Source organism: Clytia hemisphaerica, unplaced genomic scaffold (assembly GCF_902728285.1).
Source record: "Clytia hemisphaerica strain Z4C2 unplaced genomic scaffold, Clytia hemisphaerica genome assembly, whole genome shotgun sequence".
NCBI classification, from domain to species: domain Eukaryota; kingdom Metazoa; phylum Cnidaria; class Hydrozoa; order Leptothecata; family Clytiidae; genus Clytia; species Clytia hemisphaerica.
In genome coordinates, this window is record NW_027103979.1 from 376,523 (window position 1) to 844,874 (window position 468,352).

The 468,352-nt window shown below is 35.2% G+C and overlaps 38 protein-coding genes and 2 long non-coding RNA genes across 43 annotated transcripts; 20 read left to right on the top strand and 20 right to left on the bottom strand.

The window, feature by feature from the left end:
- Positions 1–3,211: 3,211 nt before the first annotated feature.
- Positions 3,212–11,717, top strand: LOC136810882 (uncharacterized). Its single transcript, XM_067067471.1, has 3 exons — positions 3,212–6,355; positions 8,653–9,348; positions 10,151–11,717. The coding sequence occupies exons 1-3, from the start codon at positions 6,043–6,045 to the stop codon at positions 10,678–10,680; spliced, it is 1,539 nt and encodes a 512-aa protein (XP_066923572.1). The 5' UTR covers positions 3,212–6,042; the 3' UTR covers positions 10,681–11,717.
- A 13,913-nt stretch (positions 11,718–25,630) lies between these two features.
- LOC136810884 (uncharacterized) lies at positions 25,631–28,759 on the top strand. Its single transcript, XR_010847170.1, has 3 exons — positions 25,631–25,966; positions 26,480–27,165; positions 28,168–28,759. It is a non-coding gene; the product is annotated as an uncharacterized lncRNA (long non-coding RNA).
- Positions 28,760–31,313: 2,554 nt separating this feature from the next.
- LOC136810885 (uncharacterized) lies at positions 31,314–34,466 on the top strand. The gene is made up of 3 exons (XM_067067472.1): positions 31,314–31,432; positions 32,919–33,083; positions 33,318–34,466. Exons 1-3 carry the CDS (start codon positions 31,363–31,365, stop codon positions 34,100–34,102), a joined length of 1,020 nt encoding a protein of 339 aa, XP_066923573.1. The 5' UTR covers positions 31,314–31,362; the 3' UTR covers positions 34,103–34,466.
- On the bottom strand, positions 34,464–36,991 carry LOC136810886 (uncharacterized). The gene is made up of 4 exons (XM_067067473.1): positions 36,880–36,991; positions 36,127–36,243; positions 35,734–35,855; positions 34,464–34,945 (listed from the first exon to the last, which is right to left on the bottom strand). Exons 1-4 carry the CDS (start codon positions 36,940–36,942, stop codon positions 34,711–34,713), a joined length of 537 nt encoding a protein of 178 aa, XP_066923574.1. The 5' UTR covers positions 36,943–36,991; the 3' UTR covers positions 34,464–34,710.
- A 2,102-nt stretch (positions 36,992–39,093) lies between these two features.
- Positions 39,094–47,567, bottom strand: LOC136810887 (sodium-coupled neutral amino acid transporter 7-like). The gene is made up of 9 exons (XM_067067474.1): positions 47,488–47,567; positions 43,112–43,411; positions 42,687–42,885; positions 42,324–42,453; positions 41,768–41,860; positions 41,341–41,407; positions 40,675–40,937; positions 40,030–40,229; positions 39,094–39,486 (listed from the first exon to the last, which is right to left on the bottom strand). The coding sequence occupies exons 2-9, from the start codon at positions 43,388–43,390 to the stop codon at positions 39,320–39,322; spliced, it is 1,398 nt and encodes a 465-aa protein (XP_066923575.1). The 5' UTR covers positions 43,391–43,411; positions 47,488–47,567; the 3' UTR covers positions 39,094–39,319.
- Positions 47,568–49,418: 1,851 nt separating this feature from the next.
- Positions 49,419–325,973, top strand: LOC136810908 (polyadenylate-binding protein 2-B-like). 2 transcript variants are annotated; one of them, XM_067067492.1, is made up of 8 exons: positions 49,419–49,437; positions 323,083–323,231; positions 323,547–323,664; positions 324,174–324,241; positions 324,424–324,530; positions 325,339–325,426; positions 325,551–325,675; positions 325,937–325,973. In XM_067067492.1, exons 2-8 carry the CDS (start codon positions 323,112–323,114, stop codon positions 325,968–325,970), a joined length of 660 nt encoding a protein of 219 aa, XP_066923593.1. In that variant the 5' UTR covers positions 49,419–49,437; positions 323,083–323,111; the 3' UTR covers positions 325,971–325,973. The 2 variants fall into 2 exon arrangements, with proteins under 2 accessions (XP_066923593.1, XP_066923594.1); XM_067067493.1 differs by having other exon boundaries at positions 323,547–323,655.
- LOC136810888 (ran-binding protein 9-like) lies at positions 55,854–66,425 on the top strand. The gene is made up of 12 exons (XM_067067475.1): positions 55,854–56,033; positions 56,602–56,713; positions 58,086–58,138; positions 58,869–59,059; positions 59,533–59,634; positions 60,144–60,226; positions 60,517–60,629; positions 62,689–63,123; positions 63,549–63,713; positions 64,228–64,385; positions 65,109–65,220; positions 65,507–66,425. Exons 1-12 carry the CDS (start codon positions 55,883–55,885, stop codon positions 65,653–65,655), a joined length of 1,824 nt encoding a protein of 607 aa, XP_066923576.1. The 5' UTR covers positions 55,854–55,882; the 3' UTR covers positions 65,656–66,425.
- Positions 117,672–119,528, bottom strand: LOC136811003 (uncharacterized). The gene is made up of 2 exons (XM_067067612.1): positions 119,459–119,528; positions 117,672–119,084 (listed from the first exon to the last, which is right to left on the bottom strand). Exons 1-2 carry the CDS (start codon positions 119,468–119,470, stop codon positions 117,765–117,767), a joined length of 1,332 nt encoding a protein of 443 aa, XP_066923713.1. The 5' UTR covers positions 119,471–119,528; the 3' UTR covers positions 117,672–117,764.
- LOC136810890 (exosome complex component RRP42-like) lies at positions 132,985–137,766 on the top strand. The gene is made up of 7 exons (XM_067067477.1): positions 132,985–133,184; positions 133,970–134,064; positions 134,421–134,583; positions 134,978–135,048; positions 135,678–135,798; positions 136,805–136,960; positions 137,277–137,766. Exons 1-7 carry the CDS (start codon positions 133,026–133,028, stop codon positions 137,355–137,357), a joined length of 846 nt encoding a protein of 281 aa, XP_066923578.1. The 5' UTR covers positions 132,985–133,025; the 3' UTR covers positions 137,358–137,766.
- LOC136810889 (kelch-like protein diablo) lies at positions 137,748–145,573 on the top strand. The gene is made up of 5 exons (XM_067067476.1): positions 137,748–139,476; positions 141,347–141,514; positions 141,978–142,146; positions 142,695–142,829; positions 144,945–145,573. Exons 1-5 carry the CDS (start codon positions 138,429–138,431, stop codon positions 145,363–145,365), a joined length of 1,941 nt encoding a protein of 646 aa, XP_066923577.1. The 5' UTR covers positions 137,748–138,428; the 3' UTR covers positions 145,366–145,573.
- On the bottom strand, positions 147,831–154,495 carry LOC136810893 (chromosome transmission fidelity protein 8 homolog). Its single transcript, XM_067067478.1, has 3 exons — positions 154,357–154,495; positions 149,412–149,520; positions 147,831–148,720 (listed from the first exon to the last, which is right to left on the bottom strand). Exons 1-3 carry the CDS (start codon positions 154,377–154,379, stop codon positions 148,481–148,483), a joined length of 372 nt encoding a protein of 123 aa, XP_066923579.1. The 5' UTR covers positions 154,380–154,495; the 3' UTR covers positions 147,831–148,480.
- Positions 159,147–160,070, bottom strand: LOC136810894 (uncharacterized). The gene is made up of 2 exons (XR_010847172.1): positions 159,604–160,070; positions 159,147–159,301 (listed from the first exon to the last, which is right to left on the bottom strand). It is a non-coding gene; the product is annotated as an uncharacterized lncRNA (long non-coding RNA).
- Positions 171,384–182,005, top strand: LOC136810895 (ankyrin repeat and SAM domain-containing protein 6-like). Its single transcript, XM_067067479.1, has 14 exons — positions 171,384–172,258; positions 172,598–172,802; positions 173,807–173,940; positions 174,183–174,222; positions 174,606–174,624; positions 175,111–175,255; positions 175,757–175,806; positions 176,398–176,565; positions 177,563–177,771; positions 178,598–178,812; positions 179,169–179,236; positions 179,851–179,955; positions 180,470–180,542; positions 180,936–182,005. Exons 1-14 carry the CDS (start codon positions 171,496–171,498, stop codon positions 181,028–181,030), a joined length of 2,289 nt encoding a protein of 762 aa, XP_066923580.1. The 5' UTR covers positions 171,384–171,495; the 3' UTR covers positions 181,031–182,005.
- Positions 183,393–186,215, top strand: LOC136810898 (carbohydrate sulfotransferase 1-like). Its single transcript, XM_067067482.1, has 2 exons — positions 183,393–183,542; positions 184,222–186,215. Exon 2 carries the CDS (start codon positions 184,285–184,287, stop codon positions 185,536–185,538), a length of 1,254 nt encoding a protein of 417 aa, XP_066923583.1. The 5' UTR covers positions 183,393–183,542; positions 184,222–184,284; the 3' UTR covers positions 185,539–186,215.
- LOC136810897 (nephrocan-like) lies at positions 186,086–189,702 on the bottom strand. The gene is made up of 2 exons (XM_067067481.1): positions 189,005–189,702; positions 186,086–188,561 (listed from the first exon to the last, which is right to left on the bottom strand). Exons 1-2 carry the CDS (start codon positions 189,624–189,626, stop codon positions 187,288–187,290), a joined length of 1,896 nt encoding a protein of 631 aa, XP_066923582.1. The 5' UTR covers positions 189,627–189,702; the 3' UTR covers positions 186,086–187,287.
- On the top strand, positions 193,830–194,669 carry LOC136811023 (cannabinoid receptor type 1A-like). Its single transcript, XM_067067626.1, has one exon. The coding sequence runs from the start codon at positions 193,830–193,832 to the stop codon at positions 194,667–194,669; it is 840 nt and encodes a 279-aa protein (XP_066923727.1).
- LOC136810896 (integumentary mucin C.1-like) lies at positions 196,860–198,605 on the bottom strand. Its single transcript, XM_067067480.1, has one exon. It carries the CDS (start codon positions 198,552–198,554, stop codon positions 197,091–197,093), a length of 1,464 nt encoding a protein of 487 aa, XP_066923581.1. The 5' UTR covers positions 198,555–198,605; the 3' UTR covers positions 196,860–197,090.
- On the bottom strand, positions 203,481–205,995 carry LOC136810899 (procathepsin L-like). The gene is made up of 4 exons (XM_067067483.1): positions 205,519–205,995; positions 204,922–205,113; positions 204,337–204,608; positions 203,481–204,178 (listed from the first exon to the last, which is right to left on the bottom strand). Exons 1-4 carry the CDS (start codon positions 205,942–205,944, stop codon positions 204,079–204,081), a joined length of 990 nt encoding a protein of 329 aa, XP_066923584.1. The 5' UTR covers positions 205,945–205,995; the 3' UTR covers positions 203,481–204,078.
- On the bottom strand, positions 214,976–237,402 carry LOC136810901 (transmembrane protein 64-like). Its single transcript, XM_067067484.1, has 3 exons — positions 237,317–237,402; positions 217,522–218,327; positions 214,976–216,121 (listed from the first exon to the last, which is right to left on the bottom strand). The coding sequence occupies exons 2-3, from the start codon at positions 218,263–218,265 to the stop codon at positions 215,627–215,629; spliced, it is 1,239 nt and encodes a 412-aa protein (XP_066923585.1). The 5' UTR covers positions 218,266–218,327; positions 237,317–237,402; the 3' UTR covers positions 214,976–215,626.
- On the bottom strand, positions 240,699–241,346 carry LOC136811024 (coiled-coil domain-containing protein 103-like). The gene has a single exon (XM_067067627.1). The coding sequence runs from the start codon at positions 241,344–241,346 to the stop codon at positions 240,699–240,701; it is 648 nt and encodes a 215-aa protein (XP_066923728.1).
- Positions 241,981–245,880, bottom strand: LOC136810902 (N-acetylglucosamine-1-phosphodiester alpha-N-acetylglucosaminidase-like). Its single transcript, XM_067067485.1, has 5 exons — positions 245,011–245,880; positions 244,335–244,478; positions 243,772–243,842; positions 243,314–243,344; positions 241,981–242,907 (listed from the first exon to the last, which is right to left on the bottom strand). Exons 1-5 carry the CDS (start codon positions 245,781–245,783, stop codon positions 242,682–242,684), a joined length of 1,245 nt encoding a protein of 414 aa, XP_066923586.1. The 5' UTR covers positions 245,784–245,880; the 3' UTR covers positions 241,981–242,681.
- Positions 246,083–248,950, bottom strand: LOC136810903 (N-acetylglucosamine-1-phosphodiester alpha-N-acetylglucosaminidase-like). The gene is made up of 5 exons (XM_067067486.1): positions 248,113–248,950; positions 247,770–247,898; positions 247,360–247,532; positions 247,124–247,148; positions 246,083–246,852 (listed from the first exon to the last, which is right to left on the bottom strand). Exons 1-5 carry the CDS (start codon positions 248,868–248,870, stop codon positions 246,609–246,611), a joined length of 1,329 nt encoding a protein of 442 aa, XP_066923587.1. The 5' UTR covers positions 248,871–248,950; the 3' UTR covers positions 246,083–246,608.
- On the bottom strand, positions 250,195–252,327 carry LOC136810904 (U3 small nucleolar RNA-associated protein 4 homolog). The gene has a single exon (XM_067067488.1). It carries the CDS (start codon positions 252,288–252,290, stop codon positions 250,302–250,304), a length of 1,989 nt encoding a protein of 662 aa, XP_066923589.1. The 5' UTR covers positions 252,291–252,327; the 3' UTR covers positions 250,195–250,301.
- LOC136810907 (glyceraldehyde-3-phosphate dehydrogenase-like) lies at positions 259,680–268,566 on the top strand. The gene is made up of 6 exons (XM_067067491.1): positions 259,680–259,831; positions 266,240–266,475; positions 266,725–266,945; positions 267,242–267,380; positions 267,572–267,930; positions 268,211–268,566. The coding sequence occupies exons 2-6, from the start codon at positions 266,257–266,259 to the stop codon at positions 268,278–268,280; spliced, it is 1,008 nt and encodes a 335-aa protein (XP_066923592.1). The 5' UTR covers positions 259,680–259,831; positions 266,240–266,256; the 3' UTR covers positions 268,281–268,566.
- Positions 270,201–276,192, bottom strand: LOC136810905 (uncharacterized). Its single transcript, XM_067067489.1, has 6 exons — positions 275,621–276,192; positions 274,688–275,056; positions 274,057–274,215; positions 273,302–273,415; positions 272,710–273,099; positions 270,201–272,240 (listed from the first exon to the last, which is right to left on the bottom strand). Exons 1-6 carry the CDS (start codon positions 276,113–276,115, stop codon positions 271,755–271,757), a joined length of 2,013 nt encoding a protein of 670 aa, XP_066923590.1. The 5' UTR covers positions 276,116–276,192; the 3' UTR covers positions 270,201–271,754.
- Positions 283,800–299,361, bottom strand: LOC136811025 (uncharacterized). Its single transcript, XM_067067628.1, has 24 exons — positions 299,273–299,361; positions 298,864–298,916; positions 298,134–298,187; positions 297,884–297,942; positions 296,504–296,702; positions 296,090–296,351; positions 295,893–295,961; positions 295,021–295,062; positions 294,760–294,822; positions 294,183–294,241; positions 292,346–292,418; positions 291,777–291,808; positions 291,589–291,620; positions 290,607–290,689; positions 290,098–290,142; positions 288,345–288,502; positions 288,129–288,218; positions 287,228–287,293; positions 287,027–287,115; positions 286,374–286,479; positions 286,038–286,149; positions 285,657–285,751; positions 285,259–285,357; positions 283,800–284,683 (listed from the first exon to the last, which is right to left on the bottom strand). The coding sequence occupies exons 1-24, from the start codon at positions 299,352–299,354 to the stop codon at positions 284,333–284,335; spliced, it is 2,373 nt and encodes a 790-aa protein (XP_066923729.1). The 5' UTR covers positions 299,355–299,361; the 3' UTR covers positions 283,800–284,332.
- LOC136811026 (uncharacterized) lies at positions 299,366–300,660 on the bottom strand. Its single transcript, XM_067067629.1, has 2 exons — positions 300,366–300,660; positions 299,366–300,231 (listed from the first exon to the last, which is right to left on the bottom strand). Exons 1-2 carry the CDS (start codon positions 300,658–300,660, stop codon positions 299,366–299,368), a joined length of 1,161 nt encoding a protein of 386 aa, XP_066923730.1.
- LOC136810906 (zinc finger SWIM domain-containing protein 3-like) lies at positions 300,286–305,023 on the bottom strand. The gene is made up of 4 exons (XM_067067490.1): positions 304,767–305,023; positions 303,481–303,589; positions 302,737–302,971; positions 300,286–301,873 (listed from the first exon to the last, which is right to left on the bottom strand). Exons 1-4 carry the CDS (start codon positions 305,021–305,023, stop codon positions 300,753–300,755), a joined length of 1,722 nt encoding a protein of 573 aa, XP_066923591.1. The 3' UTR covers positions 300,286–300,752.
- Positions 325,974–328,381: 2,408 nt separating the features above from the next.
- On the top strand, positions 328,382–348,303 carry LOC136810909 (glycosylphosphatidylinositol anchor attachment 1 protein-like). Its single transcript, XM_067067494.1, has 11 exons — positions 328,382–328,519; positions 328,807–328,995; positions 329,524–329,605; positions 330,243–330,351; positions 330,808–330,948; positions 331,321–331,517; positions 332,250–332,452; positions 333,435–333,663; positions 339,944–340,140; positions 346,970–347,140; positions 347,957–348,303. The coding sequence occupies exons 1-11, from the start codon at positions 328,446–328,448 to the stop codon at positions 348,213–348,215; spliced, it is 1,851 nt and encodes a 616-aa protein (XP_066923595.1). The 5' UTR covers positions 328,382–328,445; the 3' UTR covers positions 348,216–348,303.
- LOC136810911 (uncharacterized) lies at positions 337,748–342,841 on the bottom strand. 2 transcript variants are annotated; one of them, XM_067067496.1, is made up of 2 exons: positions 342,753–342,841; positions 337,748–338,748 (listed from the first exon to the last, which is right to left on the bottom strand). In XM_067067496.1, exon 2 carries the CDS (start codon positions 338,740–338,742, stop codon positions 337,831–337,833), a length of 912 nt encoding a protein of 303 aa, XP_066923597.1. In that variant the 5' UTR covers positions 338,743–338,748; positions 342,753–342,841; the 3' UTR covers positions 337,748–337,830. The 2 variants fall into 2 exon arrangements, with proteins under 2 accessions (XP_066923597.1, XP_066923596.1); XM_067067495.1 differs by having other exon boundaries at positions 342,749–342,832.
- Positions 348,304–353,474: 5,171 nt separating the features above from the next.
- On the top strand, positions 353,475–357,050 carry LOC136811027 (uncharacterized). Its single transcript, XM_067067630.1, has 3 exons — positions 353,475–354,660; positions 355,704–356,755; positions 357,006–357,050. The coding sequence occupies exons 1-3, from the start codon at positions 353,475–353,477 to the stop codon at positions 357,048–357,050; spliced, it is 2,283 nt and encodes a 760-aa protein (XP_066923731.1).
- A 1,019-nt stretch (positions 357,051–358,069) lies between these two features.
- Positions 358,070–366,564, top strand: LOC136811028 (uncharacterized). Its single transcript, XM_067067631.1, has 5 exons — positions 358,070–358,117; positions 360,354–360,659; positions 361,348–361,383; positions 361,769–362,053; positions 366,236–366,564. Exons 1-5 carry the CDS (start codon positions 358,084–358,086, stop codon positions 366,562–366,564), a joined length of 990 nt encoding a protein of 329 aa, XP_066923732.1. The 5' UTR covers positions 358,070–358,083.
- Positions 366,565–369,198: 2,634 nt separating this feature from the next.
- Positions 369,199–384,742, top strand: LOC136810912 (adhesion G-protein coupled receptor G2-like). Its single transcript, XM_067067497.1, has 10 exons — positions 369,199–369,362; positions 374,444–374,673; positions 376,661–376,864; positions 377,587–378,012; positions 379,191–379,356; positions 379,728–379,844; positions 380,288–380,390; positions 382,042–382,316; positions 382,626–382,692; positions 384,265–384,742. The coding sequence occupies exons 4-10, from the start codon at positions 377,623–377,625 to the stop codon at positions 384,740–384,742; spliced, it is 1,596 nt and encodes a 531-aa protein (XP_066923598.1). The 5' UTR covers positions 369,199–369,362; positions 374,444–374,673; positions 376,661–376,864; positions 377,587–377,622.
- A 23,306-nt stretch (positions 384,743–408,048) lies between these two features.
- LOC136810913 (adenosine receptor A2b-like) lies at positions 408,049–409,871 on the top strand. Its single transcript, XM_067067498.1, has one exon. It carries the CDS (start codon positions 408,066–408,068, stop codon positions 409,386–409,388), a length of 1,323 nt encoding a protein of 440 aa, XP_066923599.1. The 5' UTR covers positions 408,049–408,065; the 3' UTR covers positions 409,389–409,871.
- A 3,656-nt stretch (positions 409,872–413,527) lies between these two features.
- On the top strand, positions 413,528–419,126 carry LOC136810914 (repressor of RNA polymerase III transcription MAF1 homolog). Of its 2 annotated transcripts, XM_067067500.1 has the most exons (5): positions 413,529–414,019; positions 417,023–417,472; positions 417,662–417,781; positions 418,485–418,558; positions 418,959–419,126. In XM_067067500.1, the coding sequence occupies exons 1-4, from the start codon at positions 413,937–413,939 to the stop codon at positions 418,555–418,557; spliced, it is 726 nt and encodes a 241-aa protein (XP_066923601.1). In that variant the 5' UTR covers positions 413,529–413,936; the 3' UTR covers position 418,558; positions 418,959–419,126. The 2 variants fall into 2 exon arrangements, with proteins under 2 accessions (XP_066923602.1, XP_066923601.1); XM_067067501.1 differs by lacking the exon at positions 418,485–418,558 and having other exon boundaries at positions 413,528–414,019.
- Positions 419,127–423,012: 3,886 nt separating this feature from the next.
- On the top strand, positions 423,013–440,394 carry LOC136811030 (transient receptor potential cation channel subfamily M member 7-like). The gene is made up of 14 exons (XM_067067632.1): positions 423,013–423,112; positions 425,150–425,328; positions 427,677–428,106; positions 428,467–428,780; positions 429,251–429,311; positions 429,566–429,669; positions 430,121–430,480; positions 430,901–431,109; positions 431,906–432,262; positions 432,896–432,989; positions 433,920–434,048; positions 434,492–434,731; positions 435,564–435,741; positions 440,342–440,394. The coding sequence occupies exons 1-14, from the start codon at positions 423,088–423,090 to the stop codon at positions 440,392–440,394; spliced, it is 2,733 nt and encodes a 910-aa protein (XP_066923733.1). The 5' UTR covers positions 423,013–423,087.
- Positions 440,395–441,175: 781 nt separating this feature from the next.
- On the bottom strand, positions 441,176–442,829 carry LOC136811031 (myosin heavy chain, clone 203-like). Its single transcript, XM_067067633.1, has one exon. It carries the CDS (start codon positions 442,787–442,789, stop codon positions 441,176–441,178), a length of 1,614 nt encoding a protein of 537 aa, XP_066923734.1. The 5' UTR covers positions 442,790–442,829.
- A 133-nt stretch (positions 442,830–442,962) lies between these two features.
- On the top strand, positions 442,963–448,929 carry LOC136811032 (transient receptor potential cation channel subfamily M member 1-like). The gene is made up of 5 exons (XM_067067634.1): positions 442,963–443,047; positions 443,524–443,650; positions 447,322–447,512; positions 447,761–447,890; positions 448,465–448,929. Exons 1-5 carry the CDS (start codon positions 442,963–442,965, stop codon positions 448,526–448,528), a joined length of 597 nt encoding a protein of 198 aa, XP_066923735.1. The 3' UTR covers positions 448,529–448,929.
- Positions 448,930–449,876: 947 nt separating this feature from the next.
- On the bottom strand, positions 449,877–458,325 carry LOC136810915 (macrophage-expressed gene 1 protein-like). The gene is made up of 5 exons (XM_067067502.1): positions 456,991–458,325; positions 456,064–456,285; positions 452,037–452,270; positions 451,215–451,479; positions 449,877–450,535 (listed from the first exon to the last, which is right to left on the bottom strand). The coding sequence occupies exons 1-5, from the start codon at positions 458,234–458,236 to the stop codon at positions 450,127–450,129; spliced, it is 2,376 nt and encodes a 791-aa protein (XP_066923603.1). The 5' UTR covers positions 458,237–458,325; the 3' UTR covers positions 449,877–450,126.
- Positions 458,326–459,002: 677 nt separating this feature from the next.
- Positions 459,003–464,683, top strand: LOC136810916 (macrophage-expressed gene 1 protein-like). Its single transcript, XM_067067503.1, has 6 exons — positions 459,003–460,479; positions 461,209–461,424; positions 462,079–462,205; positions 462,828–462,937; positions 463,292–463,580; positions 464,005–464,683. Exons 1-6 carry the CDS (start codon positions 459,225–459,227, stop codon positions 464,357–464,359), a joined length of 2,352 nt encoding a protein of 783 aa, XP_066923604.1. The 5' UTR covers positions 459,003–459,224; the 3' UTR covers positions 464,360–464,683.
- Positions 464,684–468,352: the final 3,669 nt, after the last annotated feature.

The window sequence follows — 468,352 nt, forward strand, 5'->3', positions numbered from 1 at the left end:
TGTTAGTGTCCATAAAATACCGCTGTGTCTGTTAATTAATGACAGGAAAGAAGAGCCGCCGCGTTGACCAAATTAGGTGCTGCTTTGCTTTTTCGCGAGCCCTAGAATTAGCATTCTTCATCGAAAATAAGAAATATTTTATATTTTTACTTTGAAGATCCAAACTTCAAGAATTCTCCTTAGTTTGTCCCATAGTGATTATAACCCATCCGTACTGCCGGTATCACAGACCTTGTGGGACCCACTACAAAATTGGCTGAAAATTTTGTCTCGGCTTGGAAAATGCCATGTATAAACTTTAATCCCCACAGTGGTAGAAGCTCCACCGGGGCTGTGGCAATGTGACAGGGGTATGATTAGCTCTTTTTGTACACCTTCACCAGATTTTCAACAACTAGACTAATTGAAGATGTTTAAAAACCAAGATTGAAACTGGACGTGCTCAAATCAATCTTCTTCAAAGACATTGTACATGACTTAAAGCTTTCATTTCATTCCATTTTGAGATTATTTTCAAAATTTTGAGTTTTTATAAAACTTGCAAACTCAAAGTTATCCAAAGTTTTTTTCGAATGTCCAGCAACAATGGCTAGCCATTATGCCTACGAAGGTCTTTTAATTAGTGCTAATCTCGATTAGGCATGAGTTGAAAAATGTAATGCAAGGCAACTTTTTGTTCCTTGATTTGAATCAAGTGCAAAGGCGTTTTTTAGAAGGAAAGAAGAACAATTTGTTTGAGGCATTCTTTCATAAAATGAAGATAGTATAATCCTTCGGCAGCTACTTTTGTTTCGTTTGAGTATTCTAAATGTAAAGTGATTCACTGTTTTGGGCCACGCAACGCTGCACTTACGGCTAGTAGGTAAGCCTGTATTTTACATGATAGATTGCATAAAAATGTTGGGAATTAGATATTTCGCAAATCATCCGAAAATAATTTTATTGGTCAGCGAGTTTGACGAGTTTTACATATATAACGAACCAGGAAAGTATATAAAAAGAAATCACTTTGATATTTCATGATTACGCGTTTTTTTTATAAGAACATCCAAAAATTTTGAAGCTTTCGGGTGTTCTTGCCTTTTCAGCCTAAAAATGTTCTTAACATGTTATTATTTTCCCGCACATTATTTCCTAAGAAATCGGGTGTTTCGAGTCCCCAAAGCCTTAAAATGTTCCCGAGTCGATACTTTCGCTTTTGCGGCGCTATTCAAAGGCTGAAAAATTTGTTAGGCGGTTTCATCAAAAAAATACATTAATGTTTGACTAAACAACACCATTCCCTTTGGGAACCCTGTGTTAACACGTTTATAACTGTGGAAAAATTACGATATATTCAATGCAGTCCAATTAATCTCTCATAGAAAATGTTAATAAAGATTAATTGCAGAAATAAAGAGGGAAAGAAAAGCCTTGATTTGTCACGAAATTATGTAACATGTTTTCACACGGACTTTACAGTAAGCCAAAGAGTGAAACAAATGTAAGAAGTAAAGACTTTGCGATGAATATTTGCGTCAATAATGCTAAAGAGGCCCTGCAATGATCATGTAAGGACACTTTTTTAGTTATTTTTGGAATAGCCTGTCTAAAACACATAATTTCTTTCTTGCTATTATATTTTTTTTGTAATCTTCAAGTCATTTTGGATTTCCACTGATTATTTTCAATTTGAAATAAAGATAAAAGGGCAATTAATTTGTTTAAGAAGTAGAGTATAATTTTATCATTTTCTCTCGACAGAAAATCGAAAAACGTATTGCGAGCCCAGCGGAGAGAGCCGAAACATCATTTTGCTGCAATGTCAAAGAGGTGTGGAGAAAACTTATCACAGAATGAATCGTCTCATCAGAAGACAAAGATATGAATATTATGGTTATAAGAAAAGGAAGTAAATATCATTGTTCGACAACACAACCAAAGAAACATCTTCAATGAAAGGGATATACAGATCGTTTGAACGGAAAATAGGAGAAAGTAATTGAAGAAGTAATTGTCCGACTTCTTTTGTTAGTTGGTTCAACCTTTTTTATACGAAAACAATTTTTTTAACCGCAACCTAATTCTCATTTCTTAAATTCGAATAATGCTTTACAATGTAAAGTTTTGTCAGAAATAGCCCCCCCCCCCTAACCCTATACCGAAGTTTCTACTATACCACATCAATTTTTGTCATTTTTTACAAGAAAAATTAGATATTATAATTTATTATTTTATTAATTTAAGTCATTTTGTGTAAACAAGGTATACATTAGATTTTTAGCACAAGAATTATGAGTACATATATATTAACTTCACCATATATATTAATATGAATTTATTTAATATTGACTTTAATTTTAAAAAAGAAAATCATCCAAGTAGAATATTATATCGAATTTAATGTATCGTCTAATTTCATTAAAACGGCAGTAATGTCGGTTGATGAAAACTACGTATTTAAAATACGTCAGAAAATTAGTTCTTTTTTTTACACTTTCCTGTTCTGATAGTATTTCTTTTCGGAAGGTTTGATGAAATTTTTCTTTCTATATAAATTTACAAGCAAAATATTTTTTCTTTTCGTGAATTTTCGTCGTCTAGCAGAAGTATTTTTCGTACACCAAATAAATTGTTTAGTCATTCCATCAAAAAAGATCAAAAAATCAATTCTTCCTGTACAATATCGAATTTAGAAAGCTTTCCTATGCAAGAGCTTTGATGAAAACCTATTCCTTTAACAAATATTTTATCAGAAAATTAGTTCTTTTCGTACACTTTCTTGTTCTGATAGCTTTTCTTTTCGGAAGATTTGATTAAATTTTTCTTTTTATACAAATTTACCAGCAGAATATCTTTTCTTTCCGTGAATTTCCAACGTCTGATAGTAGTTCTTTTCGGAAAATCATAAAATAATTTAGTCTTTCCATTAAAGTGTATCAGAAAATTAATCCTTTCCCTGCAATTTCAAGATCGAAAAGATATCCTTTTCGTAAATTGAAAAGAAACAGGTATTCTTTCCGGTACTTTTCGAGACAGAAAATGATAACTTTTCGGTTACAGAAGAGAATGGAAATATATTCTTTTCGGAAAGCTTCAAAAGGAAACTTTTCGTCCTTATCGTGCACTCGAAAAGAAATCCTTTACGGTGCACGTAAATACGAAGAAAGAAATCCTTTTCACCGTCTATCGGACAGTCGGAAAGATCATTTTTCATGCAGTGACACATAATCAACTTACCATAAAAACTCTTTCACAAGTTCTAAAGACTTTCAAAACTACTAAAAACCACATCAAAACACCAGCCACGTGTATTTAGACTTTCAGTCAACAGCCATTTTGTTTCTAAATGAATCTATGTTTTCATTTTCCTTTGTTTTCCTTTTTTCTGCAGAGTCAGCTTTTTCCATAAATTATGCGCGCGCATCGAAATTATCAAAATGCGCGCGAAAGTACTGCTAAGTAATACGCTGAAAGCTCGCAAATCAGACCGAACTTGCATTGCAGGGAAAAATCTCCCTGCAGGCGAGTTACCTGCGCCAAGCGTTAAACAAGCAGCAAAAATAACATAAACTAGACTGTGAACAAAGTTTAACGCTTGGATTCCTAGGCTAACATCATTCAGGCAAATGATTTCTGTAAAACAATAAAATGACTAATTAGAATGCTGTAAAACTAGAAAATAGATACAAATCTCTTGAGACTTTAACCCTTTAAGACTTTGCGTCCCCGATGAGTGTCCCCAGGGCAAAAATGCAAAAAAAGTCTATGTCGTCGAATTCTAATGAAATTACGAATATAACACAATTAAATGGCGTAGAATTGAATGGCAATATTATTTTTTGTGTATTTGGGTCTTATAGGGGGTAAAATTGGGGGCTTTGGGCCCAATTCTGGGCTTTTGGGGCAAAAAATGACCCAAAAATCAAGTTTATCCAATTTCGATGAAACTTTCCACTTTTATCCAATTTTTCATGTAGAACACGAATATGAAACTCAAAGTTCTTCAAAAGTCCTGAAATACCCTCAAAAAGGGGGTTTTGGGCCCAATTCTGGGCTTTTAGGGCGAAAAATGACCCAAAAATCAAGTTTATCCAATTTCGATGAAACTTTCCACTTTTATCCAATTTTTCATGTAGAACACGAATATGAAACTCAAAATTCTTCAAAAGTCCTGAAATACCCTCAAAAAGGGGGTTTTGGGCCCAATTCTGGGCTTTTAGTAGGGCGAAAAATGACCCAAAAATCAAGCTTATCCAGTTTCGATGAAACTTTCCACTTTTATCCAATTTTTCATGTAGAACACGAATATGAAACTCAAAATTCTTCAAAAGTCCTGAAATACCCTCAAAAAGGGGGTTTTGGGCCCCCAACTTTTTCCTGTAAAATATAAAAATCACTCAGAAAATTTTTCCAGAAAAGGAAAATCAGAGGGGTTTCAGAGAAATAGTCCGAAAGAAGCCAGCGAGGCGAAATTTTTTTCCGATGTGTTCTGAGAGCATATTTCAGCTAGAAATTTAATCTGTTCTGATCCGAACTTCGAAAATCAATCAGCTAGAAATAATGTGTTCTGGCGAGACAGGGGTATAATCAAGTCTTTCTAACGTGTTCTTGTTGCCTAGTGACTCTTAGAAAGCTATGTAACATAATTTGATTGAACAGAGAAGTATGAAATAACACTGATGAAAATGATAGTTAAATTCCTATCACACATGAATAAACAACTTTACAACAATACCAGTTCACAGTCATATATCAATCATATATTCCGTATATAATATGAAAATCAACTACAAGTTATGTATTTAGAAATTATATAAAGAAGCATACGATAGAAAATCGTTATATAAACCAATGATACGGAGAATCTCAACCTTTGTCAAATGAAAACACTGTCATACGCGTTTTTTGACGCTTTTTGACGCCAATATTGCACTTTGGCTTGAGCATGGACATTATTTAGTTCTATAGACCAATATCGTTCTAAACCAAAAAAATCTCACCCTGATATTCTCATAGAATCTATTCCTTTAAAACCAAAAGGTGAAGAGAAACGATAAATTACTTTAAAAGCTTCAACAAAATATTTTAGGATTCTCAATATCAAATTCAAACGTCATCTTGAGACTGGCTGCTCGCAACATCAAATTCTCGCTTTTTGTGGTATTCATTCCAACAATCTCGTTGATTGAATGAGCAAAGAGCAAGTGGTTCGTTCGGTTGTGAGCACTTGTCACATTTTGTGCGGGTTTTTGCTCCGCAAATCCGGCAGCGCAATTTTTGCTCTTTATTTGGAGCGTCGTCTTTTGTGAGCTTAGCTTCTGAATGTCGACCTTGAATATGAATTAGTGTAAAAATTGTTTAAATATTCACTTCTTCTAAATAATGTGACACACTGAAACACTATTTGACAAGCTAAACAGATTTAAAATTCAGTTTAAAAATCTAAAAAGTAATTGTGTGACTGTAGTTCAAACAAGCAAGAGGGAAAGATGAAACCTTTTAACGCTTTTCAAGAATTTAGGAGAAACTAACTTTTACCTTTACGAGGTGATAACACGCTCATTTCAACTTTTCTTCGTTTTGAGACATTTGATGATGGTTGGTTTCGTAACAGTTTGTCTTTATTATTGTGCATTCTGCATTTTGCGTACCAGTTACGAATAACAGCAAATCTGAACTCGCTGCTCGAATATAGCCGTTGCTTTTCACTATTCAAAATAGTCTGATAAATGGAATATTCTTTTAATAAAAGAAGCAATTTATATCAAAAGGGCACTCTGCTATTTTAAATAGTGGCCTTAAAGCCTCAAGAGATTTGTATCTATGTTCTTAGTTTTACAGCATTCTAATTAATTATTTTATTGTTTTAGATTTTGAAACCATTTTTAAGCTCAACTTTGTTTTACAGAAATCGTTTGCCTGAATGATGTATATGATACTATTATACGAAATATAGCTGTTTTTAAATCAAAAATTTCATCTTTTCCTTTGAATATCTTGGCTTGATTGATTTTCTCGGACTTACTTTTATCCTTTATTGGTCTAAATTATCAAGTGGTTATGGAGTTTGGAAAAACAAGGGTAAAACGAAAGCCCAGAACAACTTCGACCAGTAGTCATGACAAAACCCTCGTCCCAAATGAAGAACGAAAAGAAAAACTAGTATCGCTTGGTTTCGATGAAAATGAGTGTGACGTCATCATTGAAACCAAAGACAAAGAAGTTCACTTACCGTTGAATTTCTTGGAAATGGTTTCCAATGACCAAAATATCCAAATGGCAGATGGGAAACTATACATTGATGTTTTTTCAGAGAAGCTTATCAAAGCTTTATTATTTTACCGCCAAAAGTATTATACAGACAACTTTGAACGTAAGTATTGAGGACTGGAAAACACGAGTTAAAAAAACCCGAGCTATGAAAACCGAGCTATAACGTCATAACTCGGGTTTCTCACAACTCGGGTTTTAAGGTGTACCTAAAAAACCCGAGTTATATAACTCAAAAATTTAAAGTGCACCTCAAATGACCGAGTTAAAATTAACTTGGAAAATTAAGGTGCACCTTTAAAAACCGAGTTATGACGTCATAACTCGGGATTTTCATAACTTGGGTTTTTTAAGCTCGGGTTTTCCAGGCCTCTGTAAGTTTTTAAAACTTTCCGATTCTTTGAGGTTAGGTTGTAATTCTATTTGTAAGATCTTTTTGTAAGCATATCTAGGCTCAGATAGGGCAAAAATTTAAGCCTGTTCTTTTTATTATTATTATTATTATTATTACCTTGGGCCTAAAATGTTCCGATTTTGATTGTTTTTGAGTTTTACAGATTTCTAAAATTTTGCTTAAGATATAAGCATCAAGTATTTGTCAAACCTTGTCCACCCCTCGATCTAAGCATCTCCGAGCCAAGTTTGGCTCTTTGTAGTATGCTTATAAAAATGCATGTAAATGCTTGCAAATGACCTCATAAAACGTTTCAATTGTTTTCAAATTGTCTGCAACCAAGCATTTGTACTGTACTCTTAGGTTTCAAATAAACAGTGGGTTCGAATAAACGGGGGATTGGAAAATTTTCGAGATTTTAATAAACGGGGGGTTGAAAATTGTACTTCTGAAAACCAAAAAAAAACAAGACGACTTGAAGTCGAAAATTTCGCCTAGAATTTGAACTGCATGGGAAAAACAATAAGTAGAGATTGAAGCTAATCTGAAATCTACTTTACATCGAGCCTTGATGAAACAAATTTACAAGAACAACGAGGCTTAAAATCGCTAAAAAAATTAAGACCGATTTAAGAAGAATTGTTGCTTAAAATTTTTTAAGAACTCTTATGAAGTATATGCTTATAAAAGATAAATATGCTCATATTGTGCGCCATTCCCTGTTTACATTGTAAGAACTAATTACCGAAAGATATATCACCGTTTATCAAGAGTTATTGATTTGATTCTTATAAAGTATATGCTTATAAGAAAAATAAATATGCTCATATTGTGCGCCATCCCTTGTTTACTTTGTAAGAAGTAATTACCGAAAGGTATATCACCGTCTATCAAGAGTTATTGATTTGATTCTTATAAAGTATATGCTTATAAGAAAAATAAATATGCTCATATTGTGCACCGTCCTTTGTTTACTTTGTAAGAACTAATTACCGAAAGGTATATCACCGTCTATCAAGAGTTATTGATTTGATTCTTATAAAGTATATGCTTATAAAAAATAAATATGCTCATTTTGTGCGTCATCCCTTGTTTACTTTGAAGAACTAATTACCGAAAGGTATATCACCGTCTATCAAGAGTTATTGGTTTGAATCTTATAAAGTATATGCTTATAAGAAAATAAAGAAAAAATCAAAACTGTGAAGCTAAAGACACAAAGATATATGACGCAATCCAAATTGTCCGTGGTTATAAGAGCGTGTAATTTGTAAATTAAATTTAGTGAGTTCGTCCACCGTATCAAGTACTTTCGTTTTCTAATTTTTTTTCCGATGACACCAACACCGCGAAAGGCTATCGTAATACTTTCGCTAGGTGAAATTAATATAGGCTAAAACTAGGTCACAGTGTGGATGTAAACCACACTGAAACGACCGCCTTCCATCACGCATCACGCTCGCAAAAGAGCGCGCGCACATTATTAACGCTTACATGTCATCTGCAGTACATTTTAGATTATTCATTGAAAACAGATTACAATATAGTCATTTTTCTTGTCTCGATTATTCAATTCCGAATAAAAGACATTCAAGCAAAAAAAAGAGAAACACCTGGGTAATCTAGTTAAAAAAACCGAAAGTAAATTGTAGACAAAGTAACGAGCCAAGGCAAAACGAGATTAGCGTACCACTATGAAAGAAACCGCCTCCGGCGGTCGATCAGGTTATTTAGAGAAAAATAAGGAGCCTTCTCTTTGACAGTTGAAAATATTCTTAAAAATTAATATATGGGGGGGGGTCCTAATAAGGTCCGGGGGTTGGAAAACTTTCGAGAAATTAAAGAGTGGGGGGGGGTGTTTATTTGGAACCTAAGAGTAATTGATTCTGGTCAAATTGAGGATGCTCATATTTGGAATTTAAATGCTACTAAGCTTGAAAACCCGTATTATTCTAGTACTAATATGAATCCTATTTGAAACATTTTTTATTTTGTTCTTTTTTTAGTTGAAAATATTGCAGAAATTGAAGAGCTAATCAAAGTGTGTACGACTTTTAAATTGAAAGTATTTCAAAACTATTTGATCGCACGTTTGGACAAGAAGTACATCGACAATGCAGAATATTTGAATAACGATAGTCTTCTCATTTTGAACATCTACCGGAAAAATGGTTTCAAAGAAAATGTTCAAAAAATGATGTGCAAAGGGCTTGGTTTACGCTCGCTTGATCAATTACTGTTACCTAATTATCTTGCTCTTGATAAAAACCTACGATTTGAACTACTAAAAGATAAAGTTATGGAGTGTTATAAGTCAAAATGTTTAGCTGACAACGGTGGTCTTCGTGATTTACGTTTTATCTTCAATTTTCTTGACTTGATCTTCTATGAAAACCGTGTCCCCAATCTTGCGGTAAAGAATGAATTCACGGAACCTATACCATTTAAAGTGCCGCCTGTTGATTTAGGTTCAATATCATGTAAGAAAGATGCAAAAAGCTGTGTCACTTTGATCGTTGAGAACAAGGAAATTCATATCAATTCATTTGTTTTGACCGATAATTCACCTGTCTTCAAAGCTATGCTGAATTCTACATTTAAAGAAGGACAAACCCAGACGATCGAACTCCCCGGAAAAAAGTTTGAAGACTTTGTATACTTTCTTCAGTTCTTGTCACCGTTATGTAGACGTTCGATCAAAAGTAAGGATTCTTGACTTTTCATTTTAGTATTTTGCAGACCAGAATGTAAATTTGGCTAAAGTTACATATTGATCGATTTACTCGTTCAATTTGATTGAAATCTGTTTCTGAGAGGTGCTTTGTCAAATAAACGAGACTAGTAGTGCAGAATTTGGTCCCATGGCGAGTACCTTGCAGGTCTGTGAAATCGACCCCCTGCAGGAACGCAGTAACTAATTCTTGAACTTTTGACTTGAAATTTTTACCAGTGGTAGATATTGACCATATATAAGACAGTGTATAAAATTTCAGTTTAGTCACGTGCGTGGTTAGTATTTTACAGACCGGTCCGTTTTTAACTAAAGTACTCACTTTCTGCATAACCGCTCGTCTGATTTTGTTGAATTTGTCGCTGCAAGCTTGTATTATTCAATATCAATACCTAACTTTTGTCAAAATTTCAAGTCAATAGTATTTTTCCTTCCCTAGACACAGTAACCTAGGGACTGACTTAGACAAGAAGGGCAATTTTGGGCCGGTCTGTAAAATACACGATACCAGCCGGTGGCGAAAAATTGAAACTGTGCCCCAGAAATAGATGTCACGTAGAGTTTCCTCACAAAATTTGAGCAAAAGAATGTAAAGTAAAAAAAATCAGGGGTCCTAATTTTTTAAAAGATTATAACGTTATCAGGTGGCAATGACGTCATAAATGATGGCGAAATTTTCACCAAAGATGCCAATTCATAATTGGTGCTAATTTGCAAAATTTCAAGCAATTCATTTGCATTATCATAATTTTTATATACATTTCGCATTTCAGATGAAACAGACGTTGTAATTTTGGCACCGCTCTGCCAAGAGTACCAAATCGATTGGCTGGCAGATAAAATCAAAACGTTTATTTGTAGTCCAATCTCTAATACAAAGACCATACTCAAATATCTCTCCATAACTGAGACAATGAACTTTGGACATGGTATCGAAGAAAGTGTAATTAACCTGATAAAAGAGCCTTTCCAGAATGTTCACATGGAATCAGAATTTCTACGACTCAACCAACGTTTGCAAATATTAATTGCTCGTAAGCTGCTTTGGAAAATATATTTGGTAAATATCGATCGTAGAAAAGGTCCTTTAAGCAGTATCATCGACCATACCATATTATCGATCTTTGATAATCAACAACAAAAATATTTGCTTGAAACACGTGATAAAGCTCATTGTGATTACGTCATCCGCAAACAAGCAAGGCCGAAGGAGAAAGTTGCCACCAGCAAAAGGATAAAATTTGATTCTCCTCGAGAATTGTTTTCTTTTAGCAGTGACGATGATAATGATAATAATCTTTAAAAACTAAATTATCTGTGACGATTTGTTAAGAGTATTTGATGGTCCAGCTGACGTTTTTGACCTTACAATATTTTTAGACCTACCTCGGAGGTCCTTTAAATTAACCTGTGTCTTTCCATCCGTCCGTCTGATGCAAGGTTTTCTCAGGATTTGCTCATTAGATTTTTCTGATTTTTTTTTCACAATGATGCAAAATGATAATGCCCAAAATGTGACGGAGCCCGATTTTCGAAAAAAAAAACCGTTTTTTGGCATTTTCTCGAGGTTTTATCATTACCTTTTTTGATTTATTTGCACAAAGATGCCTATTAGCATCGCTTTCATTGGAGAAAGAGTTTTTACGGAAATCGCCGTTTTTGCAGATTTTCAGTAGATTTTTTCCTTTATATTTCGTTGTTTTTTTCACACAAAAACATTATTAATAGCAATACCCACCATCAAGCATGTTTCAATTGTCAAAAAGACTGATTTTTGTCTTTTTAAAAATTTGTTTAAAAATTTCTTGAAAAAATCGGGTAGCACATAACTCACCCCCCCCCTGCGTAAGATTCTTTTCCTGTAAGTAGTTTACGTACTATGAAATTGTCAAATCTTAATACACCCCTGTCTCAGTCCCCCGGTGAAACTTTTTCCCTCAGTGGGGATGAAAATTTCTATCGAAATTCCAATGGGATAGAAAATCAATTGTTTCCAGCTAAAAAAATCCAGTGGGGATGGTTTTGAAGTGCAATTTTTTTCATTCAACTTCCAATGGGGACAAAATCATAGATCGATTTCCTAGTGGGGATAGAATTTTAGGGATTTTTCAATTTTGCTTGAAACCCCTTAAAACTTTAAAAGTTGAGAACATCCGAAAATTTTTGTATGTTCTTATGTTTTATGACTGAAATGTTATGTTTTATTGTACGATAACTTTAGATTTGGATTTTCAAATGTAACATAGTCTACTTTAAAATTTTTGAGGGCTGTAAATTTTTATGCAAGAACAAAATATCTGACAACATGAAATCAGTGAAGTCCAAAGTTTCAGAAAAGTATGAATTCAATTTTTGGTCCAATAGAAAAAATAATTAATTTTTTCGCCTTCAATTTTTTCACTTTCACTTTTCATTTTGATATTACAGTTGACTCTCGCTAATTCGAATTGAAACGGGGAATCTTATTTGTTCGAATTACAGAGAGATTCGAATTATGTAAAGTATTTTAAAAGGGTTTATCCTAGAGAGGGGGGGTTTCAGGGGTACCCGATTCCGCAATTCCGCCAATTTTTTCTCCAATTTCCGTCAAACCGTCTTAAATTGAACCAAAATTCCGTCACCGAAAATTCCTTTGAAATTCAATATTTTTGTCGAAAATCCCGCAAATTTTGAATATCTTTTACCAATTCCGAAATTCCGCAAATTTTTTGCTAAATTCCGTTTTTCCGCACTAAAATTGTCTAATTTTCCGTCTCCATCAGAGAACCCAATTTCCGTAATTCCGTCTAAATTTTTGCCAAATTCCGCCACTCCGTCCGAAAAAAGGGCCGATTCCGCTCCTCCGCCAACCATGAAACCCCCCCTAGACAGGGACTTGACACAAGTTCGAATAATAGAAAGTTCGAATAAAGAAAATTCCAATTAGCGGGAGCGTTCACTGTATCTTTATGTATCATATTTTCATAGTTTATTTCTTGAAAAGCTTGAACAATTGTAGTTCTAGTTATCTTTTCATTTCCCTCAGTAACAAGACAATGAAATTTCCAGGAGTTTATCATTTTATAGTAAGATATGTAGGTGAATACATAGGGATTGTCGTATATTTTGTAACCCGGTCTCTATTCTATGTCAGTTGCCCACTCGGCGCTTTTTGTACTTATTATGTACGTGTTTATTATTAGAAAGATCAGTTCATGATTATACTTTATACAACAGGGATCACTATAAAGCAAATGAACTGTAGAGGTTTTGTCTCCGTTTCATATCAGACACATGTTTCATAATCAAGTCGCAGTGTCTCTGCATTTTGTTCGATTTCGTGCTGAATAATCAAAATATAGTTTTCCTTTCATTCTTTCTTTTAACAAATATTGCTCCACATCCGTGTCAATTCAAAGTAACAAAGCTTGTGAATTAAGATTGATGAGTAAGCAAACGATATCAAGTTAGTTTAAAACAAAACTTTTCTCTTTAGATTCAAATAAGAAACTCTAAAAATTATAAATGGAAGACTGGCGTTGTGAAAGTAAAGTAAAAGAAAAATCGATACCGTTCGAATTTGATGAAAATGATTGTGACGTCATCATTATTACGAAAGACATAAATCCATTTACCGTCAAGTTTCTTGGTTTCAAATGATGGGGGTCAAATTTTCAGCACAGGAGCCGAAACAGAAGAATTTTCATCTGAAGACGTTTTAAGGGCGTTATCGTTTTACTACCCGAAATATTGGACATCCCACATTGAATGTATGTACCCTCAATTAACATACCCCTATCGCTTCTTAAGTTTTTTATTTTCCTTCCACCCCCTTGACCTTAGGATCAGTAATGTTTAAAAATGTTTTTAGATGTCAAAATATAAAAAACTTGTTATAATTGGTCCAAACAACCTGATTTTAATAATAATAATAATAATAATGTTTTACAGATTTCCAGGCCACCGTGCAAGCACATGGGCCTCTATAAATCGCTCATACATTGGTTTGGTTTATTACAAAGGTTAACTTCAAACAGATATGCAACAATAGTGACAATTTCAATCATACTCAAACATTTTCTCTTTCCAAGCTAGACCGAGGTTTTCTTTAAACTCTTGTATTGTAGATGATTTAACTACTTTTTCAGGTAGGCTATTCCACTGTTGAATGCCCCGATAGTAAAGGGAGTTGCTCTGGGGTCCACGGACACCATCGTTCCCGAAAATTCTTACCAGTTCAGAATTATGTGTTCTCATTGGTCTTATTCGTTGGTTAAATTTCTTAGGAACACACGATTTTTCATAGTGATTTAAATGTTTAAAGATCTCAACCATATCACTTACCGCACGCCTATATTTTAGACTTGGGATTCCAATTCTTTGTAGTCTGCTTTCATAACATAGTCGTCCACATGTTTCAACCGTTTTTGTAGCGCGCCGCTGAACACCTTCTATAAGTTTTTTGTGTTTTTTTAGTTTTGGTGACCAAATGACTTGTGCATATTCTAGGTGGGGCCTGACAAATGTTATGTAAAGTTTACGGAATAATTCAGGAGTGAGATACGTGAAGGTTCTTCTAATTAGACCAGCCATTGAGTTTGCCTTTTTTACTTGGTTTGATATATGTTGGTCGAATGATAGATTTTGGTCAAAGATAACTCCGAGATCCTTTTCGAATTGTACATGTTTCAGTAAATTTCCTCCGAGTGTTAGTCAGGTAGAATTAGCCTGAGACCTGGACAAAATTGCCATCAAGCTGAAAATTGGCACAGTTGTTCTTTAGGGTATACTGAGTTACCAAAAAAAAAGCCCCATCAATCCGGACAGGGGAGACCACTTTTTCGGACAGTTTAAAACCGGACATGTCCGGAAAATATGTCCGAAAAAAAGTTGTTCAAATATACAAGTATTATATATCAAAAGAAAGATAATTTCCAGACGAACAAAAAATTTGCTTACAAGAAGTCATGAAAATAAACACAGAAAGAGTTGTGAGTATCAGAAAAGACCCTACTGTCCAACTATTTTTGAATTATGTAGTAGTATTCCCTATTCTCAATGGCAGCGAATCTCCTTACAGCTTCAAGCCATGTGTTTTTAGACCAGCTCCTGAGTGCCGGGTAGCGCCAACCTAGAGGGGTAGTAACTTTATATACGATTTTTGTGCTCCTCAACATCCAGTTTATGGAATGAAGAGATAAATAGCATTTTAAGGGGGCTTTTGAATTAGGGGGTCCTAAAAGAGCTCGGGTAAGGAATTACTATTGAGAAGCCGTTTTATGTCAGTAACATCAGCTCATATCTTTTTATCTTAGCCATGGAAATGTCTTGAAACTTGGTAAATATACTCAAAAGAAGTAGTAAAAAAAAAACTTCGAAAAATGTTTCCCAGGGCCTCGCAAGGAGAAAAACGGGTAAAAAGTATCCAATTTTGCCTATTTTTAGCCTGTTTTCACCCTCATTAACAAATTACACGCTTTAAAATATTCAAAAATTTAACAAAAACATAGAAAACGTTGGACTTAATCGAAATCGCTAAGAAAATTAAGGTTACGTTGTCATTACTGGCAATTTTCAACGTTTCAGGGGGTAAAAATGCTATTTTTTGCTATATTTCGCCTATTTTGCTTAACTAAGCTAGTTGGAAAGCTTAAGAATTCTCACAAACCTCATAGAAGTGTGGATAATATTGAACTTCAAAACTTTTGCCTATTTTTCACCAATTTTGCTTACCTAACTTAGCTAGTTTAAAAACCTCATAGAAGTGCGGCCAATGTAAAAATCATATAAATCTCAACCAGGATGTGGCATTGTTGCTAGCACTTTTTGACTTTTCAGGGGGTAATAATGCGCACATCATCTTTTTTCGCCTATATTGGCTACATAACTTAATTGAATAATGAAGAGCTCAAATATGTTTACAATCCTGGACAGAAGTGAGGAAGGTTTGACCAATATAAAACTCGTACTACAATTTCACGACACATTTATTTGCACTTTTTGGCTTCTCAGGGGGCAAAATTCGGGGCATTCTCCGACCTCCATGTTTTACCCTGAGTATCAACCTCAGGACGACCAAGTATAGAAATTTTATCGCGCATGTGTCAATCTATTCACTATAGAGAGAATCAAAGATGAAGAGCAAATATTGCCGTATTAATGTCTAGCAGATTGTATCAGTATGCATGCTTACTATTGCCGAATTCCCCCAGAAACCTCCAAATTTAATTTTTTGAAATGTGTTTCTTTCAAAAGAAATCCTCTACATCATTCCAAATGTATAACAGTAATTGCACTAAACTATTAATTATACTTTAATGGAATCGAAATAATGCGCAGATCTTTATGTTATCATTCTCTATCACTGACTCTTTTTTAAAAGCGTCGATGATATTTTTGAGATATGCTTTCCACGACGTGAGTAAAAGTATCAACTTTAAACTTAATCCAAGATCTTAGATTTTCGTCATGCTTACTTTTCACAGCGTTGAATGCGCGCTGAATAGAATTGATATTCGCTGTCACAGGTCGGAATATGATTTCGACATGTGATTTTCACGGTAGTCATGTTCTGATCGAGGTAATGTTTTGGTGTCAGTATTCCCTCTACCGGTAAGTAGGTACCTCCAACATTGAACATATTATCTGTTTTTTTTCTCACGTTCGCTAATTTCGTTGTCTGGTCATTTATTTTCAACAATTCTTTCTTAATGATATAAAGATCTAGGTTATTTTTAATGACCTGCATGAGTTCAACACAATGTTTGTCGAATTGAAAAAAAATGTGTCATCATAGTAATTACTCTTACAAGAATATGATTTATTTATTTGTTACGATATGCACTTGTATTAATAGACCATGGCTGCATTCGAATGCGACCCGAAAGCTTGGATATCAACCCAGAGGTGGGGGAAGGTGCCACTTTTTCTCCCTGGACTACTCCACTTACCCTTTATCTTTTTCTCTAATACTGAGCATTAAGCAGTGAGTATCAAGTACAAATGACCCGACCAGGGATTGAACCTACGACCTCGCGCATCGTAGCCAAGTATTCCATATTTACACTATGGTTCGGTTCAACGTTTTGTTTTCAGGGTTCGCAATTGACCGTATAGCAAGTTGATTTTTATCGGGCGGAAAAGTTGGGTCCAAATTAATTATTTCATGTCTAAGGAACTGTATCGTACGGGGCTGTTCGACAATATATCATCCAAGCAGATCTCTGGGAAATTTCTTGTAACGGACTTTTTTTGCTTTAATGCTTAGGTCGTAAGGTGTTGTTTTACCTTGCTCCTCATTACTAAGTCTTAGCGATTGTGGCGGTCAAAGCTGTTTCGAATGACGAATGACGATGCGCTCTCGAACTAAGTTAAGTGAACAAAATAGGAGAAATATAGGTAAAAATAGCATTTTTACCACCCGAAACGTTAAAAAGTGCCAATAATGACAACGTAACCTTAACGATTTCGATTAAGTCCAACATTTTCTATGTTTTTGTCGAGTTTTTGAGTATTTTAAAGCGTGTAATATGTTAAAGAGGGTCAAAACAGGCCAAAAATAGGCAAAAACGGCTTCTTTTTACCCGTTTTTTCTCCTTGCGAGCACCTGGAAAACATCTTTCGAAGCTTTTTGTTTTACTACTTCTTTTGAGTATATTTAACAAGTTTCAAGACATTTCCATGGCTAAGATAAAAAGATATGGACTGATGTTACTGACATAAAACGGCTTCTCAATAGTAATTCCTTACCCAAGCTCTTTTAAGACACCCTAATTCAAAAGTCCCCTTAAAACGCTATTTTACTCTTCATTCCATAAACTGGATGTTGAGCAGCACGAAAATCGTATATAAAGTTACTACCCCTCTAGGTTGGCGCTACCCGGCACTCAGGAGCTGGTCTAAGAACACTTGGCTTGAAGCTGTAACAGATTCGCTGCCATTGAGAATAGGGAATACTACTACATAATTCAAAAATAATTGGACAGTAGGGTTTTTTCTGATACTCCTAACTTTTTCTGTGTTTATTTCCATGACTTCTTGTAAGCAAATTTTTGTTCGTCTTGAAATTATCTTTCTTTTGATATATAATACTTGTATATTTGAACAACTTTTTTTCGGACATATTTTCCGGACATGTCCGGTTTTAAACTGTCCGAAAAAGTGGTTTCCCCTGTCCGGATTGATGGGGCTTTTTTTTTGGTAACTCAGTATACCCTAAAGAACATCTGTGCCAATTTTCAGCTTGATGGCAATTTTGTCCGGGTTGTGGTGAAATTTCAACTAATTCTACCTGACTATGTGTATTGATGTACATGTTTAATTATATTCGGCTTACCTAACGTTAGTACATGACATTTGTCGGGATGAAATTTTAAAAGCCACGTATCTGACCACTGCTGTAGTCGATCGATGTCCTCCTGGATTATAAGTGCATCTTCAATTGATTCTACTTTATTGACAAGTTTAGTGTCGTCAGCAAATAGAAAGAGTTGTGATTTAATTGAATCTGGTAAATCGTTGATGTATAGAACAAAAAGGGTAGGCCCTAGGACACTACCTTGGGGTACTCCACTAAGAACTAATTGTTTTTCGGATTCAGCTCCATTTACTTTAACTATCTGAAATCGATCCTTCAGGAAGTATCTGATCCATTCAAGCAACTTATTTCTTATTCCGTAGGCTTCTAATTTGATTAAGAGCCTTTGGTGGGGAACTGAGTCGAATGCCTTTGCAAAGTCAAAGTATACTGCGTCAACAGCTTTGCCGTTAGCAATGTCTTCGGTACACACATCTAGATAGTTTAGCAGTTGTGTTACTGTTGATCGGCGATTGATAAAACCATGTTGCTTGTTAGAAAGCAGTTTCTCTTGCTCTAGATGTGACATAATATGTCTTTTCCATCATTCGACACACAATGGATGTCAGGCTAATCGGACGGTAGTTTTCAGCTATATTTTTGTTTCCTTTTTTGTAAACAGGTGATACATTAGCATGCTTCCAGTCGTTTGGGAGACAACTTTCGTTGAGAGATTTTGTCATTATAAGGAAGAGCGGTTCTGCAATATATTCAGCGAGCTCCTTGAGCATCCTTGGGTGAAGTTCATCTGGCCCCATGGATTTGTTTGGATTTAACGCCTTGAGCTCCTTTTTAATAGTTTCAGTTAGTATATTTATCTCTACTTCTTTATCCGTCCTGGAATGGAATTCAGGGAGTTGTTCAAGTGGCTCACGTGTAAAGACACTACAGAATTGGCTCTGGAGTATGTTGGCTTTACTTTTATCATCATATTTGATCGAATTTTCATTATTAGGGTTTTCGAGGAGAGGATGTTTTCCCGTTCTTGCTTTCAGATTGCTGCGTACATATTTCCAGAATCTTTTTGGATTTGTTTTTGATTGTTCGCTGATCTTTTTTTCGAACTCTCTCTTGGAGCGAGTCAGGGCACTATTAGCGGCGTTGCGCCATCTTACGTACTCCCTTCTACGTCTCTCAGTGTCGTCATTTTGAAGTGAGATGATCCATTTTCTATGCGCCTTACGTTTCTCTTTAATTATCTGACAAATTTTTGGATCTAAGGGATGCTTCCCTTTCCTTCTTTGATTTGACAGGTTGTTCTTATTGTGGGTAAGTGGCACATAGAGGTTTCGGAGCTCGATCATTTGTTTTAGGAATAGGTCCCAACTCTCATTCACATCTAATTCAATCGAATTTTGGATGAATTCGATAGACCAATTGATATGGCTTAGATGAGATCTCATAAACTGGTAGTTGGCTTTGCTGTATTGATATCTATCAAGCTCATTTTTAATTGTGAAATAACCATAGAATTTAAAGGAGAGGACACTGTGATCACTGAGATGGAGTGGGGCAAGGTATTTTATCTCGGAAATTTGATTTTCTTCCCCTGTAAGGATGAGATCGAGTATTGATGGTTTGTCGGTGCCTCGTCGCCGTGTCGGCTCAAGGACATGTTGGTATAAAAAACAGTCTCTTAAAGCATCAAGGAATTTCTCCTCGTCGCTATCTTCTTCACAAGGTGAGGACCAATGGACCCAATCGATTTTCTTATAGTTAAAGTCACCTATAAGACATATATGAGTGTATTTCGGATTTAGGCAGAGATCTTTTATGAGCTTATTCATGTTCTTGTTATTTTCATCGAAGATATTTGTTTCAGTTTTTGTCGGGCTTCTATAAAGGCATCCGAGTAACATGGTGTCTTTGTTCTCCATTGCAATTTCTAATAGACAAGTCTCTTCAAATTCAACTTTCGTTTGTATTTGTAGGATGAGGTGATCAATAGACTTGTGGACTAGAATGATGATTCCTCTCTTTTTTTGTATTCCTATGTTAGTTTTATATGGTGTAGAATAATTCTCAATTGAGTAGTCTTGATCTTTTCTCTCAGAGATCCGTTTGGTGTTGACTTCGGTGATCGCAATTATATGAGGTTGTTCAGCAGCAACGTGCTTTAAAAGTTCGTTTTTCTTCTTAGATGTCATTTGGTCTGCATTTGTGTAGATGATAGTAAGTTCACTAATTGTTGTGGTTGTGTTTTTTGAATCGTTTTTGTTAGGTGGGTTTTCATTCAAGCTGTCGTTATCGTTATCGATCGGTTTTATTGATTGATAGGGTTGTTGTATCGTTTTTGTGTTTTGTTGTACACCTTCTTTATGTCGAAGCCGTTTTTTGACGATCCTCGAACCCGATAAATAAATTCATCGGTTTCTAGGTCATCATTTAGGTCTTTCGCCTGCTGTGATAGCTCTTTATACTTTTCACGTTGGGACCTACATAGATCTTCTGTGATACTTATGCCTTTATAAGTATCGTTACCTTTAAGTGATGGGAGATTTCCCATGATCTTAAGTTTATCATCTTCACTATCGAGGCAAATTAACAGTGGACGATTTGGTTTCTTACCTATTCTAAATATTTTTTTGATCTTAGAAGAAACATGTAAATCCTTAACTAATTGATCAGCCCATTCGCAGTCCCTAGTATGATTATTTTTGTCACTATTATCGCATACCTGTTCTTCTTCTTTTATTCCGTGAACGATGATGTTCGTGGCTCTCTCTCCTCTTCTCCATCTCAAGAGCGATCTCTTCGTCTCTGGCTTGTTTAATAGCAAGTTTGATTCCGCTCGTGTCACTCGTCGGTTGTTGAGGGAGACCAGATTTTGTGGCTTCTGAATACGATTTCATAGCTTGTTGGCATTCGTTCTTTATTGTTGACAGGATACTGTCCTTGAATTCGTCAAGCTTTCGTTCGAATTTCTTTTCAGCAAACTCGAGTGTATGCAGGCCGGGGTCAGCTTTCAAATCATTTTTCAAGAGTTGGAGATCTGCGTCCTTATCTTCAAGCTGTTTCTTAAGGTGATCCTCAAAGTCACGACTACTTTTTATAATTCCTTCGCATGCGTCGATTTCTCTGCGAAGGCGTTTAATTTCATTTTGGGTTTGAAGCGATGGTTGAGCCTTTTCCTTCTTGGGGACCAGTTCGAGCAGCTTGGGTTCAACTTCAACGCAGTTGATACAAATGTATTTCTGGGTTCTGTTGGCTTTGAGTGTTTGAATATGGAATGCAGGAAGCATACAACATCTGTAGTGAATGGATCTCTTACATTTTCCACAGGTTAGCGAATCTGAATCCCTGTCGTCAACACATCGATTTTCGGTGCATATAATGATATCTTCTTTCATTGAGATTTTCTTAGAAGCAGTAGATTGTTTTGGCCTTACGGATGATGTAGCCGATGCCATTTGGTCAACTAGTTGGTTGTAGTAGTTGAATTTGTTGGAAAAAGCAGCTTTTTAAGTGTTTTTTATAAGATTTTCCATTGCAAGTTTTTATTTTAGTTTACATATTTTACATGATGTAATAGTTATCGGACAGTTGCGAGTAGAATATGAGAAATATTTTACGAGTTCCGAGATTTTTCCGTACAATAATTCCCGAACCTTCAGGCGAGGAAAATATACGGAAAATCCGGAACGAGTGAAATATTTCCATATTTTACGAGCGGTGACCCAAAAAATACACTTTTTGTGTCGAAAAAAAGCGCTGGGCACTTCTGTAGCAAAGTGACATTGAATTGCTTCTACCGCTAAAATGCAACAACATCTATTCGTCAATTTATATTTTTTATATGTAAAGTACAGGATATATTGTACTCTTTTTAACCAATCAGATTGCAGAAATTTTTCGGATCGCCCTTGTTCAGCCCTTTTCCCTGACTGGGAGTCCCCCCTTGATTAGAGTTTAAAAGATTTTTCCAGTCCCCATACACTTATCAAATTTGTGTACTGTACTGTTATTTTTTAAATACCAAGTTTGGTTCAATGACACTCATATTTATTCAGCTTAATTTCATATCAAATTTCTTCAATTATTAGCTGTAAACTTTCTTGTAGGTGACGATTTGGACAACCTGCTTTCGATTGCAACTACCTTCAAAATGACAAAATTTCAAGTCTTTCTAGAGAAACACATACAATCTGACTACTTGAATACTGTACTGACACTGAGTTTATCAATGATTCCCTGTTAACAGTAGTATTTATTGCTCAAAACACGGTCTTGATAGCCTTTTTAGAAAGATTTTAGCTAAAAAGTTACCTTTAAAGAATCTATCTCAATTAAAGCAGTTTTCTTACAAGATGTTAACAAAGGATGTGCAATTTGAAATTCTAACGTTTACTGTTTTAAAAGAAGTATTAAGAATGGACAAAACAAAGCTAATGGAAGCTCAAGTCATTTGTCATTTTCTTAAATTGGTCCAGAACCATGAATTACGCCTGATTGATGTTAATGGTGATGCTGCAAATATGTCTTTTGATGTCAATTTACCGTTGGAAGTCGTTGATCTAGATTCAATATCATGCAGCAAAGATTCGAAAGATTGTATCACTTTGGTTATCGGGGAAAAAGAAGTCCATGTCAACTCATTTATTCTTACCAATAATTCTCCTGTATTCAAAGCAATGTTGAGTTCGACAGATTTCAAAGAAGGTCAAAACAAAAAGATTGAATTTCCTGGCAAGAAATTCAATGAAGTTGTCTACTTTCTTCATTTTCTTCGTTCGTTTCGCCAGATCCAAGGTAAAAATAGTTTTTCACAAAAATTTTACCAAACTTTTAATCTGGATATTAACGATTTAGCACTTCGGTCAAATTTTTTTTCGAGACGTCGATCATTCCAAAGCTCTAATCTGATGTTTCTACTGGGTGTGTGTCACGACTGAGTTTATCCCTTTGAATTCGATTTTTGCAATCGTTCTTATTTTCAAAACAAAAGAAAATTGAATTCAAAGTGTTAAACTTTTTCGTTTCGCAACCGGTACACGTTTTTTTTTTTAAGAAACTAGTTTTACCAAGCAGCCTCAATGTTTCTTAAGAAATCAGCCTTTTGAGCCTTAAATGTTTTTTACATGTTTCTAAACTTTTTGACATAATCAGCCTATTTTTCATGCAAATATTGGAAGGTTCTAAAAAAAACGAGTTAAAAAATGTTATTTTCTCATTCTCAGCATGTTTCTTAGATGTTTCTTAGTTTTTAGGCATTCTGAGCCTCATGTTTCTTAAAAGTGTGTTTCTTAAAAAAAAAACGTGTATATGCCTTAGATTCAGAGATTGGATCTTGAAAGAATTGAAACTTAGAAGATCAATTTGTCTATTTTAGATTCAACTGATGTCTTGGTACTTGCCCCGCTATGTCAAGAATATCAAGTGGACTGGATCTCCAATAAAATCAAATCGTTTCTCTTACAAGATGCTACAAAAGATACAGAAACAATCCTCAGACATTTAGTTGTGACTGAGAAAATAGATTTTGGCTCGAAAGTTGAGAAAAAACTAAAGTCTGTCCAGATATAATTGGCAGTGGAAACAAGAATGCCTGTAACTTTTGATAGTCAAATATAATTATGGAAATTTTTTTTGCTTGTTTTAGAGAATCAAAAGCGCTATATTTGAATGTATTTTTGGTTGAAAAATTCGCGATTTTTAGCGGTTTAATTTGCGATTGTAAAAATTGAGCTATTTTTCTACTTATGCTATAACGTTCATTTTTACACCAGTGGTAGTTCAACCTTAGGTTAAGAAGTTTGTTAAATTTCAAGGCAAACAGAAAAGTCCTTCGGAAGATATGGGACCCGAAATACCCCTTGGTAGCACTTTTCTGTGAAATATCAAATCTCCAACTTATTACTAAAAACGGGGGTAAGTAGTGATATGATTGATGAAACAGTTTTTCGATCATAACACATTTTACAATCTCTTTAATGACCTAATAGCCAAACTGTGTTTAGTGTTTTGGGAATTAGCAAAGTTCTTTAATGACTTAAAAATAACAAAGGCAATATAAGTTCATGCTTATCCTTTCAATAAAAACAATTATACTGTATGATTTCACTTCTTTTCGAAATATCAATGATACCAATAATACCAATAATGCACCAACACTTAACATTTTCCAACTTCTAATTGCATGCACTGTTCAAAAAAGACAACATAACCCCCGTTTTTAGTAATAAGTTGGAGATTTGATATTTCACAGAAAAGTGCTACCAAGGGGTATTTCGGGTCCCATATCTTCCGAAGGACTTTTCTGTTTGCCTTGAAATTTAACAAACTTCTTAACCTAAGGTTGAACTACCACTGGTGTAAAAATGAACGTTATAGCATAAGTAGAAAAATAGCTCAATTTTTACAATCGCAAATTAAACCGCTAAAAATCGCGAATTTTTCAACCAAAAATACATTCAAATATAGCGCTTTTGATTTCTAAAACAAGCAAAAAAAATTTCCATAATTATATTTGACTATCAAAAGTTACAGGCATTCTTGTTTCCACTGCCAATTATATCTGGACAGACTTTAGTTGGAAATTTGTCTGAACCTTTCCCTTATATTCATTTGCGCAGTCACTTTCTGTTGTTAAGTCGACGTTTGCAGATATGGATAGCCAGGAAATGTTTGGAGCGGCTAACAATGTACAATTTTAGGAAGCTCCACAGCGAATTAGCTTCCATTTTCGTAAATTGACCTCACTTAGACGGGAATCTTATTGCTTTCTTTTACATGATATTATTGTGAACTTTCAGGTTATGGGATAACCGACCCCACATTGTCGCTGTTAACTGAACATGCTTTATTTACGTAATTTTGGATTTTCCTCTAATGCACGTATTTTTAAGAATCAGTAAATTTTGGTTTAGGCTGGGTTTTTTTGAAAATTTCAGGTTTATATGCTCTTTCTTAATACGCATAATTTCTTTATTTAAAAACTTAAAACAATGCCGTAGCTACCGGGGGGGGGGGGGGCTGGGCTAGGATGCGTGCTAGCCCCCCCCCCCCCTCGAATGTAATCGAATCTGAATCGAACTGGAAATATGGTCGAAATTCGATTGCAGATTCGATTATCCTTTCGGGCTCATGCGAAGTTAATTCGTTTTCTTCTGTTTGACTCGATTAAAATTATCTGGAATTTTATCTTAGCAAAAGGGTAATTTTCTCATTTAAGCTGTAAATCTTGCGACCGCAATCGAATGTAATATGAAAGACTACTCCACCCTTGATCTCTCTTTAGTTGCGGGCATCAAGTATAATACACAGGCTGCAAAATTGTATATCAGTGCAGTCAAAACATGTGATTACTCGAAAAAGTTCATGTGATTTTATTCCCATGTTATTTGCTTTGCAACTTACAGCTGATAAATTTAATTAGTGTCAATAAATTCGAACCAATCAGAAATAAATATCATGTAACAAGCACATAGAAATTTCGAGTGAAAGCATGATTTGTCTTCAGACTTTAATTTTGCAACCTGTGTATTTTGGGAATGTTTAGTATGAACAGGCCAAGGGACCCAATGACCTTGACAATGCTCTATCTTTACACAACAGCATTTTTTCTTATTGAATTTTACCTCTAATTACAATTACGATATAACAATTAAATTAATTAAAGTTCCCCATTCGAGTGATTTATTTTATCAAAATAATAATTTTTTGTTTCAAAATAATTTTTTAATTGTATTGATTTATAATGGCATCAAATTATAATCTATTATTTTTTAAACTAAATTTTTATTAAATTTTGATTTTATTGTCTATTTTTTTATTCTTTTATGACTATTCATATTTTTACTTATTTTTCTTATTAAAAAATCAAAACAAAGACTGCAATTTGGTATTTTATTCCGTAACAATTTAAATGTTAAAAGCTCAATTCTTTGAAATTTATTTTCTACTATATATTTTCAGTGAAAAAAAAAACAATCCAAAAAAATGAGTAAAAGGAAAAACAAAGACCTTTCGGCGTTTACTCCAAAGCTTGAAGGCGATGGAAAACATCCTAAGATGTTGAAAGGAGTAACAAACGAGAAACGAAAAGAAAAATTGATTCCGTTCGATTTTGATGAAAATGATTGTGACGTCATCATCGAAGCAAAAGACAAAGAAGTTCACTTACCGTCCAGTTTCTTGGAGATGGTATCTGGTGGACGGACTTTGCCAATGATTTCTAAAACAGATGTTACTTCGGAACGATTGATCAAAGTTTTGTCATTTTATTGTCCAAAGATCTCTACCAACAAGCTTGAGTGTAAGCATTAAACTCTTTTTTATAAGGAACCTTAACTTGGTTCCAAGCCTGGAGTTCCTTATTTTTCAGATAATTCCAGCCTCAAAGTTCCTTATTGAATTTCTTGGCTGTTAAGATTGGATTTGCTAAGTATGTGACTTATATATAAGTATAACAAAGGACTGCAGTACAGAAAAAGACGTTTATTGAATGTTGCTTCGTCAATATTTTGTCATCTTTTTGTTTAGGCTTTTGTAAATGCGTGCAAGTTCAAGTTTAACTCTTTGTTCTTTAACAAAGCCTGAGCAGTTCCTTAACAATTCCTTATTTTTCGATCCATTTTTCGCCTCAAGTTCTTTATAACTTGTAATTTACAGTTTCTTGGTTTACCATCAATATTTAAATTTTGCTGAGATTTTAAGAAGCTCAGTCGAAATCTTTGGCATAAATGTGTGGCCCTGAATGAAATCTCCCACGGTTCCTACGGAACAATTTCATTCTTTGAGAAATAATGTATTCTTTTACATTTTACAGTTTGCAATGTAGCGGAAGTTGACGATTTATTCAAAATCAGCACAACACTCCATTTGAAAATGTTTCAAGATTATTTGTTGGAGCAAATCGATGTAAAGTATATTGAAAGTTGTCAGAATTTCAACGAGGATCTGCTCGTAATATTAAATGTTTTTCACAAGTATGACATCCAGGGGTATGTTCGTCAAATCATGATAAAAGAAATGATCTTGGAAACTTTAAACCATTCACTGAAACCATCTTTTAAAACTCTGGATAAAAAACTACAAATGGAAATTATCAAAAATTCTGTTCTCAAAGTTTATCATAGTAAATTCAAGAGCGGGTTTACTGATGCCAGCATGATTTTCAATTTCTTCGAATTGATTTTACACGAGGATCGAGTTGTTGATTTATCAGTGAAAAAAGACTTTCTTGAACCTTTGAAAAGTCCCAACATTGACATTGACTTAGAATCAATTACTTGTCCAAAAAATTCTCCAAATTGTATCACTTTGGTTGTAGAGGAAAGGAGATTCACGTCAATTCTTTTATACTTACCAATAATTCTCCAGTGTTCAAAGCAATGTTGAGTTCAACACATTTCATAGAAGGTCAGAGTAGAAGAATCGACTTGCCTGGCAAGAAATTGACACATGTTGCATGCCTTTTGCACCATTTAGCCTCACTTTGTCACTCTTTTAACTGTAAGTACTTTTGCAACATTTAGCCTCGCTTGTCTCTCTTTTAACTGTTTTTTTTATAAGCATTGCACTTATAAGCATATCTAGGCTCAGATATGCGGAAAAATTAAGCATATGGCAAGCATTACTTGAGCCTACGAAAAATGTTTTTTTCCTGATTTTGGCTTTTTTTGGCTGGAATTTTACGGATTTTCAGTATTTCCCTGAATTTATGCTTTAGATTTAAGCATCCCCTCAAGCATTTTCAGCCTTATTAAGCTTTCGAACTAAGCATCTCTGAGCCTGTTTTCGGATTTTTGTATGCTTATAAAAAAAAACATGTAGTACAAATAAAGCAAAAAATAATGGAGGGAACAAATTTTAGTTTATACAAACTATAAATCTTCGGCCTTCACAAACCATGGTTTCACTTGGAAATTAGATCGTTCTTTTGATATACTGAGCTAATAACAGTTGAAAAAGAAGTTTTCAGCAGGGTATCCCTTACTCCTTATTTCATCAACAATTCTTGCAGTTGAAATACACGTTTTTTTTTAAGAAACTAGTTTTACCAAGCAGCCTCAATGTTTCTTAAGAAATCGGTCTTTTGAGCCTTAAATGTTTCTTGCATGTTTCTAAACTTTTTGACATAATCAGCCTATTTTTCATGCAAAGATTGGAAGGTTCTAAAAAAACCGTGTTAAAAATGTTATTTTCTCATTCTCAGTCTCAGCATGTTTCTTAGATGTTTCTTAGTTTTTAGGCATTCTGAGCTTCATGTTTCTTAAAAGTGTGTTTCTTAAAAAAAAAAAAAACGTGTACCTTTCCTGACGAAATAGGCCCAAAATGAAATGTAAAAATTTTCGGTGACGGTATTTGGACCATTGAAACCCCCCCTTCAATCATGCTATCGTGGCTTTCGCCTTAGGGGATGGAGTTAGCAAGGCTGGCGTCCTTACCTCCCCATCTACCTATGTTTTTTTTTGCATCTTTGCATCTTTCAGAGTATTAATGATTACTTTTCAGATGAAAAAGACATGCTCATTTTGTCACCACTCTGCCAAGAATATCAAATCGATTGGCTGACAGATAAGATTGAATCGTACATTTCGACCATTTCAACGTCAAAAAGCAAATCCTTACTCGAGTACCTTGTGATATCAGAGAAGATGGGTTTTAATAAACTGGAAGAGGGACTGACCAATCAAATTTCTGAGCCATTTCCGGTTCTACAAATGTGTGTGGAATTTTCGAAGCTCAATCGACGAATTCAAATCTTAATTGCCAGAAAATGTCTTTGGAAACTCTTGAAGGGTAATAAGGTTGATGCGAGCATCATAGACCATGCTTTGGTATCAATCTTCAGTGAATTCGAACAAAATCTCTTGGAAGAAACACTCAGTCAAGTTGCAATAATGTCGGAAATTAATCTTGTGAAGATAACTCCAATACCATATACCTTGATGAAAAGTACTTTCAGAAAGAGTAGATAAAGAATAGACTGATTCTTATTTTATTGTCACTGATGGTACACAAGCATCCAGTGACGACCTTTTTTTTTGAATATCTGCTGTTCACGTATATTCAACCTAGAAATTTTGATTTGTTGGTCTCGATGCTGGAAAAATCCTACTCCTAGAAATTCACATCTGTTATTCTTCGATTCCTGAGACCCTAGTTTTGTACCCTGTCCCATAGATAATTTGATCTGCTGTTCTTAGGTTTTTACCTTATCTAAGTGTCTCAAAAATTTTGATCTGCTGTTCTTTGTCTGCACACCTGTCTCACTGTCTCAAAAAATTGATCTGCTAGTCACTGATAACATTTCTCCTGTAATAGAACAACAGATATTTTGAAGTAAGATTGACCCTCCTAGAAAATGAGACCTGCTGCTCACTTTTTCATTAAAAAACCGTCTCCTAGCAAAGAACAGCAGATAATTCGTAAAAATGGCTCGTCGTCGAATGCTGGTACTGGTGAAACTGATGGTACCCAGAGATTGAATCAATGTTCGAGAACAAGACTCTCAATTTGATCTATATTTAGGCCGTCCACATAGTACGTACGCACTAAAATGTTGAACAAACTCCCTCCCCCCTGTACGCAAATGGCTATACCCCCTCTGGTAAGTACGTACTTTTTCATTCACCCCCCCCCCCTCGGTTGAAGAAAATTTCGAATTCAAATCGTTTGGTTCGGACCTTTATTTCATACAACTCAATGTTTATCAAGAAACTTTTTCTTTTCCTTGATGTGTATAACAAGCGTAAAAGTAGACAAAAAAACAAGCGTACGTACATTTTCCTTTGACCCCTCTCCCCTCCCCTTAGTGCGTACGTACTATGTGGACGGCCCCTAGGCTAATACACCCCTGTCTCAGTGTCCCGGTGAAACTTTCTGCCACGCTGAGGATGACAATGTATATCGAAATTCAAATGTGGATAAAAATTATTTTGTTACCAGCTCCAAAAATCCAATGCAAATGGTTTTGGAGTACATTTTTTTTCGTTGCACATCGAAGTCATTTTCCCAGTGGGGGTTGATTATGTTAGTGTCTTTTTTTTTCTAACAGGGAACAAGATTTCGGTCAGAATTTCCAGTTTAGTGGAGGTCACACCGGGTCTATGACACGGGGTATGGCTAAACACCGTATTCGAGTTCAGATGTTATGTGCTTGAAACGAGATTTTATATTCCAAATTCTTAGAATATCATTTCCTTAGAATGTTTTCCTTTTCCTTTAGCTTGGATACCCAAAACATTGTATACTGTAGATTGTTAACCTTTTTCTCTCGGATTTATTTTCAAACGGGAAACCATAAAGATATCACTTTCTTCCTTGATTATTTTATTCTCGAGTTTAAAGCCTTAAATATCGCAATTTTACCTTGAAAATAGAACAATTATAGGCTCAAAGGGAAATAAAAAATAAAAATAACTCGATAAAAATTTATTGGTTCTTATAAAGAATCTTTAGTCATTTTAAATAATATCGAAACGCTTTTATTTGTGGATTATTTAAGTACTTTTGTTTTTTCTATTTCTATTGTAGACAAAAATGGTCAAACAGAAACAGAAAACTCTAACAGGTCGGCTAGCTAGCTCAAAAACTTGTAATGGTGACGGATAATCTATGTGTTCCTGGCGAAGAACGAAAAGAGAAATTGATGATCGATACCTTTTTTGGCTGAAACTCAAGACAAAGAATTTGTACTTATTCAACAGTTTTCATAAAGATGCTTTGCAAATTATCAGTGGTGGAAATGGGGATATCATATTGATTATGTATTATGCTCTTAAAAGAATTGGTCAAAATTATAGTAAGTCTATGAAGACTTTTTCTTTGTATTTTTTATCACTTTAGGTGGCTCCCCAAGCAGTTTTCGCGATGGCATGATAGGGACCTTTTTTTTGCGTTATTACGTGATTTGGGATTTTTTTTCGTGATTGCGGGATCAGAGGTCAAAGCGTGATTGTGATTTGAAAGGTTTTTGAGCCGTGATGTGTGATTTGGACGTTTGCAAAGGGATACGTGATTATCTAAATCTTTTGCTGATTTTCGTGATTGCGATAGGCTTCTGCTCATCCTCTAGCGAAAAAAGTTTCTTATATAGGAGATATATCTATAGAGGTTTGCGAATCAAACTATGATTGCGATTGAATATTGAAGATAAAAAAATGCGTGATATCGTGATCAGACTTACCGCTGGCTACTCTTTTAGCCTTGAATTTTAAGTACTTGGTTTTCCATATTGATCTTTATTTTTTTAATTTCAAGGAAAATTATGAAATTATCTTTAAAATCAAAATCTTTGTTGTGTATTCGCATGGACGAAGAAGTTATTTTCAGTCTACTAAGAGGGGTACAAATTGATTATTAGGGCTTTTACAGGTTGAGTTGAAACATTTAAAATGCTAAAATAGCTCTACGCTCCACCACAGAGACCTGCAAAGACTTTTGAAAAATAATACAGACACAGGATTACTACCTACCTAACCGTAGCAAGCTGTACTTCGTGGTACTGTTTTTAGGAGTAGAGATTGGTGCAGGCTAAGGCGATTTCGGTTTATTTCTTCATAAGTACGAACTGACGTCAAATAAAAAAATATGTATTTTGATAAAACTTCGAGTTCTTTAAAAGCAAACTTTTAATAATCATTCATTCAGCAACCACCAAGTGGTCATTTGTGGAAATAATATTGCCAATTCTTGGTTTCAAATATGATAGTCATTAAATATTTCAAGAAATTTTGCTGTTTTGTTGCCGCTGCTATATCCAATGAGACTGATGGTAAGTTTTCATTTTCTTTCTGTCCCGGGGGGGGGGTCCCTTTTTTAGGTTTTTTAGGGTCTGACAGGGTCATAAACCAGGGTCCACTTTTTGTTATTTGGACAATTTCTCAAGTTAAAATTTTTCTAATTTTTCATTTTTTCGTCTACTTTTAGTCATTTTTGCCACTTGTTAGGGTGAAATTGGAAAAATCTTCAATCAGGGTCACCTTTTTACCAAAAGTTCATATCTGACAGAGTCAACTTTTCGAACTTCAGCGGCACCGGCCGGGGGGGGGGGTTCTGTATGATAAAACTAGACGAGCAATTTCCGCCGGTTCCAAATTAAAAAAGAGCAATGGAAAAGGAGCCCTTTTTGAAATTTGTTCTCTTTCCGCACGACTTTCATTCTTCTGACGACATTGCCATTGTATTTTGCGAGAGAAAAGGATTGTGTTTTATCGATAATGCATGTGTTACACCAGTCAGTAGAGATACCTATCTCAATGAACTGTTGAAATTTTGAAGTTCACCGGGGGTGGCTCTGAAAAAGGTTGAATTTCAACTAGTTTACTATGAGCAAGAAAGTTTTCTATGAGATCTAAAAAACTTACCTTTTTCTCTCAATTTTTACCGGGGTAGGGAACCATGGAATTATTATAGACACTGGAAAAACAATGAGCTGAATTTTGGCAATTTCTTGTGTACTAGCTATGTCCGCAGTAATGATATTATTGTTCACTCTCCTTCCCTCATTAAATGATTTTTCGAAGCATTTTTATTACATTTCTTATCGAAAATCACTCATCCAATTCCCAAAAGAGACTTAAAACTGTCCTTTGAGAGTCAGATTCTTCCACCTTATTGATAATTATAAGTCGTTATGACGTTTCAAGCTGTGAGAAAGATGCAAAAGACGTGTTGTGTATAAGAAATTTAATGTTTACACCGGAAATTTTCAAACTTCAACCTCAAAAAAACCACCTTGCCACCACGTGCCTCCAAAGGATTTTCATACCACAGTGGAGCCAAGAGACTCAAGTCTTATTATTTATGTTAATTTCAGCTCTTCTGGAGACAGTCTTGTAAAGATATTTCCAATTGAAAATTTTGTTACATTATAAGCATTTTGTCTGAATTTCTTGTCTAATGATGGTTTTCTCACATTAGATTTCACAAATGTATCCAGCTTGGTATGCTAGCCTTACTTTCAAACTTTTATTCTGCAAATGTACAAAAAGAAAGAGCTATAGAGAAATTTTTAAACATAAGACTGATAAACGTTTTTTTAAATCAGACATCTTCGAGCCGCCATGACAGTTGTCCTTTGCGGACAAAGCTAGAACATCAATTGTTTTCTGAAACAATAGAAAGACAATACTTCGCTCTCCACCGTTGCATTCGATGTTTATCCAGAGTCTCTATAATAAATCCATGAGGGAAAAAATTAGATTTGAAGGATTAGCGAATTCCTAGAATTTACTTTTTTATTTAACCGTATCTTTTAGCTGACGATGTCTACGGGAGCAGTGCTCGAATGACAAATGATGAGCTCAGTGAAAATTTTTATGCTGCAGAAGAGAAAAATTCAAATTCTGTCAATCATTTCCCTGGTAAAATCGTCAATAATGAGAAGGAAATTATCCCCAGTGAAGATTTTCTTGTTCAGCAAGGTATATTATTAATTTGAATCCTAGATTAGTGTTACTCAGGAAGTCATTATTGAAAAATTAGTACGGTGGACTTAAAGGCATCTATATACGCCCCCTTCATAGCTATGTATCTTCAGAGTGAATTTTATTTTATCAAAGAAACTTTGGTTCCACTCACGGATAAAATTCTTTGCTTTGCAAAAGTTTTATTTTGACTAAATCTGTACAATGAAACAATACACCGCTATTTTATAGGCCAGCACAACGCTCATCACGTTAACGACCAATTGGAAATCGCTGATCATCGCAAATTCGAGGAAAAATACAGGATTGAAGGATACCAGGTACTAATTCAAAAACTCAGGGAAATGAAAGATAAGATTAATAGAATCTCCCGCCGACGTCGAACACGTGACGAAAATGAACGTATGAACGAGGAAGATTATAAACTTAACCAATTCTTCCAAACATCTGAAGAAGAATGGTATTCGAAAAATGTCTTTGAATATCAATATCGATCAACAATCGTAGAAGAAGACCCTGACGAAAATATGTGGTGCGAAGAATTATACCGTTTAGTGCACGGTTTTGAACTCGATACTGACTCTATTGACTATGATTATGAGGAATCTGAAGTCGATGACCACGAATATGAAGTCGATGACGACGAATATGAAGTCGATGACGACGAATATGAGGAATTCGACGTCGATTCCGATGACGGTGAAGATGTCGGCGACTTGGATGATGACGAGGAGGATGACGATGAAGAAGAATTTCAACCATTTGGAATGGGATCGTTCTTGATCGGGGATGACAAAGTGATCAAAATGGTCTTTGTCTTCAACTTCTCCTTACTCTTATTCATCATCCAACCTCGAAAAGAGAAGAACGAAAGCGATAATATCTTCATTTTCAAACAAAACTCTTCTCCCTCGTGTCCCTTGTTGCTCAGTAAGCCTACAGTGGGGTCCACGTTACTTCACACCAGCGTGAGCACGGGACATGAAAACCTTGATAAAAAAGAGCCACATCGATAGTAATACCATTTCGAACGGTCGAAAAATACACAAGTTGAAATGAACGAATAGAAAGCAGCAGAATATGACAATAAATGGGTCGACATGTATCATCAACAATAACATCGAATAAAACCATCCTTTTGAGATTCCGAGCAGCAGGCGAACTAAAATAAACGAGGTTTTGGGGGCTAAACTTCGTTCCTGTGACGGAGGAAAAAGATGAACTTGGCTGCAATGTTAATTGTAATACCTACGTTGTCATATCAATAGAAAGATTTTCATCATGATACCTTCCTTTTGAGATTTCGAGCGGGTATCGGTACTAAATTAAGCTAAACGTGATTCAATCAATGTACTACATTATCATATCAAGAGAGGATTACCAGCAAAACTTGTTTTTTAAATAACTTCAGTTTGGCTGATGGTAGAAAAAATTGGTCTAATTTGCACATCATAAAAAGGATCATTTTGCAAAAAAAAAATTAAAAATTTTGTTGTTGTCAGGAGAAATCAGCAAAGTTTTGTGCAAAAGTGCAAGAGACCAGAAACATAAAAATCAATAGTTCATAAAACCCAGGTTAGATGACAGTTGATGTCTTCAATGACAGCGCTTGGACTGAATGAGTTTATAACAATGCATCTTTCGCGTAATGTTTCAGACCATATCGAACCCAGATTCCCAATAAAATTGATGAAATTGTCATAGTAGGTACCATGATTTGTCTGACCACGGTTAAACATTTGTGATTTGTTGTCTCGTTTAGTATAGAATTTGAAGTGAAGTTGACGTCTCTCTTAGTTTGGGTGATCGAGGTAATATCACTTTCGGATCTTGTATCTCCACAAAAATGGGTCCAAAATCTACAAAATGAAAAAAACTGGTAATATTATATTCTTCATATCGTTTATTTTAATGTCTGGAAAGATTTGTTATCCAACCGTCTCAATTTTAGATCTATATAGATGTATATGCGTCAACTTGTTCGAGTCCTCTCTGTTGAGGGTTTATTATTGATATGGAATATCAGGTTATTCCTTTTTATATCCATACATGGAGTTGGACGAAGAATTCCAGGAAAAAGCCGTGGTCGTCTGGTACAGGCAAGATTTTACCTAACTAGTATCCCAACTCTAAATCTCGCGCGAAAAGTAATAACAGACGTGTTCACAAGTCTAGGGAGTTGACTTTGATTTCACCCCATTCGAAATTCAATGCTTAAAAATTGCACTCCAAAACCATCCCCACTGGATTTTTTAATCTTGGAACAATAGAATTTCTATCCCCATTGAGATTTCAATAGAAATTTTTGTCCCCGCTGTGGGGAAAAGTTTCACCGGGGCTGTGAGACAGGGGTGTAATATTAAATAGATTTTGTGTGCTATATGGAATAATAAACACTTCTATCTCAGTGATCCGGTGGAAATATTAAATTCTGAGGATTCACAAAAAATCAGTCACTTCCCCCCGAATTCAGGGTGTTTTTCTCGACAAACCTTTTCATAGTGGGGAAGGGTCCCACCGAGTCTGTGATAAGGTTTCTAAAAAACGAAAATTATTACAATTGTTTCTTAATCCTTCAAGGTAATCATAGCTCTGAAAAATAAAATATTCCGCACAATAAAGACTAAAAGGCCTTAAAAAGGTTTACCTCTGTTGGATTTGTGTTTGATTGCATTTTTCTTCTACATTCTTTTGTGATTTCCTGACGTCTCTCCAAACATTGAAGTTCGGGATAACCAAGTCCTCGAATGTTTCTCGCGTGGTATGTATCTAAAAAACGGAAGAGGAGTTTGGTTGGAAAATTCCTTTTTCGGGAACGAATCGTACCTATCCTGAGTATCAGAGGTTAAGTTTTCAAAGAATATATTAACCTCTGAAGACCAATAATAGAAATTTTATCGCGCATGTGTCAATCTAATCACTGTAGAAAGAATCAAATATGAAGAGCAAATATTACCTTATTAATGTCTAGCAGACTGTATCAGTATGCAGTTTACTATTTACGAATTCCCCAGAATATATTCCCCAGCTATTCACGTACCTTGAAGAAAGAATGTGTTCGACTGGGGCGTTCTTTTATGCAATTAGAGTCTTGAAAGTCAATTAGAATGGATGATTCGTTTGACCTTGATGAGTTAGTCTTTTCGACGACGACAAACTGAAATAGAAGTTAAAAGTGAGATAATTTAAATCAATTTACCTAGGTACCAAATATCATCTGCACATTTTTTATGAAGATTTCCAATTTTTGGGTTTCGGAGTTGCTTACTTAGTTTTCTAGCTACCTATTATTATTCTTGCTTAGTATTTTTTGTACTACTTTACTAGATAGTGAAAAAAATCGGCAAATTTGAGGCTTAGACTGTTAGATACCTGGTTGCTTATACAATAATATGTATTAAGCTTAGTACTCATTCCTACTTAGATCGAAATTTTGTTAGGAAAGTTCATTCGTGATGAACCGCTCTTTATAAAATGATATGTCGGCTACGCGCATGTCTTGGGAATAGTTATTGTCATAACCAAACAACTCAGAGGGATGCTGGCAAACTAGAATAACATGATAAATAAACCCCTGTGTCACGACCCGGTGGGACCCCTACCCTCTGGAAAATTTACTTTGTTTCCGTCCCCATCGAAACTCAATGGAAATAAAAATTGCAGACTGGATTTTTTAACTGGGGAAACAATAGAATTTCTATCCCCATTGGGATTTCTATAGTAATTTTCATCTCCATTGTGGGAAGAAGTTCCATCGGGGCTGTTGGGCAGGGGAATATAAATGTTTCAATACCTCAACGACCAAATTTGCTCTGAAACTTGTCAATCCAAGAACTCTTCCTTCGATGCAAGCCATTTTCTTCAATGACGTTCAAAACGCAATAATTTTTATTATGATCCCCTATAAGACTATAACAATAGAAAATCAAGTTGAATTGGTTAATCCGTGGAGCCCACAATAGCAGAGTCTCCCTCTGCACAGCGAGCTCCAATATCTTTCAGGAATTTTCTACGTGGTAACGGGCTGTTCCATTAAATTTTCATATAGGGAGTGGACGAACATTTTCAAGGTAAAAAAAGATTCCTAGAAAATTGTGGACATTTCCTGGAAAATGGCAAAATTTTAAAAAGAATCCTTGGAAAAAAATTTTCATACCTTAAAAGTGAGGGTGGACGTACTAAAACCCGTCTTTTGCCCCCTGAAAATTTTAGAACAACCTTTTACCTTCTGGAAAAATGAAATAATACTCCTTTAGACCCCCTGGAAATTCTTCTCCGAATACCCCTTGGAAATGTTCCTCCACACCCCTGTATGGATATAAAATGGAATGGCCCAATGAACGGTACGACTATTTTTGGACTTATTTAAAGAGATTTTGAACTCCCTCTACACCCTTACATAATATTAGCCACAAAATTAAAAAGTGTTGCAGAAGTATTGAATTGAAGCTAATCTTTGCTGATGCTAAAGATCCACCCTCCAGTAGAAGATAGTTATAATTACAAGACATAGTTTCATACATAAAATATCATACCTTATAGATATTTCGAAAATCTTTTTTTCAATGTTTGAAAATTGGCGGGTGCAAAATTGGAACAGATGTATAGTTACACTTGCAATTAAATCTGATGAATTTTAATTGATTTATGATAAATTTGAACCACGTAAACTTCAAACAAATTGAAATAAAAAGATTCAATATTTACTTATTTTTAGAAATTAAATATTTTCTAAAATGGGGACTTTTCTTTATTTTCAACACACTCATATAGTGACTATAATTTAACAAGGAAAAATCCAAAAAATTATTTAAACCCAATCCGGTTTGGTAGAAGTGCGAGAAAATGCCAAAATCTTTGTATTTCAATTGCAATGATGTGAAATAAAAAATGTCTTATCCAATGGACAAAAAGATATCCTACCAGGGATATAGAAATCAATGGATTTTAGAATTGACGAGATCTTACTCGTAGCAAATTTGACTTCAAGTCAATATTTTGTAAACATGGTAATGTAAAATCACTTAAATTTCACTTTAACAATGCTGTAATAATATAAAAATATGAAAAATGCAAATTTTAAGGTGACTAGCAGGTATATATACATCGTCAAGTATCAAAAAATATTTGTCTAAATGTCTAAATTATCCGGCTAAAACTGTTTTGAACTATTTTGTAATAATATATTAATAAAAGTTATTGTTTACGAAGAATATATATTTTAGCTGTTGTTTTTCGGATGACCAGAAAGTATTCGAATGGAATATTAGGAAAAGGCTTTAATTGTATTAATCGCAAAAATAATACTTTCACGGGTCGAAAATCGCAAAAAATCACAGGATGCAAAATATTTCGTGAAATGAAAATTTCGACACAAGAATAGAATTTAAGTAAAGTTGTTTGTGCTTTAGAACAAAAATATTTATCATTTCTGATCCTAGTGCAGCTAAATCTAAAAATGTCATCTAAATTTCATCAATCTCGTCCCCAGAGCTACTTGTACCACTCCCAGGAGGGGGGTTGGGCACTCGATTCCTAAGCCAGAGACAGTATATACTGCCAAAAAAAATGGCTATCAAAATCGGACCCTTACAGTACAGCCCTTCAGAAGTGAAAAGATACCCTTACAATGCATTTTACCTAACTTTTCTGACCCTTACAGTGTAGTTTGATTTCATATCTTATTTTGCTGAAGCCACCTGAAAATGAGCCTACGATGCCGAAACAATGTGGAAAACAATTCAATATAGGTTTGAGTCAAAACTAATACATGAGAATTTTACTGCCAGACTTGCAATTCAGCAGTCCGCAACCACACCCTTACAGTGTATCAAGCTAAAAGAAGAGTCTTGTAGTGCACTCTATCAAAAGTACACCCTTACAATGCATTAAGGGCGGCACATGCCGTAGGTCAAACCATATGAGTGCCCCCTCCCCCGGTACCACTTTCGGACTGATGAACATGATATAATATTTTTTAGTGAGCATCATCGGAATCATAAAAAACGAGTTAATAAACTGGGAATATAAATTAAAGAGAACTAAAATTAAAACTAGGTCAACTAGTTTTTCCAATTTGTATACCATTTCTGACAGATTGTCTGCCCCGGCAAGTTAGTCATTTTAGCTTTGAGTGTTCAATGAATTTTGAACTTTGCCAGGTGTTGGGATCGACAAGAACAGATCTTCCTCCCATACAAAATGTTTACATGATTACAGTATCAATAGCTGAACTATAAAATTGTTCTCGGTTTTAAATCAGTTTGAATGGCCAGTGTTGTAGTTTCACCAAAAATGAAGATACCAACAGCAATATACATGATCGCTACCACAACTAGTGCCCAATCTTTTTTGGTTAATCTAATTTTGTCCAGATTGATAGTCTTCAATAAACAGAAACCTGCCAAAATAAGAAAGAGAGACTTTTAGAAAGTCCAAAGTCCAAACTTTTTATTTAAAAATTATATTTTCATACTTAGCCTTTTTGGTTTCGTAAACCCCATTCGAACCTTGCAAATTTTAACTCAATCCCGTCATATTTTGATATATATGCGATGACCTAGTGAGTTTGGTCAATCACGTACCTAGCCAGTTACATCTTCCGCTTTCCCGACGAGTTATCTACCCATACTTGACCTGGACGTACTTACCTATAACAATCCAAAATTTCCCTTAACAATAAACGCTTTTTATCAGCACTGATTGGTTCATTTAGGTCAATTACATCATCTTTTTAAGTTTCAATCAATCAGACCCATTTGATTTTTAAGAGCGAACTTTTGAATTGTTATAGGTAAGTGTAGTACTAATAGAGGTTTTCTTCATCCTTGGTTTAGTTACGTAATTTCTGCCATAATCTGTACGATGGGATCACTTACGCAAATCGAATGTTTGCTTTCATAATGGCGGAAGTTACATGACTTAACAACAATAGAACACATACCTGGAAAAACAAAGATGAAGAAAGCAGCTAAACCACCAATCATGGAGATGGCAGCTCCAATATCAGGAACAACCAAAGCTAACAGCAATGAGAATGCAAACCATAACAATGTCTCGATCACTCGTCGTCGTCGCTCTGTCCTTATTTGGTCATGCTCGTTATATTTACGAATCTTGACAACTATATCATCAATAACAGTCCTGTAAACGGATAAAAATCATGGAAAGTAATAAAAGTGTTAGTAGCCTGGTGGAGAATACTTTGGTATGAGTGGTTCTTTGACCTTTCCAAGTCTCTCTAAGGGTTACGAATACAACAAAAAGACAAAAACTGAGGATCTAGATTTCCCCCTTTTTAGGTCTAATCAAGGGTTCGAAAAAAGTCAAGAAAATCTTTCTAAGGTTAGGAACTTTTCGAAAGTTTTTTTCAGGGGATCTCTGGGATTTGGTGAAAGAAAAGTCAATCAACTCATCCTGAGATAGGATACCATCAAAGTAAGAAAATGAGGACTTTTAATTGTTTATTTTCGTTACATAGACAAACTATAATAATGATTTATTCTCGACTTAAAGTCTTGAATGAATGAACCTTGATAAAAAAGACTAGCCTCAAAAATGATGGAATTGCAAAAATAAAGAAAGTCACCTGGCGCAGAAAGTGATGATAGCAAATGAAGAAAGCAAGATGAAGACAACAGCCAATCGAGCTACATTCACCAGTGTGTCATCGTCGTCATAATTTTGAAGAATATCAGCTTTGGTCTTACGACCAAACGTCATGAAACCAAACGCTCCACACAGCGAGTAAGTGAGGACACACACTAACATTGCAAAACAAGCACATATGAAAAAACGTTTGGTACTTCGGTTCTTTAATTCAGCATAAACTGCCACAGAAGACACGTGACACTGAAAGAGAAAAGTTAGTAAGTCGTTTCTTTGCTTAAAACAATATTTCAGACTTTTTTTAGAAAGTATTTAGTAATTTCAATCCTAATGCACAGAGCGATACGTAAGATTCCCTTCATTCATTCATTCATTCATTCATTCATTTATTCATTCATTCATTAAATGAAATAATTTTTTTATTTGTTCTAAAAAAGTTTTAAGACTTACTCTGTTCTTGAAAAAAGTTTTAGTCATTTCTACTATCAAGAAAATTTTAGAGTTACAAGAAGCAAGAAGGCTGAATGCCTCTTGTAATGAATGAAACGGAGCATCATTATAAATTAGCAAATAAATTGTTAGAATTTATCATAATCAAAATTAATAATTACAGTAGAGCTAACTATCACTATCAGTTGAAACAAACCTGAAATCCAAAGCAAATGACGGGTACGACACCCAAACAGGATTTCCAGTCGGATTTTACTTCAGTACTGAAAATAAAAACAGTTACTAGTAAATAAAAGTCAAGCAATGTACGAAGTTAAGTGAGCCCGATTTTCCCGCTCTAACTCATGGGCTAAAACCAGAATCGTCGAAATTTAAGGACCCAAACTTTTTTTTTTTTTTTGGTAAAGTCATTTTACAACAGCTATGTTTGGTCGCAAGTGACATGATTTGATCGAAAAAAACAGAACAATTTACATAATTTGTTTAAAGTAAGCAATAATGACCGGTTAGTGAGGGCTGTACTGAGAAATATTGCCCGAGGTCAAGTAACGACCGACCGATGTACGAATAAAATGTAAGCAGAATAGGAGTTATAAATAAAGTCATAAAGATAAATCACTAACTATTCATCGGGGCCATGGTTTGAATAACCTCCATAAAAATGTTTATAGATAATGATAAATGTTATGAAGAATGCACCGATGCCTCCAAAGAAACTGAACATGAAAAAATATCAAGATTTTATTATGTGTGAAATTTATAAAGATAATAAATATCTTTTTGTGAAACTACCTTATTACATGAATATTACTAGCTATTTTATTAACACGAATTGAAAAATTTCGTGTTAATAAAAACCCCCTTAATTAAAACCAGCCGTGGTGTCCTTGAAAAAGCTAATAAAATCCATGTTAATTTTTTGCGTGTTAATTTCAAGGCCGTTGAATACTTGCCTAGTAATATTCGTGTAATAAGGTGTTAAAAAGAATTATTAGCCTCACAATAAAGATAATTGTAGTCAGTTCAAAATGATCATGCTCAAATTATTCATTTATTCTAAAGCTTTAGGAAAAATAACAATTTCAAAAATGAACAACTTTAAATGTTTTTCTACCCAAGTTGAAAAAGAAGAAACAGGAATATACCATACAAAATGCAACGAAAACAAAAACCACAAACCTTGTATAGCTAAGGAGTTTCAATCTTCTTGGCAGGCATAATGGAAGCAAAAACAACAATGAAAATATGGTGTATAAGACTTTCTTGTTTGTGTACCATTTGCCACTCTCTCCTGTCACAAACTGGAAAACTAAAATCAGAAATTTTAAGCAATTATTCTAAGACCCAGCCAGGTTGTGATACCTTACCTAAAGACATCATTATTGCAAATACATTAAAATAATATATGTAAAAAACTAAAGAGTAATGAAAAATCTGTGATTTTCAGCTCCCACCTTTATAACATAATCCCTGGTAATGAATGAAAACATTTTTGGACTTTGTTTTTAAGCATTTCTTACTAGATTTAGAGATCAAACTTACAAGGCGAAAGTTGATCGCCAATAATAATCATGTAGGTAATGGCTGTTCCAAAAAAGTAGATAGCAATGATAATTTGAAGTGGCCAAAAGAACTTGGGACCCAATATTCCCAGGATAAGTTCTTGATAAGTCGGCGCTTGATAACGGTTACAAGCTCTGGCAATAATCAGGAAAGCACCAATGATGAAACATAATAAAACCTGATTGAATAAATATAAAAAATTATAGATAAAAATTTATTGCCAGTGTTTTTATAAATCAATTTTCGACTTTAAAAAGTGTGAATGAGTTATCAAGAAAGTTGAAAATACTTATAAATACATTTCAAATTAGGAATTTAAATTTGCTTCCCAAAATCGACTTGATAAGTTTTGATAAGTTTTTGTGACCGTAAAATATATTATGGAAAAATAAACATTGTCATACCAGTTGGATAGTAATGGCCGTTTGTAAACCACCAGCTTTTTTGTATGCTTCTGGAAAATTCAAAAGCCCTGCTCCCAAAGCAGCATTTGCAATAAGAAAAATTGCTCTATAGGGTGGTACATTTCCCTCTTCAAGCTTATGAACTTTTGGTTGTGAGCTGACAGGGACAATAGGGTCTGTGACTTCAATGGATGGAAGATAATCAGCATCGTGCATGGTCATGTTTGCACTACCTTCAATGTTTACCACTTGCTTGAATTCTTCCTCACTTCTTCTCATTGTTGTATTTCACATTGGACTCTGAGTATGAGGAATAAATTAGTGCGATAATTACAACAAGTTATAAACATGATTACAAAAAGTAAGCAGCAGCAGGAGGGGTAATATATAAGGCGTTTTTGAGAATATCAAATATCTTAAATCCATACAAATGTAAAATGGCCATTGTTTAGAGTAGCCTGGATATCAAGACTGTCAACCTTTTTACTGTCAAACATTTTATAATCATGTCTCTGGTTTATGGTTTGGCCCAGCTATCTCGTCTGTGTGGAAATTTATTAAAACCAGGTTTTAGATATTTTTCTATGCTTGCACATAGATTATGGAAAAAAGCTGCTAGTACTGGCTAGTATAGTAAAAAAAAGTTTATACTGATAGAAGCCCAGTGACGACCTTTTGAATATATTCTGTTCGACCATATAGTTAGTTAACCTAGTTTTTGGATCTGTTGTTCTGAATTCTTTGGGATCCTTACTCCTAGAAATATCTTTGCGCTGTTCCCTTAAAATGTCAAACTAAATTTAGGACACCTTCTCCTAGATATTTGAATCTGTTGTTCAGCTACAATCTACTTCTTCTTCCTAGAAAAAGACAAGCCAACCCAGGGCAGTCAAAAAGAAATTAATAAAAAACAGTCTTTCAAGATTGAAAAGCAGCCTTACAAAACATCCATAATCACATCAAAGTCTGTAAACAAGGTGCATATATCACCATGACCAACCATGTTTTTTTTGGAAAATGAACTGGCCTCAATTTTTCCTTTTCAAGTTTTCATGTGATTAGAGACTAATATTTACCTCTATTTACACTAACAAGTGGAGGATTACCCTATTCTTTTAATAGAATTTATCTGCATCATTAGATCAGGCCTTGCAGTTTTAGCACAGTGAGTGAAAGCAAGAATAGTAGTTCAATAATAGCATAAAATCGACCTCGTCCTCAGTGTGTTGAAAATCCATTGAAAACCCATTAAAATTACACTCAAAGTCACGCCAAAAAATGACAAATAATACACAACCAACATGAGGAAAATTATGAGGAAAATTATTGATCTTAAAAATGATAAAAGAGTAAAATTTAGATATTGTTTTGGCTGTTTTCCATCAAATCAATGGGCCCGAATCCCCAGCTAATTTTTTTGCTCACCCCGCTTGCATATCTTGTCCCGCATTGGTAATATTGAAACTTGCCAACTATAGAATGTCTATCTATATATCTATATTTTAAGTAATAAAAGGTCCTAAGACCCACTATCCATACATACATCCATACATACAAATTATAAGATTGTATAAAAATAAAAAGTATATAAAAAAGAATATAAAATTTTAGCACTAAAGTTAAGGCTACACTGATAGTTTTTTCAGGCGGCTGCAATGCAATTAGCGTTGCATTGCAAGCGGGCGAGAAATTGCAAAATGTAGCACGTCAATTTTTTCTGCAATTGCTGTGCAACGCAATAAAAATATTGCAGAACAAATTGCAAGTGTCTGCAACAAAATCAGTTTGAACTGATTTTGTTGCATGAAAAATAGTACATATGCAATGAAAACAGAGAAATTCAATATTCAAAACAAAAGCAGCACACATATCCCAAAGGAGTATGAGTTTTACACTCAAAACAAAGGAAGGAATATGACAGGCTAGCTCTAAAGCTTTAAAACAGCATCTAATAACATGAAAACCAGAATATGATTATTCAATGGGAATCATACAGTATAGACATAACTCTTCATACAAAAATTATGGGAAACGCATATCTGGACTTTGTACCCTATGCTGCACGCAAGCCAGTCTAAGCTTAAACTCCTACAGTATATCAGGATTAGAAACTAGGCTAGTTTTACCTCTTTTATCCTTCCCTTTACAACAATAAAATGCTAACAAGCTGACACAACACATTGATAAGTAACCCCTGAGAGAAGTTTACATCGAAATCTGCAACAAAAACGAAAGTGGTCTCTTCTACTGATTGCTTTCCGGCGCTCCTTTGCAGCTGTTTATCAAATTTCCACCAATGAGGTTGCTGCATTTGAAACGGCCCTTCTTTTTGGCACCTGTGGCCTATCAGTGCCTTACAGGACGCGCGGCTGTAAAATCCCACCCTTCATATATATTGTTTCAATCCGTGATCCTAAAGCTTAGGTTTTTTCTCATCTCCAATTTACTGAAGAAAGTGGGAATTCGATGCGAGAGTTAGATTGTCAACAAAGTGCCGTGAAAAATCATTGAATAAAAGAAGAACTTTAAAAATCTTGAATATTTTCATTTTGAAGAATTGGTGCAAAAAAGTGAAACATAGAAAAGTTTCATTTTTCATTGCATTAATCAAAATGGGGGATTTGGAAAATTTTCTATGTTTTATTTTTTGCGCAAACCCCTGTAACTATGGGCGAGCATCCCGTTGCTAAGATGTTGGCTTGAAATCGAAAGTGAAACCCTGAAAATGAAAGTAAAATTGGCCCGCACCCCAAATCCCATATTCTTGATATAGGAGTTTTGGTCTATACTGACAGTGCCGTTATTAATTTTGTTATATAGATCTGACATGACATACAGTATTGATGTTTGTAAGTCCAGACGGTACTAATCAATACATTTGATTATCGAAGTAATCAATAATGATCGAAGTAATCGAACAACCATTTATTGATTAACAATCGAATTTCGAGTACCAAAATTTCAAAAAAATTGTGAGTCTTCGATCACTTTCTTAACAACCCTTTCGAAGACTCGATAACCGTTTGAGTACTTTGATTGTTATTGATTACTTTCGATAACCAATTGATTACTTTGATAACCAGTTGATTACATAGATAAAACCAAAAACATTGACCTAAAACCAAACCACAAAAAGAAGCCATAAAAGAATCACCTTCAGTACTTCCCTGCCATTTTGAGTGTGCTCGCCCTGGGTTTCCTCAAATACTTTTGATGGGTTTTATGAGTCTCTCAATCATCCAATTTGGAAATCCGATGATTCACCATTTCTCTCACACTGTTTGAATCCGCTCTCCTGTAGGGATAATAATGAGCAGTGGTTCGTCCGGCAGTGTGGAAAGAAAATAACCCATATCGCACATTTTGATTGGTCGGAGAAAACGAAAGTTGTAAATCGCATGTTTTTATTGGACGAAATAAACTCAGTCTCATATTTTATTGGACGAGATGGAAACATATTTGACACAATCGAAGGTATTCAATATGATCGAAAGTATTCAATATGATCGAAAGTGATTGAAAGTAATCGAACAGTAATCGAAACGATCGAACAAATTGAAAATGGTCAAAGAAAATGCCATGATTTGGAGTTGAGTGAGTATTCTATCACCGTACCGATAGAATCGAAAAGTGGTCACTGATCACCTTCAATTATTATCGATCATTCTTGATTACTTCGATCACAATCGAACGTTCGATTAGTACCGTCTGGGTAAGTGCACTTTATATTGATTCCCGTTGAAGAATCATATTCTGGTTTTCATGTTATTGGATGCTGTTTTAGAGCTTTAGAGCTAGCCTGAGAGACAAGTCAGATAGACTGGTTCAGCAAAATCCAGCTTAGGCACTATTTTCAACACCAAATCTGAAGCAAACTGCGTGACATTCCTAACTGACATATATATTTTCACTTACAGCAATAAAAAAACAAAAAGAAAAAATGTGCAGGTCCAAATCTGGTCCATATGGGAGCACTAAAAGCCTTGCAGCTAAGCAAGTTTTATTAAATCATCTTGTACATATTCTTTATATCATTTTCTTAGAAAAAATGACGTCACACGGCAGGGAATAATAGATAGTTGATTGGCGGGCCGGGTTTATTAGTTGGGAGGCTTTGATTTGAAGAAAATACAATCTTCTCTAAAATGACAGTAAAACTTTTTGGGTCGGCTGGTTTCCAGGTTTGGTTGGGTTGGTAGTGTGAAGGGTGGGGACAAAAAATGTAGATTTTTTCCGGCCTTGATTGTGATATGTACAATCATCTGTGTTGTCTCATCTTATGGTTTTACGTTGCTTCCACATGTAATTTCAAGTGTCAAAATATTCATATTTGTGTTCAGAAAGTTTAGAACAAGCTTGAAAGAAGGAAGGTATACCTGTAACTCTTTTTCAACATTCAGCAGCCAAAAGTTCACTCAAATGCGTGTGATTTTGCCAGGACTTTGAACTGTTGTTTGAAAGTGAAAGTGAAAAGATATTTTGTAGTTTTTTTTTTATCCGACGAGGCTGCTAGATCATTGGCAAATCTTGTTGAATCGCTTATCAAGCGATTTCGGTGTTTAAAATCTTTGGAAGCTAGCTTGACATCCACCAGATCATCACTTAGGTATTCACAGCACACAGGCTGCAAAAGTTTTTTAGGTTATCTAGTTTTTATCGGAAGATGATAAAAATTGACCGTCAATCGAACATGGTTTTTTTTCCTATCTACGATTTTGTGTTTCCGGGGGTTTTGTTGTTTCGAATTGATTAACTAACAGTTAGGTAGGGTCAGGGTTGCTAGTAACGGCTTGTCACTGTGCCGGGTGCATACTCGGCGCCTTGGGCCCCGCAGGGTTGCTAGTAACGGCTCGAATTTCAGTCAGGTTAAAAAAGGTGCAATTTTACCCATATTATAATAACATTACCCCCGTCTTTTTAGTCATTCAATAAGTATTTCCAAATTGTGAGTTTTACTGTGCGAGTGTGGCTTAACGGATAGCGCGCTGGGTTTCTGATCAGAGACTCTTTCATTTGGTGGGTTCGAGTCCCGGACGGGTCGATATTTGGAGAAAGTTTGAAAGATCAAATTCATAGAAAAGTTAGTAGAAATCAGAAAACAAGTCTCAGAAAGTCAGAAAAGAGTAAAGGAGATAGAAAGATAGGAAGTAGAAAAACAGATGAGTGATGTTCGATTGGGTAGGTGATAACTACTATCCGTATATCTAACACTCCTTCTACTCCTTTTCCTTTCCTATCTTTCTTCTGTATCATTGCTTCTACTGACTGTTTGAGACTTAGTTTCTCATTTCTGACTAAGTTTTGATACCTGTCAATCATTTTTCGACCAATCAAATCATCGCACCGGGTCGGATTCGAACCACCACTAAAGAAAGACCTTCGGATTCAGAAGCCAACACGCTATCCGTTGAGCCACACGCGCAACAGAATACAAAATTTGGAAATACTTATAGAATGACAAAAAAGACGGGGGTAATGTTATTATAATATGGGTAAAAGTAACCCTTTTTTAACCTGACTGAAATTCGAGCCGTTACTAGCAACCCTGCGGGGCCCAAGGTGCCGAGTATGCACCCGGCACAGTGACAAGCCGTTACTAGCAACCCTGACCCTACCTAACTGTTAATGACCCAATACCCCCTGAAAATTGAATTACGGATAGGAAAAAAAATCGTGTTAGATCTACGGATAGTATATATCACTTTCCGTTCGATTGACGGTCAATTTCTATCACCTTCCGTTTTTATCGCTGTATTTTGTTTTTAATTTTTTTCTAGCTTGTTTGCAATTGCAGGTTAAGTTTTAGTCATTTTATATTTCATAAACTGTTCATTCTTTATTGATAATATGCTGGCTGCTATAGCGGCTGCTAGATGGTACTGGTCACTGGTCTGGTGAGTGTACAAGTTCGCCCCTTGGTAAATGTTTTTCAAAACTGAATTTAGGCTAGCTGGACCATCATGTTTATGAGTTGTTTAGCTATGTGTTTATGTCTCATGTTTTTTTCTGTGTTTTAAAAATCTAGATATCTATATTATAGCAATATAATAGCAGTAGTCTCTATGTCTGTTTTCTGTTGGTGTGTCATTTTCGTTTTTACAAGCAATGTTTTAGTTCTTGATATGATATATATATATGTTTGTTTTGATTGATAATGGATAGATCGGATAGATCCCTGGGTTTAGACTTTATTCAGGCCAGCCTGTTTGTGCTTTGATAAAGTTTTCCACCTGTGCGCTGCGGGTTTCCGCACAGGGCATTGTTCTGCGAGCAGATAAAAAAGATAAACAGATAAAAAAATTCACTCCATTAAGAATTAGTGAATAAGTGAAAATAAAAAAGAGAAATAGAAAATAAAACAAGAAGTGGAAAAACTGGTTTGTCATTGTGGAAGTACTGTACCATTTGACAAGAAGGATTGATTTCACAGCTTTTGACCCTGGAACAGCTACGCATGACAAGAGAACACCTGGGTTCCCATGCGTAGCTGAGCAGGTACCAATCCTTTATTTTATCTGCATTATCTTGATCTACACGTTGTGCGAGCATTCTTCGGATACACCCCTCCCTCAGTCTTGTTTGATCTTCTAAGTCTGGGATGGCAAATAATGAGTGCAACAAAACTTCCAAACAAGAAGATGTTAACTCAGTAATTGGTGAGCTCTGCCTACTAGCTCCTACCGACGACATCAAGAGATGTATCAAAACCTACCAATATGGAAAGGACCTTGATCGTTTGAGGAAGGATTTCAACGGATTTACCAAATCTATTTTAGAAGATACCTTGTCTTTTCTACAAGTACCTGAGCAAAAAGACTATCTGAAACCTTCAAACATACATAACCTTATATGTAGGATCCAGAACTTGCTTCCAGAGAGATGCGTCATCTGTAATGAATCTTATTGTGTAAGGTTGGAGGATAATCCCCTTCTTCAATGCGTCATGTGTGGACAGGATGTTCATAGGCAATGTTTTCTTCTTCAACTCGGTGCTGCTGACCAAAATATGGACAGTGATAGTCTCTTGTCTATCATTAATCCACATAACATCAAAAACCTCTACTACCTTTGTGATCACTGTGCTAATGAGAACCTCCCAAAGAGCGAAGCAGGAAAGAAGAAAAACAAAAGACAGAGAGACCTTAATAACCTTGTCAAGCCAATACCAATGGCAGGCAAACAAGATGAGGATGACAATATGAGTGATCCAATCCTGAGTGATAAAGACAACTCAGAGTCAAATGAGACAATTGAAATAAGTGACAATTTGACGGACCAAAATCGACAGATATCCAAAACCTGTGCGCACTATGTAAAAGGAAAATGCAAGTACGGAATAAAGGGAAGAGACTGCAAGTTCGACCATCCAAAAGCATGTCGAAAATTCATGAAGCACGGAACCAGAGCCAGAGTTGGCTGTCAAAAAGGTAGAAACTGTCTCTTTTTTCACCCAAAAATGTGCATTGATTCACTGAGGAAAGGAGAATGTTTCAATAAGATGTGTCAGCTAACACATGTAAAAGGAACAAAAAGAAATGCCGAAACCTACCCACAGAGAGAGAGAGAATATCAAAACAAATGGGATGTCAAAGAAAATCAGTACCAAAATGATTTTAAGGAACAACACTATCAGCATGACAACAGGGAGTATGGATCTCAAGAAACCCATCAAAGGAATAACCAGAATACAAACAAAGAAATGGATTTTTTAGCTATTTTTCAAAAATTCAAAAAAGACTTAATACTGGAGATCGATCAGAAAATATCCACACTGATGGACAAACAAGTGAGGAAGGAAATACCACTACAATACCAGTATCCTCAACGAATGATGTCCCCTCAGAACACCAACTGGGGAATAAACCCGTCAATGATCAACCCGTCTCGCTAAATTCATTTTCAATTTTAAACGTTCAAGGACTTAAACCACAAACAGTTCAATCAACAGTACCATATATCAAAGACAAGTTGATTGAGAATAACTTTTTATTTATGATTTTAACAGAAACTTGGCTCAAAGACCATAATGATGCTGAGTTACACATAGAAGGCTATGAAATATTTCGGTCCGACAGAAAAAGACCAAAGTCACGATTTGGAAGATGTAGTGGTGGTGTCGCTATATACATGAGAGAAGATATTTCATCACACTTCAAACAGACCGTTACACACTCAAATGGCGTTATCGAAGTCATCTGTCTGAGTTCGACTACATTGGATATCCAAATATGGGGAATATACCGACAGCCAGACGACTCATCAAACGGAAATCCATCTAAGAATGAACAATTCAAACCAGTTATAGAGTTAATTAAATCAGAACTAGACAAAACTGAAGGAAAAACACCAGACATCTTCATAGCAGGTGATTTTAACCTGCCACACGCAAATTGGGACAGCAAGTGCTCAAACCCTGGGGCATCTACAGAGGAACAAAGAATGACTAGTGAAATATTCACTCTTATGAATGACCATAATCTGATTCAACACATTAGAGGAGCCACACACAAAGCAGGAAATACACTGGATTTAATGCTCACAAATAACCCTCTACTAATACACAGCTATGAATCAGCCCCATCACCAGATTACATATCCCATCACTCAATGATCAATGTTAAAATTCACTTTGATTTACACTCAAGTTTCCAAAAGGAGGATCCCTTTGTTGTGCGTAATGTATTTGATGAGTACAATTTTCATTCAAAAACAATAAACTGGGTATCAATCAAGGAAAAAATGAAGGATAAATTGTGGACAGACCTTCATGATCAACCGACAGCTGACCAATTGTCAACAATCACAGACTGGATCATAGACATAATTAAGGAATATGTACCAAAACGAAAACCAAACACTAAAAAATTTCAGAAGATACCACGCGAGCGAAAGATTTTATTCAGAAAAAGAAAAAACATTTTTAGAAAATTTCCAAACCCAATGAAAAATGCAAAATCCAAACAAAAATTAATAGACATTGAAACTAAACTAAAGCTATCCTACGAATCAGAGAAGAAAAGCCAGGAAAGGAAGGCAACAGAATCAATAAAAAACAATCCTAAATTTTTTTATGCATATGCAAAAAAGCATAGTAAATCAAAATCCAAAGTTGGACCACTGCGTGACAAAAATAATTCTTTGATATATGATGCTGACCGTATTGCTAATATACTCCAAGACCAATACACATCGGTTTTCAGTGTACCATCGGAAAATGACGTCACTCATCCAACAATATGTCCAAACGTGCTAAAAGACATAGACTTTGACGAAAAAGATTTCATTGAAGCAATCTCAACATTGTCACCAAACTCTGCTCCCGGTCCTGATGGATTTCCTGCGATTTTGCTGAAAAATTGCAAAGAAGAACTTGCTAAGCCACTCGCAATATTCTGGAGGAACTGTCTGAACCATGGAGTAACAGAGGAGATTCACAAAAGAAATCATATCACACCAATATCAAAGGGTGGAGATCAAGGAGAGCCATCTAACTACAGGCCAGTATCACTTACGTCCCATCTCACCAAGGTGTTTGAAAAAATAGTTCGAAAGAAGATAGTCGAATTTATCAACAACAATGACTTGTTCAACCCAACACAGCATGGTTTCCGGGAAGGGCGATCATGCCTTAGTCAATTACTCAGCCACTATGACAGTATCCTATCAAAACTAGAAGAAGGATTGGATGTAGATGTTGTATATCTCGATTTTTCAAAAGCATTTGATAAAGTCGACCACAGGATACTGCTATCAAAACTGAAATCTATTGGAATAACAGACAAACTACTTAAATGGATTAAGTCATTTCTTCAAGACAGAAACCAAGTAGTATTTGTAGACGGTCACAAGTCGTACCAGGCAAAAATTCAATCAGGAGTACCTCAAGGATCGGTTCTTGGGCCATTATTCTTCATCATCATGATATCAGACATTGATGAAGGGACAACCAAAGCAGAACTTGCAAGTTTTGCTGATGACACACGAGTAAAGAAAGGAATCCAAAACATCATTGACCAGTTTCACCTACAAAACGACCTTAACAATGTTTATCAATGGTCGACCATAAACAAAATGATGTTAAATGGAAAAAAGTTCGAGCATCTCCATTATGGAAACGGACCAGCCACCAGTTATTTCACAGGTGAAGGAAAGATAATCCAAACCAAATCTTCAACAAGGGATCTTGGTGTTACCATGTCAGACGATGCGAAATTCAACCAACATATTCTAACCATTGTAGAAAAAGTACAGATACTCATTGGTTGGATTCTGAGAACATTCAGCTCAAGAGAACATGATGTCATGCTCACTCTTTGGAAGTCTTTAGTCATACCACACATCGACAACTGTTCTCAACTATGGTCACCCAATGAAGTTAATCTGATCCAGCAGATCGAAGATCTCCAAAAATCATTCACAAGGAGGATTAAAAACCTACACAACCAAAACTATTGGGAAAGACTACAAACATTAAAACTGTTTTCACTGCAGAGAAGGCGTGAAAGATATATTATCATATACACTTGGTGTATTATTGAGAAGCTTGTCCCAAATCCTGGGACAATCACGTTCTATGCCAATCCCAGACAAGGAAGAAAATGTCACATACCACTAGTGAAAAGGGGGCCCTGGCAAAAAGTCATATACTCAAGTTTTAAAGTCCAAGGACCAAGGCTTTTCAACTCGCTGCCAAAACGTCTGAGGGATCTCACTGGGTGCAAGAAATTGAAATTCAAAACTGAGCTGGATAAATATCTTTTTACAGTTCCCGACGAGCCACTCGTGACTGGCTACACTATGATGAGACGAGCTGAAACAAACAGCATCATCAATATGAAAATTTACATCGGTCCTCACAGGATGGATGCGTAAAGATATTACGAAACAAGCTCAAGGTAACTCAAGGTAGGTAGGCATTCTTGGGGGGCTCAATCCTCAGCTCAGACAGCGCTAAAATTGTAGAACTAGCTGCGGCAGATCATTTCAATACAATGGAAGTTGTTGGAATGTTTACAAGAAGGGCCCCTGACAGAAAATCCTTATTTGATTGTCAATGATGATGACACAGTAACTATTTAATCTGTCAATCATTTTCAGTCAGGCACATCCTGGCAAATGAACGAGGTGAGCATTTGCATGGGGTATTCGTCACCCAGTGTAAATGAGATAGGACGTCTCAGGCTAAAAGCCAGAAAATGAATAAAAATGAACTTCAAACTGAAAAAGGGAAAAAAGGAAGAAAACTGGGAACTTTATTTTTTCATTAAAAGTTTCTTCAATCTTCGAAGACAAAATTGACCCATGGAAAAAAAATTTCATCTATGCAGTTCTTTGAAATGAAGCAAAATATTTCCAACCCGGTTCAATTAAACTGGGTATTTGGCGCTATTACGTCACTTTCGTTTTCGACCCCGTTCATTTGCCAATGGTCGCAAGTGAAAAATACCCCGTTCATTTGCCAGGATGTGCCTGACTGATTTTGTCAAGCCAAAAGTATGCGAAGCGATTCTAGCTTTACAATAGACCTTTTTTTAAAGAGGCAGCCATATTGAATAATTATGTACTCCAGCATAAAAACAATGATGACAGCCATGCATAATTACTGTATCATGCATATTTTAAAAATTATGCATGGCTGTATCATTGTTTTTATGCTGGAGTACATAATTATTCAACATGGCTGCCTCTTTAAAAAAAGGTCTATAGTGCCACAGATCATCAGTGGAAAGTATTCAATAGGTACAACTTTCCCGTAATTCGTAAAACTGATGCGCGCGCATTATTTTGATGCTCTCAATCGTTTGGTCTCTGGAGGTAAACAAACCTGTTTTTGCCTGCGTTTCCTTAGGGAAAGTTGTTTTTTTTAGCTTTTCTTAAGTTCTGTCAAACAAAATCCCCTCAAATTTTAGTATGTTCAATCTATTCATAATATTATACCAACCTGAAAATTTTTTGCTAAAAGAAGATCGCTATCAAAAGTTAGAAGGTGAAAACCCACTTTCCCTAACCCCTCGCAGGCAAAAACGCGTTCGTTTACCTCCTAAACAATTTTATACACAACGGTGGAGCGCACGTTTTCCCAGGCCATTTCTGAGAAGTTTGAATTACGGGAAAGGTGTACCGTGAGATTGGGTAACTTGCATCAGTGGAGGCTAACATGCATAGCCCTCAAATGAAAGACCTGGCTGGTCATTAAAATACAAAGTTAAATCAAAACAAAAATGGTAGAGTAGAGCTGCGAGCGGAGCTGCGTAGTTGTATTTTAATGACCAGCCAGGTCTTTCATTTGAGGTCTATGCATGTTAGCCTCCTATGATGCAAGTTACCCAATCTCATGGTATTATCATTATACCTTTATTTTCATTTCTGGAACTTTTGCGAAAGAAAGGAAAAATACAAAAGTTGTATTTTTTACTGCTCTATTCACTTACTGAATTTGAAAGATCTTTATGTGGCGTTTTTTGTTTTTTGCGTTTTTTTCCAACTGAAAACAAAATCCAGTCAGACGTGATGTCCGAGAAACTAAAAATATTTATTTTCAACCCTGTAAAGATTAACAATGCAAGCATCTAAATCATTTAAAAAGGGTAACTTATTTTTTGCACACCCAATACTACGTTGAAAGTCTGCCTTTTAGCGAATTTACAGCTTTGACCATCCCATTCTTTTACCAGTTATTAGAGTTTCTATTCACTTGCCTATTTGGAATTATTTTGAAATTTATCATTTTCAAATTATTTCTAGTAAAATCAAGAGAAATTATAAGAAATAATGAGCCCAAAAATTTCAGTAGACGATCGTATTGCATCCTTGTATCCCTTTGTTAATGAAGCAGAAACACCTTTACCACGATCATGGAGCAGTCAGGATAAATGTAGCCATATTGGATTATCGCAAAATAATCTGAGGGCCCACTATAAAGGTAAGCTATAATTTCAACATCCTGAAATCAATGATAAACCAATATATATCTTTTTTATATTCTAAAATTGATAGCTTTCAGGAAACTTTGTCAACTCATCAGCGTCATCAAAGACACTATGAAATTCACCAAATGGAAATGGTTTTCAGGAAATCTTGTGGATTGAAAAAGTTTCTTTCAAATTGACTGCAACAATATTCCTTTTATACCATTTTAGGTGACCTTGTAAAGGCTTATATTGTATCCGTAAACTAACTCATAACTCAATTATATTTACATCATAATAACAACTAGCCGTATGCGCAGCGTTGCACGCTGTTAAAGAGCATTTGAATAAGAATTTTTCAAAAGCAAATATTATATTTGGGAAGAAGGTTGATTTTAACCCATCCAGCTCCAATGTTCCTGTATAGAAAATAGTATCTTGGCGTCTCAAAGTTAGTCTAGTGGTAGGAAAACTGCATGAGGTGTAAAAAGATGATGGTTCAACGCCATGAAGAGGAAGCTTTGTAGAGCTTTGTTAGAATTTCAAAAACTTTTTACTGAATGTTCCTACTGTTGGTTTTAGGGGTTGGTAAAACACACAAAGATGCAGCCTCTGCAAGAGCTTCATACCCTATTCCTGCTGGTTGTGGCCTCTATTATTTTGAAGTCAAAGTTATCAGCAAAGGAAGAGACGGGTATATATGATTTTTTATTATAATTTTTAGTTTTTATCAAAGCCAATTTTTTATATATGTTAGTTTGCATTTTTATTCATTAGGCTACAAGCATCTCCTCTGATATGTTTATAGGGGATGCTAATCGTGTATAAGATTCCTGTCGGAGTGTTGCCCCAAAGTTGGGGTACAACCTGTTTAAAACTTCTTACAAAGGCTTGGAAATCCAACATTTTTATTAATCTCTAGCCATTCAAAATTTCAATACGAATTTAATGAAATTTTAAGATCTCTCATGTAAAACTTACTAAAAGCTAATCAAGTTTCCAAATTTCAAAAATGGGAACTATACAGATGAGATGGAGTTTTTATAAGATACTTCAATAATTGGTCATTTGAAGTAATCAAAATGCCGCGTTCTTATCAAACAAGAGCTTGTAAAAACTCCACCTCATCCCGAATTATATCAATCATATCAGAGGGAATGTGTGCAACATATTTATTCATTATCCATCGGGGGAAATTTGTAAAATCGCTCGATTTTTTTAGTCAAAGCACTTGTTATACATTTTTGGAAAGCTAAGGGGTAGGGGAATCAAAATAACTTGGGTGCCAATTTTGTTTCGAACACTTTGGTGTGATTTTCGGACAAATACGACGGTCTCAGGCAAAAATAATAGGGTGAAAATTTAATGAAAATTTTAGCTTCAGAAAACGGAGACCTGTTGTATATTTTTGGAAAGCTCTCAGAAAATTAAGATTAGTGATGTATTGCGAGTATAGGTAATTACTTTATCTAACTCGAGATATTAATCCTTAAAAACAGTGTTTTTCAGTGTTTTTCAGCCAGAAACAGCTGTTTTGTCCAGTTTTTGCGCTTTCGGAAGCTCAATATCTCGAGTTAGGTACTGAAATCACCTATACTCGCAATATATCACTAATCTTAATTTTTTGAGAGCTTTCCAAAAATATACAATAGGTCTCTGTTTTCTCAAGCTGAAATTTTCATTAATTTTTCACCCTATGATTTTTGCCCGAGACTGTCGTATTTGTCCGAAAATCACACCAAAGTGTCCGAAACAAAATTGGCACCCAAGTTATTTTGATTCCCCTACCCCTTAGCTTTCCAAAAATGTATAACAAGTGCTTTGACTAAAAAAATCGAGCGACCTCAAAAAAACGAACAAATTTCCCCCTACTAATCAGTGTCAATAGATATTATTATTTATTTATTGTTGACATTGCTCTTTTTACTATGAAATTATTCAAAACAAATTTTAATTAGGAGTCACAACTAGAGCCAGACTTTGTCAGATGGAAGACTTTTTTGACCTCTAAGATCGATTTTTTAAAAACATTCAACTATCATTAGAAAATTTTTTCGTTTCTTTAGGTATATTGGTGTTGGTCTGTGTGCACATGGAGTCAATACGAGCAAACTACCAGGTATCATTATAGATGGGTGTTCTGTACTTAAATATTGTTTGTCAGCCTCATTAGAATCTCATTCAACTCTTGTAAAACATGTTCAGATAAATACAAATTTAGTTATCTAATCTTTTAAGGACCATTGAAATAAGGATTTATCTAATTTAAGACAAAAAGACTAATTTATGTACTCTTTACTCAAGACTTTGCTCCTCGCATATTCCCATTCTGTAATGGGCTGTTCCTATACAGGGGGAGGGCTGGACGAACCTTTTCAGGCCAAAAATAATTCTTGAAAATGTGTGGATACCCATGGAAAATAGCAAAATTAGCAATTACCCTTGGAGAAATTTATTTTCATACCTTAAAGGACGAACAAAAATAATTTTTTGCCACCTGGAAGTTTTAGAATAATATTTACCCCCCTGGAAAAATAAAAAAACCTTGCCTTAGAGCCCCTGGAAATTCTTCCTTTGCTTAGACACCTGAAAATGTTTGTCCAGCCCTTATGGAGATAAAATGGAATGACCCAATGTACAGCAATTACGGAATTCATAGAAAAAAGACAATAACTCTTTTCTACAAAATTTTTGTCTAATTTTGATCTTTCCGCCCAGATTCACAAAGTCAGTTGCAACACTTACAGAAACATAATGAGGCTCACTATTGGCTATTTTCGGATTGTGACTATTGGAAAGTCATCATTTATTTGCAAATTGAAAATATTTTTTACTCTTTGTAATTGCAGGATGGGAAAAAGATTCATACGGTTACCATGCAGACGATGGCCATTCATTCTGCGCATCAGCTGCTGGTGAAGCCTATGGGCCAACATTCACAACAGGAGATATCATTGGATGTGGTTTGAATTTGATTAACAAGACTTGTTTTTATACCAAGAATGGTGTCAACCTTGGAATAGCATTCAAAGATCTTATTGTAAGGGCTTTATATCATTATGTGGAATTTTTGCTGAAATGGTTTTAAACCAGGGATGAGTGTAATTTCCAAATAGATTACGTACATTACAATAAGCAAAAACTACTTAAAAAAGCTATTGATTAATAAAAAAATAGAATCTTTAGGAAGCTTATAAGCTAATTTTTTTTTGATTTTTTCCTAGTTTTGAAAAGTAAATAGGGCAGGGTTAAAGGTTGGCAAAGGTTTTGAATCTGCTCTTATCCATAGGAAATGATGAAAATAAATGAAAAGAATGATCGAATTTCATTAGGAATTTCAGTTTTTATTTAGACTGTCTGATGGAAATTGGGGATAACATTACAGAATGGCAGGATTTGTTACCCCCTGAAACCCCTAGGCATATCTTCTTGTTCAGATCAAGTATTCTAAATATGTCTTAATTGTATTCGTTGTGATTTTATTACTTTTTATGACATATTTTCTATTTTCAGCCAAATCTGTATCCAACGATAGGTCTACAAACACCAGGAGAAATAGTGGATGTTAATTTTGGACAACAAGATTTTGTTTTTGATATTGAGGAAATGAAAAAGGTTTATCATCAAATGATTTTCTGAGTATTCCTGGAGTATTTTCATCTCGTGTTTTATTTTAATGAGTGCCTGTCCTGAAGTCTCATTTAGAAATTTGAAAAATTTTTTATCAGAGTATGTGTACAGTTTATGCTCTCTAACTCGACATCCTACTATTCAATACATTCCATGATCCGATAATATTGTAGTCAAATACCGTCAACAAGAAATTCTCATAAACGACAAGGGGATAGGTAGAGCCATTTGATATGCTCCCTTATTCGATGAAAAATCCTATTCCCCTTGTAAATCGACAAGCACACGCTGAACGAACTCAAACACATTTTATTTGAAAACTCCAAACCAACTGTTCGGTGTGGGAGGTGTTCCTCCTACACTGTTTTGTTTGAAGAATCTCAAATGACCAGCACACAATAACAACAGACCCTCTACGAAGATGAACTTTTAAAATTTCGTTTGATCGGGTCTGTTTACTGATAAACCAAATAATTTCCATTCTCTTTAACTAGAAATTACAAGCTTCAACTTTGAGGATTATCGAAAACTTTCCGGTTAGTACTGATGATGGCAGTTGGCATGCAACATTGCAAAGGTTTGTTTGTCTGTGTGACTGTTTTTAATCTTATGGAAAGAATAATTTATAAGCCTAACGCTTACGATTTTTTCGTCATTACATCTGCGAGTTTTTTCTGGTTTGGTAAAGTTAAGTAACGGAAATTTTCTACGATTGCTGATGCGAAAGCGTTCGAGTTTGAAAAAGCGATTCTTTTCGCAAATAGAATATTTTCTTCTCCATCATTATAAATAGGGTAAGTTAAGTAAAACCTGAAAAGCCTCCATGCTCTAACATTGGGTTAAATCTGGTTTCATTTATTTTCATAGGATTGTATCAGCATATCTGGTACATCATGGATATTGTGCAACTGCTGAAACGTTTGCCAAAAGTACTGGACAATCCATCGCTGAAGAACTCTCATCTATACGAAACAGACAACGTAAGTTTTGAAAATTGAAAATCAGTTAAGCCACTATGCCCCTTTACCAACTAATTTAAGATATTATATTTGCATACTATTTAGCCTGCGTTTGATCAAGTTTCTTGGTTTGATAGCATCAAATGCGATGGAAATGCATCAAAGTCGGATATTTCTTGAATGTTTCTTCTCATACAGATTAAGGGCCTAAGGGTTGATGGGTATACCCCTCACATTCAATAAGTAACGACAAGGTTTCCCTCTTTGGCTATCTTCAGTGTTGCAACTTTTCTTATCTTCAGTGTTGCAACTTTTCCGTCTGTAGACGGATATCCGTCCAGTTGAGATACAAATATATCATTTCCGTCTTACCAGTAAGAGGGTTTTTGGTTCAAATCTAATTCAGACCATCTAATCCTAAGGTTTTCGTCCATATTCAGGGTATCTACGGGACCTTGAAAACCTTGAAAACCTTGAAAACCTTGAAAATGAACCACCCAACCTTGAAAACCTTGAAAACTAACAATTTTCTGGGAAAAACCTTGAAAACCTTGAAAAATTGTTAAAAACCTTGAAAAGCACTTCTTCCTATTCATCATTTTTATCATACAATCTTTTCAATAGGGCAGTAGCTGAGTAACTCTTATAGGTTCAGATTAGTTTGGAGTTTGAATGCTCTTATTTTTGAGTGGTAGGCTTTTTTCATTCATTACCGTATACTATATTATGTTGGTTACTTTCATGAACATATAAAGGACTGGACCTCTATCTCCTTTGTATTTTTGTAATAAGCACTGTTAGCTTCGTTGCTGCCTCTTAAAAAAACATAAAATAAACAATAGATCTTGAGGGAATACCTTGCTAACAACGTCCAAAACTTGGACTAATATTTCTAAATTTTGACTCAAAAGTATGGAATAATTTCAGATGGTTTGGGATTCAAACTATGACACAGGCTCTCAACTTTGACATACTATTTTTTCAAGTCATTAAAAAAAAGTGATTCAAAATTATACACGCAGTTGAAATTCTGAATTTTAGCGTTGAAAAATGTTGCATATATTGCAAACTTATGAAAAATTTCATCAAATTTCGCCGGCTCAATACTCTAAAAAATTAAATTCGCTAGTCTCGAAAATCTATTCGCTGACCGATGAAATTTTGCAGCTAACTTATTTCTATCCAGTCATTCGAAAAGTAAGAATAACTAAGTACGTTCCTAAACTGATTGTCATGAGGAAATTTCCAAAAAACCGCCTGCGGCGCTAAACCTTTATAACATTTAAAGAATATTCTATATCCCCCTGTTTCTTTTGCGATTCTGTCGCAACGAATGCAACATATTCTCATTAGCTGAGTTTTTTTTACAAATTTTCATTCTGTTTGCATGAGCCCTAAGAAATCGGGGGCGTCTTGGAATAATGACCGTTCATCAATAAAATTTCGAGGATTCCTTAAAGCAATTCTTTTTGCAATTCTTTTTGCAATTGATTTTTGTAGAAAAAAAAAATCTAAAACAAGGCGTTTTTTAGCCATTTTAAAGAGCCAAAATGTAAATTTTCTTGGTTGCGCCTCCTCGGTCACTGTAAACATTTGGTGGGAGCTGGAGTAAGAATTTCTTTTTGTGGTATTGTTCTCGAGAGGGAGATAGGAATTTAACTATGGAAATAATTCATCGGTCACCAAAAGCGAATAAATCCTCTTTTTTTCTTTCTTCTACCACTCTGAAAAAAAAAATCCCCTGTAGAGAGCCATGTCAACTGAATATCAAAAAACCTTGAAAAGTGCCAAAATTTTTGCAAAAAAACCTTGAAAAACCACTTAAAAATGACCAAAAAAACCTTGAAAACCTTGAAAATCCCCAAAAAAAATTCGTAGACACCCTGATATTCACAAAACCTAGTTGCAACATTGTATCTTGATATAAGTCAATTTTTTAACGGGAACATCCGAAAAAAAGCCGGGATTAGACTCTTTTATGTTATTAAAAATAGAAACACAGTGTTCAGAGTCCGGCAAATACAAAGTCATCTTGACTTACGCATATCGAGAATACCTAAATGAACTATTTATTGAACAGGTATTCAACGCCTCATTCTGTCTGGAAGAATCAGTGAAGCAATTGATGCTATTCAAACCCTATACCCTGGCCTATTGGACCAAAACTCTGATCTATTTTTCAAATTGAAATGTCGTCAATTCATTGAAATGGTCAACGGTTGCGACGGAGAAGTCAAAACGTACGCGCACAGCCCTTCACGTAGCCTACGTAACAGCCCGTGTGCTAGTCCTTCGCGTAGCCTGTCTACCAACTCTAATCCACCATCCTCTCTTGTGCGGAACTCACAACAAAATAATTCGAATATGGACATAACGCCATCTACTAGTAGTGAAAATGCGGGTGGCTCAGCCCCTCCCTTAGCAACCAATGGCGTTTCCAACAACACAACAACGCAGCAGCAATATCAAAATGGTGCAGAAGAGGTGACAGATATGGTAGTTGACGATTATGCAGGTAAGTATTTAGCTGTTCAAATAACTAGAAATAAATTATCTAGTGATTATCTAGGTAGAAAGCTTCCTCCCAGCCTCACATTTTATTCGTCTCAACTTCCGGGTGCCTTGTCTAATTTTGCGGGAACTAATTTTTGCGTTTTTGGGTGTCTACCGCGAAAATCAATTCTGCACAATGTAATTTATACTTAAATTCCTGAAAAAACCTCTAGGAATATTAAAGAATTTCGGCAAAAAGTGGGTGTCAACTGCGAAAATTAGTTCCGCAAAATGCACCAATTTAGTACCCTCACACCTCGAAAATAAGTTCCAATGTTCATACATATTTTTATATTTATTTCAAAATATTTCAACCTTTGGGTTCTCATAAACCTTTCAAATAAATATTTTCCATCATTTAAAAAGACCTTTATTGTCTTGCTTCAGGAAATTGTCATTGCCCATCTACCTCAACGACAGATGACGCTTTTGCCGGCACCGGCGATGATCTTATGGATACCAGTGATGACGTAACGTCCAATACACATCAAACTAACACTAGCAATAAGCCAGGATTGAATACAATTTCTGTTATAACTAACTCTTCCAAAGGTATGTTAGAATTGATTTGGTATGTACTACTAAATGTGCAAGTTTCTCATAATCATTACTTACTTCAGAAAGATTTTCTTAAATTTAATTAATATAATGTTAAGACTAGTTATTAGGATTTTCTGATTTGATTTCTGATTCCTATTAAAGAAAGATTTAAATGTTTAAGTACTAAAGAATAATAATAAAAAATTTAATAATAGAGGCATAAACCAGGCAAAAACCAGGCATATAACGGCCATTCCAGAGGAAGGGGTACGTTACGTCACGCTCATATTTTGACTGGATACCGCCAGTAGGGACCTAGGAGCGCCGTGACCCATGCACCATTTGAAAACACCCATACAGCGGTTCATTCCGGCATAGACTCCAATAGTTGTCAAAAATTTCCTGGAATGACCCATAACTGAGCTGAGCTTTAAGAATATTCTGTGCCTTAACAAGGATCAGCTATTAATTTACTTAAGAAAAATTATCTATATCATATTACAAAACCATCTTTTCTTTCATTCAGCAATAGACACGGGTCCATCAATGCGGCAATTGTGCGGTGGCAACATTTACGCCATCGAGAAATTGTTATCTTTCGGTAAAGAGTTACGAACGTTGTACAAAGAAAGCAAACGAGAAGCTGAAACGAAAAATAACGAAGCCAACGAAAAACTCATGAAGGTTTGTCTCCCTTGAATACACTACATCTAAGACTTAACCTTTAAGACTATGTGCTGACGTTACGGTTTCGTATTGTCCGGTATGATTTCTGTTACGGATTGAGAGTGTTCATATTGGTTTCGGAGCGAGAAAACAGAGCAGTTCTGTTCCGATAAGAATATCGGAACGATACGGAACCGTAACGTCTGAACATGGTCTAAAAGCGTGAGGAGGCTAGGTTCCAGTTTATCAGAAAGGATTGACGTCAAAAAATTGTTGTCGTTGCGTTAACATTAGCATATCTATTTTGAAATCAAAAGTAAAGTAAAAAGTATCCCATTTTATTAACAGCGATTTCTAAAATTCAAAATAGAAGAACAAATGAATAAAAATAAACATTTTGAAAGACGACGAATTTTGACGTCATTTCCATGTAAATTCGTTACCAGTCTCCTCAGGAGCCAACCGCAGTCAAGGGTGTTGACAGGTGTATTCACGCAGATCAATTCTTCTTTTAAATGCATTGTGCTGTTAGAAATTATCGGATATCCTTCTTCCGCGTTAGCCGTAAATGTACATCATTTTTTCAAAAGAGTCTTCAAGCCAGGATAGACAGTGACAAAAGAACACTTGGGCGATGAAATGTGTAGATTTGGCCACTATGTACAGAACTTCCTTTGCAATTTTTTTTAAAGAAAGGCTTCCTGTTTATTACTATTGTTCATTGTTTTAACATATTTTCAGGAGGCATTCAGCTTATTGGCATACAACAATCCCCGTGAAAGTCCAGTCGGATACCTTTTAGAACCGGAACAGCGAGAGGAGATTTGTTCAGCCGTCAATAGCTCCATATTAGGTATGCGATTTAGCTTTTTTTACTTCCTCTTTTTTTACTTCCTGTTTTATGCATAAACACCCATACATGTTTTGACGACCGTTGTGAATAGCCGCGACGACTAAAATGATAATGAAAGTATTACTGAATTTATATATAAATCTTCCAAAGCGATGTCCTTATTAGGCCACTGGAATCTTGTGTGAAATCTCATTAAAATACATTTTCGTGTCATTTCTTGTAAAGTGACTTTTCAAGCAAAAGAAGATGGGTCTTTCCAATTTTTCATTTATTTTTTCATTTGTAGAAGCACACAAATTACCAGGGCAACCAGCCCTCGAACTCTCATTGGCTCAAATTGATAATTGTTTAAAGATGATGGGTAAAAATGGTCTCGGTGCATGCGCTATGGTCAATTTAAAGAACTTTTACTGTGATAGTGACACTTACTCATAGTTTGGAGAATAGTCTTTAAGTTTGCAGTTTCATTTTTTTAGAATTGACTTTTCTTCTTCTCTTTTCCTTTGCACTAGTGAATTTTTCTACAGTTTTGCACTTTTGATCCAATTGCAAAGAGGTAGTACCTTGGGTTTTAATTTAGGTCAAACTATACTATTACAAAGCTTGCATTTGAATCATTGTTTGCGCAAAATCTTAAAAACAATCTTGGATGAAGATGCTTGGGTCAAATCAATACATATTTTTACCATTGCTCAAAATCCTCAAAACTTCCATCATTTTACTTTTTCGTTTGATTGCACTTTTAAATATCTTTCATTTGGCACTTTTCGATACTCTAAACTGTAAATTTTATTTATGAACACATATTTTTAGATTCTTGTTATACTTGACAACCATCAGAGTTACCAGGGGCTTGCATACATCAGCGAATAATATTCTCGTCAATTCAATTCAGTCCTTTCAAAAAAATTTGGATTGTTCTTGACACAACTTTTTAAAACTTCGAAGCAGAACTTCATGAATTGATGGTTGTACTGTTAATCCAATTCCTCTTGAACCATCTGGAATGTTACATAATTCGAGCTTTTGCCTCTGGATGGCCCCAGTGCCTCCTCGAATCTCTGCTGTCTCAGAATTATTTGCCTTTGAATGTTTTTAAAATTATTATAGTTAGTTATTTTTTAGTTTAATGTATGATATATACACATTTGAGTAAATCTACAACAAAAAGCTGTTGTGGAAAATATAAAATTCTTTTATACAAAGTTGGACAACCATTTTGATTGCTTTTTGTCTCGTTCACTTTTTCTGTTTTTCGGAAAGTTTCGGTAGACTCTAGATATCTAGAAATTTAACGTAATTGAAAACGATATAACTCTTAAATAATTCGCTCGGGAAAATTATATGTCCTGATAATGATAGACTAATCTAAAGTACTAAAACTATCAATTTTAGGTATAACGTATCATTTTTTTATCGAAAGCTGAAAAGTAGCTAGTAATCTCCGCATCGAGATTATTGTCCTTAGGACAGTTTCATCACACCAAATTCACTTCTGTAATACACTTAAAAATTCCATTGAAATATTTAGTTGTCAAGATGTCCATGACTTAAAATCGTCCAAATAGTTTTATTTTTACATATGTGTTCCCGTTTCAAATCAGACACATATTTTATATCAGGACAGTATCTGCCTATTGTTATGTTATGCGGATATAAGGGGAAAAATGTTTTTCTTTTTCTCTTTCTGAACAATCTTGCTCCACATCTGTGTCAATCCAATGTGAAAATGCTTGTGAATTAAAATTGATGAGTAAGCAAACGGTATCACTCTTATCTGAAAACAAAACCTTTAAGTCAGCTATCAGACACTTCAGTCAAATTGATTCAGAAAAGTTTCGCCCATCATACCTTAGCTAGGAATAAAATTTACACTTGCAAATGTACTTAACATGAACACTATGAAAATTATATTTTGACTATTACGTGACTTTCATGCGCTAATCCATGATGCTAAAAGTCTTCTCTGACGTAAAGATTATTTCCAAACTCTCATAAAGACAAATTTAGGACGCGCTCTGTCTGAATTGTATGAGAGAGCACTTGGGCAATAAAAATATTTTGAAAACGTCAGTAATGTTTTTATTCGTGAGATATCTATTAAAGAAAATCAATAAACTTTTGTTCAAGAACCTTTTGAGTTATTTGGAAAACTTTCAAGTATTGTTACCATTTCCTTGAAGCTTTGAAGTGTAAACCTTGAATGCATGAAAAATCATTCTCGAGTGCTTCTTGTGCATTGTAAACTCAGATGAAGTGTTTGCTCCCAAGTTCTACTCTTGTCTCCCGAATAGACGGGGGGGGGTCCGAATAAGCAGGGGGGTAGGAAAATTTTCTAAATTCTAATAAGCGGGGGGATGGAATAAGAGGGGGGGGGTAATTTGAAGACAGAATTTTTTCTAACTGGTATCAATTTCAACAACAAAAAAGAAACTTTAACAAATGAATACGTAAAATAAGGATCAATACTAACAAAAAGGAAAATTTTAACAAGTTTAAGGTCCATCTACACTGTAATAAAATATTGAATTATTCGAATTTAATTAGCGGGGGGGGGTCTTAATAAGAGCGGGGGATGGATTTTTTTGTCTCTTAAAAATTAGCGGAGGGGACGTCTATTCGGGAGACAAGAGTAGACGATTGGTATAGCTTTCAATACACCCCCTGTCTTTACAGCCCTGGTGAAACTTGCTCACACAGCGGGGATAAAAATGTCTATCTAAATCACGATACGAATAGAAATTCTATTGTTCCCCCGAGCTTAAAATATTCAGCGGGGATGGTTTTAGACGGTAAATTTTTGCATTGAATTTCAAATGGGGATGAAATCAAAGTCAATTTCCCAGTGCGGTTGATTTTTAGGGTATTTTGTCCACCGGGGACGAAATTTTGTCCAAATTTTTCAGAGGAACTTGGTTCCCAGCGGGTTTCAATGCAGTGCAGACAACCTTGCCTCGATTAACCATTGAAAATGTTTTAGCTTGCGAGTATGAAATAATGGTACTAAATGCAAATAAGGCTTGGAAAATCTCTCTCTACGACTTTAGATGGATGACGACGACGGGAACCATCCAGTTCAGTCTATACCAAATGTTTAGTCAGAAATAGACTTCATTTTAGCAGCTCTAAGTGTGCTCAATTAAAAGGTTTTACGACTGCAAGTCCCAACCAACATTTTATCCCCTGGTAGGTTTACACAATTACATGAATTAGCTTATTGAGAAGGTATCTTGTAAAGACACATTGCACAAGGTGGAGTCTAGATTTTTGTCTTGACTATTGATGTAGTTAGTGCGAAGGTTTTTTTGTTTAGATCTGCACTATAGGGATAGATTTACTGCTTGAGGTACATAGATTAAGATCAAAGTTTATTAATTTGATATTGGGTGATGACGTTTATGGCTCTATCCTGATGCAGGATAATTGCAACGGATTAGCTATGTAAACTTTTATGATCCATTGTGTCTTGTTTGCATTTTATAATACCAGCGATTGATGCCTTAGTCAGGAAGCTTAGGTTTCTGTGTTCTGTACGTATGTCATTCCAATCGTTATGTTTGTCTCTACAAAGATAAACCCGATCCACAGGATGAAAATTAAAAAAAATTCTACAACCTTCTCGGCCCTTTTTACGCCGGGCCCTAATTGGCGTAATAAGAGCCGGGGTAAGGGATCGAAATTTAATCAGAACTGGGTTAAAAACGGAAAAAAGAAATGAGCTTTGGCTTAATAAGGGCTTGTGTAAAAGGGCCCGGCGTTACTAAATTTTATTTTAAACAATGATTGATGTGAACATTTGAATCATCATCTCCGCCACTTTTTTAACGTACAATCAGCTAGGCACCCATTCCTACAGCACCTTCTCACAGACCCGGGGAGACCCTCTCCCATTGGAAAAATTGGCCAAAATGTCGTCCCCACTGGAAAATCATTCTCCAACTTTTGTCCCCGCTGAAAATAATAAAAAAAAAAACAAATCTTCACCGCAAATTATTGTACTATGTTTTCCATCCCCAATGAATTTCCTGACTTGAAATGGAATTCAAATCCTCAGTTATAAGCAATAAAAAATCATGGGAGTATCGATACCTATGTCCTATGTCACAGTCCATTATTTACAAGTATCTCCTACCCAATGATGTATAAGCCCGAAGGACTAGAAGTAAATCTCAAACTTTTCTCAGGCAAGAAAAAGTGAAGCTATAAAATATGCGCCGTATTTTTGACAACAGCTTGAATCTAACGATTCCTTTGTTTTCAAGTGATTTTTTTTTTCGAAATCTAGCGGTAAATTTTAGCTTCAATCTGTCATTCGTACAAAAGCCAGGCGGGCCGCGCAACTTTGGTAAGATTTGTTGGCTTCAAATCCTACCAAAGAGATTCGCATCTAGCCCTTCGCGATTATACTTTATTACTCTACCATTTGCTTGCATAGCATTTCATAAACAAAACAAAGAACAACTAAAGAATTTTTCTTGAAATTTGCGCCCACGTGGCACCGAAAGGGGAGATTTGGTGTCGTGTGAGCGCAAATTTCAAGAAAGATTCTTTAGTTCATTCTGTGCTGCCAGCGTGGAGGCGCATTTCCTTTTGACTCAGTATTGTGTCTTTCACTGCCCGTGGTGCTGCATGTCTGTTTAAGAAAAAGCAACGCTTTGTCGATTCAAGTTTATTTCGGAAGAAACGGCAACTCGTAACGACTTCATGCCCCTTCGGCTTCTTGTTACATCAATGTCAATTGAATTCTCTACCTGGTCAGGAAGTCCCGGCTAAAAGGTTGAAATTCATTTTGTTTTGATCGAAACGCACGGGTAGATTTTCGGCGGAGGCGAGTCTGCTACCTTAGGACTGTACAAAAAAGTAAACATTACCTTTTGTTTTTCATGGAAACAAGATGGCTGAGCACCTTGGAACTAAAATCTTTGAAGAAATGGTTGAATCTGATACAGAATTTGACTTACTGGACCCCAATGAGGATATTTCTGCATTCTTTGAGGTTTTAGATGAGGATCTCGAATCGGGTGAGGTTGTTGTGGGCATGGTCGAAGAAGTCTCCACTAGTGAAGCTTCTTCAAAAGAGAAGGAGGAATCATCAAAACCTCAGTTTGTTTGTAAATATTGTGGTAAAATAACAAAATCAAAGAGGGGGGGGTTAACGAGGCACATGTCTTGCATGCATGTAGAGTACAACTATGTAAATTACTATCAATCTAAGTTAGATGGTGGCTCGTTGCATGACTTGATTAAGAAAGCCATAGCAGAGCTTGAAAAAAACCTCTGCTATCCAAAAGAAGTTCGAGATAATTTCAAGTGCTATAACAACCAAGTCTGTGAAACGCTCATTAAAGAAGTCAAAGAAATTTTCAAAATCCTTGAAAAATCTGGAAATGCGTTTCGATCACGTGACCAAAATAGAAAAAATCTCAACCTCGGGCCTCGTGCAAACCCGATTTCCTGACCATGTATTTCTTCAATTGACATCGGCTTCTTTGCGGTTACGTATTCCGAAAAAACTTCGATTAAAGTTGGCGGATTGATATAGCTTGGTCCAGGGATATATAAAAGTCAGTGATTATATCATAAAAAAGAACATCTTTAACTGTTTTCACCATGTTGAACAAGGTCCTCAATCAAAATTATCGGTAGCCAAAAGAATCTTGGAATGAGATAATGAGATTATGGTGGGTAGTACTGGAAGAGTTGATCTTGCATCCTTAATACAGTATTTTTTCCGAATGCATACTATTTTTTTTGAAAAAATACAAAACCCCGTCTTGATAAAGAAACGCTTCCCGCTAAATCTTCGCGACGATTTTTAGTCACGTGACTGAAGTGCCAACTGATCTTGCATCCTTAATACAGTATTTGTCCGAATTCTTTTCTACTACCTCCCCTCTAACTCTATTTTCGTCATCCAACATAAATTTACGTAGAAAAGGTATAAAATATGGGGATTAATCGGTATTAGATACCACAGATCGAGGGGATGCCTTGGAGTTTTTACAAGATGCTTAACAGATTGGTTATTTTTAAACAATAGGGATGACGCGTTCTTTAGAAAAAGTAATAAAATCGTTTGTCTTAACATTTAACGACCAATAGAGTCATCAAAGAACTTGTAAAAACTCCAGCTCGACCCAGATCGAGCCATTTGATCTAGATTATACTCGATTACATTAGCCTACACCTCTTTAATGTAATTAGTAATTAAGAAAGTATACCGCTATATAGCGATATATTATGTCGCTACGTGTCTATAGTTGGAATACTAATAGTTGACAATGGAAAAGATTATATTCTTACATCAATAAGCAAGGCGTTTGACTGAGATTATAGGTATAATAGATTTTCCATAACTCGAAAAAACTTTTGACAGAGTGAAGATCTCCTAATGAACTCCCATAAGGCTATCTTATGTCTTTTATTTACCTCTCGAACTGTCCTTGAATAGAACGATTCATTAGCTTTTTGGTGCTGGTATCGAAAACACAAGTGGTAAAACTCGACTGTCTGAAGCAGTTGAGTATCAAAAACGACCAAAATGTGTCTTGATTGACTTTCACTATCCGAACATTTTGTTTTGCTTTTTCCCATAAAAAGGCAGGTAGCTACTGCCACAGGGTACTAAACCTGACTTACAGGATATTTGTCTTAGGTACCAACATTCCGTTTTTAGTACCTGTTACCACTGTTATTAACTTTCTTTGTAATATCTATCAGTAAATTTCACCTCACCTAAATGTGAAAGAGCTCAAAATCTGAAAGTTTTCTGCAACAATTCGAATTTTTCAAAATGGGCTTCTCCAGAAAAAAAACCGTATACCCCCGGTTGAGGAGGTCTATCATTTTGTGGCTGGAAATGCAGTAACCCCCTGGAATTCCAGGCAATTTCAGGTTTCAACCCCTCTGGAATTCTGAATTTTAGTAGGATTTAAAAGGCTACCCCCATGGAATTCCAGTCAGATTTTTGTATCTCCCTTTGGAATTCCGCCGCATATCAAACAGGGGGTATGCAGTTTGTTTCTGGAAAAGCCCAATTACAAAATCAGAAAATCAAAAATTCTTTACCCATCCTTTCATTCACTGTAATTCAGTATCAGGTACTGTGAGTTATATACCCACCCCCGCCCCAAACTGTGTTGGTGAAAGAATTTTCAAACGGGGAAATGAAAGTGAATTGCAAATTGACCCCCACCCAGTAGTGCTACCACATTGGGGTACCACTCTTCTAAAAACTCCAATCAAAGATTTCGGGTATGGCTTTGTCCAGTGTATTTAAAGGTCAATCACACCAAGTCAGATTAGACTCTAATGTATTGATATTGTACAGTGTAAACGGGTCCTCCTCTTTGCATTCATGTATGTTTAACTAAGGTGATTAATGTCATGGCAAGAACCTCTCATATCATTGCCAAAGTCTATAGTGAGCCCTAGTGAGAGGTGGTGCTTAATATAAAACTTTGGAATTTTTCTTTCCCTTACAAGCCAAATTTAAGTGTCCTAGAATATATATTCAAGAGGCATTCGTCCCTGTCTTTGAAATGGTCTTGTGGCACATTCGATTATCCAATGATGAAGAAGCTGCTTAAAAAAACGCCTTAACGTCGGTAGACAATTTAAAATTATAGTTTTTCCGATCTTTACGACTTTCGATTGGTCTAAAAGATGCAGGGGTTATATTTACTAAGGCCTGGCGAACGGCGAATTTACAATTTGGCGGTCTAATAGTTCCTTTCCCGCCTCAAGTACATATTTACGCTAATCAATACACTAGGCTTCGCTGAAAATCGCCAGCTTAGAATCTGGAATCCATCGGAATTAGTATTTCTTTCTCCAGCCTATCAAAATCATAACAAACCCTTCAAGATGTGTAAAAATAAAGGAAAAAAACACTTGCTCCTTTTTGAAATTTAAGCCAAAATGCAGTGTCAAAATTACGTCAGAAGACTAAAAAAGGCCATCGGTTGAAAGGTATAGTCCATATTTGTTGATAATTGTAGCAGAACTCTTTACGTTTTCGGACATAATTTACGACAATTTTGATCTGATTTTTCGACAGTAACTCATTTTACTTTGAACCAGAACGAAAGAGTCGACATGTAGTTTGTCGAAAGTTTAACTGTTTAACAGGAAGATCTGTGTATATGTCGCAAATTGGGAGAAACAAACAGACACTTAATTTAAAATTTGAGCCGTTTTCCGGCCGTTGTATCTTCACTAAAAAATCTCTACTAAGTTTTGGTTTTAAAATTCTCCTATTTACATTATATAAAAAAATATTCATAAATTTACAAGATCAAAAATTTTTGCATATGTTACACCTTTTAAATTTTTCGTTTTTTGTACAAAATCCACTAAAACATAAATAACAGTTTTCAAAATTAAAAAAAAACACAGATGACTCTCTGTAGTTCGAAGAACTCTCTATAATTCGAATTATCCATAAAGAGCTTTAAATCCTTTTCAGGATTCGCACATAAAAAGTTCAACTGTGTTTTATCAGAATTCCATATTATAATCTAAAAGCTGTTATTACGTTTAGCTTTCGATTTTGGACTGTTTGAAGGTGTTTCGACTTGGCAGCCATCTTTAATATCATCTGAGCTTGCGCCAACTTCGACCAAATATTGTGCTACTTCGTAGCTGCCTGACAAGACTGCTACTTTAAGGGGTGAAAGTTCTGACCATGTTTTCAAGTGTACATTAGCACCATGGTAGACTAAAAGTTTTACAATTTTAATGCTCCCCTGTGAACAAGCTTGATGTAAAGCGCTCACACCAGGCGGACGCATATAGTTGATATCTATAACATCTCCGTGCTCGTTTAAGAGTTTTTCAAGAGCGTGATAATCCTGATGCGTGACGTGATTGTAAATCATATTCTCGTGTGATTTCTCGTTTGTCGTTGACGATCGTCGGCCTAATCCTCGTAAAAACGAAGGAGAAGGCGATCGTGACCGAGAAGCGAGATCGTTTTTAACAGTTAAGTTCGATGGTGATGTCGGTTGTGCCGAACCTCGTCGGTTGCGACGAAAAAGAGTCGGTGATGGTGACGATGAACTGCTATCCTCGCAATCAATAATCGCTAATCGTTTATCACCCGTCTTCTTCTCTTTCCAAAATTTCTTTAAGAAACTGTTCGAAATTGATTCGGTAACTGTACTGTGGCTTCGTAAACGACGGCCACCTGTCACAGCGCTTATCCCAATATCAACATTCGGCGCGTACATAACTTCGCTAGGCATCTTTGTTACTTTTCTTCTGTATGTAAAATATTTGACTGTAGTGATCAATGTCTTTGATGTGATTGAAAATTTCTTCTTTCAAACTCTCTCTATAAATACGATCTATCAAAAAACCGCAAACAATGACGTGAACGAGAGTCTACAACTTTTTTTTATAGTGTTGACGTCCTTTCGCTATGATTTCTAAAACTGATTTGATTTTTTCTGAGTATCATTTATTTATACTCCTTTCCTTCATCTATTTTAACGATGTTTTGTATTGTGTTGTCCTACGTTTACATTGTCTGTATTGTCATTCAAATGATTTCTAATCCTTTTGTTGTTGTAATTTTGTTGTTTGTGTGTTTGACATACTAGCTGTCAATCAAACAACTTGTAATGTCATTTTTTTACTTTTCACAGTAATTAATACTCCATACTCCGTATTAAAAAAGGAATCTCGACATGCGATTAATCTGATATTCCGATGGCGTATTGGCGGCCGCCCACGCTAAAGCTCTAAAGGAGCGGGCCAATATACCATCGGAGAGAAATAGTAGTCATCCATTGATGTGCCGACATAAGTTTAGCCCTCATTTTCGGGGCCGTGCTGAACGCTCAAAAATTGGTTTTTTGAGATCTGGCGCCTCAAAAAGACCGTCAAATCACTGTCGTTAGTTACCACGTCATGAGTTTGTCGCCAAAAATTACAAACAACATGGCTGATGTAATTTTCAAAAAATGTGTGCTGTTATGGTTGTTTTTGGTTTCTTTTGATGGATTTTTTGTAGTTTAACTGTACTTATCACTCCCTGAATATTAGTTTTAGTATCCAGTGTAATTTCTGTATATGTGCACCAACCCAAAAAATGTGTTTCTACCACAGAAAAGTTGATAATCATAACTTTTGTTTTTGTTTGTTTTGATGGCTGATTTTTTCTGCACTTTCTCAAATTTTGTACCATTCAAAGACCAAAGAAACTAAAGCAGGTATGTTCCTATGGGCTTAGGCTTTTATCAGTAACTTTCATGTTGTTATCTATCTTAGACCGTCCTCCAAATATATAACTGTTGTCCACCATCCACCGGTCGGCGACAACCGACAAACCGACTTCAGTGTTCCAGAACTGAAGTTTTTTGGATAAAATCTTTATTAAACTTCACTATTAAACTTTAAAAGTGTTCATTGAGGGTTAGTATTCATTTTCTATAGCTTTAGTTTTTCTTTTAGTGTTATTATAGATGCTGATTATGACTTTTCTCTTCTTTCAGGCTTTTTTGTGTACAATGTTATTTCTAGCTATTTTGTTTTTGCTTCTGTGATCAGCTTAAAGAAGGAAAAATACTTATGTGAGTATTTCTACATGCCCTTTTTGTGAAAAGAATGATAATATTTTGCATGATTCCTTCTCCAAAAAGTTTTGTATTTGAATTTATTTCGTGAAACCTTTTGAAGTTTTTTCTGACCCAAATTTTGTCGGCCATGACACCCTTCCCTGTCCAAATTGTACTCGGGCCCATTTTTCTAAAAAATTACGCGGTCAGGCGAAATTCCGTAATGTATTTCTTCCAGATGTTGAAAATTTTCCCGACCTTCAGAGCTTTAGCGTGTCGGAAGAAAATTTCTACATCGGGTGCCAGATAAACATGCGATGTGATGTTATAGATGTCAAGTATTTTATTTTGATGTTATGTTTTTTCTGAGCAATTTGTACTCCTAATCCGCCCTAAGCTATCCGCTTCTTAGCAGGGCGTGTAGAATTCAATCCTGGGCGTTTCTTCTAGACGCGTTGGCGTTCTAGGAATAATGGCCCAGGCGTTTCAGAGCCGTCAAAACGGAAAACATTTCTTGTTTTTATGCAAAAATGTGTGCAAAAATGTTTTTATTTTTCGAAATTATCCTACCTTAACGACTGGAATTAATGCATCTCAAAACAAAAACAAACCATGATTATTTATATCTGATTCTATATAAAGTTTTCTAAATTAAGAATTCTTTATCTTTGAAATAGATATTTTTTCACTGGAAAATATAAAAGGAATTGGTTGCGTGCTCACGGTCAAAATAACAAAATTTTTAACACATTACGTCTATGGGCAACCGACCCCAGCCCAGGGTCCTATTCTCACTTTTTTATAAATTTGATGGTCGTGAGTATCGCTTTACGACATCCTATGTAAAAAAAGTAAATTTTCATGGGGAGGAGGTTTGTACGGTCAAACTTGAACCCAGTCTCTTAGTTCGCTTAGTTCGCTCACGAAAGGCTCGTATTGTATCACGCCTATCAGTAAAATTAAAAAATTGATGCGAGATTGCTGTTCGGGTTATTTGCAAGAATATTTTTCTTAACTTAGTACATAATCCCTCATCCAGGACGTAAATTCTTCAAATATCTTTTTCCAATCATACAGTTTGATTTGGCCACAGTAGAATTTGCTATTCCAAAATTTCGCGCGTTGCGCGCGTGTCAGGGATTTTTAGAATGCAAACAGACGCAATGCGGGGGAAATAAGTAAATAAAGCAAAGTCTTCTAAATCATAGTTAGTCGTCAAAAGTCAATTTGATATATTCAGATAAAATTATGATCGTCTCTCAATTTGCCTTTCCCTTGAGAGAAGTTATTACAGACGCAAACCCACTCGGAAAGTTAGCCAAAATATCGTCCCCGGTGGAAAATTATCCTCCAATTTTTGTCCCCCACCGAAGATAATGAAATTATCGAATCCTCACTGAATTTTCTGACTTGAACACAAAATAATTGAAATCCCTATTCCTAGAGAATATGAGAATATCAATTCCCATCGATTTTCAGTCCGTTACTTTTATCCCCACTGGGTGAATAAATCTTGTTGTGTCTATGAGAAGGGGGTGTCTTATTGGCGTTTATAGGCTAGAGAATGGGAGGATTTAGGCTATTTCGCTTCTCCATTACCCGCTATTTTCTCATATCCTACTCAGCGAGCTATAAAGAACGACAGTGTCCGTCATGACAGAGTTGAGTGAACGAAGCAATTCGAAAACAACAAACTCAATTCTAGGGGCTGCTGTCAAGGCTTAGGTTCATAAGTTTTGTTTTTATACAATATCGAGACCCAACTGATAGCTATAGAATCAAGGCTTTAGAGTATAATTCTTTAAATGTAGACACATACCAAGATGTAAGTGATAGTTAAAAGAATCAAGGCTTTGGGATATAATTCGTAGACAGGTCGCTACAGGGTCGAATTAGATGACGATGCACGACAACCATTTTGGAAATCTCATTTACTCCAAAATAGGATTACAAGCCAGAAAACAACAAAATCACACACGAAGGAATAGTCGCCGTATTGAAGTGGGTGCACACTATTTTATAAGAACGAGTATGTTTTGACTAATGCTTGATTGTTCTTATTTTTTTATGCTTAATGTTGTTAAGGTGTTCTTAATGTTCTTACTTTATTTATTGACTTAAAAGGGTTTTGAGATCAATATTTTCTTCACCATTTGTGAAATCCGATGCTAGGATTGCTTTTAACTTGTTCTTAAACTTTAGCCAAAATTGAGCCGTATGTTCTTATATAATTAGTATGAAGGTGTTCTCGTAAAAAAAGCATTTATTCTTTTTTTCAGAAAACGACAAATCCTCGGCTCTTTTATCGGGATTAAAAACTAAAGAAAAAAACAAACACGTACCTACATGAAGCCTCTAATTTGCTTATTTAATAAAACCGAGGAATGTTCTTGTATCACTTGTACTTATATGGGAGAAGGCATACCTGATTTCTTGTGTAAAGAGATTTAATGTCTTCGAAAAGCTATATTTTTAAACAGATCGAGCCGTATTAACATAGGAAAGTATTTTTCTCTCCAACGGAAATATTATGACACGACCATAATACTGTTTACTGCTCCTACTTCATAAACCCTAACCTTAGTGATTAGAAAACATGATTGTAGACATTAATCGTTTTCGCAATTACGTTCAAAATTTGCTTCTTCCTTATCTGCCTGGTGACTCCACCCTGGAATGTATATGCATCTTAATGTTTCGATCTTTATGATTTCTAATTTCTAGGCTTCTTGATGGAGTATAGTTTGTTTCATAGCACAAAATCTTTTTACTGTTAAAATGTTGGTTTGTTCTAGCAGGGAATGTTAAAACATATTCTCTGATTCTAGAATTTTTGACAGTACGGTACAATATGTATGTAGAGTGTCGATTCGCATATTACCTACATTTCTATATTAAGGCAACTTCCTGTCAAAAGCCCGTTCAATTCTGCCGACTGGAAAACCGTCTCTGTCACTCCTTACGTGTTTCTCTGTCGGTTTATCTGCCTGTCTGTCTGTCTCTGTCTACCATCATTATATTGGACTTCGATGTAAACTTTAAACTGCAAAAAAATGGTTTCATCTTTTATTTGATTTTAACTGATACTTCACAGTCTCTTTAAAGATTTCACCACTGTGAATATTTTTAGCTATATTTTACGTAATTCCGTGCTCCCTTCTCTAAACTGTGGTATAGTATGTTCTTATAGCGCATGACTAATTTGTATTTTAGACATATTGTTTTCAATTTGTGGGATACGCTTTTAAACTTTTGCTATAATAAAATATCCATATTATGCAAACGGGGATTTTAATGTTTATGATTTTTCTGTGGTGAATGCATTTTAGTTGCCACACAACTCCTCACCTCTCTTGTGTAATTTAATGAATCACACAAATTCCGTGTTTTGAGTGAAAATGTATTGAAAACGTAAAGCAATAGGCTCGTTCAGCTATAGCCTCTAGTACTCAGGCCGCTATCAAAGGTTTCCTGTTTTAGCTATCAATTTGCTTTCTTTGAGTTATATTCTAATGTTCTTTCCCTAGGTTTTCTAAATTTGTTATAACTCCCCTCGACAAATCGGTCAAATTTCTGAACGGGATTCTTTCTCCACACTGGCACGCCAGTCGGGTTGGAACGGTATCATGCGGGAAAAGCGAGTGTATGAGTTAGGTAAGCGTTGGAAGAAATTTTGTCAAGGGCTGAACTTTTGCTCGTTCTCCTACGCAGCTCCAATTCTAGCAACGCCCACCGCCTTTATGTTCCCGCCCTCTGACACGATTAATTAACAGTCTAGTTTGCTAGGTATATATGCGATCAATTTCGTCAGACTTTTTTCACTATTCAATAATCGACTAGAATAACGACATCACTTATAGAGGAGGTTCATTTTAATCTATTTCCAGTGTTTTTTTTCACGAAACATGTTTTTAACTTCTAAACTTCCCTTTGCACGTTTCCTCATGCGCGAATGCTTGAGAAGAGGTACCTTACGTTATAGAAACCTCTCGCAAAAATTCCTGTCACAAGAGTTTAATCTAAAGATCAAAGTACTTCAGCAAGATTCTCTCTTTGAAGAGGGTACTCTTGAGACTGGTAAATTTATCTCCATAAGAACTTGGATTATCTTTTCAACAACTTGAATTGTGTGGAAAAACTGTTTACTTTATACTTTTTCTCTTCATTAGCTCTAGGCTATATGACTAGATGACAAGCAAATAAGAACTTCAAAATGCAAGAGGGTGTTAAAAAACACTAACCATGAAAATTACAAAATGATTTCAACGTAACATCTTACGTGAGCTGGAATCATCGGAATTTTAATGAAGCCCTACTAAAAGCCACATTGGAATCTTCCAAGTTTATCATAATTTTGCAATTTATAAGGGCTAGTTTTTTTTTGAAAACTGAATCTATTAAAGATAAGCCCTTTGGAATTTCTTTCTTGAAATTATGAGTCATAGTAATTTTTTATAACTAGTTCTTTCCTAGGCCAGCGACGTTTGTTTCGATTTTCTCTGGTATGGCGTGGTGCTCTGTTACAAAATGTTTCAGTGCTATGGTTTTCAACTATACGCTCTCTCACTCGAAGTGAAAACAAAATAATTGCACTACAGTCTGCCCGAGAGAGACTTGCTCTGCATTTTTTTTCATTAGACAGAGAAACACAAAACCTAGCCTAAAGTTTTCCTTGAAATGTCCATGTTTTTGGTGATGTTTAAAGCCAAAACAAACACGAAATTTTAGAGGTCAAAAAATCCCACATAGCCACATAGTAGTTGGAGGTTTTATTAAATTTTTAGCATCAATCAACAAATTTTTTTCGATGTTAAACTCGATCGTGACTCACTTGGGGATATCAAAACAACTGCTGACTAAATATTCGATCCCACTAAACAAACATAAAGGAGGTCCTACAGAAGCAAAGAGGAGCTCAAATTATCCAATATCATCAGGAAAGTCCTAAACCTTTCAAACATAAACCTAAATTTCGAGCACATGATTTGTACCGGATGCAATAATGCCTAAGAATATATGTAATTTGGTCAATAAGCCTTACCATAATGCTACTAACTTAAAGGTAATTAGGAGAATTCGATTTTCATGAAATTTTGATATTCCATAGAAAGTAAGCAGTAGTAGTGCTGCTATATCGCATTTTAGTTCCTTGTTGACAATGAAAAGTTGTTTATTTGACTTTCATAGAGCGTGAATGGTGGGTTGAAACGCGAATGGAAAGCTATCCAGCGCCATCCTATCTTATGTTTATTTTGTATCATTTTCTATCACGTACCACCATAATCCGACACTATTCCAGTGTTTTCCCTTGTGATTTTACAAGATCTTTCGCACTGCTTACTTAGGATTTTTCCAAAGATTTTCTCATAATAGTGTAATATTGTGTAAGTTACTGTGAATCTGAAATTACTTTAATTAATTCTCGGTATAGTAATTACTACTTGGAATTATTATGATCGAATCAACTCACTAAGCATATAATTTGATTCATTGCTCATTTTCGATGATCAAGCAAAAAATCGATCTCGATAATTCCGTAATACTGAACATTTTACAGTCAAAGATGATTTTTAAATGATCAATAAATTTTTCATTGCTTTAAAACCAGAAGCGTATAACTTTCTCTGGCTATTTTTCATCAATTGCCTTCAAAGTCTTACGGTTACTTCACACAACTTAACCTTCGGTATTGTAATGGCTACTTGGAAAATTATAATCGAATCAACTCACTAAGCACTATAAGCCTTGATAATTCAATAAGATATTTTACGGTCACGACTGATATTTAAACGATAAGACACGAAAAAGTGATATTCATCAAGTTTTTTCCATGCATTTAATTAACCCACAATAAGGCTCATCGAAAGGCTCCAGTAACTATTATATTGTCTCCATTTACCAGAAAATTATGCCTTTCTACTAAGCAATATTCTAACGGTAATACCTATATGACCACACCCTAGCTGAGCAACTGGCACGAAACGTCGAAACGACGTCCACGCGACGTCCTTAACATCCATATAACGTTAGATGGACGTTGAAATAACGTTGTTTGTCAGCTCGGAAACGTCACTATGAATTCCTAGAAGCACTGACGCGTCTATTCAAAGATATACCTTTTAGCTTTGCTTTTACACAAGTTTATCAATTAGGGTACACCGCAGCCATTAAACATAATATTTTCCTGGCGTCACATTATCACTTCCATTTGCAGAAATAATGATGTCGTAATCTTCTTATTCGATTGGATTTCTAGAAAGTGGGGTATCTTTTTTGTGTTTAATGCAATTGTTTCCTTATGATTAGTACACCCCTGTCTCAGTGACCAGTAAAGGTGGAAGAATGCAGTAGCTTAATACAATAAAGAAAATCACTATCAATTCATTCAATGATTAGATCGCTGGGATGGTCTGCACAAGGTAGAAAGGAAGTCTGATGCGCAGATCTCTACACTTCCCACAAGAAATCTTTTCGTTGGAGGATGAGTAGAATCGTATTAGAAATTGTACTGAAGCCATTTTTACTATATTTGCAATATTTGCAAGTTACCAAGGAAGTGGGTTGCTAAAATTTGGTAAGCGGTGGTCGGAATTTTTAAAATAGAAAATGACTTCACGCACTATACTTAATCGAAAACCCAAATGGTGGGAACCACAAAAAGTGATTTAGTTTTTAAAGCACCCATTAAATTATTGTTTGATTCTTTCTGCTAATGAATTAGTGACAGAATCTTAATTGGTCATTATCATTATCTACTGAAAAAATTATATAACGTATTTGTTCCATTCTCATCTCAGCTTACTTTTCAATGGTTTCATTTTTTTTCTAGGGGAGCAAATTATATAATTTTGTAAGTGCCCACGTGTCTTAATGAGGTCTGGTTGAACAATTTTGATGTAACAGACGGAAAAAACAGTATGGGCTTGATATTGGGTTGCTTTTTTGTTCAATATCTTTCTTTACTTGCACTTGACACGCAGTTATCTTTCCTAACCCTTTTTCTGATATACAAGTTCTTTTATAAGAACATCCAAAAATTTTGAAGCCTTGGGATGTTCTTCACTTTTTGTACTAAGTCTAAAAATGTTCTTAGCATGTTCTTATTTTTGCCATTTTTTGAGTATTTTTGTCCATTTTCCTAAGAAAGTCGGTGTTTTAGAGTCAGCAAAGCCTTAATAGTCTTAACTTGTTCTTAATATTTTGGCCGGCGAAGCCTTATGTTCCTTTATAGCTTGTTCTTATAAAGAACGTGTGCTGTCGATGAGAGAGCTAGGTAACAACCCTATTCCCCCTTTCTACAAAAGTTATGAAGTTACCTAATTATAACTTTTGTCGCCGTAACCCCATATGGTGTTACTCTTGTAGCGTTGCTGGCCAATCTTGAAGTCTTGCGGTTTTTAGAGGTCTGTGTTTCAGACTTTCCTTAATTATGAGCTGCTTCCTCATAATCCTTTTGGAGTCAGGCGTTTCATTTACTATGGCAGTTTTTAAAGCAATAACTCCATTTGAGTGGAACGCTCTTAAGAGATTTTGAAGCCTTTCTTCGTTATTTTCGTTATGTTTCAGAAACAGTTAATGGCGTCGCAATTTGGAGACTTGTTCCCACACACTTCACGTATACGTAATTGATTTTTCAAATGGCACCATTTTTACTGAAACTCATATGAACTGTGATGACGATTCAAGGGCGCCATGTTTTTGCTTAAATTTCAGTTATTCCAGGAAAGTAAATAAAATAACCAAAAAAAACTTCTCAAATACCACAAAGATTACTGTATTAAAGATTATAACCAAAAAGCTGTTTCATCATGCCGTCAACATGAAAGCAAATGACGTCACACAGTTTCAGCTACAAAGAAAAAAACCGAAAAATTATCTTCTCATTGTCACTAAAGTCGCCTAGAGAGCCTACGAGTTTATTTAAGCGGGGTTTTAGACACATCAATAAAGCTTTAGAGTAATATAAACCCTTAATGAAAAATGAGAAAATCATGATGGATGGACTTGTTTTTACGTTTATTTTTTACCATAATTTTTTTCTTCTCTGGATATTGATTTCTAAACGTCATCAAACTCTACTTTCTTATTCTAGGCAGATTGAAAACCTTCTCAATTAGAATTCACATTATCAATATCTGGTATAGCCCCGGTATTATAGATCCGGTGAGACCCCCCCCCCTATGCTAGAGATACGTTGAAAATGTATTCTCCTCAGAGAAAAAATGCAGAAAGCTCATCTCCAATTGGTGAGCTTCACTGAACTCGCATCTTACGAGTCGTGAAAAATGTGACAAGAAATAATTTGTGTGTAACGGAATATAACGCAAATACAACGTTATCCATTGTGATTGAGAGTGTTTTTGAGAACATTACCTTCATTTAGATCTTTTTCTTGAATTATATTTCTTATCTACGACGGGATAACGGTTCTGAAGTAAATTGCTGTCTAATTTAGATGAACCAAATTCTGAAATTTGTAGACCGCCTTTTTTAATGTCTAATTATACGAGAAAGGAGTCGATTTAAGAAGAATATTATCATCTGTGAAGATTCTTGAAAACTCAATAGATAGAAAGTTAAGTCGCGATGAGCTCACATTCACTCTATTCCCCAGTTAAGCGTTTCACTACCGTATAGGGGCCGCTGCATGATTTCCATGTTGGCATTTTTCAGGTCTTTGCATCGCATTTTCCTTTTAGATGACTGGCAGCTTGATTAAAAACTTAAATGGACCTTTTTGTAAATGATAGGTTCAAAAGAGTTCAAAATGTTCAATAGATGAAACAGATTTATCATGTTTTGACAACAACCTGATAGTTTTGATACCAATATCAATTTTCAATTGACACTTAGAAAGATCACATATTGTCGCTAGACTTATGAAGTATGATGACAAAATATTCTGCTAATGAGCGTCTTGCACTAAAGTAAGATCCCAGTTTCTGTGTAAGGGACTTTCTCAACAAAACAGTTTAAATCCGTTTTAGAATTAAACCGATGGTTGTGACAATATCAATATCCTTTTAATATTTTCAAGTGGAAAGTTCAAAATTTAGTTTCTTATTTCCTTTGGCAAGATGATTTAAATGGAGGTGTACGTAAACTTAAGAGTCCCGACATTCTAATGAAACTCTTGAATGAGTTTTTTTCTGGTGAATTCTACTTGCATACCAGTACCAGTAGTTATCGTTCAAGTGTCTATGTATACCTCGCTATCCTATACTTCCTTGAATATTACTGGAGGCGGATTTTTCAATAAAGACAAATTAAAAAGATTTCTTCATTCATATCCACATCAGAATATTGATCTTGATCTTTTATTAAGATGTAACCTGTCAATCTTCTTGACGATTTTAATGAAATGCCAAGAAGCTGTTAAGTTTACACTTTGGCAAATCAAAAGGAAATTTCCGAATAGAGATGTTTCTTCTTATGCAATCCTTGTCACTTCACATCTGGGTCATTTTACCTTTTATACTATGAGTTATAACCCTGAAAACTAACTTTGAGCTGTTGAATGTGAAAATCTCTGTCTGATTGTTACGAAATTAGAAGGAAGAGTATTTTACATCATTGTTTCTCTGGTTTCTCTTTAATAGAATCTTTGAACTTCAGTGGCATGTCCCCGTCAGCCGTCAATACACCCTCTTCTCACAGACCCAATGGGAACCCTTCCCACTGGGAATCTTTCCCACTGGAAGAATCGGCCAAAATATGGTCCCCTGTGGAAAATTATACTCTAATTTTTGTCCCGCTGAAAATAATCAGATAAGCAAATCCTCACTGCAAAATATTTTTTCCATCGAAACTAAACTATATGGCTCAAAAACAATGGAATTTAAATCCCCAGCATTTAAAAACACCTGAAAATCGATCCCAATCGCGTTTTGGTCCGTTATTTTTACCCCCACTGGCTGAAAAAAACCTACTGGGTCTGTGAGAAGGGGATGTGCCAATGTTCCTTTTTATTTGGTCCCTTGAAGGATCGATTCAAGGGAGTGGAGCTAAAAAATCTGGAAGGTTTGACGGAATATGCACTTGAACACTTTTTATGGAGTACAATTGACATCGACATCCTTTGAAATTAGATCCATTTTAATTTGAACATCATAGCATTTTGCATCATAGCAATATGAAGGATCGCCAAACGATTGAGGATTATTTTACGTGTGATATTTCGAAAGATTTTCGGCGTATACCGTTTTCTTGACACGTCCTTGTCAAGACTCTCGTATTCTATTTTTGTTGTAATAATACAGTGTTTAATTTTTGGATGAAGGCAATCTATTTTTGTCGCCTATACTGTATACTGTCAACGTTGTGGCTAAAAGGAAAAAACGGTTGCGTTACTTGAGATTAAGGTCGTATTTATTTATAGGAAATTTCTTAAAGTTAAAAGGTAATGATCTACAAGTCAGAATTTGAGAACCCTTGATGAAGGCTTCATCACCGAAGTTTTATTATGACTTTGGACTCATTCACATCATTCGACATAGGTTGACTTAGAGGTTTATTATTTATTGTTTATAGCAATTTTGTTTTCCAACGGTATAAAAAATACATTCAGAAATCACTAATATTCTTATAAGTAAAGTCGCCTTTTTATGATTTGGTTAATTCACTAATAAATGCGTATTTAGGCATCTCCCTTAGCAATCCGGATATAAATGACATTAAAAAGATTGCTTCATCCAGTTAAAATACGCCAAAGTAAAGCAAGCGTGATGTCATAGTTACAAATCATTGCTCAACCGAACCCAAGCCTCTTTTTAACGAAAGATTGTATATCTTCACAAGTTACCGTGAAATTTTTTTGGACTTTAAACCATGTGCAAAAAACGCTTGTTTGAGTTAATTTAATAAGTTTGTAAGCTTTTAACCGATTTTAAGGGGAATTTTCCCTGTCTTTCCAATTGTTGATGACAGAACTCAAAGAAAATATGCCATTATAGCATTTTATCTAAATCTACCGACTACCGACACGGGCTGTTGTCTTTTGACTTAAATTCCAAGAGATAAAATGTCTACCAATATTTGAAAATGTTCTCTAGATAATGTCTTTTCCCAGCTGGCACGCAACGTTGTTTCAGCGTTTATCTAACGTTATATGGACGTTGTGAACGTTAAATAAACGTTGAAACAACGTTGTGTGCCAGCTGGGTTATTGCTTAGATCTCAAACCATTTCTTTATCCCAAACATTTCGATTACGGCTGTAAATATTTACCAGTGGGTACTCACAACCGTCTATCATTGTTTGTGCTTAGCTTAGAGGCTTTTTTTGAACTGTTGTCTTCAGACTTGTGTCTGTAATCTTATCAATTGATTATTGTTTGGCAGAGTAGCAAGTTTTTTTGTGATGAGAATACTGAAAAATCCCATCAACTTTGTTCCTTGCGTCATCGTGCATTAGCCTTGAATTTTGTTTGCCAAAATTTTAAGTAATTAATGAAGGAAGATATTTTCAGTGAAAAATATTTAAAAAAATTTCTGTTTGATTGATATACCTATACGTTTGTTTTTGTTGGGCTTTAGATTGTGCCCTCAAACTGATTCTTTTTGACCAATTTTAACAGAAATACGACTTAAAAATTAGATGATATTGTTCGATCTGTTATTAAAGAATATTTTCCATAGATATGAAAACAAATTGAAGGTTCATCTCATGTACCCATCCCCATTCATCCGGTTTGCAACTTTACAGGGACTTTACCTTTTGAACTTTTGAATCAGAAATGAAAGTTCATCTAATAAATCATCATCCCAATTTCCTCCTTATAACCTAACCTTGAAGACGCTTTGAAATACCAATTATTATTTCATAAGTATTGTGTTTAGTCTGTGACATTTTATTTCGATGGGAAGCTGGTCGTGCCAGAAATTAAATGTTTCTTTCATTTTCTTTTGGCCAAAAGTTCTTTTTTTCTTCCTTTAATTATTTCCGCAGAAAATCTACTCGAATGTGGAAATCTTATCTTTAAAGTTGCAAGAGCCAACAAAAGAAAAAATATGAAGCAATATTTCGAAACTGTTTTAGCATTTGCAGTTCCTGGTATAGCATAGAGGGGAATCCCGCCTGAGATACGAATTTGAGTTGAGATCTGGTGATAGCAAAACTGTTTATATTGTTATGGAATATAATGTTTTAGAAATTACTAAAAATTAAACTCGAACCCAGTCCGTAAGTTCGCTTTTTTAAGATTCTGACAGCACTCACAAACACGAAAGGTTGTATCGCGTCAATCAATCAACTCAAAAAAGTGGACCGACTGGCTCTGGGTACGAGGGTATTCAAAAATCTAAGCACTCACGAAACGAGGTTGTAAAAACGTCCATCAAAGTCAAAAAGTGGTACAAGGGGCCCTTAATAAGAGATTGACTAGAAAGGCAGATAGCTATCGAACTAGTCAACATGTGAATTAATGTAATGCCCAGTCTTACTTATTAGGTTACAGATGTTTTAAGTGAACAGGGTTTACGAATTAATACGCGTTCTCTTCTTCAAAAATGGTTAAAATCCCTTCCTTTGCAAGACGGGTTATTTGTGTATTTTTCAGGCCTCATGTTCCATTTTGCAAGTCTTTTCCTTATAAGGTAAAATGGCGGATTACTTTTATACTGAAAATGACCCTCTATTCATTGAGTGTCGTGTTTACTTCTTTTCGAATCGAGACAAATACACATACTTGCTTGTAGGCGATTGATTATTTGTCTATTACAAACATATAGATTCAACAAATCATAATTTGATCCGTGTTATCAGCAGTTCAAGACAAATTCAAAAAGGTCTCCTACTGTGGGTATTTGCTAGTACCGTATCGCAATGATATGTTTTGTCAATGACCTTACTTTTTAAATCTCTCTGTTATTGAGTTTCGCACATGAAAACATCTTCCTTGAATTTTGTTTTTTTGTTATTTAAGATCACTGTAAATTTCCAAAAAACAACATTTTCTGCACACTGCATTTTAGAGTATTTTCCACAGTGAATTCATTCTAACTAAATGATTCAAACCAAAATGATAGCTAGCCCTCTCAACTTGAAAGGTCTTCAAACTCCGCGATTCAAAAATCCTTCTCTTCTTTGAAGAGACCTTGGACTTGGGAGGCCGTGAATTTAAGATACTCAACTCATTAGGTGAACATCGAAGTTGTGTTTTGAGACATTCGTAGACAACTACTCCAATCTAGCCTAAGTTAGATGTTATCAATATTCAAGTAAAGGGATACAAAATTTAACGAATGCTAGCAGAAGTATGGTGGCCCAAGAGTATCATTGTAAAAAAGAAAAATGGAAAAAAAAATTATAACCACAAGTTTAATTTTATCTTGAAACTTGCATTTTGAAATTGGAATAAAAATTTAGTTTTTCAATTTCTTTTCAGTTTTTCTTTGTTTGCAGTGATACTCATAGGCCACCATACAAAAATTAATTCAGTTGACTCAATACTTTGAGGTATGTTCGATTGTAAAAGAACACGGAATAAAGATAGTTTGCGCGCACTTTTTAAGAGTATGGTTTGTTGTTCATTCGTTAAACAATTATATTGGACCAAATATTGAAAACAGATACCTAAATCACGCAGTATAAAAATCATAATTACATAAAAGAACTTCGGAAATTGCCATTTTCCGTTGCAAAAAACGATATTATTAATTATAAATTTATAATTAGATTCCGTTCAACCAACCACTTTGTTTTACTTGGGAGCCAGAAACGTATATTGTCGTTAATTAAAAATCGATTTTTCTACGAAGTAAATCACCTCAATTTTTTACACATTTCAAAGTTTCGGCTTATGTCTTTACCATGTTGTAATTAATACTAGCTAATTATTGTCAGCTTTAAGTTTCCCGTTGCCGTTAAATTATAACAGACGTCACAAGGATGCGATAGCTCTCTCAATTTAGGTTGTATATAATGTTACTTTGATTGATCAATTTTAACGCTTTACCATTTTATTTATAGAGTGCTTTGTCATTTTGCTATTTTTAGAATACGTGAGTATCAATCAACCAGGAAGTCCATTAATTCTCTTTTACCAAAATGCTATTTTTGAACAACCTTTGTTATACTGACTTTCCTGTTTCTGGTCAAAAATAAATCTAAAATATGTTACAGATTTGCTCACTAAGAAATACGAACTTCAAAGCCAAAGAACAATTCGTGAACTGATTTTATTTTGAAGCGAGTTTACAGCCGTTAGAATTGGCGGTCTTTTTTCGTAACTATACCTAGACTAGCAAACTAGTCTGTTAATTAAACATGTCAGAGGGCGGGAACATAAAGGTGGCGGGTGTTTGCTAGAATAAGAGCTGCGTAGGAGAACGAGCAAAAGTTGATGAGAGGTTGCTGATTAAAAACAAAATTTCTTCTTCCTACGCTTACCTAACTGCTACGCTCACTTTTCCCGCGTGATACCGTTCCAGCCCAACTGGCGTGCCAGTCTAAACTCTACCACGGCATCTTTATTTTCCGCCCTTTTCTATCCCTAACGGTCAACAACTTCGTCTCAAAGAAATCATGAATGATTTATTTTTAAAGATATCGCATATAATTTTTTTCGATACTTTTCCGATTGTTATTTCCTAATTTGATGATTCTAGGTTCAGGACAAGCGCCATAAATATAATATTTTTTCGCTCTAATCTACTGAAGTCCCTGACTAAATTGTTTTACAAAGTCTTTTTTGTTTACTTTTTTAATGTTTTGGTCCCAAAGCATGTATGGTTTTTTCTGGTCACGAGACTTTATATTTTTTGGGACTAATGTGTTAAGTGGGATATTTTGCACCTATTTGTCATTGACGTGTATGCTGTCTACACTTGCTTGCATGGCTCCATCAACATTCCATTGACCGTAAAATTCCTTAAGTAGGGGTTTCTTAGGTAGGGTTCTAAAGTTAAGTACGTGATGTGAACATATTTATATACGAACCGCGTAATTTGGTTGAGGATAATTACCATTCATTTAAACAAAATATCTATTGTTCTCAACCTGTTTTAAAATATTTAGTATAATTTATTCTTATATAAAACACGTGTTTTTGTACTCACCAGTACTTCAAGCCGGTTTTACTGGGTCTGATTGTATTGTCCTCTACTGTAAGGTCTAAAAATACCTTACCCCACAATCCCGGTCATAATTTATTTGAGAAAAAAGGAAAATTCTCACGAAATGTTGTAGCCACAAACGATTTGGAAGCGCTCTAACTGCGGGAAGGGTAGAGTTTTAACATGAGACTTAAGGACCTTAGGATCTGAGGATCCAAAAGTTCAAAAATAGTCCAATAAGGCTCAGAATATAGCTTAGAAATCAATAAACCCACCTCAAATTGAAATATTCGACTAAATTAAACAAACAGCCCAAAAGCAACTTTCTCGCCCGAGCTTTAAAATGCTAAAAACAAGGAATTAACCAAAATTATCAATATATTTAGACCGATAGTCGGTTAAAATCCACCTTCTTTTTAGCTAAGTCATTCGAAGATAGAAGAAGACCTTATATAAGGCGGTCTACTCCCTGCCTATTTCTTTAAAACAGGGAAACTCACACCCACTACTACTACACTAGAGCATCGTTATGTAATTTTCAAGGCTCGATAGATATAGATATCCTCATTCAGACATTCTTGATAAATAGGTTTGATTGAAAAATCTAAAAGCGAACTTTTTCCCGCCTCTTCTTTCCTAGTTGAAAGGAAATTGTTTGCAAAAAGATATGAGAGTGCGTAAGACAATGTGGAATTGTTTACTTTATCAATGATTTATTGTGCTTGGGTGTATTTCCTTTGTTATTTACTTAGGTTCCAACCCACTACTTCAGTTTACGTTGATGTTTGGACGTGCTAAATTTTATCACGTAGGATGAAAAGGCCCCGTTGACTATTGAGTTTCAAGCCGAAGGCTATAGTGGAAAATCTTTAACCTTTTCTGCAAGCAAGAAAAAAAGAAGCCTTTAAATTTGTGTGACATTTCAGATGATTGAATCTAATACCCCTGTGTCACAGACCCGTTGAAAGCCCAGCAATTGACAAAAATTTTATCCCCGGTAGGAAAATACCTTGAATTTCAGTCCCACTTGGATGAAATTCTTATCTCCACTGAGAAAAAAAAGTTCCACCGGGGCTGTGAGACAGGGGTGTGATCTAGCATTTTCTTTGTTTAAGTGTTTCAGATTCTTTAAACTCTGACAGTAGAAGTCACTTCCAGTCCAGAGTTTGAATTAAAACTACTTGAGCGGCGTAACTTATGTAGGATATAAATAAGTGGCTTTAAATCATACATAGACGATTCTACTAGCCTTCGGTTATACTTTATTGCCATTGACTACTGGATTATACCCAGCTGGCACACAACGTTGTTTCAACGTTCAACTAACGTTATATGGACGTTATGAACATTAGATAGTTCCAGCTGGGTAGAGTGATTCCATGCTTCTAGCTAGACTTAGTTATTGAAAAGGTTGGCCAAATTTAGTTCAAAGTGATATGATTTCATAAGCAATCGAACGTGATTCAAACATTCCATGTGATCTCCATGTTACATAAACTTAGTTTAGCTCACGAGATAGATTCCAAAAGATTTCACGTTTTTTGAAAAGCAAGAATGTACGAATCTTTTTAAGATAGCGCCCGGAAAAGATAAACCCGCTATCCCTGCATTTTCACTGCGTTTAGAATGCCAACAATGTATTTAGATATCAAAACAAGAGTCACGAAGCACCCTATTTGACGGTGTATAAGGTAGTATTGAGAGACAGTCTAACTGAGTAGAAGCAATTATTCTTTATTAAAACGTGACTGAAAAAGTAATCAGTTAAAATCAGTTAAAAACACGTTCGCTTAATTATTGAAATTGTAGAATTTGAAAAGACTTTTTATTTGTTAAACGGATAATTTCGTTCTAAATCGGACAGCAGATCCAGGAAAAATCAGTGGATTAGAAAATGACAAAATGGAAACCCTGAATTATTATTAGAGAATGCCACAGCTAAGCTTATCAGACTCTTCAGGCAGATAATTGATATGATTTTTGCAAGCAAGTATCTATAGACAACTTAGATAAGCTGCTCTAAATACCAGTCAATATCCCTTTTACACACTTCTTTCAAATAGCACAGGTAATTCACGTTTTTGAAATCTTTACGATTATATAAACATGGGTTAAAAAACTTTCAAAACTTTCCTTAATAGCTTATTATTGCATTCTCTTCAAAGATATTCGACATATCATTACCATCTAACATTCAAGAGACATATTATGTTTAAAAAATCGGATTAGACTGTGTTTTTAATACCGAATACAGGAACTGACAAGTATTTTAAACCTCATGTTTCTAATCCAAAAAGGTTTCTATTTGCAATATGATATAAAGAGGATTTGTGGTATGTTATTCAAATACCAAAGATTGCAGCACGTCTAGTTTCCATAACTGATCTCAAAAGTATTTCCTTGTTTAGTTATTTTTCAAGAGTCTCGATTAAATGCTTATTTTACCTTAAAGTCAATGTTTAAATTTCTATCTACGTAAATTTAATCCTAAAGATACATTTTGATCTGCTATATCTAATACCTGGCGCGTTTATGCATGCTGGGCTTATGTTATTTTACATTTCTAGACAACCCTGTTTTAGTATAGAAGTCTATGCTATGGTTTTGGTCTTGGTCCATCCTCAGCGAGCCCAGGAGGAGGCCCCCAGCGGCACCCCTAATCACGCCATCACGCAAAAAAATTTTCTCCATCACGCATCACGAAAATCGCTAAAATTTGTCATCACGCAAAAAATAGCGAAAAATGGCCCAAATCACGCATCACGCCTCAAATTTTTGCCCTATCACGCATCACGCCAAATTCTTGATCACGCCAAAAAAAATCTCTAGTCACGCCATCACGTAAGAAAAAAGTCCCAATCATGCCATCACGCAAACCGCTGGGGGGCCTCCAGGAGTCACAAAATTTTTTTACAAGACAAAGAGGCTCTTAAGGACCAGAGATAAGGGTTGTCAGTAGTAGTGGCATCATTAGAGTTTGAGACACTGATATTCTTAGTATTTTTGAAACCCTCAGAAAAGACTTTCTATTAAAATGTTCCAGCTAATTTCTAAAATTACAGATGTAAACTCCCAATATGGTATCCCAAATTTCGAAAATAGCTGGCTATTGAGGGTCCTGAAACACTTCAAACGTCGCGTTGGTCCTTTCTTTAATACTAGACAGTTCACCAGACTGGATAACTGCATTGACATTTTTTTTCAAAGTACACGGTGTCGATATTGGAAAGGATTCTGAACTTTAAACTTTATTAGTCTTAGATTCGTAAAATTCTTTGATCTTATGGGTGGTTGAATATGGTATGAAAGTTTTTAGTCAGCTAGCCCCTAAGTCTGGTTTTATTAGTCCCTTCTATATATTTCTAAGTCTTCATAGATTGCTCAAACCACAGACATGATAAGAACATTTTACTGGTATACTTACAAAGAAGACGGTGTCAAAATTGCAAGGCACTCTGAACCGACTATGAATGACTTTATTAGTCCACTTCTAGATCTTACAAATTGACAACAAACCTATCTATAATCGTGACTCAACTTATCTCTACTAGGCAAACAAAGTAATGGACCTAATAATTACAATGCTAATCCACTTTTACGTGTTGTTTTAGTTTCTCTATATGTAATAGAGACTAAGGAATGTTTCGCCTGCACAACCCTAAATCCCCTAATTTACCTTATTTGGTAAAAAGGATATGTGGGCTGTAAGATTTGAGGTATTTTGATTAATAAAGTACGTGTGTTTACAAGTTTTAAGGCTCACTTGTTTTTGTTTTGCTTGCTATTTTCCTGTTTTTATTAACTTTTGCTAACTTTAGCTGCACAAAATATTTCCAAGTGATTCCTTGTAGCTAGCATTTTAAACGCTTACCTCTACTTAAAGATATCCTGCCCTTCAAAAATTTAACGTCGGAAAAAAGCGTACCACTGTATTGTGTGTAAAAAGATGACGAAAACACACTCTTAAGATTACACCCACCACCCACTTCAAGTAAACTTTCTCTTTGGCTTTCAAAATGTGCACCCACTACCTGCTACTACTCTAGCCTTGTTCAATAGTCACCAGTTTGGTATGTTAAGAATGCGGGCTACAATGTCTAATATAAGAGCACCCAATTGGTATTCTAATTTCTGAATTTATAAAACCCTAGGATTAACCGCTGTGTGTTTATTTCAAAAAAGGTATCAATGCCATATAAAGGATACCTTGTGTTTTTTATAAGACTTATAACTGACCATGTTCTTTGCTGTGCATTTTAACCTGAACTTTAGAATAAAAATACCTACGAAATCTATTTATTTTGTAAGGGTCAATTTTTCACCCAAATTTACTTAAATTTGGCTAAATTTTCTCTCCACTTTAAGAGTCCGATTTCAAAGGCCTAACAAAGAAAGAGGGGCCTTCAAGTTACCTCCGAATGTGGTCGCAGACTTGCTAATTATGGTTACCTTATTGAAATATAAGACTTTGGTAATAATAGATGACTCAGGTTTTATCATGCTTAAAAAACCCCTTCAGTATTATCATTGTTATTTAACCATCAATTACTGAGAAAGGATAAACTTTCAAAGCTACCGACTGTGGGTCGAAATTAAAATACCCAATGTAGGTGGATTATTACTCTACATGTTGCTTAGTAACAGGATTAATCTCATCTTTTTTTTGTAGTGACGATAAAAATGACTTATGGTTTATTCAAATGTAGTAGTAAAAATGAATCTACAGTGCTCAGAGAGTGTGGGAGTATCACGACACGAAAGTTTCCCGTTCGTCCATTATTATCTCTGTCATATCAATATTTTTGTTGCACTTAAGGCACATTTCTATCGTTACTGGATAGTGAGTAAGATAAGTTGCTTCTAACGGTTTAATATTTCCGGAATGACTATACGCTTTTTACTTACAAGAAATATTTTATAATTACGCGAAGCTCAATTTTAGCCAAGAGCCAGAAAACAAATTATGAGCAATTTCAGCCTAACGTTTAGTAAATGACTAAAAATGTCGAATTTAAGCCATTTTAAGCCAATAAATGAATAATAGTAAGCATATTAAGCCAAATTGAAGAACATTAAGTCTGAAAATCATGTAAAATAAGAACATCTTAACCTCAGCCAAAATTAACCGGCTCCTATAAAGAAGCGTTCAGCCAGAGAACGAAATTGCGATTCAAGAAGAAAGGAAGTCCCTAGCTGGGATTTTTTAAAACGGAAGAAAAATTGGCGGGAAAATGAAAATTTACACAGGAAATGGATCGGACTTCAAACTGTCAACTTTCTACTTTTTGCACGCTATTTTTGGCACATTGATTACCCCCTATCTTTTTACTATTTCAAATTTATAAACAGGTCTCCGAGTGCTTTTACTATGGCATTTTTCAGAGTTCAAACTGATTCAATTGAATATTTTTCTAAAGACATATATCCTCTACTTGCTCAAGCTGTTACATAGCTCAGCTATGTTTTCCCGTTACTTTTTACTTTGTCACAAAATATTCACAATCATGATCGCTTTAATAATGACCTTTCTTAAAAATTATACCCTGTTAGAGAATGATGAGACAAAATTTTCCAAACAACATGCCCGGCGGAACAACGGTAAAAGTGGGGAAGCTGAAGGCTCAAAATGAGATAAAATTCGCAAGGAATTTGAGAAAAATCTAACTTGCTCAAAAGTAGGGAGGCTGAAGTCTCCTCAGGCCTGGACAAAAAACCGTGCAAACCCTGTCCACGTTTATGCGTTCTTAAACACTCAGATTTGGTTGAGTTGCCTCCAGTAGAGTGAAAAGGATCTCTTTGAAAAGACGATTTTTGAACCATACATTGCGGCCTATGTGCGTGCGTTAGATATAATACACCTTTTCGACCGTAGCTGCCAATTGCCGCATGGGCATTTTTTTGTCCATTTTACCACCCTAAAACCGTCCCAGTCTATTTTTCGCACCTAAAGACAATAGAAAAAAGTGCAGAAAAAGAATTGAATCGAGTTTAGGGTGGTAAATTAAATATTTAAGTGGCACGCACCTGACCGCACGGCTATGGTCGAAAAGGTGTATTGAGTTTGATTTTAAATTTTGAAACTCGATTCAACAAGTGCTGGTCGAGACTTTCATCAGTTTTATCGATCATCAAAGATACTTGTTTTGTGGTCCGTTATCAAAATATTATGTTGTGGAAAAATATTTAAAGTGCCTTCTTTTAAACTGCGTCTTGACGAGTTGGAGAAAAACTTGCACCGAAATTTCTTAAAATTTGTAGCTTTCAATTTGAAAGAAAATTTTCCTTGTGAAACTCTTACAAATGACGCTCTAAACTATATTTGATAAGCTCCTAGTTTCGATGAAAATTAGACGTCACCAGGTTTCTCCAATAAGAGATTTCTAAGAGAATAAGGTTCCTTACTTGCATACTTTCGCTAGTAGAAACTTTCGTAACCTTTTTTTTTAAGACAGAATATCTGTAAAGATTTTCTTTTTTGTTAAGACATTTTTGCGAGCATAAACAACTTTCCAATAGCCCTATCAAGAGTTTTCAAAAACCAATTTCGCAAAATTGCTAAATCAAAATCGCGAAAAGTTTGTAGGCCTAAAATATGACACACCAATAAGAATGGCAGCGTACCGGATCACTTGAATAATCTAACTATGAACCGAAAATAATGGCCTTGTAAATTTCTCAAATTTTGTGTGTTTTTCTATCTTCCGACACAAGACAGTACTGAGATATGGTTGGATTAGGCTTTGATTCTGCCAACTTTTTCCTCGACATGGTTTATTTTATTTGGAGACAAGCTTTTCACAGGTCTTAAAAACCTGAAAATTTAGTCCAAAGTAGGTTCTATATGTTCCACTATCTTTAGACGAGTTTATTGTTTTGTGATATCAGCAAGCTATTAGCGATGCCTTTTCTTATCAGTGAACGGTGTAGATATTATCTTTCTTAAGATGGAATCAAAGCGCAGTACATATTGCATCATTTGATAAATATTTTTGCACATGCACTCACATTTAGGTAACAATTTTGGCGATTTAAATATACAACGTAGCCTCCTTAACTTAAACACGAGTTTAACACAAATTTGTTCGAGTTAAGGAAATTTCGAGTTACGGAGTAGGTTTATAAGGCAAAAATTCGACATTCGTATAAAGGTTCGAGTTCAAGAGAATCTGCTGCAGTCTTCAGATGGCTGAGAAAGATTACTCGTAAAACGTCATGACATTATCGAGCAATATGCGCAAAAGACCTTGAAAGACCCTTCATTTAGATATCTGTGTCGTCACTTGCAAATAATCATCGTGAAGTTTTTGAAGGGTGTTTTTCTTCTAAAACTCTTTTTTTATTAGAAATATCAGAAAATTTTGGATTTGTTGAATTAAAGATTGGTTTATACGGTATAGTTTGATAGAAAGTTGACTTTGCGTTGGGACCAAAAATGATCAACAATAACATATTAGCTGAAAATGGTTTTCTCTCGAAAATCCTTGGATCATTTCAATAGCTAGAACCATGCCTAATATTCCTGCTAATATCATTTGGTCTCAAGATCTTCTTTTAAAATTTTCTTATAAAAATAGAATCGAGACTTAAGCACGATATGTTTTCTCAAATCCACATCAAAAAAGGTGATAGTCCTTAGTACGTGGTTGAAATACATGAAAATTGATGTTATTTTTGAGAAAATCCTTTTTCATATCTTATTAACACCTTGTTACACTTATTAATGTTCTAGTTCAAAATAGTTTATTAGAGTTTGAAAAGGGTTTGACGTCAAGGTTCTTGACATGGAAAATCGTGTCCTAATCTTGCATGGACTGTTGTATTGATGCAGTCACCCTCAAACTCGAGGCTTATCTGATCCTCTAGACGATGCTATATTCCGTTAGAGGGATAATAAACGCGGGAAAAATATATGCGCAGAGTTTTACAGCCGTTACGGTGGTTTACGTGAACAAAAAGTGGCAGCAGAGTTTAGATCAAACTATAAACACTGTAAACACCTAACTATCCTTTTCAGATATATCCTGCCTCCTAAACTATTCCTATATTTTAGTGATCTTATCGTCTAATGATCCCCTTGTGCTATTATTGATCCCGATGACCACGTTGACAATCCCACCGATCTTACGACACTGGCCTTTTCACATCGCAGACACCTTTTCAACCATATTCGCGTGGTCAGGCGCTTGCTACCTTATCATTAAATTTACGACCCTTAAACTCGATCCAATCTTTTTTTGCATTTTTTCCTATTGTCTTTAGGCGCGAAAAAAAGACTGGGACGGTTTTAGGGTGGTAAAAGGGACAAAAAAATAATCTAATCTCTTTACCAGCTCGAACCAAGGAACTTGCTTTAACACGCTTCTTTTCTCAAATCATAAATCTTTTCAGAATTCAACATATTCGCTCAATGTAAACTGGTAAACTTTCCAGGATGGTTTTCGGCTTCCAAAGAATACAGTCACAATAGCAGTTTGGAAAGACTTGATACTCAAGATGAAAATCAAGCTTATTAAAAAAAAAGAAGCCCCTTCGGGTTACACTCACACACACGCTTTTTTGCCTCAAGGTCGATGCTTAGATTCGTGATATTAATGAAGTAATGTTTTGTATGGAATCTCCCATAAAAGATCGGGTGTTTTCCAATAATTTTGAATTTGCTTCGAGGTCGATACTCAAGTTCAATTTTTTGGGGAGTATTAACTATAATCATTAAAACAAGTTTTTCAGATAATCCAATGACGCCAAGCCTGATATTTTCTAACCCGCTTGAATATCTTGAGAAGATTGAGGAAGATTTTGATTGTATACCCGGTTAAGAAAAATTATTTTCGTCCTGTTTACTTTAGATTTCGAATTCCATGTTAACCCCTCTCTAAGATAAGCGGATGTAGGGATCTTTTGAAGTATTCCACGATTAAAGTAATCCATTCTTTTTTATTCATGGGAATCTGAAAGTAATCCCGATGAAAATTTCTTCCGCCAGTGACGTCATAAATTTCATATATTTGGACTTTTTCTCCATCTCAGTATACATTAAGCACAGCAACCAACTCAGCAGAGTTGTCAATAATACATGTAGTAATACATGTTAACCTTCTGTCAGAACTACAAACCTACATAGGAATGGCCGAGTTTTTCTTCTTAGAAAGACGATCTTACCGTGAGAAAATAGCAAATCTTCTCTGGGTCCCTCTGACTTTTATCCTGGCTTTGGAACAGAATGGCTGTCCTTTGAGACATCCAGGCACATTAACCCTAGCAACCATTCCTAGACAACAATCTCCAGGTAGACTGACAGGAGAGAAAAACAATGATAATCAAGAAAGTTGTAAAACACCTTTAGACACCTATATATAATACTAAATAGTTTTCTTTGGAAAATCCCTCCCAAATTATTTGATTGACTTGAAAATTTTAATTTTTGCTTAGCGACGAGATCAAATCATTCAAAACATCTAAAAACAGGCTAAAACGAGACTTAGCAAAGTTTCATAAATTACATTCATTAGTCTCCTGTAGATACCTCCAAAAAAGTGCTGAGCACACTCTAAATATAATTTGATTTTCTCTGAGCTTGCGTCAAACGATGAGATATCTAGCTGAGCAGTCTTTTTTAAACGGCTCACTCTTTTGATAAGCTAGCCAAATGAATGGAATACCTTGATTTCCTGTGTGACCTTCCCTTGAACGAATTTTTTTATTTGTACTGTTGTTGTTATTATATCCATCCCTCCCCAAAGGTCCTTGATCTATTTTGATGTTTACAAATGCGGCCTTGGCTAAGTTTGGAGATTTCTACGGTATGTAAATCTATGTAATTTAACTTGTTCACTCCTTGATTTGTTCAAGCGATTGGCCACCCGGGGGACACCCTTATCTCAATGCCCAGGTGGAAAACTTTTCCCCACAGTGGGAATAAAAAAAATTCTACAGAAATACCAGAAATTCTACCGTTCCCAGTTCCAAAAAATCCAGTGAAGATAGTTTCGGAGTACAATTTTTCCATTGAATTTCAAATAGGGTTGAAGTCAACATCAATTTGCCAGAGGTGTTAAAATTATTGGGCAGTTTTCCCACTGGGGTGAAGTTTACACCTTGTCTGTAACACGGGGGTTTTATTGGTCAGTTTCATGGTGAGATATGAAGTAAAATAAAATTAGACCCCTTCTAACAGACCCGGTTGGATTTTATCATTCAGTGGGGTTAAATTAACGGACCAGACAGAAACCGATGGGGATTGATATTAACACGTTTTTCATTTATTGCTGGGGATTTGAAATACATTGTTTTCTAGCCAGAAAATTCAGTGGGGATAGAAAAAATAGCTCATTATTTTGTAGTGAGGACTTGCTTAATATGATTATTTTCAACAGGGACAAAAATCAGAGTATAATTTTTCACCGGGGACGATATTTTGGCCAATTTTTCCACTGGGAAGGGGCCCAGTGGGTCTGTGAGAAGGGGGTGTATAAATTTTTACCTGGTTTCGTCACCCACTTTAAATTACTCTTTCCTGAAGTTTTTCTATTTGGATGAAAAAAAAATTTTATAAAAATACATCATCATTTTTTTGCTCAGATCCTCAAAATGATTTGATGTGAAATTTTTCTTCAAACAACTATGTCGCTACATGCATGAATTCAATATGCGTCAGAATTATACAAAAACGCTGTGCTTTGACGTCAGAAGTCTGTTAAAACACACTTGGATACCCATTAAGATCTATTTTCAAGCTGCTTTAAAAAAAATCATTAATGCTATAATTTAGTTATCATTACAAAGCATTCTGCTAAATGGATGAGGCATTTTTATTTTACTTAATTAATAGAGAATGATTATTTATGTTATTCTAGTTTTTCCTGTTTCTGAGTATGTTTTAGCTTACGCTAATAAGATTCTTGCCATGTTTGCATATTTCCACCATTACCCACTTATGCACGATTGTTCTCAGCTTGTCTGAACTAAGGAGAGTCGTCGACCACTGCATATTACACTCCTGTGTCACAGACCAACTGGGACCCCAGCCCCACTGGAAAATTTTACAGAAATTTCGTCCCCGGGGGAAAAATACCCTGGAATTTCAACCCCACTGAAAAATTGACTTTGATTTCATCCCCATTTAAAATTCCGAAAATTGCACTCCAAAACCATCCTTACTGTATTTTTCAACCTTGGAACAATAGAATTTCTATCCCCATTAGAATTTCAATAGGAATTTTTATCTCCACTGAGACAAAAAGCTCCACCAGGGCTGTGAGACAGTCATATTTATTCAAAATCATCAAGTTTTCCCTGGTTCACTTTAAAGTCCCAACTATTTTTGACATCTTCTTGCGAGACCCTTTTCTTATTTCAATCCGATTGTAATAAACTGTTGTTCGAGTTTGAAAAAATTTGAAAAATTTTGAAGCAAAATAATCAACAGAGTGAGCTATCTTTATTAATTTTAATTGGGGGATTTGCAAAATTAATTTTTAATCATACATAATAATTTTCCCTATGAACACTGGTCAAAGTACGATACACACCGTGCGTTTACGATGTACTTAACTAGTGAATGCACCTCCATTCAGGTCAACCCATATCGTGTCAAGAGTATTGTATACCATCACTCTGAGACGAGATATCAGACATTGTGATGTGTCAGGTATGGCCTCACAAGAAAACCGTTCTCATATTGTCGTTCGGGTGTCGGTGTATACACCGTGGTTTAGAAGTTGTATCGATATCTATCATTGATCGATTGAATCGTTGCTGGTCAAGCACGAATAATTTAATTTGTTGTTTTACGGGCCAAGCAAATTTCACCTATAAAATCTCCTAAAAAGGCAGCAAAAACTACTATATCTTGACAAAGATGCGAAATAGAAAATAAAAAGACACAGAAGGTTGAATTCATGGATAAATTGAAAAATTGAACATAAAATTCTCAAAACTTTGAAAAAACTTCCAAATTTTGAAAATCTGGAATTTTGTAACGCGATGAAAAGCAAAAATGTACTGCCAAAATAAATTTTATTTTTATTTCAATTTTTGGAATTTCAGGGTCGGTCGGGCCCGTAAAACAACTAAATCAAATTGGTCTCGCCGTATGGATGTTGCAGTGTTGAGTCTGTAGTATAAGATAAGAGAATCTTTCAGGGATGGCTGAATTACTCATATTTTTGTCCCGATTTGTCTACAAAAATGTTTGGCTCTGCATGGGAAAACTAAAGGCACACTTTCCAATCGGCAATCGACATAAAGTATTTAATGACGTCAAAAATAGATTTTCATACTCTTTAAGTGCCTTTGAAATGAAACCATGACAAAGTGTTTGACTAAGTTAAGTATACAGGAAGTGCAGTTAGTGAACATTTCTGTTATAACTGTATCTTTTTATAGTAGATTGACGTTGGTCTGTGTTAACACGCAAGTCTTTTTGTGTTAAAGTAACCAAGTAGTTACCGTCATTTTAGTTCTTTTATGACGCTTTATAGATCATTGAGTAGTCTAGCTCGAATTTAACCGCGAAAAAAGATTGTTTAATGTATTTAGATTTGTTTTCCTTTCATTTTCTTTTGCTCAGCTCTCGAAATACTTTCCCATCAGACCGCTCGATATTACTAGGTTTGGAAAGATTGCCAAGAATAAAAAATACCTTGCAAATTGGTATCGGTCATTTTTGTACTTTTTAATCGCTTTGCTATCAATTTTTCCGTAAAACCATTTTATGAAGTCAACGTTTCTTTACATAGACGCTGTCATTGTCCGTTAAAAACACCCCCTTCTCGCAGACCCGGTGGGATTTTATAAGCCAGTGGGGGTTAAGATAACGGACCATAACTTGATGGGGTAAAATCCTATGTTTTTTATGGTCGAATAATTGAATTCCATTGTTTTCTAGCCAGAATATCCAGTGGGGATGGGAAAAACATTTTGCAGTGCGGCTTTGTTTATCTGATAATTTTCAGCGGGGACAAAAATTAGAGTATAATTTTTCACTGGGGACGATATTTTGGTATCGATATTTTTGATATCTTTCCAGTGGGAAGGGGTCCCAGTGGGTCTATGAGAAGGGGGTGTTTAAAAGGATAGTAAAGGCATGTAAAGTATATGATGATGGTGGTCTACGGGAAAAAGCGGCGGTTTAATTTCCAAAAAAAACATATAATCTGAAACGATCAAACTTTACCGGCTGTAAGCTTCTTTCGGCAAAAAAAACTTGATTTGCAAATTTTCTTCGGGATTTTGGCTTTTTTCTTAGATAGTGATCTGTCTTACACTATAGCATAAAGTCTATTCTTGACGTCAAAGAAGTTTGTCTTAAGAATGCTTAAGAATTTCTCTATTTGAGTTAGTTCAATAATAAACTCTCAAGTACCTCTTAATAACATTTTTCCTCAAACCAAATCTCTGCTCAAACTACTTCAAAAAATCGCTCCCATATAGCTAACTTGTCAAGATTTTTCCATCTTATCTCTCTCCTTGTGTTGTTTATTTCCTAAAATATCTTTACTTCATTCAAACTCATTCAAACCAAATCAAGATTAAGATTTAGTACTCTTAATCTAGGGTTATCTCTGACAGATATACTTAACATAAAGACAGTTATCCATGGATATCCCTTTCAATCATCTATAGCAATGACGTGATAACCCATCAAGCTCAAATATTGCAGAAAGAAATATGCTCTAGTAAGCAAGATTGCTAATTCTACCTTCATTTATTTGTAATGTGAGGCGAATTGTTGTTTTATGAGCAGTTTCTCAAAGTCGGTCTCGAGGGACAAAGCATCAAAAGTAAAAAAAAGACTGCTCGCAAACTTAACTTTTGCTTATTGCTTATACATCCTCGTATCACAGAACCGATTGGACCTCTCTACACCGGAATGTTTGACAGAAACATCGGCCCCTAAGAGATAAGATTCCCTTCGAAATAGACACTGAGATATTTCCTCAACTCTCTGAACTCCCATCTGGGATAGACCGATCCCACAAAATCCAATACACATTTTTCATGTCTCATGTCTCAATCCAATTGGAAACAACCTCTAAACCTCAGACCTAAATGAATCGATAACACTTTTCAACTCAAGCTTAAGAGAAATTTTTTTTTATCTTGTAATCCAATAATTTATTTTTGTCTTTGGTAGAAACTTATCATTTTCACGCTTAAAAAAGATCCTTAGATAACTTCATAGACAACCTTTAAGGGCGAGGACCCCAAGTTTTGATCCTTCTTGTGAGCTTTGCATCGACTTAGTGAGTAAGCATGAATGGAAGGAAATGTATTCTTGATATTCATGACGTAATCTTTTACTCTCGGGTACCTAATAGCCGGGGGGGTTGGAATAAGCAGGGGGGTTGGAAAAAATCTCAAAACTTAATAAGCGGGGGGGAGGGGTTGGAATAAAAATGTCCTTGGTGGAAAATTTTTGAAAAGGAGGCTAATACAGCTGAATTAGGACGAAAAAGGGAACTTTCAAAAACATTTTCCCAAAAATTAATAAGCGGGGGGGTTGGAATAAGAATGTCCTGGGTGGAAAATTTTCGAAAAATTAATTAGCGGGGGGGGGGACGGCTATTAAGTACCCGAGAGTATACGGAGATACCAGAAAAACACCGGGCGTTTACCACCAGTTTTGAATTCAAACAATGAAACTGGTGGCAAACGATCGGGTTTTTTTCGTGTGTTTCCGTCTAAAAGATTACGTCATGAATATCAAGAATTGTGACCATATGTATAACCAAAATAGAATTGCAGAGGTTTAGCTTAGATTTAGGCGTGGCTACCATTTTCCATGCATTTTATGCGAAAGCATCACCCTTAGCGGATGATTGTCGTCGTACAACAACGGCAGAGAGCAAAATGTCAAAATCTGACTACTGCGCGCCATGGTACGTGTAGTGAGCCACCATGGCTAATCTACAGCTAATAGAAAAAACTGACAAAGTCCATTCGAAGCACCAAGGTTAAAGCCCTTGATCCTCTACTTGACGCATCAAGTCTTGACAAAAGTACCCTACCGTCCCATGACGAACCAGTAACGAATCCTTCTGGAAGACCTGATTCTAATTAAACTCGACGTGTCAAGCTATCCAAACCCTCTCAATCGTACAAAATTGGTACGTTGAACTGCAGAACCCTTTCAACAATATCTTCGCTTAAAGAACTTAACCATCTTGTGTGATTTCCGATATATTTTGAAAAAATAATCCGGAAATCGAATATCTTATACGGTTCCGGACGAAAGTACCGGCATGCGAATTCTTGAGCATGCGCTATAAAAGGGAGAGATTAGTAGACGTGTCATCTCATTGCAACGCAAAGGTCGTGTACTTGAAGACGTTTACAGGAGTAGGCAGCAAAACTCAGAAAAACTGAGAAAGCACTGGATAATGTCAAGATACAAAAAGAGACTTCAAAGGAAATCAAAAATAGTTTGTGAGATCATAAGCTCAATGCACCGTATATGAGAAATTAACTTTGATTTATGAACGAGACTGAAGAGGGTACGAAAAGAAAAAGGATGAAAGGAACAAAAGAAAGCTTTGCAATATGGTAAGAAATCCTTCTTTTTAAGAACGTATCTAATTACTTAGTATCGAGAATCAAGAGCAAGGTGTGAATTGAAAGCTTCATGTGTGTTCGAAAAATTCATATAAAGGTTAAGTTTTCAAAAGTATTTGTAAAATCGGGATAGCATTGTAGTGATCTCAAAAATTCATACTACTATACTACACTTCTCTTATAAACATAACACGAGGAAAGATGGAACGATACGTTGTTTTTTTTTTTAAACAGCTAAAAATTTTAGAAACTTTGCATTTTGATTTTTTATCCGTCCTCAAGGGAGCAACTGATAAGTCTTAAGAGTCGAAGAGAAAAGGAGCTGGAAATCTAAAGAGAATTTGATTGAACTTAGTTGAAGTTATTTGATTGAAAAGTATGCGTGATAATCTTTTAATTCTTTGTTTAACGACAACGTGACAATTTGTCATACTTTCTATGAGTCTCCAGGGACCTAAAAGTTTATAGACTTCTATTTTTTTCACTTAACTGTAATTTTATTGCTTATACTTCAAAAATGCATTCGCATTGCAAATGGAAAAATGAAAACTGACAGATTCTTGTCAGATTAAAATTTTTTAACACTGCAAAGCTTTTGTTATCGTCTGAACGCAGAAAATTTTCGGACATTCTTTTTCTTCTTGGCATTCGCAATTAAATGAGTTTTCAAAGGTTTTGAGAAATTTTGCATAATTTATCGAGTTTATGTTTAAGGATTTCCGATTGGTTCGTGAAACAGACCTTATTTACACCAGCTTTTGAGAATTATCTGATTTGAAAATATCTTTTGAAAAATATTTCCTCGTATTACTTATCAAATTTACAATAACTAATGATTCATAAGAGACAACGCTTCTTAATTTAGGATATTTCTATCTTTGCCAAAACTGTATAAACAGGACGTTTTAAAACTGTAAACGAGGAAAGTAGAGATGTTGACGGAATTGTGGATAGGCTAGCGGAACATGCGTTATTTACACAAGCTATCGAGCTAAATGATTTCGAAAATATTTCTTCGTATTATTTACCGATTTATTTATCGATCTTTTAACGCGAAAATTGTACAAACAAAAGTAGAGATGTGATAAATAAGAGACAACGTTTTGTAATCTTAGGATATTTCTTCCTTTGCCAAAAACATCATAGATACGATGCTTAAACTAGTAAAGGGGGGAAATAGAGATGTTGACGGAATCGTGGATTGGCTAATGAACGGGATCTCATCTAAGAAAGGTTTAAAAAAAAAAAAAAAAAAAAAAAAAAAAATTCTAGCAACGTTTTGTACTTTGAATTATCTGTTAATGTCGAATTAACGGTAACGTCAGAATTAAATTAACGAGCGTTAGAGCGAATAAAGCAGAAAGCGAATATGAACCAGATAGTATTTACACCAGCTTTTGAGAATCAATTATTATTATTTTGGAGACATTATTTTCGATTTCGCAATAAGTTTTTGAAAAATGAAAACAACCATTCAAAAAATGAATTTACGGGCGTTAGAGCGAATAAAGCGGATAGCGTAGATGAACCAAATGGTATTTACACCAGGTTTCGAGAATCAATTATATTTTGGAGACATTATCTTCGATTTTGCAATAAGTTTTTGAAAAATGAAAACAACCATTCAAAAATTGAATTTACGGGCGTTAGAACGAGTAAAGCGGAAAGGTAGATGAACACATGGTATTTACGCCAGGTTTTCGAGAATTAATTATTATTATTTTGGAGACATTATTTTCGATTTCGCAATAAGTTTTTGAAAAATGAAAACAACCATTCAAAAAATGAATTTACGGGCGTTAGAGCGAATAAAGCGGATAGCGTAGATGAACCAGATGGTATTTACACCAGGTTTCGAGAATCAATTATATTTTGGAGACATTATCTTCGATTTTGCAATAAGTTTTTGAAAAATGAAAACAACCATTCAAAAATTGAATTTACGGGCGTTAGAACGAGTAAAGCGGAAAGGTAGATGAACACATGGTATTTACGCCAGGTTTTCGAGAATTGATTATTATTATTTTGGATACATTATTTTCGATTTCGCAATAAGTTTTTGAAAAATGAAAACAACCATTCAAAAAATGAATTTACGGGCGTTAGAGCGAATAAAGCGGATAGCGTAGATGAACCAGATGGTATTTACACCAGGTTTTGAGAATCAATTATATTTTGGAGACATTATCTTCGATTTTGCAATAAGTTTTTGAAAAATGAAAACAACCATTCAAAAATTGAATTTACGGGCGTTAGAACGAGTAAAGCGGAAAGGTAGATGAACACATGGTATTTACGCCAGGTTTTCGAGAATTGATTATTATTATTTTGGAGACATTATTTTCGATTTCGCAATAAGTTTTTGAAAAATGAAAACAACCATTCAAAAAATGAATTTACGGGCGTTAGAGCGAATAAAGCGGATAGCGTAGATGAACCAGATGGTATTTACACCAGGTTTCGAGAATCAATTATATTTTGGAGACATTATCTTCGATTTTGCAATAAGTTTTTGAAAAATGAAAACAACCATTCAAAAATTGAATTTACGGGCGTTAGAACGAGTAAAGCGGAAAGGTAGATGAACACATGGTATTTACGCCAGGTTTTCGAGAATTAATTAACAGACTTAACATTTGTCGATTTTGCAGTGGTTTTGAAAATAAATGAAAACAAGGATAGCTTCAAAAATGAATAGATAAACAATTGTCCTTTGGCTTTATATCGGATTCAGAATGATTTTTGTTCTAAAAAAGGAAAGCGTATATGAACTGGATGGGATTTATGCAAGGTTTCCGCAGAATTAATTATTAAAAAAAAAAAAAAATAAAAAAAAAATATTGAGTTTATGGGCGTTAGAGCGAAGTTGATCGGTCGGTGGACCTAATTTTATTTATTCGTACCAATCGCTTGAGCGGTACAGGCATTTGCCAGCCCGTTGGTGTCAGATGAGCACAGCGCGGCATTAGAATTCATGATTATTGAAGTCAGCGGAGGAAAGACGGCGTTTAATAGTTTCTTGTCAGACATTTTTAAATAGATTGGTTCCTTTTTCAATTATTCAAGTACATTATAAATTTTGAATAGTTTCAAAAATGAATAAATAAACAATTGTCCATTGGCTTCATGTCGATTTTAGGATGATGTTAAGATTTTCAACGGCCTAACGAGGGACTAAGGCATTAAGGCGAACATGCTTGCAAAACAATCGTTAATTTCCCATTTTGAGTCAGAGTATTGCGTCTCTTTTATTTCTTCTTTTTCATGCTCAAAAACGAACTGGTGACGTGACGTTAGAACAAGTGAAGGAGATATTAATGAGTTGACAAAATTATTGACCGGTCAGTGGACCGGATCGTATTATGTTTACCAGTCGATTGATTGGTAGAGGCATTTTCCAGCCTGTGGGTGTCAGAAGAGGCATTAGAATTTAATGATTATTGATGAATTCGTTTGAACTTCGACGGACAACAGGTATGAGAGACTTACTTATTTAACTTCGTCCCCTAATTCCCAAATCACTTATCAATTTGCGCTTTTATCGGTTAACCAAGGTTGAAGAAAATGAAAGAAGAGATGATATTATTAGAAAAAGGCAGAAAAATGCAAAACAGCTACGAGGAGAGAAAGCAATATTTAATATCTCTAGTGGGGAATTAGAGGCAGCCAACAACGATTCAGATTGAGCTCAGGTCGATGGGAGTAATAAGTTAGGTAAACACGGAGCATACCATATTTAAAAATATCATTGGAACTAAGCCTTACATAGCCATTACAAATCAATATATCACCTTTGAAAATGAGTTACCAATCCCTTTAAGAATTGACTTTAACTTTCTTCGAACTGCTACTTTTTTGTTTCTCGCGTTACAAAGATAATCCAATTGTCTCCAAGAGAGAGTAGTCATGTTTAATGTTTGGATATTGTGTACTGATAAGGAGGAAAAGTTAAGATGTGTGATTTCCGATATATTTTGAAAAAATAATCCGGAAATCGAATATCTTATACGGTTCCGGACGAAAGTACCGGCATGCGAATTCTTGAGCATGCGCTATAAAAGGGAGAGATTAGTAGACGTGTCATCTCATTGCAACGCAAAGGTCGTGTACTTAAACCGTATTTAATTATTTGACGTATTTCTTTTTTTTTTTCATTTACGCGTTCTTACCACGTAAAATGACGGACAACAGCTGACCGACTGAGAAGACACAGAAGCAGAACCGAGAAAATCGATACGGGTACAAGGAGGAGATTCACCGGCAGATTTATTTATTTATTTAACGACCCAAGGTTTTTGTCCTGCCAAAAGATCGGTCAGATTGGCGAACGAAGGCCGACCCCTATAGCTCGAGGGAGGTAGGTTTTCGTCCAAAGGAGGAGCTCGTTAGTTCAGGGAGTTCCTTAGGTTTATTTATAATTATACAAAGATAAGGAAGATCAAGACACATAGACAACGGTCACCATAAAACGAAGAAAATTGAGATATATTGAGAAATGATTTAAGACGGACTTAATTTAGAGACTTAGCATACACATACTTGATCGGAGAGATGAGACAAATGTTTGTTCGTCATACAATTGATCTTGTTTATAGATAATATATAATAAATTTCTTGTGATTATGTAATTCGTTTAACTTTATTCATATTATATATTTATATTATGTATAATTATCTATTACAGACCTTGCGTTACAAAGATAATCCAATTGTCTCCAAGAGAGAGTAGTCATGTTTAATGTTTGGATATTGTGTACTGATAAGGAGGAAAAGTTAAGATGTGTCAAAACACGATATCAAAATACTCTGTGTCCAAGAACACCGTTACGTTCATAAACCGAGCGATCCTGAAATTGTTTCCCATAATCTTGGCAATTGTCTCACCTCACAACTCGAGACCTGAACAAGAAGTCATTGAATTCTACGAAACTTTTGATCTGATAATTGAAGCCATACCTCATCACAAAATGTTACTAATCTAAGGAGATTTCAATGCTAGACTAGAAGGCAAATTTTCCTTCCATGATGATTTTAACAGAAACGGCAAATATTTACGCGAATTCGCAGAACAACATAATCTGGTCGTAGGCAACATCACTTTTCAAAAGCCTCGCAAAAAGCTCTGGACCTGGCACTCACCACGTGGAGATTTTGCACAGATAGACTACTGCATGTATAGGAAACGTTGGCGAAACAGCATCCCCAACTGCCAAGCTTACTCGTCTTCCAATCCAATTGGGAGTGATCATCGCATTGTATCGACTATGATTCAAATGAGTTGCCGAACACCAAAGTCTAACCGGTCAAAACGTCTTAATTGGCATACGAAATGACATAGATCTTGGCTCTAGGATCGGTGCAATCATTGCTGCTAAGTTCAATGCTCTTCCTGATATGTCAAAAAACTACTCAGAATTTTTGAAAGTATCTAACCAAGAAGGCCTTCTTAATCTTCCTAAGAAGAAAATTGAAGCTCCTATCTCAGAAGATATCCTCGCTTGGAATCTCGTAAAAGAGTTATCTGGAAAGAAATCCACTTCTCAAAATTTCATTTCCGGGGAAGATAGACCCAAAATCTGGAAAGATCATTTCCAAAAACTTTTAAACAACACTCCCAATGTGACAGAGAACGTCGAAATCGTGAGAGTCTTTGAAGAATTGAGAGATATACGGAAAGGTGACTTTGATATTAACGAGCTAACAAAAGCAATAAAACAAATGAAAAATGGAAAGACCCCAGGATCAGACTGCCTTCCTGTTGAATTCTGGAAAATTGAGACTCTAATCAAATCCTGTTACAGTTTTGCAATTCTGCTTACCACGGTGACAGACCAACTGAATGGGGACTTCTTAAACTGATTCCTGTACCAAAAAAAGGTGATTTATCTAAACCCGACAATTATCGCGGTATCTCTCTTGCACAGACAAGATCGACTTCATCCCATTTAGTCGCCCTTTGTAGACTTATAGAAGAACTAAAAAATCACAAACAAGAAGCTGTCCTTATATTCATCGATTTCAAAAAGGCTTTTATTCGATCATTAGAGACAAGATGTTCTCTATATTAGAGGCCTATGGTATACCACTTGAAACTGTCAACGCAATAAGGAATGATCCATAAGGTGATCCATTGGCACCCTTTTTATTCATCATTTGTCTGGACTACGCTATGAGATCTGCAATCCTTGATACAGACGGAATAGTTTTGAAACGTAGGAGAAGCAGAAGATATCCTCCAATACTTCTTAGTGGTTTAGACTTCGCTGACGACATCGTATTGATCGAAGAAACTATCAAAAAGGCACAAGATCTCCTACACCGAGTTAAAACTGATTGCCAACGGGTTGGTCTTTATCTGAATCTAAAGAAAACAAAGTATATGGTTGTGAACTCGAATGATTCTACCCCTTTAAAACTTCAAAAGATAGTATCACTGAAAAAGTCGATGATTTTACCTACCTGGGTGGTCTGACAAACACTACTAACGACATGAATGTACGGATTGGAAAAGCTTGGGATCGCAGTAAATGCCCTGACTAAAGTATGGAAGTCTCCAGTTAAAAAGAAAACAAAAATAAAGGTTTTCAGACAAACAGCCGAATCAATATTGCTCTATGGATCTAATTCTTGGACCATGACAAAAACCCTTGCAAAATCCCTTGACGGAAAATACACAAAAATGCTGAGAGTTGTCTGCAACGTACCTCCAACGACACGAATGTCTAACAAAGTCCTTTATGGAAACATTGATTCAATCTCTGCAACAATACGAAAACGTCGACTTGCTCTCGCCGGTCACGTAGCACGTAGAGCCCACCTCACAGCTATTGATGTGGTCACCCGACTCGAAGAGAAAGACTGGAAGACCTTTCACTACCTTGAAAAGTGTCATACTTGAGGATACTGGATTAACAAAGAAAGAAGCGATCAACATCATGAAAGACAGAGAAGCTTGGAGAAAATTTGTCGTAGCTTCACCCTCTCGCTGAGAGGGATGAAGTTATGTATGTATGTATTATCCTTATATACCATGTACCATGGCATGCCCTAGTTATTTCATTCTTTAGGTATATTTTTAGGCGTAGTAGTGTAGGGGTTTTCGTCCTTGAATTCCATACAGGTGGTCAGGGGTTCGATCTCCACTCAATGTTACCATTGGCCTAAGCTAATGTACCTTCGGCCAATAACCTATGCCATTTGATGGGAATTCAGGACCATGCTCTAACATAAAGTGTGTCAGGCATCATTGTGGGGTTGACGATACACACATTGTGTACTTGCGTGAATGCAATATTCATCTATCTTGTTAAGCTCAAATATGTCAGAAGCAATGAATTTGCAATGTCTGGCAACGACTTCCCTATCTTTAAGAAGGCAAATTTCTTTAGGATAGCTTTCCTTTTAACTTCTTTCCTTTCATTTTCCTGTACAGGAATTGGTATAAAAAATAAGCATAAAAGGGTACTCGAAAACGGGGCGCCAAGTCCTCTCATGAAAAAAAATCGACGTTTTCTTTGGGGTCAAATTCAAGTATAGGTCCTAATTTTAGCCTGGTACTTTTAGTACTAGTTTTATATTTTAGCTTATTTTCCGCTATTCGAGATCGGCATATCTTTGATATTTATTGATTACCACTGAAGTGCCAACATTTTCAAATATTGTTTTCAGAAATTGATGCGATTGGCGCCAAATGAATTTGAAGGCACCTTTGAGTAACTCAAACTGGTCAATTTAGTTGATCGATCAAAAATATGTTTTAATTTTCAAAAGTCACGACACTACCATTAAAAACATAAATGGTATCATACTAAGCTGGTAATCAATTTGTGGATTATTTTAATGAAATGATTGATTCTTGCCGTAATATTGCAAAACTAAATGTGTATGATGTCATAAGATGTACAGCCAGCGCCAATGTACCACTGATACTCCAGATGAATTCGTTTTAATGTCGACTTAAAGGGATAATCCAATACTAGAACAAAAGACGCTAGCAAATAAACCTGTTTCATTTTATCCAGCAAATTTAAAAACGATTCACGGAAAGTTTGTGCGGGAATTGTGAGAGAAATGAAGTTGAGATAGCACCAGAAGCTTCGAAGCTTTCAAAATAGAAGCGAAATAATTTGATCAGTGAAATGTTTATATTTTTTATATTTTGCTTCAGCATTCTTTGTGGATGCACATGGCAGTCAGACTGGGGTCAACGGGGTCCACTTCTATATCTGGTTGAGATATTTTTATCTCGTGCATAATGCATATTTACAAACATTCAAACATACAAAATTCTATTTAATCCCTCATGACAGCATTCTCAAACAAACTGATAATTTGAGCAAATCTTTACAGCGTCAGGATATCTCGGCAGCAAAAGGAAAAGCCTAGCATCTCAAGTGGTTGCCGTTCTGAAAAAGTTCAGAGACAGTGAAATGTACGAATTGTTTTTGGAACGTGTTTTGAAATGGCAAACCCAACTCGGTGTGGCTGATCCGAAACTTCCACGGAAAAGGAAAATGCCTGACTATTACCAAAACCTAACCAACCCACAAGATACGTATCACTTCCATGACACACCGAAAGACCGATACCGTCAAATTTATTTTGAAGCATTCGATCGCTCTATCAACTGTATCGAGCAAAGGTTTAACCAACCCGATCTTTTACGCTGGAGTTATCGATCAATCTTTGGCACAAACACAAATCGAACTCCTTCTTTCAATCGCAACATCCCTTGGTTACAATACTCAAAGGTTAACTATTCAAGACCTCATCGCTTTTTTAAAGCGCTTGGATGCTCTCCCAAGGGATAAAAATCGCTAAGCTTATTCTTCTATTGCTACCAACGCCATAGGTGAAAGATCGTTTTCTGCTTTAAAATGAGTGAAAACCTATCTTCGATCAACCACCACAGACTCCAATTTTAACCACTTACTGGTTCTTCACATTCATAAAGATGCTGTTGATAAACTGAATTTGAAAACTGTTGCGAATGAATTCATCGACAAATATGCGACTCAAGAATAAACATTTTTTGACAGTTTTAATTCGTAGAACAGTTTGCTAATTTTTTTCTGTTATATATTTTCTTATCTATCGTAAAATGTACTAATATGCACGCGATTTCTACTTGCCTTTTGCTAAAAATTGACTTTCGGAGAGGCAGTTTTTTAGCCAATCTGGAGGGTATAAAGTCCAAATATTTTCCTGGCCTGTCGGCCCCATCCGGTGGGCCCTCCTTGGATACTAAATATATAGGGCCCCCTATAATATAATTTGTGTCTACGGCATTGAATTTCATTCTACTATACCAAAGGCTGCGCTGAACATCTTAACTATGGAGAAAGTGACCTCAAATGCTTCAAAAAAATGATTCGCTTCTAGCCTTCGGGTTTTGCTTCAGGTCTCGAATAATTTTTACAAGATGTACGAGACATGCTTTTAAAGGGTCAAGCTATAGATAGTCTGGTGTATTGACAGGAAAATAAAAAAGCATGGGAATTTACTGATTAAAAACCAATATTTTTGTATGAGAGGTTTCTCACAGAGGTTACGTAAAAGACCGGCAATTCCTCCTAAAATAGATTGTTTTCAATTTCACGAAAAATGTACTATGAACAAATAATAAGCGACCTAATAAAATGAAATATAGCCACCTCAAAAATCTGAAGTGTCTGGATTAAAATTCCGATAAATTGATGTATAAAAGACCTTCTTTCACCGTGAAAAAGTTTTCGGCATACCTGTCGGTAATTATTTGAAAGTATTCTACCAGAGGATAATATTGTCGATTTAGGGTAGAGCACGCTGGGGGAGGGAGTGCAAAAGCAATAAATTGATGCTGCGGTATGTGTTGCCCTTAAGAGTGCCTTTTTGGACCTTTAAATCCACGTATAAGAGTCATAAAGCTCATAAAACTTCCACTATAGGTTATAAAACATCGGCTTTTGATGGTGGGGTCCTTGGAAGAACGCTGACCCTTAGAGGAACTAAAATAAAAGAAAGCCTGAATTTTCATAAATTTTATGACCCTTATTGGGGCTATTTTTCTTGGAGTTTAGGCTTCTGAGAGTCAAGGTATGGGATTTTACACTCCTTAAGGGGTCTGGAATTTGATTTTGTGATTTTTATGACCCTTAGTGGGATTTTGAATATCGAAAAAAGGCACCCGTACCCTCCTTTTGCTTAAGGGACCTACCCTGGAAAAAAATTCAGGACAAGTTTTCAAGTACCTTCTTTATCCACCAGTTTTCATAACTCAAAATTTCCACAACTCGAACCGTCAATTAGCGTTCCCCGTACGTGTTTGAATTGTGGAAGAAATCTTATTCAAGCGATTCATTTTTGATAGTATTTGATAGCTCGACATAGAATCATAGCTCTTTGAAGAGAGTAAGGATACAAGAGTCATGATTTAATGTCCAACTTTACCTAGGAATGTGTACCCTGAGTATCAGAGGTTAAGTTTTCAAAGAAAATAGTAACCTCTGAAGACAAATAATAGAAATTTTATCGCGCATGTGTCAATCTAATCACTGTAGAAAAAATCAAAGATGAAGAGCAAATATTACCATATTAATGTCTAGCAGACTGTATCAGTATGCAGTTTACTATTTACGAATTCCCCAGAAACCTCCAAGTGTAGTTGAAATGAGTTTATTTCGAAAGAAATCTTTTACATGATCCCCAAATGTATAACAGTAATTACTAAACTTTTAATTATGGAAATGTCACTTTAATTGAATCGAAATAATAGACAGACTTTATGTTATGATTCTCTATCACCGCTGACTCTTTTTACAAAGCATTGATGACTTTTTGTAAGTTGTGTTTTCAACGACGGGAATAAAGATCTTGGATGGTCGTCATGGTTACTTTTGTCTTCGCTGATTGCTCGATGAATAGAATCTGGATTCGTCGGCACAGCGTAAATATATGATTTTGAGCTGTGCTTTTCACGGTAAGGAATGTGTGGTTGTAGAAAAATATTGTTATATTATTCATGTCATACAGAAACACCCCTTCTCACAGACCCGATAGGATTTTTTCAGCCAATGGGGGTTAAAATACCGGACTTTCCTCGATAGGGATTGAAATTCCCCTATATTCTATAGCTGGGGATTTCGATTCTTTTGTTTTCAAGTCAAATTCAGTAGCATAACTTTTTGCAGTGAGGATTGGTTTATTTGGTTATTTTCAGTGGGGACAAAAATTGCAGGATAATTTCCCACCGGGACGATATTTTGGCCAATTTTCCAGTGGGTCGGCGAGAAGGGGGTGAATAGAAAGCATGACTTTTGCGAGTAAAAGTGTCAAATACAAATAATTTAACCCTACAAGCTTTATGGTAATGAAAACCTCAATAATTCAAAAAGAAAAAACCCTAAAAATTTAAATACAATTGGTTCGTAAATGGTACCGTTAACACGTGATCATTTCGTTTCTGTCGGTCACGGCCTTTTTTATCAATATGGTAGCAATCAACATGGTAGATTTTCAATACCTTACAAGGGTTAAACAAATTATAATGCCATTCAAATTTAGCATACCACATGAAGACATTTTCCATACCATATTTCGCTTGAGTGTATGACATCTCTTTCATCATAGCAGGAGGAACTTTCCCCTCATTATAAAATGCGAATAAATCGGCTGACCCGTAATCAGGCTGCCCCGGGTTACAATTAGCAGTATAAGACGCATAACAGTTCTTATCTGCCATATGGTGAGCCTTGACATTACGCGATATCGCATACATGATTCGTTGTTCACGGAATTTGCCGAGATCTATTGCGTCCCATTCTTCACCTATTTCAATATCTTGATTATTAACAATGACGTATCTGTTTTGTAGTTTATCTTCGATATATTGCAGAAAATCACTAATTTTTGGTGTATCTTCAAAATAGACTGTTATTAATTTATGGCGGTTTGTTAGGTTTAGTTTTTGGAGATACTGAAATAAAGGTTTATGAGAGTACATGATATGTATACGATTTATAACGGGGTGGTTGAGATTCGATTGCAATGTTTGTTCCAGCTCGTTCTGTTTTTTAGCTCTCTTGCTTTGAGATGCATTTACTGGTTCGGTAAAATCTGGATCTATATACAAAAGAAAATTCTGCACTATATGGAACGCACCTTTTTCACCTGGTATATATTCTACAAACCCAGATGTGATCTTGTATTCAGCTTTTTTAAAAGGTTTTTCTGTGGTCTGTAAAGTATCATCTTTAACGCTGACAAGTGGTTCTTCTTTATACAGTTTGATTCCAGTGTCATGTCTGTTAACTTCGTGAATTTTTAAATCATTCTGCATGTCTTTTACAACGGGTAATTTTTCGTAAACAATCTCAGGTTGTTTATTCAATGGTGGATTTTCATCTATTTCTTCAATAACTTTGTTTGAAATAGATTCTTTCTTTAGCGATTCGAATTTTTTCTCATTTTCTGCTGCACCAACTTTGATAACGGATTCAACTTGATTTATTTTGATTTTTTCTAAGGCTCTCTGATGTACATCCACATTCGATTCTGAATGGCGCTCATTACCTCTTTTCACCTGCGCCACGTCAGATAATTTGTGGTGATTTGATCGATCGTGAATATTTTCAAGACGTAGAGATTGTTGTGAAAATAAGAAAAGAATACCGAATCCAATCAGTATAAGTAAACTTCCAGTAATACATCGTCGAGTTGATCTCTGTAAAGAAAATGAATTTAAAGCTTTAAGAAGTTACTAAGTCTAAAATAATATTTAGACTAAAGTGTCCTTAGATTATATCCAGCAGCAAAGACAAAACAAAAGGGGCGCAAATAAAATTTGTGTCAGATTTTTATGACACTGAAATTATTCATAATACAAAATCAAAATTACCGTGTCATAAAATCTGCTCTGCTGTACTTTGCTATAATTTTGCGTCGCTTGTCTTTGCTACTAGATCTATAGCATATACGTTTTTTGGCTGTCTACTTGAAGGCCAATAAGTAATCGCGAATATGAACACTGAACATACCATGGATAATTTGGAAGGAGCTCTCGACTCAAAATGTTTTAAAATATCAATATGAACTTACCCTCAAAATCATAACTGTTTAGACGTTGAAACGGATTCTCTCTCTTCTTCAAATAAAGCTCAAATTTTCTAAACAGCAAATATACCATCAAATACAAAATGTATTGCAGTATTATACTTGACATTACACAAAGTGCTCAAACAGAAACTGTGAAAAACTCCTTTTAAAACAAGGTAGTATTTGCCTCGGTATTTAAGGTAGGAATTTGAATATATCATCAAAAGAGCTCTCTGTTAAAGCCGTAACAATATGTTACCTTATCGACCCTTTTTACGCCGGCCCTAATTTAACGCCGGCCCCTTTTATGTCGACCCTTATTACGCCACAGCCTGACTTTGGGCTTACGCCAATTAGGGCCGTAAATAACGCCAAAATTTATGCTTCAATATACATTAACATATCATTATTCAGTAGCAAACTGTTGAAAATTCCATTAAAAATCACTGATTTTTGCAAAGTTTTAGATATGGAGTAAAACAATGGATAATTTTTTATCTTTGAATCATACCCAAAATCCTTTGACTAGAGAAAAATGGTCAAAAATTAACGTCACTTTTAAGGAAATTTTTACACCGGCCCTTTTAACGCCGGCCTTTATTACGCCAGGAGCCTAAAAAGGGCTAATAAGGTAATTAAAAAGTTTACTGTCTCATAATCTATCAGATTTAATTCAGGGCATGGTTTTCAATATGGTTGAGAAACTTGGCAAAATCTCATTAAATAATCAAAGGACGAATATAGAATGATCGAAAACATAACTAGCACATGGCGTAGAAAATATCCGAAATAGTTAGTAAGAAAGAAGAAACCCCAGGGGGGGCACTCGATTTCTTAACGACGGAATGTACCACTTTTCAAAATCGGACCCTCACAGTATATGCAGCTCTTGAGAAGCAAAAAGGTACCCTTACAGTGCATTTTACCGAAAGATTCTTCCCCTTACAGTGTAGCTTGATTTCAAATCTTATTTTGCTAAAACCACCTGAAAACGAGCCTCAATGAGACACAATGTGCAAGAAAAATCAAAATGATTTCGAGTCAAAACTAGAAAAATACAATTTTTTACTGTCAGTCTTGCAATTTAGTAGTCCCCAAACACACCCTTACAGTGTATTCAACTAAAAAAGACCCTTGTAGTGCACTCTATCAAAAGTACACCCTTACAGTGCATTTCGAGGGTCTCGAAAAAACTACCCTTAAGGGCACATGCCACGTTGGACGTTATTGAGTGTCCCCCGACCCGGGGGTGCATTTCGAGGGTCTCGAAAAAACTACCCTTAAGGGCACATGCCACGTCGGACCATATTGAGTGTCCCCCGACCCGGGGGAAGAAATATGTGATCTAAAATAACTTGAAAGAAAATAGATGTACCAGCTAGTACGAGCCCTAAACAAAATGTTCCACTTGTTTTTGATATAGCATTCATCTATTCACTTGAAAAGTCTCCCAGTCAACAATCAACAACCATCATACAGAGATTTCTTCTCTAAGTAACTCTGATCATTATACAAAAAGCGACTAATGACATTTTAATCGAATTTCCTTGCATACAGCTAATTAAAAAGCCAATTATACACTTTGAATGAAATAGGACTTACTAATACACAATAATCAAGGCTTTCCAATGTTTATATGCGAGGGGCCTCACACACAGGGCGTAACAGACCCAGACGGCACACAACGTCGAAATAACGTCCATGTGACGTTCATAACGTCCAAATAACGTTATTTGAACGTTAAAACAACGTTCTGTGCCAGCTGGAGATATTACGGTGTTGAGTCTACAGCCCCAATAGAGCTAGAGATGAAACTCTTGGATTGAAAATAAAGCGACTCTTATTTCCCATCTAAAACGCCTGAACTGCGTGGTTTAATACAAACGTCGGATTGAAAATCACATTATTTTAAAAAGTATGACGAGTGCAAACGAAGAAAGCCCTAAATTCAACCCGCAATTCTGAATTCAATCCAAATCTTAAGGCTTAACTTCATATTGCTTGGTAGAAATTGAAGATTTGACTCAATGGTATTCAATGTAGCGTAGACAGGGGTGAAAGAACATTTGCTTAGGAGAGCAGATTTAAACGACACAATAATTATGTTTTTATACCACGAATAGGTAACTTTTTTTGTCGTAAAAGTATCTGCTCTCCTACGCAGATCGATCTTCACCCTTTTCTACGTTGGGGAGTATAGCAGTTACACCATTTTGTATTAAGGACATTCTGGTGTGTTCCATGATGGTGTGTATGAGGTGTGAATATGTTCGCCTTTTTTCCCTCCATGTTCCAGTGTTTTAACGTTCCGTTCCGTACAGTGACTGTATTACACGAGTTATTTTTGGTGATCCGTGAACTGGCGCTCATGGAAAATGACCCATTCGCTAGCCAAGAATTTTTCATGATCCAGAGGAGGAGAAGCATATAAAGTACAAATACTGTACAGATAATGGATCCTTTAAGCCCTTTTTACCCAGTACTGAAATATAGAAAGATTGATAAGTTAACAGAAGAATTCAAATCTGGGAACGGGCACTCAAGGTAAACGTCCCTTTTCCAATCTTCCCAAAGTACACTCTAAGGGTGTAAAATCTGGAAAATTTTGCCTAAAAATGGTCAAAATCTTTCAAGAAAATGCAATGTAAGGGTTGATTTTTAGCCCAAATTTAATTAAATTTGGCTAAATTTTCTCTGTGTTGTAAAGGTAAAATGCCTAATTTTGGCCCGCACGTATGGTCGTATTTAAATCATGTGCCAATTCCAGGAGTCAAATGAATGATGTCATCCGTAAAAAGATAGCTTAAAAACGGGGCAAGGGGACAAAAATAGGTGCTGGTCGTACTGGGACCTCACGGGAACCCTCTGATAAAACTCCCACTCCCTTTATTGGGCCCTTTTAAAAAAATTCTGGGATACTTGCTAGGTTCGCCAGATTACGGGTATGTCCGAGCAAAAGTTCGAAGATCGAACATCGACCTTTTATAGGGATTTAATTTCGAAAATTTTGTCCATTTTCAACTTTTTTGCCCTTATTTCACCAAAACGTCTAGACGATGTTACAGTTACACAGGAGACCCGTCCTGTATTTTTATAATCTGATATATACCATGGAGGTAATAAAAATATACAGTAGATGGAGTAACAACTTTTCTGTAATAGCGAGAGAAGTCATAAAACTCTTTAGAAATTTCTTTCAAATCGGCCTCCTTTGATTACCAGTCAAGGTATAGATTATAAGAACTAAAGTAGAATTATTCTGTCCAACGAAACCTCGTATTTTTAGGTAAAATGTGAATATTTTTCGTGTAATAATTTTTTTAGAGTTTTAAAAGAAATTTTGGAAATTTTTATTTTATCGGGAAACTTTCGAGAGGTAAACATTTTCAAATTTTGTGAATTCTTTGTTGTTTGTGGAAGGTTCTTTGCTATACATATCTTTAGATCTAAAATAGCAGCTGCCTCCAAATTTGGATAGAATATATATAGTTGAAAGATTGGCATTAGTAAATCCCGGGGGGGGGGGGTACTACCCTTGTCGACCGACGGGGGTGCTCCGCTGAGGTTTGAAAAATGGACCCTACGTGGGACTCGAAATTTGCGAAAAAAGTGACCCTGAATGGGACTGAAATTCCAAAATTTTCTACTTTTTCCCCAAATTTTCCAAAAATAGGCACCCTACGAGGGACTGATTTTTCTATTTTGGTGTTTTTGCGACCCTACCTGGGACTCGTGGAGGTTGAAAACGGTACCCTGACCAGCGGAGCATCCCCGTAACCCATTTTGCCCTAGTACCCCCCCCCCCCGGGTAGTAAATATGTGAAAATTTACAAAATTTGCCAAGGATTCCCTGCGAGCAGCAAACATTTCAAATTCGATGTTTTGTGCTTATTCTTGCAAGGTTTTCTTATGTCTTATCAACAAAACTGTCATCACACAATGAACAAATTAAAAATGTAGCATGATTTTATTCAAATTCTCTTCGACGAAGTATTCCCATGAGCGAAAACAAAATTAAAGGCTTTTTCCCAAAGCAACAAAGCAACAGTTTGCTATCAACGATACAATACAATAGAATAGAGTGGTATCACCGTCTATATTTTTATTACCTCCCCATGTATATACAAAGCGGGTACGAGCTGTGACTGTGTGAAGCAGATTTCTGCCTTAAAAAATATACAGTGGAAAATTCGAATTTAGCGCTGTCCTCACTTACTAAAATAAAAACCAAATTTCAGAACTTGCGTTTTCTCTAAGAAGTGTGACCAGTGAAAAATAAAGTAAAGGCGGGAAAGTATGGCGGTACGGCGTTATGGTGATATACGGAAAAAGAGAATCAGCGGGAGAGTTTCAAAGATTGGCAAACTCTACCGATTGTAAGCCGCTGTAAAGGCCTGTTTCCATCGATTGCGCGAGCGTGCACGCTAGGGCAAAATTTCCTAAAGTAAAATAGCCTATTGACGTCACGAATTAAATTTTGATAATTTTTTCAACCAATCAAGAAAGAGAAAATTGCTGAGTAAACAAAAAAATGTAAACATACAAATTGTGTATGTTTTTTATGGAAATCAGACATTGATCGCACGGAGTGTGCGGCTAAATCAGGCCTTAACGCAAGCTCTTTTCGGCAAAAGACCCGTTTGCGAATTTTATTCGGTATTAGGCTTATTTCTTAGATAGTGATTTCTCTTAGACTAGCATAGTCTACAAAATGTGAGCCAAAATTTTTAAAATTGATGGATGACCCTTTGTTGAGAGAGTCGATTCTTGATTTTGTTAGAACCCTTGCTTTTTTATTTGAGGGATTTTCGAGGGTGTCAAATGAAAAAAGGCCCTGGCTCGCACATACCCGACACCTATCAGACCTATTTTGCAGAAGTAGCCTCCCCCCTCCCCTCCGAAAAAAAAACTCGCCCCGTGCTTCTCGTCCGGTAGTCTAGTCCGGACTTTACTTCCCCTGGCCCTGGCCAAAACTGTGTTTATTAATCGGATTCGGATAGTCCGATTTTCCGAATAAATCCCGATCTGGAATTTTCGGAACTCATAAACATGTGGAGATAAATCGAAAGTAAAAAACTGATGGAGCGCTAGTGTCTAGTACCAGAGCAGACGACCAGTAGCAGTAGATGCCACCAACACCAGCAGCCCAGTCTAATCTTCTGTGCTGTGCATTACAAGAAAGACTTTCTTTGAAAAGGTTATTTTTCTCATGTTCTTATCTGCTTATCAGTCCACAAAGGTTACCCAAATATTTGTCTTGTGCGGCAGGATGCAAGTGAAATTTTTCTATCCGCGGACCTACCTAGGCTAGAGAGGTAGGTAGAAAAGTTTAAAAAAAGATTTTCTCTTTAATAAAGAAAAGCTTTCGATGTTTGTTTACCTTTGTCGACCAGCACTATATGTAGCCATTATAAGCCTTTGTAGGCTAGCCACAAATGAAAACTACCGCAATACACACCGTTTAGGGGTGTCGACTGCGCACGCATCAATCCAATTTTCCATTGTTTTGATTTTAGCGATCACGGGAAATTCACTCTCCTCCGTACCGTAGAGTCGTCTAATCTCGACATACGTCTTGCAATCTCGACACCGGATCTGTAAAATAATCAAAACAAACCTTGAATGAGGAAATTCTTGGTATCATTCTTATCGAACAAGTTCATCCATCAAACTAGAAGTTCAGTAAACATTGCAATCCTTTCAATTAAAAAAACAGCCAAATTATAAACAGTTTTACACAACACACGAAACGCATGCAAACTTTGTCGTAACTTTCTCGTGTCCATCATTAAAATTTTACAACTTTATTACGCTTCAAGTCACGTGATAAAAATAATTCGCGCGCTTAGCCTGGTTTCCCCTTCCTTGTATATAAAAACACACGCTCTAGGCGCTAACAGGCCGCACGCCGTGATTGCCAGTATGGCGGTCACATTAAATTCAAAAGGAAACCGGGTTCTTTTTATTATTTTCGGTTCACGGTAAAAATGTCTACTAAAAAATTCCTCGCGTGCAAAATGTTGTGTTGTTGTGTTGTTTGGACATCTTCGTTGAAAGTATGCTAATTAGTTTTTAGCGATTACTCCATCGTTAAAGTTTTCTTTTCAAATATAAGTAATAACACTTCACATTTCTCATATTATATTAACAATCTGTGACGTGATAGAGAGAGAGTACATTTTAGTGATTGATTGATAACTTTGGTATGTATTTGTTTATGTTTGATTTTTTATTTCGAAGACCAGCCTACAGCTATGTCGAGATTGCAAGACGTATGTCGAGATTAGACGACTCTACGGTAAAAAAACGGTAGGTAAACATCTGGTTCTCATAAGGAAACATAGCAGAAAAACGGTAGGTAAAGAACTCCTTGTAATCATAACTTCTTTTCCTCTTGATGAATTTTTGTGAAATTTTCAGGAGAGACTTATAAAATTATCATTGATATCATGTTCAAATATCTAAATCATTCTCTTTAAAGGAGAGACAAAAATTTACAATGTTTACATTCCTCTAACCTTTCACAGTATTAAAGTGCGCATTTTTACCTACCATTTTTACCGGGCCTCTGCAATGGAGTACCGTGAAATGGCGAGACTCCTAAACGGTGTATTGCAGTATACTGCAATTGAGGGATTTCCCTGACTGTTGTTGGGAGCTATCTTAATTAAGGTCTGTAAATTACCAGTGCATCACAAAGCAGTGAGGCTGGAACCTCGATTTTTGAGGATTACGATTTTACCAGCTTTTTAGCGATTTTTGCCTTGCTAACCCAAATCTCGCAACCTCCTTACCTTAAAGGAAGATCGAAATTAGAGTTTTTCAGCGTTCCGAAAAAAACGCAAAGCAAAAAATTTTTCATCTTCACAGGATCGATTCTCAACAACAAAATACATCTTTTGGTCTTTGGGTTTGTTTCTGACCTTTTTCCTTCAAAGAATATCGATCACTTTCATTTTCCCCTCGAGCGCGCGAGAAAAAAATGATTAGCTCGCATTCTCGCGCGGGCGAATAAAGATGAGGTGGCAATCTTGCACTGAGGGTGCAACTTAGTTTCCGCCCTATTTTGCGTCCACAATAGAATGGTCCAAATACGGGGGTATTCCAAATGATAAACGATGTCGTTCTGTAAGTGTTTATTTTCTAAGAGATACAAATAGTATTATTGAACATTATTAACTTATTTATTTAAGTATTTTTGAGCCCAGATTTAAATAATCTGGTTAAAAAAACAACAAATGATAGCAGTTCTGTTTTACCTCAAACCCCCGGGAAAAGTTTTTTTGCCGACTTAGCTATTTTACAAATTTCGGCAAAGAACTCCCATAGGAATTCCGATACATAACCCGATTGGTTCATTTCGGAACGGCTTCAAGAAAGTCATAATGGCAAATGATTTTAAAAGTTCCGGAGGAAATGTGTGGAATTTATGGATGTTGATGGCTTGTTGATTCTTTAAAGAAAAAAGATAACAGGTATAGCTTTTTCTAATCCTGGAATATCGAGGTTCCAGCTACACTGCAAAGTGGGATATACACAAAACTCAACATCCTTACAAAAGTTGTCTTTTTGATTTCCCAAACATTCGTTTCAAGCATTCACTTCCACAATAATTTATGTAATTACTCATTCGGCCAGTCGGGTTGTTCAACATATACGTAGTTTTTAGTCACATGACTGAAGTGCCTACTAAAACAATTCGGGGGTATATGTAGTACCCACTTAGTCGTATTGCTTGGGGGTCAACAAACAGGGAGTGACACAAATAATTGACAAGGTAAAGTTGTGTAAAGTTCAGTTCTTACAACTATTTCTTCTTCTTCATGAAAGACGTCTGCACTCTCTGCCAAGCTTGCAACTAAGAGGCTTTTGCCTCGCTCAACATAAACCTATCAAGGTAGGTCACTACACCTCTCCTTTCCTTCGGGTATTTACATATGTACAGTGCCTTCGCTATTGGCGGTTCTCAGTCCAAGGCATAAATTTTATATACATTAATGACTTTGACTTTGACTTTGTAGTCATCAAGATAACGTGGCGCTTTTCGTCGTCTTTTCAGTCCTGAATTTTTACGGTCAACGTCTTCCATCTCACTCTCTCCTTCTCGATACGGAATCGTGTCACTTTCGCTCCCCGAAGATGTGTCGTCAACGGGGCTGTCGTCGGGCAAAGGTGGATTAATTTTCATAATTAAGTTTTCATAGCGACGATGACGAAACGGAAAATCATCATCCAAGTGTTGGTGAGCGTCTGAAAAACGGATTGCGCTCATGGACTTTCTTGAACTTTGCTGCACGGGTAACAAATTTGCCTTTCGATGTTTCGGCGGTGAGCATATAACCTTTCTTTTTCCCCACAGTCAATGGTGATGGGTCGAAAGGAGTCTTAACGGTAGACTTCTTTTGAGGGCGAAGGACTTTGTCCCCTAGGTCGATGTCAATGGGCTTCCCGTGTCGTCGTTGGTCATGGCATTTGGCCATGGCGGCCTTGTAACTTGTATCTTTCTCGAGAACGGATCGATCTTGTTCCTTCTTTTTCATCATTGGAACAGAGGTTGCAATTTGTCGATTGAACAACATCTCCGCTGGTGACTTTCCAGTGGCTGAATGAGGAGTCGCCCGATACGAAAGAAGATATCTGTGAACCGCTTCTTTTGGGTCCTTGTGTTCGACATAGGCGGTGTGGGCTACCTTCTGAAGCATCTTCATGAAGTTTTCGGCCAGCCCATTCGACGAAGGTTGTTCTGGTGTAATCGGCTGGTGTTTAGAACCTCGCTTCTTTGCGTAATTTGTAAAGTCGTGCAAGTTAAAAGGCGGACCATTGTCCGTCTTGACCTTCTCTGGAATGCCATGAGTTGCCAAAATTCGGTCGAAATGAGGTACCACCGTGTCGGCGGCGGTAGAATCTAGCACAGCCACTTCTGGAAAACGAGAGTACTCGTCAATGAGAAGCAGGAAATAGTAATCTTTGGCGATTGGGCCCTTGAAGTCTCAGGCAATGTGTCTCCAAGGTCCTTCTGGCAATTTCGTCGTGATGAGCGGCTGATGCTTTTGTTGAGGTGTAGCGGCTAAGCATGCATGACAAGATTGTACAAAGTTCTCCACAAGCTTGTCCATGTTGGGAAACGAAACTTTCGATCGGAGATAACGCTTCATTTTCGATGCGCCTTGATGCCCTTCATGAGCGAGAGCTATCACGTCAGGCTGTAAACTTTCCGGAATAATGAGTCGTTCTCCTCGTAAAACGACTTGTCGTGCAACTGAAAGTTCGTCGAATACGTGTCGGAACGGCTGTAAGTCGTTTGCATTCTTCGGAATGTATCCTTTCTCAAGGATGCAAAATTTCAAGCGTGCGAGCTGGTCATCGGCGTTTGTTGCTTTTCGAACCATGTCGAAGGTCATAGCGTCGGGAATATCGTCGTCAATGATAGCATTGATGTGGAAGGTTTCCTCACTGGCTTGCATCTTCTGTTGTTCAGTGATGGGCAATGGATGTCGACTGTTGTAATCTGTCGGATTGGTGCTTCCCTTTTCATACTTTACGGTCATACGGTACTGTTGTAACTTCAATTGGTGATTCTCGATGCGAGCTGGGGCTTGTCTTCGTTGATTATTGTACAATGAGACCAGCGGCTCATGATCAGTTATTGTGGCAAATTTCATTCCGTGGAGATACATTCGGTTGGTCGTGACGCCGAAAAGGATAGCTAAGCTTTCACCCTCGATCGGAGCATAGCGTTGTTCTGTCTCTGTTAGCGATCTACTCGAGTAGTTGATTGTTTTGTAATGTCCAGTGTCGGGTTCCTTTTGAAACACTGTGGCGCCAATACCCTTCGGTCCTCGGTCAACTACAAGCTTCGTCTTTCGATTGGGTGCCCAGGGTGCTATTACTCGGTTGCTACATAAACCCTCTTTCAGTTTGTCGAATGCGTCCTGACAAGCTTGATCCCAGTGGAATGGAACTTTCTTACGCGTTAGATTTCTTAACGGTGCTGTAATGTCACTGTAAGTCTCTGGCTCTCCGAACATAAAGAGGGCGTTATATTGACACATCTGCAAGAAACTTTTTACTTCCGCTGCGTTGGTTGGTGGTGCGAGTCTGACGATAGTCTCTACTTTCGATGGATCTGCAGATATACCTTCGCTGGAAAACTTATACCCAAACCAAATAACTTCTGGAGCACTCCATACACATTTCTCTCGTCTAAGTGTTAAGCCGAGGGATTGTAATCGATCAAGAAGAGCACTCAAATGGAGGTCATGCTCATGCTGGGTCTCTCCGTAAACTAGCAAATCGTCTTCAATCTGTTCCACACCAACGAGGTCTACAATACTTTGCCGCAAACGCTCGTGGAACTCTTGACTGGCAGGTCCAGCACCCATGACAAGACGCTTAAATCAGTATATGCCTTCGTGCGTGTAAAAGTTTGTAAGTTCTTTCGATTTCTCACCAAGTGGCATTTGGTGAAATGAATGTTTCATGTCCAGCTTTGTGAATACTTTGGCGCCGTTAAGCTTGTGACGCAAGGAATGGACAGTCGGTACGGGAATATGGCTTTCTTTGATGGCAATATTTGCGTGACGCATGTCTAAATTCATGTGTATCTGCCCGGAGCCGGATGGTTTCTTTGTAATGACAACGTTCGAGATCCAGTCGAGGTTAACACTTGGGTCTACGGGCCTTCGATGATGTCATTGTCTCTAAGTTCTTTGAGATGGCTCGTGACTTGTTTTCTGAAAGCGAACGGTATAGGCCGCTCCTTCTGTATCATTGGTTTGATCGATCCGTCTATATCAAAGTTTATCTATCATCAAAGTTACTGGCGTTTCCGGATCATTGGCGTCTCTGCGGCCTTCTGGGTGAATCTCCAAGACACCGAGCTCTAACGATGCTTCTAAACCTAAGAGCGGCTCCGTGTGGTTTCCTTCTATCACGTAAACGAGTTGCTCGGCTGTTGCTCCACTGCTAGTGGTCAGTTCGATCTTTGCCCTACCCTTCACTCGCAGCAGGTCTTTAGTACCATATGGGCGGAGCTTCACTTTCGATTTATACAGTCTGGTCGTGTTGGCAAACTTGCGAAAGTCTTTTTCTGGGATCAGTCTTTCTGCATCCGGAGTCGACTCTCATTTTCAAACACGTACCATTGGCTTCCACATCGATCATTTCAATTTCATTTTGGTCATTCACCAGAGGGATGATGTTCACGGTCAAAATGCGACCCATCAGTTGTTCATCGTCCGAATCACTCGATTCGTCCAGAGCATTAACATCTGTTTCTGGTGCACCAGGACATTGGCGATTTTGCAAAATGGTGCTTTCTTCTTGCAATCATTGCAACGTTTCCCTTTGCGGGACACTTTCCTTTGAGTGGGCTTTCCGACGTTCATATCCGCAAGTCACAAATTTTTGGGGAACTTTCGGTTTGCTTTCCCCTACCGATCGAATCTCTCGTGATGTTCGTTTCGGTGGGTCTGGTCTTCTTGGTCCTCTTCTACTGCCGATCCAGTTAACACTCTCCTGTTTCTCAATGTTTTGCGCTTGTGTCGATGATGATTCTAGCACTATTCCGTATTTAACGAAATCATCGAAATTTTGCACCCTCCGCGAGGGCATGTTTCCTGAGCTTATTGTTTATTCGTCTGCATCGTCATGGCGTCGCGAGCGGCTTTCTTTGCAGTGTAGGTGGCGAAATTGCAGAGCTTTGCTTGATCCAAAACTTTTGTGTACCATTCGGTGAACGGCATCTGCCCTTGTGGCATCTCGTTTAAAAGTTTAAATACCGGGTAAACTTTGTTTATCTGTCCCTTTAAGGAATTTCTGATTTTGTCAATTGCGGCTGCGTATGTATCTTCTGTCGTCACCTTTCCTTCGTGCTCGAAAAACGTAATCATTTCGTCTCCACCCCAGAGTTGCAAAAGAGCTTTCTTTTTCTTATCTTCGTCAATGTCCCGCCGTATCAAAAATCATGTTTGCTCTCTTGATATATTTATCGAACGAATCGAGGGCGGCACCCGCGTCTTTTGGGCGTTTGAAGGTTGGGAGGGCGGAATAGAGAGCGCCTCTGGCGGCCATATTGGATTGACTTATCGAGACAAAATGTGGATGGTTCGATCGGAAGCAAGCGTAACTTGGAATTTTTCTCTGGAAACTCTGGAAACTACAAGAGTCTATTTTAGGTTGTTGATCATCTGGAACTGGGTAACATAAGTCTATTCGTCGCCAATGTAGTACCCACTTAGTCGTATTGCTTGGGGGTCAACAAACAGGGAGTGACACAAATAATTGACAAGGTAAAGTTCAGTTCTTACAACTATTTCTTCTTCTTCATGAAAGACGTCTGCACTCTCTGCCAAGCTTGCAACTAAGAGGCTTTTGCCTCGCTCAACATAAACCTATCAAGGTAGGTCACTACAGTATATGTAGAACAGTTAGGCAGTATAGACTTAAACTCGTATATCAAGATTACGGGATTTCCAGTATGGGCGGATATGGGCTTTTATGTTTTAATTGAATTTGAACAAAAATAATTTTTTGAAAGGTATTTTCATGCTGATTAAGAAAATCATGTTTGTAATGGTAAAAAACACTATGACAAGAAGTAACTTAAGAAAAACGGTCAAAAAATTGCGTTTTTAGCAAAATCCTCAAAATTTCGTCAACTTTGCGAAATTACTTTTTGTGACAGTGTTACTCAACCTGACGAGGATTGATTTTCTTAATCAGCATGAAAATAACTTTCAAATGAGGGGTCACTTCACTATGTTTTGAAATTTTTTGAAATTTTGATTTTGCTGGCGGAGCGGCAGTGGCACCCTACCCATGGCAACCTTGAAAAGAGTGCCTACAGGTTTTGACATAATTTTTTCTTCTTTTTATACCCAAGGGCAACTTTTGACAAATGGGCTAAGAATTTATGCCATTTTTGTAAAATAACATCTCCCCCAAAATCTAGGAGAGACTTTCCTCAAAACTCAAAACACCCAGGTAAAATCCAGGGGTCGTCTTAAAAACATCTGTTCTTAAAATCCAGGAGCATATTTTAAGGAAAAACACATACAATTTTCCAGCGGACAATCTGTTCAAAAAATCCAGCTAAATTGTGAAAAACACAACCAGATGCCAGATTATTTCTTCCAGGGAACTTCATAATTTTGAAGAAAAGGTCTCGTTTTCTAGGAGCATTTTAACTTTCTTAGAGAATAGCTGTTATATTTTTCCAGGAACATGATATTTCTAGAGAACAGATATACATTTTCCAGGAGTCCATTTTTTTCCCAGAACAGATGATATAATCCAGGAGAGCCTATTTTATTATTTCCTCCGATTTAAGATTTTTAAAAAGAATTTAAAACATTAGTCATTAATTTTATTTTTATTCTTTTTCCATCCTCCTGTCCAAAACTTGTCTTCAGTTTCCCTTTCTCTCCATATTTTTCTTTCCCATTATAAAATAGGATGATGTAAGTGTAAGTCTTGTGAATGCCATTTGACTGTATTATCTGTTGTCCATAATAAATCTCATAATTCTTCTTCTAGATAGTAAAGAAAATAATTTAAAAAAAGATTTGTAATGGCATCTATAACACTGTCAGGCGAAGAGAAACATTATATCATAACAGGTGTTGAAGATGATTTTCGTAATGATGGCAGATCTTGTGAAGATTATAGAAGAATCTCGGTTAAAACGAGAGTACTTTCAAGCACCAATGGTTCTGCTGATGTCACACTGGTAAAATATTTTACTTCATTTCCAGACGTAAATTCTTGGTTATTTGCATATGTGTCTCGTTAGATATGACAAGAGTTGACAAAATTCATAGTTTCTACATTTTGATAAAACCCAAACAAGGGGGGGGGTGTTGAAAGTTTTAATTTAAGGGGGTTGCCAGTTAAGTGGGACTTTCTACATAACGGGATCTTCATAAAATTATATACAAGAATTTCAAAATTCTTTCTTTTAAAAAAAAACTGCCTGTGTTACTATAAAATTGCCTTTTGATTTCCTAGCCCCCCCCCCTATTAGGGTCTGAATTTAATGTATTCCCTAAGGGGGGGTTACCACTTAAGAGGGCTTTCCTACCTAAGGGGGTTTTTGACCCCTCTACTAAACACTATGAAATTCTTATTTCAAACACGCCAGTCTTCAGTGAACTCATTAAAATATTGCTCTACTAAATTATGGAGCATTGTTTATTAAGATAGAAACCTTCAAAGTTAAAATGTCCCCAAGTATAGAAAGTTTTTGTGGGTTTTTTAATTTTCTTAACCCTAACCATAACTCTTTTAAAGATTTTCCGAATGATTATCTAGGTTTTATTTACTATGCTATCATCCTGCAATGACATTCAAAATCCCCCTCCTGACATTTCTATCCTGTGTTGCAGCTCCAAGTTCCTGATGATGTCATAAACATTTGGAACCAGAATTAAAATTAATAAAACCTTTATGGAAACTTTTCGACTCAACACTGTCTTTGGTACTACTTGCACTAATTTGTTCTGTTTTTACTTTCAGGAAGGAACGCACGTTATTTTTGGTGTAAAAGCGGAGATTGGTGAGCCAACGCCAAGCCATCCGACCGAAGGAAGAATTGAATTTGCAGTTGACTGGTTTGTTTAGATTAGAACTCTTTCTTTTCTGTCTGTTTTATATACAAAATTAAATATAATTGAAGTACAATGCCTTGATTCAAAATATTTTCTACTATCAATCTGCAGTTGCTTTGTTTCAAAAGTATCGACTTAGACAAGAGAAAATTGAAAATAATAGAAAAACAGTTCTCTGATTACCTAAAGTATTCTAATCGTTTCTATTGAAAAAATAAATATATATTTTTGTATGATTAAGATTCACCCTAAATAAAAGTTGCAGCAGCAAGCGACAATAAAAGAAATCTATTTAAGCTCCCGTTTGGGCCTTAAACTCCCTTTTTCATCACCCCAATTTTGTTCAAATTTCATTTCAGTACTGCAAATGCTTCTCCAATCTTTGAAGGTCGTGGTGGTGACGATTTAGCATTGGAATTGAGTTGCGCGTTAAAAAGAACTTTTTGTACTGGAGCTTTGGATCTCAAGTCTCTTGGTGTCATTCCTGGCAAAGCATGCTGGATCTTACACGTTGATGCATTGGTATGTGTCTGTTAATAATGTCATTAAACCCTTAAAATTTTACAATAACAGAGGGAGGGTTTTTTTATCAGGCATGTTAAGATTTACAAATGCTTTGTAAAGATATAAGGGTCGAGTGGTTCGATTAATCCGTTATAGCCCTGGTTTTGTGATCACCCCGATGAAAACAGATTTTATTTGATCGAAAAAAATCGTTCGATTTTTTACACCAATCCATTTTATTATTACAGTAATCAATGGAATATTTTATCAAAATATATTTATCGGATTCGAATGCTCTAATTTTTGTGGCAGTAAAAACAGCTCACTAAGTTCAGGCTTTCCCAAATCACCCTCTCAAACCATATGTTATTGCTGATACTAATAACTACTTTTCTTTGCATTATTCAATCAGGTTTTGGAATGCGGTGGCAATCTTTTTGACGCTTTATCAATTGGCGTAAAAGCTGCACTTCACAGCACAAGGTATGGAATCCTAACAAGTTTGAGTTTATCGACCCATCGGTATTCATTTGAACGCTTATCGTGGCTTGTTTCACAGATTTAGTTTTGCCTACGTTTTGGGAGATTCTTCTCCCATCATGGTAAGGTGCTTTCGCCACTCTTCTTTTTTGGCATCTAGAACTTTACGGTACAGTACACTTTTAGAATCAGTTTATATATATCTTCTTTAATTCTTGTCGGTTATCAAAGAAATAAAGACGTCTCTCCTCCTGTGTCAACTTTATTGGAATATCTCAGCATAAAGACGGAAATCTGTTTGTCTATCAAGGCTTTCCGCCCGACAACTTCAAATAAAAGAAAGTTCCCTGTAACACTGTAGAGCTCTCTCTTTGTCTCGTTTCACCGTATATTTTAAGGCGGGGCGTTTAAGTAATTATTTTTACTATTTGTGTGAATAATTTGAGATATTCTTATGGTATTTATTTTCCACGAAGATAATTACAACTAAAAGCTAGCATATAATAATGAGATGAAAAAGATATTTGCATGACATGATAAGGCCGTATTTGGGGTTTATGCTTCAAGATGAGGAATATACAGTATGTTAGCAAGTTCAATTTCATTCTTATCCCTCTTTTTTTCATATAAAGATTACCGAAGCTACAAGTGATTGGTGAAGGCAGCGAACAAGATATCGAGATATCTGATGACCCATATGATACAGTACCGTTAGATGTTTCAAACGTTCCTGTTCTCGTTACTTTGAATAAGGTCAGAACTTGTTTTTCTCAAAACGTAAAAAATCAATCTGGGCCTCGTCTTCGAATATATACGACACCATAACTTTTGAACATGTGAAGCAAATTTAAAGCATGATTGCTCAAAACTTAAGTTAGTCATTCTTCTTTATGATGGCTTCACTTGGAGACAAAACTGCCGTTTTCGAAAATCAAAATAGAAAACTCAAGTTCTTCTAATGTTATATGGGCGGTAGACTGTAGTAAAGTCGTAAAAATCTAAATGTCACCGTCAATAAGAAGTAAAAGTTATCGCATGGTACCGAGTACAATATGGGATATATTTTTCGAGTTTAGACTCGCCTAAAGGCTCAAAAAATATAGAAAATTCTGTATAACTAGTTTATCGTCAACTTGAAAGATATCAACGAAATTTATTACATCCTCTCTCTCCATTTGTGTCCCTTTTTTTGTTTTGTTTTTCTCTTACAATCTTTCTTCTCCTCTATTTTGATGAAATCAACATCAAAACATTCGAAAAAAGAATCGAATAGTCATTAAAAAGATATAATAAAATATAGTTTTTTAGGATTTCAAGAAATCTGTGCTAAAATCAAACGATTCAAAGCGACAAGCTAAAAGCCCATACTCAATAATTTAATGCTTGCTTTAGCCGTTAGGAAGTTTCATGAACATAAAAGAGTAAAGATTAGCGTATAGCTTATGACCAAAGCACCAATTCAGCCCTCTATACAATTCCGGTCGGTAAATGAGTACGACTAAGCACTTCTGCAATTGGTGGGTCAATCAAGGGTCTTCGGGTCTTCACAGGTCGCGCTGTGTTGGCTTTACCACTAATAAATACTTGCTTTAAAGATCCTGCTTCCTCGCTTGGCCATAGGATTAGTTCAGTTACGGAAACGGCTAATTTCATTGCTATATTCATTGATGAAATGTTTTTTGTTTTTTTTTATCTTTTCCAAATTTATTTCATATTAAAGTCAAGTCACACCTTATATTGTTTTCACTTTCTGTGTCAGGTTGGAACGCGTTACGTTGTAGACGCTACTGCTGAAGAAGAGAGCTGCAGTGAATGTCAACTTTTGTTATCCGTCAATGAAAAAGGACGTGTTTGTAGCGTGCAAAAACATGGCAGCGGTGCTCTTAATCCAGATCTGATCTTTGAAATGATGAGAGTAAGTTTTCCAAAAAAAATCATTCTACGTGGTTGATCTTTCAACCAATCGAGAGAAAGCTCGAAGATTTGTTTACCAATGTGAGACAATTCTAAGATATACGTCTAGTTTCCTGATACAGTTACATCAGTCGTTTTTTTCCGTTTTCAGAAAATAATCTAACTATCTTTTGAGAAAGGGAAAGATTTTTTCGGCAAATAAACTGTCTCTCTCTAAATTCTTTACGAAAAATAGATTTTAATCTGCAATCCGGCAAACTTCCGCGATGGAATTCACTCGTTGTTGTTTTATTATTTTAATGATTTTCTTTTCAAAGGTTGGGCAGAAAATTGGAAAAACAGTAAACGATTCTTTGATGCGTTTGCTACGAGAAGAAAATGTGAATGAAATGATTTGAAGGAGAGTGGAAGGGTAAAGAGGAACAATCGAGGTATCTAAAATATTGACATATTGGGTTGTTCTTTATTGAAACTGTTTGAGCTTCGATGAAGCGAAAGTAGTTTGTTGCTTAATCATGGTTGATGAAAACAGGCGAACATCGATTAGATAGTAACCTACGCAACAACTTTGGTATACAGAGACCAAAGGAAAGTCAAAGGGATATTTTTTTATCCTTGATAACGTCTGATTGGGAAACATTTTGATTGTATGTTGGCTAATGACATGTCATGTGTTTTTGGATTAATGCAATCTCGCCAAGGTGAATGAATTTATTATAAACTTTCAAATTTTACCACGATATACAGATTGAAAATAGGGCAATGGTTTTGTTTGAGATCTTAAATAAAACGTCAGCAGAAAAATTACTCAAGTAACCCTTCTCTTTTTGCGCTTTAAAGTAGGCTTCGTTTTGATTCCCTTACCAAAACATAACTAATTTAGTTTCTAAAAAGTTGTTTCTACTTCTGGTAAGCTTGGCACCTTTTTAATTTATAACTTGCCAAGTTTTTTAATCAGTATAGTTTCGAAGTGCCTTTCATTAGGTACATGGTAGAAAATGAAACGCCGCATAATTCGTTGAATTTGCGTTGCTTAATTCCGGAGTGACAATAGTGAGTAAAAGTCGACTAATGTACTTTTCGTATGAAATAGGGAAAGAGAAAGCCGCCTTCATTACCCTTTAAATATCTCAGTCTCATCGATAATCAATACATCTAACATTTCCAGTACTTCATGCATGGAACGTCAACGATGTCTTTACTCTCAAGCTTTTAAATTATTAAAATTTAGATAATACATAATTTTGTTTTGTTAAAGTACTCAGCGCTTTTTTCGTCTTTCTGAATAATTTTGTTTTCTCTTTGTTTTCTCTTTTCTTTTTTCGTCGTTGTCGACTTTCGAATATTCGAATCGACGATCACGCGTAATAAAGTGACGTCAATAATTGTTCTCGATAACATTGCAGTGTGCTAGTCGTTTGGCACTCATTCTAACGTCAAAGTAGTTAATTTACTCACGTCAAAGATGGATGCAGAGGACTACGCTCATGCTATCCTACGAATTGTTATTGACATTCTTATTACTAATTGAAGAATATATTAGAAGTATCTTTACTTGGGCAAATGGCTTAATAGAGCAGGCTATGTTTGCTATTATGATGTTTTTTCCAGCCCATAACAAGAAAGAAGGGGAAATTCATTTCGAAGAAAACCACTTACGCGATGTCTTGAAACGAGTTGACGAATTGAGACAGGCTGGACAATTGGGCTTTTGTGATGTTATCTTACGAGTATCCAGTCAAGAGTTTCATGCTCACAAGCTCATTCTTGCTTCTTGCTCAGACTATTTTTATGCTATGTTCAATGGCAACATGAAAGAGAGTAAAGAACGGATTGTGGATATAAATGGCGTCGATGTAGAAGTAATGAAGCTTGTTTTAAATTTTATATACACCGGAGGTATTCCACTTAGTAATGATAATGTAGAAGATATTTTGCAAGCAGCCAATCTTATGCTTATAAAATCACTTAAAGATGTTTGTTGTAGGTTTTTAGAAACTTTATTGACAGTAAACAACTGCTTGGGAATGCAAAAGTTTGCCGAGTCATATTCCTGTGAAGGTTTATTTGAAAGTACGACCAATTTCATTTGTGACAACTTTGGATATATCACCGAAAGTGACGAGTTTCTTCAACTGCAAGCTGTGCAACTTGTTCCTATAATATCTAGCGATGAATTGCGAGTTTTAAACGAAGAAAAGGTTTACGAAGCTTTGATTCGATGGACAAAGTACAGCTTGTCCGAAAGAAAGAAATATTTCCCGGAACTTGTACAACACATTCGGTTACCAATGTTACCGCCGGATTACTTAGTGGATCAAGTAGAATCTGAATCTCTGTTCGTGGAATTTCCAAAATGTAAAGAACTTTTGGTAGAAGCTCACCACTATTTACTTCTCCCGAATCGCAGAGGTGTTATGGCGCAGACGGCAAGAACAAGACCGAGGAAATACGAAAACAACAACGAAATCTTGATTGCATGTGGTGGAAACGGCGAATCATCAATGAACACTACTAGTAAGTAATTCATGAGTGATCATTCTCCTTAAATGTCTGCTTTCATCGGATATTTCTCTTGGTTAGCCTTATTGATTGTCTCTCTGGGATTTTCGTAGTAGCTACTGTATTATAAGTTTGCGATAAAAGAAATTTCTTTTGATGGCTGTGTTCACCAAATAGACCTTTTGCTTGCCTCGATGCCATTTTGACACCATAATAAAAAAGCGGGCGAAAGCATTTCGTCATAAACATTATATAATCTTAGCGACAGAATAACCTGATAGTGGATCTGTTTCTTATTTTTCGATACACAAGTGTCTGCGCGGTAAACTAGAAGTACAAACACAGTCAATAGACTATTTGACATTTTAAGAATCTAAATTACCAGTGGATACCCCTTAAAACCACATACCCCTTAAAACCCACAATGTTGCATTTTTGGCTTTCATAACTACCAGATTTAATTTTATGTGGTATGTTTCACTTTTTTACAACCTCTTGTAAATGTTCTTTCATAAAATACCAAATTTTAAGGATTTTAAAGATGCTAAAGTATCTTAAAATTCGAAGTTATTCAAAATTTTATCAAAAATCCCTTCAAAAAATCAGGTTTTTTGGACCTAGAAATTACACAATTGAATTTAAGGTCATAAAACCTGCATTTTTTAGATACCTATACTTATGGTAGGTATAAAAAAATCATTTTCATCTTCGTGAATAGACCCCAACGAAAATGACAGGCCCTTAAAATTCTACTTTAAAGCACTTTTATGGTGATGATCAATAAAATCTGAAAATCGACTTTCTCAAAACCTGGTCATGTTGCATACCAAAATGTCACAAATTTGATGGAGATTTAGAAAAACATTAGAACCATAGGTCAAAAATGAAGCGAATGAAGGTTTTGGCCTTTCGTAGCCGTTTTTGACGAAAAAACCACACACAATTGCATTATGGGCATGAAATCCTGAAAAATGAAAATATTGTTGTGGGAATGAATTTCTAGCAAGTCTTTGAACCATTGAATCACGAAGCAACACCAAATTTGTATCCATCAGCTTGAGTATCCCGTTAGCAAGGGTCGGACTTTGTGGTTTTTAGCCTTATTTTTGTAGGTTTTAAGGGGTATTTTGATTTTAACACATATTTTTGAGATCATTTAGGTACTAATGGTATATTCATAACATTAGTAACTTTACAGTGAATTACTGTTCAAAATTTGAGGTCAAAAGAACTTTTTTGTAAAAAGTTATTGGAGAAAAACCATTTTGTAGGTTTTAAGGGGTAAATAGCTAAAACTGCACTTTTTCACTTCCTCGTGAAAAACTGAAAACTGTTTTCTACAAAACATCACTGCTAGGGAAGACAATCATAGACAACGTACTTTCAACACAAAAAGTTTCAGCCTTACACTCCAACTAAACAATGAGATAGAGGGTACCACTTTTTATTGTGGGTTTTAAGGGGTATCCACTGGTACAGTAGATAAAAATTAAACGGGTGGGAATTGATCTACTATTAGGTTATCATTTGAGTCATTACGTAATGTTTTCAACGCTAATTCATTATGTAGTCAAAAAGACATCGTGGCTAGCAAAAGGTCTATAACTTAGCGACTATTTTCACTTTTGAAGACGACGGAGTGACTGAAGTGATTTGGAATAACCCGCAGTTTTCACCCGCAAAATCGAGGACGGTAAAAGTCTTTGTTTACCATCGTCCTCAATCGATCAGGATCTAGACAAATATAACCTTTTCGGTCGAAGAAAATCACACATACATAAACTCTACTCATCTCATAATACTTAACATACGGGAACATCCCATGAATTTTTTTTACTAAAAGCCTTATTTTGAAACTATATTTGTAAACTATCTTAACTTTCAGTTTTTTCATACAACATGGCGAAGAGCAGCTGGAATGAGTTACCTCGATTGATTCCTGAGCGTGGATATCATGGACTTGCTACTATTGATGGTGAAATGTATCTTGTTGGAGGCATTACAACAAGCCGTGCAGAAGGACGTGAAGGACAAACAGAACTACTAGACACGGGTAAGCTAAGAGATTCAATCAACAGTTTGATATATATCAAATATTATAAAGGAGATTCCGTGGATAAATTCTCCAGAAAATTTACCAAACAGCCATCAAATCTACCTTATATAAGTCGCCGTACGTTATATTAAAAGGGAATTCGAAAATCCTTTCATTCATAATTTCTTACACGCTTTTTTTTATAAGAACACGAGGCTGAAAATCGACCAAAACCAAATGACAAATTAAGAACAATCCGCTCAGATTTTAGAAATTGCTAAGACATTACTCAGCAGACTTTAAGCAAAGAAACTAAGCGTATCAAAAGAACATCGTAAGAATATTTAAGCCTGAAAATTAAAAAAAAAACTAAGAACATCCAAGACTTAACCAAAATTTACTGGTTCTTATAAAAAAGCGTGTATTTTACTTTCATAGTCTTTTTTTTTTTTTTTCATGCGTGATTTTTTCAATCTTTCAGTCAAGAAATTCGACACAGAACAGAATGCTTGGGTCAATTTGGCAGCACTACACGTCAAACGAAGCAAGATGTCAGTCATCGCGTGCAGTGGTTTGATTTTCGTTGTTGGTGGTTTTGATGGAAGTCAGACCTTGAACTCGGTTGAATGCTACAATCCCGTAAATAACCGGTAATCAACAATATGGTTTTTGTTTTTTGAGCTTTCTCGCCCCTTTTTACGGCTATTCCCGGTACCTTCATGTACGTGTCTAATGAACGCCCTCCCCTGTTTATTAGTTCAGTGGAGTCTCAGTAAATCGAACACGAGCGGGGTAGTAGCATAGAGAGGCTTTTGTGTTGCAAAAATTTTTAGGAGAGCAGATTTTTATAGCACAGTAATTATCTTTTTATGATATGAATATCTACTCTCCTACACAGTTATAGAGGTTCGAGTTAAGGAGACATTCGAGTTATAGAGGTTCGAGTTACGGAGGCTCCACTGTATTCCGATTTTTAAACTACACCTGAGAGTAGAAACAAATTGAAAGTCACTTAAGTATAGCCGTTTCTTAGGACAATTTTCAAACTTCAAAGCAATTTTTATGATTTTCAAGTCTCCCCTTCTTTCAAGTACTGTAGTGCAAGATAGCTTTTAGCACTTTTACCAGTACTTATACAGAAAATGGTTAATTACATTTAGGTTCTAAATTAATGTGTAATGTATATTTATTTCTTTAGTTGGAAGTTTGTGGCACCTATGCTGACACATCGGCGATGCACGACATCTGTATCTAATGGCAACTTTGTTTTCATTATCGGTGGTCACGATGGGGCACAAATCTTAAACACCATTGAAACTTATGATGTCGAAAGGTTCGTTTTCTGTTGCATTTCCTTAGATTTATTTGATTCGACTATTATGACCTTGAAACTTTCAATGCTATACTCTTCATGATTGTGTAAAGTCATCATCAGCTTAGCTTTCTGGCCTTTTCAATAAATCTAAATGTGTGATTTAACATTCTCGAGATCATGTTCAGACGTTACTGTTGGTTCCGAAACTAGTGTGAACGTCAAAATTCGAAACGTCAAAAAAGAAGACGTTACAAAGTAAAACAGATCGAAACAGCTTCGCTCAACTATTTTCATCGGAACGGAACTGCTCCGTTTTCTTGCTCTGAAAGGTTCAGCAACCACTATGGACAATCTCGATCCGTAACAGAAACCATACCGGAACGATACGAAACGGTAACGTCTGAACATGGCCTAAGAACTAAAAAATTGGGCCATTCCATTTTATATCCATACAGTTGGGTGGACGACATTTCAAGAGGGTAATCAGAGAGAATTTCCAAGGGGTATAAAGGTGTATTTTTCATTTTTCCAGGGGTAAAAGGTTATTTAAAATTTCCAGGGGTAAAAGAATGATTTTAGTTCGTGTACCCTCATTTTTAAGGTATGAAAATAATTTTTCCAAGGGTTATTTTACAAATTTTGTAATTTTCTTGGGGGTATCCACACATTTCTAAAAATCTTCTTTGCCTTGAAAAGATTCGTCCACCCCACTGTAAAGAAATTTGATGGAAAAGTCCATTGTAAACAACAAGTGATTTTTAAAAGTTCAAAATCTAAGACTAATTTAACTTGAAACGGCGATTAACAAAACTTTGATCATCGAAAATAGAAAACCTGTTTGCATTGCAGGGATAGTTTTCTGTTATTACTCCAGAAAAATCCAACATAATTGGATTTGGGATACGTCCATATCCGTCATAATGAGATTGAAAATCATGCTAACCATTTCAACATTTCAATATTTCAAAATCTTTTAGCACCGATACGCTTATCAAATCATAAATATATTCAGTTTGAATTGCAGACCTCTAAAAAACTTCTTTATGAGGAGCATGAATGTACGTCAGTGGTTGCCAGAAGAAGCCTGGATTGAATTGTTGTATTTCTATAAATGTCTGAGTCCGAGACTTTTTATACGGTTTGAATATATTTTCATATTTCCTCGGGGAAGCCATAGCTCGCAACGCCGGGGGTAGCTATGTTCAAAAGATTTCAGAAAGAGGGGAGGGGAGAGAATTTTTTGTAGAAAGAGGAAGTTCTCAGAAAATGGAGGTCCATCTAGAAAAAGAGGGGTTGAGCTGTCAGTGGTGTGTTTTTTGTGTTTTCCAAATTAGAAGTTTGAATTTTGATTATTAATTTACAATGCACTGCCTTCTTTCTTTATGTTATACACCAGTTAAGATTTCTTTATTATTTGCTTATTTACACTGTTCGTTCTTGCTTTTTTACCGCTAGAATCATGGTGGGATTGTTGAGAGGGGGTAGCATCAAATTTTAAAAGGGAGAAATAGTGACGCCCTTCACTTTTCAAGAGTCGGGGTAAACATTTAACTTGGGGAAAAGAATTTTTCGGATTTTTCAGCCTAAATTTAGAAATTTTCTAACGGATATATAATTCTTTTTTTCTAGGAGATATTTTACTTACCAATTTTTTGCACTTATAAAAATGTTTTTGACCTGAAAACTCGTTTATTCCCTGTGGTTGTAGCCCAGAAACCTGGCGACGAAAAGCCATTTGCCGAATCCGATTCTGATTTTCATGATAGCGATGGCTTTAGTAACGGCTTAGGTCGCCAAGACAGACCGTGGAGAGTTTTCTGTGCTCGTACTTTGATTGGTTAAATCTTTATAAAGCAATTATCTTAGGCTTAGTGACTTTTATTTTGGAAATTCTCTATATCACGTCTAAAGACGAAGGATGTTTCAGAGATGAAAAGGCGAATATTTTTTAACAAAAAAGTTAATTGTGTTACTTCATAAAGCTATGAGATTGGGTGTGTAGGTGTAATTTGGTTCAATGCCAACAGTGTAACAGAAAAGAGTCAGGGCCAGATTCTGTGTCTACTATTGTTGCGATTAATAGTTCAGTAGCAGTTTCTTTAAATAACCATTACACCTTTATGATTCTTCTAGAGACCAGTGGTCAGTTTCAGACATCGCTCCTATGTCTGACCGCCGCTCATTCCCGTGTGCTGTAACAATCAACGATGATATTTATGTCATGGGTGGCTATGATGGTCACGATACGCTACGAACGTGCGAAATCTACAATATGACACGTAACGAATGGACCAGCATTGAGCCGATGAATACTGCTAGATCGAATGCTGGTGCAGCACATATCAACCGTAAAATCTTTGTCGTTGGTGGCTGGGACGGCGTTAGTTTGAATTCAGTCGAATATTACGATCTTGTTACACACGAATGGGTCCGCGTTACTAGTTTGCCGAGACCAACAACTGGAATTCGTTGTGGAATCTTAGTCAATCCTTCATCAAGTGAACAAAAACCGAAAAACAAAAATGGCCGCGGTGCCAACTGCATTATTTCATAAATTAAAGAGACTTCATCTCTGAATAAATATATTATTTTTTAGATGTTTTAATCTAATCCCCCAGATTTTATTGTTTATTTTACCCCCATCATAAATGTGTCAATATTGTAATAAATGAATTGTCTTGTTTGTATTCTACATATCTTTTGTATGCTTATTTCTTCTTTTGATACGAGATAAAATACATATGTATTATTTTAAATTTTAATTAACCTATGTTGGCGTGATTACTTTTGTCTTTTATTGCGTATTTTGGCCCAATCTCTAAACAAAAACTTTACGAACTTCAAAGATGATCGGATTTGCTTAAATTTGGCACACTTGTCCATCGAAGGAAGTACAGTATTTGGGTGTATTTTTTATTTTCATTTTTCAAAGTGTTGATTTTTTGGGCGATTTTTTCACTATTCTAAGGTGCCAAATAAACGCCCCCTTGCTTGTTTTTCGATTTTTTCCAATTCTCTGGACCGTGGCGTTCTAAAATACGAACGCCATTGTCCGGACCTTATAAGGACCCCCTCCCCGCCTCCTAATTTTTTAAAATATTTTCAACTGTCAAAAGAAAAGTCCCTCATTTTGCTCTAGATAGTCACGTTTTAGTCTATAATCACTTTATATTTTAAACAGTTCTCGGGCAAAATCATGATGAAAATGTTGCTGAAATGTCACTATTTACTTTTTAAAAATAATTTACATATTTTTTGTATCACTGCAAGAGTGGAATTAGGCGGCAAAATTCTGACTTTGAAATTTTAATTTTCAATACCGTAAATCACCGATTAAGCGCCCGGGCGTGAATAATGTAGTTTCAACGTGAAATCTTTCTAAGAACTCATACCAGGTGCCCCAAAAAAAAACTTTACATGATTTCAAACAGATATAAACTGACATTTTAAACTTCAAAGTTTTTTGTCTTAACTCGACTTCAGACACTATCACAATCACATATCTTGTGGTTACCCTTTCCAACTTGTAAAGTTAGTCGACAAAATTGTGCCCGGTGAGAAAATAACCCTGAAATTATCCTAATTTGTAAATTGCAAAATTACCTTAAGTGGATAAATTTTGGTGTGGATTTAGTTTGGCGATTGGCAAAAATGAAATTTTGGCGGTGATTTAATTTGGCGAATGATCATTTTTGTAAAATTTAGCGGGTATTTAATTTGGTGAATGGGAAGGTTTTAGTCTCTGGTAAACTAAAAAATACGTGGTATTTTACAAAGAAATACTTATTCTCATTAGAATTAAAATCTTTAAAAAGTTCGTTAAACTTGGCGGGGATTTAATTTGGCGAATGGCCGACTTTTGACACAAAAGCCAAAATTTATCCACTTAAATGATTTCTCATTCCTACTAATTCGAACATGATATTTTCCATGGTATTCCATTTATTCATTTATCCATTCCTACTGGCTTTACAATTCTCAACATCAGGATCAAACCCCTCCCATCAGTAGATTTGTTAAGTCTTGAACTCTATTTATACAATTTATTGATTTCGTCACTTTTTCAGTACCAAATATCTGTTACAGAAATACTTCAAGAAAAAATTCTGATTCCAAGTAAATTATGAAAACCATACAGATAACTATGTTATTCAGTTTTTGTTCACTTGATGAAGGATTGCCTAAGATTCTACAATATGAAGACTTGTTGTAAAATTATGGAACTATCTTAAAGTTCATATCAAGTCCATATTTCACTCATATTTCTTCATAACGTCATAAAGCTAACATTTCTAAGTACAATCATCATTGGACTGAGGCACCGTATATATATGGGGCTAAAAATTAGGCCTTTTTCAAACATTTGGCCCCAAAAGATTGTCCTTTTCGCTTTGTAACCCTCACAGTGCACTTTCCAAGCCTTTGCCGAATTTCAGCTCTCTCTTACCTTGAGTGTACCCTCCGCCCTCCCGGACTGAAGTGACTAAATTGCCAGAGTCAAAACTTTATCTTCCTGAAGCTTCTTTTTGGATTGTGGATTCATTTTGCCGTATTTTGACATTTTGAAAAGTTAAAAATAGGGGAAACATGTATGCCAAATTTCAGGCCGTTTACTTTAAGAGCAGAAAGTTTGGCGAAGTCAAAAAGTCGCGAAATTTAGCGAATTTAAGTTTCGCGAATTATGGCTCTAGCCGAAATTTCACAGATATAACTTTCGCGAGTTCATGTAAAATTTACCTTTTTTGGTAACGAAAACTCTTTAAAACACGCAAAGATTTACTAGTAGCATTAATTTCTTATCTGGAAGAAACTTTCTCGAAAAAGGATCACAATCGCGAAAAACAAAAAAGTTTCTGCCCGCGAAGTATTTCAAGGTAAAAACTAGGAAGTAGGATATTTAATTTTAAGAACGGACCTTTAGATGCGTTATCCATCAAATTTTAAAAAGCTCTAATTTCAAGAATTTGGTATAATAGTATGTCATACTGTATAATTCTACTGGATCACAAAAAAGACTAATTTTGTTTATTATATGTGTCAATAAATAAACAGGGTTGTTTTTGAATTTTTTGGCTTACAAACACTCGCAAGCAGTAAGTAAGATTACTGTGGTAAAATGATATACTTTAAATCAAATTCTACTTTTTTTCATCGTTACTTTACACTTAACTATATTGGGCTTATCCAGAAAAATTTGAATATGGGGGGGGGGGGGTGGAGGATATAACATTTTTTTGGAATTTTACCCTCCGGAGATTGTGACTTTTTACAGCAGGTCTAAGCCCCGGACAAGCATTAGTTGATACCCTGGACATTCAAGATTACCCTCAAACAGAGCAAAATTACCCCCAAAACAGAGCAAGTTTACCCCCTGGACAAGGCAAATTTTGTAGATTTTTCACTACCCCCGGACACTATATCCTCCAACCCCTACGTACGAACATTTTCTGGAAGAGCCCGTTTTACAATAATAGGATTAATATTTCTAGAAATAATATTAGATAATTGTTATGCAATCCAAATAAAATGTTTTTAACATGAACATCATCTTTAATCCACCGTGCAGCTTTATCTAAAGTTTTATGAAGTGGTCGGAATTCTCAAATTTGACTGAATGAGAGCGAAACAAAATCATATAGATCAAGCCACCTTTAGAATGCCTCACACTATCACGTTTTTGTTGGTTGAGTTTTGATAATTATTGGTTTGGGTCGATTTTTGAAGATTATTTTTTGTTTGACGAAAGCAACAATATCGTAGGCTGTTGATTGACCATCTGAATCATCGATTTCCATCGACTCGCTCATTCCATGTGAAATACTGTTTTTCTTCATTACTGCATATGGTTTATCGAGTTTTTGAATCTTGCCTGTCACCAGGTGGTGACCACAAATTAGCTGAGGCGTACCCTGGAAAAGCAAATTAAAGTAATTTTACAAAATGAATGCCCTTATGTATTACAATATGAAGTAAATACAGTCGCTCTCGTGCTGTCTTCTTCCAGCCACTAGAACCGTTAGAAAACCAACAGATCCGGTGAGACTCGAATTCACAACCATGCCATTCGCGGGCATTTGCCCAACCATTGAGCTACTTTACAAAATATCATCATTTGTGACAAATTTTGAAAATTTTACTCATCTTCAGCATTGATTTAAAGAAAAGTCTTTATGGAAAATCCAAAACCGGCAATTATGTTACAGGGGAACCTTTTATCCTCTAGAATCTTCAAACATAATTTGAATATCTTTATATTGGTTAAACTGTGACAGACATTTTTTTAAACCATAACTTTTTGCTTTTTTCCGACAGGTGGAAATTTAGTCATGAAGTCATCGCTTTGATGAGAACATATGTACCAACATATGTATTTTCAGATAAAAAATAATTGAGGGTGATAAATTCTACCCCCCCCCCCCTCCGGGTTACAAAAATCAAATAGGGTTAAAAAAAGTAAAGGAAATAATTATTTCATTTTCATGACATTTAATAGTTAGAAATAATGGATTTATCCATCTTTATTTTAGAATTTCTGTTCCACTTTTTATTCCAGGCACACTGTAGATTGATGGGTCTCTTTATGCTAAAAAGAGAGCTTACTTTATCATCAAAGTGTAAATTTCCGATATGACTTCCACATAATTCTTCTTCACTGCTCTCCAAAGTTCCTTGAAGTTCAACAATGCTCCATTCTTTTGGGTCTTCTCCACTTAAACATTAAAAGAATATTTCTTCAAATAATAAAACAATGAAAGTACTGAACTTAAAAGTGAGGAATAATCCTCCCAGAATAGAAAATCAGTGAAGCGCCGCCAATGCAAAAAATAGTTGTTTTGGAGAGCATGACGGCCTATTGAATAACTTATTACTCCACGACAGTTACCTAGAGAGAAGATAATTTACTACATTTTTCATTGGTTGAGGGAGTAATTTGTTATTCAATAAATAGGTCGCCGCGTTATCCAAAAAAACTATTCAACATTGAAGGTTTGATTCTACCTCCATTATAGCACACAACACAACAGCTAAAAGCCCCAAAATGATCACATTGAGGTTCATCAGTAAATCATCCATCCCAAAAACCTTCTTGGTTAAGATTGAGAATAGACCTTTAGGGGACCGGGAAGGTATATTGGATACAATTAGCCAACCTTAGTAGGACACAATACCATTTTGAATCTAAAAATTTAAATTTCTTTCCAGCCACCAAAATTTCTTCCCTTAAGGTATATATTATTATAGTTTTTATTTCCTGTCGACCTTGTAAACCCTTAGGGTTTTTTTCTGTTAGGAATTTTTGAAATGTACATAGCTCATAAAACGAAAATAAACTTGAAACTTGAAACTTGAACTTGATATCTATAATTTGATTTTTTTATTACAGATAGAATATTCTCACACAAAACTTTTCAATTCAAAATTGTGCCTAATAGATGTTTTGGCAAACGCGGCGGTCTTTTGAATAACTAAATACTCTATGGCGCGCCAAAGCGGAAATACATACTATCTCTTTAAAACAATACTATCTTCGTTTAAAACATACTATCTTTTTAAAAAAATACTATTTTCGATTAAAACATACTATTTTCGTTGAAAAAATACTATTTCCGTTTGAAAAAATACTATTCTCGTTTAAAACATACTATCTTTTGTAATGATACTATCTTTTTTAAACAATACTATCTATTTTAAAACGATACTATCTTTTTTAAAACATACTGTCTTTTCGAAAACAGTCTGGAAACGAGGTTGGCACGTCTTGCCTCGCTTATTTTAAAGTTTGCATGCATGACCCGCGCATGGTGGGACGACGGGACCATGCTTGCTGGATGGAAAGAACAACATGCTTTATATGGAAATGGCGGAACAGAAAGTCCAAAATGTGGTGAAAACACCACTGTTTTGGTTTTGATCTCAATGTTATGTGGTCATGTCCTTTTTTTCTTCTATTGATTATGGTGTAAATGCCTGAAAGCTGCTTTAAATGGAGTAGTTAGTTGAACAGGAAGTATTCAGCCCTCAGACAGCGATGAGATTTTAGCTACACCAAGTGCCATCTTGTTATGAGGCCCCCCCCCAGCGGACCCAAAATTCACGCCATCACGCCAATTTTTTTTCGATTTCACGCCATCACGCCTGAAAAATTTGATTTTCACGATCACGCCAATTTTTTTCGATTTCACGCCATTACGCCTAGAAAATTTAGTTTTCACGCTCATATTTTGTTATATAAACTTAATTTTTGCCCACATATATGTGTGTTTGGTCTTCAATCAGTTTTTTGGCATTCTCATATGCGTAAGTCAAGATTATATCATTTTTCCTATCGAAAACACGCGAAAAATCTAGATTTTTACCTCTGTTTTTCTATTTTTGACACAGGGGTGTTTTTTTGGGTCTTTTCGATAGGAAAAATGACGTAATCTTGACTTATGCATATCAAAAATTGTTGGACACCTGGTCACATCAAAGGGCACCAGTTTGAGGGCTGAGGTATATTTGAGTAAATTGACAAAGCCCACCATGGTTGGGTAACGGAGAAATTTTTTGAATTTTGAAGGGTTCAAAGTGCTATTTTAGGACCCATTTCAATTCAATTTGAAAAATAATTCATGTAAAAATAATGGAAATCTTTTAAAAGTACAAGCAACATGATGGGCCATGCCCCCTGGTCCCCCCGTTGACGGGTTCCATGAGCATTAATTGTGAATTAGCGTGAATAGTTTTCAAAAGGGGAACGAGGAGGCACAACCATGGTTTGCGCCGACGGGAGAAATTTTCAATTTAGTATGGCTAAAATCGCCCTCATTTACTTTCTTTTTCCAAAATATGGTTTAAACACCACATAATTCCTTTGATCAATCTGCTTAAAATTACACCTCATAATAAACCTGTTGCTTCTTTGTGTTTAAGGATTTGCTACAAATGTATGTTTTCCTGAAATAAAAGACCTAATATCTTTGATGCATCTATAAGAATAAACATCTAAGAAAGAGAGGAGAATGTTAGTTAGGGAGGAAGCGCACCATGGTTTGCGCTGACGGGGAAAATTTTCAAGTTTCGATCCTCTCATAGCATTCGACTTTATCATTTTGAAGACTAGCTAGCAACTGCTAAAAACAATCGGAAGTTACAAGGATAAATGGCAGATGAATAGAACTGTTTGCACCGTTTCTTTTATGTTTTAAAATGAGATCTATAGGAGACCCTATAGGAGGCCTACCATAGTTGGGGCCGACCAAGAAAATTTTGAAATCTAAACCCTCTAAATTGGCTAAAATGGACATAGAAATACGATTCAACTAATAAATATAATTTTCACGATCACGCAGAACTACAAATTTCACGCCATCACGCCTAAAAAAACTAGATTTCACGATCACGCCGGCACTTCATTTTCACGCCATCACGCCGTTTTTTAAATCGGTTTGAAAATTTTTTGCAAGCCGCTGCTGCCAAGAAGTGCTTTGGATTTGTTTTTAATTCCGATTTTGGATTATTTTCGGGAAACAATTTATCGGGATTGCTTAGCGCGGGAAAATAATTTTTCTTAGTAAAAGCTAAAGAAAAGAAAAAACACATAACATAAAAAGAGGCATATAATTATAGTAAAAAGAATAAAAGAAAATGTATTTTTTCTTAAAGTTATCAATATAATTAATTATTAAAGAAATTGTAAATATAATAGAGCTTATAAAGAAAGTGAGTTTTAAAGAAACTTTTCTTTTCTTCGAACAATTCTGTATCACTGTCATTTCATGTAGACCGTTTCTTCTGTATATGGGCTTTTCCAAGGATACTTTAAAAGCTAAAGCTGGATCAAGCGCGAGCTTGCTGCTATTGAAGCGATTTCTATTGATTTCCTTTTAATTTACGGGTCTTTGATGTTGCCGCACTTTTCGATGTGTCATGTACTAAATTTCGGCCAGACATCTTTTTCAAGATTTTGAAAACTAAAAAAGTGATCGATATACTAATTTTTAGCCTTAAAACCACATTGAATTTAATAAACAGAGGAGTATTGGCTTCTAAACTATCCATATATTCTGCATTTTATCATTGCTTGCCACCGAAACTTAGTACCTAGGCAAAGATACTGGTATGTATCACCCTTAAGGATGCTTTTTTGGAGCCTGTCAGTCCCTGTAGGGGTAGAGAAAATTAGAAACTTATATTTAAGTCACATAAAGGGTCGGAAAAATTTCCACTTTTTTCCTCCTTTTTTGTTCTGCTAAGTTCCAAGGCAGTTAGGGAAACCATCCAGGATCATGCCATTCTATAAGCCAGCAAAAACTAAATGACACTTGTAAACTTAAATTTCTTAGCATTTTCCATCGAAAAACAACCAAAAACATTGCTACTTCCCAAAGCCGGAGAGCAAAACAAATTATTCTTCCAAGATTATGGCGCCCTTTTGGATCTATTGTTAAGGCCATCTAAAATGGTGGAAAGAGTTGTGGAAAGACAAAGGTGCCCACTGCATTGAGGGTGGTGACGCCAAAACGCCCAATATGATCTTCCAACAGAAGGCGAGTTAGTTGCCGCGCGAGTTACGTCGTGCACTCCACCGCAGTGCACAACAAAGCGTGTTTAAATGAATATATATAATTAATTATAAGAATATATTATGTGCTTACCTTCAGTAAACTTCAAGTGCTTCATTGAAAATGAAGAAGGTAAGAAGATAAAAAATGCGCTGGATAATTTTCATTGTAACAGTTTGGTCAATCATCGCTGAAAGTTTGGAAAAGTTTTTCCAACGCAAAAGAAAACTTCAGCCAATGGAAAGCACAGTATGCTTATACTTACTATGTTTGCTACATCGTCTAGTCTAGGCTAAAGAAAGTGCGAAAAGACACGAATGTCATTTTTTAATGAGTGACGTTTTGATTTTTTTGATTGCGGCCGCGTACAGGAGCTCGCCAAATGTTCCTAACTGCAATGGTCAAAAGGCTGGTGGACCACTCCTCAGCTCGCAACACTAGTACCCTCGCATGTAAAAGCTATCAGAAAGGCCAAAGAATGATGAAATGATTTCTTTCTAATTTTTCTAAGACCAGAAAATTGTTCTATCGACATCTGATTTGGACGGATTCCATTGTGCGCCAATCATCATTTTTTGCTTAAACGTTCCAAGCAAATGGGGCGCCCTTCAAAGCTTGGTCTTTTATTTGTACTTCATCGTCTCAGCCATTTGGGCTGACTTAGTGCAGCTGGTTTATTAGTTTATTCAAAAGACTGTTCCATTTGGTCGCGTTCGACCACAAAACGTCTATCTGGAAACTATACTAGAGGATGAATACTGGTGAATATCGTGAGATTGGGTAACTTGCATCAGTGGAGGCTAACATGCATAGGCTGGTCATTAAAATACAAAGTTAATTCAAAACAAAATGGTAGAGAAGAGCTGAGAGTGGAGCTGCGTAGTTGTATTTTAATAACCAGCCAGGTCTTTTATTTGAGGGCTATGCTATGCATGTTAGCCTCCACTGATGCAAGTTACCCAATCTCACGGTATTTAAGTACTTAAAGCAAGAATACTTACAGCTTTAGGAATATTTGAACCATTTCTCAACTTCTTAATATGGTAGCGAGCTAAGGATCATGGACCATGGATAAAAGTCAAAACAAAATAACGTACAAGAACTGAAGAAGATGTCAATGTCAGGTAGCTAAAGAGAAAGGAAAGTGAAAGCAGGTTTTGTTTACTTTTTTACTTTCGCGCGCAAAAATACAGCGAATAAAAAGTTGAACGCTTTTTACAAATCTTTCACAATATAATATAGCATTCCGTGTTTTAGTAGTTCGTTTCAATGATGTAATCTTTGTTACTCTCCATCAAAGGGAGTTTTTTCGGGAATTTCTCAGAACCGCTGCAATTAAAATTTAACTACGTAGAAGAGTGTTTGGCCTAGTCAGGCAGTCATGGATGATTCAAATATAAATTGGTAAAGCTAATTTCTAAACTATTGTCAAGAAAATTGGTGGTTGGTAGGCTAAATTCGGTAAATTCTGACTTTTATATCGTTTATTTTTAGATAATTATTTTTCTGTTCCTATATTGGGGCCATTCCATTTTCAAACATTGGTTTGGTGGTAAATTACATACTGACATAGGACAGTGTGTCCCCGTCTGTCCGTCAAAATCGACAAAACAAGACCGAACAGGACCCTGCCGACGCACCGGACTGTCCGGTGTATTTGTCCGGTGGCAAAAAGTATCCTTTCGCTACACCGGACGCAATAAGTCCGGTGTCAGTCCGGTGTTGCATACAGGGAATTTTGGACGCCGGACATTTATGAAAGAAAAAATAAGAAACACCGGACGCACCGGACTGGTCATGTCCGGTGTTTTGATTGTCCGGTGGGAAAAATATCTTTCTCCGACACCGGACATCCGACTTCCTTAAGTCCGGTGTAGAAATTGTCCGGTGGTAAAAAAAATTCTCATTTTACACCGGACTTTCGTGTGTCCGGTGTTCGTTAAGTCCGGTGCGTCGGCAGGGTCCTGACCGAACCAATCTAATGTAATCGAATGCACACAATAATTAACAATTACATCAAATAATTGTGATTCGATTATCAAATGCAATGGAATAGTTGTTTTGGAGAATGCGACAGTATATTTCATTGTATAACAAATTACTGCACCACCTATATCCATAGGACCCTGCCGACGCACCGGACTGTCCAGTGCAGTGTAGAGTACCCTGCCCAGTTGGCGACCAAAATTTTTGGATTAAAATTTTTCACTTGCTTTTTACTTTTTGGAAATCCTTTTCAACCAACGGTTAGACAAACTTTTAACATGTTGTTCGTGTTTGTTTTGATTTTTTATTTGAGGCGATCTTCTTAGAATAAAAAACTTTCGAAGCGAGCGGTATTAGTGCCCAGTTCCCGACCGACGTACCAGTCTGCGACCAATCGCTAAAAAGAGAAAATCAGTGCTCTACTTGCAGGTTAGGTCATTTGAACAGTGCATCACAAACAGTGATATTTCGATCGCACGGAAGCGCTTCAAAACACCAGCTTTTTTGGAGTTTTGTCTCGTTTAACCAAACGCTTCAATCTCGCGTAGGCTTAGGGGTCAAGACTAGAACCCCCAATACGAGACATTGGGCTGACCGAAAAAAAATCATCATCATCAATTTTGTTAATTGGCGGAATCATTTACCCACTGGAAATACGCAACTTTCTGAAGTTTATGTTTTTTTTCGGTTGTGCTTCATTTTAAAAATAACAAAGATGAAAAGTTACCACCATCAATCCCGCGAGTAAAAGAAAGTATTCCGACTAGTCTACGAAAAGTGCGCTCGCGCGGCGAATAAAATATCTCGCAAATTAATATATGCATAAAACTGACGAAATCCTTTCTTTTTTATGCTTAGGTGACATCACCATCGATCCTGACTTGAAAATGGAGAACCAAATTTGGCAATGCATAATTATTACGAGCGGCCGAGAAAGTTTCTGTGACGCAAAAGTTGGGCGATAAACGAAGCCCTAGAAAAACGCCCACTGAAAATTGAAACTAGGAATTTTATTGAATATTTCACTAATGAAGTATCAAACTTTTTGTTTTTTGTAATTATTATGATTCATAATTTTTAAATACTATTTTTTGAAAGTTAAAGGACAATTAAAGTGAATTTAAGCTGATTGGGTGGATATTGGGGGCGGACAGGCGTTTTGCACGTTTCGAGATTGGAAATTAGTCGATAGTAAAAGACGGGGGCGTCTTAGTATGTAATATTAATTCATTATTTTTTTATTTTTTTTTCGCAAATGAAAAATGAATTTTTGATTTTTGAATTTAGAAAATATAATATTTATAATACATTATATTTGATTGTCAATGCCAAAAGATATTTCTTTACTTTACGAATAATCTGCTGTATTGTTTTGCTACTTACCCCCGGATTGTTTTAGTAGGCACTTCGGTCACGTAAATAAAAACACGTGTATATGTTGAAGCCAACTGTGGACTGACTGAAATTGCAATTACATGAATTATTGTGGAAGTGAACGCTTTAGACGAATGTTTGGGAAATCAAAAAGACAACTTTTGTGAGAATGTTGAGTTTTGTTTATATGGCTGTTTGTGACGCACTGTTGAATTGATCAGGATGATAAAAAAACTCATAAGCTTTCCCGTATTTAATTTCTTTGCCCTCGTTCTTTTGTTTTAAAATAGCTCAGTTACATTTCCCTTTGGCATATTTTTTTAGAATTTTTCTTCAAGTCGGCATTTTTTTCTAAAGTATGTTTTTGTTTTGTTTTGAAAGTGGCGTCTATGGAGAGTCTTCATTTGATAAAAACGCGCGAATTTTTTATGTCTACCCGGAGATTCAATATACCGGTTTCCTTTGCTTTTTCAATCAGGAGCTATAAACTTCGCATTGGAGTTGTCAAGTTAAAGACCGCGGGCATGCCCCTTGAATGTTCTGACCGCAAAATGTAATGTCTTCTTTTTTTTCTCAGCATCTGGAATGTTTTGATCGCAATGCAGAGTCTTCTTTTTCTTACTTTCAAATTTTGTCGGTCGCAGACTGGACGTCTAATTTCGAAACTGATTGCATCAACTTTTTTATCAATATTTCAGACGAATGAAACTGTATTGAGCTGATTTTTATAGAAATGCTTTCTAACATACTCATCGTTTTGGACAAGTATTTTTTGGAGTGGCAGTTGAAGCGTTTTTTCTTACTGTACGAAGCTTTTTTGTCCACAGGTAGCCATTTTTTATTTTTTTCGAAAAATCCGGCTTTTTCGTGTGCTTCCGTGCAAAGTTGGATCTTTCGGATTCTACTTGTTCTTTTCTAGAATTTTTTTACACAGTACGGGAAATAGATCAAGGCATATAACTACCAAAAGAAATTCTCCAAAGGTTGTTTTTGTATGACTTTTCTGGGTTCAAAGACGTTTGGTCGCCAACTAGACCGGTCGCCAACTGGGCAGGGGACTCTATTTGTCCGGTGGCAAAAAGTATTCTTTCGCTACACCGGACGCAATAAGTCCGGTGTCAGTCGGGTGCTGCATACAGGGAATTTTGGACGCCGGATATTTATGAAACAAAAAATTAAGAAACACCGGACGCACCGGACTGGTCATGTCCGGTGTTTTGATTGTCCGCCGGGAAAAATATCCTTCTCCGACACCGGACATCCGACTTCCTTAAGTCTGGTGTAGAAATTGTCCGGTGGTAAAAAAAATTCTCATTTTACACCAGACTTTCACGTGTCCGGTGTTCGTTAAGTCCGGTGCGTCGGCAGGGTCCTATATCCATTTGAATCTTGAATCTTGAGTTTCCCATTTTATCCAGGCGATGTCAATTGAACTGTTCAATTATACCAAACTAATCGAAACCAATCGAACTTAATTGAACGATAGGTGCTCGATTACCAAGCCAAATCGAACAGGCATCGAACTGAGAAATTCCGGTAAAGCTTGATTTGTTCATCGATTGATGTTCCATGTGTTTGATTTACGGTTTTCGTTCACAAATCGTTCTCGGAGCGCATGAACAACTCTTTTCTGCTAAATCCATTGATTGGTTGGGATCGTTTAGGCTAGAGCTGTTGCACTAGCAATAACTGGAACCGTGAGCTACAGAAACACTGATCAAACTTAATCGAACTGTGATAAACCAGCTGCGCTGGAAGCTCCGACTTAAGAGATCAAAAGATGTGAAAGATGAATTTATTGAGTTAGTTGTGTTAGAACGTTGCCCACAAACTACTAATCAGAACAGATCAGAAAGCAAAGTAATAATTCTATTGCAGAGCGAGTATGAGAAATAATCTTAATGAATAAATAGTCCAGCTGGAAGTTTAGCTCTTCTAAGTGATTTACACATGCACTTTCTTGCCTAAAGAACCAACCCCACCCCCGCCCACTCATCCTCGACTAAAAAGTTCAAAATTGGAGCTAAAGGACATAAACATTTAGAAGTCAATATTTCCAAGTTCTTATAAATTTATTTTTTCTAAACTTGCCAATAGCAAAGCCATGATGCGCCGTTGATTTGATTGTCCGGATAAAATTTCGGGAGAAAAATAGCCTAAATTAGAGGCCACAGCTTTTCGCTAAGCATTATTTTTTCTGTTGGGATAATACCTGGAGGAGAGTAGGATAAACCAAATAAAATGGTACAATAGTGTGTATGTAATAAATATTTGGAAAAAACTTGATTTGGGTTTGAAAAATCTTCAAAAGGAACGGTCGCCCCAGCCGATGAAATTATGACAAAGTCCAAAAAATATAATTTTCAGTTATAACACTGTGAAAATTTCTCCGATCTTGTTCAAATTTACACAGGAATTGTGTTTTAGTATCCTTTATTGAATTCTCATAGTGATATGTTTGTAAAAAATCTGTGTCGGGTTTGAAAAATCAAAAGGAACGGTTGCCAGCCAGTCAACAATGTCAATGATGAATACAAAACAGGATCATTTTCAGCCATACACATGACATAACACCACAAAAACTACCTTATTGGAACTAATTTTCGCGGGAACTAATTTTCGCGGGCGAAAAAAAAATATCCGAAAAATTGCATTTTGCGGGTTTTAATTTTCGCGGTTTTGCCTTTTTTTGGACAAATTTCTTTCATTTTCCTAGGGATTTTTCAAATTTTTCGATAAAATTGGAAAAAAATTGTATTTCGCGGGAATTAATTTTCGCGGTTTTCGACTCTCAAAATTTTTCGCGGGATCAAATTTTCACGATTTTGACGAAAAACCGCGAAAAACGCTAAAATTAAAACCCGCGAAAATTAGTTCCAATAAGGTACTCAGATCGTTTTCAAATTTGCACTGTAATGTTGTAATTTTAGTATTCTCTTTTGAATTCCAATGGCTGTGTGTTTGAAAGTTTCATTGTCAAGTTACAGAGTTTTATGGTTTTGTGCGCCTAGAAAAGAAGTTTAGCCATATGCAAGATTTAAGCACTCGATCAGCTGACGATTCATGGACAAAATTTCTCCAAAGTCTTTCCACATTGTTAGAGAACATTGTTCTTCTGCTTCCACGCGCCATTAAATAATACAATCTTTTTAAAATTGTTAGTTATGCATCAAACTTCTCATAAATCATGTCCAAAACATCATGAATAATGATGAAAATGATCAATTTTTTACTGAGATTTGCCCATTCGCTACACAGTCAGCTAGCCCACTTTCGGCAGCCATCTTTTTCTAAATACTTTCGGCCAATTATGGCGCGCGGAAGCGCCATTAAATAATACAATCTTTTTAAAACAATACCATCTCTTTTATAACGATACTATCTTTAGTTTGAAACAATACTATCACATTTAAAACGATACTATCTCGTTTAAAACGATAGCATCTCATTTAAAACAATACTATCTTTTTAAAACAATACTATCTTCGTTTAAAAACATACTATCTTTTTAAAACAATGCTATCTTCATTTAAAAACATACTATCTTTTTTTAAACAATACTATCTACATTTAAAAGCATACTATCTTTTTAAAACAATACCATCTTCGTTTAAAAACATACTATCTTTTTAAAACAATAGTATCTTCGTTTAAAAACATACTATCTTTAAAAAGAATACTTTGTTTTGTAAAAACATACTATCTTCGTTTAAAAACATACTATTTCATCTAAAAAGAAACTAGTAAACGAAAATAGTATGTTTTAAAAAGATAGTATTGTTTTAAACAAGATAGTATTTATTGGCACTTCCGCGCGCCATAGCCAATCAAATCACAATATTATCGGAATTCAGATAATCCGTTTTTATTAAATCAGAATAGATCATCAGATTAGATAAACAAAAAAAAATGTCTTGACCATTGTCGGAAGAGAGAATTAAAGGTTCCTAGGCCAGAGCAATAAGCCAGGCGTAGTTAATCGATATAATCGATAATCTTGAGTAATCGATAAATAATCGATAAGTAATCGATGGATTAAATATCGATTAACCGATAGAATTGATAGGTAATCAGACCTTCAAAAAATCTTGAGTATCGATCAGCGATCAATTATTTCCAAGCTATCGATTACTTATCGATCACATATCGACTACATACAACCTATCGATTACTTATCAATCATGTATCGATTGTTAACAATCATCGATTACTTATCGTTGATGCATTGATTACTTATCAATTATTTACTTATCTTCGATCACGTATCGCTATCTATTATATATCGATCATGACCGACTATTGATTACATTACCAGCCCTTTTTACGCCAGCCCTTATTCCACCAACGAGCCCAAAAATAACGCTAATAAGGTCCGGCGTAAAAAGGGCCAAGATAAGGTATTTAATGAAGTAAAGAAAATTTCTGGAATTCGCCAAATCTCATACCGATCGTATTACTTTGAATAAACGCCCACTTTCGAATTAATAATGCTCCTCCAAAAAGGCAAACCATTCAATAACGCCCCTTCTCTAAATAAAACGGTAACTTTGTTTGTTTTGTAACTTTTTTTTGTTCAGCCTTTCAGAGGGTTTGAGAATGCTTCAGCCGAAATTTACCGTATGCTTATAAAAAAAATGAGTGTAGTAGCTTTTCTAGGCCCTATGCTACCAGGGGATTGGATTCAATTCAAAAGTACATCCCAATCAAGGTCAGCGAAAAATGTTGCTTTTTAAATTTCGCAAAAATGGCGAAAATTCGAGAAATCGAGAAATTTAATCTCACGAAGGCGAAAGTTACTCCAATTAAAGTACCACTCCCTAAATTCTGATAAATAAACGATCACGAATCGATAGTTGATCGATTAATTATTTGATCGATGATTAATCAATTTTTGATCGATATGTAATCGATCAAAAGCTGTGATCGATAGCCGATCGATTTTTAATTATACTTAATTTAATCGAACTATAATCGAACTATAATCGATAAACAATCGATGACAAAATTGATCGATAAATACCTTATTACTTCGAATAAACGCCCTCCTTCTTTTAAACGCCCCCTCGAATAAACGCCCCTCCTTAAAGGAAAATTATTCAATAAACGCCCCCTCAAATAAATGCCCCCTCTAAGGGGGGGGGCGTTTATTAGAAACTTGTGATTTTAATATTTTATTACAAGTATTGATTGGGATTGAAGGAAGATAGTAGTCATTTTTTGTAACTAGAGTAGTTTTGATGCAATTTTAGTCACCAAAACCAAAGAAATCTGCACTGAAATCTTGATATAGAACTAAAATAAAGAGTAGATTTCCCAAAATATTCGAAGTTAGACTCAAATAATTTAATAAACGCCCCCTTCTTTTAAACGCCCCCTCAAATAAACGCCCCTCCTAAAATCGAAAAAATTCAATAAACGCCCCGGGCGTTTATTCGAAGTAATACGGTAATCGAGCTTTGAAAAAATCTTGAGTAACGATTACCTATCGATTCTATAGGTTAATTGATATCTAATCCATCGATTATTTATCGATTACTCAAGATTATCGATTATATCAATTAACTACGCCTGGGATAAGTAATCTAACTTTAATCAAACTGAAGATTTTCCGGTAAAGTTCGATTACTATTCGATCAGGTTTTGTAATCGAACATCTATCGTTCGATTTTGTTCGATGAAATTCTATAGTTCAATTCCGAAAATCGGATTGATAGAGTTCAGTTGACATCGCCTCTAGGCATTATGCTCTTTCGATCATGCGTCACTTTGAATGATTCCTGGATTGGTTTTTTCCTTAGTGTTCCTTTATCCTTCTTCTTTGTGGCTTTTTCTCCAGACCAGATATTCTTTTATCCACTCCTTTGTTCAGTCACACTAGGAAATCAAGCTTTCAGAAAAAATAACATCAGTCATAGGCAGGCTAGCTCTAAAGCTCTAAAACAGCATCTAATAACATGAAAACCAGAATATCAGGCCTGGCCATGAATGGCGTGCGAAAGCACACGCACGCGCTGGCACACACGTTAAATGATTTACGAGTGCGAAAATAACACGCCTAAAAAGGTTAAAAAAACTCCAAGGCGTGCGATTTAAGCACGCCTAGAACACTCTTTGAAAATAATAGCACGCGCATAATAAGAATTATTTTCAACAAAGCAGGTAAACTATAAATAGCTTATATTTGCTTCTCTCTTGTGATTCCCTTTTTCGTGCTCCAGACTTTCCACAAATCTCTCTTTTTCATTTGATAGTTTTTCTTTCACTTTTGTCGTCATAGGTTTTTATCATACAGATTCGTGAAAGGCTTCTCTTTTCTCTTTTATTTGATGATTTTTCTTTTACTTTTGACGTCATAGCCTTTTTTACAGATTATGTCTGATCCAGTCTGATCTTTCTTTGTGTATACAAGAAAGAAAAATATTTTACTTTTTACACAAGCTTTGCATAATAAATTAGTTAAAGATTGGTTGGAGACTAGAGTATTTTTACATGAACTCGTTATTATATTTATAACATCCCTGTCTCAGTGATTCGGTCCCAGCGTTGTTTTAACGTTCATCTAATGTTCTATGGACGTTATGAACGTTAGATGGAAGTTGATACAACGTTGTGTGCCAGCTGAAAATTGTTCAATCGTTATAATAAAGAGAATAAGTTGTTAGTTAGCATTAGCCTGAGAGACTCCATACCACGAGTAGACCCTTTCTGAGATCAATTTCTTATCCTAATTAGTAAATATTAATAGCACGCCATAAAAGTTTTAGGCCTGCTATTATTGCATGCCATAATATAGGTTAAGATTTTAGGCGTGCGATCGTTTTACTCATGGCCAGGCCTGGAATATGGTTTTTCAATGGGAATCAAAACTATAAAGTGCACTTACAAATATCAATATATGCCAGATCTAACAAAATTAATAACGGCACTGTCATCATTGACAAAAAAACAAACAATTTTCTGTCAAGAGCCTTGTAAACATTCCAACAACTTCCATCAAAATGATCTACCACAGCTATGTCTACCATTTTAGCGCGCGGTCTGAGGATTGAGCCTAGAACACTCGTAGAACGCCTGCCAGCTCCTGCGCGGGTGAAAAACTTTAATCTGTCAATCATTATTTCTCAAGTGAAAAAATGCGAAGCGATTATAGCTTTTCAATAGTGTGGATTTTCAGTGAATAGTATTCAATAATCATTATCCCTTTATTTTCATTTCTAGAATTTTTGCAAAAAAAAGGAAAAATAGAAATATAGTATTTTTTACTGCTCTATTCACATACTGAATTTGAAAGATCTTCTATGTGGTGTTTTTTTGCAAACTTCAAAAAACTGATTTTTGTCCCGCTTTTGCGGGACTTTAGCTTAAGTGCTTGCGTGCAGCATAGGGTACAAAGTCCAAATATGCGTTTCCCGTAACTTTTGTATGAAGAGTTAGGTCTATACTGATAGGATATATTTGCAATAACAGGATGAGAGTTATATCTAAAACCTGAAAACTTAAAATTAGCAAAATGACCGATTGCGTACGTGCAGCTGCCAGAACATCATCACCAACCAAATTTTGTCATTCAATTTCCGAGACAGCGCTTCAATTTTTAAGGCCTTGTTGTTTATACGCTAAAGTAAAAATAATTCCGCACATCTAGATGGGTCAGTGTTTGAGGTCTGGCAAAATTTCCGGAAAATGGCCTATCCAGTGGTGCACGAATCTAGGTGGGTTCCGTCTCCCCCATAGATTTTTTTTTGAGAAGTTGCTCTTCAAATAATTTTCAAGGTCAGCTTGGTTTTCATCTATGGCTCAAATTTTAGGCAATTTAGTTTTTGAAAATGTTAATTTCATTGAAAAGCGCCGGGTTATTTTTTCATGAATCCCTTTAGAAGTTTGGTGGCGCATTTCTTTGCTTGCAAGTCAAGTAAACAATATAGCGCTTTCGCAGCATTAATCTTTGATACACATTTCGGCAGGACGCTATGTGACTAACTGTTGTTTGTTGAGAATTCTTTTATTATCATTTGTCACATCTTTTTCCTCTGTGATTGCTGTGTATCTTTCTCTGACTTTTTGACACAGTACAATGTGCACCAGCTCTTCAGAGTGACCACAAATACATTTTTTTGCTCTATTCCTTGATTGTTCCCGATATCATACATTTCCATTTTTACTTCCCCTCAGCCAGTAAAAATGTAGTAAATTATCTTGTCACTAGTGTCTAGGTAACTGTTGTGGAGTAATTAGTTTTTCAAAAGACTGTGCTTTCTCCCAAACAACTATTTCAATTAAATGGTTGATTCCTGGGTAATATTTGATTGTGTTCGTTTTTGTTAGAATTACATTCAATTGAGATTCAATATATCGATTATGTTCGATTAAAATATTCTAGCTGTGGTAAGCTTTACATTCCAAATTAATCTATTTTCCACCAGACCTACAACAACCACCAGCAAGGTTTTAAACCTAACCCGAAATATGGGTCCAGTTCACTCTGGTTTGCTCTGGTTGACTTAAAAAAGGGCTTTTTTTGTTGTTTTTTGATGATTTTTGAAGTCAATCTTTGATAAACTTTGGACTATATCTTTCGATGCAATAAGTTTTTTGATTTTGAAAAGTTTTTTCACATTAATGATGTGCTAAGATCAAAGAATCACTCGCGTGAAAATGTAGATTATAGCACAATTATTGAAGAAGTTGATTTTCTTCTTCTTTATTTTCAATCTTCATTTCCAATCTTTTTTGAGTTTTTTTGACAATATCCCACTCCTTTGTTTGTTTCAACGAGCACAAAATCGCTACTTAATTCAAATTCTACCAAAAGTTATGGAGGTTTGAAAAAACACTACCAACTAATTTTATATAGACTTTAGTTAAGGAGGCAATTACATGCTTACCTCCCATTTGAATAGTTATAAAAGCATATAATTTCACCCTTAACCCTATGCGTACTAGGGGGCTGTTTTTGCTCAGGGATGAAACTAATTTTAATAGCTCCTGAAATAATAGAGCTTTTGGCATGAAATTTTCTATAAATTCCCAACTTTTAATTAGCTTCAAAACAAAAGAAAAAATATGAAACCTAAAAATTTCACACCTTCAGCATGATGAAATTTCTGACTTAAGTTGTCACAAAAATTGACACATTTCCAACAGAAATTTCTTTTGTATGTCAAATATATTGTTTAACTGTAATTTATTGAATATTTAGGATAAAATTAAGCATGACGAGTGACGTCATCAAAAAGATTTTTTTTTCAAAAGTTACCTTACCTTATATAACAAGGATTTTGTGTGCCAAACTTCACCCTGTTTCATCCAAAAAGACCCACTAGATCAACAGTTAAGGGGTGGTACAGAAACAGCCCGTAGTTTTGAACTGCCCCTAAAAGCCTAAGTATGGATTAAGAAATTCTATAATTTTGATACTGTTGCTAATTGAAATTGTGCGTTTTTAAACACTTAATTAAGAGAGTTTTCCAGAATTGGAAATTGTCAATTATTTTTCCAAAAATGGGAAAATCAGGGAAACTTTTTTCTGAAAATGAGAATTTAATCATATACTTTAATGGGATTAATAGTGGTATGATAACCTAATCAACAAAAGATTTTCAAATTTTTCCAGCATTCAGGGGTGATCAAGAACATATGATAAGCAAGAAATTAATTATAGGGACAAGAATCTTTCTCAGTAAATTTCCTTGTTCTTTCATCCATAAAGCCACTTAATTTTAACTCCATGAATCACCTTGCAATTTTCAAAGGTACAATGTTAAAGCAGCCCCTTCTGTTGGAGAGTCAATAGGTTATAACTAAACTGATTTTTTTAATTGTCTTAAATTAACACTGACTGCCAATCAATTTTCTTGAAAACCAAAAGAATATATTGACTGTCAATATTGACAGTCAATTTTTTGCATTGACTGTTCATTACTTACATTGACAGGTGGTAACAAAAAAATTGACAGTCAATACAAATCATTGACTGTATGAAAGGAAATATTGATGGTCATTGTAAACAATTTGTTGTCAATAATTTACAATTGACAGTCAGTAAAACTTGATGACAGTCGATGAAATATATTGAACATGTTTTTTGACTAAGTAGTGTAAGTGTGAATAGGGATGGTGTCAACCTGCCAGTGGCCAAATGCACTTAGTTCTTTGGGGTACTAACTGTCAAATGCACTTAGTTCATTTGGGTACTAACTGCTTAGGGGTGGTGGTAATGCTCTAAAATTTTCAATTTTTGTAGTTATTTGTCATGATATCCCCCTTGCTCATGATTCAAAAATTATGACTCACAAGCTTGATTTATATAATCCAATGAGCAGTAATGAGCATGTACTACAAATCTGGTAGAAGGGAACAAAATATGAATGAATAAACCTCCTTTCTTTTTGATCCATGCTTGACCAACATCGAACAACCTGGATTTTTAAGCATGATTTATGCTTTTGTTATCCTCATTCTAAATGTTGAGATATCAATAGACACACCCTTGTTTTGTTTGGCACCAACAACTTGGTGTTGATTATTTTTGTGAATTGAAACCAACAGGATGTATTTGAAGTTAGACATTCTGTTTAAAAAATGCTGTTTATGATTTCTTAACTGATGAATACTTAACAAAGCAACAAGCTTTGAGTTTTGCGAAAATTAAGTTTTGTCATTTATTTTCTAAATAATAGAGATTTTCTATTCTGGTTTTCCAAAATTGGGAAAACCTTTATCCATTTTGCCACCCAAACCTGAATTCAATACCTGCTATAGCTTAAATATAAAACACCCACCTCCTAATAGAGTTCCTGGTATTGGCTTTTTTGATGTTAGACACTACTCTTTGGCTATGGGTCCACAGCCTAGAGGTCCAGAATCTTCGAGTTAGAAAACTTTGAGTTAGCAATTTTCAAGTTAGCAATTTTCACGTTATGATGTCACTCAACTCTAACTCGATATCTCATTTTCAAAAAAAGATTTTCGAGTTAGAATTAACTCAAATTTTATTTTTCGCAAAAAAGTTTTTCACAAAACCTTTTTTCGAGTTAGCTAACTCAAAATTTATTTTTTGTACAGAAGCTTTCGATTTAGCTATTATGGTTTTTTTAGGAAAAGTTAACTGAATTTTATTTTTGTGTGTGAAAAAATCCATGTGAATTCCATTCATTTGTAAGTTTTTATTCGAATTTTGAATGTTTTCATTCACAATTCGAATGTTTTTAATTAAAATTCGAATGTTTTTATTCAAAATTCAATGTTTTGTATGAAAATTCTAATTCTTAGACGGGGTACCAACACAGAAAATAGAAAGATCTCTAGTTAGTCGAAGAAAAATGCATTTTTACAATCTTTTTATAAATGAAATAGTAGAATTTCATTCCTTTAAAGATTTAACAACTAAAAGTAAGATTTGGTTGAGTTTTAAGTACTTTTTATGCTCTTACACACCCACATAAGCTCTTGGCTTTGTCCCTTGTGTTCTTATTTACACCACACAGATTATTTACTTGTGAATAACAAAAGATCAATCAAAGGAAACTTGCAGCAGTATTTCCCAGAGCGATTGTATCACGTCCATCTTGTCCATCAGTGTAAACTAAAATAAAAAAGTGTTGCGAATGGGTCTGGTTACGAGATTGAGTTCTTACCTGACTTAGAGTAGGCAGATTCAAATAATAGTTAACACAAAACTTTTTTTTCCCCAAAAAGATCTGAGTTAGCTAACTCGAAAAGAGGTTTTGATTTTGTGAAAAATAAAATTTGAGTTAATTCTAACTCGAAAATCCTTTTTGGAAAATGAAAAATTGAGTTAGAGTCAAGTGACGTCATGATTTAGCTAAATCAAAAATTCCTAACTCGAAAATTCCTAACTCAAAGTTTTCTAACTCGAAGATTCCGGGCCTCCACAGCTACAGCTACATATCCCCTCTGATTGCTCTCATTTGACAAAGCCTCTCTTGCATATTATTAAGATTTCCCATATTAAATATTATAAATAGTGGTTCAATAATTTTATCTCTCTTTCAGCATTTACTATTAATTAAATGTGCTAAGATGGCAACATTGAAATTATTAAATGTGATATTTCTAAGCCTCTCATTGTGCTCATTATGTCTGTCTTGTGGTCTTCAAAAAGCACTCAACGATATGACAAACCAAGTGAAAAACTTGACTATGAAGTGCAACCCTGATGGCTTGAAATGCTCATCGTTCATTTGCAATGTTTTTCATAAAGATGAACCTGACAAGAAGTTTTTCTCCATGGCTGGGTTTTGGCATTGTAAAGACAGTAAGGAGGTTTTTGAGATTCATTATGAGGGAGCTAGTGCCACAGCGAACAAAAAGTTTAATGTGAATACCAAACAACAGTTAAGTACAATTGTTGATGATAATCAAATCAAGCTATCAGTTGATGTCCTGTTTACAAATGAAGGCAACGGAATGAAAAATTTATCAATGAATTTCAACCTTGATTTAATTAATAACTCAAAGGTTTCAATTGCAGAAAAGTTTTCATTGAAGCCAGAAATGTTAGCGATGGTGTGTAATTGTGAAGGTATTAATGCTCTTGAAAATGAAATGACAACACGCTTCTCACTTATTAAATCTGAGAAGACATTTTGTTGGGGTTTAACTGAAGATTGCTTATTACCGTATTGTGTTGGAACAATTGAAAAACCTTATCTTATGCATTTCTCATTCAACGGTTCCATGTCCTGTCCAAATAAGCTACCAGAATACAATTTAACTTTGTCCATCCATCATACAGAATCAATATCAATAAGCCAAACAAAGTTCCTTGTAAACAAGTTTGATCCTGATATAGAGCTCAAGCATGAAATAGCTGAAAATGTTCTCCTAAATCTCAATACAAAAAGCTACTTCACCAAAATCACAAAGGAAAACATTATTCTTCTGAATACTATTTCCGCAAAGATTTCTGGTAAATACAAAGCAGATGCTACTCAAAACATCACTGTGAGTTTCCCAAATCACGGCTGTACACCATCTGAAACAATAACAACCGCCAAACCTTCAACCACAAAAGCAACTACCAAAGCACCTGCTACAACAGCAGCAACTACCAAAGCACCTGCTACAACAGCAGCAACTACTAAAGCACCTGATACAACAGCAGCAACTACCGAAGCACCTGATACAACAGCAGCAACTACTAAAGCACCTGATACAACAGCAGCAACTACCAAAGCACCTGGTACAACAGCATCAACTACCAAAGCACCTGATACAACACCCGTTAAAACAACATCTGGGAAAGGAACAGGAGATGGCAAAACATCGGACAAGAAACCATCAGCTAGTCCAGCTAAAGTTGCATTAATCATCTTAGCTGTTCTTATTATTTTAACAGTATTCCTAGTTGGTTTGTATCTTAAAAAGAAGAGAAGACTCAGCAGTCAACCTGCATATTATAATGACATTGCATTGAATGATCCATTGCGTTATGAAATGGACGAGGAACAAGGAGATGATGATGAATTACAATTGCTCACGTAAACAAAGGTTTTAGAGTTTGAATACAAAAAAAGATTCCTCCCAGTTCCTTCTGGTCAGTATCTCATTTTCATCTATGCTGTGGCTCTTTTCAGAACTTTGGTCATTATATGAATTTTTAGAAATGCTGTGCTAAAATGCTTGTTGATAATTGTAGCTATTCTTTTTCCTGTTCACCATCATACAACATACAGTACAAACTCCTGGGTATTTGCTAATAGACCTTATCAGAGTATTTGATCTTTCTAAAACAGCGATTCATTATGGGATTATTTCGGGGGTATTACAGTAGAATTCCTAAGAGATTTCTATTGTAATACCCCCGAAACAATCCCACAATGCATTGTTGTTTTGAAAGGATTACCTTGCTATTAATAAAGCTTTTGTTGATAAGAAAGGAGTGAATAAAATGCATCGATTTTTACCGAACAATTTTTTATTTCCTGGTAAATGTTTTTTGGAAAAGATTTATTGACCTGTGAACTGGGATAAATTATAATCAAGCAACTTGCTTTATCAATGCCTGGAACAATTAGTAATTAAAAATTATGAAGTATTTTCAAAGCCGGAATATAAAAACAAGTATTTTTTAATGGAGAAGTGTATGATAATTTGGATTTTGTTAGTTTTTTTTTTTTCGTTTTAAATTAGAATGAATTTTCTTTTAATGTGAAAATTTGAAGGAAACCTTAAGGTAACTGAAGTCTGGTGCAAGGAAACTGATCTATGTTGCAATCGTAATTTCTCGTTTTTGTTTTAACCTATATCTTAAATATTACAAAAATTGTTAAAAGAGTGATGTCATTTTAAAAATCATTTTAGAAATAAATTCTGAAACTAGTAGTGATAATAATATTTCTTAATCCTTTACATTATGTTATGCTTATATTGCTAGAAAATGTTTTCATTTGTAGACGCATTTTATATCCTAATTTTTAGTTGCTTTTGTATTTTATATTAAATTATAAATTGTTGTTTTAATTCTTTATGGGTCATTCAAAAAAATTGGAAATCATTTTTCTTGTTGTTTTCATTATCTACTTATAGTAGACCTAATCTAGACAAAATACTGGCCCGAAATGCTTAAATTCTAGAAAACATCTCCCAATTTTTGGATTTTTTCATTATTTATATTCTAATGTTAATTTTTTTCTCCATTCATTGCAGATAAAGATGAATTATAATGACTGTAGACAAAATTTCAATCCGCAGCTTTTTGCAAGCAGCAGAAGTGGGTGATTTAAAAAAACTTGAAAATTTTCTGTCAAAAACTATTGATGTTAATGTTGTCAATGAACAATCACAAACTGCACTGCATCTTGCTGCAGCTAATGCAATGCTGCAGACAATTGCATTTTGCTGCAGCTAATGGCAGACAAAATGCAGTTCGATTTCTGGTCACAAAAGGGGCTTCTCTTGAATTCCCAAATTGGTGTGGATGGACAGCACTGATGTATGCTTCATATTATGGGCACAGTGAAATTGTGAGCTATCTGATTGAAAATAAAGCTCAAGTTAATGCTTGTAATAGTCGATTGGTAACTCCACTCATATGTGCTGCTAGATGTGGCAAAACAGCTGTTATAGAAATATTGTTACAGAATGGTGCATATATTGTTCCCAAAGTTGTTGAAAAGACTCCTACATCACAACTCTCTAATAAAGAACCTAATATGCCAACACCTGTTTGGCGCCCACCTATGACAGCCCTAATGGCTGCAGCTCAGCACGGTCACCATGGGATATGTAGCATGCTAATGACTTATAATGCACCCATTGATTACCAGAATGAAGCTAATGGTTATACGGCATTGATGCTTGCTGCTGTGAATGGCCATGCCAAGATTGTTGAGCTCCTTATACAGACTGGTAGCGCTGATGCTAATATTGTGAATTGTAGGAATCAAACTGCTTATGTTTTGAGTATTTTACGAAAAAGGACTGATGTTGAGAATTATTTGAAATCAAGGACTACACGTGTTACTAAAGAAATTACAACGAAATCACATCAACCACCCATTATACAAGCTGCAAGAACAGGTTTTTTTATATTCATATTTTGGTGGTTTCTTATTATTGATTTTTCTTTGAATTTAGCATTAGTTTCATTTTGATGGTCAACTTAACTCAATTCAAAGTATTCAAATCTTTCAGTAATGCGATTTACATGTTTGATTAGATTGTAGTGGAAAGTCTTACAAGTTTTGTTTTCTTTAGTATTCGAATAATGCTCTGTTCTTGGCCTGTTGAGAATCTCTTTAAAGTGATTTAACTGAAGATTTTTCTGATTCACAGGTACCTAGGAAACTTAATGCTGTATCCAGAAAGCTATATAGAAACCCATAAATTCACATTTTAAGATTACTACTTCATATCCAGGTAACATACAGGAGGTTGAAAAGATATTGCGTGCAAACCCGAAACCCGATTTGAACGTCAGTAGCACAGATGGTGTAACTCCTTTAATATTTGCTTCACTAAATAATCATATAGACGTTGTTAGATTACTGTTAAGAGAAGATGCAAAGACAGACTTACAAGAAGAAAATGGTTGGACTGCATTGATGCATGCTACAATCAAAAGGTATTGCCAGGATTAATTGACCTTTTTCATTAATTACGTTACGAAAAACATCACTTGCCTCGTTTTGAAATTATTGCCATGCCACTCCCAGCGGATTTTATTTAAACTACTTCATATTCATAAAAAATCATTTATATGTCTCAAGAGACATAGTCACCATAGTAATTGTTTGGATACGAGACAAGTGATGTTCGTGATGTAATTTATGAAAAGGTTTATTACTGTTGGCTAACCAATTTGAAATTTAAACCGTCTCTTTGTAGCAATGTTTGGGCATACATAATAAGAAACTCTTTCCCTCGGGAAAACTTTTCACAGAACTTTGATTTTGTAAACCCGATAATTGATTGTCTGGAGTCTCAGATGACCAAGTTTCTTAGAATTACAAGACAGTAAATGAATCAATTTTCATTGATGAGCAGCAAATGTGGAGTATTCATAAATCGAACCTGCATATCTCAAATGTCTCCCAGTAAGTCAAACAAGTTTTCTGGTCCCTTTAGTTAACAGTGTCTTATAAACCAATCTTAATGACTCGAAATTTCCACGATTCAAACAAATTTGTGCTCCCCTTTGCGTTTGTGTTCGATTTACGGAGACTTAACTTAGGGGGGATGTTATTTTGCAAAAATGGCATAATTTCCGACAGTTGGCAAAATGTTGAGGATTTTGCTAAAAACGCAATTTTTTTTATCGTTTTTCTTAAGTTACTTCTTGTTAGAGTGTTTTTCACCCTTACAATATTGATTTTCTTAATCAGCATGAAAATACCTTTCAAATGAGGGGACACTTCACTATGTTTTGAAAATTTTTGAGATTTCGATTTTGCTGACGGAGCGGCGGTGGCACCCTACCCGTGGCAACCTTGAAAAAAGTGCCACAGGGTTTTTACATGAATTTTTCTTCTTTTTATACCCAAAGGCAACTTTTGACAAATGGGCTTAAAAAATTAGTCCTAACATCCCCCCTATAACTGTATTATACCTCTAATCTCAATTTTTCAGAAATGTCGATATTGTCAAGTTGTTGCTGCGTGCTGGTGCAGACACCAAGATTAAGAACAATAAAAACCTCACTGTATTTGACCTGGCCACGCTGGCAGGTTTACCACAAATAACACGACTCTTTGCTCCTGGAGGTATGCATTTGAAATCTTTTTTTTTTTAAGGGTATCTTTCTATTATTTTAGTACTGGTTTGTTGTAGAAAGGGGCTGGATAAGTACCTAAGGCAAAAAACCAAGTAGGGGGTCATTAAAATAGATTTTTTAACCAAAAAAACTATACAATTAATCCAGTGTAAAGGCAGCGATGAGAAAACCAGTTAAGTTCTTTGGGTTTGTTTGACTTAACATTAATAGTGTATTTTGATTTAATTTCAGCTTTGGCAAGTCAAGGCAAACAACCTGTGAACAATGATAGGTATATAAATTGTTATTATGAAATTGTTACGGCTGTTCATCTCCTCTTCTCTCATATGACTTGTGTTGGACCAGGCATATATTTTCACATATATCTGTCATTTGTGTTGAACAGTTGAAACCCAATACCTTAAAATTAGAATTCTGATGAACTAAATACTAGGCTCTAACGATATTTGACACAATATTTGTGTCGTTTGAGTTACCACTCCGCCTTATTTTATTAGAAAGATTTAGGTCCCTGCGACGTGTGTGGGGCAAATCGGACCCTCAACCTTTTTATTAGTTTTGAAACACCCGGCAGCAGCTCTTTGAGTCTATCAAAATCTATTCAATGGAATGTCCTAACTAAGATTGTAATTTATTCTTTTACTTTCTTTTTAGGGATTTTAAAAGCTCCAAGGTAAACAAAACTATGTATTGTTGAACATTAGATCTTCTGCATATGGAAGCTGGGCTTTACCTAAGATAATGTTACATATAAATGGTCAAAATATAAGTTTTTGCCAAAATATTGGTCATACTACTTTATCTTTTGATAGAGATTTCCCTTGCAATCTAATTATTTTTCCTCGTGTTTCTCGCGTCACAATGCAGGAACATGTGGATTTTGACGTCAAAGCACGTTTACCAGGCCTTGAATTTAGAACGCTTTATTTAAAGGTTGAAGTTATGAAGAAGATATCTTTCCTTCCACTCACTATTAGTAGGGGCCATTTGGATTTTTTGGCCATAAAAACTTTTGCCAGGCCTAATTCACGGACCTCTCTCAAGAAAGTCCGAAAATCCTATCTACTTTTGAAACAATCACATGTGGTTGAGTTCCACGAAAGATGCTACGGATCCTAAGGGTCGACCTACTATATTATGGTTTTTTATTTCTTTTTAGTCGTTGTTGTCAAAAGTGACTGGCAAGATCAAGAGAGGACAACAAGTGAATCGTGTGCCTGTACACGACATCAGTTTAAACCCTGTTGAAGAACACACACCAGCACATAGTGAAGAAGTTCATAAAACAAGTTCTATTATTCAATGTAAGGACATCATTTAACATAACTACATCCTTCCTTTTACTTTCACAGCATTTTTAAACCAAAGAAAGAATAATTTTTTCACCATTCCACATTGTGCGGAAAAAATTCAAGCACTTTAGTCACTAGCCGTCTTTTGACTTAGAAATTGAGTTTCGGTTTTCAGAGTAAAAGTTGTAGGTTGGCAATACCCGCCGCAGGTGCCAACATTTTTTAGAACCCCTACTTGGACCCCTTATGGCGGTATATCATTTTCAAGGATTAGAAAAAAAATTTCATGTTCGCTAAATATTAAGTTTGAGTTTCAAAATTGAATATTTAGCTTGGAATTTTCACTGTTAACCCTGTTCGTTACTGTTCGCTGGGGAAACTAATTTTGATAGCTCCTGAAATAATTTTCACACCTCAAGATTTTCACCATGATGTGTCATAAAAATTGAGACAAATTAATTGTAAGTAGCAGCGATTCCTTTTCTACAACTATATATTTCGTTTTATTTTCAGCATTTGAAGCAAGCACACAATCTCTTAATGGACCAACCAAACCTAAATTAGTAAGTAACTCATTCACTACTCATTTTTAGAATTTTGATAATGAAGTATATTTCTTTCAAGACCTATGTATTCTCATTCCGTTTCTTGGTTAGTTACGCTTTAATGATTTTCAAAAAATAGAAGCCTTTCAAATTTTCTGACACAAATTCGATTTTTCCCTACTACAAAAGCTTCGAAAGGTTAAAGTGACGTCAAAGAATGGAATGTTTAGAGCCCGAAAACCTGGGCTCAAAACATTCGAAAAAGTCGCAAAGTGGAATAGACGTTATTGTGTAGAATAAAGCCTAGTAAAAACTATAGGGTTTTTCGCTATGTATCAGAGATCACCTCATTCTATTTTTGCCTTAAATTCTAATTCGAGGACTATAATATGATTATTTTCGTATAGGCCTTCCATATCTTTGTTTAATCTATTTTCAGTAGATTACTTAATCTATTTTCAGTAGATTACTACTCATTGCATTCGTGCATTCCCCTTTTGTTCTTTAAACCTAGTACTCCAGGCTTTTTATCTTCATAGACACAAGATTTTGGGCTCATAAACTAAATTAAGCAGCTTTCTGTTATGAACAATAAATGACTTTCTTTAGGCGTTAGCTGCTCCAACATACAATCTACCTGATGACGTCATGGCTCCTGTGTTACCGCCTTGCCCTACATTGAAGAGTTTCGATATACCAAAACTACCGGGTGTGGGTGCAAAACAAACTGGACTTGGTCTGAACAGTAGTAACGGTAGTAACAGTGGAGACAATTTCGTAAGAATATTCTTTCGATAAAATAATTTTGTAGCTTCAGTCTTTTTTACACGGAGATACATTTTAAATTTCTCAGTTTCTCTAAGTGGACAAGTTTATTAACGCGGTGAAATCTTTATATCTTTTAAAGTATGTGATAAAGTAACCAGCTTAAGAGCTCAAGCTTTCTTTCCAATTTCAATACTGAAATAATTTACTCGTTCCAAATTTGATTAACCCATATAATATAAATTTCCTCGCTCGAAAAAACTGTGCGACAAAATTTCTAAATTCGTAAACTCTTTATTCTGCTTTATTCGCAATTGTCTGATAACTGAAGGCAAACCAAAAAAATGCTTTTTTAAAGAACTTATTACGCGGTTGTCATTATGGCTTATACTTTTTTTATTTGATGCACTATGTATATTATTAACAAAAACTACACTACATAATAAAAATAAAACGTAAACACAAAATGGTTTTATATGTACAATTAGAATATCCTGGGTCGTTACCCGTACTGTAATTTTCTACTTATAGTTATATTGTTATATTTTTTTTCCCTATATAAAATGTTCACAATCACAGATTCTGCTCGCAGAATTTCAAACTCTCAAGGTTATCTAAGATAACCTTTCGCGATCGCAGATAACCTTTCGCGATCGCGAGCCTCGCACGCACCGTATTGTTGCGCGAAGGAGCGAAAAACAAAGTTTTGTGCGAATTGCACGTGTAATCTCGTTAACATTACAGTCCCGTTTGTCTGCGATTAATCCCGCTAGACGTTTGTAGAATACCATGCATTCTTTTCCCATTGCTCCATTCGTGGAGAAGACTAGGGGAGTGAATGTTCCATTTTCAACTTGAAGTACTCTTTCGTTGTATTGTCTTTTCTTCTCTTTCTCGTTTGTTTCGTAGCACTTTTTAAAGAACTTGCGTCAAAAATTACAAGAAGTCTCTATTGACTTTGAAATATTAATGAAATTAGTCATTGAATATTGAATATTATTTTCTACAGAATAGCAGTGATGAGAGTTCGTCTATCAAATCATTCAACCGTCAAAACTCATCATCCAGTGGTATACGGAGACCTCAGATGCAAAACAACATTTTATATCAACAACCAGACTCGCCGCAGTCTTCGATGACGTCATCAGGACTATCAGGTTTCACCTCAGTTAGCAATTATAATGGAAGAGGTTCAATGCCAAACTCTGGTTTCAAAAGGTAGGGTTTAGGTTCAAGGACTATATTCTTTTGATTCTTTAGAGAGCATTATTTTCATAATGTATAAAGAAGTCTTCAAGAAATGTTTTGGTGACGATACCATCTTGCCCTGTATAAATTTATTCCCTTGATACCTTGAGGTATCTTATTCCGCTTGTTTAGCTGTGATACCTTATATTTATAAAGCCCGAAAGGCTAGATGGCGTACTTTTGCTGAAAAGTGTGCCATAGTTGGGTAGGAAATCCTACCTAAGTCACGTGACGTCACAATTGAATTTCAGCGCTTGACCAATCAGAAGCTTCGCGGGTTTTCGAAAACAATAGCAACAATATTTTTTCCGACATTCACTTTTTTTTTGCCTGCGATGGCTTAAAAGCACGACATCTAGTCATTCGGGCTTTATAAATATAAGTGCGGTACGTCATTGAGAAAAATCAATACAGCTAAAAGTGAACTATAATGTGGACCACCTTGTTGCAGTTATATAAATACTCAAGTTTAATATCGCGAATTGCTTACCTCTTGTTAATCACAGCAGTTTGGCAAAATTTGAGCTGAGGTAATTTTCGAAAACCCTGGACTCAGGGTTAAATCGCGCATAAAATACTTGGTTAGTGTTATGTAAGTGTAAATAAGGTATATAATTCAACCGAGTTGGTAAGAGCATCCTCAAGTTAATGAGGGAGACGATCATTTTAAGGTCTTCTTATAAATAACAAACTAAAACTCAAGTAACACAGCTTTATATTTCATTCTAATCAAAGACAGACACCCTTAGTCAAAACGTTAAACAGCTTTTTATTATCTACTGATATTTTATTTTAGTCCCACAAATCGGCCATCATTGAATTTTGCGAAACCAAATTTCCCATCACAATGGCAACACCAACAACCGCCGCCTCAACACCAAGCTTTCTCACCCGCTTTCCAACCGCCCATGCCACCCTACCTCCGGCAAGGTGCTAAGTCACCGCCCTTGACATTGAATGATTTATCAATACGTTCTGTATCTTCAAATTCGGGTGACAAAAATGGTGACGGTATGTTTTACGATTTAGATTCTCCAATTCATTAAATTCCCCTTTATATGAAAATTAATATAGAGTCCATTTTTAGTTTTTGATAATGAGATCGTCCTAAAATTTCTTTCAAAACCTAGAGTTCTTGTCTTTGTACCACGGTTTTTACCTCATGCTTTTCGTTCCTCCGTTCTTTAATAGCAGTCTGTTTTTGCCTATTTTTGCCTAGAGTCCAGCTTATAAAAAACTTATTGTAAAGCGAACTTAAGGTCAAAGCAAGCTCCTTCAGAAAATAAGATCTCCTTGTTAGTTTATCTATAATGGTGATTGGTTAGTACTAAAAGTATTTTTCAAAATAGTTGTTTTCTTTTCTTTAGCAAATATCAGTGACTTTCTACAACGTCTCGAGTTGGAAAAATATGGTGCTCAATTCTCCGAGCAAGAGGTAACATTTCTCATATCATCATTCCGTAATTCTAAAATGTCTTTATTCCAATTCATTCAGTATTCACTCATACTGTGTTATATATGCTATGGGATATGACATTCCAGAAACCTGTATTTACCAACTATTTATTACACTATTGAGCCTTATATTAAAGAGACCGGGTCTACTTTACCAGGGAGGAATGGCACTGAAATGTCTGTATCTGTGAGCAAATCAATACATCAGACATTCGATGTCTACTCTTCCACTGACATTCGCTTTTCAGAATTTTTAATTTTAGGCGAGAATCGCAATTATAGTACTTTCAATTTATTTCATGGAATATTTTGATTTTTGAGGGTTTCAGTGGCTTCTAGGATATATTCCCAGCCTTATTGGAACTATTTTGAGCTTTAAGTCTCGTATACAAACTCTACAGTTAAAATGTAGAGTTAAAAAGTTAAAATTCTACATTCCATAAGTAACTTAGAGGGGATTAGCTTAGCAGGGAATTCCCCTTTTTCTTATATATCTTATCCATGATTGTATCATTAGGGTGCCATCTCCAGGGTTTAAAGCTCAGTGATTATTCCTGGTAAGACTTTGAGATTAATGTATTTTGTTATGTACAGGTTGACATGATAGCACTCCGTGAAATGGATGATAACGATTTGAAAGACATCGGAGTGGATCAAACCATTTATCGTAAACGTATTATTGACGCTGTTACTCCTAATGTAAGAGAAATTCATTTTTTTATTTTTTTTAAATGATTTTGAATTTGATCAAATTTAGCCCAAAACCCTTGGGGGATAAAGGTTTGGGGGATGCCAAGAAGGGGGGTCAGACCCCCTTTCCGCACTATGTCATGTTTTTATGATAAAATATAAATAAGAAGCAATTTTAGCGTGATCTAAAACAACTCTCAAGTTTTCATTGTACATTCACTAAAGGTTTTATTTTTACATAAGTGTTCCCGTTTCATATCAGACACATATTTCATATCAAGACGTGTCTGTCTATTGTTATATTATGCTGATATAAGCAAAAAATGCTTTTTCTTTTCGTCTTTCTGACCAATATTGCTCCACATCCATGTCAATTCAATGTAAAAAAGCTTGTGAATTAAAATTGAAGAGTAAGCGAACGATGTCACTCTTATTTAGAAACAAAACCTTTAAGGGACAACTGTATATTTATGCTATCAGCTGAGGATTTATATAACAGACTTTTGTTTTCTTTCCTTTTCAGCAAAAACACAGAGGAGCGTCAAACAATCGCATTCCATCACATGCAAGATTTTCACCAACACCACCCGGTCAACGTAAGAATTAACTTTTGTTTTCTTTCCATCGCTAGTATTGCTGAAGTAAAGGATGTTCAAATGAGTCTAAAATTAGTTCTTTCTAATTTCGAAAAGATTTTTGCTTATAATTTTTATGTAATTTATTTCAACGCTTTAGTTTGCTATAGAAAACTAAACTTGAAAAAGTTTATGAAAGCACCTTAGATGTGCGCAGGTTTTCAAAGCTTTGAAAAATTTGCGAATTACCGAGGTTGGGCGAGGTGTTCCGGAATCATCCGTAAATCCGTAACACCCGAATGGTTTCCGGACACCGTCCTACACGCATCTGAGCTGATTAGCGATTAAAAATGTTAAGTTAGATTCCTTACGATACTAATACCTTTTCAACAAATTTTTATTACTTCTTTCCAGCGAATGCACTGATTCCAACAGCTGGTTTTCCAAAGAATCAAACATCATTTGCAAGTGGTATGAGAGGAGCCAATGGTTATCCATTAATACGGTAACGCACAGCAATCCGTCTAGTCCTCTGTAAGCTAAAGTTTATTTTTTTGACGTCATTTACTAGATTTATGCGGGCTTGTTTTTGCACACCTAACATTATAAAGAGTCCCCCATCCCTCAAGCCAAACTACGTTTAATAGCCTTAAAACAGACACGATTTAGTGTTCTAAAAGGGCTGAAATTCTAATATATATTTTTTTCTGTCCGCACCAACCAAGTTGGCACTCCTTAAACATGGTCCTATCAAAGTTGAGCCGCCGGCTGTGCCATAACTCGAACAACTATGGCAAGATTCTAACATAAGTCTGCATTTATCTGAAACTCATATTTAGAAAATATTGCGTCAGGAGGAACTTGACTAAATCTGTAATTGTTTTAATTATTTTAATGTAATTTTTAATACATATATTACGAAATTGAAATTTTTGATACAGAAAACTCATACTTCGATGTGGATTTAAATTTTTACGAATTATCATGTTTTAATGTTGTTGTTTTACAAGTTCACACATGCTTCATTCACAATATTATCTTACTGTCTTATCAGCACTTTATCTTTTATGATAAGTTTTTATTTTCTTTCGTGATGCACAATTTTATGAAGATAATTTTTTTTAGAATTTTTTAAAACGAAAAAAAATCATATTATTAGGTTGGTTATTTTATTTATGTAATTATTTGTGGTTAGCCTACTTTTGATTTTTAACAATCCTTTTAATTATTTTGTTTTTTTGTGAATGTTTCACTTCAGGTATTCTCTGCTACTTTCTAAGCTCATTTATTTTTGTTTGGTCAACATTGGCAATAATCTTTGGATTTCTAGTTGAGGTAGACGTAATAATTATCATAATTTTTTCATTTAAGCTTTTTTATAATCGTTGGATTACTGTATTTCATTTTTTTCTGTACATTATATCTCGGAATATCTAATTTTTTTTATAGCATTGGATTTCAAAAGAAATTTATGGATAATTTAATGTGTATTTGTTTTCGATTTCTTCATTCGATATTTATAAGATTATTTTTTTCTCCACCGATTCATGAACAACTTTTGAGTAGTTGCCCAGCTATTAAAACTGATATTCTTCTGCTTAAAGCCGTGTCCAGTGACAGAACAGGCTTTAATTTTATCTATAATTGGTCTAGCGGTTTTTTGCTTGTTGAAAATATATTCAGGAGTGGAGTGATTTCAGAACTTGAAAAATGAAGATAAAGCTTAAAGATTACCTTCTTGATAATTATATTCTTTGATAATATTCCACTGTTTGATACTTTAATGGGATAAAATTTCGCGGATTAGGGTGTCATCCGCGAAATTAAATCCCAGAGAAAATTTGGAATGGCCTTATTCGCGAACTATTTTTAATCAAAACTCGAAAAATGTCAACTTTTTAATTGTTCACTGGCACCAAAGAAACACTAATAATACATATTTCAATAACCAACATGCTAATTTGGCAGTAAAAGGCACAAAATCGTGAAAATATTATCTCCCAATTTTGCCATCCGCGAAAATTAGTCCCCGCGAAATCTTAAAATTTCGCAGATGAGTTTAACCGCGAAATTTAATCCCCGGGAAAATTTTTCCCATTAAAGTATCTTTTCAAAAAGGTACAAAAGTGATGTCTAAATAAAATTCTATCAAAAGTTACAGCCTTTTAACAGCCTTCTGTCTTCGCAGCAGATTATCTTGAGAAAAACTAAACTCGTATTTTCTTGTACAAACCCTTTTTTGCAGACTTGGCATAATTTTGATTTTATTCTTCAATTTAATCCAATAATAGGATTTATCTTTGTTCAATTTCATTAACTACAAGCCGCTCTACAGTGCAATTATTTTGATTTTATCTGGCTCATGTTCAGTATTATTTTAGGTCTTTCGAACGTTCTAATTACGTTCGAAACAGTTCGAAATCAGTGCAGAAAATCAGTAAACAGTCGATTGTTTTGATTAATCAAAATTATTTCATCCAAATAATTTATTTATAAGAACAATTTCAACATTTTAAATTTTAGAATAAAACCCGTCAATTTTAACTAATTTTTGTCTTCCTTTTTAGTAGAGAACCACAAAATACTTGTTTCATAGACAAACACTTATTAAGATTTTAATATAGAAAAAAGTGTATGCATGTATGTAAATACAATCAAAATTCAGCAATATGCTTATAAAAACTATAAATGCGACAGTTGAAATTTTCTTTAAATTTACTCATTTTGAGCATTAAAAAATCAAACAAATTATGACCCAGATTTAATTGAGCGTAGAAGATTGTTTAATTCTGTTTGTGATTAAGTTTCGTCTGTTTAAAATAAAGTTTAAATTTTTTAAATCGTTTAATTTAACCTCGTTAGTGTTTTTACTTAATTCCTTCTTTATTATAAACGCAAATTACAACAACTTATTTTTGTTTTCTTTAATTGTATTGTTTTGTCCAATTTAGGGAGAAATTTAAATAAACCAAATTGGCATATTCCGGGAAATGTTGTGATGAACTTTTAGTACAGTTACAGGTATGTTGAATTTATTTTGAATTTTCCTTTAAAAATGCATTTATCTATATACATTGCTTGAGATACAACGACTTGAATAGGCCATTTCATTTTAGATCCATAGAGTTGGGTGGACAAACATTTCCAAAGGGTAATTTGAGGGGTGTTTTTTCAGTTTTCCAAGGGGGTAAAAAGTTATTCAAAAATTTCCAGGGGTTAAAAGACTGATTATAGTCCGTCCACCCTCGCTTTAAGATATGAAAAGAATTTTTCCAAGGTGTATTTTTGCAAATTTTGCCTTTTTCCAGGGGGTATCCACACATTTTCAAGAATTTCTCTTTGACTTGAAAAAGTTCGTCCACCCTACTGTATGGTTTTTTTATGGAACAGTCCAATTTTTCTGTTGAGTATCTTCAGCCCTTTTATAAAAGAAAGAATTGACTATACTTTTCCCCCCTAAGCGAGAACTGTTCTTTTTGGAAAACATGCTTCGAACTATTGTTATATTGGGAGATGCCAATGTAAAATATAAATTGTAACGTGCCTCCTCATTTGTTGATTATCCCCCCCCCCAATCTCTCAGTCCCTTTAGGATCTTCCTCCCTGACGTAATCCCTGATTTTGCAATGAAAGATATTGTAAGTTTACTTCTGAAAACGCAATGAATCATTAAAGTTCTGAAATTTTCTTTATATTTCAGTCAACAAGTATAATACGATGACTTGACATACTGGTGAGGTTGTTATCAGATTGCAACAAAAGGATGGAGGACCGCGGCTCTCAAATCTTCACCGTAGTTAAGCTAGCGATATCGTTAACGTTGTTATGTTTCCTCTTACATACGCTATATCTATTACGTAGTTCACTCATCCATCTAAAGTGTGACCCGTACGATCATAGATGTTCGGTGACGCTCGCCGGAGAAGATATTACCGATGATGTAACGACAACGACAGCGAATGTCGTTCAAAATGACAAACGACCGAAAATCTTAATATTCTCGTTACCGCGTTCGGGGTCGTCGTTTTTCGGTGAAATGTTCAATCGTGAAGACGAATCATTTTATTTGTTTGAACCATTACATGCAAGTGAAGCGTTAACAACCTTAACACCGAGCTCCTCCAAACAGGCACATGACGCGGCCGGGAATACTCAAGTAGTACAAAGACTTAATGATTTGTACAAGTGTGATTTCAGAGAACACGAATATCTATTCCGTTTAATATCTTACCCGGAATTCAGTAACCCTCATTTTCGGCTTATGAGTAAAGTGCTAGCTTCGCCGCCATTTTGTGATTATGTAATGAATTCAAATGCAACGGAAGCCGAGTATCGTAAACATTGCAGAACGGTCGACACTCGAACTCTAATGGGGATATGCGCTAACAAAGATATGGTTGTTATTAAGGAGCTTATGCACAGGTTACCAGTATACAGCCCTAAAGACATGTCTCTATTACTCCAAGTGGAAAATCTGAAAACAATATGGCTTGTTCGTGACCCACGTGCTATTATTGCCTCGATGATTTCAATGGGTTGGATAACAAAGACCAAAACTCAAACATTCGAGCAAGTTTTCGAATCTACAACAAATAAAGTATGTCAACTTTACGAACAGTTTTTAGTAACGATGTCTTTGATGCCGGAGCGATATCGTCAAATGTTGAACGTACTCCGTTATGAGGATCTAGTAACGAGACCACGTGACGTTGTGCTACAAATCATCCAACTTACCGACGGTGTGATTGCGGAAAAGTCGTTAGAATGGATTGTACGTAATACGCAAGAAGAATCAACATCCTACACAACTGAACAAGAGGATAGCTACTCGGTTTACGGTAGAAATGCTACCTATTCGATGACGTCATGGCGTTCTAAATTCAATTTACAACAAATCTTTCTGATTCAAGGCCATTGTCGTCATTTTATGGATCGGCTGGGTTATAACCATTTCTGGGAAAACAAAACGCTAACTGACTTGAGTATACCATCTTATAGGACTGTTAACAGATTCTAAACCTTTGAGCTGAAATGCTAAAAGCGCCACATGGTTTAAAGGCAACCCCACGACTTATAGGACCATTGCTTTTTCGCCTTCTGTTTTATATCGGAACAATTTATAAGAAATTTGGTTAAATCCTAAAAATTAATGCTATAAAAAATCTTAGTCACCGAGTTTACCACAACAAAACTGATTTTAAGCGATTTTTTGTGTTTGAAGATAAAGCCTTTGTGTTCGATTCTGCCGTTAAGCGTAATTGACTATTTGATTATGATGTGACGTCAGAATTTTTTAAATAGGGGTTGATTAAATGATGTTTCTTTTACAAAAAATTCCGATTATCAAAATTTGGGATAATCTATAGACTTCCACTAAACCCTCATTATCTGAAAAAGATATTTTAGGTCCCTAAAGTTTAATTACCGTCTTCACATAAGTCTTAATATTCTCTTCATCTATTCGTTGCGGTTACAAATTTTAAGACAAAGCAAATAATTAAAATAAGGCTAATAAGTGTTTTATTTCACTTAATGTTTATGAAAATACTGGAAAATATTCTAAATTATGACATCGAAATTTTACTATTTTATTTAAAGTATTTTCTAACATTTTTTTTTTCATACACATCACTTTTAGGCCATATATGTATATATAAGTTTGATTAAATAAATAAGAACTTTATATTTTCTTTATATACAGAACTATCTCGAAAACTCGAACACTTTTTAGGGGATTTAAAAATTTTCGATTATGAGCTCGAGTTATAAGGGATTATTCGATTTATAGAGGTCGACGTCATGGAGACTACTGTGTCGATATCATACATACAGTAGAATCGCTATACTTAGAACTTTCAGGGGAAAAGGTTGACACTGCCGACGCACCGGCCTTACGGAAGCCCGCCGGAAGCGAATGTCCGGTCTCAATTGAGAAAACTCTTTATCACCAGACAATCCAAACACCGAATGTAAATCAGTATATTGTATGTCCGATGTTAAAACCTCGTATTTTGCGCTCGACACAATTGTCCGGTGATAAGAATTTGGACAAATTGTTCGGCGTAATTTCATAAGACTTTTCGCCACCGGAAAAAACATTAGACAGTCTGGTGAGTCGGCAGGGTCGTCAAAAAGGTCCTGATACATATTGATCTAAGGATATTACACCAAAATTTCTTTAGTAATTTCCCAAATAAATTGTTATAAGCAAAGGATTATGGAATGTTGTTTGAATATTTTTCATTTCATTTGAGGTTCAGTCTAGATGTTTCCACTTGGAACAAAATTATAATTCGACATATCGTGTTGTCGAGATAATTCTGTGATATTTAAAAAGTCGTCTGTATTTTTTAATAAAACTTTAGGTCTAAAAAAATTTGAATTTTGGAAATTTAAGGGAGGCTTCATAAGTGCATTAATACTCTTTCTTGGGCGCAAAGTTTTTCAGTATGTATAAATCAATTCACCAAGAGTGTTCAATGATTGCATGCATAACACAACCAGCGCGAAATCATACGATTTTAAGAAAAGTAAACAAGAATCAACTTAATACTGACAGTTTCATCTTTTACGAATCATTTATTGAATATCATTTGGAGGTTTTGGTATCCCCTTTTTTCAGGGCTTTGGTATATTCATCTTTGGTTTCATTGAAAATCTTTTCGTTGGAGGAGTTGTTAGAAAGTCTTTTGTTGATGGATAATGGTATTTGATGGATAATCTGTTTTGGGTGATTTGATGTATCGTTGGGTTCCTTTTCGTTTACTTAATTTTCTTCTGTTGAATATGCAATTTTATCATGAGTATTCTCCATTTGTACTGTATCCCTTTTAGTATGATATGCATTCAAAGAATAAACTTTCTTATATTTCACATATAGAACCACAACCAGGAAAATCAATAATAGAACCACAACGGCCAGAATCACGTTGAAGACAATAGACGTGGTGAACTCCTTTCGTAGAGATTCTGACGTTGTCGTTTTCCTTGTTGCCGGTAGCTTACCCTTTGTTGGTGAACTTATCGTCGTCATTTTCTGTTTTGTCGTTGTTTCGTCGGGCAGCGTTTCCGTCATTGTTGAAGTCGTGTCAATTGGATCAGGTTTTGCCGTACTTTTTGCCGTGGTTATGTTATTATAGTTTGCAATATCTTTAAATACTTTTAAATCGATTGTGATTGTTTCATTTTCTGTACAGTTTCCTAAAATAATTGCATTTTCTGTCGTACTCAATGTCAAGATATTTCTTAATGCGCATGTGCATACCAACGGATTATCAGAGAGATCAAATGAATCATATAACTTGGTTCCTGAGAGAAAATCAACAGGCAAATGTGACAGAAGGTTGTTTTTCAAGTTAAGATAACGCAAAGATATTAAATCAACAAGCTTCTTTAAAGGGATATCTTTAATGTTATTGTTTGATAGATCCAACCACGAAATAAATTTGAGTTTATCAATGATGTTTGGGAATCTTGTAAACTTATTATCCGCCAAATATAAACGAAATACATTTCGCGATAAAATCAAATGATCAATATTTGATAGCAAATTCGTTTCAAGATTCAGTTTCTTAAGCTCGTAAAAACGTTCAAAAACATCAGAATCAATGGTTTGTATACCGTTATATGAAAAATCAACTTTCTGTAGTTTTGTGGTGTATTGCGATGGTATTAAGTCCTTATCAATCTGATAGAATCTGGTTAACTTGATGATTGAGTTGTTGGCAACGTTCAGATTCTGAATCCAGCATGAATTAGAGAAATGCATATCATCAGTTGTGGTGATGGCATTAGAGCTGAGATCCAGAGTGAGTATAGGAATATTTAAAGTGATATTGACCAACTTGTTATGGCTAAGATCTAATAAATACAACTCTGGTATATTGGCCAAGAAATCGTTATCAAAAGATGTCAGATCATTATGACTGAGATCGAGTGCTTTCAATTTGGATGCATGTTTAATGATGGTGTGATGGACTGTTTTGATGTGGTTGTGCGATAGATGGAGCTCCCTAATATTTGGCGTGTTGTTGAAAGCACCTAAGAAATAAAAAACAATGATGATTTCTGTTTTTACATCTTCCTAGCTGTTTTGTCTATCAAAATTGATCCGTTGGGACCATGGGTTTAAGGTTTTGCAACACTCGGATAGAAATATAGAGATCTGGTTACTATGAATCTTTCGCATCCGTCTGTTCAAGAAACTTTCTTGGCCTGTTCACGAAAATTTGGATCAATACACGAATTTCCTGTTAGCCGATTCATGTGAAAAAGTCACGAAAAAATGTCGAGTAGAGCTCTTATTGGATGAGACATGTAAAGATTATCTCATACTCTGGATATTAAAAAAATATATGTTTATGTATGCAATCTTCAGCCAATCAGAGCTTTGCTCGACGTTTTTCGTGACTTTTTTATATGAATTTGCTAATAGGAAATTCGTGTATTGGAGTCAAGTTAATTTGAAAAAGGGCTTTAACTACCTGCATCAACCGAATCTATCTTATTATCTCTCATATCCAAAATCAACAACTGCTTATATCCATTCATAAAGTTTTCTGGTAATTTCTTTACAGCTGTATTGGAAATCACCAAATGTATCAAGTCTTTTAGATGACTCATCACTTTGGTCGGGAGTTCCGGTAAAATACCATTCCCGTTGATCCGTAATTCCCGTAAGCTACGTAGTCCGCGTAATGAGTTATACTTCAAACTGTCAGTTTGGATTCGAAGGTCAATCAGACCAGAGGAGTTAAGAAATGTCTTTGAGCCAATAAACTGAATAGGGTTTTGAGTCAGATCCAGAAAACGTAGCCCTGTAAATGTTCCTAAATCTTCCCTCGTAATATTGGTCAAAAGATTATCAGCTAAATTCAGCCAAATAACTCTGTCCGGTGTTTGAGAGAGTTTTGTAGGAAATGTAGTCAAATTCTTTGACCTACAATCACATTTTAACCCTGCGTGACATTCAGTAGGTATGTCTCGATGTGGGTCAATTGATCTGTAACAAAATGCTATATCACTCTGTTCACATTTGCATGTTTCATACGTTTTAAAACAAAGAACTTGTACAATGAAAATATAAAATGCTGTTTTGAGAACCATTTTTTCTCTACACCAATACTCAATCTCTAAAACCTATCTGATCTGAACATATCCATATGTTAATTTGTTATTCAATTTTTTAAAAGTGAGTGAACTCATGAAAACATGATGGAATTCAAGGTATGAGATAATGATGTAATTACGTCACTAATAAATCTAATTAACAACAGGAAAAAAATACTCAGAAACAAGAAACGCTACCTCGTTCCCTGCGCATTACCAGCTTTTTGATACTTACTGATGGTGCAAAAAAAATTATGTCATGCGAAAGATTACATAATTCAAAGGCAAAACGTCAGATTTCATTTCTTCTTCTATTTTGAAGTTCCTGCATTCGTTTTACTTTTTTTTAAAGCCCGTTGCATACGTATCATTCTTTTTTTATATAAATATGATTGTATAACATTGAATACATTAGTTATGCATAATACATAAACTACCCCAAATATTGCAATGTTTACCCCAGCCGCTGCATTGTAACTTTATAACGTCAGATTTTTTATGACGTATTGTATTGAGAGGTACCTCCTCTATGAAGCGGAACTCTCATTAGTCAACACCACGGTATTCTCTGGTGTCCATCAGTAACGTAAATAAAGCCTGGAAAAAAAAACTACAATATATCTTTTCAATCCATGATTATGAGATTCTTTTAATTCTAAATGTAGTAAAGGCTATAATTTAAAATGAAATTTCCAGGGGGTGTATGGAGTTTGTTTTGGGTCAGTTTTTCTAGGGGGGGGGGGGGTTAATGAAAGTTTTTACCCCAATGGGTCGAACAAAATTTGAGCACTTTCTAGGGACCTGGTTCAATTTCTAAGAAGCTAAAAATCATTCTTAAATTTTCTGGGGTGAAAGATTGATTTGAAGAAAAAATTTTCAAAGAAGGGGAATATAATATTTGTTGCAAATTTTGTAATTTTTAACTGAACTTTTAATACCTAAAATTTATTTCAAAATAAATCCAACTCATAATCGATAGTGTTTTTCTCACCATAAAAATTCACCTGCAACTTTTTATTGCAAAATATACAATTTAAAAAATTGCCTAAACAATACCAAATTTCCGCTCTTCCCACTATATCCTACTGTTACGTTATATTGATGTTCGTTTAACGTTCGTTTAACGTTCATGTACGTTATTTTAGCAACTTAAATTTTACTCTCTTCAGTGGCGTAGCCAGGATTTTCAAGGGGTGTCGCAAATTTCCATTTTCAAATGGGCGGTTAGAGGGCGGTTGTTAATTTCATTAGGGCGGTGTTAATATATAACGCCCAAATACTTCCAAACAACCGGGGGACGTTATGGGCTGCAGATCCCAATACCTGTGAACCCCAAACACAGGCCACGTTGCATGTGGTTAACCGGCAACTCACCATTAAACGAGTTTACCATTTGTTGAATGGGTGGCAGAGCCACACATTGGATCGAAAATATTCAAAGAGTGAGTGTCTCGTTCGTAATAATAGCTTGTTGTTTCTAAAAGAATGATATTGCCCTTTGGGAAATTCCTTTTGTCCTAGGGAAATTCCCGGATAAACAAACTCTCCGTCTTACAGTTTATGCGCTCCTTTTGTAAAATATAAAATGAAATTCTATTGTAAAGTGTGCCGATGGAGAGTGAAGAAAAAATGTGTTCATTTTTTTCAAAAAGTTATGTTATGTTCGTGTTATATAGAAATGTCAACAAGAGAAAAATTCGTTTCTTGAGTGATAATTTTGTGATTTGACATAAAAGTATTTTGTATGATTTTTACAAAGCTCATCATAAAAATAACCTTCAACAAAATAAATTAAAATTACTTTAGACTAGCAGGCTAAAATACCGTATACAAAACAATGTAATTAATCCCCCCCAAAAAAAACATTTTCTTGAGTCTTGAGTCTTGATCTCGTATAGCTGTCACTGAAAATAAGCACCGACAATTTTATCTTCTTCGAAAACGAAAGATGTCATTGTCTGTAAAATCGAGCATAAAGTCTCAAATTCATAAAACAACAAGAAACCACAACCAGTCAAAAACCAAGAACTGTCTATCATCTATCCATTACAGTATAATACAATATCATGCAATCCAATCAGAATACAGAACTACAGCATAGGATCTGTACAAGTACTCTCTCTTATATATTGCCACATACGATAGTCAATGTTCAATCACAAATCTTTACTTTATTATTATTTGCCATTCTGGAAACAAGCAACTTTTGCTGTCTTTTACGACGAATAGCATTCTTTTTTCTTCATCAGTACAATTCTTCCCAAAAACAAGAGAAGCACTATCAGGTCGGGATCAGGTCTTGAAAACTTTTTTCTGATACAGTATTCCAAATATATCTCTCGGCTCTCTCATGGTAATAGTCTCACATCATAATATAATCGAAGAAAGATCTTGCATTCAATGAGTCCCCTCCTCTTCTACTCGTTTTCTGATAAAATAATTATAATTTACGGTCACCGACGAGACCTCTTTTGTTCTGCTAACAATTTAACAAAGAGGATAACAATAAATATTAAAGTCGGTAGCCGTGTCATTGTTTTTGTGCAGACGATGAAGGCCAAAGTGAAGAAAAATTTCTTATTTTACGGTCCCGGAGCTGTCTTCATTTCTACCGAGCTCTACTAAGCTAAGGAATCGCAATACTGAATTTTGATTCGGTGCCCGTAAATTTATTAAAATCTAAATATCCCCGCCAATTTAAAACATCGCCGCCAATTGAAAACCGCCCATTGAAGGCGACGTGATTTTCTAAAAAAGCCGCACGCCGCGCGTGTCCGTACGAGCGCTAGTCGCCGCGCGTCGTCCTCTTACCAGCGCTTTTTATTTCTTGTCTTTCAAAAACTTTTGTTTGTCAAAAAAGGGTGTCGCTGAGTCTTCAGGAGCGACACCCTAGTGACGCCACTGCTCTTAAAACCCATTCAGAGAGAACCAGTAAGTTTTGAATGAAATAAGGCTGTTCTTATTTTTTTGTGATTTTCGATGTCTTTAAAATATTCTTTATATACTTTATTCACTTATCACCTAAAAAGGGACTAGCATTCTTGAGCCTAGGATTGTTCTTAATTTGTTCTTAGCATATTGCCAAAAACGAACATCATGTTCTTATAAGACTGTTCTTATAAAATAAAGTGTTAATAAAGGTGGGCCCGGAGTGTGCTAATGTTTTTTCTTTTCCTTGCGAAGTTTCCGTTCACGGATAAAAAGAGTGGTACCGTTTGAAAAAAAATAATGATTCTCGATGAGACCTTTTATACAGGGTGTCCGGAAATAAAGTATCGAGTCGTACCACTTCTATAGAAAGAAAGTTCTTGTGTGTGTTTCACTAAATTTTCAATTTTTAGTTTCTGTCTGTGTCATTGTAATTGTCACGCGACATCTTTTATGAATAACTTTTACAAAAAAACTATTCTCGATAACTTTAACGTCATGAAAATTGTAAAGAAAATTCATTCTTTTTAATCATAATGACAACAATCATTTTACAACAAAACAATTATTGTGCTGGTACAACCTTCAACTTCAATATTTTTTTCCGGACACTCTGTATATTACAGTGTGTCTTACATAAAATTGGAACAGATTTTATATAAGTGAAAACTTAGTTTGTTTTCTTTGTCATTTTTCAAGGAATACTTCAATTTTAATTTTTTACTTTTATAATTTTTTAACTTTTATAATTTTTTACTTTTAAAATTTTCTACTTTTAAAATTTTTTACTATTAAAATTTTTTACTTTTAAAATTATTTACTGATGATGGTACTCTGTTGAGGCCGAACACATTTAGAAAATAAATTTTAAAAAATGAACCAAAAGCAGCTTCTGTTATTTAATCTTTTACTGAAGATGTATGGAAGGATTGATTTATTTAATTCAATTTTAACATACTACATACCGTTGAAAAGATAATTCAGAGCATTATAATTTTTTAAGAAAAATGACTGAAGAATTTTAGAAAATTGAGATGAAAAATGAAGAAGAAAAAATGAACTTTTTACAGTTTACTGCTAAAAAGTCATTTTTGGTACAAAAGTACTTTGAGAAGCATCCTAAGACTTTTAAACATACTTTACCTTGAGAAATTTATTGATTGATTATTCCATCTTATTTAAATAATTCGAAATAATTCTTGACTCTTTTTCGTTTTTACTTTGAATATGAAATCTGTCCCGTTTTTTTCTAGGACATGCTATTATTTAGACATGGATTGTGTACCAATCCTCACAGATGATCAGCGCAAAGCTATCGTTAGCTTATATTTGACCATCGCTGCATTGGGTACCATATTAAATGTGCTTTCATTGTATTGCCAATGGAAAACACGTCGAACCCGTGAATTCAATAATTCTGCTCGGTTGATGGCAAGTTTAAGCGTATGTGATTTTATTGATTGCATATTTGTCGTGCCCGTCTTTTGTGCTGGATACCATTACTGGAAATTACGTTCGGACTGCGCCGCTCTAAAAGCACAGGCTGTCTTCAACAATTGGAATGCGCTTTATTCATCTTGTCTTATTGTGATGATTACTTTCAATCGGTACTTGAAAATTGTCAAGTATGCAAGATATGATCGTATAATGTCACGCAGACGTAATCTAATCATTAACGTGGCAGCAATTTCGACGTCGTTGTTTATCTCCTTAATAGCGGTAGTGAATGTGAATTCAATGCTTCTGGTAACCACCGTATTAGTTGTTTTTACCGTATTCTCAATACCAACCCTCTATGCTCTCCTCTACAAAAGTATGCGGGCTAACCAGCAAGTGACACCAGCCTGTCAGCGCCGTCTTCGTAACAACAAAGTGCTCAAGAATTTGCTCCTTTTGACCACTTGTTATTTGATTTGTAACCTCCCAGCAATGTGCCTTGTTATGTATGCTTTGATCTCCAAGAAAAAGATGATTTACTTCGAAGCAAGAGTTACGCACGCTATCGTGTGTTTATCCTCTGTGTTAAACCCTGTCATTTATGTTTTGAGAGATGCAGTTTACCGTCGAACTCTCTCCACTTTGTTGCATTTAAATCGTGTTGTGGCTCAGTGACCATAGCGTGCAGATAGAGCATCTGGCTATGGTGCCGGATCGTACCTAAGATTTCTGGTACTTGATGCCTCTATGATACTTTACAATTAAATAAAAGAGTCAAAGTAGAGAAACCCAGGGCAAGTAGTCTGTGAGTCGTCCTTGCCTGGTGGTCGCAAAATTAATTACTAAAGTATGGCTAAGTGAAATGATTACTGCTTTGAGAGAAAACTTATCTTAATACGGGCTAGTACTGGTTTCCTATAAATTTTGAGATGTTTACTGAGTGTTTACCGAGGGAATATTATTGGAACAAAACAGACAAAATTATAAAAAAAGAATGGGATCTTCCAGAAAAAATTTGAATATGGGGGGGTGGAGGATAGAAATTTTTTTGTAAATTCCCTCCACCACTGGACATTGTGAATTTTGACCCCCCCCCCCCCCCGGACAACAGATCTCACCCCCGGATAAGCATCAGTTGACCCCCCGGACATTCAAAATCACCCCTAATTAGAGCAAGTTTACCCCCAAAACAAAGCAAATTTTACAAAATTACAAATAAATTTCTGGAAGAGCCCAATCTGACTTTATATCATCATATTATTCATTATCACATTTTATCAGCGATCCAAAAGATATCTGCAATTTGTGCAATTTATCTTGTATTTTACATGTAAAAAATATAAAAAGATGTTGTTGTATTGTAGCGGTAGCTGCAATCGGCTGCAATCTAACGTCACTTCGCTACAAAAGTGCCATGCGCTTTTTTCCAACACAAAAAAGTGCATTTTTTTGGTCACTGATAAAAAAGTAATAGTTATCAGACATTTGCTCGCACAATATGGAAATATTTCACTCGTTCCAGAAAAATCTCGGAACTCGTAAAATATCTCTCGTATTGTGTCGCAACTGTCCGATAACTATTACATATTATTATCCGACGGGCTTAAATGGCGACATTTGATTGGCTTCTTTGCTGTCCAATATTTTCGAATACATAGCTTCCATGGGGGCTACATATTCACAATGACAATTGAGCATCTTCTTTTTGACGTTACGTCACAAAATAAAAATAAGACTTTTGAATAAAAACTACCAATAAACCAGATTTACGAGCTTATAAATTGGAATTATGTTTGAAAACGAGAAATATTTTAGCGATGAACGGATAATAAACCATTTATTTGGACGTAGTCTCATCCAATATGAAAAATATTGGGCTACGAGAAAAGATATTGAACTCGGCGATATTGGATTCGACTTTGTCCAATAACTGCTTATTATCATTTTCATTTTTCCGAAATCCGGCTTCCACAGAGAAAACAGAAAAATGGTGAGGTCATGGTTTTTCATCAGGACAAGATTGTACTTAATCTATATTGTGAGGAGAAAGAATTTTTTCTCAAACTAGTTTTTATTTTAGAAATTTAGGTGTTTTGTTTTTGACGTTGGAGGAACTGTAAATAGACGATAACAAGAAGGCCTCGTTCTTTTCTTCTCCTGGTTGCAAGTGAAGTCCTTCTTGGTGTTTTGGTGTTGGTCGAACTTTTCATTTTTTGATAGATAATGGTACCAGCGGAGGGCTGTGATTCAAATGAGAGAAAAAAATATTTTTAATTATGCTAGTTTTTTTAGAATAGACTTTTTCATAAATTACGTCACGAACATCACTTGCCTCGTTTTGAAATTACTGCCATGGTGATTAACTCCCAGCAGATTTTATTACAACAGCTTTCTATTCATAACAAAATCATTTAATGTCTCAAGGGATGTGATCACCATGGAACTTGTTTGAATACGAGGCAAGTGATGTTCGTGACGTAATTTATGAAAAAGTCTATTCTAAAAAAACTAGCATAATTAAAAATATTTTTTTCTCTCATTTGAATCACAGCCCTCCGCTGGTACCATTTATGAAATTGTCTATTTGAGCCTCGAGAAATATCACATGCTTAATGACAGGTAAAGTCCCGAACCCGAAATTTTGACGAGAATGATAAGAAATTGTAATTGCTATTACGCACTATTTTGAACATGAGGAAGGGATTTTTTTTAAATTAAGCTTTATTGTGTTTTAGTAGGAACTAATAATATTTAAAATGAAGCTCAATAAAGTAAGTTTATATAAAAAATTTCATTTTGATAATAATTTATAAAATTATATTTAGAATTTAAATATTGTAAATATTCTTTGCTTTAACAATTCTTGATCGCTAAAATACCAGCAAAGATGACTCAAGTTAAGATAACTAAAACTAAGTCGCAAAAACTTTAAGATCTTGATAAAATCATGAAATAGAAAATCAGAAATTAGAAAAGAAAAGTCAAAAAAAACTTTTAATGATTAGAAAATTTCATTCTAAGTCATCCTAAAATTTGGATCCCAAAGCTTCAACCTGCACATGTGTCGAGAATTGTAGTAGGAGATAGGTCACTTTATCATAAATCGTCCATCGAATTTGAGTAAGCACTTTCAAGCTGAATATCTGTGTCCCGTTTAGTGTGAAAAGCATTCAAATGAAATGTCTTTTTATATTTACGATAAGTTGATATGAAAGCAACAAGTAGGATGATAATCAGGAGGGCTAACAAAATATTGAATGTGATTGATGCAGTATGTTTCCTACGTAAAGGATTTTCAGTTGTTTTTGATGAAGATGATCCTCTCTTGCCAGAGCCTTGGACATCCGAACCTTTGGTGGTCGTTGTTGGGGTCGTTTCTGTTATTTTCTCATCTTCACAATCGAAGTTTTGGGATTTGATAGAGCCCAAGTTACCACAATAAACTTTGAAGCATAGTTTTTTGGTAACAGGATGATAATGTTGAGATATGATATCACCAGATTTGAAAGATGAACCATCTTGGAATTGACAATCTATTTCAAAACTTGGGGAAGATGTTGTTGTTTTGGTAGTAGATTGCGTTGCAGTTGTTGTGGTTGTTGATTGTTTCGGTTCTTTCTTGTGTTTTGTTGATGTCTCAGCAGTTGGCGTTGTGGTTGTCGTTGCTGTGGTTGCTGCTTTTGTAGATGTTAGTTGTTCTGTTTCTTTCTTGTGTTTTGTTGTTTGTTCAGCTGAAGGTGGCGTGGTTGTAGCTGTTGTTGACTGTTCTGGTCCTTCGTTGTGTTTTGTTGATGTCTCAGCAGTTGGCGTTGTGGTTGTTGCTTTTGAGGGTGTTGACTGTTCTGGTCCTTCGTTGTGTTTGGTTGATATCTCAGCAGTAGGTGGTGTGGTTGTTGCTTTTGAGGGTGTTGACTGTTCTGGTCCTTCGTTGTGTTTTGTTGATGTCTCAGCAGTTGGCGTTGTGGTTGTTGCTTTTGAGGGTGTTGACTGTTCTGGTCCTTCGTTGTGTTTGGTTGATATCTCAGCAGTAGGTGGTGTGGTTGTTGCTTTTGAGGGTGTTGACTGTTCTGGTCCTTCGTTGTGTTTGGTTGATGTCTCAGCAGTTGGCGTTGTGGTTGTTGCTTTTGAGGGTGTTGACTGTTCTGGCGCTTTGTTGGGTTTTGTTGATGTCTCAGTCATATTTGGTGTGGTCACAGTTGTTGGTTGTTCTGTTTCTTTCTTATGTTTTGTTGATGCCTCAGCAGTATGCGGTGTGGTTGTTGTGGGTGTTGTAGTTGTTGTGGTTGTAGCTTTTGTAGATGTTGGTCGTTCTGGCTGTTCGTTGTGTTTTGTTGACGTCTCAGTCATAGTTGGTGGTATAGTTGTAGTTGTTGTAGGTGTTGACTGTTCTGGCTCTTTCTTGTGTTTGGTCGTTAATTCAGCTGTTGTAGGCGGTATTGTCGTTGTTGTTGTGGTTGTGGCTTCTTCATGTGTTGTTGAAGGGTTCATAGTTGGTGCTGTATGACAAATCGATACTATTATTAGCATCAACGAACAAACTTTTATTGTGAAATGCAACATGTTTCTTTTTATATGTATTCGATAAATTGCATTGATTTTATTATGATTAAATTTTATGAATTCTCCCTTATTTATACGAAGAAAATCACCTATTTCATCAACTTTTCGAATGTGGTTTTCTCGGAAGATTTCAATTTAGTTCTTAATTAAGATCTTTCGTTACTAATTGACGTGTATCATTCATTCATAGCTTTTTTTAATTACTTCACATATTTTTTATTCCGCTTTTAGTTTTTTCTCGGAATAGATATAACAAAAGTTTTTTACTAGACATTACTGTTGACATCTTGAAAGTTTAGTCTCAGCACGTATAAGTTTTTTTAAAGGTTATCCTTTTAACAACAGTAAATCTTTTCTTGATGAAGTTCTTCCAGAAAATGGTCATATCAATAAAGCCCCTCTTGTCTAGGGGACATCCTCCAAACTCCAACCCGTAATTTTAGTAATCTTTTTCCCAGAATCTATTTTAAGCTTTCAGTAATAAATTTACTTAATCTAATGATTTGATCCCGACAATTTACCTACTTTAGGGTTGGAAATAGAAAAGTGCACCCAAGAAATCGGAGAAGATATTATCGAAACAGACCTTATTGAAAGACACCCTTGTGTCAAAGACGCGCTGGGACCCCAGCCCCACTGGAAAATTAAGCAAAAATCTCGTCTCCGGTGGGACGAAAATACCCTTGAAAAATGGGAAATATGCCCTGCAATTTCAGCAGCCCCATTGAGAAATTGACTTTGATTTCATCCCCATTTGAAATTGCACTCCTAAACCATCCCACTAGATTTTTTGACCTGAGAACAATAAAATTTCTATCCACATTGGGATTTCGATATAAATTTCCATCCAAATTGTAGAAAAAATTCCCACAGGGCTATGAGAGAGGGGGTTTTGTATATTTTCTTTCATTAGTACATCCTTGGAAAAATTGAATGAAATATTATAAGAAGTAAACACAATCGATTCTTTTGCCATATGTAGCAAATTAGTTGATAATTAACTGGAATCATAATGTGTGTAAAGCGGAAAAATTATGAAAGTTGATTCAAGAAGCGAAAACTAACTGTAATTACGATTGATGTAAAGTGAAATTCATACGTTGTCTAACTACGTAATTATTTTTTACCGCTACACCAACTAATTTCCTAATCTCGACTAGCTTCTCTATAACTCGGACAACATTTCTGTTATTACATTAGGCCATAATATTTTACAATCTCCCTGAAAGGTCTGAGGGTACCCCAAAGCAAATAAGTCTTCCATATTGTGGGGTAAAATTTGTATCTAAAGTCTGTCTAAAGACAAGTCACTTTCACAAAGTTCTTCTTATATCCTATATACTCTTAGGTTTCAAATAAACGCCCCCCACCTGCTTGTTAATTTTTCAAGAATTTTGCTCTAAATAGCCTGATCTTAGCCTATATTTACCTTTATTTTGGGGTTTTCAGAAGCATAATTTTCCGACCCCCCCCCCCGTTTATTGGGAACCTAAGGGTAAAGTCCACTACAGTATTTAGAATCTTAAAGTCAATCTACATCTCATATATCTCATGTCGTTCTATCTAAAACCTCTAAATGACAAAAGAAATCTGCAACTGGGTCACCGAGACAGGGGTGTAAGAAACGTTGCTTTATCGGTAGGCTTTTTGTCACACGTTTTCATAGAGTTTAGTATCCCGAAATATTAGGATTCCGAATTCCGAGTCGCAAATACCCGTTACCCGAAAGCGGCTAACCCAAATCTCATCTGGGTGAATCCCTATCTTATAAGATAATAACACCTCCTTCTCACAGACCCGGTGGGACTTTATAAGCCAGTGGGGGTAAAAAATAACGGACCTAAACTCGATGGAAATTGATATTCCTATGTTTTTTTATGGCTGGGGATTTGAATTCCATTGTTTTCTGGCCAAAAAATTCAGTGGGGATGAAAAAAATAATAGCACAATATTTTGCAGTGAGGATTTGCTTAACTGGTTATTTTCAACATAGGGAAAAAAATAGAGTTTAATTTTCACTGGAGACGATATTTTTGCCAATTTTTCCGTTGGGAAGGGGTTCCAGTGGGTCTGTGAGAAGGAGGTGTCTTATAAAATAGACTTGAACTTTAGAGAGTGATTTCGCTAGGCTTCTAGCGAAAATTATTTTTGTGACCTTAGTTTGAGTCCGTTCAAAACAACACATCTGCAGACCCTCCCCGCATTTTATTCCGTTGTTTAATCTTTCTCATCGTAAGACTATAAGTAAAATGATTTTGTTAAAAGGAAGGACAAACGTCGGGCGTGTGCAAGTTCTCTTGGATATTTTGCTGATTTCTAAATGACAAAATTATGTCGTTCCCCTCCTCAGGTAAGTTATGGCATGTCTCAAAAACCTGAAAATTACCATAATTTTTGAAGGCCATTAGCCGGCAGAAAATGAGGAGACCAATGATTTGCAACGAAGGATACCATGATGAAGTTTCGCTGTAGGGGTGTTACCTAATTTTTTACGCCCTCATTTTCGCCCTCATTTTCGTCTAACTTCAGTCCAAATTTCATGTTTCTATCTTTGGCCAAACTGGAGTTATTCAAAAAACAAGTTTTGCTGACGTCAGCATTTTTTAGTTTTTGCGGTTTTTCGTGAAAATAAGGGCGTAAACAATTAGGTAACACCCCTACAGCGAAACTTCATCATGGTATCCTTCGTTGCAAATCATTGGTTTCCTCATTTTCTGCCGCCTAATGGCCTTCAAAAATTATAGTAATTTTCAGGTTTTTGAGACATGCCATAACTTACCTGAGTCTCACAAACATTTTCCAAAGAGCATAAAATCCAATCAAATTCATACCAAAACAAAGCAATATAGCCTTCATTGTTTCACTGCTGCCAACGTAAAAGTAGATATTGTTTAACGACACTGGATGATGATTTGTATGTTTTACGATGGCCTTTAGACGTTGTTTGGTCTCTTTCCATCATCGATTAGTTATTGTTGTTTAGATTTTGTTGTCGTCTTGCTTCAGCTTACCGAACGTACATCTGTATGTGTTTCCTATAAAATATGAATTTACTGAAACGAGGAAAGGGATGAAAAAGAGGTTAGGCAAGTACATGTTTTTTTATAAGCAAGTGTATGCCCCTTGGTCAGGCTCGAGTATGCTTAAGCTTTCAAAGCATCCAGACATAGAATATGCTTATTATATGCTTAAGAATTATTATTCTTTTGATTCACCCAACCAAATTTTTTAGTAAAATCTTTAAAAGTTTGTTAATACAGTATTCGATTAAAAAAGCATTTAAATTTTTGAGCAGTGGAATGTGGCTAGCCGTGGAATGTCCTTTTTTACTTGACCACTTGCAAACCTTTTTGAATAAAAAGAGATTGACTACTTGAAAATATTTCAGGCTAGCGTATATGCTTATGTTATGCTTAGGAAATCTGCAAATCTGAGCCTTTCAATGCTTCAAGGAAAAATATAGCACATCATTGATCAAGTAAAGCTACAATGGAAATGTTAAAGCAAAATTACGTAACGGGACCCGCTCCAGGAAAGAAGAGGTTTCCGCGCTTCAGTCCATACCAGTCTGTAAGCGCCTAGGAGTAACCATGGTTAATTCCTTGGTTCAACATGCGGTAGCCGGTTCCTGGGAACGACATGGTAACCCGTTTCGTAATGTGAACTTGTTCGCTCGAAGATTATGTACTTGCGATACCAATAGCTCTCAACATAGTTTGCTCGTTGTACTTCGCTCGAAACCCACCCTAGTCCTTCGGACCTCTGGGGCAGCGATGTACGCGCTATGACCCGGACAATCTTTTTCAGGACACTCTTGAAATATTAAATTCAACGAAAAACATAAAGCCTTGCACAAAAATCATTCCTTTACATGGAAATAGACTAAAAGAGTTATAATTCTTTACTTGGATACATATGATTTTCTATATTCCTCCCCAAAATTTGAGATTTTCTAAAATAAACCCTACTTTTTCTCTAAAACATTCATTTTTAGGCAAAAAGAACCAATATTTACCATGCCATTCGCTAGAATTAGTCCTAAATTAAACCCTAAATTTAAGAATAACTTTTTGAAGATTTTGGCTGCTTGCCGAAGTAAGTTCTCGTTACATTTAGTTCCATCAAGGCATAGAGGTATAAAGAAAGACAGGAGATGAATTTGTCGGTAATTGGTCGTTAAAGTCTTTTGATTTCTTTTATGTAATAAATCAAAATAAATTCTAGGCTCGCCCGACGAAATACGACTTTTTAGTAGAACTCAAGTCTGTTCTGAACATTCTCACTATCAGCATCGAAGATTTCTAGCCTTCTAATATACGAGAATAAAATAAAATTTAGCTCCACGAAATAGGTTTGCGTTCAATTTTGGCATCCATTAAATTTTGTTTTGAAAAAGATATTTTCTCTAGCCAGAAAATAAAAAGTTCTTTATAAGCACATACAATTTCAGACCCAATTTGTAGACAAAAAGTCGCTGGAGAATTTTGGAGGAAAGTATTAAGCAATAGGGTTCACCTTGAAGAATATGTCGATCGAAAATCTTGTCATTTGATGAAGGATTGCAAAGTTTACACGCCCTTTTTTAGTCCAAATATTTTCTTACACCAATGTCAGAAACAATGAATCTCGTCTCATCTTATTTCCGACACTTAAGTTAGCCAATAAGATTTCACCTATCAACAAAAGAGCTCATTAAAAATGCACGATATATGAGATTATGAGCATGCATACCTCGTAATTTTTTTAATCGTAGGGCGAGCATGGTTACAATAGCATACTTCTCCTGTTTCTTTATACCTCCATGATCAAGGTAAATGAAAGACTTATTGTTCTCGTGTAAAATTTCTTTCTAGACGAGATTTTTGAAAGTTATCTGAAGGAGGCCACCAAAGGTAACCAAGGCAAAAAATAATTGAAACTGTAATATTTTGTGAAATATTATCACTATTTTTCAGGGTTTTTTATTCCATCAAAAATTAGAAAAAAAAATACAAAGAAGCTTTCGTCATAACGGCGATAAATAAAAACAAAAATACAACGTCAAAATTTTAAATACTTTTTTATGTTGGATTTTTTACTATTTTAACCTATTTTTTTAAAAACTCGTTTTCAAATTTTAAATACTAAGCAAAATAAGGCTTATTGCATCAATAGTACAAATGCTCGTTGACAAGAAATTATTTGTTAACATCTATATAAAACAAAAAGAATTTTCCCAGGTGTCAAGTTTTTACGAAACGAAGTTATCAGAAACCAAAACTCGATCAAAGATGGTCAACAGAAAGAAAAGTTTTCAGTTCCTAGAAAAGATTAACATTTAGGGCACCTGGAAATATACAACATCACTAATACATCTTTTCGACCGTGGTCGCACAGTCAGGCCCGTGCCACTCCTTTTTTCACACATTTTTCTTTTGTCTATTAAAAAAGACTGGGACTGGGACGGTTTTAGTGGGATAAAGCGGACAAAAAAATGCCCGCGCGGCAATTGGTGGCTACGGTCGAAAAGCTGTATAAAAACATCTTAGACGAGTGGGTAAGATGCGGATGAAGCGATACCGCATTGGTCGTTCTTGTTACGGCTCATCATGATGTATCCTTTCAAGCCCCATCCTGGTCCCCAGCTAAAAAAAGAAAGAAAACAAAAATCATTAAATTATATTTTAAAATATTCGATGATTGTTTTCAATAGCAGTTTCAATTTAGTGTGCTGTTTAAATCGATTTTTTTTTCAAGATGTTACGATAGAATGTTTTATTGGATCAATTTGTTCAACTCTTACCTGTTTTTGACGATCCAGTAGTCTTGTCCATTCATGGATCCATAACCGACAACCAAGACGCCGTGATCCAGTTGGGTGCTACTGCATTGTGGTTCATCATAAACACCTTCTTTGTAAAATTGGAATGAGAAGTGTGAAGCATCAATAGCAACCGAGATTGGACCGACAGTGGCTGAGGCATTCTTCAAAGCATCTTCATTGCCTTTTGGGATATCAACAAATCCGGTATCGTCAGCTCCGACGCTGGATTTCTTGAATCTGCATTGAAGATTCTGTAAAAAAAATTGAGAATAATTTTATTTAAAAAGCCAGATGGGTAAGGATCTACAGTTATCAAACACAAGATATTTGAAACAAGCAGAAACTAGTCAATTATAGAAATCTCCTCAAAAGACTTCAAAATTACTGTCTCTAAATAATAAGGAAACGAGAAAAACGGGTTAAACAAATAAGATAATTTCAGAGATTTTCGTACTTTAAAAGCCTTCTTATCAATTCAAGAAGCCATGAATCATTTATATTACATTAATTAAAGATAACTGAATTATATGTATGTATATTGCAGCAACCAGAAATAGCTCTTACTTTTCCTTCGTATGGGTAACTTTTCTCAGTATCAATCCCCCCATTGGCTTTGATGTATTTGAAAGCATTGTCCATTAATCCACCTTGACATCCATAGTTTCCATAATCTTTAGAGCAATCAACCAAGTTTTGTTCACTCAAATCAACCTTTTGACCGGTCTTTCTGAAATGTTGTCCTTCCAAAGCTCCAGTCTATAAAAACAGACACAACAAACATTAATTTTGTGATGAAAAACAATTATACTGTACACACAACCCTTTACCTGAAGTGGATAAAAACTTTTGTGGGGCTTATTTTTGGACATCCGAAACTAATTTCTTTCCACTTCCTAGGGTTTTTACAGAAGACAAGAGTTTTTGGCAAAAATCTTGGGTATGAAAATTTTGTCAAGCATTAAATTTTACAAATTTTTGGAAAAACTAGTGCAACTCCCAAAATATAATCCTAGCTGTTTGTTAAAAAACAACATAATTTTATTGTTGCAAACATGAGGGTAACACGACTCTCCCACTGTAACCAAATTAGTTAAATTAAATGGAGCTTAGCTTTCCCAATAACAAACACAGTTCAGCCAAGTGATGAATTCGAAAACTTACAGTAGAGAAAGCCCAGCATGATCCACATTGTCCTTGATTTTTGACTTCAGAAACATATCCATCCTTTTTTCTCCAATCAACAGAATCTGGAATCTCAGCAAAGTTTGGAGTCATGAAAGTAGATCCTTGTTGTTTGCTTCCAGCCAAGTAACCATTCATTTTCGCTTTGAATTCAGTAGTTGTCATATCCCCAAAATGATTCATACCTAAAGACATCTTTTTGTTGTTACGATTGAATTGGGTAATACGTCTAACATTGTCTTGCCAAATTGTATATCTAACTTTTTCTTCATTAAAGTCCGCATAAGCTGCATTATGTGTAGATTTCCATAATTGCCATCCTTCATCTGCAATTAATTCAGCTTTTTCAATGGTCATACACAGAGCAGCTGTTGCAATGCTGGCCAGAACAAATAGTTTCATCATGTTGATTTTAATATTCTATATTTCTAAAAAATAGCAATAAAACCAATGAAATTTAGGTCAGCAGAAGCATATTCCCTTGGTTCCCTTGATACAAAAGAGAATATATATACACTTTTTAGCAATAATTCATTCTTAGCCAGCTTAAACATATGAAAGGGTGAGTGTGTAATGCATTGCAATACATTGCATCAGAATCCCTGCCAAAACAATTGCACTAATCCATCAAAAAACAGCGAACTCTGAAAATGAGGCTGGATATATATATGGCATATCCAGTCAATTTTAAAGTTCAGTTCCTGACAACTTGTCTGTGACCTAATTTTGATATTCCTTACAGATAAACGACCTACCACAAGGGTCAAAATAAAGATTTTACAGGTAGGACTGGGTAGGACAAAATGTTGGTTCAAGGTTGCTTTAGCTTGAAAGTCACGCTTTTTGGGTTGAACAAGAAGCTATTTGGGTTGGACAATGTCCTTTTCCCAAGCTTCCCAAATTGCACAGTAAGGGTCGAAATATGAGCAAAAGTGCATCTAAGGATGTAAAGTTTGGGAAATCTGACCATATTATGCCTCAAAATGGTAAATAATCTTTTTAAAAATGCACAGTACTGTAAGGATCTTTTTTCTTTGATTGAGTGTCCCCCCAAGAAATTTGAAAACAATTGAAAAAATAAACAAAGGCTCCAAGGTGCTAACTAGAGTTGAGAGAAGAAAAATTAAATTTTTGGTGGCTTTTAAGTAGTTGTTGAGGCTCTTTATTTAAAGCACCCATTTTGTGCTATTTTCTAGGCTTTTCATTTGAAATTTGCCATTTTGAGGATTGCTGGCTTGCTCATCTCAGCAAAAGTGTTGTGAGGCAACAACAAGGAGGAAAACTTTCCACTAAGAGCCTGAGCCTGTATATACTAGGCTTGCAAGAAATTTTTAAAATTTTGCCCATTTTTGATGTTTTTGCCACCCTTAGCTGAGAGAATATGTTCAAAAAATTTCATTTTCATTTTCGTCCATATTTCAAGAATTTAAATATCCCTTTCTTTGAAGGAGTCAATTATTGATTTTTATTATTTTGGAACCCTTACAGAAACTCATTGCTTTTTAATAATTTTTGTACCCCTTTGAGAGACTTCCAAAGGGTGTAAAAAAAGGGACCCTTGGCTTGCACATACCTGGTACCCATTTTGCCTACTTGTTACCCTCCCTTAAAATTACATAAAATAGCAACAAAGACTGTAGGCTCAAAAATGATTTTTTACAGCTTCTTCCTTGCCGATGGCCAAAAAAGGTTTTTCAGAGGGAATAAAATTTGACCGTTAACTTGAAAAATTAAATTTAGCAGGAATTTAATTTGGCGGACGAAGGACATTTTTGTCCAAAAAACGCAATTAAAAAAGGAAAAACCTGTTTTAAAGCCTGAAATAGCACACATTTGGGGGATAAATAGAGCAACTTAAATTTATCGGTAATTTAATTTGGCAGACGACAGAAAAAATTTAATTTGGCGGGAACTTAATTTGACAGATTTTGACCAAATCTTCCAAATTTTCTTCTTTCAAATTTTTTCCTTTGATGTACCGTGAGATTGGGTAACTTGCATCAGTGGAGGCTAACATGTACAGCCCTCAAATGAAAGACCTGGCTGGTCATTAAAATACAAAATTAAATCAAAACAAAAATGGTAGAGTAGAGCTGCGAGCGGAGCTGCATAGTTGTATTTTAATGACCAGCCAGGTCTTTCATTTGAGGGCTATGCATGTTAGCCTCCACTGATGCAAGTTACCCAATCTCACGGTAGCTGTAACAGGCTGTAAAACCTCTGGGACTGAAAAGGGTTAAAAAATCTAAAGGGCCATTCCAAAAAATGCTCGTTATCCCCGTCTGAGGACGTACATTTGAAAATTTTTTCTAGCCTCGGAAATAATTCTTTTTTCCAGTGGTGGTCAGAAAATTCATGATGAAAATTCATGTACTCTTGCAAAATGTGTCAGAAATTCCACTCTTTTTTGCCGTTTTTAATTCAATCAATTGCTTTAGAAATTCATACATTTTCTTCTCTTGCCTTGGAAATTTCGAATTTTGGTGAAGACTTTTGCCCTCAGAAATCCTGTGTCGTCCCCCCCTGTTACACAGACAAATTCTCGAATGGCCTGAACCACCCTCTGTAGAGTACCCTGCCCAGTTGGCGATCGAAATTTTTTTATTCAAATTTCTCACAAACTTCTTAACTTTTTAATCCTTTTCGACCAAGGGTTAGACAACTTTTAACATGCTCTTCGTGTTTGTTAATTGATTTTTTATTTGAGGCAATCTTCTTAGAATAAAAAACTTTCGAAGCGAGCGGTACTAGTGCCCAGTTCCCGACCGATGTACCAGTCTGCGACCGATCGCTAAAAAGAGAAAATCAGTCTGCGACCGATCGCTAAAAAGAGAAAATCAGTCTACTTGCAGGTTAGGTCATATGAATTGATCAGGATGATAAAAAAACTCATATTTAATTTCTTTGCACTCGTTCTTTTGTTTTAAAATAGCTCACTTTGGCATGTTTTTTTAGAATTTTTCTTCAAGTCGCCATTTTTTTCTAAAGTAAAGTTTGTTTTTGTTTTGTTTTGAAAGTGGCAGTCTATAGAGAGTCTTCTTTGATAAAAACCTGGGAATTTTTTATGTCTACCCCGAGATTCAATATACCGGTTTCCTTTGTTATTTCAATCCGGAGCTAGAAACTTCGCATTGCTGGAGTTGTCAAGTTAAGGACTGCGGGCATGCCCCTTGAATGTTTTGATCGCAATGTAAAGTCTTCTTTTTTTTCTCAGCATCTGGAATGTTTTGATTGCAATGTAGAGTCTTCTTTTTCTCACTTTCGATTTTTTCGGTCGCAGACTGGACGTCTTATTTCGAAAATGATTGCATGCATCAACTTTTTTATCAATATTTCAGACGAAGGAAACCCTATCGAGCTGATTTTTAAATATAGAAATACTTTCTAACATACTCATCGTTTTGGAAAAGTATTTTTTGGAGTGTTAGTTGAAACGTTTTTACTTACGAAGCTTTTTTGTCCACAGGTAGCCATTTTTTATTTTTTTCAAAAAATCCGGCTTTTTCGAATGCTTCCGTGCAAAGTTGGATCTTTCGGATTCTACTTGTTTTTTTCTAGAATTTTTTTTACACAGTACGGGGAATAGGTCAAGGCAGATAACTACCAAAAGAAATTCTCCAGAGGTTTGTTTTTGTATGACTTTTCTGGATTCAAAGACGTTCGGTCGCCATAACTAGACCGGTTGCCAACTGGCGCTGGGCAGGGCGTTTTTGCGTGGAAAAAGTCGAAAATCAAAATTAGAACATTCCATCCATCATAACTTATCCTTAACAACTCCAAACTTGTTCATTCTTTTTTTTTAAATACTCAGAATTTATCAGAGAAAACAAAGAAAAAAACCCCATCCCATTACCTACCTTCAATAAAAAGATATACCATTTATTAGACATCAAGGTGAAAAAATGGCGACTCGGAATTCGTGGCACCACCGTCTACCTTGATCACCATTTTTCAAATGCCTATCGCTAATGAGCTGGATTAGTTATAGACTCGCGGTTTTTTTTATAAAACGCGGGAAAGATAGTACTTTAGTTTGTCACGTGGTAGCCTTTTCGATAATCTACGGGCCGTCTTTAAATCGAGAAAAAAGAAGAAATTTCGATTTTTCGGCACTTTCCTGAAATCTTATCAGGGCTACCCTGATATGGTTGGAAAGCTAAGGGTTTCAGCTTTTCATTGGTAAAATTTGTTTTTAGCTATCATTTCCAGCTCATTAGCGATAGGCTAAAGTTTAACAGTCATCGGGCCGATTTTCAGACCGCGCCAGCAAAACTCCTCACGCTCCGCCACACGGAAGACTAGATTTCATCCGCCATTTTTGGCGCGATTTTGGTGCTTCCGAAAATTATTTCTTGCTGGCGTGGTGTAAGGAGGCGATTCTTTGAAAAGGTGGTTTTTTTGTGGTTTGAAAATGGAATAACTTTGGAACTACTTAACCAATTTTAACAAATGACCCCTCATTTTTCTCACAAAGGTAAGGACTTTCAAATAAAATTAGTTTGGTTTTCAAAATTTGAGGGGAAAATTTTGGCCTGACCACCCTACTGTTTTAAGGTTATTCTAGTGTAAAATAATACTTAAACATGACACCACTAGAACTTTATGACAAATTAACAACAGTAAAAGTGAAAGTTACTGACGTAAAAAGACAGACAAGAAAGAAGTTAGATCTCTTCTAGAATAAAGTAAAAACAAACAATACAAAAACAAAATTGAAATTTGAGCTGAGAAGTAACAAAAAGAGTGTTAAAGAGTAGACTAGAGATAAGGTAAAAAGTAAGTCAGCCTACCTACCATCAACTTCTAGCGTTGGCAGCAAATGAAAAGAAGGAATTGTAAGATAACAGACACAGCTTATGACTGATTTTTTTCTTTCTGGAGGTCACAAACTAGTCATATGATTTTTCAAAATGTTTTTTGTTGATGCTATGTTATGCAAAGTCAGCTAAAAAGAGAAATAAACCAATCAGAATGAAAAAAACTCTACCATCTTGAAGGCTTCACGGCAAAATTGGTCATGTGACTGTCTAAAGCCCTATCTATATGTAAAAATACTATAACTGTTACATAAAAGTCTATTCCGCCCGCCAGACCACCAGGCCTTTGATATTAGAGATGCATAAATATTTGAGCATTGGGGCAAAGTACCCTAGAAAAAAACTCCCAAATAAAACCACCAAAGTGTGAAGCAATGCATAGGACGATAAAAGGGAAAGTGAAAGAAGAAAGTCAATTATTCTAGAATTTTCTATCATATAATAAGGTTGAAATGTAAAGCAGACCTTAACGGAACGTTGTGACGTAAATGGATGTTTAATGTTGTGGTTCATTCAGTAAATTGATTTTTTGCATTGTACACTCATTAATTTGAATGCACAAAGAAATTAAATTAAATTTAGTTATTAGTGTATTACTGAATTTGAATGCAGTCATCATATCCATGTGACTTGAATTCAGTAAACTGTATCAAAAGAACAGCATGATTTTTATGGCAGTTTATTTGTAGCAAAATTGTGATTTTACTATTTAACCAAAATTTTACTATTCAACGAAATATTTCACTATTTAGTGCCAACGAAAATATTTTAGTGCCAACGAAAATATTATGGTTCAACCAAATTTTACTATTCAACGAAATATTTCACTATTTAGTGCCAACGAAAATATTTTAGTGCCAACGAAAATATTATGGTTCAACCAAATTTTACTATTCAACGAAATATTTTACCATTCAACGAAATATATAACTGTTCAACAAAATATTTCATTATTTAGTGCCAACCAAAATATTATGGTTCAACCAAATTTTACTATTCAACGAAATATTTCTATAGTCAAAATTTGTGCCAACGAAAAAATATTCGTTCAACCAAAATTTCTCCATGGAAGAGTAATAAAACGCAGAACACTGTTTTTCCGGTCCTTGTATTACACGCAATGATCCACACATGTGAGATGTGAGAACTCTGACCTGAGGAGTTTCATTTATTTCCAAGAATTTGCTCCTCAGTTGGTGTCCTGTTTAATAAACTTTTTTCTTAAATAAAAGCCATATTTCTTCTCGTCATTATGCCTTCACTGACAGAAACTTTGAAATCAAAATCAGAAAAAAGCTTTACAGTTACTTTTCTCAAATCTGAAGTACTTTTTGTTTCAAGAAAAATTTAGGAAAATGTCTTAACCCTACCTACTGAGAGCTATTTGGCTCCCTTAGAACTGAAAGGGGGGGGGGGCACATAGTGCCCCCCGTGGATAACTCAGGATAGGAACATTGTTTGGTCATGAAATTTGGTACAGCAATGCCTAAACCTATAACAAACAAATTTATCAAAAAATTATTTTGAAAATTGAATGCAATTTTTGATGACGTCATCAATTGTATCAACAATTGGTAAAAATTACCCAAAAAACTCAAAAAAAATGATGTTTCTTAAAATTGCTATTGAAACAGATGGAGAAACACATTATCCTTCATTTTGCTTTTATTTGAAAGCTTTTACAATGTACTTAATGGAAATTAAAATCTAAATCAACAATTTTGTCGTGACGTTCTATTATAGCGCGCCAAAACCGAAGAAAATGTTTTAAACTTTCAAAACCGCGTAAAATCAGAACATTTCAACTTTTTCAAGTCCGTGATACTTTTTTTTGTCATATTTATATTTATTTTTTGCTGCTAATTGTCCTGTGAGATGAAATGGAAGCAATACAAATGAAATGGACAATTAAAGTATACCTGGTAACATGTTATAGTATCTTGGAGTAAGAACATAAAAAAGAGCAAAATAGCCTGTGCTGCAGTTGTGGGTTGGTAGTGGTCACCGACAAACCTGTCATTATGACCAAAATAATTGACCAATCAAAAAAAATTTTTAACCAAAACATTCCCCATAAAGTTTTATGAAAAGTAATAAAATTTCAGCTTCATAGCCTTATTAGTTCAAAAATGCCAGCCAATTTTCTAACGGTTAAACAGTACTGAAATTTTGGATTGAAATATCTCTAAGCCATTCACTCCTCCAGTGTCAAGATTTAAATATAAAATTGAACATCTTCACTTTTGTTTTGGTGACACGCGGTGGCATGGTGGTTTTAATGAGGGTTAAGTATAAAAATTCCTGGTGTCTTCCAATGATTTCTTATAGATAGCGTGTTTTCTACATCTATCTCTCAACCTGAAACGTCATAACGACATATCTTTAGCAATTAATTCCATGATTTATGCTCTCTGAGGAAAACTTATGATACCATTTGGGATTGGAGTTGTTGTATTTTATTTAACAAGGCAATAAAAAAGGAACGACAAATGATTTTATTACAAGAGGAGGGTGAACAATAATGTCATTTACTACTGCGGACATAGCTAGAACATGAGAAATCAATGAAAACAAGTTGTTTATCCAGTTCTCTTATACATTCTTGGTGATACATACTTCTTCTTTTAAAAAAAGTCTTTTTTTTTCGTTTTTTTCTTTTAGGTTGAGCATTGTTCTTATTTTTCTATCGTTCTAAACAATAGGTCTATTGTTCCAAAAAAATCAAAATCTCACCCTGATATTCTTATAAAAACTATTCTTTGAAAGCGCGAAAGAAGCGTGTGTCGCCACCACAAAGATCCCGGAGATACGGCGCCAAAAGTAGATGATTTTCCTGCCCAAAATTATTAGCAAGTTTACAGACTCGAGATTTGATTGTTCTGTGTTTTATTCTTTTTTTATGGGTCGCGCGGAAGAAAGAACAACACTGTAAATAATGGTTGAAAGAAAAATATTTTGTTGAATGGTAAAATGTTTGTTCAACACTTATATATTTTGTTGAATGGTAAAAATTTCGTTGAATAGTAAAATTTGGTTGAACCATAATATTTTCGTTGGCACTTAATAGTAAAATATTTCGTTGAATACAAAAATTTGGTTGAACCATAATATTTTCGTTGGCACTAAATAGTAAAATATTCGTTGAATACAAAAATTTGGTTGAACCATAATATTTTCGTTGGCACTAAATAGTAAAATATTTCGTTGAATACAAAAATTTCGTTGAACCATAATATTTTCGTTGGCACTAAATAGTGAAATATTTCGTTGAATAGTAAAATTTTGGCTGAATAGTAAAATCGTAATTTTGCTACAAATAAACAACCATAGATTTTTGCACACGGAGTCGTTGTTGTATACACTTCTCCTAGCCTGGATATCCAGGCTGTAAACTATTTCACAGTCTAGTTTTTGATATTTTATGCTCTGGTTTACAGCCTGGTCTCCCTAGAGCGATTTGCATTCTCTTTAAGAGAATGCAGTCCGCTTGCTTGCGCTCACTTCGCTAAAACCGTAAGGGCCAATCTACACGGCGTTGAGCAATTCTAAAGCAAAAATAGGATAGTCCTCCAGTTGCTAGTGAAGATAGGGCTTTCTGTTACATGAAAACATGAAAAAGAAGAAAACAGAGGCAAGTTCATTTTTCAAGAAAACATGGTTGGTCATGATAATGCATGTAAACTTTTTTATGGACTTTGGTGTAATCTTTGGATGTTTTAAATAGTTTTAGATCTTGTAAGACTGCTTTTTATTAATTTCTGTTTTGCTGCCCTGGGTTGGCTAGGAAACATGGGTTTTCACTTTCATTCTCTAGGGAGACCAAGCTCTATAATTTTAGAACTTTGTATGTTGAGGTAAATTTTGTTTTTTCTAAAATTTTGAGCTTGGATATCCAGGCTAACACTTCTCCCTACTAAACCTTTAGTTTGTATGCAGGACAATTACACCTTATTTTTCAGAAACATAAGGCTCAGAATGCCTAAAAACTAAGAAACATCTAAGAAACATACTGAGGCTGAAGCTGAGAATGAGAAAATTACATTTTTAATTCGGTTTTTTTAAGAACCTTCCAACCAACCTTTGCATGAAAAATAGGCTGATTATGTCAAAAAGTTTAGAAACATGTAGCTCAAAAGGCCAATTTCTTAAGAAACATCGAGGCTGCTTGATAAAACTAGTTTCTTAAAAAAAACGTGTAAGTTTTTAAAAGTCATAAATACCCTGAAAAACACCCGATCCAGTCCCACTTCCTCTATTTCACCAGACTACAGTAGTGGAGGAGACCGTTTACACATCCGTTGGAAAAAATCAAGGACGGTTAAGTGACCTACCACTACCATATTATGGGCACTAGGTGATGATGTTTAAGAGTGTATTTATTGTAAGGGATGATACGATGACGCGTTGCATTGTCAAAGGTGTAAAAAGTTGAACAAAAAGTCCCTACTCCGTTTGTTCTTATGTAGTTCTGCTAATTGTTATGTCTTGAAAAATGTTAATCACAAGCGAATCAAAAACTAAACAAAGTGTAAGTGTTTTTCATAGTTCTAGGGCCTAAGGCCTATTTACGCTTTATTAGGAAATTTAAAGGACTTGAAAGTTAGCCAAGGGTTTGAAAATAAGGTAAGAATCTAAATATTTTCATATTAAAATTAATTCTATCTAATTTTTCTCATTCAATGATTTCATTTAGGGATTATTCACAAATAGTTTTCAGTATAAAAAAACACTTTCTCTGACCGACCTTAGTACTCAAGATATATAAATAATTTCCAACTATAAAACGAAAAAATATATAATGTCAAAAAGAAAGGGTAAAATAATTTAAACTATTCCTAGTAATGAGATCGTCGGACAGAGGCTAAAAATAAGACCAATGACGTATCGGCGAGTCTATTCATCCTTGAATTAAAGTTTTAGTTTAAGTCTATATATAATACCAGGCTGTTTTAAGTCTTTGTAAACAACCTTGGACTAAATAAAAGACCATTTCTAGATGACCAACAAGACCAACAATAGTTAGATCCTTGAAAAATCTTTACTGGAATAATTTATCGAATATAATATTAACTAAAACTTTGTAATGATGTCATAAGTCGGTAGAAAATGTTTAATCGATGGGGAAAACGCTTTATTCTTAAGGTTAGACGAATTACAGGCAATTTTCCTAATTGACACGATAGTATCAAAATAATACGGGAAAAAGAAGAGACTATAATATATAAAAATAAGAAGACCATCTGAGAATTTTATTGACGAAATCAAATAAACTAATCGTCATCTCGATTCTGTAGAGCGTATAATATAGCCGAGGCGGAATGCGCCCTTTTATGGCCCTGTTTCTTGGCAGTATTTTTCTGTCCTTTAATGGTAACGTCATCATCGTCGGAAGTCGGTAATGCCGAGTACCGAAAACCTTTACCACTATTCGCCCTAGTCAGCGGTAAAGGTTGTGGAGTCCTTACTGTAATTTTATCTTTACTTGAAGATGATGTAAAGTTCGTTAAAGATGAATAATCAAATTCGTTTTCGTTTGGTAAACACGCTTTGTTAAGTTCGTATCTAGCACGTCGTATCACATACCACATTAAAAATCCACTTATACCAACTTGTACACCTAATATAAGATAACCACCAGCCGAGTTACTGTGTACTACATCTTCCATTGAACGTAATGTCGATCCAAGATACGCATTTAATGCTTGAGTGGGTAATAAACCGATAAATGAACCGAGCAGACATTTGGATAACGGCATATTGGTGATCTGGAAATAGAATTGGAAGTAGAGATTATATTTTCAGTTATAGAGCTTGAAAGGGGAAACTCTAATATACTACAGTAAGAGTTCTCGCACTACCAACACATCTCTGTCTCAGTGTCTCAGTGAGGAAGTTTTCTCTCATGGGAAAAAATTCTATACCAATGGGGATGTAAAAGCCAATGTGTTTTCGAAGTTTCCATTCTGAGGGTATTTCTACCACCAAATTTATTTTCAGTTAAATCTTCAAGTCGGAAACACGGGTGATTCTAGCACTCTTTGAAAATGACTTGTAAAAGGACAAGAGTTTTGGGCGTTGATTTTGACAAATTAAACATTAGATCAAATCAGTTGGACTATTTTATTTAATCGGTTTTAATGAGTTGCCAAAAATAAACCCTTATAAAGGTATTCTAATCATTTTTTGAGCACAATGAACTCGTTATCTTGGGCAAGGAGAAAAATCAAAAACTGTTAAAATAATTCGAAGTCATTTTTGAATTCTTCACAATTATAGCATTGTGATTGTGAAATTAGAGCAGGGAATTAGATCATTAGGGTGTAATTATAGGAATGCAACTTTGAGATATACAGGGTGTCCCTAATTAAAGTATCGAGTCGAAACACAACTATGAGTAGAAAGTTTTATGTGCGTGTTCACAAAATTGTATTTTAAGCTCTCCCTCTTTTTTCTTTGTCATTACGATTAATTTATACGTTGTAACTACCTTTTGTAATAAGCCTGTGTGATGGAAGACGTTCTTATATTTTAGCGATAACACACACAAACTTTTCTACTCAATCGCATGTTCAAACTCGATACTTTAATTAGGGACACCCTGTAGTAATTTTACAGAGATAAAACAAACACACACCCATTCATAACAAATCGCATGGAATAGTTTAATTCATATGTGGGTACGTAGTATAACTCTGGGTATTAGACCATTTTTCAAGATGTTAACAAGATGTTTTGCTTCTGTGACAAAAGAGACACTTATTTCAATATCTTACCAGTAAAAGTGAGGATGGTATAAGAATTTAAGAGATTTTCAACGGGGTGTCCTATACATATACGATTTTTATAAGAACATCCTAAATTTTTGAAGCCTCAGGATGTTCATAACTTTTTGAGATTTGAGCCTAAAAATTTTCCTTACCTAAATGTTCTTATTTTCACCATTGTGTGAGAATTCTTTTGTTCATTTTCTTAAGAAATTGGCCGTTTGAGAGTCCACAAAACCTTAAAATGTTCTTAACTTGTTTTTAATTTTTTTGGCCCTCGATGCCTTATGTTCTTATGAAAAAACGTGTAGAAGCAAACAGAGCAATATTGTGTTTTATATATTATCTCTCTATAACAGAGGAAGACTTTGGTTGTTTGAAAAACGGAAAGAAATACTTACAGCAAATAAACCGTTTTGCAATCCAAACGGGATAGGTGTCAAACGGGTTAGCACAAGAACTTTGAAACCACGTCGACTTTCCACCACTTTTATGATAGCTTTCAAATGTTCTGATTGTAATTTTGACGTCACAAATCCACGGATAATTTTACGGCAGACGACAAGGGAGACTGCAACTCCGACCAAAACTGATACGTTTACGGTGACTAAACCCATTAGAAAGCCATACAAATAACCCGCAGCCACGTTTAAGAAAATATAACCCCACGTCATTGGGAACGATACAAGTGTAAACATTAGTATAAACAATAGACCGCTGACCCATCCATCGGCGTTTTCAAGCCATTGCATACAGTCTTTAAGGTAGCGTCGAAAGAAAAATATAACAACAATACCAACAATTGCTATTAATAAGAAAGTTCCAGATAAATGAAGACATTTCGATTGTAAACAAGGACAACGACTGTCTAACACTCGTTCCACATCTGATTTTTCACCGAAACATTTCTGCCCGGGAGTTGGTTCCGTAAAACTAATATCACTCAAATCTAACGCCAAGTCCGGCCTCTTTTTTGCCACTGTCCCATTTGAGTGCGGCGTTATAGAGCCAGAAGTGACAATTTTATCTGAATCCGTTAGTGTTTGGATGACGTCACTAACCTCGGACATTTCCACGGTTGTGGTCAAATCCGGACACGAGCGGCCAGGATTGATGACATCATCGGTAAATGCTTGACCCACCATTTAGTGTTATTCTAATTTGGGTGTCGTATTTATTATGACGTATATATTTGTGTTTCACTGGCCTAAAAATAAAGCAAAGAAATCATTCCAAGGTTAAATCACAGAATTTGAAGATTTATTTAGACGTCACTAACTTTAATTCAAGCAACTGCTTGTTGAAAAAAACACTCTAAAACCGATACTTCTATCTTCAAATTATAGAAATCAGTGGATCTAGGTTTCAGACAAAAAGTACAGTACATATAAGTCTAAATATAATACTTTAGTAAGTCAAACAGCTTTGGAATGGCATACGAATTCTGTAAAGAAAGAAAGTTCCCAAAAAATACAAACAACGCCCATTTCGACGATGCATCAACCATGTGAAAAATAAGCAGATTGACAAAAAAAAGGAGTTATTCATTGAGTAAATGAGCAAAACAGTTCCTTCAAAATACAATATTCTCATCAACAACAGTAATTATCTTTAAACTATTGTAATTGACTTATAATTGTCAATAATGATGACAAGTAATCGCTAATGGATTAAGACAATAAAAAAATGGCATTGAAACTCTTTTATATTTAGCACACCTAATAGCTGCACGACATCTCAGTTATGTTTTGTCAGTTCAAAATCACAATAGAGAGTGGTTCTCATTATATTATTAGCATATTATTTTATGTAAGAAGTTCTATGAGACTGTAAAAAGGTCCTAAAAGTTTAGGGTCTAAATCTGAAACATCTTTTGTGTATTTCTTCTTTTTTATTAATCTAGAACAATTTCAAATTACTCTGAAAGGCAATATTAAAAACCTTTTCTATTAGCTTAAAAGATTAAATTTCTTACTGTGTGCTTGGAAATTAATATGAGACCAAAATATCTCTCAAGAGCCAGAAGTGACAGGGACAAAAATGTCTTTCTTTTGAGTAGAGGCTTTTTACGCTGAGCGACTGAGATTTGACAAGGATCAAAGTGACTGCACTGCTTTTGTTCTATTCGAAAATAGTAAACCGAGATTTTCATGTGCAGGTAAAGTCTACAAACAGTGTCAAAGAACACAGTAATTCCATGTAATGATGCCTAGAATTAATTATTAATACATATTTTTTTATGAGAGCAGACTAGATGAGGACATAAGGCTTCGATGCTAAAATATTAAGAACAATTTAAAAACATTTTAAGGTTTTGCGGAATCTAATACATCATTCTCAGGAAATTACACAAAAATACTCAAAAATGGTAAAAATAAGAAATGTTAAGAACTTTTTTAGGCTTAAAACCAAAAAAGTTAAGAACGTCCGAAGGCTTCAAAATCTTTGGATGTTCTTATAAAAAAAGTGTTGCTTGTCAGCAAGGAATCTGATCTACACTGATTTCAGTTAAACTAATCTGGGAGTCTAAAATTCGTGATCCACAATCAAGAGCTAATAAAGATTACACGTTTTTTTTTTTATAAGGAACACGTTTATAAGGAACTCGAGGCTGAAAATGGTTCAAAAAATAAGGAATTGTTAAGGAACTGCTCAGGCTGAGAATAAGTGGATTTGAAAATAATGTACCTTATTGGGACTAATTTGACCAAATTTTGATCTTTCAAGGGGCAAAAAGTTCAAAATTTCCTATGTAGTAAGGAACTCGATAAGGAACTTTGAGACTGAAATTCTCTGTAAAAATAAGGAACTCCAGGCTCAGAGCAAAGTTAAGGTTCCTTATAAAAAAAAAACGTGTAGTAATAAAATGAAAGATAGTATATCTCCATTCAAACGAATCCACTTTATGCGCTTAAAATTGTATTGAAATTGTCCTTGCTTTATCACTCTTTAACACTGGTCGAACTCTAGTTTGTTGGCCCCACACTGGATGGTAGATAAGTATCTCGAACAACTACAGTCATCAATAAAAAATGTTAATCTTTTACTAGCAATTACAAGTAAGTCAAAAACAATGTCAAGCATATTGTGTCAACCCTTTTATATTATAAGGGCTTATTTTTATTTAGTAATACGTTCAAAGTAATTTTTTTCTTTCCTTTCAGTTTCTTTATAGTGGCAGTAAAATTACACCGTTAGAATTTCAATATATTGCAAGTTTTTATATACATTACAAATAAAAACACATAGCACAGGTTGAAATTAAATAGTGTTTTGAAGGTATACATTATTGGTTAAATAAAGAAAGAAAAAATCGGATCTTTTCAGTCAAACAGAAAAGTGCAAATTTTAAGAAAAAATTAAACATGAAAACTGTGCTTCAGCAAATTATAATAATTATGACCAAATGCATTTTTTTAGTTTAAATTACTCAAGGCTCTAAGTATTATTAACACGAGTAAAAAATACGTAAAGGGACTAATAGATCTATCAATTTGAACTATTGAGGTTGAACTTGGATTTAAGGCTAAAATTTGCTACTGCTTGATAGATAATCGATAAAACAACTCCTGAAAAAATAATCTCATAAAATCTTATAGGATTTGTGAGCTGGCTTTAAGATTAAAGTCATGATCATTATGTTAATCAAAATTCCATCAAAAGGATGTACAGATGATAGGGTAAAGCGAAGAGCATAAATTTTCATTCGAATATGGAACAAATTAGATTTTTACAAACGATACATGTATGACTGCTATATGGTAAAGCAATCACACTCATAAGTGAATCACTTCATTATAATTACAGTATTGAGTGATTCTAATAAAGCCAGAAAAATGCACGACATAAATTGCTTCATAAGATGAAAGAGGTGTGTCTAAAAAGCTCCTTAAGAATGTTTGACACACATATCAATCACATATCATGAATCTTTATGCAATTGTAACGGAGCCAGATTTCAACAACATAAAATAAAACTGATGCATAATTACTTACAAAATATTGTAGACTGTGTTTGTACAATGAACGTATTAAACGTCTTATACAAAACACCATCAACAAGATTTTGTAATTTCCACTAAAACATTCAACCTTCAACCTCTTTATAAAAACCTAGTTGCTAGCAACCCCCTAGCAACTTGCATGAAATCAATTTGGAAGAATATACTGGCACATATGGTAAATTTCCAAAGCGAAAAAAGGACTTGCAAACATAGTTATGATGGCTAACAATTATACCAACATCACTCCTCTTCACAAGCACTGTTTTCTAATACAAACGGAAAAAAACAGCCAAACTTCCAAAGCAAGAGTCTACACTTGACACAAAACCACTACTCCGGCGCTACCACGCAGAAGAGTGCCAATATTCGACAAGTTTCTACTTAGGCTTGTGTCGTCTTAGCCACACTTCGTTTCTCTATTGCACTATTCTTGTCAGTGGTGCAATTAGTCATTAGTTGACTACAGAACAAAATTTTTAACATTTATAACATTATGGTATTGCACGTATATCTATCTAAACTCAAAGAAAATGCTTTTGAGAAACCACACATAGCTCACGTGTTTTGGAAAAGTGACGTAAAAAGGAAGCAAGACTGAGAAGAGAGTCATTTCAACCTTGACATCAAAACATAAGCAAACACAAAAATCAAATCAACGATGACGCGTTTGTTAACAAAATTAATTACTAACGGTTAAGGGAAAATAGACGTTGATTTTTTGATACTTTTAGTATCTTTTTGACAGGGTACTACCAATAGGGACAGCGCAGCCCAGACCAACACCAAAACCGCAGTCCGCGCCATTTGAGAACACTCAGAGAAGCAGTTCAACTGGGTATTCTATCTACAATCATGGTCGAAATTTTCTCAGAATGGTTCAAACTAAACATTCCATACCTAATAATATAACACCTTGTCTACTTTCATCTCGCGAGATACAGGGGTGTATACTGACTGGCTTCTGGTCATTTGTATTCACTGTGAAAGGCCTGTGTAAATGTGTAGTCGAAAAAAATAAAACTATTTAAATCATAACCAAAGTATACAAACTCATTTTTATTCTAAGACTTTACTAACACTTAGCCATGTCACCACTCTCAATAAAAGCGCACGTTCACAGTATAAAAACTCGTTAACAATGTACTACCACTTTGCCACTACTCTTGCAAAATGCCATCACAGCTCTGAAGTGAAATATATATCAAAGTGTAGCAACCCATATAGATACGAAATCATGACAAAAAGTGATTTTTTTTCTCTACTTTCTCAACCTTCTCTCTTTCTTTGAAATCATTCGCGCATACAAATAAGCTTTCGTCATAGGTTGTCATACATCAATATTTTTTGTCATTTGAATAAAAAAAGAATAAGGAGAGAAAAATGAGTAGATTATTAAACAAAATGGAATCCGTGTCTTAAAAGTTTATGTGACGGTATATATACGAGCATTCTGAATCTATAATGATTTTTTAGTTTACAACAATTTCTTAGATACAGTGAACTCTCGCTTACTCGAAATTCTATTATTCAAATCTCTCTATAATTCGAACTTGTTTCCAGTCCCGTCAGATAGAAGCCCTCTTAAGATGCTTTCTATAATTTGAGTCTCTCTGTAATTCGAACAAACTAGATTCCCAATTCGAGCTCGAATAAAAGCGAAAGTCAATTGTAATATGTAAATGGCTGCGAAAAGCCTTGTTTATAATCAGATAAAGTCCAGACAGACAGATCTGTATCAGAAAAAGATAAAAGAAAACGAGACCAAAAAAAGTATCGATAAACCACACCTTTATGCTAACAATATTTTCATTATTATTATCTTTCCTTAAAATCAAAAAAGAAATACAATTCCATCATTTTTCTGCAAAAAATTATGAAGAAATCCAGTTAGGACAAAAAGTTAAAATGCGTCAAGAACACAGCGCAAAGTGAAGGGAATGTTCACACCCCTACTGACCTATGACGTAATAAATAAACTTTTCATTTGTCCTATGAAATACATAAACCTGTTCAACAGAGACCATTCAAATTGAACCCCTGTAACTTTGTGATTAAAAACACAGTAGGTAGCCATGCTAAGTAGAGGGAAAATTGTAGAACAAAAATGACTAAAGCAAGAAAAACTCTAGCTTGGAGAAGAACTAAATAGCTCGACTACAAAAAGAAGAAACAGGATCAGGAGCAGCACCTATGGTGCAGAGAGCCTGAGCTATGTTAGAAATACAGTGTCTCAACTCAATGACTCAGGATTTCTGCTTCAAATTGCAAAGGGCAGAATTACAGTTTAACTCTGAAAAAAATCCATAAAGTAACCAAGGACGTTGGTCAAGATAAGTAAAGTCAAAAATGAATGGAGGAATTCCTAATAAGAAACTTAATAGAAACAGATTGTTATCGGTGAGTTCTGCGGCTTTGACGGACGCATCTCTTGAGCAATAACGAGTTTATATATGTGTGTTTTTCAGCGACGGAGACGGTAAGGTTCTAATTTGAGTAGATCCTGACCAGCTGAGGACGACGGTAAATCAGCACTTTTACCGTCCTCGATTTTGCGGGGCGGAATTGCGGGTTTTTCCAAATCGCTTCAGTTACTCTACCGTCCTCAAAAGTGCAAATACATAAACTCGGTAATAACAGCAATACGATAGATGTTCAAAAAGCTTTCTTTTTTTCCACAAACTCTGCTTTTTGTATGTGGCACGTGTTTGAAGCAATGGCAATAAATAAAGAAGATTGGGTATACCCTTTTACCTACACTGCATTTTTAAAACAAAAGAAAGAACAAATTTCCCATCCTCCCGCGCCGTGCTAGCCAAAATTTTGAAAATATTTTTGGAAATTCTGCTTTGCCAGCATAAGATGCACACCTTTTTTCTTTACACGTTTTTTTATAAGAACATCCAAAATTTTCCAAAAGCCTTGTGATGTTCTTAACTTTTTGAGTTTCAAGCATAAAGATGTTCATATTTACGCCATTTTTTGAGTATTTTTGTCCATTTTTATGAGAAATCGGGTATTTTCGAGTCTAAAGAACCTTTAAAATGTTCTTAAATTGTTCTTAACAAGTTGGCCATCGAAGCCTTATGTTCTTTTATAGTTTGTTCTTATAAAAAAAGGTGTATCATTAAAATGTATTTCTTTAAACGTTTTAGCCCTTTCGCACTTTCTTTCATTTTTCTTACCATCGAAATACCATAGAAATAACAGATAAAAATCAAAACAGCAATCAACTGTCCTGACAAACCAATGAGTTTCCTTTATAACACCGCAACACAGCAAAGACATGATGGATGTTTTCCACAAAAGTACAAATTTCTCGGAAATATCTTGTTAAACTTCCTATAAAAATCTTGAATCTCGTAAGAATGCCTCCAAAAATCAATTTAAAAAAAACTTTACGAAAAAAAGAAAAACCACATACCGTGATAAGCTGAAGCCATTTACTCCAGTCTTTATGTTAATTGAACTATATCAAAATGCAAACTGATTTTCAATGCACCGTTTTCCAATATATACAATAAACAAATAAAGAAACGTCAGTATACCGTCGTCATAAAAATGCACATGCAAGCAGATAAATGCCAAACCTACCTACCGATATAAACACAACACATAACTAATTAATGAGATAATTAGTTGAATTGAGTGATTAAAACAGTGGAAGAAACCACTAAATTGTTCTTAAAACACCATTAAAATGTAGGTAAGCAACTTTTAGTAAGAAATTTGGAGAGAAAATTTTTTAAAGCCATTTAACTAAGTTGTGTAAGAATCTCAAGGTGTGTTCTACCAGGTTCTACTAGTCTAGTGTCTACAAAAAAATCAAGATAGCACTATCTCCTGGATCTAGTTTTCCAGTTAAAAAGGAGTGTCTAGTAAACAATTTTATGGTAGACTTTTAAGACGTTAATGTAGTTTTCATTATTCTTGTCACTCTTTATTTATCAGAACTTTTAAAACTCGACTGATTCTTATTGAAAAAAATCTTTAGAGAAATTCTTATAAGTAAATGAAGAGTTGATATAAATTTCTGGATGACTTTGTTGAGCTATGCACAAGATGTAGCAATTAATACAGTATTATCATTTACATTAAGAAAATTACATCTGGCATTTGCACAAATATTTCCTGCCACTAATGAACCTTCTAGAATTATTTCGAACAGAAATGATGAGCTTTGCCCTAGTATTTTGAGGATAATTGTAGCGTAGGAAGAACTTGAAAAATTCATATATTGCTAAAAAGCAAAATCCAACATTTTAAGCCTTCAGATGTTCTTAACTAATTTCTATTTAATTTTAGCCATCAAAGCCACATCATGCAAAAAAGAAATCAAAGCCAACTTTAACAGCCCTCGGTTGACTTTAAAATATCTTTGAAAATCTAAGCAATGCTTTATAGTCAATCAGAGTAGTATTGAACCATACTCTAATGCCGTAATCCACGTCCAAGAATGTCGAGTTGACACGCTTCTATGTTATAAGAGAAACCCCAATTATATCCATTACAGTAATGTGTTGTAAAATTTTCCGTCTACTAGCCAACAAAATCATGAACAGAATACATGTATGCGTGACTTAAAAATGTTTATTTCAAGATTGTTGAATAATAGTCAGTCGAATTATGATAAGACAAACACAAACACAATCTTGGTCAAGATAGGGCACTTCTCCTTTACACAATGACATGAGACAATACACATTTTTTTATAAGAACATCCAAAATTTGGGTGTTCCAACTGATTGGGAATTTTAGTCCAATTTTCTAAGATGTTCTAGAGACCATCAGGCCATAAAAATTCTTACAACGTTCTTACATATTTAGCCTAGAAGCCTATTCTTTGTGTTCCTATATCCTTCTTATAGAAGAAAACAGAGAACTTGACTTTTGCAAGAGAACAAAGCGTGCACGATAATGGTTGAAAACAAAATATTTTGAATGCTTGCCACAGACGCCCCTTTCTTCACTTTAATTTATGTCACAAAAAACAACACAACAGTGGAATTTAAAAAAAGGATTGCCATATGAATGCTATGTGTTTTTGCCTGTTTTTCATACCTTCAGTTTGTTAAAGTTATTTGGCACGAGATAATTTCACTGGCTACTTCTTGATAAAGAAACAATAAAAGAAAACTATAGGATTGGATGCACAGATCTGTAAGCCCGAAGGGCTAGATCCGCGGTCTTTATCGAAAAGTGACAAATCACGTGACAACAAGCAATTTCACTGGTTCGAGAGAAGCAAAATAGTGTTTGCTGCCTACTTTTTTTGATCGCACACACCGAAAACAATTAAAATGCTAGATTCTATCCATCGGCACGAAATTTTAAAAGATAAAATTTCTGCTTCACTTTTTTTTGCTGGTGAAAGCTTACCATCAGGCTTTACAGATATCTGTAATCGGATGCAACGCGAATCCAAATTTCATGACTTGTGAGTCTATTCTGTAATACCACTACAGCCTAGTCTACAAGTTAACTACATGTCGCAAACTCAAGGATAGATTGAAAAAACTTTTCTAAAGCCCATACGTTCTATAAGGTGTTCCAATCGATGAAGTTGGTTGACCAAAATATTAAAAGCCCAAATATTAGAAAGAAAAACCACCGAGTATAAAAATTACTACTGCAAACCACACAGCTTAACCATATCAACTTAAGATAGACCACGAGGGTGGAGCTTAAAAAGGTTTGAACAGCTTTCTAAAAAACGATAAAATTATACTCCTTCGTGGTGTTTTCACTAGTGAATTTTGAGGTGACAAATCCTCATTTATTTGCGTATCATATCTTGTTCCCAAAGGCTCCATTCAGTGGCAAATAAAAAAATCAAGTTTGACAAGAATAACAAAATTTGATCCCTAAATAGCTTGCAAAGATTTCAAAGATAGTGATCTGCATCTGTGAAGTTATTGACCCATTTAAATCTAGTGTGACAGTCAATGAAAACATATTTCCGCACTATATTGCAATATTAAAGCAACATCCACAATCACAATAACAACAATTGTAATTGAATTCGATCAAAGAGATTATTATACCTTCTGAAATTAAAAAATTGACTGTTTGCTACGCGAAGAGGTTTCAAATTTTACATTTCAATTTTATTTCTTAGCAGACATTTTTGACATTGTCATTAAATTGTCGTCCTTTCATTCATTTGTATGTGGAAAATCTATGCACCATCACAAGATCAGACAATTTTTATTTCAGAACTGAAAACATATTCCACCAAGTATTCCAGAGTCTAGTCTAAATATAAACTATTCCAAAAAGACAGAAAGAAATTCTCTTTCCATAAACTGAACCAAGGAACTTGCAACGATTCAGACACACAAAATCTTAGTATTTAAGTCTTTTGAAAAAGACTACCTTAAGGGAACTATTTTTTGCGGGAACTTAATTTTGCGGATTTCTCACTTGAAAGAAAATTAGAGCCGTACTGTGAATTATTCAACCTTTGTTTTTCGCATTTGAAAAATTTTGCGGGAACTTAATTTAACGGTTTGGGCCTAAATCCACAAAAACCGCAAAAAACGCTAAATTTAGTTCGCGCAAAAATTAGTTCCCTTAAGGTAAGTCTTTTGAAAAAGACTAAGTATCTAAGAACGAAAAACTGATAAAAAATGGATACTAAAATTTGTAGTAAGTGCTTTTGAAGATTGTTTGCTGTGTATTTTCCAATTATTTTGATGCATGTACAAAAAGGGGCGTTATGATAAAGGGGGTATCATTCGTCACTCTACAAAATCGCATTAGCAAACAAAGGAGAATAGATATACTTCTTATAAACAGGAGAGGCTACATGTTATTTAAGTAAATTTACATAATAGCTTACAGAATTACAACGAGCATAACATGAATGTCTCCTCGCATTAATCCAACATGATACAACCATGTGGATTTGTCTAGCTGATATTAAAACAAAAAGAAGAAAAAATTTATGTCCCATTCATCTGATCTTAGCTTTTCGATGCGCATTACTGATGCCTATCTTGAAAATAGTGCATCAGTCAAAAGCTATGAAATTAATATTAGATGATTTTTTAGCACCCATGAAAAAACAACGAATCTTCATGCATTTGCCTTTAAAGTCTGCCTAGTTCTTCTGTCCTAGAACAATATATGATACTAAAAATTGCTCTTGCTGATCCAAGGGGAATTAGAAGATTTTAACCAACCTTTACATTTTTACTCACGTTTTCATACATTAAAACCCTGCCTCATCTTTTAGCCCTCTTCTTCAAATATCAAAATACGAAAAAAGTTTTAAGGAATAAGAAAAGAGCAGATGAAAATACCTTCCGACCGAAAAGAGATAAAAAGACACTCTAAAAAGTTCACTAAAAACTCAATTAAAAGAATTTTTCTCCTCCTGGTACTTCAGTTTTCTTGGATTGAATCCCTCCCTAAAGAAACTAATAATTCATCAACAGCCTCTATAACCTGACCTCAATAAGTGAATATCGCGTACTCTCAAACGTTTTCTAAAATAAGTCTCTTGTTCTTAGGGGTTGTTAATTAGTCAATGATAATACATAGAAGAACATCAGAGAAGACCTGAGTCTTATTATCAATGGTTGCCTCTAGCTACTAAAAAATACTTGAGATAAAGGTCTCTCTTACACGCTTTTTCTTTTATAAGAATAACTTCTATAAGAATATCAGGGTGAGATTTCGGGTTTAAAACAATAGGCCTATTGTTTAGAACAATAGGACAATAAGAATAATGCTCAGCCTCAACCAAAGTACACTATTCTTATAAAAGAAAAAGCGTGTATTAGAAATAAACATCTAAATGTCATGGTATGCGAATCTTTTCTTATAAATTTCAATTCTATGACAGTGGGTGTTAAAATCTCTTTTTTAAAGAGAAGTCGACACTCAGATCCTCTTTATTTTGATGCAGTCATATAAGTAAAAAAAATCTCTACTGCTGATAAAGAGAAAAGAGGCGTCCAAAAGGCAAATTAAAAACTTTACAAATCTAGATACCATATAATCAAGGAACAATGAAGCTTCAAATAACAAAAACATAATCTCGAGTTAATCATGCCAAAGCTCAACCAAAAGTATAAGTTCTAATAAATAAAATAAAACCCATAGCATGGGATAAAATTCTTTATAAAACATGTTTTTTACCCCTGTGTTTCTTTTCCAAGTTCATCTTTTTCTATAGAAATACACAAAAAAAAAAGAACAGTGAAGACAGAGTAGTCGCCCTAGCAACACTTCTCAATAAAAAATGAATAATTAAAACTACGAAAGCTTCAATACAAACAAACACAAAGATAACATCTTCAATCAAAGATTTTCTTTTTCAACAACCATATAACATAATATGTCTATTGGTGCCCAAAAAGACACAAAATTTTTCCTTATTGAAGAATTGTATACAAATTATCAATACATGTTTTCTATAAGAACATCAAAATTTTTTGAAGCCTTCTTATCGAGTTTTAAACCTAAAAATGTTTATAACATGTTCTTATCTTGATCATTTTGAGAGCATTTTTGGCCATTTTCCTAAGAAATTGGGTGTTTTAGAGTCTGCAAAGCCTTAAAATTTCTTAACTTGTACTTAATATTTTGGCCATTAAAACCTTATGCTCTTATATAATTTGTTCTTATACAAAATAGCGATTATTCAGTAAATATTCAGTACCGGACAATTGGTATTCTTTTTATGTGGTTAACTTGTTTATTAGCAACTTAAAAGAGGGAGAATCTTGTCTAAGTGACCAAAGAAAACATTATAAAAGAACAAAAAACAAACTTTAAAACCAGAACAGTAAAAAAGAGAGAATATCTTATGAATCGATTCAACATCATTCATGTACATGTTATTCAGATCATTCAAAGTAGTTAATTTGTGGAGATCTGGGAAATGACCTAGAAAAAATTGTTATTTTATAGAGTATAGAGCAACCAGTGCCAACGGATTATCTTTGGTATATCTTAAAAAACCTACAAAAGGCAGAGGACTTGGACATGAGCTGTTGAATTGTCACATTGAACTATAAGGACCAAATTCCACCTGAAATCCTGAAAATTTGTAATACAGGAGCAAATAGATTTCAATGATTCCATTAACCCATCCTTACAAAGAGATTGAATTAATTTTTTCGAAAAGTATAGTTGTCTAATTTGAACGAAAAGACCTTAAGATTGCAGCTTGACTCAATAAATTCAAATACACTTTTTTTATATAAGAGCAATTTATAAGAACAATGGGGCTCAAAATTTGCAAAAAATAAGAACAATTTAAGAACAATGCTGAGCATTTAAAAATCAATTTCAAGCAATTTAGAGGTCAACGAAGTAAAAATTTGGCCTAAAATACTCCAATTAAGCCCAATAAATAAGAACAGGATAAGAACAATAATTTAAGGCTCAAAGTGCCAAAAATATAGGAACAGCAGAGCCTAAGAAAAATCTAACTGGTTATTCTTATAAAAAAAAAGTAAAAGATGCATCAGCTAAAGATACTGATATCAAAATCAAAACTAGTTAAGTGGTCAAAATAGTAAATAGTAAACTCCTCTAAAAATCTATAAAAATGAGATACTATATACTTTTTATTATTAACATCTCTTTTATCACCAAGAAAATCAATGGTATATAAATATCTAAAACTAAGTATAAAGCTCTTTCCTTTTATGTACATTTAAAAATTTTCTGTTTTCGGAACAAAATATATACTGTTTACTGAAAAATAAAGACTGTAAGGCCGCCCAAACGGTAAGGAGATAAAGAGAGTAAGATAACAGTCTAGCATAGGAATCATCAAAGTGTCAAAATAAGAGGCCGGCTGAGATCTTCAGCGAGGGAATCACCAAGCAACTCGATAGCCTATACTATAGCTCTTGATTATGAATTGAGTTATAGTTTTCATGAGAACTTCAAAAAATCTAGACATCATTCTAACTTTTCATAATAGCTTAACAAAGGACTTTGAATGAAGGAACTTGACAGTATATTTACAATACATCAGAATGAACTTCAACACAGAGGAGAGAGGCTTAAAACCACTATGTGAAAAATGATAATTCTGTCTGTAATAACAACAAAAACAAAACCGTTCAACTTTTGAAAAGGACTTAAGACACTATCAAATAGGTGTTGTAGAGTATAGAATATTCTAGGGACGACATGATACAGAAAATTTTGTCTCGCATTCCTAGACTCAAATGAAAAGGCTGCATAAAAATTCAGTGGTTCTCAAGAGAAACCCCCCCCCCCAAAAAAAAAAAAAAAAATTTGTATGAAGCATAAAGTATAAACATCAATAATACACAGTCATAGCTTTCTATGTAAGCCTTTATAACAGACTGCAGTACATTGTTGAAATAATCATACAACAACAAATAATCGATTGAAAGTGAATATGTTCATTCTTGAATGACAAAATCACAGTGGTTCTTTTAGCAATTTCACGGAGCAGTTGCAATATATCATGCAAGTAAGTTCAGATCTAATATCAGCCTCATACCATAAAACATAAAATGAAAACAAATTCAATAATAAATAAATAATTTGTTTACCTTTTTGTCAATTTCAGGCCTTTCATTTATCAATTTTTTGTTAGACATGAATAACAAAGCAGAATGCTGTGTGCACTTTCAAAATGTGATGGAATTATTTAGCTTTTGACATTTGACAACTTACACAAATAATAACCAAAACAAGAATGATGTCCTTGAAGCAACATATTAAAAATTACCAGTTTTCTATTCTGAGCTCCAAATATTATGTGCTATAAAAGAAAATTTTAAAAGACTTATTAGAGTTCAATCGAAAAAGGAAACTTCTACAATATCTATAACTGCTATCGATTGATAAAAAGTTTTGATAAAAATAAAAGACATAATATTAACAAGCCCACACCCCCTCAATAAACCAACGTTTCGAATTACCTTTATTATAATCTTAAAAAACAAAATAATTTTGAATAAAAACTAAATTGATATAGTCAGCTCACACTATGAAAGAAGTAAGTCCTTCAAAAAAATATGAATAAAGAAAAAAACAGTCAGATAAACCCTTGAAGTAAAAAGACAATGATGTCGATATTAAAACAACTCTTAAACCAAAAATAAAACCAAACTACATAACAAAGTGTATGAATGAACAAGAAAACTAAGATAAATTTTTAATGAAAATCATTCCATTTGTAAAACATTGTAAAATAGAAATAAGTTTGTTTGTTATAGAAGCCTAACTGTGGTGTGATATGACTAACTGAAAAACATCTAGGAAAAATTTGATGACATCATCAGGGTCCCAATAGTGAATCTCATTTCTGATGACTGAGAGAAACTGTTCAGGAAGATGTCTTTTTTGTTGAAAAAAAAGAGAAAAACCTAAATGAAGATCTAGTTCCATAAAAAAATAAAAAAAGAGAAGAAATGCTGAAAAAAAAGATGAAAAAAAAAGATAAGAGCAAATCTTTTTTCCCCTTTTTGTGAAGAAAGTAAGAAATATAGCACACAAGAGTGAATTAAATTGTTTGTATCAGCAATATTGAAAATGTGAAAGCTGCTAAACTAAGTGTTAAAAAAATATGATGAATCAGAAAACTGCACAGTTATTAAATAGACCTTATCAGAGGTTTTGATTTTTCTAAAAAAGCGATGCATTGTGGGGTTGTTTCAGGAGTATTACAATAGAATTCCCTCGAGGAATTCCTAAGAGATTTCTATTGTAATACTAAATCAATATTTTACAGACAGGCCCAAAATTGCTCTTTTTGTATTTCAAATATAAATTTCAAGTTAAAAGGTCCATCAGTTCAGAAAGAGGATCCACAAGTATTTTAGCAAAATTGTTCAAGTTTAATGAATTCAGTCGAATCAAAATTCTGGTCCGTAATGGTCTGGCATGCAGAATTAGCTTTGAAATATTAAAATGAATCATAAAATAAAGATATGTTCAAACAATATTTCAACGTATTCCTGAGTTTTGTTCCATATTATTAAGCTCTTATTTCAGGTTTTTTACACCTTCCTGAGAGGGATTGTATTAAATATAACCAATCATGACATCACTTCACTGGTCTCAACAAAATTGGGAGTATAACCTTCAAGCTTAAACCAAAAATACCAACTTAACAGATGGTAAGCCCAGCAGCTTTTAAAAGGTATAGACTTTTTACCTGATGCTGCCCATTTGAGTTCACCTGAATCTCATAAAACCTGTAAAAGTGGGTCATAATACAGTTTTTTTTAGTTTTAAAAAAATTGCAAAAAAGAATACCTTTCAAAAATGTAGTATTTGGATCAAGCAACATATAAAATAGGTGAATCATGAGCCATATTCTTTAAAAACCAAGCAGTTCCGGACAATTGTGTAAGCATAATTTAGTTAGCCCACATTTTCAATCACGATGTAAGACTAGAAGTTGTTGTAGCCTCTGCAAATTATACACAGGAAAATGTACATACGTACCCTTTGGATTAATTTATAGAAATAGAAATTCCTTGTAAGAATGATAGAATTTTCATTTTCAAAAATTTTAGGGGGTCTGTCATCAATATTGCAAACTTTTGGGGATTTGAATGAAAATATAGGTACACAAATAATAGCTGGGAATGATTTTCTTGAAATTTCTCTTAAATGTGATCCAACAATACTGTTTCCTCGGGTAGCTGAATGCTGTTCCAGACTTTTACTCCTCATTTTTTATTTTATTGGCTTTAATGAATCAGGGATACTTGATTTGACTAGAAGAATGATTTTTATTTAATGTAGTCGAATTCTTTTAAAAGAATTTAAAAAACAACTTGGTGTATGCGATGGCTGAGGAGGCTGTTCAGAGAAAATTGAGAAAAAAGTGAAATGCAAAAGTGTACATATTTCATACGAGATTAAATTAGTTTTAAATCCCAATTTCATAGATAGTTTGGACTGTTTTCCAAGTGAAGTTGATGTAGGATTCAGACACGTGATATTTACTTTTCTTGCCACCATACACCCCCTTCTCACAGACCCACTGGGGCCCCTTCCCACTGGAAAAATTGGTCAGAATCGTCCCCAATTTTTGTCCACACCGAAGATAATCAAAGAATTCTTTGAGATAATCAATCCTTGCTGCAAAATATTATACTATTTTCCCAATCCCCACTGAATGTTCTGACTTGAAAACAAATTAATTGAAATCCCCAGCCATAAAAACTATGGAAACTGTACTGTACAAGCCACCTAAGGATAAAACACTCAAGAGAAGGTGGTGGCAAAATACAAAGCGAAAAAAAAACCACCAAAAGCTGGTTTATTTTTAGGACAAACTCATCCTTAGACTTGCGCCACATAGACTACTGGAGGAAGGCGCTATCCCAAACTTGTTTGATCACAACAAAGACAAACAACCAACAAAAAGAAAGTCGAATGAAAGAAGAGCACAAGAAAAGGCTAAACGTCAGGTCCCTGAAGGACATCATCAATTAGTACAAAGTTTTCCGTGTCAATTGAATAAATAGTAAACCCAAATAGAATCGATGATAACTGAAACTCAGGATGTTAATATCCAATCCAAACTGGAAAATGAACTTATTAATGCACTGCACTAACTGATGAATTGACAGATCCATCAATCAAAAAAATAATTTGCCCTAGTTTTTTTTTCACCTTCCTTTATCCTTCAGGGTCAGAAGGAAAGTACTTCGCATCTTTGAAAGAACCTACACTTGCTCCAGAGCCTAGAATTCTTTATTTTTCTTGATAATTTCAGCCCCAAAGTTTCTTATTTACTTAGCTGCTAAGGTTGGACTGATTTGATGCTTTGTTAACAAGTTCAAGTTTAACTCTCTGTTCCCTAACTTGTGCACTTATTCTCCAGCCTAAGCAGTTCCTTAACAATTCCTTATTTTTCAGACTGTTTTCAGCCTCAAGTTCCTTAGCCGTGTTACTTATTAGAAAAATGGTTTATCAGAATGGTAGAGTAGAGCTGTGATTGGAGATGCGTAGTTCTTCTCTATTATGAGTTACAGGAGGCTCTGGGAGCCCATTCTCGCAACTATAGATGCTTTTGAGTAAGCATCCCGTCAGCACCTTGAACTGACTACCCAGTTCCCCTCACATGGCATGGGTTGACCCGGGCGAAGGTTTGTTCACTTGTCAAGTGAACCGTTGTGAGTGGGAATCGAACCTTGGTCGCCTGTACAGGAATCAAGGTTATGTCCACTATACCACAACGCCTATAATTCGTTTCGCTTGCACTGTTACATTTGTTTTGAAATTTGCTGCTTTGCTCGGTCAGTCATTTGGTGGCTTTTGTAAATAATTATGGGTTTTTTGAAGGGTTTGTAGGGTTTACAGTGACCAAGTTTGTCCCCATGCAGGTTTCCCTCCACTGATGCAAGTTACCCGACTTCGCATACCGTCAAATCTTGTACAGTAAAATCATTTTTCAAAAATATCTGCCTAAATTGATTTCTCATTTTGCCATTTTACCCTAAGCAAACGAATGTGGCGAGCTCCCACGCGGATGAAAAAACACTCCTCTCAAGCAAAGAGACGCGGTTGTATCACTGCTCTATTCAAAATAATACTGAATTTGAAAGATCTTTTATGCAGTTGTATTGAAGTTTTTACAAGATGCTCACATAATTGGATATTCAAAACAATAGAGATGACGGGTTCTTTAGAAAAATATAATAAAAGTTTTTGTTTGAATAGTTAACGACCAATCCAATGACAAAAATTCTTGTAAAATGTTCAACTTGACCCCTTTTATGTGACATTTTTTTGCAAACTTCAAAAAACTATTATTCTCCCACTCTTGCGGGACTTTAGCTTAGTTGCTTGCAATTGTGTGCAGAATTGATTGGGTACCTTAAGTGGATAAAATGTTCGCGTGGATAAATTTTCGCAGTTTTTGCAAATTTTGGCCATTTTCGCAAAATGCAGTCCACACGGAAATTTTGAAGGCCTTTGGTTTGCGAAAATTAGTCCACGCGAAATTATTTGGAATTTTACAATTGCGAAAATAAAAATTCGCGAAATCAAAGAAATTGTTATATTACGATCCAACTCATCATTTCAATTATAAACTCTAGTAACCTCCTAAAAGTACTTATATAGTTGCGAAACTAAATAAAGAAGGCCATTTTTGTGAAATTTAATCCACGCAAAAATTTTAAAGACGCTTGATTCGCGAAATTTAATCCAAGTGAAATCTTTAATTCTCGTCTCGTGAAAATTAGTACACACGAAAATTTATCCACTTAAGGTACAAAGTCCGTTATGTTTCCCGTAACTTTTTTATGAACAGTTACAGCTATACTGAATTATCGAAGTTCATCTAACTTCTGCCAGGTTACCAAGTGCCCCTCAAATTACAAATACCGTAACTTGGTCTAATATGTCGACTTCCCTCGTCTAAATTTGACACCCTTTTCTAGAGCTGAAAATGATAGAAAGGTCAAAACTATTTTTCTTTGCTTAGTGTTAAGAGAGGAAAAATTCTTTTTCAATCACCGATTCCAACTTTCATTTGTATTCCTATCTCTAACCAGCTGGATCTCTAAAGAAAGGTGTCGAAATTATTAGAAGACGGATGTTGAGATTAGACCAACTTACGGTACCTTGAAGTGGGGTAACTTGCATCAGTGGAGGGAAACTTACATAGCCATCAAATGACTGACCAATCAAAGCAGCAAAATTTCAAACAAATGAACTGCGCAGCTAAGCCGTCTACTCCATATCATCATTTTCGTTATGATTTTACTTTGTATTTTAATGACCAGACAGGTTATTCATTTGAGCGCTATGCATGTTGCATGTTTGTCTCCACTGATGCAAGTTCGAAGTTACCCGATCTCACTGTATTCATTAGAATCACGCAAAGTAGTGAAAATATGAAAAAAGCATAACCAGCAACATATACTTGATTGATCGATGAGGAAGGGATGAAGATGATTGATTAATGATAACAAAAGTTAGTAAAATATTAGAGGTATATACATACCTTTCTATAAAGATTAAGAAACAATGTATTTCTTCTCAATACTTTAAGTTTCTTGCTTATACGCATTCATAACCACAAGTTCTTTGATATTATTAGAAAACATAGCTACAATAATGTGTTAGAATTTTTTCTTATGGTCTTATTTAGGGGCTCTGCCCCCTAGAACGTCCATCAACCAAACAGAGAATATGTAAACGAAGCTTTCCTATGAAATTAAAGCAGTACCTAAATCGATACGATGGATTGTTGTCTTGCTTGTCGCTGATGTGTGATGAGTGTCGATTTTGATTTCGCACCTTCACTTGGCCGCCATCTTGATTCTAAAAAAAGCAATCAAAACTTTACGCTGATAGGCTAGGAGCTCTACACTTTACCGCCCATCTCTGATTACCGAAAAAAAAGAGAAAAGTCGTAGCTAGACTATCGGTTAGGTGGGGGGGGATGGGCGAGGTGTAGGCTAGGGGTGGGGCCGAGCTTCTGGGGGGGGGGGTATTTGTGGCATGCCATTGATTAATCTCTGACTCTGACCAGAGTCTGATACTCCACATGGCACGTATTCTCTCTAAGCTTTGCTCTAAGTCAAAAGGCCATGGCTGCGTAAGAAGAGGCCCCCCCAGCGGTTTGCGTGATGGCGTGATTGGGACTTTTTTCTTGCGTGATGGCGTGATTAGAGATTTTTTTCGGCGTGATGGCGTGATCAAGGTTTTGGCGTGATGCGTGATAGGGCAAAAATTTGAGACGTGATGCGTGATTTGGGCTATTTTTCGCTATTTTTTGCGTGATGACGAATTTTAGCGATTTTCGTGATGCGTGATGGAGAAAATTTTTTTGCGTGATGGCGTGATTAGGGGTGCCGCTGGGGGGGCCTCTAAGAAAGCATCACATATCCGCCATACTATATCCCTTTAGCTTTAGAGTAGAGCGTTTTTTATGCGCAGAATGGATGATCGATCTGTTGTTATTGGCGCTCGTCCACGCTAAAGGTAAAGCTCTATCTAAAGGTAAAGGCTAATTTTCCGCTGTAAAATATTTAAAATTGTTCCAACCTTCAGAGCTTAAGGCTCTTTAACTTTAGGGGGGGGCGTACGGGGTTCGCGATTTCCGAAATATACCGAACAATTTTGCCAAAATTTCCGAAATCCCGTAAAAAAATAGTTGCAATTCCGATACCGATTTTTGGGTATTTTTCCTCGTTTTGACTAATTTTTCATCAAATTTGATTTTTGATGGATGAATTCCGAAAAAAGGGGATAAAAACTTTATTATAATACCGAAATTTCGAAGCCAAAATTCATGGATTTCCGATACCGAAACAATTTCAGAATTCCGAAATACCGAAGGAATTTTACCTGATTTCCGAAATTCCGAAGAAAAAAGGGTCGATTTCCGCAATTCCGTACGCCCCCACTCTTAGACTATGTTCAAAACGTTACGGTTTTGTATTGCTGAGAAACGCGAAACGGTTTTGAAATACTCTGTGATGACTCCGGTAACTTATTGCATGTCCCAAATTATTCAAAATCTACTTTTCGTTTTCGCCCCCAACTCCAGCCCTTAAACCATAACAAATTATACATTTTTGGAAGCGTATTATTTGGATATAGAGTGTTGGATTTGGTGTTACTTATTTTTTTTCTCAGCATAATTAGAGTTTTTTTAAGAAAACCTAATTATGACGTCATTATTCATGACGTCATTATTCATGACGTCATTATTCATGACGTCATTATTTAAAAAAGTTGAATATCTCAAGAACTAATGCTTAAAACGTTATGAAATTTGGACCAATGTAGAACTCATCAAGAGGAGGATAAATGTTTTTAAAAAAATTGAAAATTAGCTTATCTCAGCATTTTATTGCAAAAATTCGAATTTCTGCAATTTTTGCTGACGTCATCAATTTTGGGAAATACTTTAAACTTTTTTTGAATCATCTCAATGTGCTCTATCACTGGTCCAAATTTCATAAAGTTTTGATTTATATTTCTTGAGATATTCAACTTTTTGTATTTATGACGTCATCAATTATGATGTCATAAGCAGGTTTTCTTAAGGTATCTCTAATTATACTAAGAAAAAAATTAAGTAACACCGAATCCGATATTCTACCTGCAATTACGCTCCCAAAGATATATAATTTGCTATGGTTTATGAACTGGAACTGGGGGCGAAAAACTAATGCAATTTTGGGACATGCATTAGGTTACCCGAGGAACGTAAAAATTCGAAGCGTCAAAAAAGAAGTCATCTCAAAACAAAAAATAGATCACCGCAACTACTCCGTTTCGTTGCTACGAATCCTACCAACCAGAATTTTGGTTATTTTAACGTTTTTTCAAGTTTAAAGTTCCGGCGAGAAAGTCGATTTTGGGCTATCTCTTTAACCATGCTTTAATTTAATCGAATATTTCAAGTCTAGTATCATGTTGAAACTCTACCCTTCCAACCTACTTTAGAGCACTTACAAATCGATTGTGGTTCAAAAACTTCCCGGTGTATTTCCCTTTTTTCTCAAATATTATGACCTTGATTGTATCCGTAATAAATACCCGGGGGGGGGGGGTATATTAGGGTTGGTGAATGAGGGGTATGTGCGGACGGGACCTCCGAAAACCGAACCTTAGAGAAACTGATTTTTGCTGAAAAGACTTTTGAATTTTTTTTTCGATTTTTGAAAAAAGTCATACCCTTAGAGAGACTTTATTACAACTTTTTTTGATTTTTGAAAAAATCATACCCTTAGAGAGACTTTATTACAATTTTTTCTCTGGAAATCAAAAAATGTCCCAAAAATCCTGAATTTTCCGACCCTTTTAGAGAGACTAATTTAAAACTTTCTGATTTTTCCGAACCTTAGAGAGACTTTGAAAGGTGAAAAAACCGACCCTTACCGTCCGCACATACCCATCATCCATTTTTGCCTAAGAACCCCCCCCCCGGGTAAATACCATACCAGAGTGATTCGAAACCGTAACGTCTGAACATGTCTTGAGGGTCTTGAGCGTGTCGGGTGAAAATTTCGGTATCTGTGCGGATACCTGATAACTATAGATTTTAAACTCTTGGATTTGAAAGGAAATCTGAAAGAGCATTGTATACTGATTGACCAAAATTTCAAAAAATAATTAAGGCATTTTAAGGCATTCTTATTTAAATTAATCAATCATTTACAAATATTTTCAAAAATAGATGATCATAAAGGCTCGATATATTTACACAAACAAAATATTTAACCATAATTTATCTACAAACCAATAAAAAAGCTTTCTTAGCTCATTCTTTAACAATACCGATACAAAATTGGCAACGCAGTTAAAGATTTGTGATTTTAGTGAATATTGGTGTATTCTAAGTTCTTTTTTCTAAAAATGAGCAAGTCATTAGCTTTAGAATTAGTTATATTGACAAAAAACTTTCAGTGAATGATCCAAATAGACCAATAATATTGAACCTTCAAAGTACGTGTACAAAAAGCTACGTCAAAATTTCAATTTTAGGCCAATTTTTTTTTTGAGTATCTCAAATTTTAAGTTATCTTGAGACATTTCCTTTCTTAATATAAAATGTGAACACCAACCTAAGTTTTACGTGGTTCAACCAGTAATTTTTAAGACGTCCAAAGTCCGTAAAGATTTTTCACTTCATCGATATTATGTCCGTTTTTCTCGATCGTCTCTAAAAGTGATTTTAATTCTTCCTTGTCTTTCTTACCAAGAAATTTTAAAGTCAAACTAAAGCGTTCGCACAGTGTGAACACTTTAAAAATGTTTATAATTTTAGGTAAGGAGTCAATAGATAGATCGTTTTTGATAGATTTAACATACGTCTCTAAGAAGTTAAACGGTATATCACATTTGAATACTGATCGAAGGAAGTCCATATCAAACGACAGGATATATTCTACTTTGTTTTCCACAGTAGACCAAGTTTTTAGAAAATCATCACGAGTTTTGATTCCGTTTGTCCGCTCAGTAAGCGTCGAAGTAGCAATGTTATTATGTTTCAGGTCTTTTTGATCAGTGTTGTAAGCGGTATTCCAAGGTTGTTGGACGTTCTTCACTCCAGTAATATCATCCCGATCGAGAGGTTGTAAGTGAGATGCTGTAACTATGTCTCGAAATTCTTCATAACTCGCTACTTTTTGGTGGACCGCACGAAATTTGGCGTCATTTTCACGCGAATATTTTTTATCAGCTTTCTTCGCGTTGTAGAATTCTTTTTGTAATTTATCGAAATTGATACCTTCTTCTGCCATATTATTTATGTTTTCTTATTTATTTGTTTTTTAGACTAAGGAGAAAAGAAGAACGTATTAATTAAACGGTAATCATAAATGGTGAAGTAAATCAAGCGAACAGATTTGTTCTTGATGATAAATACTAAAATAGAATGCTTAGAGACCGGATCAACCTAAAATTGGAACTTTTGAAATTTTCATAAAAACACGAACAAAGCAAAGACCTGGTACGAGCAAAGTAAAAAGAATGTGAATGTTTCGTTATTTTTCAAACACCTAAAAATATTGAATACGTTGAATAACGTAATGGTAATGGAGAAATGAGATGGTTGTAAGTAAAAGAAAAACTATTTCATTAAAATTATGATTTTGCAAAAAAGCCTTTAAAAATTATCTTCTTGATACCATATAAAAATATTGACTGTTCCTACCTTAATAAAAACAACTCAACTCAAGGAAAAGATAATGTGAACTAGAAATTAAAAAGAAGGTATATATATAACTGGTGCAGTGGAGGGGGTGATAGGACAAATAATATAATTGGTAGTAAGAGACCAACCCTATGTGTTTTCAGACATTTTTGAGAGGAGGCCCGCGAATTGAGACTAGGAAAACTTGACTTGTTTCATGCTTTATTCGATGGTACGAGTCATTTCCATTCCAATTAGATTTTTATTTAATTAACGTAATTGGACGTACAAAACTTATCTGCAAAAATATAAAGTTAGGAAATGTGACCCCTCGATTATCTTGGAATTTTGAGTAAAAAAATCAAATTATCAATCTAATTAAAAGATAAATCAAATAAGATCAAAAATTGAAAATAGCTTGAAAATTGAAAATAAATTTTGAATGTCAGGAATTAGAAAATAATATAATATCAGAGAAGAAATCATTAATATGAACTACTAACTACCACATAATTTAAATTCTCATTAAAATTTACTATCGTTATAAAAACTCAATTTGAATGTTAACCTATAAATGAATCTTTAGAAAAAATGGTGGGAAAAAATAAATAAATTCATGTTTCTAAAAAATATTATTAAAAATCAGAAACTTTACAAAATATATTTTCATTCAAGAATTATAAAATGCTCGAGAATAACTTTATCAAATACATCTAAAAGTTCCCAAAAAACTTGTTTGGCAATCCTAAACGAGACTCGCGAAAGGTGAATTAAAGTAACAGGTTCCTGTCATTATCAAAGTGAATATGAAATTTTCATCGCATATGTAAAATAATCTAAACAAATGTAATAAGTTACGCTTAAAAGATGAAATTCGTAAAAAATAATTCCAATAGCCATACAAAAACAGAAAAACATTGTCAACAACTAACCAGCACCAGAACTATAAGTCATCATCCTCAAAATCGTCAAAATCACTATCAAACTCTGACGACAACTCATTATTAGCTTGTTGCAAGAGACTTTGTAATGCTTCTTTTTTCTGTTGACCACTCAACAAATCTTTAACTTTGTTTCGGTAGTGTTGGTACAATGTGTAGAAATGAACATGCAATAGACACGAAAAACCAATAATCACTGTCAACCCAATGATCAAGAAGTAATTGCGGCTGTAGAAACGAAAATAGGGAAATCCTCATGATTTATACGAAATTTAATGACTTGAATACTTAATATTTCAATATTCAAAACCTTTTGTTTTGTTTTCTTTCACAGGTCTTGCTATTTTCTCATTTTTGGGGTAATTTATGTATCTTATTCAAAACTAATTATATTCAGTATACTGTAAAAAAAAATTATAGCCAAAAAAAATATCCACAACCTTTTCAATCATCTTGGGAATTCAATATATCTATTTATCATCTCACTCAAAGATAGCAGTGTCAAAATGGTCGAATGACAACGTTAAATTCTACAATTTTTGACTTTAGAATGTGTTCTGAGGTGTCACTTCGAAAGAAGTAACAAACGGCGCCGATAGATTGCTATCAACCGTTATTATAACATTAGACTTACTTGCAACAGTAGCTAAGCGATGCCATGTGTTCTAAAAAAAGGCCAAGAGATTTTAAAATAGTATTGTGAAGTATTGTAGAAAGTAAAAAAAAATTCTTAAGTCAACCAAAATTCGATAACCCCTGGGCGACTTCAGACTTTAAGGTCATCTAGATGGCGGCATTTAAAGGGACATAAAAGTACTAGCGAAATTTGTAAATAAATCATATGCAGCGGGATACAAAATCAAAACAAATGTCACATGTCAAAATAAAAAATAAAAACAAATATGGCTGATTTTGATTGTTTCAATTGTTTTACAAGTTTGTTTTGGACACGTAGTTTTAATTGTGGTTCGCGCAATGTTTACATTTTAATACTTTTATGTCCCGTTAAGAGAATGTTCCTATTTTTACCTCGTGAGGCACAAGTAAGGGAATATCTAGACTGAAACAACTGTCAAGTGAGAGAAAGAATACCTGGAGTGACATCACCGTTCATTTCTTTCTTCACACAAATAATGGAACTGACTTTACGTGGAACCAAAATCCTAAAACACGAAGGATGAAATGATAAGTAATGGAAAGGGACAGTCAAAGCAAATACAAATTTAGAATTAGGTTCGTATTGCTCAATAAAATCGATCTCAATGATCGAGCTCTGAGTAAAAACGAGAACTAATCAAATCGACCCAACTATACTCAAAAATTGATATTTGGATAAATTTACACTGAAAAGCTATAATCTATCATATTAATGAACGGTGAAAAAGCGAGATTTTTCCTCAAAATTGCAGCTTTTCACTGTGAACGATTCATTTATAAAATCAAACTGGTTTTTATCATTATCATCAAGGTATGTTTTAGAAAAGTTGACTAATAAAATTCATGATATGCACCATTGCAATGTCTTCCACGGACCCAGCAGCTGATTGGTTGCAAGTGACGTATTGATTGATTTTACGTCACTTACAACCAAACAGCCGTGATGTGATGTCAGAAAACATTGCAATGGTGCATATCATAGATACAACAATCTATACTCTGGTTGATCATGGTGTGTATCTGAAGGGTAATTGACCACAGTTGAGTTGATGACATAAGTTGCCGATCCTCCACCATCCAAATTGATTGCATTCTGAACACCTTGTTCGATCAAATACTTCACTGCGGCTGGTAGGTTGATTCTAGAGAATGAAAACGAAACGAAAATTCAATCTCATTAAAACAGGGCAATACTTTCATACGTTGTAATACGTTGTATTCAAGCTGCTTGTTTCGAATTTCTTTTTTAATCAAGCAAATCAAGAGTCAGTCAATGAAAATAACTACCATGAAATGAATGGACGATTTCAGAAAAAAATTGTGTATGGTTTTAAGCATATTATTTCACCCCCAAATGGGGTGGGGGGTCCGAACTATGTAGGTTTGGCATAGAATTTTGTAGTGTCTATTTTTTTCCTATTTCAAAATATTTGGCCCTTGGATATCTCCGATTTTCTAATTTTTTTTCGGATGACCCCCAGGATATCCTCAAAAATGACCTACAAAAAAGCCTTTTTTAAGCTAACCTCCTGGATATCCAGTCCTTTTCATATGTATGCACCACATCTAATATCCTCAAAACCCCATACAATTTTTCATTTATACGAAAACTGGATTTTAGAAATTTTTTAAAAGAGATATGTATAGCTTAAAAAATACTGCAGTGTGTTATACCCTCTTGAATTAGTTTTACCATCAACAGTAACCAAATGCACATATCCATTACCATCCACACCAAGCAATGTCCGTGCAGATTGTACTGAGAAGAATCGCGCCATACTGGATGTCGTTTGTGTGTCTTCGCACTCAGCTTTTATACTCTCGGTCACGTAACTTTTACCATTACGAATAATCCATCCTACACCGGTTACTAATTGAATAAACGGATTTTTCGTTTCGGTTACTTCATCTTCAGATAAATACCCGATTACTATTGAACCATCCCGACGGATTCCAAAGTTTGCATTTTGTATACCCGTTTTTCGTACTATTTTTGAATCTGAAATAATGTTTCCGAGGCAAGCACCATAAGGTGAGCGGTCACTCGGCACAAAAAAGCCTGCATTTGTAGCTATGTAGCAGCCATTTTGAATAGCAGTATCCTTAACCGTACTAGTAGAAAGGTTCTGACAACCACCATCTAGAGGCTGGTGTATTGAGATCATAGATGTTGGATCCTTAATAATAGAATGATGTCCAAATTGTAAACCAAAGCCAGTGAAATCTTTCCTGAAATAATTAACTTGAATTTCTTTGCTCGAATTCAATGTTTTAATAGTTTCGTGTGTAAGGTTTCCATGTTCTTTAGGTTGACAGTCACGAACGTAACGATGTGAGCGCCTAGGGTCTAAATGATGTCTAACGGATGGATATGGGTACAATATATCTTGTTCACCAGTATTGGGGCGAATCAAAGAGAGCACCAATAAGATGGTATGAAAATACATGATGTTTTGTTGTTTCCATTTGATTATTACATCATTTTCATTTCTCAAGACTTCTCAAGTCATTTTAAAGTTATTTTTGTTTTTAGTTTTTGTACCTGAAAGAAAAATAGAAAATATCTTTTTAAATATCACGAGGGTAAGAATGATAAATGTTAAATTATCCCAACTTTTAGTAATAGCACGAAAAATATATCGGAGAACGACAGTTTTATGGTGAATCCCAAAAGAAGTAATTTTCTTCAAAGATTCTTGTTGAATATGAGTCCTAAATTTCTTCAGACAAAACCAAACATAGGCAATCCCCTTGACAATATATTTCAAATTATATAAATTACTAAAACTTCATTTAAAATAGAACGTACAAAAGGTGTAACAAAAATCCCTTTATACAAATAAATAATAACAAACGTTAATACTAAAAATGGAATAAAATTCTTCAAAAATTAAAAACAAATATTTTGAAATACTATGTAAAAACTTCCAGAAAATAGCTTTCCGTATGTTTAGTTGTTTTAAATTGTTCAAATCAAAAAATAAAATCTTTGGTGTTGTTAAAAATAAAAATTCTGCTAAATTAACACTGTCAATCTACGCTTTGAATAGTAGAGAGGACAAAATACACAGAGACGGCGGACTAAATTGAGTGAAGTACATGGAGGAAGGAATTGACTTAAGCCTGACTAAAGGAGTACTTTCGCCTGACACCAAATATCTTTAGATAATAAGAAAATTAGACGCTTTGCTAGGTAAAACGTAGAGAAAAACATATTAAAACCTTCTTAATAAGCCCCTTTTCCGACTGAAGTGTTTTAGAATGAAGAAAACCTAGAGAGAAGAAGTAGTAGCAAGTAAATTTTCAGCTGAAGTTAAAATATCAGTAGATTCGTCATCAGAAATTATTGAAGTTTCCTTCAAGTATGTCCTCAATCTGTCTTTGGGTCTTCTCCTTGGTTGTGTCATATCCTTCGAACGGAATCGGTATAACATGAAAAGATCACATAAGACAACGTTGATTACCACACTGGCTCCTATCAACGCACTCATGAAGATTACTATGTTATAATTACGCCTAAAAAGAAAAATAACATTTTTCAAGCATCAAATTGAGGATAATTCAATATTCAATATTCAAACCTTCCCAATTAATAGGATAAATCCATCTTTTATTTGTAAAATTCCATTCTGGTCTTTTACACCTCAATATCACGTACTAAGTTCTCACAATTTTTTCTTGAGCTAAAATGATCGTTGAGCAGATTAAACAAACAATCTTTTTTCACTACTAGCGCAACGTATTCTTATCCAAATTCTGAGAGCTTTTGGAACAACTAAATACTCACCAACAACACTTCTCCAGCATTTTTCCTGAAAATAAATTTGACAAAATTAAAATTTAGATACTGCCCGAATCGACTACCTTTTAAGTAGTCCTTTGGTATCATATTTATGATCAAAAACTTTAATTTTTCGAAAAATATAAATCTACAAAAATAGACACGGTTAAAATTGTCCTGAGACACCCCAAAAAGTCGTAAAACTCATTTTTGAATGTAATCTCAGTTAGTTTCCAACCTACCATTGAATTCGCAATCTTTGCCAGACCAGTCATTGTGACATTTACACTTTCCTTTGAAACAGGTTCCTCTTCCTGAACAAGACTGTCCAGGGATACAGGAATCTGGTTTGTGTACACAGAGGATAGTACTGACTTTCGTATCGCATAGATTTGATCGGCCTTCATCGTTGTAACTATATTGAAAAATTGAAGCGTGATAGTGCAGGACAGTGGTCAAGTTCATTGAAGTTTTACATACAATAAAATAGAAAGTTAGATAGAGATATTAACGAAATCCATTTGTTTTTCTTATACTCTGTCGAACCTTAGTTGGTTCAATTACTGCTTGAAATAGGAAAGTATATATTTGACAGATATTCTTCATTCGAATTTTTAATTAGAGTGAGGATTCTTTATAACTTTTTTTATACCAAGTGTTACCAGGATAATTGACAACAGTATCGTTAATCACCAGTGTAGACGATCCAGCACCATTCAAATTAATTACATTCACCAAATTAAATGACTTCAGAAGTTCCACTGACTCATATAGACTTATCCTGGAAAAAATAAAGTAATAACATATGAATTCGAAATAAAAGTTCAAAAAGATATGTGCTATATCAAAAAGAAAGGATCATTTTCAAATTACATTTTATGAATTATGAATTTTAGCATTATCTTGTCAAAGATGTATATTAGAGACTTGTGAAATTTTTAATAAATGTTATATTAGAAACAAGTAATAAATTCAAAAAAGTAATTCATATTTACCCATACAAACCAGTTTTGCCTTCGACCTGCACAATATGTACATTGCCTTTTGAGTCGTGCCCTAAAAAGGTCCTTGCTGTTCTCACTTCAAAGAAATTTTGTAAGTTATCTAAATTACATTGTTCATGTTGTTTACTAGTGGATAAATAATTTTCTCCCCTTCTCAAAATCCAGCCCACACCTGTAACTAGTTGTAACAGTGGATGCCTCATTTCCTTAAAATCTGTTTCTTTCAAATACCCAGTCACTATACTACCATCGTCACGGATACCGAAGTTTACGCTTTTGAGTCCTCTAAACTGATTGATTAGTTCACCATCACTGATAATGTTACCAAAACATTGTCCAGTGTCTCCATTGAAGAATCCAGCATTAATGGCAACTAAGCATTCTCTTTGTTTCGATGATTCATAGACTGTAGCAGTTTGGTGTTTACTGCAACCACCATCTTCTTTAGGTTCTAAAACTGATAACATTTTGTACCCATTTGAAATAAGTATTCTGTGACCGTAAACTGTATTATTTGTTAACTTCTTTGTAAAACGTTGTACCAGTTGTGACGAGTTCTTTCTTGTATCAGTATTAACAATTTCATAATGTTGATGACTTAAACGGTTCTTTCGTCTTGTCTCAACTTTGTTTAATAGAAAAGGTGACAAAATGTCTTTGTTAATATATCTGTTTTCTTGGTCACCTTTGCAATGAACCATGGCTATAAAAAGGATCAACAAAATAAATATGTTGATGAAATGTCCCATGATGTGCCCATGTCATTGTGGAAAGTCATTTAGTGTTTATATTCATTTTCATTAATTTCTTTATTTTGTTCACTGAATCTGTAAAAAAGAAAACGGATGAAATAAATGAATGGTGCTTAAGTCAGTTATGTTCCTTTTTCCAAGAGATTTGGAACGTTTATAAAATGTTTCAGCAAAAAAGCATTATATTAAACTAACAACGACTAAGAGAAAAAAAGCTAGGATCCAAAATGGACTAAAAATTACTTTAATTCTTACAGCCAATTAAAATAATGATTGCTCCTAGTGAGGTCTGTTAGCACAAAAATACTTCAGATGGTGATTAAAGCATGAAATTTGGCACAGATGATTCGTAGAGCGTCTAAAACTTAATTTTAAACAGTAACACCAAATTTTGCCACCTGGCCACCTGCCAGATGACGTCATCAGGTGGCTTAGCAAAAATTTATTTTTTTGAAAATATTTAAAATCTGATGGTATCAGCGGAAAGAGCATGAAAATGTTGATGAAAATCGAGGTATAAAACATGCCTTCAAAATCTTCCTATCAAAAGTTATGAAGGTTTAAAGTTTTGTGATGACGTCATCATAAGCTTTTCCAGGCAAAACCTAAAATCCCGTAATAACGGAACTAGTTGACCAAATTTAGTGTTTTAAACATGAATCCATGTCAAAATTTGAAGTTCCATCTGATGCTTGGGTCTAAACAACATAGGAAGGCTTAAAACATCCAAAAAAATTAGTTGGTTGTACACTGTGCTCCTGAAGGGAGAACGCTGCGTTGGTTTGCCTTGTAAAGCTCAAAAGCTAAGTTTTAGTATTCTGTAGGATTTAAAGCTCTTAATTCAATTTGAACATCGGAATCGGAAAAAGCAATGAATTTTGATATGAATTCATGTATAAAACATGAAATTTGGTCAATTTGTACCAAAATTACGAGGTTTTTAAGTTTTGCCTGGAAAGGCTTATGATGACGTCATCAAAAAACTTTCAACCTCCATAACTTTTGATAGGAAGATTTTCAAGGCATGTTTTATACCTCAATTTTTATCAGCATGTCAAGCTCTTTCCGCTGGAACCATCAGATTTTGAATATCTTCAAAAAAATAATTTTTTGCCCAGCCACCTGATGACGTCATCTGGCAGGTGGCCAGGTGGCAAAATTTGGTGTTACTGTTTAAAATTAAGTTTTAGACCCTCTAAGGATCATCTGTGCCAAATTTCATGCTTTAATCACCATCTGAAGTATTCTTACTTTTTTATGTGCTACCTGACCTCACTATTCTTGGGAATCAAAAGAAAAGAAAAAAAAACAACAAAGTATATAGCAACCCTAGCAAAATTCTTGCTTAAAAACGATACATAAAATTGATAAAAATATTTGATTACATCCTCAGCTAAAATATCAAAAACCTATAAAAATGTGTAACGTTTATTTTTGGTATCGCTTTCGTTTCAAAGGCAATGGTAACATTTCTTTGAACGATTGGGGAATCTCTACAGTTATCATTTCCCCTTGATTGTTGAAACTGAAATGTAATAACTTTTTGAAGGAGTTGATTGTTTTCAATGGGTTGTTCATTGACTTTTTAGCTTTCTTAGTGACTGGTTGATCCTCTGTTTCCTTTGATTGAATATCCACGGTTGCGTTTTCCAACAATTTTCCAAACTCATTGAAAGCTTGCACGAAGATTTCACTTGGATTGACAGGATTGACACAGACTTGATTTAATAAATGGTGATCACGACTCAACTTTTTAAAGATACCAGCATCATTAAGATCAAACAGCCAGGTTGTGAATTTACCTTCTTTATAATCAAATTCAAAGACATCTTTGGCACTTGTTGATAACATGATTCGTGAGCTTTGCGGGTGGAATGTGAAACTGCTGATTTTGTCAGATACGGAAGGGACTTGTGAAGCATATTCAAGGCCACTTTCAGAGATTCGAAAGATAAAAATGTTCGATTCTGCATCAACCAGGCCAATGGTTTCATTATCATTGGCAACTTTCAAGAAACGATACGGTAAACTAATTTTGATTTTTGAAATACTGAGTTCAAACTCATTCTCATTTTGAAAATCAACTAAATGCAGTTTCTTGGCAAAGGTTACTCCAACCATGTAGCGTGAATCAGGAGTGAATGCAATTTTTGAGAGTGGAGGTAAAGATCTGTAGATCTTATTCAACTTCAATGGAGATTGTTCTATCTCAAAAAGCCTAGATTTACCAATGGTAGAATAACAAACATATTTACCACAAGCTGAGAGAGCTGAGCAAAAGATATGGTCATCCCCATCGCAATTAATTTCTAGCAATTGCTTACTTTCCTTCAAACTCAAATCTTGGTTTGATTCCAATTGCCACAAATTTAATTTGTTATTGGACCGATAAAGCAATTGATTTGCATCAGGGGCGACTTGGCAAACATCAGTTGGCGTATTGAAATATTTCTTCATTTTAGCAATTGTTAACTTATTAGTTGGGACTGCATAAAGGTAAGGGTCAACACCAGCAGCAATAACAAAATTGCGATCAGTTTGTGGATTTTTAAAGCACACAAGGGCTCTGATATCATAATCAGTCAATTGAATATTTTTGTTCATTGTCCATTTCTTCTCATTATCAACTAAACGAGAATTGAACTGAACAACTTTACCATCAACACCACTGGAATAAACTTCCTCATCACAAGGGGCTAATGTTAACACATCAGCTTCGTGTGACTTGAAAGAAGTCAGCAGAGTCCCTGTGTGACCATCCCAGAACTGTGTGCAGCCTTTTGAATCACCTGTCACAACTGTAAAATCATCCATAACTTCAACAGCCCATACCATTGTATTCTCATCTCCTTTTCCATCTGTTGTGATTCGTGATACAATTTGACCTGATTCAAAATTATAAATGCGAATTGTACTTTCAAATCCACCTGTCACCAAGTTAGCATCGTCCTTACTCCAAGCAAGAGATAATATTCTACTCTCTTGCTTGTGTAAACTTCTTTCATAGTTCAACCCATGAGACATCAATTTGAAAATACGAACACTTCCATCCTCGCAACCAGCAGCCAGTAAATTCTTTTTATGGTTGAATTTCAGACACCATACAGGACCACCACAAGAGTCCTCTGAATATTTGGGAACAAGGTTTTTCAAATCCCATTCAATAATTTGTCCATTTAAACCTCCAGAAAAGAGTCTCCCATTGTTCCACGCAAGATGTTCAGCAGTTCTACCATTTTGGCCAGGGATAGTAATATCTACCATGAAATGGTTTGAAGGGTCTCTTATTTCAATACTACCATCATCTAAAGAGACTGCCAGCCTTGGAGGATTACAATTAACATCAAGTGCTGCTGAAATAGTAGCTTTTGGCTTGTGTTGAATAAATCTAACTCTGTGAACTTTATATTGAGACATCTAAAATTAGAAGAAAAACCATTAAAAGGAGGACAATTCATTTTTAATGCATAATGCTTACAAGGATATTATTCCAAACCTGTTGGTGTCAACTGTATTTTCATGACTCACAGTTAGTTCAAAATGCAGGTCAAAGGTCACAGGTCAACAGAAATGGAAAATGCACATGTAACATATAATTATTCAAAACGTGTTTCTGAAAAATATTATTTGCAATATTATTGTATATAAAATAATGCTATTTAGAAGATTTCAATGACAAATCATCAATCCCAAATATCAGTGGTCAAAACAGCTTTTCTCTGTGAGACAGAAAATTTCTTTATAGAAATATTTTAGTATACAGTGACACCCACAGGCCATTGTTGGGGCTGAGGGTCAGAAAATTTTCAGATTTTTTACCCCCCTAGATTGGCTAGAAAAGAGCACGAGTCTGCTAATGTCACCCATTTTCGGTTTTGTCAACTTGTCAACTTTAAGGCTCCAGTGAAAAATCTAGGTGCATGCAATAATGATACAAGCTGATGTATTTTATCAGTCTTGATACTGGCAAGCTTAAACAGTCATTTTTTTCACTTTAGAAAGTACACAACTTTTTCAGGACAGCTTTTTACATCAAAATGTGAACGGAAAATGAGGTTTTTAGCAAATTGTCTAAGTTCATTATTTGATAATCTAGGCCAATCATCTCTGATCATACTTAATTTTTGTTTTTATTACAGCCAATAAATATGAAAAACAGAATCTACAAAAAGATTTTTTGAAATTAAGTTTTTCCCAGAATAAATGCAAAAAGTTGCAGACATAACTTTTTCCGTTCACAAAGTTATGTCCGCACACAATTGATTTGCTAGAGAAGTGAAAGTGTTAATATCTACAGTTATTTGATTTTTAACCCTTCCCATCCATTAGAGAACCAAACCAAGTAGCACTAAAATACCAGTTGTCCTTCATTGAAAAATATTCCATTTTGAAGTGATTTTGAGTTATGTCCGCACATTATTTTATCCTTTAAATTTTCAAAGGAGTTATCCTTACTCAGCTGAATCATTTTTCTACATCAAGGGTCATATTTGGGGTCATTTTATACAAATTTGAAGTCTCAAAGTCTACTTGTTGGGAGACGGTGAAACAAAACAGTTTCCCCAAAAATTAGTTATGTCCGCAACAAAAAGTTATGTCCGCAACAAATCATGAAGTTTTCTCAGCCCCCAAACACCATTTTTAGGTTTCTTTGACAAATTATTACATTTGAGGTCATTTTAAGTTGGTTACAACCAGAAAAAAGTCTGATAATTTTCCATTGGCAAGATTTCAGTTTTTTCACCTCATATCATGTATTTCATGTTGCGGACATAACTATTTCATCTAAAATGTTGCTGATAAAACCTATTTGCAAGCTGGCATGATGTTTTATTATATGGAAGTAATGCTTAGGCTATTAGAAATATAAAACAAATACTCTGATGCCAAGTTGAGGTCCAAAATGAGAATTTTAACAGAAAAATAACTTTTTTTGTTTCTTTGAAAATGACGGTTCTGAGCCTGCGAGCTTGAATAAAGGATAAATTATGCATTAATTTGCATAATAAATTCATTGTGTAGTGTTCACAAAACATAATCTACTACACATTCACTTACAGACTGGTTAGATTTGCTCCAATAGTTCAAAATAGAGTCATATTCTGTAGCAAATTATATGTTGCGGACATAACTATTTAAGGTATTTATCAGATTTTTAACCCTTTTAAGCACTTATGCTAACACTTTGACAATTTGACAATACTAAAGAGTTACATTTGTAAAAACCTTGCATTTACTTGCTTTTTTCAATTTTATGTGTCCTCTAGGGTCGTTCGTCTATTAGAAATATGAGAAAGTTTTAATTTCATTGATAAGTCTTCATTTGTTCTTTTCAAAGAAAAACATGTAATAGCTGAATTCAAACCAAACCAAATCTTTTGGTTTTATATTGATTTAGTCTCTATAATATTCCTCAAATTTTGGCAACAGAAAAAGACACTCCAAAATTTTAAATAAATGATGTATAATGTTCTATGGTTCTACCCTGGAAGAAAAAAAGTTATGTCCGCAACACATCATTATTATACATTTAACCCTTTCTATTGAAAAAGTTGAGTGACTTTAACGGAAAAATGATATTTACTGATTATGAAGATGTACAGCAGTTGATGTCAAGCTCAAATCATAACTTTTAAAATTAGATTTTAACAAAAAATATATGTGGTTGGATTCTCTTTTACAAATAAATCTTCAATTTTCAGGAAATCATAGTTATAAAGACCTTTCAAGACAACAAATTTCAATGATTAAGTTTTGGTTCAAGTACAGCAAAGTTTTAAAAGCCAAAAAATAAATAAATTTAATGTCTATTGCTGATTTTGAATCAAATTTAACAAAAAGTTATGTCCGCAACCAACAAGGTTTCATTTTCTAATTTTTTATTGACTAACTGAAATATAGCAAACTTTTGGTTTTTTGGAAGGCTTATGATGAGTCCTTCAAATCTAGAATGAAATTACCTGACCATAGCCAGTTTAGCCAGTTTTCTTTTCATGAAGTCAAACTTTTTGGGAATATTTTTTAATATTTTAGATTTTCTTTCGGAAAAAGTGTCAGAATTTGAAAAATATGACATGCTGGACGGTAAAAATTGCTTTTCAATGCAGCTTAACATATTAGCCATGATCTGAAATCTAAGACAAGTATTAGATTATGCATATTTTATCTCAAATGAAGTGTAAACTACAAAGAGTTTTTTGCCAAATTTGTTTGATTATAATTACTCTAGGTCAAATTTCTTGACCAAGCCAGTTTGATTAAGCCCTGATACTTATGTTTTCTGAAAATTGAAGTCATTAATAAAAAAATTATCCAGGAATAAAAGTGAAAGTCAAAACTTTATTTTTTCCAAATTTTTTCATCTATTTGGGTGACATTACCAGATTCATGCTCAAAAGCACTAAAATTTGTTAATTAAAACAACTCAGAATGCTCTTGAAATGCCTATCATACAGCGAAAATATATATATTTATCTGAAATAGGTTGAAAAATAAAAATATATGAACGTCATACTATGTATATACAAGGTATATGCCATAAACACAGTTTTAATACAAGATTTCTTTCTGATGGAATTATTCTAGAGAATAAAATCACTATTTCTTGCTATATAACCATTTCTAACTGAGACGGAAAACTTTGACAAAAATTTCTGTGAGACGGAAATCCGTCTGAGACGGAAGAACTTTGATCACTGAAATATTGACAAAATGACACAAAATAATCATGTACATATTTTTTTTATAAGCATATGTCTACCCCTACATCAGGCTCGCATTATGCTTAGCATTCTATTGTTCTCAAACAATAGAGCCATTGTTTAGGTACCAAAAACTGAGCCTGCATATGCTTATAAACGTTATGTTTATAAAAAAAACATGTATACACCAATTAATAACAAAATGATTTTTCATGCTCAATAGGATGCTGATAGTGCAATTTGGATATAGATTGACATGTTTTGAAAGCATTTAAATGTTCATAAAGAGCTGTTTTAGAGATATTAAAATAGTAAAATTATTTCTATCTTTCTTGCCCAAAAATTTTTTTTCTTCGAAAAATCGGGCTCCGTCACATTTTGGCCACCACCATTTTGCACCTTTGTACCAAAAATCAAAAGATTCCTATGATTCAATCCCGAGAAAAGTTGGTAACAGACGAACGAACGAACGAACGAACGAACGAACGGACGAACGGACGAACGAACGAACGGACGAACAAACACAGGTTAATTTATAGGACCTCCACCGGGGTAGGTCCAAAAAATTAATGATCCAATTTTTCACAAAGTCCAATAAACCCGTTTTTTAGCTGTTTTTTGGCCCTAATTTGCCCAAATTTTTTTTGAAAATCGGGCTCCGCCACATTCGAGGACGAGGATAGTTATGCATCTTTGTTCAAAAAATCGTAAAGAATGAAAGAGCCAATCTCGAGAAAAGCTAATACCTAAGTAATTGATAATGTGCTTATAAAAAAATATTGAATTTGGCCAGTTTTTCTATAAAAACACCCCAAGCAACAAAAATTTCATGTTGAAACACACATATTCTTTAAAAGTAAGCCCTCCTGAGCAAAAAAAACATCTATCTCATAAAAAAAATTGAGTAATTTGACTAAGAACATTGATGTATGCTTATTAATAGTGATTATTATAGATAAACATGCGTTTTTTGAGCCAACTAAATTTTTTTGCAAAAAATCGCTTAAGCCATCTTTTACCTACGATGGTACCCTACTTTCATGCAAAAAATCAGAAAAAATTAACGACCTAATTTTTCACAAAGTCCAAAAAACCCGTCTTTTAGCCGTTTTTTGGCCCAAATTTGCCCCCAAATTTTTTTTTTGAAAATCGGGCTCCGTCACATTCGATGGTTTATAGTTATGCATCTTTGTGCAAAAAATCAGAAAAAACTAACGAGCCAATCATGAGGAAAGCAAATACATAAGTAATTGATAATGTGCTTATAAAAAAATATTGAATTAGGCCAGTTTTTCTATAAAAACATGCCAAGCAGCCTAAATTTCATGTTTAAACACACATATTCTTCAAAAGTAAGCCCTCAATAGCAAAAAATACATCTATCTCATCAAAAAATCAGAAAAAACTAATGAGACAATCTCGAGAAAAGCTGGTAACGAACGAACGAACGAACAAACGAACATACAACGGTTAATTTATAGGACCTCCACCGGGGTAGGTCCAAAAACAGCAAAACTATAAGTAGTTTTACACAGCACATGAAACGCATGCAAACTTCCTTGTAACTTTCTCGTGTCCATCATTAAATTTTACAACTTTATTACACTTCAAGTCACGTGATAAAAATAATTCGCGCGCTTAGCCTGGTTTCCCCTTCCTTATTTATCAAAAACACAAGCACGCTCTAGGCGCTAAGAGGCCGCACGCCTTGATGGCCAGTATTAGGGTGGACAGGCCAAAATTTTCCCCTCAATTTTTAGAAACCAAACTAATTTTATTTGAAAGTCCTTACCTTTGTGAGAAAAATGAGGGGTCATTTATTAGAATTGATTAAGTATTCCCAAAGTTATTCCATTTTCAAAACACAAAAAGATCACCTTTTCAAAGAATCGCCTCCTTACACCACGCCAGCAAGAAATAATTTTCGGAAGCACCAAAATCACGCCAAAAATGGCGGATAAAATCTAGTCTTCCATGTGGCGAGAAGTGGGGAGTTTTGCCGGTGCGGCTGGGTGCGGTCTGAAAATCGGCCCGACGACTGTTAAACTTTAGCTTATCGCTAATGAGCTGGATAGCTCAAAACAAATTTCACCACTAGAAAGAAATCCTCAGCTTTCAGATGTGTTAAAAGATCACAATTTCTTCTTATTTTTCGAAATTCCAGACGGCCTGTAGATTTTCATATAAAGCACTTTGTGATAGATTGTAGCCTAATCTTACCTAGCCTGGAAATCCATGCTATGATTTCTTCTTTGATAAACTGATGGAGAAATGTATAGCATGGTACGGGCTGAGAGTTTGAATTTCTCACATCCTAATAACGGTTGAAAACATAGCCAATCAAATTTTGTTATTCTTTTACTGGTCACACTTTCTTAGAGAAAGCGCAACTTTCGAAATTTGGTTTTTATTTTAGTAAAGTGAGAACAGCGCTAAATTCGAATTTCCCACTGTAAAAAATGTGAGTCCAATATTGGACTCACAGCTCGAACCCGTCTTGTGTACATCAAATAATAAAAAAACACACGACGGGTCTCCTGTCTAAATCTTACCCTGGGTTTATTAAAAAAACTGTGATTGAAAAGATGAACCAGCTCAATAGCGACAGCCATTTGTTTCAATGTGGGTTGAGAATTTTCCGGTGCCGTGGTCAGTGCTAAATCGCGTTTTCACCTTGAGGCGATGGGAATTTGATGTTCTGTTTACCGTCGACCGCCCGCATGCTCTTGAGCCGCCGCTCAAAAAAGTTCATTATTTCTTAAAAACTCATTATTTTCTTCTTTTCCTGTGCCAAGCTATTCAAAACACTCAAAGTGAATCAAAAATAACATCTTCGCTAGCAAAATGTGCGCCTCGAGTAAAAAACATGGTTCCAATCACGTCCGCGAATGGGGCGGGCATTTTTTTAAGCAGTGGGCGGCATCAAGGGCGTTTTAGAAATTCGCGTTTTTTGAATTTTCGCGCATGTCATTTTGATTCCGAAAGTGAAAGCAGCTCGATTTCTCGTTGGAATTCAACTTCATTGGAGATTGGAAGCACCAGGTAGGAATAATGAATAATGAATAATGAAATTTTGCCGCATCAAATATTTTTTGAAACGCGACGGTAAACAGAACATCAAATTCCCATCGCCTGACGTCGAAAAACATGAATATCTTTGGAAAGAAAATAGACCTGGATGCAGTTTTTTTTACTTGTTTCCCTGATAATTTCTGCTGAATGATTTAAAAAAAATAATGAACAGATTTGGATGATCTAAAGGTAAGTACTAATGCATTGAAGTTCATTTTTGTAAATTCTTCCTCGTTCCGCGCAAAAAATCCTGACGAGTGCGCACCCTACCAGTATGGCGGTCATATTAAATTCAAAAGGCAAGAGGAAACCGGGTTCTTTTTATTATTTTCGATTCACGGTAAAAAGGTCTACTAAATAATTCCTCGCATGCAAAATGTTGTTTTTATCTGGATATCTTCGTCGTTCTGTTGAATGAAAGCATGCTAATTAGTTTTTAGTGACTACAACTGACTACATCGTTAAAGTTTTCTTTTCTAAAAAAACCCACTTCACATTTCTTACATTTCAACAATCTGTGACGTGATAGGGAGAATACAATTTAGTGATTGATTGATCACTTTGGTATGTATTTGTTTATGTTTGATTTTTTATTTCGAAGACCAGCCTACAGCTCCATGTTGAAATAACAAGACGCCAAATGTTCCTAAATAACTGCATCACTGGCACTGTGCAAGAGACAGCTAGAGATCCGTTTGAAAAAATGATTACTTACGACACACAAACAAATGCATGTGAATGCCATGTTTGATGTGTAGTTGGTCCTTTCCTATCCTATCCTGGTCGTGTATGTCATTAAATCGTATGTCCACATCATGTGGTCGACCACATCTCCCCATGTTCATGGCCAGTGAGTCCGCTTCGCCGCGCTCGCTCGCAACTGCTGATTTCGCAGGCTATTGAAGAACACTCGTGAACCAAGAAATTTGACACTGGGGAGATAAAAAATCTCAGCCGGCTATTCCGGTATCATTTAGGATTTTCCGTAATAGTGACTACCCGGTTGGTTTTATCGTTCGGTAAATTATCATTTGTGTACGAAATAAACAATAAATTTACTAGTCGTGTCAGCAAAAGTTGTGCAGAGCAGCTTCGTGAGCAAAGCCTCAAGTCAAGGTCATCACATCGTGCAATTTTCCACGTGTTTCTACATTTCCAGATTCTTACTTCAACTCTTCACCCCAGGTAATATAGCTATCACTTTGTTTCACAGTCAGCAATATGAAAGGTTGTCTCTATCAGCAAGATGTAGCTAGAATACACCTTTCCCGTAATTCAAATTTCTCAGAAATGGCCCGGGAAAATGTGCGCTCCACCGTTGTGTATAAAATTGTTTGGGAGGTAAAAAACGCGTTTTTGCCTGCGAGGGGTTAGGGAAAGTGGGATTTGAGCCTCTAACTTTTGACAGCGACCTTCTTTTGGCAAAATATTTTCAGGGTGGTATAATATCATGAATAGATTGAACATACTAAAATTTGAGGGGATTTTGTTCGACAGAACTTAAGAAAAGCTCAAAAAACCAACTTTCCCTAAGGGAACGCAGGCAAAAACGGGTTTGTTTACCTCCAGAGACCAAACGGTGGAGAGCATCAAAATAATGCGCGCGCATTAGTTTTACGAATTACGGGAAAGGTGTATTATTTTAAAGCCGCCTTTTCATTCAGGCGATTACTTACTTACTTCGTGATACTTCCTTATTGATTATGTACTTTATGGTACTCATCCAATTCGTTGAATCCGATGATTGACCATTACTGTTGTACTGTTAGAGTCAGCTCTCCTGAAGTTGAAATAATTAGGAAGCAGCGGTTCGTCTGGCAGTGTACTGAGGAATTGGTCAAGATGCTGTTTAAAAGTTTGTTTGGTACAGTTTGTGAGGTTTCTAAGGGATTTTGGCAGAGCATTGAAGAGCCTTGGTCCTTCTTGTGAGAGACAACCTCTCCAGATATTTTTATGTTTGACATTTATAGCTTAATTAAAATTTGAAGTTTCCAAAAGTTGGTAGCTATACAATATATCTCTCTCTTTATACTAGAAGAATTTCATATTTTGTGTCTAGGTCACGCTAAAATGATAGACCAGCTGTGATTGCGAATGGTTTGTCAGGGGGTTGCTTTGCGTATTAAAGAAGAAGAGTTTTGTGCAGTTTTAAGAGAAATATCTCATTTTTTTTTTAAAAATCAGTGCATTTATAAGTCGTGATTTAATTATTTGTTCAAAATTTTATCAATCATCCATGATTGAGCAGGAAAATTATCACTACTTTCTGATGAAACCCATGTCCAATCAAAATTCAAAAATCATGTGACGTCAAATTTTTGAATTTAAGAAGGCGTGGCACTTTCTACAAAATAGTTACCAAAACAAGTTTTTAAGGTCACTGCATATAACAGGTTAAAAGTAGAGGTCTTCCGCATGAAAACTGGATATAAGTACCTACCTCTTTGTACCTCTTTTTGGCTTCTGCTTGAACAGCTCGTCCAACTCGTTGAGTCTCCGATGCTTCGACATTTCCTTGAGGCTGTTGGAGTCAGCTTGCCTAAGGTTGAAATAATGGGAAAGCAGAGGTTCGTCCGGAACAGTTGTGAGGAAGGTGTCTAAGTGTTTTTTGAATACTTCTTTGGGGCAGTTTATCAAATCTCTTATTGGTCTGGGAAGGGTGTTGAATAATCAATATTGACAGCTTTTAGATTACAAATTCTCCCCAATCTCTAATTTATATGGTAGGAAATGCTTCCTTTACTTTTGTCATAATCAAACTCGGGGCGTAGCCTTCAATGACCTTCCTGACTCACTTGACTGAACAACATAGGTCTATCAACCCTTTGCGACTCTTCTGACAAACTCTGCCCATCAGCTTGGTAACATCTGTGTGTTTTCATATGCAAACGAAAGTACTTACACATAGTTGTGACGTCGAAAAAGTCAAAACGGTAGAGAACATCGTAAATTCCTTGTCAATTAAGTAGTATGAAAAAGAATCAATCGTAACCGGCATAGCAGGTTTTGTTTTCCCAGAGGAGAACTAAAAACAACACATCACATTTAATGCGTGAGTGACTTTTTAAGCTAAATATTTCACATTTCTTTACATAATGGGCATAATTCTGTAACTTTTTTGTTACACTATTTTAATTGATTTTCAGTTCATTTACTCCCAAGATAATTACTTGGCACTTTCAACGACTTTCAAATCAACAATCACTGTTTGTTACAATTCATTGCACATCGTGTCTTTTAGGCGATTCCAATTTCAGATAACTTGAGCTCCACCGCAGATGATTGAAAAAGTCAATTCTTCAGGTTACCTACCTTGAGTTACCTTGAGCTTGTTTCGTAATATCTTTACGCATCCATCCTGTGAGGACCGATGTAAATTTTCATATTGATGATACTGTTTGTTTCAGCTCGTCTCATCATAGTGTAGCCAGTCACGAGTGGCTCGTCGGGAACTGTGAAAAGATATTTATCCAGCTCAGTTTTGAATTTCAATTTCTTGCACCCAGTGAGGTGCTTCAACTTCACAATGTCACTGTAATTAGATGATCAATACCACCAATTGAATTGATCCACTCTTGCAATTTCTGGAAACCAAGGGCGAGAAGTGTTGTGTCATCTGCATATTTATTGATGAGAGCGAGATCATTGTCTTCCATAGCAAAACGTTGGGGTACACATCTTATTTCATTGATGACGAACTCCAAAAATACGTTGAACAAAGTTGGTGAAGGAAACAACCTTGTCGAAGTCCAATCAAAACACTAAACCAATTTGTTAGTTTTCCATCAATAATTATTGCACATTTAGTATTCTCATAAATTTTCTTTATAATGTTTACAATCTTTTTACTGATACTGATGCTGGATAGCATCTTCCATAGGGCTTCTCTCCATATGGTATCAAATGCTGATTTGAAGTCTACAAAATTAAAGTTAACATAAACGTTGTGCTCCTTGGCTTTTTCAATGATTTGGCGTGTTATAAAGATGGTGTCTATTGTTCCTCGGTTTGGTCGGAATCCAAATTGGTTGTCCTTAATGAAGTCTTCACTTTGGGCTTTGATTCTCTGGAGAAGGACGTGTGTAAAGACTTTACCAGGGATGGATATGAGGGATATTGCACGGTAATTTGACGGGTCAAGCTTATTTCCTTTCTTATGGATAGGGGTAACGACTATTTTCGACCAGTCTAAGGGTGGTTTCTCTTCATTCCACACTTTGTTAAACAACATTGTGCAGAAACTGAATCATTTCATCTCCTGCTTTTATGACTTCTGCAGTGATCGAATCAACTCCTGGGGCCTTTCTATTTTTCATACTGTTGATGCTTTTTCTAATTTCCTCAATGCTGATTGGTTCAGGATTATTTTCGTTTTCGTAATTTGGGTTCAGTTCGTTTATTGCATTATCATCAAAAGGAATTTTTTTGTTGAAATGTTCTTCCCAGCATTTTAAAACATTGTTTATGTTCGTTTGTTTGTTACCTTTCTATCGCTAATCGTGTTGATGGGTTTCCCTTCAAGTTCTTTTAGAGATTTGAAAAGGTTGTGGCTGTTATTATTTTGAAAGTCTTTTTCCATTTGGTTTATTTTCACTCTTAATTTTAGGGATTTAAATTTTCTTATTTCTCCCTTCACAGAGTTATTTAGAGTCCTGTATCTTTCTTTAATGTCGGGGTCTCTGGGATGCTTGATGAAATTAATTCTTGCTTGTCTACGTTGGTGACAAAGTGATGCTACGTTTTCTCCAAGTCCTTCAGTTCGTTTATTTCTAAGTCATCCAACGGTTTCCTTCAGTAGCTTTGTTCGTAGTGGTTTTGAAATGACCCTCAAGGTATTATATAATTATTTGCTACCGCTCTCTCCGTCTTTCAAGGCTATACAGTTTTACTGATTTGAGTTTTTCCCAATAATTAAGATGTCTGAGGGATGGAATTCCATGTAAAAATGATTTCTGAACTTCTTTCAGTTGCTGGATAAGACCGCGCTTCTAGGGAGACCAGAGTTGAGAACAGTAGTCCAAATGAAGGATAGCTAGTGCTTTCCATAAAGTTAACATGGTTTCAATTTTCCTTGATTTGAATGTGCGGTATATCCATCTGAGTGTCTAGGGTGACTCCGAGGTCTTTAACTTTGTCTTTATTTTCGATCAACGTTGCTGTGTCAGAAAATAGCGAGAACTTTGCTTCAGAGTGTCGTTTTTCCCGTAGGCAAGTGCTCAAATTTAAGACCATTCAGCTGCATGTTGTTGTCTTCTTTCCACTTATAGACAGTGTCTAGATAATTTTGCAGATGATAAACATCCTCCATTTTGGATATGTTTGGTCGTCAGCAAACGATGCCAATATAGAATGAAGGATGTTGTTATCGATATCTTGAATCATGATTAGGAACAATAGCGGTCCCAGCACAGATCCTTGTGGCACACCTGAAATAACATCCTGTTTTGAGGACAAGGTTGAGTTTACTGAAACTCTCTATGTTCGATGAGTCAAAAAGGATCTGATCCATTCAAGGAGTATACCGTATATGCCATTTTTCTGAAGCTTGTGTAACAAAATGGTGTGGTCTACTCTATCAAAAGCTTTACTGAAGTCTAAATAGATAACGTCAATGTTGTTTCCATTCTCTAGGTAATGGATCAGTCTTTCGGTGTGTTGAAGCAATTTATTTAAGTTGTCATATCCTGTAAGCTGCATAATTTCGATGGTTGTTAAGAAATCTAAGTAATTATTATTTTGTTCCTTTGAGGCGCTCCAACCTCGAATTCGTTAAATGAGCACGATTTTAATTATTTTTATTCTTATACACTGTTAATATAATTGACACTCCAATGTAACGTTTTATTGTTTGATCTAAGTTTTGGATTCGTTTGGGAAGTTGATAAGTGACTGATTTTTTGGCAAAGCTGTACGATGGCCGGCGAAAGTTGAAACTTTATTGTGGTCTTAATAAGTATCAAATTTTAAGATTTTCCACTGAAAGAAAAATCAACTTCACAGTGGAAATCTTAGTTAATTGAGAAAACGGGAAGGGGATTGACTTTCTGGATTTTACAGGATTTTAAAGTACATTTCAAATTAGCTGGCAGTGAATTTTCAATTGCGTATTACTTTTGATAGATTTTGAATTAGATAGCGATTTTGTACTTTTTGGAAAGGTAATCCGGAGTGGAATATTATGCGTATAAAATTGTTCTAAAATTTTTAAACACAAAGATGAAAAACAAAAAAGAAAAAATCAGCTTTTTATCTAGCAATGCTATAACCACCATTTTTGAATTTGAGAAACTTAAATCTATGCCCATGTTAGCTGGAAATTCTTTTTTGAAAAAAACAATTCAGTCGAAATATATTGGACACGAAAGGAGGATTTTTGTTCAACACTTCGAAAGTATTTTCTGGGCAATACTAGAATCTGATTGGATGCAATAAAACAAGTCGCAACGAGAATTGTTTGCAATGAGGCATTTGTATAAGTGTGAAACACGTTGAACATCACGTCTGACACTCTGGCTACGTCTTTATTAACATGGTACACTTTTGTATTTTTCTGGCGCATATCTTTACTTCAAAACATACTGTGGCCATTGTATGTGATTAAATTGATCCCAAATACTTCCAAACCCCCTTTGTTTTTTGATCCCCCAAACATTCCCATCCCCCCTGTTTTTCAGGAAATTGTAATCAAAGGTCCCCAAAAAAAATTGGCATCGCCATAATAAAAAGGAGGATCGAACTATTTTCTGCATTTCGAAGCATATTTTAGTTTTGTCTGGGGCTGCGAAACCCTTAAGAGCAGGTGGTCATAGCTTTAGGCTGCAATCTTTTCTAACTGGCTTTCTTTGTATGTTATTTTATGCTTGAGCTAGAAACTTCACATTAGAGGAAGGGACCCGAAAAAAACTCTCCAAGTCTCCTTTAACAGTATTATATTGAATTCGAGGCTAAACTATTTTATGGCTGAATATAATGAGGATTTAAAGATATACCAAAATTTTAAGAAAACGATTTTAGCCCTAGTTATAGAAAAAGACAGTTGAATATGTTATCTGTGTATGACTAAAACTAAATGTCTGTTTTTGGCTGTGAAAATCACACCCCTCATTTCTCCTTTCAAAGTTTATAGAAGTTTTTTTATACAGAGGAAGTTTAAGAAAATCTATTTCCCTTTATCTTCTATGGTGTGGTTGTGCCATGCTTCCTTTTGAACTTTGGCCTTTCTTGTTTTGATAAACAACAACTTGGCACTTCAAAAATCTCAATACCTAATATTGTTATCACAAGATATTCACACTCAGATCAACAACAGATATAGCAGGACTTCATTTTTATTTGTCAGTTTAGAATTATGTCTCTATTATTGACACAGTGAAATTTTGAGCTTGCATTTGCATATCGTCCTATCTGTTATAATTTTTCTAAATTTTAAGTACAAGATAGAGTTGTATTATTGATTCAATGGCTCTTAGGTCACATATAATCTCCCTTCTTTTCTATTTGATGGGTATTCTCGTTGTAACTTTTTGGATTTATTCTAGTTATTATTCAAAATTTGTTGGCAATGTAATGTAATAAAGTAATATTTTTTTGTAGAAACTTAAACAATCAAAATGGTCAAGGTTGGTATCAATGGATTCGGACGTATTGGACGATTGGTGTGCCGTGCAGCTTTTGAGCATGAAGAAATTGAAGTAGTCGCCATCAATGATCCTTTCATTGATTTGGACTACATGGTCTACATGTTCACCTACGACTCAACCCATGGACGCTTCAAAGGAACTGTCTCATCTACTGATGGAAAACTTATCATCAATGGAAAACCAATCACAGTAAGATAGCTCCAATAGTATTTTGTATACGCTTTCAGCTGTTTTGATTCGGAAAGTGAAATACTTTATTTGACGACTCCCTTTACACATGATATCTAGCTCTTTAGCTACACTCAATCATGAGAAATAATGTTTGAATTCCTTCTAAATAAAAAGACTGCTTTTATTGGCTCTATAATAAATCATCTTTTAAAAAGTTTCTTGCAACTCGGTCAACTAATATCGAGGTTTATTTTCATAATATTCTAGGTTTCTATGTGCCGTAACCCAGCTGAAATTCAATGGGCTGCTGCTGGAGCTGAAATGGTTGTTGAATCATCTGGCGTTTTTACAACCAACGAGAAAGCCTCTGCTCACATGACTGGTGGTGCAAAGAAAGTCATCATCTCAGCTCCTTCAGCTGACGCACCGATGTTCGTCATGGGTGTCAACGAAGATAAATATGACGCTGCTAAAATGCATGTTGTCAGGTAATGCCTTTTTGAAACTTAAACGGTGATTTTGTTGAAATTTTTAGTTTTTGATTTCTAAATTCAATTTTAGAATAAGTTGGCTAAATCACTTTTCGGTTCAAGCAGCTGATTCAATTTAGACAACAAATTCTATTGAGCCAAAAGAATTACAGAGAAAAGCTTTATTTTTAAGATCCGGTAATTTTTTAAAGTTCAAGAGTTAGGAGTGACAAACAGTGAAGGCAAGCAAGCAAATAACTAATAAGATGTATAACAAGGGTGAATTTTTCAATTTAATGTTTTTCTGTCGACAGCAATGCTTCATGCACCACCAACTGTTTGGCACCCCTTGCCAAGATCATTAACGACAACTTTGGAATCGAAGAAGGCTTGATGACTACTGTCCATGCTACCACTGCTACACAAAAAACTGTCGATGGACCATCCATGAAAGTAAGACTTTATTTTGAATAGGTATTTTGCTCTTTTAAAAGAGTACCACTGCTGAAATGTTCCAAAGGATATCGAACCCTTGAAATACCTAAAGCAACGTCTTAAAGAATTTAAAGGCTCAAATACTAGAATTAGACTCTGAATCAGACTGGGAATGTCTGTTTTCAATTTCTGCTTAAAATTCTTCTTAGAAATGGAGAGACGGTCGTGGTGCCAGCCAAAACATCATTCCAGCCACTACTGGAGCTGCCAAAGCTGTCGGCAAAGTCATCCCTGAATTGAACGGCAAACTCACCGGTATGGCTTTCCGTGTCCCCACACCTGACGTCTCCGTTGTGGACTTGACTGTCCGTCTCAAAAAAGGTGCCAGTTACGATGAAATCAAAGCCGTCATCAAGAAAGCTTCTGAAGACCCAACTCTTGGACGCTACATGGGATACACCGAAGACCAAGTTGTCTCAATGGACTTCTTGGGTGACACCCGATCCTCAATCTTTGACGCTCAAGCTGGTATTGCTTTGAGCCCACAATTCGTCAAACTCGTCTCATGGTACGTATTTACTCTTTGATTAGAAGTAGAAGATTATTATTTTATCTCGCAACACATTTGCTTCTGAATTAGCAAGTCTTAGTGTTCGAGTAAATCATATGTAAGCATCCAAAGTTTTTTGAACAACAAAATAAGTGACTATACCTATTCTTTTTAGGATATGTTAGGATTTCCATTACGACATCTACTCCCTTATACACTTATGTAACTGATTTGGTGGATATTATAACCTCTGTCTTGAAAATGTGAATTTTTTTATCATCTTTAATTTTCTTCTCAGGTATGACAACGAGTACGGATACAGTCATCGTGTCTGTGATTTGATCAAATATATGGCCACTAAACAATGAACTTCAAAATTGTAACAGCAACGTAGTCCATTACTCATTGTAGCAACAGCAAACAACGAAGTCCGTTTCTCACCATTCTTCCCTGTTACTGTTCTTCTTATTCTTATTTCTCTTCTCTAGAAAAACTGAAACATTATATTTATGAATGAATTGTAATGTAGAAATTGCAATTGTAACTTAGATAATAATTGATATGCACTATTTTTACACCAATTACTTGTAGATTTAACACTATTTCTCGTCTTCCATACGGAAATGCAATTAAAAATTGAATGATAAATGCAAATATGTTTTCTTTTCTTTTTTGGTTCCCAACATTTTATACAGTGTAGGTTTTAACCCTATTCATACTAGGCTTTTAGGGGTAGCTCAAAAGGGGTGGGTTGTTCATGTATCACCCCTTAACTTTTGATCTAGCGGGTTATTTTGGTTGAAATTTGGCACACAAGATCATGCCTAAAGTGAGCAAAAACGTTTTGACTTTTGACTAGCTATTAGTGAAGTTAAGTAAATCGGTAAAATCGCGACGACGACCAATCTTGTTCCACATCCGTGTCAATTCAATGTGAAAAAGCTTATGAATTAAAATTGAGTGAGCAAACGATATCACTCTTATCTAAAAACAAAACCTTAACTCTCTTCCGCGAGATTCTTCACACCTTTCTTGCAAGTGTTAAGGCTAGAATATTTGTCATAACATTTAATAGGAATTCCTTGGATCACTTTTTAAAAATATTAAAAGACACTCTGACTTCTGGGCTTAGAAACTCTTGGATGGAAAATGAAGCTACTTATTTATCATCCAAAACGCGTGCCCAACGTATTTTTGACACAAACGTCGGATCGAAAATAGAATCAGCCAGGGTTTCGAAGATTTTACCGCTGAAGGTTTTAACCTTACGTGTACTTTTTCCCATTCTTTCACTGGGGAGATTGGGCTCCTTTTCACTGGGGGGGGGGGGAGGGGGGGAAGTCGGGCTCCCCTTAAAATCTTAAGAATGATACAAAGTGCTACAAAGAAATTTTGACATTTGAAGGTGATTTGCAAAATATTTTCGGCTACCTGCCCGGTTCACAGATCTGTAAAGCCCGAAGGGCTAGATTTGCGGCTTTTATCGTGAAGCCTAGGTTTAGAAGGATTTCCTACCAAAGTCACGTGACTAAAATATGCAATTTCACCGGTTTGAGAGATGTGAAATAGAGTTTGCCGCCTACTTTTTTTGATTTCGCGCTCCGAAAACAATTAAAATGCTAGATCCTATCCATCGGCACGAAATTTAAAAAGTCAAATTTTTGCTTCACTTTTTTTTGCTGAAGAAAGCTTAAAGTTGCCTATCTAGCCCTTCGGGCTTTACAGAGATCTGTGGTCCGGTTATTGTTTATCACAGACCAGCATGTAAACCTGACTAAAATCATGTATTGGCTGACTGACTAGTTCGATTTTACTGAAATTTGTTCTTGAAAATTAACCATCTGAGGAAAATAATCCGCCCGCGGAAAATTCTACAACAAGTATCTTAGGTGATAAAAGAGACGCACGGTACACACGGCTTATGGCAATATACTGTTTTAATAAACAATTTCATTTTAGTATGTTCCTTGACATTTTAGTATTTCTTTTTAGATAAAAACATTGGAAATCTCCTAAAAAAAAAGACTTGAAAACATGGTAGAAAATATCTTCTAAATCTTCTAAATTCACCTAAACTTTAGCGAAAAAGTGAAGTGAAATAATTGATGAGAAATTTCCTAATCTTCAAGAAATGTTTTAATACTTTGTTACCTTCAGACCCTTCGATAGACTTGTTAAAAGTCAAATGCTAATCCTTAACATCAGCTCATACCCAGTACCCATTTTGCCTAAGTACCCCCACATCGGGGTTAAACACTGATTTAAACCGTTCGAAAAAAAGTATGCGGTTGTTTACGAAGAAATAATTTTGATTTATATTACTAAAGTGCAAAAGAGTCAAATTTGTCTATCTGTTTATTTACAAAAGGCTAATCATATGTGTGAATGAATATTCATAAAATCCTGACTAAGTAAAATATAAAAGCCACCCTCTAGAAAAATTAGCCAACAAATCTTCCTGTTGAACGACACAGGGTATACTTTCAACTGTATATACAAAATTCATCATTCGATAACCTTCGAATTCCTTGTAAATAAACTACATGAAACACGGTGAAAGCTTTAGCTAAGCCTGTGATAATCATGCCACAATAGACGATATCGGGTTTAGATAAATGCAATGCATTCTGGTTTCTAGGGACTCTCAAAGGAATTATAATCTATTATAATTGATCTATTATAATTCCTTTGAGAGTCCCTAGAAACCAGAATGCATTGCATTTATCTAAATCCGATATCGTCTATTTCCACATCAATAACAGAATAGAAAATTGTCTAGATAAAATCATTACTAAATACATTATACCCTTTATACAAATATCAAGAGAAAGAATATTTTAGAAATTTTAACTATGTACGAAAATTACTATAGGTCAGATACTATATGTACAAACAGAACAAAGAGAAATAATAACTAAAAAACACGTGCCAAAAAGTTTTTTCATAATTTACAATATTTTACATTTGGAAGTACAGTTGACGCTCTCTAATTCGACATTCGACTATTTGATACGCTACCAGGGGGCCGTACCACTGGCGTTTGAAAAGTGGACCCTGTCAGATATAAACGTTGGGTAGATTTGAGACCCTGTTGGAACGAAAAACCGAACGTTTATCCAAATTTTATTACGAAAAGTGGCAAAAATGATTAAAAGGTAGACGAAAAATTGAAAGTTTTTCTCATTTCCACCCTGAAAATTGTCTAAAAAACCAAAAGTCGACCAGACCCTATTAGATACACATCTTAAACATTAGTAAATTTGGAACCCTATTAAATATCTTCAGGGTCAAAAAAGGACCCTGATCAATAACACGTCCCCGTACCCAATTTTGCATAGTGCCCGCCCACTCTATTTTCCATATTGAAAGTCACCGCCAACAAGAAACTGTCATAAACGACGCTTTACCATTCGATACGCTTCCTTATTGGATGAAAATCCAATTCCCCTCGAATTAAAGAGCGTCAACCGTACTTTATGTTACAGTTCGCAAAACCAACGTATTTTCTTCTTTCCAAAAAAAAACAAACCTATACTAAGAAGTCAATGATTGTATTTCTTTGAATATTCAGGGATAAAATTCCCAAACCCCGGCAGTTAGGTCAGTCATAGGCTGCCAACACCCCTCTATTATCAACCCTCCTAATTTGTTTGGACAAAAAGCGATTCAAATATAAAACGAAAATCTCAATTTCACGAACAACAATCTCAATCGATTTGGCAGGATCTATTTTCGCGAAAAAGGCAAAAACTCGCGAAAACGCGAAGTTTATTATCCGCTAAAATTAATCCAATAACAGTAGTCCGTGTATCAATGTCCGTGCTAGTTAGTATGATATAATATCAATGTCGATCATAACTGACGTCCATTTGAGGCCCTTCATGATGTTCAACAGCTCGACAACAGAAACAATGCTTCGGTGTGTCTGCTGTTAAGAACTCGTACACATCTGCTATCAAGCTGCTTTTGAATGCTGGAAGACGTTTCACCCAACGTACCTTTTCATGAAATTCTGTCGTGTTACGCTGTTGAATTTCTTCTCTACTGCCGAAATTGATAATAACAACTCTTGTATCTCGGACTTTTCTTAATTCGTGTAACTGGTTAATCATTTTTTCATACTCATTATTTGGCTGTGTTAGATCAGTCATAATAATGATGATGTCATAATTGGTAGGGTTAGGAAGCCCTCGATTTGAAGATGCATAGAGGATAGGTGACAGCAAATCACTTCCAAAAGTATTGGGTTGCTTTTTGTTGAAATTATTGAAATTTTGAAACGGCTCGTCTGGTGGTGTTCGTCGACTCTTAGCATGTTTCAAGATTGCCTGTTAAAAAGAATCAATAGACGATAAAAAATAAACAAGATAAAACACTTTACCTTGAAACGCCCCTTTCTCGCAGACCCGGTGACATTTTCCAGCCAGTGGGGGGAAAGATAACGGACTGAAACTCGATTGGGACTGGGACCGATGTTTATGTTTTTTAAAACTCCAATTAAAGATGGCGGATTTAACTTTCTCCTTGGTCCTGGTATAAGAGTCAGTAACGTACACGTTTTTTTATAATAACAAACTATACAAGGGCCAAATTTTAAAGAACAAGTTAAGAACATTTTAAGGCTTTTCGGACTCTAGTTTCTTAGGAAAATGGACAAAAATACCCACAAAATGGTGAAAATAAGAACATGTTAAAAAACATATTTAGGCTTAAAACTCAAAAAGTTAATAAAATCCGAAAACTTTGGATGTATTTATAAAAAAAAGCTTATGGGGCATAATGAAACAAAGATTTTACCATTTGATGAGCTTTGGATTTTGCAAATGATTGAGCTTGTTCAAACATCTTTTCAAAATCGCTACCAGGTCTGTTGTTATGGAAATCGATGTTTTTTCTCATTAAGATCCTGGTCTCGTTTCCAGAATTTCCTGGTTGAGAATTAGATTGGTTTGCACCATTACTTCGTGGACGCTTTCTAGAACTTGCAGATGGAGGTCTTGTTCTGGATTGAGAATCGAACTCAATGAAGTGTGTATTTTCAGGACCAAAGACATCACTTAATGCAGCTAGAAGCCCAATTAAAGGCTCTAGGTGATATTGGTCATGTCTTTTGTCGTTTTCGTTCTCTTTGATGAAATACGAAGATGAGATCAAAACTTTCTTGCCAGCAATGTGGTTACCATCAACCTTAAAATATAACAAGAAATGATATAATAGTTTCTATTGACTATTCAATTTTAAAAGTTTTTAGCACTGTTCGAACTAGGAGGTATTATGGTAGTGCTCGAAAACTAATTGAAATGAATAAAATTACGATTTTCTGTCAAGTTTTACAATCATCCTCCGGCGGGGGAGGGAAGGAACGTTTGAAAAAATGATTCATTTTTACCAGTCTTCTAATGTATAAATTCTTGGTAGCAGAAAGGATTCTTCGAAAACTTGTGCGATTTCCTTCCTGAATGTCTTGTGCAATTTTTAAACATTCCATGTAAGGCTTCAGAACCTATAAAGTAAAGAAGGCTAAGTGATTTTTCACATACGATAGACAGAGACTCTCAGGGGCCTTATAAACAGAGCAGGGCAGGTTTGAAGATAACAAACAAACAGTCTGTCAGATTTTAGTTGTTTTTGGAAGGTAAAAACAGTATGAAGCAATGTTTGATGTTTTTATTTGAGAATAAGGGATTGCAAATCTGTTATTGATGTTTGTTTCTCATAGTTTTATTATTATTTGGATTCTTAACATTTTCTTTCAAAATGGCGATCTCGCCAAACGCTCCTAGTCTACTTCACTGGACTCAGCGTCATAAAAAATTATCGAAAAGCAAAGTTCAGCCAAAAGTAGACTCTAGTCTAACAAACAGGGGGGCTGTTCTTTAGGCACCAGACCAAATTTCAACGAACTAAACTACCATGAGCAAACAAGCGATGTGTAAACTAGTTTTGAAGTTTTTTAAAATGTTCTTTTGAAACATATAAAAACTTCTTTTTCTTTATTGTAGATTATTATCCATAAAGAATTAAGTGTTTCATGATTCAGAGGTGAGATCATCATAACCTGCCATCAATAATATTGTTACATCTCTTCTCATAGTTATTGATTTTGCAGTAAGCGAAGAAAATGTTTTTAGGATATAAACCAACCGTCAGCGCTGAAATATGCTGGTGATTTTTCTCAAGTGTTTGACAGACCAAATCAACAATTTCTTCATCACCAATAAGGCTTTCATTTTGAACAATGTTTCTTATGTTCCATATTAAACGATGTATTGGTAATCCAGCCTTCAAAAATATTCTCCAAACCTAAAAATGATTTTTAGAAAAGTAATAAATCAAAAATTATTTCTTCTTTCAAAAACACTCAATATTTCTTACAGATCTTTTTTTATGTATAAAAAACAAGACAAATATTAGATTAAAACTACTAGAAATTTCCAGCTTTCGCGCTAAAAACTGTTAGAATAGACTTTTTAATAAATTACGTCACGAACATCACTTACCTCGTTTTGAAATTATTGCCATGATTAACTCCCAACGGATTTTGTTAAAACTACTTTCTATTATAGAAAAAAAGCATTTAATGTCTCAAGGGACATAATCACCATGGTAATTGTTTGAATACGAGGCAAGTGATGTTTGTGACGTAATTTATGAAAAGGGCTATTATACCACCAGACTAATTTCTTGTGATTTCTTGCGTTATGGACATATGTAAAAAAAATATAATAACATTGCAATAAATATATCAATAAATATTTTATCAATAAAGGCTTACCTCTCGATTTTTATGAAATCGATGTAGGACATGTTCAAAAACCAATGCACAATGCTCTTTTTTATCACTGTTAGCCTCATCATAACAGCTTGGCATTTGATCCACTTGCCCACATTTCTCAGCAAGCACCTGTATACAGTCTGCAGCCGTTTGAGCTCTCTTCAATCTTTCAAAATATATAATAAATTCAACGATGCGTGAAATATCCTGGTTGATACCTATCGGATTTCCAGTAAAATATTGTTGAAATATGTCTACATTTGCAACTCCATTGTCTCCATTGTACCCATACTCTGCATAATGAATTATCAGTTCAAAGGCAAACTCCACACGATCATCTAAGTTGTTGGGTCTTGAAGTGTTCCATAACTTAAATAAAATTCATAATTCATAATTAATTATGAATTAATTTAGTAAATGTTAGGCAGGATCTTAAAAATAACCTTGCTTAAATATACGATTCAAAAACTATACCAATGAGAACTTTTTCACTTTTGAGGTATTTTCGACAAGATTAATGCTAAAACTGGTGAAAAAGGCCAAAAACAAATTAATTGCTCAGCAAATCATACTTTATCAATTTCAATATTATAGCTCCATTTGAAATAATCAAATTTTAATGACCAATGTGAAATGAAAATTAGATACAGTAGGAACAAAATAATTCAAAACTTAAAGGGACTTTACAAAATTTGTAAACAAACCGTAACAGCGGGATACAAAATCAAAACAAATGTCACATGTCAAAGTAATTCTGATTGTTTCAATCGTTTTACAAGTTTGTTTTGGACACATAATTTTAATTGTTCTCTATAATGAAACATTGTTTGCAAAATGTTTGCATTTTACTACTTTCATGTCCCTTTGATATGTTGAATTTTGGAAGACTTTGATAAGGCTTTGTTAATGAAAGATTTAGAGAAGATAGCTTACATCCAAAAGTCTGTGTCCATGTCTTCTTTTATACTTTGTAAAATAATAGAGGAGCGTCATAATATCATCATTGTCGAACTGCCCTGCCCATTCCAAAATGCATTTGTGAACCCATCCATTATGTTGGTTATCCCAAACATTTTTGATATGATCATATTTTCGAGTCAATTCATAAAAGTACATCAGCTTTGTTGGGATATTACAAATTTTTGGTAAAGCTTCTAAGACCTTTCGTGTTACATCTTCGTTTCCATAGAGTGCCATTGTTGCCAAAACTTCCAAGATTGGCTGATATTTCTCATATTTTTTATTCATGTCATAAACAAATGTTATAATATTTTCTGCAAAACCTCTTTGAATAAGGATAGGGATTTCTTGAAGTATAGTGTCATGTATGGTTGGTGTTCTTTCCACATTTTCATTATTATTTCTATTATGGTGTAAGCGGTCAGCAAAGAGACACTGCTCAATTGGTTGCCATAGACACTCTTCCATTCTATTATATATATATACTTCAATTTTTGATGCAATGACTGTAAAAAAAAGAAAAGAAAAAGTTATTAAAGGATTGAAAAGCGTGTAAGTCAAATTGATAAATTTTGTGCGTTTTGTTTGGAGAAATGACTTGTCATTGCAAGTCATTGATCACGGTAGCAATAGATGAAATAAATCAGTAATATCAAAGTAAAAAGCAGTTATTTGGCAAAAGAGGCTGTTCACCAACCTTTTTGATTTTCAATACAGCAGCTGGTCAAAATCTATTGAGAATTTAGCTTATTTCCTCGTTTTTCAAAATTTGGAGTTCGCTAATTGATAAATTTATTCGAGTATTTCAATTCGGGAGGAATTTATAGACTTCCAGGCTAAATTCTGAGCCCTATTGATCTATTCTTGAACTTTTGGATCCTTAGATCCTAAGCTTGTGTTAAAACTCTGAGTTAAAACTCTACCCTTCCAACCTAATTTACAGCGCTACCAAATCGTATGTTATAATATGGGTTATAATATTTTGTAGGGATTTCCCTTTTTTCTCAAATATTACGACCATGATTGTGGTTTCAAGAGTTGTCCTACTATAAATAAATTTATTTCAGAATTTCAAGTATGAAGAAATAGAACATATGAATGAATTGCTTTATTTTGTGAAATCTTAAACGCTCATGAAAGCGCTAAATATTTTGTTATCTATGTAACATTGTTTGTTACTGCTCTTTTGTTAAAAAATAACATACAATTAAATGAAAGTTAAACAGTTTCTTCCTAAGAGACAGGGTTTTCGGTAAATTTTAGGAAGGTGACTGAAGGTGAGAGGTCGGCTACTATTTTAGTGATGCAGCTATGTGAGAGTCACCTGAGGGCCCACCATGGTTGGGCCGAAGGGCAAGAAAATTTTCAAAAATCAGACAGTTTTAAGTACTGAAAAAGCGTTTTTTCATAAGCACATTATATATTTAAGTGTACATCATTGAAAAAAAACCCTTATTATCAAGTTAAGTGCTTATAAAATGAATATGCTAGCAGACGTTAGGCATGTTTAAAAGTAAACAAAGAGAGTGAATGAGAAAATATTACACTACTGTAAAAGATATAGGCTACGTCATATCTTCCTTCGTTTCGAGCGCAAAAGGAGTAAGGCCTAAAAGCCTGGAGCTATCTATTGTGTAGACTATAAAAGATAGCAATATACTTCAAGTGATGTTTTAAGCTTCTGCACTTCAAAGTTTGTTATAATCATGATTTTTTTAAATATAAAAAGCCTGTGATTTTATTTGAAGAAACACTCAAGAGAATGATATAAATGAAGTCTTTCATTAACAAGAAGATATGATCACAAAAAATAAATTTTCAGAAACAAAATCATACATCAAGGATATCTAGAAAAGACTTTTTGGCCGGCGACTTTGAGCTCATATTGGGCTTTGAGGTCGGCGAAAATCGCTGGTCGCCTGCCTCAAATAAACCCCCTGAAGAGAAAGGATTTCTAATCAGCACTCTAACTGTCGCTTCAAAATTCTGCTTTGGTCTGAAAATTAAAAGAAAAAGCATTTCCCTTTGAATAACTAGATATTGAAACTAATATAAGATGGCGTTAATAAGGTGAGAAATATACGAAAGCCCTTTGCACAAGATGCTGAAAAGACACAGGCAATCAAAGTTTGACCTAATAAAAGAGTTGCAGCTGTAGCAGTAGAGGTTGGTTGTTAAAAGAACACAAGAGCTTATCTTTATCAAAACAAAAAGATAAAATATCTAGTAAATATTTATTAATATTATCACTCAACCATATTCAATGCACAATCAAATACTTGATGTTGTCGACTCAGCAAAATATTTAGGTGTGTATATTTATAAAAAACTTTCCTGGAATGTCCATATCAACTTACTGTTAAGAAAGCCAACCAAACTCGATGTTTTATACAAGGGAGTCTCAGACCATGCAATCCAAATACAAAGCTTCAATTCTACAAAACCTATGTTCAACCCATCGTGGAATATGGTCCAATTGTATTGGACCCTCACTCAGCCTCCAACATCTATAAGCTGGAAATGGTCCAGAAGAAAGCTGCACGCTTCATCTCAAATGACTGGCGACAAATGAGTAGCCCCACATTGGTGCTTCCAAATCTTGAACTTTAAAAAACCCTTCAAACCAGGAGGTCAGCAAAAATGAAGTTGTAAGTAAACAATAAAAACTCCGGCCTGACGTCTGAAGGGCAAGGATTAAAACAATAAATTGTGTTTAAATCAAATGAAATAATAAAGTTAAAATTTATAGTAAAAACGTTACCGAAAATGTTGTGACTAAATTAGCAAAGGAACAAAGAAAATGGTTGATTTACACCCATAAGTAAGTAAGTAAGTATTTATTAACCATTTAACACTACAGAAAAGATACAAGTGATGATATGCAATTCATGCAGAAAATTCTTCATGGCAAAGTTGAATCTTCATCCCCTCTAGCACCTCGTGGACGTAACACTCATCTCAAACTTATACCAATCAGCGCAAAGATTCAAACATATGAGTTCAGTTCCTTCCCCTCAACCATCCAACTGTGAAATACCCGTGAATCTCATATATATGAGTTTCATTATGATTTTATTTGTAAATGTGTCAATGAGCATTACCCTTAATTTGTATATATCATTTTAATTGTCTGCATTTTGCCTTCACTTGTTCCTGGCCATCAAAACCCCATAAATAATATTCGTACTGAAAATTGTCATGATTATAAAATGCCCCAAACAGGGTCAAAAAATTTTTAGAATTGAATGCAGGTTTTTTGTTGGTCAAGTGTAGATCAGGCAAGGGTTATATTCTAGTTAAAGGGGATCTAATGGCAAAAATTTTAGTATTTTTTTTCAGAAATTATGGAAACTTTATACTGTGGGATTAAAATGAGCTATATCATATTAAAAACCTTCACTCAATAGGAAATTATATCCTTTTAAAGATTTGTGCCTGAGACGTCATCGTTGGACTTTCAAAAAATGAACAGAAATCCATCTTATAATTATATACATAAATAAACAATAAACTCTGCCATAAACTCAACCACTTTGAAATCAGAGGGAAATATCGTTCATGGATTGAATCATTCCTTAGCGCTCAATCCCAACAAGTCTTAGTCAACAGCAAATTATCCTTGTCAGCACCAGTGAAATCAGGCGTACCTCAAGGAGGACCCTCCCGGCGCTCCGGAAATGTCTGGAGCAAAAAGTGCCGTTTTTTTCGTGCTCCGAAACACCAGAAGATTCCGGAGCACTTCCGATGTTTCAGAGCACAAGTTTTGGCGATTAGTCTGCACAGGAACTCCGGAAATGTGTTAAGAATCACTTGCTCCGGAAGCACTGAAAGACAAAAATAGTGTTTTTTTAGCTGCTCTTGAAAAGTTTCCGGAGTGCCTGGAAGGTCATTTATTATTTCTGGTGTACATAAATGATTTCTTTATGGAGTGGTGAAAATAGGTTAACTTGAAATCTACTGTACATCTCACTGTGCCCGGCACCGTACACCCAGCGTACATATCTTACAACAATGTACAAATGGTCGTTTTCATCCAAAGTTGAAATATTCAAGTTACAAGCTTTTAGTTTTTAGTAAAAAAACAATCGAATTTCTGCGTAAGAACTGCATCAAAACCCATTTTAAAGAATTTTAAGTTGTGATATCTCGAATTAGACAAAAGTACTTGTTGTGGTGGAGATTTACCTTTACGACCGCAAAAGGTTTTAGCAGGCCAAAAATTTCAAACCATCTGATCATCCCTTTATTTGACCAGACGGTGTCAATCGAACAACTTCGAACAAAAATCGCAATCGAACCAATCGAACGTAATCGAACGTAATCGAACACGATCGAATAACTGTGATTCGATTGTTGAACGTAATCGAATCTCAATCGAACAGCCAATTCCTGGGTAAATATTCGATTGTGTTCGATTGCGTTTGAGGTCGTTCGAGTAAGGTTAGATTGGTCGATTAATAATAGTTGACTATGTTCGATTGGTTCGATTGATTGTCAATTACATTTGATTGATCTTTGATTTTGTTCGATTACGATTGGATCACCGGGATCACTCCGTTAGAGCTTTTTAGCGTTTGCGGCCGAGCGCTTAAGTACCGTACAAAATGCAATTGAATCAATCGAATGTAATTGAACATAATCGAATACAATCGAACGTAATCGAAACAATTGAACGGCAAATCCTAGGTAATATTTGATTGCGATTTGATTGCGTTCGACAATCGAATTGCAATTATTCAATTGTGTTCAATTGCATTCAATTGATTCGGCGTTCGATTCGTTCGATTGACACCGTCTGGATTTGACAAAATATTGCGTTTCAAAAGACCTCTTAGTACTTACACGCTTTTTTTTTATAAGAATATACACTTTACACGGTTTTTTTATAAGAACGTCAAAAATTTTCGAAGCCTTCGGATGTTCTTAGTTTTTTGGATTTGAAGCCTAAGAATGTTCTTAAAATGTTCTTATTTTCAGCATTTTTTGAGCATTTTGATGTAATTTCTTAAGAAATTGCATGTTTTAAGTCTCCAAAGCCTTAGTATGTTCTTGGAATGTTCTTAAATTTTTGGGCCTCGAAGCCTTATGTTCTTATATAGTTTGTTCTTATAAAAAAAAGAACGTGTACGTGTACATGATGAAAATGGCCAAAAAATTAAGAACATGGTAAGCCATCATGGAATTTAGCAACTGAACCTAAGAATGCCATTTTTAATGCATTTTAACCTATAGATTGCCATTCGATCTTAACCTAAGAATACCGTAAGAATAGGTGTAAGAATATTTTTGGATGATTTTCGCCAAAAAGTTGAGAGTAAGTAAGTAAGTAAGTAATCTTCTTTTATCATCCTTATTACCAATGACCAAATGGGAAAGTACCTTATACGTACAAGAACTTTCACTTTTAAAACTTTCAAAAAATAGAATCCGCCATTTTGTTTTATTTTTTCAAGAAAAGCGTGGCCTCACCTACTACATCAAGCTTTCAGTTCGATTTGCGGAGACTCCCCAGATTCGCCAGTAATATTTTACAATATTTTACGTGAAAGTGAACATAGGTTTTAGCGGGACCCAAAATAATTGGATTTTATCATGATTTTATCTCCACAATCACAATATTTTCCTATCCGGCATGATGAACAGAGGCTAAAGTTTCAAAATTAAAACGGTGTTGTTACGTGCACGGAAGGTTATTTTAAACCGTCCGTGCACCTAGCCGTACTATATAGCCGTGGTTAGGTGCACGGAAGGTTGTAAATTTTCCGAGAAAAATTCTATAAATCTTCCGTGCACCTAGGCTGTCAATCTTATCTTCCGTGCACAATCTTCCGTGCACCTAGCAGTACTATATAGCCGTGGTTAGGTGCACGGAAGATTGGAAACTGTCATCAATCTTCCGTGCACAATCTTCCGTGCACCTAGCAGTACTATATAGCCGTGGTTAGGTGCACGGAAGATTGGAAACTGTCATCAATCTTCCGTGTACAACCTTCCGTGCACCTAGCCGTACTATATAGCCGTGGTTAGGTGCACGGAAGATTGGAAACTCTCATCAATCTTCCGTGTACAACCTTCCGTGCACCTAGCCGTACTATATAGCCGTGGTTAGGTGCACGGAAGATTGGAAACTGTCAATCAATCTTCCGTGCACAATCTTCCGTGCACCTAGCCGTACTATATAGCTTTGTTAGATGCACAGAAGATTGGAAACTGTCATCAATCTTCCGTGTACAACCTTCCGTGCACCTAGCCGTACTATATAGCTTTGTTAGGTGTACGGAAGATTGGAAACTGTCATCAATCTTCCTGTACAGCCTTCCGTGCACCTAGCAGTACTATATAGCCGTGGTTAGGTGCACGGAAGATTGGAAACTGTCATCAATCTTCCGTGTACAACCTTCCGTGCACCTAGCCGTACTATATAGCCGTGGTTAGGTGCACGGAAGATTGGAAACTCTCATCAATCTTCCGTGCACAATCTTCCGTGCACCTAGCCGTACTATATAGCTTTGTTAGATGCACAGAAGATTGGAAACTGTCAATCAATCTTCCGTGCACAATCTTCCGTGCACCTAGCCGTACTATATAGCTTTGTTAGATGCACAGAAGATTGGAAACTGTCATCAATCTTCCGTGTACAACCTTCCGTGCACCTAGCCGTACTATATAGCCGTGGTTAGGTGCACGGAAGATTGGAAACTGTCAATCAATCTTCCGTGCACAAAATGGGTTACGGGGATGCTCCGCTGGTGAGGTTACCTTTTTCAACCTCCACGAGTCCCAGGTAGGGTCACAAAAACACCAAAATAGAAAAATCAGTCCCTCGTAGCGTGCCTATTTTTGAAAAATTTGGGGAAAAAGTAGAAAATTTTGGAATTTCAGTCCCATTCAGGGTAACTTTTTTCGCAAATTTCGAGTTCCACGTAGGGTCCATTTTTCGAACCTCAGCGGAGCACAGAAGATTGAAAACTGTCATCAATCTTCCTGTACAGCCTTCCGTGCACCTAGCAGTACTATATAGCCGTGGTTAGGTGCACGGAAGATTGGAAACTGTCATCAATCTTCCGTGTACAACCTTCCGTGCACCTAGCCGTACTATATAGCCGTGGTTAGGTGCACGGAAGATTGGAAACTCTCATCAATCTTCCGTGTACAACCTTCCGTGCACCTAGCCGTACTATATAGCCGTGGTTAGGTGCACGGAAGATTGGAAACTGTCAATCAATCTTCCGTGCACAATCTTCCGTGCACCTAGCCGTACTATATAGCTTTGTTAGATGCACAGAAGATTGGAAACTGTCATCAATCTTCCGTGTACAACCTTCCGTGCACCTAGCCGTACTATATAGCCGTGGTTAGGTGCACGGAAGATTGGAAACTGTCAATCAATCTTCCGTGCACCTAGCCGTACTATATAGCCGTGGTTAGGTGCACGGAAGATATTGGAAACTGTCAATCAATCTTCCGTCCACAATCTTCCGTGCACCTAGCCGTACTATATAGCCGTGGTTAGGTGCACGGAAGATTGGAAACTGTCAATCAATCTTCCGTGCACAATCTTCCGTGCACAATCTTCCGTGCACCTAGCCGTACTATATAGCCGTGGTTATGTGCACGGAAGATTGGAAACTGTCATCAATCTTCCGTGCACAATCTTCCGTGCACCTAGCCGTACTATATAGCTGTGGTTAGGTGGAAATTATTGAATTTCTTTCAGTTTTTGTGGGGTTTTTGTCAAGCAAAAAGCGAAAGTAAATTAAAAACTGTCTGGTCAAAAATATTCGTCGGCTAAAAATATTTGTCGGCAAAAAGTATTCGTCTGTGGAAAATTTCGCCGGCAAAAAATATTCGTTGGTAAAAAATTTCGTCACTAAGCAATTTTTTCGTCTCTTTTTACCGAATTTAGAACTTGGAATGTTGATATCTTAGGATTCAAACACTTCTGACAAATTTTACTTGACTTTTTCAAATGCTTTTCATGATAGCTATGCTTGGAGTAAGTTTCATTTTTTTATGCCGGAATCCCTTTAATAAATGGTGTATGGAATTTCCGAGCCCTCCATCTGAGCTTAACTAATTTCATGATCGGATGGAGTAAATAAAACAAAAGAGGGATGAGTGCAGAATGAACTTTGAGACAAAGTTAGTTCCCTATGAAAATAATCTTTAATATAACTACCTCCTAGAGATAAAAAAAAAGTTACACTGACATTAGGAAAGTAAATTGAAGAAGTGTGAAATCTACTTGTCTGTATAATTGCCTGCTTAAAAAAATATATCCGACCTCTATATATACTAGGTTCCTACTCCTAAAAATAAACATAAATTGCCGGATTACATAATATGGGTTGGGGTTAATGGCGTTAGCTTTTGCATTTCAAAATAACGAAGTCGTAAAATAAAACATAAGAAAGGTTTACAGTTTACAGAAAGGTAATTAAAAACCACGCTCGGGCGTTCTGGATCGAAAATAAGTGGTTTCATTTCCCATCAAAAATATAATTTTAAATAGGCAGAAGTTTAGAGAACAGCATATTGGAAAATAGCCGATGTAGCCTGGGAGTAAGCTAGGGGTTAAAAATACCACTGTCACGAGCCTGGAGTACTACTCTGCACAAAACAGGGCATCTTCTTAGCATCAGCTACTTGCTATTAATAATCTGGTACCAAAATTTATCTGCCGTTCTATAAAATAAATCCTTTCCCATTCAGAAATACCCTCTCTTCTTCGGTTATGTTGACATCTTCTGCCAAGACAATGTTATTACTCGATTGTACTGCACACTCGATGTGGTAGTGGACGTAAGCCATAACATAGTCGTTTTCGTCCACTGACGACCAATGTTTATCCCTTTTTGGTCTTCTCTCCTTTTTCATGAAGATCAAGTCTCTTGGTGATTCTAAGGGTAATTTAGAGATATCCCCTTTCGTACAACCATTTCTCCTTTTTCCACAAACCTTTATTCTTTTGTTTGTTCTTCGCTTCAAAAGAAGCTGTCCTTCTTTCAAGGAAAGCTTAGCTGCTACCTTTATTTCCTAAGGAAGATAAGAGAAAATATAATAGCAAATTAACAATAATCCTCGCCGACGATACACCCCAGGAGGGGTACTGGGTTTTCCCGAAAACGGGTGTTTTACCTGGCTTTTGAAAATAACAATTTCTTAGGTCACTTAAAGCGGCACACGACTGTACCCTTAAATTTCTCTACCCCAACAGAGATACAAAACACTTGAAATAATCTGATAGGAAGAGCTTGCATTTCCGATTTGATAGTTTGCAAGGGCGCTTTTATATCTAGAAGAGAATCGATCAAGAAGTACAATGATAGTACCAAGATTCCTGTTGGAATTATAACGAAAAGTCCTTAAGTTAAGATTGATTTTCCCTAATCTTTCTCATTTGTTCAAAAAGGCCTTCATCATTCATCCCTTACAGGAACAACCCGGAAAGAAAAGATTGAGCTCGAACAAACTTTACAATTCCCATTACATTAAAGTTATTCAATGGAAAAATTGTGGCAATAGAATCCCTTGGGAGCAAATGGCAAATGCCAGTTGGTTTAAACACACCCATGGAGTTCAAGCTTCACATTTTAAATGATATAAATCACCTTATTACAATCGAATGACATTTCCTTTTCGGCTGACGAGTCACTACCCAGGCAAAGGAGATGGAACCATCTTTTTGGTATGCAGTTTTCACATTCAACCTGAAAGTGATTGCTTTAATTATTACCTTAGATAACTAGAAGATTAAGCAGCAGTGCTCGTTTTCAAAAAGGAACATAATACCCATATCATTTAGTACGAACCGGAATTTCACACTGATAGATGGATTAATCTAACAAAAAGTTAGAGATACTTTTCCGCCTTTGATCCCACTCGTGAAAGGCAACGTTTACAACAATATTTGACATTTTATGTACAATGACAATGGTTGATGGATGCCTGAGCGTTACAAAAATTCATTATATTTTGGCAGTTAGAAATCAGAAATTTATAAACATACCCAGTTCGTTAATTTGGGAACACTTGAAAAATTACATTTTGGTGGATCCTCTCTACCACAAATTCTACATAATTTTCCGGTCCAAGTGTCATAACCTATTGGAATCAACCGAACAAACTAGATAAGAAATATTAAGACACTTTGAAAAGTAATGAAAATAAGAAAAAACAATACAAATCTTACTCTTTTTTGTGTTTGTGAACGAGCTGACCCGTAATGCAATGCCACCGTTAGTGTGGTTCAAAATATTCTGATCAAATAGGTGGGGATCGAGAAACTCCTGATATGTAAAGCCTATATAAAACTCAGTGATTGAATATAAGCACTAAGCTGGCAAATGGTGAATAGAAGTACTAACTGGAAAAAAGAGCTTAATCATACCTCCGCTGCGGAGAAGTTGCGACCCAATCTTTTGACGGTACGCAAGAACGTCTTTTGAGCCAAACGAACCTTTTGATGGTAATGTCCTACTTTGGAGAAACGATTCTAAAAACTGGAATAATATAAAGAGCTCTTAAGGGTGGGTGAAAACAAACAATCTGAGGAAAATCTCATTTTATGAAGGTTCATGCATCGCCACGAGTGGGCTGGGAACAACAGCAAAGTAGGGAGACAAAGTTTGGTACAAGGCGCCGTGTCAGGAAAATATAATTTATGACATTTCCAGTGCACAACAAGATTCTTGTTTACAAACATGTAAACACTCAAGCAAGTTACCTTCAGACAGAAAACACCACACGAGACAGCATCCTCTTGAACCGCATGTTGCTGTGAATACATTGTCCAAGAAGTGGATTCGTTAAAGTTTGAAGCCATTACCGATCTGAAGAAAAAGTAACTCTCTATTACCAACACGAAGCAAATAATAAGTCTCAATCTTTACAGTGAAACGGTTTTGTTTTTAGTAGTACTCAGGGTACAATTTTCAAAATAACCCCCATCAAAGATTTTCTTCATTTCCGCGCTCTACGATCGCTTCTTTTCAACCAAAGCTTCCACGCTATTGGTCAAAAGTAAAATGAAGCTTTTCCAATGGCAAAATTTGACGCAACGGTTGAAAAAAGCTGAAATGCATTCAACTTCTTTTCATGCGCGCGCTAGTTTTTATGACGTAATCTTTCAGCCAAAGGATGCAATCGCATTAATCGCACTAATTTAACATTCTGGTCCGTAAAATACCAACTAAACAGGTGGCCGACCTGAAAATCGTAAATCGTCTTCTTTTGTCAATATCTGTCACTGGTGAAAATTTCAAGTTCATAGCACTTGTCAATCCTGAGATCCGAGGGGGGGGGAATAACATGCCCCTCAAGATGCTCCGCATATAAAAAAATAAGAAGATGCACAAAGGGTTAACAAACGAAACCTACTCCCATGTCCTGACGACATTTTCTGTTTCCATTGTTCCTTCACCGGTTGGGTTTGCCAACCAAAGCTGCTTTTGTTTTGGAAATATAAGCTACAAAGATAAAGATAGAGATTTTGAAAGAATAACTTCTAATTTGAACAAATTGTTAACATTTAGCTCCAAAGTTTCATCACCATAAATTTTTGTTTTATCTCATTCTTACTAATAGATTCCAATGATCGTTTTTGTTGTAGATGCCGAAGACAGTTTCTTTTTCACGAAGAGCATTCTGAAAATATATGGATGAAAATTATTTATTAGAAGCTGCTCCGTTTTGCATTCTTTTGACACAAAGTGTCCCATAAAAAAGTTATCCCCCTTCAGCTATGGTAGAAAATATAATATAATTTAGTTTTAATTAATTAATTAATTCCTATTTTCACATAAAAACAATATATTTTCATAATGTAAACCAATCAACCTTTTGTATATGGGCGGGTTTACATCAGTAAGAGAGAATTCATTAACAATCCCTTTACAGTTGAGAACATAAAACAAAAGCTCAAAATCACTTACACGAATTTTTCTACAAACATGATCATTCTTCCCCTTGTTAAGACCTTGGATCAATTAAAAGATGGATACAAAACTCTTTCTTACCTCCGGAAAATCGATTGTTTTTTCCATTGAAAGCGGCATCCTTTCATCCAACACTCCCGGTGAGACGGGGGTATTGATTATTGCGGGTTATGTGCAGTGAGAACAAGTTGCACTTTTAAAACCTTATTTTAGCAAATTTCAACTTTGATTTTTGTATTGAAATTAAAGTGCAAGAAAGAAAAAGGTTTCATCTACATTTTCCAGAAAAATTTTTTCTCCGAGTCAAAGGAGGTTTTTTTCCCTGGGACACTCTGTACCCCATGTAAAAGGAAGTACGACGAGGAGGGGAAGAGTGTTCAAAATTCATTGAGACAATTGAAGAGAACCTGAAGTATCTCCTTCATTAAAATATTACACTTAATTTGAGATTGGCTACGTACTGGCACCATGCTATGCTTCTTTGCCAAAAAGTTACCTTTGAGGGATTGAGGAAGTTGAGGAATTACTTTTCAAAGTCAACGTACCTTGACACTACCAGGCAATTCATAGGTGGATGGAAACGACAAGGCTTGACCCAACACGGTGCAATCGATTGAACCAACTTTACTTTCGCCCTGTGAATACGAAATGTATACTGTTCTATGTATACTGGATCGTGGCTTTGGAGCTTATGACAACGAGTACTGGCAACATTGGATTGAATCATTACTAAATATTAATGAATAGATATCAAAACTTACATCATAAATGCTCAGTAAATGCGGAATAAAGCCTTGTATAACATTGTCCTTAAGTTTCCCTTTACCAAGGGACTTTAAATCGACGTCTTTCACCTCAATTGCTCCTATTTTAACCATGAGGATATTTCTGTCAGGTTCATTAACGATTCGTTCGAAGGCTAAATAGTGAAACCAAGAGAAAAATTACCAAGTATTCAAATACTTTAATATCAGAAAATTTCGCGTCTCGAAAATTTCGAGAATTAGGTCATTCGCGAAATTTCGCGTGTTTTGATGGAATTTAATTTCGCAGATCAGCAAGACTAATTTATTTCGCGGGAATTAATTTTCGCGAAATCGGATTTTCCCAGACAAAAACACTAAGCTAAAAGCATGTTTTTATGTTCTAATAACCAAAAAGTCACCACGAAGATCTGAAAACTGTGTCTCGTGGGAATTGATTTTCGCGAATCAGCTAGATAATTTTCTTCGCGGGAATTTAATTTTGCGAATTGAGGGGTCATTCGCGAAATTCGCGAAATTTTCTGACATTAAAGTATGTTATAAGGATAATTGACCCTTCTTTTCTTTTGTTAATAACTTCCGAAAAATAATTTTTTAAGCAATAAAAGTATATATTTTCTGATAGCCCATAGAATTCCCTGAATGTTGGTGTTCATTAAAATCTTATTTAGTATGCTGATTATATAGTAATTATTAAAAGACCAAATTTTGACCTAGTTACATTCAAAATACTTAAAGTCACCCATAGCTTTGAGCTATCGAGATGATTCTTTTTTTATATGATTCAGAGAAGGTTGGTCTAAAAAACGGTCTTAGGATTTTTTTTCTAATTGGTCAATTCCCAACTTATTCAATGAAACATCAAAAATGCCGAAAAATAGCTACAATTTTCTCTTTTTTTCTACTAAATTGCAAATTAAAATATAATGAGGCGATTAAAAAAAGAATGAAGTCGGCAGCTCAAAGCTATGGGTGACTTTAAGTCTTTTGAAGTTGGTATGGTACGCCAAAATCTTTTTCAACAGTGATTTGAAATTTAGAGAGAGATAATTGGCTGTTTGATTAGTAATTGCGGAGACATTAATTTTCAAAAGGTGCGAAAAGAAACTATCCTCTTTGCCTTATACAAATAGCCAATTATAAGTTCAAATCTTTAAACGCTAATATCTCAGGAACTAATTAAGATTTTAATTTCGTTTTTAGACAAAAATAATATTTGAAGCCTTCTTTTCTTCATCGGCCAAAAAAATCTTTTTTGAAAAAAAAAATTTAACCTTAAAGATATACCTTAAAGTATGCAATACACACAAAGACGATTTTTGCTTTAATTATGTATTACTCTGTTTAAGACAACAGGGATAACACACAGCCTGGAGGAAGGTGTGACTCGTATACATATTCTTCGTGCTATTTTTATAAAGAATTTCTGATCGTGGGTAAAATTGACGTCGCTAGGAATTGCTCTATTAATATTTACTGTAAATACAATGACTATAGCCCCGTCTGCTTTCAAAAAGATCAATTATGATCCACGTAATCTTTCAAGGATCGCAACAACTATCATGTGAAATCGGATGAGATAAAAATACAGAGTTTTCAAGATAAAATATTACAGTTTAACTCTCAGCTAACAGGCAGTACTGTTTATCAGTGAAAGTAGAGTATCTATCACCATGTTTCCTGTAAGAGTATGATCCTAACCCTATCCTAAGCATTATACTCTATTACCTAAACCAAATATCGCACTTACTATCTTCCGGTGAAAGGTCAATGAAGCATCTTGTTGCATGATTTACTAAAAATCAAAATCATTTTTGTAATAAGTTTTTATAAAAAAGGAGTTCATGTAAAGAAATGATGGCTCTTTCGAGCCAGATTACACCTACACACCCTTTCTCATCACGTTATTAATTGACGGAAATATAAACTTTTTGTTGATTAGGAAAAAGTGCTTGTTTGAGAGAACAAAAGAGTGAGGATAAGCAGGTCAGAAAATACAAAAAATTATCTCCTGTGATGTTGTGGGAAATGAAATTATTTCTTTCAAAAGAGAATATAAACGTGTGACCATCTCTTTTTATCCAACATGAATAGTTTTAGTTTTGGGCTATTCAACGTCTTATCTTACCAGTGGAAAAACACGCTTTGATCTAAATAAGTAATTGCCTTTTCAAAATCGAGGGCATTCAACATGTTTCAACTATCATTTCAGAACTTTGGCAAACATGAAAGACATCTATAGATAAAAATGTTTCTCACCAGAGCATTCCTGTCGAGTAATACTAACTGCCTCAGGGTTTAATTTTTCAATATTATCTTCACAGCCGCTTGAATCATCTCTCCTATAAAATATCAGGTTTGTCAAAATATGAGAAAAGTTTTTAAGTTCGAATTGAAGAGGAAGAGTTTGTAGCTCGGTGTGGAGCATCCAATGGAGATGGATTCGAAAAAAGTATGCTGTGCTGTGGAGCAAGATATCATTCTCACTTTGTTTTTCTTTGACATTTTGTTCAGTCAAACTTTGAATAGGGGATGCGTGGATTTTTTGACATTTTCAATGGGATTCAAGTAGGGAGGGTGATCTGTAGAATGTGCACAGTTGCGCTAGTCAGTTAGCAGCTGAATTTCACTGTACCATATAGGCATGGGTGTTTGAATGCCAGATAATGGGGCCAAACGTTTCACATACCATAAATGATGTAGGTGCTGGAGCCAAAAAGTGAACAGTTCAGAAATGAAGGTATTTTCAGCACGGATCTTGTTTTGTTTTGGCTTCTTTCCTTGGTCAGTTTTAAAACTTAACAATGAACTTTTTTGACTCCTTATTTAACCACGGCTGTGTGACCATTTTGCCGCCATTTTGAAATAACTGACATCACAATTTCTTCAAATAGACCCGTGTGTGGAGCAAGTTGTAGTTTTAGATCTTGAATACTTGGCTTGATAATTGGCTTAGACTTGGAATTCAGGCTAAGAAAACATTGTCTAGTCTAGTTTTGACTTGCAAAATATGCAAAATATGCAAGAAAAAATCAAGAATTTTGCTTTGCTCGGAAATGACTGAGGTTTGTGCTGAATTTACCATTTATATTTTTGCACTGGCAGTAAGTTTTTCTACAAAATTTGCTACAGTTTTGGACTGAAAAAATCGGGAATCGATGTACTTCCAGTACAAACGGCGAAAATAGTGATGAAACATTTGGCCCCAATTTTTGGACGATAAATATGTTAAATATCTTACAAATCAATAACTTCAGGGCGCAAAACAGGAGTCTAAAAGTAAAATTAAAAAGAATGTTATTGAACAGTTTCACAAGGACATGACTTAGGTAAATTTAAGTAAAGAAGCTAAGCGTAAGAAAGTAACTTAAAAAACATTTAAAGGATTGTATAAACAGTGTGAATGATTTTTAAACACAATTATTTTACCTCCAATACAGCTGAAACTTCCTCATCAATTTCTAAATAAAGGTCCGAAAAGAAAATGAATTACCAAGGTATATTCAGTGCGATTTCATTTGCTTAATCGTTAGCGACTTTTAAGAGAAAACTGTTGGGAGGAACTATTTTATTGAACATTACTGAGGCATTACAGTCGTAATAACAGACCAACTTCCACCAAAGGGATTTTTAACAGATGTAATGTAAATTGTTGTAAATCGCACCAAGAAACTTCTATGAAAGTTTCTTGATCGCACTTCATAGGTATTTATTTCACAGTATATGAAAAAGATCATTTTAATTTACACTTTCTATTAAGTGTATCCCGAATAAAACGGTCGGCTTTCTACTGTATATAAATTTCTCAAAACACATTTCCATAACTGTAAGGATAATTGTGATTATAGATAGATTGGTTTCTTATATTTTATTACATTTTCAATTTATAAGCATTGTACAAATGATAAATTGAGAAAGTGATTAGTTAGCTTGTGAGTAAGTTGTGAGGATTTTTATATAGAATTTATCAATTCGGTCTATTCAAATTCAACACATACCTTCAACGTGTTGCAGCAGTGATTGGTCATCTACACAATCGAGCGTAGTTTCAAACGGGTCTAAATCAGGATTCTAAATGAAATGAAAAGATGAAAATATTTGATGTGATCGTTCAATGAATGAATAGCATTACCTTACAAGCGATACCAAAGTTGTTTTACTGCTCTCGTTGGTGAGTCTTGAGAAATTTTCGAATCACGAGGCCTGACTCTATAGATAGTTCTTGAGAAATTGTTTTCTCGTATGTTTTATCAAGGATTTATTATACACTGGATATACAAGTAACAGATTTTTGCTGATTTCTCGTGTACTATAGCTATGTCCGCAGTAATGATATTATTGTTCACTCTCCTTCCCTCATTAAATGAATTTTCGAAGCATTTTTATTGCATTTCTTATCAAAAATCACACACCTAATTCCCAAAAGAGACTTAAAACTTTCCTGTGAGAGTCAGATTCTTCCACTTAATTAATAATTATAAGTCGTTATGACGTTTCAAGCTGTGAGAAAGATGCAAAAGACGTGTTGTGTATATAAGAAATTTAATGTTGACACCGGAAACTTTCAAACTTCAACCTCAAAAAAACCACCTTGCCACCACGTGCCTCCAAAGGATTTTCATACCACAGTGGAGCCAAGACACTCAAGTCTTATGTATGTTAATTTCAGCTCTTCTGGTAGACTGGGAATCCAGTCGTTTATAACGTTTTTGTTGGAAGCGGGAAATTTTTATGTCGGGATATGGTTAAAATAAACGACTGGGCTAAGGTGGTTTCCGTAGCTTACGGGAGTTCCAGCAGGGCCCGCAGATTTCTGCGGGGTGAGAAAACAATCATATACAAAAAAATATATAAACAAATAAAAATTTCAGCCAATGAGAATTTCTAAGTGAAAGAAAAAAAAAAAACCAAAACAAACCAACAAGACCCCCTGAAAATGTTATCCAAAAACATGAAAAAAGAGAATTTTTATGAAAAGTTTGTTGTGCACAAAATATTCTAGACGACTATATTGATGCTCCTGTCAAGTTTTCTACTTCCTATTTTTTACTGAGTTAAGTCGTCTAGCATGCTAGACTACTCTTCTGGGAACAGTCTTGGAAAGATATTTCCAATTGAAAATTTTGTGTCACTATAAGCATTTTGGCTGGATTTCTTGTCTAATGATGTTTTTCTCACATTAGATTTCACAAATATATCTGGCTTGGAATACTAGCCTTAATTTCAAACTTTTTTTTCTGCAAATGTACAAAAAGAAAGAGCTGGAGAACTTTTTAAAAATGAGACTGATGAACATTTTTATAAATCAGACATCTTCGAGCCGCCATGACAGTTGTCCTTTGCGGACAAAGCTAGAACATCAATTGTTTTCTGAAACAAAGGAAATACAATGATCGCTCTCCATCGTTTTATGAGTCGTTTATCCAGTGTATAATAAATCTTTGGTTTTATATTTTATTTTTCCATTTTGACTTTTCATGACCTATGTAAAACAACAAAACCAATTTGGCCACGTAGGACTGATTATCAGTAGTAAAGTTCCTGACCATTAACTTTCAATTTTCAGATTAAGGAGCATTATCTTTACTTGAAAAAGTAGACCATTAAAATCTGTCCAGCGATGAAGATTTTCCACATACTTTTAAGGTACTTTTATTACCCAAATAATAAATTCAAGAAAATCGAAATACCAAACAAGTATAGTGCGTGCACTCTACTTTGGATAATCGTTATTGACTTTCAAGTGGAATTCTTTTCTTTCAACTATCAAAAACAATAGAAATCGAGTGTCCGTAAAAAAGACATTAAAAATTATCCAAGTTAGAGTGAACGCACTATATGTTGACTTTTTTGATTCCGAGTCTGATTTGTTGACTTCGTCATTTCAAAGGGACCTAAAGTAGATAAAATTAAAGTATTTATAATCAGCGTATTAAATAACAAGAATTCAATCAATAAAAAATCTTCCTAATACATTGTAGGGAGATTCTTCTTTCTCTTCCCATATGCAAAAGAATATTATGAGTCAGATCGTTCTTCCTGGTTGATCCTACCAGTAGTCAAATGCTTATTTTAAAGATTAAGTCATGTATGAATAAGTTTCGTAGGCGCTGTAGTGTAGTGAGTATCAGCTTTGACTCCGATGCAGGAGATCGGGATTCGATTCCCATTCGATGTTGTGATTCACTTGGCAAGTGAATACACCTTCGCCTAGGTCAACTCATGCCATATGAGGGAATATAATTAGTATCATACTCTGATACAAGACTATGGAGAAGTACTTAAGGTTCAACCATGTGAGTGATGAGTCGTTGCTGCTACTATACGCTCCTTCAGCTCTGTGTGTCGCGGGCACAGAGTTAGCAGAGTCAGGTAAGCGCACTTGATTAATCTGACAAAAAAAGAGACTTACGAGAAATTTCTGATAGGATTTGGATCTGCTGCTTATGAAATTTCGATGAATCTAGAGATGATTCTAAGTAAGAAAAACAATCGATAAGTTCAAATCATCCATGTTATTTCATCATTTTATGGATTTCATCAACTAAGCAGGGAGAGTTTGTGATTAAAAATAAGCGAGCTTTTAGATGTGAGGAGGGTTCAATGAAGAATAGCAGCTTTTTGGTATTTTTATTGGTTAAAATAGTACAAAGTGGTATCTATTTATATTTACCGTTGGTCGCGTGTATTGATTCTTGTGAAAGGTCCGAGGAATCTAAGAAATTATAAAAAACTATCAAGCGACGAAAGAGTTAAAATTAGACAAAAAATATAAAAATTTATTTTGTTAACCCTTCAAGCACGAAAAAGACGACTTAAAATAGCCAAAATACCTATCCCCGGCCGTCTCGAGGCATAGCTCCTGACTACTTCATTTAAAGGGCCATGAACCGATTGCTTTTGGAAAGTGTAAAAATATCTTCCTAACGGTACCAAAACGAGCTCATAACTTTGCGAGCTTCAAGCTTTAAACGATTGAAATTTAAAATTCACAAAAAAATAATTGCGAAAAAATGACTTTTTCAAAAAAAGTTTCCTTGCTGAAAGTCAGGAAAAAGCCTAAAGTCAAAGTTCAAAGAATAATATGGAGACTTTACTCCTTTAAATAACATTTAAAAAAAAGCGAGTTGTTGCTAGGAAAATGTCAAAAAAATGTCCATTTTGTTGAAATTTAGAGACACATATTTAGAGACACTCTAGTCCTAAGATTGTGAACATTCATGAAGAACATTCCAGACGATAGGACTGGAACATCATATAACATATGTGTACACAGTAGTACATTCCATACTAAACATGGAACATTCAATTTCTTTCTGTTTAAGCTGCCATTTTGTTGTTTAGAACATTCTAGATTCTTTACTTTTCTAGATTCATTTTCTAGAGAATTCTTTGAAAATAGTATATAAGACTGACTTGTAACTGATTTCATTATCGAGTTTAAAGAACTAAAGAGAGAGTTACAGTTTATTTGAAAGATAGTCTAAACATAAACCAACATCAATAATCAACATTTACTTTTAGAACTTTCGTATAGAAGCTTACTAAAAAGTGACAAGGCTTGCATCTCCTGCATAGAAAATCCATGACTTCTGGACAATTTCTTTGAAGTCTCTATATAATAAAATTGATAATTGATTAATAAAATTGTTATTTTATGACTTTTGTACTCTAAAAGAGATAAATTTTACGGGTCTAACAGAAATTAAAAAAGATTTCGAATCGAATAAACTACAGTTCACCTTCGAATCTTTTTTCGACGATAGCCTCGTAATGATCTCCGATTTTATGAACGTGGATCGTGCCGTTAGAAGTGAAGTCAGTTTTGGAAGGCTCCCGATAGCCAATCTGACTAAACGACCCATCTTTTTCTTGATGCCAGATGAATACATTCACCATAGTCACATTGACCAGAGAGTTGAATAACATTTCATCCCCAACTTGCCGTGCGTAGCTTTTCTTTTCTATTAACTCCTTGATCTCTTCCTGGATATTCACGTTCCTCTAAAACCAGGATTCAAAAGAGAATAATCTATCATGGATCTACATATATTAACCTTACACCAAATAAATCTTCTCTTTTTCTTTGGAGATTCTTGTCTTTTGAAATTTAAATTTAAGACGAAAGGAAAATGATTAAAGAAATACTTAAATACCTCTTCGCCACAAAAGAAATCACGATATTCGTCCTCGTAAGATTCAAAATCTTTTAGAACCATCGTTTTTAATTCCTCATATGACGGTTTCATGTAAGCCACCTCGCATGTGTGAAGACCTATCTCCAAAGCATATAGGAGGCAGTGCCCATCACCAGGAACCTCAATTACTGCACGCTTGCTTGGATCTCGTATATAGCTAACAGTGAAACAATCAGATAATTTTAGGTAAAAAATGATCTAAGGGCCGACTGTTTATTAAAATCCTTATTCTCTTACATTTAGTGCAGTTTACAGCTGAGGAGTTTCATTTCCATTGATAACGAGGGCTTGCTTATGGAATAATAGAATATCGAATAGTAGATTGAGCGTTGGATTAGCGGCAGATATAAATTTCTGTATTTTGTAAATTAAAGGCAAAATAATACAGTATACCTGCTCACAGAGATTGAGCTATAGCAGCGATTGCAATCGATTGAAAGTAATGTAATTTTTATTTCACTGACCCTTAAATTCAAATCTATTTTTTACTATCCTGGTCGATCCACATTTTTATGACAATATAACCGTAGAGCAACAAATACACAATTCTCGAGACCAGAAAAAATATCATTGAAATACAGTGAAATACATCAAAATTAAAGACCTAGGGAAAGAAAGACGTCGCATCATTGTTTCACATTAACTGCACAGAAGATACCGAATTTTTTACTGGAGTGCAGCCGTAACAAAAAATCTCGAGTCAGCAAATTAATTAATTAATTACAAATTTCTCAAAGTAGGCGAATCAATGGTATTTAGCCACATTCTACATAAAATTAATTTTGAGAGTCCTTTAAACAAGCACAAAACTTGATTCAAATCCAGCCATGTTTATTTATATAAGGTTTAGGTACGGTAACAGGGGGGGGGGGGGTCAAGCAGTTAGTATCAGACATCATGATGACTAACTGCAAAATTGAAATTTTGAAATACACCACCACCCTTAGCAGTTAGTACCCAAAAGTACTAAGTGCATTGACTATTGGCAGGTTGATACCACCCCCTTTTGCACTTAGTATCCCAAAGTACGAAGTGCGTTTGACTATTGGCAGGTTAACACCACCCCCTATTGGCACTAGGTACCCCAAAGTACTAAGTGTACAAGAAGTCCCTTACTCAAACACACGAAGAAATACGGCTATCTTAAGTTCAAAATACTGTCAGTTCGAATACGATTGAAGTCAAACTTAAGATAGCTGTATTTCTTCGTGTGTTTGAGTAAGGGACTTCTTGTAGTATACTTTTTTGCTCAGAATTTCACGCTCTATCCGATGGTATCGATCGTTTCCGTTGGATACGACTTTCAAAAATCGTCAATTTTACCCATGTTTTACTTACCAGAGCTGATCCACTAACTTATCAGGGTTACCAATAATAGTGCCATTGATGTTTGAGTCCTACAAAAGGAACGAGTGATTTCTAGATATCTTTGGAAGATGTAGAAAACTCCTTTTATTTTCTTGACCCTGTGAACTTCATTTTAAAATAGGTAATTTTTATAAATTCTTGGCAATAATAGAAGCACAAGCTTCGAAAAAGTTACCGTTAGTACAATGAAATAAAAAGGTCAAAAAGAACGATTTACTACCTTGGGCTGTGACTTTTCCACATTTTTCAGCATTTTTCTTTTATCGTTTGAGCTCTGCAAAAGAAAAGTAAGAACACCATGTAATTCTTTTTCAACTGTCTCCATCTTAATTCTAAAACTAAAATCCACTCTCTTTTGCTAACATGTGGAAACAATATTTTTTGTAATTAGACTACTTCCCATGAAAATGGAAAAATTTTCAGTCTATTTTCATCAATAATCTCAAAACTAATCCTGACTGCATCACGTTTGGTATGCTGTATGTTACCCAACAACTATACCGTATTTCCCCTATGCCGCGGAGCTTATTAAATTTTCATGATTTTATGTGCGGTGCTTATTAGAGGGCGTCGCTTAATAGCTTATTTCTGAATTGGAAAATTTTGCCCCTAAAGTGCAATTTGATTGAATCGTGGATTCTGCATTCTGACATGGGTGGTTTTTCATACCATATCTTTACTGTCAAGGTGTAATGAGATTAATTTGTAAATTTACTTTAGAGACGGATATTAGACTTAAAATTTCATCATTTCCCAATCATTTTCTAATAAGCACCGTTTGATAAGTGGCGGTTTTTGAAGGTCAGTGATTATAAGAGGGCGGCTGTTAAAGTAGGGCGGTGCTTAATGGAGGAAATAGGGCGCGCAACATATTCGAAGGATCCTTAAAGCAAACGTTGTTCGGGTAGAAAGGAAGGCCATAAGTACTATAAAGAGAACGTTTGATTTACCTCAAGTTGAATCTTCGGGACTTTGGGGGAGCTGTCAGTTTTACTTTTGGAATCTAAAAACGTAGAAAAATAATTGCAAGAATCGAGGTAAAAAGTCTAAATTTTGGATAACTTGCAGCCAATGTTGGCTCGAAATCCATAGGCATGCATTACTAGGAACTTTAGGTCGAATTCCTGATAGTCCTAAGCAAATCCATCAATGATTTGAAAATTTGGGTTTCAGATAAAAGTGTATATCAACCATCCTTAATCGCAAAAGGTGACTGGTTAACAAGTAGTTATTCTTGAGAAGGAAGCTCTCCTTGTTGTCAGGTAGTTGGAAAATACACTGCTGAAATTTCTTAAAATAAATTTAAAAATAAAAATTAATGAAGAGGGATGGGTTCGTTTACTATGCAACTAAATTTACCATTCTTTCGTTTTCTTTTTTTTCCGATAACTGTCTTGGTGTATCCTTTTGGCCTTCCTTTGGGTTTTATTCTTGAAGGCATCTTCAAATGTCTCACGTCAATTGTTTTTCATGTTTTAATTGTGGATCAGCACCAGTTGAGGTTTCGTTTCTTGGATGTACTTCTGATTCGACACGATCTGGAGGATTAGGACCAGTTGAGGTTTCGTTTCTTGGATGTACTTCTGATTCGACACGATCTGGAGGATCAAGACCAGTTGAGGTTTCGTTTCTTGGATGTACTTCTGATTCGACACGATCTGGAGGATCAAGACCAGTTGAGGTTTCGTTTCTTGGATGTACTTCTGATTCGACACGATCTGGAGGATTAGGACCAGTTGAGGTTTCGTTTCTTGGATGTACTTCTGATTCGACACGATCTGGAGGATCAAGACCAGTTGAGGTTTTGTTTCTTGGATGTACTTCTGATTCGACACGATCTGGAGGATCAAGACCAGTTGAGGTTTCGTTTCTTGGATGTACTTCTGATTCGACACGATCTGGAGGATTAGGACCAGTTGAGGTTTTGTTTCTTGGATGTACTGCTGATTCGACACGATCTGGAGGATCAAGACCAGTTGAGGTTTCGTTTCTTGGATGTACTTCTGATTCGACACGATCTGGAGGATCAAGACCAGTTGAGGTTTCGTTTCTTGGATGTACTTCTGATTCGACACGATCTGGAGGATTAGGACCAGTCGAGGTTTCGTTTCTTGGATGTACTTCTGATTCGACACGATCTGGAGGATTAGGACCAGTTGAGGTTTTGTTTCTTGGATGTACTGCTGATTCGACACGATCTGGAGGGTCAAGACCAGTTAAGGTTTCATTTCTTGGATGTACTTCTGATTCGACACGATCTGGAGGATTAGGACCAGTTGAGGTTTCGTTTCTTGGATGTACTTCTGATTCGACAAGATCTGGAGGATTAAGACCAGTTGAGGTTTCGTTTCTTGATGTACTTCTGATTCGACACGATCTGGAGGATTAAGACCAGTTGAGGTTTCGTTTCTTGGATGTACTTCTGATTCGACACGATCTGGAGGATTAAGACCAGTTGAGGTTTCGTTTCTTGGATGTACTTCTGATTCGACACGATCTGGAGGATTAAGACCAGTTGAGGTTTCGTTTCTTGGATGTACTTCTGATTCGACACGATCTGGAGGATTAGGACCAGTTGAGGTTTCGTTTCTTGGATGTACTTCTGATTCGACACGATCTGGAGGATTAAGACCAGTTGAGGTTTCGTTTCTTGGATGTACTTCTGATTCGACACGATCTGGAGGAAAGATTAGACGAGCCTCTTTTCCGTCTCGCCACAGATCTTCCAGCTTTTGTAGAAGTCTCATCCTTTCGACGAAAGCAGAACCCCCTGCCTCCGACGCCAATTTTGAAAGGTTTTGACATACACCGTTGGCACTCCTAAATCGTTCAACTTGGTTCATGACAGCCATCGGGCGACTTGTCGAGGACGAAATTTCGATCGTTTGCGTTCTTTTAAGGTGCGATTCCAAAAAAGCCGCTGACTTTGATGAAGATATGCCCTTGACCAACGAAACTCGCAAAGATCTGGATCAAAGATCGGTGTACATCCTTTCGAAGAGCGCGATTTGAAAATATGCCTGCATGGAAGCCGCATTGAATTGTAAAATGGGCAATCACACGAGTCGATAGTGCTCTTACGCTCCGACGTTTTTGGGAAAGCAGCTAGCTCGTTGCAAACGAAGTCAGCAGAATAAGATGTAAGATGGTCACGAATTGCAACAATATTTGGATCTTTGGCTATAGAAAATTTAGTCTTTTGAAATTCTTTAACCACATTTACATCTCTTTCTGTACGCAAGGCACTGAGAACAGTAAAGAAACCTCGCACAAACTCCTCAAGGCTGCAATGAATGTTGACAACTGTCTTGAGTTTGCTATTAAAACTTTCGAGTCTGTTGTTCGTCGAGTTCAAAAAGTCTCCTGATTCTGCTTTAAAGCATCTTACCCATTCTTTAGAGATTGGCTTCCAATTTGTTTTGTAGTAAGCGACAAGGTCAGGAGATTCTAAAGCTTCGAACTGTTTTTCGAACTTTTCAAACTCTTCTTGGCTCCAAGCATAGCACATTTTTTCAAAGAGAGTTTTCGCGTCTTCTTTGACAGTTTTGGTTAACGAAAGAGTCGACAGTTCACGTTTAAAGGCCTTTAAAGCATGAAATAAACAAATTAAGATTGGAACTCCAAGAATCTCAGCAATTCGATTTCTCTCGTTTACGTCTTTGTCAGCCATTACCACTCGAATCTTTTTGGTTGGGTTCTCATCAGCAAATTTATTGATTAGCCAGGTAAGGTTCTCTTTAGTTTCGTTTATCAATAATGCAACACCTACAACCTCACTCTGGCCTAGCGAGTCTTCCACTAGAAAAATGTATGCAGGTATTCTGACTTCATTTACTTTAAAGGTTGCATCAAGAAATAGAATTTCTGGAAATCTGTCAAAGTTTTCTTTCATAGATTCGTCTTGGAAAAACAAACCAAGGAAATTGTCTTTTTTATCGTGGCGCACGCTAACAGAGCAACCTTAAAGAGAAGAAGGTATTATAATTTATATGATATAATTATAATTTCATTGCGCTCATATTATAATGTTGCTCAATTTCCTTTGAGTGAAGATTTTGATTAGCTTTTCATAGACTTTTATGGATTACTAACTATGGATTGACAGCTTCTGTAGAAATTTGGTCGTATTTTTTATAAAGGTTTTGTGTGGTACCTTGCTTGAGTTGTTACATCCAAAGACAAATAGATAAGTCAAATTTCTGCATCTAAAGCTCCATTCACATTTCAGTAATGGAACTTTCTGATTCAAACTTTTACATTTTAAAACACATTCGATGTGGAATGTGTTTGCTCAAAAGCGAGAGAAAGCGAGAAAGTTTGAGAAAACAATATAAACTATGTAAGTCAGTTTAGATCCTTATTAACAAACATTTTAAAAATTTTAAAAATCTTTATTAAAAAATTTTTTCAAAAAATGTGGCCTACTGTACTTTTTTTAAAGTGGGTGGAAGTATAAAATGGGTTGAATTCAAAATAATTTCATCAAGTGAAATTTCAGATGTCTAAAAATTTGATTTTTGATTTTTTCATGATATATTAATTAATACTCTAAGGTAAAAAATAGTAGGGGGTTGAATAAAAGGGCGGGGAGATTTCTAAATTTGCATAAAATACAATAAACAGGGGGGTGACCAGCCTTGTAATCAGCCCTCCCGGCGTCGCCCTATACCCGCTAGCTGTCACTTTGAAGAAATTATGTATATTTTTTCGTTATGGGAAAGTAAAGTAAAAGGAAATTTTCTTGAGTAATTCCTGATATTTTCAAGGCTTAGCGTCCAGCCCAATGAAAAAAGGTTATACATTATATAATAATTATCACTTACCAAATTCATCTCTCAATATGTCTACAACCCTTTGCAAATCATTCCTAGATGGATCTTCAGTCTTGCTAAGTTGATTCAGATTATGGATATCTCTCATTGTGACGATTTTACCGGTTTCAGATGCCAGTTTTTGCCTGACTTTCTTTTTGTTGGCCCCAGCCTTCAGAAAGTCAATGGCTTGGTATTTGGTACCTTTGTCAAGCTTCCGTTGCGAGGCATAATGCCTAAAGAGATTCTAAATAGAAAAAAAGTTATGAAATTTTTGACATGTAAAATAGTTGAACAGGTAATAAATCAGTTATAAAGTAGAATTAGTAGAAATAGACCTCTCCTTGTACTTAGGTGAATTAGCGAGGAATATTTTCAAACTTTTATTAACACCCAGTTGCCTGCACCCGCGGCGTTTGACAGACATTTCTGCAAAACTCAACTAGTGTATAAAGATTTGGCATGTTGTATGTTGGAAAATTTCTAAATGGTGATACCAAAAAAAGTTATTATGCTATCTAATTTTTTTTGTTTCTGTAAAAAACAATGTATACCAGTTAAATTTGCAAAAGCTTTAATAATTTTGTTCAGAATGATTTTAATCATACTACTTTATCATTTTCAGGACCCTGAAAAAAGCCATCATTAAAACCCCCTCTAAGAGATGCTGACCAGACCTAATTAACCTGTAAACCACCACAAATATCCAAATAAAGATATATGTACATAATTGCTAATTATAATAATTGTTCTTACTCTGTTGATTTCATGATTGTGGATAAAATGGGCTTTAGTTACCACTAAAGACTGCACATCTTTACTAAGACCGATGTTGATGAAAAACGGACACTCGTTCCTGTAAGAGCTAAAAGGCAAAAGAAGTTTTCTCAAGCTAGATCCTGTCTTTATTGGGCTAGATGCCATAAAATAAAAAAACTATGATAAAACATACAATCATGTTCAAAATATATTGAGAATTTCGCTTATTTTCTTGTTTTTTGAAATTTGAAGTTCGGGGTTACAAAAATTGGTGGGGAATTTCCCTTTTGTCTCATATTTTTTTGACTTTGATTGTAGTTTGGGATGCTCTCTTTACTAGGTAGATTTTTTTTTTAAAAGCTTTCTTCTCATTAAATCAATGGAAAAATAGTCTAAACTTTTTTCTCAAATTTTAAAGGAAAACCCCTACCACACATCCTAGGTTCAACCTCTTTTCAAAATTTTATGATATAATGCTAAAATTTGTATAAAAATGCTAAAGTAATATACAAGTTTGTTTTGTTCTGCTAAAATACAGTTTAGACTTTTCCTGAGGTCAAAGTTTTCTAGGCAATTCTACTGCAAGGTTTTCCGAGCAAAAAATTGGTTAAAATTAGACAATCTCTCTTAACAATTTTGTGATAACTTCTTATAGGAATTGATTTTCCAACTTCTGTTTTTTTTTTGTAATTGGTCACCAAATCAAATGAGTTGTTGACAAATACTCAATACCTTTTGTGTTTAGTTTTTGAATATTTATTGCCAAAGGTGTGCCTTATTAAATTCAAAACTTAACCAAAAGAGTGAATTTTTTCTTAATCTTTACCCATTTATTTGTCAGCCATTATATAGATTTTACAGGAAGGGAAAATTTTAAACTTCATACTTTCATTTTTGTGGCAAATTTAATGTAGTTTCAGAAAATATATAGTTTTAATAAGGGTCTTTTTTATCGATTTAAGGAAATATTTGGCTTATTCTAGTAAAATCTCCAAATCTTCACAAATCTTCACTTCCTCGTACCCCCACCCCTTGCGTCATTATGCATTAGTGGAAGGAAACATCGATATGTGAGTGGCCCCTTAGAGTCAATATTTGGAGTATTCTTCCCCAAAACTGTGAAAAATAAATTTCAATATGAAAATGTTTGAGATTAAACACATTACCAGAGCTCAAAACTCTCTCAGCTCTTATTTAAATAAAAGGGGGTGTACAAAAACTATGCATGGAATAAATTAGCGTGAAAATCAACATTCAAATTTTAAGTTAATTTTTAATTTTACCTTGTCTTTCTTTTGCCTGTGCTTCGTAAACGAGCTTTTCCGCTGTGTTTGCATACATATTGAATCTCATAGTATTTGAGTGATTCATTGACATTCCTGTCTTTAGATAATGTTTTTCTTTTGAAAGCATTTCCCAATGTTCTTGAAGTTAAAATAACTAGTTCTGTTGAGAACTCTTGTTTATAGTGGTCGATCTTGTTTTTCAGTTCCTTGAAAGAAGAAAATTCTTCTCCAACCTCAAATTTATATTCTGTCATTCTGAAAAAATATTTTTATAAAGTGTTCAGAAATACTGATGGAGATATGCAAAACAAGACAATTTTCGTTAACATTCAATAATAATGTTTTCTTTTGATCCTCAGCAGCCATTAGACAATATATGGTTGGCAGTTTGTTCAAAGAACTTTGCTTAAAAGCTAACCCCCTATGAATCTCCCCCTTTTTTGAAAGCTGCTTTTCTACAGAAAATTCTCTTAATATCTCTTATAAATTTTTGCCTGTGGCGCTGCTATTTTCACTATTCATAAAAATGCATCAAATCTGCAAATATGGGGGCGTAGGCTTCTAAAATGTTTTCCATTTTCGCAAGGGGAGGGGTTGTCACTTAAGGGGGGGGTCTTGACAACAACAAAATTTTTTCAAAAATTTTAAATCCAAAATCAAACGCTAAAACGTTTGATTCTGTTAAAACCCCATCTGCATGATAAACAGCTCCCCCCTTAAATTAAGAGGGGACTTGAAATTTTGAGGAAAGCCATAAGGGGCAAATATCTTAAAATCTCAACGACTTGCTCTCAAGGGTCAAATAGGAGCCCTTGCTACTTAAGGGGGACTAATCTTGTCCCTTTTTGATTCAACAGCTGATATTCTCTGTCACCTTTTGCCTCATTTTAAAATAATTTTCTTCCTGGTCCCAATAAAAACGAAAGAGTTAATATTATATATATGTTAAAAAAAGAAGATTTTCAATAAAAATTCATTTATTATATGCTGAAAATGTGTTTGAGGATTGATTCACCTGTCTTCGCACCCCATTAAAATTAAGGACATGTACACATAAAAGTCTGGGAAATTCAAGGAGGGAGTAAAACTTAAGGGGCACCTCAAAACAAACTTTATTAAGCTTTAAGGGGGGATAAATTGTTAAGGGGTGATTTGTGTTTTAAGGGGGACTCAAAATCATGGATGAAACCATGAACGCAAGATCCCAATTGAACGCAATCGAGTATTACCTAGAAATCAGCCGTTCGCTTGCGATTCAATTGCGTTTGACAATCGAATCGCAATTATTCGATCGCATTCGATTGGTTATGATGAACACGTTCATTAAAACGAAACCCCTAAATCATGATTCCAGAATTCACTGACAGGTAATTTTGGTATAGTTCAGTTAGAGATGAGATAAGAACTTATAATCAAGGGAGTATAGTCAATCTGGACCATCTGTGCAATTTTCAGCATTCAATCTTCGCTTAGTCTTAGAACAAGTGAAATGATAAAAAAAAAGTCTGTGTCTTTATTACCCCATCACTATTTTTTCATGACAGTAAAAATACAAATATCAGATTAGCAAGAAAAGTATTAAACATCGACAACAAAATGATAATTTAGTGAATTGTGTTCTTTTTATCTTTCACTTGTCCAAACCCTAAGAAATGATTGGGTCAGCCATTTTCACAGAATTTCGAATATAACAATAATCTATTCACTATCTAATGGTCTATCTAGCTAAATTTCAGCCTTCTATCATTTTTTATCCTTAAGCTAACGAGCTAAAACCCAATCTGAATACAACCACTCAGAAAAATTCCGTTTAGGGGTTCGTTTTAAAAGGATATTGGGCTATTCCAAAAAAAAATTGTACAGGGGTATTGACGAACTTTTTTCACTAACCCCCCTGGAAATTTTGGATAACAAACTATCCCCTGGAAATTAGGGGTCGACACCCCTGGAAAGTGAAATTTTGTGAAAAAGGGCCTGGAAAATAACTATTGATGTCAGTTTAGGAGGAGAGAACCCCCTGGAAACCTTTATTAACCCCCTTGGAAAATCTGAAAAATGAACAAAAACCCCTTGGAAAATCAAGGCTCAGACCCCCTGGAAAAGTTCGTCAATACCCCTGTATGGTTATAAAATGGAATAGCCCATTAAAAACCCAATATGTTTCCAATCCCAAAAATATTTGCTCTCCGCCTCAGGAACCCAAGTTGTCGTTTTCGCATAATTAGAATTTGGTGGGCGGGAGCACATTGCGACAAGGAGCGGTGTCTTTATGGTGTCTTTACCGCCGGTGAAATTTTGCACAGACACCCTACAGAATAAACTCTACCTTATTCCAATAGTTCCAATCCAAAAAACATCCTCGGTAACGAGGTATATCGATTGTATTGAGTGGGAGGATCTGGTGTTTAATAGAGGGGCCTCTGGATGTCTGAACAACGGAAGCAAGCTATCATATAAATACAGTATACCCATTGCATTGCATTGATTGGAAAGTTGGAAATTCTTAAAAAAAGAACTACCTTCTTACCCTTCCTACTCAAAGAAGCTAACCTGATAACAGATGTTCATAATTTTCTTACGCGCACGGTAAACCTCTAAAGGCACTTGAAAATTATACATCTGAGGAAAATAGTCCTCCCGCGGAAAATTCTACAACAAGAATCTTGTTGTGCGCCGGAAAAATAAAAACTAATACGGCGCCCTATTCATAAACACAATCGCGCAACTTTGTTGTCATTCCCAGTCCTTTTAGACGAACGCGGTCCTTACGATTTCGAGATTGTATATTCGTCAGATTGTTTGTTTTCACACATCCCTTTAGAGCTTCAGCGTGGTGTGCAGAAAACATTCACAATCTGATCTCAGGTTAAAAGAAGCAGGCTTGGCATGTACTAATATGGCCGCCATAACAGGAAGGCTTGATGTATAAAGAAGGGGGCTATCTATATGCTATGTTTGTTTATTATCATACCAGCGCATACCATACCATACCATCCAAGTACTTCATTAACTGTTAAAAGGAACGTCATTTCAACACCCAACAATGAACAATATTGCTGATTCAACTACTAGAGCTGTTTTTATTCTAATTAAGAACTCCTCCATAACTCAATCCTTTGCTTTGTGCTTCATGTCAGTGCCATTTTAGTCTGGCTGGCCTGGCGGGTTGGCCATTCTTGCGAGGTTTTACTCTAACCTTTTTAAAACTTTGGACCTTAGTGGGGCTTGAACTCACAAACAAAGAAACTACATAACCACTTGTACAACGCTCTAACCACTCGGCCACGACGTCTGGCATGCCGTCGGATTTTTTAAAATTATATAATGCTATCTTCCGTGTGCCTAACAACAGCTATATAGCTGCGGATAGGGACACGGAAGGTTAAAAATAATATTCCGTGTGCGTATCCACTTCGAAATTAAAATGGCGGCATCACGCGGACTTTCAATTCAAGGAAAACACTATTTTTCTTGATTTTTCTAAAATCTAAAGTTTTTTATACACGTCAAATCAAGGCATATTTGGATGTTTCAAGGCAGAAAAGGTATTGGATTATTTTTCAACCCTAGGTTGTATTGACCTTTTGCTAATAATAGACCTTTTTTCAAAGAGGCCACCCTGTCAGGGCCAGGCCCAATTGATAGTTTGGTTCGTGTCCTCCGACCGACTTTAAATTTTTGAGGAAAAGTGTTTCACTTTGAGTCGGAAAAATCAAAAAAATTTTACCTCCTTTTCACATGATAACCACTATCTCTGCAGTTATTTTTTGACTGACTGCTTTGATTCTTCTATATATACCAGACCCGATCAGTCGAACTAATCGAACCGATTTTTTAATCGAACTAATCGAACCTGATCGAACCTAATCGAACGATTAGAGTTCGATTATCGAACTTAATCGAACCTAATCGAACACTCACAATTTTTGATAAAACCCGAGTTCGATTAGTTCGATGAGTCGTCAGGTGATTAGTTCGATTAGTTCTATTAATTTCGATTAGTTCGATTGGTTTACTATGGATTAGTTCGATTAGTTCGGCAACTTGACCAGTGTTGGGTTCGATTAGTTCGATTAGGTTCGATTAGTGCGATAAGTTAAACTAGCGACTAGTTCGATTAGTTCGATAACTTGACAATTCATTAGTTCGATTAGTTCTACTAAGTTCGATTGGTTCGACAACTTGACAAGTGATTGGTTCGATTAAGTCCGATTAGTGCAATAGGTTAAATCAGCGACTACTCTCGGGTACCCCCCGCTAATTAATTTTTCGAAAATTTTCCACCCAGGACATTCTTATTCCAACCCCTCCCCCGCTTATTAAGTTTTGAAATTTTTTCCACCCACCCCGCTTATTCAACCCCCCCGTCGGTGAATCGGATACCCGGGGTGAATCGGATAATTTGTTTAATCGCCTCTCATACTTCACTGACGATGTCTTTTTCCATTCTGTCTTCAGATCCCGTTCACTGATCAATCAAGTTATCGGAAAAATATGGCTTCGAAGATTTGGAACATGTTCTTCGGAAATTGAAGAAGAATACCTTCTCATTTTCGGACCCTTTTTTGAAATGCCGAATAAGAAATAATGAAGCGACCGTGATTGCAGATTCCTTTGGAATTGTGTTCTACGAAAGCCAGTTGTATACAATCTTTGGTTCACAAAACGAAAAACAATGTCTATTCTTCGTATTTTCATTCTAAAGTTAGGGCGGAAAATTGTTCGCGTTAAAACGCGAATCGCCCATTTGCGCCCCAAGTTGAAGGCGTTGTTAAGTGATACGGAACCGAGAAATGGAAAGGAGCTAATTATTGAATAATTAAAAAATATCAAATGCCGTCATCATGTCCTTTTTTAATTACTGCCACGAGGCTTGTTAGTGTTCAGAGTAGCTAGGAATAAATGTTCAAATGTTATTGTGTTCATATGAATACAAGGTCTTTGTATATTTTGTATAGTGATAATTTAGGAGTTTATATGTTATGTATTATTTTCCAGAAGAAAATAGTGGGATGGGTAAGGCTACAAACACTTTACAACAAGATAAGAACATTTATTAAAGTAACGGACGCCGCGGTTTCTCGTCCTTCCTAAGAAATGTCTTTGACGAAAGGGATTATTTCTAAAGGCTTGATAATGAGACAGGGTACAGTATGAAGCAAGACATAATTTCCCGTTCGCTCATATGCTGTTCATTTTCTCGGAGGTCTTGCATCCCCTGGCTTAAATCATCTCTGAGACAGGGGTGCAAATATTTCTGCAAGCGGAGATTGGAAAAAGGGGCAAGAAAGTATGACACGGTGGAGCCCCTTCCTTGTGGAACAATTGGCAATAAATAATCGGCCCGGCGAGAAAATATGCCCCAGATATTTAAGAACTCGAGAAATCTTTATTTTCTATATTCCTTACCGTTTTTTATCCTTCATTTTTCCAAAGGGTATAAAAGTTCTCACCGGGCACTGAGAGAGACAATGTTATAAAGTATTTTCTTTCGCCTAAGAAAAAAATTAAAAAGTACATATTTTCCAAATAAGAGCTTAAAAAGTTTGCTGCCAACTACGAGTATACAATGCATCTGAGCATTGAATACCATATAGAATTAATTTTGTCTCCTGTCTTTGTGTTCATGGCGAGTATTGGGACGGATCCTTGACCGGGTCACTGAAACAGGGGTGTATCATACATTTTCTTATCATTTTGTCAACAAATCTTAGAGCCAACCAGAGCGTTATTGATAATCTTCTCCCGTCTCTGAAGTATCTGAGATTGTTAAGTACCTAAAATAAGGAGAAAACAAAAATATACGATGATCGGATTAATTTCTCTATTCTTTTTATCGACTCAGCTATCACACCCAGTATCACTGCGAAAGTAGAAAAAGTTAGCTTTTCACGGGGCATTTGTAGCGGTCAAATGATACTTGAGACAGGGGTATTCAATGGACGCTAAACGTCAAAAAAGTGTTCAAAAAATGTCCGTAAACAACGGGATATGGACACTGGGTTTTTTTCGAGCGCAATTTCTATTAACCTAACATGGCCTGTGAAACAGGGTTGTGGGTGTGGGTGTGCTAGACTCTTCTGAGGTAAAAAAGAAATACGCACCTGCTGGGTGTGATAATTTTCTGCTTTTAGATTCAATGCTATCTATCGTAATCACTGAAAATAACGACCATATAACATGTGTTTGATGACTCTATCGATCGATGCTTCGATGAAAATTTGACACTTTCGTAAGTTGTCCAGTTTCTCTAATGCTCTTCTTTTTTAATCATTTATTTACTTCTCCCTTTTCATTTTCTCTGGAACGAAACGCAAGCGTTAGATAAAAAAAACAAACTTTGATTTAGCTAATGTATTCAGACCTTTCAGAGACGTTTCATTTTCTTACATTGCACTTTCTATCGTGCATTCAACCAACACTTTTCATAGCGCACACTAATCAAAATTTTATTATCAATGATACTAAACGTACTACCCAAATACATATCCCTTAGGTATTACATTTTTATGACGCTCCATGTAATGAATAATTAGTTTGTGAGAATTGCATGAATTCAAATTATAACTTCGGCAAAACGTAATTTTTGAAAAATGGTATTGCTCCACCACAAAATATAGAGAGTGTTTTGTTATGTTCCTAATGGCGCCCCGTCAAGTGCTATCCACTTCACCCCGAAACGAGTGACTCGATTTTCTTGTATTCGATTGAAGATTGTTCCTCGTAGAAGAAACTTTTGAAAATGAAATTTTCTAAACTCGCGAATTAGACCCCACTCGTCAAGTTCTGTGGTATAATTAGGTGGTAAATCTCGTCGGGAAGAGGCAATTTGCCCAAAACCTTCCAATTCTATCCGATTCTCCCCGTCCTACGGTACCCAAGAGTAGTTCGATAACTTATTAGTTAAGAAGTCATTAGTTCGATTAAGTCCGATAAGTTAGCGATCCCACCCACGTGCTTTTCAATCAAACATCGGATTGGAAGAAAAATTAAACGTAGAAACACGAACTAATCGAACCATTAAATCTAATCGAACTAATCGAACTATATCTTGATCGAACTAATCGAACTTAATCGAACTTAATCGAACACTCACAATTTTAAGGAAAATCTGAAAGTTCGATTAGTTCGATTAATCGAACTCTAATCGTTCGATTAAGTTCGATCGGGTTCGATTAGTTCGATTAAAAAATCGGTTCGATTAGTTCGACTGATCGGGTCTGGTATATATAAACAACATCCTCTTTATTTGCGCACAGAAAATGTCCCGGTGTGACCCCCCTACTTAAAAACAAATATTAGGCACCTAAAAGCAGAGAGTCACAGCTGTATTCCTTACTATTCATTACTAGAAGTTATCTTACGATTGCGATGCGTGTCTTTGTGGATCTAGGCTTTAGGCTATTTCTTTATACATTTGCGGTTGGATTCCAGGATTGCGCCGATTGCTTGAGGAATTCTAAAAATTGAGGTTTCTGGTGGGAAAATGAAAAAAGGTTCCAATTTTAGCTACCGACCGACCGACCGACCCATTTTTCAAAGCTTCTAGGACACGAACTAAACAATCAATTGGGCCTGGCCCAGTCCAAACTTAAACACGTACTTAAACTCCTATATCAGGATTAGAAACTAGGCTAGTCATACCTCTTTAATCTTTTCCTTTACAACAATACAATGCTGACAAGTTGACACAACACATGTGTACATGTACATAGACCTTTTCGCCTTTCCATCTGCCATATTGAATTGTAAGCAAAAATTATGGTGGCCGAATTGCCGTGGTGAAATTCCCTTAGAAAGTATGCAAAACATATACAAAAAGAAAGTATTAATATAAAACTTACATGCATAATTAGCATTATATTAAAGTGTAATCTTGTAGAAGAAAGATTAAATTTGCTTCTTCTGAAAACTAGAAATAATCAAATTCGCCCACTTCTTAGAACAAGCACTTCAAAAAACCATAACATTAGACATAAACTCAAGCTGAAAAATCACCCACGAAGGTACAAAAATAATCCTTATTCGGCTGACGGTAAATTATTCTCCTGGGAATAGAACCGCCAAACGATCAAATCAAAACATCGATCTGAACCCGCTGAATGCGTGACGTCATAATTACTGCTTTCAGTTTGCGTGTTTTGAAAGTTGATGTGTGTACTCCGTCTTCGTGGAATTTCTTAATGGCATGAAAACAGAATATGTAATGTCTTTAAGAACAAATTCCTAAAAGGCTTTTGTTGTTCGGTAAATATTTCTTTTTGGATTAAGAAATTCCATCTTTTATTGTTCTAATGATTATAAAATTTATTTATAAGATTCTTTGTTGTCTTTTTAATCTTTGTGTAAACTTGCATATGTTTTGCATATTTTCCTACTAAATCCAACCACGGCTTTTTCGTTCCTATATTTTTGCATACAATTCAATTCAAGATGGCGGATAGAAAGGCGAAAAGGTCTATTGACAAGTAATCTCTGAGAGAAGCTTATATCAAAAATCTGCAACAAAAACGAAAGTGGTCTCTTCTACTGATTGCTTCCCAGCGCTCCTTCGCAGCTGTTTATCAAATTTTAACCAATGAGGTTGCCACATTTCAAACGGCCCTTCTTTTTCGCACCTCTGGCCTCTCAGTGTCTTGCAGGACAGACGGCTGTAAAATCCACACTTCATATATTTGTTTCAATCCGTGATCCGTGGCTTAGGTTTTTTCTCATCTTCAATTTACTGAAGAAAGCACAAACCCCTGTAACTATGGGTGAGCACCCAGTTCATGGCGTCCTCCAGCTTTTTGGTCCCCCCTAATAAGAGCTAAAATCCCCCATCTGGCCTTTCCCCCCCCACCTGTCTTTAAAATTCGTGCTCCCCCCTATTGGGAAATCCCCCTAGCCGTATTGTATAAGGGTTGCGAAGTGATGATCCAGACTCGCCTCAATTCGCAAGCTACTATAGCAAAAAAAAGACTCTCAAAATCCCTAGAAAGACAGGCTCATAAGCCTGAATGCCCAAACACACCAGGAAAGGTCTGTATTTATCCTATTACTCCCCCCACTAGGTAGAGGACTGAATATACCCCCTATTCGCCTTTCTCCCCCCATCAAGCTTGAAAATTTCACTTCCCCCCTGGCACCAAAATCTGATTCCCCCCCATCTTCCTGGGGGGGGGGGATGATCCCATGCAGTTGCTAGGATGTTGGCTTGAAATCGAAAATGAAACCACTCAAAACGAAAGTAAAATTGACCCGTACTCGAAATCCCGTAATCTTGATATACATACGAGTTTAAGTCTATACTGCCTGTTGAATAATTATGTAGTCCAGCAGAAAAACAATGATAAAACCATGCATAATTATTACAATATGCATGATACAGTAATTATGCATGGCTCTATCATTGTTTTTAATGCTGGAGTACATAATTATTCAACAGGACGTCCTCCTCTTTGAAAAAAGGTCTATCAGCCTGCCCCCTCCCTTCTTTCTTGCGCGTTCCCCCCCACACAATATCAGTTCGAGAAATTGCATACATAGATCCGCAATCAACGTTGCAAAATTCTACAATGTTGCATGTTTTTGCAATGGTTCCCTCAGCGTGCGCTGCAATTTTTCGCAACATCCCCAATGGTAGGGTGCGCACTCGTCAGGATTTTTTGCGTGGATCAAGTCGAAAATCAATCCTTAACAACTCCAAACTTGTTCATTCTTTTTTTTAAATACTCAGAATTTATCAGAGAAAACAAAGAAAAAAACCCCATTCCATTACCTACCTTCAATAAAATGATATACCATTTTATTAGACATCAAGGTGAAAAAATGGCGACTCAGAATTCGTGGCACCACCGGCAATCTTGCCCACCATTTTTCAAATAGCTATCGCTATTGGGCTGGATTAGTTATAGACTTGCATCTTTTTTTATAAAACGCGGGAAAGATAGTACTTTAGTTTGTCACGTGGTAGCCTTTTTGAAAATCTACAGGCCGTCTTTAAATCGAGAAAAAAGAAGAAATTTCGATTTTTTGGCACTTTCCTGAAATTTTTATCGGGACTACCATATATCGTTGGAAAGCTAAGGGTTTCAGCTTTTCATTGGTAAAATTTATTTTCAGCTATCATTTCCAGCTATCATTTCCAGCTCATTAGCGATAGGCTAAAGTTTAACAGTCATCGGGCCGATTTTCAGACCGCGCCAACAAAACTCCTCACGCCCGCCACGCGGAAGGCTAGAATTCACCCGCCATCTTTAATGTTTTTCGGTGCTGTCCAAAGGTCATTTCTTGGTTGCGCGTGGTAGGGAGACGATTCCTTGAAAAGGTGGTTTTTTTGTGGTTTGAAAATGGAATAACTTTGGAACTACTTAACCAATTTTAACAAATCACCCCTCATTTTTCTCACAAAGGTAAGGACTTTCAAATAAAATTAGTTTGGTTTTCAAAATTTGAGGGGAAAATTTTGGCCTGACCACCCTACCAATGGTAGCCTGGCCTGGATATCCAGCCCGTAAACTTTCTTTTTATTTTGATATTTCTTATGTTTACGGTCTGGTTTACCTAGTTCGTCTGCATTCTGATCTGAGGATGATTATGCAGATATTCTGATTGGTTGGGTCCAAGCGAATCAGAGATCTGAATGGTCGAGCGCGTATATGAAATTATGCGAGCCGACTTGAAGTGTCTGCCTAAATATTCGGATGGATGATCGCGCGTGCGTATGCTGCTTTGCAAATCTCCCTGATTTTTCTTCTTCGAAGCAAATAATAGTATTCCTAATTCCTAATTCTCCCTTGGGTGTTTGACCACGCATCCAAATAAAGATAACAATAATGGTAGGGAGGAAGTGGGAAGATCAAAACATGGGAATTTTTAGATGTTCTGGTTGTTTTCTTTTCATACTTGCTTAGATATTCTTGTTTTAAGCTTCTTAATGACTTGGTTGCATCGTGTAAAGAACTAAAGGTAGAGTCAAGTCACCAGTGCATAAACGGCCCCAGTGCACGAACAAATGTCTTTGAACTTGAAAAAAAACAACCAAAAACAAACTTCTATAGAACTTCCTTTGTGCAGCAGAATCCACAAACTATCCCTTGCAATCTCTCCAAAAATTAAAACAAACGGAGCACTAGAACAACACCAAACCAATTTTGAACAAGGCCAAGTAAAAAAATCACAAAATTCAGGATTTTTGTAAACATGGCTGATCGCGAGAAGAAATGTGACGTTCCTCTTTTAAAAACCTGTTATCTTCCATCACACAAAATTTCATTGAAACATGTTAGCTCATTAATTCAAAATCAATAGAAACATATCACCAGTAGTTGATATAAAAAAGGTCCAGTCCGCGAACGATCCAAACACCATATTCAAAATGAAGACATTGCAACGTCAAAACATTCAACAGCGCTGGCGATCTCAATTAAAAAAGAAGACACTACATTGCTGCGCTTTTCGATGAGCAAAACTTGAAAAAGAAAACAAAAAAATAGACAACAAGAAAATATTTACAAAAATAAACAGGTTAGTAAAATGCTAAACTAAAGTTCTTATAAAAAGACGCCTTTTTAGTGAAAAAGTGCGTGATTTTGAAAAGTTTAGATACCCCTGTATCATCTCGGAAGACAGTTAAAGTATTACCTGCGAGCGGAGCTCTAATTTTTCTTTCAAAAGATCGTTCTCACACTGGTTCCTCATTTGCGCACTGGGTCTGAATAGCGCTCGCTTTAACGACTTATTATTCCAAGAAGAAGCTTTCAAATAAAGTGAAAACAAACTGAAAGAAGGACTTCAAGCTTGTTTACGAGATGGTCAAAAAGGATTTATGTAAATACCAAAAGTAAGTGAGAAAAGTGAAAAATAAGTTTTGTATTAGTGCACTGGGTACCCCCCTCTATATCTTTATTTTGCTTCAATTTTTATTTTCTGTTTACCAATTTTGTAGTGCTGTTTTGGGTTGGAAGTTTTGTTTTGATAATTCTTTTTCTCCTAAATTCACTTTGCACTTTCTGTCTAACAGACTTTCCACCACACTATCTATATTTTATGGTCAAGGCTGCCATTCTAAATTGATTTATCACTGCTGGGGTACCATCTTGAAATTATGCATGCATATATTTATTTGCAGCCATGGGGTTCATGCAGGAAAATCTGTCAACAGGGGTTACACCTGATTTCTAGGTGCACCAAGCTCTATAATTTTAGAACTTTGTCTGGCTGAGGTAAAACTTATTTTTTCTAAAATTTTGAGCTTGGATATCCAGGCTAACAAAATGGAAGTGTGCGATTATGAACACCAACTATGACGACCAATTTTGGCAAATAGAGGCAAAATTTAGGCAAAATCTGGCATATTTGAACAAAGTAGCATTTCTTCCAAGAATGATTGTGAATAATCACTAGGTAGGAAATTAGAATGCTAGGGTGAAAAGTTTCCTTTTAGGTTGTTTTCCAAAATGCACATTATTTTGGGACCCCGTCCAGGCCCTGCAATGCCGGTTTTGGTCCATAGGCTAGGGCTGCAAAATTATGCAGCGATAAAGCTGCCGAATTTCACAGCGCTGCAGAATATGACAATGCAAAAAATGCGAAATTTCGCAACGTTGCGGATCTATGCAATTTCCCGAACTGATATAGAGTCCCCTGCCCAGTTGGCAACCAATTTTTTGATTCAAATTTTTCACTTTTTACTTTTTTGAAAATCCTTTTCGACCAAAGGTTAGACAACTTTTAACATACTCTTTTGTTTGTTTTGATTTTTTATTTGAGGCAATCTTCTTAGAATAAAAAACTTTTGAAGCGAGCTGTACTAGTGCCCAGTTCCCGACCAACGTACCAGTCTGCGACTGATCTCTAAAAAGAGATAATCAGTGTTCTACTTGCAGGTAAGGTCATATTGTTTAGATCAGGATAATAAAAAAACTCATAAGCGTTCACAACCCTGCCGATTCCCCGGACAATCCGGGGATTTTAACAATTATTTTGAAACTTAGTGCCCCGGACATGGTGCGTTGTTCGCGCTACGCACTTAAAGATAGTGAAATATGCCTTACTGGCACTGTGATGTGCCGTACTGGCCGTGCGACGTACTCTATACCTGACTGTGCGGTACATTTAGATGGTCGCGCAGCAGGCATCTACGGACGCACGTGGTGGTGCACATTTGGTTTAAATAATTTGAAGATATTTTTGTTTGGTTTTGTAATTTGTTAACGATGCGTGGTTTTTTTTTGAGTCTACGTCTCTCTCTCTCTCTTTTTTTTAGCTTCGAAATAAAAAATAATTTGACACCTAAAAGCTTTCACACCTTGAGCATGATGACATTTCTGACAGTAAGGTGGCACAAAAATTGACACTTTTCCAATACAAATTTATTTTTTATGTCAAATATCGTTTAAAACGTAATTTATTAAATATTTAAACTCAGGGAACTTTTTTGTAAACTGTTATACAATAGCTATTTATAAGAACAAATGAAATTTTCGGTTTTTGCTCACTTTGGGCATGTTGAGTGACACCATTAAAAATATTTTTTTGTCAAAAGTTACCTTATGTGACAAAGATCTTGTGTGTCAAATTTCATCTAAAAAGACCAACTAGATCAAAAGTTAAGGGGTAGTACAGGAAAAGCCCCCCCCCTTTTTTTTAACCGCCCCTAAAAGCCTAGGTTGAATAGGGTTAATGTATTCTTTAAAGAAAGACGTATAATTATACCGGGTGACCCACGAAAAAAATCGGACGTTTCTCGGCGTCTTGAGGCCGAACAAATGTCCGAAAGTGCTTGGAGTTTTATTATTTAGAAAGTAGATATCCTAACTTAAAATCCGAGCCATTACTTTTTAAATTTGACGCACAAGTTCCCTAGTTATGAGCTTTTAAACTCAAAATTCACTTTTCGGAAAGTGTAAAAAACAGGTAAAAAAGGGGTATCAAATTAGGTATTTTTAGACGTTTTTGATATACAGTTTTTGAGAAAATTCCTTGAAAGTGCCAATTTTGATAAAAACTAGTCTTGGTTTAAACAAAAACTACTTTAAAAGGTGTTTTTAATAATTATAATGTCATAAAACTCGTTAAATAAGTCAATTTATAAGAGATTTTCTAATTGATTGCATTAATTTAATACCTCTTTTTTACGTGCTTTTTACACTTTCCGAAAAGTGAATTTTGAGTTTAAAAGGTCATAAGTAGAGAACTAGTTGGTCAAATTTAAAAAGTGATAGCTCAAATTTTAAGTTAGGATATCTACTTTTTAAATACCAAAATTCCGAGCACTTTGGGACATTTGTTCGGCCTCAAGACGCCGAGAAAGGTCCGAACTTTTTCGTGGGTCACCCGGTATACGTTTTGAAAAGGTCATTTTACCGATACACAGTCTTTTGATCATAACTCCTGACCACTTGAGATTCAGAGAAAAAAGATCCGCTATTTTTTGTAGCTGAGAGAAAGAGCTTTCCAACGATACCAAAGTTGATACCTGAATCGTTCGTCCTGGTCAGGAAATGGCCTTTGAAAGAATAAAATTCCAGAAAAAAATGATGAACTTTTTGGCCTTTTTCAAAAAAGTTAGCGGCTTTGAAAGGTTAAGTGTTCTAATGATCAGTTTATGGAATATTCACCCAAAGAAATTCTTATAAAAGTCGCTAAAGCATTTTTGGACCTACCTTGGAGGTCCTATAAATTAAACCATGTCCGTCCGTTCGTCCGTCCGTCCGTCTGTTACCAGCTTTTCTCGAGCTTGGCTCATTAGTTTTTTCTGATTTTGGCACAAAGATGTAAAATGGCAATGCTCAAAATGTGATGTAGCCCGATTTTCGAAGAAAAAAAATGTTACGGTCAAAAATGCCAGAAATATGCCGGAAAAAACGGTTTTTTGGCATTTTCTCGAGATTTTATCATTATTTTTTTCTGATTTTTTTGCTCAAAAATGCGTATTAACAATGCACAAAACATGGCTGAGTTTGATTTTTGAGAAAAATTTTTTTCCACCCGAAAATGCCAAAAATATGCCTGTAATCGCTGTTTTTGCAGATTTTCAATTGACTTTTTCCTTATTTCTTTGTTTTTTTCACACAAAAACATTATTGATAACAATGCCCACCATTAAAGCATGATTCAATTGTCAATAAAACTGATTTTTGCTACCGGAACTTTCTATTTTCCCTACTCCACTTCCCTCTTCCCCCATCAACAATCAATGATAAAATTTAACGTCTGACTGATTGTTTTCATTTTTCTCCTTATTGCCTTATTATCTAGTTTTCATCATCAGGTTGGTCCATTCAGTATGTTGCTTGTTTACCCAGGGTTGACTTTTTTTTGTATTTTGGTCAAGGGTCGGTTTTTTCCAAGGGTCAAGGGTCACAGCTGTATTCCTAAGCACACGTCATGAACGCCTTAATCTCCAACTAAAAGTTATCTTGCAATCGCGGCACGTGCCTTTGTGGATCCAGGCTTTAGGCTATTTCTTTACATTTGCGGTTGGATTCCAGGATTGCGCGATTGCTTGAGGAATTTCAAAGTTTGAGGATTTTGGTGGGTAAATGAAAAAAAGGTTCCAATTTTAGCTAACGACCAATCGACTGACCCATTTTTCAAAGCTTCTAGGACACCTAAACCAAACAATCTGGCCATATCTTTTTCGTCTTCCAATACTTGATGTACTCCGAAAACTAATTGAGAATAAAGTTAGAGGGCATCAACAATACCATCTTTATCATCCTTAGGGCTTTTGATGCGCAAGGCGACCATCAGTTAGTTGAAGCACTTTGATTTGTGAAGCGTCTTTAACTTTACGTCACCAGGGATTTTTCTAAGCACTTTTTTACTATCGTATACTGGCAAAAATACTCAATCCAAGATTGAGTTATGAAACTCAATCCGAAATATAAAAAAAAAAAGTTTCAAAGCAGTTTTCTCAGAAACGCCAATTTTTTGTTTTTAATCAGTATAGAGTAAAGACAACACTACTGGGTCAGAAACCGTTCGCAATGAATGGAATGCTTTTGCATCCTTTGTGAACGCTCTACAAAGAAGTTTTATTGAAACTGTTCGCGACGAATGCTTATGCTTTTTAACCCGTTTGTGACGAACGGTCTAAAAAGAAAACCGTTTGTGAAGAACGCTTACGAAAACTTGAGATATGAAACCGTACGCGAAGAATGCTTTTCCGTTTGCCGCGAATGCTTTTAAAGAATCATTCAAAAAACCGTTCGTCACAAACGGTTTAACATACGCAACAAATGGATTTAAATGGGAAATGTTTTCTAAGAACATTTATTTCGCATTTACTTGGATTTTTGGAACGGGGAATGAATTTACTTATTGAGTTACTTCTTTCATTAAAGTTTTTTTCAAAATGATAACTTTATAGAAGGGGTCAAAATTGAAATAAAAGTCATTACAGATTTACAGCAAAATTGCTTTTAAAAAATATTCGGGGTCGATGAGGTATAAGGAAACTTCAGGAACTTTTCTTTTCAAATCAAATCTTCATTCCGTCTAGAAAGTCAAAACATTTGAAAAACAAAATCAGACTATTTAAAGTTAAAAGAAAAACTTTGAAGATACCCCTGTCCTACCACGAATAATCTTTTAGAGAAAACCTGTATTAGAATAACCTAATAAAAAATGAAGTTTGGTATACCCCTGTCCCACTCATTGAAATTCTTTATTATTATTTTCAACAATGCAGGACTGCAATCGGACATTATGTCTGACTGAAATCAAATCCAGTCAATAAAACTTAAAATCCTCTCGGTAATACATTCGTCGGAATTTTTTCAACTAGCAGAATATATTTTCTAACCTCGTTAAGAAGCTAGCTTTTGAAAGTTACACGTAAAGCTATAGATAAGAGTGACCTTGGGACAATACTCGCAACAGTAATAGAGAAAGTGGTTAGTTTGGTAAAAGTGAACTTAGAAACACTCTTAAAAGTTACAAAGAATAAAGTGATTTGATAAAAGTGATCTTAAAAACACTCTTAAAAGTTACAAAAAAGCGATTTGATCAAAGCGATCTTAGATACACTCTTCAAAGTTACGAAGAAAACGATTCGATAAAATCGATCTTAGAAAACACTCATAAAAGTTACGAAAAATTACGAAAAAGCGATTTGATTAAAGCGATCCTAGAAACACTCTCAAAAGTTTCGAAAAAAGGGATTCGATAAAAGTGATCTTTGAAACACTCTTAAAAGTTACGAAGAAAGCGATTTGATAAAAGTGATCTTAGAAACACTCTTAAAAGTTTTGAAAAAAGCGATTCGATAAAAGTGATATTTGAAACACTCTTAAAAGTTACGAAGAAAGCGATTTGATAAAAGTGATCTTTGAAACACGCATAATTCGATAAAGAATAGAGTAAGAGACAGGGGTGTATGTGAGATTTGTTCTTGATGAAATGAATTTTTAAGAGAATCCTCATTATTACTTGTTAAATCTTTTGTAGATTTTTTCATAAAAAAAACAGATTTGTTGTTATTCCTTCTTTCGCTTTTGCCACCAAGGAGAAAATGAAAAATGAAGAAGCTTTTGTTTTCAGATTGTCTTTTTAATCTGCCATGTAGTGTTATAGAATTCCTTAAAGAAAGACACATTCTCCTACGAAGAGGCTTCAAGAAAATGATGTAAAAAAAAAGTATGTCATTTTATCTTAACAATTTCGTAAACTACGTCACAACCACGGAGCGCTGACTTTTAGTTTTATGACTTGTTCTCACCAAACCAAATTTTCCATGATAAAAAGAAAGTTGTTATTGTAAACTTTGAACAATGTTGTTGAACTGTTCAATATTTTCATACATAGCTTCTGTGGATGCTATATATTTCCAAAATATTACACAGCAAATTTGGTGACAATTGAGCATCTTCTTTTTGACGTTATATATATCACAAAATAAAAGTTAACACTTTTGAAAAAAACTACCTAGAAACCAGATTCATGAGCTTTTAATATGTTAGAACTGGTTAGAATTATGCTGGGAAACAAGTAATATTTTAGCAGTGAACGGTTAATAAACCATTTGTTTTGACGCAATCTCATACATCCAATATGAAAAATATTGGGTGTGCAAAAAAAGATATTGGACAAGGCTTTGCCGAGGCATGTTTGATTTGGCTTTGTCCAATAACTGCTTAATATTATCGTGATAGATAAAATGCATCAAGCATCTGCTTTATTTTATTGTTTTAAAATATATGCTCTTTTGCTGAACACTTTTTACACATCAAAATTCATAAAGAGGACAGGAGTCGATCTCCATCATTTTTAATCCCCCAGGCTAACTTCTACAGAAGGCCTTTTATATTTAATGAAAGATCTTTTTAGTATCGGTCAGTAAAAAAAAACACAAAAATGTCGGATGAGAAATGGCTAGAGGATAGTGGAAATTTGGAACAGAAAGAAGAAGAACCATTCCCATATGCGGAAGGTGAACATGAAGAAATGCCAGATGAAACTGTTGAAGAGGACCCGGTATGACATTATATGTTTTACAATGTTCTTTTGCTTAGTTGAACAATATTTTTTAACAAAAAATCAGTGCATGGAGGACAGGATTTGCAAAGAAATTAAATTGGCATGGAATTGATGTTTTGTGCAATTTTTTAGGTTTTTGTAGAAAGATATAATAATAACTAACGGAAATAGATTGAATTCCTACTTTCTTTATATACATTATTCTTCAAGGTGAATAGGCTCCAAGCCATGTGTTCAAGTTGTTATCATTAGTAGTCTAAGAACTATGGTTATTTTTTGATAATGCCCCTTAATTGTTTTTTATTTCTTTAGGAAATAGAGGCTATCAAAGCCAGAGTCAAAGAAATGGAGGAAGAAGCAGCAAAATTGAAGGAAATGCAAAAAGAAGCAGAAGACTCACTAATGAGCCCATCTTCTCATGGTAGTCAAGGCAACACTTTTTCTTAAATCCTTGAATTATACGCAATTTAAAAATCTTGAAGTTAGTCTTCTACTGGGTTTTTACCAACATGAGGTTCTACAGGGTTCTGGTAGAAATCAAAATTTTATCCATCTGAACTTTTCATCATCATTGGAGAGAAAAATTGCTAACTTAAATTTTGAGCTATCACGCACATTAAATTTTGGTGTCCTGGCTCAAAATTAAATTAAGAAAAAAGAAAAGAAATTCTTTAAAAATGAAAGAACTTCATGTTTGAGTAAAAGTGTGTACCTTAATCTTATTAATGTTCTCGTCATTTATTTATGCGCCTGTAATTTTCACGCACTTCATGAAATAGGATATTTGCGCACGCTTTAATTTTTAGGCATCTTGTAATTTGTGAGAATTTTTGGTAACAACTAACGTAAAGAGGGCAAAAATACAAAGAAGTTTTAATTCCTAAATCTATTCATCATTACTCTAGGCTATGATCTTTAAATATAAATATTGTATACTAGGAGCAAGTCCTGCTGCATCTAGTGAAGCTAAAGGTGATATTGATAGTCGATCGGTGTATGTTGGCAATGTAAGTTAAATTATTTCAACAAATTATTTCAATGACAAATCTATTTGACAACGTTTCTCATTATTTTTTCAATTTATTAATTAACCCATTACAGCCTTGAATAGAATTAGAATTGAATAGACATCCTCCTCAAATTGAACATTCGCTCTAACATTCTCTAGCCAAAGTGTGTATCATTTCAGGTTGATTACTCAGCAACTGCGACAGAATTAGAACAACACTTTCACGGATGTGGATCTGTAAACCGAGTGACCATTCTTTGTGATAAGTTCAGTGGTCACCCAAAAGGGTAAGAAGTATACTTTCTAAGGATACAGGGAATGGTTTGATGGGGATATTAAATCACTCTGATTCTAAGCTGCCGATGGCCTATCAAACTTTCTTTTAACTATATGGTACCTATATCTACCTCTTAGTTGCTTTTTACAAATCATCTTTAAGAATTACTTTAGAAAAAAAAAACAGAGAGAAATGTTACGACAAGATGGGCTGAACACGAAAATGTAAATCACAATTCTGAGCCCGCAAAACATTTAAAGGAAAACCCCACCCACCATTTCCAATGGAGATGCATTTTAAAAGCTCAAATTAACGATAAGGAAAGGAAATTTCTGGAAGCCTCATTTATTGCTACTATGGGACCATCATTAAACAACCAAATAGAAACAAAACAATTACAACTTTTTAGAAATGGCATCACTTGATTTACTCCACGGAATAAAATAAAATTTTATTACCCATTATGTTTTTTAACGAATTTTTTATCAAGCGCTTATTAATGACTTTTTTATTTGTAGATAATTAGGCAATTTTTTCAACATTTTAGATACAAATTTGTGATTTTTTACCATTCTTGTATACTGATGATGGCGTAAGCCGAAAAGCTTCTATTTTTATGTAGTGAAATAAATTTTGATTTTTTATAAACTATGGCGAATGGATTCAACAATTACTTTAGAAATAACTTTGTTCTTCCTTTTCATATTCATTGAGTTTACTTAGTCCTCTTCAGTCAGTGATAATCAATTAAAGATGTATTGTTTAATTAGGCTTGCTATGTCAACAACCTGTCAGCTATCCAAATCCTTTTAATTTAGATTTGCTTTTGTGGAGTTTGCAGACAAAGAGAGTGTGGAAAATTCAGTAACGCTATCCGACACTCTTTTCAAAGGAAGACAAATCAAGGTAAAAAAATTGAACAATTTGAGTGATTTAGAAACTGTCCCATATAGTCCTTTAAATTTGGTTCATCATAAAAAATGATACAAATGATTTCAAAATAAGTAACATTGTTTGTTCATTTTAAAAGGTGACACCAAAACGAACCAATATCCCAGGTATTTCAACGACAAATAGAGGGTTCAGAGCACGAGGACGCGGGCGTGGTAGAGGAGGCTTTGGATACAGCCCAAGAAGAGGACGAGGAGCATACAGGTAAACTTTCTTAACTCTAATACTATATTTTGTACTCTATAAGATTTTTAGGGGGAAAAAAATGCACTAAAAAAGAGCCTTTTAGGGGTCCTTAAAACCTACTGTTTACTTCTTCATCCTCTGTAAAACTCGATTTCCAAAGGAAATAGGTGGCTTGGGAAAAGTGCTTGGAGGAATCACTGGGCATAAGTTTGGCCAGAAACCATTGAACATTTTTACCTTGGCTTATTATGTTAATTCTACCCTTTTTTCAAATCTTAGATCTAGACGTGCATCTCATTTTTCACCATACTGAGAGGTAAGTTACCATTTCTTTATTCCTTTAAATATTATTTCTAATCTACTATGGAATCCTGCTATTGCATCTATTTTTCTCATTATTACGCCTTAGAAAAAATGAAGACCCCCAGAAAAAAAAGAAAACAAAAGATGAGAAAAAAGAGCGAAAAGATGATAAAAAGAACAAAAAAAAGAACAAAAAAAAGAACTCACAAAAGAGAAAAGAATAAAAAGAATGAAAATTAATTGGGGCATTTAAGAAAAAGAAAGTATACCACTATGCCTTGCGAAATTAAGTGAAATAGAGAATTACAGGAAATTTGGTAGGCTCCTTATTAAGTCAACGATAAGTTGGATTGATGTTGATTGATTGCGGCTATTGATTGGACTTGATTCAGACTGGTTGCTTCAATATTCCTTGTTGGTTGAGCTTCGCTAGCCATGATTCACTTGCTGATTTTAGTGGGTTTGTTTTGATTCAGCAACAATTGTATGTCAAGTGTTTACAGAGGCAATTATATGGCTACTTTAAAAAATATTTTTTTAATGACTTAGTTATTTTTATTCAAAAGAATTTTAACGGTTGTACTTTTCTCTTAATTTCCTTTGAATTTGAACTTTTTTCATGTGAAGATTTTTAAACAAAGTGACTTTTTAGTAGCTTTATGTGTAAGGGTATTTTATTATGTCCGTTTTGGAATTCGGTTATTTTTCTTGTGTATAAGTTTATTTTACTAATAACCATTTTTCTTGCTAGATAGTTTAAAACAAAAGATTTCTTTGAATTAACATTTCATTTTTTTTAGTTCTAATCCTCCTCTGTCTGCCAATAGGACTTACAATAATTCCTTTGTGAAACTGTTAAGAACTATTAATAAGAACCTTTTTTTTTGAAATTTTTATTTGAATGACGATTTCTCTGACATCTTTGAAAATTCTGAAGTAAGATCTTCAATAGCGCTCCGCAAAGCATACGTCATAATTATTACTTTTCACTTTTTTTGACATTTGTACGAGTTGCAATCCCACAATTCAATGCGGCTCAATTAAAGATACGTGTTAGTTGTTATATATCTTTTGTCAAATGATGCAATAAACGTGCAAAAGAGATTAACGCAAAGGTTGATGGGATTGGAGCTCGTACAAACACATCGAGAGTAATAATTATGTCAAAAATCAAATCTATTTTTAGATTCAGCGCGGTGCGCTATTCGATTTTCCTGTTCGCTCTAAAATGATTCCAATCTTACCACCTTCTGATGTCCCATTTGATATATGAACTTTTGGACCTACCTTTAAATTAACCCTTGTCCGTTCGTCCGTCCGTCCGTTCGTTCGTCTGTTGCCAGCTTTTCTCGGGATCGGCTCATCAGTTTTTTCTAATTTTTTGCACAATAATGCAAAATGGCAATACCCAAAATGTGACGGAGCCCGATTTTCGAAAAAAAAATTTTTTCCGGCCAAAAATGGCGGAAATATGCCGGAAAAACTGGTTTTTCGGCATTTTCTCGAGATTTCATCATCATTAGTTTTTTTCTGATTTTTTGCTCAAAGATGCGTATTAACAATGCCCAAAACATGGCCTAGTCCGTTTTTTGAGAAAAAATTTTTTCCGGCCGAAAATGCCGGAAATATGCCGGAAATCGCCGTTTTTTTCTGATTTTCATTGGACTTTTTCCATATAATTGGTTGTTTTTTTTCATTCAAAAACATTATTAATAGCAATGCCCACCATCAAGCATGTTTCAATTTTCAATAAAATTGATTTTTGAAGCCGGAACTTTCTAAAAATCGCCGGAACAGCCGATTTTCGCTGGAAAAACAGTATTTCTTGAACTTCTTGAGCTGTACTTTACATTTTTTCATGAAATTTTGCACACTGATGCAAAATGTCAATACCTAAATTGTGACGGAGCCCGATTTTTGAAAAAAATTCATTTCTGGCCGCAAATGCCGGAAATATGCCGGAAACACTGGTTTTTCGGCATTTTCTCGAGATTTCATCATTAGTTTTTTCTGATTTTTTGCTCGAAGATGCGTATTAACAATGCTCAAAACATGGCCGAGTCCGATTTTTGAGAAAAATTTTTTCCGGCGAAAAATGCCTGAAATATGCTGGAAATCGCCGTTTTTCTAGATTTTCATTTGACTTTTTCCTTACAATTGGTTGTTTTTTCATTCAAAAACATTATTAATAGCAACGCCCACCATCAAGCATGTTTCAATTTTCAAAAAAATTGATTTTACTCCCCTTCCCTCTTCCCCTATCAACAATCAATGATAAAATTTAATGTTTTATGCATTTTCGCAAAACGCTATATCGTCTGACTGATTCTTTTAATTTTTCTCCTTATTGCCTTATTATCTAGCTTTCATCATCAGGTAGGTCCATTCAGCATGTTGCTTGTTTGTTTCTATTTCTTTATTTCTAGATAAAAAAAATGAAAGCAACTAACATAATTTCTGAATAATTTATAAAAGAACTTTTACAATGGGATTGTTAACCGACACAACAGGGCGAAAGAGAGTCATTCTAAGTATCATGAAATACGGAGGGAGTTTAAGGTAAGATCGTTTCTAAGAAATTAATCTCCTTCCAAGCAAGTTCTTTCATACGTCTGTAACATAACACTGCGTAACACAATCTTAAAAAATTTTAGAAAGGAAAATTATAGAAAACATAAAATGATCGGATGATGTTTAAAATTCTTGAACCCCCTCTTAAAAACAGTTACAATTAAAGTATCAGGTGGCACAATAGAAACTATAAAAATGCTCTTATACACTGTTACAGCAAATCTACGATTTTCAAACAATGATTTCTCTAAATGCAATATTAATTTATGTTTCAGTGTTATTGGGTTTCTAGTTGGCATCATTTGGATGGCTTTGCTGGCAAATATTGAACTAAATGCAAAGAACTACTTCTCCGAAAACCAACTTTTACCTGGAATGGCACAAACGTACTTTTCAAACACCAACAGATTTTATAAAACCCTTAGAAACCTTCAACAAATATGTCAAAATGATCAACAAAACAGGTTGGTTTCATATATCTTGATAACATAACATCTTTTTGCGATTATTTTTTCACTCTTTTTTTTATAAGAACAATGTTTTCTGAACAGTGAGGCTCAAAAGTGTCAAAAAGTAAGAGCAAAGCTGAGCCTAATACATGATTGAATTTTAAGGATAAGACATTGTTAAAGACCTAGTACATTTCAATTTTGCCCTAAAATGTAAAATAAGAACCGAATAAGAGTGTTGTGAAAATGTATCATTGTATTCCTTTTGCTTTGTTCGTTGGAATTTCTTCATCAGAAAGTAACAATCATTCAGACCATGTTCGCACGTGACGGTTCCGTTTCACTCCGAAACGGAATGAAGACATTCTATTGGTTAGAAGTGACGTAAAACTTGAATATCACCAATAGAATGGCTTCATTTCATTTCGGAGCGAAACGGAACCGTCACGTGCGAACATGGTCTCAGGCTCTCTTAAAGAATTTGCGATCTCACGTGTTACAATCAGAATAATCTGACACTACTGATCCCTTTTCAATTTTCAGTGCTGTCAGGGAAAAAATCAAAGAGGATCTCTTGAAATTAAATCTTGATGTTTATACACAAAATTTCTACGTTCAATCAAAGGTATGGAGTTTTTACCATCCCCTATGTCTAAACATGTGTTAATATTAGCTGGTTCTTCGTCAATACACCAATCAACTAGAAGTTGGAATTTACATGGGTCATAATCGTCACATCAAAATAAAAAAACTATAAGTCCTTTTTTGTTGTTTTGAGAAAATCGACTTTAAATTATTTTTCTTTAAATCCTGAAAATCCATTAACATTTGAAATATTTTTGTGATAAAAAAGTCCAAAATGGTTTTCACGCTTTGCCCTAAACTGATGTGACTTAAGAAGGCTTTTTTACCCTGAAAATAAAGTGAAAAAATTCTTTATTTTTTTAAAAGCTTAGAATTGGGCCAATTTAGGTTGCAAGCCAAAAAGTGTAAAGCATCGGTACGGTCATAACTCAATTTTCCAAAAAATGGACTTAAAGCTTTTTTTATTTTGATGCGACGATATGTGTATTATTCAACCGGTCAATGCAATGACCACTGCCTGGCATTGAGCGTCGGATAAATGTGGGGGCAACTCTGTGCAATGTAGGCCCGTCGTCATGCGAAAAGAACCAATTGCATTTCGCAAAAAGCTGTGTAGCCCGCTTCGAAAAAGAAACCAGTTAACAATTAATGATACTAACTCCCTCTTTTACCACCAGGGTTTGAATGGTACTAATATTTACGGTATCTACCGCTCACCACGAGCGTCTGGTGTTGAATCCATTGTTTTGAATATCCCTAACCATGGTGGATGCAATTCAACAGCTGGTTTGTTTATGTTTTTAAGTTGATTTGTAAATTAACTCGGGACTAATCAAGATCTTACTAGGGAAGTTTGATAGCATCGCTCTTCATTTCGTCTGGTCGCCGCACCATTGAGTCGAAGGGACGTCTGTATTATTGAGTCGAAAGGAGGTCCTTGGACTTGCCTTTGCTTGCCAGATGAAAGATTTGTGTGAACAAATATAACTTCCCCTTCTTCAATTAAGGATAACATCAACTTTTAACTTCTAAAGAACTATTATACCATTACTTCCTTGGGCTTTCTCAGTTCATCTAAGTTGACATACCAGCACACCTATATCTTGGTTTTAAAGACTTTAGATAGTTTCATGGTCTGAATGATAAGAGATATCGTCGCTCCAAACCACTCGTGTGAAAACAAACAAATTGATTAGTTTTTTTTTCGAAATCGCTGTAATAAATTATAGTTTATTTTTATAGGTATTTCATTGATGTTATCACTGGCAAAGTTTTTTCATCTCCAAACGTATTGGGCAAAAGATATCGTGTTCTTACTGACTGAACATAACGTATATGGAATGAAAGCTTGGCTTCAAGGCTACTTTGAAGATGAACAAACAGGTCTGTTGATTTTGATAGAAGTACTTCTCGTTGTATACACCGTAGCCGCCAATTTCCGCGCGGGCATTTTTTTTGTCTTTTTTACCATCCTAAAACCGTCCCAGTCTTTTTTCGCACCCAAAGTTAAAGACACTAGAAAAAAGTGTAAAAAAAGTATTGGATCGAGTTTAGGGTGGTAGATTAAATAATAAAGTGGCATGCGCCTGACCGCGTTTACGGAAGCAAAATTTGTCTTATTATTTTGGCCTGATGTAATTCAAATAATCATTAGACGGGCTACTAAAATGTATATTGCTTTTTATGCAACATTCAAGATCGCGGTGTACCTTGTATTGGAAATTGACCACGGGTTTTAAAAAAATACTTTTTTAGATGTCCGATCAGAGAGGCTGGAAGGACATGCTGGTTCAATCCAAGCAGCTTTAACGGTAGACTTGGAATCAGAGAATGTTTTATATTTCGACATCTCTATCCATGGTATGAACGGTATGCAACCAAATCTTGATCTCGTTCATCTATTGGTGCGAATCGCAAATTATGAAAGTGTTCCTGTCAAGCTAGAGTTTCAAGTAAGTCTACGTTACCAGCCGTTCATCGACACAAAGTATATTTCCAAACGAAATAAAGGCATTTTGTTGGTTTAAAATGATCGTGAAACCAAACAAACCAATATGAATAGAATACCTTTAGTTCTGCACTATGAAGTGTCTGGACTCCCGACTTTGGCTTAGAATATCCCATTTGGCTACCCAAACTTATTTAGCGAAACTATTTGCATTGTACTCGACACTTTTCCTCTCTGATTCCGAAATCAAAATGTGTGTATGAATAAGCAGTGTTATGATTGAGATCTGTATTATTAATACAATTGTACAATTGAAAAATATCCCAAACATCAAAAAAGGTATCAGAGAGTAAAGGCTGCACGCCTCACCTCTGTATGTTTTGATATAGGGGATGCTAATCGTGTATAAATTTCCTGTCCGAGAGTTTCCCCAAATTTGGTGTTAACTGTTTCAATTTTCTCAAAAAGGTTTAGAAATCCAATGATTGTATTAACCATTTTACCCATTCAAATTTTAAATTCAACTCTAATGAAACTTTAAGATCTTTCATATAAAACTTACTAATCAAGCTAATCAAGTCTCTTAAACTCAAAAACACAAAGACGGGGGTAACTCTCGGACGGGAATATTATACACGATGTGCATCCCCTATATCAAAAAATATCACAAGGGCTGCACAGGGGAATGCGTGTAGCCAAGAGAGAGGACGATCAATCATATTTTATTCTAACATAGAACTCGTTATATGTGGCACCGCACGACTTTAAACGAAGCTTGGACACACTAATGCGGACAATGTCTTGGCAAATCAGTGGTATCCCGTATGGTAATCACGGCTTGTTTTACAAGTATCGTATCGAAGCTTACACTTTGAAAGGGATCTCTTCAAATCCAAACATTGGTCGCAATTACCCTGTAGATTTTGAATCGATTGGAAGGTATGTTTCCCTTTGAATTTTGAATTGAATTTTGCATCAATATATTTGTAATTTTAGAATTATATCCCCTTAAGCCAAAGTCCAATTAAAACTGAAAATTTTTCCTTCTGTTATTCAATTTTTTTCTCCATTAACTAAAAAACCGTTAGTCCACATGAATCAGAAACCGCCTCAAAATAGCTCCTTCGAATCACCGTGTAGTTTGAAGCAATTGAGATTCCCCGTTCCCGGGTTCTTATTACCGAGTTTATGTATCGGAGGATATCGAGGGCGACGGTAAGTGAAATGATACAAAACAAAGTCGATAATTGATACACGGCTCTATATCGCCTGTGCTCACCTAAATAGACGACGGTATCTTGGTGTTTTTACCGTCGTCGAGCAAAGTGGACGGTGATTTTGGAGACATGTCAACTTTGCTTTATACCGTCCCCCTAGATTTATCTCGAATATTAGCCAGGTTCAACTGTACTACGTGACATATCATCAATATGGTCTGTGTCTTATTCATTTTCACATAATTTAAAAAAAATGTGTATTATGAAAACAATTTCAATATCAGAGTCCATACTGAGAGCACTATCAATATTAAACTAGAGTGCGGTACCATGTCAACCGGAATTTTCGAGGTTGCCGTTTATTTATATTACCGGTTTTGCTGAGATCCTTTTCACATTCAAATAGTCATACGAAATGCATGTAAAACCCTTAAGCTTTTACAGAAAAAAATTTGAATATGGGGGGGTGGAGGATATAACATTTTTTAGAAATTTACCCCTGGACATTGTCAATTTTGACCCCCGGACAAGCATCAGTTGACCCCTAGGACATTCAAAATAACCCTCAAAATAACCCTCAAACCGAGCACAATTACCCCCAAAAAGGGCTCTTCCAAGGGCTGGAAGAGCCCTTGTATGAATTTTTTACAGTCTGATAAGTCCTTCCTACCATTTAAAACCACTTTTCCTGAATTTTGTTGTAGGTATATTGAAGGCGTATTCCGAAGTATAAACAATCTGTTGGAACACATTCACCAATCGTTTTTCATGTATCTACTACCCAACACTAATCGTTACATCTCTATCGGTCTCTACATTCCACCCCTGGCGTGTCTTGTCTTTCCCTTATTGGTGTGTCTCCTACAGTCGTGGATTTCACTCTTTCAACTTGATGCAGAGGAAACTGACCAACAGATAACCATTCAAAAAGTCGTAAGTCGAGAATGTTTTATACAGTGTTTAAAGTTTTTCCGTCTCATTGAAGTTTATAAAAAATATTTTCGGCCTCAAATTTACATCTATCCGCAGACACGTGTTTCGTCCTTCCCAGGACTCATCAGTGCGGCTCGGGTAAGCGAGCATAGACTGCTGTTGTCACCAGAGTCCCCAAAGTTTCAAGAATATGTGCTAATTTGCTGTGTAAACTGGTGCAAATTCCATTTCCTATCTCAGACGAAAACCCTTTCCTTGATCACTGTTTATTCAAGATATGCACCCTACAATCACTTCTGGCATTAGGATCGCTTTTACAACAGCTTATAGGTTGCAAGTGATGTATGTTAAAAAGTTACAAAGATTTAGTTTTTGCATAGTTGTTTGCCTTTTCTAACTGAAAAAGAAAGTCACTCGGCTTTCATGTAATGACTTCAATTTTATAATCAATGTTCAATGTTCCTTAAAAGATTAGATAAGTCAATTTATCACTTTTCTCCTCTTTTGCGATTACCTTGGTAATTTTTCTCATTTCTTTTAAAATACTACCAGATATGGGATCAAATTTGCAAAAGAAGTCAAATTAATTTCATACTTTTCATACTGTAAAAGTAAGGGTGGACGAACAAAAATTAGTCTATTACCCCCTGGAAATTTTAGAATAGCCTTTGACCTACTGGAAAAATGAAAAAATACCCACTGGAATTTCTTCTCCGATTACCCCCTGGAAATGTTCGTCCACCACCTGTATGGATATAAAATGGAATGAATGAACTGATAATATATTAGAATTGAAGGAATAAAATTTGACTTGTTCACAGTTATTTTTACACCCATATAGTTAGAAATTTGATATGTACAACAAAATGCATATAAATAAATGTTTTACAGGGTGGCCAGCGATACTGGAAATACTTGAAAATACTTGAATATACTGGAAAAAAATATTGGTACTTGATTATACTGGAGTTTTTGAAAAAATGCCCATTTTTCCAGTATATACTTGAAAATGATAAATTGGAATACTTGAAAATACTTGAATTTCTTTTTTCAATCAAATCTTCTATTTTCAGGGCTCTTACAGGCTGTTTTGAAGTATAAATTTTCCAAAATTTTCTATTCGGACCCAACCATGGTGGGTCCTCCTGATAACAATGTATTGTACCCTATTTGTAAGGTTAGACATTCTTGGTTGGTCTTATTCACTTAACCTATTTGATATGGCTTTTTTTTTCAAATGAACCTTAATGGGCATACAAAAAATGAAAAAAAGTAAAAGCAGAATCTTAGATATTCTTCAGCTCAAGTTATTTACTGCAAGATAACCCTCATTGAGAATTTCAAAAATCTAGCCTTTGGAGCATGTATTGAAAGAATATATCCAATGTGCACATTTCCACTCTTTCTCTGCCAAATGGATATCTGATATTTGCAAATCAAGCTACTGCTGAAAAATGGAGCCCATGGTAAATGAATTGTGCAGGCTAATGCTAAAGCGGTCAGGGAAAACCTGGAAAAAGGGCTATTTTTAGAAAAAGTCAGGGAAAACATGGAAAAGCCAGGGAATTTTTGTAAAATTCTTCAAAAGTCAGGGAATAGTCAGGAAATTTCTTTCTAGAGTCCCTTGAAATTGATGGTTTTAGCCAATCTTTGAATCCCTATTTTTCAAAATTTTCTTTGTCGGACCCAACCATGGTGGGTCCTCCAAGTAATCATGAAACCCACTAATATCAGGACACTTGACCTATCTAAAATTGATGGTGGTATTTTTGAAAAGTTTGAAAGGTAGTGACATGAAAAGTGCTACGCCAATTTTCTATGTTAAAAACTCTTGCTAGAAAATAAACCTTCTGGGAGCAGTGAGCCATAGGGAAATGATTCTAGAAATAAGAAGTTGAAAATTGGGAAAATGTCAATTTTTCAGAAATTTCTTCCTACTACTTAGAATTGCAATAAAAGAAACTCTACCCACTTCGCTCGCAGTCTATTTTTCTTCTGATTTGACAACCTTGCTGTGTAAGCTGTTAGTAATAAAATTCTTGAAATTAAACAACCGCTGTAGTACGCCATGGTGTCATAAATCCACTAGTTTCTAGAGCACATTTTGATCTGTTGTTTGATTTGAGAAAATGTCAAAATAATTCTGGCATCAGTGACATTATTTTGTGCACACAATTTTGTCATAATATTCTTAAGAAAGGCATAGAGGTATAAAGAAAGACAGGAGATGAATTTGTGGGTAATTGGTCGTTAAAGTCTTTTGATTTCTTTTATGTAATAAATCAAAAGAAATTCTAGGCTCGCCCGACGAAATACGACTTTTTAGTAGAACTCAAGTCTGTTCTGAACATTCTTACTATCAGCATCGAAGATTTCTAGCCTTCTAATATACGAGAATAAAATAAAATTTAGCTCCACGAAATAAGTTTGCGTTCAATTTTGGCATCCATTAAATTTTGTTTTGAAAAGATATTTTCTCTAGCCAGAAAATAAAAAGTTATTTATAAGCACACACAATTTCAGACCCAATTTGTAGACAAAAAGTCGCTGGAGAATTTTGGAGGAACGTATTAAGCAATAGGGTTCACCTTGAAGAAAATGTCGATCGAAAAATCTTGTCATTTGATGAAGGATTGCAAAGTTTACAGGCCCTTTTCTAGTCCAAATATTTTCTTACACCAATGTCAGAAACAATGAATCTCGTCTCATCTTATTTCCAACACTTAAGTTAGCCAATAAGATTTCACCTATCAACAAAAGAGCTCATTAAAAATGCACGATATAGGAGATTATGAGCATGCATACCTCGTAATTTTTTTAATCGTAGGGCGAGCATGGTTACAATAGCATACTTCTCCTGTTTCTTTATACCTCCATGAGAAAGGGAAGCCCATAAAATTTCGGGCAAATTGAGGCTCCGGATATCCCTATTCTAACGAAGCACCATACGTAAAGTTCAAAATATACTTGAATGTACTTGAATTTTGCACCTTCATATACTTGAAAATAGCAAAAGATATACTTGAAAATTATCAAAAATGCTCCAAAAAGTACTTGAATATACTTGATTTTCAATGACTAAAATCGCTGGCCACCCTGTTTTAAGTATGTTACAAAATAATAAATAAAATGTACTTTAAAAATTCTTCCCATTTTCCGGAAATTTTACAACATAGAAACTTGGAAATCAGCAAGGTTTTGGTTAGACTGGACAGGGAGAAATATAGACTTCCCATCTAGGATATCTCCCCGGGGGGGGGGTACTTAGGCAAATGGAGGGTACGGTATGTGCCGCCCTTAAGGGTACCCTTTTTGGACTTCCAAAGTCCCGCTAAGGGTCGGAAAAATCAGAAAATTAAATTTCAGTCCCACTAAGGGTCGGAAAATAGGAAAATTTCAACTTTTTACCCCCCTGAAAGATCGAAATTTGGTCAAAATTGGTCAAATTAGTCCCGCTTAGGGTCGTAAAATTCACAAAATTTTCCTTGGTTTTCTCTTTTTTAGTCCCGGTAAGGGTCCAAAGTTCGAAAGTCGGGCGGCAACCCCCCCCCGTCAGCTCGCAACCCTAGTACCCCCCCCCCCCCCCGGGGATATCTCTTATCTTTTTTTTGTTTGAACAATCAACTGATCATTGATTTTCCTGATTTTTTTCGAAAAATCACTAAATGAGTTGAATTTGAAGTTATGTTAACTTGCTCGCTGCATACAGGCTGTTTAATTTTTTAACAATACTGTTTGTCCGAAGAATCCAATTGGGCAAAAAATCCCAACCCTACAAAATAATTCGGTATTGGTTAGTCACGTCAAGTGAAGATATCTTTAGCATGAAAATGAATTTGTTCTTTCTTTCGGTGTCATATAACCATTTATTCATTCATTCATTCACCCATCCATTCACTCATTCGTTCATTCACCCATTCAATCGTTCAAGCTTCCATTTATGCACGGAAATCTGAGCCGGAAAGCCATTCATTGTTACCGTACTTACCTATAGCAATCCAAAAGCTCCCCTAACAATCAAAGGTTCCAAAATCGCAAATATTCGGATAAGTGCTGTGGCACAGCCTTTTTTTCATCTTTTCGCGTTTGATTGTTCAGTGAACTTTTGGATTGTTATAGGTAATTACGGTATATCTTCTTCGTACGTTACTTTATCATAAACATATTTTAACACATCCATATATCTTCAAGGTGTTGTACAAGCAGATTATACTTGATAATTGACGTCAACTCACGGAAAAGTGGGTCCATTTCATAGCAAATAGCATGTCGACGGCCCTTAAATCTCGCCCATTCAATCATATCCGTGCTATACCTTTCTTCGATTTTATGCGCATTTTTACTTTTACTCAAGCTTGGTGACGGTATTTTGGGTAAAACGACTTCCTTTTTCTTGGCTTCCTCTTTGGCTTTTACAGTTCTTTGCTCATCATCCTCTTCAGTTTCAATTATAGTCATATTGGCTTTGTTCTGTTCGTTGATTTTCGGTAGTTGGACCGTGTCTGTGCTAAATTCCCCATTATTCGCATCGATATCTTTGGAACGTCTTTTATTTCGTTTACTAGAGCGCCGGTGCTTGATTTCTTTATCGGAATTCGTTGACAACTCTTCACCCCCGTTCTCCGTAGCTTGTAACATTTGTCGTAAGCTGTTCGCGGTTATAGTTTCTCCTTTGCTACTTAACCCATCTGCGGTGAAGCCCAATGTATCACCGGTATTGCTGTTAAAAGTCGATATGTTTTTGCTCTTATTATTAATAGGGGGAAGAACGGAGTATTTCGGAGCTAGCGTACCGCGCTGCTTGATACGTTGTAGTTTATCCCATTCTTGAGAAATTAACTCTTTCGTTGTGTTCGACCAATTTTTAGCTGTTTCCAGATTGGCTAAAGTTGTCGGCATGAGCGGTTTATGTATGGGCGGTAAGAATATGTCACATTTTGAAGATTTCCTCACAATTCGCCCATTGTTATCAAAGTCACGTCGGATGGGCGCTATAGCAGGTTTTGACCGGTGAATGGTTGCTTTATTCGTTGTGATAGAGCTTCCATCATACGGAAGTGAATGCATTTTCGTTGTCATCTAAACCTTCGAATAAAGAAAAGGAAAATTCTGAGTTTGGATAAATCAGGTTAAATCCACATTTAGTTGTTCAGAAATTTTCATCGCAGACGTCCTAGAATTCAGCAAAATTTAATAAAGTATCTAGAATCTGGACCAAATTGTTAAACGTATTGTCCATTTTCCCTGGAAGTTTTATTTAGATTTTTTTCTGAAATGTCCGTCTATGTGCTTGAACTTCAAATCAAATCAAATATCTATACAATGAAAGGCACAGTTCAATTGAAAAAAGCGTTTCAAAAATCTTGTTTTTTTACAATATTCAACCAATGTCGATTTTTCCTTCCTTCCTTTGGCAAGAAAATAGAGAGTCACTACTTGTGTTATTGTAAATTGAAAACCAACTTGAGGTTTTTCACTCTTTAACTAGAAATACATCTGCCTTATATTTTTGCCTGAAATATTTAAGAACTAAAAAACATACACGGGAAATTACCAGGAACATAATGATGTTGAATGAATGAATGAATGATGTAACATAATCTTTTTGAAATTAATAACCTTTTATATCACAACAAATTTTAAGGGGGGCTGACCATGGCCTACAGTCATTGTGTTTCATGACGTTTCATGAAATAACGATTACCTCTATCCATTGAGAAAGTGCAGATATATGGTCTATATCAAGGAAAAGATTTTCCTCGTTTTTCTTATCTAGCAAAAAATGCTCTGGTTTGTTTTTTGATATCGCTTAATCAGCAAGCAATAAATATCTCTCTTTAACCCTTAGACCACGAGGGACGCGTATATGCGTCCAAAACAAGCCAAAATACTGAGTCTCAGACTTGAGGCCATAGCTCCTGACCACTTGATTTAAAATGCTTTTAGAAAGAGTATAAAAAAAAGCTTTCCAATGGTACCAAAACCATCTTCTAAATCAAAAGCTACAAGCTTTTATGGCAATTTAAAGTTTTGAGTTTCAAAAAAAAAGTTAGAAAGATTTCAACTTAAAAAAGAAGGACACAAAGGGTTAATTTGATCTTCAAGGGACCAAGAATTTAATTCAAATTAGAAAAAGATTCGAATAACAGAAAGTGCTTTAAACAACTTTCCAGTTAAAGGGGACAAGTATTTTAGTTCGAATTACAAAGAGATTCGAATAATAGAGGTTCGAATTAAAGAGACTTTTATGTAATTTCTTCTTTTCTCTATTTATCTACAGGTGTCATTATCTAAACTTGGCAATATCAGAGTCTTCCAAAGATTGATAGTGGCATTTGGTACGTCATGGGCCATCCACTATTCCTTCATACATAGGGAAGAATATTTATCGAAACTGAAAGACCCTTTGGTTGGTAAAGATGAGTTGACTTTGATCTCTTTTATCGTGAATTGCGTCCTTGGTGCTGTCTTTATGAGGTACGTATTTTTATTCTTATTTTGGTTTCTTTTGACAAAAAAGCTGACGATATCTTACTGTCTGTCTGTCTGTCGATCTGTCTGTCGACCTGTCTGATAGTTTATCCCTGTTTAAAACACTGTTTCAGTTTTCTGAATTGAAAAAGTTGAACCGGGGGTGATCTTTCAAGTAAGCACAAATGTTGAGAAATTCTATTGTTTTTTCTGCCTTGTCAGCATAGAGGTTTTTCTTTCTATATCATAAAATATAATATCTTCTAAGGTGTGTTTAAATTGGGTTAAACTTGCGTCGGTTCAGACATTCAAAATCAATCCACGGTTACAAACAACAAAAATGGATATCATAACAACCTCTCGTTGATATCAATGGGGAAAGGAAACCCCTTCCTTTTTTAACGATGTTAAGGTTTGAAAATTATGTTCTCGCTTTTGAAACTGTCTAATGAATTTTCATTTCTCGAGTTACTGGACTTGGGAGTAAAATCACAGACATCCATAGTAAGACAGAAGATGGAGCTTTCTTTCTTTTCCTGGCAGTGGGTCTTGAAGCAAAATGAGCAGAGGAGAATATTTTTAACTTCAATGACTTGAAACTTTCAAAGATGCTGCTAGTAAAAACTTGATAAAAGACGGCGCTTTAGAGCCAGTAGTGATCGAGAAAGATCCTATCTAGTGTTCGTTAAATGATATCTGTGTGCGAAACAAAATAATTGGGAGGTGGATTATAGTTCTCTCGATATTTCATTCACTTTTTTACTATTCTAAAATCAAGATTAAGAGGGAAGGTGGGGAATGTCTTCTTTTGAACCTGTTTTAAACGACGTTTCAAATATCAACAGTTTTTCTTTTTACAAAAACCAGTGTTTATCCAGCCTTGATATAAAATAATTCTAATACTGGATAAAAGAGGTGTTCCGAATTGAAATGTAAGCCTTCTACACGTTTTTTATAAGAACAAAATATATAAGAACATAAGGCTTCGCTGGCCAAAATGTTAAGAACAGCTTAAATTTACAACCTTACATTTTAAGGCTCTGTGGACTCAAAAACACCCTATTTCTTAGGAAAATGGTCTAAAATACTCACAAAATGGTCAAAATAAGACCATGTTAAGAACATTTTTAGGCTTAAAACTAAAAAAGTTAAGAACATCCGAAGGCTTCAAAATTTTGGATGTTCTTATGAAAGAAAAAACATGTATGAAGTCATAAACTTAACTCGATGTTTTGATCAGTTTTCCCTAAATACAGCTCTTACTCTCTATTTATTGATTCGTCATAAATATGTCACTGGCAAGCTCAGCGGAACAACCGTTAAAGTGGGGAGGCTGAAGGCTCAAAAAGAGATAAATTTGCTAAGAATTTGAGAAAAAAATCTCATTTGCTCAAAAGGGGAGAGACTGAAGTATCCCCAGCCTCCCCGCTTCTGCCGGGCCTGACTGTATAAATATGATCATATGATAAAGGTGAGGCTTGAAATCATAAACCATACAAATCATCAAGGCATAAATCAATCAAATCAGTCCTTCACTGGCAACAACAACAAGTATAATTTTGCGTAATGAAAATCGAATTCGACAAATGAAAAACGTAAAACCATGAAGGTGCCGTAGTTTCTACGCTACAAAAGCTTGGCAAAAAGATATTTACGACGGAGCTGGATTCGTGGCGTAAGATTTTCACAGACTTTTACCGGATAACAGGCTAAAAACTTTCAATTTTAACTACTGATACAACTTTAATTCTTTGTCGCCGGCCTGTGGTCCAAGACTTTTGACCCGTTAGGATTTGTTTGAATGGATAGATCTTTTCATAAAATACGTCATGAACATCACTTGCCTTCCTATTTAACCAATTTCCATGGTGATCTTGTCCCTTGAGACATTAAATGTTTTTTTATGAACAGAAATTAGTTGTAATAAAATCCGCTGGAAGTTGATCACGATCACCTTGGTAATAATTTCAAAACGAGGCAAGCGATGTTTGTGACGAAATTTATGAAAGAGTTTATTGTTATGCAATCAATATGTAAATTAACACGGGCCTTGTCCCTTGAGACATTAAATGATTTTTTATGAACAGAAATTAGTTGTAATAAAATCCGCTGGAAGTTAATCACCTTGGTAATAATTTCAAAATGAGGCAAGCGATGTTCGTGACGAAATTTATGAAAAAGTTTATTGTTATGCAATCAATATGTAAATTAACACGGGCCTTGTCTCTTGAGACATTAAATGATTTTTTATGAACAGAAATTAGTTGTAATAAAATCCGCTGGAAGTTAATCACATTGGCAATAATTTCAAAACGGGGCAAGCGATGTTCGTGACGAAATTTATGAAAAAGTTTATTGTTATGCAATCAATAGTGAGGTTAAGTATACCGGGATAATCACGACGACGGACGAAAAATGTAATAGGCTAGTGGAAATACGAAATTTGATTGGTTGAAACTCACTAGCCTGTTAAATTTTCGTTCCTCGTCGTGATTTTACCGATTTACTTAACCTCACTAATATGTAAATTAAAACGGACCTTAGAAATCATCATATTGTAAAAATTATCCACGATCAGCTCGCTGTTCACATTAAAGAATTCTTTAAAACTTACCTACTTTTTCAAAGTCTGTAGGATGCTATAGAAGAAAACTTCAGTTTGGCACAGGTAACAGGAATCGCATTTTAAACAAAAATGAACGCATCAATACGTCTCAAATATGTTCTCTTTTACACGACAACCCAAAACTACCCTTTTCTTTACTTCGTTTCAAAAAATAAAGAAGAGGAAAAAAAGAAGAAACACAAAATTAAGAATTGGAAAGAGAGAGGTATCTAAAAAAAGGACAACGTTTTTTGGATTTCGTAATCCAACTGGGGGTCCCGTCGCACCTTAATTACCCCCTTATCGGATGCGCTACTAATGACGTGGTGTTTTACACCTATCCTATAATCTGTTATACTTGTGGGTTGTTTGAAATTGAATTTTGTACTACCTGTTTCATTTTTTATATGAAATTTCTCATCTCTCCTTTGTTTGTTTTTATCCTGTACTGACCCCCTGGTTTTTTTTATGTCTTGGTGTAGTCGGTTGTGTAAGGTCAAGGTTTACTTTATTAATTATGGTATGAGGGTAAAAAAAAAAGAAAAGGAAAATACGAAGAAAGAAAAAGTGAAGATTAGAAATGTAGAATACAAAAGAAAAACAAAAGAAAGCTAGAGTGAATTTTTTTGTATTTTTCTCCCCCTCAAAAAGAGAAAACCACCTGCAGCTTACTAATATAAAATGAATAACAATAAAAAAAGTTGTAACTGTTGATATATAAAATGTTCGAAAGACAAGTTAAGACTTTGAAAAATGAAACTACAAAGGGACAAATAAAAGGGACGAAGAACTTTATCATTATTTAGGTGAACAATAAAGCATGTCCTAATCACAAGTTATTATTCTATATTTTATCCAGTTTTATCCGTTCATTGAGCACGTCCATCGAAGTCCTTCTGTCCTTTTAACTGCAAGATTTATTTTCAAATTTTTATAAGAACAATTCTATATAAATTCACTCAAAGCTTGAATTGTTTTCAACACTAAAATAAAAATTATTAAAACAACATGAGACTCATTAAAATTCTTCGAGTTATTTACATTTAAAGTATTTAGTTTTCTGATATCCCGATGGCGGATTGGCGGTCGCCCACGCTAAAGCTCCAAAGGAGTGGGTCAATTTCCCACCGGAGAGGAACTTTAGTCGGTCTTGATGTTGCCCATCCCCAGTCGGGTTCAACTACCCTTGCGCGTGAAGATATTTCGGAGAGACCCACCAATCCCCCATGACGACGGCTGGGGTCCAGGTCTCGCGCTGCAAAATCCTTGACGTAGTCTCGTAAAATACCGCAATATAAACCTTCCAGATGTTGATAATTTCCCCGACCTTCAGGGCTTCAGTATGTGTCTTATGAAAATTTCTACATCTGGGTGTCAGATAAAGCCTTTAGACAATAACTTGATACGGGGCAAAATTCTTCTGGCTCTAAAAAAGAAAAAGCAAGATAACATAGAAAGATATTATCAAATTTTATTTTGTAACACGACGACAGGGGGTTGGTTCTTTGGTAGAGTATATAGAACGATTCATGAAATTTATAAACAATGGATCGTAGAGATCTTCCAGAAGATAAATGATACTCTCCTCTTGATAAGAACGATATTTATAAGAAAGCGAGGATAAATTAAAAGAGCAGACCTTGGTCTTATCTTATATCCCGAAGGCGGGTTGGCGGCGGTCCATATGCAAAAGCTCTAAAGGAGCTCTCCCATCGTATCAGAAGAAAATCACTGCATCGAGTACTGCATCTACCTTCTTAGTAGCTCTGTTATAAAAAGACTTGCCAAGGTTCATGAAAGCAAAAAGACTGATACCATTTGATTTCTCGCTAGATTGCTTCGCTTCAGCCAATCGCAAAGCTGTAAAACGGAGTTGATTCTTTTTAATAGGATGAAAACTTGATAAAGATACAATAAAGTCTCCATAACTCGAACCTCTACAGCTAGATTATCTCCTTAAATAAAACAAGTTTAATTGTCGCTTCAGTTAACAATGCCTTATCAACCTTACTCTTTAACTCGAGCATGTTCGAGTTACGGGGACTCCACTGTACCAGCAAACTTTACAGCGCCACATAATAACCATAACCTGTTCTAACATTATCCCCAATAACACACTGGGCCCAAAGGACAAAAGTTTGGAAATAGGGAGTGGGAGAACAACAAGATAGTATTTCTTACATTTTTTGTATTATTAAGGCATTAGTAGAGCTCTAGGGTCACATTACATGAGTTAGAAAATAGTAAACTTCAAATTTTGACTTTCTTTTGAGATTTTTCATGAAAATTGAGATTTGTAGCTTGGAAAATGCAGGCAAAATTTGAACTTTTAAACCGCTAAGTGTCACATCGAAACTCCAGCATTTTTGGAAAGGTTAGCGTCTGTAGTTTTCAAAACATATATGGTTTTGATATGTGACACTTAGCGGTTTTGAGATATTTGGACATTTGTGGTTACCTAGCATTTTCGTGATGAGAATTTTGACTGAAAATTTGAATTTTTTCTCGTTCTTGGATATTTATACTTACTTTTAAGCAATTTCCCTTTAGAATATAATGTCTCTAAAGGTTATCACACAAAAGAACTGATTTACAAGCTGAATTTAGATCAGAATCTTCAAAAATATGCATTTTTCACTTTTTTTGATTTTTCATCAAAATGTGGTTTTCAGTCAACTTTGGAGCCACATAACTTGAGTTACAGATCAGATACAGACTTGAAACTTTGGCATCTTATCAGAAATTTATTCAAGATTCCATAAATCATATTATTAAAGCAAAATTTTAACTTTCGTTTTTTCCCTATTTCCACCTCTGGGCCCACTGTGAATAAGTCAGTTATTTAAAAAAAGGCGCAGTAGTGTAGTGGTCATCGTTCTTGACTTTCGTGCTGGAGGTCAGGGTTCGATTCCCACTCGGTGCTGCGATTCACTTGGCAAGTGAATGTACCTTGGACCGGGTCAACCCATACCATGTGAGGGGAATAGGGTACCATCATTCTGATACAAGAGTATGGGGAGATATGCTGGACATTGAATGTGGTGTGGTGATGGTACTCATATGTTCAGTACCTGCGAGAACGCAAGGTTCTCCCGTACTGTGCGAGTATCATCATCGATACAGCACGGCTCCGATGTGTCGCGAGCACAGAGTACAATGTCTGGTAAGTGCTGTGATTTCCCTATCTAGGGGTAGGAAACTATCCTGAGATAGGGCCCGATCCAATGATATCGGAGGGTCAGCTTCTCTTCTCTCTCTTCTCAGTCAGTTACTCTTGTCTCCCGAATAGACGCCCCCCCCCCCCCCGCTAATTGTTAAGAGACAAAAAAATCCATCCCCCCCCGCTCTTATTAAGACCACCCCCCCCCCCGCTAATTAAATTCGAATAATTCAATATTTTATTACAGTGTAGATAGACCTTAAACTTGTTAAAATTTTCCTTTTTGTTAGTATTGGTTCTTATTTTACGTGTTTATTTGTTAAAGTTTCTTTTTTGTTGTTGAAATTGATACCAGTTAGAAAAAAATCTCTCTTCAAACTACCCTCTTATTCCATCCCCCCGCTTATTAGAATTTAGAAAATTTTCCTACCCCCCGTCTATTCGGGAGACAAGAGTATTTGCCACTGAGCTTTTAAGTTGGGAAAGTTTCTCGATTTCATTTTTAAAGAAAGTGATACTTATTCAATAGTACCCAAACTAGATGCTGGTCATTATTTTTTAAGTTGATAGCATCATTATGTTGTAAACTGACCCTCATCGAGTAGTGCTACCATTAGTCAAACTTTGGCATTTTCAGGGGTCCACGACTTTAATACAATACAGGTCCCGTTCAACTTAACCTTGTGACAGAGCATCCATCCTGCCAATATGAGGATCTGACTTAAAGGGGTATGGCGAATATGAGGATTTGAACTGGTTTTTAGCCAAAACAATCAATTCTGCTTGGCTTTTTTCTTAATAACGAAAGTAACTGTGTTTTTATGTTTGTTTCTGTTTATGACTGGCTTTTGATTCTGATGCAGTTTGGTGCAATTTTTTGCTTTAGCCAATCATCGCGCTCAAAAACTCATTTAAAATTCATCCCAAATTTGGATGAAAAAGATCAGAGCGATGCGTCAACTTCGTAAATTCTCCTAAGCAGCCATGGCCTTTATAGAGTATATACGTGCCAGCGTGGAGTAATCAGAATCTGCTAGGAGATTACATGCAATTAATAATTTTGTTTATAGATTGACATGTGGTCGGTTGAAAGAGAAAGACGATATTCACTCATTTCATTTCTGCACTACTATTGGTCTCACAACTCTCATCATTCTTGCATCCATCTTCAATTTCCCTGCTGCTTTCTTCGTCGCTGCTCTTTACGTCCCTGTTATCATGACTTCTGATAGTCAGAAATGGTGAGAATGAATTTTTTACCCTAGTGCACACTTTTCGAGATGTAACCTCGTCCACGTGTAAACTAGGCTTTATTTACGTCACTGAAGGACACCTTTAACAGCACGGTCGGCTTTTGAGGAGTATAGGCCCTTTCACAGTCGAAATGGATAATGGGTAATCAGGACTGATTACGCCTCTCATAACGGCTTTCTGTTGGCTAGACGCAATAAGCTTAAAAAAATTTCAAAACTTTGGACCAATAAGTAAGTCGTCATTTGCGCGCAGAGGTCCTGATTACCCATTACGCTTTGCGACTTCAAAATAGCCTATGTTAATGGATTTACAAGGAATTACGTCAAAGGTCTTTGTTTTATGAGAATGTCTTTGTTTTATGAGAATGTCAATGCAATGACTTAAGACAATTTGACTTCATTCTTCCTGGTAAACTTGAACCCAGTCTCCTAACGCTTTAAAGGTCGATAGGATTATACCCTGGTGTCGTTTGATGTGAGCCCCTTCTCAGAGATTTGATGTTATCAAGATTGACTCCAATCAGTGGTTTCAAACCCAGGAACAAATGAGATTTGTTTTTTTTTAATTACGTAATCTTTTAATTTGGAAAAGCTGAAAATGTCCGGGTAACATCTGGTGCCGGGAAAACAAGGGAAACATAGAAAGACATTCCAGGTCCTATTTTTTATAAAATTCTTCAACTTTCAGACCGTTTGGAAACGTGTACTACCACAAGTCTTATAATTAAACATATAAAGAAATACAGACTTTTGAGGCTAAAAAATAATTGATTTTTCATTTTTTTTTTTCTTCTCTTTTTTAAGGTTGGTCAAATTTATACACCTCATCACTTTGATTTTATCAATGCCACCTATATTCCTACTTGTAACTTCATCTTTTGCTCATCTGGATCAAATGCAAGAAAAACCTGCCAACGTACAAAAAATGTATGAACTTTCTTTAAATGATTGGTCATGGCAAATGAGCCTTATTCAAGATTATGATGGCATCGGGTTATGGACTTGGAAAGTCTTTTTTATAGCTTTGCTTATGTGGCTTATGTTGACGTCAGCACCTGTTTGATAAGATTTTTAGGGGAATTTGAATTAATTTTGATAGGATTTTAAGCAATCTTACCGTTATCAACAGCAACATGACTGAATTTTCTTTATACATTGTATCCAGTCTCCAGCCATCCAGTCTCAAAATCTTTTTGGATTCAGTAGTTTAGACTAGAGGGACGCAACAGTGTATGAGAGGAGATTGGGTAATTCCATTTTAAATTCATACAGGGGGTGGACGAACATTTCCAGAGGGTAATCTGAGAAGAATTTACAGGGAAGTGTTTTTCCATTTTTCCAAGGGGGGGTCAAAAGCTATTCTAAAATTTCCAGGGGATAAAAGATTGATTTTAGTTTGTCCATCCTCACTTTAAGGTATGAAAAAAACTTTTCCCAGGGTAATTTTTGGAATTTTACCATTTTCCAGGGGGTATCCACGCATTTTCAATAATTATTTTTTGACTTGAAAAGGTTTGTATACCCCCTTATGGTTTTTTAATGGAACAGCCCATTTTTATGACACTTCTCTAGATCAAAAGTTATGGGCCTATTTGTGGTCAAAAACTGATGGAAAACAGGGAATTTCCCCACAATCTGCATTAATTTATGCAAAATTAAACACCTTTTTGACCACAAATAGGCCCATAACTTTTGATCTAGAGAAGTTGGGACTTTGGTGTAATACACTTTTTTGCTCAGTTTGAAGAGCTCTATCATGTGATATAGGCCTTTTTTTAATTTGAAGACCCCCCAAAAATCATGAATTTCCAGGCCTTGCAATTTTGCCTGGAAACGCAAAAAATCGCCAATTACTCGTTACTTGCACGATAATATCGTGGAAACTTTTTGATTTTGGAATCTACATATACTAATTCGTGAGTTTCCACCAAAAAAAGTTAGTTCTAAGATGTGTGTCACGAAAATCGTTTTCTAGCCACTTTTTTCGATCTCAGCAGCGGGACTAAATGTCAATTGAATTGAGTCGACAATCGAGTTAATCGAAATAAGTTCGACTCTCAAACGTAGAATCGGAACTCAAAGTTGTAGAATTTAAACTGAACCAATCGAATTTTTAATGCATATTAGATGCTTAACCCCCAGAAATATTAAACACAATGCTCATAGTGTGCAGAGGGGTCTGTCCCCCCCCTTTATTTCCCCCCCTTATGCACCCCCTATTTTCGAACCCGCACTATGCATTCAAATTTAGGTAAGAAAGGTATAAATGGCGCCGCTGCGAAAAATTGCATGTACATTGCAATTTGTCGGACTATACCCAAGCTTTGACCAATTAAGATAATACATAATTTAAATTTTTACCAAGAGTTTTCCCCTTTTTATTGTTACCTCCTAAAAATCCCCATTTTCTCAGAAAATCTCTTATTCCCATAAAGCTTTCTTAAAAGTTGGACCCCCCCCCTAAGAAGGGTTCACCTTATGCTTCACATCCTTCTATTTACTTTTAGAAGAAAATAAAAAGCATGAATTTCTACTTTAAAGCTATACAAAACAATAAAGCTAGTTTGATGATTACAACCGATAAACCAAACAAGACTTTGGTATGGAAGAAACGCTTCAAAGTCAACAAAGTCCACCATGGAAAAGGCAGTTAATCCAACGCCCCACCCAACAACATAATAATCATGTGTAAGAAGCTATCGTAAAACAAGAACCTGTGAAGAGTCATTTAAGATAGGACCGCTTGAGATGGGCTGTTTATTTTCGGTATGTATTACTTTTCATTTCACTTTTAATCGCGAGGTTCGAAAAATATAATACAGTCAACTTTGAATTTGAACCTCTATTATTCGAATCTTTCTGTAATTCTTAAAAAGTTTTGCTACAATCATGGTCGAAATAGAATGAGAATTCCGGTTATTTTAACGTTTTTCAAGATTTAAAGTTCTGGCGAGAAAGTCGATTTTGGCCTATCTTTTTAACTTAATCGAATATTTCAATTTGGGAGGGGTTGGCAGACTTCCAGGCTATATTCTGAGCCTAATTGGAGTATTTTGATCCTCAGATCCTAAGGTCCTAAGGTCTTAAGTCTAGTGTTAAAACTCTACTCTTCAACTTTAGACTACTCTACTTTAGAGCACTTACAAATCGATTGTGGTTTCAAAACTTCCCGGTGGATTTCCCTTTTTTCTCAAATATTACGACCATGATTGTAGGTCGTTACAGCCATTTCTAGCTATGTCTCTCGGCTTCATATTATCTCTAAATGAAAGGCGACCGGAAAATCTTTGTCATTGAAGGTCATCACACGTGAATTTTCAGAGAAGTTGAGCTCAGTAATAGTATGATCCCGATCCCGATTTTGCTAGAGCGGAGGAGGTCAAAAAGGGTGTTTCTAAGTCACTCAGGCGGGGCGATATGGGTCGGGCGGTTGGTTTAGGTTTTAGAAAGGTTTTGGGATTTTTCAAAATGAAAAACTCTAAAAAGCGAAAGCTAGATTCACTCGCAAAATTTTGAGGAGGTAAAACTACTGTGATAAATGTTAATCTAAGTTTTAACTGCCGCACGCATAAAATTGATAAAGTTGATACTACAACACATGGGATCTAAAGGAAACTGTGTATCACTAAAAAGAATAAGAATGTCTGTTTTACAATTTCTCATATTTTTCAATTTCTCGGAACTATGTCTCCTTGACTTACCCTAAATACGCCTCTGCATTGTTGACAATAGCACCATGTGAAAGATTTGATATATAGATAATTTTATCAGTAACAGGAAACATGTGCGAGATAGCAACAATTTTTTAATCAGAATTGTTGCTATCTCGCACATGTATCCTGTTACTGATAACATTATGGGAGTTTCTAAACATCGACTAAAAATGGCGACCACGACCAGCGACCAGATAAATTTGGGTTATCGAGTTTTTTTTTCTTTCTCCGACGTAGAGTGTCTCTCCTTATCATTTGAATATATCATATTGAAGAGTAAGCTCACCCCTGTCTCATCTATTTAGAGCCACATTCCCTATGCATAAAACAACCATTCGACGCTCTTGGAGTTTGATTATGGTGCCCGGGGGGGGCACTCAAGGTAAATGACCTACCAGACGTTCGGCCCTTAAGGGTAGGTTTTTCATAGTTCAGCTAGTGCACTGTAAGGGTAGGAAATTACAAAACTGCACTGAACTGCACTGTAAGGGTAGGAAATTGTGATAAAAGGCCAATTTTTTGGTAAAATTGGCACAAAATTGGTCAGTTTTGGAGGAAAAATTCCACATTTTCTTGGAAAATTTTGAAAAAGTGCACTGTAAGGGTATGATTTTTCATGGAAATTCACTGCACTGTAAGGGTCCGATTTTAGAAGCCAAATTTTGGGCCGAACGTATGGTCGTTTTCAGATCGAGTGCCCCCCCCGGGTTATGGTGTCAATTTCTATCCTTTTGTATTATCAGCATCAAAATAATTAGCGGCATAACATTTTTTGAAATTGGTTTGAGAAGCTTTGTATTTCATCATCAGATTGTTATTTCTGTCGAAATTAGTCATTTTGTCAGCATAAAGACAATAAAATGATTGATCTGGATTGATTAGATTCATATCTCTAAAACTGGCCTTCCCAATTTTTTCCTACTGACAAGTTCTATTTATTCATATTGAAGGCATCCCATGCAGCATGATTAAAATATTTGGTGTAACAAAACTTAGAGACACCATACTTAATTTAATATTTTTGTCAAATCGTGTCACTTTGTCAAGAAAATGACTGATTACTTCAAAGGTCACTTTTTAGTATTCTGAGGACTTGATTTAGACATTCTCTACGGTGGAGAGAGCAGATAAGCTCGATAACCCAAATTTATCTGGTCGCCGGTCGTGGTCGCTGGTCGTTGTCGCCATTTCTGGTCGATGTTTAGAAACTCCCTAAAATTATCTATATATCAAATCTTTGACATGGTGTTATTGTCAACAATGTACCCAGTTATATCTTTGTTGGATTATGATCAACTCATCATCATTTTGATCGAAATAGCTCTCAACATCGAAACTGAGATTACGATTATCTTTCCATTTTGAAATTCTACTCTCAAAGCATTTCTTCTTTTTCGGAGCAGCTGGACAAGGGGTTAACACTCCGTTTCTTTTTTGGATTGGTGTTGATGCTTCCATTGCTTATTTGAATAATGTATTGAGAGTGCGACCAATAACCTATTAGTGTAAATATCAGTCTATTTTAGCAGTCTAACTCTTATTCTGTAGTGTTGGATGTGTCACTCCCTTTCTGTGTGACATCACTCACTTTCTGTGTGGTGTCGCTCACTTTCTGTGTGGTGTCAATCACTTTCTGTATTGTTACATTCAAAAGAATGTGCCAGAACTATCACTAATCTACTACTACATTTTCATCATGGACATTTTTATAAAGTGTATTCTTTTTCTTATTCTTATAAAAAAAGCGTGTATTTTACGTGAAAAGCCCATTAATCTAGAACTTTTAGACAGTCTATCAATTGTCTTTACAGGGTCTACAGCCAGCCGACTCGGCTATTTATGAGCTAAACGTTAGATTGGATGGATATACCTAATAATTTTCAAATTGTGTTTTTTTTTCGGGGGGGGGTAGCATTTTTAGGAGAACAAGAATATCATCAACCTAGTGTATTATCAACGGGGACGAGGTTTTAATGTACGCGACCCAGATTTGAAAAAGAGCTCCCGCAAAGCAGTCTTATTTTTGGAACTTTTTTAAGACAAAAACGATTGATTTTCATATATTTTATACCCCGCCCACACACAATCTCACATTTCACCTGTTTTATAAAAAATGCTGAGAATTGAGTTGATTCGCACTAAATCGCGAAGAAAAATTCTACTTCAAGAAGATGTAAATATGCAACTGGAAGAAGAAAACTTTATGAAAATCATGATAATGTAAACAAAAGTAAAAACAAAGTCGTTATTTTGACACTAGTTTGATATAGCAAATATGCTTTTCTATGTATATTTTTCTTGTGAAATGCTTATTAACATGCACTGTCTCAAACCGTAGGTTCGTATTAATTTCATTTTACCCTAGGGTATCAATTCAATACGGAATACTTACCTTTAGATGTAGCCAGGGATATTGTTTTCTGTTGTATCGAGTTTGGATTTATATATTGACTAGATCTGTGATGTTTGCAAGATGACTGAATAGAAATTGGCTACTTGAAGCATCACTATTTCTTGGTTATAAGTATTTTTATGTCGATTAGATGTGATTGAATGATTGAATTTTACGGCCAATTTTACAAAAAGGATACTTAATTAAGACTAATGAAATGGACAATCCCAAAGTTACATTTTCCAGTGGTAATCAAGATCGTTTGAATGAATCTAACGACGAGACGGTTGAGTTTGGTGGATTACCAGAAGACGTACAATGTAGCGGAACCATCGCTGAACTTACTAACCCAACTCTTGTTCAAGCTGTTATCTCTGGCAGTTCACTTGAAGATGGTGGATATTTAGAAAACAGTTCAAAAGGATCTACAAATAGACTCATTGATGGTGATGACTCCTCGAACCAAATTGGGAAAACAGCGGAATCAGCTAAAGTGATAGATCCAGATACACTCGATAGTAAAATTGAAGATTTCAATGTTTCAGTAGTTCAAGATAAGGTAAACGATCCAGGAAAACGCTTTGTTAGTAACCATGGTAATATTGCTGATGATACTGTTAGTAACCACGGTGATATTGCTGGTGATGCAGTTAGGAACCATGGTAATGATCTTACTGGTGAAGTCGACCATAAGGCGTCTGATCTTCGAAATACAGACGAAACAACGGAAATTGAAAATGTTGGTGGTTGTAAAAACAGCCCAATTGACCGCCAAAGAAATTTTGAACTGCCTGACCAATCTCTGGCAAAGGAAAGTGACTTTTTTATTCCTCCGAAGGATTATGATTACAATACCAAAAATGAAGTTCATTCGGAAGTCGCTGATGATTTTTTAACAACTTTTCAAGAATCTCCCATGAAAGATGATTTCTGGTCAAATGATACGACGTTCAGATTTAATAACAGCTATAATGATGCTGAGATTGAATCACCAGCAACGGCTGGGAGGAAATTAGGTTCTGTAGTCTATGACTTAAATACATCTGAGATTGAAAACACTGATGGTATTTCCATAGAAAGGCCGAACTTTACTTCTAATATTGGCGATGAAAAACATGGCTTTACAAACCTTGGTTATGTATCTGAACTCGATGAACCTGCTGGCATTTTGAGACAGTCTCAACCATATTTCTTTCCTACTAAAACACCTTCTAATTCAATGAAATCACAATCAACTTCCAAAGAGATTCTACCTGCACCCATTGATGGAGATTTCTTCACCAGTAGAGAAAGCAAGCTACATCGAACTATCATTCTTCCATTACTGTTGATTTTTGTTCTACTTATTGCATCCACTATCACTATACTTATTATTAGAATTAAACTGGGTGAATCAAAGAAAGGTGAGGTCCTATTGTTTTTGAAAACCCGCGAAGCTTCTGATTGGTCAAGCGCCGAAATTCTATTGTAATGTCACGTGACCTAGGTAGGATTTCCTTCCTAACCACGGCATACTTTTCAGCAAAAGTACGCCATCTAGCCTTTATAAATCTATTGGTGAGGTGTCCAAGATGGCAGATTACTTACGGTTCATTGATAATACGGAAATCAACCCTCTTTGTCGAAAATTCGAAACCCCTCTTCAGCCTCTTTTTGATAAATAGCATTTTCTCTTTGATTAAACCGTTCTTGTTCTCCCACCAGAGAACTATTAATTTCTGAATAATTCCTCCTCAGCTTCTTTTTGATATAGACAACAGTCCAAATTATGATATACAATAGACTCCCGGTTATTCGAAGCTCCAAGGGGGATAAGAATTTACTTCGAATAACCGGGAGTTCGAATGACTGAAGAATTCATTTCCCGCCAGATTTTCAACTTAACAATAATAGGATGGCCTTTTCTGAAGTAATCGAGGTATTGTGGTTAAGTTGAGCGTAATAAACACAGAAATTGCTTTTTTCGGAGGAAAAAGGTGTTCTCACTCGATGATCTACCAAAAAGAAAAATTCGAATAACTGAGGGTGGTTTAGCCTATAATTGGCCCAAGGGAAATAGAAATCACTTCGAATAACTGAAAGTTCGAATAACCGAGAGTATTTTTGCCTGAGTTGGGTAAGTAGATCCAAGGGGAACGCCATCTCACTTCGAATAACCGAACTATTTGAATTAGTGCAGGTTGGAATAACCGGGAGTCTACTGTATATTATCACTTGGATATTCCAATAAAAATATTTCTTAGACCCTCAGTTGTTATTATTTGCGTTTGGGAAAATTGGAACTTAGACCACTTAGCTATCATTTTGAATTAATGTTTTTTTCTCCCTTCTCCGAGCTATGGTCTGTTTCATTTGTACTTTTTTTCTCTTCTACTAAAAAAATCATCTATCTATTTTCGAAAAAAAACTTTGAGATAACATTTTTCTTCATTTTCTTTGGATTTAGATTCTACCAACAACGAATTTGTGCAGGTGTTAAATTCAACATACATTCCAACAGACGTTCTATCACCCTCTTCAAAATGGCTCAACAATACAAACATCCTCTTACCTTCAACAAACATAGTATCGACTACCACTCAACAAACACAGTCCAATCAATATTTGACCGAATCACTTGAACCATCAACTCAGCTGCTTGTTAAAAAGTCAACACAATATTTTACGAATTTCAATTCGTTTCAATCCAGCATAATATCCGATACGCAATCCAACTTGGATATTAAGACAACAAAAATAGCAAAATCTTCGATTTCCGGTCAAGCTACAACAGCTATTGCAACTACTACTTTACCAAGTCTTTCAGTTCAAAATTCACAATCTTCATTAGAGACTTCCCAAACATTTTCAATCACTGAACAATATTTATCCAAATCGTTTAGCAAGGGAACCGTATCAATTAGTCCTATAAAATCATCCTTTGTTAACGCTACAAGTATTACCGTGGCCGGTAATAGTAATTCTCTTGAATCACAAATGACATCAATGCATGTTCCACACGAAGAAGCCTCCCCTTCAACTGATTACCTGCTTCAAGCTACATTACCAAGTGAACATAAATCGATCTCATCATTTGCACCATCATCATTACCGTACAGCAATTCTCTCTATTCATCTCAAGAACTATCAAAAACACTGGAATCTCCTTCCTCAATCGAATCTTCCCAAACAGAAAGCGACCAAACTTTACCCTCGATGACTTTTAGCTCGCTACTGGAATTATCAACTGTAGAATCAAATCTACCATCATCACTTCATCTGTCATTATTATCTTCAACTTTATCTATCACAAACTTGGAATCATCGTTTGAAAGCTTGCTCACACCCTCGTCAAGCATCGACCATACCAGCTTGATATCGTTAGCTAACAGCTTTCTATCGTCTTCACCGTACATGGATCAAACCACAGTTCTACGAGCATTTTCAACAAACGTTTCACCAACACTTTCCCCATCGTCGATTCACTCTGTAATTCACGGTTCCAATCCATTCACAACTGTATCAACAATCCATTCAACATTCCAAACATCCTACAAAGATCTCCCTATCGGTTCAACAAATAACCTAGTGGCATCAACTGCTATCTCAAATCCGGAATCTTCAATCGAAACACAAATAATTAAAGAAATTACTTCCAGTTCAAATTTACCAAACATGTCAACTAATCTCATTGAACCGACCAAAACCTCAATCACTATTTCAACCGAATACGAAAACGAAAGTGAAATTACAAATATATTATTAACAGATACCGTCAAAACAACTGCTCTTGGCAATTCAAGCTCATCATTAAGATCTACATCAGTTTTAAATGCTGGTGAAGTCTCCAGTACGTGTACTACGTCTTCAATCCTCAGCAGTCGCCATGCCACAACTGTTTTGACAGAAATGATGACAGAATCGAATTCTAATGTTTCTGAAACAGTCACAAACCGTATTTATCATAGTGAATCTGTATCACATTCGACAGAGCAACTTATTCGACCAACCAGCACTGGCTATCAAATGTCATCCATTTTATCCAGTATTTCAACAGAGGAGCCAAATCTAGGTTAGGAAAACTATCATTTTTAAATTTAAACGATGGAAGTCTTGTCTCCACGTTTGTTCCTCTTAGATGAAGCTCATCTTAGAGTATATAATAGTCTAAAGATCTCTCAAATTTAACTTTTCTGGAATTTTTTAACCATGCCTATTCATAGGTTGAATAGCAAGCAGACTTGTACCATCTTTATTCAATGTAACCTTTCGGCCACACTCAAGCTCAAAATTATGTTTTAATCAGGAGTTTTATTAGGCCTGGTAGAAGAGGGTCACCATTCGAAATCAAAGGACGAAATTTTATGGAACTTTATTACCATCTTCTTCACTATTTCAGATTGTGCCTACAAACTTCAAATGAGCCTTATTGATTATTGTAGTAACTTAATGTACTTATGCGGCCACACCTAACTCAAAATTATGCTCTAACCAGTGCTATGAAATATGAGTTTCATTAGACCTGGTAGACGGGTCACCATTTGAAATCGGAGAGCGAAATCTACGAATCTATCGAACTACGGTTACAATTCTCGTATGATAATTCAAACTTCTTCACTATTTCAGATTGTGACTACAGACTTGGAATCTACCGATCACCAGACAAAAGCTTTGTAACAATATGGAAAGATCAATCAACCAACCAGCTTCTCGTCACCAAAGGGAATCAAACAGGCTTGAATGGAACTTTTACCGACCGCTGTTCGAAATTCAGTTTCATATCAGATGGTGTTTATATATTTTTTGAAGATAAATGTTCATTGAAACTGAAATCAGATAATGGAAACATGACCATTTATCAGAAGTTGGTGTGTTATAAAGGTAAAAAGAGACTTTATGAAGCCTTTGCAAGCTTGAAATTCACTGTTTGTACATTTTGAGGCGCAGTTGTGTAGTGGTCATCGTTCTTGACTTCCGTGCTGGAGGTCAGGGTTTGATTCCCACTCGGTGCTGCGATTCACTTGGCAAGTGAATGTACCTTGGCCCGGGTCAACCCATACCATGTGAGGGGAATAGGGTACCATCACTCTGATACAAGAGTATGGGGAGATATGCTGGACATTGAGTGTGGTGTGGTGATGGTATTCATATGTTCGGTACCTGCGAGAATGCAAGGTTCTCCCGTACCGTGCGAGTATCATCATCGATACAGCACGGATCTGATGTGTCGCGAGCACAGGTTAGGGCCCGGTTCGATGATATCGGAGGGTCAGCTTCTCTTCTCTTCTCTATACATTTTGTTTTATAAACGACTCAAATTTTCGGCTCTGGTCTGGGGTTACCTTTTCTGAGAAATTTGCTTTGAGCGCACCTAGTATTATACGATATGCTTTTTGAGTCAAGGGGTACCGTTTGCCATGGTTAGATAATCTAAAAAGCTTTTACTTTATGAGATAGTGGCAAAAGTTGGCTAATTTGAGCTTTCGAGTCTTAGTAACCTTCCTTAAGTGGATTGAATTTGGCGATTGGCCAAAATGAAATTTTTAATTTGGCAAATGATCAATTTTCTATAAATTGGTGGGGATTTAATTTTGCAAATGATCAATTTTCTATAAATTGGTGGGGATTTAATTTGGCAAATGATCAATTTTCTATAAATTTATGGGGATTTAATTTGGCAAATGATCAATTTTCTATAAATTGGTGGGGATTTAATTTGGCAAATGATCAATTTTCTATAAATTGGTGGGGATTTAATTTGGCGGATGATCAATTTTCTATAAATTGGTGGGGATTTAATTTGGCAAATGATCAATTTTCTATAAATTTATGGGGATTTAATTTGGCAAATGATCAATTTTCTATAAATTGGTGGGGATTTAATTTGGCAAATGATCAATTTTCTATAAATTGGTGGGGATTTAATTTGGCGGATGATAAATTTTCTATAAATTGGTGGGGATTTAATTTGGCAAATGATCAATTTTCTATAAATTGGTGGGGATTTAATTTGGCAAATGATCAATTTTCTATAAATTGGTGGGATTTAATTTGGCGGATGGGAAGGTTTAAGGCTTTTATAAATTAAAGATGACGTGGTATTTTACTAAAAAAATGCATATTATGTAAAGAACTTCTATCCTAAAAGATTCTGCTAGATTATGCGGGGATTTAATTAGACGTATTAAATTTTGCGAATGATCGATTTTTTAAATTTTGGAGGGGGTAATAGACCTTTACATAAATTACGTCACAAACATCACTTGCCTCGTTTTGAAATTATTGCCACGGTGATTAACCCCCCTGACTCCCAGCGGATTTTATTTAAACTACTTTCTTTTCATAAAAAATCATGTAATGCCTTAAGGGACATAATCATCATAGTAATTGTTTGAAAACGAGGCAAGTGATGTTCGTGGCGTAATTTCTGAAAAGGTCTTTTTGGCGATTTGTATATGTAATCACATGATAACGAGTGTAATTTTCGAATTGTACGAGTTATTATGTGATTACGAGCTAATCGCACAATGGCTTTCACTACTTTTTCCCAGTTAGGAAAGTAAATTACAGAAATTACACCGAGTTTTATATTTTTCTCTTCTCTTTATGTCTTTCTTTTATTGTTGTTTATTGATTTTCTTTCTCCACAAAATAAATTTCGAATTCAATTAAAACGTTCGATGTAAGAAAAAACATTAAAATCAATTTTGTAAACATTGGTGCGGCATTGGAGAGTGTGATTAACGATTAATTGCTTTCTACAGGATGCAATTAACGATTAATTGCTCCCTTTGAGGGCGTGCCAAATAAGAAAAAATAACCCATCGTGCGATTATTCCCAAAATTTACTAAATTTGCCAAATTTTTAATTCCCACCAAAATTAATCCATTTACATTTATTGTTGATTATGAAAATGTGTATCATAATTTATAACGATTGTGATTGGCTTAAAAACAAACGAGAAGGATAATACGAATTTCTTTACATATATGTAATATGAAAATTTGTGTCTATATAGTTTATCGTGCAGATAATTAATTAAGCTATGGTGCACTGCTAGGTATTTTATTAACTAAAATTTGCCTTTAATCTATTTCTTTTTACAATTTTATTAAGATTCAACCGAGATGAACTGCACCAGTATAAACGGATTGTACACAGAAAATAACCTACTGGATTCACCAAAACAAATGTTGATACATTCTAACCAAAGCAATAAATCCATCGAAGTTCTAACATCTTATGGCGATAACGAAATAATATTAGGGACCGGTTCGCTCGTACATAATTGCTTTGCTGTCTTGTTGGACCAGCATACTCAACAAACTTTTTTCTTAGAAAGAAACCAGACGTCTTGTCAATTGATACTTCTGCAAAGCGAGATGTCAATAATGATCACGTACCAAGGAAATGATTGCCACGGTAAAATATCATTTTAAGTCATTTTTCTTTTTAGATAATGGTAATTTTCTTCAAATATTGACGTGCCAATCAAATACGGCGAGGGAACTTATTTCAGCGGGGAAACTATTTTGCAAAATTCCTCAAACTCGCCAAAAATTAGTTCTAGTCAAAATAAGTTTTCTTAAGGTAAAATGCTATTTCGATGCCTAACTGTAATAAGTGTTAGTTTCTGTAAAAAGTTGAAGGTTAAAGATTTCAAAATTTGAGACGAACCCCAGATGATCTCGGAAACGTCTGAGGGTCCTGAGACGTCTGAGACGCTGTTTTAAAGGAAAGAAATAGTCAAACTTTGAGACGAACCTCAGATGATCTCGGAAACGTCTGAGGGTCCTGAGACGTCTGGGACGCTGTTTTAAAGGAAAAAAATAGTCAAAATTTGAGACGAACCTCAGATGATCTCGGAAACGTCTGAGGGTCCTGAGACGTCTGAGACGCTGTTTTAAAGGAAAGAAATAGTCAAAATTTGAGACGAACCTCAGATGATCTCGGAATTGTCTGAGACGCTATATTTCCTAAGAATAAAGGTTAAAGATTTGGAGACGTATTGAGACGTATTCTGCTGAATCTGGAATTTGTTTCCTTTCTAAAAAAGCGGCTCGAAGAAAGTAATAAATCCACAAACAAATAGATTTCTTTTATTTTCTAGATAAAGTGAATAACACTCAAGGAATGCTCAGTGAACGTAAGTGCTAAGTACATTGTTGTCATTTTTTCTCGAAAATATTACAGCAGAGTATTTCCAACCAGGGACTTCGTCTCGCGTGTCGTGAGGTTTAAGAATTATAGTGAGTATGACAAATTAGGATAACTTTGCTTAGGGAAATCGTCATTTTTGGTCCAACTCGTAGGAGTTGGATTGTGCTTCATGGTCAAGCAGAGAAAATTTCAAAAGTGAGTCTTTCCAGCGAGATTTTAAGCCAAAAAGTCAAAGTCAAATAAAATACATTTTCAAGTCAAAAAAACTTTCAAATAAAAATTAAACCTTTCAATTTTCAAATACGTAAAATTTCCAACCGAATTTATGGAATTCCAAAATTCTATAACTATATTTTTAACAATCTTTTCAGGATGTCCAGATATGTTTGGCTTCTACCACCATTCAAATAATACCATGTTAATCTCCAATACATTACGAAGTATCACCATCTTGCAACTATCATTCAATGGCCAAACATCCTTCAAAACCTCACAAATGTTGGGATGCCAGCTCCCACGGTTGGAGAACACTAACAATTCGAATATAATAATGGGCGGCCAGTATTTTAAAGAAGCTTGTTTATTCATTCTTGATAAAGATCCTTCATTTTTTGGTAATCAATATGAAACATGGACGAAATTGGAATGTAATCGTGGTAAGTTTGAATCTTGTAACTAAATTCCTCAACACGAACGATAACCACCTTCTTGCGTATAATTATCGAACATTATATATTTCTAAAACACTACACTACATAGTAAAGATTTACACTACGTAAACACGAAGAGATTTATATTATGTACAATTAAATATTAAATTGCATATAATTTGCGTGTGTAATTCTAAATGTAGCTGTTAATCGTGTATCTTATCGGCCAAAACTTAGTCGGCCCTACTCTTTTGTCTCCCGAATAGACGGAAGGGGGGGGTCCGAATAAACAGGTGGGTAGGAAAATTTTCTAAATTCCAATAAGCGGGGGGGGGGGGGGGGGGTAATTTGAAGACAGAATTTTTTTAAATTGATATCAATTTCAACAACAAAAAAGAAACTTTAACAAATGAACACTTAAAATAAGAACCAACACTAACAAAAAGGAAAATTTTAACAAGTTTAAGGTCTATCTACACTGTAATAAAATATTGAATTATTCGAATTTAATTAGGCGGGGGGTCTTAATAAGAGCGGGGGGGGGGGGTGGATTTTTTTTCTATCGACAATTAGCGCCGGGGGACGTCTATTTGGGAGACAAGAGTAAGTGACTAAATTTTGGCTTGGTGACTAAAATTAGGGCCGACTAAAAATTTAGAAATGGCCAAAACTTAGTTATTAGTCGGCCCTTAGTGACTAAATTTTGACGAGGTGACTAAGATTAGGGCCGACTAATAATTAAGGCCGACTGAAATTAAGGCCGACTAAGTTTTGGCCGATAAGGTATTCTTTCAGTCTATGGCACACGTGACTATAACAAAATGGTCTTGATTTACTTGAATTGACAGTATAAGACCCGGCTCGAATCACCAAAATAGTCTATTTAGTGATTCGAATGCCGACTCGTTAACCAATAGGTCACCGAACCGCTACAAAATTCCATAAATTGAGCAAAATTATAAAGAGACATGTATAGTACGCATTGGGTACATAGACCTTGCGAGTTTTTGAATAATCATTCTCTTGTTCTTCCATGTCCAAGTGTCTCTAGAAAAGCACTGCGGACCAAAATTTTGCATACTTATCCCCTTAATAGTACCTTGCACCAATTTTTACCAAAATTAGAGCTCATAATTGAAAATTTTCTAAAATACGGACACTTCTAATTAACAGACACTAACCCTTTTCCCCGAGGTGCCCGCTAATTGGAGGTTTCACTGTATATGCGTTGCGCTCAATACTTGCGCTGATTCGGTATTTAGTCGCTTCTAATTGCTCATTGACGTTTCAACTTTTAAATATGCTTAATAAATAAAAAGTAATTCTAAAATCAATAATATAAAAAAAATCATTTTCAAAGAGTTTTACTCCATGCTGTACCATAACACAGAGCTAGCTCTTCGCCACTTTTGATATCCTCCTTCGCGAAAATGATCATTGTGTCACCGATGAAAAAATGAAAACAGTTCGGCTTCTCGTCATTGTTGAACAAACTTGCTCTCAACATTAATGCGCTGCCTTTTTGAGTCTCAAACCCTCTATGGTCTGGGTCAATATTCCAACCGAATACATTGGTATCGAGAACAGCCTGGATGTAAGCTCTGGTCAAGTATGAGTTTTCTATAACGACTTCATCTGGTGATTGTGGGAGGAAGGGTTTCAAATCTTGACATAGAGATCGATAACCAAACCATTTTAAATCTTGAATTAATGGTAATCGAATCGGCTCCGATTCTTTATACCGTTGATAATCGAGCATCAAGAACTTCTTAGCTAATAACCCATCGTGACGGAATAGATTCAATAGCTTTGTTACAAGATTGATTCGATTATCTTTAGCTATCTTGTCTCCTCCCTCCAATGAGCGTGTTATCTGGGTCGTCTTTTCTAAATCGTGATTTGAAAAGATCATACGATCAACAATAAGAAATGTGCCTGGCTTGATATCCGCTGTGGCAATGAGACCACGTCCTTTGTCAGGAATGTAGACATTCTTGATTGTGTTTTCAACCAAGTAATCAAATGGTAGATTCTCCCCTTTCAACAAGTTTTGTTCTGCATAATTGATGTTTTCCAATTTTGTGATCAGTGCTTCAATATCGACCTTCCAGAAATCCTCCAAAGATTTATCTCCCCCACTGACAATCTTTGCGTATTCAATCTTTCCAAGTTTTGAAAACGCCTTAGTCATATGATATCTTGATTTTTTTTTGACAGTGAGCGCATCATTCTTGACAATTCTAAGACAAGCATTTGCGGCAGCGATTGCTGATTGGTTCATCTCAAGCTTGGAGAAAACCAATGCAATGTTGTTTAGAATAACACAAATGTTTTCACTGTTTACAAAAGGCCATGTTTTTTGGCTTTCAAGTGTATTAAAGATGTCAGAAAATAGGGAAAGCCAGAATTCATCGCGATCATCAGATTTAATTGTAGGCTCTGGCATCTATATTTTTGTCATCAATGAATAATACAGCTGCAGAATCTAATAAGGCATCATTATAATGACCCGCTTGTATGCCTAGTTGAGATCTTTCATTAAGAAAATCAATCATATTACCAGACAATCCTTTTAAACCATCAAGATACAAGTCGAGAGCTTGAATTAAATTGCCGTCTTTGAATAATATCTTACCCTTTTCTCTTATATCATTAAAACTGAACTGTCCGTCCGAACCGATTGGTAGCAATTGAATTTCTGCTGGTGAATCAACACGGATCCCGTATTTTCCATCTGTGAAAATCTTGTAATAAGGTTCAGCGATTCTTAATCTGGTGCCAATTGGTATTTTAAGTAAAGTAGTTTTGATTTTAGATGAGCTATTTTCACCATCGATCACATTATAAAGTGCAATCTGAACAAAATCACCATAGTCGTCTTCGATGAATGTAGTGACACCTGTCATTACGACGGGATTTGCAATTATACGACCTTCAATATATTTACCAGTCAATGTTTCAAACAACTCTAAATCTTTGATGAAAGCTTTGTTTAATTTAGTGAAAGGTGCTGCTATGCCACCATCTTTGAGGACAGAACTGTGAGATGTTACGTCAGAAACAGTATCACTTTTAGCCCTTTTAATAACCCAGTCGAAAAGTTCTTCATGATTTTTCAATATTTCATCTCTTGGAATTTTCATTCCCCATGGATATATTGTATTTTTTCTTAAATTCGTCCAATCCTTCAAATGTATAGATGAACTGCTTTCAGTTAATATAGCTTGCATCAATGCTTTGTCATATTGCTCTATAAAGGTGAACGGATTTGTTGTGTTAGAATCGGATGTGTTAGAATCGGATGTGTTAGAATCGCTATCCAATAATAGCTGAAGGTATTTTCCAGTCACGACATATTTGAAGGCTGATATAAGTTTATCTTTTTGTGGTGAATCCAAGCCTTCATATTCTGTTTTAATGTCTTCATTACAGTATTCTTGAAATACTTTCAGCCACATGTTAGTAAAATTGTTCACTGTTTGCGCCTCTTTAATGAGATGATAATGATTGATCTTCAAAAATCTCCAAAGAGGGAGGGATCTCTGCCACCGAAAAAATCAAACAAGAGTTTAAAAAAGATACTTTTATTATTTTTATGGCATTATTTTATTTTTGAAAAAATTTTATTACCGAGTTCATTGAACATTTTTACGAATAATTCAATGAATCTCTTTCATGATTTATTTAAGCCTTTAAATAGTATTCAATCGCAGAGACTGCAATTCATGAAGTGAAATTGCTTTGGAAAAAAAACTTTAAGATTCAAAGAAAAATCCAAATGTTGAATGATCGTCGTACCCCCTTTGATCTGAATAAGCATACTAAGGATCAAACCTAATAGGCATTTCATAAATTATTTTGAGTGCAACGATTGCCTAGTTTTGAACCCATTACCAAGGTGATTATATCCCTCGAGTCTTAAAATGACCCTTTAATAAATAGAGTCGACTTTTTTTTCTGGGAATCAATTACCATAGCAATATCTTGAAAACGAGGTAAGCGTTGCGCGTGACTTAATTCATGAAAAGGTCTTTTGCTTGCTAGATACTCAGTGTGTACAGTATTTTATTAAATACACCAGGAAATCGATCCGCAAGGGTTTATCTTTTATGAATTACAAGGAATTGATGGACTTTTTGGCAACTTACGAAGTTAATAAACAACGTTTACTTTTGACTTATTTTTTAGATTCCACAGTATTTGTTTCAAAACCACGACTGGTTGAAAATGTGGATCACATTGACATTGGATTCTGTTCCTTTATTTACCACGATGACGTCGCATATCAGAACCCTGTTATTTTACGGAATGGTTTACCAATTATCCAGAACAGTAAAATCCAATTCCTACAAAAAGTTGGAATTCTTTCAGAATTTGAATTTAATGCGTATACAGTACAAAGCTATAACGATACTGGTTTGTATCAATGCCGAATTGAAATAGAGGAAAACTCAGAAGTGATAACGTATTTGTCGGAAGAAGTTTGTATTGGATATCAGCAATTTCCTGGTAAGTAATAGTTATCGGACAGTTGCGAGTACAATATGAGAAATATTTTACGAGTTCCGAGATTTTTCAGTACAATACTTTAAATAATACGGATAATCCGGAACGCAAGGAGTGCCACACCTGAACCAAATATTTTGGAGACCAGATAGTATCGATAATAAAAAAACCTTCTTAGTAATTTTTCGTTTAATTTCATCATGAATATTCTTACAAAGTATATTCTTTTAAAAATGCGTGTAAAGTGGAAATGCTAAAACCAATATAGCTTTACATTTTGAATAACTAATATCCAGAATACCCAATATTTTTACATTTTCTCTACCTTGATTGTAAATTCAACACCTAATTTGCTTTTTGCTTTTCAGTTCCAGTTTTTCAAACTCCGCCCATCGTCGTATCCACATCAGATCAAGTGGGAGGTCTTCAAAAACTCCATGGCTGCTCAATCATAACCAAGATACCTACATCCAGAGCTCACTTTTACTATATCAAGAACGATTTCGATTCGTACTCCGTTGATAACGAGCGACGTCTGGATCAACCGTTTCCCGATTTGAATTTTACTAATCCGACGTATTCCGATCAAGGTTATTATCAATGTATGTTGGTCTATCACACTGATGAGAATGGGTTGGAACAAAAAGTCTTTTCCCCAGTTGTTGATGTTCAGTTTCAAGGTTGGTGACCATACTTTTATGTTTCATTTGTCTCGTGCCAAGATGGCAAATTTTCTGTTACAAGCGAGGTTAGGCATAAATATATTCATGATATACCCGGACCATTTTCAAATATTTCGACATTTCCCCAACATTTTCTTACACCTATTTTGGGATTATACTTTGATCTTCATTTACCCAGTGGTCATTATGGCCCATTTTTGCAAATAGCCAGATTAAGCGTAAAGCTATTCATGATATATGCAGTCTTTTTACCAATTTACGATTTCTACAACTTGAGATCGCGGAATATCATAGAATTTGATAGGGATAGCTAAGAAAATGCAGCGAACGTGGATTATGCTAAATCAATTACTGTGTGTCCCATAAAAATAGTAAACCGACCGAGCCGTGTCGTAGAGATTCAAATTCAAGTCGGAAAAATATCCAGAAAGCAAGTTCCTGAGAAATTTCAAATTAATTATTTCAGAAAATTGAAATACTGAGTCAGCAATATTTCTAACGAATTTTCCCCCTTTTTTAGATGTGTCAACAACCAAAGTGGAAGTTCGTTTCGTAGATTTCCAATACAACCCTGCTTATGGTGATCGACAATCAAATGAGTTCAAAGCCATTGAAAAAGAAATTCTAGATACCGTAAGTATGCCCCCTTCTCACAGACCCGCTTGAAAAATCGGTCAAAATATCGTCCTCAGTGGGAAATTATCCTCCAGTTTTTGTCCCCACTGAAAATAATTAAATAAAGTAATACTCACTGCAAAATATCATGCTATTTTTCCAATCCCCACTGAATTTTCTGAGTTGAAAACAAAAGAATTGAAATCCCAAGCAATAAAAAATTGGGAATATCAATCCCCATCGAGTTTTAGTCAGTTATTTTTATCCCCACTGGCTAAAAAAATCCTACCGGGTCTGTGAGAAGGGGGTGCATGTAAGTCCAATAGGGATGTATGTTTTCTGAGTGAGTAAGAAACCGGGCAGTATGGCTCTTTTTTCGCCACTTCTTTTTAGCCGTGCCTTATAAACCATCCAAGGCTTGCTTCCGTTAAAATAATTCTAGTCAACAAATTGTTGTGAGAATCCTAGCTACTTGCAACTGGATATTGAACCCAAGCATATTGAACCCAAGCAAGTGTAACCGAAAGCTAGAAGTGAATCTTAGCTGGGATTTGCAGCCACTCATTTTTTGCTTTAACTGTGCCGCCCCCGTGGTTTTCACTAGTGTCCGTTACAGTGATAGCAAAGGTGGGAAGATATGGCGGTATGTCGTTATGACGGTATGTCGTTATGACGGTGTACGGAAAAAAAATAGGCGGAAGAGTTTCGAAGAGACTGGCAAACTCTACCGACTGTAAACTCTTTTCGGCAAAAAGAACTCGTTTGCGAATTTTCTTCGCCTTTGGGATTATTTCTTAGATAGTGATTTGTCTTAGACTATAGCATAGTCTAGGTTTTCACATGATTCCTAGATTTGAAGAGAGATTTAATTGGTTAATTGTCTGAACCTATCAATCTAGATCTTCAAAATCTATTTCAATGTCTTTTTGTTTCAGATGAGTTCAGCGTTGGATATCAATAATACGGCTAGCAAAATCCAAATCATTAATATCAGGTAATTCATTCTTCTTCGGATTCTATCTTACAATTGGCATCCGAAGAAGAATGAATTACCTGATATTAATGAGAGTGAGTATACCACCAAAAAATTTCTCTTTCATGCAAATTATCTTGAGTTCTTGAATTTTAGACTAATATGAATCTTTCTTCGTTAAAAAGGGAAAAAATGTGCTTTTTATTTTAATCTGATTCATTGGATAAAATGTTATGCTCAATTTGTCATGCTCAACTGAATAAACGTTCTTAATATGTTGGCTCAAAATCTAAAAGCCTTAAATAAATTTTAACGAATATTACCATAGCCCTTTTTTTAACATAAGACCATTCTGCTTCGTTTCTTTACAGACCAGGCAGTGTTATTGTGGATTTACAGATTCTTGAAGCCAATCAAACGTTCGAGGAAAAGTTAGAGAAATGTAACGCACAGCACATCGAACGTTTGCAATCTTCACTTGATTTTGTCCAATCAAATAGCAACAACAATATAGAGATTACGTCACCCATCTCCCTAGGTAAGAAATGTTTTACTCTAGAGCAACTTCGGTTAGCTTGGTATTATAAGTTCTTCCGTTTCAGCGATGTATATAAAGAGACTTTACCCTTTTGAAATTCTGCATTTTAATTAAACAAAATTTCAAGAATATTTACTAATTTAGGCGTAAAATCCATTTTCAGTTTCAACCAAAAAACCTTGTTTGACCACTGAGCCTTAATTAGTTTCAGTGTAAATAGCAAGTTATGGAGATCCTTACAACAGAGTCGTTTTAAATATTCTTAGTCTGATTTTGATATTCACGTGTAAGCTTTTTGAGAACTTGACCTATTTTATTTCCTCCTGACCGCAAAAGACGAAAAAAGGAAGTACCCAATTCCTTTTTGGACCTGCCTCCGGGTACCTCCGGGTACCCCGGTGGAGGTCCTTTAAATTAACCCATGTCCGTTCGTCTGTTGCCAGCTTTTCTCAGGATTGGCTCATTAGTTTTTGCTGATTTTTTTCACAAAGATGTAAAATGGCATCGGCCAAAATGTGACAGAGCCCGATTTTCGAACAAAAATTTTTTTCCGGCCGAAAATGCCGGAAAAACTGGTTTTTTGGCATCTTCTCGAGATTTTATCATTAGTTCTTTTTTTTTTTGCTTAAAGATGCGTATTAACAATGCCCAAAAAATGGTCGAATCCGATTGTTGGGAAAAAATTTTTCCGGTTGAAAATGCCGAAAACATGCCGGAAATCGCCGTTCTTCTAGATTTTCATTGGACTTTTTCCTTATAATTGGTTGTTTTTTCATTCAAAAACATTATTAATAAAATAAAAATTGATCAATAAAATTGATTTTTGAAGCTGGAACTATTCAAAAATTGCCGGAACAACCTATTTTCGCCGGAAAGACAGTATTTCTTGAATTTCTCGAGCTGTACTTTATATTTTTTTATGAAATTTTGCACACTGATGCAAAATGACAATTCCTAAAATGTGCTATGCCCGAATTTCAAAAAAAAACGAAAATCGCCGTGTTTGCAGATTTTCATTGGATTTTTTCCTTATATTTATATGTTTTTTACACAAAAACATTATTGATAACATGCTCACCATCAAGCATGATTCAATTGTCAATAAAACTGATTTTTGCGACCAGAACTCCTATAACTCTTCCCTCTCCCCCCATCAACAATCAATGATGAATTTATTGTGTTATGCATTTTCGCTAAACGCTATATTTTATGACTGATTTTTTCATTTTTATCCTCGCATTGCTTTCATCATCAGGTAGGTCCATTCAGCATCTAGCTTGTTTGTTTTTTTGCGGTCAGGAGGAAATAAACGACACGACACCTAAATGCATTATCAAGGATAAGTTGGAACTGAGATTTGAATTTTTTTTGATAAAAAGTTTATTTAAAATAGTAAAAATTAGTTTAGAAATTATTATAAAATATTAAAATTAGTAAAATAGTAAAATGGTATAAAAAAGTAAGAAATTAAAAAATCTAAAAATTAGCTGCTGGGATTTATTCCCAACATTCTGTAGATGGGAAGTGATGTCCATTTTGGTAGAACACTTTGGGAGTAGATTGTTTGGGTGTGAAACCAGGATGTTTCTTGAAACCAGGTGAACCAGATTTCTTTGGTTTAGGCTTGATGTCGTCAACTGATTGGCTTGATTCGAGTTTCGCTTGATTTTTGCTATCAGTTGGGACATTTCTTTTAACCTGTTGTATGCCTTCTTTAATGAAAACGGAAGTCATTGCAATCTTTCCATTGCGCCAATCTTGAGAATCATTGCTTTGCATTCTGACATCCTTTTGTAAGCCAGCCATAGGTTTGTCTTTGGCAGCACGTGGCGCCTTCTTGTCTAATACTTGGGCGATGTAACCTTTCTTGACGGCTGTGTCGTTTTCTTTGGTAGCTCCAGGGGCCTTCTTTCCTAATGCTTGGGTCATGTGACCATTCTTGACGGTTGTGTCGTTTTCTTTTGTAGCTCGTGGTGCCTTCTTTCCTAATGCTTGGGTATTGCGGCTTGTTTCAGTAGATTTATTGTTAGCTTTGTTTAGATTCTTTTGTTTGTCCGGCGAAGCGCTGTTATGTTTCGATTTTGTAAATTTTTGGACATGTGTCTTTTCAGCTGGTTTTTCATTTTTCAACGCCCGACGCTTCTTCTGTTCAGCAAATTTTTCCGTCAGTGGTGATTGAGGAGCTTTTTGGGGAACGAACGTCTCAACCTGAAGTTTATGAAAATAGAAAGTTTGATAACTCGAACCTATCGAATGTCTCCTAAACTCCAGGCTCAGTGGGTTTACCAACTGACGGTATGTGCGGAAATAAATTGGCTTTTATGATCGCACTCTTACAGTGCAGCGAAAAATCAGAATTTTTTCTGGATTTGCTGAAAATTTTCCATCCTTACAGTGCTTTTATCAAAAGTCACCCCATTCCAGCTATCCTAAAAAATATACGCTCAATTGCCGCACATACCCGACTGTCAATTTGCCTGACTTCACCCCCCCCCCCCCCCACAACCGGCCTTAACTAGAACAGGATTTCTGGACCTTTCATTATAGTATAAACCAATTTGAACAAATTTGTGTTCCTTGTGCGTGTTCGAGTTATGGAGACTAATCATGGATTAAATCAATGATCTAATAATAGAATGCATTTATTTGAAACTTTTTGAAGACCAACCAAATAAAACTTTATAAATTTAATTACCTCGCTCTGTTTCTTTGCTAAAGATTGTTGTGATTTGAGCTCTTCGGTCACAACAGGTACCATGTGTGGTTTCTCTAATCTGACTTCAGCTTTTTTGTCTACTGGTTTTGTCAACTGTTGTTGCATGACAATGTCATTTCCACTTGGTTTGTTTTCTGGTGGTGAGCTTGTGCCCATTGAATCTTCATTTTGAAATTCTAGATTGGATTCTTTTGTGCGTTCATTTTCTTTCTCTTTGATGAGAAGAGTGATCTGGTTTTTCAACTTGATATTTTCATTTTTGATCTTCTTTGCTTGGTCACATTCAAACAACATATTTTCAATTTGCAAAAGGGCGCATGTCAACCTTTGATCACTGTCATTCTTTTGTTTCAAAGCATCTTTTAATGTTGACTTAAGTAAATCACGTTCATCCTCAAGGTTGTAAATTCGTTTGAAAAATTTTCCACACAGGTTATCAAGTTTCGAGTTGAATCTCTCGGTTCTAGCCTTCAACTCTTTTTGAGATACTTCATCTAAATCTTTCTCTGCTTCTTGGACTATTTTCATTTTTTCAGCTTCTTTCGCCAAAAACTCCTCTTCTCTTGTTATTCTCAATTTTTCTTCTTCCTTCAACTTTTCGACCAACAACTGTCTCTGCTCCTTACCATCGTCCCATTCTTTCATTTGATTCTTCGCTTTTTGGACCAACTCCATCACCTCTTGTGCATTCATTATATCCATCATATTATTAAATTAAAAATCTCCAAAATTAACACGTCTTAATACGTTCCAATTCGATTCGAGATTGAAAAAATATTTTTCACAAATTTGAAATATCTTGATTGCAAAAAAAATATTTGACGTCAAATATTTCTCTTCCTTAAAAGATACTCAGCGTCAACGTCACTTTATGCGTGTTTGTAAATACTGATGCTAAAGCATTTTTTACATGGGGGTATCTTGTTGACCTCTAACTACTTAACTGGATCGGGCTACCCGTATACAGGAAGCGTGTCCCGGTTTAGAGTTGACTAGTCCTCCATTTTGTCTTCGAATATTTTGATATTAGAACGTTCTAAAATCTAAGGTAAATTGGAAAACAGCATGGCGAAATAGTCGGCTTCAAAACATGGACACGCTTCCACGGGAAATCTATGTAATGAGCAATTAGCCTATCTCATGTGTAAAAGAAAATGATATCTATGTGGGGGTATCTTTTCATAGTTAGTCTATTGGAATCCTTAATATTAATTCATCTTAAACATAGTATATAGCTAAGCTACGTATCTTATCCTTCGTCGAGTGTAAAACTCCCACTCGTCGGGATTTGCGTACTGCTTTTGTTTTGAATTTTGAATTTTTCCGGATACATCGCATGCGCACTGAGTTTTTGATGAAACAATAGAGAGTTTTGAAACCTAAGCTAGTCAGCTATGTTTTAAACATTCTTTTATTTTAAATCTCTATTGATAAACTTCTTTCGATTAAAATTCTATGATGTTTGATCCCATTAAAAAGCAAATTCCCGGTGGGGGTCACTAGTGGCCGCCCATAGCAGTGCTTATAGACCAAGAGTAAGGCCTAAAAGCCTTGAGCTGTCTATTGTGTAAACTATGTCTCAGTGTAATTTTCGACGAAGGTTTAACGTGGGAAAAACATGCGAGCCTTGCTAGACAAAGAGCCTATCTTGGACTCAATAAAATCAAAAGGGTTAGTTCGACATTGAACGATAGCACGAAACGGTTATTGGTAAATGCAATGGTATATTCACATCTCGGAATTTGCGTTAATACCTGGAGCAACACTCTATCGCATGTTCGTAGGCGATTTGATTCTTTGTCTAGACAAATCGATCGGGTCACTCCAATGAACAAGCCTTTTGGAAAAGTTGCTGATTACAGTACTGCTCTCATGACTTTCAAGACTGTTCAAAAGATATGTCCCTCTTATCTATCCAAACGTTTCGTTCTCTGTGGAAATGGTGGTGAGCCCGATGCGCAAGGTGTAAATACTAGAGCTGGATCAGAGAAGAAAATTCGGATACAGAGAACAAGAAATAAATTTGATTCTAAAACCTTTTTATACAATGCTACAAACATTTGGAATAGTTTGCCTACCGACCTCCGCCAAACTAAATCTTTGGTCACTTTCAAGTCCAAAGCTAAATCATATTTTTTCCAATAATCATACAGAGATTAATATATAATAATGTTGCCTATCGTTCTTGTTTCAGTTTCCGTATTCGTTCTTGTTCTGTTCACAGTGGCCCTTCGTGGAAACAATTCTCCAGCCGCCTAAAAGCTTTTGAATTTTTCGGAGCATGCCACTTAAAACATATGTTATTATTGTTATTATGTAATAGTCTTTTATAAAGCTTGTGAAGATCCTACTTCCTTTCTTATAGATTGTTGTCAGCCTAACGAGAAAGGCGAAGAGAATTACAAAGGAAAGTACACGTATAACCATACCCTTATCAAAACCAACATCAACAAAACATGTGCTTACCAATCGAATGCACAAATTGGTCGCAAGTGTAAGGGAAGCCTTAAAGACGGGCCTAGTTGGCAAGAAGTAGTCACTGAACCATGTCCTGCTAAGTTTAAAGTGACCAATGACTTGATACATTTAACCAAGGTAATTCATTACGTAAAGAACTATCCCGGTGGTACGAGGGCTGGCGGATGACGAAGGGTATGTGTGGATGGGATATCCCAAACTGACCCTTAAAAAGACGAAATTTTACTAAAAGGGTCACTTTATATGGAGACTTTTTTACGATTTTTCTCTTGAAACTAAAAAAATTGTCCTAAAATCGCGAGATTTCGGAGGCTTAGAAAGACAGCTTTAAAATTATCCGATTTATGTAACCCTTAAAGAGATTTGATGGTTAACAGAAGAACCCTAATCATCGTCTGTACATACCCGCAGCACCTATTTTTTGACGTTGTCCCCAATAGGTATTCTTTCACTTTCATTGATATCAGTAGAAACATTTTTTGGTCAATAACGGTGATAAATTGCCGCACAAGTCATGTTGGTTTCGAGTAAATTATTCACCCTAGAACTTTGTGCCATTGATAGCTCACAGGGCACAGAAAGTCGCTCAATACTTGTAATGTAACTTTTAAGTTTCTCAACGAAGCCTAGAGGCGAATCTTCAACCTTTCCCTTGCAAAGAAAATGTGAAAGCTTTAAAACCTGCGCCGCATTTTGGTTGACAGATTGAATCTAGCACTTTCTTTGTTTTCAACTTTTACTTTGTTCTAATTCTTGCAGTAAATGTTACTTCTAATCCAGCGTTTGTTTGAAAAGCACCACGCGGGCCGCGCAACTTATGTAGGAAATAAATGGCTATAAATCCTATATAGAAGATTCGACTCCTTTTTAAAAGCAACACTTGCCATATTTATTACTTCAAACCTTTAATCTCTTGTCCATTCTTTTCTATATACGCCTAATTCCAATGCATCACCAATATTTTCTAACTCAGCAAACGTCTTAAATATTCTTAAAGGGATTCTTGCATGAAAAATGAATCTTTGTCATGGCATAGCTATCATGAAAGGCATTTGAAAAATTCAAGTCAAAGTTGTTAACTGTGATTCTATCCCAATATATTGCCATAGATATTCTTTCACTTTTATTGTTATCAGTAGAAACATTTTGTCGCCAATATCGGTGATAAAATGCCGCATACCTCATGTTGGTTTTCAACTATGCTTTCTTCAGCCTTGAAAACTTTGCACGTTTGATAACTCACAGGATACAGATAGTCGCTCAATTCACGTAATGCAACCATCCCAGCTTGCACACAACGTTATTTCAACGTTCATCTAACGTTATATGGACGTTGTGAACGTTAGATAAACGTTGAAACAACGTTGTGTGCCAGCTGGGATTGAGTTTCAAGCCGAAGGCTAGAGAGGAATCTTCAATCTTTACCTGGCAAACAAAAATATGATGCCTTTAAATTTGCGCTGCATTTTGGTTGACAAATTGAATCTATAACTTTCTTGTTTTCAAATTTTACTTTTTTCGAATTCTTGTAGTAAATGTTACTTCTAATGCAGCGTTTGTTTGAAAACCACCACGTGGGCCGCGCAACTTATGTAAGAAATAAGTGGTTCCATAAATCCTATTTAAGATTCCAACCTTATTAAAGGCAACTTTAAACCTTAACTTTAAACCTTTAATGTCTTGTTCGTTCTTTTCTATATACGCCTAACTGCAATGCATCATCAATATTTTCTAATAAAGCAAACATATTAAATATTTTTAAGCTGTCTTATGCTGTCCTTTAAAAACCTATCGTAACCGATTTGATGATATATTTTAGCGTTATAGTAATGTGGGAGGGGGAGTGCCTACTTCGCAACATTAGAAAAGAACAACAAATTTAAAAAAGGACTACAAATTTCACCATCCACAACCCCAACCAAAGTGTGTGTTACACCTTTACGTATTCATTCCTCTTTGTGTTTTGCGTATAATAACGACTAACAGTTTATAAAAATAAAAGATTTACGCGTGCGCTTTAACTTTGTTTTGAAAATGAAACAATAAATGTGAAGTAGTGGAGTACTCAACTTTCTAAACAAAGAAAATGACTTTTTTTCTATAGACATCTAATTGCAATGGATCATCTACATCGCCAACAAATACAACCACAATTTGTCCAACACCTTTCGAAGTCACCACACATCTTCTCAACATTCTAAACAACAACACCATCAAGATTGAACAAGACGTTGAATTCATCTCAGAAATCATTGATCATGTCATCCAACACATAAATGCTGACACTAATATCACTGACGTTAGAAAGGTAACTTGAAATAATCATAGGCTGTGCGGCTAATGGGCTGGGATTTCAAAATCATCTATAGTCAACTCACTCTAGTTCGAATCTTTGTTTAATTCGAAATAAGATACTGGTCCCCTTAGCTGAAAATTAGTTTAAATTAAATTACTCTCTAATTCGAAGAAAACTTTGGTCTCTTTAAGATCGAATTAGAGAGAGACAACTGTATCTTCAAGACCGATGTCTTGAAATAATATGAAGAGTTTGTGAATAAGCCTCTTCTGTATTTCTTGCAATGGTTGATTAAACTTAAGCATATTTTTCCCGCTAAGATGATTTTTAGGGGTAGGTCTCACCGTTGCCCGAGGGCCACTTATAGCTTTTTGATAGACTGTATACCCTGATAAGTGATCCGGTGTAATTTGGCTGACTCGATATTTTGGCTTTGCTTGAGGTGGTAGCAAATCCATGCCACTAGATTCAGTCCCTTTTTGGAGAAAAGCAAACAGAAAACCATGACCAATTTATAGAACATATTTTATTGTGTTGTTGTTTTCTTATAATTTTGAAAACGGAAGTGAAAAAATTCAAGATGGCGCGATACCTCTACTGCTACTTCACTGGACTCAGCGCCATCAAAATCATCAGAAAGCAAAGTTCAGTCAGAAGTAGACTCTAATCTAGTCCCACTGGGGCTCTGCTATGGGGTTGTAGCAAAAATTATTCCGTATTTTCAACTTTTTCAGATCACCACAAACCTATTGAAAATCGTCAACCAAGTCATGGACATCGATATCCAATTGCTTCAACAATCACAAAACAAGTCAAGCACTACAGAAAACATCCTTCTGAACCTTGATACACTTGCTCTCAAAATTGGTGAAATCATTCGGCAATACCCTAATATGGAAATTGCGATTAATTTCGAGAATATTGCCTTCATTATTGGGTACAAGCTACCTAACAACTTATTGATCAGTAGTAATCAATCAAGTAATGGCCAACCATCCTTAACTTTAAGTCAAAATACTACTAGCAATAATGAAGATTCAAGTGTGGCCAGTTTTTATTCTGGTGCAAACACATTCATGGATAATGAAGATTCCTTGGTGTATTCCTATTTGTTCAACAAACCAACGCTTTTCAAAACAAAACAATACCAAGCAGGACGGGTAAGCTCGATTTCCGTAATCTCTTTTTCGTACACAGTGAACCAATTAAACAAGGAATTTCCTTACTTGAAAGATTACTTGAAATTGTTCTTTTCTCAATATTGAGACCACCCATCTCATTGAGATGAGTCCCTCTTATTCCCAAAAAAATGATTTCTCATTAAAATCTGAATTCATGGAAATTGATAATGATGTTCTCTATCCATTTTGGGACTCACCTATGTACCAATCACGCGTTCACACTTATTTAGTCAACATGCAATAATCCTGCAGCTTTGAAAGTCGAGTCACGGTCGTTGCAGATCTATCTTTCGTCCTACCTCTCTGAAAGGAACCAACCGAATCTATCTATTGTTATTTTACGTTCAAAGTTTATCTGGCACCCAGATGGTGAAATTTTCATCCGACACGCTAAAGCTGTGAAAGTCGGGAAAAGTTCCAACATCTGGAAGGTGTAGATAGCGGTATTTTTTTATCAGACTGCGTAAAGGATTTTCCACTGAAAAATCCTCTCGTTTCAGGGATTTTGGGGTAACAAAATATTCTCAACCTTACGGGCAAGAGTCCTTGAGCCCGACTGGGGATTTATCTGATATTCCGATGGCGGATTGGCGGCTGCCCACGCTAAAGCTCTAAAGGAGCGCGCCAATTTCCCATCGGAGAGGAATGATAGTCGGCCTTTGATGTGTCGCCTCCCCAGTCGGGTTTGACTACCCTTGGGTGTAAAGGTAAAAATATTTTGATTGGACCCGCCAATCCCCGAAAACGAGGGCTGGGTTACCAGATCTCCTGTTGTAAAATCCTTGACGCGGTCTTGCAAAATTCCGTAATGTAAACCTTCCAGATGATGAAAATTTTCCCGATCTTCAGAGCTTTAGCGTGTCGGATGAAAATTTCACCATCTGGGTGCCAGATAAACTGGGGATATGACATATCAAAGGGCGACCGACTTTCATTCCTCTTCGATGCAAATCGCCCCGCCTCTTTAGAGCTTTAGCGAAGGCGGCCGCCAATCCGCCATAGGAATATCAGATAAGTTTGAAGGGAATAATGGGTAATCTGGACTGTTTGTGCCCCGATAACTGCCTCCCATTTGTTAACTGTAAAACCTCAACAGATTTAGATCAAAAGTCGTTATCTGAGCACGAGGTTTTTGTTTTTAACAAAATCTTCTTTAGGTTGGTTATGTTGGTAGTCCAGTATTAGCAGTCACCATTTCAAACAATGAAACCATTGCACAGAATCAATCCATCGAATTGAGCTTTGTTGTTCCACCAAACTTCTTGAAGAATATGACGAATGAAAAAGTGGAAGAATTATGCTGCTTCTGGAATTTCACCACAGGTTTAGTAAATATTTCTCGCATGTTTTCAACCATAAAAAGCCAAGCTTGCGAGCCTGATGCAGTGGTAGACACTTGCTTATTAAAAAACAAGAGTTTGAAATTTCAATTATATGTTAAGATAAATCCGTGAGATTTAAATCAAATTTGTTTTCCGGTAGTATTTATCTGAGTTTTTTTGACCAACGACTCTTTTTGAGATGAAATTCTAAAGTACTTAATGCCTAACAGGATCAGATTGGAAGTTAAACGCTAATCCAGGGAGGCCCAAGGAGCAGGATTAAAATCACGAGAGTGAAAAAAGGTTGTAGTTAGATATAACATTTAACAAAAATGATTAAAATCTTACGCCCTTTCGTACGCTTTCTTTTAGACACTTGGTCTAATTACGGATGCCACAAAGTTGATAGGCCATCAAATCGTGATGACGTCATCACGTGTCGATGTAACCATCTTACGAACTTTGCGGTTCTTCTTGATGTCGAGCAAGGTTTGTTTATTTACAGCGGTGGCCCCTTCGAAAGCATACCTGACGAAAATTGTTGATTACAGCTGGCAAAAAAGTTTTAAAGGCTTTTTATTGAATGAGTTTTACAAAATGCTACAATATCTTGAGAATCAATGCAAATTTGGTCAGCACTCTAGTGGTCCACCATAGTTAATTAGGAAAATAATTAGTGAAACTCGAACCCAGTGTTTTTTGTTGAAAATTTTTATTTTACTAATAATGGCACCACAATTTACCATTGCCGTACTATAGATAGATAAAGTCGATCTTTTCCGTGGATAGCTCAGTAATCTAGGACGGTGTCAGCATGCTCGGCTATCTAAGGTGCATGGATTCGAACCGCGAAACTCTGGTTTTGGGCGTTGACTCCTTTGACCACTCTGCCATTACTCCTTATAACTAAGATTACAAATGTCATATTTCAGGTGTGGTATACAACCCTCTTGCATTACAATATGTTTCAATCATTGGTTGCTGGATATCGATTACTGGGCTTGTCATAACCATTGTCTGTCATCTGGTGTTTAGGTATGAAACATTTCCAACAAATTAAAAATGTGTGAATACAGTCGACGCTCTCTTATTCAATTTTCAAGGGGATTGGGCTCATAGATTTACAAAGCCCGAAGAGCTAGATGTCGTGCTTTGGCTGAAAAGTGTGCTGTGGTTAGGTAGGTCACGTCTACCTACAATCCTTCAAGAAATATTTGAGACAAATGGGAAATTCCCCAGGAAGTTTTGAAACCAAAATCAATTTGTAAGTGCTCTAAAGTAGGTTCGAAAGGTAGAGTTTTAACTCTGAGTTTTAACGCTAGACGTAACACTTAGGACCTTAGGATTTGAGGATCTAAAAGTTCAAAAATGGTCCAGTAAGGCTCCGAATATAGCCTGGAAGTCTGCCTACCCGTCTCAAATTGAAATGTTCGATTAAATTAAAAGGAATAGCCCAAAATCGGCTTTTTCGCCCGAACTTTAAATCTCGAAAAACGTCAAAATAACCGGAATTCTCAATATATTTCTTGAAAGATTGTAGATCACGTGACATTACAATTAAATTTCAGCGCTTGACCAATAAGAAGCTTCGCAGGTTTTCGAAAACAATAGTAGAAATACTTTTTGCGATATTCACTTTTTTTGTTGAAAGAGCTTAAAGCACGACATCTAGCCCTTCGGGCTTTACAGAAATCTGTGATTGGACTTTCATCGAATACCTAAAAAAGAGGCATTTTTAGCATTATTTGGCAATGAAATGCGTACCGATGGTATTCGAATACCTAATTTGATTTCAATTGAGGTATTTTGGACATAAATTGAGATAAAAAGCTGAGTTGCTAGGCATTTTCGGCTCAAATTCCATTTGCAACTGCAAGCTGGAATCCGGAAAATCCTTAGCAACTCCAGCCACTAGCTGAAAATTGGAGATGCTTATAAAAAAATGTGTTGTAAGTTGAAAAGGCTTGCATAAAGACGATATTTTGAAAATTGGTCCAATTATCTTACCCTATAGACTTTTACTCTTTACCTAATTGTATTTTAAAGTACATTTAGAGTCCAACCAAAAAATAAAATAGTTAAAAACAAAATCTCTGTTAGCTAGCCTCTTCACTGTCTCTTCGCATTTCAAACATTACCCACTACAGGGTGTCCCTAATTAAAGTATCGAGTTTGAACATGCGATTGAGTAGAAAAGTTTGTGTGTGTTATCGCTAAAATATAAGAACGTTCTCCATCACAGAGGCTTATTACAAAAGGTAGTTACAACGTATAAATTAATCGTAATGACAAAGAAAAAAGAGGGAGAGCTTAAAATACAATTTTGTAAACACGCACATAAAACTTTCTACTCAATCGCATGTTCAAACTCGATACTTTAATTAGGGACACCCTGTATAACATAATAGTCATTATAAAAAACCCCGGTCGGCGGTCTGGCTTTCTGTTCAATTTTCTTTTGTTGCAAACAAAAGGCAAGTTGCGATTTGCATACTTTTTGATCACCTTACCAAAATCTCCTCTTGGGATTGGTCTATTTTCCAATCACATAATAAAAAAGTTTGCAAAATAAATCGATTTTGGTACGTAGGCTCCACCTTTTAACAATAAAAAGAGACAAAAGCCTTCCAGACCAGTGTTTTTATAATGACTTTGATAACATGAATACTCAATGATTTTTCCACAGAAAGGTGATGCGAAAACTGCCACCAAAGATTTTGATCAACCTCTGCGTTTCAATACTTGCTTTGCTTTTGGTATTTCTATTCGGTGTCGACCAATCAACGTCCTCGTCTCGAATCACGTGTCAAATCATGGCTGCACTTCTTCATTATTTCACGTTAACTACATTCTGTTGGACCCTGGTTGAAGCGTACAATCTGTATAAAAACTTTGTCAAAATATTCAATATGGGTGGATCGAATAAGAAATTCATGTATTTCGCAATGTCCTTTGCATGGGGTATGTTCTTATTTAGTTCTTTTTCTTGTTTTTTTATATAGCTCTGTTACTCCAAGGTTTCAGGTCCGATCCATTGGCTTTAGCGTTCAGAACTGCCCTATATTTGCAGATTTTGAATATAGGACAGCTGTTTTTCATACCAAACATTCGCAATAGAATTAGAAAATCATGATACGAAACACGAGATAAGTTTGAAAGAAATCTTATCCAAATCTTTGCTATAATTCGAAGAAAATTTTTGGTCTCTTGAAGATCGAATTAGCAAATTAGCTATACGTCTTTTAATCTGAAATGATTTGCTTCTCTCAGGTTTTCCATTGCTAATTGTTGGCATCTCAAGTTCAGTTGCACCTCAAAATCTGGGAAGCAAAGATTTGTAAGTACAGTTGACGCTCTCTAATTCGACGTTCTACTATTCGATAGGCTCCCTTATTCGATGAAATTTATGATCCCCGTCAACAAAAAACTCCCATAAACGACGCTCCCTTATTTGATAAGCTCCCTTATTCGATGAAAATCCAATTCCCCTTGAAGATCGAATTAGAGAGCGTCAACTGTATTGTAATTAGTCCTGTTTGAAAGTTATGTTATTTCATCATTAAGTTGTGGCCCACCTCCTTAGTTCCGAACATGTTTTTAAACCCACTGCTCCCTTCTTCGTCCTTCTTTAACATTAGAATATAATTATTGCTATCCTGCTATGAAGTGCTTTATTTTGCTCTTCTATACCGCTTTGCACTTATCTTTCAGAAGTTTTCTGCAACTGTTTCTTCTAGATATCTTACTATACTAAATGAGTTTATGAAAAATGTCTGTAACGCTAGCCCAGTAACATATGTTAAGGTTTCTAAAATTTGAACGCTGCGGCTGGAAAACCTATCCACCTTCGATACAAAAAGTCTCGCGCTAAGTTTGACAAGCGTAGAAAACTCGGATTAGAGAAGACTCTACACTGCTATTTGTAAAACTTTTTCAAAGGAAAAGAAATACATTAGAATAAATATAAATATTATAAGACTAAATCAGTTAAAAACGAATAATAAGAGGCAAACAAATCAAGTATCACAAATCCACATCATAAGGATAGTGGCATAACCTTGCGGTCACGCCGGGCGCAAAACAAGGGCTATTTGTAAACGAAAAAAGTTCTGACGTCAATTTCATGAAAAAGTACTGCGACGTCATAAAGTTTCAAATAAAAAGATGTGGCATTTTTGTTGCACGATTTCGAATTATTTTATATCAACACACGCAACAAAATCCAACATTGTTGTTTGATGATTAAACTTCGTCTAACATTATTTAAAAAGGTTTCAATGTTGGTTGCATTGCATATGCGCCAGTCTTAAGCTGTCCGCATGCGAAGCCAACAAACGGGAAAACCTTCAGTGCTCAATCGCAAAGCGCGAGCCTCTCCTTCACAACTAAGGCTTTTTCTTTCCTAGAAGCAACCCTCTCACCACCTCAGACACCTTTGGGCGTCTGCAACGACGGGTACCCTCGATAATTTTGACAGGGTCACTATGGCATTTCATTGAACACAAACTTCCGTTATCTTAAAAAGACATATCATCGAGGCTTACAGACACAAAATTTTGACTAATGTAGAAAGTTTAGAAGTATATTTTTTATTATGTATTTGGCATTTTAAGCCAAAACGATGTCAGGAATTAACCCACATTATAGTATTTTAAAGGCTTTTGATGCGCAAGCAAAACCGTTAACCGGCGTTTACGACGACGGGAACCGTCTAGTAAACTGCTAATTAATTTTTTGAAACGTTTTATGAGGAAGGGCGATTAGCAACTTTTCGTGTTTCAGTTTGGTTAAAATGTTTCGAGTGGCCCCAGCCATAAAGCAAATCAATGTTGAATCTGATTGGATTCAATTTTTTAAACTAAAGATGTTTCACACATCTTAATTATTCTACATTTTTGTCATTTTTTAGTTGTGTGGTCATTGGCAATACCTTGTACATCGGCCTGTTAGCGCCAATCGCTCTCATCCTTCTCATCAACTATTTCGCCTTTGGATTCATTCTCAAATCGATTACGTCACGAAAAGTGGTTGCCAATAGTAACAAAACACAACAAAAAGACGAACTTCAACGTCAGTTACGATCTGCCTTCACCATAGCAACGTTATTAGGAATGACGTGGATTTTCGCCATTTTGGCAATCGGTGACGTCAAAGAGACATTCCAATGGCTATTCAGTATCTCAACCTCTCTACAAGGATTTTGCATCTTTGTCTTGTATACTGTCAGGAATCCAGAAATACAGAATGAATTTTACCAATGTTTGGGTGTGGAGAGAAACAATAAGAAACATAGCACCGCATCCTCAGCCGAATTAGCACCCATGCGTAACCGGAACCATTCAACCAGCTTTTTCAGCCGTGGTACAACAAGAAAGACCACCTTATAATGATATGAAAGTTGGTAAGTTTTTTTTGCTGCTTAAAGTATCTACAGTGATCTCTCGCTCGAATTCGAACTTCTATTATTCAAACCTTTCTGTAATTTGAACTAAAACATTCGTCCCCTCATTTGAAAAGGAGCATAAAATGCTCTCTGTAATTCAAATCTTTTCGAATAAACGTAATAAACTTGGTCCCTTTAAAATCGAATTAGAGAGAGTCTACTGTAGATTAGCTGTTGGGAATTTACCAGCCATAACATTTCTTCATTAAAGTATCTTAGTAAGTTTTGCAAAGATTGAAAACTTAGTAAAATCCTTAAAGTACCACGCATATCTCCTTAACATAACGCTTAACTCTAACAATCTGACTGGTTATGAAACAGTCCGCATTACTCGAAATTCCATTATTCGAACAAATTTGTGTTCCCCCTGCGTGTTCGAGTTAGGGAGACTTCACTGTAGTTCGTTTGGATTTTGTTAAGCAGGAAGTTTCGTAGGAAAAAGGCGTGTCATTTTCACTGCACGAAACTTAATGAAAACAATATTATCTTCTGGGCAGACACCAGCAAGGGTTGTTGCACGGAAAATGCTTTTATACTATGGTCTGAGAAATTGCTTGTGGAATACACCTTTCCCAAGTTGGTCGATTTCTTTCCGAAGCGTTTGGTGATACAAAGTCATTCTGAAAATTTGAGATCAAAAGCTTTTTCCGTTCCTTTTTTATGGCTGTTTTAATTCCTTTGTTTTTACGGTCAAACCTACCGGACCTCGTTTCTATTCCTTTTCTATGGGATATTTTTGTTTAAGAAAAAACTTTAAAATTGAAATATCTCAAGAGCCTTTCAACACAATTCTTTTTTTGTTGATTTCGTATTTCGTAGTAGAATCTTTCTAAATTAAATGCAAGTAGAGCATAGGGTTTTGGAATAGCATTTTTCAAAAAGTCGAAATAAACTCGGGAAAGGTGTATTCACGCCATAAAAGATTCTTTCTTAATAGATCTTATCGGAGTAAGATCTCTGTGGGATTGTTTTTTAGAGAAATCAAAAACTCCGATAAGATCTATTTCGCTAGTTTAATTTAAAACACTCGCAAACTCTTGTTGCTTGTTTTTTTTTTGTTTTTTTTTTTTTTGCTGAAAATGTTCCTTCTGCTAATCCGATCGCAAACTATAATCGAAAAGCCTTTTGAGTTTTGTAAGAATTTTTGTTAATTATAAATCCTTGGTGTAAATCCCGTTAAATTTTGTTTCAATAAATCCAATAAAGTTTGATAAACAGGATTACAAAATCATTAGCATAAAACAAGATGCAACTTACAAATTCTGAAAGATGTTGAAATTTCGACCTGTTTTTGTTTGGGGAAACGTTTTGTCGAGGTCGATTCTTAGGCTTTAGTAATGTATACTGTTTTTGGTATTACGTTTTTGCAAAAGACAACTCGATCAGTCGATACAGAGTTCTTTGAAGATTCAAACTAAAATGAGAAAAACATAGGCTTTGATGGATATTAAAAGTACGACCTCTTTTGGGTTTTCGACTCTTTTTACCGATCAGTATTGTCAAACCATCACTACATTAAATGCTGTGTTCTTCGAGAAATGTTTTGTTTTAGTTTTCTTGGAAAATTCTTAGATAGATGGAGTGTCATTTTTATCATGATTTTTACAAAGAATGATTTATGTCTCGAACGACTCTCTATAAAAACTTTCATAAACAGTTGAATGTCAAAAAGCTAAATTTTTAAGATATCTGTGGTGTTACCAATGGACATGCAGTTGTCGTCCAGTCTGTTTGACGATGTGTTTGTCTTTGATGTATAAGTATAGTTTTTATCATTTGTGTCATTGGTTTCCTTCAGGGTTTCACTTTCATCAGAATTAAATCCTCTTCTCGGATTAATAAAATTTTCACTTGATGTTTTGGAGGAGGGAGATCCCGGGGGGGGGGGGTATTAGGTTTGCGAGGTGACGGGTATGTCCGAGCCGAAAATCGAAAATCAACCCTTTGAGAGACAAAATTTTGGTGATTTTGGGAACCTTTGAGAGACTTTTCCTAAATTTTGGTCCATTTTTTCCAAATTTTGGTCTGATTTTCACCAAATTTTGGTCAAAACTTTTGGAAATCGTGACCCTTTGAGAGAGAAATTTTTGATTTTCGTGATTCTGGGACCCTTTCAGAGACTAACTTTTGAATTTGTACCCCTTTGAGAGACTTTTGAGGAATGAGAAAAGGTACCATTATGGCTCGCACATACCCGGCACCCATTTTGCCTAAGCACCCCCCCCCCCGGAGGGAGATTTCTTATTCAAACGAAGATCAGGAAATCCCAAGACTTTTATACAGCAAGGCTTTCTCGAAATTCAAATTCGAAGCTTGTCACTTCAAATTTATTATATGATATTTGGTTGGATTTAAAAGCTTTTATGAAGTAAATTTTGACATGACAGAATGTCAAAAATATTGATGTATAATTTTTGTCAACTTTATGATTGATGGACTGTTTGAAAATAAAGAATTTAAAAGTTTTTTTTTGACCATTCAAAACGTCAGAATTTTTGTTTCTACAGAACTCACTTTAAATGTAAGATGATCGACCTAAAATGAGGGTCTGTAAATTTTCTCATTTTGGTCTCATTAGCGCCTCATTAACACTTTGCTTATCTTCATTGTCAAGTTGTTTGCAGAAATGATTGATACCTCTGGAAGTTTAAGAATTTTAATTCTTGCATTTTTGTACAAAATATTGAATGAATGATTTATTTTATTGGGCGTTTTTTCGTCTCTCGTTTTCATATTTTGATCTTTTGAAAGTTTCTGTGTGCCTAGCAAAGTACGGTAGCGTAGACAAGGGGGCGTAAAATTTGAGAGAGTAGATTTTTATGACACGATTATTATCTTTTTATAAAATGAATAGATAGTTACTGTTTCATAAAAATCTGCTCTCCTACACAAATTTTGCACCCTCCTGTCTACGCTACTTTAGTAGCCCAAAAAAAATATAATTGTTTGAAGGTTTCAAGAATTCTTTGATGCAAAGTTTTATTACTACCACTAGGGGGGGGGGCATTATTCACAATCTCCCAATTTATATCAGAGACACTTTACAATGTTGAGTTCTTGGTCATTTTCAGACTCAACATTGATAGTGGGGTCCAGGAGATTTTGCACAAAAGTGTTTAGAATTCTTCCGCCTCAAGATATTTGTTGGGGGACTGTAGAATCAACACCCTGAAAAAGACTGGAAAATCAAGTCAAGCCTTTCTGCGGGTGTTTCCTATCAAGATGGATTTAAGGGATTCAATAACAGATAACCCCTTCTCACAGATCCACTGGAAAAATTGGCCAAGACATCTTCCCCAGTGGAAAATTATACTCTAATTTTTGTCCCCACTAAAAATAATCAGATAAGCAAATCCTCACTGCAAAATATTGTGCTATTTTTTCCATCCCCCCACTGCATTTTCTGGCTAGAAAACAATGGAATTCATATCCCCAGCCACAAAAACATGCGAATATTAATCCCCATCGAGTTTTGGTCCGTTATTTTTACCCCCAATGGCTTGATAAAATCCCACCGGGTCTGTGAAAAGGGGGTGTACAGATTTTCAACATACGTTTTCAAATAAGGTTATGAGAAGAGGATGGGCGGAGTAAATTTTCCCTTAAAAATAAAGAATGTTTCTTCTTTAGGACGAGTTTAAAAAAGGCTGTTCAACTGTTACGTATATTCTGAAACACTGAATCAATGATTGAAATTATCTTTTTTTCTGTTGATAAAGATGATGGAGTCTCCCACAGTGCCTAATTTACGAAAAAAAAGGTTTCAAAAAGTTTTCCATAACAGTAACAGTAGGGTTAGTATAATAATGTGTCGGGTTTGATTAATAATTAATGATACACCCCCTTCTTATTTTGTTATGAAAAGCAATTGAGATTTATGTTCAATTCTGAAATACTTTCACTTTTTTTTTAACAATTTGATTTCTTTAATTTGTTTGACTCTATCTCCCTTATTTTCTATATAGATTTTTTTAATGTTAAATCTTTACTTTTTCATCTCTATCATGTTGTTTGGTGGGTATGATTTTACTGTGACTAAGGTTCTTCATTTTTCACTTTTTTGACACTGGACAGGATGTCTTTGTATGGGTGGAATGGGTTATTCCAAAAAAGATTTGTCCCCTCCCCTATGTTGAGGAGGTCTTTTTTGGGAAAGGGGTTACTTCCCTTGGATTTTTTTCACATTATTTTGACAACCCTGGATTTTAGACCTCATTTTACTGACCACCGTGGATATTTAAATTTCGGGACCACCCAGGACACCATACCTCCTCGACATAGGGGCTAAAGACTATTTCTGGAATAGCTCAGTTTGTGATAACTGGTGTCTATAGTTCATACTAATGTGACAGGGTAACTTATTTTACCTTCAGGAGACATGTCCTTTATTTATATAAAGTTCAACCTGTGAGTCCAATTTCGAACTCAAAAATGTAGTGTTGTCCAGTCTGGGACCATCCATATAGTAAGTACACAAAGAAGGTGGAGAGAGGGTTTAGCGAAAAAAAGTAGCGCTTTTTTCTAAAAAAGTGTGATCAGTGAAAGAATTAAAAAATCTATTTGGCTGTGATATTAACTGTGAGGTGGGAAATTCGAACTCATAGCCCAAACCGTACATTTGGCATTTGGCATCAGTATATATATAAGATGATTCTCCCCAGGTTAGTTAACACTTTTATTTGAAACTTTTAATTTTTTTCATGGGCTGTCATTCGTTGATTTTTTGGATAAATTTTCATTTGAGACTATCCACCCCAAGCTGTCTTTAGGTGTAGTGCAACCCATGTGATTGAGACAGAATTTCCAGGTATTTCATTGAAAAATCAAGATTTTGAAAGAAATTTTTTTTAATTAGAACAAACTCAACTACAAAAACCATCTGCTTGGACTTAATTTTCTTTTCCGAAATTAAAAAAAAGTCACAAAGAAAAAAATTCCGCAATAAAACAGAAAAATTAAGATCTGCAAAAAAAATACAAGGTAAATAAAAATTAGCGATTCCTTTACTATTCATGTATGTTTACTTTAGGTGAGAGTCTCATAATTTTCCTAAATGAAAAAAAGTTCTTCTAGAATACAAGGTTCCAATGTACAAAAATATATCATAAAAATTCTTCAAATCAAAGTCTATGCCGCCGCCAATACGATGCTCTCATAATTTTCAGTATTTGTTTTTCTGAATGGAAAACTTTCAAGTGGTTTGTTGCAGGGATAGAAGTAGATGATGGTGCTGTCTGTTTAGGTTGATTTGCAAATCTTTTTAGGTTTTAGTCCACCGGGTTCTCTTATCAAAGTCACCGTCAACGAGAAATGACGCTCTAATATTCGATAACTCATTATCATCGACCGCGGTCGAGATGATGGATTCCACCCTATGGCGCCAAGAATTGCGGTCGCGCATGGCAATCTCCAGGTCACTATAATGAAGCCCAGTGTCCTTGCTGACTGCGTCAGTAAAAGTTAACTTTCTCGATCTTTGAAACAACCGCTTGGGCTTCCAGAGTAAGAGAGAGGAGATGATTTCTGCGGACGCACGAAGGGAATGGCCAGCAAACTGAACACGCCTAGCCTTTAAGATGTTGGAAGCGAACCATAGATGGTGTTTTTGTGCCAGGAAAGATTTTTAATTCTTATTAGAAGGCGTGTGTACGTTCCATCGAGTTGTTTTTCTAATTTACGTGTGAAGGACCACGTTTCCGAATCATAGAGAAGAAAAGGTTCTATGGTGGATTTAAAAACTTTGATCTTAAGGTTAGAGTCAAGAAGAGATGTCTAAATTTTGTGTAGTTTGTTACACGCACCCCAGACAAGTGCTTTGCGAATCTTATAGACATAAGCCTATGGAATTTGCAGCCAATTCTAGTGCATTTAGTAATTTTTGAGCGTCTGCAAGCTTAGAACTGGTCAGAGCTATATCATCAGCCCGGGGGGGGGGCACTGGGTTTGGGGACTGACGGTATGTGCGGGCCAAAAATTGGCTTTTAAAATTGCACCCTTACAGTGCAGCAAAAATCAGTGAAAATCATACCCTTAGAGTGCATTTTCCCCAAAATTTTCGATCCTTTTCGTGCAAAAGATGGTCAATATTCTAGCATTTTTGGTCAAAATATCTAGATTTTTCAAAAAATTTCTGAAATTTCTACCCTTACAGTGCATCTCTAGTTTTTCCGACCCTTACAGCGCATTTAAAACATATTGGAAAAGGTACCCTTAGGACCCGCTCATACCCGTCGGTCTTTTTGCCCAGCTGCCCCCCCCCCGGGATCATCAGCAAAGTCTGTATCAGTGAGATAAGTTGCTGGACTACGAGGCCAATGTTTATCTTCAAGAAGAAAACCACAATGTGAGATTTTATCAACAGAAATGCGCATGATGTAATCTACAACTAAAATAAAAAGAAACGGGGCGAGGGTATCACCTTGAAAGATATCTACTAAGATGGGAAAAGTATCAGTCTCGCCGTCTGTAGTCTGGATAGAAGATTTGGTGTCTGTATAAAGAAGCTTGATGGCATTAATGATTTTCGTGGGAATGCCATATAGTGAGAGGATATCAACTGTATTTAATATTGGTGGTTGTGAATATTCAGATTCAAGCCTTTTCGAAAGTAAATAGGATTTTAAAACATTTTGTAGAGGGAGTCCGGAATTATACTATGTTTGTATGGAGTCGTTTTTCCTTTACTCTCCAATGTGATTATTTCCTACTGTTTCCTTTTCAAAGGGAGTTTGTTAATGTTACATATAAGTTCTGTTTGATATTACATACATACAATCAGCCTGTACATGTGCCGCCTCCCTCTGCGGGTGCCGGTCAGGTAGAACACACACAATAGATTTTCTGCAATTTGTGAAAAAAGAGTCGGCTACAGGCTGTTTAAGTTATCCTATTGTTTTTTCTCTGTGATTTGATTTGATTTATTAAAGCTGGTTGGTTTGACTCGTGGCTGAAATGAAATCTTTCTTTTCTAGTAGTTTGCTTGTCGGTTTTAATCGATTGGTAAAATTTATGGAGATATTTTTTTGTGTCCGGCCGGAAAAAGAATATCGTCTTCTAAGGGAATGAAATGAGTATTATGACAGGTCAAATTTTTGAAGCACAAATTTTTTAACACTTGTTGTAAACTGAAGGGTTGATGTTCATTCGAATTATAGAAGTTCGAGTTAAAGAGTCTTCGCTGTATTTACAATAGACCTTATCGGAGTTTTTGATTTTAATAAAAAAGTGATGCATTGTGGGATTGTTTCGAGTGTATTACAATAGAATTCCCTCCAGGAATTTCTAAAAGATTTCTATTGTAATACACTCGAAACAATCCCACAATGCATCGCTTTTTTAGAAAAATCAAAAACTCCGATAAGGTCTATTATAATGGAAAGTCTGTCCCCTGGGAGGCATTTTATTTAGAACTAGAAAATTGACCTTTAAAAGGAAGGAAGAAATTTAGCTTTTTTTTAATCGTGATCCTTTGAGGAGGTAAGTTTTCAATTATTTTTGTTTTAAAAAGCTTTTTAAGTGGGTTGGGTTTTGTTACCAATAACGAGATGTTTGAGTTACAAAAGGTACCCTTTACCAATTATCGCACATAATATTTTGGAGATTCTATGCACTAACAATTTCTGTTGAAAAGGGAGGGAACCAAAATTAATCAAAATCTTTTACAATACTTTTCCGAGGGGGCTTTCGAGAATCCGGTATTTTTGAAATTGACCGGTATTCCGGTATTTTGTACCTTTGGAAGCCCGTCTGTTAAAGGAAATCCGTCAAGTTTCTTTTGTAACATGTGGATGTCCGTCCCAAAAAAGCTCTTAGTGTCATAATTTGGGGTCAGATTCTAGACATTCCATCGAGATTTACCAAAGCTGGTTGCAGCACTGTTTTATACCTACGATGAGGTGATCTTTCTGTTGAAAAGCTGAACTCATCGAAACCTTTTCTCCTAGACTATGCTATAGTGTAAGACAAATCACTATCTAAGAAATAAGCCCAAAGCCGAAGAGAATTCGCAAACGGGTTTTTTTTTGCCGAAAAGAGTTTACAGTCGGTAGAGTTTGCCAGCCAGTCGTTTGCCAGTCGTTTCTTCGAAACTCTCCAGCCGATTTTTTCTCCGTACACCGCCACAACGCCATAACGCCATATTTTCCCGCCTTTACTATCACTGTAACGGACGATAACACCGTCTACTTTTCTCCTTACAGTCATCTGTTTTTCACCCTGCAACAATAATATATCGAAACGTATAATTATATATCTGGAGGGCACATTGCTATACATTGTATATCTGGAACTATAATTTTTATTTTGACTTTCTATTTAAGTCTCTTTAAAATAGATTGAAATAGTTGTTATTGCGTGTCGAAAATATTTATACCTGGTTGCCTTGAGTGATATTTATATGATTTTACAACAACTTCTTTTTTACTTGGCAAAGATTTTTTCCGGGTTTTTTTTATCAGAAGCTCTGAGGGATGTATAGAGATTTCTTGATGTTCAGAGTCATTTTCGTTCTCATTTGGTATGCTCTGATCGGATGGAGGTCAACAATCGGCCATTTCATGTTTGTAATGAATAATGGGAAATCAAGGGATCAAAACCGTTTTTGAAAAGTCATTCCCAGTACAGGTTAAAGATTAATTTAAGCTCGAAATTGTTGTATCCCAGCCGCTCGTAAAATTTCAACTGTGTAGCCTTCTTCGACTTAAAAGGAAGTCGTTTTCAAAGAAGAATCTAGACGATGTTATCGTCCGTTACAGTGATAGTTGAAGGTGGGAAAATATGGCGTTATGTTAGTATACGGAAAAATATCGGCGGAAGAGTTTCGAAGATTTTGACTGTTTTTGTATTTTGCGACAAAAGCGTATAGTCTAAGACTGGCAACTCTACCGACTGTAAACTCTTTTCGGCAAAAAACCGTTTACGAAAATTTTCTTTGACTTTAGGCTTATTTCTTAGATAGTGATTTTAATTCAATTACTCGTTTTAGGTCGTCAAGCTATAACTACTTGAAAAGCTAAAAAAAGTTAGGAAGTTGCTCTTTAAAAAAGACAAAACGAAAATTTTGACGTCACATCCAAAATTTCTTGTTGAGTTAGCTAACTCGATTTTTTTTATCAAATTGAAATTTTCGAGTTAGCTAACTCAATTCTTCGGTCAAATTAAAATTTTTCAAAATTTTCGAGTTAGCTAACTCGATTTTGTTTAGCAAATTAAAATTTTGGAGTTAGCTATCTTATACAAAAAAGTGTTGTGCATCTACAAAAACTAAACAAAAGCACGCTGTTTTTATTTTATGTAACACTTTGTGGTTTATTTTGCTTTCCTTTACGGCATTTTCTAAATTGGCGTTTAATGTACCTAAAACAAAGAAATTTCCAGTGGAGTGGACAAAATAATTGACAACGGTTAGATAGACGATATCGGCTTAACGTGAAAACTCAGATTTGATCCCCGAATATTGCCCACACTGCTTTGTGCGGAAAAAATTTCACCGTGAAATTTTTTCCGCGCAAAGCATTGTGGGCAATATTCGGGGATATATCTGAGTTTTCACTTAAGCCGATATCGTCAATTGTTTAGTAATCGACCACATAAGGAATGGAACTTTTGTAGAAGAATTATCAGATTTTGTCGCCATTTGCTTTTATTCTTTAACACTCAAAGGAAACCTAAAGGATTAAAAGCGTGCTATAAGAATCTATAACAGCTGACATGTTCAGTCAGCGGAATTAAAAAATATAAAGCCGCTTGATTGTGTCAATTTTTTGGCCATTCTCAAGTATATACAAATCGTAACTATTAATTTTGGACGAAATCTCCCAAAAGAGAAAATTCCACTTATAAAAAGATACTCCCCTGTTGGAAACATTTTTTCCGACCTCGTTTATTGGAACAAATTCACCATATTCAGAAAGTACGGAACTGTACAGCTATCAAAATAAACAATATAAACAAAAACGTGTTATGTAAAAACTGTGTGATTTTGTTTATTTTCCGTAGATACGCGACACTTTCTTGCATAAGATAGCTAACTCGAAGCTTTTAATTTGTTAAACAAAATCGAGTTAGCGAACTCGAAAATTTTAATTTGATAAACAAAGTCGAGTTAGCTTACTCGAAAATTTCGAAAGGTTGTAATATCACAAAAGAAATTGAGTTAGAGAAATCAGAAATCGAGTTAGATATTTTGATTGTGACGTCAAAATTTTCGTTTGATGACATCATAACGCCGTCTTTTGCTAACTCGGTTTTCTAACTCGGTTTTTCTAACTCGGGAATTCCGAGCCTCTTTATCATCTCGTACATTTTTAACAATTTTAACCTTTATTTCATTCATGACGTAAGTTTATCAGTTTATTGATCTACGTAGAATATCCTTTCGCCTTGTATTTGAGGGGAAGAAATCAAGTTAATCAATATAAAATCTTTTTTGATGATCTGCTCAGGATAAAGCTTAACTACTACCAAAAGAAATAATTTCTTCTTTTTTTTCATGAATTTTTCACGGCTGTACTTCCTCTTTATTTTTTTATCACCAACCTACTATATCAAAGATTTTTTTGCCGCGATAAACTTTTCTTTTATTTATTATCAACCTTTTCTTTGTTCATGTAGGACCAAATATTTTTCTCTCCATTGTCTTATTATTTTTCCTCCCGTAAAATTTCATTTCTTGTTTGCAATAATATTCCTTTCTTTGCCATAGTTTATTCATTGGTCATAATATTTGGAACATGCATATTAAGGTAATATTAAAACAACAAGTATGTCTATGTGTGTTTTTGGACCTACAGTACCTCAGAGGTCCTTTAATTTAACCTTTGTTTGTTCTTTCGTTCGTCTGTTCCGTTCATCTGTTACACCCCCTTCTCACAGAACCACTGGGACCCCTTCCCAACTGGAAAAATTGGCCAAAATATCGTCCCCGGTCGAAAAATATTCTCCAATTTTTGTCCCCACTGAAAGTAGTGGAAAAAAAACAATCCTCACTGCAAAATATTATGCCATTTTCCCCATCCCCACTGAATTTTCTGACTTGAATAGAAAAGATTTGAAATCCCCAGCCATAAAAAATATGAGAATATCAATCCCCATCGAGTTTAGTCCGTTATTTTTATCCCCACTGGCTGAAAAAATCCTACCGGGTCTGTGAGAAGAGGGTGTTCTGTTACCAGCTTTGTTCGGGATTGGCTTGTTCTGATGTTCGAGAGATCTGTTCTTGAGAGAAAAATAAAACTGATTCTTTGTTGGACTATATGTGGAAATATAGAATATTGGAATTATGACAGTTTTGAGAGGGGTAAATTTTATGATTTTGGAACCCTTGTCCTGCTAACTGCTTCCGAAACTTGTTTGCCTTGTCGCGAACAACTTAAAATGTCCTAGTTATACACGCTTTTTTTATAAGAATACACTTTATAAGAATGTCCATGATGAAAATGGCCGAAAAATTAAGAATAATGCTAAGAATATCACCATTATGGAATTTTGCTACTCAAGCTAAGAATGTCATTATAGAGCATTTTCAATTATAAATTGTCAATTACCCCCAAGTAAGGCTCACTTCTTTCACAAAAAGGCCATTTTATGCTTAAGACATATACTAAATGTTAAATCTATTCTGAATTAGGATCCTAACCTAAGAATGCTGTAAGAATATTTTAGGATGATTTTCCCAAAAAAGTTAAGAATATCCATGATGAAATGGATTTTCACCATTCTTATAAAAAAAAGCATGTAGCTGATCTATTTTGGAAACAAAAAAAATGTTTTTCGTAAACAAAATTTTTTAACCTTTTTTTCATCGGACTTCAACTCCATATGGTGTTTGAAATGTAGCATTTTCCCTCAACTTCCAGACCCTTACAAAGAGAAGCCGAACTATCAAATACACTCCTTTTTTATAAGAACTAGTATATTACAAATCTTTGATGAGGTTTGGTTGTTCTTATCCTGTTTTTCTATTTCTTTGTAAATTAGGTTAACCTACTTTTTACTAACTTAACCCCACAATTTACCCATTCCAGGGTCATCAATGTTCTTAAATTGTTTTTATTTTTCAGCATTTTTGAGCTTTGTTATTCTTATGAAATTATTCTTATAAAAAAGTGTACAGTAAAAAAACAAACACTCTGAAAAACTTTTTAAAAACAAGTCAATTAATACTTTTTATCACAGTTTGAAGCAAGGCATCACAACTTTTGTTTTCCCTTCTTTTTCTTGGCAGGCATAGTGGTATAGTGGTTATCACCCCCGACTCCCGCCTGGGAGGCCCGAGTTTGATACCCACCGTGTCTCTACAATTCACTTGGCAAGTGAATATACGTCGCCCTTCGCCCGGGTCAACCCATACCATGTGAGGGGAATTGGGTACCATTACTCTCATACAAGAGTGTGGGTAGATTAGACAGAGATTGTGACGTGCCGTGTCACTCATAAGGTTCGGCCTCGCGTGAGCATCGCTCTCCCAGTATCGTTCGAGTGTCATGGTATACGCCATGACTTGTCAGCTTGCGCCTGTCAAGTAGCAGTGTCTGTCAGCGCCGTGATTCCTACCCTTCGTGGGTAGGACCCATCCCGAATGCGTTCAGAGGGCTCGTATCTATCTATCTTCTTGGCAGCGAAGTAAACTAAAGATGTTATGATTACATAAGGTATAATAGTTCTTTCTTTCTTGTGAGTAACAACAAATTTAATACGGTAGAGTCTCTTTAACTCGACTCGAGGCATTCCCGGGGGCACTCGATTTCGATACGACGGTATGTGCCGCGCAAAATCTGCTTTTCAAAATCGTACCCTTACAGTACATTATGTACATATCTTCAACCCTTATAGTGAACTATATTTCTCAGCTGTAAATCTGCGTGAAAGAAGAAGCTTGGGAAATTTTCTGTTTCAAAGAAAAACTGGGAAAATTATTCTTGTCAGCTGTAATTATCAGACAATAGAAACTTTTTCAAACAAACGAGAAGCAAAAACCTTTCTTTTTTAAAAACAATTATTTTGAATTTGTTTTAAAATTCGACCTTTGCATAGTGAAATCTCACAGAAACACACCCGTACAGTGCATTTTGGGATGCTGAAAAACCCCACCCTTAAGCACGGCACCTGACGTAGGCCAGATCATATGAGTGCCCCCCTCCCCCGGGGAGGCATTGTTTAGTGAAGGGACAAGAAAGCTTGTTCGAATTAAGAAGATATTCAAGTAATGGAGGTTCGAGTTCTGGAAACTTAACAACTGTAATACACCAGTAAAAAATTTCTGAGGCTCGACTGTTTTTATTTTTTTGGCAATTTGAGCCTCAAATTGTTCTTATCCTGTTCTTATTATAGGATGCAATTAAGGTATTTTAGGCGTTATACCCAATTTTTACTACTTTAACCCCTAATTTGCTTGAAATTGAGTAATTTCAGGCTCAGCATTGTTCTTATTTTTTGGCGATTTTGAGCCTCATTGTTCTTATAAAATTGTTCTTATATAAAAAAGTGTATATTACTGGAGTAAATGTCTTTGTCTATGTCATGAAAGTTTCATGAAGATTTACCATCAAAGTGAAATTAAGACCATTACTTAAAGAGTAGATGACTAAAAACCATCATTGCTGGTAAGCCCCTTTGGATTGAACCACGATAAACGTCTTACAGGTTACATACTAAGACAGAAGTGTGACATGTTTAGTGTTCATGTGCGGGAATCAAAACTAGATCCTCAAATATCAGAAATTTTTAGAATTAGAAGATGCTCGCGCGGCAATTGGCGGCTACGGTCGAAAAGTTGTATTCTTGGAAAGTATTTTAGACCATAAAACAATAGGACATCGAATTTCTTTCAACTTTCCTTTGTTTCCATTCATTTTCCGCTGAAATAACTTTTTTCTTTCATTTTTCCCTTCTCCTATCCCCCGCTGTCTGGTATATTTGTCAGTATCCTTAAAACAGATGGCTCAAAAAAATTTCACGAGCCACATTTTTTGACAAATAAAAACAAGGGAATCTAAAATCTCTTACTTAAGTTAATATTGGAAGTCTCGTTGGAGCGGTAATCTGATATTTTCCGGATTTCAGAGAGGGAGCTTCCGAAAAGACAATCACTTTTATTTTGGCAAAGGGTTAAGTACTGGTTATCCTTTTTGATCCTTTTTTGCATCATGCTACCTTTTTTTTTGTAAGATACACTTCTGACTCACAGCCCAGGTCGAATTTTGTTCCTCAAAAGGGATAAAAGTTCCTATTGAAAACTGAATGGGGATAGAAATTTTATTGTTCCAAGGTTAAAAAATCTAGTGGGGATAGTTTTGGAGTGCAACTTTTAAACATTAAATTTCGAGTGAGGATAAAATCAAAGTTAAAGGAAATTTTCGCTAAATTTTCCAGTGAGGCTGAGGTCCCATCGGTTGTTTGACACAGTGGTGTTAAGATGCTGGAAAGGGATAAAGTGTTATAAGTATAACAGGTACAAGTACATCCCAGGTTCAAATCAAAGAAAAATTGTAACGAGCTGAAGCATGAAGCTGAAGCTGAGTGTTAAACAGGTTTAAGTCCTTCCCTTAGAGAGACTTTTTTACAATTTTTGCTTTCAAATCAAAAAAATTACCTAAAAATCCGACCCTTAGAAAGACTAATTCAAAAATTTCTGATTTTCCAACCTTTAGAGAAACTTTGAAAGGTGAAAAAAACGACCCTTAAGGCATGCACATGTTTGCCTAAGCATCCCCCTGGGAAGGTTTTATATAAAGTATTCTTGCAAAGTAGGCTCGAACCCAGTCTAATTTCATTTCATTACTTTTATCAAAGTTATAGTTCAATGTAGTGAAAGTAGTTATTATTTTCATCTGTAAAATTAACAAGTCCGTCAAAAAAGATTTTAATTTTAAACACTTAGTCTTATTGAGTCGCATTATAATCCAACGAATTAATTTCCTAAAATTCCTTGTAATCTAGTCTTAGAGTTTACAGACACGTACATAATCGATGAGAAAACTTATTCACGGTTTATATCGAGTTTGGAAACTATTCTAGTCGCGAGTTAGTGAGTTGCTAGTTTCGAGTTGGGGAGTTAAAACATTACCGGCTACCGAAAAAGAATAACATACATCAAAAGTACGATTTTGAAAGTAAATGTAATATGAGAGTAATATATATAACACATATAATACGTATAATACATATACCACCTGTAATATGCTTATTTGCCTTAAACACGTGCGCTGAGAGCATGGAAAGCTATTTTCTACTGTCAATTCATATCCATTTATATTTCCTGCATCACATTGAGTATAAATATAATTCTTGATTAAAGTGACTTTAGAACCATTGTATTTTAAAATGTGATCAAAATTTTTATTAAAAAGTGTCAATTCCAATGATAAAATGACAAAAGAAAGTGTCATTATTTTTCTAGCTCTATAAGCTATCTCTACGATTTTTTTGAGGCTAAGATGACTGTCAACTTATATCCTTTTATACAATAAGCATCACTTGCAGTATGATCAATATTTTTGGGGGAATTTGTTTGACAATCATTGTATTTAAGATTTTGTCAATATTTTTTCAAGAACGTGTCATGTTGTCAGCATTATGATAATGACATAACAGTACTAAGTATTTTGGCTTTGTTAGCCAGCACCTTACCATTTTTATGATATTAAAGTCAATAATATATTTGGTACTGGCTAATTTGAAATTTGTACTTTTGGGCTACATTAGTTTCAATTAGAAAATTTTCGGTCACTGTAAAATTTTACGAACTCCCCAACTCGAAACTAGTAACTCCCCAACTCCCCAACTCACCAACTAGAACATTACCTAGACTCGTTTATATCTTATTAATGAGAAAAGTCTGAATCTCAATTTCAAAAAAATGGCTAACAATATATTGAATTCTATATACTGTTTGAAATTTTACAACACTTCATTGTCGAGGCTTGCTTAAAATTGACCTGAACAGTTCTTATAAAAAATAGAAATAATTTTTTGAGATACCTTTGAAAAAATCAAGTTTGAAGCAATATTTCAAACTACACGTTTTTTTATAAGAATGTCCAAAATTCATAGCTTTTTGGATTTTAAGCCTAAAAATGTTCTTAACATGTTCTTATTTTCACCATTTTATGAGCATTTTTGCCATTCCTAAGAAATCGGGTGTTTTAGAGTCCGCAAAGCCTTAAAATGTTCTTAACTTGTTCTTAACATTTTGGCCATCGAAGCCTTATGTTCTTATATATAATTTGTTCTTATAAAAAAGCGTGTAGGATGCTTGTTAATCTTCGCCCACAATGCCTTGCGAACATAAGGGAACACGCTTAAAGACAGCACTGTCTCGAAACTTTGACTATATGCTACAGCAGACTGTAGAACAAACTTTTTATATAACTTTTCAAAGTCCAGCGGCACGTCCCCGTCGGTCGTCAAGGTCAGTGTCAGTGGGCTCATACTACCAATAGACGATATCGCGTTTAGATAAATGCAATGCATTCTGGTTTCTCGGGGACTCTCAAAGGAATTATAATGTCGATTATATAATGATCTGGAATATATTATAATTCCCTTGAGGGTCCCCGAGAAACCAGAATGCATTGCATTTATCTAAACGCGATATCGTCTATTGACAGAATGTTAGTGAGACACAGTGATGGTGTTATTCAGATGGTGAAAGAGTATACAAATTTTCATTTACAGAAATGAAGTTCTCCTCTGGTTAAAAAAAGAAGGATATATTGTCTTTTGGCTCCAGTCAAGTCCAGTTGGTTGCGGAACGTCAAAAAAACGTCCAACTTACGTCTATAACGTCCAAAAAATGTTTATTATTGAATGTTAAAACGACGTCTATTGCCAGCTGAGAGTCTTTTTTAATGTGATTGTGTGATCGAGAGTCAAGTAACTTAGCTTGGTTGATCAGATGTTATGATTTTGTCTATGTGTAGTTATTGTATAGTGGACACCATTAAGTTTTGCTCGACTGTGTTTAATATTCAATTGCAATCTATGAACACCTTCGTGGCGTGATTGACATGAATGGCCAATCTATCTAGAACAGTTTGGGAGAATCACAGTAAAATCCTGTTTTCTTGATAAGTGAATACGTCTAAATTTAAGAGTCTTCAGTTATATTTTTAAGAAGACTACGTATGCTGAAAATAGCAAAATTCACTTGAAACATCACACTTATTATAAGGGATTTGCACTTAAAAGTGAGCATTTGGTAAAGTGCCAGTGCTCTTAAAAGTCTCCCAAGTGTGTTTCATTCATTTTGAGAAAAGTGCTCTTATTTTGAATTTTTTTGTCCAGGAATTTACTGTGAATGATTATATTTTATTTCAATTGTTACTGTGGGTTCCAAGACCATTCTTTCCATCAATTAAATGAAACATTGAATAGGCGGGGGGGGCACTAGTGATTTGAGAGGGTAGTAGTGGTTTGAGAGGGGCAGTAGTGATTTGAGGGGGCTAAGAAAACGAAGGTTAATAGTTTTTCCTGTCTTTAAGGGCCAATAAAACCCTGCTTAATTCATTAATACTGACTTCAGCCCCCCCCCACCCCACATAAATTGGAATAGTTGAATTTTAGTCAATCGAGGTAAAATTTGTAGAGAATGGGGTGATAATAGGTATAAAAATGCCTCAATTTTGTAGACTTGTAGGACTCACAAAATCGGGAAATAAGACTATTTTGATAGTCTACAATTTTGCCGTCCTTTAGAATGGACGATTTCACCGTGAATTTTTTTACGCGCAAAGCATTGTGGGGAATTCTTGGGGATCAAATCTGAGTTTTCATGTTAAGCCGATATCGTCTATTAAGACAAGAAGCCGGAGCGGCGTGAAGGTCCAGCTGGCGTGGCAATAACCGAATGTCGTTCGTACCGAGTTCCTTAAGTGACGCAAAAAAAATTCCTTCCCATCCTCCACTCTGAGCTTCTATTCTTTGACACTTTCTTTGTATACTAAGTTTTAAAAGTTTTTGATGCATTTCCCAAAATCTCTAAACCTTTGCCGCTGATGGGATTCGAGCCCACTATATACAAAGCAACTATGATCAGAACGCCAGCGCCTTAACCACTCGGCCATCGAGTCACAACTGCATGAAGGAGTTCAAAGTGGGTTCTAAACATGGTATTTACTCCAAACTCTACCCGGGGGCTAAAACCCTAACCAGGGGTTAACTCCCATCCCAACCCTAGCCCTAACCCTACCTGACCCTACCTGAAACAACCCTTTAATCTAACCGGGAAATTTGACTCTACTACCAATTCAATCCAAAACATAGGTCAAACATCGCGCGGGTAGGCGGGGCAAAAATTCTAGATCGGCGGTTGGTTTAGCCTGGACTTGTTAATTTATTGCGCGCACAGACCCGGACAAAGACAAAATCTTTTCGATCAGTTGCATTTTAAAGGTCCATTCTGCTGCGCGCTGGACCAAAAATGTGAACCCTCGGAACTATTTTATTGATTCTTTCAAAAAGAGTGTATTTCACTGATAATCTCACCTGATCCAAAACATCTGATTGTTCCTTTAGTTTTCCTTCTTAACTTGCAATTGCTATATGATGATTGCAATGTTTTTTCTTAATGCTAATCCTCGTCCCCAAGTCGATGATTTACGTCAGTTCATATGCTCTTTTCTTTTATTATTTGGATTCCAAGTTTTAATTTTTTTACACTTATCTTTTTGTTTTGAGATTTTTTGGTCAATCTATTCTGTTTGAAAATCCAAACCTTTTAAAAAGTTTTAGACTATAGAACATTGGAGACAAGATTGTAATTTGTAACCTGGGTTTGTTCCTTTTCAATATTTCAATTTCTTTTCTTTTTCTCTTATTGCAATTTTTTATTTTTCTCCGAACTTTTTTGTCCTTTTTGATGGTCGATTTGTTACAATGTCTTCAAACATCTTCTAAATTTCAGACTTTTTTTACTTTTTAATATACGATACGTATCTTTATATGAGGACACCCCCTTCTCACAGACCCGGTAGGACTTTTTCAGTCAGTGGGGATAAAAATAACGGCCTGAAACTGAAAATGGGGACTGATATTCCCATATGTTTTATGGCTGGGTATATCGATTCTTTTCTCTTTAAGTTAGATAATTCAGTGGGGAAGGGAAAATTGTAAATATTTTGCAGTGAGGATTGGTTTAGATGATTATTTTCAGTGGGGGACAAAAATTGGAGGATCATTTTCCACCGGGGATGATATTTTGGTAAATTTTTCCAGTGGGAAGGGTTCCCAGTGGGTCTGTGAAAGGGGGTGTGTGGGGGCTAGCTAAATCTATTTTAAGGAAGAACTCTTGTTTTGGAGACTCAATCATTGAGTATCCCTTTGTTTGTGTGCTAAATATACACGCTTTTTTTTTTTAAATACACTTTATAAGAATGTCCATGATGAAAATGGCCAAAAAATTAGGAAAATGGTAAGAATATCACCATCATGGAATTTTGCTACTCAAGCTAAAAATTTAAACATTTTAGAGCATTTTTTTCCATTATGAATATTGTCAATTACCTCCATCTTGGAGGCTCCAAGTAAGGCTCAGTCTTTTCACAAAAATGCCATTTTATGCTTGAGACGTAGTAAATGTTAAATCTAGTCTGAATTAGGATCCTAACCTAAGAATGCTGTAAGAATATTTTAGGATGATTTTCCCAAAAAAGTTAAGAATATCCATGATGAAATGGATTTACACCATTCTTATAAAAAAAGAAAAGAAAATGAGAATAGCTCGGGAATAACTGGTTAAATTTATATCAGGATTACAAAGATATCATTGTTTTTTAGAAAGATTAATCATACATGATTATATAGTATGATGTAAGCTTTCTCAATATTTTCACCTTTTTTCCCTGGGGTGGATTACTTTTCAGGATTTTTTTCTATTCACGTGAAATCTAATTCTGACGTGTGGATAAAAACAACCTCCTCTGTAGTAAGTTTTCCGTTACTTTTAATAGTATCAATCTAAAGTTATTTTTGTTTCAGGGGGCTAACATGATATCATGCTGGGATGTTTATTATTTATTTATTTACTTTATTTCGCATTCTGCATTCTGTTCATGTATCTTCAATCAACTCTTACAGTTTAAAATAGGGCGCTATTTTGTAAAATTCTTTTTTTCAAATTTGATGGTTATATATGACTCTGGTATAACTAATTTGCTTTTTAGTTCTTACTATTCATAATGTTTAAAAGAAAATAGGGGACGACAGCTATGCAGTTTTTCCGTGGGATAAGATATATACAGGGTCAATAATTTGTTGGACCTACCTCGGAGGTCCTTTAATTTAACCCGTGTCCGTTCGTTCGTCTGTTACCAGCTTTTCTCGCGATTGGCTTGTTAGGGTATAAAAGTTCTCTAAAAATTTTCTGAAGCTATGTTCGCCGTAAAAAATCAGACTTTCTTAATTGGGGAAATTCCCTTTTGTAATTTTTAGGGAAAATGAGCATTTTTCGTGATTGGCTTGGTATTTTTTTCAGATTTTTTGCACAATAGTGTAAAATGATAATGTTTGAAATCTGATGAGCCCAATTTTCGAAAAAAATTTTGGGGGCAAATTTGGGCTAAAAAGTGCCTAAAATGGAGTTTTTTGTACTTTATGTGAAATTACTTCATTAGTTTTTTCTGATTTTTGGCTGAAAGATAGAGGACAAGATTCTCTAAAAAGTTGCTGAAGCTGTTTTCTCCGGTAATTTCGGTTTGCCCGTAAAAAATCAGACTTTCTTAATTGGGGCAATTCCCTTTTTAGGGTCATTTTTAGGGAAAACGCGATTGGCTTCGTCCTTTTTTCTGATTTTCTAATTTGTTTTTTTTCTTATAGCAATTCAGCATATGTAGCTTGTTAATTGTGAGTTAGTTTCAAAGTCAAAGCTCTGCTTCCCCTTTTTCTATTTTGAACGTTGATTATTTTTGAAAATACAGAAAATCTTTTTCGTACCCAGATTGTTGTTATTATTATTATGAATATTTTTCGTCAAGTAAGTTATGGCTAATACATGATATGACTATGACTTGTTTTGGTCGAAACTTAGGGCTTAAAAAACCTAATAAGGTGATGTCATGACCTGATGGACAGCATTAAAAAACCCTTAATAAGTTAAGCTACAGACAGTCATATTGTTATCACCTTCACACCCAGCTGGCACACAACGTTGTTTCAACGTTTATCTAACGTTCACAACGTCCATATAACGTTATATTAACGTTGAAACAACGTTGTGTGCGAGCTGGGCACCTTCGATCTGTGTTTAGTTTTTCATTTTCGAAGACAAGGGTCATCATCAGGTGGATTTGTAGTCGTACATCTTAAGAATAAATCTTTACGTTGGATACCTAAGGCACTCCCCAATGGCCGCATTTCAGAAATATTGAAGGGAAGTTTTTAAAATGTTTTAGTATAGTTGAATTCAATGGGAACAACTACCTTCGACCAACTCGACCCATGACGACAGCGAGCTTCAGGTCATTCTGCAAGTAATATTATACATAAAACTCTCGTTGTTTGTGATGACCTATCTTATCCATTTTCCCTATCTTCGTATATGTTTTACCCTGAGTGATTGATAACAAACCTTGTCTCATAAATAAGCTGTTTTTCCTCCTTTCTGTCTTATCACTCATCACATCAATTATCATTCTTCGAAGCTTTTTTCACGTTGCTACTCTCTTTTATCCCTAATCTTGGAAATTGTTAGGCCCTTTTCCAAAGGATATTTTCCTTTTCGTCTCGTGTTTTTTTCAGTAACTTTCTTTCTTCACTTAAAGTGACCGTAGTGCAGTGGGCCTTGATTTCATTGATTTATTGTGTAAGAATTAGCGACCGTAGCGTGAAGGTAGAGCATCCAGCTACAGTGCGCAAGGTTGTGGGTTCAACCCCCAGCCGGGTCATACCAAAGATTTCCAAAATGGTACTTGATGCCTCTCTGCTTGATGCTCAGCAATTAAGAGAAGGATCAAGGGTCCAGGGAGCAAGAGTTGCGCCCTCCCCTACCTTCGGATAGACAGCTATCGAAAGAGGATCCTTCGGGTCGCCTCTGACTGCGGTCACAGACTTACTTTTAATTTCTTCACTTTCAAGTTTTATCCTGGCTTTGTGAATTGTGGTTAGAGCGCAAGTCATTGAGTTTGAAAACTCCGAACGCTAGAGAATTCTAGGATGGGAATCGAAGCCACCTATTTCCCATCTGGAACGTGTGACCTGCTTGCTTTTTATACAAGGGCCAGATATGAAAATATATTCCAGATGCCAGATTTATAAAAATATGCTGCGTGAAAACAAAGGAAGAGCTAGATTCGAACCGTTATTCTAGAGGTGGTTCAAATTTCAAGGCCTCGCTTTTTCTTGCTTGAGAAAGGTTGAAGATTCCTCTCTAGCCCATCGGGTTGCAAACTCAATGTTTCAAGCTAAGCATTCCCTAAGGAGTTGATTTGCTAATCTTTCAATTAAGGATAAACTTTGGGTAGATGCTGGGGAGGGATATTTATTCAATCTTTTTATTATATCATAGTATAAATTTTCCTGTTGTTAAAACTGTCGGTTTAATTCCTTTGATTATTAAACTTTATTCTTAACCTCAATTAGTTGAAGTTATTGACTACCAAAGTTCTATATATTTTTACACCTCGGAGAGCATCCAGATCGCGGCAACGAAGAATAAAGAGAATAGAAGAAAACGATTTTTCTGATATATATTCATCACACCAAAAAACCTTCCAAAATTGGTATAAATAGGGATCTAAAACTATATTGGAGCTGTTTTTGGATTCTCTGTCCTTTATAAGAACTGTCTGTTTCAATTTGCTGTTGTATATTTTGATAGACCTATTTAACAATAAAGAGGAAAATAGTTTTTTCCTGAAAAGCCAATATGTAAGGATTACAAAATTTCCTTTATTTATTGCTTTAACCAAAAAAAGGTCTTTAGTTTTCAAAAGTGATTACTTCATCAGGGTTAATATATGAGGTGGGTTGACTTTCTTGATTAAAAGTTTTTGCGCCTTTTTTCGGTCTGAGGTGAAAAAGTCATGGTTGCATCCAGGCTATTTAACTATAGAGTCGTTTCAACCTTTTTCTCTTGTCGTAAGAATCCATATCGAAAGCTTGAAACAAATTTTTGGAATTGTTTTCTTTTATTAATAAGGAAGGGTGCATTTTTATCTTGGATGTTTGATAAACTATGCCCTGTAAAATGAAGTCGTATAGGTTACGCTCAATACTGAATAGAAAACTCTAGACATTCTTTTCTTTTTGTTCAGATATAAAACTACGAGCAAAAAATGACAAGAAAAATTATCAAAGCCGTCCGCAAATTCTTTTGCACAATCATTATTCTACTATTACAAATCCCCTCAACATCAGCCAATCAGATACCGATCACCATGCCAACCACACTCCAAACAACACCAATTGGTACCTACATTGAAAACACAACTCATTCAAACAACACATACTCAAACATCAATATGGGTACACCACCATGTGAAACAGAGGCGTCTCTACAGAATAAAATCTTCACTGGTTTCTTAGTCTTCGTCCTGGTCGTTGGCATCTGTGGCAATCTCCTGGCAATCCTGACTATCCTCTCATCGCGAAATCTTCAACGACAGGTCGCTTACAAATTCATCATCTCCTTAGCGGTCGCCGATATCGGCGTCTCCTTTTTCTCGACCAGCTTTCGATTACAAAACAGTATCTACAATGGTAATTTCTGTAACTCGCTCAATGTCTGTTACGTCATGACAATCGCCGATTTTGTGTTCCCGATGTCCTCCATCACCCATCTTCTTATCATTGCAATCGATCGCTTTTGTGCCATCACGATGCCGTACAAATATTCAATCATGTTCACACATACTAAAGCAAAATTGTTTATTGCTTTTACCTGGGTTTACGTGCTAGTGTGGTCAGGACTCGGCATGTTCTCATGGGATTCCATTGATCGCGCGACTTTATTTATCGTATCAGGACAGGAAGGCCGATTTTGTTCATACGATAATTACAAATTTGTTACGACGATGGCCACTGTGATTTATTTCATCCCAATTGTGGTCTCAACGGTCATGTATTCCTGTGTTCTTTGCGTCGCTTTGAAGCAAGCCGACTCCATAAACCGAATGAGACCATCAAACGGTGGAAACTCCGTACATAACAAGAAACTTGGCCGCCGGTTGAAACACGACCTCCGTGCGGCACGCACAATTTCAGTCGTTTTCGCCGCCTACACTATTTGTTGGCTACCTCATTTTATTATCATCTTAATCGGCATCTGGGATTTACCGACAATGATTAAATTGAAATTTGAACACCCATTAGCTTACGATTGCATCTCAACGACTTTTAATTATATTTTACCGACAATCAACTCGTGTATCAATCCATTTATCTATTTTCTATTCGGTGCTAACTTTCGATTGGCTTTCAAAGATGTTTTGTATAAATTACTCAAAAAACCGAGAAACGAGTTATTGTATCCCGACGAATGTAATAATTCGGTATACACGACGAACGGTTATGAGATTCCTCGGAAAGAAACCGATCCTTTAAACTCGGAAGTCCATCACACTAATGGTTTGAATCAATTAAAAGGTGTAAACCTTTGAAATGAACCACGGCCACTTTGACTGCCTGAAAACGCCGTGCGGCTCGGCAATTGTCCGTGTGGGATCGCCCCGCGCCGTAGCTTTCACGGCCGGTTCCCCGGCAACCATTGACGGTGAGGTGATTGAAACATTTTTTCTTGGAGCTTTAATTTGACTTGTTCGACTAGTCTGAATCACAGACCGCCCTACAAAATCATAAGTAGTATAAGGAGCACGAATCCAGTGGTTTTCTACCCCTTCCAAAAAATACCAAAATTTGTAAAAAAAATTTTTTGCAGGCGTTCTTCAGTAACGTAGACAAGGACTGAGGGGCGTAAAATTTGTGTAAGCAAGCAGACTTTTTATTATCTTTTTTAAGATTATAAATAAGGTACCGTCGTTTTTATAAGTTTCCCATTCCCGCACTAATATTCCTTTGCCACTTTACTAGCGGAAAAAGACCAGGACTTCAGCTTGTTGAAAAATGAGCTTTAGAAAGTTAGGCCGGTTATCCCGGGAAAAATGGCGGAAATATTCCTGAAAAGTGATAATAATCTTAGTGCGGAAATGGGAAACTTATATCAAACGACGGTAATTGATGTGTCATAAATTTCTGCTCTCCTACACAAATTTTGCACCCCTCTTATCTACGCTACTGTCCTTCTGGTTCTGATTTATTTAGAGCTAAATTGAAAAGATTCACATTTCAGCTAGTCCACGCAATAGACAGCTCAGTAAGTGACTTCAAAACGAAGGAAGTTGGAACTTTAGACTGGTTGAGAAATTGCGGTCAATGAATTTTTCACTTCCAAGCATACGGTTTTTTCTAGTAGTAGGCAAGTTCGATGTTATGTTTAATAATTTTTTTTTTGAAACGTTTTCTTAAAAATAATTCATAAAAGCTAGCCTTTTACGCTTCAAAATTCGGTGTCGGATAATTTTAAGGTATCTTCTAGAGTATTTTAACGTATTCCATTGTATTTTATGATCATATGTATGTAAAGTGATATTATGTAAAAAGAACGATCAATTAACCTAAATGAGGCGCATTTTTGGAAATACAATCTTTGCAGAATTCTATTATAAGGGGAATCCAAAATTGTCAACATATTTCTGGGTGGGGGTACCTAGGCAAAAGGAGGGTACGGGTATGTGCCGCCCTTATGGGTCCCTTTTTTGAACCTTCAATATCCCACTAAGGGTGGTAAAAATTACATTATTTAATTCTAGTCCCCATAACGGTTACCGTGAGTATCACAGCTCGAATAAATTTTCTCTTTGAAAACTTGGCCTCTGATACTCAGGGTACATAACGGTTGTAAAAGCAGCCCAAATTCGATATCGTGACTCTCAAAAGTCTAAATTTCTATGAAATGGTTCCAATACGGGTCACAAAATTCGGGTTTTTTCTCCATTAAAGTCCCTCTAAGAGTCTGTTTTGGTCCCTATAAGAGCCCTACTGCTAAAAGTCGGGCGGCACATACCCGTCATCCCACAAACATAGTACCCTCAGGATATATTTTCACGATGATTGTTGTGGAGGAAGATGGGATGGTTGGAGCTGGTCAAAATTGCCAAATCTGGGTTTGGTATGACCTTCGCATATCGACTCACTTAGTGATATTTCAAGGGTTCTACTACTAGTTTTAGTGTGAAGAATCTAAAACCTTTTGGAACATGGTATATAACATCAAAGGATTTAGAAATATTTTACTGGCCATTTTTTATCCACCTCCTTTACTCGTTTCAAGGCCTTTTTAACATCGTGAGTTTCACAGTGTATATGAATATCACATATAAAAGATTTCCTCAGAAGAGCTTTAAACAAGGACACTTGTATAGCGAAGCTACGCTATACAAGTGAAGTATAAAGTTATATAATCCACTTTTAAGCTTAAGATGGGGATATATGCTCTCCGTCGATTATATGCATATCAATGTTATTGAAATACGCACCGTGATGAAACTCTTATAGTTCGTCTCCACAGCTTGAATTTCAAAGATAGCTAAGTTCTATGGTGCGCTATGGTGTTCGCAGTATCTACAAACTACAGTGTAAAAATCGATTTTCCGTCTTGCTGATAAAATAATAAAATGTTTCTGTTTCTCTGTTGACTCGAATGCATTCACCAAACGTTACTGTTTGCTACAATCATGGACAAAATATTTGAGACAAAGGGGATTTCTCTGCGAAATTTTAAACATACCACAAATGATTTTAAAGCGCGTTAAAGTACAGTTGGAAATTATAGCTTTAACTCTGAATTTTAACATTAGACTTAAGACTTACGAGCATAGGATCTCAGGATTCAAAAGCTAATATTATTCCAATAAGGCTGGGAATATAGCCTAGAAGCAATCAAACCCCTCCAAAATCGAAATATTCAATGAAATAAAGTGGACTAGAATCACAACCCTCGCCCGAATTTTAAATTCTAAAAAACGTGAAAATACACTAAAATCTCAATATATTTCGACCCTCCAGGGGATTAAGGGTTAAGGCGGGGGTCAAAATGCTTCAACGTTACAAATCTTTCATAGCTCATTTTGGGCTCAAACGAAAGTATGACTAATAGAATAAGAGTCGAAGAGTTGTTTTGTTTTGAAATTTCGTAATTCGCAACATCCTCGTTTTGGGCTTTTTGGACGTCATAAAATTGAATTCCAATACTTTTGATAGCATCAAAAATTTCAAATTGACCAAAGATGCATTTTATATTTTTCAAGATTAGAAAACATTGTTATATGAAATTGATGTGTCGCAATTTGCAAAAAAAAGTTTCCGGAAAATTTTACCAAAGATTGAATTTTTTTTGAAAAATTTGAAATCTTATTTTGATGATTCTATCAACAGTTATTGCAATTAAATTTTTAGGACGTCATCAAAACGCAAAATTGAGGATTTTGCGAATTACGCAAAATTTCAAAATAGAAAATAGCTGCCTAGACGAATCTTATTTACTTAGTTATCGCTTCGTTTAGCCAAAATGAGCTTGTGAAAATGATTTGGTAACGTTAAGTTTAGAATTTTTAGTACAGTAGCGTTTACTATGATATAAACAACCATTATATACATTATTTGGTAATAAAAGAGAACAAAAAAAATAAAAATAATTTCTTATCTCTATAAGAAGAAGATATATGAGATAGACACAAATTGCTAATATTTGTAGAGAAATTTTTGCTTCAGGATGAGAGCCATTATAACAGAAGTAAAGGCTATCAGTAACATTTCTTTCAAAATTCAACAACTTGATCGTTCTTCTGCGGTGGCACTTTAATGAAAATTATGCTAGTTAGCTTAATACCTTATTGTGGGGTTTTTGGAAGTACAATCCCCCTTTATTCCCCCTATTATTTTTTATCCCCCCATTACAGGGACCTTCTTTAGAGTATTAAATTCAAAAACCGAAAAGCTATAGAGAGGTGCATTGGAATGAAATTGAAAGGGAAGTCACTTACAACTACAGCCAAATATTTGGCACAAAAAGATTTTCGAGTTATTTAATAGATTTCAACTTAGACTTTTTTCGTGCCTCAAAGTTTTCGAGTTATTTATTTACATTATGTTTTTATAATATAGCAGATATTCGATTTATGGAAAATTCGACTTGTTTATTATAATGGGTTTGTTACTTCTGAAGGGGTAGATTTGTGTTAAATATATCAACAAATAACTCGAAAAGTTAAAGGCACGAAAAAAACCCGAGTTAAAAAATACCAGCAACTCGAAAAGTTAAAGGCACGAAAAAAACCCGAGTTAATTAAAAAATACCAAAGACTTATAACCAAAAGTCTTTGAAAATACCAAGTAAGTAAAGAAGTAACGAAAAGGCAAGAAGGCGCGAAAAAAAAACTGAGTTATCATTTTTGTGGTGACGTCATAAAAACTTAAATTATGACGTCACATGCAAAATAACTCGGAAAAATAACTCGGAAAAATTAACTCGGGAAAAAGTAACTCCTGGGAGTTCCAGGCTACCTTCCAAGCTTCCAACCAACACCCTCTTCATCGCCCGGGGAGTTTTTACCCGCCCGTCTTTTTATATCCTCTCCCGCTTCTCTTCAGAATTGCATCTTGTGAACAGAGTTCCAAACTTTGCGGGGGAGATAAAATGGGGTCACCAGATGTTGTTTGGACATTTCAATAACAAAAAAAAATTTAGTGAAGTCATTTTTCAAAAAAAATTGCGGGCTCGCCATTGTTTTCCTGTTTTCTCATTTACCTGTTTACTGGTTCTCAAAATCAAACGACACAGCTTAAAGATACAGTTTTATTCACTGTGGTAACAATTTTATAAGTGTTTGAAGGTTATTTTGTTACTATTATCTTTGGTAACATATTATCTATTTATTGGTTCATTGGTGGTTTCAAGCCGCTGGACGAATGCAGATCAAAGACACAGTATTCTTTTGTTTTGTTTACTGGTCTTCTTTCCCACCGTTTACGATACGAAGTAAAAGTTTAAATCAGAACTGTTGACTACATATTTGAAGATATTTATATTTTGGACATACTTGGAAAACTGTAAATAGCTACATTGTAAATAATTTTAATCAAAAACGAAAATGAAGTTACTTCAAAATTCAACATTTGAATCACTGAGTTCAGCTCTCTCAGTTCAAGGAGATAATATTAATATTTCTGGCAGGTAAATATTTTTTGATATATATTTCAGTATAAGGTGTCCCAGCACCCATTATATTAGCGCTAACTACCGTGAGATTGGGTAACTTGCATCAGTTCAGTGGAGGCTAATGCATGTACATGCATAGCCCTCAAATGAAAGACCTGGCTGGTCATTAAAATACAAAGTTAAATCAAAACAAAAATGGTAGAGTAGAACTGCAAGCGGACCTGCGTAGTTGTATTTTAATGACCAGCCAGGTCATTCATTCACTTGAGGGCTATGCATGTTTGCCTCCACTGATGCAAGTTACCCAAAACAGAGTCGTCTAAGAAAACAGCTATTACGCCAACTAATAGACCTTTTTTCAAAGAGGACGTCCTGTTGAATAATTACCGTAAGTTGGTCTAATGTCGACATTCGTCTTCTAATTTCGACACCCTTTGTTAGAGATAGGAACAATAGAAACTTGGGAAGGTCGGAATCGCTGATTGACTTTGATTAGCGCGATTAGAGGAAAAATCTTTAGTTTATCAGTGATTTCGACCTTCTTAATATTCCTATCTATAAAGAAGGATGTCGAAATTAGAAGACGGATGTCGACATTAGACCAACTTACGGTATGTAGTCCAGCCATAAAAACAATGATAGAGCCATGCATAATTACTGTATCATGCATATTGTAATAATTATGCATGGTTTTATCATTGTTTTTCTGCTGGACTACATAATTATTCAACAGGACGTCCTCTTTGAAAAAAGGTCTATTTTATATTATATATACGGACGAAAACGGCAATCTTTTCAACGATGAAATGCTGAATCAGCAAAATGTGTTGTCCTTTCCAGATGATCTCAATCGAACGGAATCGACGATCAAACCAATCGAACGCAATCGACCGATTGAAATTCGATTGTCGAACGCAATTGAATCTCAATCGAACTTTAAAATTCTAGGTAATATTCGATTGGTTCAATTGTTGTTCGACTGGTTTGATCGTCGATTCCGTTTGATTGAGATTGTCAGGCTTTATTCTTGCAGCTTCCCAACATCCAAGCTCTCAAACATCACAAGCTGAATGAAATTACTGTCGATTTCCCGTAGAAATTATAATCACAAAATGACTAAAATGGGTCATTTATAAATATTTTACTGGCCATTTTTTATCCACCTCCTTTACTCGTTTCAAGGCTTTTTTAACATTGACTATCGTGAGTTTCACAGTGTATATGAATATCACATTTTAGAAATTTTCAGAAAACAGTTATTTTCAGGCGTAATTACTTTTGGAAATTCTCTTTATCATATCAAAAGACAAAGAGTGTTTCAGAGATGAAAAGATATAAATTTTTCAACAAAAAGTTTATAATTGTGACACTTCATAACGTTAAGAGAAGGGATGTGTAGTTGTAATCTGGCTCTCACGCCAACAGTAGAGCAGAAAAGAGTAAGAGCCAGGATTTTTGGCTAGGGTCAGCAGATGATTGATAAGATTGATTGATATATATTTTTCTAGTCGAGTGTTTATAGTCTTTCTGAGAGAGGTAGTCATGCCTAGATTGGTGATTCGAAAATGACATTTGAAGTTTGTTTAATAGATAATTGGTTGAAAATGATTTCCTACTAAAAATTTTCTATTTATTTTTTGGACCTACCACGGTGGAGGTCCTATAAATTAACCTGTGTTTGTTCGTCCATTCGTTTGTTCGTTCGTTCGTTCGTTCGTTCGTCTGTTACCAACTTTTCTCAGGATTGAATCATAGGAATCTTTTGATTTTTGGTACAAAGGTGCCAAATGGTAGTGGTCAAAATTTGTTGGCTCAATAACCGCATGTTTATCTATAAGAATCACTATTAATAAGCATACATCAATGTTCTTAGTCAAATTACACTCATTTTGTTTTATAAGCATAACGACAACGTTTATAAGCATACTAAAGCTCAAATTTCCAGAAAAATTAAGCATATGCTAAGCATACCTTGAGGCTCAGCCAAAGAAATTTTAATATCAAATAGCACCAAGCCAAGAGAGAAAGTGTAGCAGTCTGTTTTTGAAACATGAATACAACACTATAAAGATTCAAAATCATATGGTAAACATTCAAAAACAATAGAATGTCTTCATTTCTCTCATAATTAAAGATAGGGGAAAATGTGCGAAAATTTTCACCCCCCCCCCCCCTTCATAATCTTTTTACCAAGCATAGGGTTAAGCATAGTCGAGGCTCAAAATTGAGCTTTACTTAAGCATAGTGAGCTTCAGCCGAAATTTACCGTATGCTTATAAAACAAAATGAGTGTACTCAATTTATTTATGAGGTAGATGTTTTTTGCTCATGAGGGCTTACTTTTGAAGAATATTTGTGTTTAGTCATGAAATTTTGGTTGATTGGCGTGTTTTTATAGAAAAACTGGCCAAATTCGATATTTTTTCATAAGCACCTTATCAATCACTTAGGTATTAGCTTTTCTCGAGATTGGCTCTTTCATTCTTTATGATCTTTTGCACAAAGATGCATAACTACAAACCCTCAAATGTGACAGAGCCCAATTTTCGACAAAAAAAATTTTGGGCAAATTTGGGCCAAAAAAACAGCTAAAAAACAGGTTTTTTGGACTTTGTGAAAAATTGGATTCATTGTTTTTATGCATGAAAGTAGGTAAAAGATGGCTCAAGCAGATTTTTGTAAAAAAAGAATTTTTCAGCTTAAAAAACGCATCTTTATCTATAAGAATCAGTATTAATAATTACATACATCAATGTTCTTAGCCAAATTACTCAATTTTTTGATGAGATTGATGTTTTTTTTGCTCACGAAGTCTTGAATATGAAAGAATATTTCAAGAGCATGAAATTTTGGTTTCTAAACGTTTTTTTAATAAGAAACAAACGACTAATTTTAATAGATCGTCACTATTTGTTTTCTGAATGATTATTTAATGGTCACGTCACATAGATATCAATTATAAATGTGTTAAATGCATAACCAGGTAGGTCCATAAAAGTATCACTTGTTTATTTTAAGTCTGGAGAGTTATTCTTGCAAAATGACTGGCAACGACAAGAAACTTTACAAAGAGCTGAATATGTATGGTAAAAGCCCTGCAGACTTACAAGCCTTATCACCATCTGAATCTCAAATGGAGCAGGTACACGGAATCTCACCGAACTCTCTATACTTACCACCAATGCATCGTATACCAAGCACAGATGAAAGTGACATCTCCAATGTATCCGTCATGAATCGCAAAATGCTGTTCACTTTAATTTCAACACTTAACGCTTCATTTCCGGATTACGACTTCAGTTCAGTGAAATCAGAAGCATTCAGTCGAGAAGGAGATTTGACTTGGATTGTGAATAACATCAACAGTAACCTGTCAACCTCAATGGGCGAAGATTTTGTCAAATTAAGTCCAAATTTATGGAAAGCCATTGATGATGAGATCTGTCTCTCAGATTGTGAAATATTTAGGTATAATGTTATGCTGTCCTGTTTTAATTTTCCCCTTTTTTTTAAGGTTTTTATCCATTTTAATCCAACAAGACATTTAGATAGATTAGATTAAATTTACCATAATTTGGTTTGTTAACAGTATCATTGCTATGGCTAAGTTTTGTGGTTGTATATCATGTAATTTTTATCCATCCTCAAATTCTTTAGTTACAACCCAGACATGGAGTCAGATCCATTTGGAGAAGCTGGATGTCTGTGGTCATTCAATTACTTCTTCTTCAACAAAGAACTGAAAAGGATTCTATTCTTCAAATGCAACGGCTCAAGGTGAGAAATATAATCTTGTTGTATTACATTTTTCTTTATGAAAAAAAATTGACGTATGGTTTTACAGGGTATTGCATTTCTTTTTAAAGATTGCACAAGCTAGTTACGGCTAGAGAAGTAGACTTTGAACTCAGGTTGTTTTTAAATATGCTTCAAAGTCATTACATGGTAATTAGACATAATCACCATTTTCCATCAATTGTTTGGACATTTTATAAGGCTAATGGAATTAACAATGACATGTCAAATCACATTTTTGATTTGGATAATGACTTTTTTTTTCGAACATTGAAGTAAACAGGATGTCTCATGACATTTCAAAGTTTTTCTACATACAAACATCAATGCACTCAACCGAAGGGAAGGAATTGTCAGAACGCTCCTTATATAGAACTATCAAACCAATAAGATAAACATTAGCCTTTTGACCACAAAACTGCATCATACATTTGTATCCACTTAACATCCTACCCTACACACCTCCATTATATTGGTATGTAGAAAGATAACACTTGTTAGAGATTATTAGAGAGTGTATTTCCATAACTAATTTATTAAATTGATTAAACAGCAAAGTCTCTTACTCAGATTACCCATTCTTTGTAAAATAGAAGACGTTTCTACCATTCACCAATTCAGTGGTTAGGCTTCCCCCACCCTCCATCTTTCTAAGTTTTTAAGCCCTGAACAATTTTCGTTTTAGTCTGTTAGCGGAGTCATCCTCAGAATTTGACCAATTTGTCATGGATCCTATGGACTGTGAAATGGTAAACTGAGGTACTGACTTTTGCCCCTCCCCCTTTATCTCCCTTTTAAAAGACCTATGTTAACTTTAACCCATATCAAGGGTTTTTATCCCCCATGGTTACATTATCCTATTTCAAAGAGTTTTTATTCCCTATGCCAAACGTCATTAAGTAAAGTTTTCGACTGTTCTACAATTGACTTGAATACCATGTATAATATAAGGTACTCAGTGTTTTTCGGATGGTATAATTACTACCATTTGATTTTAAAACACGAGCACTAATCTCTGTCAGTTATAAAAAAACACTGAGTATCTTCTGTATATACACTGACTTCCATTCCTTGACTGACTGATCTATTTTTTCAAATTAAACTAGGCAAATTTTTCTTAGTTCAAAAATCTTTGATTTTATCTTCTATCAAATTTTAGGATGTGGTCTTCAAATGCAATTGGTTGAATTGAAAATTCTTTGGTACCTGTGGATTACATTCGAGTGTATTTTAATAGTATGGTGGTAAAATGCATGGTTGTTTTGGATTGGAATGGCAGGAATAACGAATGTTTTGGTTGACACACATAGAAAGAGGAGGGAAAGTATTGGTTTTGCCTTATGTATACTAATCCAAGTCTTCGGTACATAACATAGTATATCTCTTTATTTTTAAAACTATAATGTGATTAGTTTTTATGTTTTTGAGTCTTGAAACACTTTTGATTTGATTTAGTGATGTAGTTATTGTTTGGTTGTACATATCGATGATTACTTATTATTAAAATGTTTACGAAATCAAAAATCACAAAAGTGACAAAAATTATAATTTTATTGGCAAAGGTGTATATCCCTTTTCATTTTAATAAGTGTTCAAATACAAAGAAGATTTTTGTTGAGGGCCACTTTATATAATTGTTTTACAAGATCAGTCAGAGCTTATCATATTAATGACATACATGTATTTTCTCTTATAAGCATAACGTTTATAAGCATATACAGGCTCAGTTTTTGGTAACCTAAACAATAGCTCTATTGTTTGAGAACGATAGAATACTAAGCATAATACAAGCCTGATATAGAGGTAGACACTTGCTTATAAAGAAAGAAACATGTAATACGTCGTGCGAGACTCATTCTCAATCAATTAATGAAATTTTTTATCTTATGGCTCAAATTTAATTTATCTGAAGACTCAGGGCTTCGACTTCGTTGACGTTTTGAGAATTTATAACTTTTACGAAATGCTGAAAAAAGAAGTAAGGTTTGTGAAATTAAGTGTTCGTATTTTGAATAATAATCTTTCGATGTTTAGAAGATTTTATGTTTGTGTGTATTTAAAAAATAAGAATATCTTTATCAGAAAAAACTACTTTTTTTGTTGGTTTTATCAACATAATTTGTAAATAATGTTTGGTTCCTTTTAAGTTTCTTTTGTCTTGTAAAATTGTCAACTTTTTTTTTCTTTCGATCTACCTATAATTTATTGAAAATTTTATTTTACCATTTATCACCCAACCCTGAAAATCTGAAAATCCTCGGCAATAAGACGATATTCATGATATGCACCACTGCAATGACTTTTGACATTACACCAGACCCAATAGCTGATTGGTTGTGAGTGACGTAAAGTCAGTCAATACGTCACTTTCAACCAATCAGCTGTTGGAAGATATCGAGGTTTTGTCTAAAATTTCGTCATTACCTGGTCTAAGAACTTTGGATAGGAACTGAATGAAGTTTATTTTAAGAATTTTCTCTTTCTATAGAAACGAAAGTGTTTTTAAAGGGGACGTCTGGTCTGATTTTAGGTATTGTTTTTTTAGAGTTTTTGGAAAAATTATTCCAGGGAGATTAAAATGAGCTATCTCACTTCAAGAGATTTTTTTTCAATCACTTTCTATGGCCATTTAAAAAATCCCTCTTTTTCAAAATTTATGACGTAGCTTATGTTATATGTTTTCTATGTTCTTTCAAGTAAACAAGATTAACTCCTCTTTCTGTGCAGCTGGCATTTTTATAAGAAAATTTTAAGTAAGTCAGAGATGTGCAAAAGCATTTAAAGTCGTTAAAACATCTTTTTCCCAACATTTTGTCAATGAAAGCTTACTCCAACATCTTCATAGAAAACTGAAATATTTATATAGTTGTGGACTGGAAAAATCATCGAAATTAGAAGTTTGAATTAAAATGTTCTTATCAAAAGTTGTTTAAACACAGTACTTTAGACTACAGACAAGATTTCTGTTCTTATAAATTACGAACAAAGGTTACGTCAAAAATCAGGTAAAAGAGAGGAAATTGTAAAACACTAAAATCTGAATATGTCAGTCAAAAATAAAGATTTTGAGTTCGTTTTTCTGCAAACTTTTTTTTACTAATTTAGCTATCTGGCATAGAATTATGACTGAAATGATCTACCAAAGCAGACGTCCCCTTTAAGCTTTTCATTATTCAATAATCCATTCAAGTTTCTAAGTCTCATCCTTTTTGTGTCACACAGTTTGATTGACCTTTCATATGAATTCCTGTCATACTCGTGACATTGCCTCAAAACAGCTGGAAGAAATGATTGATTATGTCTAAATTATTTGACCCTTTCCCTAGTTTTTGACCTTCAACTCCCCCCTGGTTTAGTTTAGTATATTTATGATTTTAATGTAATGTAAATATGACTAGCCTCTAAAGGGCTACATACACTACACAATATATTGTCGGGCAATATATTGTCGATATATTGCTGAGTGCCGGCAATATATTGAAAAGGTGTCCACAATATATTGTCAGCTTGATTTGCAATACTCTAACAATATAGGGGGATTGTTTACCCAAAAAAAATTCCTTTTTATGATAGAGTACCAGTTGTTTACTTCGTACATTACGGTCCGCAAACCATATTGTCGAATATTTTTCGTCAATATATTGTGTAGTTTAAGTAGCCCTTAACACCATTTTATTATTGTAAAAAATATCTTTTTTTTATCTTGTAATTTTTTTGCTCATATTTTTTGTTCACTTGTTCTATGTCTTAGTGGTTTTTATTTGCAATAAGAAAAAGTTCTTTTGTGCTTAAGAATAATCATGTAAATTGTATGGTGTGGGCTACTTGCATCAATACTTCTAAAAGCTTCCAAAATATCTTTTTGTCCTTGATAAGTACGAGGTGAATCATATATGTAACGTCATTGAGCAGAAACTTTCCTTTAATGTTCTGTAATAAAATTTTACAAGACTTCAGCAATCATAACTAAGAGACTTAAATATTCAATCGTAGAATTTTTTTTCAAGACTTTTATATTTAGACATTGAACCCACAAGTTACGGCTATACTAGCCGGTCGACTCCTGTCTGAAATTTTTCTTTTTGATAAATTTTGATGATGCTGAGTCTAGTGAATCAGACTGGAAGCACTCGACGAAGGCTACTTTTCGAAGGATTTCGCCAAAAATTCTAGATATTAAAAAAATGAACTTTAGAGTTTCTAAAATATGATTTAGATAAGAAAAATTCTCAACGCAGGCGAAAACAAAAATGACCCTTCTATGTACCCGAAATAAAAATTGCTATCAGTGAAAGGAACTAACAAGTCGATAAGCTATTTTTAAAACATATGTTGCAAATATCTTTTTGTTCTTTCGTCACTTTAAGGCTGCATTTTTTCATCTAGATGGTGTATGCTGATATGACCGGTTCATGGTTTTTCAAAATCCGTTGTTTTTTCCATAATGACAAATTTCCAAGTAACTTGCATAACTTAACAACTTGACCTAAAAGACCTTTATAATAATTGCAAAGAAGAAAGAATGAAGAACTTAATAAAATAATTATTCTCTGAGCATTTTTGTAATCGGAACCTCAGATAGACCTTTTCGTAAATTACGTCACGAACATCACTTGCCTCGTTTTGTTTTATTGCCATGGTGATTAACTTCCAGTGGATTTTATTAAAACTACTTCCTATTCAATCATTTGTTGTCTCAAGGGACATAATCATGATGGTAATTGTTCGAATACGAGGCAAGTGATGTTCGTGACGTAATTTATGAAAGGGTCTATCGTTTAGTATTTTATCCAATCAGAAAGTTTGTTTACTTTATATTTTTCGTAAAAATTACACAAAACCCAAAACAGAGCGCATTCGAAGCTCGTGTATTACTCGTCTATTGTGACCCCGGCAAAGTATATTTTAATCATCAAAGTGTCCGGAAAATATTTTTAATATAAATCTCACTGCAACAGCGAAATTTTTTTTTATCAATACATAGGTTATCAATACCAAAGGCAATTTGAAAAGATTTTTAACGAAGAAGGATTTTTCTTTTATGACTCTATGCTCCGCTTTTTCTCGGACACACAATGACCAAATTCTAATCATTCTGATTTGAGTCTGATATGATATATTCTGATATATTCTTTTTCTTAGCAAAAATGATATGAAATAAAAAAGCAGATTTCAAATACGATATCGTTGACCGATTTCGAAACAATGAATTTGTTTGATAATATTTTAGAGTGACCTATCATCAAATTCTTGGACGACGACTTACTACAGTATGAGATGCTAAAGAAATGACGGGCTGCTTCGACTGTAAAGGTACTTAATATTTCTTTGTTTTTCTTCCTTCTTGTTTATGTTTATGTTTTACCTTTACTGTTCTGACAATGTTCGCATAATTGGGCTATTCCAGATATTATTTGTACCCCCTATGTGTTGAAGTGGTCAATTACCCCCTTGCCTTGGATTTTTGTCTCGTTTTATTGATTTTCAATCTCATCTTACTGACCACCCTGGATTTTTACACTCGAAAAATCTGACCCCCTGGATTTTTTATTTTCCAAACCTTCCTGGACGTCACAGCTCCTCAACATAGGAGCTGTGCAGATAATTTCTGGAATAGCCCATTTTGAGAATGAAAATCCCTTCTACCCTAGTTTGCATTTCTTCAAGAATGAAGGATTTTTAAGGAGGAATCTAATTTTAGGAGATAATTCCTTTTTTCAATTTATCCTATAACGCTATAACCCTTTTAAACCCGACATGGGCCCGTTATTTTAATCATGGAAACAGTTTTTATGGTTCGATTCTGTCTGTTTTAAAGTTGTTCTAATGTATATTAGGTAAGGAATTATTAAGTAAGGAATGCAAAAAGGTGGAAGGGGCAAAGCTTAAAAATTCGTTTTGTTCTAACTAAAAAAATATTGTGGTCAAAAGCACGGCTTTCTGTAGCAAATAGAATTTGTGTGGATAAATCAGCAGAAATTTGATCAACTGCTGGGTTAGCGAGATTGAAATCACCAGGCATTCTTCAAGGCGGATTGACCTTTAGTATTTATTTGACATTTACAGAATAATCTGTTTGCAATCGCTTTGACCTTCTCCACTCTACTATGTCTTTCCATTAGATTTTGCAGCCATGGGGAGCGTTAAAACATGTCTAGCTTTTTCCGAAATTAGTTCCTTAACTCTAAAAATAATTATAGCCCTGCAATACAACTGTCAATCATTTTTAAGAAAACTGATTGGATGATTAATGTCACGTGGCCGGTCAATATTTCCCCATAGTGACCAGTTATGAAATTGACATCATTAAAATGTCAATTTTTACGATGTAAAACAATAGAATACACTTGTTAATTACTTTTATTACTTTATTTTTGCAGGGCTATAAATCCATAAACACACCCCTTCTCACAGACCCACTGGGACCCCTTTCCACTGGTAAAAGTGGTCAAAATATCGTCCCTGGTGAAAATTATCCTCTAATTTTTGTCCCCATTGAAAATAATCAAATAAACCAATCTTCACTGCAACATTTTATGCCATTTTTCCCATCCACTGAATCTTCTGACCTGAAAACAAGAAAATTGAAATCCCCATCGAGTTTCAGTCCGTTAATTTTATCCCCACTGGCCTGAAAAAAATCCTACAGAGACTCTATAAATAGAGTATTTAAAATACAGTAGAGTCGACTAGAGTATTTAAAACACAGTAGAGTCCAATGTCTACTTATGACTCGAAAAATTTTCTTGTTCTTCAGTTAACAATGCCTTATAAACTTTTTCCAAAATTTCCTTAACTCGAAAAAATTTGTGTTCCCCGTGCGGGGGTTTGAGTTGCTCTTGTAGTAATGTCCATAACCAAACAAATTTGACTCTCTCATCTCCACGGTACTTTTAGGGTGGAGGGTTTAAAAACGACTTAATATGTTAACGAAATTAAGTGTACTCCTGCACCGAGTATTATTCGCTTATTAACAGACCGTTATGTATTACCCAAAAACAATAGAAAACATCTCGGAGGTTTTTTAAAAGTAAATATAGCCAGCTCACGTTTCTCTGCTAAAAAGATTGTTAAAAAGATTGTTAAACAACTCGTAAACCAATAACATCAAGGGATTTATATATAAATGTTTTGAGGTTTGTAATTTTGCATTTTCGATGTATGAAAGAATCTCAGCTGGATAAATTATAGAGACACTTTCGAAAAGTGGGGTTTTTAACAATAGCCGTTTTCATGTTGAGAGTGAAGGCGAAGTGTGAGGCCAAGCAAGCATTCTACTGTAACTGAGAGTTGAAGATACAATGGCTTCTAGTAGCCACTCACCACATAAAGAAACTGATAAACTTTTAGCTTTAAAGAAGCGAAAATACAACGATCAAACGTTGAGCAAACCAACAGATGCAAACCAATGGATTGAGAATAACATCAAAGTCTTTCAAAGTGCTGGTGTGGAAAAACAAGAACGCGAATTGACATCCTGTCATAGTTATGGGGAAATACATTTTGAAGAACAAGAAACTTACTCCAAGGTATGCACTTTTCGATTTTCCTGTTTTTTTTTCTGCTGAAAATGCATGCTTTTTTTAAGCCACCAGTAAACGTTTTTTACAAGAATATCCTAGATTTTTGAAGCCTTTGGATGTTCTTAACTTTTTGAGTTTGAAGCCTAAAAGCTTTAATTAAAATTTCTTATTTTCACCAATTTGTGAGTAATTTTTTGCCAATTCTAGAGATAGGGGGATAGGGTCTTTTAGAGTCCGCAAAGCCTTAAAATGTTCTTAACTTGTTCTTAATATTTTGAGCATTGAAACCTGAGTTGTTCTTATAAAGTTTATTCTTACAAAAAAACTTATTTTTCTTCAATGCTTCAATTGTTTTCCCAATTTTTTTTACCTTTTTCACTAACTCTTTTTTATAAGAACAAACTATATAAGGACTTAAGGCTTCGTTGACCAAATTGTTAAGAACAAGTTAAGAACAGGCTTTGCTTTGCTCTAAAACAAGTTATTTCTTAAGAAATGAGCAAAAATACTCAGAAAGTGGCAAAAATAAGAACATGTTAAGAACATTTTTAGGTTTAAAACTCAAAAAGTTAAAAACATCCGAAGGCTTCAAAAATTTTGGATGTTCTTATAAGAAAATGTTTATAGACTTAAAAAGGGGTCCTTTTCCGAAATCTGTCTGTTGTGTTCTTATAAAAAAAGCCGTGCTGCGGTGGGTCATCTTATAGTCTTTATCGTCTTTTCTCTCAGATATTGTACCACCAAAAGTGAGGGAACGCACTGTTTTCTTTTCCACCAAGAACAATTTTTAACCCTAATATTACTAAATTCTAGGCAAATAGTTTGGGAAAATTGGGCATAAAACTTAATTGTCTAAATACCACAATACCTAAATTCCTTCAATTTTCCTGACGATTTTACATAGAAAACTCTGTTAGAGCCTGTGTTTTGAAATATTTCTTCTCGGAACTTTTTAAATGTTATATATAGTCAGGTATATATCGGTATTTTTGCTGAGTGCAAATATTTGAAATTTCACTTACCGATGTTATCATTTATTGCGGTGAGATCTTGTTTGATAAGATAAGAGCTAACTAATATGATATATTTTTATGGTAAGCATTAACGTTTATAAGAAATTATTTAACTGAAAATTTGTCCAATGGGGCTAGATTATACATACCTATTCGACCGTAGTCGCGCAGTCAGGTGCGTGCCATTTTATTATTTGATTATCCCCCTAAACTCGATCCAATCCTTTTTTACACCTCTTTTCTTTCTATCGTCTGTAGAGGTGCGAAAAAAGACTGGGAAGTTACTTTTAGGGTGGTAAAACGGACAAAAAAATGCCCGCGCGGTAATTGGCGGCTACAGTCGAAAAGGTGTATTCAGCATCGTATCAGTTCGACTTTTCCGTATACTATATAAGCTTGGTAAAATATGTAATCAGGAATTTCCAACCTAATTAGCGAGCATATGTTTTAAGTCGACAACAAGAAACCCAGAAGCGATAATGTAGGGGTTTGGAACGTTTCTTGCAAAATTTAAATTCTTTTTCTAGCCTAGCATGTCAGACTTTGAGTGTGAGAGAGTAGGCTAAATAACAAATAATGAAAAATAAAGGATACTAAATTATAATATAAACTAATATTATCCCGTAGCAGTTATCGTATTATTATACAATAAATCATCTATATTGGGGCATTCCATTTTATATCCATACAGGGGGGGGGGAGTGGACGAACATTTCAAGGGCGTATAACAGAGTATTTTTTCATTTTCCCATGAGGTAAAAGATTATTCTAAAATTTCCAGGGGTATGAACTGATTTTAGTTCTGCCCCCCTATGAAAATAGTTTTTCCAGGGCTTCTTCAGCAAATTTCGCCATTTTCCAGGGGGTATATCTCCACATTTCTAAAAATATTCTTTTGCCTTAAAAAGGTTCGTCTACCTCCCCCCCTGTATGGAAATTTAATGAAACAGCCCATTATGTAAAGGTTTTTATGAGAACATGAGACGTTAGGCTTTCCAGGCTCTGGGACATGCGATTCCTTAGGAAATTACAACAAAATAATCATAATATGCTGAAAAACGAACAAGAAAATCAAAAATATTCAAAGGCTTCAAAAGATTTCGACTTTTTTATAAAAAATAAAGTAACACTAATTATAGGGTCAAGTTGAACATTTTACAAGAATTTTTGTCATTGGATTGGTCGTTAACTATTCAAACAAAAACTTTTATTATATTTTTCTAAAAAACGCGTCATCTCTATTGTTTTGAATAACCAATTATATGAGCATCTTATAAAAACTTCAACACAACTGTAATTATAAGCGATTCCAATCAAATTTTTTTCATATTTTCACCATAGTTCATTCGGATAGCTTACAACAGTGATCCAGAATGCGTCCTTAAGCTCTTAACAGAAATCTGGAATATCGATTTTCCGAAACTCGCACTCTTCTTCCGAAACAAGATCAATTTCCTACGTTCGTTAGACGCTGAAAACCCTTTCCATCGGACTCGATCAACCTGGTTAATGACCGATGGTTTGCAACAAGTCAATGAGTCGTTCTTCTTGGATAATTGCACCAGAGATCAAATGCAAATCGGTATTTTACCGTTAGATTATTTGAAGACTCAAGCTAACCAGATCCATGCACATTTATCGATCGCAGATGATAGTAGTCTGTTGAGTCCACTTTGCAGTGCATTTTTATTCATTGATGACGGTCTACTGGTTTCGAAGGAAGAGGCTGTTCAACACTTTTGGAACACGCTGGCTCTCTACTTGGTTGAATGTAAGCGTTTTATATACTTGTTTAACTCTTTTGCAGCATTCTATTTCTAACAAGACCTAATACCTAACGTTAATTTGACGTCCTTTGAGTATCTGAAAATGGTATTTTTAAATTCACCAATTGGAGTACGATTTTATCATCGATTTCCCGACAAATACAGTGATCTGTGTGATCGTGCTATCGAGTATTGTTCATTAAATTGGGTTGTTTGGTTACATGTGATAAAAGTTTTAAGTGATTTTCTTGGTTTTCGTCATAATGTGACAAGAGGTACCGCTGGGGCCTTTCAGTCATGCTTCTTTTACTATTTTTGATTCCTACTTGGCGAAACCTTAATGATGTATCATTTTCTCTTTGTAGCTGATCTTCCGACACTTGCCATCTTCAGTGACAGCTCACCCATTAAAGATATATTTACCATGGATCCAAAAGTTCACAAGCTCTTACTCAAAGGTCAACAAAATGGGCCAGCTAGTGCTTTGAGAATTCCACAACAATTTAGCCTGGATATCGAGAATTTAGACTCGGCGATCGGAGATGATGTAGAGATTTTCAATACAGAAATGCATAAACAGCGTTTGAGGATCTTTTCAGCCGGTTGTTCAGAGTGTGAACCAGTTCAGGACGAAGATTATTCAGAGGTTATTAAATGCATCAATGCGAATAAAGATACGGTAAGTCAAATGCGTAATTTTTTTATAAGAGCATCCAAAAATTTTGAAGTCTTAGCTTTTTGAGGTTTAAGCCCAAAATTACTCTTGTAACATGTTCTTATTTCCCCATTTTATGAGTATTTTTGTTCTTTTTCGCAAGAAATTGAGTGCTTTTGGTCTGCAAGTCTTAAAATGTTCTCAAAACCTTTTCTTAATATTTTGGCCATCGATGTCTGATATATCTGATGATTGCTTAGAGCATGAAACTCCGAGTTATGGATTTTTAAATTTTTTGGTTTTGAAATATATTTTTGAATAAAGAAGCTCTACTCCTGGTTGGTTTTATCGAGCACTCTTTGAATATGATTTCACCTTATTTGATTTATAGTTATTCTTATAAAGTTTTTACTCCAATATACTAGTAAATTTTTCACTCTGACATGATCTTAATTTGCTGATTTTCCGTTTTTAAACTTATTTTTTCTTTTTAGTTACATTTTTCTGAAGAAGGCGACGACCTATTGTTCTTGATGCTGAAAATCTTTTGCCAAGGTATGTTTCACAATTTTCAGCCTAGATTTTCAAAGCTCAATCCAAATTATCAGAATTTATAACCCTTTAAGGGAGTCTATTTTTAATATTTTGTATTTATCGGACCTTTTCAGAGACTTTATTGAAGATTTTTCTTCCCTTTGAAAGAGAAAAAGGGACCCACATACTTTACAGCCATTTTGCCTAAGTACTCTTCCTTTGGGACGAACTTTTTTCAGATATTGATATTCCCTCTATTTTTCTTTCACTCAAAGCCTTGGTAGAAGAAGACAAGAAATATGTTTTGATAGGTTTTTCGATCATCTGGGATCAAATCGATATCGCCAAAACATATCTTTATGACTATTTGAAAGGACAGGTGAGATTATTGTGATTGTATCTTTGTCACTTTGGTTTTGACGGCCCTTTTTCCATGTTGAGGTTATTGTAATGGAGATGTAGGGCGCTGGAAATAGTTTTAATTGAAAAGCTGAATTTTATAGATAGTGGCTGTTTTTTGCCGTGAATTCACCAAAAAAAAGGTCACCGTGAATTTTTTATTCCTATGCCTACGATTAGCATGTACTGTCCTACACGATGCTATCGTCCGTTAGAGGGATAGTAAACCCGGGAAAAATATATGCGCAGAGTCACGTCAGCCATCACGGTGGTTTACGGAAAAAATGATAATAATTGAGTTTGGAACATACTGCAAACGCCTCCCTTACTGCTTATTCCGCCCCGGGCTTTCAAATTTACCCCGCCTCCTAAACTATTCACTTTTTAGAGATGGATTAAAACATTTTTCTCTGTACTGCTTTCACTTGCAGATCCACGTAGAGTCGAGCGAATATTTCTCACTGTTCATGCTTTGTCTCGCTTACCAACGCGTCAATTTCATCGAAGAGTATTTCCAAACACACTTGAACCAACTCCAAATATCTTTCAACGATATAGAAGTCCTCTATGGTTTTGGTTTTAACGATGGAAAATCGCAAGAAATATTGGAACCTTATTTCGAGAATGGTTTCAAACAGACTGATGACAAGACTACTGAAAGACTTGGTTTGTTCAATGCAATGACTGGGAGATCTAGTTTGGTCAAATCTGCTGTCGATATGATTAGCGTGCGAAATGCTCTTAATGTTCTCTGTAAAAAGATTCAAAAGACCGAATTCTTTTTCCCTGTGGTAAGAAAGACAACTCTGATTTTTAGGTTTTAATAAAATCCAATCTAGCAAAAGACAATGCCTCTCAACGGCTTATCTGGTGTCGGGTTTGAAAATTTCATTATAAAGCTATAACAAATCACGCATCGGCTTTACAGGCTATTTTCCAGATGAGATGAAGTTTTTTATAAGATACTTTAATAATTGGTCATTGGAAGTAATAAAATTGATGCGTTCTTTATGAAGTTTTTTATAAGATACTTTAATAATTGGTCATTGGAAGTAATAAAAATGATGCGTTCTGAATGTTCGGAAAAAGTAACAATTGTTTTATTACTGGTTATAACGACCAACCAAATCAAATATGAGCTTATAAAACTCCATCTTGTCCCCTATTTTCTAGTTTTGCAAAAAGTGCAATTGTTTCCCATCATTTTCCAGGTCGATGACAAAACGATAAACCCCTTGAACGAAGTATTTTTATGGGCGGTAGTCAATGGTTACCACAAGATTGCCATGTGGTTATGGGATAAGAGTGACAACAGTTTTGAGCGTGTACTTATCGCAGAAGAAATTTATCATAAATGTTATCGACGTTCTACCAAAGTAAACATCGTCTTGTTGCCACAGTTCTACTACCAATGCTACGAGTAAGCAGATATAATTTAGTTTGTTTTATTTTCGAATTACTGAGTGATTTGAATCTTTAAACGTATTATAGGCAGGCTTCTCTAAAAACTCGTTCCGTGCATATTATTCGGCTCTTTTCATGCTTAAGTACTGATAGCGCCAGTTAATTCTCTCGTGTCCATAGAAACGTAAATAAAGCCTGAGATACATGGGAACGAGGTGAATGGGGTACCTTATCAGGGAAAACTCCGTCGTGGAAAAATATTCGTCACTTGGCTAAAATTTCGTCACTTTCTCTGGACGAAGTTTTCCCCGATAAGGTATTATACGGATTATAGTGCAGTCAAAAAATGTGATTACTCGAAAAAGTTCACGACATTATACTCCCATGTTTGCTTGTTTTACAACGTACAGTTATTAGTCTTGATAAATTCCAACCAACCAGAAATGAAGGTCATGTAACAAACGCATGAAAATTTCGAGTAAAAGCGTGGTTTGACTTCAGACTTTAATTTTGTAACCTGTGTATTAAATCTTTTCACTGCTTATTTTCCTATGCCATACTCCGAATTTCAAGACAATAGACCTTATCGGAGTTTTTGGTATTTCTAAAACAGCGATGCATTGTGGGATTGTTTCAGGGGTGTTACAATAGAATTCCCTCGAGGAATTCTTAAGAGATTTCTATTGTAATACTCCTGAAACAGTCCCACAATGCATCGCTTTTTTAGAAAAATAAAAAACTCCAATAAGATCTATTATTTACTTGTAAGGATTCTTTATACTTCATTTTCAATTTCTTTTTTGTTTTTACAGGGAATTCAGGGATTTAGCTGTTAATTTCCTTGAAGTATCTTACGACATGAATATTGAAGACTCCTTAAAACTTCTCTGTAAACCATCACAAGTCTTTGAACAGGGTGGTGGTCTACAAACAACACCACTAGACATCGCAAGCTCCATCAGATGTCCAAGTTTCATCGGGCACCAAAGTGTACAACGTCTCTTAACTGAAGTCTGGACTGGCTCAATGCCATATAATATTGCTTTTTGGCAGATTTTCCTTTCGTTTATTTTTCCGCCTTATTTATTATGGGTGACTTTCCGTGAAGACGTAACGATCAGGAATTACGTACGTGAAATGGGAAGACACAACCGAGATTACGTTGACGGGTAAGTAGTAAAATGACAGTCAACACTCTCTAATTCGATCTTTAAGGGACCAAAAATTTTCTTCGAATTAGAGAAATATTAGAATTAAAGAGTAATTTATACCACCCCCAACTGAGGAGACCAATGTTCTAGTTCGAATTACAGAAAGATTCGAATAATAGAGGTTCGAATTAGAGAGGTGATTGTACCTTCAATTTACCGTAGTATGGCTAAATTTACCCACTCCCGGGGAAACTTATCTATTTTACAAAGACAAACACAAAGTCACTTCTTAGGCCGTGGTGTGTGTTGTCTACACATTTGTATTTAGCATTTTTGCCGGTATGACCGAAAACAGCGGAAAGATCCCGGAAGTACGCAAGCATGTTTCCCCGGGGATGAGAAAGTTTGGCTATTTTACGTTATACCTTAATGTTTAACAAGCTTTTTTAAGAAGAATGTATGAATTGATCTCTTCCAAGCAAAAGCGCTAATTTGACATTACATATTTTTCTTAGAACCGGTAAATTTTTGCTGATTATGGAGCGTTTTTATTTTTTAGGCTCAAACGTTCTTTAGCTTGACCAAATGTGCACTCCAATTTTAAAGCTCGAAACTTTTTCAGTCATTTTGAAAAATTTTTATCATTTCTAGGACGTCGACAAAAACCAAACCACCCAGTTTAAGTTTTGGCAAGAAGTTACTTCTATTCTATACTGCTCCTGTCACAAAATTCTTCATCAATTTGGTATGTTTTTATTGGAAGAATAGAAATAACTCAATTTCTCAGAACCTTCATATTCCCATTCCCCTTATTTTCTTTCGAAATATCTTGACTGTCGACATTAAGCCATTCAGTTTCATCAAACCCTGGTTTCATTAGTATCAAACGTGGTGGTCGCCAGATTTTTTTACTACTCTCTATCGGTTTACTGGGCCAAGGTTGAAAACAAAAAAATGTTCTTAATTGGGGACTGTCAACGTATTTTAAACCCGGGGGTGGGAGGTACTTAGGTAAGTGAAGGGTACGGCTATGTGCCACCCTTAAGGGTGCCTTTTTGGGACCTTAAAATCCCTGTAAGAGTTGTTGGAAAAAACAGAAAATTAAATTTCAATCCAACTGAGGTTTCAACTTCTTGTTCCTTGAAAGCTCAAAATTTGGTCAAATTTTAAATCACACGATATATTTGAAAATTTGTAGTATCTTGCTATCCTTTAAAACGAATAGACGCTTGATTTTCAACATGATAGGTACTTTACTTGATGGTCATGTTTCGACTGATGTCCTAGTACACCCCTGTGTCACAAAGCCACTGGGACCCCAGCTGGAAAATTTGGCAAAAATTTCGTCCCCGGTGAGAAAATACTCTGGAATTTCAGCTCCACTTGGAATTGACTTTGATTTCATCCCCATTCGAGATCTAATGTTTAAAAATTGCATTCCAAACTATCCCCGCTGAAATTTTTAACCTTGGAAGAATAAAATTTCTATCCCCATTGGGATCTCAATAGGAATATTTATCCCCACTGAGGAAAAGCTTCACCGGGGGCTGTGAGACAGTGGTGTCGTAGTCTTGGCCTCATTGAAAAATGTTTTCAAGACTAGTCAGTATCAGATATTTTATAACCAATAAGATCTTGCTGACCTTGTATATTCTTCTGAACTTCTTCTCTACAGGCTACATTTATTATTTTCTTGGTGTTTGTCTCCATTGATGCAATCGAGAATCGAACAGGAGCATTTGATGTGGACGAATGGGTCACAATGGTCTTCTTTATCTCCTTCCTCACTTATGAAATACGAAAGGTATGTCAATATCTGCTCTCAGGTGCCAAAAAACGGGTGGAGGGTTGGAAAAATTTACAGGGTTCAGAAAAAAACCTTGAAACCTTGAAAATTTTTAGGAAAATCTCATGGAAAACCAGGGACACTCAGGGAATAATGTGATTTTTAGATTTCTTGCAACAGAATAGCTTGTATTTTGGGAATTGTATCTCTAAATACCCCCAAATTAAGGTAATTGAACGAGGCTATTTAGAAACTGTTATGAAAGTGTTATGAAAAGCTCTTTCGACAGATGGTGGGGTAATAGATTTGCAAGATAATGGGTATGTGGGAACATTAAGAACTCATACCCTTTTGGAGGAGGCGCTAAATCGAGGGGAGAATGCAGAAGTTTCAATCAGTATTTTCCAGAAAGTCGCTATGTTTTCAGAAACGAAGATAATAAACGTGTCTTCAAATTACAGGTGGCATCAGTGGACATGAGTGCGAAACGTCGTATCAAGAAACATTTCGGTGATTTCTGGCACATCATGGATTTATTCGTCTTCTCGTCCTACGCCATCTCCATAACACTCCGTGCTCTACATTACGACAAGAATAATTTCTTCATGTCGATCACCGCATTCTTATCCATTCTCCGAATTCTGAAAGCTTTCTACGGGTTCTCCAGACTTGGGCCGTATATTTTCATGATTTCACGCATGGTAAGTGCTGTACAACTGGATTAGGCTGACCAAGATTTCCTTGAAATTAATTTGGATGAGGGATTCTAGAATAAAGGATTCGAGTTTAATCAACCCTTTTGATTTTGAAAAATCTTTCGCGGTAACGTGAAGCATTTAAAAACATTTTGAGTTTGGTAAATGAAAATTTATCCAGTAGGGTCGAAAAGATCTTTGGTAGTCTTTCCGCTGGGTATTATCATTAGTTTGCTTCTCCGAATGACCATATAATAGCGAGTTTATGTATTCGAGATAAATCGAGGGGGACGGTATAAAGCAAATCTGACATGGGGTCGAATTCGCCGTCGACTTTGCTCGACGACGGTAAAAAAACACCAATATACCGTCGTTTGTTTAGGTGAGCAAAGGCGATATAGAGCCGTACATCAAGTATCGACTTTGTTTTGTATCGATTTCAGTTACCGTCGCCCTCGATATCCTCCGATACATAAACTCGGTAATAAGTGCCTTAATACAGCGTACATATTATACTTTGAATAGATTAATGGAACTGATTTTAGACAAAGCTTCCGGGGGGGGGGGCATTGAAGGTGCTGACATATTACGGCTTAAAATGTTTACTCACAACATCACAAAATTACAAAATCTTCTAAAAATTACAAAAGTTACAAGGGCTTACAAAGGGTTGGCCTCTCAAATACTCTACTCAACCTTATACTGGCTCTTGTACTATGGACGAATTGTTTAAATGGACAAAGAAGAAAAAATAGCCAAACAACGTACAACCACCTCTTATTACGGAAATCATTGCCTCTTCAAAAGAAATGTTTGATATTGTATTTATTTTCTGCAGTTCAAAGAGATGATGATTTTCTTGGTGGTTTTATTCGTATTTATGGTATCTTATGGTGTTGGTATGACGTCAGTACTCTTGCCACAACATGTCAGCTCCAAAACGTTCAAAGATGTTTTACTGTACCCGTTCCTTAACGCGTTGGGAAATATCGATTTCACGTATGACCAGAAAGAAGGTAAAGTGAACTTAAGTCAAAGTAATATAGCTTTGGGTACCATCATAAAGCCACCCCCCCCCCTCTGTTAAAGGTTTTATTTTTACATAAATGTTTCTGTTTCATACCAGACACATATTTCATATAAGGGCAGTGTTTGCCTTTTGTTATTATGCTGATATAAGCGAAAAAAATGTTTTTCTTTTCCTCTCTCAGACCAATCTTGCTTTGTGAAAAAGCTTGTAAATTAAAATCGATGAATAAGCAAACGATATCACTCTTATTTAAAAACAAAACCTTTAACATTCGGAAATATTTGTAGATGTCAAGAAAGTACCTTTTTTTTGCTCAATATAGCTTGATTGTAAACTTTGACCACCTTATTTTGGGGCTATTAAGAGATACAGTAAAGAGGTACAGTTTTAAACCCCTCCTCCCTCCAGTAGCGTAGACAGGAGGGGCGCAAAATTTGCGTAGGAGAGCAGATTTTTATGACACTCTAATTTATCTATTTATAATGTAAAAAGAAAATAATTAGAGTGTCATAAAAATCTGCTCTCCTACACAAATTTTGCGCCCTCCTGTCCACACTACTGCCATCCTTCCCTTTGAAATCCCTTTAATCCCATCGTTTATCAGGCATTTGAGAGTTGGCTACTGTTTGTATTCTCCAACTCCTGCTCCTTATACTGCCGTTTCATAGAATCAAAACGAAACTTCAGGAGTTGTTTTTTAAAATGTACAGGTAACTTTTTAGCACTCTGTACACGCTGAGGTCTGGCCAAAATTTAAGAACAAATCACAAAACCTTAAAAGTAAATTAAGTGGGCGCCTTTAAGAACATGATAAGGCAGCACTTAAACCTGAATTTTTGGAAAAATATGAGCTGTCAATGCCGAGTCTAAATTAATTGGCTCTCATAAAAAGTGTGAGCGGAATTCTATAATTAAATGTAGTCAAGGGCCAAACAAACCTTGGAACAGCCGGAAAAGCTGGAAAATAAAAAAGAATTCAGTAAAACCTTCAAAGCTTCTTGTTATCCTCTTTGCCTTTTCGAATCAACATCGCTTACGACCAGAAAAGTGGTTAAAGGTTTAGTGGTAAAAATAGGACCTAGGTTAGATTGATTTTTCTTTTGTTCTTAAAAAGTGCTTTCTACTTAGCAAAGTGTGTTTAGCCGAGAAATCCTTCGTTGCTTTTTCAAATTAAGGGTTGTAAAAGATATCAGATGCGTGAAATGTTTTAAGTATTTTTGAAAATTTATTCAAGGAAAAAAATGAATTAAAAAATGTATAATTATTACAAACTACCAGCGTGGGCGTGGGAAAAAGCCAAACCCTTACGGAAACTAAATGCTCGTATTCCATTGAAAACGAATATAAAATGCATTAAAATAGAATAAAATTCTAGGTTCAAAACTTTGATGAATTTCTAATTCATTGGGTATCAAAATGTATTTAAATTCTAGACTTTAAATTACATATAAATGTATAATAAAAGATTACGTTGAACTTGAGCAAAGAAAATACAATTCAAATGTTGTTTCAATTGAATTCATTTTCCATTAACTTTTTTAAACGTAGTTAAATTATATTTTTAATGTGAACCACGGATTCACTAAAATAAAATGCAATTCAGATGCTCTCACAAATAAAATGCATTTTTTATTCGATTTTTTAAACGCATTTAAACTAAATTTTTCGATATGCTGATGAATTGACAAAAAAAATGCAGTTCAAATATTTTAAAAATAAAATGCAGTCCATTTCGATTTTTTAAACGCATTGAAACTAAATTTTTCGATATGGTCATGAATTCGATAAAGTAAAATGCAGTTCAAATAGTTTTACAAATAAAATGCACTTTCCATTCGATTTTTAAACGTATTGAAACTAAATTTTTCGATATGGTCACGAATTTGATAAAATAAAACGCAGTTCAAATAGTTTTACAAATAAAATGCACTTTCCATTCCATGCTGTTTTAATTTTTTTTTGCTGAAATTCATTTTTTTCTAATTTTTTAAAATCAAAAAATAAGTAAAAAGATAAATTAGTAAAGATTAATACCAGAGTAAATAGTCACGAGACTAAATGCAACCTAATACATTTTAAGTAAAACTATAGCCAGTCTATTCGGTATTCAGAAAAGAGATAGAATGATTATAATGGTACAGGGATTACCAAAAATTTCCATTTTCACCTATTTGAATTCATTGAAGAATGGAGATTTTTCGCAAGCCTTCAAATAAAATGTTACCAAAATTCTTGAAACTTAATTGAAATCCCATGTTCTTTCTTTCAGTGTAACATTCTATTTCAAGCTAACCTTTTCCGTGGTGAAGTGAAAGACCCAGCGTTTTTGTAATCTTAAAACCATATTTACCACAAAAGATCTTTAATCCATGTTTATCATGTTTTGTTAAATCTCCTCCTTGATTAACTCTCTCGCAGCTGTTCACAAGCTAGAGGAAACAGCCCCTAGAAACAGACTCGGTGGGACCCCTCCTCACTGGAAAAAGCCGCCAAAAAATGGTCCCGGTGATAAAAATACCCTGAAATTTCACGAAATTTCATCCCCATTGAAAAGCTACAAGAGCTCTCATTGCCGCTCGGAAAAAAACACTGAGACACTGAGGCCATCCTCACTGGATATGTGAGCTGTAAACATTAGAATTTGAAATCCCCACTCATTTAAAAACAAGCGGTTTTCCACTCCCATTGGCATAGCTCATTTTATCTTCACTGGCTAAATAACTTTAACAGGGTCACTGAGACAGGGGTGTCAGGAAATAGATCTGAAAATAATATATAATGTTATATTTCATTGAATATGCTATTTTTCATGAGTTAAAAATTACAGTTCATTATGGTAGGTTTCAAAATTAAATGATGTCAGAAAGTACTTTTCAGGAGTTCTGTCTTTTTGAGAGCACGACCAGTGCACGAGTTTAAAAAAAATCAAATACAGCTTTTTGTGCACAATGCAGGGCGGGTCGGGAAATCATTTAAAATTTTGAAATTTTAGTGACCCAGCCGCCCTCACGATTAATAACGAAACTTTTTTTCTCTGAACCAGATAAACTTTCGATACTCAGGCAAATTAAGGCACGTCCAAATTTTCCGTAATTTTTTTTCACCAGTTCCACCTGTCAAACCATATCACTTCATACATCAAAAGAAGCGTATTGAAGTGAAGATCACCAGACTTGCTGTTTTAAAATTAATTTTTACACCAAAAAAAAGATATTAGGAAAAAAGCAAAAAATGCTGATGTCAGCAAAACTTGTTTCTTGAATAACTCCAGTTTGGCTGATGGTATAAACTTGAAATTTGGACCAAAGCTGAAAATCGTTAAAATGATAATTTTAAATCAAAATTTTTTTTCAAATATTGCTGATGTCAGCAGAAATCAGCAATATACGAAATATTGCAATTAAATGCTGACGTCAGCAAAATTTCAAATTATTTTTTTTTCAAAATGATCTTTTTAATGTTGTGCAACTTTGGTCCAAATTTCATGTTTACACCATCAGCCAAACTTGAGTTATTTAAGAAACAAGTTTTGCTGACGTCAGCATTTTTTGCTTTTTTCCTGATATCTTTTTTTTGGTGTAAAAATTAATTTTCAAACAGCAAGTCCAGTGATCTTCACTTCAATACGCTTCTTTTGATGTATGAAGTGATATGGTTTGACAAGTGGAACTGGTGAAAAAAAATCAAGGTATATTTGAAAGATTCGGACATGCCTTAAGTTGCCTGAGAGTTTTTTATCGGACAAAAAGTGAATATTTGTCTAACAACAAATACTTTTAATATTCGAAAAAACTTGGAAAAGCGAGCGCGTAGCAGCCATTTTAGAAGCTCTACGCGCAAGATAACAGAATATGTTAGCTTTTAGTTGCAAGTAGCGCATGATCCTGAAGTAGGATGAATTCTTCCGCAAATTATGAACAAAAGTTTTTGATGTTATTATTATCACATATCATAGTATTTCACAATAATGGCGCAACTTTTTTTCTGATTTTAATCATAAGTTTTTTGTCTGACAAAAAAAATGAAAATCTAGGGTCTAATTTTCTGTCTTACTTGTAAAAACGAGACTAGCACAGTATTTCCATGGATTTGTAAGTTGAGTTAGTTCACAATAATAAGGACAGAAATTTTGTTTTTATCACAAAGAAAAGATCGTTTTTGATGTTTGATTTATTCTTCAATGCAGAAGAAACTTAATCAAAATTGTAAAAATTTGTGACAATTTTTTTACGTTTAAAATTCTTAGATACGTTTAAAATACATTTATTTTTTTCGAATAATTTGCGTAAATTGCTCTGCTCCATTGATAATTGTAGCAAATTAGTTAGCTAAATTGTTTTGTGTATTGGCGGTTTAGTTTGATTAAATTACGAGCAATTAGAACACAAAAGATTTGAGAAAATTGATGTTTAAAAGTTTTACTTTAACAAGCCAAGTTGTCAGTTGTGTCAGTCACATGTCCGTCAGGCCATGAGCTATGTTTAGAAATGATGTTAAGGAAGAGTCTCTTCTTGGCTTAAATTTAACAACTCCAATGTTATTTCCAAAATTTATCTATTAATATTTATTTTCTTTCTAACTTTCAGGTAAAATCATAATATACCGACGGAATACTGACACACAATTGAAGGATGATTAAAATCACGATACCAAACAAAAGACGAAGACGCCATCTTATTTTTCAGTTTTTTAATTTTTAATCTTTCATTAGAATTTTCTTTGTAAATTTTAACTTTAACTTCTGTTTATTCTACTAATAAAAATTCCATTTGCAACTCAAACGATTAGACTTGTATCCTGTATCTCAAAACGCAGTTAATCTGAGTGAATATTAGCCAATAACCCATCGAATACAGCTCAACAATGTATACCCCTTAAAAAGCATCGATAAGCCTCGGAAAATAATCAGAAAATGCCCCGATAAAATCCCTATAAGGACCCGAATACTGGTAGTGGTATTCTTACAAAGAAAAGAGAAAAATAATGCATTACAAATTCTCAATTCTTATGAAAAATCTTTCCTATAAGAAATATTTCGGATATTGAAAAGGCATTATAAATTTGGATTTTCAATTCATTTGAAATCTTGTCCGCTATTGAAATTGCATTTTAATTTTGACGCCATTCGTTAAAAATGTATTTATAATTTTCCTCAATTCTCTTTTTCATGTTAAAAATGTATTTGTAATTGTGAAGTATCAAAAAATTATAAAATTGTTCAAAAAATTAAATGCATTTTAAATGAAATCCTAATGAATTATATATCCTATTTTTTCAAATGTTATTTCAATGCAATTAAAGTGCATGCTGTATGCTATTCCATAATGCATTTTATTTGCAAAGTTTTTACTCTAGCAATGCGATTTAAATTCGTTTAACATTTTTGTCCAGGTCCAGGTTTCACTACATTTAAACTGCAATTAAACTGAAATTTCAATGAAAAATTTGATGCATTTAAAACGCGTGGAAGTTCCGTAAGGGAATGCTTTCTTGGACCGTGTCGATGTTGAAGGCTTCGTTGCAACTTTTTCGAATCGATTGTGATTTTTCTCCTTTTCTGATTTTGTAATCTGGAGGTGATTTCTTAAATGATCTCTTTCGATCCTTGTAAATTCACATTTGCTTTTAAAGTGAGTTAATTCTTGTCTACTCTTCGTTATGACTGTTTCCCGAAAGCCAAGGTCCAATCTCATTTTAACTAACTCGGATGTTAACGTTTTGTTTGAGTTGGATAAGGCGTTCTTCTCGTCACTGAATCGGATGTTCAACTTCTTTAATTCTTGATTTTCTTCATTGAACTTGTGAAGTTTCTCATCCAAACTCGATTTAACGGAAGCCAGCACTTTGTTGCTTTTGTTTAAACTCTCCAGTTCGATCCTCGCTGTTTTTACAACGCTCCTAAGCTTTACATTTTCCTTATTTGACTTGTCAAATTTATTCTTTAAGTTCAAGTTAGAGGACTCAAGGTCTTGGTTTCTTTTATTCAAACTCTCAACATCGATTCTCGCTGATTTCAATGTGTCTCTTAATACTCCATTCTTGACTTTAGACCTTTTAAGAATCTCCTCTAATTGATCATTATCCGAAACTAGTTCTTGGTTATTTTTCTCAAGGCTATCTATCTTATCTGTGGCTGATTCCAAAGCTTTCTTAAGTTCTTCATTTTCCGCCTTTCCTTGTTTTACTGTATTCTCAGATTCCGATATTTGCCACTCGTAGTCCGTACACTCCTTTTTCATCTCTTTTATACGCATTCTCAGATCAGTGATTTTCAGATTCTTTTCATCAGACTGCTTTTTGACTGTTCTAACTTCTGCTCGGTATTTAGATATTTCGTTAGCATGCTTTCGAGCAGTATCCTCTTGTCTAGCCTTCAAAGCGTCAATCTCTCTACGTAAAACCACCAATTCTTGATCTCGTTGGGACGTAGAATTATCACCCTCTTGGAAATCTTCAAACACCTTTTTTGAACGTAGTTCATATTTTGTTGGCGTTTTACGCTCTTTTCCATTTTTTTCCTTAGCCTTGCCTACATCCTTTATAGGTTGAGTGGTAGATTGTTTCCGGCTATTTCCAGTTTCTACAGAAGCGAGTTCTGTCAAACTACGCTGTGAGTGACATTCCAACTGACGGTGAGATGTAGCCCTTTTAAGAGAAATGATTGGTTTATCGTGAACCAATCTTGGAGAAGGCGGTCTGGGCTCGAGAAAACATGGTTCATCTTCGTCGGAATCAACTTCTTCAATTTCTAAAGTATTTTGGTAATATGAAATGACAAATTCCTCTTCTTCGTCACTTGAAAGCTCTTCTTCAGACATCGGAAGTTCCCAATGAGATGACTGCTCTTCTTTAAGTACCTCGAAAACATCCTCTTTGACTATCTGTGTATTGTTACTCGTTAAACCCATCACTTCTTTCGCTTGTTGAATCTTTGCGTCCACTTGTTCGTACACCTCGTTAACGTAAATGATACCTTTCCACACATACCATAGCCCTATGAAAAGATATCCATACGGTTGTTGTATTGAACTCATCTTTATTGTGTTGGATGCTATGTTGCTGCTATATAATCTGCTACTGCTTTATACTATTCAAAAATTTGTTGTTTTTTTTTTCATGCTAAGAAGACTATTTTAATCATGCTGCAAAAAAAATAATTGACGTCAAAAACATAGAAAAATTGACGTCAAATAAAATTTTATAAATGATGTTTTCTCCAACTTGTCTAGTTTCACACGGACATGCACGTGCCTTGTCATCCGTGGCCGAACTCACCAGAAAAAGGAAGAACAGTTCGAATACTCAGTTGAAAATGTACATTTCTATAGTTTTCAATACACATTTTTTTATAAGAGATTTCAAAAGTTTTGAAGCCTTCGGAACCTGTTACTATTTTTTTTGTTTTAAGCCTAACATTTTCACCATTTTGTGAGGATTTTTGTCCATTTCCCTAGGAATCGGTTGCTTTAGAATCCTAAAAAAGCCCTAAAATAAGTTCTTAACTTGTTCTTAATATTTTGGCCATCGAACCATCATGTTCTTATGTTCTTATAAAGTTTGTTCCTACAAAAACCGTTTATAATGCGTGTAATCAAAGGTGTAATACAGTAGTATAGGCGTTATAATACAATAATACAATTATTGTTACGGGATTTAGTTTGTATAAACTAAAATAGTTCCATCCGTTAATTTTTGCTTTATTTATACTATGTCTGAATTAGTCGTCTAGCTTGCTAATTGTAATGAAATTGTTTTTCTTCTTTTTCAGCCAATCAGACATCTTTTAACACATATAAGTACAATGATTACGGAGAATATGTTGGATGGGCTTTCATGATCATTTATCTGTTGGTTGCCAATATCTTGCTTCTAAACCTTCTCATTGCTGTCTTTGGGTAAGGAAATTTCATCTTTTGGCGTCTTAAGGGCTCTGACCATAGTGAATTTTTCATAATTGCCGTGTTTAAAATGTGTTTTCTGACTGATGTAACCAACAAGACTATGGCATGTTATACATTTTCTGTTAGACAAACTATTCCTGAATCTGAAAATTCAAAAATTGCATTGAAAAATTTTGATGAAGAAGAAAATGAAGACTTTTGCGAGGAAGAGTATTTCAACTTTGAAGAGCTTAGTTTCGGCGAAGAAAAAACATTTTGAAAATTTTTTCACAGTAGATGGGTGTATCTTTTTACCGAACAATAAAGAGTTTTTGGCGGAAAATTTTGTAAATGCTTCTTTGTCTCGAAATCTTCAAAAAAGTGGTTTTTCATCAATTTTTCATCTGGATTTTGCTTAAAAAAACAGTCATAACTTTTGACACATTTTTTTAGAAAAATTTTCCGCAAATTTAAAATAGTTCAATTCTTTGCGGACAGTTTGAAAAAAGTTCGAAACAAAAAGGTTAATTACCCATTAAAACTTAGCACTTTTTATAAAAGAAGGTGATGCAACATATTATTAACGTCTTTTTAAAGTTCATAACGTCATTTTAGCAATTAAGTTCTTAATTACTCTTAAGGGATTTGATTAAAAAGCAATTTATAAAGGCAATTCTTTGTTAAAAGTGTTAAAGAATCTAAAACATAACTTTTATGTTCAGATACTAAAATCAATTTTCTGACTATGGTCAGAGCCCTTAAGCTTGGTACTCATGTATTAAAAAAGTGGCGTTGGACAGTAGTCGCGCGCTTGTTATGTTAGTCGTAGGCGTTTAACTTCCACTGTTTAACCATCTATGTACTCATTGGCAGCTTTTCAGCACTAAACGCGTGCGACTAACTAGTGTACTCACTAGGATGAATTTATCTTAATTGCGTGCGTTTAATGTTAAACGCGTGCGTCTAGTGTTAAACGCCACTTTTTAAAATACGTGAGTACCAAGCTTTAGTGGATTTTCTCTGAATAGTTGATATACCTTATCGGGGAACATTTTCGTCGGGGAACATTTTCGTCGGGGAAAATTTTCGTTGGGGAAAATTTTCGTCGGGGAAAAATATTCGTCACTTGGCCAAAATTTCGTCACTTTTCCCCGATGAAGTTTTCCCCGATGAAGTTTTCCACGACGAAGTTTTCCCCGACGAAGTTTTCCACGAAGAAGTTTTCCCCGAAGAAGTTTTCCCCGATAAGGTACATGCTTGTTTATAAGAACATCCTAAATGTCAGAAGCTTTTGAATTTTTAAGCCTAAAAATGTTCTTGAAATGTATTTATTTTAAACATTATGTGAGTACTTTCGTGCGATTTCCTAAGAAATTGGGTGTTTCGGTCTTAAAATGTTCTTAACTTGCTCTTAATATTTTGATATATTTCTGTTACTTCAAAACGACGTGTAGAGAGGTTGGCTGTTCATGTCTTTTTCAAACAGCTATGTAAACTCTATTAAAACTCTATGTAAAAAAAGGTACTGCCAACGTCTGTTAGCGGTCCACTGATCTTTACCTATCTTCCCAACTAACACACAACGTCAAAACGACGTACATCTTAAGTTCACAACTTAAGAGGCATTCTAAAATAACGCAACGTTGTTCTCAGCTTGTATTTCTTGAATTTCGGTATAGACTGGAGTCGTTTATTACGGAAGCCGAGAAGGGACATCCAAACTTTCTTTTTTGTCGACTTTTTTTCTTATTTTGCTGACTTTTTTTCTTTTTTTGCTGACTTTTTTTCTTTTTTTGCTGACTTCTTTTCTTTTTTTGCCGACTTTTTTTCTTTTTTTGATTTGAAGACTTTTTTTCTTTTTTTGCCGACATTTTTTCTTTTTTTGCTGACTTTTTTTCTTTTTTTGCTGACTTTTTTTCTTTTTTTGCCGACTTTTTTTCTTTTTTTTGATTTTTTTTTTTTTTGCCGACATTTTTTTTTTTTTTTTTTTTTGAAAACTTTTTTTTCTTTTTTTGCCCTTTTTTTAACTTTTTTTTCTTTTTTTTTTTTTTTTTTTTTTTTTTTATTTTTTTCAAAAAACCCCCGGGTTTAAAAATGGTATGGTTTGTTATGTTTTAGTGTCTAGATTCGAGATAATTAATTCATATCTAAGGTGTATATATACTGAAAAACTGCTGACTCAGCTGAAATTATCGATAATTTTCAATACTTAAACCAAAAAAAATATCTGTCGAGATCTAGACATCGAAAGTTAACAAACAATACCAATTAATTAGAGCTATCCAGCCGCCAGCTGTGAGAAAGATTTTTCCTAAAAAAATGCTCACAGCAAAATGCTGACGTCATCGGAAAACGCCATTTTCGCCTTCAAAATGCCATTTCTCGGCACCAGATGGTCGAAACTTAACAAATAAGAAGCCCATTTTCTTTATCTACTTTTCACACTGAATTCGTTGGTAGCCTCCGATAGCCGATTTGGAATTCGGCTTCTCAGTTTATAATTTCAACTTCTCAGTTTTATGATATCTTTTTACTATTAAAGTTTTTCTTCTTCAAAAATTAAGAATTTATTATTCCGCTTCTCAAATCATCTTTTCAGCTTCTCAGATCATCTTTTCAGCTTCTCAGATCATCTTTTTAGCGTCTCAGATTAACTTTATAATTTCTCAAATTGAATAACTGTGTTCTAAATCAAGTTGATGCCTGAGTTAATGCTATTGGGAATAGAAATAAGCTGAACAGCTGATTTGAGAAGCTGAAAGGCTGAGAGTAAAAATTTGAAAAGTAGAATCGATGATTGGCCGAAAAATACCTCTCATAGGGGGGACTTTTGATAAGTTCTATTGATTAACTAAAAATCGATTCACTCGAAAACTGCAGGAGATTCGAAGGGCAATTTTTTCTTGTCAATTCTACACTTTATTAGGAGCATAATATCAAAAATTTGCCCTCGTCGAAAGCAGTCTCAAAAGAAAAGTTAAATTAAAAAAAAAACTTTTTTAAAAAACCGCAAAAAAGGAAAAAAGTTTTCAAAAAAAGAAAAAAAGTCCGCAAAAAAAGAAAAAAAGTTTTCAAAAAATGAAAAAAAGTCAGCAAAAAAAGAAAAAAAGTTTTCAAAAAAAGAAAAAAAGTTGACAAAAAAAGAAAAAAAGTGAGCAAAAAAAGAAAAAAAATTAAAAAGTCGACAAAAAAAGAAAGTTTGGATGTCCCTTCTCGGCTTCCGTAGTTTATAATGCGTGTAATACAGTAGTATAGGCGTTATATGATGATACAATTATTGTTACGGGATTATAGTTTGTATAAACTACAAAATTTTCCTTCCATTACTTTTTGCTTTATTTCATGTCTGAATTAGTCGTCTAGCTTGCTAGTCTAGGATTTCGGCCAATTTTTTTGTAACCATTGTCTGTGTAATTTCGTTTTGTGGTGCTTACATAATAGGATAGCTAAAACCAAACATAAAAAACTTCTACAGTTGGCGCTCTCTAATTCGATCTTCATTGGGATTTGAATTTTCATCGAATAAGGGAGCTTATCGAATAATAGAGCGTTGTTTATGAGAAATTCTTGATGACTGGGACTTTAAAATTTATCGAATAAGGGAGCGTATCGAGTAGTAGAACGTCGAATTAGAGAGCGTCAACTGTATTAAAACAAACATACATATTTCGCTCTTGTTTCTACAGGAGCGTCTACGAAGAAGTGAAAGATGATTCGAAAAACGTTTGGAGTTTTCAACGATTTCAAATTGTAGAGGAATATGTACGGAGATCAAGAATTCCGAATCCTTTTTCCTTCTTCTCAGATATGTATCACCTCATCTTATGGATGATCGGTAAATGCTGTTCCGGTAGGAAACGGAGATCGCTTACTATAGGTAAGAAAAGAAACATCTGCGTTTAAGCTATATTCTTAAAGCAGTCTGTATTCATGGATATTTACGAGTTTATGTATGTGTGTTTTTCAGCGACGGAGACGGTAAGGTTCTAATTTGACTAGATCATGACCAACTGAGGACGACGGTAAATCAGCACTTTTACCGTCCTCGATTTTGTAGGTCAGAACTGCGGGTTTTTTTTTTGAATAAGTTGGTTTAAAACTCTTATGATGTATTGTTTTTGATAGGTACAGCTGTAATGAGTGTTTCGAAAGACACTAAAGAGTTGATCTTCTTTGAGCGTAAAGTTGCACAACGTGTTCGTAAAGAATACGAAGCTTCGTTGTCGAAAGAAGAACAATCATTACTGCTCGAACGGTGAGTGTTCTTTAATATTTAAAGGGATAATCAGGCTGTTACTGATATTTTACCTGTTAAAGTAAACCTCAAAGTATATTTGCCTAGCTATTTTCCAATGTAAATTCCAAGAAATTTGAAATTTCTTGAACGGTCTCCTTAAACGCTTCTTCTGTTGAAATTCTATTTTCTTTTTTCTAAAAGTCCAAAACTTGAAACTTGTGTTTCTCTAGTTAATCAAGTTAAACGAGATGGTCAAGCTAAAACATTTTGAGATTTTGCTCAGGATAGCAGAAATAATCAAATGCCAAATATCTCAACCCATCTGATTATCCGTTTACGCCCACAGCGTTTGTTTTCCCTTTTCCAAATCGTCGACCTTTTTCCTTTCACTGAATACCTGCTAGATTTCATTTTTCCAGAGTAATATTTCCGCATAATGATCCCAGCGCCTCTTATACTACTCTACATGCCCTCGCCGAGATAGCAGAAACTGCTAATTATGGGGAGCACCCTATCAAAAGCCTCCCGTAATACTGCAAATGTACCAACTCGGTGTTGAAATATGAATTTTTCATAAAAATTTTCATTTCAGAATGATGAAACAAATTGAAGAACTGAAGAAGAAATTGATTCAGAAAATTCATCACAAAAAATAAGAGAAACCGAGTTTTACTTTGAAGAAGGTATCGAAACATTCAACATTCGTTAACCAACTACTTGTCCAACTACTCGTTGACTTAATCTTTGGAGGACAAAGGATTCAAAAACAATACATACAGCATGTCCAGTAAAAGCGGGATATAATTAATACAAAGAAAAATCTTCTTAATTTTGATGCTCTCTCATACTAAAGATACCTTTTATCAAAAAATCATTTATTTGCCTTGGGTGACTATTGATTGAAAAAGGAATTTTCATATAAGTGTAGAAATTCCAAATTCAGTGAAGTAAAATTACTTTTTATAGATTTTTGTTTATCTGTTCCGTTTTTTTTCCGACATACTGTAGAACCAACAGTATATTAATAAAGAACATGGTAATTGAAAATAGAGAACTATGGACCTCTCTCATTAACAAATTTGGTTCACAAAAAATATAAACTAACACCTAAGGCCGGTCTCCACTTGCGCGCGCTTCGATTGCACTTTTACGAGCATAGCTTCCACCTTCCATGCTATTGGTCAAAAGAAGAAATGAAGAAACGCCATTGGCGCGATCTGACGTAACGATTGAAAAAAGTTTGTGTGTTCAACTTTTTTTTCAAGCGTGCGCTACATTTTTATGATGTAATCTTTTTTCCAAGCAAAAAGGATCGAAGCCAAAAGGTACGATCGAAGCACACTCAAGTGGAGACCGGCTTTTACCAAAAAAAGACATCATCTATCATTATTTATCCGATAGTTTTTTTTTAATTCAGTTTGTAGAAATATAGGTTATCATAATAAGTATTTAGAAATTATTTTGTAATGTTAGGAAGAAATATGTAAATTAAAAAAAAAATTGAACCATTCTATATATCCTTTCTATATGTCAATACTGGCAACAAATTAAGATACCATAGTGATTTTAATTACAGCTATGAGAAAAAGTAGATCGTTTCCCAGAATATTATAATAAGTAACAATTGTCCACCGGCTTCGATTTAAGACGTCATCTATTTGCCTTGGGGGGGGGGCACTCCAGGTAAGTGACCTACCGGACGTGCGGCCCTTAAGGGTAGGTTTCTTGGACTTTGGAAAGTGCACTGTAAGGGTTGATTTGTGAGCAAGTGGGAAAAAGTGCACTGTAAGGGTGTAAAATTTGGGAAATACCAAATTTTGAGGAATTCGAGAAATTTCAAAAAATTTTGCCCTGAAAAGGGCAAGAAATTTCGAAAAATTGCACTATGAGGGTTGCATTTCAGCCAAAATTTTCCTGCACTGAAAGGGTCCGATTTTAGAGACCTGATTTTTGCCCGAACGTACGGTCGTTTTCAAATCGAGTGCCCCCGGGTCTATTTGGGACCATAATACATATAAATTTTCGTTAAGAGGGTCCGTAGCGTCTAAAAAGTGATCACAAAAATACGAAATCTTCACAATATTAAAAAAAAAATAGCAAACACATTAAAAAAACATTTCTAATCACGCAAAATCTTGAAAAATTAACTGAGTAAAATATTTAACTCAAGTTTTCGATTGATAGGTCAAATTATGCTATATTTTAAGTTACTAGTCAAAGCTTAGGCTGGGTGTCGTTGCTGCTTGTTACGAAATCACATCGCTTGGTATTCATGGCTCGTTTGCATCGAATTGAAGGGTCCGTTTGAACCGCCTGTACCAATCTCAGTAAACCCTTTCTTCTGATTTTTCTTTCGTTGACATTTCGCAAAAACCATGAAAACAATGACCAAAAGAATCGCAATAACACCAATGGTGATTCCCACAGCTGTTCCATTCGAAACTGGTTGGGAATCACCTTTAATTGATCCTGTAGACTTGTAGATTTGGGCCTCCTTTTTATTGGCCGGTGATTCATTTACCAGAGCTCTCTTCAAAATATCGATAGCTGACATTGACATCTTACGTTCTGCATTATTTTGAATTTCATCTTCTGCAATATTCTTGATCCCGATTTGAGCAAGATCAGTAATTCCACGCTCAGCCAGTCGATCCAATACAAAACTAGAATAATATGTAAACATACAACCTTTGATGGATTGATGATGTGTATGCATAAACATATACTTTAATATTTATGCTTTTTGAGGTAAATTGACTTGACATTCTTTGGAAAAAAGAGGCTTTAAGAATTTTGGCGATTTTTAGATTTCAAAAAATTGAAAATAGATAGATTGTTATGATTTGTGTGGACAATCGAACACGAAGAAAATCTTCTCACTTCAAATTCTTCCCAACCAGGGCCCTGAGTGATTTGCCCTTAAAAGTTGAGCAGATTTCTCTTAATATTTCTTAAATTTTAGTGTGATTTCTGCGAAACGTAATCCTAAGCCCTTATAAGTTGACCAGTGGAAGCTTCTCTAAATGCCTTTTAAATTTTGTTGCCTAATTTCTGCGAACCTACGTCCTTATATTGGGCTCTTCCAGAAAGAAATTTGAATATGGGGGGTGGGGTGAGGATATAACCTTTTGTGGAAATTTACCCCCCCCCTCTCCGGACATGGTGAATTATGACCCCCCGAACAACAGACCCCCCCCCCCCGGACAAGCATCAGTTGACCCCCCTAGACATCCAAAATTACCCCTAAACGGAGGCAAAAACAAGGCAAATTTTGCCAATATATACAATATAACCTCCATCCCCCATGTACAAAAACTTTTTGCAAGAGCCCATTACTCTTACCTTTTAGTAACCAAAATCCATTGTTGATTTTTTGGATTTTTAAGCCATATCTTTCCTGTGTTGTCGTTTATAATCGTTAGAGGAACTGTAATATTCATGTTAACTTTGGGTTTCGATCTGAAAGGTGGCCGTTTCACATTTGAAAAACCATTAACGGAGAGAGAATTTGCTTTGATACAATAATTGATCTCGCAGCCTTGGTCGATCATTGCTAAATGTTGTGTGTAGCCTTGTGGACAACCTTTTGGCCAGTCACGAGCGTCACCTTTAGAATCAGAAAATACCAAGAAATTTAGTTGAAACAGTAATATGACTATTATCGGGGCTGCAAATGGATGAATACATATATGGTATGTACCCAGACTATTTGGATTATTAGAAACATTGCTAATATGTGGCACAAAGGTTGCTATGGATCCAAAAAAACTACCAAAAAAACCGTAATCAAATCGAAAAGTTTTGGACACTTTTTGGGTATTTTATGATGACGTCAATTTCATTACAAGCCCCTGCTAGCATATTTTTAAAAATGTTTGTCAATTAGATCCCCTAAAATAGCTGGAAATGATACCCATAATCCGTCATATTTCCTTTCGCCCGTTCGCCCAATAAACGTACTATTTAAATATGATATAGTTTAAAGGATTTCTTTCAATGAGATCTTCCCTGATCACCTAAACATCGTCAAAAATTGACCTAACAAAATCATTGATCTTAAACTCAAATATCTCTTCATCATATATATTTAAAATCTCTGTGCCGTCAGATTTCAGTCACATTCTAATGTTTTGGAGTTGTAAAAAATCAATAATGAGCACAAACCTGGAGGATTTGTCATTGCCATTGGGTTTCCTATGTCACACGTGAAAAACCCGCCAAAGGGAATTGAATAATGTGACCCATATTCGTAATCATCACTGATACAAATGACCATATCTTCAGCACCAAATAATTGTCCATAAAACCCTGGTGGACAGCTTTTATCTCCGGTCAAAGGGTTTGATGAAATGTTATTGTATAAACCTCCAAAAAGGTAACCTCGATCATCTGTTTTATCTTCAAGAAAAAATGATAAATAAATAAATACAAGAAGCCGGAGCTGCGTGAAGGTCCAGCTGACGTGGCAATAACCGAATGTTGTTCGTACCGGGTTCCTTAAGTGACACAAATAAATTTCCTTCCCATCCTCCACTCTGAGCTTCCATTCTTTGACACTTTCTTTATTTCGAAACTTTTGCCACTGATGGGATTCGAACCCACTAAATACAAAGCACCTATATGATTAGAACGCCAGCGCCTTAACCACTCGGCCATCGAGTCACAACTGCACTAAGGAGTTCAAAGTTCCTTATAAACATGGTATTTACTCCAAACTCTACCCGGAGGCTAAAACCATAACCAGGGTTTAACTCCCATCCCCAACCCCAGCCCTAACCCTACCTGACCCTACCTGAAACAACCCTTTAATCTAACCGGGAAATTTGACTCTCCTACCAATTCAATCCAAAACATAGGTCAAACATCGCGCGGGTAGGCGGAGCAAAAATTCTAGATCGGCGGTTGGTTTAGTCTGGACTTGTTAATTTATTGCGCACACAGTTCCCGACAAAGGGGCCTTGTTTTTGGATTACGTAATCTTACGCGTTCGAAAAGTAGACAATGTCAAGGGTATTATCTAGCGCTATCAGTAAGAATCAAAAAGCTGATAATACACAAGGAACGAGGTTGGCTCGAAGCTTCAATACGTTTTTTTTCTTAATGTAAGCAGAGAAATGTAAAAAGATGGAAAAACAGCTTTTCTGATTACTCAAAGTTCAACGATCACTTCTATTGAAAATTCTATTGTAAAAACGTTGATAAGGTCATTAAATGAAAGTCCAGAAAAGATGGCTCGCCATACAAATCGGACGGTTTCTACATGAATTGTAGACTATGTTATAGTCTAAGACGAATCACTATCAAAGAAAAAAGCTCAAAGCCGAAGAAAATTCGCAAACGGGTTTGTTTGCCGAAAAGAGTTTACAGTCGGTAGAGTTGCCAGTCTTTCTTCGAAACTCTCCCGCCGATTTTTTTTCGTATACCGCCATAACGCCATACCACCATTTTTCCCGCCTTTACTATCACTGTAACGGACGATAACATCGTCTACATGAATTGATGATAAAAATGAAAATTTTTTTTTCCTTTTTTGCCGATTACTAGTTCATTTTTTAAGAATAAGGAGCAATATTTTTACCGATGTATAGCAAACGAAATTATCTTAACCCTTAGAAGCCAGAATACGTATATATACGTTTTGAAAAGGCCATTTTACCGATACACAGTCTTCTGGTCATAACTCCTGACCACTTGCGATTCAGAGAAAAAAAATCTGCTATTTTTTGTAGCTGAGAGAAAGGGCTTTCCAACAATACCAAAGTTGATATCTGAATAGTTTGTCCTGGTCGAGAAATCGCCTTTGAAAGAATAAATTTCCAGAAAAAAATGATGAACTTTTTGGCCTTTTTCAAAAAAAGACAGCGGCTTTGAAAGGTTAACGCAACGATATCAAATTGGTTCTTGTAAAACTGTCAGAAGTCGAGTTCTAGCTTTCTATATTATGGTGCGGTCATGATGCAGTTATATCAGAAGAATCGCTAGGAAATTCTGAGCAAGAAGATATAGGTATCTTTTCGTATAGGAGAGGTGTACCCAAAATATAAGCCCTAAAAGTTTGCACATAATCAGGCTTGAAACAAAAGAATTTTGTCACAACACGCTAATTATGCAGATTTTATATAGCGACAAAAAGAAACCTATTTACTCGACATAAAGTCCCTTAAGGGCAAGAGACCTGGGGTATATATGACGAGCCGTTTTTCCATTGTTTTCAAGAAGCTGTTTTTCCATCTCTTTACATTCCTCTGATTGTGGGATTTTGATTTCGCTTTTTTAAGTTTCTGTTGAGAAAAAAATCTAAAATGATGTTCTAAGATTCACGAGTTTCTGATACAAAATGAAGATGGTAGCATTATTCTACAAGAAGTTGATTTTCTTCTTTTTCGTTTGTGATAATATTCCACACCGGATTATCTTTTTAACGAGAACAAAACCGCTAACTAGTTCAAATTCTATCAAAAGTTATCGAAGTTTGAAAAAACACTACCAGCTACTTTGAAGTTGAAATAGACTAATAGGGGAACTCAACAAATTTTGGATTTTTTTGTTTCTATCCTGAAATGGTTTGTTTCAACGATAAATTTCAAAATTTCAAGGTTGCAACTCTCCTTTCACTCTAAAAATTTGTTTAATAAGCTTTTAAAAAGAGGCTCCCCTCTACTTAGGCTGCACGCATCCCCTCTGATATGATTTGATACACAGATCTCTAAAGCCCGAAGGGCTAGATTTGCGGCCTTGGTCAAAAAGTGAAGCTCACCTTTGAAAGGATTTCCTACCAGAGTCACGTGACTAAAATATGCAATTTCACCGGTTTGAGAGATGTGAAATAGCGTTTGCCGCCTACTTTTTTAGATCTCGCGCTCCGAAAACAATTAAAATGCTAGATCCTATCCATCGGCACAAAATTTAAAAAGTCAAATTTTTGCTTCACTTTTTTTTGCTGGAGAAAGCTTAAGGTTGCCTATCTAGCCCTTCGGGCTTTACAGATATCTGTGATTTGATATAGGGGATGCGTATCGTCTAAGATATTCCTGTCCCAGCTTACCCCCGTCTTTTCTTTTCTCTTTTTTGATTATGTGTCACAGCTGTACAACGACTTCTCTTTTTCTTTGTTTAATGAATGAAAATTTATAATTATGAAAGCAATATAACACAATAACGTCATTTTTCTCTTTCTGTGATTGGATGTAACAAAATTATGTAAATTTATGCAACTTTCGGTTACCCCAAATTTGAGGTAACTCTCGGACGAGAATTTCATACACGATACGCATCCCCTATATTAAAATAAATTCTGGGGATGCGTGCAGCCTACCCTCTACTAAAATGAAATTGTTTATCAAATAAAAAAGACGCACTTTCAGCTGTTTTATGACGTAGCCGTATTCAGAAAGAGGAAGATGCTTATCTTCTCAGGCTAAAAATCAGTGAAGACAGGCCCTTCAGTCCCGGCCCTTTAAGTCGAAAAATAGTCGAAAAATTGATTTTAGTATTTGAACATAAAAATTTTGTTTTAGGTTCTTTAACACTTTTAACAATTAATTGGCTTTATAAATTGCTTTTTAATCAAATCCCTTAAGAGTAATTAAGAATTTAATTGCAGAAATGACGTTATGAACTTTAAAAATACATTAATAATATGTTGCATCACCTTCTTTTATAAAAACTGCTAAGTTTCAATGGATAATTAACCTTTTTGTTTCGAAATTTTTACAAACTGTCCGCAAAGAATTGAGCTGTTTTAAATTTTTCGGAAAAATTTTCTAAATTAATGCATCAAAAGTTATGGCTGTTTTTCTATGAAAAATTGGGATGAAAAATTGGTCAAAAAGCACTATTTTCAATATTTTGAGACAAATGAGCTTTTACAAAAATTTTCCGAAAATCTATAGGTAGTTTGGTTAAAGATACACCATCTAGTGCAAAAATCTTTTCAAAATGTTTTTTCTTTGCCGAAACTAAGGTCCTCAAAGTTAAAATAGTTAGTCTTCGCAAATGTCTTCACTTCATTTTCTTCTTCATCAAATTTTTTCAATGCAATTTTTGAATTTTTCAGATTCAGGAATAGTTGGCCTAACAGAAAAAGTATAACATGCCATAGTTTGTTGGTTACATCAAACAGAAAAACACAATTTATACACGACAGTTATGAAATTTTTTTACAATGAACAGAGTCCTTAAGTAAATTTACCTGTGTACGCACACCAATGAGGCTGATAGTATGTCAATCTGCATGATACCACACAAGCAGTCCATATCGAAAGTTTGCCAATATCGTCTTTACAGACTTGGAAGCAGGAGTCGAAAGGATTTAAAATTGTTGAATGTCCTGTAATATCTTGATACCTTTCTGGACACTTGAAATCACCTGTCTTGAAGTTTTTTTGAATGTATTTTGCTTCGCAATAATTTTCTTAAAAAAATTGAATTATTTTGGTGAGAAAACCTGGTTAATTTGAAAAAATTACTGACAGAGAAAGTCAGGGAAAACTAGGCTTTATGTACAATGATCATAAACTAAGATCCAGTTGGTTTTTGAAACCTTTTCCGTATTCTCTTAAGTTTCTGACATGACACTTTCGAAATTCTATTTAGTCAGTCAGAATAAAAAAACACTTTTTCTGTTTGGTGAATTTCTAGCTGTTGTGCATTACAATTCATGATATTCATGACGTAATGTTTTCTACGGAAATACCCCGGTTTTAGCCAAACAAATCAAGGCTCCTGGACATTGCAGCTCATTTACAATCTAACAATACTAGAGTAGCTCAATACTTGGCTGATTTGATCGTTACAGATTTTGGAACACATTATTTAAACTAGACAAAAGGTATATAAAAAGTGCCACTACTGGCTAAAACCGGGGTGTTTCCGTAGAAAACATTACGCCATGAATATTATTAATTCTCATCACGACGTTTAATAGAAGTCATTAAATTGCAAGAAACAGAGCCGGGTTTTTTGAATAATGTTTTTAAAAAGTCAAAATAAACTCGGGAAAGGTGTAATGCCGTCACAATGCAGTTATGTATACCGAGAATCGCCATTACCCTTTTTCTCTTAGATATATAGTCCTCTTGGCCATGAGACACACTAGAACGAAGCCAATGAAACTTACGATCGCTGATACAGACTTGGTACATACCACCAAAAGTGAAATTCTTGGACGACTTATCACACGTTTTGTCATCCAAGATGGCTGCAAAATTGAAACTTGGCGAGTCAGGATTTGTACACCCTTTAACAATATTATGCTTATAATAAGCTTTGATTGAATCTTCAACAATAGATGAAAGTTGTATTGCCAACATATCTGGTAACTCAGGCAGCGTTTCTGACGTTATTGCATAATACAAAGGATCGCCTGCTTTGTCGATTGCAATAAGATTATCAGCTAAGCTGTCTTCCCATTGGTCAGTTGTAAAATTTGCTCGGTACGGTGCCCCACCGTGAGTATGTATACTGGAACCTGCTACATTGTTTTGATAAGCCGCCACGTTAGATTTGTTTGCTGCGTGAGAGGCAGACGTACTTACACCTCCGAAAGGAAACGAAGCGCTGGCTGATGCTGTGATCTTACTTCTATCAGTATCTTGACTCTTTGCATAGCTTGATTTAACGTGATCAATTTTCTCTAAAATAGCTCCAGCATCTATACTTGTAATATAATGTGTTCCAAAATCTCTAACGATTAAATCAGCCAAGTATTGAGCTACTCTAGTGTTGTTAGATTGTAAATGAGCTGCAATGTCCAGGAGCCTTGATTTGAAGTTTGGATGTAATTGTATACCAGGTTGTGCTTTCACGGTATAGAATTTATGTCTTAATTGAACCTTAGTGGTGACAGCTTTATTCTCGACTTGGCTTTTCTTGATGTGTTGAAATTCGGATGAGAATTTACCAGAGACTCCTATTCCAAAACCAGAAGCATGAGCTTCAGCATTGATTGATGTAGAAGTAGATGATGTGTAGTCACTGAAATGATCGAAATATTCCGATGTTAACTCTACGCTACTTTTCTTCAAAGCGATAACAAAAATATTATCTGGGAGTAGGTATTTGCCGTCGTCACTGGTCAAACATTGAGAATAATTCTTCCAAACAACCATACTCATGTCCAGGTTCCGTAAATTATCCCATCCGGTGCCAGGAAGGACTTCCATTCTAACTAAAGTGTTGTCTTGTAAAAAACAATTCCTCGGATCACCAATTGGAAATTGTTTCTTGTTTAAATCATTAGAATGGTCTTCTTTTGAACAAGTCTTTGATTCCGTTCCACTTTCCTTAAGTAAAATTGAACCATCATGCATTGCAAAGAAAGCACTTATCAAAAGTGTGAAAATTAACACTGCACTCAACTCCATATTTTCATAACTGTCTGATTTCTTTTGATTTAGAGAACTATATAACCATGTCCCTTTTTACTAAAAGTACGTCATTTGGATTACCTTACAGTCATAAGACTTTCATGTGATTTGGTTTCGTTTATCTAAGGTTCACGTAAAGGCATATTTATATTATTTATACCTTATCCTCTAACATGCTGTTTACGTACCAAATGTTGTTTCAAGCTTACACATAACGTTATTTCAATATTCGATAGTCGACATCTTAGGCTTATTTTCAGGTGGCTTCTGCAAAATAAGATATGAAATCAAACTACACTGTAAGAGTTGGAAACGTTCGGTAAAATGCACTGTAAGGGTACTTTTTCACTGCTCAAGAGCGGCACTGTAAGAGTCCGATTTTTTTGGCGGCAAATGCCATTGTTTAGAAATCGATTGCCCCCCCCCCGGATATCAAACTTTGAAAATGAGTACAGAACACTTCCCTTTATATACCCTGGACCAAGTTTCTCAATCCTGACCAAGAAAAATCTGTGATCAGAGTTTTTTTTAAGTGTTACCCTAATTGCGGTACTACTCAATATCGGTGTAAATGCATCGAAGGCGCTAGATCTACTTTCCCTCGAAAACTTTTGATGATGTAGCGATATATAAAGGTCAGTGTTACAGAACAGTACAGATTTTAAAAATAGTGACGTAAATAGTCCTTGTTACATGTTAGGGAAAGCTTGAAACCAAGGAGACAATGATATTATGTTAAGTGACGATTCGTTTGGTTTTTCCCAATCACATGATATATGATCGACTACTCAAAGAATTGCTGAAAGTTGTCTAAACTTGTTTACGGTCTAACATAATGGCTATTGCTTTAATTTGTTTTGATATTCGATCACTATTTAAAAGTCCCCCTTAATAAACGAAAGTTTTGATATCTGTAGAAGCAGGAAAGTCAGTTTTGATTTTGATTACAAAAGAGAAAGTTGGGATAACTTTTTTTGCATTTATCATGCAAGCTAATTTTCTTGTTTTTGCGCTTTTCGTGAGCATATGTGCGCTTAGTAGTGGATCAGTATATCTAACTGATAATACTGGAAAAGATGGAGGAAACCCACAGCACTGCCAAGCTAAAGGTTGTACCTCTACCTTCAGAAATGGAAACCTATTTCCAATTGGTGATCCGAGGAATTGTTTTTTACAAGACAACACTTTAGTTAGAATGGAAGTCCTTCCTGGCACTGGATGGGATAATTTACGGAACCTGGACATGGGTATGGTTGTTTGGAAGAATTATTCTCAATGTTTGACCAGTGAAGATGGCAAATATCTTATCCCTGATGAAACTTTTGTCGTTGCTTTGAAAGAAAGTAATGTTGAATTAACATCAGAATATTTTGATCATTGGAATAATTACACTTCGACGACCTCAACAAGTGTCAATGCTGAAGCCCATGCTTCTATCTTTGGTGCAGGCCTTGGTGGTAAATTCTCCTCGGAATATCAATCAGTCAAGAAAAGTCAGTATGAAGATAAAGCCGTTACAACCAGGGTTCAGCTAAGACATAAATTCTACACAGTCCAATCACAACCTGATATGCAATTACATCCAAACTTCAAATCAAGACTCCTGGATATATCAGCTCATTTACAGTCTAACAACACTAAAGTAGCTCAATACTTGGCTGATTTGATTGTAAGAGACTATGGAACACATTATATTACAAGGATAGATGCTGGAGCTATTTTAGCTAAAATTGATCATGTTAAATCAAGCTACGCTAAAAAGGATGATATGGATAAAAGCAAAATAACAGCTTCGGCAAGCGCCTCATTCCCGTTTGGTGGTGCCAGCGTATCTACAACTCATACGGCCAGTAAAGAAGACATAGATCTCTACCAAAAGAATATTGCAGTTTCAAAAATCAAAACCTACGGCGGCCCACCTTATCGAGCAAATTTTACCACTGATCAATGGGAGGATGGGCTGTTGAACAATTTGGTAGCCATTGACCGATCTGGGGATCCGTTACATTTTACAATCACTCCTCAATCTTTACCAGAATTGCCAGAGATGCTGACCTTCCATTTATCAGAGTTCCTTGAAAAAGCTATCGAGAGCTACTACAAGCATAACAGTATCAAAGGATGTACGAATCCAAATTCGAAAGATTTCAGTTTTCAAGCTATCTTGGATGATCATTCGTGTGGAAAACCTTACAATAATTTCACTTTCGGTGGCGTATATCAAACATGTCAAGTTTTAGGTAAGTTGATATTTTTCTCAATTTTATATGTAGTGCTGAAATATAATTTCAAACAAAGAACTATTATTCACTTACAAGATTCTCAGAATTTTTCTGTTTAGTCTTCTTTTTGAAGAAGTCTTCTAAGTGGCCAGCGTTATCCTGACCATTAATATTGGCAAGCCCTTGTATCAATATTTCAATCTAATTTATGCTTACTCTTTTGAACATTTTGATGCTCCCCTGATAGGAGTTATGATACAACCATATCATATACCGATGCGACCCTTCACGCACCATCCCACACGCCACACTTGCGTCTCGTCTCCTCTGGGAAGGGCGTAGACTTGTCTAGGAAGGGCGCCAATACTTTAAAGATCAATAACAGACTTTAACCCCACCATCGTCACTTACATTTATTCCCCCCAAGCGGTTTTCGTGATGACGTGATGATAGGGACATTTTTGCAGCGTGATTACGTGATTCAAAATTTCTTTCTTCGTGATTGCGCGATGAGAGGTCATAACGTGATCATGATTTGAAAGATTTTTGAACTGTGATACGTGACTCTTTTAAAGGGATGCGTGATTAGCCATTTTTTTTTTTTTGCTGATTTGCGTGATCGTGATTGAAGACAAAAATTGCGTGCTGTTCACGATGAACAGAGTTACCGCTGGGGAGCCTCCTTTATCTTGTGGCTCAAGACAAAAATATCAACTGAAATCCTTCTGTATTTTCTCTTTTAAACAGGTTCCCATGATGCTGTATGCGTTGCTAATTTCCTTCAGAAGAATCCGAAAACCAATGATTATAGATGTCCAACCGGATATGAACCAGTAATGGTTCACAAAAGAACTTCACCATCAAAATGTCATCGTGTTTGCCATCGATTCTGGTTTTTCTCCTGGGATTGTCACAATGAATGTGGTCATGCTGAATACTCTACCTTCTGGTGTGCTGCATCAGGTCAGTAGTTACAACCATAGATTTATAAAGCCCGAAGGGCTAGATGTCGTGCTTTGGCTGAAAAGTGTGCTAAGGTTGGTAGCAAATCCTACCTAGGTCACTTGACATTAAAATAAAATTTCAGCACTTGACCAACAAAAGGCTTCGCGGGTTTTCGAAAAAAAGAGCAGCAATATTTTTTGCAATGTTAACTTTTTTTTTGCTTGAGTATTGGGAAAGCTTAAAACACGACATCTAGCCCTTCTGGATTTACAGAAATCTGTAATCACCGCTACTGACTTGCTAGGAAAATTCGGTCAAAATAGTCTATTAGTGTTGAAAGGAACCGGAGAGTTGAGTCCCTGATAGGAAAAAATACTATAGATTTGAGAATCTCTAATGGGTCTTTTGAGATTTGAGCGAAAATTCGAGGCTTTGATTCGTGGTAAATTATTGAGACAAGGGTGTTCAATGATGAAAGTACCAGCTCAAAGACAGTTACAATATCGGTCAAAAATGTTACCAAGGATAAAAAGTCAATCATTCTGCATACGAATTTTACAGTCGCACTACTTATGTATCTTAATTTAGAAAGAGCTCTCTTTTCACCTTTTAACCTATCCTTGATAACCTCTTTTAGAGGTTACATTATAAACTATACTATAATTTTTTCAGGTCAAGTGCCACCAAATTCAGGATATATATTTGGTGGTTTGTACAACAAGTTGATGGTTAACCCTCTCACTGGTGCTGCTAATTGTCCACCCAAATTTTATCCACAAAACTTCGGACCTGAAAATATGTAAGGAATATTTTTAAGTTTGACACTGGTCTGACTTTCTCTCCAAGAGTATAACGGAACAAATCCAGAAACAGATTCTCTGGCTAACTTGTTTGCTAGAATTTTATCTGGCTTTATAGCTTGATAGTATAAATGTAACACAAATAAAACAATGTACAGTTAGCGAGTACATGGGGCAGATGTACTAAAGATATTGCCAAAGGTCAAGTAACGACCGAGCTTGCGAACCAGTTACCAGTGGTCTAGGTCAGTAAGAAAATCAATAAAATGTCAACAATATTCACTACACCCCTGTGTCACAGACTCGTTGGGACACCAGCCCCACTGGAAAATTCGGCGATAATCGGAAAATATTGTCCTCGGTGGGAAAATATTCTGGAATTTCAGCCCTGGGAAATTGACTTTAACTTATCCCCATTCGATATTCAATATTGAAAAATTTGTACTTCAAAACCATCCCCACTGGAATTTTTAACCTTGGAACAATAGAATTTCTATCCCCATTGGGATTTCAATAGGAATTTTTATTTCCACTGAGGAAAAAAGTTCCACCGGGCCTGTGAGACAGGGGTGTTTCACTGTATTTGCCTAGTTTAACAATCTTTCTTTTTCCATTTTGTAGGTATGTTTGTATAAGTGATGACTACGAATTAGGATCTCAATATTCAATCCCTTTTGCTGGATTCTTTAGCTGTACTACTGGTAATCCGCTGGCTTTGAAGAAAAAAACAGGTATAAGCTTGATCATTACTTTATTACAGAAATATTACTATGCAAGTATTTAACGGCCTTGAAATTTGTATAATCTGAAATTAACACGATTTTTCTGCTTTTTCAAGGAAACAGCGGCTGATTTTAATCAAGGGGGTTTTTACTAACACAAAATTTTTTAATTTTATAGATCTAACTATAGATTTGTTCTTTTTACACCCGATTCTTGGGACCAATTTTGATGGTCGTTGAGAATCGATTTGCTACATCCTCTATAAATAGCAAATCGTCATGGGGAGGAAGTTGGCATACCACCTTACTCTACGTGAGAAAATAAACATGCTAATTTTGTTGACATTATTTCAGTTATTTCAGCACTTGAAAGTCAACTTCACAGTGATGGTCCACAAAACTGGCCTAAAGCTTGCCCACAAACTTACACGCAGCATTTAGCTGCTGTTGATGAAAACTGTGAAATTAATTATTGTGTCAAAGCAAATTCACTATCTGCTCATGGATTAGCGATTGTACGAAGACCACCATTCCGTTCTTTACCAAAGATGAATAGAAACATTACAATCCCACTAACGCTGATCAATGATGATACTGGCAAAGTATGGTTCAAAAGTCCAATGGACCAGAAATGGATTATGGCTACGAAAAGGTAATAAAACTTATTACTAGTCCCTTAGTTCGTTCTATACGATTCTGATAGCGTTTATGATTATACTAAACCATGACATTTAAAATCAAAAAATGTGAGTTGCACTCTTGGTATGGCAAAGTATAACAACCCAACAAACATTTTTATTCTACACTTTTTTTTGACTTCGTTCCTTTGTTTACGCTCTTTTTATAATAAGAACCAGTAAATTTTTGATGAGGCTCGCATGTCTTTATCTTTTTGGCACTTTGAGCCTCAAATTATTCTTATCATGTTCTTATTTATATTATATAATTTTCACTACTTTGAAAACCCTTAATCTCTTGAAATCGAGTAATTCAATTCCGATTTTAAGCTTAATTGTTCGCATAAAAATGAGTATTTGCATGATTATGAAATTCTTCACTGCTTTCTTCTTCAATAGCACTGTCATGGAGCATCTTGCTGATGATATCAGCGATACTGCTACCGACAACATCAAAGGTCGTGCGATTTACAATCTGAAATCTGCTATGGAGCGTTTAACACCTGCCGAAAAGAAAGAGGCTCAAATCTCCAAGTCTACAGGATCAAATAAAGGTGATTCCCAGCCAGTTTCGAATGGAACAGCTGTGGGAATCACCATTGGTGTTATTGCGATTCTTTTGGTCATTGTTTTGATGGTTTTTGCGAAATGTCAACGAAAGAAAAAGCAGAAAGGGTTTACCGAGATTGGTGCAGGCGGTTCAAATGGGCCTTTGGATTCGATGCAAACGAGCCATGACTACCAAGCGATGTGATTCTTGCAGAATTCTCTGGAAGCCAAATATATTAAAAGTCCATGCTTATTCACGGACCCAACAGCTGATTGGTTGTGAGTGCATAAAATCAGTCAATACGTTACTTGCACAAAATCGGTCCGTGGAAGACATTGTAATTGTACATATTGATGAATACACACACATGAAATTGAGATGTCTTTTTTGTCTACTATTTTTTTAACAAAATTTCTATGCGGTAAAATTTTTGCTGAATTTTTCAGGATCATTACTACAAAACTATAAGTTTCATGTAGCGTTCACTTACTCTAAAGATAAAAATGAAATTATAAATACCACGAATAACTTAAAGATTTTTCTCTTTTTTCGTATTGCATAAATCAGGTCGAAGATCGAGAATACGAATAGGGAGGCGAATACGTTAGATTCTGATTTTTAGATCCTGTCATTTGACAACATAAAGTTAAAGACATACCAGATGAGACAATGAACTCTTTATTAAGCTCAATAGCCAGTGCCACACGACTATGCAATTTATAAACGCTTGAAAAAAGTGTTATTTACCAGACAGTGTAATGTTTGTACTTTGAGTGCCCATTAATTAGACATTTGGAACTGTAAATTTCTTGGGAACTCGTCAACTCGAAAAATACCTTGCCTCTGAGTTTTGATATGAGACTTAAGACTTAGGATCTTAGAATCTCAGGATTCAAAAGGTTTAAAATTGTTCTAATAAGGCTGGGAATATAGCCTAGAAGCTATTAAAACTCTCCAAAATCGAAATAGCAAACGAAATAAAGTGGAAGTGCTGAATCATCACGTAATTCTCGCCCGAGCTTTAAATTCTGAAAAACGGTAAAATATACCCAAAATCATTAACATTTGAAAACTTGTATGTAAAGTCTATTCACAATAAGTGTGCACTTTTTTTCTTTTACCTATAACTTTTGAAGGAATTCTTCAATCTTTATAAATTTGGTATCGTTGGAGAGATATTTGTGAGCGGAACAATTTGAAATAAAAAAGTCTTTAAAAAAATTCTAAAAACGAAGATGAAAATAAAGAAGAACAAAATGAAGATCTTAAAGAAAAGTGCTTTAACTTTCATTTTCACTGGAGAGATTTTTTGATCTTAGGAGGTCATCATTGTTAAGAAATTTTATTTAATTTTTATTTAATATTTAATTTATTCAATATAAAGTTATGATACAAAGTTAATAAGTGATTGACCCCCAAAAACAGCAGAAAGCGTTTTTAGACGTCAATCAGATGAAATCAAACTTTGTTTGATATCTTTTGACTGAAAGATTATTTTTGAGAGATTTTTTCACAGTGATGACGTTCGATGATCAAGAATTCGAGAATTCACTTCAGTGAAAATGATAGTTAAAGCACTTTTCTACAAGATCTTCATTTAATTCTTCTTCATTTTCATCTTCATTTTTAGAATTTTGTAAAAGATTTTTTTATTTCAAATTGTTCCAATCGCTAATATCTTTCCAGTAATTCTAGATTTATAAAGATTGAAGAATTTCTTCCAAATTTATAGGTAAAAGAAAAAAGAGTGCACACTTATCGTGAATAGACTTTAGTACTTTTGCCAAATATCGTCGTTTTTTCTTCAAACAAAGACTGAGCGAGATACCGACAAAAGATATGGCAAATACCATCACACTGTACAAATGGTACACCATCCCCGCCCAAATAATCTGTCAATAACCCTTACAATACTTCCGTCTATTATTAGATTAGAAGTTCTGTCAATCAAACGATATCTATAGAATACCAAACTGCACAGTCACTGCGTGGTAAGACGCGTGTAGTAAAATAATGATTGATAAATGCGTCTTTAACGTCACAATTTCGTACTAGTACACAACAAACAGGAAGAAAATAATTTATTTCGTCGTCTCTCTTTTCCTCGTTTTCGTTGTTGCCTCTGTGTAATGGCTTTTCTCTTTATCCTCTAACCAAAAAATTTCTAGAAACAAATTAGAACTCTGCCAATCAAAATAGTTATATTGTTTTAACTAAGATTGAACACTGCTTCTGAAACTTCCTAAGCTAAAACCATTCGCAGGAGTTAGAAAGATATTTCTGCCTTTTCACCTAAAAAACCGCAGGTGTAGTATACTAGTATAAGGAGCATGAATCCGTTGGAGTGTCTTGAGGATCAGTAGAGTCTGACTATGGTAGATGCCAGTAGACAGTAGCCTTGTCTGTCTTTTTGAAAAGAGCTAAAGGTCTTGTTAGACGATAACATTCGGTAACATTTTTGTGTAACATTTTCTAAAAATAGCAAATGTTGTACAAAATGTTACCGTGTAACATCGATTAACATTCAGAAACATTCAAATGTTAACGAATGTTACGCACAGATAGCAAATCAAAAAAAAATGATTTGCTCTCATGGTTAACATTTTGAATCAAAGGATGCCGCCATTTAAAGGGAATTTAAAAGGATACTTCAAGTGCGCACGTGTTTTTTCGCCGATTTTTCTCTCTTTTTTAATAAAAAAAATCAAATGTTATGCACAAAATGTTTGCGTGTAACATATGTTAACATTTCTTGAGCACATTTTTGAAATCTTCTATTTTTAGAAATGTTAGCAAATGTTACACAAAAATGTTACCGTCTATCACGACCTAGCTAAGTCATTTAATTTTTAACCCCAGAGCTGACGCCCTCGAATTACCGCCTGTGCCGCCAATTTCCGCCCTTTTTCCCGTCAACATTAGTATCTAGAGTTTTGGCGCTTTATCAAACCTTTCTTTGGGTTTTGGCACTTGATAAATTTATGCAAACGCTGCAAATTATGCAACTTTCAGTTTGGTACCGTTATGCAACAGCAGTACGTAGTTCATGGTTGTGGGTAGTGTAGTATGATAAGCTTATTAAAAAGTCTTGTTTTGCTGATCAGCCAACGAAATGATGTAGCAAATTTTTGTTTGGGCAAAGAATCAAACACTAAACCTTGCAGAGTCAGCAGTTGATTGCATAATAAAGGACTTGTTTCATTTGGAAAAAAATAGTCCTTGAATTTTAATTTATAAATATTTTTATCATTTTCATCATCCATCATCACACTACACAGGGCAACACATAAACAGCAGAGTGGTAAGCAAGGTTAGCTAGCTAGATAAACATGTTGTAGTACCTTTTTCCTGTGTTGCAATTTTTCCCTCTGTAGACAGGAATCCATCCAGTCAGTTATATATAGACTTTTAAACTCCCAGGGGATGTCAATCGAAAAATTTAATCGAAGCCAATCGAATGATTGATTTTCGAATAGCCGAATTGATCGAACGCCAATCGGATTTCACATCTTTTTTTGATTGGATTTGATTACTGTTCGATTGGTGTTCGATTGATGATTCGAATAGTTTCGATTAGCTTCGATTGCATATACTTTTCGATTGATTCGATTAGTTTAATGTTCGATCAATTCGATTTATGTTGGATTGGCATTCGATTAATTCGATTTATGTTTGATTGGCATTCAATTAATAGACCTTTTTTCAAAGAGGCCACCCTGTTGAATAATTATGTAGTCCAGCAGAAAAACAATGATAAAACCATGCATAATTATTTGCAAAAAAAAAAAAATATGCATGATACAGTAATTATGCATGGCTCTATCATTGTTTTTATGGCTGGACTACATAATTATCTAACAGGACGTCCTCTTTGAAAAAAGGTCTAATCGATTTATGTCTGATTGGCATTCCATTGATTCCATTTATGTTCGGTTGGCATTCGATTTCTCTGAATGAAAAAAATTTCCTAGAAATCTTGAATTTTCTGACCCTTATAGAGAGACTTAAGTTTTGTGATTTTTGCTACCCTCTTAGACTTTGAAAGGTGAAAAAGCCAACCCTTACCGTCCGCACATACCCATCACCTCTTTTTTTCCTAAGTACCCCCACCCCCAGGAATTAAGAAAACATTCTTCCGCTAACTTCTTTTGGCGGGAAGGGAAAATTTCATGGTGGTGTTACAAAAAATTTTCCAAA

Excerpts from the sequence above, each read along its gene's own strand:
- LOC136810903 (XM_067067486.1), bottom strand. The coding sequence starts at position 248,870 with ATGGGACATTTCATCAACATATTTATTTTGTTGATCCTTTTTATAGCC. Across the intron at positions 247,149-247,359 it reads CAAAGATTGCGAATTCAATG|GAAAAATGCTGGAGAAGTGT; the intron begins GTAGGTTGGAAA and ends ATTTATTTTCAG. Across the intron at positions 246,853-247,123 it reads ATGCTGGAGAAGTGTTGTTG|GCGTAATTATAACATAGTAA; the intron begins GTGAGTATTTAG and ends TTTTCTTTTTAG.
- LOC136810915 (XM_067067502.1), bottom strand. The coding sequence starts at position 458,236 with ATGGAGTTGAGTGCAGTGTTAATTTTCACACTTTTGATAAGTGCTTTC. Across the intron at positions 451,480-452,036 it reads GGCAATGACAAATCCTCCAG|GTGACGCTCGTGACTGGCCA; the intron begins GTTTGTGCTCAT and ends CTGATTCTAAAG. Across the intron at positions 450,536-451,214 it reads TGGATTTTGGTTACTAAAAG|TTTTGTATTGGATCGACTGG; the intron begins GTAAGAGTAATG and ends ATATTATTCTAG.
- LOC136810897 (XM_067067481.1), bottom strand. The coding sequence starts at position 189,626 with ATGGTTCTCAAAACAGCATTTTATATTTTCATTGTACAAGTTCTTTGT. Across the intron at positions 188,562-189,004 it reads GATAGATTCGGTTGATGCAG|GTGCTTTCAACAACACGCCA; the intron begins GTAGTTAAAGCC and ends TTTATTTCTTAG.
- LOC136810912 (XM_067067497.1), top strand. The coding sequence starts at position 377,623 with ATGGACATCGATATCCAATTGCTTCAACAATCACAAAACAAGTCAAGC. Across the intron at positions 379,357-379,727 it reads CTTCTGGAATTTCACCACAG|ACACTTGGTCTAATTACGGA; the intron begins GTTTAGTAAATA and ends GCTTTCTTTTAG. Across the intron at positions 382,693-384,264 it reads AATCTGGGAAGCAAAGATTT|TTGTGTGGTCATTGGCAATA; the intron begins GTAAGTACAGTT and ends GTCATTTTTTAG.
- LOC136810896 (XM_067067480.1), bottom strand. The coding sequence starts at position 198,554 with ATGTTGCATTTCACAATAAAAGTTTGTTCGTTGATGCTAATAATAGTA.
- LOC136811030 (XM_067067632.1), top strand. The coding sequence starts at position 423,088 with ATGACGGGCTGCTTCGACTGTAAAG. Across the intron at positions 434,049-434,491 it reads TCACTTATGAAATACGAAAG|GTGGCATCAGTGGACATGAG; the intron begins GTATGTCAATAT and ends TTCAAATTACAG. Across the intron at positions 434,732-435,563 it reads TTTTCATGATTTCACGCATG|TTCAAAGAGATGATGATTTT; the intron begins GTAAGTGCTGTA and ends TATTTTCTGCAG.
- LOC136810909 (XM_067067494.1), top strand. The coding sequence starts at position 328,446 with ATGGGATTGTTAACCGACACAACAGGGCGAAAGAGAGTCATTCTAAGT. Across the intron at positions 330,352-330,807 it reads TGGATGCAATTCAACAGCTG|GTATTTCATTGATGTTATCA; the intron begins GTTTGTTTATGT and ends TTATTTTTATAG. Across the intron at positions 347,141-347,956 it reads ACTTCTGATAGTCAGAAATG|GTTGGTCAAATTTATACACC; the intron begins GTGAGAATGAAT and ends CTCTTTTTTAAG.
- LOC136810890 (XM_067067477.1), top strand. The coding sequence starts at position 133,026 with ATGGCATCTATAACACTGTCAGGCGAAGAGAAACATTATATCATAACA. Across the intron at positions 134,065-134,420 it reads ATTGAATTTGCAGTTGACTG|TACTGCAAATGCTTCTCCAA; the intron begins GTTTGTTTAGAT and ends ATTTCATTTCAG. Across the intron at positions 135,049-135,677 it reads GCTGCACTTCACAGCACAAG|ATTACCGAAGCTACAAGTGA; the intron begins GTATGGAATCCT and ends TTTCATATAAAG.
- LOC136810886 (XM_067067473.1), bottom strand. The coding sequence starts at position 36,942 with ATGGCTTGCATCGAAGGAAGAGTTCTTGGATTGACAAGTTTCAGAGCA. Across the intron at positions 36,244-36,879 it reads GAGCAAATTTGGTCGTTGAG|TTTGTCGTCGTCGAAAAGAC; the intron begins GTATTGAAACAT and ends CTTCTATTTCAG. Across the intron at positions 34,946-35,733 it reads CAAACACAAATCCAACAGAG|ATTTTGGACCCATTTTTGTG; the intron begins GTAAACCTTTTT and ends TTCATTTTGTAG.
- LOC136810898 (XM_067067482.1), top strand. The coding sequence starts at position 184,285 with ATGGAGGACCGCGGCTCTCAAATCTTCACCGTAGTTAAGCTAGCGATA.
- LOC136810902 (XM_067067485.1), bottom strand. The coding sequence starts at position 245,783 with ATGTATTTTCATACCATCTTATTGGTGCTCTCTTTGATTCGCCCCAAT. Across the intron at positions 244,479-245,010 it reads GGTAAAACTAATTCAAGAGG|AATCAACCTACCAGCCGCAG; the intron begins GTATAACACACT and ends TTCATTCTCTAG. Across the intron at positions 243,843-244,334 it reads ACACACCATGATCAACCAGA|GATTTTGGTTCCACGTAAAG; the intron begins GTATAGATTGTT and ends TTCGTGTTTTAG.
- LOC136810908 (XM_067067492.1), top strand. The coding sequence starts at position 323,112 with ATGTCGGATGAGAAATGGCTAGAGGATAGTGGAAATTTGGAACAGAAA. Across the intron at positions 324,242-324,423 it reads GATCGGTGTATGTTGGCAAT|GTTGATTACTCAGCAACTGC; the intron begins GTAAGTTAAATT and ends GTATCATTTCAG. Across the intron at positions 325,427-325,550 it reads TCAAAGGAAGACAAATCAAG|GTGACACCAAAACGAACCAA; the intron begins GTAAAAAAATTG and ends TCATTTTAAAAG.
- LOC136811024 (XM_067067627.1), bottom strand. The coding sequence starts at position 241,346 with ATGGCAGAAGAAGGTATCAATTTCGATAAATTACAAAAAGAATTCTAC.
- LOC136811032 (XM_067067634.1), top strand. The coding sequence starts at position 442,963 with ATGTTTTCTCCAACTTGTCTAGTTTCACACGGACATGCACGTGCCTTG. Across the intron at positions 443,048-443,523 it reads CACCAGAAAAAGGAAGAACA|CCAATCAGACATCTTTTAAC; the intron begins GTTCGAATACTC and ends CTTCTTTTTCAG. Across the intron at positions 447,891-448,464 it reads CAATCATTACTGCTCGAACG|AATGATGAAACAAATTGAAG; the intron begins GTGAGTGTTCTT and ends TTTTCATTTCAG.
- LOC136811026 (XM_067067629.1), bottom strand. The coding sequence starts at position 300,660 with ATGAGACTTCTACAAAAGCTGGAAGATCTGTGGCGAGACGGAAAAGAG. Across the intron at positions 300,232-300,365 it reads AAGAAACGAAACCTCAACTG|ATCTTGTCGAATCAGAAGTA; the intron begins GTCTTAATCCTC and ends TTAATCCTCCAG.
- LOC136811027 (XM_067067630.1), top strand. The coding sequence starts at position 353,475 with ATGGACAATCCCAAAGTTACATTTTCCAGTGGTAATCAAGATCGTTTG. Across the intron at positions 354,661-355,703 it reads ACTGGGTGAATCAAAGAAAG|ATTCTACCAACAACGAATTT; the intron begins GTGAGGTCCTAT and ends CTTTGGATTTAG. Across the intron at positions 356,756-357,005 it reads GTTCCAATCCATTCACAACT|ATACCGTCAAAACAACTGCT; the intron begins GTATCAACAATC and ends TATTATTAACAG.
- LOC136810888 (XM_067067475.1), top strand. The coding sequence starts at position 55,883 with ATGAGCCCAAAAATTTCAGTAGACGATCGTATTGCATCCTTGTATCCC. Across the intron at positions 56,034-56,601 it reads TCTGAGGGCCCACTATAAAG|GGGTTGGTAAAACACACAAA; the intron begins GTAAGCTATAAT and ends TGTTGGTTTTAG. Across the intron at positions 63,124-63,548 it reads GGTAGTTGACGATTATGCAG|GAAATTGTCATTGCCCATCT; the intron begins GTAAGTATTTAG and ends GTCTTGCTTCAG.
- LOC136810904 (XM_067067488.1), bottom strand. The coding sequence starts at position 252,290 with ATGTCTCAATATAAAGTTCACAGAGTTAGATTTATTCAACACAAGCCA.
- LOC136810907 (XM_067067491.1), top strand. The coding sequence starts at position 266,257 with ATGGTCAAGGTTGGTATCAATGGATTCGGACGTATTGGACGATTGGTG. Across the intron at positions 266,476-266,724 it reads TCAATGGAAAACCAATCACA|GTTTCTATGTGCCGTAACCC; the intron begins GTAAGATAGCTC and ends ATAATATTCTAG. Across the intron at positions 266,946-267,241 it reads GCTAAAATGCATGTTGTCAG|CAATGCTTCATGCACCACCA; the intron begins GTAATGCCTTTT and ends TTCTGTCGACAG.
- LOC136810893 (XM_067067478.1), bottom strand. The coding sequence starts at position 154,379 with ATGGTTCAAATATTCCTAAAGCT. Across the intron at positions 149,521-154,356 it reads GTTCAAATATTCCTAAAGCT|TGGAGAAGACCCAAAAGAAT; the intron begins GTAAGTATTCTT and ends TTAATGTTTAAG. Across the intron at positions 148,721-149,411 it reads ATTTACACTTTGATGATAAA|GGTACGCCTCAGCTAATTTG; the intron begins GTAAGCTCTCTT and ends TTGCTTTTCCAG.
- LOC136810916 (XM_067067503.1), top strand. The coding sequence starts at position 459,225 with ATGCAAGCTAATTTTCTTGTTTTTGCGCTTTTCGTGAGCATATGTGCG. Across the intron at positions 462,206-462,827 it reads AACTTCGGACCTGAAAATAT|GTATGTTTGTATAAGTGATG; the intron begins GTAAGGAATATT and ends TCCATTTTGTAG. Across the intron at positions 462,938-463,291 it reads GGCTTTGAAGAAAAAAACAG|CACTTGAAAGTCAACTTCAC; the intron begins GTATAAGCTTGA and ends CAGTTATTTCAG.
- LOC136811028 (XM_067067631.1), top strand. The coding sequence starts at position 358,084 with ATGACCATTTATCAGAAGTTGGTGTGTTATAAAG. Across the intron at positions 361,384-361,768 it reads TCAAGGAATGCTCAGTGAAC|GATGTCCAGATATGTTTGGC; the intron begins GTAAGTGCTAAG and ends CAATCTTTTCAG. Across the intron at positions 362,054-366,235 it reads GAAATTGGAATGTAATCGTG|ATTCCACAGTATTTGTTTCA; the intron begins GTAAGTTTGAAT and ends CTTATTTTTTAG.
- LOC136810882 (XM_067067471.1), top strand. The coding sequence starts at position 6,043 with ATGGAGTTTGGAAAAACAAGGGTAAAACGAAAGCCCAGAACAACTTCG. Across the intron at positions 6,356-8,652 it reads TTATACAGACAACTTTGAAC|TTGAAAATATTGCAGAAATT; the intron begins GTAAGTATTGAG and ends TTCTTTTTTTAG. Across the intron at positions 9,349-10,150 it reads ATGTAGACGTTCGATCAAAA|ATGAAACAGACGTTGTAATT; the intron begins GTAAGGATTCTT and ends TTCGCATTTCAG.
- LOC136810889 (XM_067067476.1), top strand. The coding sequence starts at position 138,429 with ATGCAGAGGACTACGCTCATGCTATCCTACGAATTGTTATTGACATTC. Across the intron at positions 139,477-141,346 it reads ATCATCAATGAACACTACTA|TTTTTTCATACAACATGGCG; the intron begins GTAAGTAATTCA and ends CTTAACTTTCAG. Across the intron at positions 141,515-141,977 it reads AACAGAACTACTAGACACGG|TCAAGAAATTCGACACAGAA; the intron begins GTAAGCTAAGAG and ends TCAATCTTTCAG.
- LOC136811031 (XM_067067633.1), bottom strand. The coding sequence starts at position 442,789 with ATGAGTTCAATACAACAACCGTATGGATATCTTTTCATAGGGCTATGG.
- LOC136810901 (XM_067067484.1), bottom strand. The coding sequence starts at position 218,265 with ATGGTGGGTCAAGCATTTACCGATGATGTCATCAATCCTGGCCGCTCG. Across the intron at positions 216,122-217,521 it reads TGCAAAACGGTTTATTTGCT|ATCACCAATATGCCGTTATC; the intron begins GTAAGTATTTCT and ends TTCTATTTCCAG.
- LOC136810885 (XM_067067472.1), top strand. The coding sequence starts at position 31,363 with ATGATAGTCATTAAATATTTCAAGAAATTTTGCTGTTTTGTTGCCGCT. Across the intron at positions 31,433-32,918 it reads TATATCCAATGAGACTGATG|CTGACGATGTCTACGGGAGC; the intron begins GTAAGTTTTCAT and ends CGTATCTTTTAG. Across the intron at positions 33,084-33,317 it reads AGATTTTCTTGTTCAGCAAG|GCCAGCACAACGCTCATCAC; the intron begins GTATATTATTAA and ends GCTATTTTATAG.
- LOC136811023 (XM_067067626.1), top strand. The coding sequence starts at position 193,830 with ATGGATTGTGTACCAATCCTCACAGATGATCAGCGCAAAGCTATCGTT.
- LOC136810905 (XM_067067489.1), bottom strand. The coding sequence starts at position 276,115 with ATGGAAGAGTGTCTATGGCAACCAATTGAGCAGTGTCTCTTTGCTGAC. Across the intron at positions 275,057-275,620 it reads ATGGACACAGACTTTTGGAT|TTATGGAACACTTCAAGACC; the intron begins GTAAGCTATCTT and ends ATTTTATTTAAG. Across the intron at positions 274,216-274,687 it reads GATTTCATAAAAATCGAGAG|GTTTGGAGAATATTTTTGAA; the intron begins GTAAGCCTTTAT and ends AATCATTTTTAG.
- LOC136810899 (XM_067067483.1), bottom strand. The coding sequence starts at position 205,944 with ATGATGAAACTATTTGTTCTGGCCAGCATTGCAACAGCTGCTCTGTGT. Across the intron at positions 205,114-205,518 it reads CATGCTGGGCTTTCTCTACT|ACTGGAGCTTTGGAAGGACA; the intron begins GTAAGTTTTCGA and ends CTGTTTTTATAG. Across the intron at positions 204,609-204,921 it reads GTTACCCATACGAAGGAAAA|AATCTTCAATGCAGATTCAA; the intron begins GTAAGAGCTATT and ends TTTTTTTTACAG.
- LOC136810887 (XM_067067474.1), bottom strand. The coding sequence starts at position 43,390 with ATGAGAAGAAGTGAGGAAGAATTCAAGCAAGTGGTAAACATTGAAGGT. Across the intron at positions 40,230-40,674 it reads ATCATCACTTTCTGCGCCAG|GACTGTTATTGATGATATAG; the intron begins GTGACTTTCTTT and ends ATCCGTTTACAG. Across the intron at positions 39,487-40,029 it reads CTTCATCTTTGTTTTTCCAG|GTTTCTGTTTATTGAAGACT; the intron begins GTATGTGTTCTA and ends TTATTTTGGCAG.
- LOC136810906 (XM_067067490.1), bottom strand. The coding sequence starts at position 305,023 with ATGACAGAATATAAATTTGAGGTTGGAGAAGAATTTTCTTCTTTCAAG. Across the intron at positions 303,590-304,766 it reads ACAGGCAAAAGAAAGACAAG|CTCTTACAGGAACGAGTGTC; the intron begins GTAAAATTAAAA and ends TTTGCCTTTTAG. Across the intron at positions 302,972-303,480 it reads ACAATCATGAAATCAACAGA|AATCTCTTTAGGCATTATGC; the intron begins GTAAGAACAATT and ends TTTTCTATTTAG.
- LOC136810914 (XM_067067500.1), top strand. The coding sequence starts at position 413,937 with ATGAAGTTACTTCAAAATTCAACATTTGAATCACTGAGTTCAGCTCTC. Across the intron at positions 417,473-417,661 it reads TCAGATTGTGAAATATTTAG|TTACAACCCAGACATGGAGT; the intron begins GTATAATGTTAT and ends CAAATTCTTTAG. Across the intron at positions 417,782-418,484 it reads TTCAAATGCAACGGCTCAAG|TCTGTTAGCGGAGTCATCCT; the intron begins GTGAGAAATATA and ends TTTTCGTTTTAG.
- LOC136810911 (XM_067067496.1), bottom strand. The coding sequence starts at position 338,742 with ATGACAACGAAAATGCATTCACTTCCGTATGATGGAAGCTCTATCACA.
- LOC136810913 (XM_067067498.1), top strand. The coding sequence starts at position 408,066 with ATGACAAGAAAAATTATCAAAGCCGTCCGCAAATTCTTTTGCACAATC.
- LOC136811025 (XM_067067628.1), bottom strand. The coding sequence starts at position 299,354 with ATGCCTTCAAGAATAAAACCCAAAGGAAGGCCAAAAGGATACACCAAG. Across the intron at positions 288,219-288,344 it reads ATTTACTGAGCATTTATGAT|GGCGAAAGTAAAGTTGGTTC; the intron begins GTAAGTTTTGAT and ends TCGTATTCACAG. Across the intron at positions 287,116-287,227 it reads ACGATCATTGGAATCTATTA|CTTATATTTCCAAAACAAAA; the intron begins GTAAGAATGAGA and ends TTATCTTTGTAG.
- LOC136810895 (XM_067067479.1), top strand. The coding sequence starts at position 171,496 with ATGTTAATGTTGTCAATGAACAATCACAAACTGCACTGCATCTTGCTG. Across the intron at positions 173,941-174,182 it reads ACGACTCTTTGCTCCTGGAG|CTTTGGCAAGTCAAGGCAAA; the intron begins GTATGCATTTGA and ends ATTTAATTTCAG. Across the intron at positions 179,956-180,469 it reads TTGACGCTGTTACTCCTAAT|CAAAAACACAGAGGAGCGTC; the intron begins GTAAGAGAAATT and ends TTTCCTTTTCAG.